The sequence below is a fragment of the Podarcis vaucheri genome, assembly GCF_965113315.1.
Source record: "Podarcis vaucheri genome assembly, chromosome: 11".
NCBI classification, from domain to species: domain Eukaryota; kingdom Metazoa; phylum Chordata; class Lepidosauria; order Squamata; family Lacertidae; genus Podarcis; species Podarcis vaucheri.
In genome coordinates this window covers 16,105,450-16,592,833 of record NC_138749.1, presented here as the reverse complement: position 1 = coordinate 16,592,833, position 487,384 = coordinate 16,105,450, and the positions used below count along the sequence as shown (strand labels likewise).

General features: G+C 44.4%; 7 protein-coding genes, 3 long non-coding RNA genes and 1 pseudogene across 19 annotated transcripts; 7 read left to right on the top strand and 4 right to left on the bottom strand.

Moving 5' to 3' along the window:
- Positions 1-8,694: 8,694 nt before the first annotated feature.
- PMAIP1 (phorbol-12-myristate-13-acetate-induced protein 1) lies at positions 8,695-42,291 on the bottom strand. 2 transcript variants are annotated; one of them, XM_082191314.1, is made up of 2 exons: positions 42,243-42,291; positions 8,695-11,011 (listed from the first exon to the last, which is right to left on the bottom strand). In XM_082191314.1, exons 1-2 carry the CDS (start codon positions 42,274-42,276, stop codon positions 10,899-10,901), a joined length of 147 nt encoding a protein of 48 aa, XP_082047440.1. In that variant the 5' UTR covers positions 42,277-42,291; the 3' UTR covers positions 8,695-10,898. The 2 variants fall into 2 exon arrangements, with proteins under 2 accessions (XP_082047440.1, XP_082047439.1); XM_082191313.1 differs by lacking the exon at positions 42,243-42,291 and adding an exon at positions 12,966-13,221.
- A 71,182-nt stretch (positions 42,292-113,473) lies between these two features.
- On the top strand, positions 113,474-261,422 carry CCBE1 (collagen and calcium binding EGF domains 1; the record flags this gene model as incomplete). 2 transcript variants are annotated; one of them, XM_082242122.1, is made up of 11 exons in its annotated part: positions 113,474-113,643; positions 113,884-113,964; positions 234,294-234,346; positions 242,404-242,538; positions 244,467-244,604; positions 249,600-249,703; positions 254,900-255,020; positions 256,062-256,201; positions 256,290-256,325; positions 258,039-258,074; positions 259,155-261,422. In XM_082242122.1, the coding sequence occupies 11 exons, from the start codon at positions 113,474-113,476 to the stop codon at positions 259,386-259,388; spliced, it is 1,248 nt and encodes a 415-aa protein (XP_082098248.1). In that variant the 3' UTR covers positions 259,389-261,422. The 2 variants fall into 2 exon arrangements, with proteins under 2 accessions (XP_082098248.1, XP_082098249.1); XM_082242123.1 differs by lacking the exons at positions 113,474-113,643; positions 113,884-113,964 and adding an exon at positions 184,808-184,881.
- Positions 251,837-274,364, bottom strand: LOC309514287. 2 transcript variants are annotated; one of them, XR_014211887.1, is made up of 3 exons: positions 274,226-274,330; positions 266,570-266,688; positions 265,446-265,566 (listed from the first exon to the last, which is right to left on the bottom strand). It is a non-coding gene; the product is annotated as an uncharacterized lncRNA (long non-coding RNA). The 2 variants fall into 2 exon arrangements; XR_014211886.1 differs by lacking the exons at positions 265,446-265,566; positions 266,570-266,688 and adding an exon at positions 251,837-252,256 and having other exon boundaries at positions 274,226-274,364.
- A 6,346-nt stretch (positions 274,365-280,710) lies between these two features.
- On the top strand, positions 280,711-284,343 carry LOC309514289. The gene is made up of 3 exons (XR_014211889.1): positions 280,711-280,807; positions 281,112-281,288; positions 282,213-284,343. It is a non-coding gene; the product is annotated as an uncharacterized lncRNA (long non-coding RNA).
- A 3,302-nt stretch (positions 284,344-287,645) lies between these two features.
- On the top strand, positions 287,646-292,717 carry LOC309514295. The gene is made up of 3 exons (XR_014211895.1): positions 287,646-288,052; positions 289,390-289,507; positions 291,782-292,717. It is a non-coding gene; the product is annotated as an uncharacterized lncRNA (long non-coding RNA).
- A 5,601-nt stretch (positions 292,718-298,318) lies between these two features.
- LOC309514532 (large ribosomal subunit protein eL22 pseudogene) lies at positions 298,319-298,770 on the top strand (annotated as a pseudogene). The gene has a single exon. The product of its transcript is annotated as a large ribosomal subunit protein eL22 pseudogene (transcript).
- A 5,275-nt stretch (positions 298,771-304,045) lies between these two features.
- LMAN1 (lectin, mannose binding 1) lies at positions 304,046-325,871 on the top strand. Its single transcript, XM_082191512.1, has 13 exons — positions 304,046-304,304; positions 307,868-308,022; positions 308,105-308,212; positions 309,903-309,964; positions 310,689-310,788; positions 311,708-311,831; positions 312,569-312,627; positions 313,601-313,733; positions 314,430-314,623; positions 314,724-314,794; positions 319,253-319,406; positions 320,793-320,914; positions 323,058-325,871. Exons 1-13 carry the CDS (start codon positions 304,076-304,078, stop codon positions 323,092-323,094), a joined length of 1,548 nt encoding a protein of 515 aa, XP_082047638.1. The 5' UTR covers positions 304,046-304,075; the 3' UTR covers positions 323,095-325,871.
- Positions 325,872-331,035: 5,164 nt separating this feature from the next.
- Positions 331,036-369,341, top strand: CPLX4 (complexin 4). Of its 2 annotated transcripts, XM_082242292.1 has the most exons (4): positions 331,036-331,992; positions 337,384-337,471; positions 366,299-366,427; positions 368,862-369,341. In XM_082242292.1, exons 1-4 carry the CDS (start codon positions 331,826-331,828, stop codon positions 369,087-369,089), a joined length of 612 nt encoding a protein of 203 aa, XP_082098418.1. In that variant the 5' UTR covers positions 331,036-331,825; the 3' UTR covers positions 369,090-369,341. The 2 variants fall into 2 exon arrangements, with proteins under 2 accessions (XP_082098418.1, XP_082098419.1); XM_082242293.1 differs by lacking the exon at positions 366,299-366,427.
- Positions 369,342-385,023: 15,682 nt separating this feature from the next.
- RAX (retina and anterior neural fold homeobox) lies at positions 385,024-396,991 on the top strand. 3 transcript variants are annotated; one of them, XM_082242187.1, is made up of 3 exons: positions 385,024-385,844; positions 388,905-389,122; positions 396,117-396,991. In XM_082242187.1, exons 1-3 carry the CDS (start codon positions 385,547-385,549, stop codon positions 396,567-396,569), a joined length of 969 nt encoding a protein of 322 aa, XP_082098313.1. In that variant the 5' UTR covers positions 385,024-385,546; the 3' UTR covers positions 396,570-396,991. The 3 variants fall into 3 exon arrangements, with proteins under 3 accessions (XP_082098313.1, XP_082098312.1, XP_082098311.1); XM_082242186.1 differs by having other exon boundaries at positions 388,881-389,110; XM_082242185.1 differs by having other exon boundaries at positions 388,881-389,122.
- A 17,482-nt stretch (positions 396,992-414,473) lies between these two features.
- Positions 414,474-423,978, bottom strand: GRP (gastrin releasing peptide). Its single transcript, XM_082191694.1, has 3 exons — positions 423,588-423,978; positions 418,493-418,743; positions 414,474-414,996 (listed from the first exon to the last, which is right to left on the bottom strand). The coding sequence occupies exons 1-3, from the start codon at positions 423,763-423,765 to the stop codon at positions 414,943-414,945; spliced, it is 483 nt and encodes a 160-aa protein (XP_082047820.1). The 5' UTR covers positions 423,766-423,978; the 3' UTR covers positions 414,474-414,942.
- A 25,667-nt stretch (positions 423,979-449,645) lies between these two features.
- SEC11C (SEC11 homolog C, signal peptidase complex subunit) lies at positions 449,646-463,082 on the bottom strand. Of its 3 annotated transcripts, none has more exons than XM_082191727.1 (8): positions 462,955-463,082; positions 459,609-459,662; positions 455,500-455,609; positions 454,348-454,497; positions 453,096-453,215; positions 451,465-451,522; positions 450,927-451,003; positions 449,646-449,935 (listed from the first exon to the last, which is right to left on the bottom strand). In XM_082191727.1, the coding sequence occupies exons 1-8, from the start codon at positions 462,988-462,990 to the stop codon at positions 449,896-449,898; spliced, it is 645 nt and encodes a 214-aa protein (XP_082047853.1). In that variant the 5' UTR covers positions 462,991-463,082; the 3' UTR covers positions 449,646-449,895. The 3 variants fall into 3 exon arrangements, with proteins under 3 accessions (XP_082047853.1, XP_082047852.1, XP_082047854.1); XM_082191726.1 differs by having other exon boundaries at positions 459,609-459,667; positions 462,930-463,049; XM_082191728.1 differs by lacking the exon at positions 450,927-451,003 and having other exon boundaries at positions 459,609-459,667; positions 462,930-463,040.
- Positions 463,083-487,384: the final 24,302 nt, after the last annotated feature.

Here is a 487,384-nt window from a genome sequence, read left to right as displayed (position 1 = left end):
CGCGGAGCGCAACCCGAAAGCACTCAACCTGAAGCACATTCAACCTGAGGTATGACTGTGTGTGTGTGTGTGTGTGTGTGTGTGTCTCACAATATAGGGAGAATTGCATGTCAACTTGGATAGGAAACTGGGCAAGCACACAGGATACCTGGTGCCAGCGACTGGACTGAACAGGAGGAATGGGAAACGAGCCCTCGCTCTGATTGGCTAATTTCAGAAGAGGAGGAGTGGGAAGTTTCTCCCTCCCTGTCTCCAGGAGGAGAGGGAGACAGGGATGATGTACAGCTGAATGAGGAATTGCCTAATTACATGATAGTAGAGGAGGAGGAGGGGGAAGTTAGAGAGCAGACAGCAGAGACCTCCCTGGAGAATATGGGAGATCCTTCTAGTCCCAGGGCTTGCAGGTCCCTCCGCATTCAAAAGCAGAGGATGTGACTCCTGTGACTTCCTGTATGTTTCCAGGATGTTGTGGGAGATGGAAGAGGAGGGACTCAGAGTAGCCAATGTCCCCTACGCGCATGGAGACCTGGATCTTTTGTCTTGCAACCAGGTGACTGAATAAAAAGCCATAAAATACGAACTGTTTGTTCGTCTTTACTCTGAGGCTACCGGGGGAGGAGGGGATATTCCACGCCTGACACCTGGTCACAGTTTTCCCCTTTACTTAAACTACAAAAATTATTTCTAAACTGGCATCTATGCAGAGAAGTAGCACAAACAGTTTTTATGCAAATCTGTGTTCTCTTTTGAGGAGCCTTTGTTTTCCTTTTTTGCCATCCTGCTTACACAGAGGTAACATATATCAGAAGGAAAGCTCAGCTAGAACCCACGTCTGATATTTAACTTTTTATATATGGAGGGGTTTGTTTGGGTTTTGTCCCCTTAGGCACACAGAATGTAGGAACTATAGCTAAAGCCATATAAGACAGAATCAGGATTCAAGATGACCTTAACAGATTGGAGAACTGGTCCAAAAGTAAAAGAGAAAAGAAACAATAATTCCAATAGGAACCAATGCCAGGTTCTCCACTTGGACAGGAAGAACCAACTGCACAAATATAAGATGGGGAACACCTGGATTGCTAATAATACATGTGAAAAGGATCTTGTGGTCTTAGTAGACCATAAGCTCAACATGAGAGAACAGTGTGATGCAGCAGCAAAAAAGGCTAATGCTATTTTAGGCTGCATCAACAGAAGTACAGTGTCCAGATCCAGGACGCTATACTTCTGCATAGGTTAGACAAAATCCTGGAGTATTGTGTCCAGCTCTGGGAGCCACAATTTAAGAAGGATATTGACAGGCTAGAACATATGCAGAGGAGGGTACTAAGATGATCAAGGATCTGGGAACCAAGCCTTATGAGGAATAGTTGAAGGAGCTGGGTAGGTTTAGCCTGGAAAAGAAGAGACTCAAGAGGAGATATGATAGCCATCTTAAAATAACTCAAGGGTTGTCACATGGAAGAGGGAACAAGCATCTTTTCTCCTGCTCCGGAGGGTAGGACTCGAACCAATAGCTTCAAGTTACAAGAAGTGAGATTCTGTCTGACTAAACATCAAGAAGAACTTTCTGACAGGAACAGTGGAGCAGTCTCCCTCAGGAGGTAGTGAGTGGATACTCCTTCCTTGAGATTTCTTGGTCATCTGTCCAGGGGCGAAGGAAGGGGGCTGTGGTGGGTCGCCCCGGGTGTCACCACTGAGGGCGTGACAAAATGCCAGTCAGCAATCACCATGGGGCTTGCAGCGCGCACGAGCCACGCGTCTCTCCTGGGAGTGACGCGGTGGCCTGGGCACCCCAGGCTCATGTGCACTGCCCCAAATGGTCCGCCTGCCGCCTCCCCCTCAGCTGTAGGGCAGCTGAGTGGGAGGAGGCAGGCAGACTCCTCGGAGGCCCCGCAGAGTGTCCTGTCTGGACTGGCCCCGCCCGACGGACGGCTGGCCCCACCCCTGGGCGCAGGGCACGCGTGCCGCCCCAGGTGCCCAGTTGGCTTGTTCCGCCGCTGCATCTGTCATGAGACAGATCATAGAGATTCCTGGCATTGCAGGGGGTTGGACTAGATGATCTTTGAGATCCCTTCCAACACTACAATTCTATGAGGCTATGATTGGTCCATCTCATTCAGTATTGTCTACACTAGCTGGCAGCAGCTTTGCAGGGTTTGGGACAAGTCACATTCCCAGCCCTACTTGGAAGTGGTGTTAGGAATTGAACCCAGGGCCTTCCGTATGCCAAGCAGTGCTACAGACCTCCCCTTCTTTTCTCCCCCCCAAAAAAAATATTATTGATTTTCCACATTTATCACAAAAATAACAAAACACCCCACAAAGAAAAACACATTACACTACAATAAACTAGACACAAAGAAAAATTATTTCTTCAAATACCTAATTCTCATTACATTGATAACTGACTTCCTCAAATCCCCTCTAACTGAATTTCATTATATCACCTATATAACAGTTCTCCAAATTCATATTTCTGATAATATTGACTCCTTTCATTTACTAACCTCTTCTCCTTTATTAGTATTTTAATCCTTAATATTTACTATAACATGTTCTTATTCTACCCCTAGGCCTATTTATTATTTCCAACAATTTTCCATTTATCACAATATTTAGCTAAATATTCTTTAAATTTCTTCCAATCCTCTTGTATCTCCTCTTCTTTCTGGTCGCGGATTCTTCCAGTCAGGTCGGCCAGCTCCAAAAAAATCCAACATCTACAGCACTCCCCTTCTTGTGCCTGGGACACTCCACCCTGTGTTCTCTCCTGCAGCCATATAGTTGTCATATAGTTATCACCTGAAGCCTGAAGTGGTACAATCCAGGAGCAGTTTAATCATGCGGTCTTACCATCTAGCCCAAGCAGTTATCTATTTAGACGGAAGTTACACTGGTAATTTCCCAACCCTTCCCCACAACAAACTTTCACTATCACAAATCCGATAGAAGCTCAAACTGTCAGTTTTAATTTCTCTCCAGCCTATTCTGACTTTGGTCACAATTACCCTTTTGCCTCACCCTGCCTGCTACACATGTAAATCATTAAAGCCACTCCCCATGCAAAAAGAGGCAGACTTTACCATGTGCGTTGCAAGACTCCAGTGTAGCAAAAACCACAACAGCCCCTCGCCAGTTCCTATTGGCTGCTTGGACTAACAGAAACCAGATAGGAGGAAGCAACCTGTGTTTTGGAACTGCCAGTCCTATTGGCTGCAAGGACCAGGAGAGCACCAACCAGGTTGAAGCATCATGCCGATTAGCATATGGAGAACATCTGAAATGAGGCAAAGCTGGAACTAAACAGGAATGTTTGTTCTTGTAAACATGAATCACATCAAGAACACAGTTTGCTAAAATCTATGTTAGGGTCAGTGGGATTCCTGTCATCTTGCCCTCTCCAAAAGAGTCTTTCTAAACATAGGTGCTTGGCTTAAAACATTTAGTTTTAAGATCTGATCTTTTACCAAATAGTATTTTGGAAACATTTTTTAGAAAAGGTCCCAGGGCATAATCTGTAGTGGAAGAACATGAAACTGCATCTCTAACTTATATGTCTGGATCCTCTGAAGTTATACAAGGCTGGGGCTGCTTGGTGCCTAAATGGAGAATTTGCTGGATCCCCCAGGTAATGCCACTTTGTGTCCTAATATGGATATAAATTCAACAACTGAGAAGTTAAAAACCTAGGCAAGATTGCCTAGATCTCAAGTATTTGGCCAGTTCTAACTGCGTTGCCACTGACTTGACAAAAATGCGGGTTGGGGGTATGCAGGGCAGAGGCGCACGATCTAAGCACAGTTGCATGTCTGTACACAATTTACTGGAAATGAACTCAACTGAACATGATAGTATCTGTTCTTTTGCATCTGTCTGTCTTGAGAGACACCGGACTGTGCCTCTAGGGGTGAAGTTAAACTCCTGCGTTAGTAGCACTCCTCAGGACACATGCCTGGGCAGTGTGTATGGAGGTCCTGGCCTGCCCAGACTCCCATCTCAGCCTCACTGATATGGTCCAAAGGAAAGCAGAGCAATATGATGACCGGCAGAATCCGTGACCAGGGGAAAGAGACAGCGGAAGAAGATTGGAAGAAATTCAAAATTTATCTTAAGAAACATTGCAAAATTAATGACTGTTAAAATGTCGAGGTTTTAGGAAAAAATGGGGACTACAGCTGTAAAAGATTAAGTAGAAGAAAAGAATAAGGGAAAAATTCGATAAAACCAAGTGCTAGGATTTGCTGAAATAATTTTGGAAATTGGGATGTAGAAAGGGGAGGTATGGGGAAGTCGGCGAAGTAAGGTTTAAGAAAAAAGGATACGAAATTATGCATGTTTGTTTGTGTTTTTGTTTGCTTGTTTTGTGTATTGTTTGTGTTTATAAAAACTTTGAAAAACCAATAAAAATTTTATTAAACAAACAAACAAAGGAAAGCAGAGCAATATGTCTGGCACCAATATATCTGCATGTGTTGCTGGAAGGAGGCGTATAAGATGCCATCCAACCATCTTAGGGACTCCACTCGGGATTTGTGTGGGGTTTCCTCCATTGTCTTTTCTCCTGCCAACAATATCCCTCAAGACAGCAGAGGTTAAGCACCAGAGTTTTCCTTCTTTTAGACAGGACCCCTTTCTATTTTGTTATTTGTTATTTACTGTCTTATTTCCTCCCAAATATTCTATACAAAACACCCACCCACACAAACACAGAAAATAATAATAATGATGATGATGATGATAATGAAAATAAATATTTTCCCCCTTTTATCTTACAAAATCTTTTCTTCAATTTTGACTTCCTGTCAAGTCCCTTCGCATATGTTTTATCTTACAATTGAATGTACACAAAACGATAGGCCCCCTTTCTAGGTTGACGAGCCCCATTTGCCCCTCACTTCCCTGTACAGCACATGCAGAAACTGCCTTCAAGATGGTTGGATCCACTATTAGTCTTGTCCACTCCATCTCCTGGAGCCTGTCTTCACAAGCAGGTGAATTCCCTAAGTCACTGAGAGTTTGACACCCATCAGCTACCCTCACCTGGTTTAGCTGGCCAGTGGAAGCAGTCCCTGGGATGTGGCCGCTATTGCATGTTGACAGCTTCCAGGAGTCACAGCTGGGTGAGAGCTGTGTTCAGGGTGGGGACCAAAGGTGGGCAAACTACCCCAGAAGGAGCACAATGTGTCCTTACACCCCACTGTGGAATCTTTCTCTCTGTAAACATGCGTAGGATTCTTTAAAAGGTAAAGGACCCCTGGACGGTTAAGTCCAGTCAAAGGTGACTAGGGGGTTGTGGTGCTCATCTCGCTTTCAGGCCGAGGAAGCTGGCGTTTGTCCACAGACAGCTTTCCGGGTCATGTGGCCAGCATGACTAAACCACTTCTGGCGCAATTGAACACTGTGACGGAAGCCAGAGCGCACAGATATGCTGTTTACCTTCCCGCCACAGCAGTACCTATTTATCTACTTGCACTGGTGTGCTTTCGAACTGCTAGGTTGGCAGGAGCTGGGACAGAGCAATGGGAGCTCACTCCGTCGTGGGGATTCGAACCTCCGACCTTCTGATCGGCAAGCTCAAGAGGCTCAGTGGTTTAGACCACAGCGCCACCCACATCCCATGTATAGGATTCTACAGTGAGTCCTGTTCATTTCTATGGGAGAATTTTAATCATCAGCGAACATGGCTTAACTCTCCCCATCAAATGAATGGAGTTTCAAAAAAGTTTTCCGTGCTGCCTGGATCATCCTGATTGTTTTGCCTTTGTGGGGAGCTAGGGAACTCCCAAAGCTGTTTTCCTTTTAAAGGAACAATGTGCCACTTCTCTGCCTGTAAGGGCTGGGCAAATTAAGTGCTTGAGCCTGAGCTGTGCCAGGCACAAGCTTGGTCATAAAGTCCAAAGGTTTCTGAAGCAGCCAGATATTTTTAGCTGGCGGGAAAATGGAGTCCTGCTTCCTGGTCAGGTGTTTGCTTCAGGGAGCTGCGCAGATTGAAAGTAAGTGCTGAGTGATGAATTGTTTTTCTCCAGCTTGACATGCAAGCCTGTTGAGAAAATGGAGGCTTGGATTTACAATGATAAACAGTAGAATTCCCCGCTTGGCAAGAGGGGAAACAGTGGTCCAACTACGTACAGTTTGCTAGACTTAGGCAAAAAATTCACAACCCTCCTACAAAAAAACCCTGTATAATATACACCCAGGAACTCTTGATTGCTCCCAATTGTATTCAGTCCCTGCTATAAGAAGTGCAACTGAATAAGTTGTGGAACTTAAATGGCCCTGAATTCAAGCTTTTCCCAAGGCTTAATGTGCTCTCCTGATCATTCCTTTACAGCCATGGCTTTACCTTTTCTGAATTTAATGCTATATGACGTCAGGTGATGGACAGGTGCACAGCATCCCCTACCGCTGGGGGAGGTGGGTGGATGGCGAGACTTGCGGCGGTGCCCCAGCCCAAGAAAGTGTGTGTGCATCTCCTGCCATTGCTCTATAGCTCTGTCCAGTGGTGGCAGCGCTGCATGGAGGCACCAGTTAGGGGGTGCAATACTTTCCTTGCCCTGGGCACTGGCAACCCACGATATGCCACTGCCCAAGAGAGCCTAAGGAAGTGGCCTCTCAGATATTTGGGGACTGAGTCATTAAGGGCTTTAAACCCTAATGTGAGCACCTTGAATTGGGTCCCTTGGCTTGTTATAGCAATAGGAGACATTTGCATTACCTGGAAAAGGGTGTGGTTTGCAGTAGGCAACCTTAACAACGTCTACCCTCCTATTTTCACCCGCCTTGATAGATAAAATGGTCTCTGATAAACAACACGATTGCATCCGCCCGGGAGCACAGTGGAAAGGTCTTCGGCAGGGTGATGACAAACATGCAGGTGTGCCAAAGAAACAGGTGAAGCCGACTCAGGCACAACTTTACAAGGAAACTGGTAATTCCAGACTACACTGCCTGCTGAATAGTCACTGCCGAGGTCAATGACCTTCTTCTTGAAGACTGAAGGAGGCATGAGTCACACCTTAAGCTTTAGGGTTGCTGAGAGATCCAGGAGTAAAACCCACAATGGATTGTGTGGCTTCCCCCACCTCTTTGCATTGCAACTAATTGTCAAAAAGACAAGGAGTTTGATGGAATCGGGAATGAAATCTGAAAGCTTTTCTGCACATGCGCCAAGATTTTGTTCAGTGTGCTGTTTCTACGCTGCAGCCAGGAATCTCGGATAAGCCAGTCAGCTTCAATAGAAAGCCAAGATTCTGGCCAAGTCAGAATTTGCCTCCATCTCTACTAGTCCTAGTTACAAAGATGGCATGCCAATCCAGTTGATTGATTGACATTATGGCCATATCATTCTGCATAGTACTTTACAGAAGAGGGCAGTGGTGCACTTGAGCCAAGACTTTAGGGTGGAGGTCCAGGGCCCCACTTGGCAGAATGAGCAGAAACCTTTCCCTCCCCTCAAGGCAACAGGGCTGCCTTGCTACATTTTGAAGGGAATACTCATAGCCATTTAAAGGGGCCTCCTACCCCAGAAAATGGGTGGCACTATGGGTTAAACCACAGCGCCTAGGACTTGCTGATCAGAAGGTTGGCGGTTCAAATCCCCACGACGGGGTGAGCTCCCGTTGCTCGGTCCCTGCTCCTGCCAACCTAGCAGTTCGAAAGCACGTCAAAGTGCAAGTAGATAAACAGGTACCACTCCGGTGGGAAGGTAAACGGTGTTTCCGTGCGTTGCTCTGGTTCGCCAGAAGCAGCTTAGTCATGCTGGCCACATGACCCGGAAGCTGTACGCCGGCTCCCTTGGCCAATAAAGCGAGATGAGCGCCGCAACCCCAGAGTCGGTCACGACTGTACCTAATGGTCAGGGGTCCCTTTACCTTTACCTACCCCAGAAAAACAATTTGTAGTAGGTGAATACACATTACTATCCAAAGAGGCCATCCCAAGTAAAACCAGTTAGTTCAAAGTCTAAAATGATGGAACTTACTTTGGTTTGTTTCTGAAACAAACCATAGTAAAACTTCTAAACTTAATTCTCTCCTCTTAGGCAAAGATCATAAGACCACCTGGCTGGTAGTGAGATTTTGCGCCCAAATTTGTAGGCACAGATCATCCTCTGGTATAAAATAGCTTACTAGGGAAATGCTGAAGTTGCCATTTGGGGTGCCTCAGGGTCAATGTTTTATGGTAGCCCAAATCTCAGTTGTGCGGGTGTATGTATATATTTCAATTTTAATTCATGAGCTATTGCTGCAATCTGCTCTGATTGTATATTTTATCTTTATGAATGCTGTTTTTCTTGTGTTATGTGAGCTGGTCTTTGACTGTAATAAATCAATTATTATTATCATAGTAAAACTTGAAAGCCTTGTCATCACCTCATTCACTTGCCAGAGCAAGGAGGATCTGGAAGATGGCACTGCTGCTCCAGCTCTGAAAATAAAAAAGACCCGGAGCTTCAATTCCCTCCTCCTATTCCAGCCCGGTCTGCCCTAAATTGTGGTGGAATATTGGCAATTTGCTTTTACCCTCCTTAAAATTATCTATCGGCTTGTCTACTTTACAATGTTTTAAATGCATCTCCTGATATTTTTGTCCTATTTTTAACTGCAGTTTTAAAGCTGTTATTAATTATATTTTGTACACCACGCTGGGACATATACGTGGGAGGGCAAATAATAATAACAACAGAGATAATAATAATATAGCTGTTACAGCTTTATTGCCAACTGCAAAAGAGACATAATGTATATGTATTAAAATTCCACAGAAATTATATTCCAAAGCATTAATTTATTTTTTTTACAAAAAAACAACAACAATGCACACACCAAGTTCATTAACTCAGCAAGATGTCAGCACAAATATTTGTAGAAATGAAAACAAGAAGCCTGGGCAGCCCATTGTGGAAGGCAACGGATGAAACTTGTTTGCAAAGAAGCGAGACGCATGAACCAGGTTGTTTGCAAATACGACCCTTAAACACTTTGAACAAGCTATTTTGCTGTAAATAATCTTTCTGACATAAACACATATAGCTGGCAAATACACCAGCATCAAAACATTATACAAAGGGGAGAGGGATTCACCATTGCAAAAAACAACAACACACATTATAAATAAAGTCTTCTACCATATGTTTGAAATGACACTTCGTACTTCCAGTTATTTGTTTTCCTGAACACTTAACTCAGCCAGAATCTGGCAACATGTACTAGATGAAAGCAATCTTAGAAAATCAAAATTTGTTGAAATGACACTTCACTCACAGAAAAAGATTTGCCAGCTTTTCATTGAGGTCAACTATTTTAGCTGTTTACACTTTTATGGAAGGCAGTCTGACGGGGGTGAGGGGGGTCCTGGCTTTGAAATATAGCGTCTTAATGATATTACTGAAGAATGTGCATTTGTTTTGGCAGGAGGATGCTAGAAATGTATTGTATCTGTGCCATAGTTGTCATGTGCCTTTTAACCAGGGCTCAAGTACATTTTGTTAACCTGCCAGGGGGAACGTGAAATAAAAATGTTGGCGACTTAATCCTGCCATTTGTTTAATATGTCAGATCTCCAGACTGGGAAACTGAAGATCTGCAGCCCATTCAGACTTAAAAACCTTTTGGGTTCATTTTCATGCTGGTAGCTAGGATTTTTCTGAATGCACAAATCAACTTCTCCCACTGTAATGAATGGGAAACTCTGAGTATGAAGGGAATCCCTGATGGCACACCTGATATCGCCTCCATCTCTAGATTGGGTTAAAGCTCTCTTTGCTAGCTTTCCCCCATTTGAAAAGCAGCTGTAACATTTTATCTTCCTGACACATTTTGAATAATATGGTTGGTTTTCTTAGCGTAAAAGAAAAAGTAGTCATATTTTCCCTCTGAAATGTAACTCTTCATTTGCTCCTTTCTTTCTACAGCTTCCTCCGTTTAAGCCTAACACTGTAAGGGAATTTGTCACATTTGTTATAAATGGGAAATTGTATTCTGTTAACTGCTAGCTAAAGCTGTACAACTCATCTTAAGAATACTGTAACTTCTATTGAAAGGATGCTGTTAAACAGCCTCCTGGTGTGCTTTCAAACATTCACCTGAAACATTTGGTTCTAGCTGATAACCCAAAAGTAACCCATTATAGTCGCAACAAAAATAAGTAATCATACAATGTCCTACCTGTAGGACTAATATTGGTACATTGGCACTGCAGATCTACTCGATTTAGCGTTGCAAATTGATAGCATTGCAGTGTAATACATTTTTTAAAAAATGAACATAATGTATTACATAGCTGAACTATACGTTTCTATGATTCTGTGTAACAGCTTACATTCATTTCGCTGTAACAAACACACAAGCAAAATACTCCTTTCCCTAGTTTAGTTTAGGCTGGGATTCCAATTCCTAGGAAATGGGAATTGCAAAGAGCTGATCAACTGATTTGCACTGTCCAGAGTTTAGAGCGGAGCGGTGGTGGAATGCTGCCCGTTGGTATGCATGAAATCCCATAAATTTTCAATACAGTATAACAGCTGAGTGAATGAATTCGAGACCTATGGAAATCAGAACGCTGAACTCTGCGTTGGGGCACTCCTCCCAGATTCCTTCCTTTTCCAGTGCCCTTCACAATTCAACATCTCCGGTAAACAGTAAATTCCAGTTCTCTCTTCTCCAGTTCCTTCCATTTGCAAGCAAACTTTCACAAACGTTTTCTGAAGAAATCATATCACAGGAGCCTTTTTTCTCCACAGGAAACTGGCTGCAGAAATGCACAGGAAACGTTTCATCTCCTCTGTCTTACGGAAGTCTCTTTTCACGACTCCACACACGTAAAGGTTGGGCCTTCTGAAATTTTCTTTCATTTCTCTCCCTCCATTTCCTTTCCTTTCCCTCAAAGCGCTCTCACGTTTCGGGGCAGAAAAGCTTTGAAATCAGGTTGAGGATCTTCTGGCGCAGGTTCCATTTGTCCCCCATCCTCCGTAGCTGCAATGCACATTCCCGTACCGCCTCCGAGTCTGTAAAAAAGACGAGCACATTGTTAGTCTCCGGCGCGGACTTCGGCTAATCATTTACTCATTTAATAAAATTTATCTAGAGCTCGACTGTAAGGAAACACCACCTTCAAAGCTGTTCATCAAACTCTTCTAGCATTATAAGCCTGATGCCGTTTTAAATTATATGTCATAACCCATAAAACAAGAGATTTTGACCCAAACCAGGGATGCCTCCGCAGTTTGTATACTCCTGCACATGCTGGAGCCTCCATTCACTTCACTGCAAGGCGATGGGAAGTGAACATTCAGTTGCTCCCATCAATGAAAGTAGCGAGAAGAACTGAGGATGCTTCCGACTCAGAATACCTACAAGTGTTTGTTTGGCCATGGTGTGCTTAAGAATGCAGAGCTGGTAAATAGGACCATACTTCAAGCATTTTTGCAATGCTGGCTACAGAGAATTGCAAATCTGAATTTCAAAACGACAGCTCAGCCCCTTTCCCTATTTTTAACAGCTTTCCCTCCCCCCACTTTTTAAAACAACACAGTGGGATAGAAGCTGGAGGCAGGACAGAGCGCCATCACCCTTTGACTTCGTGGATATTCAAATTATTCAGGGAATCAGAGCACCTGTAAACATCAGAGCTATGGCAGCGCATCTGCATTGTAAGCAGACGCTCCCTGTTCAATCTCTGGCCTCTCCAGTTAAAAGGATTTCGGGTGATGAGGAAGACCTATCTCTGCCTGAGATCCTTGACAGTAGATAGTGGATCAAATGGGCAAACCCCCAGCTATAGGGCAGATCCCTACGGTCATGCAAAGCTTCTGGTGGAATCAGCTTCCCTTTGCAGCCCTTCCCCAACTGCTTTCATAAGTTCTGAGCGTTGGTTGTGGATGCTGGGGCTGGTGGGAGTTGTAGTTCAAGGCGCTGGGAGGGCATCAGTAGTCTGCTTTGTGGTCGTGGAAGTGAATGGCAATGCCTGGACAGGCAGAGTCAAGGCAGTCCTTCAGGGGACTGTTGGATCGGGGCAAGTGATTATTGAAAATACAAGTGGGAGGGGGAGGGGAGCCACACAGATCATGGACTTCTATCACTGACCTGCCTAAGGAATTCTGACTGTTTTTGACATTTGTACCAGGCAACTTTTTTGAATTATGGTGCTGGAGGAAACTCTTGAGAGTCCCATGGACTGCAAGAAGATCAAACCGATCCATTCTTAAGGAAATCAGCCCTGAGTGCTCACTGGAAGGACAGATCCTGAAGCTGGGGCTCCAATACTTTGGCCTCTTCATGAGAAGAGAAGACTCCCTGGGAAAGACCCTGATGTTGGGAAAGATGGAGGGCACAAGGAGAAGGGGACGACAGAGGACGAGATGGTTGGACAGTGTTCTCGAAGCTACCAGCTTGAGTTTGACCAAACTGCGGGAGGCGATGGAAGACAGGAGTGCCTGGTGTGCTCTGGTCCATGGGGTCACAAAGAGTCGGACATGACTAAACGACTAAACAACAACAACCGGGCAACTTGACAACTTAAGCGTTGATTTTCATGGCAGGTCATGAACCATAAACACAAAGGGGGTCACGACCTTGACCTAAGTGGGGTTGCAGCTATGCCCTCAGGGCCATGGAAAATGGGAGAGATGGGAGAGAAGAGGCGCATTTAGGGTGGGTCTTTGAGTTGAGACCCAGGACTGAAAAGACCACTGCCCAAAAAGACTGTGCAACGGTCAAGCCCGGGCTCCGAAATCAAGGGTGGGTGGCGTCGGGTGGGGTGGACTACATGGGCTCGGGGGTCCCTTCGGACTCTGCGATCCACTACAGAGGCGCCTCCAGACCATCGATCGCCGCTCACCTCAAGAAGACCGCAAAACTGATCCGGTGCCTCGACGGGCTGCCGGCGGGAAGCCTGTGCCCGAGGCGGCGGCGCGCAGACGAGGCGCCGAGCCGTCGTCTGGGGCCCGTCCGGCGACCTACCTGGGGGCGCGGGGTTGCGCGGCGCGCCTTTGCGCAGCGTTTTGCTCGGCATCATCTCCGGCGCAGCGAGATCCAGCGGGAGGCTTTTGTGCGACGGGCCTTCGGAGCAGCGCCGGGAGTCGACGGGGCGGACGATGCTCTCGGCTCGCTCTCTCCCGCGTTCTGCCAGCTTCTCGTCCCGGCGCGCCCAGGCAAAGAGAAGGTGCCGGGGGTTTCCCCGGTGACGTGATCGCGAAGCCCCGCCCCCTTCGACGAGGCTTTCCTCGGGGAGCCAATCAGAGGCCGGGATGCCCGGGCATGCGGGGGCAAGTTGGAGGAGGGGGAGGGGGCAGCGGAGGCGGGAGGGAGCTGGGCGTGTTGGAGCCCGTCTTGGGGACCAGAGGGGGCGGCACCACCGAAGGGCTGGCGGATCGGGGTGGGGTGATCGGGGCGGGCAGTCGGCGGCCAACGGAATTCCTCCTGCCGGCTGCAAAAAGCTGTGTTGTTTTTTTTACTCGGGTGCGGAAGTGTAAATGTGCGGTTTATTTTAGCAAAATAAACGAGGTCGGTTTCGTTTCATCACTAGGGAAAGGAAACTAATTATGAACCATGCTGCTCTCCCCATTTTCTCACGCATTTTTGCGCAAATGTTTAATTCTGACCATTTAGTGTTGGCAACTTTTAAACACACACAAACATATTTTTTTTCCTTTATAGAAGGAACTCCGAATGGCTGAATCTGCGCATTCAGTAGGGAGTAGTCAGTCAGTTTTATTGCACATAGCCAAAGGCTGCCGCGATGTACACAGAATCATTCAACAACTAAAAGAAAATATACTGGATTGATCCAAAAAACTTAAAACATTTATATAGGGAGTAACTCGCGCACACGGCTTGAGACAGCCTATCTCTGGTACTAGGGCGGATGTAATCGAAGCTTAATTTCCATTCCTTTCTCCTCCTTGATTATCGTGTCTGCAAATATTTGGCAAAAGGAAATCCACTGCTCTTTTACTTTTCTTTTTGAGGTGTGTGTGTGTGGCAGTTTCCATGTGCTCACTTCTCCTTAAATCCATCATGTTCCCTTCAAAAGGCTCATTCCTCCTGCTCTTCATGTGCATGTAGTGTTCAAAGACAACAGCCACACCGGAAACAGAAGAGACCCATCTTGCTAAGGGTCTGGTCTCATAGTTATAACGCAGGTAGTTAGAAAATCTTTAATAAAGATACATTAAAAAAAGAAGAAGAACACAGACAATCGCACAGCAGCAAAATCTGGGTGAAAGGGCATGTTTGTGTGTTGTGGGAACTGAATCCAGCCTCTTTGCTCTCTCCTACCCATCACCTAGGAGACTGGTCCTTTCTCGCACTTTTGGAGTGCTATGAACAGGCAGTGCTATGAATAGGCAGTATCCTGGAAGCAGAGACTGCTGGATCAGGCCAGTAGCTCATCCAGTTTGGCATCCTGTTCTCACGGTGGCCAACAAGCTGCCTATGGGAAACCCTCAAGCACAGCTCCAGCTCAATCACACTCTCCCCTCCTGTGGTTCCAGAAGCTGGTATACAGAAACTCTGGATGCAAGCGGGATCTGTTCTGGAGCCCCGTTTGCATCCTGAAGCAAACGCAATCCGTGACTGCATGTGACGTCATTTTGAGCATCTGCACATGCATGAGCGATGAAACCCGGAAGTAATGTATTCCGTTACTTCCGGGTCTCCGTGGAGCGCAACCCGAAAACGCTCAACTCGAAGCTGCTTTAACCTGAGGTATGACTGTACAGTGATACCTTGGTTTACTTAATCTGTTCCGGAATTCTGTTCTTAAACCAAAGCGTTCTTAAACCAAGGTGAGCTTTCCCATAGCAGCAGGGGACTCAATTTACAAATGGAACACAAACAGGAAGCGAAACATGTTCTTATTCCAAGGCAAAGTTCAGAAACCAAAACACCTACTTCTGGGTTTGCAGTGCTCTTAATCCAAGTTGTTCATGAACTAAGCTGTTCCTAAACCAAGGTACCACTGTATTACTGTCTCCAGCTGCAAAGGCAGAGACAGTCTTGTCCTCTATGAATTTCTCTAATCTTTTAAAGCCATCTGAGTTGGGGACCATCACCATCTTGTGTTCCATAAGTGGATAAGTACTTTCTTTTATCTGTCTTGAATCATCCAGCATTTAGCTTCATGAGATGCCCATGAGTTTTAATGATACGAGAGGGAGAAAAGCTTTTCTCTAGCCATTTTCTGCACTTTTCTTTTTAATATAGTTTTTATTGTATGGTAGTATATAAATGTGGTTTTTATATATATAAAAAGAAATAAAATATGACCTTTAACAATACGTTCCACCAGTTTCCCCAAGACAGACCTTAATCTAACTAGCCTGTAATTTCCAGGATCCTTTTTAAAAAGATGGTGTTACATGAGCTGCTTCCCAGTCCTCAGGTATGGAGACTGATCTGAAGGACAAATTCCATATTTTTAATAGCAGATCATCAGTTTCACAGTTGAATTCTTTGAGAACCCAGGTGCCCTTCAGACCAGGAGATTAAGCCTAGAACTTCATCTCTCATCACTAGTGAGTCCCTCAGACTCTCTTCCTGTAAACGTTGCTGTGGGGTCTGCCCTAAATCTTCTGTTGTGAAGTCAGAGGCCAATAATTCATTCAACTGCTCTGCAATCTCATTCTCCTCCTTTAGCACACCTTTCACTCCCTTGGCACCCAAAGTTCCAAATGTTGTTGTTGTTGTTGTTGTTGAAGAAGAAGAGTTTGGATTTGATATCCCACTTTATCACTACCTGAAGGAGTCTCAAAGCGGCTAACATTCTCCTTTCCCTTCCTCCCCCACAACAAACACTCTGTGAGGTGAGTGGGGCTGAGAGACTTCAGAGAAGTGTGACTAGCCCAAGGTCACCCAGCAGCTGCATGTGGAGGAGCGGGGAAGCGAACCCGGTTCACCAGATTACGAGTCCATTGCTCCTAACCACTACACCACACTGGCTCTCCCACATGTTCTTAGCAATGTGCATAGTTCCTCACTCTATATAATAATATATAGTGATATGTATATGAATGCAGGTCTGTGTATATGTGCATCCTGACTCTGCTCAAAGGTACATTTCAGATACAGAGATGGAAGAGGGAGGAGTTATATAGGTTCACCCAGGCTCAGCCGGTGAAAAACACTAGGAATATTTTTCAACATATGTTGAATGCTATTTCTACAACCAGATTTCTCAATTGTTTCTGCTAGAAACACTTCTCTACAAGAGGGGGCGGGGGTGCTTTTAAAAGAACTGGGAAGCTCATTGCTAGAGAAACCGAAGAGTGAGACATGTACAAAGGAAGACAAAGAGAGAGAGAGAGAGAGAGAGAGAGAGAGAGAGAAGCTTCAAAATGAACTGGAAAGTCCCTTCTCCATTGCCTGGAGAAGGGACTTTCAGGGCCATTTTGAAGCTGCTGTTTGGCTCTTCTCTTGGGCTTGTGTGATGGTAAAGAAGCTGAATTAACTCTCTGCTTCTGTCTTCATTGCAGAAGATATAGTGCGGGTTCCTGTACCTGAGCTGACTTTCTCCAGAAGTGAATCTGAGGAAGAGAGACAAATAGTGATGACAAGAGCCATTCTAAACCTTATTTTTAATAAGCACAATTCAAAGTGTTGGTGCTGATCTTTAAAGCCCTAAACGGCCTCGGTCCAGTATATCTGAAGGAGCGTCTCCACCCCCATCGTTCTGCCCAGACACTGAGGTCCGGTGCCAAGGGCCTTCTGGCGGTTCCCTCCCTGTGAGAAGCCAAGTTACAGGGAACCAGGCAGAGGGCCTTCTCAGTAGTGGCACCCGCCCTGTGGAATGTCCTTCCACCAGATGTCAAAGAGAAAAACAACTACCAGACTTTTAGAAGACATCTGAAGGCAGCCTTGTTTAGGGAAGCTTTTAATGTTTAATAGGTTATTGTATTTTAATATTCTGTTGGAATATTTAATATTCTGTTGGAAACCCAGCCAGATGGGCAGGGTATAAATAAATTATTATTATTATTATTATTATTATTATTATTGACAAAATGAACACAAACAAATGACTGTCCTGATGGGATCCACCCATTAAAGAACTCAGATGTGAAATTGCTGATTTGCTAACAAAGATATGTAACTTGCTCCATACTGGAGGACCAATGCATTTCCAAGAGCCATCTGGTTGATCCCTGTGAGAACTGGATGTTGGACCAGATATTTCAGCAGATTCTTCTTACGTTCTTATAACTGAAAAGTGCCCAGTGGAGCAACATTTTTAAAAACGGGAGTCAAGAAATTATGAGCCAGTTAGTTTAACAAATGTTCCAGGAAAGCTAGGGTAAAGCTTTGTTAAATACAGTGGGACCTCGGGTTACATACGCTTCAGGTTATAGACTCTGCTAACCCAGAAATAGTGCTTCAGGTTAAGAACTTTGCTTCAGGATGAGAACAGAAATCGTGCTCCGGCGGCGCAGCAGCAGCAGGAGGCCCCTGGTGCTCCAGGTTAAGAACAGTTTCAAGTTAAGAATGGACCTCCGGAACGAATTAAGTACTTAACCCGAGGTACCACTGTATAGGATCACCAAGCATCTAGAAGAACAAGCCTCGCTGAAGAAGAACCAGCATGGCTTCTGCAAGGATAAGCCCTGTCTAAACATTTTAGAGTTCTTTGGAACTGTCCGTAAGCATAAGGATGTGGGTAAATGCTATGTATGTAGACTTCCCCAAAAAAGTTTAAAACCACAGAGCATCTAGCACAGCTACAACAGACAGGAAATACAGTGGTACCTTGGGTTACAAATGCTTCAAGTTACATTTTTTGGGGTTACAAACGATTGTAACCCGGCAGTAAGTTTTCCGAGCTCTCGGAGGCCTCGCCGCTGCCTGGAGCCAAGCCCGGACATCCGCGGGGCCTACGGAGGCTCCGCAATCAGCCTCCAGCCTTGGGAGCTCTCTGAGGCCCCTGCAAATGCCGGGAGCCAAGCCGATTGTGATTGTGGAAGAGGACCCTGAGTCCCCATCCAAACATCAGCGCAGGTAAGAAGAAAATCACACTTTCATTTTGTACTGTTTTATTGATTTCATTTTATGGATCAATGGCCCCGTTAGATAGTAAAATTCATGTAAAATTGCTGTTTTAGGGGTCACTTTTCATCGTCTGGTTCCTGTTTTGGTGTGTTTCATTTGTTAATTGAGCTGCGAATCAGAGGCTTCCTGTTGAGTCGGCCAGCTCTTGAGTCCTGGGCACCCACGCAACACAGAAGTTAGATTTGGAGGTTTTGTTTTTGCTATTTTTTTGCGTTTTGGTTTGTGTGGCTTTTTCGGTTTTTTGACTGTGGCTTGTTCTTCATTTTATGGGACTGACTTGTGACTTTGCTTTTGTGACTGTGGCTTGTGACTTCATTTTTGTGGCTTCTTTTTGTGACTGTGTGGAACCCAGTTCAGACGGCAGAAACTGACTATCCAAACTGACTATCTAAACTGACTATCATAAGTGCACATAAGAAAAAAAATAATGTTAATTTTTTTCATCTAAAAAAGCATCCTAAAAAGCAGAGACATCACCTTGCCAACAAAGGTCCGTATAATTAAAGATATGGTTTTCCCAGTAGTGATGTATGGAAGTGAGAGCTGGACTATAAAGAAAGCTGATCGCCAAAGAATTGATACTTTTGAATTATGGTGCTGGAGGATCAAACCTATCCATTCTGAAGGAAATCAGCCCTGAGTGCTCACTGGAAGGACAGATCGTGAAGCTGAGGCTCCAATACTTTGGCCACCTCATGAGAAGAGAAGACTCCCTGGAAAAGACCCTGATGTTGGGAAAGATGGAGGGCACAAGAAGAAGGGGACGACAGAGGACGAGATGGTTGGACAGTGTTCTCGAAGCTACCAGCATGAGTTTGACCAAACTGCAGGAGGCAGGGGAAGACATGCCTGGCGTGCTCTGGTCCATGGTGTCACAAAGAGTCGGACATGACTAAACGATTAAACAACAACATTGTTTTGGGTGATTTCCCTTAAAAATAGCTCAAAAACCTCCATTTTTCTTTGCAAACTTGCCAAAAAAAGCTCAGCAACAGTTTGGATTTTCACTGTTTGAAATATGGGCAACCCTACCATCACTGCCTGCTTTTCGATGAGCTGTGAAGTAAATGTAGCTTCTCAGTCTTTTCTGAAATACTGGTTTTCTTGAGGATTTGGTCACTACCACTGCTTCCCCCCACTTTTATTTGTTTCCAAAAAAACTGAATAAGTACAAAGCTAAAAAGTAAGAGTAGAAAGGTTTTATCTTGTTATATAGTTAAGTAACGGAGCGTGGTGAGGTTTTCAAATATCTTAATCTGTGTCTTTATCTTAGAGGCTTGCATCATAAGTACTGATTGTTTTGATTCAACACCTGAAGGCAATTAGGGAACAACGACTGAGCAATCAAAGAGAGGGGGCGGGTCTTCCATCCACTTCTCTTCATCATCCAACCAGAAGCTACTAGGACAGGCATTCGTTTTTCTCCCAGGGTCTAAGGATGTGTCTCACTGACATGTCAAGTCAGGAGCGATGTTGTTTTGCATGTTCAATAAACATTGAACATTCTTTTAAAATAACTTTAATGGCTTCTTCTCTTCTTCCTCTTTCTCTTTTTGCTATATTATTCCTGTCTGTGGTTGCTCACCTGTTTGTGAGCTGGTCTTTACTTATTTATTTGTGTGGGAAGGCAGGCATGGTGCCGGTAAATAAATAAACAAACACTATGCTGAATTAATTGAAATTTCTGCAGGAATTGTGTAAAGGGAGTCTGAATTACACGGCAAGGAAAATCAAAACCCCTTGATCTGTATAAATTATGGAAATTGCATAAGGGTCTTTTAAACTTCCAAATAATTTAATCTGCATTTTACATAATGCATGCTGGTTTTGCTATTCAAGAAAACAGGTGTCCATGCAGAGTATAGAGGACACATCTGGCCACTAGAAATCCTGCTCCCCTCCTCCTCCTCTGGCTTCTATGATTTCACAAGGCATGTGCACTTTTAGACGTCATACCCATAAGAGCTAGAAACTTAGGTTCTTTTAAAAGGAGGTGGTGGATTGCTGAAATCCTGAGACTGCATAGACACAGTTATCTAGCAGTACGTCTCATGAAGCGAGTGGCAAAGGTGAAATTAGGGGAGTACAACCAGTTTGGTCACACCTGATGCCTAGCTTCTGGGACACCGCGATAGGCACCGCCCCTATGAAGAAGAAGAAGAAGAAGAGGAGTTTGGATTTGATATCCCGCCTTTCACTCCCCTTCAGGAGTCTCAAAGCGGCTAACATTCTCCTTTCCCTTCCTCCCCCACAACAAACACTCTGTGAGGTGAGTGGGGCTGAGAGACTTCAGAGAAGTGTGACTGGCCCAAGGTCACCCAGCAGCTGCATGTGGAGGAGCGGAGACACGAACCCGGTTCCCCAGATAACGAGACTACCGCTCTTAACCACTACACCACACTGGCTCCCAGTTTGAAGTCAAACAGAAGGCAAAAGGTGCAGGGGCACCAGATTTTGATGCCGCACAGGGTGCCACTGAAATTTGAGACCTCAAGGAATGCCACTGACAGTGGGACCTACTTTTGAGTAGACGTACATAGGCTTGAATACGTTAAACCTGCATCCAGGGTCACACATCCCACGCATTTCTTCTGCTCTCTCAAAATTGTGGCATAAGTAGAACACTCCCCATAGGCTGTCTTCCGAAGATGCTTATAAATGTTTGTTTCCCTGACCCCCCTCTCCCGCCCCCAACTGCACCCTGAAGCAGGGGCATAGCATAGAGGGGGCCTGCTGGGCAATGACCCCTGGCACATTTTGCTGGGGGGGGGTGGCACTGCTCGTACTGCTGTGCCAGCCCTGTGCTGCTTTGTGAGGCTGAGAGCTGATCTGAATGATTCTTTGGGCAAATCATAGAGATCAGATCCTAGCACTGCAAGTGGCTCAGGGCTGGCAGGGTGGTGTGAGGAGGATACGACAGCCATGTGCCAAGGCTGGGATCAGAGCCATCTTTCCTACTGGGCTTACTGGTGCATTGCGCCAAGGCGCTGGCCTCTCAGGGGCGCCGCAGCGAGTGGGGGAGCTGCGCGGCTTTGCTGGCGGCCTCCCCTTTCTTTCCCCCCCTTTCCCCCCATTTTTTATTGATACAGCAAGAAAAAACAAAAAACACAATTACCAGATTACACACAGGAATAACCATAGACACATAATTTTCTTAACAAACAATAAAACATATATTGGTCTTAACACTAAAGACCCAACCTCCCATCTATTCCATATTTCAATTTCATATTAAGTATTGCCAATACACACTTTTATCATAATTAAACTTTTTCTTAATATATCTAATTTCTTATATCTACCTTGCAACTATTGCTGAAGTTCCTCGAATGCTGCAACAGAATTTAAACTACTATATTTATTTTTCAAATATTCTTTGAAAACCTCTCATTTTGAAACAAATTCCTGTTTTGATTTATTCTTTATTTTTTGTGATAGACTGTCTAATTTGGCATATTCTGTCAGCTTTTGGATCCAATCTTGTACAGAGGGGATTTCATTACTCTTCCATTTTGCCGCAACCAGAACTCTTGCTGCCGCCATTGCATATAAAAAGATACCCTTCCTCTTTTGCGGAATATCCAAATCTGTTATTCCCTTTTTTATATATATATAAAATTTTTATTGGTTTTACATAAACAAACAAACAGACACACAAACAAACATGTATAATTTCATATCCTTTTCCCCCTTAAACCTTACTTCATCGACTTCCCCATACCTCCCCTTTCTACATCCCAATTTCAAAAATTTTCCAGCAAATCCTAACAAACCTTAATTTTATCAAATTTTTTCATTATTCTTTTCTTTTACTTAATCTTTTACAGCTGTAACCCCCATTTTTCCTTAGAACCTCGACATTTTAACATTCATTAATTTTGCAATGTTTCTTAAGATAAATTTTAAATTTCTTCCAGTCTTCTTCTGCCGTCTCTTTCCTCTGATCACGGATTCTGCCAGTCATTTCAGCCAGTCCCATATAGTCAATCACCTTCATCTGCCATTCTTCCAGATCCAAATCTGTTATTCCCAGGAGGTATGCTGATGGCCTCCCCTTTCCCTGCATGCACGCCAGCAGTGCCCCGTCAACTATATGGCTGGCAGGCATGCAGCTTGCCCCCCAAGCCTCCGCGGGAGGAGAGAGACCCCCGCAGAGGCTTAGGATGGAAGCTGAGCCCCGCAACTATATGGCCTGCGGACGGGCAGCTTGCCCCCCAAGGCACTGCAGGAGGACAGCAATCCCCACAGAGCCTTGGGGAAAAGTTGACAACTCTGGGAAAGGGGGGGGCGCCTGAGGGATCTTTGCACCACGGCGCCGGGTATGCTTAAGACGGCCCTGGCTGGGATCGAAGGGCGCATGGGTGCTACGTCCTTCTAACGCTGCCCTGCCAGCCTTGCAAAGTGGCTCAGGGATGGCAGTGTCGACAGCAGAGCCTGGACTAGCGCACCAGACTCTGTTCACCCTCTGAACCTCACTCTCTGAACCTCACCCTCTGGCGCAAACCCTCGCACACACCGGGTACCAGCAAACCACTCTGTGCTGCAGCACCCACCATTTCATGGGGAGAGGGAAGGGGGGAGGGGCTGCCTTGATTCAGAGCTCCCCCCTCCCGCCCCCACATAACCAGCACCGCTCAAGTCTGATAACAAACTTGGAATGAAATCATTTATATGCGCAGCTTTCCATTAGCAGCCAGCGAAACCTATTAGGCAACCTTCGCTCTGCTTATGTGCAGCAGGATAGCCATATAAGGGGGAGAAAAGGATAATCTTTTTGGCTCGGTGCCAGGGGATTTCACATCTCCCACCCAGCCAATGCCTGGACAAAGTATGACGTCTGACCATTTTCAAGACTGTAAAATGCTATGCAAGCAATCATTGAGAAAGATCCCTATAGATGATTGTAATAAAACTGTTCTGCTTGTAAAACGTTGCATGCATTCTTTCCCCTCCCAAGGCACAACCAAGAAAACTAGTTTATCTGGTTCAGCTTTTTTCATCATAGACACACACACAGACACACACACACACCTCTGAAATTTGCAAGTCATATTGCGAACCAAAGCAAACCACAACCAGCAGCTAGTTTTCTTGGTTATTTGAGAAGTTGAACCTCTATTTTCCCCATCCCTTGAAGGGACCTGCCACGAGTTCTGTTGCCACAAATGTCAATTTTAACCACACATATTTTGCTTCTAAATGGCTGGTCCTTCAGAGGGCTGGATCTGGGCCAGGGAAGGCCCAGCTGCTGACTTTGTGAATCAAAGGAATTTGAGAGGCAGGGCAACAGAAAATCAGCTTGCCTCATTTTTAATGCATAATTTCCACATCCCAAAACGGTACACAAACCGACACACAGCTGCCCTTTGAAATTTGCACTTCTCTGAATTTTGCAATGCAGTTCTTGAACAACAACAACAAAAGTGTACAAGAAAGCGTATTTTTAGCAAACAAAGCATACAGAACCACTTTATAGCAAGGAAAACTGCTTGCAAAAATGTGTATATTCAAGAAAACTACAGGGGAAAAACAGATTTAGCAGGAGAAATGTACACTACGATGCTGATAATTCTTCATGAGAACTTTAAAAAATGTGTAAGCTGATCAAACATTTAGTGAACTGGTGTGAAAGCTGGAAAAAGTGGGACAGAAATTGACAGATTTCTATGTCCCTAGTCAATGGTACTCCTGACCTGCCCCAGCAGTGCATGACATAATAAACTAAGGATCCTAATTATTTATTATTATTATTATTATTATTATTATTATTATTATTGATTTGTATCCCGCCCTCCCCGGCAGAGGCCGGGCTCAGAGCAGCTAACATCATAAAAACAACACAACATGCATAAAAACAGACATCAATCCATTAAGAAACATATTAAAATTAATCCAGACAAGTTAAAATCTGGGCAGGTGGCAATTATCAGGATGGAATTGAGAGTGGTTAGTACATGCCAGGACCAACTGTTTTCCACTGATCATACAAGGACCTGTGAGCGCGTTGGGGGCCTCCTTCGGGCTTGTTTTATACAAAGGAAAGTAAGTCAAACTGCATCCTGCCCAAAGGCCTGGCGGAACAGCTCCGTCTTGCAGGCCCTGCGGAAAGATGTCAAATCCCGCAGGGCCCTGGTCTCTTGTGGGAGAGCGTTCCACCAGGCTGGGGCCACAGCCAAAAAGGCCCTGGCTCTAGTCAAGGCCAGTCTAATTTCCCTGGGGCCTGGGATCTTCAAGGTGTTGTTGTTAGCAGACCGTAAGGTCCTTCGTGGGGCATACCGGAAGAGGCGGTCCCATAGGTACAAGGGTCCTAGGCCGTATAGGGCTTTAAAGGTTAAAACCAGCACCTTAAACCTGATCCTGTACTCCACCGGGAGCCAGTGCCGCTGGTACAGCACCGGGTGAATGTGACCTCTCATTGAGGACCCCGTAAGGAGTCTCTCCGCAGCATTCTGCACCCACTGGAGTTTCTGGGTCAATTTCAAGGGCAGCCCCACGCAGAGTGACCCAATATCCCTTGGATTCAGCTCTCTTTGTCTTCCAGCAGGAATTCAGAAAACTGGAAGGCTGATAACAGTTTATGCATACATGCCCTCACACTGTTAACGAAAAATAAACCTGTTCCTTTCTTTAGGAAGAAATTTATGATTTGTCAAAAAGCATTCCTGACGGAACATAATTGTGATTGTGGGAGGAGGGGAAAAAGAGTAAAAATCTTGTGCATCTCTATTTAGAACGGGGCACTGTGGAAAGACTCTTTTGTCTCATTTTAAACAGCTGTCAAAAACAGCTATTTCTATTACTGCTCCAGCTTGTCCGTCTTTTGTTTGCATGTTAATTGAACAATGTTTCCCTTAATTGCCGACACTTGGTGTTTTAAATACTTTCACAAAAATAACAATATTCCTGCTATTGCAGAGATATGCACAGAGCCCTATTTATACATTGCAGTGCACACACATACTGTTATTGGTTCAGAGAGACTTGAAGTAAGCAGAACTAAAAACAACCACTATCCAGCTATCTATGGATCTGTTGGACACAATTTTTGAACCAGGTGATTGTGTGCTGGTGACTCAGTTAGCAGGTTCTTCTGGGTGATTCATATCTGGATTTACCTAAGTCTACCTTCTGACCCCAGGGACACGGGTGGCGTTGTGGGTTAAACCACAGGGCATAGGACTTGCTGATCAGAAGGTTGGCGGTTCGAATCCCCGTGACGAGGTGAGCTCCCGTTGCTCAGTCCCTGCTCCTGCCAACCTAGCAGTTCAAAAGCATGTCAAAGTGCAAGTAGATAAATAGGTACCCCTCCAGCGGGAAGGTAAACGGCGTTTCCGTGCACTGCCCTAGTTCACCAGAATGACCCGGAAGCTGTATGCCGGCTCCCTCGGCCAATAAAGCGAGATGAGCGCCGCAACCCCAGAGTCGGTCATGACTGGACCTAATGGTCAGGGGTCCCTTTACCTTTACCTTACCTTCTGACCCAGTTTTGGAACTGAGGGTTTATCTGCACTTGCTCTTTCCAGGCACAGTCCATGCTTTAAAGCTCAGTTTTCAAGTCCCCCAACTATTATTATTATTATTATTATTATTATTATTATTATTATTATGCTCTTGAGCTTTGCTCATGAAAACCCACTCTTTAAAGTTCAATCAGGGCCAATGGCATTCTGCAGAAAACCCAAGCTGACATGTGCTCCAGGGCAAAATGAAACACACTCGGACACGGTGCATACTTGTGTCTGGAAAGAGCGGGACAAAAGAAAAGTTTGGATCAGCCCTGAGACAGCCTTGGTTGCACTTGTGGGTAACCTATACCCAGTGCTGGATTTACGTATAAACTAAATAAGCTACTGCTTAGGGCCCCACTCTCTCGGCCCCCCCCAAAAAATTAAAGAAAAAACAACTGGAAGTACATTCCCAAAATATAAGATAAAAAACAAATAAAATAAAACCTACATACAGCAACAGTGTTCTGTGTTGTGTAGACTCCTATTTCTTATGTGCAAATGGCTTTAGATACCTATTAGGTCCATAAATTACCATGCAGCATATATTCAACAGAAAAAACAGAAACAATTTGTTGTTGACAAAGGACAGCTGGACATATAAAGGGCCCCATTACCTTCAGTAGCTTAGGGCCTCATCAAACCTAAATACGGCCCTGCCTACACCAGGGACTGCACAAAGGGAGTGCACTTTTCCTGGTTCTTCTGACCACTCAGCAACTTTTCAAATTGTTGATTATGATAGCCTTCTGGACTGCTGCTCTCAGTCCCAACTGAGTAGGGTTGCCATACATCTTGGAAATCCTGGACATGTTCTATTTTTGTCTGGATTTTTACCTCTTGAAATATGGTAACCCTACGACTGAGGGACACTGCCTTATGATGGTGCAGTCTTTAATAAATATATAAAATAAATAAATAGCAGGCATGGGAGGGGGAGGCTAATCTGGGTTGGAACTACAGTAGGGGTCGAAAGGTTAAATTCCCACCAGACCCGGCTCCCAGTCCAGATTACTTCCGTCCATCATGATAGCAATTTGGGAAAGAAAAATCTGGGACTCAAGAACTAAGAATGTGATTAATGCAGCATATAGTTTGGCCCTGAGATGTGAAGAAGGAGAGCAGAGTACAAGCGTAATTCATTGACCTCTTTCTGTCTAGGGTGCCATTCCCCAGCCTGGTAGGTCTGTGTGGCGTTTGCTGTTCGTTTAGAAAATGTTTGAACAGGGGGGAGAGATAGGGTTAAAAATATAGACCAATAGGAAAGCCGGAGGTGGAGCTTACCTGTGTATAAAAGGGCTTAGCCCGAGGTTTGAGTTGTTGTTGGGAGCTGATGGTGGGTAGTTGGTTGGTTTTAGTGGGTTGGCTGGTTGGGAAAGGAAGCTGGAGAAGCAGTTGGTAGGCAGTTGGTAATAGAGAGAGAATTAGGGCAGTGCGTTCTTGAGTGAGGGGAGGTAGAAGAGATAGAGAGAGGAAAGTAAGACTAAGAAAGTAAAGAGCAACAACGTTTGGAATGCCGTAAAAGTTTGTTTGTGTCTGAAATAAAATACAGTGGTACCTCGCAAGACGAATGCCTCGCAAAACGAAAAACTCGCAAGACGAAAGAGTTTTCTGTCTTTGAGTCGTTCCGCAAGACGAATTTCCCTATGGGCTTGCTTCGCAAGAAGAAAGCCCATAGGGAAATCTCCGGGGACCTCTTTTAAAATGCTGGCGGTCGGGAGCAAAGACTTTTGCCCACCGCCGGCCTTCAGAAGAGGTCCTGGACCTCTTCTGAAGGCCGGCGGGGGGCAAAAGTCTTTGCTCCCCCCGCCTGCCTTCCCGGGGCAGCGGAGACTTCTCTGCTGTCCCGGGTGATCTTAAAATGCTGGGGGGCGGCAGCAAAGCACTCTGTCCCTGGAGCTTGCGGGGTGGGAGGTGGGGAGAAGGGCTTTTCTTCCCACCGCCAGCCTTCAGAACAGCCTTCTGAAGGCTGGCGGTGGGAAGAAAAGCCCTTGTCCCCCCCCCAGCCTTCAGAAGAGGTCGGGGGACAGACTGTCCCCGGACCTGGTCTGAAGGCGGTTTCCATAGGAACGCATTAATTGATTTTCAATGCATTCCTATGGGAAACCGTGCTTCGCAAGACGAAAAACTCGCAAGAAGAAAAAACTTGCGGAACGAATTAATTTCGTCTTGCGAGGCACCACTGTACCGTATTTTTCGCTCCATAAGACGCACCAGACCACAAGACGCACCTAGTTTTTGGAGGAGGAAAACAAGAAAAAAAATATTCTGAATCTCAGAAGCCAGAACAGCAAGAGGGATCGCTGCGCAGTGAAAGCAGCAATCCCTCTTGCTGTTCTGTCTTCTGGGATAGCTGCGCAGCCTGCATTCGCTCCATAAGACGCACACACTTTCCCCTTACTTTTTAGGAGGGGAAAAGTGAGTCTTACAGAGCAAAAAATACGGTACACTCTTCTTTATTAATTGAGAACGTGACTGAGGCTGAAGTGATTTTACCGGGGAGGACCTGGTTGGTGGCAGCGGATTAGTGGTGTACGGGTCAATAGTCCGTGAGACGACCGGGGGCTCTGTACGAATGCCACAGTCTGCTAGATGTTTTGGACCACAACTCCCATCAGCCGCTCTCCCCGACATCAGGTGTGCAGCACCACACCAAGTTGTGGGAGTCTGATTTCGAAGTCTAGACATGGTGTGATGAGAGACTTGCCCAGTGGAAGGAAGTCTGTTGTTGGGAGCAAACAGAGAAAATGACATGGAGAAACTGATGAACCAGTGGCCCAAGGTGGAGTCAGATGTGCAAAGCAACTCCACACAAAACAGGTTTACAGATGCAAGCAGAAACAGAGAGCACTCGCCGAGGGTTGCCTCATGAGAGAAAAATGCAATAACATTTACACCTGCCTGTGTTGGGCAAAGGGAAAAAAGGGTTAATTCCCTCATCGTGAGGTCACCACCAGCTCCATATCTTCAGCGGCAGGGAGGAAGGGAGTCAAGAAAACACAGAAACACAGAATGACTCATTCTAGTCTAAAAATAGACACTATGATGAGAGCAAAGGTGCTGAAATGCGAATAGGAGACAGCGCATTTTGAATTAGTTTGCACTTTCTCAACTTTGCCTCAAAGAAGGCTTCCTTTCTCTGGAGCTTAAAGCTGTTTTAAATAATAATAATAATAATAATAATAATAATAATAATAATAATAATAAATCAGGGTACAGTGGTACCTCAGGTTAAAAACTTAATTCGTTCCGGAGGTCTGTTCTTAACCTGAAACTGTTCTTAACCTGAGGTACCACTTTAGCTAATGGGGCCTCCCTTTGCCGCCGCTGCACGATTTCTGTTCTGAAGCATCTGTAACCTGCGGTACCACTGTACATGGGAACTCAAGAAGCAGAACATATCAGTTCTTTGTCCTTCTAGCCCACTCTGGCTGGCAGCAGCTCTCTCGCCTCTCAGGCAGAGCTCTTCCCCATCCTCACCTGCTGCCTGATCGCTGGGAGATGCCAGGTCATAAACTGGAACCTTCTACATGCCAAGCATCTGCTCCACCGCTGCGCTATGGCACATGCCAGGCCACCTATTTGGAAGGATCTGTCAATTTCATTTCTCTCAGTTTCTCAGTTTTGTAATCTTAAATTCATTTTTCCATGTTTTGCAGCAATCTGCTTTAGTAATAATAATAATAATAATAAACAAATAAGTCTCAATTTCCCCTAATAAAGACATTTTTTGTACGCAGTTTTGACTAACGTATATACAGATTTTTGCAAGTCATTTCCCCAATATAATGCATACCTGTGCAATTCTTGTTTGCACCTTCGTTTTAATGCAGTGTTTCCCTACTATTTGTGCCATTTAAAAATGCATTGGTCAGTTAGAACTAAAATTGCAAAATTCCATGAAGGGAATTTTTCTCAGCTTGAGGTCCATATTCCTTTCAGGGCAAAATTCTTGGCACCATATGCAACAGGTGGGTGGGGCCACTGATGTATGTCACAACATACCTTCCAAGTGCACCGATTTTCCAGGGACAGTCCCTGAAGGACAGTGGTACCTCGGGTTAAGAACTTAATTCCTTCCGGAGGTCTGTTCTTAACCTGAAACTGTTCTTAACCTGAGACACCACTTTAGCTAATGGGGCCTCCCACTGCCATGGTGCCGCGATTTCTGTTCTCATCCTGAATCAAAGTTCTTAACCCGAGGTACTATTTCTGGGTTAGCAGAGCCTGTAACCTGAAGCATCTGTAACCCGAGGTACCACTGTACAGAAGCCATCCTGGCTTCTGATGTGATCCCGGAAAGTCCCTATTTCCCCCGCTAGTGCTGTTACTGCTGAGCTCCGCAAGGAGGATATTTGTCCTGAGCGTGAGGATGTATCCCGTGGCCTCTCCATGGCCTCTCCATAGCTGCCACTGTCAGTCCCCTCCTTAGACAGCTTGTAGTTGCTGCCGGAGAGCGGATGAAGGGAGGCCACCACTGCCGAGGCCCAGCTCTGTGTGACATGCCAGCTCTGAGTGGCAGGCAGGGGGCCGCCCCGGGGGGGGGGAGGGGTGGGAAGAGGGCATGGAAGAAAAGGGGAGCAGAGAGGAGACAAGGAGTCTTTGTTTTAAAAAAAATAAAATTCTTTGTGCATCCGCTTCTAATATTGCCCCTTTCTAAAAAAAAAATTATTTATTTGTGTGTGTTTCTCTTTGTGCAAATCTAGAATAGAATAGAATAGAATAGAATAGAATAGAATAGAATAGAATAGAATAGAATAGAATAGAATAGAATAGAATAGAATAGTGTGTGTGCTGTGTACCATTGGTTTGGTGGCACTCACCCTTCTTCGGATAGGAAATGTTCTGCAGGAGGAAGGACCAAAAATGGGGGTTAGGATGAGACATAGATAAGGGAGGAGTGGGAATACTTTGGAAGTATCTAAAGAGGTACAACAGTCAAATAGACTTCTAAGTGGTGATGAACTTATGTGCAGTAGTAAACAACCACTAGGAATTTATGGAGAATGTAATGGGGTTGAATGAAAGGATATGCAGCTTAACAAAGTTCAGCTAGGATGTTGAGGAGGGATGGGTGGGGAAGTCTTAAGATGTGATATGAGATGATTAGAAAAGGACTGTAAGATGTATATAATAAATTTTGGAAAATGCATCAATTAAAAAAAAGGGAGGGTCAAGGACGGACAGTTGGAGGGGAGTGAGAAATGTCCCTATTTTTATCTGAGGGATGTTGGAGAATATGCTATAAATGTCACTCTAGTTTCTCCACACACTGAGACACATTCACACACCCCTCTTTGTCCATCAGCCAGGCAAAAAAACCCAACACGACCAAAGTCCAAGGTGGAAGTGCTCCCAGAGGGTGCTAAACAGTGCTGTGGCTAGTAAGGGGGTGTGGCCTAAGGAGACTCCCGTGGGTCAGAGGGAGAGACGGGGGCCTGAAATTCCCCAGCCTAGTTCTAGTCTCTACTAAGGGGTGTATTTGATCAGCTACAGCCTCATATTTGCATCCCACAGCTAGCTTTGCAATAATGGCTTGAAACACATTCCTTTATCAGCTCGGAACATGAATCTAGCTTTAAAAAAATTTGCTAGGGAAATCAAGTTTCGGAAGCCATAAAGGAGGTGGCATCGCTTTGCTACTCATTGCCCATTGTTGAGCATGGAAATTATTTCCAGAAATAGAAAAAAACCCAACGATTAACTATCATGCACAGTATCACGAGGAAACACGTGGTCAAGGGATGGGATGCCGGCACCCACCACAAACAATAGGTGTGTACACAACGTGCGGCCCCACCCCTTAACTTAAGCAGTAGTAAGTTGTCGATTTTTTCATGGACTGTACTAACAGGCTACAGGTGGGGAATCACATGTTTAGATGCTCACCCCTCTGCACCTAGAAATATAGCAATAAGGGAGAGGATTTCAGCCCATCCTTCCTGATATGCTGTTTTTCTACATGTGGGGAGTTTAATTTGTGGGAGAGCATTCTAACATATAGCCTCCCACCTGTAGATCAAAGTGGCCTGGCTCAGGGGGAAATGTGCTTTACTTCCTGATTCTGAGTTCTAGCCTAGAATTCTGCTCATTCATTGTGGTCTAAAAGAGGAAGTTTAGTGTACGGAAGAAGTGTGGAAAGAGGCTGAACTGTTTTGTCAGGTGATGGCAAAAAGGCTGCGGGGCTCCGCCGCAAATGTGTTTTCACTAACTGATGACTCATAGTTGAGTGCAAACTAACTCCACGGAAAGGCATTGTGAGAAGTTGTCCAGGATCAAACTTAGGTGACATCTGTACATTTTAAGGATATGGTTTTCCCCAAAGAATTCTGGGAAATGTAGTTTGTTAAGGGTGCTGAGAGTAGTTAGGAGATCCTTGTTCTCCTCATGGAGCTACAATTCCCATAGGAAGAAGGGTTGATTGTTAAACCATTCTGTAAATTGCAGCTCTGTGAGCAGAATGGGGTCTCCTAGCAACACACAGCAGCCTTAGCAAACTACAGTTCCCAAGATTCTTTGGGGGAAGCCATGACTGTTTAAAGTGGCATGATGCTGTTTTAAATGTGAGGTGCAGGTGTGGACATATGCACGGCACCAATTACACTGTTACCAGTTAATCAATATTAATATTCAGAATTCAAATTCAGTTATGTTATAAGTATGTATGCATACAAGCATAAAGTCTTAAAAGAGAACTCCAAAACGGTACCATTAATATTGAAAGATAAGCAAAAGAAGATATGAAAACTAACTCATTTAACAGCCACTGCCTCACTTTGTACAAATTTATCACACATCAGAGTCTCAGACCAGAGGTACGATCCATCTCTGTCAATGCTTTGAAGGAAAATGCAACAACGACAATTCAGTGCTTCTTATTGGGCTGCCTTTACATCATGACAGGGGGAGGCATTCGTCCAGTCCACAAGTCTGCCTTCACGTTGCCAACACCCACACATTCAGAGGGGTGTGAGAGAAGGAAAGCCCATGCTCAGAGAGCTGTGTTGTATGTAGGCTCCCAGTACGTTTCCGAGCACAATTCAAAGTGTTGGTTCTGACCTTTAAAGCCCTAAACAGCCTCAGTCCTGTATACCTGAAGGAGCGTCTCCACCCCCATCGTTTTGCCCAGACACTGAGGTCCAGCGCCAAGGGCCTTCTGGCGGTTCCCTCATTGCGAGAAGCCAAGTTACAGGTAACCAGGCAGAGGGCCTTCTCGATAGTGGCGCCCGCCCTGTGAAACGCCCTCCCACCAGATGTCAAGACAGTAAACAACTATTCTACTTTTAAAAGACAACTGAAGGCGTCTAGGGAAGTTTTTAATGTCTGATGCTGTATTGTTTTTAATATTCAGTTGGGAGCCGCCCAGAGTGGCTGGGAAAACCCAGCCAGATGGGCAGGGTATAAATAAATTATTATTATTATTATTATTATTATTATTATTAGGCCCCAGGTTATGATCTGAAGGCACATGGAGGCACATCACTAATAAAGACAGACTGTCAGTGGCAGTGTGTCCTGTTTCACCATGTGAAAGGGGAAACAGGAAGTGCCACCTTTCCCTGCCACTGCTGCCACCACAGGCAATGCCCACTCTGCTGCCTCCACTGCTGGTGGAGAAGCGGTGCTGGCCTTGGAGCAAATTTCAGGAAGGATCTCTCTGGAGGGGGCAGGACACCCATGGGGTGCCGCCTCAGGGCCTTCTGCCACCTGAGGCGGTAGCCTCAACCTGCCCAATGGCTGGGCCGGCCCTGAAGCCCGTCAAAGATAGGCTTCGATGGTAGTTACTCCCAGGGAAGTATGCAAAGAATTGTAACCATTTACCTCAGAGAAAGCCCCATTGAAATCAACGAGGAGTCGTGCATAGGATTTATTTTAATTTTTAAAAAATAGGTCAAAGGTCCAAATGTTTTGCCCCACCACCATCACCTTAAACTAGCAGCATGACTCATCTTTTCCCCCCCATCCCTTCCCCCCGATGAAACAATTTGTCAACCACATCTGCAGGTGTCCTTTTGAGGAACTGAAAAGGCTGAGCGTTTCACCTATTATGATATCATGGAATGTAGCAGAGGAGGTGATCTCATAGATACATATATATTCAGGCTTTGAGCAGATTGCGGTTCAGTTCCCCCACCCTCTGGCATCTCATGGTGCTTTGTTTCCTCCAGTGAATGCTGTTTTCACCCCTCCACTCCCCCCTTTTATTTCCACAGGAGCAAATTAAGGTGTTTGTGTTGCATTGCTGGGTTCAGGAAAAGTTCCCAGGCATCTGCCACACCAGCAGGTTGCAAAAGGTCAGTTTTACACTAAGTTGTGTGTGTGTCTTTTCACCCCTTAAGGATGTTGTTAACAGACATCTAGAGCTCGTAAAACAAACATGAGTATGCATATTACATGAATGGAGATCATTTTCAATCCAATAGTATACTGCCCCAGTTAATACTGTCAAATTCAAACAAGAAATCTATTTTATACCAGTGCCAAACATCCATATGAACCTCCCCGTAAGTTGGGATCATATATCGAAGCCCTTCTCCAGCATGGCCCTACCATTAGGCAGAAAGTGGTGGCTATTACAGGCAGCTGACTTGGGGAAAGTGAATCAGGTGGTCTTGACAGTGATTATGATTCTGCCAAGGAAGGGGAGAGGCACGTGTGGGATTTTCTGTCTTGGGTACCGAAATAACTTGGATGGCCTTGGGTAAGAGCTGGGTGGGGTGGAGCTGATGTGTTAGTTTCCCAGCAGGTGAGTTCACTGTTGTTTATCACAGGAGGGAGGCTCGAGATGGGCGGGGAGGTCAGCAGGTTGCTAACACACCAGCGGAGCCAGCTGAACATTCCCAACAATGCACTTGCACTGTGCCTACTTCCTTTGCACCTGGCAAGCTGCTTCTGGTAGTACGGGCCTTGAAATGGACATAATTTGCTGTGTTGGGCTGGCCTTGTTCTCTAACCCACCGCCCGCCATCTAACACTCCTAGCCCAGTGTTATGATGGGAGGAGCAGACACACGTCCAGGCAACCCCACCTTCTGCCAATTATTCTGTTCTCAACAGCTTCCAGCCAGATATGTATCACTGAGCATTATGCCCATCTCTTGCTGTTTGTCCTCATAGCAGCTGGTACCGTGTGGAGGAGCCTTTGCACATTTTGGTAGTTCAGTGAACACACATAGGTTTCTCTTTCAGACTTTCCACTCAATGTGTAGATCTCCAGAGGGTTCAATGTGTGGAGCTCCAGTAGAGAAGGTGATTGTTGGGAGCAGCACACAGAGCCGTATTTCCCCACCATGGGGAAGCCTAATTGCCAATGAACACGAGACCTTTGGCCCTGAACTACAACTCCCATCAGCCCCAGCAAGCATGGCCAAAGCCCAGGGATGTAATTCAACAACATCTGGAATTACAAATTTCCAAAGGTTTCCCACACTGGCTGCAGTGTGTGAAGGTACTTGCAGATATAATAATGTTACAAAAGTCCGGTGCCTGTCAGGAGCTCAGCCTACACTCCAGTAGGATCCTGGCAGAGACACATGCCCAACTGGCATGTTCTCTTCCTCCTGGTTGATCTTTCGGGAGCTTCAAAAGCTTTCTTGTGCCCGAACATCACAGCGACCGATGCCAACAGACACCGGCACACTTAGGGATCCACAGAGCCTCTGCAAGTTGCGTGACAGACCTCAGCAACTCAGCATTTTGGCTAATCTACTTTATTTACATCTAAACACACACAGAGCACTGCAACATGGCTCCCTCTCTCTCTAGCATCAGAGAGCAAAGAGAAAAAGAGAAAAAGAACAAAGGGCAATAGTCCCACTTCGCTGAACACAGTAACACAAACATCCTGTCTCCATCACTTCCCACTCTGTGGAGTCAAAACATATACCATCATGTGAAAGACAACAATCCCATGACTGCAATCATGGAGCAGGAATTCTAACAGTGCCCACCCCTACATCTCTGTGAGCGGTAGCAAGATTCCAGGGGGTTCCAGGCACCCACTCAAGGTCTAGTTTCCTTTGGAGAATTGAGACATAGCAGAAACTCTCATAGCTTTAAGAAATAGGGTTTATTCACCTATTTACACCTTCAGTCTGCATGGATGGAGTCCAGAACTCACAGCATGGCATCTCTCCCAGCCTTCAGCCAGCCTGGTCAAAATGGAGCTCGGTCTTTCTTTTCCCCTTCTTCTCCTCAGTACACTTTGTTCCAAATCAGGGGTGCCCAAAATTTTTCAAAGAGGGCCAGATTTGATGAAGTGAACGTGTGTGAGGGCCTCATTACCATGGCAACCTCTGTCTGCTGAGGCCCATAATTCCTCTTGGATGGACTATCAACCATTTGGTCATGCTAATGCCTCCCTCCCAGGCCCTGGCTTGGAAAGAATCTCAGCCTGTAATTTTTCATTGACTTCCGATCTTCCCTTCAGTTCTCCAAGTAATCAAATTTATTAATTTCTAGGGTTTGGTGGGGAGGCGGGTTTCCCCACCAAATCAGTAACAATGATAATCAGAAGTATGTGAAGAACTTTCCCCATCAAATGCTGTGAAAAGTGATGAAGTGAAGTCACATAGGCATTGCTTCATTGGGCAAGCTTGGTTATGTGCCAAGCAGGGAGAAGAAATCTTCCACAACTGCTGAAATGTAAAAACTGTGTGGATTCAAAGTGAGAGAGGACAGGAAATGTGGGTGTGTTGAAACAGTCAGAGATTACTCATCATTAAAGAAGCATTCAACAACAATGGTACAATCTTTAATTTTGTAAATAAACTTTGTTGGACTTTAACTTCCTGTACCTGACACAACAACATGCAAATGTGCGTTGCCCAGTATCCATCCATTCCTTTGATATTGCCCCTTCACTCATTAAGCAGGGTTAATTGTGACAGGCTTTTGCTGTCAGTAAACAAGTCTTTGGTAGCTTCTCTTATTTTCCTGCTCATCAGGGATCCTGAGATGGTTTTCTTGAAGCGAAAAGTGTTATTTGGAGACAGGATGTTGTGGCAATCATACATGACCAACGTTCACCTCAGGATAAACTCTCAGGGTGGGGACCTGGCTGTACCACTCTAGAGTGTTTGGGAACAGATTTTTATGTCCTATGAATAGGTATTTTTAAAAATAAGCATATATTTTGCTTCCTTTCCTCTGTCCTCTCAGGCAGCATTTTGCTTCGTGTTCTTAGAAAATATCTTGTCCAGAATTGTCTGTATTCTATGTAGACATGTAGACATGGGCCAATCTGCCCATTTTAATTCCTCAATTTTTTTCCCATTTTAAGTTCAGTTTTTCACATTTCTGCATCAGTTGTGGGCATTTATTTTTTTAAGTCCTCATTAAAATTCATCACCATTTTGGTGTCAATTTCTCCTGATACATCATTATTCTTAGTTATTAAATTTTTATACCATCCTTCATCTGAAGACCAGAGGGCAGTAAACACATTCTTATATACACATTTTCCTAAGATACACATTTTGCAAAAGCATTTCTCTGTAAAATAATATTTTTTGCAGGTTATTTTCACCAATATGTGCATTTTTATGGCTGCTTTACCCAACTCCATGTGTGTTTATATGTAAATAAAGTAGATTAGCCAAAATGCTGAGTTGCTGAGGTCTGTCACACAAGATGCGCAAACTCTGTGGATCCCTAAGTGTGCCGATGTCTGTTGGCATCAGTCGCTGTGATGTTTGGGCTGAAGAAAGCTTATGAAGCTCCCGAATGATCAACCAGGAGGGAGGGAACATGCCAGTTGGGCATGTGTCTCTGCCAGGGTCCTACTCGAGTGTAGGCTGAACTCCTGACAGAAAGTTCTTCCTGCATTGCATAGTTAAACTATGGAACTCATTGCCACAGGAGGCAGTGATGGCTGCCAACTTAGATGGCTTTAAACAAGGATTCAACATGAAGGAAAAAGCTATCAATGACTACTAGCCTGGATGGCTATGTTCTGCCTCCACCGTCAGAGGCAGGAATACTTCTGAACCAGAAGCATTTTTATTGGGTACTGTTAAGTTGTGGGTAAACATATCAGACGACACAGTGATTCTTCAAACAGCTCTTGTTTATTCACAGGCCAGGACAGAACTGAACTGAAGGGTTCAGTCAGCTTGCTTATATAGAGCTCCAGTACAATGTAACTGTAACAATTTTCTAAAACTATCCAATCACTGAACGTCACTTTCGATCCCTTATTTGCATAACTACCTACAGTATCCCCCTGCTGGCCCAGGGTGAGAACTTCAGTACATAACAGGTACAGTGGGTAAAGAGATACCAAGACAAGATAAAATATTGTTCTTATATATTGTTCTTATCTTTGTTATCCCAAAGATGGAAACAACAGGAGTTACCAACAAAAGAAGAGTGGCAGATGAAGCTGATGGGTTTTGCAGATCTAGCGAAACTGACGGGAAGAATACGGAACCAGCAAGACCAAGCATTCCAAAAGGACTGGAACAAATTTATATTATGTTTGAAAGACAAGTGTAAGTAATTAACATCATTAGCAGGTTTATCTGAAGATCTGCAGGATGAAATTGCTACCTATTCAGGTTGAGTAATATAATATTTTAGGTAATGATATAACAAGGATATAACAGGACGCGGGTAGCGCTGTGGGTAAAACCTCAGTGCCTAGGACTTGCCGATCGCATGGTCGGCAATTTGAATCCCCACGGCAGGTTGAGCTCCTGTCGTTCGGACCCAGCTCCTGCCCACCTAGCAGTTCGAAAGCACCCTTAAGTGCAAGTAGATAAATAGGTACCGCTTTACAGCGGGAAGGTAAACGGCGTTTCCATGTGCTGCTCTGGTGCAGGTTCACTAGAGCAGCTTCATCATGCTTGCCACGTGACCCGGAAGTGTCTGCGGACAGCGCTGGCTCCCGGCCTCTAGAGTGAGATGAGCGCACAACCCTAGAGTCTGTCAAGACTGGCCCGTTCGAGCAGGGGTACCTTTACCTTTACCTTATAACAAGGATAGGAACCAAAGCGAAAGAAGAAGAAGAAGAAGAAGAAGAAGAAGAAGAAGAAGAAGAAGAAGAAGAAGAAGAAGAAGAAGAATAGTAGTAGTAGTAGTAGTAGTAGTAGTAGTAGTAGTAGTTTGGATTTGATAGCCCAACTTATCACTACCCGAAGGAGTCTCAAAGCGGCTAACATTCTCCTTTCCCTTCCTCCCCCACAACAAACACTCTGTGAGGTGAGCGGGGCTGAGAGACTTCAGAGAAGCGTGACTAGCCCAAGGTCACCCAGCAGCTGCATGTGGAGGAGTGGGAAAGCGAACCCGGTTCCCCAGATTACGAGTCCACCGCTCTTAACCACTACACCACACTGGCTCTTGTAAATGTAAATGTAAAGATGTAAAGTTTAATTTTGAAAACCATCAGACAGGAGGGAGGGAGGGAAGTCGTTAGGCTCAGTTGGGCCAAAGAGATAAAATAAGAGGGTATGATGTTACTTAATGTAATTATATGTAAAACCAATAAAAATCATTTATAAAACAGAGGGAGTAATGCTTCTGAATACGAATTGCTGGAAGCCCTGGTGCGAGAAGTGCTGTTCTGCTCAGGTTAATCCAGCAGGACTTTTCTTATATGCTCATATTCCAAGGATCTTGGTGAGATATGTGCCTCTCCCAACATCACACAGAGACAGACACATGCCTTCTTCAGCCATTTCACATCCCTAGATCATTTTCAGAATCTGCATAGAGAAGTGAAACTTTGGAATGAACTCAGTGTCACGTACCTATTTTTCTTTTCGTACCTTCCTTGTGATGCTGTTTAGATGCAAGATAACAAATTAGCTGTGAGACTTTGCTCCCTTCTCAGGGCTGAGGGTTCTACAAAACTTCCTCTATTTGGAACTGACTGAGTCTCCTAACAGGTCACCTGCTAATTGCTCATGACTTTCTTAAAACACCAAAGAAAAAAGGAAGAGGTCAGTCACAACCAGTCTGATAGCCAATCTCTAGCTGAGGGCCTTTCCAGCAGATCATATATTTTGGTTTCTAGAAGAAAATCAAAGCGTTACTCATTTGTTGCACAACATCCAACCACCTTTCCTCAAGGAAGTGACTCTAAGTCATCTAATGCCGTTTGTGTACCACAAAGAAAGCATCATAAATTTGCAGTAATGACTTTGACCTTTGGTTCATTATTAGTGGCCAAGGTGTAAGTTTTTGGTTTGTGAATAGGTTTAAATGAAAACAGTAACAAAGGGGAAATAGGGAGGTCCTTTGAAGGGAAAGGGCTGGAGGAGGGGTGGGGGAAGGAATTATAATGTGAGGCAAAAGGTTGCTGTCATAAAAGCAAAGTAGGAATTGAAATGAAGAGGAGAAGAGAGGAAAGCTGTTATTATTGTTATTGTTATTGCTATTGCTATTGCTATTGCTATTGCTATTGCTATTGCTATTATTTGTACCCCACCCATCTGGCTAGGTCAGTGGCGTAGCGTGGGGGGTGCAGGGGGGGCCGGCCGCACCGGGCGCAACATCTGGGGGGGTGCTCGCACTCGCAGCTCTCTGCTCCTACCGGGTTAGGGGGCGCAAATTACTTCCCTTGCCCCGGGTGCTGACAACCCACGCTATGCCACTGGGCTGGGTCTCCCCAGACACTCTGGGCGGCTTCCAACAAAGATTAAAAATACATTAAAATGTCACACATTAAAAACTTCCTGAACAGGGCTGCCTTCAGATGTCTTCTAAATGTCAGATACTTTATCTCTTTGACACCTGATGGGAGGGCGTCCACAGGGCGGGCACCACTACCGAGAAGTCCCCCTGCCTGGTTCCCTGTAGCCTCACTTCTCGCAATGAGGGAACCACCAGAAGGCCCTCGGCGCTGGACCTCAGCGTCCGGGCAGAATGATGGGGGTGGAGATGCTCCTTCAGGTATATACTGGACCGAGGCCGTTTAGGGCTTTAAAGGTCAGCACCAACACTTTGAATTGTGCTCGGAAACGTACTGGGAGCCAATGTAGGTCTTTCAGGACCGGTGTTATATGGTCTCAGCGGCCGCTCCCAGTCACCAGTCTAGCTGCCACATTCTAGAGGAAGAAGTATATAGGTGGAAGAAGTGAAAAGATCAGAGAGGAGCAACAAAAGAATTCAGCCATTTGGTGGCTGGGTGGGGTAGAGAGACGAACGTGAAAGGGGAAGGGCAGAAGAAATTACCAGAGATGGATAAACATACTTGGAGAGGCATGAGGGTGGGAAAGAGAAATTTAAAAGAAAAAAAATTCTTCAAGCAGAGTCTCTGGATCAGCACATGCTGCCTAAAATGAGGAGGCTGAGTCGCAATACTTTCTGAGCAAATGTTTGCATTTAGCTTGAAGAAAAGCTGAGCGATCCTGGCTACAGTACAAGGGAAATGCTGAACTAACAGGGAGGATAAGAGGAGATGTGGTACAAAAAGTGAATAAGGAGTGGGAATACAGTACATCAAAATTTATGTGGAAAAAGTAGAATTTCTGACAGATACTGAGTGATTCCAGAAAATGGTTAGAGTGAAAGGAGAGTAAAGTTAATAAAAAAAGAAGAGATTAAAGAAATAATGAAATGCGTTGAAGCTAGTTGGAAAAATAAAGTAGCGTAACAAGAACGGCTGGAAGTCAAGTCACTTGGTGGGTGTCCATATGGGGCAGGTGTGTAGGTATGTTGATATGTATAGTATAGGTAGGTATTATATAGAGTATTGTCGGTATGTTTATGCTATGAAAATTAGGTAGTGTGTTGTGTACGTGTATTGTGTAAATGTATATGTATGTGTTTTATGTTAATAAAATAAATAAATATATAAAAAGGAAATGCTGTGGCAAAGAATTCTGAAATTTTGAAAAACTGATTGAGGTGTGTCCCTTCTCACTCCTGGCTATTTTTGCCTTTTTGAAGAAAACTCTGGCACTTGGAGACAAAGGACGACGTGTCATTCCTGTCACCCAGCACCCAGCCAGCTGCATAGACTGGTAGGCTGAAGGTGTCCCCAAGGGAAAGGTTCAAGCTCCATGACAGCAAAAGGAGCAATTCTCCCTTACGGGAGATTGCACAAGGACATTCTGCAGACAGAAGGAAGCATTTCAGGGGTTTACCCTCAGAAGCTAGCTGGTAGCTCAGTGGAAAAGAGCCTTCTAATGGGAAGTAACATGATATAGGTTTGAGTCATGTTGAAATGACCCCTGTAAGGCAATGTGTTCAGGTGGGGCTTCTCCAAACAACAGATTCTAAAGGGGGAAAGTCGAAGGAGCGAGAAGTTCTAAAACCCAAATCTCTCACTAGGATGGGTGGATCAGTTTTTGTCAGTTTCTCATTTTTCCATTCTTATGTTCAGTTCTCAACATTTCCACATCAGGTTGCTTTTTTAAAAAAATAAAAAAATTGTCCTCATAAAAACCTATCTGCCTGTAAGTGTGAATTGCTTCCAACATACACATTTTTACAGGCAACTTTGCCTAACATACCCATTTCCGCAAATCTATTTCCCCCGATACAATGCATTTTTGAATGCTGTTTTCAGTGATGTCATGCATTTTCATGCACAGTGCTCTGCAAAATTCAGAGGATTTTGAAGGATGGTTCATGGGTTATTTAGAAATTTGCAAATTAGGTCATTTCTCCTTTAGGCACAAGCAGAGTTGAACTCCACCCCACATCCCTTGTGTTTAGGGATTCATAAATAACGTGGTCATATAACTCACCTGGCCCATGTCGGAGATTGCGCTGGAATGTCATATCTAGCACCTGTTTGTTTTGCTCTCCTAGGCGGCTGCATCTCTGATGCTACATGGAAGAATGAGTCATGAATGTTTGGCCAGCAATAGTAAGAGGTGGAGTCGAGTGCCTGGTGTTTATTTACAAGTTGGCTGTGCGGTGACAAGCTTACCTGCATTTGAGAGGTCAACAGCCTGCTTTTCTGCAACAAGCGTCCTTGCTGAGGCTGAGAGGTGGACTCTAGCTCAGAGGTAGAGCAACTGCAGTTCAACTCCTGACATCTGCACGTAGCTCTGGGAATATCTCTGGTCTGAAACCCTGGAGAGCCAGTGCCAGGCTGAATACATAATACTGTTCTAGGGTTGTGGGGGGTGTCAGTCTGGATAGGTGTGGACCCCTTCCAGGCCTGTGATTCTGCATCCAGTGAGGTTCAAAATCTAGTAGAAGCAGCTGTTGAACCATCCAGACCAGTTTCGGATTCCCCATACTGTTTTGTTTGTTTGTTTGTTTTAATTTACTTTTTTTATTATTAAAGATTTTCTTGATTTACAGAAGTATGTGTAATGTCTCTCGTATTTTTTCCATGTAACATTTTTACAAATCACTTTCATTTGTTGAATGGGATGCAGGTGGCGCTGTGGGTTAAACCACAGAGTCTAGGGCTTGCCGATCAGAAGGTCGGTGGTTCAAATCCCCGCGACAGGGTGAGCTCCCGTTGCTCGGTCCCAGCTCCTGCCAACCTAGCAGTTCGAAAGTACGTCAAAGTGCAAGTAGATAAATAGGTACCGCTCTGGCGGGAAGGTAAACGGTGTTTCCGTGTGCTGCTCTGGTTTGCCAGAAGCGAATTAGTCATGCTGGCCACATGACCCAGAAGCTGTACGCCAGCTCCCTCGGCCAATAAAGCGAGATGAGCACCGCAACCCCAGAGTCAGTCACGACTGGACCTAATGGTCAGGGGTCCCTTTACCTTTACCTTTCATTTGTTGAGACATTAGGAAGAAAAGGGGGGGAGGGGGGAAGATGGGTGGGGTGGGGTCAGGTGGCGATGTTTCTATTTTACTTAATATATGTGGGATTGGGTGTCAGCGTTGTTTGTGCAGGTTCTCTGCTGTTCACTTGTCTTCCTTTGGTGGTGAGAGAGGTTGGGGTTGGCCTAGGGCAGGGGTCTGCAACCCGTGGCTCCGGAGCCGCATGTGGCTCTTTTACACCTTTGCCGCAGCTCCAGGACGGATACTAGCGAGGGGAGGAGGTGCATTGTGTGCCCCGACACTCCCCACTGTGGCGGGCGCTGTACTGGCTGTGACGTCGCATGGGGGCGGTGCATGCGTTAGTCACGCACCGTCCCAACGTCACCTTCCCGCCCGCTACATTGTAAGGGGCATGTACACTGGTCACTGCATTGAAAGGGGGCATGTACGCTTGTCACTGTTTTGAAGGGGAGTGAAGAACACACACACACACAAAAGGTAACTTGTTAATTTAACGTTTATTTCTATGAGGAGGAGTAATTCTGAGGGGTCAAACAAAGAAATAATAAAAAAGTGACAAAAAGTTATTTTTATAATGACGAGTTTTGCGGCTCCCAGTTTTTTTTTCCTTCGGAAACGGGTCCAAGTGGCTCTTTTTGTCTTAAAGGTTGCAGACCCCTGGACTAGATGATCCTAAGGGTCTACAACTCCGACCAAAGAACAGTGGCAGACAAAACTGATGAATGACGTCGAGATGGCAAAGCTTACAGGCAGAATTAGAAACTGGGAAGAGGACCTCTTTAATAAAGAATGGGGAAAGTGTATAATTTATTTGAAAAGCTATTGTAAAGAGTTACATACATTGGTAAGATTGACAGAAAACTTGTAGTAAAAATTTGAACTATGGATGGACAAAGGATTTATAAAAACAGAGTTATGAAAGGGATGCAGAGGGGGAAATCACTACATTAAGATGCTGCACTGGTTGGAGGGTATGCTAAGCAGCACGTCGGGGCTGCCATCGTCCTGGTGTGAGGAGTTCCATCGGCCCTTCCCCGCCCGAGAGAGAGGGAGGGAGAGAGACTCTCGCCCACGCCACCCGCGAGCCCGGCATGAGGCGGTTGCGGTGCCGTGGCGGCCACTGAAGCGCTGCCCTTCTGTGTCCCATCCCCTCCTCTTCCTCCTCTCTCAGGCCGCCTCCTCAGCCGCAGCCACCGCTGCCGCCTCCGGTTTCCCCTGGCAGCACGGCGGAAGTCTCGCAAGAGAGGGGCTGCCTGCCCGCCCACTGCCACCTGTCTCCTCACGACATGCCCCTGAGGGGGAAAAGGCAGAGACAGAAACACAGCAGCTCATGTGCGCGCTCTCTCGAGGTGGAGGACCCTGAGCTGCTGCTTCCCTCCCGAGCCGGGCGAGCATGAAACCCGGGAAATTTAAGGGACATCATCAGTAAGGGACAGCAGCGGGACACAGTGCTGGGATAAGGGAGTTTCCTGCCAAACAAGGGACAGTTGACCGCTATGACTGAGCCGTGAGTTGCGGCTGAAAAAAAGCACCTTGATTTCAATCTGCTTTTACAATCTCAGCTGAAATAGGATGTGAATGTTAAATATATAGACATGCAGTGCTATCAGATTGCCTTCCAAACAAATGGGCATGAAATAGGCATTTCTCATTCAATTCATAGCACTGACTTCGCCGGTGATTGACCGACTCATTCTTCAACATGTCCTTATAAAACCACGAGCCCTTAGTGACCGCCGTGCAGGAACTTGGTGGTAAATAGTAACCCACTATTGACTTGTGGTTGCTGTTTATCAGGCCGGCTCAAATTACATTTGGAGAAAGAGGGCTGGCATTCTTTGCGTGAGTGTGTCACCTTGTGAATGCTAACAACATTCCTCTGATTTCCAGACGTTATTTTTGAACATGGAGCTTCCCTTCTCTAGTGTCATTGAGAGCAAGCGGGAACTATTTCAACCGCTAAGGGAGGCTATGTAGTCCTTATAGGACTGTACCATGCAGAACACGAGAGTAGAAACATTCCTTGCATACCCTCCTGTATTCCTCAGGTGAAAATAGGGACATTTCTCATTCACTCCCCTAAATTATAGAGCCACCAACTGTAAAGGAGGTGAATTTATTTGACCCTATCTACATCAAGCTATATTCTATCTTTATCACCAAATTCCGGATATAATTGCACATTGAATTAATTAACATTATTTTTTAATGTATTAGTGGCCATGTGATGATTTTAGCCTATACATTTTATTGTTTAATGTCTTAACCTGAATATTAAGGTACTTTTATAGCTCTGTTTAGAATAGGTAATGTCTTGATAATATAAATGTTTTGATTTTTTTGTATTAATCCAGCATATTTTCTTTTAATTGTTGAATGATTCTGTGTACATTGCGGCAGCCTTTGGCTATGTGCAATAAAACTGACTGACTGACATTCACTCCCCCCAACTGACCCTCCTCGACCCCCCATTTTTGTTCTGTTCCCTCCCCATGCAGAGCATTTCCTGTCAGAAAAATGTTAAGTGCCACCACAGCAATGGGACATAGCACACAGGCCTTCCACTATCCTGAGAAAACTCCTTAATCCCCCTTTTTTATTACTCTTTCGTAGATTTGCAAAAAAGAAAAACACACACCAATAAATAAATTTTAGAAAGGGGCAAGATTAGATGTGGATGGACAAAGCATTTTTCATCAAGATTCCTTGCGCTCCACTCAACTCCTCCTTTCTTTCTGTCCAGGGTGGCTTCGAATATCATCCCACCTTGAATTGCCTCCACACCCAATCTCCTCCTCCTTCTCCACCTCCCTTGTCAACTCTTCAAGCCAAAAAAATATGCTTTGATACCACCCCCCCATAGACCATTGCCTTCAGCACAGAATTGACTTCCGCTCCTCCATATCCCTTGTGCTTCATGGCTGATTTCCCGAATAAATACTGCACTACAGATACGTTGTATGCAAAAATGTGTACATCAGGATAACTTTGTGCTAAAATGCTGCTGGTGAATATTCATGAGTGTGCTCACACACAGATACACACACACACAAACACTATACAGGGCTAGATTAAGATTTTTAAAGGCCATAAGCACTTAAAAGATTTTGGTGCCACTATATATATCAATTGAAAAGATACACAACAATAAATCCTATATCATTAGTCTCTATTATTACTATTTTATTATTATTATTATTATTATTATTATTAGTAGTAGTAGTAGTAGTAGTATAAATATATGGTATATTTGGCAATGGAAAATTTCTGTGGTCTCCCCTTCCCTTGATGCCCTAAATGCATGCTTATTTTGCTTAATAGTTAATCTAGCCCTACAGATATATCTATCAATGGAGCAATGGATCCAAACTACAAGAAAGAAGATTCCACCTGAACATTAGGAAGAACTTCCTGACAGTAAGAGCTGTTCGACCGTGGAATTTGCTGCCAAGGAGTGTGGTGGAGTCTCCTTTTTTGGAGGTCTTTAAGCAGAGGCTTGACAACCATATGTCAGGAGTGCTCTGATGGTGTTTCCTGCTTGGCAGGGGGTTGGACTCGATGGCCCTTGTGGTCTCTTCCAACTCTATGATTCTATGATTCTATGATCTGTCTGTCTGTCTGTCTGTCTATCTATCTATCTATCTATCTATCTATCTATCTATCTATCATCTATCTCAAGTGCTTTTTTCTGGGGGTACGTGGGGTACACATACCCCTAAAGATTTTGTGAATCTAATGGGAGAAGAAACTAAAAATTTAAATATTTTTAGTGTCTTCTCTAGCACGGTGAATCACCAGTTCTGTAGCTACTCCTAATGGGGGTCTCATTTCCTGTCGCGGTGTTTCCTGAGTCTCAGATGGAAGCGAGCATTTAATGTGTGAAGTAGGAGTTGGAATCTAGCACGGTGATTGGTCAGTTTTGTTTTGTTGTATTTACTGTATTTATTTCCCCACGATTTGAGAGTACCCCTAAGAAAAGAAAGCACTGTATATATCTCTATGTGTGGAACTGTGGTGAACTGAACTCAAGATTGGAAAAATGGGATGAGAGAAAGCAGATGTGACATATTTGCCCATCCCAGTGGGCTAGTTGCCACGAGGCCCCTTCCTCACACGTGAGCAACACTTCTGAACAAGGCTTATAAACCCCAGCTTTCTTTCTTCCACAGCTGCTAAACAGTCCGTCATGTGCCAAGTTAGCCTGAGGGAAAGGTTTCTCACTGTACCTTCTGGGGTGTGTTACATGAACAAGGAAATTTTGACCAGGTAGCACTTTCGGATGAGTGATCCCACCTGCTTTGCATAGCTGAGGTACCGCAGATCATACATCTTGATGTTCAAACAGGCATCAAGTTAACTTCCTTCCAGTAGTAGTTTCACCCATAGAGGCTTTCAACCAACAGTAGGTGGAGCCAGAGCCATTGACAGGGAGAGCCAACTAAGTTTTGTTTAATAATGATTATTATTATTATTATTATTATTATTATTATTATTATTATTATTTATTTGTACCCTGCCCATCTGGCTGGGTCTCCCCAGCCACTCTGGGCAGCTTTCAACAAAGATTAAAAATACATTAAAATGTCACACATTAAAAACTTCCCTAAACAGGGCTACCTTCAGATGTCTTCTAAATGTCAGGTAGTTGTTTATCTCTTTGACATCTGATGGGAGGGCGTTCCACAGGGTGGGCGCCACTACTGAAAAGGCCCTCTACCTGGTTCCCTGTAGCTTTGCTTCTAGCAGCAAGGGAACTGCCAGAAGGCCCTCGGCGCTGGACCTCAGTGTCCGGGCTGAACGATGGGGGTGGAGACGCTCCTTCAGGAATACTGGGCCGAGGCTGTTTAGGGCTTTAAAGATCAGCACCAACACTTTATCTCCATTCTCCTCCCTGTTTGTAAATAAGAAGGCAGGCAGGAGTGGGCTCCCTGAGGGCAGCAGACTGAGGCTGATGGGGCAGTGCAGCCCATTCCTTTTCACCACTTGAGGTGAATTGGGAATTGTTGCCACCTGCTCACCGCAGTGCCTCATCATCGCCACGCCCTGGTCCTTGCCAAACTCAGCAGGAGCCTGGGCATCGATCAGAGTGTTGCTAACTGGCTTCTTCCCAGGGGAGAGCCGAGTGCCAGCTGGCATACTGGAACGCTCCGACTTGTGCCGAATTGGCGGGAGCCGGGGAGCTCCTCAAAGTGTTGCCGCTCTCTCTGCTTTTCCGCCTGCGGATGGGGAAGGTGAGCGGCAATGCCGCATGCTGGTGCGCCTCCGTCTAGGCAGCAGAAGTGGAGGATGGGTGGGGCGCCGCCTCTTGCAATTCTGCCGCCTGAGGCAGGTGCTTCAACCCATGTCATGGGTGGGCCGGCTCAGGGACGGTGCCCCATTGGCGTTAATGGGCTAGACTCCACTAGTTGCACCTTGACTCTCAACAACTGGTGATACCAGCATGAACTGCAGGGAGGGCAGTTGTGTTGCAAGAGACCGCCTCCCGTTGCCCTTCTGCTCCATTTGCCATGGCCAGAGGCAGTAATACCGTATTTTTCGCTCTATAGGACGCACTTTCCCCCCTCCGAAAATTAAAGGGAAATGTGTGTGCGTCCTATGGAGCGAATGCAGGCTCCTTGGCTTCAGCGATAGCAACACAAAGCCTCCGAAGCGCAGAGGGAGCAAGACTCTCCTGGCTTCAGCGAAAGGAACCTGAAGCCTCCGGAGTGCAGCGGAAACTTGCGCTGCACTGCGAAGGCTTCAGGGATAGCCGCCTGAAGCCTCCGGCAAGACTCTCCTGGCTTCAGCAGAGAGGGAGAGCTGTGCAGCGCCCCTTCAGCGAAGCGGGAGGAGAAATGGAAAGGGCTCCGTTTTTCCTGCCGCTTCGCTGAAGGGGTGCTGAACAGAGAGGGGGAGAATTTTTTTTTCCTTGTTCTCCCCTCTAAAACAAGGTGGTCCTATGATCGTGTGTGTCCTATAGAGTGAAAAATACGGTACTTCTGAATACCAATTGCTGGAAACCACAGGAGGGGAGAGCGCTTTTGTTCTCAGGTCCTGCTTCCGTGTTTCCCACAGGAATCTGGCTGGCCACCATAAGAACAGGATACTGGACTAGACGGGCCATTGGCCTGATCCAGCAGACCCTTCTTGTGCAAAGAATGTTCCCTGCCTGATCAGTCATTTGGGGAGGAGGGGTAGCAGGGGAAGGGATGCAGTACTTAACTATAAATGCTGTCATAAATTCCTGCCCCTTCCCACACAATTCCCTTGTAATTTTCTTATGACAAATATTTGGTACTCCTCCTTGGAAACCAAATTGTCCCCAGGGTCAGGCCTTCCAACTCCCTATTTTGCATCCTTCACACACCATCAAGCCATTTCTGCCAACATGTGAAAGTCCAAAGTAGAAGATTTACAATCTGATCCTATATATTTATACAATACAGTATACCTTGGAAGTTGAATGGAACGTTTGGAAACCAAGGCGCAGCTTCGGATTGGCTGCAGGAAGCCAATCAGAAGCCATGGAAGCCACGTCTATCATTCGGGTTCCAAAGAACATTCACAAACTGGTACATTCACTTCCAGGTTTGCAGCTTTTGGGATCCAAGGTTTGACTGTACACACACACGATATATCCTGTATATTTATAGGATCAGATCTTTCTTTATGTAACCGGTGGATGGAAAATCAAAAATTCTTTTCCCCCTCTTTTCCCTTTCTCCCCTTCTCCCCTTCTCCCCTTCTCCCCTTCTCCCCTTCTCCCTTCTCCCCTTCTTATTATTATTATTTATTATTATTTATTTTATTTATATCCCGCCCTCCCCAGCCAAAGCCGGGCTCAGGGCGGCTAACAACAATCAAATAATCAGTCAAATAATCACACAATCTAAAAATATTTCATTATAAAAATTAATTAAATCAAATTGATGGCAACCAATTAAGCAAAATTCTGTGCAGGTTGCCAGAGGAGGGAGTCAGGCTGCGCCCTGACCAAAGGCCTGGCGAAACAACTCTGTCTTGCAGGCCCTGCGGAAAGATGTCAGGTCCTGCAGGGCCCTAGTCTCTTTTGACAGAGCATTCCACCAGTTTGGAGCTGCAGCCGAGAAGGCCCTGGCTCTAGTTGAGGCCAGCCTAACCTCTCTGAGGCCTGGGACCTTGAGGATGTTATTATTTGCAGACCGTAGGTTTCTCTGTGGGGCATACCAGGAGAGGCGGTCCCGTAGGTACGAGGGTCCTAGGCCGTATAGGGCTTTAAAGGTTAAAACCAGCACCTTAAACCTGATCCTGTACTCCACCGGGAGCCAGTGCAGCTGGTATAGTACCGCATGAATGTGCTCTCGCAGCGAAGACCCCATAAGGAGTCTCGCCACGGCATTCTGCACCCGCTGGAGTTTCTGGGTCAGTCTCAAGGGCAGCCCCACGTAGAGCGAATTACAATAATCCAGTCTGGAGGTGACCGTCGCATGGATCACAGTGGCTAGGTCAGGACGAGAGAGATAAGGGGCCAACTGCTTAGCTTGGCGGAGATGAAAAAATGCCGCCTTTGTTATAGCTGTAATCTGCGACTCCATAGAGAGGGAGGTATTGAAGATTACACCCAAACTCTTAACGGACGGTGCTGGCACTAATTGCACCCCCGCAAGAGATGGGAGTTGCCCCCTCAATCCCATATCGTCCCGCCCCAGCCAGAGGACCTCTGTCTTTGAAGGATTTAACTTCAACCGGCTCCCACGTAACCATCCAGCCACAGCTTCCAAACATCTGGTCAGTGTGTCTGGGGCCGAGTCAGGATGGCCATCCATCAACAGATAGAGTTGGGTGTCATCAGCATACTGATGGCAACCCAGCCCAAAACTCCGGACAAGCTGGGCGAGGGGGCGCATAAAGATGTTAAAAAGCATCGGGGAGAGAATTGCACCCTGAGGCACTCCACACACCAAGGAGTGGCGTGATGACAATTCCCCCCCAAGCGCCACCCTCTGTCCCCGACCAGAGAGAAATGAGCGCAGCCATTGAAGGACTGTGCCCTGGATCCCCATGTCGGCCAGGGGGTGGTCCAGGAGTTCGTGATCGACCATGTCAAAGGCTGCTGACAGATCTAGAAGAATCAGCAGCCCTGACCCGCCTCAATCCAGCTGCCTGCGGAGATCATCTGTTAGGGCGACCAGAGCCGTCTCGGTCCCATGACCAGCGCGGAAGCCGGACTGGAATGGGTCCAGAGCAGATGTTTCATCCAGAAACCTACCAAGCTGTTCAGCAACCGCTCTCTCAATCACCTTACCCAGGAATGGAAGATTCGAGACCGGGCGGTAATTGGATAGATCTGAGGGATCTAATGATGTTTTCTTTAAGAGCGGACGCACCACCGCCTCCTTCAGTTCTCCTGGGAATATCCCTTTCTCCCCTTGAATTAATTTTATAATGAATGCTTTTAGAGTGTTGTGTTGTACTTTTGTACTGTTTTATTGTTGTTAGCCGCCCTGAGCCCAGCTTCGGCTGGGGAGGGTGGGATATAAATAATTTATTATTATTATTATTATTATTATTATTATTATTATTATTATTATTATGCCCTTCTCCCTTTCTCACCCTTTCCCCCTTTTTCTGCATTTTATTGTCTCTCTCTTCTGTATTTTCTTCTCTTTTTTCTTTGGCCTCCTCTACTTGGGGTCTTCATTAAGCAGGTCCAAGGACTCATGGGGGTGGTAGGTGGCTGGTGGAGGACTCTGAGTGGGAGGCAGGGGAATGTTGATCTCCCAAGGTGAGAGGCTACGAGGGGAACAGAAGGATCCCAGGTAAGAGCTAGGAGGAGGTGAGAGGCTACTTAACTGCCTTCTGTGGGTGGTCAGGGTTAAGAACTACCTTCAAGAGAGGACTCCACATTCTACTTATTCTATTTGTCCTTTTTGTAGCTGTTTTTTTTAAATTTACATTGATTTTCTATATCTTATTGTATTATGAAAAACTTTTATAAAAACCACATACACACAAAGACACACACACACACACTACTGGAACAGGTCAAAGACTCATTTATTCCAGCATCACATTCCTACAATTGCCATATGGGATTTCTGCAAGCAGGACGTGAGTGCTACAGCACTTTTCCCCACTAGTGATTCCCAAGAACTGGTATTCCATGAACAGTGGAGGTAGAACATAGCCTCTGTGACTAGTAGTTACTGAGAGCCTTATTCTCTGCCAATTGGAAGGTCCATTGCATTCAGCACTCTGTATCTTGGAGTGGCTTGCCAGATGCCTCTGGGATGTGAACAGGTGTATTGTGGACTCCCATGACCTTGGAGTCCTGTGGACCTCCAGATATTGTTGAGCTCCCATCAGCCCCAGCCAGTATGGTCAATGGAAGTTGTTGTCCATTGTACAAAGTTGTAGCAACATCTGGAGGACCGCAGGTTCCCTGTCCCTGACCTAACACATGCTGGTTATGCTGCGGATCAAGGAAGCAGCATTGCCTCTGTCAGATCCTGACACTGCAAGGCCCTGGGGGAGCTGCAATGCCACAAGGATGCTCAAGCTCTTCGTGAGATGGGCCAGCGAGCTTTCTGCTAACAGGTGTTTAGCACAGCTGGTCCATTCTCCAGCCGAGACAAAACAATGCTGGCTGTTGGGGTGAACTTTGAGGCAGCTATGCTTGGCACTTGAAATTGCTTCAGGGTGTGGAGGAAACCCGATCCATAGAGCCTGCTGCCCACTGACACATGTGGAACATGCCGGTTTATATGTCACCGAAGCTGCTCACACTCCAGTCTTATGATCCTGGGCTATGGAATAATTTTTTCTTTGGGGAAAAAAAGTGTGGTGTGTGGAAGAGGGGTAAGAGAAGTATGCCGTTTGGCATCTCGAGTGTGAGAGTGATGGCAGAGATTATAGACAAATATCTCTGTGAACTGTGCCCCTCGGATTCCAAAGACCGTAAGAAAGGATGCCAACCGTAACCTTATATCCTGCATGCCGAGGAGATTCGGAAAAGTGTGGCGATGATGGACATTAACTGTGCATCATTCCGGCTTCTGCAACATCTGCCTTCTCTTGTGCTGGAATCTGGGGCTTGATGATGGGTCAAGGAGCAGCGGCTGCAGTGGGGGCTTCAAGGTCAGCAGCAGCTCCAACAAAGGGGGCGTGAGCAAGGATGCTGTTTGTTATTGTAAATCCCCACCACCACCTGCCAGCCCGTGCCTCTGGGGAGATGCATGGAATTAAACCTCTGACTTCCTTAGCAAAACAAGTGTAAGATGTCAAAAGGGTCCCTGATATGGAACTAGAAATATTTCCTCTTAGCTAGTGATTTCCAAGCTGGGTGCTCCAGAATCAGGGGTGTAGGGACCCAGGGTTGCAGGTGGGTCAAAGACCATTTACCATATTTTTCGCTCTATAAGATGCACCAGACCACAAGACGCACTTAGTTTTTCGGGGAGGAAAACAAGAAAAAAATATATTCTGAATCTCAGAAGCCAGAACAGCCAGAGGGATCACTGCGCAGTGAAAGCAGCAATCCCTCTTGCTGTTCTGGCTTCTGGGATAGCTGCGCAGCCTGCATTCGCTCCATAAGATGCACACACATTTCCCCTTACTTTTTAGGAGGGAAAAAGTGAGTCTTATAGAGCAAAAAATACGGTAATATTTCTGCACAGAAAACAGTAGAACTAGCTGAAAGGCAACACAGAGAGATCTGCATTGATTACTGCAATGCCTCTATTAGAATATCATGATGGGACCCTGAACTTCTGAAATCTCTATCCAGCATGCAAGGAAGCTGCCTTGTATCAGGCCAGAGTATTTGTCCATCTAACCTAGTATTGTTGAATGGTAGTGGCTTCCAAGTGACTCCTAGCTGCTACCCGGCGGTTAGGGACTGGCTGGATGATGAGGAGAGATGAGAGGCACCAGGTAGTGAGCCCCCTAGGGGAGCCTCAGAAGAGGAAGGTTCAGAGCAGTGGAGGTGGGACACTGAGGACAGATGAAGAGGGGGAGGAGTGGTGGGCCTCTGAAGAAACAACAGGCAAGAGTGAGAGGGGAGAGCCAAAGGCAGAAAGCAGTTCTGACTCAGCACATGAAGCTCACCAAGAGCTTGCCTGCCCTACTGCGTTAGGCTCCCCTCCCCACTTATCTCCAAGGTCACACAAAAAGAATTGTGCAAGTGGCAGAACAATGAGCAAGGGCTCCTTCCCGCCATAGGAACTGAGGGGGAAGGGGGAACTGGTCTTGTCAAGAGGCTTCTCTGGAGGAGAAAGGAACTGGTCTTGCTAAGAGGCTTCTTTGTGTCTACAGTTTTCTTGAACAACAACAAAAAATATTGAACTTCCTGACCTGTGCCCATGTCAGCCCTGACACCAACTGTGGTGTTTGCCCTCCTAGGTGTGTGACATCATACTGGGTTCATAAGGAAAGGGTTAACTAATTGTAAAATGACTAACCAATAGGAGCCCAAGGGGAGGAATTAGAGTTGTTAAGAAGTCAGTCTGGAGTTAGAGAAGGGAGAGGGAGGATAAGGCTGTGGGTTGGGCTAGTCTGGTGTGAGAGAGTGAGAGAATCTTTAAGAGGAGTCAGTCAAACAGTTGAGATAATCAGTCAGAAGGTATTAGGAAGGTATAGGCTGGTAAAGAAACTAAAGTTAAGAAACTGACAAGAATATTATCTGAGAAACCATAAACTTGTTAACGCTTATAAAATAAACTTGTTTATTTGGTTCAATTTTAATAACTGTCTGGACTCAGTGTTTTACCCGAGAGTAACGGGTTGGTGGCAGCAGGGAAGTGAGCACAGTGGTGGAACAGGGATCAATAGACCGCCAAACGTCCGGGGACCCTGTGTGATCGCCACACCGACCCTTAAAACCCCCCCCCCCCACACACAACTGAGGATACTGAGGAATTGAAGCTGAGACCTTCTAAATGCAAAGCACATGCTCTACTATGAACTGTGAGAGGATTTGAGGTGCTCTCTGGGGGGAAATCAAACCTTCATTCTGGACGCCTACAACATTTTACCCTCACAGGACTAGTGTTGATAGATTCCTTGATCCTCCACTTGAGAGAATGGAGACCCTGGGAGATAAGGGATGTTGCTTCTTGAGCTAAAGGGTGAGATTAAATGCTGTTTACTAGGTGGGAGCAATAGGTGGTTAGGGGCACAGCCTAGTTATGCCTCAGAGTATTCTGGTGTGACTAGCAAAAGCTCTCTAGCCAACAGAAGATCTATCTGTCTTAGACCTCACTGAGTCCTTCCCCTGAAACTAATATGCAGATGATATTAATTACATGCAACTGAGAACTGCCCTTAATGCCTGCAAATGATGTCCTGATAATTATTGTTGATGTATCCTGAACCTCACCACCGAATAACTTGCCCAGCCCTGATTGGCACAAGAAGACAATCTGCAAATGTTGGACAACAGTGACCCTTAGTGGCAATATTAAGTTTAACAAAGCTGGTATCCTTTACTGTAATATTTTAAGCTTTGAACATGTCACAATCAAAACTTAAGGGTTCTTTTGCATTCCATTTGCCTCAGACCAAGGCGTGATTTTGAGTGGACAAATTGCTGGAAGGGAGAGGGTTAAGCAGCACCCTCTTTTCATCACACTTTGAATGACAGCCTCCAAGCATTTGCATGCAGTTTAATGTAATGAGTAATTTGGCTCTTAGGCATGATGACAAATGTTGGCTCGTTGCTTGAGACGTCAGCCTCATGTTGAGTTCACCCTTCTGACCCTGTAATGTACATACATGATGTGTTGTCATCCTTTGTCCCTGTGGCAGCTGATAAGGGGATGTGTGTGTGGGTGTGTACACGTAATATGACAATGTCATTGCACATATTTCAATAATGTCACATTATAGGGAGAGGGGTGTGTCTCAATGCATGAATTAGGTTGCTTGTGTGTCCTATCCCAAACCATGTCTCATCAGACAAAGGATGTCCCACAAATCAGGAGCAGGAAATGTGTATCCTACAGGTGCTTAAATATTGGATTTGTGTTGGCACTTTCAAGCCAGATCTGTGCAGGTCTGAAGCAAATGCATACAGAGAAAACGTCTGTTCACATATGTGCCTCTTCTTTCTTTAAGAACAGTATGTTTTCACTAGGTCAGAGAGGATACCAATGGCCTATTATGCTCTGGACAGACAGAACAATCTTCAAAGAATCTACTTTTGAGAGTATTTAAGAATGAAAGAAGAACCCTGAAGGCGCATCTTGTTTTCCCCGGGAGCCAATGAGATGCTTATAGGAAGCTCAGAATGAAGGCATGAGTAAAATACAGTGGTATCTCAGGTTAAGTACTTAATTTGTTCCAGAGGTCCGTACTTAACCTGAAACTGTTCTTAACCTGAAGCACCACTTTAGCTAATGGGGCCTCCTGCTGCTGCCGCGCCGCCAGAGCCCGATTTCTGTTCTCATCCTGAAGCAAAGTTCTTAACCTGAAGCACTATTTCTGGGTTAGCGGAGCCTTTAACCTGAAGCGTATGTAACCTGAAGCGTATGTAACCTGAGGTACCACTGTATTTAACTTGAGAGTGGCAAGGCTAGTGGAAAGGCTGGTTTCAAATCTCCATTTAACCATGAAGCTCACTGCATGACTTGGGGACACTCACCCTTCCACACAGCCTTAACTGTGGGTTGTCGTATGGATAAATTGGGAGGAAGCATGTGTACAAAACCAGAGCTCCTTGGAGGAAGGGTGGTATTAAAAATGCAACCCCCTGGCTCATAGGAAGAACCTATGAAGTAGCCTTACATTCCCCTAGTTCACATGTAACAGTAAACCGTGGTTTTTAAAACTTCCATCCACTTTCTTCCTCCTTACGGAGGTACTCAAAGAGACCGATAGTCAGAATTAAGGCAACAATTATCCATATAACTGAAGTTATAAAATGTAGAATACAACAGTTGCAATGGAAAGTAGAAAACTTGTCAATAAATAGTATCTAACACTTCAACAGCAACAGAATTAGCAGTCTAGTGATATGTGAACAAGCTTCAACAAGCTTCCAGCCTTCCTCCCACGCAACCATGAAGAGGATTCTGCCAAATTTAGTTTTCGTTTTTAAAGGATTGTGGCTCAGCGTTCTACTCAAACCAGGGCTTCTGACTAAAAGCAAACTCTGACTAGTTTAATAAGCCATCTCCATCGTGCGTCCCATGCTCTGTTCTCTCCTACTCACACATTCCCTGCCAATGTATATAAGAACTTTCATCTGTTTAAAGTTCCTTTCTAATAATAAATCAGTCAGTAGTAGGTGCTTGATTGGAGCCATCCTTTTGTCTGATTTTAATCTCCTTTGGATGCCAATAATAGTTGCTGGCTTGCCCCTGCTGACCATCTGAACCCTTCTGTTCTCTCAGAAGGAATCAGCGACACAAGCCAAAGCTGGGGATTTCTTAGGCAAAGGTAAACAGGAAAGGATCTCGTTCTTTTAATTGAACTAATCTAATTAAGGAACAGCAAGGGACATTAGGGGATTGCCAAAAAAAATCAGCAGAAGGCACATTCTCTCTCCCTCCCCCCCGTTAACCCTTCAGTTATCTGCTAAGCACTACAAACAGATTCAGTAGCAAGGATTCCTTTGCAGTGTGCACATACAGTGATACCTTGGTTTATGAACTTAATCCGTCTGGAAGGCCGTTCTTAAACCAAAGCATTCTTAAACCAAGGTGTGCTTTCCCATAGCAGTGGGGGACGCAATTTACAAATGGAACACACTCAACAGGAAGCGGAACGTGTTCTGCTTCCAAGGCAAAGTTCACAAACCAAAACACCTACTTCCGGGTTTGCAGCGTTCTTAATCCAAGTTGTTCATAAACTAAGCTGTTCTTACACCAAGGCACTACTGTACTACAAAGAATCTAGAATAAATCTATAAAAACCAGAATAGGAGCTGAAACATCCGGAGTTGCATGCCACCCGAGTCTCCAAGCAGTGTGAGATTCCAGGTGTTCCAGGTCTTTACCCAAGGTCCATCTTTCCTTTTGGAAATAAGGCACAGCGGAGACTGTGGTGTCTTTATGATATATAGTTTATTTACACCTGTGGGTTAAACCACATAGCCTAGGGCTTGTCGATCAGAGGGTCGGCTATTTGAATCCCCGCGACGGGGTGAGATCCCGTTGCTCAGTCCCTGCTCCTGCCAACCTAGCAGTTCGAAAGCACCTCAAAGTGCAGGTAGATAAATAGGTACCGCTCCAGCGGGAAGGTAAACGGCATTTCCGTGCGCTGCTCTGGTTCGCCAGAAGCAGCTTAGTCATGCTGGCCACATGACCCAGAAGCTGTACACCGGCTCCCTTGGCCAATAAAGCGAGATGAGTGCCACAACCCCAGATTCGGTCACAACTGGACCTAATGGTCAGGGTTCCCTTTACCTTTACCTTACAACCTCAGCCTATGATGGAGGGTTTCAAAGCATTAACACCCCAGGTTGGTCTTGTTTGCCTCATAGCCTCAGCCTTGGATTCAAGCAGAAATCAGCCATGCCTTTTCCCCTGCCTTTTCCAGCCCGCAGCTTTTGAAATCATCTTCTAACTCCCATTAAACACATTTTCCAACTCTAAACTCTGGCTTTTGTCCATGACAAAATGAGTGGGGCCCTTCCTCACAGCTGGAGGAGGACCCCCACTCATTTGCAGTCCGGCACAGAGCCCTCTCTCCTTGGCTTCCTTAATGGCTCATTACCTTTTCTTTCTTATACTATACTCGTCTTGCCTCTCTCAAAATTAAATATATGATATTACAGAGAGAACCAAAAGATGGTGCTGTTTGAATACTGGAATGCTCCTAATGCTTCTCTGTCCAGCAGTGATCACTACTGAAATACTGAAGAACACTGAATATTGAAATTAGAAATATAATAAATCAAATCAAATCAGGCATTATGTGCATGTGTATTTAATAAACTGAACAGAGTGAAAGTAAATGAGTCATGGGGCTGCAGAGAACTTAACAGGGCTTGGATTAATTTTTGTTTCCTATTTTGTTAATGTTGTTAATATTGTTGGGGGAGGCAAGGCTGTTGAGTGTTGCTGCTTTGTTAATAGTGTTTTAGAGGCTGCAATTGTTCTGCTGATGATTTGTTAATTGTTCCGTATGATTTATGCTGTACTTAGGATGTTATTATTATTTATTGTTTGTAAGCTGCTTTGGGATTCCTTTGAATTAAAAGAGGCGTGGAAATATAATAAATCAAATCAAATCTATTGACTTAATGCTCAATGAATGAAAGTGTCAGATATTTCTACTTCTGGGAAACGAACAGTGTGATCTTATGCATGTTTAGCTAGGAATACGACCCACTATGCTCAATAAAACTTGCTCCCGCATATGTCGAATCTTCCTTCCTGAAGTGTCTTGCCGCCTGCGCTCTTTCTGCTGCCTGATGTCCTTGTTTCCTCTGAGTTGTTCCAGCTCCTTATCTCTTGTCCTTCAGATTGCATGCTTGTTGAACTTTGGGTCAGTTTATTCAGGTTTAATGACTCTCCACTGCATGTTTCCATTTGCAACAGCAGGGAGCATTCAATATACTCCATCCTAACGGGGTTGATTTTGGGTCAGTTGCCGGATTGCCAAAGGAATGATTAAGCTGTTTGCAGCAAGTTTTTTTTCTTCTCCCTTCTTTTTACGCAGGATTCTGTCGCGTTTCCCTTCCTTACTAAGTAGCAACATCTGCCAACCAACTGTGAGCTGGGGGCAGCATAACCCTGTGTTTTGAACTCAGGTAATCTTTTTGTGCAAAATCCAGTTACTATTGTGTTTTATAAAAAGGAAAGCTGGAAAGCAAAATTCAGCAGCAGTAGCATTTTAATGTGAAGTGTTTTGAACTGCACAACCCACACAGATATGCAAAGACTCCAATTGGCTAAGCTCAGCCACAGCATGCCATTTCCCATGCTGCTAGGCCACCACATGAGGAGGGAGCCAGAACTTGCCTTCTCCACAGCCACCCACCACCCGCACCAGGGCAGATGAGTGGTGGCAGGGCGATGACAGTGTCGTTACTTGGAGTATCAAATCCAATGTTATTTTAAAATTATTATTCTGGAAAAATCGCCTTACTTTGCAAGAGGAAATGGCCATCTTTTGCTTGACAGTATTTGTGCAGTGTTGGGATGGGGGATATTGGAATGTGTCTGGCTCCTTTACTTGGGAGCCGGCCAGTCCTACTGACTAAACTGCCCCAAAGTCCTGTCTGTCCATTCTGGAAACAAGGTCCCATTGTGAAAATATTTTTTTGCAAAAAATCACAATGAGAGATTGAATTCCAGTTCTCAAGCCAACGCCGTTTTAAAGCAAACCGCAGAGGGCCATGAATGGAAAGAACAGCGAGATGGAGTTCCACAGTGCCAGAGGGCGACAGGCCTTCTGATGTCTGTCCGTCTGTCTTGTCTGTCTGTCTGTCTGTCTGCATTATAGTGCTGGTGCCAATCACATGCTTCTTATTTGCATGCGGGTTCCTGTAAACATCAGGTGAGTGCAGCTAAGCATGCACACACCTGATACCTACTGAAGTTCACAATCTACAACATCTGTTCTTCTTCTCTGCTTGCTTGGTCAGCAGACACTCTGTGCAAGGCCAACATTTGACGCCCTTCCCCTCAGCCATCACAGTGCCAGCTTAATCCAGGGTTCAGGAAAAGGTGCGAGGTTCTGGCTGTTAGAATTCCTGCCCCATGATTGCAGTCATGGGATTGTTGTCTATCACATGATGGTGTATGTTTTCATTCCACAGAGTGGGAAGTGATGTTTGTGTTACTGTGTTCCGTGAAGTGGGACTATTGTCCTTTGCCCATTTTCTCTTTGCTGTCTGATGCTAGAGAGAGAGGGAGCCATATTGCAGTGCTCTGTGTGTGCTTATATGCAAATAAAGTAGATTAGCCAAAATGCTGAGTTGCTAAGGTCTGTCATGCAAGATGCGCAAATTCTACGGATCCCTAAGTGTGTCTGTTGGCATCGGTCGCTGTAATGTTCGGTCTGAAGAAAGCTTTTAAGCTCCTGAACAATCGACCAGGAGGGAGGGAACATGCCAGCTGGGCATGTGTCTCTGCCAGGGTCCTACTCAAGTGTAGGACGTGCTCCTGACACTGGCAGGGTCCTCCCACCTCTTTCCCAAAACCCAGTACGTGCTTGTCTGGCTTTGGGAAGGTGGTAGGAGGACACGATGACCCTGTCAGAGCCTTCGCGACTCCTTCCTGGGCAACTGCTTACCAGGCTTTGAGAAGGCAGCCTCTTGGCTACATGTCCATGCAGCTCCACCGCTCTCACTGCCCTCAATCTGCCCCTGTTCCCGGTGACAGTGTGTATGGCACTGCAGGAGAAAGCAGCTAGGTGAGACAGACAGACAGGACGTCCAGGCCACCGACAAGCAAGCGCTGCCAACTTAGTCTCAACCCTTATAGGTCCTAAAACCTCACTGAAGGAACTTAATAACAACACAGCTATATTTGGAGGGCTTGCAGCCTATCTGAAGGGAGGATGAGATACAGCAGAGGTTTTCAACCTTTTCGAGTCAACGGCTCCCTTGACCAACTACATTCTTCCTGTGGCATCCCTGTGGGGCTCAGGAGCCCAGTTATGTCACCCCTTGCCTGCAGAGCTGGCAGCCTCTTGCCCGTTTTTGAACCCCCACCCTTGTGGAGTGTTCCCTCAGCCTCCTCTCCTCTCCGCTTTCCTTGGGAGTCTTCTGGGCAGCTCCTGCTGCCACCTCTGGTCTCTGAGCTGCCCCCCTCCACCCCAAAGAAAGGTGCCTCCTCACACTGCCCCACAGGGGCCTGGGACGTGTTTGTCCATTCCCAACAGCAAGGGGCTGGCTAGCGGACTGGCTGGCTGGACTCCCTTGCCTGCCTGCTTGCTTCCTTACTCCGAGGCCACCTCAGCTCCTGGCAACCAGCATCCTGTGGCCAGCCCCAAAGGCACCATTTGCCTGTAATAATATAATAATAATAATAATAATTTATTATTTATACCCCGCCCATCTGGCTGGGTTTCCCCAGCCACTCTGGGCGGCTTCCAACAAAATATCAAAATACAATAGTCCATTAAACATTAAAAGCTTCCCTAAACAGGGCTGCCTTCGGATGACTTCTAAAAGTCTGGTAGTTGTTGTTCTCTTTGACATCTGGTGGGAGGGCGTTCCACAGGGCGGGTGCCACTACCGAGAAGGCCCTCTGCCTGGTTCCCTGTAACTTGGCTTCTCGCAGCGAGGGAACCGCCAGAAGGCCCTCGGCGCTGGACCTCAGTGTCTGGGTAGAACGATGGGGGTGGAGATGCTCCTTCAGGTATACTGTAGAGCTTATAGCCAGGGCTGCTGCAACAAAAAGTTGTGCAAGACTTTGGGAAGCGGAGATGCAAGAGAACATCGGGGGGGGGAGGAAAGAGGGATAGAGGCCAGTGTTGCCCGCGGCACCCCGACCATCATTCAAGGCACCCCAGGGTGCCATAGCACCCTGGTTGAAAACCACTGAGATATGGTATGATGGCCGAGCAATCGGCAATGTTATTTTTGTTTGTGTGTGGTGGTTTTGAGCTTATTATTTTAATTGTACATTGCACTTACTTTGATTGTGATGGTTTTGTAGTTCATTTGGGTACCATTTGGTAAAGGGTGGGCCATAAATTACCATTGTCATCATTGCTGATGGGGCACCATACCCTCCAACATTTCTCCAATGAGAATAGGGATGTCCCATTCCATAATGATAATTTTTACTATTTATACCCCACACATCTTACTGGGTTGCCCCAGCCACACTCTGGGCAGATTCATATATATATATATATATATATATATATATATATATATATATATATGGTTTTGGTGTCTTCGGGTGTCTTCCCGTGTAAGAGTCGGGGTGTCTGGGCGACGTTTCGACGAGGTCTCACTCGTCATCTTCAGGCTGGTGCTTTCGGCTTCTTGTTACTGGAACAGAGCAGAATCTGGTGTTTGAGTTCCTATAAATACTGTTGAGGGGTGTGGTGTATAGCCTCCAACGTTCTGGGCAGAGAGGAAGTTCCTAGATTAGTGTGCCTTTTCTTCTTTTGTTCCTTAATTACTTGAGGGATATCTTGAGTGATTTCATGAGTGATATTCTGAATACCACTGGGTGGGTCATTAAGTGTAGATTAGTTGCTAAAGCTTTCGTGTCTTGACCTCTTGAGCTTGTGAAGAGTTTTTCTGAGAAGATGGCTGTGCTGCATTTAGTTGTGCTCTGGCTTGGCTTCGTGTATAGGGGCGAGCTGTAATTTTGTGCCTTGTGCCAGCCAGATCTGTGTAGGGATTGCAGGGGGGTGCAGCATCCGGAGGTGCCACTATAGTTTGGCTACTGGATGGAGTCTGTAATATGTCTGTGGAGAGGGTCTGGGTTTGGGTCTGGTGTGGTTGATTGGTGACGGCGTTCTGTGTGCCTCTGGTTCTGGTGTCGGTTTTTGTGGGGAGGGCTAATTTCCAGATGTCAGGCAGGCGGGACGTGTCGTCACGCTTGTTCATGTTGTGAGGGTGTTTCTCTATCTCGATGGCTTCCATGATTATTCTCTTGTGGTGATGTTCCATGTTAAAGAGCAATTTGGAATATGCAAAATTAATTTCGTGTCCTGTTTCTTTCATGTGTTGGAAAAGAGAGGAAGTTTTTTCTTCTTTTTTGACGGCATTCTTGTGTTCTGCGATACGTGCATTTATTCGTCTGTTTGTTTGTCCAATGTACGTGGCTGGGCAGACTTTGCAGGGTATTTCATAGACCCCTTGGTTTTCGAGCTGGATTTTGTCTTTTGGGTTTCTGAGGATATTGGCTATTTTTTTGGTTGGTGCAGAAGGCTGTTTTGATATTGTGTTTATGGAGGATTTTGCTAATTTTGTCTGTAGTGCCCTTGATATAAGGAAGGAGGGCCATGCCATTGTTTTCTTCTGTGTCTTGGTTTTTGGGGGGTGTTTCTTTTTGGATTAGCTTCGTAACCTTGTTTTTCTGGTATCCATTGGCGATTAACACATTTGAGAGATTCTGTAACTCAGTTGTCAAGTGGTCTTTGTCAGCCAGGCGTTTGGTTCTGGAGATGAGAGTCTTGGCTACGGAGTTTATTTGTGCAGGGTGGTGGTGTGATTGTGCATGTAAGTAGCGGTTGGTGTGTGTTTTTTTTGCTAATTTTGTCTGTAGTGCCCTTGATATAAGGAAGGAGGGCCATGCCATTGTTTGAGTTCCTATAAATACTGTTGAGGGGTGTGGTGTATAGCCTCCAACGTTCTGGGCAGAGAGGAAGTTCCTAGATTAGTGTGCCTTTTCTTCTTTTGTTCCTTAATTACTTGAGGGATATCTTGAGTAATATCTTGTAATTTGGCCACACGGGAAAGAAAAACTAGATAGCTTCCTCACACATCTCAACAGCCTACACCCCAAAATACAATTCACTATGGAAATAGAAGACAACAACAACCAACTCCCCTTTCTTGACGTCCTAATCTACAAAAAACCTGATGGCTCCCTAGGACACACTATCTACCGGAAAAAAACACACACCAACCGCTACTTACATGCACAATCACACCACCACCACCCTGCACAAATAAACTCCGTAGCCAAGACTCTCATCTCCAGAACCAAACGCCTGGCTGACAAAGACCACTTGACAACTGAGTTACAGAATCTCTCAAATGTGTTAATCGCCAATGGATACCAGAAAAACAAGGTTACGAAGCTAATCCAAAAAGAAACACCCCCCAAAAACCAAGACACAGAAGAAAACAATGGCATGGCCCTCCTTCCTTATATCAAGGGCACTATAGACAAAATTAGCAAAATCCTCCATAAACACAATATCAAAACAGCCTTCTGCACCAACCAAAAAATAGCCAATATCCTCAGAAACCCAAAAGACAAAATCCAACTCGAAAACCAAGGGGTCTATGAAATACCCTGCAAAGTCTGCCCAGCCACGTACATTGGACAAACAAACAGACGAATAAATGCACGTATCGCAGAACACAAGAATGCCGTCAAAAAAGAAGAAAAAACTTCCTCTCTTTTCCAACACATGAAAGAAACAGGACACGAAATTAATTTTGCAGATTCCAAATTGCTCTTTAACATGGAACATCACCACAAGAGAATAATCATGGAAGCCATCGAGATAGAGAAACACCCTCACAACATGAACAAGCGTGACGACACGTCCCGCCTGCCTGACATCTGGAAATTAGCCCTCCCCACAAAAACCGACACCAGAACCAGAGGCACACAGAACGCCGTCACCAATCAACCACACCAGACCCAAACCCAGACCCTCTCCACAGACATATTACAGACTCCATCCAGTAGCCAAACTATAGTGGCACCTCCGGATGCTGCACCCCCCTGCAATCCCTACACAGATCTGGCTGGCACAAGGCACAAAATTACAGCTCGCCCCTATACACGAAGCCAAGCCAGAGCACAACTAAATGCAGCACAGCCATCTTCTCAGAAAAACTCTTCACAAGCTCAAGAGGTCAAGACACGAAAGCTTTAGCAACTAATCTACACTTAATGACCCACCCAGTGGTATTCAGAATATCACTCATGAAATCACTCAAGATATCCCTCAAGTAATTAAGGAACAAAAGAAGAAAAGGCACACTAATCTAGGAACTTCCTCTCTGCCCAGAACGTTGGAGGCTATACACCACACCCCTCAACAGTATTTATAGGAACTCAAACACCAGATTCTGCTCTGTTCCAGTAACAAGAAGCCGAAAGCACCAGCCTGAAGATGACGAGTGAGACCTCGTCGAAACGTCGCCCAGACACCCCGACTCTTACACGGGAAGACACCCGAAGACACCAAAACCTGCATATATATATACCTGCATATATATAGTAACAAGAAGCCAAAACCTGCATATATATAGTAACAAGAAGCCGAAAGCACCAGCCTGAAGATGACGAGTGAGACCTCGTCGAAACGTCGCACAGACACCCCGACTCTTACACGGGAAGACACCCGAAGACACCAAAACCTACATTCCTGTACCCGTGAAAATCTACGAAAGCATATATATATATATATATATATACACATTAAACATTAAGAAAAACTTCCCTATACAGGATTGCCTTCAGACAGCTCAGGGGTCAGATAACTCCATACCTTCCAACATTTCTCCAATGAAAATAGGGGTGTCCTAAGGAAGGCTTCTCTAAATCAGGGGTGTCCCTGGAAAATAGGGACATTTAGAGGGTCTGGGGCACTGGCTCAAGAGAAATGGCTGGGGGGCAAACCCCACCCCCACCCCTGGGATCTGTCACCAGACCCTCGGTGTGGGACGCTGTCTCCGCTCCCTCTTAAACTTACTCCGCTCTTAAACTATCCTCCTTGGCAACCTGGACGGCGAGTTCTTAGGTAAGTATTATCATATTATTGGGGTTTTTTTTTATAAGGTTCCTGTCTAAAAGGGTAGAAGCGGTGAGCGAGGTCCCAACTAAAGAAAAATGGCAACTTAAGCTGACAGAATATGTGCAGCTTGCAGACTTAACATACAGAATAAAAGAACAAGAAGAACACACGTTTAGAGAAGATTGGAAAACGTTTATTGAATATATGGGGGAAATTGTGTACACTTGAAAACATTGGCAGCATTAAGATAAATTCAGCAGTGTAAATACATTTTGATGGATGCAATAATGGAATACTGAATGGTTTAGTTTTTTGTAAAATACGTAGGGATTTGTGATATGCAAAATGAGTATTTTAAACTGTAAAACAGAAAATGTAATAAAAAATATATACAAAAAAGAATTAGCAGCCTACTGTTTATTTGTGCCCACAACTGGATTGCTTAAGAGTGTGTGTGTGTGTGTGTGTGTGTGTGTGTGTGAGAGAGAGAGAGAGAGAGAGAGAGAGAGAGAGAGATCTGTGGTTTATACATTTGTTTAGAATTACCTTACCAGAAAACCACTGATGCGCATTGTCAACACAATGCTGTTGAAACCAGGGCAAAAGAAAATGGCATGTTTCTCATAAAGGCCACTGGATTCTGTAATCATTTCATTACATAATTAGAGGGGGGAATCAATGTTCTTGGATCAAGCTCAGATGCCTAGTGACCTGCAGCCAAAAATGGGTTTATTTTAATGTACAACATTCTTGTGTGCAATTTTGCCTAATCTACACATTGCTGCAAACAATTTCTTCTGATATAATGCATTTTGGTACATTGTTTTAACTTATAAATACATTTCCCCCCCCCCTGCAAACTGGCCCCTAATTTAAACTTGTGTGTGTATTTGGGTTGTGCATCACAACATATGAAGAAGTGTGCATTTTAAAGGGCAGTTTTGCTTCACGCATTTTAGTGGCGGAGGAACTCAGGCCTGTGGATCTATTTGGGCACAGCACAGGTCCTAGTTTGGTCCATGAGGCTGTTCCCCACAAGACATGCTCACCTGCCACAGTCACCTGACTGTGATGTTAACATATGAGAGTGCTGGAGGTGAAATAGTTAAACAGGTTACCCAATCAGAACCCGGGGGGTGGAGTCAGAGGGACTATAAAACCAGCTCTGGGAAGGGCTAAGGGAGAAGTTTGTTGGGAGTTGGGTGGTTGGTTGGAGTGGGAGTGAATTGGGATAGAGTCTGTGGGTAGGTTGAGTTAGTGTAGCGAAATAAGCTGAGTCAGGAACAGTTAGGGGCTAGGAAGACAAGTAAATATCTGAGAGGTGGTTGAGTGAGTGAGAGCAGGTAGCGGAAGTTATAGGTCTGTATAGGTACCCCATGATTGTAATTGACCGATACCGTTTATGAAACCACACACTTGTTAAACTGCAATAAATAAACAGAAGTTTATGTTCCAATTTAACCCTGACTGGACCCAGTATTGTCCCAGGTAGGGCCTGGGTAGTGGCAGCGAGAAATAAAGTGGTGGCACAGGGATCAATAGACGGTGAAACGTCTGGGGACCCTGTGTGATCGCCACACTGACATCCTAGGGGTAGGTACAGACGCTGTCTCCCTTCCAGCCTCAGTAGATTAGGATCAGTTAGCAGGGATGGGCTTGCAGCAGAGTAGCATAACACACCTTCCCCTCGGCCGACCTTCTGCAACCTGGTGGACATGTTTGTACTACAACTCCCATCAGCCCCAGCGAAAACACCTGAAGGGCACCAGGCTAGGAAAAGCTGCTCTCTGTGTAAATAAACAGAAGCCTGCTGGTTCTAGAAGTGAGCTTTTCTTCTGGGACATCACATATCTTATCCTGTTGTTTAGACCAAAGATACTCCATATGTTGCGTTGAAACATCTAGGAGAGGTATTCAAGTTGCATGCAGAATATGAGATGAAGTCTGGTAAATTTCAAAGGCGCATGAAGTTATTGGAGAATATACTCAGAACTGCAGCCAGAGGGGCTGGAGTACATGTTGGATGTTTTACGTTTTACATTTGTTGCGTTGAGTTCTGTGGTTTGAGATTCGGTTGGTTGGTCAGGGATGCTGATGACACTCCGTTGTGTCTCTCGTTTTCCCACAACCCCCTGAACAGGGCTAAGTGGAGGCCAGTGAAATGAGGTTTGATCCAGACATATTGATGAGGTGTGGCGTGATAATTCATAATTTAGAAACAGTCCCTCAGTGGGGACCACGAGCCAACCCCTTTCTTAAAAGTTAGTAATTTATGGACCTACCCCAAGGTCCATGGGAATGCTGGAACAGAGGAAGTCTTGAGGCTGCTGCACCAAGCCTGTTGATTTACCCATCGGTCTACTGACTCTGCAGATTACTGTTGTGAGTTTGGGGGCAAGTTAGGGTGCATGATGCCTGGCCCCTTTTAATTTCTGGATCAAACAAGTTTAAAATAGGGTTACCAGACACCCCCAGTTCCCGGGGACAGTCCCCAGATTTGCAAATCTGTCCCCGGACAAATTCCGTCCCCGGAATGTCCCCAGATTTTCACATTTGTCCCCGGAAAATGTGGCAGTGGCAGCCTCAGCAGCCCAGAGCCAGCCTGGTAGCGCAGTTGGCTCTGGCTGGCTTCAGGAGCTGCTCGCTGCCATGGTGCCCACCATTTTTCCTCGCTAGCTGCTGACTGACGCTGCCGCCACCACTGCCAAAGAGGAACCGGGGACGTCCGGTGGTACAGATCTCCTGCCCCCTTCCCCCTTTGTTTTGACTGATCTGAGGAGGCTCGGGAGTTGCGGGCGGGTGGCCGTTGCCCAGTTTTTTAAGAAAAACTCTGCGCATTTATGTTTGACAGGGTGCAAAAGAAGGGCTTTGCACCTTTATACAATATGCATGTGTGCTTGGGCCTAGGGGCTTTTGCCTCACCATCCCCACTACTGACTCCCTGTTGCTACTCAGCTTAAAAAATAATAATTAAAAAAATAAGTGCCCCCGGATTCATTGAAAAAAAATCTGGTAATCATAGTTTAAAATCTAACAGAGGATCCCATTGCAGAATTAGCCAGGCAAGGTCCATAAGGTATCTGAAGAAGTGTGCGTGCCCACGAAAGCTCATACCAAGAACAAACTTAGTTGGTCTCTAAGGTGCTACTAGACATTTTTATTATTATTTTTATATATTTCTACTGCATACACCAACATGGCTACCTACCTGAATCAAGGTCCATAAAGGCAAAGGCAAAGGCAAATGGACCCCTGACCGTTAGGTCCAGTCGCGGATGACTCTGGGGTTGCAGCGCCCATCTTGCTTTACTGGCCAAGGGAGCCGGCGTTTGTCTGCATACAGCTTCTGGGTCATGTGGCCAGCATGACTAAGCCGCCTCTGGCGAACCAGGGCAGTGCACGGAAACGCCGTTTACCTTTCCGCCAGAGCGGTGCCTATTTATCTACTTGCACTTTGACATGCTTTCGAACTGCTAGGTTGGCAGGAGCAGGGACCAAGCAACGGGAGCTCACCCCGTCACGGGGATTCAAACTGCCAACCTTCTGATTGGCAAGCCCTAGGCTCTGTGGTTTAACCCACAGCGCCACCCGCGTCTCTAGGCAAGGTCCATGATGGCTGTTAGATATGGATTTTTAATATAGCTTTCTGCCAAAGGGCAAATGGGTGAGGGCCCTCCCTCACCTGGCCAGATTGTGTGTGAGAGACTGGAAGCAGGAAGCAGGCAGAAGCCAGAGAGAGAGAACCATGCTTGATTTCTGCTTGAATCCAAGGACACAGCCGCAGCAAGACCTTCTGAGGTGTTAATGCTGTCTATTGTCATTTCGTGTTCTTGCACTCAAAAGAGTGTGTGTGTGTGAGAAAGAGAGAGAGAGAGATACAGTGGTACCTCGGGTTACATACGCTTCAGGTTACACACTCCGCTAACCTAGAAATAGTGCTTCAGGTTAAGAACTTTGCTTCAGGATAAGAACAGAAATCGGGCTCCGGCGGCGCAGCGGCAGTGGGAGGCACCATTATCTTAAGTGGTGCTTCAGGTTAAGAACAGTTTCAGGTTAAGGACGGACCTCCGGAACGAATTAAGTACTTAACCCGAGGTACCACTGTAGTAGCATTTGCTCCAAATGTCTCTGTCTGTTAGGGATCTTTCCTGTTTTATCAGTCAATCAATATCCCTCTTTTGTCCTCTTTTTGCCCTGTGGGATTAGTTAATCTTGCTAGTGTTGCATTTTTGAGCAGGGAGTAGATGCATCTTCTCTGCAGTGTACATAAGGAGCTCAATAAGGCATATGTGGTTCTCGTCCTCCCAAAGTTAGGCTTCTTCTTGGTCTGACAAAGCCATATTTGGGGGGGGGGGAGATTGTTTTGTCTGAACTGGACCACAGAGCAGAAGATTCAGCAGTGTGTTTCAGGGTGCAGAGGAGGTTGGGGGGGGAGTTTCAAATCTCCCCCACCCCTATTTTTATCTTAAATGCTGGAGGGCATATGCACTGTTTGAACGAAGCATTTGGTTTCAGTTTGGAAAGTTTTAGGGATCTCTCCCTCAGCATGTGGTTACCGTTTAAATTTTATCGGTGTTAAATGTTTGCATTGAACCCCATCAAAATGCTGCCGCGACTTTATACACTTTGCATAATCTGAACCTAAGGCAATTTAAAAACATTTTTAAAGTATTTGGTACAGAGCTGGATAGCACTGAATAAAATTATTGCTTTCTTTCCTCTCTTCTTTTTGGAATAAGTAAGAACCCAACCAGAGAAGTCTGCAGATTATCAAGCTTTTAAAAACCTTAGCATTCCTAACTTCTCAAAAGCATGTTTTCCTCCCCTTTCAGCTGCTTCAGTAAAACCAAGTTGTTTAGGAAATTTGGCATATACTTCATGCATAATAGGGAATGGTTTGTATGCATAGAATGCTGTTGTTTGCCTGAGAACGCAGTTGAACAACAGAAAAACGCTGAGCAAGCGAGACGAGACTTTTGTGTTTGGACCAGCTGTATTTTGAAAGCCAAAGTGCGAGCTTTCGAGTTAACACAGAATGAGCGTTGAAGCAAATGTGCTCTGCAAAGTTATCCTCTGCGATGCTTTATAATGAATGGTACCCAGATATTCTCTGGATCAGAGGTTCTTAATGTGTGCCACCGGCCTTTGCCCTTCCAGGCTGAACTTCTTGCAGGAAGCATTCTGTTGTAGTGAAGAGGATAAGTTGTGGTGTCTGCTTGGTTGTGGGACATGGGGTGTCCACAACTATTTCTCCTGTTTGTAAATCAGGTTGGTGATCCCTGCTTTGAAAAGTTGCCGAATATTCAACCATATTTTTTTGTGTCTTTATTTCTTCATGGTATTTACAAATTGCTCCAGAGGAACTCGAGGTGATGTGTATCTGCAGATTTGACACCTGCAGTTGCATTTAATTGCATTTGTTTTCAGTATTGGATTACTGAGAAGATTTGAGAGCAGAAAAGCACTGGAATCTCCTGTTTGATGCGATCCCCAGATTCAATCCCTGGCAACTCTAGCCAAAAGGATCAGTTAGCAAGTGATGGAGGTACTGGTGAGTTGTTGCCAGCCAGAGTTGACAATACTGGGGAATTTTGATTTCTGTTTTGACTACGATCCCAATGTTCAAACCAAGATCAAACTGTGGTTGGTTTGCCATGGAAATGATTTATAGCCTACCCTTCATTGATACTGATACCGGGGTTGAGTACAAAACAAAATGAATTATGGAACAACCAAACCTATAAAACAAACGTTAAATTCACCAATCCCCAAACAGAGGCAGTTAACAACAGTGGAGAAAACCAAAAAATAGTCACCCACTGTGGTTTGAAGTACACAGTTTGAAGTACAAACCACAGTCTCCTGGTTTGGATGTAACAGGAAACTGTGGTTAAGTATTATATTAGGGTGTGTGAGAAGAGAGAGGAGGGAACATACAGGCACAATTCTCCTTCTTGGTCTAATGAACTGGACTTAAGTTTGCTTCAGAATTCCATGGCCAGTCTAAGATGCATGGCAATCTGCATTTTTAAACTTTGGATCTCCTTTTTGATTCAGAGGCATGAGGGTTGGCGAATAAGTGGAATTTGTGTTGTGTTCTGCCCTTCATGTAGGAACTCACTAGGAGTTGAGTTAGCAGTAGAACAAACTTTATTACCGATGAGGCCTATGAGCTTGCATGGCATAAGAACACCTACTCCAGCCAAGCCACACATCTGAGTCAGCTCTCCAGCAACCAGCCTCTGGGGTCATAGCAGCTTCTCTTTAAGGGCTCACGTGCCAAATATTTGGTTGATAATGCACACATTACAGAGGTAAGCCTGAAATTAATTGGAAGATTACATATTCTCAAGGAAGTTCTCCAAACTGCTTGAAGAAATTCAAAGGTTTATTGTCCAAATTCATCCTTACCCCATGCCTGACATTCTTGATTATGAATCCTGTTCAGTGTAGGAAACAACAATGCTCCAATCCTGTGCAACCAAACTACGTCAGGAAATAGCCTTTTATGCACCAATCCCTTCTCTTACTGGGATTGCATGTGGCCCTGGCTGCAGAATTTTGTGAATCCAACCTGTGCAATTATTTCTCACAGTCATTGTCAGTAAGGCCTCCACAACGGCACCGTGAGAAGAAAACCAACGACTCTCTGAAGTTTGATAGGAAACCTAAGGCATGTGGAAAGAGAACGGAATATGCATCTTTCCATTTCCTGCCTTCTCTTTCTGATTTCTGGCCACATCTTTGCTTGACGTTATTATGTGTTTAGACACAATCCTCTTGCTGTCATCTATCAAATTTCCTTGTCTCCCCCCCCCCCTTTCACTCTGAACTTTGTTCTGTTAATAATAAAGCAGGACGTGCAGTTTTCTGAAAGGGTGGGAGGGGATGGGGAGGACTCAGACGAAGAAGGAATCCAAGGTCAAATGAGAAATGTGTCCCTTTTCTCACCCTTTTTCAAAATGGATCCCAAGATGTTTGGGTGGGTGGGGAGAGGTTTCTGGTATTCATTCAAGCATAGGAAACTTGGATCGCGACACAGAGATGGGAAGAGATCTCTGTACCAGGGAAACTTGCGGCTCTGTGCAGAACACTTCTGTTGTCGTTCATTTGTTGTGTTATTAGAGAAAGAGGGAGAGATCAACTGGCGTTGAGGGAATCTGAATTCACTGGTGGGGAACATAATTTGCACGCACCGTACTGCTGGCAGTCAGAGCAGATACTACTGGGCTGGAATGAACACATGTTTCCCTCAGTCCATATGCTGAGATTCAGAACATCGGGTTATAGGAAGCTGCTTACGCCTCAGTCAGACCCTTTGGTCCATCTACCTCAGTATTGGCCACAATGATTGGCAGCAGGTCTCCAGAGTTTTAGGCAGGGATCTCTCACAGCCCTATCTGGAGATGCCTGGGATCTTGTATATGCAAAGCACTGAGTTGCTGGAAAGGAAGGCCTTGTTTCAGATTAGAGCTGAGCAGATGTCGCCTCGCCAGATTGCCCACGCTATTTGTGGGTGGTAAAGTGAGAGGGTGATTTGCCCAATATTCCAAGGGGAAGGAGGCAAAACTCTCGAATAGTTGTTTTTTCCCCTCAGGAACTTCTCCTCTGAGAAACATTGGCTCACTTAATTTTGAGTGAAACTGTACCTGAAAGACCACCTGCCTTGTATAATAGCTCTGTAGGGGAAATCCAACCCACGGTGCAGCATCCTACAGAATATCAAAGGGCAGTGATCAGAAAGCGGGATTTTCTACCATTGCCCTGCAGTGGCGTGGCGTGGGTTGTCAGCACCCGGGGCAAGGCAAGTAATTTGCGCCCCCTAACCCCTAACCTGCCTCTGCTGCCAGCTTCTTCTTGCTGCTGCCTGGTCTGGTCTGGTGTGGTTCTCTCCCGCGCTTAGCACTGCGCTGGGGGGCCGCTGCACTGTCCCTCCCCCAGATAGTCCCTCGCTCTCTCTCCACACCGCACCCCCTGCACCCCCCACGCTACGCCACTGTTGCCCTGTGCTGTGGAATGCCCTTCCGTTTGCTATGTGTGACAAAGAAGTGCCATCCATCCATTGCCTCAGACATGAGCCCCCAGGCTCTGGTGTTCAGTATCCTTCTTTCTTTGTATTTGTTGTTGTTGTTGTTGTTGTTGTTATTATGAAATAAAAGTAATAATCATAAATAAATAAGAATAAAAATGTGCACCCCACCACCAAGACCATTGTAACTATCCAACCTCCCAAAATTTCAACACCTCTTGCGATGGTTTGACAAATGATTTGACAAGTAGGGCTGCCATATTTCAAAAAGTAAAAATTCGGACACAAAAGTTGAGCTTTGTTGTTGTCATTTTTGAGCTTTTTTCTTTTTGCATTTTTTAATGAAATCCGCCCAAATCTACACATGTGGAAGATGGGAGCTTGCCTACAGGGTGGTTTGATGCCAGTGGAGAATAAGATCAATTTCTTTCCCCTTCTCTTGTGCATTTTTAGGAGTCCTTCTCCTGCTGCTTTTGCTTACCAATTCATTTTGGGGTGCCCTTTCATAGAAGCACCACGACAGAAGAGGAAATGAATGCTAGGGATCTCTGCTTGCAGGGGAATCTGCTCTACAAATATCCCGCTTTTTCCTAAAGAGTTCATTTCGGCAGGATTTCCCATGTACAATACTTGAAGGGCCCTAGGTAGCGTAATGGGTCAATGCACTGGCCTTTCCTCTCTGGATATGTATGATTGATTAAGTTCAGGTCACAGGGGAAGCAGATATGGTGGTCCCCTTTTAACTCCTCATGAGCACAACACCCGGTCACTGCCTGAATGAACTAGAGAAATATGCCACTTCGATTTGGAGATGTTTTAAACTAGAATGTCAGAACTCTGGGTAAAGGGGAGCCCAGAACAGTTCAATTTGCTGTGTTTTTTAAAAAAGGTGTAATAAGTTTTAAAATTTAAAATATTTATATTCTACTTTGCTATGCCTTATAGCAGTGTTTCCCAACCTTGGGTCTCCAGCTGTTTCTGGATTACGACTCCCATCATCCCAGCGGTCTTGGACAATGGGAATCATAGTCCAAAAACAAGGTTGGGAAACACTGCCTTAGACTATACCTTTAAGGCCAGCTCTACCATTAGGCAAGGGCAGAGCCTAGGACTTGCTGATCAGAAGGTTGGCGGTTCGAATCCCCGCGACAGAGTGAGCTCCCATTGTTTGGTCCCTGCTCCTGCCAACCTAGCAGTTCAAAGTGCAAGTAGGTAAATAGGTACCACTCCGGCGGGAAGGTAAACGGCGTTTCCGTGCGCTGCTCTGGTTCTCCAGAAGCAGCTTAGTCATGCTGGCCACATGACCCGGAAGCTGTACGCCGGATCCCTCAGCCAATAAAGCGAGATGAGAGAGCAACCCCAGAGTCGGTCACGACTGGACCTAATGGTCAGGGTTCCCTTTACCTTTACCATTAGGCAGAGTGAAGTGACCGTCTCAGGGGTCAGCTGCTGAGAGTAGCATTGGCCGTTCCTCCTGAGCCCTCCAGCTCTTCCCCTCTACTGAAAACAGGGATGGGTAATTCTATCCATTTCAGATAGTTTCTGAAATGGATTCTATCCATCCGTTTCTCTCCCTTACACGGTTTTCCAATATTCAGTTCTCCACATTTCCAAATCAGTTCATTTTTTTAAAATAGGAAGCCATCATGAAAATGCACCAACATTTAAGTGCAAATTTCCCTGGTTCAGGTCCTGGCAGCTCCCGGCAGGTCAGGGAATGCCACCCAGTCAGTGTGGACAATACTCAGTGAGATGGAGCAATGCTTTGGCTCAGTAAAGGCAGCTTTCTATGTTCCTATGTGAGACTTGAATCCCTGAAGTTAGTCCCACAAGTTCTACGTTATGGGAGAGGGGGGAAATGTTGCTTTCTCCATTTTGCCAAGCCGTGCTTAATTTTATAGGCCACTGTCCTATCCCATGTCTTTAACCATATTTTTTAGTCATTGAAAAGAAGGACCCTAGATGTATTTCCATCTATGAGCTGGGCACATATCCATTGTGATTTCTGCAATTGACAGAACCCCTTATTGACTACTGAGAAGGCAATGGGATGTGACAGAGGTCATGTTTTCCGCTCATGTGCCTGCTCTGTGAACATATAAAATGGACAATTGTTGTTTAGTCGTGTCCGACTCTTCGTGACCCCATGGACCAGAGCACGCCAGGCCTTCCTGTCTTCTACTGCCTCCCGCAGTTTAGGCAAACTCATGCTGGTAGCTTCGAGAACACTATCCAACCTTCAGAATGGATAGGTTTGATCTTCTTGCAGTCCATGGGACTCTCAAGAGTCTCCTCCAGCACCATAATTCAAAAGCATCCATTCTTCGGCGATCAGCCTTCTTTATGGTCCAGCTCTCACTTCCATACATCCCTACTAGGAAAACCATAGCTTTTACTATACGGACCTTTGTTGGCAAGGTGATGTCTCTACTTTTTAAGATGCTGTCTAGGTTTGTCATTGGACAATAGGGAGGCTAATTTCAATATCAGGAAGAGCATGTGGGGGACAGGAGCTAGACCCTCCCCCTTTCTCTTCTTAACAGTTTCCTCACCAAGTCAGGCTGGAAGAAAAATACATTGAGCAACCAACCACAGAGCAGCAGGTGGGGTGAGTTTTCAGGGGGTGCTAACCCATTCATTCCTTTGGGTGTTAAAATTAGACCTCCCCATCCCTTCCTTTAAGTATGGATAGAGCACATAGGTAGACAGAGAAAACAGGACCCGTAGCCATCATATCTGCTTTAAACTCTAAGGTTATTCAGATTTTGTTGGTTTTCAGAAGAGGAAAAAAGTGCCTCCATGTGAATGTTCCTTGGCTGTGAGCCTGTTTGTGGTCTCTCCTCTCCCAAAATATTTGCATGCAGACTTCCATACATGTGAACTGGCCCACTGTCTCTTGCCTATCATCACTGCTTTTGCTGTGTACAACTAAGGAAAAAAAACCTGAGCTTATATGCAGTCAGGGAAAAGCTGTTCAGTCATTGCTTCCAACGTTTTCACTGATCAGTGATCCTCTTTAGTGGTTAAGTACAAACCTGGTCGGCCGCAGTCATTCTTGCTGCCGGGATCAGGAGACAAGCTGTTCATCACTTCAACAGATGTTTCTGCTTTCAGAGGACTGTGGGAACCTCTCTGAATGTTTCCCCCACATCCTCTTATAGGATAAAAGCCAATATAGATGAGGTCCAAAAACAAAAAAACAAAAAAAAGCTTGACCGCAACAGTATGTTATTATTGGAAAGTTGGAATGTTGGATGCCCTCAGATCCTTTTCATACAAATAGCTGGAGCTCCAGGTTCCAGTTTTGACTTTTTAACAGGTAGGAGATTATGGGGTGATTTACATCCATTCATTTATCCATGGCTGTTAAATAAAATGGTTTTATTTATTTATTTGTGTTGTTTTTTGGGAATCGCTCCCCATGGAAACATCTCAAAGCGATTAGCAGTAAAACGACAACAGCAATGAAAACAATTTCAGATCCACTACAGATACAAAAGTCTCCACTGGAAGGTCTTTGAAAGGCACCAGAATTGGAACAGGGATAGTGCCTTTCTGATATAGAAGAGGAGGGTTTTTTCAAAAGGTGTGTCCCTCCATAGTAACGGCCTGATTTCTTCATCATATGGAATGGACCTGCTGATAAGAGTCCAGGGACTGGTTGGGATATAAAGTATGAGACACTCTGCTGTGTTACGAAATAAATTAAGAGGAATTCTCCAAGCATTGCGTAGCTGGGACTTGTACACCCCAAACCAACAGGGTTCACTTCGAATTAAAGAAGGGGAGAAAATCACTTTGTTTCTCATTTAAAGTTGACCTTAACCAATTTGCACTTTCCTAAACAATACATGAACCGAAACACAGCCATCCTTTGAAATCTGCACTTCTCTGAATTTTGCGATGCAATTTTCCAGCCAATTAAGGAGCACATAAAAATTCATATTAGTGAAATGAGCATATATAAATGCTTTGTATTAGAGGAAATTCCTTGCAAAAATGTGTAATCAGGAAAAATATGAATTACCCTCCTCCTCTTCCATCTTCCCCTTCTCATAAATTTTATTTATGAACTATAAAGTGAACATGCAGAGAAGAAACAGCCAAAATCCACAAACCCCCAAACCCCAAGCCTTAGCACAAAGCTTACATATAACTATGCAAATGTAAGTGCTATTAAGCCCTTAGTAACAAGCAAACATAAGAATATATATATGCACGCCCCACCAACAAACTAATATCAGAATCCAAACTTAAAAGTCTGCAGTGGAATATTTCCAAAACATTTCCAAAACATAATTTGAATATAGTGGACTCCATTTTTTCTTGCAATATTCAGTAAAAGAGCTCCAGTATATTATGAATTCATATTGCTGTCATCTTCTTCCTTTAAATCCAACAGGTTTGGCCATCTAGGGAAATTCCCATGTTTTCTCTGATCGTAAGGAGATGGTGTTATTGACAACCTTCATTTTTCTGCTTATATGATCCTAGGGGCAGCTATTGTATCCGAAGCCAATTTTGGCATGTTTCTGCTTAAATAGGCCAGCCATGTAATCCAACAAGAAAAACATGGGCTGCGGCAAAATATAATACCCTAGAATCCTCTCTATTTGTCTCTTTTGTTCTGCCTCCACTGCCAGAGTCATTATGCTTTCAAATACCAGTTGCAGGAAACCGCAGGAGGGGAGAGCACTGTTGCGGTCGTATCCTGCCTGCTTGCATGCTTTCTGCAGGCATCCAGTCAGCCACTGTGAGAACAGCATGCTAGACTAGATGGGCCATTGGCCTGATCCACCAACCTCTTCTTGTGTTGTTCTTGCATTATTTATTTCTCCCTTATGTTTTGCTTCTTTGCATTCCTACCACACACACACACACACACACACTTCTTCCATGTCCTGGCATTTCCAGCATGTTGTTGTTGTTTAGTCGTGTCCGACTCTTTGTGACCCCATGGATCAGAGCACACCAGGCACTCCTGTCTTCCACTGCCTCCTCATGTTAGTAGCTTTGAGAACACTGTCCAACCATCTCGTCCTCTTCCGTCCCCTTCTCCTTGGGCCCTCAATCTTTCCCAACATCAGGGTCTTTTCCAGGGAGTCTTCTCTTCTCATGAGGTGGCCAAAGTACTGGCGCCTTAGCTTCAGGATCTGTCCTTCCAGTGAGCACTCAGGGCTGATTTTCTTAAGAATGGATAGGTTTCATCTTCTTGCAGTCCATGGGACTCTCAAGAGTCTCCTCCAGCACCATAATTCAAAAGCATCAATTCTTTGGTGATCAGCCTTCTTTATGGTCCAGCTCTCACTTCCATACATCACTACTGGGAATTACACAATTTTTATTTATTTTATTCATCACCACTAGAGTCAGTATCATTTACTCAGTGAGTTGTAATTTACGATGCAGCAGCTGTGAATGTCACATGTGTACATTGACTTTCTCCATAACATATGTACCACTGACAATATATTATTAGGGACGCGAGTGACACTGTGGTCTAAACCACCGAGCCTCTTGGGCTTGTTGATCAGAAGGTCAGCGGTTTGAATCCCCATGACGGAGTGAGCTCCCGTTGCTCTGCCCCAGCTTCTGCCAACCTAGCAGTTCGAAAGCACACCAGCGGGAAGGTAAACGGTGTTTCCGTGCGCTCTGTTTAACATCACGGTGTTCCGTTGCACCCGAAGCGGTTTAGTCATGCTGGCCACATGACCTGGAAAGCTGTCTGTGGACAAACACCGGCTCCCTTGGCCTGAAAGTGAGATGAGTGCCACAACCCCATAGTTGCCTTTGACTGGACTTAACCATCCAGGGGTCCTTTACTTTTACCACAGGCAATCAAGAATGGATTGGGACCTTGTCTCTGTGCATGAGTACAGAGTGGGGAAAGCTCATTCTAAATCATGCACTTTATATAATAGACGCACAGTAGCACCTGACTAAAGCAAATCCTAAACACAAGTGTGAATCATCCCTTATGCTTGATGTTGGTTCATATATGGGTACTATCGGTCCTGTTTTGGTTCTTGTGCTTTTAGTTGTTGTTTTTAAACAATCATTGTAAGGGTTGACTAAAAGGTGAAAATTGTCTTAGAATTGTCTTGGATAAATACAGAAGCTCTGAATAAACACAGAAGCTATGTTTTCTGGCCTTCAAGTTACTTTTGTCTTAATTTCCTCGAAGGAAACAGTTTTCCTGCACAAAAACGTGGTTCCTCGTTTTTACTCAAGACAAAAATAATGGAATGTTCGAGTCCTGCTGAAATGTTGGCCTCTGTTTCTTTAAAAAGCCAACTTTTAAAGATGAGATTCTCCAGGAGGCTGTCAAGGTGGCTCAGCAAATATACACAGGCTTGCGGAAAGATTGACAGAGCATGTGCTTTTGCACACAGAAGGTCTCGAGCAAAATCCCCAGCATTTCCAGGTCGGGAAAGACTCTTGTTTGAAACCCTGGATGGAGTTCCACTATCAGTTAATGCAGACAGCACTGAGCTAGACGGACCAATGATCTAAGTTGATATAAGCCAGCTTTCTCATATGCGAAGGCGGCCATTTTAGAAATCTTGCCAGCAATGCCTATAAAACGAGACGCAAGGAGAAGAAGCTGCGATATCTATTTGACACTATTTCTGGACGCTCTCTCCCTTTCATAAGCTCAAAATAGTCCAGCTGCCTTGGTTTTGGCTAGTTTATTTCAGGGGGTGTTATGAGAACAAAGAAGGAAAGCGGACACTCTGGGTCAGAAGTGGGAGCTACCAGTTTATCTCCTAGTTAGGCTTCATGACTTGGCTTGCCTAGGACAGCATGAGCTCATAAGCATCGCTTGTTTATCGCCAGTGGTGGGGTGGAAGTGACTAATTCTCACCTGTTATTTCATTTCAGGAATAGCTTTGTGTCGCTTGCAGTTTAGTCAGCCACAACAGAACGAAGCAGGCTCAAATACTGTACACTGAGGGCGTGTTTTCAGACTTCCGCTATTTTCAGATGGGATTCAGTCACATACCAGCAAATTCATTCATTTCATTTCATTTAAGGTATTTGTATACCTAATTTCTGGCAGGACTCATAAAGCTGTTTCAGGTTGTGCAGTTTGGGTCCTCCCTTAAAGAGGGCACGTATTGTGGTGAGACCTGGACAACCGACACCCTGTGTTGTGGGTGGGTACGATTGGTCAGCCACAACACCTGAAACACCCTCAAAGCTGGGTACAATCTGGCCAATGGGATGCAGTCCAAACGGTTCAAGGGACCTATTTATGCTCATGCACATGACGCAGAGCTTCCTCTTTCAGCGTGTGCATTCGAAACACCCGCCCACCTCTCCCTACTTTTAGGGCTGTGCGCTTGACCTTGCTATGCTGTCGTGTGTCATCTGTCGTTGGGACAGGGGCACGGCAGGAATTTTCCCCACTTGGCTGATTGGCTGTTGCCATGTGGGTTTCGCCTGCCGCGTAGCAAATCATCACAACTTGTAAGGTTGTGGATAGGCTGTGGTTCAGGTGATAGGGATGGGAGAACGCTCTCGCCATTCTTATGTGAAGGGTATTCCATTAAAGGAATCCAGAGACTCAATGGTTTGGTCAACCCTGTGAGGGGGTTGTGCCCGTGCCTGAGTCCAGGGGGACATTTGGGTGGTGGAGTTAGCCCATTCCCGGCTTTCCGCTTATCCAAGTGTTCCCCCTTGGCTGACCTATGCTAGAACCCTGGGTCAGCGCTACCTTCATGGCAGGGAGCTAGCCGAACCAGAGCCTATGCAACCAGTCACTTTCTCTAATAAATAAAGTTGTGGCCTAAATTCTGCCAAAAAACAAACCAAAAATTTGAGTCAAGTGTGAATTTATTTAGGGGGGAGCTTTCTGAGTCTGAACATGCAATTAAAGTGGGTTAAACACTCTTGTACAACCAACCCACTTCCCTACAGATTGTATTCCTAAATAGTGGAGCGTTTTTACAGAACAAAACAGACCATAGAGAAGTTTGCCTGTTATATCTTGATTATAATTCTGAAAATTCTGTGAAGAGTTTATAATTTACAAATGGAACACACTCAACAGGAAGCGAAACATATTCTGCTTCCAAGGCAAAGTTCGCAAACCAAAACACCTACTTCTGGGTTTGCAGCGTTCTATTTCCAAGTTGTTCATAAATTAAGCTGTTCTTAAACCAAGGTACCACTGTGTGTGTGTGTGTGTGTGTGTATACACATCTCATTAACCCTAACAACAATCCTGTAAAGTAGTCTGGTATTGGTCAGACAAGGTTCCAGAAAGAAAGAAAAGGGTAGATAATGAAAGGTTGAGTTAAATCTGGGAGGAATTGCTCACTCTCACATATTACCAATGCTTCCCCCCCCTAACAAAAATGTTTAGGGGTACTCTCATTTTCCTACTCATATTGAAATACTGCCCCTCAATGAGGTCAAACTTAGAATCACAAAATGTTTAGGGGTATGCGTCCCCCTGCGTACTCCCATACAATGCGTACTCCCATTGCTTGCTCCATACCAGGGATAGGCAACCTAAGGCCCGTGGACCAGATGCGGCCCAATCGCCTTCTACATCCAGTCCGCGGACGGTCCAGGAATCAGCGTGTTTTTACCTGAGTAGAATGTGTGTTTTTATTTAAAATGCATCTCTGGGTTACTTCTGGGGCATAGGAATTCATTCATTATTTTTTTTCCAGAATATAGTCCAACCCACCACATGGTGGACCAGCCCACGGCTAGAAAAAGCTTGCTGACCCCTGCTCCATACAGTAGTCCAACTATGGTGGGGGCATGAGGCTGAGTCAATATGACAGGGAAGAGGCTGGCAATGAGTATTTTAGGGTGTGCTGCCATCTAGTGGATTTTGCTACTTCTGGTGAAAAAGACAATAAATTTTGCTTGGGCTTGAGTTTGTAAGGGTGGAAATAGGAAAATGTGTGTGTGTGTGTGTGTGTGTGTGTGTGTGCGCGTGTACGTGTGTGCGTGATATGACACGTGTAAGTGTGTGTGTGTGTGTGTGTTTGTATACCAAATGTCAAAATCTGCAATCTATTCCTGCCACTCAAACCATGCATAATAGGTTCTCAGTTTACCTCATTCATACCACTTTGCCATCTCGTGCCTCATTCAGAGTGACAACATGCATGTGGAATCATAGAACTATAGACGCCTGCTCCACCATCAAATGGCTCTTCCCTAGGAAGGTTCACCTCACGCAGGATTCTGCATGTGCATCCATAACTTAGACGAGGAAGCATGCGCACAAATGGTTCCCCTGCTCAGTCCAGCACCTAGGTGTGTTCATGTGCCTTGTGGAGCTCTTTTTTTAAAAGCTGATTATCTCACCAACACGCAAACCCAAAACACATTTGTACCCCAGCCTGCAAGACCCCAACATCCTTCAATTTTTTTACCATGTACTGTATATTTTTGGTTTGGTTGGTTGGTTGGTTGGCAAGGAGCTCGAGGTGGAATACATGGTTTCCCTCCCTCTCCATTTCACCTTCACAACAACCCTGTGAGGTAAGTTAGGCTGAGAGTGAGTGACAGGCCCAAGGACACCCAATGAGCTTCGTGGCTGATGGGGATTTGAACCCTGGCAGGTCCTAGTCCAACGCTCTTAACAACTACACCACACCAGCTTCCACATTTCACTCATATATTCATTGTTTCAACCTCCTCTTATTCCCCCACCCACATCCTTGTTCTCCTTGCCTCTCTTTCCCCTCTCTTGCCAGGAGACAATGAGGATAGGATTGTGAACCCTTGCTCTGTGTGAAAAGCCACCAGAAAAGTCTTCTCCAAAGGTGTAGAACCTTCTCCAGGCTTTGGATTGGCCTTTCCAATTCAGGCTGGTAAATCAGTCCTTCTAAAGAGTATTAGATATATAAAGGGTTTTCTCTTCAGGCTGGGTGTTTTGCCAGGGCAACAGCTAGCTCTAGTACGTTTCAGTTTGCATCTTGGCTTGTGTTGACTCATGGCTTTGTTCCTTGGCTCTAGTTCCTGGCTTGACCCATTGCTTGCCCATTGTTGATATAACGGCACAACTCCTGTCTCCTGGTTTTCTGCTCCCGGCTTTGCTCTGACACGTTTTCCCTCAGGTCACATACACACCATACATTGAAAACGCATTTAAAGAGAGCCAGGGTGGTGTAGTGGATATTGTGTTGGACTAGGACCACGCAGACCAGGGTTCAAATCCCCACTCAGCCATGAATTTCACCGGGTGACCTTGGGGCAGATCCTGCCTCTCAGTCTAATGTTCCTCACAGACTTGCTGTAAGGATTGCATGTATAATATTGTGTGAGCACAGGTGCATCTTCTTACTAATATGAAATAACTCCAAACAGACTTAAATCAAACGTCCCCACAACCTTCATTAGCTGGGAGCTGTTTTCTCTTCAGGAGAGACCTCATTATGACCTCCTTTGTGCTCTGTGGCTTCCAGAGAAAGCCTCAAAGACTAATTCCCCAAGATTGCGATTTGCAACTGAATAACCTCTCTCTTGGGAGAAAAGCGATGCCAAACCTAGACAGCATCTTAAAAAGCAGAGACATCACCTTGCCAACAAAGGTCCGTATAGTTAAAGCCATGGATTTCCCAGTAGTGATGTATGGAAGTGAAAGCTGGACCATAAAGAAGGCCGATCGCTGAAGAATTGGTGGTTTTGAATTATGGTGCTGGAGGAGACTCTTGAGAGTCCCATGGACTGCAAGAAGATCAACCTCTCCATTCTGAAGGAAATCAGCCCTGAGTGCTCACTGGAAGGACAGATCGTGAAGCTGAGGCTCCATTACTTTGGCCATCTCATGAGAAGAGAAGACTCCCTGGAAAAGACCCTGATGTTGGGAAAGATGGAGGGCACAAGGAGAAGGGGACGACAGAGAATGAGATGGTTGGATGGTGTTCTTGAAGCTACTAGCATGAGTTTGACCAAACTGCGGGAGGCAGTGGAAGACAGGAGTGCCTGGCGTGCTCTGGTCCATGGGGTCACGAAGAGTCGGACACGACTAAACAACTAAACAACAACAACCTGCTTTGAGTTTTTGCTCAATAACTAACAGTGAGATCTAAGTAGAAAAGAATGCTAAATAATAAAATATTTTTGACCATCAAGAGAATCCAGGCTTGGTGGTTCTATCAACAAAGGTGAAATTACAACAACATCTCTTTCTGACAGGATTATTATAATCCCACCCATTCTATTTGCATCTTCCTTCACTTTATAGTGCATGTGCAGCTCTTGTGTGAATAGTTTCAATAAGTTGAGTAGCTGGCAAGGTAATATGTCCAATCTATTCTGCTGTGATCCCAGCTGACTGGGCAATGGACTGGAAGAGATTTCCAAAAAGTTGCCAAAGGGAAGCAACAACTTGCCTCTGATTAGGGAAGTCCATCAAAAATTTAGTGTGAATTTCTCCTAAAGTGTACATTTTCTAAATTCTTGTCTAATATACACACGTTTGCAATGCAATTGTGCCTGATATATGGCAGTTTTGCACATTACTTTCACCAGCACATCCATTATAGCGCACACTTTACACACATAAATGTACATTTGTATACATTACTTGGCTGGAGAAAAATTCATGGATTGCGAATTTCGAAAGAGATCTATGGTTTGCTTTGATTTTGTTTCGTAAAGAATGAATGAGAGAAGTTCACCTTTTATTGTGAACTAAATCAAATTTATCCCCTATCTTTACTCCTGTTGAGCAAACCACTGGCAAAACTCCCACTTGGCATTTGACCAGAGTGAATTTACACTTTTGTTACTCTTTGCTTGACAGGTTGTCTGAAAACCAATGAGGTACTTCTAGACGTGTGGAAAGATAACATGTTTCGGATGACCTGAAGGCTCTGCATTTGTTGCATAACTAAAGACTCTACTTTTATGAAACACATTTATGTCAGTTGGTCACATTTCCTGTGATATTTTTTAAAAAAAGTTAGGTGGCAAAATGTTCACCTAGTCATGCTATGGTTATATAAAACTATTAACCCTCCTTATAAGGCATGAGACTCTTTTTCACCCTCTACAGTTGCTTGCACAGCAATTTGGATGGGAGAAACCTAAGTGGTTAAAAAAGAGAGCAGTTTATGGGTCTTCTGGTTTAGTAGCATGAGAATCCGTATACAATGTAAAATAAACTGTTTTTGTTTGTTGCAAAGGTCAGATCAGCTCCCAATGTTATGCAATGTTGCGCGTAGGGCTGTTCCAATATTTGTCCACAAATATTTCTAAGTTTTCCGGAAGGTGCTTTCTCAGAGGAGCTAAAATGCTCACTGCATACTTTTACTTTTTTAAAAAGCTGTGCATAGTTTGGACTTTCCCTGAGCTAGCACTGTTGTTTTACCTAGCCATCTTCCTTGCTTGAGTGATCCCAGCCAACCAAGGATCCTGTAATAAACGCAATATCTGGTTATGTCAAAAAACCAAATCTGCTTGCCTACAAGGAACACTACAAAGCAAATTCAGGGTCAGATCAGGAAGCATCAACCTTACTCTTCATGGGTGTTGAGGATCAAGCCATCCGCAACGCTTCTTGAAAATAACCCAAACCAAGGGTTATTGTTATTAATATCACAAATAATATTGTAAATTAGTGCATCCACTAGGATGGTGTTTCACATTGGCCCACAGAGCGAATCACATTAGACACTGCTGCAAATAAGGGTGTAATTCCATGATGATGTACTTGTGCAGCAGTGAAGGATTGCATCATTCAAATCCACAAAGTCTGTAAACACCAAAATTGTTCCCTCCATGGCTCCTGGCTCAAACTCCAACTCTCCAACTCCTCCCTGTGTCATGCTGGCCGCGTTGTCAATGTACTGTATAATAATCAATGTACTGTACTAATGGCTTTAGATACCTATTAAGTCCATAAATTACCACATAGCATATATTCAACACAAAAAAACAGCGGCAATTTGTTGTTGACAAAGGACAGCTAGACATATAAAGGGCCCCGTTACCTTCAGTAGCTTAGGGCCTCATCAGACCTAAATCTGATGCACATATTGAACATGCGTGAAATGGTCATTGCCAGCAGTGGCGTAGCGTGGGGGGTGCAGGGGGGGCCGGCCGCACCGGGCGCAACATCTGGGGGTTAGGGTTAGGGGGCGCAAATCCATGGGTTAGGGGGCGCAAATACACAGGTTAGGGGGCGCAAATTACTTGCCTTGCCCCGGGTGCTGACAACCCACGCTACGCCACTGATTGCAAGTTAGCAACTCTGTTGAGAAGAAAACCAGGAAACCTCTTTCTATGGAGATAGACCCTTTGGTCTACTGTATCTAACCCAGCATTGTCTCCAAAACTTAGCAGTGGGAGCACACTGAATGTGGAATCAGGTCTTCCTTCGAGTGCCCCCCTCCTGCTGCCCTCAAAACAAGAAACAAATGAGTTGTCACGTAGCCAATCAGATATTAACTTTTCTGTTGAAATCAATCACATTTAAAAGTGCTCAACTTTGACTGGATTGTGCCTATTGTGTTACCACAATAATAAGATATTTAATCTACACAGAGTATTATACTTCATTTGCAGTCATTATGCAGCACAGTTTCCACTGGACCCACCAGAAGCGTTCGAGTTGACTTGAAGCCAAGTCCCTTTTCGAGACAAAAGCAGGCATTATGTACATTGTTTCAGTTCAAAGGCAACCTTCCCTGTTTAGGGAGCTAACGATCGCTTCAAAGGTTTTGAAGTTTAACTTAGCTCAAACATGTTAAGCTTAACTGACAGCTTCCTCTGCAAACAATCGGTTCAATTGCTTCCCCTGACCTGCATTATGGTGGTTCGTGTTCAAAACGGGTCACAGAATCGTATCACCGCAAGATTTTTCCATTTTTGTGCTGCTTCTTCACAAACTGTTCACCAAATTGGGATGGTGTTAAGAGGTCTGAGCACTTAAACAATATCTGTTATTTATTTATTTAACAAAATTTATATACCGCTTAATTGCACATAAAGCCACTAAGTGGTGATACCAATCAATATTTCATTATTGCATCCATCAAAACTTATTTACACTGTTGAATTTATCTTAACACTGCCAGCATTTTCAGCTGTACACAATTATTTCCCATATATTCAATAAACGTTTTCCAATCTTCTTTAAACGTATGTTCTTCTTGTTCATTTATTCTTATGTTAAGTCTGCAAGTTGTTCATATTCTGTCAACTTAAGTTGCCATTCTTTTTTGGTTGGGACCTCATTCGTTTTACTTTTTGGGGCTAACACGGGCCACAGTAGTAGCATACATAAATAACCTTTTTTGACACCTGGGAATTTCAGTCTGAATTATCCCCAACAGAAAGAACTTGGGCTTTTTTGGGAAAGTACTTTTAAACATTTTTTAAAATTCATTTATGCATCATTTCCCAATACCCTTATACCCTTTTCAAGTCCGCCATAAACCTCTAAGCAATTGCTGGGTTCTCAATAGCTGAGGATCAGAGGCCATCAGTCCCTGACCATAATCCTTCTTAATTTCATATGGAATTGGTCTTCAGTTGGTACATTATGGCGATGCACAGCTGGGAATACAAGAATAAACGCAGAAGAACAAACCTTAATTTCTCCTTTTCACAGCAACCTGCTGCTACAGCCCTTTCCATGGGAAGACTTTTTTGGAGGTCATTTATCCAGGTTGATTTGTCAGTTGGAAACAACAGTACAGTGCTACCTTGGTTCTCAGATTCAATCTGTTCCAGAAGTTCATTCCAAAACCAAAGCGTTCCAAAACCAAGGCACACTTTCCCATAGAAAGTAATGCAAAATGGATTAGTCCGTTCCAGACTTTTAAAAACAACCCCTAAAAGAGCAATGTAACATGAATTTTCCTATCTAACGAGACCATTGATCCATAAAATGAAAGCAATAAACAATGTACAGTGGTACCTCAGGTTAAGTACTTAATTCGTTGTGGAGGTCCGTTCTTAACCTGAAACTGTTCTTAACTTGAAGCACCACTTTAGCTAATGGGGCCTCCCCGCCGCGTTGTTGATGCATGATTTCTGTTCTCATCCTGAAGCAAAGTTCTTAACCCGAGGTACTATTTCTGGGTTAGCGGAGTCTGTAACCTGAAGTGTCTGTGACCTGAAGTGTATGTAACCCGAGGTACCACTGTACGTTCCACAGTTTTAAAAGAAAAAAATAAGTCCACTCGTGCACAGCAGGGGATAACAAAAGGTGTGTCCACATACTGAGGCAAACAGGCAACAATCTTTCTCAATTTCTTCCCATGTGAGTACAATGCCATCGTTCCTTGCAGCACAGCGGGGTGGGGGTGGGGCGGGACACAAGGATCATCACCCTGTTGCACTGGCAAGGCAGAGACAAGATTCTGGACCGATCCTAAGAGAGAGCATGCATTACAGTCGGTGACCAATTCATGAATCATTGTGACTAAGTTTTAATACTGTATATGAATATGCAATAATAATAATAATAATAATAATAAATTTTATTTATATCCCGCCCTCCCCAGCCGAAGGCAGGCTCAGGGCGGCTAACAACAATAAAACAGTACAAAAGTACAACATAAACAACATTCTAAAATCATTCATTGTAAAAATTAATTAATTCAAGCCACTAGCAACCATTGGGCCAGAGCTCTGCGAAGATTGCCGAGGGAGGGAGTCAGGCTGTGCCCTGGCCAAAGGCCTGGTGGAACAGCTCTGTCTTGCAGGCCCTGCGGAAGGATGTCAAGTCCCGCAGGGCCCTGGTCTCTTGTGACAGAGTGTTCCACCAGATCGGAGCCACAGTCGAAAAAGCCCTGGCTCTAGTTGAGGCCAGCCTAACTTCTCTGTGGCCTGGGACCTTCAAGATGTTTTTATTTGAAGACCGTAGGTTTCTCTGTGGGGCATACCAGGAGAGGCGGTCCCGTAGGTACGAGGGTCCTAGGCCATATAGTGCTTTAAAGGTTAAAACCAGCACCTTAAACCTGATCCTGTACTCCACCGGGAGCCAGTGCAGCTGGTATAGCACCGGGTGAATGTGATCTCGCAGCGAAGACCTCGTAAGGAGTCTCGCTGCAGCATTCTGCACCCGCTGGAGTTTCTGGGTCAGTCTCAAGGGCAGCCCCACGTAGAGCGAGTTACAATAATCCAGTCTGGAGGTGACCGTCGCGTGGATCACAGTGGCTAGGTCAGGGCGAGAGAGGTAAGGAGCCAACTGCTTAGCTTGCTTAGCAATATTGTTTTTGCTTCTATGATTGGCGGCTGGTAGGAAGCCTCATCATTTGCTTGGACTTGTGCAAGGACAGCAGCCTTCTGTTTTTGGTTGGCCAAAACAGCGCTTCATTCTGCCTGGTGCACTCAAACTTCCAGTTTCTCCAACCCAAAGCACGGAGCTCAGGGATGCTTGCGATCTGGATGTGGATCCCCACCTTAGTTCTGAGAATACAGTGGTACCTTGGTTCTCAAATGCCTTGGTACTCAAACAACTTGGAACGCAAACACTGCAAACCCGGAAATACGTGTCCCGGTTTGCGAACTTTTTTCAGAAGTTGAATGTGCTCCATTTTGAGGTTTACTCTTCCGTTTTGAGTGTTACGATGAGATCCGTCTGTTTTTGCTATTTATTTTGTCTTTTTGTTTTTGCGGCTCTTTTTGTTTTGTTTTTGTGACTGTTGGAACCCAGTTCAGCTGCTGATTGGTTGATTGTGTGACTGCAGTACAGTGGTACCTCGGGTTACATACGCTTCAGGTTACAGACTCCGCTAATCTAGAAATATTACCTCGGGTTAAGAACTTTGCTTCAGGATGAGAACAGAAATCGTGCTCCAGCGGCACAGCAGCAACAGAGGGCTATCTGACATTTAGAAGACATCTGAAGGCAGCCCTGTTTAGGGAAGCTTTTAATTTTTAATAGGTTATTGTATTTTAGTGTTTTGTTGGAAGCCGCCCAGAGTGGCTGGGGAAACCCAGCCAGATGGGCGGGGTATAAATTATAAATTATTATTATTAGTAGTAGTAGTTGTAGTCATTAAAAACTTCCCTAAACAGGGCTGACTTCAGATGTCTTCTAAATGTCAGATAGTTGTTTATTTCATTGACATTTGATGAGAGGGTGTTCCATAGGGAAGGTGCCACTACCAAGAAGGCCCTCTGCCTGTTTCCCTGTAACTTCGCTTCTCACAGTGAGGGAGCCACCAGAAGGCCCTCGGTGCTGGACCTCAGTATATCCTTCAGGTATACAGTAACGGACCGAGGCAAGGTTTGTAAAGATGGTGGTGGAGACACTGAGATACACATACACTACTGAAAAAGGTCATCAGCAAAACTGACCTCATTTCACACAATGCCCCGTTTTAGGGGAAACATCTTGCCATAGAAAACACAGAAGTACAACTGGATGTTATCATCACTCTCTGCATGTCCCTTGGAAAAATCTCCAAAAGCAGGAACATTTTCATTTTGCCTTGACCCAGCTGTTTGCACACAGTCCACAACAGCTGACTAAGTTACGTCCCAGCCCCACGTATGAGATTCCCATTCAAGCCCCAAAGTCCCTGACAAGTGCAGCTGTCTATGCTTGTAGAAAAACCTCTCCCCTTGCCCATTATGGGGACTTGATACCATTGTATCATGCTACACTACGCATCAGATCTAATTTTTTTTATTGCCAGAAAACGCTCTGCTGCAGCACGTGGTTCAATTATCTTCATGTCAAAGCATGACTTAATCGATTTCGTTTATGCTTATAGAAAATATGAGCCCTTCCTGTGCCCAGGGGAGCAAATCAAAACCTTAGAATGAAGCGACAGGGCCATATTTCAACAGATATCATATTAAAGCAGAGTTATATGGGCCTTTGGAGAGTGGAAGGGTCTTGCTATGATAAATGACCAGCCTTTTTAAACTGTCTGTTTCTAGTATCATTCCAGCACTCATGTGACTGCACTGTTCTTTGTCTCATTTAATTTTGACAGGAAATATTTTGGGTCAGCTATGTGTAGTTTATAAGGCCTCTTCAGACTTGGTCCTTTGGAGGGAAGCTGTTTATACAATGCTAGAGCATTATTATCACTGAGGATAGCAATTCAATGGGGGGGGAGGCTATAAGCAGTGCTTTTTTCCTAAAAATAATAATAAATGTTTAGGGGTACTCTCATTTTGACTCAAGAAAACCACCATTTAATAGTTCAAAGCGGGGAAAATAAATACAGTAAATGGACAAAAGTACAAAGATTCACAATATGTTTAGGGGTATACGTACCCCTGCATGCTCTCAGAAAAAAGGCACTGACTAAAAGCATTCCCCCCCGTAGTGTAGGGACATGGAGCTTGTGGCCCTCTAAATGGATAGCTCAGTTGGTACAGCCTGAGGCTCTTAATCTCAGGGTTGTGGGTTCGAGTGCTGCCCAGGGCAAAATATTCCTTGGTGGAATCTACACAAATATTTTTAAAAGTTCTGAAAATGCTTTTTTAAAAAAATACATTGAATTTTCCATATAGTTCACCATCGCCATCTAGTGTCACATTGTATATTGCACTTAAAGCACACTTAAAACGTTTTATTTGCTGCTGTATACCTGAGCCCCTGGGACGCGGGTGGCGCTGTGGGTAAATCCTCAGCATCTAGGGCTTGCCGATCGCATGGTCGGCAGTTCGAATCCCCGTGGCGGGGTGAGCTCCCGTCGTTCGGTCGCAGCTCCTGCCCACCTAGCAGTTCGAAAGCACCCTAAAAAAAAGTGCAAGTAGATAAATAGGTACCGCTTTCTAGCGGGAAGGTAAACAGCGTTTCCGTGTGCTGCACTGGTGCCAGCTCACCAGAGCAGCTTCGTCACACTGGCCACGTGACCTGGAAGTGTCTCCGGACAGCGCTGGCCCCCGGCCTCTTAAGTGAGATGGGCGCACAACCCTAGAGTCGGACACGACTGGCCCGTACAGGTAGGGGTACCTTTACCTTTACCTGAGCCCCTGCATTGCAGGGGGCTGGACTAAATGACTAGATTACCCTCTACAATTCTATTATTCTATGTTGTTCAGCTATGGTCACATTTGTGCCACTATAATGTCACTTTAAACAGTCATTGCTTCCCCCAAAGAATTCTGGGAGCAACAGAATTCAATTCCTGTATTACAATTCCCAGAGTTCTCTATGAAGAGGAATTGATTGTTAAACCATGCTGGAAATTGTAGCACTGGGAGTGGAATAGGGGTCGCCTCATCATTCTCAGCACCCTTAGCAAACTACAGCTGCCATAATTCTTTGGAGGAAGCCATGATAGTGCTTTAAATGTATGGTCTGAATGTGGCCTACAGCTCCCATCCAACCTGATGACTGGCCTTGGGCTGATGGGAGTTAACTGTTGATGTTCTCTGCCCTCTTGTGTGGTGTTTAACTTCAGATCATGTGAGAGAGGGTTGTGGTAGTAGTAGTTTAGTCATTTAGTCATGTCCAACTCTTTGTGATCCCATGAACCAGAGCACGCCAGGCACTCCTGTCTTCCACTGCCTCCCGCAGTTTGGTCAAACTCATCTTCATAGCTTCAAGAACACTGTCCAACCATCTCGTCCTCTGTCGTCCCCTTCTCATGGTGCCCTCCATCTTTCCCAACATCAGGGTCTTTTCCAGGGAGTCTTCTCTTCTCATGAGGTGGCCAAAGTCTTGGAGCCTCAGCTTCAGGATCTGTCCTTCCAGGGAGCACTCAGGGCTGATTTCCTTCAGAATGGATAGGTTTGATCTTCTTGCAGTCCATGGGACTCTCAAGAGTCTCCTCGAGCACCATAATTCAAAAGCATCAATTCTTCAGCGATCAGCCTTCTTTATGGTCCAGCTCTCACTTCCTACTGGGAAACAAAGCAGGTTATGCTCACTTGAAAACTTCCATAAACCAACAATAAAATATCCATTAAACAATCTATAAAATGCAATGTTAAAAGTAGGTTAAAAGTAAAACACCAGCACCAAGAACAGCAATTTGCCTAAAGAAGCAAAACATATTTTAGAAAAAAAAGTCCCCCCAAATCCATCGATCTTAGAGCTGTTCAGGTAAGGCACAGCCTTCAGGGAATGTGTGTTGCTGGGGTGTGAGTGCCATATAATTCAGTGCTCATCTAAGCAGGGCCAGCCCACCCATGAAGCAAGATGAAGTGACTGCTTCAGGTGGCAGGATCCACAGGAGCAGCAGATCTGGCTGTTTTGCCAATATGGCATACAGTGGCACCTTGGTTCTCAAACTTAATCTGTTCCAAAACCAAAGCGTTCCAAAACCAAGATGCGCTTTCCCATAGAAAGTAATGCAAAATGGATTAATCTGTTCCAGACTTTTAAAAAGAACTCCTAAAACAGCAATTTAACATGAATTTTCCTATCTAACGAGACCATTGATCCATAAAATGAAAGCAGTAATCTATGTACTGTACTATAAAATAAATAAGACAGTATTTGTAGTCAGAAAAACAAATTAACTGAAAAAGCCTCAAAAACAAAAACACAAAATAAATAGCAAAAACAAAAGTGCCAAATACAGTGGTACACTGGTTCTCAAACTTAATCCATTCTGAAATGCTTGAAAACCAAGGTGTGGCTTTTGATTGGTGCAGGCATCCCGGAAACAATAGCCGACAGCCACATTGGATGTTCAGCTTCCGAAAAACGTTTGAAAACTAGAACACATACTTCTGGGTTTTCAGGTTTGGGAACCAAGGCATTTAAGTACAAAGGCATTTGAGAACCAAGGTACCACTGTAATTCCATTGATTAAGGTGGAAATAACAACAACAACAACAACAACAAACAACAACAGCAGCAGCAGCAGCCAAACAACTAAACAACAAATATGCTATATGGTAATTTATAACAAATAGGAGCCTACACAACACAAAACACTGTTGCTGTATGTAGGTTTTGTTTTTTATCTTATATTTTGGAAAGGTACATCCAGCTTTTTTTCCCTTTAATTTTTTGGGGGCCCCCAAGAGAGTGGGGCCCTAAGCTATAGCTTGTTTAGCTTATATGTAAATCCAGCACTGGTTGCGGCGCTCATCTCGCTTTCAGGCCAAGGGAGCCGGCGTTTGTTCACAGACAGCTTTCCGGGTCATGTGGCCAGCATGACTAAACCGGTTCTGGCACAACAGGACACTGTGACAAAGCCAGAGCACACGGAAACGCCGTTTACCTTCCCGCCACAGCAGTACCTATTTATCTACTTGCACTGCTGTGCTTTTGAACTGCTGGGTTGGCAGGAGCTGGGACAGAGCAACGGGAACTCACTCCATCACGGGGATTCGAACCGCCGACCTTCTGATCGGCAAGCCCAAGAGGCTCAGTGGTTTAGACCACAGCGTCACCTGCTTCCTTCCTCTGCCCTTCATTGCTTAGGCGTGCCACAAAAGTCAACTGTGCCTCTGAAGTAAGAAGGGAACTGAAGCCAGGAGCTGCAAATCAGCTTAATTGGTTTCCCCTTTTTATTTAGAAGACAACAGCTGTTTGTTACTATAGAAATATCCATCATTGAGTGAACTCAGAAGTAGAGGAAATAAAAAACAGTTCTGTACAACTGTTTCTTGGAGGGGGACCCCCTCCACCATATATTTATCAGACAAATATTTTAGATCTCTGATCCTGGAGTCTATCCCAAGATTCAGTCACTCGGTGGCTCAGCCACAAAGCTCCATGGGTGGCTTTGTGCAGCTCACTGTCATCACAGCCTGACCTACCTCATTGCATTGACATGCACACCCTATTAACAGACAAATGGGATAAAACGATCACACATTAATTTCAGAAAGCCAATTTACTCCTAATATCATGGACTGGCTGGATGCACAGGAGGAGTGGGAGGCACCAGCTGGACAACCTACAAAGGAACCCGCAGAAGAAGAAGGCTCAGAGCCAGGGGATTGGTGGAGGACAACAATGAGTGGGAGGAGGAGGTGCAGGGTTTTGTGAGCAGGAAGAGTATATGGCATAGAGCAGTCCAGAATCAAAGGCAGAAGCAGAAGAGGGTAAAGAGGAAGTGGAGGCAGGCTGCTGAAGAAACCAGTAAATCTCACCCTCCTGCTACACCCTCTTCATTTCTCTGCGTGTTCTGGAAGTCCTACATACACACAGCCCAGGCTTGCACCACAGTGAGGTCGCTTTGGTGCTACTAACGCAGCAGAAACAATGCAGGAAGCAGAAGTTATGAATTATCGGTCTCTGCAGCCACAGCAGGTGCTGTGATTCTCCAGTGGTTTTACTTTGCTCCTGGAGGTGCACTCCATTGTCTCTCGAGACAGATGGATGCCAACAAATCATTATACCATGCTGGATCAATGAGGTGGTGTGATGAGACGAGTCACGCAACAGGTAAACAGGAGCTGAGTACCTTGGGGTTGATGAGGAGTGCCAGACCTCTGAGGCCACTGAGGTAGATGCGAACATAGGGCCCCCACCAGAGGTTTCTTTCAGCGGGGTCTACGTGCAAATATCTCTGCAGCTGTTTCTTGTACGTCCCATCAGCCTGCCTGCAAGCCATTGTGTGGGCTTACTTGGGCCTTTCCATAAGGAAATGGACGATTTGTCAAGCACAACATTCCTTTTGTATGGTCTTTGCGATGTGTGTTCAGAAACCTGTTTGCTCCCATGGCAATCAGCCACTTTTGATGTCATTCGTCCAGAAACATGGTTTGTCAGATTATAAATAGCTTCTGCCCTGACAATGAATGTTTTCCAGGAAAACACTTGGAAACGTTGCTTTGAAATGGGAGTGAGCAAGTCAAGGCAGTTGAGGCCAACTGCACAGTTGTGCCAAGACATGCACCATTAGGTTTTATTTGAGGGTTTCCTCTGTTGTTTGGTAAAAATGAAGCCCAATAGTAACTTCTTCAGGGTTTCTAATTGCACCTGAAAAGCAGAGGTGTAGGCAATGTGTGTGCATGTAGGAAGTCTGGCGAACTTGCTGCTGTGAGCTCCTTTGAGAGGAAGGGAAGGAGCTAAATTTAATAATAAATAAATGAGCATGCGTAGGGTGAGCATCAGGTCTGCTTCTGCTATGCTCCCAGTTTGCTTTACTACATGCCACAGTGTGGTGTGGTGGTTAGAGTGTTGGACTAGGACCTGGGTGACCAGGGTTCAAATCCCCCTTCAGTCATGAAGCCTACGGATTGACCTTGGACCATTCGGCATCTTCTCAGTTTAACTTAGCTCACAGTATTGTTGTTAAGATTAAGCAGAGAGAGGGAGAAGTGTGTATGCCAGTTTCAGCTCCTTGGATTAAAGATGGGACATAAATGTAATTTTAAAATATATTATTATTCAGCACATTTTTTTCATTGCTTGATACAATGTCTTAAAGTGACTTTGAGACAAAATCTATTTAAATGTCAAATTAAAAAAAATGTACAGAAACAAACCCAACCAACCCAATAAATAATTCCACAGGCTTAATCAATTTTTATTTTATTGTTTCATTATGCTGTGGCTTAAACAGGGTTGTTTTCACTCTCTGGAATCAATTCCATTGGCTTTCCATATTTGTTGATTATTTCTGTGATACTTTACTTTCCAGTTTTCTCCCTTGGAACCGTCACTTTGCTTTTGCGGTTGTTTCATTTGCTGTTACACTGATTCTTGTTTTCTTGGGACTGTGATATTGTTTTGTTTTGCACGTCGCCCAGAAACCTTGTTACTGGATGACTGATAAATGGGAAGTATGGAATGAAGTTCTAGACAGTGGTGGTGATAGTAACATTTCAAGAACATTGTAAAGAAAGGACATGACTATCAGGGCAAATGGTGAAATAAATCCTGCTTGTTCTGAGTAACAAATACCAAGAAGAAATAAGAGAGGGGTGACCAACGCCTTTACGTCTTGCTCATGAGATTACAGTAGCGCTAAACACAAAGAAGTGTCCCTATTGGTGCCATGGATCAGTGCATCTGGATGTAAACCAGAAGGTTGGTGGTTCGAGCCCATCTGCATGCTGTGGGCAGGAGGTTGAAATAGATGGCCCTTGGGGGTCCCTTCTAGCTCTACAACTCTGATTCTGTTCTCAGCTGTGAAATGCTAGGGAGAATCAATGACTGCACCAAGCCCAATGATTTGAGGATTTCCCTTTGTTCTTAGATCTTCATTAATTGACTTGAATTAAGTGATTTATGCTTCTTTGGTTTACAAGCATAATTTTTTGGGGGGTGGGGTGGGAAGGACAGCTCAAGCTTTTGCGTGGCACCAATGCGGAAGGAACAGCGTTTGGCAGCCACAACGAGGCTGGTGGATTTCTTAATAGTACAAAATAGCTATTCAATAGGTATCCAACAGCCTCAGATGCACTCTTCCCAGAAATGCGTGAATGCTCAAGTCCAAGTTGTGTGAGCCTGGGAAAACAGGGAGGGAAAGGTCACGTTTGGTATTAGAATGCCCCCCAGGCTTTTGTGGTCGTTGCCATTTAAGATGCAAAGAGGAGAGAGGACTGGTAAAAGGGACAAACTGCGCTGCCAGCTTGTTCTGCTTAGTTTGTCTTGGCGGTGATCCTGTAGATTCTACTGGCAGAACTGCAACAGCTGAAGCTTAGCTGTACAGTACTTCCCTGCCAGGGATGGTGGCACCTGCTGAATGCCTCTTGTACACCTGACAAAGATGCCCTGCCAGAGTGAGAGGCAACCCGAAGGGACTGAGGAGTCATGAAGTGCTGCTTGCTCTTGTAGCAGCGCCCAGAGAGCCAGCTGTCTCTTGCAGTGAAAAACATGAGTCTTGCAGCAACTTAAAAAGACTAACAAATTGATTGTGGCCCAAGCTTTTGTGGACCTCAGTCCACGACAGCCTACACCGTAATAAACTTGTTAGTCCTCGGGGTGTCACAAAAGTATTTATTGGCTTTGTAGCTTACTTAAGCTGTGTAATGCATTCACAAGTGGGGCCAGGGACGCGGGGGAGGAAAGATGAAGTGGTTTCCTGTAAAATCACAAGGCAGAGCTGATGTAGGACAGCCACAGGCATTATTGAATGGTAAACGGGAGGGATTTTTCCGTTTTTTTGTTTTTAAGAAGCTTTTAGAAGAGTAGCACTTCAGTATGCATGTATAATGGGCAAATGAGCAGTGTTGAACTTATTATTATTTATTCAAATCAATTCATTGCAGGTAACGGCCAGCATTAAGAAAACCAGATTGGAAGCATACGGAACACATTATTCAAATGTGTATAATAGGGTAAAAGAGAACGAGAGAAAATAGGAGAGTGCAATAAAGCTATTTATTCAATTTATATCCCAACCTTCCTCCTGCAGGAGCCCAGGGCATCAAAGTGGTATATTGTACAAAGAGATATATTATATAAGGATAATCTATAGCAGCTATATTCACTGAGGTGGAGCACACCATCGTGTAAGTTGACACAGAAATCCCATTTTGTTTGGGGTGGTTAATTTCCAAGTGTGCACAGGATCGAATCTCTAGATGTTTGTGTCCATGAAGTTAGTTACGTGAGAGCCGGTTGTGCTTATTTATTGCTGAAAAATTGGCACTCTGTGTATGTTCGGCAGCTTTCCTACCCTACTCTGTTGAGACTGTTTTCGCAAATGGTTTTTGCACCATTAATGTAGGGCACAAGCCAGACAACATTAAGGACTTTTATGCCCCATTGATTTAAATAAGAAAAGCCCCTTTAAAGAATTTAACTCTGGATAGATTGTGCTTGCATTGTGTGGCATGCTCTCCTTTCCCCAAGGAACAGGGAGGTCAAGGTGACCTCCACACCGCTCCACTATCCTTTTCCTTTGGAAGAGAGAACATCTCGGTGCTTTTGAAAAGATCTGTTTAATTACAAATGTCCGGGTTAAGAAGGCAGTGCAAGGGCAAAAGGGGCAAGCATGTGGGCAGGCAGTGCAAATTCCAAAGACGCTTTCACACCCATTGCCTCTCTGCACTGCTGCCAAATGAAACTGGTATCAGTTCTCTTTTCCCATCCTGCAGGATTAGCTATGTATGGAACGAGCGCTTTCAGTAGGTCAGGCATTCAGTCTCGTGATTACTATACAATTTGATACATTCTGGTGCTGGAGGAGACTCTTGAGAGTCCCATGGACTCAAGAAGATCAAACCTATCCATTCTTAAGGAAATCAGCCCCGAGTGCTCCCTGGAAGGACAGATCCCGAAGCTGAGGCTCCAATACTTTGGCCACCTCATGAGAAGAGAAGACTCCCTGGAAAAGACCCTGATGTTGGGAAAGATGGAGGGCACAAGGAGAAGGGGACGACAGAGGATGAGATGGTTGGACAGTGTTCCCGAAGCTACTAACATGAGTTTGACCAAACTGCGGGAGGCAGTGGAAGACAGTAGTGCCTGGCACGCTCTGGTCCATGCGATCACAAAGAGTTGGACATGACTAAACAACTAAACAACAACAGGGCAATGCCCTGGGCTAAGCTTGGCTGGTGACCCTAAGCAAAAAAAAATAACAAATAAAAAATAACCTTGAATTGAGATAAAGGGAATTGTACTTGCTCAGCAGCCACCAATCTGCCTTCTGATTCTGCCAAAGTTCTGGGGATACTGAAAAGAGTATCGCGAGTCTGGTGTAATTTCAATGCAGGTTTGAAGAGGGTTTGAAGCTTTAATGATGTACAGGCTTTTGGACGAAAGACTGTTCTTTATTCACATTGCATGGTTGGTAAAATCAAGCCAGGGAGGGTTGGTTCGGTTAGCAGAGCAAGGGATTACAGGGGCAGAGTCATTTCTCTCTGAAAGGGGCTGGTGAACTAGCCAGAGGTTGATGCTTAAGGGATCTCTGCGGCCAGGAGTGCTTTCCACCAGCTCTGGCTGGTATGATCATTCTGGACTGGGAGAGCCTAATGACAGTGGTCCATGCATTGGCAACCCCAAGACCCGATTGCTGGAACACAGTTTATGTTGGGCTTCCCTCGCATCTGGTCCAGAAGCTGCTGCAATTACTGCTGTGGCCAGATTGCTCGCAGGAGTGCATCACTAGCTACATGCTACTCTGTTGCTGGGAGAGCTGTTCTGCTTTCCGATTCGCTATTGAGTCAGGATCAAAGTTTTTGTCCCAATTCACAAAGAACTTCGGCCAAAGTAACATAAGGACCACTCAGTCCCTTGTGTTCTACCTTGATCCCTGAGATCCTTTGATGGGGCATTTCTGGTGGCAACCCACTTCCCTGGAGGCTCAGTTGGCCTTCACTTTTGGCTAATTCTTGAGTGTGGCAGCTCATGACCTGTGGAACTCCCTGCCAGTAGAGATTTGGCAGTAACCCAACCATCCCGGGCCTCTTTTGTTGTCTTTCGAAAATCACACTATTTGGACCAGCCTTCACAAAATGTCCCGTCCCCCCTTTTTAAACCAACCAATATGTACTGATGTTTTACTGGCATTTTAAATTGTGCCTTATAGATATTTATAGACTGTATTTTGTGTGTTGCAAGCCACCCTGCTATATAGTATTTTACAAAAGAGCAGATAATACATTTTAAAATAAATAAGAAAGAAAGAAAGAGGGGGTAAAAATGGATTTTCAAAGATGTGGCTCATTGTCTAATCTAGAAAATCATCTCTCCCATCTCTGAATGTTTCCTGACTTAAGTTCAATAAACTCTGGAGTCTTCAGTGCTTCTTGGAACAGAACATGTTTAATCTTTTTTTTTTAAAAAAAAAACACAATAATAATAAAGTTGGTCTCACTCAGTTTCCAAGCCCCCCAGTCATCATCCAAACCACTATTCTTAAGTGTTCTTAACCTCAGTAATTCACTGCAGAGAGCCCAGGCCAGTAACCAACTAAACGTATGAAAAAGAAGAGAATGGTTTGCTCCTGTTTGTTTTGACAGACTGCAGTCCTACAGAAACACCATTAAGGCTGCGCTTCGCTTCAGAAGGATTAAGCTCACAGTGAGCAGGGCTGCAGATAAAAAGACCAACGTCAGAACAGCACTAGCTCAATATATTTTGGTCCCTCGGTCAAAAAATCAGAATGACACTCTTTCCACACCAGCTAACACAGAGCTGAATAAATCCACCTGGAGGTCCTCCTTCACAAGGCCTTGTTGGAAGGGAGGAAAGGTGAAAAAGAACATTACTGAGCCTTTTGCAATTAAAATTAATCATAATGAAAGGGGAGAACATCCCAGTGGATTCTGCTCCATGGAGTAGATTGTCCTCCTCCCATTCTTCCAGCCTTAAAGTCAGGTAGAATCTGATGCCAAAGGTAGCTGCTACCCTCCATCTTTTTCTGATTTTTTTGACTCTTTTTTCTTTTTTAAAGAGATGAGTTTCTTCCTTTCAAGGCTATAGTGTTTAATTGCTTTGTCAGATCAATTTGCCGAAGCAACTTTTCCTCAACTGTATACAGGCAACTCCCCATGTACACATGTTCAAAGCATGCACACACACACGGATCACCATGAACCCGGATTTGGCACGCAAAGGGGGAAAAACGACCCTTAAAAAGTGCAAAAATGGCATGAAAACAGCTCCTAGCAACCCCCCGGGCCTTTGCAATTGCAATCCCAGGAGCCCTTGCACCTTTGGAGAGCTGGAGTTTGAGCAAGGAAGTCTGTGGTGTCTACCATCTTAAAACGACAGCATCTTAAAAAGTAGAGACATCACCTTGCCAACAAATAGTCAAAGTGATGGTTTTTCTAGTAGTGATGTATGGAAGTGAAACCTGGACCACCAAGAAGGCTGATCGCCGAAGACTTGGTGCTTTTGAATTATGGTGCTGGAGGAGACTCTTGAGAGTCCCATGGACTGCAAGATCAAACCTCTCCATTCTTAAGGAATTCAGCCCTGAGTTCTCACTGGAAGGACAGATCGTGAAGCTGAGGCTCCAATACTTTGGCCACCTCATGAGAAGAGAAGACTCCCTGGAAAAGACCCTGATGTTGGGAAAGATGGAGGGCACAAGGAGAAGGGGATGACAGAGGACGAGATGGTTGGATAATGTTCGCGAAGCTACCAGCATGAGTTTGACCAAACTGCGGGAGGCAGTGGAAGACACGAGTGCCTGGTGTGCTCTGGTCCATGGGGTCACAAAGAGTCAGACACAACTAAATGACTAAACAACAACAACCATTTTTTTCAATGGTGTTCCCAATATATGTGATTTCACTTAAACTCGCGATGCCTCAGAACGTAACCCCCGCGTAAATGGGGAGCTGCCTGTATTCATTTGTGTTTCTCTCTACAACTGTACTGGCCCTCCGCTTTTTCAATGAACAACGGCTCTCAGGAGAGCAGGAGGGAAACACCCTAAATGACCAGAGGGGAAGGAAGGTCTGACAAGGGATGGATTATGTGGGATATTTGATGTTTTAGGTTAGGGTCTAAGCCAGGGGTCAGCAAACATTTTCAGCAGGGGGCCGGTCCACTGTCCCTCAGACCTTTTGGGGGGCCGGACTATATATATATATTTTGGGGGGGAAGAATGAACAAATTCCTATGCCCCACAAATAACCCAGAGATGCATTTTAGATAAAAGGGCACATTCTACTCATATAAAAACATGCTGATTCCCGGACCGTCCGCGGGCCGATTTAGAAGGTGATTGGGCCGGATCCGGCCCCCGGGCCTTAGTTTGCCTACCCCTAGTCTAAGCACTGTAGGTGCAGTTGGTGGAGGGAGGGGGAAAGCCCAGGTATTTGTTTCTGGGTTGTGCTTGGAAAGTGTGCACGGAGGAATAAGAAGTTTATACAGCCCCAGGGACTGTTTATCTTCCTTCTCCCACGCTTAGAAGGATGACCTGAGCCTCATCAAAGAGGTCAAGAGTGATGAAGCACGAACAGCTCTGATCCTTTCAGGGTGACTGATAGGCAGCAGGACACTTTGAAGGCTCTCACGTTCTTCAGCTCAGAACTTCTTGTAACGAAACAGTATTCCTATGTAAATAAAACAGTCTTATCTAGTGCCATACAGTTCACTCTATCTGCAGTTGTTTTGCACTGGGTAAGAACTGGGTCTTCCAAACCACCATCCACCATAGATGCTCATGGGGAAATAATGCTTTATGTCTTCTAGATTGCTTTTGTACAGAAATCCTTCTTGACATTTTCTCCTTAGTCAGCAGCTTTCCCCTTTTTTCAAAGGGGCGTTTTTAATGATGGATCTTTGTTTTTGGTGGTAATCCAAGATGCGAGCTGTAATTATGTGTGAAACGGGGAGAGTTGTCTCTCATGCCTTTCCTTTCAGTAGCTGAGACTCTCCTTACAGGCAGGGTGGTATCAAGAACGCCGTTCTTTACTATACAAAGGCAGTTCAGAATTAAAGCCCTTTCAGGAGAGTATCTGTGCTTCTGAATTTAAAAAAGGGGGAATGGAAGAGCACACCAGGTACTCCCCATTCAAAGGCAGTCGTAGCATGAGGCAGAGAGTAGTGGCGGGCTCAGACACGGGTAATTTGGGCACTGTTTAAGGGCAGAACATATTTAATCTGAACCTCTTTAGGAACACAGATAGCACTGAAAGGTGGTATATAAATACCAAGCAACAAAGCCAGTGTTAATACTCCTACCACCTAGCCCAGAAAATAGTGTTTTGTTTTGGGGTTTGTTTGTTTTTTTGCAACAGCAGCCTTGCAACTTTATGTATCAGGAAGACATTCTAAGTCTGTCCTTTCCCTTTGAGGAGAAAACACCAAAAATGGAGAAGGGGGGTCATTTTGTGGCCTGAGAGCTGCCTGATCTTTTAAAAAAATATATTTAAAAAAATTAGTAGAGTTCTAATGCTACCCACCAACATTTAGCACCTTGACAGCAGACTGAGCAAACAAACACTTCACCCCTGTCACCCATCCCTGCCCCCCCCCCCGGAAAGCAGCCTACTTGAAGTTGGACATGCCTGATCTACAATACTATTTTATAGTACAGTACATTGCTAATTACAGGGACGCGGGTGGCGCTGTGGGTAAAAGCCTCAGCGCCTAGGGCTTGCCGATCGAAAGGTCGGCGGTTCGAATCCCCGCGGCGGGGTGCGCTCCCGTTGCTCGGTCCCAGCGCCTGCCAACCTAGCAGTTCGAAAGCACCCCCGGGTGCAAGTAGATAAATAGGTACCGCTTACCAGCGGGAAGGTAAACGGCGTTCCGTGTGCTGCGCTGGCTCGCCAGATGCAGCTTTGTCACGCTGGCCACGTGACCCGGAAGTGTCTCCGGACAGCGCTGGCCCCCGGCCTATAGATGTGAGATGGGCGCACAAACCCCAGAGTCTGTCAAGACTGGCCCGCTCGGGCAGGGGTACCTTTACCCTTTACCTTACATTGCTAATTGCTTTCATTTTCTGGATCAATGGTCTTGCTAGATAGTAAAATTCATGTTAAATTGCTGTTTTAGGGGTTGTTTTTAAAAGTCTGGAACAGATTAATCCATTTTGCATGGCTTTCTATGGGAAAGTGCGCCTTGGTTTTGGAATGCTTTGGTTTTGGAACGGGCTTCCGGAACAGATTAAGTTTGAGAACCAAGGTACCACTGTACCAAGATTGCAGGTTCGATCCCCATATGGGGCAGCTGCATATTCCCGCATTGCAGGGGGTTGGACTAGATGATCCTCAGGGTCCCTTCCAACTCTATAATTCTATGGGTCTATGATTTTGTCTGGCAACCTGAAATGTGTGTGCAAATAGAACGTATGTCATAGTGCAATGCAGAATTCCAGCCACTAGGACACATCCTGCACTTTCCTTCATATATGAATGTCACAAGTTTCCTTGATGCATTTAGTTCAGCATTCTGTTCCCAGCAGCAGCCCGTCAGCTTCCTGGGAAGCAAGGACGGTCATCCCTGACTATTTGTTCTGGCACTTATAAGTACAGAGTCTTTGAACATGGATATTCTGTTCAGTTACTGCGGCTAGAAGTCACAGACAAGTGGGACTTGCAACAAAAGGTTGCAGTGTGAAATGGTCAATCCCATTATCCTATCCACCACCTCTGGTTTTCCATTTCCTCTCCCTCCCTCCCTCTTAACAGTTAGCATTCCATACCCACTGAGTATCTCATTACACTATTTGGGAAATACCTCTTCTCCACCCCCAAAGATATATATTTTTAGTACTTCTGTAAATTGTGGAGTTTCCCTGAATCTGCCGCTACCTCCCTTTTGTGAATGAGTGATGCTGTTTTGGCATTGTAATGATCCACACTAAGAGAATGAACATTTGCCACACTTATCATACAGGATGAGTCTTGGGCCAGTCATACGTCTTAGTAACGTGGACGATTCATTTGCGCACGTAAGCAAAGATGATTGCGAAAGCCATTTGGCGTATTAAAATTAACACAAAGAACAGCCTGCACTGCCAAGTTAAAATAAATAAATGTTTCTGCATACAGAATAGTTTACAATTGTGGCGTGCGGCACAACACACACAAGCACACCCATTACGAAGGAAAACACACAAGCCAGCCGAAGTGTGTTCAATTTCTGTTTAAACAATTCCGGGGAGAATTGCTGACATGCCCTGCTGAATTCTTTGGCTCGTATCTAAAAATGCTCCCAGATTTTTCAGCTTTCCCCCATTCTATTTCTGCTTGGTTGTTCAAGTCAAAGTTAAGGCTGCCTTAGTTCAATGGAGAGCATCCTCACAGCAGAAAACACTCTGAATTTACTTAAGGAAAACTCGTGCCAGATTATTTCTGCCTGGGGCAACATAACTTCTAATATTTCCTTGACTGTATCGTGGTTCTTTTTAGGATGTAGCCCCTGTTCTCTTAATGGATTTGGCTGTTCGTTCATTACAAAGGAGATAAAACAAGATCAGAGCCACATCTTTTGTGCGTTAGCTAGTAATATGATTACCAACAGCAAAAAAAGGGGGGAATCCACTGCATTGTATCGCATCACAAAACTTGGTTGGGGTTGTTGCTGAAGAAAGGATTATGATTAAGACAAAAATATTGCAACTCTGAGGATTACTTCTAATACTCCATCTGGAGCCAAGGTGACTCCTTGAATGCTTAATTAAACAGAGCATTTGCAGGCATTAGGACCTTTGCTAATTAAACAAAAGTAAACAGAATGGCTGGCTGAGAAATTACACAGTATTATTATGATTAAGATTATTGAGATTATTGTTGCTTTCAGGTTAGCACTGAATTATTCTTCTGTCAGAAAGAGTTCCATGTAGTTAAGAAACCTGCACGCTTTTTCTCTAATCAGCAAATACTCAAGTCATAAAAGATAACACCTTTATCGGCTGCAGAAATTGATATAAGATTGTAAAAATGAAAAGCAACCAAAATTGACAAGTCCTTCCATTCCTGCTTACCAGGGCTGTTTTACTCATTTATGCATTTAAACCCCACTTTTCCTTTGAGTAGCTTAAGGCAATGTGTCATGCCTCCTCAATCTATGCTCATAACAATCCTGCGAGGTCTAGCACTGTAGGAGATGTTAGTACAGGTTACGTCAAACAGCCTAGGAAGTTTGGAAGTTCTTCTCTCTCCCAGTGCAAACCCTTTCACAAGCAAGCTTTTCATCCAAACACAACACCAATGGGCCCACTGGCTCCACACCCTAGGCATGCAGTGTTTGTGTGAAAGACAGGCCTATATATGTACACGGATGTACATATATATGTCGGGGACTGGCTGAGTGGAGCCTGGATACCGATGAATGGGCACCGGGAGAAGGGGGGTTGGAAAAAAAGAATCAGTGAACTGGGAGAACCAGTAACAGCTGGGAGACAAGAATCAGAGTCAGAAGCTGTAGGATTGGAGAGTGCGGGAGAACAGGTGCAGGAGGAGATAGAGATAGGTCAGGCTGGTGTAGAGTCCAGGGCTTCCACACCTCGTCCTCCTGCCCCCACCTTCCGTGCTCCCAGGACCAGGCTAGGACTGAAGAGAGAGGAGCAGGTGGTTACATGCAGGCATAGTCTTCGCCTGCTTGCCTGCAGTTCAGGTGGGGGAGATACATAAGCTGAGGTGCAGAGGTGCGTGTCTCTCTGTTTCAGCCACTTCCTCATTGGGTGCACACCTAGGAGTACCTGAGAAATGTAGGACGCATGGGCATGCATTTTCCTAACTTGTAAATGTACCTCTGACAATAAAAGAGTTCATTCTTCACTCTGGACATTCCTTGCCTGACAGCACTATGACAATACAGGGCTTCTACATTTGGGTGAAAACCTTGACCAATCAGGGTTCCTGTTTGCGTGGAAGAGTCCTGTGCACATACATCTGTATAGGACCCCCTCCTTTTATACAAACACAATCAGTGTGTTTGCATTGTAGGGTATGGATAGTCCAGTCGCAGACGACTCTGGGGTTGCGGCGTTCATCTCACTTTACTGGCCGAGGGAGCCGGCGTTTGTCCACAGACAGTTTTTCCGGGTCATGTGGCCAGCATGACTAAGCCGCTTTTGGCGAACCAGAGCAGCACACGGAAATGCCGTTTACCTTCCCGCTGGAGTGGTACCTATTTATCTATTTGCACTTTGATGTGCTTTCGAACCGCTAGGTTGGCAGAAGCTGGGACCAAGCAATGGGAGCTCACCCGGTCGCGGGGATTCGAACCGCCGACCTTCTGATCAGCAAGCCCTAGGCTCTGTGGTTTAGACCACAGTGCCACCTGCGTCCCAGGGTATGGATAGTAGGCATGATCATATCCACCAAACTCATTCGAAGAGGTTGCCAGGCAGCACTGCTGTTTTTAATTTCTTTCAGCTTTGCCTTGAATGTCCTGGCAGAAAGGTGGTATATAAATGCTGTTAACAGATAGATAAATAGAACATGTTTTAAATATAGGATGTTTATACACTCCGAAATATCACTCCTGGCTTGAGACGCCCTTCCTGAGAAATTGTGCTGGGGGTATACAGCAGAGGAGCAAGAGACTCTTAGGCTCAACATCCTGCTTCAATTCCCTTTGTTAAATGGTGTTTGGAGATAAAAGCCTGCCTGGGAGCAACATCTTCTGACCTAGAAGCTCTGCCCCTTAACCCCAAATGCAGCAGGGTTGCCTGTGGTCACCCAGTCAGGAGGGAACACTGTGCAAACTCCCCCTCCCACACAATGTCAGGCTCTTCGAAAAGGGCAGCAATAGTACTAGCAGAATCGCCACACCGGCAACAACTGCTCAGGCTGAAGACCACAAATTCTTAAGGACAGGGTTGGAGAAACTGTGGCCCTCCAGATGTTGATGGACCCCCTCCCATCAGTGGTCAGGGATGATGGGAGTTACAGACTGACAACATCTGGAAAACCACAGGTCTCCCATCCTTGTTATACTGGAATTGATCCTCGAGGACCAACTGGTCAGATGTTCAGGCAAGCTTGTGTCATACATAGTCCAGGGGTGGGTAGAAAGCAGAACTCTGACTGATTTGCAGTAGATCAACAAGGATTTTGTCTCCCAATTGTTTAGTAATACCTCTTATAATTCAGGCTACTGAGTTTAAGAAAGCACAGGGGGAAAACCAGGAGTGGATTTTTGTGTGTGAAAAGACGGTGAGCTCAGTTCTGCTACGGAAAAGATACTCTGCCTCCTTTAGGAGCTTCTTAGTGTAAAAATAAATAAATCAGGCAGCATGGGCGTAGCCAAGGAGGGGCGGAGGAGCTGCCCTCCCGCAGAGGAAGTGAAACAATAGAAATATTTAACTAACTGACCAATCACATCAATTTTCCCCCATTCAACAAAAGCCCTGCCCCCCCCACCCTAAGAAATATCCTACTGATGCCCATGTCAGGCAGTCTACTTGAAGCATGATGGGAGAGGTAAAGACACAGAGGTTGTATATATGCATAAAGTAAGGAATGAAGGTGGAACGTAGCAGAAAATCCATACCGACTCTTGTTTCTAAGTGTACCTAATGCAGCTGCTGCCATTAGGTTTTTTTTTAATATACAGTGGTACCTCGGGTTACAGACGCTTCAGGTTACAGACTCTGCTAACCCAGAAATAGTACCTCTGGTTAAGAACTTTGCTTCAGGATGAGAACAGAAATTGAGTGGAGGCGGCGCGGCGGCAGCAGGAGGCCCCATTAACTAAATTGGTACCTCAGGTTAAGAACAGTTTCAGGTTCAGAATGGACCTCCAGAACGAATTAAGTTCTTAACCTGAGGTACCACTGTACACTGCAGGAGAAAAATAATAAAACCTAGTAGGTATAAACAGGCCAAACTGCTTTATACTGAGGCAAAACCATTGATCCACCTTGCCCAGTACAACAAACTCTGTCTGGCAGCAGCTGCCCAAATCCTTAGGCAGAAACTTTTCCCAAAGCCGCCCCTACTGTATGACATCTTTTTTTTTTTTTTTGCAGTGGAAATGCCAGGGTTCTTACCATGGATCTTTTGGATGAAAAGCACATGCTCTATCAAATGAGAATTCCAAACATTCAATTTTTCACTATATACTTTGTAGCTGCTAAGGTGTTATGGTGTCTAACTCAGTTCTGATGAGAACTGCTGGGATATTCTGGTTCTCCAGGGCCTCTCCTGTGCAAAGAGAGACAAGCAATTACATTTGTTCGCAGAGATCTATGCTCTCTAGTACCAGGCAGAAAAGGGAAAGAAAAGGTTGACTCTGGACTCCATCATAAAAACTACCAGCATTAGTTCTTGGAATGGCTGGCTCTGCTAAATATCTTTCCCTGTATAAGCAGGACTGCAAAGTCAGTGATCAGAGAAACAGATTAAGAGAAAGGTTTTTTTAAAAAATATATTTGGAATCCTCGAGGATGAAAAACAACATGAAAGAAGAGATATTTCTAGCTCCCAACTTCATGGGGATTAAGATTCTTGCAGGGAAATAGATTGGGAGACTCGAATGCAACAACTGTTTTCTCGATTTCATGAACCAGGCAGATATTGAATCCTTGTCTGGCAGTGCCCCTGGGGCAGGTCTTTTGGGCAGAAGTCCAGAGTCCCACTCAACAGCCCCCAAATGGAGCAGAGCTGGCTTAACATCCTTGAAGTACCGGTAAGTGAAATAAAACACACTACTCTCTCAAGATGGGAGTTCCCAGTACAGACCATTAAGTCTAGAGCCTAAACTTGCTTTTACAAGTTTGTGGGTGCTAGACACCCTAGATTTCTGGGTCTAGATGGAGTCAGAATTTAATTAAGGCTAGGTGTTAAGTCTGGGTCCCAGGCTTATGTGCATTAAACTTGACCCTTTGTATTAGGCTGTGTGCTGGACAATGCTAATCCCCTGGAATCAACAAGTTGAAAGGCTAACTTCCAATGAGGTGATGGCCTGGGGTAATGAGCCATAACTCCGTGAGAGTTGGCAAACAGGCAGAGCCCCTTTCACTTCACAGATAAAGTCAGAGGTGATGTGATTTAGAAGAGTTTACAGCAGGAGTGATGTAATGTAGAAGTAAAGCAGCAGGCTGGAGAGAGAGACAAGTCTGCTTGGATGTTAGGCTGCACCTTTGGGAGAAGCAAGACGCTCTTTGAGTGCAATGTTGGGAACGCCTCCATCGTAGGCTCAGGTTGTATAATATATGTGTAAATAAGCCATATATCCTAAAGACACCACAGTCCTCACTGTGCCTCATTTTCAAAAGGAAACACGGACCTTGTGAAAGCGTACTTGGAACCTCACACTGTGAGGCGGGGTGTAACATTATTTAACTGCACAACCAACCGGGCCTCTTGCACCTCTCCATCTGCTCACAAAGCCTCTACCCATTTGCAATTGCTAACTCGTGCAAGTTAGCTACGCAACTTCTATATCTCCTGTTCACCCCCACTCCCAATCCTCCTGACCCCTGGATGGTTCTTTCCACTTGCCCATCTGCAACCTCTGGCTCCCCACCCCCCAACCTTCCTCCATTCTAAGCCTCCTGGCCATTCCTGACTTTATGGTTACGGATCTAGCCTGAGTCCCCCAACCCCACCCGCCTTTCCAAAATGCTTGGCTTAATCTTCTGGCTGCCTTGGAACATGCTCCTCCTGTTATAGCTGGCTCTCTCTTCTATCCACCTCCAGGTTCTTTGAGTCCTCCTGCCTGGCCTTCTTTGGAAAACCCCTCCCGCTCCTTCCTGGAAAGATGGTTATGTCAGACTATCCCTGACCAGCAGGTTGGGTAGCAGCTGTAAAAAAACACACAAAAAAACCCGTCCCACATCCTGCCATAGCTGGATACTCCTCCTCCCTTTGCGCACATGCTCTCCCTACATCTCCCCCCCCCCCAATCTCTTGGCTAGCCAGAAACCAAGTTTTGACCCACAACTTTTAGATCGCTTCCTATCCTGCTCCTCTGCTGTACCTCTATCCTTCCTTTTCATCCTTAATCTTCGAGGAGCCTGGCTCCTTGTCTCCGCCCCCCTCCCAGCAAGAGAAGCTGCTTCTCCCTTGCTGCTGCCCCAGATCGCTGCGCAACAGCGGGCCACCCCTCCACATCCAGATCTCCATCCCTCTTATCTCCTGGTGTACTGTGCGTGTGTGTGGAGGGGAACCTTGTAACACCGGGATCCTCCTTCTCGCGTCGCTTTGGGAAGGAAACACCCCAGCCCCCCGTCCGACAGGCAGCCTCTCCGTGCACCAGCTGGCGACCCCTTTCTCTGTCCTCTCCCCCCACCTCCTCCTCTCTCCTGCCCCACGAGCTTCGGGAAAAAAGCCGATCTCCCCCAACACTTCCTGGGGTCGCCACCCTCGGCGACATCTGGCTCTCCCCCTTCTCCGCTTCCTCGGCGGGCAAAGCAACCCAAGATCGCCTCTCGGAAGCATCTGGTGGCCTTCTACCCCCCATCCCTCTTTTCTCTCCTCCGTGCCTAGCCGTCCATTGCCTGTCTCTTCCCTCCTCCCGCTGGTCCCGCCGCCGGCCCCGCTGACTCGCTCCCGCCGCAGGGGGCACCGCTCGCCTCCGCCTCCCTCCCTCCCTCCCTCCCTCCCTCCTCTTTCTCTCTCCGCGCGCCCTCCAGCGCGCCACGCAGCCGGAGAGGTCGGGCGCTGCGCAGGGGAGCCGCGAGGCCGCCCGATGGTGCTGCGGGGCGGCGGAGGTGCCCGGCGCCTTCTGCTGCTGGCGCTGTGGCCGCCGCCGACGTCGCCCAGCGTGCTGCGCCTCTGGCTGCTGCTGCTGGGGCTGCTGCTGCTGGCGGCGCTCGGGCATGCGTGGACCTACCGCGAGGAGCCCGAGGAGAGCGACAGGTGGGTGGGACGGCGGCTTGGAGGGCCAGGGCGGCGGCGGTGGTGGCGGTGCGGGGTGTGAGGGAAGGGCCAGTCTCCTCAGCTTGCCGCCTTTCCCGCGCCGCGGCTCCGGGGCTCGTGCGCCTCCGCGACGGCCAAGCAAGCCGGAGCTGCCCCCGGAGGAGACGCGAAGGGAATTGGACTTTGGACGTCTCTCAGGCGACGGTTTAAGCGCGCTCTCTCTCTTTCTCCCCCTCGCAGGGAGGTCTGCTCCGAGAGCAAAGTGGCCACCACCAAGTACCCGTGCCTGAAGCCCAGCGGGGAGCTCGCCACCTGCTTCAGGTCAGTCCGCGCCGCCGCTCGCCCGCTCGCCTTCTGCCGCAACGCCGCGAGGGAGGGCGGAGCGAGCGGGGCTGCGCGCGCGTTTGCGCGGGGGTTCCTGAGGCGCTGAGGAGAAAAACGGAGTGGGGGGTTCGAGGGCAGAGGCTAGTTGAATGAACCCCCCCCCCCAATATATCCTCTCTCTCACACACATATATATCTCACACTGGCACCATACTTCTCTTTTTGTTTATTTAAGTTTTTATTATTAAAATAATTCAGCATTAATACACACAATGTTACGAATATACAAACATACATTTCATACAATTCTTTAAAATGTTCATACATACCCACACTCAATCCCACAGATAGTTTTCCCATCACCATCCCTCACCCCACCTTTGTGTTAGACTTCCAATCTACTCAATTGCAATTTCTTTCCACTTCTATTACTTTCTTTCACACACCTTTAACCCAATTGTCTGCTGCTTTTTCTATTACACATTGTTATCCATCTTATTTAGTGTTTCAGTATTTAAAACGGAACTTGTTTATTCTAATAGGAGTTCTGATTTTTCAGGCACCATACTTCTCATTTGTGTGTGTGTGCATAATATTATCTATATAATATATCTATCTGTTAGAGTTGCCATATTTCAAAAAGTAAAAAGCAGGACACCGCTGGTTTTCAAGGAAACCACCGAAATTATTGAGCTTTTTTGAGGAAACGCTCCAAAGTTATCGAGGTGGTTTTTTTTTTACACAAATGCTAAAGACTTTTTCGATTGACTCGCCTAAGATCCAGGACAAAGCACCACCTTTCAGAAATCCCCACCCCATGTCAATTCCGCCTTTAAAATCCCGGTAATGTCCGGACTTATGGCATCCCTAATATAGATATAATGGGAATTCCTGGACATTTCTGGGATTTGTCCGTCGGAAATACTGGAAAACATGTCTGCAAATTGGTAAAAATGTCCGGGGAAACCCAGGCATATGGCAACCCATGTTGGAAGTGTTGATTTTGGGGGGCAAATTTCCTTAAAAATAGCTCAGAAACTTCACATTTGCACCCCCCGAAAAACTCAGCAACTTTGCCAAAGAAAAAGCTCAACTTATGTGTCTGGGTTTTCACATTTTGAAATCTGGCAACCCTAATCTATGTATCACACAGGAACGGTGCTTCTTCTTCCACCATGTGTCTGAGTACCAGAGGCTTGGGACTATCCCTTGTTTTATTTATATCTTCATTAAAAAGCATTTATTTTTATTGTTTTATTTGTAGACCACTTAATCACAGGCGTCTCTGTGTGTGATGTGCAATGAAATCAATAGTACAATGAGGTTAAAGGTTAAACTACACAACCAGAATTCAGTTAAAATGCCTGCTGAGGTCAGGCATGAAATTAATATATTCCTGCTGAAATCAATATATTAATATGTTCGCTTAGTATTAACAAAAGAAGAGAAGTGTCAAGTGGTATGCAAGGATAACACTAAAAATAAATAAAACAGTGATATAAAAACAGTAGAACAGAGAAGAATGGGGGATCAGAAATAGCAGAGTTCGATCTTCTGGGTTAGGGAAAGCCTGGGCAAAAAGACAGATCTTCACAAGATGCCTTGTGAACAGAGGCCCCTGGGAGACCATGGTGTTTAAAAGCACATCCCTGAGCTTGTGCAGAGTGTTATTTTCCTTCCTGCACCACTGCCCAGAGAAAGGGAAAGGTGCACACACACACACACACACACAGAGAGAGAGAGAGAGTGAGAGAGAGGACACACAGGTGAACAGGTAGCAACAGGAAGAAGTAGCAGCAGCAGAACTTGATGGGCCTCAAGGTTTGACAGGAGGCCCCTTCTGGGCTGTGGGCCTTGGCAGGCACCTGGGGTGCCAAACCCTGGTATGGTACCCTGGTCTGAGACCCCCTCCGTCCCATTGTTTGCCAGATGTCTATCACCTGACACCATAAGGACATCATGTGGTTGACAGGTGCATTGTTCTGCTGACTTGTCAAAGTGGGGCCATGGGGTATGTGTGCGTGTTTAGGAATCTGTCCTGCCAGGTGGATCTAGTTCCCTACCCCTGAGCTGCCAGCAAGTTCTGTTTCCTCAGCCATTGACGCTTCTGTACATCTCCCTTGCTTGTGGGTTGGCCACTCTTTCTCTCTCTATGTGAGATAGCATCTCAGGGCAGGGCTCTCTTTGCACCCTGAGACTTCCAGTTGCTTAGCTGTATTATAAAATGTGAAGGGAGCCTTTGCAATTACATTGGGGGGGGGGAGGAATTGGAAGAGATGAGTGTCAAGGAAGAAACCTTGATTGCCTCTGGATCCCTGGCATTTGTCTGGTGCGTGTTTACATACACAAGTTTCCACACTTTAAGCCAGTGTTTACTGCTTCAAATCTGGAGTATATCCCAGAACTACTCTGCTTAGAAATTAATAATTGGACCTAGTATATGCTCAGTAACAAACAATATACCAGGCAATCTTATATAAGGGGGTAGTTATTTATGGCTTAAATTCCTGCATACATTTACTGTGATGCTGCAGTGGTGCCTTTTTTGATTCTGCAAGTGCAGGCATACAGTGCTAACAAGCCTGTTTGCAATACTTTAAATGGTGCTTGTGTGCATAGGCATGAAGGCCGGTCTTTAGTGGAGTGCTGTGAGCATCTGACCACATGTATTTGAGCATGCAGCCATAGACAACAATTTGTAATGCCCTCACATGCATAGGGGAAAAGTTTCTGTGAAGATGGGCAGGGAGACTGCTCTCTTCTTCCCCTGGTTTTAAACCACATTGTTTATTATTTCTGGTTACAACAGGAGCACAAAAAACCCGGGTGCTACAGAATAACACATTAAGTAAATAATTAAATAGGTTTGTGAAGTAAGCATGCATATTAGAGGTATACATCCCCTTTCTAAGATTAAATAAGGAGGGCAGCTGTTTGTCCTGTTTTGATAATGCTGATATAAAGAATCATATCATGTTGCTGTACGCTCCCTTCTTTCTTTTTTTACCCTTTATCCTTAAATATAAGCAAGATTAGGTCTTTAGGAGTTTGTTGAATCTTGCAAGCTGCTCTACTGAAGTTTCTGTGCTCTGGTACTGAAATGGTGTTCTTGCAGTAGAAAATGCCTCTGGGATTTCACCCTGAGTGTTTACACAACCCCAGTGCCATTGCTGATACAGGAACCCTTTGGTATCTCTAAGAAATAGTGATGGCTTGTACTGCGGACCTAAACAAACTTATTTGGAAGGAAGGTTGCACTCCTAATATTATTCACCAGGATGCAAGCCCCATTGAAATCACTGTGATTTATTTCTGTCTAGACATGATTAGGATCTGGCTGCAAGTCTCACTGATTTCCATGAACTTATTTCTCTGAAAGCTCTTCACACATTTTAATTTTTAATTTAATTTGCGCACCTAAAATGTAAACTCTGAATGCAATAATGATGTGTTTGCAAATGCGTATAATAAGCGTAACTAAGGAATCAAGATTTTCTGCAGCTCTCAGCAAATTTTGGTTTACCCTGCATGGTGTGCAAGATAGATGTAGATGTGCTGAGGACCACAGTTTTAGAGTATGTTCATCATTAAAGGTTAGTGCTGGTTTATTGCTCTGATGACCTGCCGTGGTTTGACACTGAAAAACCAGCTGTAGTAGTTTACGGTTTTCCCCCCTGGGATAGAAAGGAATTACTTCTTCCTTCCTGGGCAGAAATGGGTTGGCAGAATAGCCTTTTCAAATGGTCTGTCACTACTCAGTCGGTGCAAGGAGATACGGGCTAACCATTACTTTCTTTCTCAGCCTTTGGCGCAAAACACAGAGAAACCTCTACACTGTCTACAGCAACGCTTAGGCAAATGTTACAGAAGCGAAGCAGTTACAATGCTGAATATAATTTGGGAGTGCATCACAATCACTGTGTGGAAAAACTGAATGTGCCCTGAGCGATTGCAAGATAAATGATCTTGCCTTTTAGTATTGGAGAAATATATATGGTGCAGTAGTTTATGGCGCTTAGTGCATATGCATGTAAAATTCTGTAACTTACCTGCCACCTGCACTTGTTTGGCTGATGCATGTGGCGCTCCCTGACTCAGAAACTAGAGGCGTCATGACCATACTGGTTTGTGGAGAACTGTGCAGATCTGAAGTTCAACGTGCAAGAAGATTTCATGAACTGCGAGACAATGAATGCATAGTTTATAAGCGACTTCTCTGGTTGGGCAGTCTTGCTTTATTGTGGGAAAGGCTACTTCAATTTATTTGGCAGGGGTGCTGTTAGATTTCCAGTGCCTTGGAACATTGACACATTTTAATAATTCTAGATATATTTTAATAATTTTAATAACACATTTTAATAATAAAAAGCAAAAGCTTTAAGGAGTGAAAACACATAGCAATGCAGGCTAATGATTTATCCACAAGTCCCATTATTACCGGGTTGTGGAGCCTGCGGACCCTCCGGATGTTGCTGAACTACAAAATCCATAATTGCGTATCATTGATGCTGTTGGTTGAGGAAGATGGGAGTTGTAGTCCAGCAAGGCCAGTGACTGGCTGGACACTGAGGAGTGGTGGCTGGATACTGATGAGTGGGCACTGGGAGAAGGTGAGTTGGAGACCCACTTGGAAGAAGGGGTCAGTGAACTGGGGCAGCCTAGTAATAGCCAGGAGACGAGAGTCAGAGGCATGAGAAGCTGCAGGATTGGAGGGTAAATAACAGGTGCGGGAGGAGGGAGAGAGAGGTCAGGTTGGTGGAGACTCAAGGGCTTGTACATCTCCTCCTCCTGCCCCCACCTCTCCTGCTCTGCTGTCTCCCTGGTCCAAAAGAGGGCTGAAGCGGAGGAGCAGAAGGCTATACGCAGGTGTAGTCTTCACCTGCTTATGTGCAGCTCAGATGTGGGAGATACCTAAGCCAAAGTCAGGGGTGGGGCCTTTCTGTTGTGGCAACTGCCTCATTAGGTGCCCATCTAGGAGTATCCGAGAGATGATGAACTGATGGACATGCCTTTTCCTAACCTGTAAGTGTACTTTTGACAATAAAGAGTCAATTCCTCCCTCTGGATATCCCTTGCCTGACAGCGCTGTGACAAGCAACATTTGGAGAGCTACAGGTTAGCTACCTTTATGACATGCCTTATGAAATGACAATGAGGAGCCCACGCCGTGTTTTAGTACTTTTGCATCTGTGCAGCACAATCCTATGTGTGTTTACTTGGAAGAAACTTCCACTGACAAAATGATACATGGTAAAATAAGGATGACAAATTTTGCTTAACATGAAACTTTATTTTGCAATGAAATTGGGGGGGGGGGAAATCCATGAAAAGAAAAAGCTCTGCATAACCAAGAAGGGACACTAATTAAGAGAAGAATGGAAAAGTAAAACCACTTCTTCATTATATAATGGGTGGGCTTTGGGGACCAGGTAAAACAAGTTAATAAAATGTTCAGTAAGTGTTGAGAGAGTTTAGATGTATTTGTTATGCATTTGAATCATTGTCAGAAAGTATATATATCTGAATCTGTATTTGATTGGGATGTGGTCAGAAGCTTAAAGGATTTCCACATAGGAGATAAACAGAAACCATGATCCTGTATCATCTTTTAAAAATATTGCAGTTCCTTGTTTGCTGCACTGGCTGAGTGTGAAACTTTTGCTACTTTTGTGCTGGTGATGGTGCTTTGTCAACAGTGCAGTGCCACGTGTGTCTGTTGGAGTCTCTTATGCTGAGATGACCCTAGAAGGATTGTGAGAAACGTCCTGATTGTGGCTCATGTTATGTGGCTGTCAAAAGTGGTGTACTCTTGGTGCTAAAGCTCGCGGATAATGTGTTTCTTTGAGATGCAGCGTGTGCCTGAAGAGCAGCTGATTGCATTATACATGTAAACATTTGCTGCAGGCCATCTGAGAAGACGTATGACTGGTTTAATGGTTGCATGCTGTTTATAAAAATTGTTAACTAAATCCAGGCAGACAGCAGTGATTAACATTGGAAAGGGTCTGTCATTTTCCCAAGCTAAGTCCTTTGGCCTCTGTTGATGTTCAGTGTTTAGAGAAAGCTGGATCTGTGTGGCAAAATGAAATTACAGCTCCATATGTTCTTCTGCTGTAGGGCTAGTTATGTGGGGGGAAATAGCTTTAGTTTATATTTTAATGTGAACCTATCCAATTTGCACTTGCTGAAACAATATGTGAACCAAAACACAGCTATCTTTCAAAACAAGCACCTCTCTGAATTTTACATTGCAGTTCTCCAGCCAGATAGTATCTATATAAATGCATGTATTAGGGAGAAATGCACATTAAAAAGCAATATATTAGGAGATATTCCTTGCAAAAATGTGCATACTAAAGACTTATTTTTAAAAACCCACAAACTGATGTAAAAATGATATGCAGAGCGGAATTAAATTTCTGTTTAAATTTCTACCCTGCCCTTCATCCCAAAGGAGCCCAGAGCAGCAAACATCAAAATGTTAAAACAATACAATTACAAATAAAATAAAAGCATATTTAAAAACATCTACAAACATGGAAAAACTCTTTAAAAACAATCACATACCCTCATACCTAATTTCAAGGTTGCAAACAGCAGTGTCTTTCAGCCATCAGATACCTGAGTAAGCAGGAAACTTCCCCCCTCCCAATTGCTCCTTATGCTTAACAATGAGGGGGACAGACACAGCTGACACACCAGGGATGGAGCCACCACAGAGAAGGCCCCGTCATGGGTCAATGCCAACTGAGCAGCAGTGACAGGTAGCACCACCAACATGACGTATCCTGCTGATCATATGGCCTGAAATGATTGATATTAGGCGAATTGTTCCAGTTACTTGGGTCCCAATGTGATTAGGGTTTTTTATGCAAGTACCATCACCTTTAATTGGGCTTGGTAGTTCACTGGCAGCCAGTGCAGAGTTATTCTCTCATCAGGCTGCCCCCTATTTAACTTTTTTTTGTGACCTTTATTAGTAAAGTTATCTAAAAATGGCTTACATAAAGCACCACCACGGTTAATTAGCAAAAGCCAGCTATCAAAATAAAACAGATAATAAATCTCACTCAGAATCATTAAAACCCAGTGGTAAAATTTTGTCAATGCCATCAACAGGCTCAGAGTGGTTTGCAGCAGTTTATCTAAGTACTAATAGTTCTTGTTCCCTGTGGGGTGTTGCAGGATAAATGAGGTCAGTGAAAATGGCATTGGAGAAACATTTTTAAAAACAACAACAGAGTTAACTGGGATGGGTAATTGTGTCTCTTGTGTTCTGCCCAGAAGGCAAGCAAATCTTCACTCCTAGGCTCTGGGAGTGTATCACCAACTGTCAGTGGCAACCATTTTTGTAAAATTCAGTTGCAGTTCCCATCCAATGTGATGCACAAAGTATTAAGGCTTTTATGTGCTATGGTGCTTTTGATTTAAAAATGTCCTTCAGACACATTCTGCCCTTTTTATTGCTTCCTATTTATTGCTGTGGGGTTAGTGATGAGTTGTTCCTTAATTTAATTAGTCGGCTTCAGTACCTCAAGGGTGTGTGTGTTAATGATGGTTTTCCTGTCATTATTTTTCCCTTTCTTTCTGTTATAGTGAAACAGCACCATTTCACTATGAAAGAAAACATGGAAGTAAAGAAAAGAGCAATTAATGATTAAAGTAATAAAAGGGACAGAAACTGCAAGGAGGAAACCACTAAACAACATTGCAGGGGACCTTTACTGAATAAGACTTATAAGGATTCTCGACCCTAGAGAAGGGCATAGAACATATAGCAAGCGTTATGTGTCAAACCACCATTTTAATTTCCCTTATGTCTGATTGTGGAAAAGCAATGCCTTGACAGTCCTAAGGGCCCTAGTATACAAGTAGCCAATGTTTTCCTGGGAAGCATCCTAGCAGCATAAGGATAGATCTTTTCTTCATTGGTACTGCATTGCCAAATTTTAGCAACTGCTTGCAGAATAATGAACATCTTATTCTGATTTCTTTTCTCTAGGTTTGGAAAAGCTTGTGTTAACGAGGGAAGCGGGAAAGGTTTTTTTGTAAGAAGTTTTGCAAAGGATGACCAGAATGACAATGAACTAGATTTTCAAGTGCTAAAGATTAATGCAAAGGGTCAGGTGATGAGGACCTGCTTTCCTAAAGAAAGACCAAGCAAGATATCTTATTACTAACCTCCTCTGCGTAACCTGATCCACTTTCCCAGAAGATAAAGCTTTTAATGCATGAGAGGTACTTTGAATCATAGTGATCGCTCCAGTGGGATTAGCTCTGAGACAACTGCACAAAAACATATTTAAAAGTCTCTCTCACATTATTTATATACTATGTGTGAATTCATGTTATTAATGTGGGGGAGAAATCAACGAAGGAAGTATTACATTTGGACTATAGACTGATTTAAGACCTTTCTGTGAAAACGCACAAGTGCTAGTGCAAAGAGCCTCAACACTAGTACACAACAGTGCTACTTATTATTGTTGGCATCCATCTGTCTCGAGAGACAATGGGGTGTGCTGTCGGGGGTGAAGTCAAACTGCTGGAGAATCGCAGCGCCTGCTGTGGCTGCAGAGACTAGTAACTTGCAGCTGCTGCCTCCCACGTTGCTTTGACCAGAAGACCTTCGTCTGTCTGTCTGTCTGTCTGTCTATCTATCTATCTATCTATCTATCTATCTATCTATCTATCTATGGCATTTCAGATTGGTTGTTCACCTTTCCACAAATGCTTATGACACCCATACTTTTTATAGCTGTGGGAGAAACCCTTGGATGAGGTATGAATAGGCTTACATTGCTGACAAACTGGATAGTAAACTGTTCATGATGATACTCACTAAAGCGCAACTTAGAACCCATTTTGGTCCTGCATGTCTGTGTTCAAGCTACCTACATTTCGCTGGGGCTAAGTCATTCTGTTGGCTCTAGTGGTTTGTGGATAGCAGCCAAAAATCACCATGTGCAAGGAAATTTCAGAGTGATTACATCTGAAAGTATTGCTCTGTATTGTCTCATTTTGGCTTATTGTACAATATGACATGGGGCCTTTCCACATCATCACAATCCTTATCCATAGAGGTGGGTGGCAGCACGCTCACATTCTACCTACCGCACAGGGACCCTGTGAAATAATTCATTTCTGTCAATGCTTTACAGATAAAAAGCCAAGGACGACGCAGTGTAACTCTTCCAAGGCCATGAAGCAAAATCCTTGGCTTGTGTTGTGATCTGAATTTGAGTCAAGCCAACATGTGCTATGGTAGTTTCCGAAGGTTTTTTTTTAATATATTAAAATAACTGTCAAAATTAGTGGTTGACTCTTTGCACATTTGTGAGTAAATGGTGAAGTCTGACTCCCTGCATGTTTCCTGAGAACTTGAAGTTGAGTTTGCATTCTGGTTTGGTTTAGTTTGCATTTTGTTATTGAAAGGCTGCCTTTTATTTTCACAAGAGTACCTAAGAACATCTGTTAAATTATAATTAAGCTTTTTGGCAGTACCTTTTTATGGAATACATATCTACCTCGTGCTACATATTTAAGCGGTCTACTTGTTCTTAAGTAAATAAAGTAGCATGTACTGTAAACAACAAGTCTTTTAGCCACATGCATACAAGATGAGCTTTTGCTACGGGTATCTGCGTAAGACATATATCCTTACTGCTGCTGCGGCTACTGCTACTTTTGACATTTTAGTCTGTGCTCTGTATTGCGTGTAGGGAATGTAATATTACAGTTTCATGGTAACATTAAGCTTTTCATAGCTGAAGTTCTGGAAAGAGCACCTCCAGAATAATAATTTGGTAGGTTGCTACCAAATTAGTAAAAATGTGTCTTTACTGTTCCTTGATCCCCCTCGCTAGTTGTAAAGGATTCTTACCATGTTTACAATGAATGGTGCAGATGGGCTCCTATATTAACTCCTCTCCCTGCAGGAGCAACAAACCATGATTCCCAGCTTAGTGTTACTGCTGAACTGAGGATTGTGCTTTATTTCCCTCCATACAAACTGTGACATGAAGCCAAAGTTTGTTCTTGGCATCCCAAATATCTTCTGTGTCAGCAGTAACAAATCATGAACCCCAGTTTGGACATAAAGCTAAATCAGGGATTGTGGTTTGTGTTGCTTGTGGTGTGGGAGGAATGAGTTGCCAGTTTCTGGGGCCATCTCATAGCCTCCCCCGAGGACCTTGATGAGCAGGACAGTGGGAGGAAGAGGCCATGTGCACCAGAGCTCTCCTGCTCAAGCTTCTGACTTGGAGCCAGGCCCTTCCACTGAGCCCCTTTGGACGTTTCGTAGCCCCCTTGCTTTCATTGGCTCAGGGTGAGGAGGCATGGCCACCCAATGCCAGTGTGCTGGTCCCGTGGGTTACCCGAGAGGCGAGGTCCAAGTCCGGTCCCTGGTCAAAGGTGCAACATGGAGGCAGTCTGTAGTAGCTGAAGCTGGGTGCAGGGCAGGGAGTCGGGTGAAGTCAGGAACAGGCTTGCAAGCAGGGAGCCAGGGCAGGTCAGGAGCTCAGGCAGGAAAGCAGGACAGGGTTCAGGCAGGAACTAGCAACCAACAATGTTGCTCCCACAACTTGGGACTGGGGCTGGCCAGCTTTTATATGCCCTGATCCTCTGGTGACTCGCCTCTCCTGGCCTGGAGGTGAGCACTCCCCCTGCGGGAACTTAGTTCCCTCCGCCTCTCTGCCCTGAGCCTCTGCAGCTCAGGAGAGGCTGGAGGGTTACCGGACCCAGAGGCAACCTCCTCTTCCCCTGACGAGGCTGAGAGTGGAGCACCTGCAGGCAATGGGTCCTCCATCACCTCAGGAGCCAGAGCAGACTCAGCAGATGCCTGCACCTCAGGATCCAGCACAGGTGAGGACCCTTCAGGCTCATGCCCCAGCCCCGGCTCAGCTGGTTCTGGAGGCGGGGACTCCTGTGCAGGCTGGGATTCCTCAGGTTCAACCTCTGAGTCCGAATCCCAGACCATCACAGCCAGGGAGGCCACTTCTCTGCCAGATGGAGGGGCAGGGGAGCTCCACAGCATGGACTGAGCTGTCAGGGGAGGAGGAAAGCCAAGGTCACCTTTCTGAGGTGCGTATCAAGAGGCTGCAGCAGGCCAGGCATTTTCAGCAAGACAGGCATACATGCAAGTAGCTAGACTGTCCCTACCTCTCTTTAAAAACATGATGGGTAGGTGGAGCCAGTTGCTGGGAAAAAACTTCATGCTCTTGTGCAGTCTCTGCTCCTGATCACAGAATCCTCACCCCTGACCTTGTTTCTGAGCTGCGGTTAGGGAACCTTGAAACGCCTCTCTTGAGTAGGTTTGTTCCTTGCTGTATCTGTAGTGTCCAAGGCTGGCTGGATTAATTCCTGCTCTGGTCTTGTTGCTGAGTTTGCACCTTTTGTTTGTTGGCTTCTTTATGCATGAGAAAGTGCATGTGTGCTTCATGGGCAGGAACAGGACAGCACAATTCAAGATGTTCATATTAAAGTTCAAAGCCCTAAATGATTTGGACCTCAATATCTGAAAGACCACCTCCTTCTCTACAGACCCTCTCAGGTTTTAAGATAAGCAGAGGGGGGGTCCTCATGGTACTTCCACCTCTCTCAGCAATTTTGGGGGATTGGAGAGGGAATTCTCGCCGGCAGCCCTTAAGTTGTGGAATTCCCTCCCCCACAGAGTTGCATCTGGCATTTTCATTATGCGGTTTTCGTCATATGCTGAAGACATACCTCTTCCACACCTGATATACTGTACATATATACATACCATACACACACACACATATGCGTAAATGATTTGAAATTGTTAATATTGGTGTGCTTGTTTTTTTTAATCATTGGGACCTTATGGTGAAGGATGGGAATTAAATTGAAATCATCCTAATCTCCATATTCATAGTAAACCATAATTTTTTGGTTTACTGCTGGGTTCATTGAACTTCTTGAGTCCGTGGGCACATTTGCAAACCAACGAAACTGTCCTGGGCACCCCCTACCCCACAACCAAGTAGAGTCCACAACCTATTCTTTTGGCTACAGTTCATCAGACACGAGAAGGGGAGGGCACTCTGCGGTCACATGTAAATCCACAGGTGCCATGTTGCCAATCCCTGGTTTACCATGTGAATGCTGCCTTTGAGTGGCTGGTAAGTAAACAAACAACAATTCAATTCCCCCTGATGAAAGGCACTTCAAGTGACCAATTCATAGTATCCCATAGCAAGATCAACCCTGGTATATCTACCCATGAGTTCTGGCCTAGCAAAATATGGCAGTGTATCCCCCAGTTGTATCACAGATGAAAACCAGGGATACAGTTGTAACATCCCTATTGTAGGACAAAAATTATATTTTTCCTAATATATTTGTAATGCAGAGAACAAGCAACGCTGACCTTTAAATCAGCAGAGGTCTGGCTATACTGCAAAGAGTAAATGAATACAGCAGATTTTGCTGTGGAGTTCAGAGGCCTGAGACTCCTAGAAATAAGAAGCTGTACTGAGACTACGGTTATTAAAGGAAGATGTTCATTTCAGGGTATTTTCCTCCTTCTCAGTTCCAGACATACTGGTGTTTTCCCTTCCAGAATTGTCTCTAAATCCTGTGGTGGACCAATCTAGGCTTAGGTTGGAGGATTCTGGAATTCTGGTCTGCATCAAGGCATGAACCTGACATACAAATTACAAGCATCTACAAGAATGTGTAACAGTGCTGGGCAGAAACCTTATGGTAGCAATCCTTGGGGGCAGCAGTTCTTTGTATGAGCTGCTGGGTGTGATATGGCAGGTTGCTCTCTGTTTATTAAGACATGTTTCTATTGCAATCTACATTAGTCCCAAGGTGATACACACATTTTTTAAAGCGATACCAACAATAAAAGTGCATTTCATGAAGCTCATGTACTGTACATATGCATTTGCAGTTGAAACAAGATGAAATCCCCCCCCCCCGCCACCAGATATTTATAATGCAATCCTAAGCATGTACAAGGACGCGGGTGGTGCTGTGGGTTAAACCACAGAGCCTAGGACTTGCTGATCAGAAGGTCAGCGGTTCAAATCCCCGCGATGGGGTAAGCTCCCATTGCTCGGTCCCTCTCCTGCCAACCTAGCAGTTCGAAAGCATGTCAAAGTGCAAGTAGATAAATAGGCACCGCTCCGGCGGAAAGGTAAACGGCGTTTCCGTGCGCTGCTCTGGTTCGCCAGAAGCGGCTTAGTCATGCTGGCCACATGACCCAGAAGCTGTATGCTGGCTCCCTCGGCCAATAAAGCGAGATGAGCGCTGCAACCCCAGAGTCGGTCATGACTGGACCTAATGGTCAGGGGTCCCTTTACACTCAGAAGTTATTCCATTGAATTCAGTGAGGCTTACTGTCAGGTAAGTGGGTATAGGATTATAGTCTTGATCACCAGAGTCAGGGGAAGAAGTGACAGCTCTAACAAATCTTGCCAAACAAAAACGAGTAATAAATGAACAATTTTTCAAAATCATTTGCAAAACTTCACAAAGTTTAACCACAATGAATTAATTTTGCCAAAATGCAAAAAGGGGGGGGGGAATAGTTTACTGGGGGCAGGTGGAGTGCATGATATGAGGGGTAGAGAAGGCATTCTCTATCAAATGCTAAACTCTCTGAAAAAAGTTTTGAGTCATCCTTTCTGTTTTTTTCCAGATAAATTTTTATTAGTTTTGCAACAGAAAAGAATAAAATAAAAGATATGCTTGACAAACACAGAGTAAAAAAAAAAAATAATAGTAACACAGCAACCAAACACACCATATATACAATAAAATATTATCACCTATCAAATTAACATTGTCATCTCTTTCTGGACTTCCTTCAGCCTGCCCGTAAATCTTCCGCAATAAATCTCTAAAAATACACATTGCCTAGTTTGTATTGCCGTTGAACATTCTTCTACCTCTATTTTCCGTGAGCAATACCTCTTAAATTTTCACAGTGCTTCTCTAAATCCCCTTAACGATATTTGACCTTTACTAATATATTCCAAGTAATCCACATACTTCCCCCAGTCCTCGATAAACTTTTGGTCTCTCAAATGTCTAATCTTTCCCGTTAATCTATCCAGATCCGCGTAGTCTAGTACCTTCGCTCTCCACTCCTCTATTGTTGGCATTTCCTTTTTTTTCCACTTCTGAGCAAGGATTATCCTTGCTGCTGTAACTGCATAGTAAACAAATTTATGGTCTTTCTTTTTTATCTCGTTCCCCAACATCCCCAGCAGGAAGATTTCGGGTTTTTTAGCAAACGTATATTTTAACACCTTTTTTAATTCGATGTATACTTCTTCCCAAAATTTTTTCACTCTCCCACACTCCCACCACATGTGGAAGAAAGCACCCTCCTTCTCTTCGCATTTCCAACATTTACTGTCTACTTTGTACATTTTAGATAGTTTCACAGGTGTTATATACCACCTGTAAAACATCTTCATAACGTTCTCTTTCACAGTCATACATGCAGTAAAGTCCAGACCTTCTTTCCATAAGATTTCCCACTCTTCAAACTGTATAGCATGACCCACATCACTAGCCCATCGAATCATCACTGCCTTAACTTCTTCATCTGCCAGGTTCCAATCCAGCAGCATCCTATACATTCTAGATATTATTTTCACCTCTTTATTTATAATTTCTGTCTGGAATTTTGATTCTTTGTCTGCATACCCTCTATCTTTGGTCTCTTTTCTAAACATCTCGTTGATTTGGAAGTGGTGCAGCCAGTCATAGACATATTGCTTAGTCTGCTCATACGGTTTTAGTTTCCATTTACCATCCTCTTTCATTAACAGTTGTTCGTAGGTTGCCCAGTCACCTTCCATATTAATTTTCTTAATACTCATCACTTCGAGGGGTGAGAGCCAATGGGGAATCTTAGGTTCTAGTATGTTCTTATATCTTTCCCATATTTCAATAAGTGGGCCTCTGAAGATGTGATCTTCAAACCCCTTATGCGCTTTCTTCTTGCCGCACCAAAGGTAGGCATGCCAACCGAACCTGTTGTTGAAACCCTCTAAATCAAGTAATTCCTTGTTCTCTAACTTAACCCAGTCTTTTATCCAGCAGAGGCTTACTGCCTCGTAGTAAAGTCGCAAATCCGGTAGGGCAAAACCTCCCCTTTCCCTTCTATCTGTCAGCAATTTATATTTTATGCGGGGTTTTTTGCCCTGCCAGATGAATCTTGATAATACTCTCTGCCATTCTTTAAACGTTCGGTTCCCTTTAATTATGGGAATTGATTGAAATAAGAATAGTACCCTCGGCAATACATTCATCTTAATAGTATTAATCCTTCCCCAAAGGGATAGTTTCAGTCCTCCCCATACTTCCAGGTCTTTTCTTATATCTCTCCACACTGGCTCGTAATTATTTTTAAATAAATCTATATTTTTAGGTGTGAGCCAGATACCCAAATATTTCACTTTTTTAACCACCTGTATCTGTGACTGGTTTTGGATTATTTCTATTGCGTTTTGTTCCATATTCTTTGCCATCAACTTTGTTTTTCCTTTATTTAATTTAAAGCCTGCTATTTCTCCGAATTTGTCTATTTCCTTTAAAATTTCTTCTATCGTAGTTATTGGGTCTTCCGTCATTATGACTAGGTCGTCTGCAAATGCTTTGGTCTTGTAGGCATGATGTCCGATTGTTATTCCTTTAATTTTCTCATTTTGTCTAATAGAGTTCAACAGTACTTCCAATACTATTATGAACAGCAGCGGGGAAAGTGGGCATCCTTGTCTCGTACCTTTCTGTATCTTTATTTCTTCTGTCGCAATATTATTTATGATCAGTTTAGCCTTTTGTTCTCTATATATTGCGTTCACCCCGTTGAAGAAATGCCTACCCACTTCCAGATGTTCTAGATTCTTCATCATAAAATCCCACGCCACATTATCAAACGCTTTTTCTGCGTCTACAAACATCATTATCGCCTGCTTGTCAATCTTAACCGATAGGAATTCTAGCATGTTAATTATATTTCTTATATTGTCCCTCATGCTCCTGCCTGGGAGAAACCCGGCTTGATCTTTATGAATAGTTTCTACCAATAGGGACTTCAGTCTTTTTGCCAGAACTCCCGCAAAGATTTTGTAGTCCGTGTTTAGCAACGAGATTGGCCTGTAATTTTTAACCTGGGTTAGATCTACGTCCTGTTTCGGAATTAGAGTAATAAACGCCTCTTTCCAGGTCTCCGGAATTTCCCCTTTTCTTAGAACGTTGTTCATTACTTCCTTCAGAGGGTTCAAAAGTATTGATTTCATCTCTTTATAGTAGCTTGCTGTGAACCCATCAGGTCCCGGGGCCTTCCCTCTTTTTAGATCTTTAATTACCTCCTCAATCTCTTCTGTTTCGATTGACTTATTTAGTTGTTGCTTCTTGTCGATTGGGATTTTCTGTACCAATTTATCTTTTAGATATCTCTCTATCTTCCTTAAGTTATTTCTGTCTTTCTTTTTATAAAGGCTTCGGTAATAGTCTAAGAACTCTTTCCTAATTTCTTTTGGATCAGTGAGCTCTTCTCCCTCTTTTATGATTCTATTTATTGTATTTTGTTCTTTTCTCTTCTTAATTTGCCACGCGAGCCACTTTCCGGATTTATTTGAAAACTCGAAGCTCTTTTGTCTTAACTTTTTGATGTTCCATTCTATTTCTCTATTTAGTATTGCGGCAAATTGAGCTTGCAAAATTTTTATATTTTCTTTTATTTTCTGACAATTAGGTTTCCGAATTAATTTTTGTTCACTGTCCATAATCTGCCTTAATATTTCCTCTTTGCCTTTTTCTCTGTTCTTATTCTTAATCGAATTCTGTTGGATAAAATATCCTCTTATTACAGCTTTACTGGCATCCCATACTGTATTGATGTTTGTACCTTTGTCTCTATTATCCATGAAATATTCTGATAGTTTTTTATGCGCGTTTTCAACAATTCTCTGATCATTTAAAAGATAATCTTTTAATCTCCATCTAAAGGTTCTTCTATCATAGGTCTCCATTTCCCATTCAATCGAACTGTGATCAGAGATTATTCTCGGTTTTATTTCAACTTGTTTTACCCTAGGACAAAGTTCGCTTGATATCCAGACCTGATCGATCCGTGACATCGAATTATGTGACTCAGAGTGAAATGTAAATTGTTTATCTAAAGGGTGTCTGAGACGCCAAATATCCATCAGATTACAGTTTTTGACCATTGAGAAAAAAGATTTTGGCAGTTTCCCTTCTTTGCTCACTCCTTCTCTCAGTCTGTCCGCTTCTAGGGAGACTACACCATTCATATCTCCCATTAAAATGATTCTCTGGTCCATATATTCCGAGATTTTCTTTTCGAGGTATTTAAAGAAGTCGGACTTATTATTATTTGGTGCATAGATCCCAATCACAATCAAATTCTCCCCTTGCCAGCTAATCCGGACCGCAACCATCCTCCCCTCCTCATCTTTAAATATTTGTTTAGCATCGATCTTTTTTTTAATATACAACACAACACCTCTTTTCTTTTCTCTATCAGAAGACTCAAATTCGTTTCCCAATCTTTTGTTTGTTAACAATTTTCTGTGTTTTTTAGCCACATGCGTCTCTTGGAGACAGATGATATCCAAATTTTTCTTTTTCAAGAATTGCTCAATTTTATTCCTCTTTTTTTTGTCATTCATTCCATTTATATTCCAGCTCAAAATTCTTAACCCCATAGTTCACCTAACTTTTCTGTCTTTTTCCTCCCTCCCCTCCCCTTTTCTCTCTTTTTCCTTTATTAGTTTTCTGTGTTTTCTTCCTCCTCTTCTTCTTCTTCCTCTTCGTCCGATCCGCTTTCGTTCACTTCTTGTTCGCCTTCGGTTCTTATGTTTTTAGGTGATCCTCCTTCTACTTCTCTTACTCCCCCCTCTTCTGATTTTAGTTCCTTATATTTCCTCAAAAATTTCCCAGTCTCTTCTGAATTTAATAGTCTATGTCTTTTTCCTCTATATTCAAATGCTATTCCCTCGGGGAACTCCCACCTAAATTCAATTCTGTTCTTCTTCAAAGTCTGTGCTAGTGGTTTATAAAAATCTCTTCGTTTAAGTAGCCTAATTGGAATATCTTTAAAGATGATTATGTAGTTACCTCCTATATTCCATCTTTTTTCCCTATTTCTTTGTAACACCTTATTTCTTATTTCCTTATCCTTGAATGTAATCAGACAATCACCTGTAAATTTTTTTGCTTTTGTTGTTTTGACACGCATTCTGAATGCACTCTGCACATTTTCGGCCATTTCTTCCTCTGATGCATCCATCCAGACCGCCAATTCTCTTATCAGTTTTTCCTTAATATTCTCGCCTTGTACCTCAGGGACAGCTCTCAGCCTAAGATTCGTCTCTCTCTGTCGAAGTTCATTCATTGCTATAACATCTTTTATCTCCTCATGTGCTTTGTTTAAATCTGACATTTCAGCTCTTATTCTTTCCTTATCTCGTTTGAGGTCCTTTAATTCCAATCTTGTCCTCTTCGCCCCTTCCTCAACATTTTGCGTTCTTCTGGATATTTCTTTTATTTGGCCTTTAAGTTCATTTACTGTTTCCTCAATCTTTTTATCCATATTTCCAATTTTATTGTCTACTTGTTCTAACTTGTGCTCTAAGTTATTTTGGCTCTGTTTAATTTCCACTAGCATTTTCATAATATCTGTCTTGGGGTCTGACTCTTGCTTAGATCCCCTCCTGTCTCCGGGAGTCCCCCCATTCATACCTTTCTTTGCCGTATGTGACATTTTTTACTCGTAAATACTCCCCTTCCCCCTTTTCCGTCTGGCAGACTTATACCCCCCACCTCCACAGCTTCCTCTTTAACTGTCAGTTCTAGGTAAAGTTATTGTTGTTGATCTCTGCTCAAATATTTATCAATCTTATAATACTGCCCAACAAGATCTTTTTCCCACCCGGAGCAGTTCCCCCGTCCAATGCATAGACAGTTCAAATTCTGCTAGATGGGGTGGGGTAAGACAGAACCAAAAAAAAGAAGAAAGGAGAGAAGGAGAGAAGGAGGTAAGAAGACAGGAGAGGGGAGCAAATGAGTTATGAGTCAATTAGTCTTGGTTTCGCCACTAGGGGTCACCGCCTCTTTTCCAAATCGCTCTGTTTCCCAAGGTGTGGCAATATCCTGTTCTCAAAAGCGATCTCTTTTATCCTCCCAACACTCCTGGAGGGCAAATAGAGAAGGGGGGAATTGTATTTGCAATAAGACCAGAATATATATATATATCTTCCCCCACCGCGGGAGTGGATGTAATTGCACTCTTTTCTTTATCTTCCTTTCTTCTTAAACTCTCACTCAGTCCACCACGCTCCGAAATCTTTAATGGTAATGGAGCCTTCTCTTCCGGTACGTCTTCTCTTTATCTTTTAAATTCGAAAAAGGAAGGGAGAAGTACTCCTTTCATCTATTTCTACCTCCGCTTCCTCAAGGACTCTCAGCTGCAACTGTTTATCCCTGGTCTCCCCTCTTACTCCCACAGTCTTTTGATATTAAGTCTCTAAACAAAGATCACTTAGTAAGGGAGATAAGCAGGGGAAGAAACAAAGTGTCCGCCAAGGCAACTCACTTCACCTTCTCCAGCACAGGAGTCGCGCTGTGCCAAGCTGATTCCGTTTTCAGGCTGAACTCCAATTGTTTCACAGTTCTCCTCCCGACTTCCTTTTTGGTTTTTTCGCAAAAGTTATATTTCTTTGAGTCGGGATTCTTTGTGCGAGAGCGCAGCGCTTTCGCAACAAGCTCGGGGCTTCGCTAAGTGGAGGTCGGCAATGGCTTCCCTCGACCGCTAAGCAGCACCGCCGTACTCTTCGCTCCAATTGGGGCTACCTGACAGCCGAGCCGCTTGCTTTCCGTCGCAACGGGAACCAGATTCTCTGAACACCCTTCAGAGACGTTTTCGGGGGGCCTCCGCGCCCTGAGGCACCCCCTATCCTCCAAAATAGCCCGGGGTTTCCCTCTCGGTGAAACCCCCGCTTGTAACGCGATCGCGCAGCACCGGAAGTCTTGAGTCATCCTTTCTGAATCCGGGGTCTTGCAGTTTGTAAGGAGAAGACTCGGTTAAAACTTAATCAGGGAGGACATTTTTTTCAAACAAGCTTTCCTAAATACAGAAGCTGGATATTGTTGGAGACTTAATTTATTTCTACAGTTTTGTATTACAAAGTTTTGATTTGTTCTTAAACTTGTACGTTGCAAATGCACACAGAGTCCTCTTTATTTAGCCTTTGGCTGATAATTCCCTGCTCCTTTTTACGCAAGTGTTTCCCTCCTGTGGTAATGATAAGATGTGGGATATATTGCTTTGACTTCTTGTTACCTGCTTATTTGTTCCCATGGCGGCTGGGTTTGGGGTGGAGAGACATGTGAGACAGTCAGCCCCCGTTTTATCATAAAGCAGCTCATTTGCGTTTCCATGAGAAGGCCATTCCCTCTGTAAATATGGGACTTGGAAGCAGACACAATTCGAACCTGCAGTTTAATGCCATATTGTATATGAGCAGAGCTGCCTTGCTCAGCGATAGCCGGAGGCATTTGGGCACTTGAAGCAAAATGCCTTTCTACCACCCCTACAATGGGGGAGGCAAATGTGGGAATGTTCGGGGAGGCAGGAGAGGATATATTGTTTATTGATATCCTTCCTAACTTGTGCTAGCAAGTTCTATAACTTAGCAGAGTTTTAACATTTCCCTTTAAACGCACAGCGCATAGCTGGTTGCAAGCTTGATTAAGCTTCTCAATATAGATTCCTGGTAAGATCCCTTTATTTCCCTCTTAAAACAATAAACACGCCACAATCTTATTTAAGATATATAAAAGTAGTTTACTCACGTCATCAGTTCACAGTTGGATCCCTGAAGGCAGACATGTGAGTCTATCCTATATGGAGATAGTCCCTTTGTTCTCTGTTGGCTGATCATTTCTAGCTAAAAAAGCTGCTGGTCCATCAAAGAGAGGAAGTCAAAAAGAGAAATATGGCTGCATGCCTTGTGCTTTTGTTACCTGCACAGGTAAGGTCACGCCCACCTCTAGTCACATGCAAGAGGAAGTATGTCCCAGCACAGGAGAAAACAGGAAGTTTTCGACTGGCTGGCCCAAACATCCCCTTGCATGTCCACTCTAGGAAAACAAGGAATGTTGTACTTGACTTCTACTTATGTATCACATCCCACAGCAAATTCCGTAAGGAAGCCCTTTCAGAGTCTTCTCCACCAGGCTGGTACGCAGGGTGAGATGCTTTCTGCATTCCCCCTCCCACCTGGTAGTGGGGCTTTGCACCAGCTTCTCCCTTCCTTTGCACATCTCCTCCACCCCTGCTCAGTGATGGGGTTTCTTCTGAAGGGAGAATCTGGTACAAAGCCCCGCCACACTGCTGGGAGGGGTGGAGAGATGACCGTCTCCCCTCTCGCTGACTTGGCGTTCTGCAGAGGTTTGCTGCTGTTCCCTCTCTGCCCTTAGAGACTATGGAGACCCGTAGCACAGCTGAACAGTGGAATAGGTGTGTAGCCCTTTGCGGCGGTGCCACTTGAGGCAGGTGGCTCCTCCTGCCTCATGGGCGAGCCGGCACTTAATGCTGATTTAAGAATAAAGGAGGCAAACAAACAGAGCCTGGCTTTTCACGTAGTTATGTCGTGCATGCTGTTTCTCAGTGTTCAGAATAAAATATTGCACTATGCTGGCACTGGTATGATGTAGAGATGGCTAATGATGGATGTGTTGCTTCATTGGAAAACATTTATTAATACTCAATATTAATTTTGTTTTAAATAGGAAAGTATTTTCCAGCCAAACCCTGTGGTTATATGCTGACATAAGATATAGTAATAACAGGCAAAACTTTTGTAGTAATACATTTTGGCAGCTGATGTGAAAATAAAAGATCCCTTTTTGTTTTCCAAAGGCAACAGCAAAAGCAAGACATGATACAATCTTGTTACGGGTCCAAGTGCAACAGCAAGGTTCCTTCAGCTAGTTCTACTGCGGTTCTTTAACAGGAGCAGTGTGTTTCTAGTTAAAGCGGATGATATAGCTGTGCTTAGCTCTTTCTGATCTGATGGTTGAGATTCTTCATTTGTTAAGATATGAATTTCAGTACATAACTCCTTTTCCCTCCCTTACTCAACAACAAGGAATGCTGTGGCATCATTTATCAAAAGTTGGGAAACCTAACTTCCAGTGGCAGCGACTGAACCTTTATTTGCATTGGAAAGTCTACTTAAGTATAAAAGCATACTCCAAAATGACCAGGAATCCCTTTGATTCCATAAATCTCTGGGGGCGTTCCATCCTAAAGGGGGAAACTGGTGCTGCTAGACCTCTTAATATCCAGACCAGCCTCCTCACACCAAATCAAGGGGTAAGTCCTGCCCTATGGGTTGGGCTGAAGACAACTGGGCCCTAGATGGAAGTACAGTTTAAGAACAGCTTAGTTTATTAACAACTCAGATTAAGAACGCTGTAAACCCGGAAGTAGGTGTTTTGGTTTCTGAACTTGAGCTGGAATAAGAACATGTTTTGCTTCCTGTTGAGTGTGTTCCATTTGTAAATTGAGTCCCCCGCTGCTATGGGAAAACACACTTTGGTTTAAGAACGCTTTGGTATAAGAACGGACTTCTGGAACGGATTAAGTTCATAAACCAAGGTACCACTGTAATATAAAGGAAGAGTAGAGATTTTTGTTAGGAGGTATGGGATAAATAAGAACTAGAGTTGAGAGTTGGCATAATTTAGTAACCAAGAATGTGAATTGGGATTACCCTGGTTTCAATCTCAGCCCTTGTCTGCAGTCATGACCTACTTGATAGTAATACTTACATGATGTGGTTGTATGATTACTTAGAAACCTTATGTGAAGCACTTGGCATAAGTTTCTACAGTTTCAGAATAATTGGAAGCAACAGTATTGCCTAAGCCCGGAGACTGGTTTTCTTCTATGGTATTTAATCTGGTGAAAATAAATTGATTTTTAAAAAAGTTTTCCATTGGTTCTGTGATATGGGAAAAGATTCCCTCCGCCTTCTTGAAAGTAAATGGGTAAGCTTCTGTTGTGTGTATCTGCGCATAGCACACTAATGGCAGAAAGAAATTGCTTCCACTTGCTTTCCAGAACAGAGCTGTGTTAAGTACAGTATATGTATACATCTGTTGAATGCAGTTTCTTACAAAGTCCAGTACTGTATGCGGAAAGACTCTTGTGTTTCATTCCTTTCCCAGCCTGTGACCTTTTCCATACAAGGCCTCTGCCCTGCCACTGAAATCCACAATATCTGCAGCATCTTTGAAAACAGGATTTAATATTTGTTCATATACAGGAAATTGCCTGAGTCCTTATCTTAATTATTAAAACATTTGCCGGTAGGGGGATACAGTATTTCAGACCTTTGATTCCAAATATGAGAAGGAAACATTCAGCTCGATAACATCAAGGTAAGACCGTTTATTCAGCAGAAATACACTTGTGCTTTTGTCAGGCGCTAATTGGGGTGCTAACTGAAAAGTACAGTTGTGTAAAGTCTCCTGTAAAAAAAGGAAAAGGAAAGAAAACCAAAACCTTCCGTGGAATGCAGTTGCTCACAAAGTCCAGTATACTGAAAGACTGCTGTGCTATGCATTTCAAAAGGATGAAAGTCGCTGCAAGAGAGCTGGAACTGGGCTGCTGAACCACAGAGGGCAACATTCTTGCTGCAGTTTGTCCTCAGAAGTTTCTACACCATTGCAAATTGTCAGAACCCCCCTAAAGGATATGCTAAACTGCTCCCCCAGTTAATTTTGTTCTGTGAGCTATACAGATGTAACTCTTAAGTGAGGAACCTATGGCCCAGATTTTTTTCTTCAAAAAACCTCATTCTGGAAATGAAGGCAGCAAGAAAGCCTACTTTCTTATATGAAAATGTATATTTTCCCTTAAATAATAATATCCCCTAATTTCCCCTTATCCGTTAATTAATATTTATAAGCCACCTTTCATCAATACAGATATCATAGCAGAAAATGGAACGCAAAATAAAAACAAGCCAGTGAAATAATAATGCAAGGAACACATCTCCTAGTCAGCTTTGCAATTCATTTGCAGGATAACAGAATAAAGCGAGGACTGAATTAGGTCACGATAGAAACATGGTGCAGCTGCTTGTGAAAAAAGGAGCACTCTCATATTAAAATATTTTTTTTAAGAAACCCTTTGGAGTAACTTTAAACGGAAAATAAATTATTTATAAATTATTTATTTACATTTCGCCTGAAAGTCTCCCAGGGAAGAGATTCCACAGCTCTTCTGGGCAGCATTTCAATGGCCAACCATTCTGACCGTTTGACGATCAGGAAACATATACTATCTAAATCTGCTTTCCTAGTACTTGAACCTGTCATGTCTTGTCCTTCCCCCAGTGACTGTAGTAAACAGCACTCCCTGACCTGTGGTTCTTTCCCAGATAATTTATAATTTAAGAAACTGGTACAGTTGGTGTACGTGTGTGTCATGTGGGGGGGGGGAGAGGCTTAACTCCCCCCAAAATTGATGTATTGTGTACACTATTCTGTATGACAGATGGGCTACCCTGTTGAATTCCAACTGCTGAGCTTGCAAATAAATTGGCAAAATTATATCCGTTGTTCATTGCCAGTAACATCCATTGTGCATGTGATACTGTAGAAGCACATATAGTATCATCTTCAATCTACAAAGTTCACAGACCTGATATATTTTAAAGGTCACTGGCATGAAAAGATAGAGTCATTAGTTTATAGGCCACTAAGACACTATCTTGGCAGAAGTAAAGTCAGAAATATTGCAGCTCTTTATTATTCTAAAACACAAGAACATCTTCTCTTTCTTGATTTCATAGAACATTCTCAAAAAAAACCCCAACACCACCACCCAGCAAAGTTTCATTAAAACATAACCAACATGTTTGTATTTTGCACTAATCACATAAATGTCTTGGTTACAACAAATTATTCTAGAACAACAGCTACCTTCGTATCAGTTTTGCATCAACATCATCATCATCATATATTACTTATATCCTGCCCATCTGGCTGAGTTGTTCCAGCCACTCTTGGTGGCTTCCATCATGATAAAAACACAGCAAAGCATCAAACATTAAAAACTTCCCTAAATAGAGTTGCCTTCAGATGTCTTCTAAAAGTCATATAGTTGTTTATTTCTTTGACATCTGATGGAAGGGTGTTCCACAGGGTGGGCACCATTACTGAGAAGGCCCTCTGCCTGGTTGCCTGTAACTCCACTTCTTGCAATGAGGGGATCACCAGAAGGCCCTCAGAGGTGGACCTCAGTGTCTGGGTTGGACAATGGGATTGGAGATACTACTTCAGGTATACAGGGATGGGGTCGTTTAGGGCTTTAAAGGTCAGCATCAACACTTTGAATTGTGCTTGGAAACTACTACTCTTATCTCCCTTTGGCCTCTTTTTTGGTGATGGGTGATCTCTGTGTCTCCCACCACCCTCTTTTTGGCAATGTATAAGCGGCTACCACACTGCACATATAAAGCACAAACTCTGTTTTGTTTTATGTCTCAGTGATATAGAACATGTGCAAACCTTGGAATCCACAAGAGGGTTTGATTTACAAGCACCAGAAATACAAATACCATTGTTGGTAGCATGCAGAAACCCTCCAATTACAGTACAGTGGTACCTTGGGTTACAAACACTTCAGGTTACATACGCTTCAGGTTACAGACTCTGCTAACCCAGAAATATTACCTCAGGTTAAGAACTTTGCTTCAGGATGAGAACAGAAATCGCAGCCCCAATAGCTAAAGTGGTGCTTCGGGTTAAGAACAGTTTCAGGTTAAGAACGGACCTCCGGAACGAATTAAGTACTTAACCCAAGGTACCACTGTATGTCTTACTGTGCTCCTCATGATGACATCTTTTCTTTCACCGCAATCTTTTGTGCACATCAAAACAAGAGTAAGAAGGAACCCAAGGGAGCAAATACAACTGCACAGAATTAGATTTTTTGTTTCAATTAGGGATGAGGAGTTGAGCCAAAGGCTTCACAGAACAGGTATGTTCTGAAAGGAGAGGAGTGAGGTGTGGCACCTTGGACTAGATGACTCTCAGGGGTCCCAACTCTATGATTCTATGATTCTTTGATTCTATGAACTGGTGTTCTAGGAGGAATCCCAGATACAGCAAGTGAAATGGAGATGGATGCCTGATCCACTCCAAGGATTTCCTATGGTAGTGCAAGAACAGCTGTTCTTTATAACGCAGCCTAGCCTTTGTAGGCAATATACATTCAGGGTACTAGGAGACAAACCTGGCACGGGATAATCTAGGGTGGAGGTAAATCAAAACTTTTTAACTTTGCTGGTCATGAAGTCATACACCCTTAATTTTTGGCTCAGCTTGCAATGGGGTGAGGAATGAACTTTGTTCCTTGCACCACTCCACATCCCCCCTTTACCATCAATGAAAACACTAAATAAATAAATAAATAAATAAATAAATAAATAAATAAAATAAATAAATGAGCACTTGTATTATCTATGATATATTCTAGTATAAAAACACTACTCAGGTGTATTTTGTTCTTTCCAGCACTGTGTTCTGCAGGACAGTGTTGGAAGACAAGAAGAAGTACTCTGGCTGCCTAGCCAGTGTGGGGAAGCTTATCTTTCTTGCAGTGTTAAGGCGGGTAAGCATTCTCACATTGCCTAGGCAACCAGGTAGCTTCCCACTCTTCTAGTATGTCTTCCTGTTGGACAGCAAAGTGCAGGAAAGAACAAAATTGCTATCATGGTTGTGATCAGCCCCCAAATAAATGGAAGTCTTGAACCAAACTCTTGATTTTTCATCCTATATACCACTCAAACGCTCCCTTGAATTTTCTGCTGGAAGAGAAATTCAACGCAGTCCTACGGAAGATACAAAAACCTATACTTGACCTCTCAAGGAGGGGGGAGATTTACAAATCACAGCATAGATTTGGAGTTCTCTTGCAATACAGCATGCATGCATGCCTTTTCCACCCCGCTGAACTAATTTTCAAAACAGAGCCTTGTGGCTCCACTAATATCTCGGTGGAATGTTAATGGCTTTAGGATTCCATTAAAGACCCTGTAATTTCCACCATTTAGGCCAGTCATTAAGCAGATTAAACCACAATTCCCTAGCAAGAAAATAAAGTTTACTTTCCGTAGCTTGAGAAGAGATGGCAGTATTGTTTCCTACACGGTGATTTGACGAAGCATTTAATTTAGAGATCATTGCCCTTGATGGAGAATGCATTAAAACAACTTACTGTAAATCAAACAGCAAATTGCTGAGGAATAAGTAGTTGCCTGCTTGTAACACGACTTAAAAATTGTGCAGATTTACTGAGCGGAGAAAGCAATCTGTTATCCATCAGTACCGCTGCCTGAGGAGCCCTCTTATTTAGAAACAACATGCAGGGAGTGAATATTGCAGAGCAGCCTTCTCCATTGTGCTGGGTGATGCAGTCCAAAGCTTCTGGAGAGTACTGGTTTGGGGTAGGTCTCTGTAGAGTTTAGCTTGAGATTATGTGCCTCTTCGGTTGAGGGCAAATTGTGATGGGATGTCAGAGAAGCCGTGAGAGAAGCAAGACAGAAATTCTGGAGAAGTGAATAAACAGATGACATGCAGAACCCACACAAGGGAACCGAATCACTCCTTGCTGAAGGTATAGACTGAGAGAAAGACAAATAATGGAGCCACTGAGCAAAGAGTGCCTTTGCTACAGTTGCACCAATGTTAACACCAGCAACAAGGAAGAAACGTACACTGGGTCAGAGCAAAGGAGCCAAAGTTCAGCAGCCAGGAGTTTGCTAGGCACAATGGATACTCTCAGGGTTGGCTCCATCTTTGAGGGGGATTTAGGCAGTGGCCTAACTCTCCCCCCGCACCAATTAGATCAAGACAGAGAAGATTTGATGTGGAGCCATAATCCAGTGGAACACCACATGTTTGGATTGTGCTATAAGTCCCCAAACAAACAGCATCGATATCAATGTCTTGACTGATATAGAGATCCCAAAGATATGAAGCATGCCCAAACCCAGCAACGCTGTGGTTTGGCAGCTCTTCCCTATTCCCTTGATTGAGTAAAGCTGCACCAGAACGCAGAAGGATTTGAGCTTTAGTGAAGAGTTATCACTGTTTGCTTTGGAGAAGGTATTAATTTGCTTAGGGATGTGGGAAAAGCTTTCATTTTTATTTTCACTCCTTTCTACCTTCCCATATATTTGCATAACATGTTTGCGACACTTATCTGCAAAGGTGGGTGTGCGAGTTTTCAAATCCACATGCATAGTATTACTACCTGGAGTTGTGAAGGTCCTGGGATGGGTTACAGCAACCTGAAAATATAGCACTAAGATCAGTTAAAACAATTTGACACGATAGCAAGATGGGGCTAAAAAACTGAGGATGAAAGCTGATAAGGCAGAGGTGCTATGGGTGGGCAGTTCCTGTGTCCAGAAACTAGGCGGACGATCTTGTTTTGGGAAGGGTTGCACCTGAAGGAACAGGTTTGTAGTCTGGGAATACTGGATTCTTCCCTGCCGATGGCGTCTCAAGTGACTTCTGTGCCTGCCCAGCTTTGGCTGGTTCACCAACTATGTCTGCTCCTAAACTCAGGTAGCCTAATCTCAGTTGTTTTTGATCTGGTGACATCCTGACTGTACTACTATAATGCACTCTACATGAGGCTACCCTTGTAGATGGCCGGGAGTCTGCAGCTAATGTCAAATGTGGCTGCTGGGTTGTGACAGCCTGATCATGTGTCACTGGTCCTGAAAGCACTGTGTTGGCTGTCAACGAGCCTCCAAGCCCTTTCAGTGTATTAATATTCACATACAAAGCCCCAAATGGCTTAAGACCCAAGAATCTTAATGACTTACTCTCCCAGTGTCAACCACCTCAGGCCAAAGTATCAGCAGGGAAGACCCTGGTGGTGGTGGTGGTGCATCTGGCTGCTGCCCCGTTGGCATTGACCTGTGTCAGGGCCTTCTGTGTGGTGGCTCCCCGTTTATGGAATGCTCCCTTGTTTCCTTCATTATTAACTTTAGAAACATTCTTGTTTATCCAGGCATTTGGGGGCACAAACATACTGTTGCTGACAACATTGAATATTAGCTGTGATGGTATGTGAAGTTTTTAGATGTTTCAAATTGATTTTAAATATTCTTAAATATGTTGTTTTTTATATGTATTGCCTGAATGTTTTTGTTGTTTGCTGCCCAGGTCTACTTTGGGAGGAGGGGTTTGATAGAAATTTACTACCACTATCGCTACTACTACTATCTAATAATAACACAAACATTCATATCTTTCTCTGTTGTTTTCATTGGGGTCTCATGAATCATCTGAAAGTGGATTTTGGGTCACTGGGTGGTCCAACCACTAAATCACTGGTTAAAGATAAATGCCAAAGGACACTCATTTCTTTGATGTTTGTTCAAAGCAGTCACATTTTGGAAAGGTATAACGTGCTCTCCATCAAATGCATACTGAACAAGTTGCCCTAAACAGGTGTCTGAAGACAAAATTAAAGATTCTCCCCTCCATCCCAAAACAAAAGCCCCAAATTCATTTTGACTTCAGTGGAGCCAGACTGAATGCCTTAGTCCTTGGACCAATTCCCGTTCTCCATCCTCTCAATATGTCTGACTGTAGCGCAAACAGATGTTTGTTGCGTGTGGTAATTCTGTGCATGTCTATTTTGTTTCTCGACCAACTGGAAAATACAGTATAATTTTAGTTAGATGTATAAACATGATTGTTTTGGTGTATAATATTTCCTGACCTCCATAGGTCACTTATCTTCCCTCAGAGAAAGCATACGTTTGCTTTCTGCCCTGATGATATGAATTTGGCAACGTGAGAGATATGGTGAAGAAATCTAATATAAACACGAAAGCTGACACGATAATGAATATTGGATCTTTCGAATGGTGTGTTGTTAGATGAGGTTTTCATGTTGTCCTTAATGGTTTTAATGAACAAGGAAGCTAGGGTTGTTGTTTACATGTCACACTTAAATAGTTCTGAGCTTAAGCTGACATCCAGAATCCACCACCCCATTTATTTACTTCCTATCCTGCCTTTCCCCCCCAAGGAGCTCAAGGTAGCATACATGGTTCTGTCCCCTCCTCATTTCATCCCCATAACAACTCTGTGAGGCCAAGTGGCCATGTGAGGATTCATATTCTGGTCTCCCAGGCCTTAGTCCAGTGCTCTAACCACTACACCACACACTAGCTCTGTTACACCACACTGGAGGCAGCAAATAGGTTGGGGTATTCTGCTGAAGTGTGTGTGTGTGTGTGCATGAAAATCCTACATCATTTTGGGAAGCGGTGCTGACCTGTTTGGGACGCAGATGGTGCTGTGGTCTAAACCACTGAACCTAGGGCTTGCCGATCGGAAGGTCGGTGGTTCGAATCTCCGTGACCTCTTTATGGCAATTCTCTCTCCTTGTTATCAACAGTTTATCAGACCCACCCCCCCCCCTTTAAAAGTACATCACAAACAGTAAACTTGCCAGTAGAGTTTTTTCTCTCTCCAGGTTTTCCAACACCTATCTCTGTAATTTAGGCTAAAAATTACCTAAGTAAATAAGAAGAGCAGGGGCAGGGGAGGGCTCCATTGTCCTGCCACCCAAGTCAACATTTTGAAAGGAAATAAAAATGGGTGAAAGCTGCTGTTCTCACTTCCATTAACAGAGGGGTCGCCAATAGGCTGGGACTGCCTTGAATATGATTATCTGGAGGCCTGCTGACCACGGCTGCTTGGGCTTTCTCTAGACTTCATTTGAGTTCACTTTCAAAGTTTCAGCTAAGGCCAAATAGTGAAATATCACCAAGTCTGAAAGCCTTTAGGGGGGGTAGGATATGTTCCCTGTGCTGCAGACCTCCAGCTAGTTGGAATGGATAACTTCATAGAATCAAAGAATTGTAGAGCTGGAAGGGAGCACGAGGGTCATCTAGCCCAACCCCTGCAATGCAGGAATCTTTGCAACCTCTTTGAGCAGCCTCAGATATGAATTAAACTGGAAAGTGAGCAGCATGGCGTCCTGCATAAACCTAAGTTACCTGTTGTTATCCTCTGGGACCTCCTTACAAGAATGAGTGAAATGATTGTCATGTCCAACAGTTGTGTCACCTAACCATCATAACTTAAAGTATTGAAGGTTGTAGAAAAATATGGAGTGCAATTTTTCATCTCAATCTCTAGGTGGAGATGGTTGATCAGTGTCATAACCATAGCACCAGTGCATGGCAAGCTTAAGACTTGCTCTTCAAGACTGGGTACTAACCAACCATTAAGGAATGACTGTTTTAGTGTAATGGCTTCTGTTAATGGCTAAGCCAGAAGCAGACACACCCCATGACTGCAGTGCCCTTTTCACAGGTTGCAAAGGATTCCCATTAATGACTAAATGTACTGCTTGGGCAGATCTACAGTTCTTTCAGGGTTTAAATGGAGGACGGCTGTAATCAGAGGCAAAGCATTTTCCTCTCTTTTAGGCAGAGGAGGTGGAATCACAAGAAAAGAAGTGCCTGAATTATCTGGGTAGTGGACCGCCATGCAGGCAACAGTGTGAATGGCTCTAATACCGTAGCTTCACTCTTTTCCCTATCCTCACATGTGTTCAGGCAAGGTTCTGTCCTCAACCTGTCCACTCCGAGCGAGGGTAGTGCATTGCCCTTGCTCTGATTTGGCTTCATTTGCTCTCCTCACAACTTGATCCCTAACTGCTTGTGGCTGTTACATTTTGAGGAAGAAGCCCAGTAGGAAAAACAATGGTATTGAAAAGAATCTGCTGGAGCGGATGTTTACACTGAGCAAACATGCATATAAAGGTAAGCTTTGAAGGGACTTTTGAGAATATTTTGGGATCCCCAAATGCTACTTTTCACCCAAGAATATTTGGCAGTGTCTTAGCTTCTCTCGCTTGCAGTGGAGACATCCCATTACTTGCACGCACACATAATTTCTTCTGAGCGGATCACTTAAAGAGTTACCAAACATTGTTTGTTTGTACTGATTCTCTGTTGTACTAAATCACTGAGCTACTACTTCCTCATGTAGGAAAGAAAAATAGCTGTTGTGATTTTGGAGTGTACTTTCATATCCACAGAGACGCAAAGTCAGATTTTTGAAATGTTTTCTTACATTGCAAACCCGTCCAAACCATTTCCGCAGTGGGAATATGTAAATGGTACATTGCTGCAAAATTTCCAGAAAAAAAATATCTGTGGTTGAGCCGAAGTGGGTGGGAGTGAGGGAATAAGTTTCTTGTACTGTAGACTTCTACCTAGTTGGAAGGGACAAGCATTGGGGAAAAGGTGTCTTGCCTTTGCCATTTGGCTTCTGTTGCACAAGAAAACAACACTTAAGTAATAATCTGTAAAGACTAGTTGCAGCTCAGACTATTCAAAAATCTTTGTTTTCCACTGTGGGACACCTCTTCCTTGTTACTCTTGCTGCAGATATTGAAAGGAGGTGTCAGGTGAGTCCAGGAGTAGAAGAAACAAGAGAGAAAAGGATGGCAGATTCCATAGCAAAAGATGTAAGTTGGATCCTTTCCAGCTTAAGAGACTGCTCAAAGTCATTGCCATGTAGAACATGTTAAAGTAACCCATTCTGGATGCAACTAAGGCATGTATTATCAAGGAAACATAGAATAGAATCATAGAGTTGGAAGAGACCACAAGGGCCATCGAGTCCAACCCCCTGCCAAGCAGGACAACTATGCCTTTTTGAGGAATGCACATAGCTGACACATCAGCTGAAACAGGGCAAAAGCAGCAGTGGACATCCAGATGTCGGGTTCAGGAGTACAGTGGTACCTCAGGTTAAGTACTTAATTCATTCCGGAGGTCTGTTCTTAACCTGAAACTGTTCTTAACCTGAAGCACCACTTTAGCTAATGGGGCCTCCTGTTGCCGCTGCGCCGTTGGAGCACAATTTCTGTTCTCATCCTGAAGCAAAGTTCTTAACCCAAGGTAATATTTCTGGGTTAGCAGAGTCTGTAACCTGAAGTGTATGTAACCTGAAGTGTATGTAACTCGAGGTACCACTGTATTCACAAGCAACAAAGCTCATTTTTTAAATCAAGGATATGACTATGCCAGGCCAAACCAGTTGCAGTACTGTTTCTGGATCAGACCCCCCGGCCCAATCTCAGTGTTGTCTAGATTGAGCTTCAGTTTATTAGTGCTCATCAAATCCCTTGTAACCTCCAAGCACCGATTGAGAACATCAACGGTTTTCCTGGAATCAGATGGAAAGGACAAAGCGATGAGTCACCCACATTCTAGACACTTTATAGACCCTTAGAAGCACGTACGGAATGAACCGAGTGATCCGCAGTGTAAATACTCTTGTGTTTTTCAAGGTTCAGCATGAGGAAATCCAGTATCAAAAAGAATTTAATTAAAATAAACACCTGAAGGGCCCAGTGCAGTCTCTGAGTCTTGTCTTAATGAACTTGGACAAAGTTGCACAAAATAGAATAACAAGGCTGAAAATAGCTATATAATTTTAATATTCCGCCCTCGTCCCTGCTAGTTTACATAAGAAGCTGGATGACTGCTGGGGTCATGCAAAAGCAGATGTTATCAGAGGTTCTCTGAGGGTGGGAAACATGGCAAGGGTCACATTTGAACTCCAGCCCAATGCCCTTAAAATGGATTGTTATCTGAAAACTGCCAACTGCAGAATTGATAGGAAGATTTGAGAGACAGCTAACTTATTCTTCAAGCTGAAGGCTTGATATTTATACACAGATATATGCATGCTTATGCAACAAAAAAGGACTACCATTCTCTCCTGTCAAATAAAATCTCCTGGCAAATCACTAAGGCCGATGGAAAGTTGACACTTATCACAATATAATATAGGAGAAGAGATATCAAGGTCATCAAATCCAAATGTTTGCTTCAAGGCTTCCCCACTTAACCAGGGTTTATGTAAATGGGGATGATAGCACTATTAGTTTCTGTGGTGTGTCCACATTCATTTATTTTGTACTGCTGTGAAATCTGGTCAATCATATGTTGCAAGTTTTTGTTGCAATGTGAATTCTGAAAAAGCTGTGAACAGAGACAATGCAGTACCTCGGGTTACTGACGCTTCAGGTTACAGACACTTCAGGTCACAGACTCCGCTAACCCAGAAATAGTACCTCGGGTTAAGAACTTTGCTTCAGGATGAGAACAGAAATCGCGCGGTGGCAGCGGGAGGCCCCATTAGCTAAAGTGGTGCCTCAGGTTAAGAACAGTTTCAGGTTAAGAACGGACCTGCAGAACGAATTAAGTTCTTAACCCGAGGTACCACTGTAGTGAGCTTAATGTACACAGCAAGGCAAAAAAAAATTAAAATGTCCTTCATATCAATTTTGGCTCTATGTCTCTAGCACTACATAAATTCTAAACACAGAGAGCAGCAAGATAGTTTGCAATACAGACTGTATACAGAGTGTTTATAAATTACCCTAAAGTTCTTCATACCAGGAAACCAACCAGACAACACTCTTTTGATGAATCATTTGCTTATTAATGATAAAGACGGTGCTAGATCAACTGGTGAGGCTGATGACCACCTAGTTTGTTACAGAAACTGTACATTTATACTTATTGCCTCTGCAATAGCCACCATAACAGAGAGAGGAAGAATGTGCATCTGAAAGTGTGATAAGCACATGCCAGGGAGCAGCGATTACCATTAAGGATGTTGGACTTGTGTTTACTATATGTTTTCAGACATATGCTTCCTCTCCACATGTTAATGATGTATGATGTGGAGACAAGCAGTGGGCAAATGGGAAATTGTTCTTCCCTAATTATGGATTGCACCACAAGTGTGAAGAGTTAGGAGAATGGCCATTTTTTTCTTTTTGGGGGGTGAGGAAGGCCAAATAGGTAATTGGTGACAGAATAGATGTGGAAACCTTGCCTTTGTGTGAGAGGGATGATTTATTTATTTATTTAATGCGTTCATACCCTATATTTCTCTCAAATCAAGATCTTTTGAGGGGGCAGCACAATGAGGAGGATAGAGATGTATGGATGAAGTGATATAGACAAAGTGATATATAAAAGTTGACTGCTGGAATTTAATCTTTCAAGACTGCTTTATTTTGTTGTTGTTACTGAGACACAGATCTCTTAAGAGGGAGCAATCTTGTCCAAATCTATCAACACAAGCAACGACTTTAGAGTTATTTTAGCATTTTTAAAAAATCATGTAGTAAATCATAGAGAAGGTCTTTGAACTATTTTTACTTTTGGACAGATTGTGAGTAAAGAAAAGGGGGAAAAACAACAACCCAACATTCTGGCTTTGCAGAATGTCTTGAGCTCTGTAGTTGCATGCTCAGCAATTCTGCGCTGTTTATAAATAATGCCATAAAGACCTTATGAGGTGGTGGACATATCCAGAAGATTCATATGACTTATCTTAATAATTTCAAAAGACGTTTCGTAACAACAGTTTCATATTTTCAGTCAGGGGATACTTTAAATGTTGGGACTGGAGTAGGGTTTGTTGATAGGGTTTTTCTTCATCAGTTCCTTTTTGAGCCAAACTGCATTTTGTGCAGGAAGAGCACAATCAGAATCCTTCCTTTTTCTTTTTCTTTTTCTTTTTCCCAAAATGCAGCTGCAGAGGGCAGCCAGTTTCTTTAGAGCATTTAACCGGTCCCCAGTGCCATATTCTTGATCAAAATGGTCCCTGAAGCTATTGCATACCCCAACTGAGAAGATACAGATACCTGTATAATCAGATTTCCCATGTAATGTGCTGAAAGCTGCTGTATTTATCAGTCACTTGCTTGGGAAAGGAAGAAAAGATATATTATATACAGTCATTGTCAGGCATTGTGGGCCAGGTAGGGAAGTGAAAACAGATGTGGATTCATCGTAGATTCTAGCAGGTGCACCTGGGGCCTTCACATGAGACCCTAGAAGATCCTGTTGACAACACAAAATTCTCTACTTCTTCAGATTACTGCTTTCTTCTTCTTCAGGTTACTGCTGCTTTAAAAAAAAAATAGCCAACAATATGAGCCAAAGAAAGTACAATTATGTAAGATATTGGCATTACGAGAGGTGTTCAACATTAACGGTATGTAACAAAATACAACAAAGGCTCTAACTAAGTGTCTGTAGCCACAAAGATTCAAAACATAATGCTCTTAGCAAAGAAAAAGAGTCCTTGCGTCTATAGTCAACTGTGCATGTCAATGTACAGCTCAAAACATCTGTGACAAATGCACTGTTTTAATCAGTGCTGGCTCTGGAAAGCCTAGATTCTCAGTCACCAATGTACTGATCCAATCTACTGTGGGTTCTTGAAGATGTATAATCTCAGGCTGATTCCATCGGGAGGCTGGTCCAACAGCATATTATGGTTCATCTTTTTTCATGGAATGTATTATCTCTGGTGGTCATCAGTATAACGATTTAGTCATGTCATCAGTGCTCAGTTTACTGAGGTTTCTTTCTGCTAACCACTGGGAGTTAGCAGTTTACTTTCTTTGGCTCTTTTTGAGCCAGAGAGTGACTGAACTATTAAGTGGTACTTTCCCTCATTGAATTAACCTTTATACCTCCGGTTAATTCATCCTTTCAGAGGACGCACATTTAGTAAATCCAGACTTCTCCATCTGGATAGGCAGCTGCAGTCCATACCTAGCTCACCAAGTCTTTCCGCCCTACAAAAACCCTCCCAGCATCACCTGGAATCTCCACTTGGCAGCAGGCTGGGGGGACCTGGAAACACAATCCCTTTGTTAACCATTATTTTGCAACCATTAGTTTGCAACTGTCTGCACACTTATTCAGAAGCAAGTCCCACTGAATTCAGAGAGACTTTCTTCAAAGTACAGTGATACCTCAGGTTAAGTACTTAATTCGTTCCGGAGGTGCGTTCTTAACCTGAAATTGTGCTTAACCTGAAGCACCACTTTAGCTAATGGGGCCTCCTGCTGCCGCCGCGCCGCCGGACCACAATTTCTGTTCTCATCCTGAAGCAAAGTTCTTAACCTGAAGCACTATTTCTGGGTTAGCGGAGTCTGTAACCTGAAGCGTATGTAACCTGAAGCGTATGTAACCCGAGGTACCACTGTAGTCTTACATTGGGTCAAGCTGCTGTTGAAATAGTGGAGTTAATGTTCAGTGTTTAACTACTGCTTGGAAAACCAGGTACAGTGTTTTCCTCCCCAGTGTAACTTCTGAGCGAGATGCTATCTTGTTATTCAAACTCACAGATAGCAGCGTACACAAGAAAAGGCAAGTTGCAAAGGGGAGGGGGGGAATAGAATAGCATGCATTGCACAATAATGTTCCCATTTTTGTTTTTTCTTGGTCACTGGTTATGAAATCCTTCACATTTGCATCTGCAAAAATATTTCAGTTACCGCTGCCAGCTGCGTATTTCAGGTAAAAGCGGTAAGCAGAGATATGTTTGCAAGTCAGTTGTGAGGCAATCTCACACAGCCCAGATGGAACAGCTGAAGCTCATTGAAGTCAACAGGACAATTCATAAATTTGCATAGGTGCACCCTCAGGATGGAAGATCCATCAGATTTAGGATATTTGTCAGACGTGTATTATGTCTCCAAATAATAATAGTTGCTCAGGCTGGATAGAGGCTATCATCTCTGATGACTCATTGACTTCTTAAGCATGGTATTCTGGATATCCCTCTTTAAGTGTAAACAGAACCATTCAGCCTGCCTTACTCTCGTGAAGATTTGGGATGAATGCCTGATATTATTTCAGTCTGGTCCTGTTGATGTTCCCAGATCTAAGCTCCAGAACAGTGGTTCTCAAACCCTTTTCTCCATGGACCACTTGAGAATTGCTGAGGGTCTTGGTACATTGCAGGGGTTTGGACTAGATGACCCTCAAGGTGCCTTCAATTGCTGCAGGTCTATGACTTCATTTCTTTAGCATGATGATCTGAAGGGGGCTTATAAGCACATTTGCCTGGATGTGTTAATAATAATAATAATAATAAATTTATGTATACCCCCCCCCTTTCCGGTTCAAAAACCAGGCTCAGGGCGGCTAACAACAAATTTAAAACACTTAATTACCGTATTTTTTGCCCTATAAGATGCACTTTTTCCCCTCCAAAAATGAAGGGGAAATGTGTGTGCGTCTTATGGGGCGAATGCAGGCTTTTGCTGAAGCCTGGAGAGCGAGGGGGGTCGGTACGCACCGACCCCTCTCGCTCTCCAGGCTTCAGGAAGCTATCCGCTAGCTGTGGGAGACCCAGCTCTCCCAGGGCTAGCGGAGAGCTTGCCTGCACCCAGAAGCTTGGGGCACGCTGAGCTCCGCACGCCCCAAGCTTCTGTATTAGCGCAGCGGTCCGCTAGCCGTGGGAGAGCTCCGCGGCTCTCCCAGGGCTAGCGGACTGCTTGCCGGCACCCAGAAGCTTGGGGCGCGCTGAGCTCCGCACGCCTCAAACTTCTGGATTATTCCAGCGGTCCGCTAGCCCTGGGAGAGCCGCGCGGCTCTCCCAGGGCTAGCGGACTGCTTGCCGGCACCCAGAAGCTTGGGGCGCGCTGAGCTCCGCACGCCCCAAGCTTCGGGATTAGCGCAGCGCACCTGGGGGGGAAATAAAAAAAATTTTCCTTTATTTTCCCCCAAAAAAACTAGGTGCGTCATCTGGGCCGGTGCGTCTTATGGGGCGAAGAATACGGTATAAAAGCAGCATAAAATACAGTATAAAAACATAAATAACAATAACATTCAAAAATCAATTTAGGGGAAATAAGCATTAGATAATCCCCAGGGCTAGCTGGCTGAATTGGTCCTACTTGGGCCAGCGCGGAGGCCAGGGGAGAATTAGCTGTGGGGTCTCAGAGCGGGTGATCTTCATAAAAGGGGAGGGGGAGGGAAGGGAAAGAAAATATCAGGCTGAATTCAAATTAAAGGCCAGGCGGAATAGCTCTGTCTTACAGGCCTGGCGAAAGGAGGTTAAATCCTGAGGGGCCCTAGTTTCATGGGACAGAGCATTCCACCAGGTCGGAGCCATCACTGAGAAGGCCCTGGCCCTGGTGGAGGATAGTCTTCCAGACTTCCTTAGGGCCCGGGACATCTAAACTATGATTATTCATGGACCTTAAGGTCCTCTGCAGGGCATACCAGGAGAGGCGGTCCCATAGATACAAGCCTCCTGGTGATTAGAAACCCTTGAGTTCCTAGTTTGTGAGGAAGTCTGTAAGTGCTGCTGGCAAAAGCCCACTTCAGTCCTTCATGTAAAACATACAAAGTCTGATAGTGGAGGGTGCATGCCCAATGAGAGTTGACAGAATCACAACATCACAGATTTGTAGAGTTGGAAAGGACCACAATGGTTATCTAGTCCAACCCCCTCCAATGCAGGAATCCTTCACACAACGTGGGGCTTGAAGCAACAACCGTGAGATTGAGTCTCATGCTGACAGCGTGTGTACCCCCATCCACCAGCCCATAAGTTAGTTTCCAGACTGAACGCCTGAAGAAGATTCATCATAGGCACCTCTGTACAAATCGTTCACATGGGTATTGTTACATTCCCCATTTGTGTCTCACAACAAGGTTTGTCATGTTTATTGAAACCATGTGAGGTTATCCAATGGTTCGCTTTTTTGTCTGCTTTCTAAACAGGAAGTAGCTGCCCATACAGTTGACAAAGAGGCACCAGGGGGATATTTATTTTGGTAACAATTTTAACAACAAACGATCCTGGCGTATGTGTGATATCTACTCCTTTCTTCACTTCACTTCAGTTGTTCTTCCAAGGTGGATTCAGATCACTGATGGTGTCCCAACAGCTGCTTAAAGCTGTAATGGCTAGCTCCTAATTATGGGGTTATGCAGTTGTCTATAGCTCCAAGTCCATCCGTTCCACCCCTCTGTAAGGTAAAGGTAAAGGGAACCCTGACCATTAGGTCCAGTCATGACCGACTCTGGGGTTGTGCGCTCATCTTGCTCTATAGGCCGAGGGAGCCGGCGTTTGTCCGCAAACAGCTTCCAGGTCATGTGGCCAGCATGACTAAGCCACTTCTGGCGAACCAGAAAAGCACAGGGAAAAGCTGTTTATCTTCCCGCCGCAGCAGTCCCTATTTATCTACTTGCACATGACGTGCTTTCGAACTGCTAGGTTGGCAGGACCAGGGACTGATCAACGGGAGCTCACCCCATCTTGGGGATTCAAACCACTGACCTTCTGATCGGCAAGTCCTAGGCTCTGTGGTTTAACCCACAGCGCCACCCGTGTCCCTATTGTATTGGCTGTGAAATCAGAGCAGGGGCAAGACTGGACTTAACCATGTGATCCAAGGTGACATGTCTCTGCCTCCACTTATGGCTACAGACACCATGCAGCAAGCTTTCAAGGCACTATGATGAGCTCCTTCCTTGTGTTAATAATGGCTAGTTAAACTGAAGTAGCCATTTCATATACGGCACTTGTTTCCCTTCATTGCATTATAAGCTGATCAGGCTTGACTCATCTTACGTTTTGTGCAGTGTCTGGGTTTTTGGGTGATTTACAATTTATAATACTGCTAGTCATTAATAATAATAATGTGAACATGAATTGCATTCCAGCATATTTAATTGCTTTTGCAGGAGGAGTGATGTCTTAAGAAGAGATGTTTCACTGAAATATTGCACTTTTATCTCTCCTATCTCACATGTGTCTAAAACTGAACATTCCTCGCCAATACATCCCTCCTTTTTCGTTACTTTTAAAAGGAATTTCCAGTGCTTTCACAGTTTGAAAGCGTACATGCATATCTTTTTTTAAATTTTCCATATATCAACATCGTTCATATTCTTAATGAGACAATTATCCTTTTAATTTATGCATGTTTTTTGGGCATGTTAGAACTGTACTTTCCCATAGAAGCATCCCACAATTATAGCCTTGGCTCTGCCTTTCTAACTTTTTAAAAAATTGAAACCTTGTCTTATCTGAGAACTCGTACCCCAGGGACTGGGATAAAATAAATATCAGCAAGGATTTGGCAGGAGGTAGTTCACAAGAGGGGATTCTCTAGTGCATTCCTCTGGCTGCCCTCAGCAAGGAATACATATATATCCTTTAACACAGAAGCTCTGTGGAGGTAAATTAATTAAAGCTATTGGGGCTAAATCCTCCATTGCCTTCTATAATCAGAGGTCAATTTGCTCCGCATCATGGCTGAATAAGCAAGAATTATACATACCTTTTGGAGTTGTTCGTGACTGCTTGAAGATAACACGCCTGCTTCAATTGTTTGTTTCATGCTTAGCCTGTACGTTCTCCAAAAAGTTCAGAGCAGCTTACACATAGTTCCAAGCAGCCTCCTATCCAGACAGCTAGTGGATAGCTCAAGTCTGTCAAACTCATTCTCAGGTTTGAGTCCCATGTCGGGCAAAAGATTCCTGCATTGCAGGGGGTTGGACTAGATGACCCTCAGGGTCCCTTCCAACTCTTTGGTTCTATGAGCATAATGCCTGTTGCAGCTTCAGCAGCAGGACCCCATCATGTGCCTTTTAACAACTCCCTGCATTTCAAGGAATGCAGTGCTTTTGCAATCCCCAAGTTACCTGTCCAGAAAATGTGCAGCTAATTTACAAAATACAGTGGTACCTCAGGTTACAGACGCTTCAGGTTACAGACTCTGCTAACCCAGAAATAGTACCTCAGATTAAGAACTTTGCTTCAGGATGAGAACAGAAATTGTGCAGTGGTGGCCCGGCGGAAGCGGAAGGCCCCATTAGCTAAAGTGGTACCTCAGGTTAAGAACAGTTTCAGGTTAAGAAAAGACCTCCAGAACGAATCACCAGTAAGTTCTTAACCCGAGGTACCACTGTAAGTATTTATTTGGATTTTCTTCAAAGGAGCTCATGGCTACCCCCATTTTATCCCCACACCACATATGAACCCAGGTCTCCCTACTCCAGGGATGCCCCATTGCCAAAGCCTCCCTTATGTGGGTCGCATGGTGGCCATTGTGAAGTGGCTGCAGTTTCTTGCTGAGATCTCGCGACATCTGGCTAGAGGTGGCCACTACCACCACCACTGCCTCCGCCAGCTCCCTGCCTCTTGGGGCTCTGCCGCCCAAGTCGGCGTTCCCTAGTCCGCCCCATGGGCATGCTGACCCTGATTCATACACGTAAAACACATTACTTCCTCCAAAGAATCCTTGGAACCCTAGTTTGCTAAGCTGTGCTGAGAATTGTAGGTATGCTTGTGGGAGGGTAAACCGCAGCTCCCAGAAATCCTTTGCACAGAGACATGTGGTGTAAACATGTGCTTTTCAATGTGTGGTGTGTACGCAGCCAGTCTCAGCCCAGGATGCTAATCAGAAATACTAATACATTGTAAATAGCTTTGTAAGTTTTATTTTCTTCTGTGGCTGGGCCCTAAAACCAAAGAAACTGAAATTTAGGAGAGGGAGCCCTTTGTGCTTGTAAGTGCACAATATTTGAGGCTGAATCAATAGATACATCTGGTTTTTATCTCTCTCAAAAAAATGTGAACAGAATTGAGTAATCTTGGAATATCTTGCTGCTTAATGGAAAATTAAATCTCCTTTTTTCTTTCCTCACAAGTCCAAATAAATAGAATAAACAACGGCCTGAGTAAATCCAGACTATTTTGCTTTATTCAAAATACGACAGGAGACAAAAACTGTGGGTAAGGGTTCAGAAGGCCAAATCCCCCATTGCATTTGATGATTGGTTGGTTGTTAATTTGCTACACTCTTATATTATTTGTGTAAAGGGGTGTCCAGTCCATCCCAAAATTTGGAGTGCTACAAGTCAAACCCTCCCTTTCCACAATATAGTTTTTCGCCATTAGGCAGTTTACCCTTTTTGAACAAACAATTGAAGGAATTACAAATTTGTGAGGGGGTTCTTGTCTTTAATACATGAACTGCTACTAAATCCCTCTTTTGGCTTGATTCAGAGTCACAGTTATTGATGGGAACTTCATTGGAATACCCGTTAAATGAAGAGCAGTGGAATGGACTATGAACCAAATCCCTTTATAAATCTTCATCAGCTCAAACTCATGAAAGTTTGTTCATGGCTGGTACCTTATTCCACAGCAGGTTTTTGGTTTTTTTAATCAGCCACACACTTGTGGAGTATGTGCCTTGTTGGCATCTATAAACACATGTAGTGGGATTGTCCCAAAGTTGGGGATTTGACGACTAAAGTGTTTACTGAAATCTATTTAATAACTAAGTGTCAGGGAACTGACATCGGAGCTAGAGGCGGAGGGAAGGCTCTCAAATGATGCTGGAGAAGGGCCCAGCAGGGAGAGAGGCAGCTCCGCAGATGGGGAAGCAAATCAGCGCAACACCAGGGATATAGAGGGGCTGATGGGGGAATCGGCGAGAGGGCTCCAGGACTCTTCACGGACACCAGCGGGGAGAGCACGGGTCCTCCGCTACCCACGCCGGAGGAGACTGGGTGTCAAACAACTTTTATGTTGGAAAAGATTTAAGAAACGCCCACTGACGGATTCTGCTAGCGACTGAGGCAGCCACGAAGTGAAGGGCTGCCCAGACTGAAAGGTTTAGCAAGGCAACAAAGCCTGGAGAGAGGCGGCAACTTACGCACGAGCAACCCAAACACATTACACTAAGCATACTATATTCCCTCTTCTCCTTACTTAGCACTTTAAAATTTATAAATGGAAGCTGAAAGCAAGAGTTGCACAATAAAGAACATATTTCACATCTCTTAACAGCAGCCAAGTCTTCAATTGCCAAATTTTGGGAAATGTTTAACTTGAATGATTTAGATTACTGGTACTCTGAATGTCTGGCAAATTCCTCTTCTCTAAAATAGTTCACACAAATCTAAGGTATCTATGGGGCCATATGCAGTATGGTATGACTTTATCTCATACACAAATGTGGATGCAGACAGACATTCAATTCCAATATTATATGCCAATGTTTGTATTTTATGAGGCTTTCCTAATGTGTTATTTACTTTTCAACTCTTAATAGATTAACAGACACATAGGAGGTGGCACATTTTTCTTTTCATGCTTACTTTATAAGTCTTTGATAAACATATTCTGTAATGGGTGTACTTCAGTTATTATTATCCTAGCTGTGACCCATTTCTAATTTAGCCTGTTTTCTGTATTGTTACTTTTTCTTTCTATATTTCTATATAAATATAACCGAGAATTCAATGGAATGTTTAAATAAGTAAACATCGTAGGTTTGTGTGCAAACCTAATAGTTTCATGCATATAAACTTCTACACTTTACATCTAAAGTGGGGTGATGAGTAGAATATTATTTAGATTATCCATAATATAGAAATGTCAGCGTGGAAAAAACTGTGGGGGATAACTACTCTGCCTGCTACCATATTAAGGAAAATTTACAAAAGATGATGTACCAGTGGTACTTGACACCCAGCAAACTGGCGAAAATGTACAGGAAGGGGTCAGATCTATGCTGGAAGTGCCACATGGTGGAGGGAACCCTGATCCATATGTGCTGGCCGTGTAAATATGCTAGGGAATTCTGGGAGATGGTTCATACAGAATTTTTTTAAAAAGATCCTTAAAATCACATTTCCCAAAAGATCTGAGGCATTTCTGTTAGGGATAACAAGTGATGATATCCCCAAAAAAGGCACTCAATCTCTTTTTATATGCGATATGCTGGAGTGGTGTATGTGAAAAAATGCAAAGAAAAAGAGATACCCATGAAAAGAATTTTGGCAGAATAAATTCATAGAATAGACAATAGTACCTATGACCAAGAAACTAAGAAATGAGGGTGAGACACGGGTAAGAGATGAGTGGAAGTGTTTTGAAGAGCATCTCAGAGGATGTAATAGTCAGTTTAACCTACAAGTAGGAATGAACATATGAGCAGCAGATAACATTAAATAAAGGAAGATTTGAGATGAAAATGGGTGGAATAATAGAATATGCAGCTGACAAAAGACTACCTAGAATGCCATGGAGAGATGGACTGGGAAGTCCGAGGATAAGAGATAATGATGAATGTTGTATGGTGTATATATATTAGTTGTAAAAGTGCATAAACAAACAAACAAACCAAACATTATATCCAATCTAGATTGTCCAAATTGTGTTTAGACAGGACTGAAACTCTCTTGTGTGGTAGTAGAGGGGCGGCAGAAGGTTACATATGTGAGCAATTAGTCCTTTCCTATACTTCAGATATTGTGTGCAAAAGGTGAATTTGCACATCATGTTTGAAGGGATATGTTTATGTTCCCAGTATGGGTGCAGCTCAAGTACCTCTTCACAGATGAGCTGTGCAAAACAGTTTTCCCTTTCCAGAAACTATTGAAAGGGGTTAAGGAGTGCATAGTTCCTATAGTTTTAATTATTACGTAGCAAGTGCAAGTGAGAAAAACTTCATATGCTGAAAATTCCTCTCTTCTGTACAACTATTAAAGATACAAAAACACTTTATCTTCATCGTCATCATATTGGAGTTCCTTGAAGCCTAAGCTAATTTTTACCTGGGGCAGACTCACTGAGATTAATGGCTAACTCTGGGCCATTAATTTCAGTGGGTCTACTCTGTGTAAACATTAGTTGAAGACAACCGTATCATACTGTACTTATTATGACATAAGCTTTCATGGAACTGAGTCAAGGAAAGCTTATGACAACAGCTAATTTGCTAGTCTTTAAATGGTACAAGATTTTGTTCTTTTTTTTTTTTTTGCTAGCCCAGCTAGTCCTCTGGAAGTTATTAACAGTACGGAAACCCTGTTATCCTAAGTATGAAAGAAGGAAGAGGCATTTTTAACCTAGTGCATTTTCTCCGTCATCTTTGTTCATCACATCAGAAGCCATCTGGAATGATCATACTTCATTTTACAGCACTGCGTAATGTGTTCTGCTAAAGCAAGCTTGCAAGAATTCTTCATGATTTGACCATTGCACTTGTGTGCGGAGCTAGTAGCCTCAAAAAGCAAAAGCAAAAAAGAGACTCTGTGTGTGTGTGTGTGTGTGTGTGTGTGTGTGAAATTGGAGATTGTCTTCCAAGGAACCCATGCAAAATAGTTGTTGTTATGTACTGAAGTTCACCCTGGGCCAGCAGGGGGATACTGTAGATAGTTATGCAAATGAAGGATCGAAAGTGACGTTCAGTGATTGGATAGTTTGTATGCAAATGAAGAATCGCAAGTGACGTTTAGTGATTGGATAGTTTTAGAAAGTTGCAACAGTTACTTGTTCTGGAGCTCTATATAAGCAGGCTGACTGAGCTCTTCAGTTCAGTTCTATTCTGGCCTCTGAATGAACAAGAGCTGTTGAAGAATCGCTGTGTCATCTGATATGTTCGCCCACAACTTAACAGTTGTGTTCTCCCTACCTTTGGTTATCCGCTTGCCCATGATAAATGTCCTAAATTTCCACACCCTTGCATTTGAAAGGTAGTGTCTGTTTTACACTTCACTCATGTTTTAAACTCATTTGTTCATTGTGAGGTTGTGCACTCAAGCAAATTTAAAATCCAGATGGCCTGTGCATTCTTTGGAATGTTATTATGTTCATGCTATTAACATAGTCTGCTCTCATCTTCTTTGTTCTTGTAACAGATCTCCTGGGCTGCCAACTGGCAGCATGGACATGAAGCAAAAATCTCTACCACCACAACCAAATGATTTAGGCTAGAAGTGCTAGTGAAATGTCCGGAAAACAAATCCACAAATAGAAAGCTAATATTTTAATTGTTCCATGGAGTTTCCTAGTTTTGAAATTATGTGTGTCGCTAAAGAGCTGAAAAGTGTAATAATAGTGGCTGAAAAGAGAGATCATTCTCTATGCACACCCATCTAACTTTCCCTACCTTTTGTAAGCAGGTTTCTGTATTGGTTCAAGCTATTGGCCCAGCTTAGACATACATAACTTGGCTTATTACGCTGAGACATGCACATGTTGAGCTATACACATGTCTTCAGAAGAGGTGCGAGGATGGGGCAAATAGGAGGCAAGGGTTGGTATGGTATATCTTGACTTAAAAAGCCAATATAAACCTTTAATAATAAAAAATACATAAAAGAGTTGGGTGGACAAAACATGATAGCCTGACATAGAAAGGATTGCAGTGTTGGTGGCAAATGATCCTCTGTAGGGAAGCCGTTCAAAAGTTGGGGTACCTCTTCTGAGACGTATTGTTAGATACTGTAGTTCTGACAATGGTATCTGAAGAGCCTCAGCAGAATATCTTAATGTATGGATATGTTACAGTGTGGTGCTGATTCTACAGAATTATGCTCTGAGCGAAAACAAGTATTTCTGGAAGTATCAGGTAAATCTAGAGTAACAAGTCATTTCATGCATCTGTCGACTCCCATCGGAGTTCAAAATGCAAAACCTAACACATTATGAGGTGGGGTGTGTTTGTTTGTTTGTGTGTGTGTTCAGTTGCAGTACCTCACATGCCCATAACTAATGCATGGATTAAAATAAGCCATAAATAAGTGCTTTAATATGATACAGATGTAAGGCTTGCTCTAGTTCCATGGGTCCGTCGAAGAAAAAACACAATGTGTAGGGTGGAGTTTTATCATTATGTGCCTTTTCCTTCTAAATTACTTTTCAATATTTCAAACGTTTTTAAAGGTTGCAACCCTATGTGCACTTTCCTGGTATTAAATCCCATTAGATGTAATGAAACTTACTTCTAGGTAATTGGTTGGTTCAAGTATGGTTTAAATAAAGGTTAATTGTTATTAGAAAAAAGATATGGAAATAATTTTGGTGGATTTTTATTTGACTCGACTGCCACACCCTGTCTCCCAGACAGAGCCTTTTGCTTTTAAGAACTCTGCTGCAGAGTGTGTTAACCTTCCTATAAGGAGTAAAAAGGTAAAGGTAAAGAGACCCCTGACTATTAGGTCCATTCGTGACCGACTCTGGGGTTGCGGAGCTCATCTCACATTATTGGCCAAGGGAGCCAGCGTGCAGATTCCAGGTCATGTGGCCAGCATGACTAAGCCGCTTCTGACGAACCAGAGCAGCACACGGAAACGCTGTTTACCTTCCCGCCAGAGCGGTACCTATTTATCTACTTGCATTTTGATGTGCTTTCGAACTACTAGGTTGGCAGGAGCAGGGGCTGAGCAACGGGAGCTCACCCCGTCGCGGGGATTTGAACCGCTGACCTTCTGATCAGCAAGTCCTAGGCTCTGTGGTTTAATGCACAGCGCCACCCGCGTCCCTATCCTATAAGGAGTAGGCAAGAGCTTTTGCTGGATGGACTTTATGATGCAGCAGCAACTGGGGTCAAGACAGGCAAGAAATCCAGTATCTAAGATCCAACTTACTTGCAGAAGCAATCTCTGAAGAGGTGGCGTAATCTCTTGCTTAGGCCTGACAAAGGCACAGATTTGTGCTTAACTTGAATAAGTTTCACCAGGGTTTCTGTTCTGAGCCTACTTTGAATGCTCAAGAGTAGGAGGTATGAAATAATAATGGAGAGTGCTGTGTTCTCCTTCATCTAGGAAGCTTGAGTTTGAACACCATGGGATTGGTGACTTGACAAAAGGTTCAAGGTTATCACGTTCTCAGTGTTGCAAAAGAAAGTTGGGTAATAAATCCAATAGAGGTGATCTATGCTGGTCCTAAATGTGGATAGAGAACGTTTCTCCTGCTGGTATATCCATGCAGCCCTGACCCTACTGCTGCCCTGCCCAAGTTGTCCAGGTAAGCAACAATAAGGCCATTGTCAGAAGGACAGACGCATGGTTCTGTTCCACTGCATGTCCCAGTTATGCAACCTTGTGCACTTTTTTGAGCATGAGTAGCCCTCCAGCCTCCCCATAATACAATAGAGAACAAAAAGAAGAAGACTAGAATAGCTGTGTACATAAGTACATAAACAGTACCGTGGAGGTTAAATCACCTGCGTTTTATGACAAGGGGGAAAGTTGTTGAGTGAATGCAGGGACTGGAAGAGTTTATGATGTAATCGTAATATTTATAATGAGAAAAGCTTTTGATAGTCACTTAATGTAAAAATACAATAGTTCCACACCCTAACAATAGCATTTGCATGATTAAATCAAATCCCCTTTAAATTAAAAAAAATCAATTGCCAAATGGAAAGCAGATGACCGGTTTTTTAATAGGTAATGTATGAAAGTCACGCACATCGTTGTGGGAGGGGATTTTAAAACAATGTGCATGATTAAACATCACTTTCAAAGTGTGTATTGAAAAATGTCAAAATTAAGATGGACTTTAAACATCATTTAGTTATGCTTATGTAAGTAACATGCAAGAGGATCATTACAAATTGTTTAATTATGTGTCTGCTGGAAAAGGTTTGTTTTTACTGATTTCTTGGGTTTAATTATTCTATTTTGTATTTTTGATTTTGTAAGCTGCCATAATAATGATAATGATAATAATTTGTAACTCAACAGTTAATGACTTATTTTTCAACAAGCTTTCGTTTTGGGTGCTTTTAGATCTGTCATCTCACGCATTGCATTTTCGTGTAGAGTTCTTTAAGTATACATATAAAGATATAAAGTGTGAACGCAGGAAATGTGCTTGCTGCAGGATGCTTGTTAGGGAGCTCTGATTGGCTGCACTTCCCATTGAGCATATGATGGGTGGAAAACTTAGGGTAATGTCTGCAATCTCCCCCTACTAATCTGAATTGTGGGAGAAGCTTCACTTGATCAGTTTTAGGTGCACATCTCCACAAACATCCTTCCATTCCTCCTGAAAGATCACAGTAGTGCATTCAAGCTGCAGATGGAGCAAAGCTTCATTGGTCCATATTTTCAAGGAAGCTGATTTAATTTGCACCTCTCAAACTAATTGGAATATTGTTATCCTTTGGTTTTTGCAATACCATTTTTGGATCAAAAAATTGTACCAAAACTTATAAAGCAACATATTTTAGGATAAAATAGGTTTAGAAATCTGTGTGTTGCATTAAATTGTGTATTCATATACCTTATTTTGTGATAAAATATGTACTGTGATAAAAACTTTTTTATCATAGTATGAGAGGAAGGGTGGGCTATAAATTCAGTCAATCAATAATACAGATTAATGCAGAAACAGGAGAGAATACTTAAGAGAGAATAGACATGCACTGGAAATGGACCAATCTGTCCATCCCTAAAGTGGGGTTCCCAGGTGTCTCCCTTCCAGGCATGGACAGGCAGTTGACCTGCTTAACTTGAGCGTTGAAGGGGCATAGTGCTCTTTCAGACTGTTCAATCGATAGCTCAGTATTTCTAAAGCTCCATGACAGAGCCTATGATTTGCTTACAGAGAATTCCAGGCTTGATCCTTGATGCCTTCAGCTTAACCATGGAAAGCCACTGCTGGTCAGTATAGATAATACCAAGCAGTGATGGGACAAATTTGCCTAACCAGGCAAAGGAATCTTTATCTAAGGCAAATCTAAGGCAAATCCCTGCTCTCAGAAGGCACACCATTAGAATAGCAGATGTAAGGAAAGAAAATGAAAGTTAACATCCCAGTGTCTTCCTTGCCAGTCCCTTTGTACTGTTACCTAACATTTCCTGCCCTGAGAGCAGCTGACAATGATGCTTTACTTAATAACAAAGGGATCTGAGAGTTGCTATAGCTCTGGGTTATAATAACTCCATATTCGCTTAAAAGGGTAAAGGTAAAGGACCCCCGACAGTTAAGTCCAGTCGTGAATGACTCTGGGGTTGTGGCGCTCATCTCACTTTACTGGCCGAGGGAGCCGACGTTTGTCCGCAGACAGTTTTTCCAGGTCATGTGGCCAGCATGACTAAGCACGGAAACGCTGTTTACCTTCCTGCCAGAGCAGTACCTATTTATCTACTTACACTTTGACGTGCTTTCGAACTGCTAGGTTGGCAGGAGCAGGGACCAAGCAACGGGAGCTCACCCCGTTGCGGGGATTTGAACTGCTGACCTTCTGATTGGCAAGCCCTAGGCTCTGTGGCTTAGACCGCAGCGCCACCCTCCCATATTCCTTTACATTTACTTAATTGTCAAGTGGCTGGAAGATCCAGTGTGTTCCCCAGTTCCTATAGAAGCCTAGTACATATGGACCCAGTGATAACCAGCACGGATAATAATAATAATAATAATATTTAATTATTTATACCCTGCCCATCTGGCTGGGCTTCCCCAGCCACTCTGGGTAGCTTCCAGCAAAATATAACAACATAATAAGATGTCAAACATTTTAAACTTCCCTAAACAGGGCTGCCTTCAGATGTCTTCTGACTGTTGTGTAGTTCTTTATCTCCTTGACATGGGAGGGCGTTCCACAAGGAGGGCACCACTGCTGAGAAAGCCCTCTGCCTGGTTCCCTGTAACTTCACTTCTCGTAGTGAGGGAACCACCAGAAGGCCCTCAGAGGTAGACCTCAGTGGCCAGGCTGAACAATGGGGGGTGGAGAAGCTCCTTTGGGTATACAGGGTCGAGGCCATTTAGGGCTTTAAAGGTCAGCACCAACATTCTGAATTGTGCTCAGAAATGTACTGGGTCCTGGCCGCTACTCCCAGTCTAGAATGATAGCTAGCTGCTAAATAATATAGCTTTGGCCATTCCTTTGAGTGAGGAGAACAATGATTGAAGGTCTAGCAACAGCAGAAGGGAGAAAGGAACATATACGTGGGCACAGGCACAACAGAAAAACTGACCAACCAGGGAAGCAACACCTAACGAAGGAACTCCAGGCACTTTGAAGGAAGATTTATTTCATTCTGGTGCATTTCAGAGCAAACCTTCCGCAAGGGCACACTTTGAACAGTGATTCTTATTAAGTGTATAAGCCACTTTAGCTCCAGGAGTTACGATAGTGGTTTAAGCACTTGATGATAATTGCTCTTCAAAATGTGCCCCAGAGAAAATATTGTTCTGAAACGTATTGGGCCTGAAATAAAACTTTCCTTCGGACGTAACAGGCCAGACAAATCTTGAGACAATTATCCAGGAAAATCTTGGCAGGATAAATACATTTTATTTGTATTGGAGGTGGGCACGCATCGCTGGGCACTTTGTGCAGCCCGTGTTCTTCTCTTAGAAGCCTATGTCTCATGTTTCGATTTATTTTTAGGAGGGAAAGGTGACGTGGAGGCCATTTTCATGCAGCTGTTTTTTCTGTATGAAGACGACATGATCACTGGATATCACAATCACATCTGAAACTGAGGCTTAAGCAGAAGGAAGGTCTTACTTTGTGGTAGAGCACATGGTTTGCATGTAAAAGTCCCAGGTTCAATCCTGAACCTCTCCAGGGAGGGCTGGGAGCAACCCCCTATCGGAAACTGAGTCAGATGGACCCAATGAACTTAGTTGTGTGTTTTTTTATTGTTGTTTTTTTTAAGATTTTTTTTCGGGGGGGTTATAAAAGTACACGCACCATCTCTATTTCCCATGATCTTCGTTGACATGGCAGCTTCTGTGTTGAGGAAGGGCTGTAGCTCAATCGTTAGAGCATCTGTGTTGCATTCAGAAGGTATCGGGTGCAATCCTTAGGGTGGGACCTTAGGGTGAAGGTTGGGTCACAAAGAAATAAAATCCCTGGCACCTCCAGGCAGAGCTGGAAAGGTCTCGTGTCTGAAACCTGGAGAGCCACTGCAACTCAGTGTAGCCAGTTCTGTGCTAGATTAGCGGGTCTGTTTCCTAGGTAGCAGCAGAATTTCTGAAAAATCAGAAATCTGAGTCGCATGAATAGTGGCTCAGATTCATTGTGTGCTGATTACCATGATTTCTAGGGACAGAAGTGTGTGGACACCTCTGCATATTCACCTGCGTGTGTTTTACACCAATTCTAGCTGGGACTGGGGAAATCTTCAAAATAAAAAAAATCCCTTCCAGTAGCACCTTAAAGACCAACTAAGTTAGTTCTTGGTATGAGCTTTCGTGTGCATGCACACTTCTTCAGATACACTGAAACAGAAGTTGCCAGATCCTTCTATATAGTGAGAAGGTGGGGAGGGGTATTACTCAGAAGGGTGGTGGGAATAGGAGATTGGCAGATAGCTGAGATGAGCCTGTTGACGACTCTTAACGACTGTAATAGGTCTTACAGGAAAAGGCAAGGGGTGAGAAGGTGAGAAATGGCTTAGTCATGTATAGGTGAGAAGGTGAGTCATTTCTCACCTTCTCACCCCTTGCCTTTTCCTGTAAGACCTATTACAGTCGTTAAGAGTCGTCAACAGGCTCATCTCAGCTATCTGCCAATCTCCCATTCCCACCACCCTTCTGAGTAATACCCCTCTCCACCTTCTCACTATATAGAAGGATCTGGCAACTTCTGTTTCAGTGTATCTGAAGAAGTGTGCATGCACACGAAGGCTCATACCAAGAACTAACTTAGTTGGTCTTTAAGGTGCTACTGGAAGGGATTTTTTTATTTTGACTATGGCAGACCAACACGGCTACCTATCTGTAACTGGGGAAATCTTGTAATTAAAAGATTTCCTAAATGCAGTTCAATATCATCAAGATTTCCTAAATGCAGTTCAATATCATCAAGATTTCCTAAATGCAGTTCAATATCATCAAGATTTCCTAAATGCAGTTCAGTATCATCCCAAACCACACAGGAGCCTGTTTCTACCAGCTGACAACCAAATGGATGTAGGTCTTAACCGTTCTAGATGAAAAGTCACTGAAGTGGCTTTAAAGGGGGAAATTTGACAAATAGTTTCTTGGAAACCATAGCAAGAGAGGTCTGTTATTGCCCTCATGTTCTGAGGGCTTGGCTAGAACTTCCCGGCAGTTGGTGGACTAGCAGATATACATTTTGTCTGATCCATGCTCTTAAACCATGCAAGCAGTGTACCTTGTAAACTGAGTCACGGCAGAAAATATTATCTTTGCTATCAACTTGTTATCGGATAGGAGGGTAATTGAATGATATCACCGGCTGATTTTAAAAGATGAGGGGGCTCGAATGTCCTTTCTGGATGCATACAAGCATAAGAGTTGTGTTGAGAAAACATGTTGTTGAGAAGTTTGGACCTTCCTCCACTTTTTGTATAAAAAAATGTTCACTTGGTTTTCCTCGCTTGACCTTTGGGAAAATTACAATTTGCATACATAAAATAAAATAAATACTAAAGTAAAAGATCCACACTTTTTAAAGGTAGTTAAGTTTCCTTGCTGGGTTTCACAATTGTCCTCAGTACACTTTCTGACAGTTCTCTGTGCATATGAACAATATTACAACCTAATACTAGTATTATTATACATACTGCAATCAATATTTTCTGTTCGGATGCTTTGGTGCTCCATTAGTAGCTGGACTCAAGGCCTATTTATTCCAGTGAAAGCCTTTCTATTTCTCTCCACACTGCCTTGACTTTTTAATTCTTTTGGCACACACAGACACAATGGGAGAAGGAGGCAGCCTGAAAATTCATTTGGTTAAGGTACAGGCACTTGCCAATCTTCTTGAGATCCCTGGCTAATTACCTCCTTCCTGAAACCTTGTCTTTTGCAGTAGAAGCGAGGCAATTCATTCCTTATTATTTTTTCAGCCATTGACCTGTAGTGTGTCGTGGTTTTTATTATGTGGGCACTTGAACTCTAGAGGCAGCATTAAAACCCTTTTTATTATACATTGCATCTCTAATCCCCAAAGCAGAGATTCAGGCATCTTCCAGTTCTGAATTTTTGACCTGAAGTTTTATTTTATTGTAGAGGATAGGGATTTCCCTTTATAGATATAGATATAAAAATGATGGTTACCTCTTCCATTTCATATCCAGCTTAAGTGTATGTTATTCACTTGGAAGTGTGTTAATTTTTTAGCTCCTGTGTTATTTTCCCCCTTTAATTTCCCATTTTCTCTCAAGCCCACCCACCAGCCTATCCCTCTGTTTCTTACATTTCCGCAATTCTTTTTTGCTTCTTGAACTCTCTATTTCTTCTACTATTCTTTCTCTTTGTGCCTTTTACTCTGTTGCTCATTAACTTTGGATTTCATTAGAGCTTGGTAATCATTGGACTGGTTCTCTTACTTTATTAAAAAAATAGTTTATTGGAAGACTCATTTATTTCAGCCAGCCTCTCTGACCAAGTTTTTGATTTTGGGTTTCTCCTCCACTTTTTTTCTTCTTCTCTGTATTCTGTTTCTATAATTTACTTTCGACTGTGAAGCTAAGATGGCGGGGATTGCATTCTTAAATACTTTGTACAGTGGTGCTCCTGGTTACTGTTGCTCATGATAATGACAACAGCAGGTTGCTGGTGTATTTTGATCTTGTCTTACTTGTATCTAACCTGGCTTGCAAATTACCATCTCCTTTCTTTGGGAAGTAGACCTGTCACCTGCAAGGGAGCGCTCTGAATGTTCAGATTCTGAAACATTGGCCTGCTCTCTGTTGTTCTTGGGAGGCAGAAGATGCTCTAATTTTTGACACTGAATGCAGTAGTGCTGTAGGGAAATCTGAGTTTTGAGCTATGTACTTCAAAATGTTTTCTCTGGCATTGCTTCCAGAGCCTGATGACCACTTCTGTTAAGGAAAAGCTGGCTCAGGAGAGGGCATTTTGGAATAGAGAAGCAGCAGGAGAAGGCAGTATATAATCTCCATATCACCTTTTTTCTGCTGCAGACCCTCACACAGCTGCTTTCTCCTTCATGTGGTTCCATACACATGTTGGCACGGGGAAACATAAGTCTTGAACCCTGCAAATGGGTGGTGGTGGCAGCTTAGAAGAAGAGCTTCAGCAGAAAAGTGGTCTCCTCCTGGTACTGCCAGGAGCCAGAGTCAGGAGCAGATCAGCAACAAAGAACACTGGTGTCAGCGAAGTTAACTCTTTATTCGGACAAACCAAAACAGCGCAAGCCTAGTGATCACAGTGTCTTGCCCCATTGAGGCCATTGCAAGGACTGAAGGCTCCCACCTTCCCATGGCTCTCTAAGGCTCCTCCCCTGGTTCTCTCCCCAGCAGCCTGAAGCTCCATTGTCTTGTCTGTCCTTGCTCCACACTCTTCATTTCTCTGCATGTTCTGGGAGACCAGGCAGGAGGGGAGCTGGTCGCAGCAGCATGAGGAGACCCCTTGACTTCTTCAGCAGCCTGCCTCATCTCTGCCTCTTGGCCTCCTCCTCTCCAACCTACACTTCTGCCTCTGGTTCTGGATTGCTCTCTGCCCCGGCCTTTTCCTCCTCACTCAACCCTGTTACCTCTTCAGCTTCCAACACCTCAAACTCCCAGTCTCCCTCTTCTCCCTCTGACCACTCATGGTTGTCCCACCACTAATTCACTGGTTCTAAGGCTTCTAACCTTGGGGGATCCCCAACTGGTGCCTCCCAAACTCCTCTGCATCCAGCCAGTCCATGACACCTAACTGGAATGCATCCCTCAATTGTGATGTTGCATTTTGCCTGCATGGAGGTGTGTGTAGAAATCTCTGACTTTCGCAAGATTGGAATGTGGCTTACTATATACCTGAAGGAGTGTCTCCACTCCCACTGTTCAGTCCGAACACTGAATTCCAGCACCGAGGGCCTTCTGGCAGTTCCTTCACTGCAAGAAGTGAGGTTATAGAGAACCAGGTAGTGGGCCATCTCAGTAGTGGCACCCACCTTGTGGAACACCCTCCCACCAAATGTCAAGGAAATAAACAACTATTTGACTTTTAGAAGACATCTGAAGACAGCCCTGTTTAGGGAAGTTTTTAATGTTTGATGTTTTATCATGTTTTTAATATTCTGTTGGGAGCCGCCCAGAGTGGCTGGGGAATCCAGGCCAGATGGGTGGGGTATAAATAAATTATCATCATCATCATCATCATCATCATTACTGTGTGAAGGTAAGAGTGACATCTGTTGCTCCATCCATTGTTGCCTCTGGCCCTGACCATGTGGCTCCCAGAAGGTTGTTTGTGAGACATAGTGGCCTTCTTGCTGAAAAATGTTGTCTCCTCTACCTGCTTAATAGGTTAAAGCCAGTACCCTGAACAGGTCTCAGAAATGTATAGGCAGCCTGTACAATGTGCTGATATTGGAGTAGTATACTTGAATATTTTATGCTGTTTTAGAAAGCAAAAGTCATTCTGGCAATCCTGGGCAGGCTGCTAAAACAGGGTGGATTATCGACCACTCAACAGAGCCTCCCCAGGTGGCCCTCAGCATGGTTTGGTTCAAGCCACACCCACCTGGCCATTACTTGATGTCATGTGACATAAGGTGTGAGACTAGTAAATCCAGAGGGACAAACTGAAAAGGAACACTCTGATTATCACTTTCCAACTGCTGGAAGGATACTGCACTTTTTGAATCTGGCACTTTTTCCTGTCCCCATGAAACAGCAGGGAAAGGTGCTAAATTCAACAGGCACTACATCTGGAAAGGAAGGATCAGGAGAGTGCTCTTAGAGTGCGCTCCTAGTTCTTCCTTTGCAGCTGCAGTCACGGCTTGAATTCAAGCCATGGCTGAAGAGGAAAAATCTTCCTTTGCAGCCAGTAGACCACAACACATGGTTGGCATTTTGCGTATGGGCTGGGTTGGGGACGAGGGTTCGACAGGCTCTTAAAAATAATTTAGAGAATTAGACTCCCATGTAGTTAAATAATTCCCCATACCCACATTATGGCTTTGCATCTGAAGTGTTATACAAAATTGCCCACAAACTAGGAAAACCACAAATGTCTACTTGGGTAGTCTTTAGGACAGCATATCATTCAGGAGACTAGCAAAATATATATACACACAATATTAAATGTGGTCTTCTCCCAACCATTGTATGCTTTTGTTTTCATTCAATTGTGTGTTTTATAGAACTGAGCACATTAACTAAGATAGATTTAATTACGTGTGAAAAAAAACCCCAAACCCGCGTGATTGGTTGTATCTAATATTTTGTTTTCTTTTATGGAAAAAAATTCCAACTGTCTGGTACTGTGCAGTCTGTGCTCAGTCTAAAATGGAACAAGATGGTTCGTATGTTTTGCCATTTGCGCTAAAAATGAAAGCATATTGGCCTGGATCTTAACTTCCCTTCTGGAAGTTGTTCATGCTCATGTGATGGGCGTTTTCTGTCACCCTTTCCCACCACAGCCTAACGTGTCCATCTGAAAATCTACTCCTGCAGAATGGGTAACCCAGATTGTCCTTGTTTGAATGAAGGTGCTATTTTTTTAAGGAATCATGGAAGCGTAGAGTTGGGAGGGACCATGAGGGTCATCTAGTCCAACCCCAGGAATCTTGCCCAACGTGACACTCAAACCCATGACCCTGAGTCTCATGCTCCCACCTATTTTATTAATGGACATCTCCTTGATATCTTTGCTGCTGACAACAGCAACCAAAAAAATTGCTAGCTTTCTATAAAACTTGGAAAAGTCATTGTTTGCATCAACATTTCCCCTGGTTTTAATTTTATTGTTTGGTTCGAACAGTTTGCATTACACTTAAGAGAAGATGAAGAAGAAATGGAAAATCATGATGAAAGTCCAACCCGCATTTAATTTCTTCCTCCCTCCCAGCCTTCTATATACAGAAACAGCTTACAAGATATTCTCATATAATATTGTAATGCGCCCTAGGACCTTAGGATGAAGGGCAAGCAATAAAACAAAAACAATATCTTCAGTATCAATTTTCTTTTAAAAAGTGGCAGAAAAGACTGAAGAGAAGACAAAAGAGCTGGTAAAAAAAAGTGAGTTGAAAGTAGTTTTGCAGAATATTTAAGGAATTTCTCCATTTGTTGTCCCTTTGACATGTCACATTTTTTTTAAAGTAGCATCTTTCTCAGTTAAACTGATTTACACACTGATACATAGCGGAGCTTAGGATGTCCATTTTTAGAGGGTGGTATGTTGGCATCCTTGATTAGTTCGATCTTTGCAAATTCTGTGACCACCTGATCTGCACCTCCTTGACTTAAGTGCAGATCAGAACTTGAATTTTCCGCAGACTTTCGTGCTTCCTGAATATTTCAGTGCAGTCTGTTGCTCCCAAAAATAATAACAAAATAATAATAACCGGAATACATTTAAAATGCACTTTTCAATAGAGAATTCCTTCAGAAACAAGCACCTCAGAATAAATATAAATACACCCTCCCCTGTGGATTATTATTACCATCATTTTCAAAGCAAATCTCAGAGTAAGGTGGAAATGGAACAGGATGAATTTCTGAGTGAGTATATGTGAAAGTGAGAGAGACCAGAAACAAACTGGTCAACTCATTCATAGTTTTGTGTTTAGATATTTGGAAAGCATTTCTAAGCCACTTGGGGAGGATGTCACAGCACACAAGGGGGAAAGATATCCTGAGACGGCCTTTGGTTGAGGGATGGAGTTGGTACATTTGTGTGGCCTCCATAGCTGTGTTCCTTTGGCTGCAATGCTAACTCCTCTTATGTGATAGTAAGCTCTGTTGAATTCCCTAGGACTTGGATTCTGAGTGGACATGGTTAGGATTCAGCTTTTAAGCTCACTTCAGACTCAGACACACACTTCCTCCCCAATCAATACTAAAGGGGGGAAAAGGTGGGGAGTCCATGAATATGAAGGGCGGGGAAATCACTCATTTTCAATGACTTGATATTCAAATTCATGCAAATTGCAAAGCTGTCCCTGGGTTGTAAATTTCGGCTCCTTTGTATTCTCTCCTGCATTTTACTGCTTTGAAGAGAACAAGATATTAAAAGAAACACGAGGCGGGATTTTTATTGAGCGGAACCTCAGTTTGGAACACACCTCAGTGGCAATTTGAAAGGGAGTTCTTGGCTCTTGTTTATAGTGGCAAAAGGAATCATAGGCACTTCTCAAAGTGCAATTAAAGTCCACTTAGAAGGCTTAATTTGAGCTTGGAGGCTTACAACGTTAATTCCAGTGCTTGGAGTTATGAAGGATTTCACCGTAAAAGATTAAATAAATCCCTTTTCATTGTGACAGTTTGCTTTCCAGGAAGTCATGTGGTCATTAATTTGTCCTTTACAAACCTAATTAGATGTTTTTGTTGATAGAGTTGTTGTTGTTTTATTTAATGCTTTTAATTATTGTTGCATTTGTTTTTGAGGTCCTGGGTTTCTGTTTTCAGAGCCCAGAGTAAGCGTGTCCCTTAGCAGCACCCTGCTTAAGAGCTTCTAAAGTGCTGGACAGGTTCTTAGGCATCACACACTTTGCAGTCGTCCTACTATATTTCTCGTTCCACTTTGCATTCTCTCCTTTCCTTCAAAAGAAGAATTAAAGCCATGTGAGAATCCGAACTCCTGCTGCAATAAGACCTCTTCAAAGTTTTAAAGAAGAAAATCTGACACAAAAGCAAACCTTTATTGCTGATCCGCTATCTGGGAGATAAAACATAACAAGTATGTCCAGCAGAGCATAAAATCTAAACAGATGATGTAGAGTTTGTGGAGAATCCAGTGATGGGATGGGTGCATTGGTTAGGAAAGCCTAGAGCAAAACTTTGTGAGATGATGCTGATTCTCATAATCCTAGTAACGTCTCTGTAAAACATTTATGGATGATGCTGTATTTTTTAAAATACAGCGTCAGTCACAAAAGACCTTTGCAACCACCCCATCCTTGATTTTTATCTTGTTACTCAGTAGGATCAAATGTTGTCGTGAATTTAGCATTTCATATACTGAAAAATATCAAACTTGAACCTTGCCTGCCCAAAAAGTGAACCTGCATGGTGCATGTGTTTGCAGAGATAACTTTTTTTTAAGTGCACCCATCAAACATTGGATATGTCTTAAAAAATGTAATGTGAATATGAAAGTGTCCCCAAAGGAGGGTTCATCGATCTATCCACCTATAAGAAGCAAATGTAAGCTGGGACAGCAGATTAGATGTTTAAGAAACTAGCAGGCAATCACATGTATATTATTGTTACTCATGGCTTTTTCTGTTGTAGCACCCATTTAATGGAATGTCCCAGAGGATCCACTTGCCTCTATTTTGATTACCTTTTAGAGGAAAAAGAAATCATTTCTGCAAGCTGATGCGTAATGCAAGCTAGCTGCAAGTTTGCTGACTGTTGCAGCGGACTGTTTTGTTAATGCCAATTATTTTGATGATTTTTTTTTCCAATTCTGAAACGTTTAGAACCCGACCTCATGTGCTTTTGAAGGTTGCTTGCAATAGAAAGTGTACCCTTTTTGGAGGGGGAGACACAGAAACTTGAGAGCATGGGTACTCACAGAGAAATCAGAACTATTTTGATCCTCCTTGATTGGTTTGCTCTCTTGGACCAAACTACAAGCCATAAACCTTGATTACACCCCATGCCTAGTATGAAGAGATCTAAGCCCATTTGCCCAGGTTCAAATGTCATTCTAAACCATGCTATGGCTTAGTTCAATGTAGTGTAGCAGCAGAATGAAGGGAAGAACTGAACCCTGTCTCAATTTTCTCTGCCCAAGCCTGGCTAAGCCATGGCTATGAATATAAACCCCAAGGACTCAGACCAATTGTGGCTCCCTATGTCATGTGCATAGCTTATGTAAAAGACCTGTTGCCTATTATGGGGACCATTGAATGTATGTGGTAGACAGCCTTGTATCTAGTATTTCAGTAACAAGTGAAGCAGCCCATAAAACTGGCCCATAAGAGCTTAACATTTATCTGTTCACTGACACTATGCTATACATTATCTCTGTAAAAGTTTTGCTTGTTATTCTGTTGCGTGGTGTTGGGAATGACTTTTGCAAATACTTATCTGACCACAAAAAATGTGTGATTGGGCCAGCATATGGTACATATCACAAACGAGTAAAGAATGTTTACTGCTTTACTTGAAGGCAATTTGTTATAGGATGTCATAACAGTCTTTTCTAGCATACATTAGATTACAGCAATAGTCCGACTTTCTAAAAGTTGGGGGGGGGGTAAGCACGCAAGGAATTGTAGCATGTGAGAAAGCACCTCAAGAAAGCACCTCTTCAAGTAGAGTATGGGGTGGTTGTTTTTTTAAAAAAGTATTGATATATTGATGTAAATTTAGAGTATGTTTGCTTGAACTCAGAGCACTATATGTAGTAAGAATGTATGTTGTTCGACACAGTATGTACTGGATAGGCTTCCAGAATCCCACATTTACTCATACATCGTAGCATATCTGGGTCTTGATGACCTTGTGTGTGTGTGTTCGCTTCGGATTCGATAACTCTGTAAACTATTAAGCACCTAGCAGGCCACAACATTGATTTGTAAAACTGGCAAGTAAAATTGAAGGGCACACTTTTTCTTACCTTTTTCTAAAGTTATTAAGTGGTACATTATATTATTTTCATTATCCTCAGAAAGGCACAGATATTGATTATCTGATGGTATGCATTTTAAGTTAGAAGAGATTGATTGATTGATTGATTGATTGATTGATTGATTATGCAGAAAGGGATCAGTCAACTTATTAAAAATTAAGGGCAGTTCAAGTTATATATTGTTTTGTTCTTCTACTTTCGACCTCAGTATCGAGAAGTAAAAGAAAAATCTGGTTCAGCATTTGGGATAAAGGGAAATCTTGGAAGTTCTGTTTGCATGTCTTAATTGTTTAAAGATGTTTGAAATGCTCTTCTGAAAAATTAGAGCATATTTCAAACATGGACTTCCCCAGTGGAAAACCATTTTGTGAGTTGATTAACAATATTGGATAAACTAATGTATACTGTGTCATCTGTTTTACACCCACTTTTATTTGTTATTCTAGTAAGCTTGGCTTCACTTAAAAAAAAAAAAAAGGCAGTCCAAGATCTAGACCAAGATCTATATCAATAGATTACACATTTCAGGAAAAACAAATAAATCTGTCGTTTTATGGTGCAATTTTCTCCTTATCTTCCAGTATTTATTCTTGAATTAAGTTTTATTTTGCTCTGAACAAGTAAAAGTCAAACTAAGGGCAGACAGAAATTGCAACGAAAATAGTTTTTTTAATTCATAGTTCGGTATAGTTTTTATTACGTTTGTAAGCATTGTTCAGGGAGACTCACTTTCTGACAGTAAGAGCTGCTCAACAGTGGAATAGACCCCCTTCCTTGGAAGTTTTTAAGCGGAGGTTTTAATCAGAGAGCTGATCTAACAGGGTTTTCCTTATGTTCCTAAGTATATATAGCTATCAGGAATTTGTTGTTGTTGTTTAGTCGTTTAGTCGTGTCCGACTCTTTGTGACCCCATGGACCAGAGCACACCAGGCACTCCGGTCTTCCACTGCCTTCTGCATTTTGGGTCAAACTCATGCTGGTAGCTTCTAGAACCCTATCCAACCATCTCATCCTCTGCCGTCCCCTTCTCCTTGTGCCCTCCATCTTTCCCAAAATCAGGGTCTTTTCCATGGAGTCTTCTCTTCTCATGAGGTGGCCAAAGTATTGGAGCCTCAGCTGCAGGATCTGTCCTTCCAGTGAGCACTCAGGGCTGATTTCCTTAAGAATGGATAGGTTTGTTCTTCTTGCAGTCCATGGGACTCTCAAGAGTCTCCTCCAGCACCATAATTCAAAATGAGGGATAACTCTGGAGTTGGGGAGAATCTGATACCAGAGGAAGAAACCCATTGCCTTCCACAGCAAGCCCAAATAACAGGACTTGGCACCTGTCATAAGCAAGCAAATTCCCTGCTTTATAAATGGCCAGACCTGACATTCAGTATTGGAAAAGCAAGGGAGCCACCAGGCAATAAGAAACTGCTCTTTGCATTCATATGCTGAAGTGTGTTCTGAAGAACTGCATTCCTGAAGCTCCTCACAAAGTCAGTACAATTGCACCCAGGAGACCTTAGGCAATAGGATACTGGAACAGAAGATTAAAAGCTGGTAGGGGGAGGAGGTACAAAGCAACTCTTCAAAATTAGGATCAGCTTTCGTTTCTTTTAAACTTCTTTCCTCCATAACTTTTGTGGTTCTACCGCATGTGGTCTCTACCACACTGAGGTTGAAGAATAGATCTCTACAGTATAAACCTCCTGCAGTGATTACCCTAGCTTCAGCCCTTGCTTTATTGGCCAAGGTGACAGCTGTCAAAATACCAGCTGGCAAACTACTGAACAGAGAGATTCCAGAAGTCTATATGGAATCTGACTGTGCAAGGGAAATAATGGAAAGAGGGGGGGGGGACCCTTGCCTACATAATGATCCCAACTTGCTGCTTATAGGAGTCAAGGCTTTGTCCCTTTTATGTTCCACTCACTGCATTTCCAGGACAGTTTGTGAAATATACTCAGAGTTGCAAAGTGATTTCATGCTCTTTATTCAGCTCATAGTGGTGAGGAAGAATGAATGAAAGTCCCCTCACAGTATCTGCTTTACATACATTATTTACACAATGGGCTGCACATGATTGGCTAATTCCGTAATTCTACAGTAAGCCAATCAGGTTGTGGATTCACTTCTATCTGGAGCAGGATTGGGTGGTTCCTGCCAACCAATCATACTGCTGCATTGTTCTAGGACCAATCAGACTGCTGCATTCTGAATCCTATTGTTCTAGGACTAATCAGACTGCTGCAATTTGGATCCTATTGTTCTAGGACCAATCAGACTGCTTCAGTTTGGATCCTATTCAACTCAGTACATAACAGTTTGCAAAATACAGTGGTACCTCTGGTTACATACGCTTCAGGTTACACACTCCGCTAACCCAAAAATAGTACCTTGGGTTAAGAACTTTGCTTCAGGATGAGAACAGAAATCGTGCAGCAGCGGGAAGCCCCATTAGCTTAAGTGGTGCTTCAGGTTAAGAACAGTTTCTGGTTAAGAACGGACTTCCGGAACGAATTAAGTACATAACCAGAGGTACCACTGTAAACACAAAATTGCATGTCCAAGTGATCCAAATTTTGCTCCGAAAAAGCTGCACCATACAACTTGTATAAAATGTGCTGATCAAACAGCACATTAACTTTGCTTAATTTAATCTGCATCTTTTTTCTGTAATATATAGTACAATCCTGTATGTGTTGACTATAAATAAGTCCCACTGAACTTAATAGGTTCAGGTAAAGCGTGGGAATCCCAGCAATCTTATCCTGACTTCTATAGTTGTGGACAGGTAGCAAGCAGCCAGGAGAAACAGTGAAGCCCAAGATTTTTAGCAAGCACTGCCAGCTTTCATTCATATTTAAAGGCTACAATACGCACTTTAAAAACACAAAAGCCCAGGTTGTTTAAAGAATACAAAACAGTACCAATGAGTTTATGCAGAATGGAAAGATATATCCTGTTGGCCAAATGAGAGTGAATATAATGTTCATGGCTAGAGTGCTAGGCTTGGAAGTGGCAAACCCATATTGAAATCCCCACTCAACTATGAATGAAGTCTGGATTTGGAGGAAATCAGTATCAGTCAGCCTCACTTACCATACTTGTTGGGAAGCTAAAGCACTAGTCTGCATTCCTTGGTGGGTGGAACATGAGACTCTTAATTTCAGACAGTCGTTTACCCTCGCTAGATTCAACATGCTGCCATCTGCCTTATTGCAGGGCAGATTCGAGGGTAAACCATACCTGGAACGAGTCTGCCCCTGTGGCTTGATGGAGGTAGAAACTGTCTCTCATGCCTTGTTACGCTGCCATTTCTACAGGGATATACGCTCAGTATTTATTACCCCTGCTATGCAAAGATCTCCAAATGAATCCGAACTTCAATGTCTAAAATCCCCAGTAGAGGACAAGGATCCTGAGATCACGTTAAGGGTAGCCAAATTCTGTGCGATTGCCATGAAACCTAGGGAACAAGCTGTGCTATCATAATGATTAAGGCCTTAAATGATAATTTTAGGTTATATGTTAGTGACTAAGTTTTAATTTATATATTTTTTAACTGTTGCTATATCTGTATTGTCCCTGTTATACCTAATTGCAAATTCAAATGTATCCCTATCGTGTTTTATGACTTCCTTGATATTGTATGTGGGCTGGAACTGGTCTATGACTGAAATAATAATAATAATAATAATAATAATAATAATAATAATAATAATAATAACAACAACAACAACAACAACAACAACAACAACAATAATAATAACAACAATAATAATAATAATAATAATTCTTAATTTCAGTGTCATGGGTTTAAGCCCCATGGTCCCTTCCTATTCCTATGACTCTATTATGACAGTTTCCAAAAAAATCCCTTCGTTGAATTAGTATCTTTAGTCTTATCCAAAGACCAAAGTACGAAACTATCAAATTCTCCTCCAAATTTGACAATCTTTCTGCACTGTGCAGATGTTTGCACCTTCAAAGCATAAGGGTAAGATAAGCTACATTTACTAAAATTCCCACTTATACACAACTGTTAAAGGACCTTGATCACTAGGCCACCGTCCAATTCTTAATTTTCCTTGAACGAGTGAATGACAACAAGGTCGCACTGCAGGGGAGCCGTCCTGCTGCAGCTGATAGATTCTTGGACTTGGATACTGAAGCCCACTGGGTGCCCTTGGGCTAGTCTCATGCTTCTCCTTAACCTCCTTTAACAAATGTGTCAGAACGAATCTGTCAGCAATCCTTCATTCCTTTTATGATCAAGAACAATACAGAAGCAATGCTTAACCATGGTAAGTTTTTAACCCTGATTAGTATCTCAAATGGGACGCGGGTGGCGCTGTGGGTTAAATCACAGAGCCTAGGACTTGCCGATCAGAAGGTCGGCTGTTCGAATCCCCACGACGGAGTGAGCTCCTGTTGCTCGGTCCCAGCTCCTGCCCACCTAGCAGTTTGAAAGCATGTCAAAGTGCAAGTAGATAAATAGGTACTGCTCCGTCAGCGTTTCCGTGCACTGCTCTGGTTCGCCAGAAACGGTTTAGTCATGCTGGCCACATGACCCGGAAACTGTACGCTGGCTCCCTTGGCCAATAAAGCCAGATGAGCGCCGCAACCTCAGAGTCGGCCACGACTGGACCTAATGGTCAGGGGTCCCTTTACCTTTACCTAGTATCTCAAATATACATGGTGTACTTTAGGGATGGAGAATCTGTGGACCTTCAAATATTGTTGGATTCCATCCAGCTCCCATCAGCCCCAGTTAGCATGGCCCAAGGCCAGAGATGATGAAAGCTGGAAGTCCATTGCATTTGGAGAGCTATAGGTTCCCCATCCCTGGTTCAGTTTGTCAGGCTTAAACCCTGCTTCTTGTAAAGCAAGAAACCTGTGAAACCTACCTGCAGCTGCAGAAGCAGGGTAATTACCTTATCTGCGGTTTGCTGGTTATAAGTGTATAGTTAATTCACGATGCGGTCTGCACACCCACTTTCAAGCATGGCTCCATGTTCTTGGTTTTGGTTGACACTTTACCTTCTTTAGATTTTCAGACTTAAAGCTGAATTCAGTGCTATGCCTGCATTGGGCAGGAAGTCAATTATCCATCTTTACTGGAACCATTTTCCTAGTAAGAGACAATGTGGCAAATGCAATACCATGTGGCAGAGGCTCTAGATGTCAATAGTATGTGGAGTTTGGGTGTGCACTTTCTGAAGCCAGGTCATGCAGTAAGCTGTAGAAGCATTTTCCTCGCTGTCACCGTATGAAAGCCCCCCCCAAAGGGCACTCCCTCCTTCAACCCCCATTTGGTACATTTCTGAATCTTTGACCTTTTCAGTTTTGGGATTCAGCGGTTGGGAAGAGCTGGGTGCACTTTAAATGCATGTGCCTTATGCCTTGTGTGTATGTGTATGGGCTTTCTAGGCAATAACTCGTATTAATAAATGCCTCTTAACATAACAGGGTTTTATATGCACTGCATTCGGAAATGCAGCTTGCGTAAGAATTTGGCAAGAAACCAGGAGCTTTCCCATGTCCGAACCCTGCCATCCCACATTTTGTAAAAGTCCTCATAAAATCTCCGCTGTTTCTGGTTTCGATTTACCAAAAATAGGCTTTTGTTCTCTAGCTTGGCTCTAAAGGATAAAAGCTGTCAGACAATGGCAACAATTTGAAACCTACTGGGCCCTTTCAATTGCCTTATACCTGTCATTAGCTTGGAGGGACTCCTCAAATTTATGTGCACCTCTGCTTAGATCACCCAAGCTTGCCTATTTTCCTGGGCATTGTCACCTTACTTTAAATCATCTTATTCTTCTCTGAAGATGCCAAATGCTTTTATTTCCTTCCTCTACTTGTGAGCTTCACTGACCGATGTTGCTTTGAAGCAATATGGTTCCCCTTATCAGTCACTAGGGCTTACCTAGCAGATGAGTGATGAAGTTTGTATTGGCCTCTTGTGCTGACCTCTTGCAGCAGGAGGAAGAATTCCAGGGGCCTGAAGTTGGCCTTCTCGTGCTGTACTAAGAAACCTGAGGTTCTGGAAAGCATTCAGATGTTCAGCAGCCATTATGCCTCACTATTGGGGTTGTGCACTCAGATAAAAAACAAACACCTTTGCAAACCACATTTCTCATCTTCTGGCATTTGATTGCCGCATCTGGAAAACATGATTCTGAAAACATAGGTTCTGAAACTGTGTCGTGGTTAAGAGAAAGAGCTATGAGTTGGGGTGCCCCTGGTTCAAACCTCACCTGATCCTTGAACTTAAGGGGTCGTCTTAGGCAAGCAGCTCTTTGACAGCCTTGTTCCTCCTCATCTTATATGCTGACAATATTAATAATGGTCTAACTTACAGGGTAGGGACGCGGGTAGCGCTGTGGGTTAAACCACAGAGCCTAGGGCTTGCCGATCAGAAGGTCGGTGGTTTGAATCCCCGTGACGGGGTGAGCTCCCGTTGCTCGGTCCCTGCTCCTGCCAACCTAGCAGTTTGAAAGCACATCAAAGTGCAAGTACCGTAGATAAATAGGAACCGCTCCAGCGGGAAGGTAAACAGCATTTCCGTGTACTGCTCTGGTTCGGCAGAAGTAGCTTAGTCATGCTGGCCACATGACCCAGAAGCTGTATGCCAGCTCCCTCGGCCAATAAAGTGAGATGAGTGCCGCAACCCCAGAGTCAGTCATGACTGGACCTAATGGTCAGGGGTCCCTTTACCTTTCTTTAACTTACAGGGTACTTGTAAAAACTACTGAAATAATGGAAGCGAAGCAAATTGAGTGCTTAGGGCAGGCACCCCCAAACTCGGCCCTCCAGATGTTTTGGGACTACAATTCCCATCATCCCTGACCACTGGTCCTGTTAGCTAGGGATGATGGGAGTTGTTGTCCCAAAACATCTGGAGGGCCGAGTTTGGGGGTGCCTGGCTTAGGGGAAAGTGCCATATAAATGCACTATGCGTTCAGGTACTTTGAATTGTACAGTTAGTATCTAACTTACGCAAGGCAGCTAAACCTAGTAAACAGCCAAATGTCAAGGCAGCAGTCAGGCAAATACCATTATGATTTAGTTTCCAGAGGAGTAGCAGTGTTAGTCTTTTGCAGCCAAAGCAGCAGAGTCTGGTGGCATCATAAAGGCTAACAAATTTATTATAGCATACATTTTTGTTTTATCATCAGTTGCAAGTCTGTGTACTGGGAATAACACTTCATGCATTGGGTGAAGTTGACTGTGGTCCCCAAAAGCTAATCTCGTGATCAATCTGTTAGTCTTTAAGGTGACTCTTTGTTGATTGTGGTATAAAACGTGTGCAACTGATCAGCTGGTCTCAGAAGATACTCAGGGGCTGAAATCTCATGAGAAGGCAGGTTTCATGAGGCATGATGAGGCCTGCATAAAGCCCCTTTAAAATGCAGACAAAGTCCACTTTCAATATGTGGCTACACTGGGGAGCGGGTGTATCCTGGAGGTGGAACAAATACAGATCTACAGTGAAACTGACATTCGGGACCAGGAGTGCCAACGTGGCCCCACAACCGTGGGTGCCTGGGGCCATGGGTGCCATGCAGCGTGCATGGCCCTGGCATCGAAATATGTGGGTGCCTGGCCCCTTCATGGGGAATTATGTGGCTGCTCGGGCGCCCAAGGCCCCAGGGAGTTGGCATCTATAACCATCCAGGGGTCATGTACCTTTACCTTTATTATCAACAATTTGCATTAGTCACCCTTCATGTATTAAATAGGTGCAGATGGTGCTGTGGTCTAAACCAATTGGAAGGTCAGCGGTTCGAATCCCCGCAACGGAGTGAGCTCCAGTTGCTCTGTCCCAGCTCCTGCCAAGCTAGCAGTTTGAAAGCACACCGGTGCAAGTAGATAAATAGGTACTGCTGGGGCAGGAAGGTAAATGGTGTTTCCATGCGCTCTGGTTTCTGTCACGGTGTTCTGTTGCGCCAGTAGCAGTTTAGTCATGCTGGCCACATGACCCGGAAAGCTGTCTGTGGACAAACACCAGCTCCCTTGGCCTGAAAGTGAGATGAGCGCTGCAACCCCATAGTCGCCTTTGACTGGACTTAACTGTCCAGGGGTCTTTTACCTTTATTAAAGAGCATGTTTGCAAACACCTTATCATGTTTCATTACTATGATTTATTTATTTAGTTAGTTAGTTAGTTATTAGCTGTCATGGTTTCTTATAATTCTTATGTCTCCTGGGCTCTCCTGCCCTATCCATGTGAAGGTGAATGGAATCATAGGATGTTCCTATCAGCAATTGCAGTTTTATATGCAAACTTGTTAAGGTTCCATCCATTGCAGATGAGATTAACATACCCTGGCTCCTCCCTAGATGGTGAGGTCTCTAGAGTGCCACCACAGTGGTCTTGTTGTTCATTCTTTCCCCCTCTCCCATGTCACAGTAGATATTATAGGACGTTTCTTTTATCAACCAAGCATTTTCTGAGGCAAACAAACCAATTTCAAAAAAGCCACAAGAAGTGTACGTGCCAAATACTATGTTAATGTTGAGAGTGGTAACCACAATAAAGTTTGGAGAGATTTTGAGTTATGACAACCGAAACTTGGCCACGTCACAACCAGACGAAGGCAGTGAAATTAACACCATACACAATAATGAAAGAATGTCAGATGTGCACAAAAGGGTCTTGAGTTGCGGTAGCTGTGGGAGCTCTTACTTTGAGTAAGTATGTTTTCTTTTCTTAAATTTGGAACTCTGTGCCTGGGTGCTGTGTATAAGGCACTTGGTTCCCTTTCTCTTCCCCCTTGCCTGATTTGCATTTCTGAAAAAGCCTCCCCACTTCGGCATCGGTGGGTAGAATTATGACACCATAAATTCTAACAGATTTGATTTGTTGTATAAGCTTTTTTCTTATTATTTTTCAGGAGTTTCCTAAACATACACCACAAATGCATTTATTAGTCTTTAAGGTGCCTCAAGACTCTGTCTCTCTCCTTCTGTGTTTTATGACAGACTAACAACAACTCTGTCGTCTTTCCATCCTTCTGGTTCAGCACTTGCACTACAAGAATACATGGTTTTTCTGGTGTGTGTGTTTTTTGTGGGGAGCTACCCCCAGTGCAATTTCTCACAGTCAGCTGCATGCATGGTATTCTCGAATGAAGCCAATTAGGAAAATGTCCTTTACAGTGGTGCCCCGCAAGTCGAATGCCTCGCAAGACGGAAAACTCGCTAGACGAAATAGTTTTCCGTTTTGGAGGTGCTTCGCTAGACGAATTTCCTATGGGCTTGCTTCGCAAGACGAAAATGTCTTGCGAGTTCCTGCAGGTTTTTTCCCCTCCCCCCCTTTTCTAAGCCGCTAAGCCACTTATCAGCTGATCCGATAAGCCGCTAATAGCGCTAATCCGCTAATCTGTCAATGGGCTTGCATCACAAGACGAAAAAACCGCTAGACGAAGAGAATCACAGAACGGATTCTTTTCGTCTTGCGAGGCACCACTGTATATTGTTCTGAGCTCCCCACTTCCCTAAGCTACGTGATATTTTAGAGCCCCCCCCTTTTTTTACTTTCCCCTGGAAGAGAGAGTGCTAGACACTTGTGGGCTTTTTTTTTTACCCTTGCAGGCATATTGAACATAACTGAAGGCAATCCGCATGCATACTCCAACCAGGCTGCAGATTAATTAACCCTAATGTGCCATGTTCCATACATTACAGAGGATCAGGACAGGCCCAAAATATTTTGCTACCTGAGGCAAATTACAATATCGCCCCTTTCCACATACAGGAGCTGCCTAGCGTAACAGTTGACTCTTACTGTAGTAATTGTTTCTAAATATGCATCTATACTTATACAGTGGTACCTCTGGTTGCGAACAGGATCTGTTCCGGAGGCCCGTTCACAACATGAAAAGCCCGCAACCTGAAGCGCCGTATCTGTGCAGGTGCGCGGGCGATTTGGCATTTGTGCGCATGCGCGAAGCGCAATTTAGCGCTTCTGCGCATGCGCGAGCAGCGAAACCTGGGAGTAACCCTTTCTGGTACTTCCGGGTCACCGAGGGAAGCAACCTGAAAAAATGTATCATGAAGCAAACGTAACATGAGGTATGACTGTAGATGCATCTATACATATATGTAGAGTATATGCACATTTTATGCAAACCTGTATCTTATTTCTTCCTCTTTTTTGCTAATGTATAAGTACCCCAGTACATAGCTAGTACTGCAGATTAGATCCCTAGAGTTATGTCGTCTGCACTCCATGGTTCCTTTACAAGACCCCATCCAACTGCCTTAGGGACTCCAGATTTGTGTAGGCATTCCTCCTTGGCCTTTTCTTCTCCCAAAGATGTCCCACAAGGCAGCGAGTACAGATTTTTCCTCAGGGTTTATTCCCGAAGCCTTTCTAATGAATGAGTATAGCCTCAAAACAGCAGAGATTTAGGATCACTGTTTTCTTTTCTCCTAGATGGGCTACCTTCCCAGGTTCTCCTTTTCTCCTAGATGGGCTACCTTCTCCCTCTGCTTCTCATTTCCCTCTACAGCATGTGCAGAAACTGCCTTCTTAACCGTTGGACCCATTGCTTATTACTTATCATTATTTGTTAAATTTGTATACTGCCCTTCATCTGAAAATCACAAGGCAGTTCACAACACACACACACACACACACACACACGAGCCTCCCAAACTCTGCACTGTTCACACAAAATCTGCTCCACCCTCTGAAAACAGGCAGAAGGTGATTTAGGGACAGGAACTTTTCATCTCTACATCCCCTGTCTGTGGAATCCCCTCCTAAGGAAGGACTCTTAGATAAAATAAAATAATTTTGTTCTGATGGCAGCAAAATCATTTTTATTTGCTTTTTGTGTGGAATGTAAGTTGTCTTGCTTATGGTTTTATCTGTTCTAATAAATCTAATTCTGCTGTTTGTCTTTTATATACTTAAGAGTTGTCTAGTGTTATGGTATGGTATGCTGCCCTGAGAAAATTTGCAGAAGGGCAGGATTTTTTTAAAAAATCACAAAGTAAACAAATTCTTTCTTTTGGGATGCAGAATCATTATCATCCCATCAAAAGAATCTGCATTATGAATGGCACATAGATGTCAGAAGGAGGGAGACTTGAATCACTGGGCCTTGTTTCCTGATATGCTTCATAAAGAGGCTTTGGGGAAAATTCAGAATTCCCTTCCTCTCTAAACGAGATTAGCAGCTGCCGCTGCCGGTTTTGACACCTTCACACTATGGGCACTGCTGCCATTGACAGGCGGTGTGTATTTTAGGAAACCCAATGCTTATATTCCAGGTGGTAAAATCTCCCCAGTAGTCTCTTTCCCATGGAAGATTTATATGTCTTCTGTTACTATTTTTGACCACGGATGTTATGCTTTTCAGAGCTCATGTGAAAATGATTGGATGGCCAATGTTTATTTCCTAGTCCCTTAGCTAACATATAACTTCTGTTTTAATAGTTGTTGTCTAATAGCCAGGTACATGTTGCAGAGAGTATATCTAAGAATACTTAGAAAGGGGGAGAATGATGTCTACGCTAGCTGAATTTTCACAGCAGTTTAGGTCCATTGTGCTTTTCCTCTGAGGTCCTTAATGAACCGTCTTCCTATTTTTGGCACTTAAGAGGGACGGAATGCACCATTTCAGCCAAATCCCACTGTTATTATTTGTCCAATACAGCAATGGTTACATTCACAAGTTCACTTGATATGATTTAATTACTTCTGGGAACACTTTAACCACTCTTTGGCTGATACAGTAATTTTTAAAAAGCATTAGACATAAGAGATCACTTGCATACTTTTTTCACATTCCCAACTTCCACAAGCAGCAAGAAATTCCAGTGGCAAGGTTTGGTTTCCTCTAGAAGGAGAAATTGCTGGGTACGTATGGTGTTTTGTAATATTTGGGGTATATTTACAGATATACTAAATGAGAATAAGTGGAGACAGGCAGCAGAACTCTTGCAAGGAGCAAATCTTCTGTTCCACATCATATAGCCAGAGAAACATCCCTGTGCTCCCAAAATTCTTCCAACTTCCAGGAACAGCTCTTAGCTGAGCTCTGTTTTTGCTGCTCATTCTGTTCCCAAAAACATTTTTATTGTTCTCACACAAGCAATCACAGCTTCTCCGCTCCCTTCAGCTGTGTGTGTGTGTAGGGAAAGGATGAGTCATCTTGCGCAAAATCAATAAACAGTCTTGTCGCACCTTAAAGACTAACCAGTTTATTATGACTTAACTTTTATGGACTACAGTCTACTTCATCAGGTACATACATAGATGGGTTCATCTCACGTAGAGACAACTGATGAGTAAGGACTTTGCTCCTCAGATATCCTGCCCATTCAACGAGGCTGGAGGTTTTACTTTTAGGGAGGGGACCATATATAGCCCAGTGGTGTAGAACGCATACATTGCTCGAAGATTGGCCCTGGCACAGCTCCTCTTAAAAGCATTAGGCAAGAGGTGATGTGGAAGACCTCTGCCATAGACCCTTGAGAGGTGCTGCTGATCAGGGCAGACAGTGCTGGGCTAGAGATGAACGGCCTAAGCAGCTTTCGAAACAAAATTTTAAAAATCCTTCCAGTAGCACCTTAATAAAGGTAAAGAGACCCCTGACCATTAGGTCCAGTCGTGACTGACTCTGGGGTTGCGGCGCTCATCTCGCTTTATTGGCCAAGGGAGCCGGCGTACAGCTTCCAGGTCATGTGGCCAGCATGACTAAGCCACTTCTGGCGAACCAGAGCAGTGCACGTAAACACCGTTTACCTTCCCGCCGGAGCGGTACCTATTTATCTCCTTGCACTTTGATGGGCTTTCGAACTGCTAGGTTGGCAGGAGCAGGGACCGAGCAACGGGAGCTCACCCCGTCGCAGGGATTCAAACCGCCAACCTTCTGATCGGCAAGTTCTAGGCTCTGTGGTTTAACCCACACCTTAGAGACCAACTAAGTTTATTATTGGTATGAGCTTTTGTGTGCATGCACACTTTTCCAGATACCTGTAACTAAGGCAGCTTTGTAAGGGTTGTGGTGTGAGCATGCAAAATATCAAGTTTCCCTTGGGCAAACACATCAGATGCATTCCTTAATCACAATCAGGTCCGGGAGCCATCATGGGTAGAAGTAAAAAAAAAAGAGGGGCAATTAGTCTGTGCTGGCCTGTAGATAAAAGGAAAGGTAAAGGAGAAGCAGGGCTATGAAGAGTTTCTTGAAGGGTAAGAGCAAGAGGTTTATGCTTTTTATCTTGTTGACTCTGCTCAGACCCAGCCCTCAGTCTGGAGCCTGCTAATCAGTTGCCAGCAACCAGCTTTTTTGCTAAGCAATCTGACTTGGCACAGACTTTAAGTCTCTGAAAGCAAGGTGGGTTTAGGAGGTCAGGAAAACGGGCATGAGATTGTGCAGTTCTTCCGGGCAGTCCAGCTTGCTGAAGTCGGTGAGGCTCCGCCATTGCCCATAAAACATTGGGATGACAATCATATGTTTGCAACATGCATTAAAAATAGGTGGTGTCAGCCGCATTGTTTACCTGTGATCCTTTGGATAAAAAAAACAAGAAGCCTCATCCACTTTATATACCACACTGTGTCAGTGGCTGTAGAGTACTGTAATAAGTCTTGACCTAAGGGGATTAATTGCTGGCAAACTATCTTCAAAGTCAGTGCATAATCCCCTCCAAGGGGGAAGCCTGCTTTTGTGAGAAATTCCCAGCAGACCGCTGGCAGAGCTGAACAGACACATCCTTAAAACACATACACACAGAGAGAGTGATGATGTTCTTTGATGCTTGTGTGAGCTTTCATTCATTCAGGCACAACATGAAACACTGGAGGAAGCAAAGGTTGTTGGTGATGGGTGGCGGTGGAGCCGCTTAGCCAAGGTGCAAACTGAACCACTGTGTGATTACTCGTCAATCATTTTTACCTGCATGCACTCCAGTGCAGGTAATAAAAGATATGCTTTCCTGCTTTAATAAAAAGCAAAAATGAAAGTAGCTGGCTTCAAGCCCCAGTTGCCTAATGCCTTTTTTATGGTGCACAGCCATTTTCTTTTGGGAAGGCGTCCAAAGAAATAGATAGTAACAGGTAACTTAGCTGGGCAATTTTCATTAGCACTTTTGAGCAAATGCATTGAACCTGGGTATATTACAGCCTTCTTATATTCCCAGTGTCACACATTTCGTTTTCTTCTTTGTCCATGATGCATCTAAATTCCGGCTGATGGGGATCTATGCATCCCCAAAACAGAAGCCAAAAGGCGATACAGTCCGCACAAAATTTGCACGTGTTAATTTTCCACATAAGTGGAAATTTAGAAATAATAACAATAATTGAAATAGAAATGCGATACATTTCCCCATAATATGGAAGACTATATCTTCCCCTTCTCTCGCTTCTTTCCATGGCGACAACCTGTCACCTCCAGTGACAGCCATTGAAAACATCTGTTTTTTAAAGCTATAAGAAATGTGGCTGTTTTCCTTTCATTTTGGTGAAGCCTGATCAACTATTTTACTTCAGGCTTCCTCAACCTCGGCCCTCCAGCTGTTTTGAGACTACACTTCCCATCATCCCTGACCACTGTTCCTGCTAGCTAGGGATCATGGGAGTTGTAGGCCAAAAACATCTGGAGGGCCAAGATTGAGGAAGCCTGTTTTACTTCATTTTGTTTTTCTTTCATCAAGTACTCTAAACCATGAAATAATATTGGGATCCTTGGGGCATTTGCTGCCATACTTGTTACTGCCACTGATGTCTAAATGGAAATGGGGGTGGGGCTCAGAAAGAGAGCTGAAAGAGTACATGCCAATCGCTTGCGTGCAAACCTTTTGCTTCCAATCATCTGTCATGGTGTATGGCAGTCCTTGTGTCAGCAAAACCTGGAGCTTTAGAGAGTCCTACCTGGTCTACCATATGTAGCTGTTGGGTTTTGGAGCTTGTTGCAGGTGAGTTATGCAGGCACCTGCAGCAAAATTTCAAGAATAAATGTAAGATGTTGTTAATTGGTGGAGCTTTGGTTTCACTTCATCATCTATAGCTGAATATTTTTAAATACTATTCCATTTACACCCTCTTTACTATCAAGGTCGTGTTTCCTGCCATAAGCTCAAGTTGCTAATTGTTCCTATCAAGGGCAACGATTTCACAGGTGGCTTAAGCAGAGAAGTTTCTTTGCTGTGTATTTTACCATAGCCTAAGCTGAATCTTCTTTACTTTCTTTTTCCTTCCTTCCTCTCTCTCACTCTTTCACAGCTAAATATGCTTAGGTCTTTTGCTACGAAGTGGTTCATTTATCATTAAATCTATTAATCAGCAACAACGTTGTCTTTAACCAGATGAAGCAAAGCAAGATAAAAATGATGCAGGAAGTTACATATTTTGACATTTCTCAGATTCCTTGGAAAGCACATTGGATACTGTTGGAGGCCCAGGACTTTGGGAATAGTGCCTGTTAGCACTAATTGCCCTTTTGAGAAATGGCTCATTTGAAACCATTGTCCAAACAGCCCCCGGGAAAGCCATTGTCATGGACTGGAAAGAATGCACAGTTCATATGTGATTAATTGCAAGAAAAGAAGTGGTGAGATTGCAATGAGATCTGAATTGCCAAAGTTGGTTTGCAGTAACAGGAAATTGTGAACCATATATATTCAGGTCACCCCTTTCATTTCAACTAACAATTCTAGTTATGACAGGTATAGTAATATTTCTGTTGCTGGGCTGCATTGGGTCATGAATCTGATATGTTAATGTAGCAGTAGATCATTTACAAAAATGCCATAGGCTTGCTGGCATGCAGCTCATGTTTTATTACACTCAGGGGCAGGGTTGACAGGGTTTAGTATCTATATACCAGTTGTCCTGGGTTTAGTATCTATATACCAGTTGTCCTGGAGTTGTCCTGTGCTTATGCTTACATAGCCAAATTTACATCACTGGTACACTAAGGGGCAAGTAGCAGCATATTGAAGATAACCCTGGCAGGGCTGGCCCAATACATTTTGGCATCTGAGGCGAACCACAAAATGGCCTCCCCTCACTCCCCACCAGGGAAGAAGGGGCGAGTGAACATCAAGAACAAAGGGGAAAATAAAGATCCACCTTGGGATTTGTTGCCCCTTTGGATACTGCCACCCAAGGCAGTCACCTTCCATACCCCTTGCCTCATGGGAGGGCCGGCCCTCAACCCTGGGGTACACATATGTACAAATAACTGTACGGGGGGAAACACCTATGGGGAAAGGGGCTTTTTCAGGGCTGCAATCTTGCATGGGGCCCCCATGCGGGTCACGTGACTCTTGTGGGAGTGTGGACCCGGATCACAGCATCCTGGTTTGGGTCTGTGTCTCATTGGAGGGTATGGTTAAGCTCTTCCCTCAGTGGGAAGTGGGAACAAAAAGGACCAGAGTCTGTCTCCAGGAGCCTCTGTGTTTCCATGGACCAGGTAAACCATAGTTGGGTTTACAGTGTCACGTGAACCAGGCCTGTTCAACATAGTTCCAAGCACTCTCTTTTCACTGCCTTGGAGAAATGGCTGCATTTACTTCATATTTTTAAGTAATAAGTGAAGCAATCTGGAAACCAAGATTATTATTTTTTTTGAAGTGTGAGAGACAAACATTTATTAAAGTAAATACTGCTTACTAAACAAAGCTGCTTTCTAAACAAAGTGGACACGACTCTTTTCTTCTTTTGCCTTTCATATTTGCTATAACTATGTACCAATGCTTTTCTAAAAATCTGGCATCTATTATGGAATGCCAACGCTTTATTCAGGTAATTCCACTGAAAACTACTTTCCTATGAGAAATGCATTTGGAGCAGTGTTTTTTCTTTTAATAACCATTTCATGATGACCGAGACATACGTCTATCCTTAAACATCTGCCTTGGAAGCAGACTTTTTAATTTATTTATTTTTTTAAAAAAAAAAACCCTGTTATTATTTGGCAGGGTGGATGTGGGTTAGTAAACCATTCCACAAAGCAGAAACTTTGCATTAGGAATTCTTCAAATGTGGTAAAGATAAATATCTTCAAATGTGGTAAAGAGAGATATTCCACATTGTTTTTGCAAGTAAATGCTTTGAGCTCTTTTAAAATGCCTTTTAATGATTCACAGTATTTAATGTGTGCATGGGTTTATAGTTAGCGGATATAAATTTTGCAAATACATGAAACAACACCGTAAAATATGTGTTATAAATGAAAGGCAGGGTCCTTTTTATTTACTATGTTCTTTGTAAAAGAAAAGCACTTAGTAGAAACAAACAACAATCGTCATGTAAAAGATTACTTACAATGTCTGTTTTATAACTGTGGCTGCAATTCTTATATGAATACTGCCACTGTACAGATTGTTAAGAACGAGAAAGTTCAGATTTCCACGCAAACATACTAATTCAGTAGTTTCTTGCATTGATGGAAACATATGCATGGATCAGGAGTTTTCTTCAATGACTGGTGGAGGAGATTCATAATAATAATAATAATAATAATAATAATAATAATAATAATAATATATTTATTATTTGTACCCCACCCATCTGGCTGGGCTTCCCCAGCCACTCTGGGCGGCTTCCAACAAAGATTAAAAATACATTAAAATGTCACCCATTAAAAACTTCTCTGAACAGGGCTGCCTTCAGATGTCTTCTAAATGTTAGGTAGTTGTTTATCTCTTTGACATCTGATGGGAGGGCGTTCCACAGGGCGGGCTCCACTACCGAAAAGGTCCTCTGCCTGGTTCCCTGTAGCTTTGCTTCTTGTGGTGAGGGAACCACCAGAAGGCCCTCAGCTCTGGACCTCAGTGTCCAGGCAGAACGATCCTTCAGATATACTGGGCCGAAGCCATTTAGGGCTTTAAAGGTCAACACCAACACTTGGAATTGTGAATACAGTATACCACTTTGCATTTATGGAGCTATCCTACCCAAGGGAAACGCTTGTCAGTCGGAAAGGTCTGTTACTGATGCATACAGGCATGATTTGTAGCCATTGAGAAAAATGGAAGATGTACCGTTTACTGAATGAGATCTCTAGATGAAGTATTAAATGGTTTGCCTGCATCCTGTACTGTAGTCCTTACGGGAATAGTTGTGCTAACAATGTCAGATATAAGCATTAACACATGTGCAGGTAAGTTTATATATGATGAATTAAGTCTATCTGCTCTCAAGGACTGGTGATTAACCTGAATGGACCTTCGTGAAATTAGAATGGACACGTTACAAAAGCATGCGTTGCGAAATGAAAAAACAACAAACAGTATTTCTATTGGCTATGCTGATTTCTTGCCTACTTCTTGGAAGCAAGCATAAAAATGTTTTCCTAAGGGGTGTAAAAGGTCATGCTTGCCTCCAGAAAAAAAATCTGAATGCATTCATTTGGAGTATATTCCACTGGGTAATTATTTTTAATAGAGATAGAGAGGAATGTAGTAGGGCTTTAAGGTTTAGATTAATGCTCTTTGGGAATTTGGGGGGAAACTTCTCTTTTTGTTTCTTGATTGGCTTGCCATAAAACAAAGCTCATCAATTCAATGAGCACGTGCAAGTTAAATTATATTAAATGATTCCAGAGGTCAAGAACGCAGTTCAAAAAAAGTTCTGGTCTGGTCATCATTTATTTTAATAGAACTTGTGCAGAATTTTGGTATATGCTAAACTGTAGCTGTATGTTGAAGAAGCATGTCACATGAATATAGAAACTGCCTTAGATTGAGTCAGACCATTGGTCCGATATTCTGTACCTGTCTTCCCCAACCTAGTGCCCTCCAGAATTTTTTGTACTGCAGTTTACATCCACCTTGGATGGTGTGGCCATGTGCTCTGACTGGCCCCAGTTTTCTGAGGCCTCGGGTAAAGGACTCCCCAAATTCTGTTACCTCATCTACTTTTTTTTTTAGCAAGACATACCAGGAATTAACCTTGAATTAGCTTTCTGTATGCAAACCATCTGCTGTACCACTGAACTATTATTACCGTACATTCAGCAGAGAGAAGATTTACACGTGCATCTTTCAACTGCAGAATAGAATTGCCAGTTTCCTTTAAGAGCTCAGCAGAGACTCAGCAATTGTAGCTCTACAGAATGGTTTAGCAATCACTCCCTTTTCACATGGCACTCTGAGAATTGTGGAAAACCACTGGGACCCATGCTTTTTAGGCTCGGAACAAACAGAAGCGTGGACAAACCCTCTGTTGCTCTTCCTCTTGCAGTCTACGGGCCTGATCTTACTCTTTGCTGAGCTGCTGTATGTGAAAAGCATTCACACATTTCCAGTTTGGCCTTTACATTATTTGTCATTGCTGATAGGTTGTTGTTGTTGTGAAGAGGAGATATCTGGCAGCAAACTTCATTAATCAGCATTTCAGAGGAATGCAGGGGAGGAATATGCTTTTTTGCAGTTCACTTTCTCTTGTCCTTGCTGATACGAGGTCTTTACACATTCTGGTATGAAAACACAACTCCTGCTTTATCGTTGCCTGAAGACACGATGCAGCTGTGCTCCTGCCACGCAAGCAACTTGAACATTTCCTATGCTGCCTGCTGTTGCAGGTGAAAGGGTCATGGGTGCTCGGGATGTTGCCCTCTAACCTTCGTGACAGCAGGTATCAAAACTAGTGTGAAAGCAAAGGAAAGTGTGGCAGAGCCATCCCGAGCCACCCCCACAAAACAGAAGGCATCGCTAAGGTGCAGGACTGGGATGAAATCAACCGCATGGCAGGGGAGGTAAGAGGAAGCAAGGTCCCAGACAGCACAGAAGGGAATGGACACTGGTCTCGAGATACTTCGGATGAGTGGTAAGCCTAGATCAGAGTTTCCCAAACTTGGGTCTCCAACTGCAACTCCCATCATCCCTAGCTAGCAGGAGCAGTGGTAAAGGAATGATGGGAATTGTAGTCCAAAACCAGCTGGAGACCCAAGTTTGGGAAGCCCTGATCTAGATGAAGACAGCAGATGGGCGCATGCATACAGGAAGCTGTTAAAGGCAGAAATGATGGGCAAAACTAGATATGAAGCCTCAGTCCGAACAAATATGGGCAGGTGGGAAGCTGGTGGGAAGGCACTGCTCCCATAAAGCAGCCATGTATCCTATAGATAGCATTCCTTTCTTCTCAAGGCTGTCAGAGGACCATCCTCTTTCTGAAGGTGTCTTCTGTTCAGTTCAAGTTTGGTTTACAGCAGAGACGGCTAACCTGGTGGCCTCCAGATGTTGGTGGGGTCTGCAGCACCAATCATTCCTGACCTTCAGCCATGCCAGCTCGGCTGATGGGAGTTGGAGTCCAACAGCATCTGAAGAACCACAGGTTACCACTACTGAATCGTACATCTGATTCACACTCCGGATACTCCTTTTTGGCCCCATTTGATCCTTTATCCTTTATTCTTTATTCTGATTTTCTATAATGTGGACTCTTTTTGACTGCTATTGAGACTTGTATAAAACAATTGTTGTGCACTGGTATTTCATGTACCTTTGTACTATATCACTGTATATTTGAAACTACATTATTTCTGTACTTAAACGTTGTATCCAAACTTACCATTACTTTAAAACTATCGTACTTACACGTTGTGTTTAAATTTACTACTAGCTTCAAACTGTTATTCTTAGCAGAATACACACGTTTTTCATTTCAACTCTTGAGTAGGAATTATTCCTTATATTGAAACTTTTGGCCAGAGTTCGTGATAGAGCAGTTACCCTGGCAACCTTCCCAATCTCCAGTCTCTGGTCACACCTGGGACAAGGAGTTGTTGACGACCCTCGATGGCTGTCTGCCATAGCGCTAACAGCTCTGGTCTTCCCTCAGCCAGCCAGACTGGTTTGGGTAAGGCAACCCCTTGTGGCTTATATTCTCCCTTCATATCACAAAGGACCCCAGATCCTAGCACTTGTTAATTTCTAGGGTTTAGGGGGATTCCCACTCTTCAAGCAGTCAAGCCACTGCCTTTTGCACCAGCTTCAGCTTCTGAGTCTGCCTCAAGAGAATCCCCACACAGAGTGCGCTGCAAAAACCCAATCTGGAGGATACCAGATTGTGACCAGGCTATCACAACCCAGGAAGCGCCATAGCTGCCTTACTAACCAAAGCTGGTAAAAGGCACCGTGAGGCACCGTGCAATTAGAAAGTTCTTCCCAACATCCATCTTAATTGTTCTTCATTTCCTTCTTCCTTATTGAATACCTCCTGTAAGCTTCTGAGTGCATTTGGCCTCTGATTTGCCTCTTAGGGGTCTGAGATCTCTCGGTGGTTAGCGTTATCCAACACAATCGGTTCATTTTTTTTTATTTTAAAGGAGGATGGCTCTTTTCTTTCATTTACAATGTTTCTACTGCCAAGAGAAAATTCTTTATTTAGAACAGATGAGGCTAGTCCAGTGGTTGATAGCACCTCACATCATTCAGATGGGATATTTTCAGCGTTAATCCACAGGAAATGACAAAAGAATTCACAATAGCCCTTTGTGCCAGACAGGGCAAGACATTTCTTAAGATTTTATTGTTTTGTGTGTATTTTTTGTATCCATTGATGTGGTTGGCTTTTGCATTTGGATTTTCACACAAAATTTGCAACAGCCATTTGATTTATATGTCACTTTCATGGCTCCTCTAGAAAAAAGCGACCAAGGGCTAAGCTAGATGCAATAAATCCTCCCTTTGAGAATCACTGATGTATGGGGATCAAGAGTACTGATGTGTGGGTATTACTATTTACAGTATTATAAACTGATATAAGTAAGTAAACTGAAATAAAAGAAACATCCAATGGGATTTTTGCATGCCCAGTCACAGTGCTCTCACCCCCGGGACCAAGGTCTTTAAGGGAAGAAGAACTGGACACCACAACAATTTTGGGATTCAAAAGGCCACAACTTTATTAATTTCAGATAAAGGAAGCCTTGGCATAGGCACTGGGTGTAAAAAAAAAGAAGGTAAAGGACCCCTGGACAGTTACGTCCAGTCAAAGGCGACTATGGGGTTGTGGCGCTCATCTTGCTTTCAGACTGAGGGAGCTGGTGTTTGTCCACAGACAGCTTTCCGGGTCATGTGTCCAGCATGACTAAACCACTTCTGGCACAACAGAACACCGTGACGGAAGCCAGAGCGCACAGAAACACTGTTTACCTTCCCATTGCATTGGTACCTATTTATCTACTTGTACTGGCGTGCTTTCAAACTGCTAGGTTGGTAGGACCTGGCACAGAGCAATGGGAGCTCAGCCCGTCATGAGGATTCGAACCGCCAACCTTCTGATCAGCAAGCCCAAGAGGCTCAATGGTTCAGACCACAGCGCCACCCGCATCTCCATTGGGTGTATATCCCTCTCAGCCCCCTACTGGCCACTTTATATGGGTGGGGAGTGGACCTGAGTGAAGACTGCTGCACTCAGGCCTACTCTCGAAGTCTCTCCTCCCAGGCTGCAGTCAATTGGCCAAAATTTCAAAAGGGTGTGACAGGAACCCGAACGCTCCGTGGCAGCTGGGGGAGCAACAAACTGCCGCAAACAAGATGGCATTGCTCTGATGTGCGGTAGAGTTGCCGTGACAGGCTCCAACTGCCACCCCCCCCACCCCCGGATTGTATAAGTGACCTTTATGACATTAGTAGGACAAATATAGTTTAAGCACATTGCCCATTAAAGGTGCTATAGATCTGATTAATAAAAATAGATTTTTATGTATTCTAATGCCCAAACATCTGCCTTTTGTGATGACTTCTGTCTCTCTGTGGCTGCGAAGCTGTTGTGGAAAGATGTAAGTCACATCTCCCTAAAAATAGTGAAAAGCTAATTTGGAAATTGAACCAATTCCAGACTTTCTCAATTTATCCATAATGGTCCAGATAGGGAGATAGCCTTGTGGTCTTCCTTTGCTCTTAGCTTCACACACCAAGATTTCCATTTATAAAACAAAAACCTATTCTTGTAGGCTTCATTATTAGCTTTGGCTTTCATTCCATATTAAAAATAACAAAAACACTCAGGTCATTGTCTAGCCCTTCTTGTTTCTGCAGCAGGATGCACTAGCAAAGGGAGTTGTACACTTACAGAGAAGGAACAACATTGCTGTTAACATTCACAGCAGGGTATCATAGAATCAGAGAACTGTAGGGTTAAAAGAGACCCTGAGGGTCATCTCGTCCAACCCCCTGCAATGCAGACATCTCAGCTAAAGTATCCATCACAGATGCCCACCCAACCTCTGCGTAAAAACCTCCAAGGAAGGTGAGTCCCTCACCTCCTGTGGGAGTCCATTTCACTTTTGAACAGCTCTTACTGTCAGAAAGTTTGTCCTGATGTTTGGTCAAGTTGTTTCTTTGCACCTAAGTGTCTGGTTTAAATTTTTGCCCCTTTCCCTACCTCCTAGGGTGGCGCTGTGGGTTAAACCACAGAGCCTAGGACTTGCTGATCAGAAGGTCGGCGGTTCGAATCCCCATGACAGGGTGAGCTCCCGTTGCTCGGTCCCTGCTCCTGCCAACCTAGCAGTTTGAAAGCATGTCAAAGTGCAAGTAGATAAATAGGTACTGCTCCTTTGGGAAGATAAACAGTGTTTCCGTGCGCTGCTCTGGTTCGCCAGAAGCGGCTTAGTCATGCTGGCCACATGACCCAGAAGCTGTACGCTGGCTCCCTCAGCCAGTAAAGCGAGATGAGCGCCGCAACCCCAGAGTCGGCCACGACTGGACCTAATGGTCAGGGGTCCCTTTACCTCCTAGTTCAGGGGAAGGGAGTGAAGCGCTCTCTCTTTCATTACCATCCTACGCCACGCCCTGGAAGCTATAGTTGGGGTATCCATTGTGATGCCTTCCAAAGTTGTTAGACTACAGCTCCCATCATCCCTGGCCATTGATCATGCTTGCTAGGCTGATGGGACTTGGAGCCCAGAAACATCTGGTTCCCCATCCCTACTTGAGATAGAAGCCCAAGTGCTTCCTTACCCTGCCATAACAAACCTGGTCACATGGTCCAGTTGTTCTTGAATACAAGGGGATCCGCAATCTTTAAGGCTCCACCACGACATGAAAATGTTCTGCACATCCAAAACTGACCTGGGTTAGGCTTGGAACTTTCACCATTTGCATGCTAGCTTTCCAGAGTCAGGGGACTGTCGGGGTGGAGGAACACTCAGTATGTGATTCCCCCCCCCCCCTTTGCAGCTCAAGAGTGGTGCAAGGTTAGGCAGTAAAACATTTCGCTCCTCTTCAACAAGGAAACATTTTGTAGCCGTGATTCTTCAATCGCTTTTCATCTTTTAGCAAACACGTAGATTCAGAAAAATAAAAATTCCCATTTATTTATTTTTTCATTCTAACTAAAGTGGAGAAGGGTTAAAATGGAAATGCAACTTATTTCTTATGGGGATCAAAGTAAATTCATGGAGAACAAACAGCTTTTCCCCCCTCCCTTGCCCAGCCCTAACCACTTTAGCTTCCTGCAGACTTCTTTATTAGTTTCTGTGAGTAATCTGTTTCCTATGATGACTGAAGGCAGGGCATCAGACTAGGCTTGGTATCTAGGGTTCTTCACAGTCTTTTATTACAGATGAGGGACAAAATACATTCCAGGATGCTGTCACTATTTTGCGAGGCGGCGGGGATTTGAGCACATATTGGAAAATTAAGTTTGCGCAATTGAAGTGGATTAAAGCAATCTGTCTCCCTAGCATAACAATCCACTTTTTTATTTTTTAAAGCATGGATATTTGTGGTTAGGAAAGCGACTGGGAAAAGCACTGAAATGTGTGAGATGAATGGATGATTTAATGGGAAGACGTACAAACAACCTGCAAGCAAATCTTGAGTAAATTCAGAATGAAAACTCGTTGTTGTATAACTGCACTGCAGACAAATCAGAAAGAATGTTCACTGTTTTTTTAAAAACAACAACAACAACAATACTATAGATTGTTGCAATTATAATAAGACATGTATCTCAAATATAAAACCACACACAAAAAACCATAAAACAATATTCTGAGACTATATGAGTTGAAAAAAAGATTGCTCAATAAAGGCTCGGTATACTCTTAAGGTCCACATAAACTTTGTGTTTGCAAATAAGGATGGATGCTCCATAAAATAGCTGATCTGGAGGAGTGCCAGTATTCACAGACCATTCTAGATAATATTTGCCTTTGAAACTATGCCTCATCTCTGGCAAGCTAAACCTTCTATAACTTGCAGGAGTACATTCACAACAGGTGGTGCACAAATGTACAGGAAAACAGCAGATTATTTCTAACAAATGATATACGTACAAGCCAGTGTCCTCCTCCAGGATTTTCATAAACATGTGAAGATACCAGCTATTTGTTTCTTTATTCCATCTCCTTATTACTAAATGAGTGAAAGCTAAAAGTATCTCTGTGTTACCGTCTTTTGCTTAACCTGCAGTTACAGGAAATGGAACCATAACTGAATTTACAGGTGGCTTAGTCCATCAGACCAACTTTTCATTCCTTAGTCATTTCATTCATTATATGGCATACATTATATGGCTTTCCAAACTGCGGGAGACAGTGGAAGACAGACGTGCCTGGCGTGCTCTGGTCCATGGGGTCACGAAGAGTCGGACACGACTAGACGACTAAACAACAACAACAACATATGGCTTTCTATACCTATATCTAGTTATTTCTGACCCGAGAAAGGACCACACTCGCCCAATGAATATCAACTGGAATTAATGGACACCTAAAGGTAAAGGTACCCCTGCCCGAGCGGGCCAGTCTTGACAGACTCTGGGGTTTGTGCGCCCATCTCACATCTATTGGCCGGGGGCCAGCGCTGTCCGGAGACACTTCCGGGTCACGTGGCCAGCGTGACAACGCTGCTCTGGCGAGCCAGAGCCGCACACGGAACGCCGTTTACCTTCCCGCTGGTAAGCGGTACCTATTTATCTACTTGCCCCCGGGGCTGCTTTCGAACTGCTAGGTTGGCAGGCGCTGGGACCGAGCAGCGGGAGCGCACCCCGCCGCGGGGATTCAAACCGCCAACCTTCTGATCGGCAAGCCCTAGGCGCTGAGGCTTTAACCCACAGCGCCACCCGCGCCCCACGGGTTACACCTAGAGTTACTCATATTCCCAGGAACTTATCTTCTTCACAATCCAGCTGTGCTGATGACACAAGCTACTCATTTTTGCCCTGCCTTGCCATAGCTTAGGATGTGAGTTGGGGCCTGGAATTCTGGAGGACTTTGAAGTGCACCTAAATGATCTAAAGATCTAAATGATCTAAAGATACTAAAATCTTTAGTTATGATCTGTTAGACCAGCATTCTACAACTGTGTTTTTAGGGGGAGGTTGTTTCTTGGTTGTTTTTAATTGCTTTGCGTCACTCAGTGAGAAAAGTGACTAACAATTATTATTATTATTATTATTATTATTATTATTATTATTATTAGAATCCAAAGAAACTAGAAAAGTGCTGTGCGAAAGAGATTCCAACTACCTGTTGGGTGTTGGGTTTCGTTATGAATGTTTCTGTAGTTTAAGTGCCACACATTGGAAATCCCCCATCCCCAAGCAAGGCTGTTTTGTTTAGTTTCACATTGTTTGATGCAATTATGCTTCTTGTTTGCATTCCCCCATGATTTTTCTTGGCAAAGGAGGGGAGGTCCCCAATTTGTTCTATAATTGTTAGGTTGTGGGTGAACATATTAGACGACACAGCAATTCTTCAAACAGCTCTTGTTTATTCACAGGCCAGGACAGAACTGAACTGAAGGGCTCAGTCAGCCTGCTTATATAGAGCTCCAGTACCACGTTACTGTATATTTGCATAACTATCTACAGTATCCCCCTGCCTGCCCAGGGTGAGAACTTCAGTACATAACAGTAATTGCCCTCCACCATGGCTGTTCCTATGTGATAGGAAAAGCAGGGAGGGTTTTTATTACTTAATGTTGCTTTTAAAAGCAGCATTTCGAGCTTTTGAGTAACTGAACATGAACTCCCTTCTTTTGGCAAGCGAGCTTATGGAGGGCATTACAAAAATCATTGGCTTGAATTGCACGTTTTTCTCTGTGCGGTGGTGTGACTTGGGCTAAATGGTTTTGCTAGACCCTTTCAATCCATCCATCTCTTTATTACTGGACCCTATTGCTGGATTTATTACTGGATTCTTTTTGCTGGACTCTAAAATTTGGGTTGAGCCAGGACTGTTGGATGCTAGGAACCTGTTCCTTGCTTTCTATGCCTCTAGAATAATGATCAAAAGAAGGAACGTCGGATGCTTGGAGGCAGCCAACAGGAATCTCTGATCAGAACTTGGAGGTTGGTAATTCTTGGGAAGCCAAAACACACCATTTATGTAATTCCTGCAGCATACTTCATTTCCTAAGTCTGAGCAGCTTGTCTCAGAATGCAGCGTCTCAGGACCACTTCTCTATCTCCCCTTGTGTCTGCCCCTACTTGTAATCTCCTGGTATGCCCCGCGGAGGACCTTAATAAGGTCCCCAAATAATAACACTTTGGAGGTCCCGAGCCTCAAGGAGGTTAGATTGGTTTCAACTAGGGCCAGGGCCTTTTCAGCACTGGCCCCAACATGGTGGAACACTCTGTCACAAGAGGCTAGGGCCCTGCGGGACTTGACATCTTTCCACAGGGCCTGCAAGACAGAGCTGTTCGCCTAGCCTTTGGTTTGGACTCGGTCTGACCCTTCTGTTTCCCTCCCCTTATGGTCTTGATTTATCAGCTACTTTAAAATGAGACTCCATTTTAAATTGCATTTTAACCTGTATTTTAAATTGGTTTTCCCCCTTCTTCTCCCCCCCCTTTCCCCCCATTATGTGATTTTATTGGTGTTAGCCGCCCTGAGCCCAGCTCTGGCTGGGAAGGGCGGGGTATAAATAAAATTTATTATTATTATTATTATTATTATTATTATTATTATTATTATTATTGATTCCTGTACCTCACTTCGCCCTCTTACCTAACACATCTGAGAAGCATAGCTATGGCACATACTGTTCTTGAAGGAGGCCCCAGGTCCGATTACCAACATTTCCAATTAAGAGAGTTTGGGAAAGGCCCCATCCTAAACCCTTGAAGATCTGTTACCAGGCAGAATAGGCAGCCCTGGGCTAGATAGATGATCCGATTCAGTAAGAACAAGGGTGAGGATGTGGACAGGCTGCTTGGACGAGTGAAAGCAGCCACCTGCCACCTTGATCCTTGCCCATCCTGGTTCAGCCTGTCTTTGAATGCAGGGGAAGTCCCTAACTCACTGAGAGCTTGAAACCCATCAACTACCCTCACCTGGTTTAGCCGGCCAGTCAAAGCCGTTCCCGGACTGTGGCCACTTGCATGCTGGACTACATCTCCCATCATCCCCGATCATTTGCCATACTGGCTGGGATTGATGGGACCTGGAGTCCAGCAACCTCTGGAAGGCTACAGCTTCCCTTCCGCTCTTCACACCAGTGCAGCTAACAGAGTAAGCATGACGCAGAGGTGATTCTACATTAGGTAGGGTTTTGTGTGAGTGCTTTAAGAAAATGCCTGATTACCCAGAGTATCTCTATAAACACTGGGGAATGTAGCAGTGCAAATGGTACAACGCTGCTTGTCAGCACTCTTAATTACTGTGCTCGGAGTTAAAATAAATTAGTTTACATGGAGTTACAAGTTTGTGTGGTTGCCATCATTATGACTTTCTGATAAGCGTTTTGGCCCCTTTTCTCGAATCCGTAATGCCAGTGATTTGAGGTTTCGTTTATTCAGTGTTTATTCAGAAGGAGTCGTCCTGAGGGCTAACAGCTTAATCAGTGGCTTGTGGGGATAAAAATTAAGATGAAGTGGGGGGAGAACCTTGGGGCTTTTGTGGTTTTTGGCAGCAAACTGTAAACATTTCTTCATGGACAAGAGCTGAGTATGAAATTTTACTGCACAGTTTTAATGAGGGAGATCTCAACCATTTTACTGCCCTTTTCCGTAGCTGTCTGAATGCAATGACAAAGACCTGTTTGTAAATCTATGCCACTGGACATTTTTTTTTTTTGTAGGCAGGGTTGTGAAAAGTGTTTTCAGCTGTTTTGTTTATTGGATCTTGTCTTTTGGTTAAAAAACAAAACAAATGTTTCTTTGCTGTGCAGAATTTCAGTATGTAACTCGGTGTGAAATGGCAAGAGACCAATGGATGTCTGCATTGCTAAAATCCTTGCACTGACTTGAAGATGATGCTTGCGACTAATCCCTGGTAACTGCAAAATGTTCATTTTGGCTGCTAGCATGTACCATGCTCATATCAAATTCTGTGCTGACCAGCATAGGGCGATAGAACGTCAGCCATTCTGAAATATTGTATAGCAAGTTTTTTAGAGAATGGTTGGGTTGACAGTAGTCAGGTGGGGGGGGGGAGAGAGAGAGTGGAGGTGGTGGAGATGGGAAACCCCAGCTAAGGGATTGTTTAAATGACAATTTGCCATTAGTTAAAAACCTCTGCTGGCTTTCTGAAATGTTGCCTTCTGCAGATGTTTCAGTATTGAAATAGCTAATCTCATGCCTTTTGGTTCATGCCTTGGTATGATTCTGGCCTTTGCTGTGCTGCTCATTTTATGTTGGTGGGGGGTAGCATTTGTACTTTTAATACAGTGGTGCCCCGCAAGACGAATGCCTCGCAAGACGGAAAACCTGCTAGACGAAAGGGTTTTCCGTTTTTGAGCTGCTTCGCAAGACGATTTTCCCCATGGGCTTGCTTTGCAAGACGAAAACGTCTTGCGAGTGTTCCGATTTTTTTCCGCTCCCCCCCTTTTTCTAAGCTGCTAATCCGCTAATAGCCTTTTAGCCGCTAATCCGCTAAACCTTTAATAGCCGCTAAGCCTTTAATAGCCGCTAATAGCGCTAATCCGCTAATAGGGTTGCTTCGCAAGACGAAAAAACCGCTAGACAAAGAGACTCGTGGAACGGATTAATTTCGTCTTGCGAGGCACCACTGTACTATTATTGTATGCACACTTTTTAGAATTCGGCGATCACATTTCGTTTTCCTTGTTAATCTGGTTTTTAACTAATTTTAGCTGTTTTGTATTTTATGGTGCTGTAAATAGCTTTGATGCTTTTTTTCCCCCAAACAGCAACAAATACATTTATTATTATTTCTTGTTTATTATATATAACTCTTTCTGGAATATGGTTAACTTTGTTACGTAGGCAACTACAAAGTATTGTTCTTATGTTTGCTTTATTATATCTTTTTTGTAGTTCTATCATGTACTATTTGTTGTTGTTGTTGAATTAATATGCTGTTTATAGCTTTGGGGGCCTTTGAGCCCAAAAGTGGTATATAAATAAACAGCAGCAATAATTCTGTTCGCTAAGCAATTAACCACAGCATCTAGTTGTAAGGAATACAGTACTAGGGATTTTGGCAGTGATGTTTATTTAACGAAACATGCAGGTAACTTAAATGTTCCAAAAACGGCATTCCAAACAGAGGTGGTGTATCAAAAGATAAAAAGCTCCAAAATAAAAAAAAATATTTTTATATATACCTCCCTCCTAGTTAGCTGCAATATACACACAGCTAAAATCAGCCATTTTCTGGGAAATTTAACTTGAGGTATGCGGTGTTTGCTGAGTGCAATGAGTGATCTGTAAGATTTGTAAAAGCTTTGAGTGTGATCAAATAATGAAAATATACACACTGTATTATTCTATCAAGGAGGTGATATTTGGCTAGCATACTGAGAAACAACACTTCGCCACCTTCAACTGCTAGTTTTGTAAACTTGGCCACCTGGGAGTATGCATGATCCCATACTGGGGAGTTCCTTGCCTGGGGCTTTTTGTAAAGTTCATTAGCAGAGATTGGATTCCTGAGAAATTTAACTTTTATTGTTTATTAGTTTCTAGCCCTTATGGTTATAGAGGAGATTTAATGGGTGAAGGTGGTAAAAATACAGCAAACGGGGGGGGGGGGTGTCAAGTAAAAAAGAAAGAAAGAAAGAAAGAAAGAAAGAAAGAAAGAAAGAAAGAAAGAAAGAAACCATATTAATTATGCACACAATCCAGCATTTCCTTGTTGAAACTTTCTGGTTGAAATGGGTCTTAAAATGTATTTAAATTTCACTGGCTCAGATTTATACATCCATATATACCAAGTCTTTTCGAGGGCTTTATCACATTCAACTTCTGTATTTGGAGGTTAAAACCAAGAATATTTTAGAATCTGTTCAAAATGCAATCCAGCAAATTGTGTCAGTTTTTGTACAACATGCAGACCGACCATGGTACATCCTGGCTTATTATATTTGTTTTTGTTTACAGATGCAACAACCCATGAGCTTTGTAGCCTTAAAACTGTTCAAACGCTTTGCTGCTCTTGCTCATAGATATTTTGCCGTAGTAAATTGCATTTGTTAGCACAGAGTTTCATGGGATTATGAGATACAGTTGGCATGAAAAGGTTAGAATTTCCCTAGGGTTTAGCTGGGAGCGAAGAATATACAGGGAATGAATACTCTCTGCATTTTCTTTTAATTGAAGAATTATCTTCATGTACTTTTCACGGTGCAAAATTTCACTTGCATGCCCTATTAAAATGCCTTCTACTCAGTGGGTTGGTCTTAACTAAAAAACAGTGTTTAATTTTATACAACATTGCCCATTACTAGCTGTCCTTCATTTGCCTCTTGCTGCAGAAGCAGTTAACTACACAATCGGTACTTTAAGGATCTGAAACAATGACTCCCTTGTTAGTCTGCATGTTTGTGCTTTACTCTTCATTATTATCCACCCTCCTGGTACAGTGGTACCTCGCAAGACGAATGCCTCGCAAGACGGAAAACCCGCTAGACGAAAGGGTTTTCCGTTTTGGAGGCGCTTCGTAAGACGAATTTCCCTATGGGCTTGCTTCGCAAGACGACAGCCCATAGGGAAATACCCGGGACAGCGGGGAAGCGCAGCGCGTCTTCCCCACTGTCATCGGACCTCCTCCGAAGCCGGGCGGTGGGGTGGGAATGCCTCCTCCCGCCGCCGCCGGGCTTCGGAACACTGCTCCGAAGCCGGGCGGGGGGCAGGAACACCTGCCCCCGCCAACCGGCTTCGGAACGGTGCTCCGAAGCCGGGCGGGGGGAAGGGAACACCTGCCCCCACCGCCCGGCTTCGGAACGCTGCTCTGAAGCCGGGCGGGGGGCGGGAACACCTGCCCCCGCCAACCGGCTTCGGAACGGTGCTCCGAAGCCGGGCGGGGGGGAGGGAACGCCTGCCCCCACCGCCCGGCTTCGGAACGCTGCTCCGAAGCCGGGCGGGGGGGCTGGAACACCTTCTGAAGGCGGGCGGGGGGCGAAAGTCTTTGTCCCCCCTGCCTGCCTTCCCAGGGGCTTTTAAATCGCCCCGGACAGCGGAGAAGTCCTCCGCTGTCCCGGGGCGATTTTAAAATGCCGCCCGCCAGCATTTTAAGATCGCCCGGACAGCGGAGAAGTCCTCCGCTGTCCCGGGTTTTTTTAAAATGCTGGGGGTGGGAAGAAAAGCCCTTGTCCCCCCCCCCCAGCCTTCAGAAGACCCGGACCTGGTCTGAAGGCGGTTTCCCTAGGAACGCATTAATTGATTTTCAATGCATTCCTATGGGAAACCGTGCATCGCAAGACGAAAAACTCGCAAGACGAAGAGACTTGCAGAACGAATTAATTTCGTCTTGCGAGGCACCACTGTATAATGGAAATTGTTCTAGCATAATCAGAGACTGATTTTGTTCAGAATATTGTTGTCTGCATTGGCATAAAATGCATTTGACTGGTTTCATTGTTTACCCACATTGGGATGGTTTCCATCATTAATGTGACTGCCACAGTTCCTTTAGTATGTTGAACAATTAAAACAGTCCCTTCTTGGCTAAAGTTTACTTATTACATTCTATACATAGGTAGGCAATTCAGAAGAGATCTGCAGTAACCAAAAAAAACAAAGCACCATTCTAAATATTGATGGTCTTGGCCAGAACAGACAGTTTGGTTGCCATAACTTACACACATGGTAAGCTATTCATGTAAACAAAATTCTCCCGTTAGACGATACCTTGCAGTTCCTTGCCTTGTTACGCAAGAAAGTTTGGCACATTTCAGATGTCATAATTTAGCGAATTTAAACTTGTATAACATATGGATGGAAAACATGCAATAGGACCCAGGCTATTTTAATGTGGAAAGCATGCAGACATTGATTTCATGGATGAGGCTTTCACAAATAAATTGCATAGGGCTACACCGTAAAACAGGATTGCCTGGAGCAACCTTTCCCAACCTGTCCAAACATTTTGGACTACAGCCCAGATATTTCAGACTGCAGCTCCCACCACCCTTGGCCATTGGCCATGCTATCTGGCTAGTTGTAGTTCAGTACTGTATATCTAGAGGAAGCAGTGCCCTTCTGGCTTGGTCCTATTTGTGGGTCATTGGAAAAGGAGTTTTGAAATAAAAATTTGCAGGGTCCCAGTATCCACACCTGAATCTGTGAACCTAAGCTGATAACTTCGGTGCAGGTGCAAGAGTGGTAGGAAGCAGAGCAGAGTGTCTGTTAGCCTTCTTGCTAGAATGTGCATTTGATCTGTAATAATGCCTTCTTTCTGGGACACGGGTGGTGCTGTGGGTTAAACCACAGAGCCTAGGACTTGCTGATCAAAAGGTCGGCAGTTTGAATCCCTGCGACGGGGTGAGCTCCCGTTGCTCGGTCCCTCTCCTGCCAACCTAGCAGTTCGAAAGCACACCAGTGCAAGTAGATAAATAGGTACCGCTCCAGCGGGAAGGTAAATGGCGTTTCTGTGCGCTGCTCTGGTTCACCAGAAGCAGCTTAGTCATGCTGGCCACATGACCCAGAAGCTGTACGCCGGCTCCCTCGGCCAATAAAGCGAGATGAGCGCCGGAACCCCAGAGTCGGCCACGACTGGACCTAATGGTCAGGGGTCCCTTTACCTTTACCTTTAATGCCTTCCTTCCTTTTTAAAAAAATAATTTTATTGAATGATTTTATGTTACAAAAAACAATACAGCCATACTACCACTAAATATAATTAAGAAATAGAAATTACATACATCAATATTTAGTTTGTTAGTTGTTATTTACCGTCTTATTTCCTCCCAAACATTGCATACAAAAACACACATATGTGTCTGCAAATAATGCCTCTTGCTCTCCTGAATGGAGAATGGAGGCATGTGTGTGCATGGAAACTTCTGAATTTTGCACAGTAGAAATATAGCATACTGTGCACCCACTTTTTGCTCCTAGACCTACCCATGTCGCATGTGGACTACATCTCCCATCATCCCCGACCATTTGCCAAGACTGGCTGGGATTAATGGGAGCTGGAATCCAGCAATCTCTGGAGGGCTGCAGCTTCCCTTCTGTTCTTCACATCAGAATCTGCACAGTGCAGCTAATGTAGTAAGCATGGGCCAGAGGATTTTCTACATTAGGTAGGGTTCTGTGTCAGTGCTTTAAGAAAATGACAGTTTACCCAGGTTATCACTAGACACTGGGATTCCTGTTGATGAAGCCTAACACTTCCAAGAGGCAGAACTGGGCTTTTGCTCCTTTGCAAGTAAAGGATTGCAAGCAATTAGTGCCCGTGAAAAAAAATAAGATGACAAAGAAAGAGCTTTTTACTCCTCAAGGCTTTTGTGGGTAATTGGTAGCTGCTGTATTGATCTGTTTTCTGCTTTACTTACGTTTATATTTTATACTGCTTCATGCTGGTACAGCTACCTAATGGTTTAATTGTGTTATTATTATGTCATGATGCTTTTTTATTGTTGTCTACCACTGTGAGTATTTTAATAGAAATGTGGCTTATAAATATTTTAAACAGATAAGTGAATGCCTGCCTTATTTATGGTTAAGCAAGCAATTTCAAGGCACCCCCTCTTCCTTCTTATCATTCTTCATCTTTAAAACAGACAGGACAGCCCTTTGAGGACTTGGTCAAACATATGCTTATCTTCTGACAGCCCTTCAAATAGAAGGAGGCTACACAAATAGAAGGAGGGTACACGGCCACCCTACCAAGAGCTCAGAAAGAGGAAGAGTCAGGCTTCAACTGGCTTAACTGGTAATTAATTCTCCAGAGAGAGTCCAGGCAAGTTCAATTTTGCAAGGAGAATTGTCACAAAAATGTAGTTCCCAGGATTCCTGGGTCAGGGGAGCCCTGACCATTAAACTGATACAAAACCACATTTGTAGTTTAGATGTGAGCAGAGAGAAGAATTCAAATGGGTAAACAAAAATACAGCAGGTATCAGTCAGACCATTCCTTTGCTGAAGCTTAAAAATAAAACCAGCCATCAGAAATTACTTAATAATATGTAGGCAGTGGGAACCCTTAAAAAAACCATTGAACATATGGATCAATCCACTCAAAGCCAAATAATGAACAATACACCATTGAATGAATAATATCCCACTGTCTTACAAGAAAGGGCAATCTGACTTAGATAAAGCTTCCTTTAAAGGAGACCATATGCCCAAATATAATGAAAAAGGGTTCAGCTCCATAAACTTTATCTCCTTCAGAATCTCATAAAATGCATTCCGAGAGGTTGGAAGTCCTTTATGCTGTCTTGATCCCAGTGACCTCTGGAATAGCAACAGTAAGTATATCTATGTCACAGATCATCTGGCTACTCTTCCAAGTACAGTGGTACCTCGGGTTAAGAACTTAATTCGTTCTGGAGGTCTGTTCTTAACCTGAAACTGTAGCTAATGGGGCCTCCTGCTGCCGCCACATGATTTCTGTTCTCATCCTGAAGCAAAGTTCTTAACCCGAGGTACTATTTCTGGATTAGTGGAGTCTGTAACCTGAAGCATCTGTAACCTGAAGCGTCTGTAACCCGAGGTACCACTGTAGTATATATGTGCCCCTCATTGTTTTTTTGGCTTCATATTCTTGTTCTTGGTTCATTTTGGGCTGGGTGGGGGTGGGGTGGAAGGTTGAAGGCCACTCCAATTTCCCCCCCAGCTCCATCCAGCCTGTTATCTTTATTTATCCCATCCCCATCCTCTGTGAAGCTCCTTTTTATTTAGACAGTTTAGGCTGAAGCCAGATTAGACATGACACTAAACACATCTTTCCATCTAAGATGTAGGTACTTCCTTTTGCTTTTTGTTTTAAAATGCAAACTGCATCAGCCATGGCTGATAATTAATGGCAATTGGAGAGGAATTTTAACCCTTCCTTTCGCTTCCATACTGCAGGTCTGAGGAAGAGCCTTCAACTGAATCTAGTATTTGCATAATGGGGGGGGGGTTCCCTTCCCCAAAAGCAAATGCCAATGACAGAAGGGATTGCCTTTTGGGGAGGGGACAATCCCCAAAACATTCCAGTGAGACCTGGGGATGGTCAGTGGCCGCAGAATGCTGTGGGATCTGTATGTGGAAAATTAGGAGGGATGAGGAAATGGAATGAAAGATTCTGGACTGGAACCCAGAACAGGAACATTCCAATTACGGGTCTTACTTGTTCCAAATATTTCCAATTTAGATTTCTGAAATTTAGCTTTGAGAGATTCTTGTCAGAAATGTTGTGGCTGCATTATAAGGCAGTAAGTACAGTGGTACCTCGGGTTAAGAACTTAATTCGTTCTGGAGGTCCGTTCTTAACCTGAAACTGTTCTTAACCTGAGCTAGCACTTTAGCTAATGGGGCCTCCCACTGCCGCCGGGCAATTTCTGTTCTCATCCTGAAGCAAAGTTCTTAACCCAGGGTACTCTTTCTGGGTTAGCAAAGTCTGTAACCTGAAGCGTCTGTAACCTGAGGTGTCTGTAACCCGAGGTACTACTGTATCAACTTGACTAAATCCAGTATTTTTACACCTCACCTCTCCCCTCACTTTCAAATCCCCACATCCAACTTTCCCAATACTTAGGGGAAAGTAATGATTAGGAAAATATATATATTCAGATTTGTTGTGGGAGAAGGGGGAATAAGCAAATAGGGCACAGAAGGATTTGATTGAAATACATATAGGCACATGCATGCACACACATGCAATCATATTGGATGATATTCAAGTAAATAATTGTGCCGGCACAGTTCTGCCCAGGGAACTGGGTGGTCTCCCCTTCTGCCCCCCTCCCATGTGTGTGACCTGCACGGTTCCTGAACAAATTTAGAGGGCACACGGGTGGATGAGAGGGAGGAAAGTTCTGTTGCACAATGAGAAATCCTACGTTGAATGTAACCCATTTGTTGCAGCTCAACAAATAGCCCAGGAAGGAACTACCAAGTTAGCTATGCAAGACGCTACAGGAAAAGTAAAGTGTAAAAAAAAGAATAATAAAGAGAGCCCGAGGGAAGAGGGAAATCAGTAAATCTAATCTGAGGGGCTTTTTCTGGCCTCAAATATGGCAGTCACCCAGGACGTTGTTTCTCACAAATCCCCAAGTCAACACTCCTTGTGTGGGGGGTTTCTCTTCCTCTTCCTCGCTTTGTAAGTAGAATGCAATAGTGCAGCTTTGCAACCAAGATTTCAGTATAAATAAGGTGGATCTGTATATTCGGGACGTGGGGTGCGGGAATACTGTGATACAGCACTTTAGGAATTGTGCTTCTTCAGAATGCATATTTTATTGCCATTTTACAGTAGGCTAACTGAGGCTTTGAAGCGGTTTCGTTGAGGCCTCTTGGTAGCCCATTACCAAGATTATACTTCAGACTCCCTTCTTGCAATTTGAAATATCTTTCAACCCACTGAATTAAGCTTCATTTGAGTCTCTTAAAATTGCAGGAACATTCCTTTTCAATTTAAATCTCATCTGTTTGAATGTTCAGGAACATTGTGCACTGGCTATAATATCTAAAAAATCTCAAGCACTTCATATAGTTATTTTCTTGGACAAATTGTCTGGTTCTTTTAATTCTGACATTGTCAAACCCTTCAAAAATGCCTTGTCCAGCCAAACCAAAACACGCATCCCTCCCAAATGCAAATGCAGGGAGTCCAAATCCTTCCACACTCGTGACTGAGAATCACTAATTTTAGTGCCGGCTGAAGTTCAAGATATCTTTCACATCCCTGCAAGCGCATAAGCCCTGGTCCAAATCCTGTCACTGTGATTTGTGTTTAGAGGAATCTGCAAGCCGAAAATTAATCGTCCTTTAAAACATGCGTGATTTTGTTAAGTCGTGCAGCCAACAGAGAAGCTGTGGCTTGGTCTGGGATTGTGGGTGGCTAGAGAAACCACACACAAGAGCCCCATTGAAGCAGCTCATGAGCTTCCCAGAAGGAAGAGTGGATTAGAAGTTTTAGGGTTGTTTTTTTAAAGGGTCTCTAAAACCTCCCCATATTAAGAGCTAATTTTCTTGCAATCTGGCTTCAAGGTAGAATACAGTGGTACCTCGGTCCTCAAACTTAATCCGTTCCAGAAGTCCGTTCCAAAACCAAAAAGTTCCAAAACCAAGGAGCACTTTCCCAGAGAAAGTAATGCAAAATGGATTAATCCATTCCAGACTTTTAAAAACAACCCCTAAAACAGTAATTTAACATGAATTTTACTATCTAACGAGACCATTGATCCATAAAATGAAAGCAATAAACAATGTACAGTGGTACCTCGGGTTAAGTACCGTATTTTTCGCCCTATAGGACGCACTTTTCCCCTCCAAAAATGAAGGGGAAATCTGTGTGCTTCCTGTGGGGCGAGTGCAGGCTTTCGCTGAAGCTTGGAGAGCGAGAGGGGTCGGTGCGCACTGACCCCTCTCGCTCTCCAGGCTTCAGGAAGCTATCAGCAAGCCTGGGGAGCCCGCGGGAGTTCCCGCAGGGCTCCCTAGGCTGCGGATAGCAGCCTGCTGCCCGGAGCGTGGGGCGTGCTGCAGCAGAGCACCTGGCGCTTCGGGAAGACATCCGCAGCCTGCTGCCCGGAGCGCGGGGCGTGCTGAAGCCCCGGCTGGGGGGGGGGATAAAAAAAATTCTTTATTCCCCCCCCCAAAAAAAACTAGGTGCGTCCTATAGGGCGAAAAATATGGTACTTAATTTGTTCCGGAGGTCCGTTCTTAACCTGAAGCACCACTTTAGCTAATGGGGCCTCCCGCTACCGCCACGCCGCCAGAGCACGATTTCTGTTCTCATCCTGAACCAAAGTTATTAACCCGCGGTAATATTTCTGGGTTAGCGGAGTCTGTAACCAGAAGCGTATGTAACCCGAGGTACCACTGTACTGCGGTCACACAGTCAATCAATCAGTAGCTGAACTGGGTTCCACACAGTCACAAAAACAAAACAAAAAAGCCACAAACACACAAAATAAATAGCAAAAACAGACAGCACAGCATTCAAAACGGAAGCTTGGCACTCAAAACAGAAGTGTGGCACTCAAAACGGAAGCGTAACACTCAAAACGAACACATTCGGCTTCCAAAAAAGTTCGCAAACCGGAACACTTACTTCCGGGTTTGCAGTGTTTTGGTTCCAAGTTGTTTGAGTACCAAGAACCAAGGTACCACTGTACATGTTTTGTATGCAGAATGCCATCAGTTCAGTCCTGGCTCAATCCAGTGAAAAAGATCAGGTAGCAGATTATGGGGATACTAAAGTCAGTGTGACAGTGCTACACCAGATGAAGCGATGGCCTGACTCAGAAATGTTTGAAATCAATTAATATGCACCATTTTCATGTTAACAGCTTGAGCAAACAATTAGTAATATATTCATGTTTGAGGTTAGTAGTAGAAATGTGTTGTGGTCGTAACTTGAACAACTGTGTTACTTGCTGGGAATGGAATAAACTCTTTGCATATGCTCAGAAGCACTTTTTTCTGATTACTGTCTTTGAGAGCATGTGACTGGTTTGAGCCTTATAGGGCCCTGATACGCCAGTGACTTCTTAGCTGATGCAGTTACATAAACAGCTAGCTTTCTGGAACAGTTTGAGCAGGATACCAGAAATACAGCAGGTGTTGAAATTTCAGTTTTGGCAAATGGCAAACCTGGCGTAAGATTCTCTCAATGGTTTTGTGGCCACTCTAATGTAAATACCTTTCGGTCTTAGCTGTTTGGCTCTAGCCACTCAGGAACTATTATGCCTATTCAATTTCCTTTTAAAAGAGTCTCTGGTTGTGAAATAAAGCTTAACAAAAATGCCCCAGTGTAATCTTTCCTTGACCGCCCCAAAGCCAGAGGAGGAAATTATAGGAATCTAACACATACTTGATATATTACACAATGGCCTGTTGTTTCCAAGTGGTTGTCTTGTTATATTTTTAGGAGGACTGACTCAGGATTTCTGAGTATTTGGAATTGGCTGAATCATCTCTGCCAGAAGATAGGCACCCAGTGCTTTTATAGTACATTAGTTTGACTCCTGAGCCTTGCAATGACATTAGCATTTCTTTTGAGACGCAGTGTGTGGAGAGTGAGATTGCACAATTTAGCCACTAATGTAAGACACAGTGAAGTTATTGTCTAGCGCAGTGTGACCCCCTACACAGCCTAAAAAGCTTGTTCTTGAACGGGACATCATCCTGCTCTGTGACTGCATGATTGCAAGCTACACATTTAAGTGTAGCCAGTGTGGTGTAGTGGTTAAGAGCGGTAGTCTCGTAATCTGGGGAACCGGGTTCGCGTCTCCGCTCCTCCACATGCAGCTGCTGGGTGACCTTGGGCCAGTCACACTTCTTTGAAGTCTCTCAGCCCCACTCACCTCACAGAGTGTTTGTTGTGGGGAGGAAGGGAAAGGAGAATGTTAGCCGCTTTGAGACTCCTTAAAGGGAGTGAAAGGCAGGATATCAAATCCAAACTCTTCTTCTTCTTCTTGTTTCGAAAGAGGCTCAGTAGCCTTTTGTCACATCACCCTATGAGTCCACTTGGCCCAACACAGTCTGCTCAGCCTGGCTATCCTTTCCAAGGTTTCTGGAAGTGATGGGTCTCCCAGCTCTGCTTGCTTGACTCCTGGAACCTTTATAGCGAGAGATGCCAATAGTACAGCAAATCTTGGGATTTATTTTATTTGAATGGATTCCCACTCCCTTGTCCTGGAGCCACAGGATCAGTAAACAACGGACTGGATACTCTTGATGGTGGTGGTGGTGAAACATATCCCAAAAAACCACACCCTGCTAGCATTTAAGAAGAGTTTGGATTTGATATCCCGCTTTATCACTACCCTAAGGAGTCTCAAAGCGGCTAACGTTCTCCTTTCCCTTCCTCTCCCACAGCAAACACTCTGTGAGGTGAGTGGGGCTGAGAGACTTCAGAGAAGTGTGACCAGCCCAAGGTCACCCAGCAGCTGCATGTGGAGGAGCAGAGATGCGAACCCGGTTCACCAGATTCACCAGATTACGAGTCCAACGCTCTTAACCACTACACCACACTGGCTTTAATTATTATTCCAATTATTGCATTGCAGGGGGTTGGACCCTGGGGGTCCCTTCCAACTCTACAATTCTATGTACTGTATTTTTCCGTCTGTAAGACGCCCCCATGTATAAGACACCCCCTATCTTGGGGGACTCAGATTTAAGAAAATGGGGGAAGATGGCCCAGAGTATAAGACACCCCCCTAAATTTTGACATTATTTTTTAGGGGGGGGGACTAGTCTTATACACCAAAAAATACGGTAAATACCTAACCACCAGTCAACCGCAGTCTTCAGCCAGATTCACCCACACTGCTGGAAACGTAAACATATGGAGGCGACCAGCGGCGTAGCATGAGTTGTCAGCACCCGGGGCATGGCAAGTAATTTGCGCCCCCTAACCCAGGGCAAGGCAAGTAATTTGCGCCCCCCCAACCCCTAACCTGCCGCGTCAGGTGATCTGAGGTGAGTTGCCGCTGGCGCTGGCACCCAAACGGCGCCGCTTGCCCGGAGGAGGAGGGGGGCAGAGAGGCGAGGAAAATGCAACATGGCCCAGCAGCTGCAGCAGCAGCGGCGGAGACGGGGCTGTGAGGAGGAGCTGCCTGGCGCGTCCTCCACAGCCCTGACGCGCGGGGACCGCGACGAGCGCTGAGAGCCGCTGCTTGCCGGACGCCTTCAGCCCGGACGCGCGCACAGCCCGTCGGTTCCGCGAGACATGGGGCTCCGCTACAGCCTGCGCCCGAGGCTCTTCGGCGACCCCGGAGGCAGCGAGCGCGCGCCCCCCAGATGTTGCGCCCGGTGCGGCCGGCACCCCTGGCACCCCCCACGCTACGCCACTGTAGGCGACCACACACAACAAGCCAGTTTATGCTGCAGGTAGCAATAGGCACAGAATGGCTTTATTTTGAGATGAGTCAGGGCACAGTGGGAGCGTCCCTCACTGAGTTCTTTCTAGCAAGTTTACAGGAAAGCCCTGTGAGCTTCAACTCCTGTCATGCGCCTATCCAGCAAAACATGAATTTTTTGTTCTGACTGGACTTTAAACATCCCACAGTAGCCGCCTTGTGATAAGGCAGCATGCATACAAAACACTTGTTACAATGAAGTGGCAAAGGTGGTTCAGTACATAGGCTTTCAACTTGCATGTACAGTGGACGCTCGAGTAGCGAACATGATCCTTGTGGGATGCACGTTCGCAACCCGCAGCACCGCATCTGCGCCCGCATGGGTTGTGATTTGGCGCTTCCGCGCATGCGTGGCCGCCGAAACCCAGAAGTAACCCATTCCGGTACTTATGGGTTTCAGCGCGTCTGTAACCTGAAAAAAACGCAACCTGAAGCGGCTGTAACCCAAGGTATGACTGTACAGTGGTACCTCGGGTTAAGTACTTAATTCGTTCCGGAGGTCCGTACTTAACCTGAAACTGTTCTTAACCTGAAGCACCACTTTAGCTAATGGGGCCTCCTGCTGCTGCCGTGCCGCGGGAGCACGATTTCTGTTCTCATCCTGAAGCAAAGTTCTTAACCTGAAGCACTATTTCTGGGTTAGCGGAGTCTGTAACCTGAAGCGTATGTAACCCGAGGTATCACTGTACAGGATTCAAAAGCTCAGTACAGACAGCTTTTTATAGCAGTGAAAGGAGTTACAAGTCATTCCCTCTCTTGTCTCTATGGGTCTTGAACACCTTGTATGTATTCCATTGATCCTTGTGCCAGAAAACGTCTGGTGGATTGGGCCCTGCGTTAATTGTCAGAGAGGCTGCAGTTTGTATTTTCTACCTAAGGCACCCAAGTACCTCAGGCATGTGTTGGAACATTCATCGCATTATCAAAAGAGTTTGCTTTTTAATTCAAATATTACACTTTTCTTTTCAAGATAACCATTAATATGTTTTCCTCTTTAGCATCTTTCCAGCATGTGTAGCAGGATCCCTAGCAACAAACAACCTCTGGTTGAACACATCTAAATGTAACCTTGGCTCAGTCATTGCAGTGTAGTAACACTCCATAATTCTCCATTAATATTATCTTCCTAAAATATCACTTTTAAGATGTTATCAGTATTGGGAGCTGTTCATAGGGGGGGGGAAATACGTTCATAATGACTTTTCTAGCTGCAGCATATGTTCCTATCATCCCCATGAGTAATAAACATTTGCTTGGCTGGAGAAGAAACGTTTGCTCACTCAAAACACTCTTGTTTGTTCTCTCTCCCCCCCCCCTTCCTTTCTCCCTTCTCCTCTCAACCAGCTTATTAAACCGGTGCACTTAATTTCAGAATTGTTCAGCTTTAATAATGCCCTTCCTTAAAACAATGGAGCAGGCATTTAAAGGGAGAGCAGCATCTGGATCTCTCCACTTATATATTAGTAGCCACACATGAAATGTTTTCTTTACTTCCTTTATGGAGCTCTTAAATAGTTCACATTAAAAAGTCAGTCCAAATTACTCCTGTTGATGTTAGCAAATGTTTCTGGTTTCTTTGCTTGCTTTTTTTTTTTAAAAAAAGAAAACTATTCTAACCCAGACCTCATTGGTTTGGTATGTTCTAGTTAGGTATTCAAAATCATGTAGTCTCATAGCTGTAGTCTGCACCAGGACATCAGCAGAGATCGTGCCATCACAACCCTTGCTGTGCTCCAGACTCTGCATGTCCCGGACCCAGGGTAGCTATTATTATTATTATTATTATTATTATTATTATTATTATTATTAATTTCTACCCCGCCCATCTGGCTGGGTTTCCCCAGCCACTCTGGGTGGCTTCCAACAAAAGATTTAAAATACATTAAAACAGCAGTCATTTAAAACTTCCCTAAACAGGGCTGCCTTCAGATGTCTTCTAAATGTCATATAGTTGTTTATGACATCTGATGGGAGGGCGTTCCACAGGGCGGGTGCCACTGCTGAGAAGGCCCTCTGCCTGGTTCCCTGTCACTTCGCTTCTTGCAGTGAGGGAACCGCCAGAAGGCCCTCGGCGCTGGATCTCAGTGTCCGGGCAGAACGATGAGGGTGGAGACACTCCTTCAGGTTTACAGGGCCAAGGCTGTTTAGGGCTTTAAAGGTCCACACCAATTGTGCTCGGAAACATACTGGGAGCCAATGTAGCTCTTTTGGGACCAGTGTTATGAAAGGTCCATGAGCTCAGACTCTGCTGCTGCCATGTATTTAATTTCCCCTCCTTCACAGCCATCAGGGAAACGCAGAGATATAAATTGCAGCCTAGGGGCATTCAGGGACCTGTTTTAGAAGGCAATTCTGTTGGGCATTGCCCTGATATTAAGCATATGCCAACTTTTGCAGTGCTACATAATAATAAGAATATATTATAATAATAATTCATTATTTACACCCCACCCATCTGGCTGAGTTTCCCCAGCCACTCTGGGTGGCTTCCAACAAAAGATTTAAAATACATTAAAACATCAGTCATTAAAAACTTTCCTAAACAGGGCTGCCTTCAGATGTCTTCTAAATGTCATATAGTTGTTTATTTCTTTGACATCTGGTGGGAGGGCGTTCCACAGGGCGGGCGCCACTACTGAGAAGGCCCTCTGCCTGGTTCCCTGTAACTTCACTTCTCTCAGTGAGGGAACTGCCAGAAGGCCCTCGGCGCTGGACCTCAGTGTCCGGGCTGAACGATGGAGGTGGAGACGCTCCTTCAGGTATACTGGGCCGAGGCAGAATCTAGCAACAATAGATGGCAGAATCCTAGTCATTATATTAGCGCAGACATAAATTCTACTGTAATCATTTCAGAGGAAATGGGTGTGAGTAGCAACAAATAACAGAGACCTCAGTCTGCAAGTCTTGTTTGGAGGATTTGGAGTTGGGAGGTATCTTCTGACTCACCTGGTCCAACATCCTGCTTGATGCTGGAAATACATAGCTAGAGCATCATCAGTGGAAGGCTGCCCAGCTTGAAGACCTCCAGGGACACGGAGACCACCTCACCCTCAAGGCCATTGCTGTCCGTAATGTTCAACTGAAATCTGCAGTCCTGCAAGTTATGCCCATCTGATCCTGCACTCTGAGATAAGAGGGAACCTCTCCTGTCTTCTATGAGACTTTTGAAGGAGCACCGGGATCTGAACCTTGAAACTCAAAGAGGAGGAGGCGTTTGGATTTGATATCCTGCTTTATCACTACTCGAAGGAGTCTCAAAGCGGCTAACAATCTCCTTTCCCTTCCTCTCCCACAACAAGCACTCTGTGAGGTGAGTGGGCCTGAGAGACTTCAAAGAAGTGTGACTAGCCCAAGGTCACCCAGCAGCTGCATGTGGAGGAGTGTGGAGACGTGAACCCGGTTCACCAGATTACAAGTCCACCGCTCTTAACCACTACACCAGACTGGCGGGTATTGCAGGAAAACCAGCCACACTATCAAGGAAATACCAATTGGGAAAGTGATAGCTTCCAGGTAAGGCATGCTTACTGACCCAAACAACAAGGGAGGCTCTGCTGCTGCTGCTGCTTTTACTTCAGAGAGCCCCGCCCTATACTTAGCATAATCTGAAGCTGACAGCAGTGCTGCTTTCTTGTCCTTCCTGCCACCAGCTTACTAACTGATAGTCATTCCTATGTGAAACTATACACGGACACCATTAAATGAAAACAAACAGATGTGCTTTAATTATTTTGGCATGGTGGTGATGTGGCATAGTCAGTATCCAGAGAACTTTTAAGTGATCTGCATTCCCGGTAAGACTTTGATTTACTTTTTAGTACGGCTGCCTCCTGCAGCACGTAGCAAGCAGCTTTTAAAACTCAGAACCATTTCACACAAGAATTTGCTCTACAGTATCGCAATGAGCTGTTGTTCCAAGAAATAAAAAGCCAAACTGTGCGGTAATGTTAATTGTCCGAGTACAGACACTTAGCATACAATCCGCACACGAGAGAAGTATCAGTGTGGTCAGGTGAGCCCCCAAGATACAAAAAATAGAGGCAGAAAACACTTAAGTGGGTGAGGGGAACCTCCTGAAGTATCCCAGTGAGGAGAGAATGTGCTCAGTTGGCGTGGAATGCTGACTTTGACTGCTGGAAGACAGAAAACGTGGGGAGAAAGAGAAATGGAATACCTAAAAAGGCATGGTTGAATACCTAAAAACACAGAACAGGAGCACTCCCTACTGTAAAGTTTTGTTGCAAGTTCCACTTCTAACTCCTCCTGGAGATTGTGCAAAAAGCCTTCAGTGCCACTTAAAGGAGGTCTCTAGAAAGTGACCTGTGTAATTGGCACACTGACTACATATATTAGCCTTTGCCCTCCAGACATCATAGACTTGTAGAATTTTAGAGTTGGAAGGCACCCTGAGGGTCATCTAGTCCAACCTCCTGCAATGGATGAACCTCCACTAGAGCATTTTAGACTACAACTCCCATCTGTCCCAGTCAGCAAAAAAAAAAAGGTAAAGGGTGGTTAAGTCCAGTCAAAGGCAACCATGGGGTGCAGTGCTCAACTCCCTTTCAGGCCGAGGGAGCCAATGTTTGTCCACAGACAGCTTTCCGGTTCATGTGGCCAGCATGACTAAACTGCTTCTGGTGCAACAGAACACTGTGACGGAAACCAGAGTGCATGGAAACGCCGTTTACCTTCCGCCCGCAGTGGTACCTATTTATCTACTTGCACTGGTGTGCTTTCGAACTGCTAGGTTGGCTGGGGCTGGAACAGAGCAACGGGAGCTCACCCCGTCGCAGGGATTCAAACCGCCGAACTTCTGATTAGCAAGCCCAAGAGGCTCAGTGGTTCAGATCACAGCCATTGTGGAACCTAAGGCGAAATAGTGTGGTTGCCATGAGATCACTCATCTAGGAACTGAGCAAAGCCACTAGACTTCCTTAGCTTCAGCAAGTTGGTGGCCTCATGTGCCTTCAGACTGACATGCTTTACAGGGTTATTGTAAGGCTTACCAAAGGAATGTAAATGAGAGGCATGTTAAAAACACTATACTACTCTATTCCCCCTTCCTTTTCCTGTTTCTCACATTTTGCAGGGTGCGTGTGTGTGACATAAGTGAACAAGAAGAACAAAGCAAGTGCATTTCTAGAAACAATCTGAATAATTAAAACAATTTTTGAAAAGCGATGCATTTTTTAGTCTGTCCTTTTTTGATACTTGATAAATACTTAATTCGTTCTGGAGGTCCGTTCTTAACCTGAAACTGTTCTTAACCTGAAGCACCACTTTAGCTAATGGGGCCTCCTGCTGCCGCCGTGCCGCCGGAGCACAATTTCTGTTCTCACCCTGAAGCAAAGTTCTTAACCTGAAGCACTATTTCTGGGTTAGCGGAGTCTGTAACCTGAAGCGTATGTAACCTGAAGCGTATGTAACCCAAGATACCACTGTACTCTGAATTCATTGTCATAACTAGTATATCTAAAGTTAAGTTGTCAGATCTGTCTTAATAACGTCTCCCTCCAGTGATGTTAATGTTCAAAAGTCTATAATAAATCTGACATCTGTCACTGAAGGAGACATTAAGCAAAGTATGACCCCCCTTTTTCTTTTTACATTTTTCAGTCTGTGGTCTGAAGCGTAACCTCAGCAGACTGTAAGTAAGCAAACAGTGTCCATGGGAGTCTGTTGGCCTGTCTCGAGAGAGAGAAGGTAGATTCTAAATGGTATCTTGCGGTTTAAAAAGAGCATGGCATTGCAGGGAAAAGCCAAGTTCCTTCATTCATAACCACACTAGATCAGGGTCATTTGAACGTTTGTTTCAGATAAGCATGAATCTTGGTTACACCATTGCCACCTGGAGTTGAAGCAGTTGGAAAAGAGAATTCCCTGAAATTCTTGCAAAGAAAAATTAGAACCCAGAGATGCTTGCACATGCAGAAAAATAATAATTTCACATTTGTTTTTGATTTGCTTTGTACCTATTTCATGTATTCCATCAAAGTTTTGCTTTTATTGTGGGATGTCACATTTTCCAAGCACTCAAAAGCACAGTATTTTGTGAAAGTTTTCAGTACCTACTATCTTGGACAGCTTTAAAGGAGGAATAGGCAAGATCATGGAGGGTGTGGGGCTTTCAGTGGCTGCTAGTCACAGGGGCTGTGTTCTACCTCCACTTATCAGAGGTGGTACGCCTCTTAAAATCAGCTGCTGTCATAGGCGCCGACTCCATGGGGCCTGAGGGGGCTCGAGCCCCCTCAAAAAATTTGGGGGGGGCTCAGCCCCCCCAATAGTCTCGGGCGCCCTTCCAGCAGAGCGCCACCGCCGTCCCCCGCCTCCTCCCCACCTGCTCCCTCGCCAGCCAGCCAGCCGCGCGCCCTAGTCGGAGAGCCCCGGCCGTCCCCCGCGAGATTAGGGAATCCCCGGGGGCGGGGGCTCCTGCCTCGCTGCTTCGCAGCACCACCGCCACTGCCAAGGCACTGCCAGGGGGAATTTCCTTCCTCCTGGCGGTTTCAGCCCCCGCGAGAACAGGGGAATCCCGACCGGCCACGCCTCCCAGCCAGCCAATCGGCTGGCTGGGGGGGCGTGGCTTGCCCTATTTAGGGCCGGAGCGGAGGGGGCTCGCCCTCTCTTCTCCGGCTAGCCCCACGTTTCCCGCATATCAGCTATTCCGGAGCTGATTAATAGGCGCAGCACGCTCTCCCCTATTCGCTCACGAGGAGGCGGCGCCACTTTATTTGCATATTCATGAGCTTATTTATTATTCATGAGCTTTCCCGGGCCCCCCCCCCAATATTTTTTATAAGTCCGCGTCCCTGGCTGCTGTTGTGCACAGGTCCTGCTTCTGGGTTTCCCATAGGTATCTGATTGTGATGTTAAGTCATTGGCAACCCAAATTTTAGCAGCATTTGTCAAGGCTCAGATGATTTAGACTAGTGGCAGCAAATGCTGTACATGCTATTCAAAAAATCTCTTAGGGATCTGCATGGATTATACACAAAGCCCTACGTGCTTTGGGTGCATGGTTGTTCCTGCATGTTACTGGCAAACTTGCAGTTGATTCAGCCTCTAAAAAGCTGCTAAAATGCTTCAACCTCTAAGCCTAAATATATGTAGCTGAAATAATAACATACTGTTATCCTTTTGATCTCTTCCTTCATTTCCCCTGACTCTGTTGTCCCCCAATGGGGCAGGGACCTTTCGTTGCTGTCCTTGTACATGGGTGATGCTATGTTTCAATATTGCAAACACTAAATAATTTCCCAATAATTTATAATAATGCTGTTTGACTTTGTCAAAAAGTTTAGAATCTATTTGGGATACTGCCAGGCTTCAACTCTGCCTGGTACATTTATACATTCCTCAGGCTCACTCTTCTCTTCTGTGTTCCTGTGTACAATAGGTGTTCACGTGTGTCTACATGTTGTGCGATTCGATTTTTATTAGTGTTTGAAAGGCAGTTTATTAGCCGTTGCTTGTGCAGCACGTTTGTGATCTTGCTGATGAAAGATTCTGCATTAAAATGGAGTAGAGTAGATTTAATAAATCTAAAAACCCACCAGTGACTTGTTGCTGTTTAACTCGGTTGACCTAGCAACAGAGCCGCAGTCAACTAACGAGCTCCAAATTCCTCCTTTGGCACTTTGTTCATTAGTGGAATGGAATTATGGCTTTCTATCTAGCATGCATTTTTTCAGTGAAACTGGAGTCGCAAATGAAGAGTCATGGAAGTTTAAGAATTCCATGAGAGTCTGGACAGATGTGCAGTAATTAGTACTGGATTTTGGCTCACCTTTGTTTAGACAAATAGCTGACAATGTGCCATCAGCCAGGCAGTCGATTTATGAGCTTGGAAAGAAAACTGGCATGGAGACTAATTGAGAATTGGATGGTGGTGGAAAGAACATTTGCATTGTCCCCCTGCATTGTGAACCTCCAAGCATTTCGGTTTCAGCTCTGGCTATATAACAGAAGACCACTGTGGGGAATGATAGTGGAAATATAACACACTGGGTTCTTTCTAATGCTGTCCTTCCATCCATGGAAGGTTTATTCATCCATCAGAGGCTTTTGTGAATGGAAGGAGGACAGAAGAGATTTTCAGAAATTTCCCCTTTCTCCTGCAGTCTCTGTTGCTGTCCTGGCACATGCTTCAACCTTCTGGAGTAAATTTCAGGGGTGCAGTGGAAATGGGTGAAAAAGCAAAAGTCACCTACCTCTTCCTTCCATTCAAGGAAGCCTCCACTGGATCAAAGTGCCTTCCATGAATGGAGGAACACTTGGATGCAGCCCATTGACTGTAGATTGACAGCAGACATTTATTTCAGAACTTTAATACATATCTCCCAAGAAACAGCCAGTAAAAAATGGCTCAGCATTCAATTAGGCCATACCAAATAGCAGCAATGTGTTTTTTTTAAAAAAATAAGTGTATGAATTATTGCTGAACTCCCACCAGCTACTGGTTACTTGACATGCTTGCAAACACAGATGGTCGCTATTTGTTCATACAGGATTTTGGCAAGGAGGCAAATGTCTCAGTGGGATTTTTGTGTGTGGAGTTCAGATAAATAAGCATTTTGGTGACCTGCAGTTCACTGAATAATTATGAGATTATTCTGAATTCAATGTGCTGTACCTAAAATTATACAAGATCAAAAGTATTACATCCAGATCTCAAAATCCCTATGACCAAATATATTTATACTGTTTGTCAGTTATAGATATATACTCTTTAAGGTACCCAAGGGATGGACCCATAAATGACTAAATAAGAAGCAGAGTTAAACATAATTTGGGGGGGCAAAAGTTATGCTTTCAAGAGTGGCCTAAAATTCCCATCTTTGCGTTTTTGTGCTATTCACAACCTCATCTGCTTTTTCTTAAGGTTCTTCCTTGTTCCTTGATCCACTCAATCAGGGTTCACATTGCAAATGTGATGGTGTCATAATGCCTTCGGTCAATAAGATTTGTGCTATCGACACCCAACCCAAAAAATTCCACTGAAAAAGGAATACTGGCTATATTTGCAAATGTCTTCTCTCCACTTCCAATGTTTTGACTTAACCATATAAGAAGAGTGTTTTGGATGCAATCTGGTATCCAAACAAAATGGCCAAGGCATGTTTTCACTTGTTGGTTCACAGCCCAGTGGCCACTAGGGACTGTTCTGGACTTCCTTACAAGTGTACCTGTGCAATATATGTGTTACCAGACATGCACCTATCACTTTCACATTTTGCATTTCCGGGGTGCATATTTAAAATAATGTTACACGTCACCCACAATCTCTGCTGAGCAGTGAATTTGTGATTTTGCTCAGATTCTAACCTTTTACTGAATCTAGAGGTTTGGGGCCTTGCCTGTCCCCCAATTTATAACATCATCTTAGGTATACACCTAAAAACTGTAGTTTTATGAAGAGGTTTTGAGGGACTTAAAACGCACAGTTGCTCAGAGCCACAAAACAGGCATTGTGTTTGATGTTTTGTCAGATCAATGACAGCCTGTTTGCTAACTGTTATGAAAATATAGTTGTGTAATTTGCTCAGAAAATGCCTGTCAGCCTTGTTCTTCTTGCCTGACAATGGGTTTTGTCAGGAAAATAACTCTGCTAATCATCGACTTCGGTGTCAACCATTTTGATAAATTGCTTCTGGGAAACATAACTGGCGTGCAGAGTGCCATGGGTCAGTTCAGGCCTTGCATTTTAGAATTTCACATATGTCAGATTAATTTCAAGGCAGCCACACTGTTTTCTGTGTACTGGAAACATTACCTATCCAAGCTTCTTACACATTCAAGGCACGATGTAGTGCCTGCTGAGTTTAGAAATGGCAAGTCCTCAAAGGTTCAAAATATGGGCACTTGGAAGGAACAGAAAGCCAATATTACTTCACTAGCTCTTTGGTTTTGCAATCTCTCTTCCCTGGAAGTTTCTTTTATAATGATTTTATAATGAATTGATTTTAGAATGCTGTATTATTTTACGGTTGTTAGCTGCTCTGAGCCCGGCTTCGGCTGGGGAGGGTGGGTTTTAAATAAATTATTATTATTATTATTATTATTATTATTATTATTATTATTATCCATGGTGTAAATCATGTCTGTGGTGCAGCTAAGGTAAAGGACCCCTGGACAGTTAAGTCCATCCCGTCAAAGGCGACTATGGAACCAGCGTTTGTCCACAGGCTGCTTTCCGGGTCATGTGGCTAGCATGACTAAACCGCTTGTGGCGCAATGGAACACCGTGATGGAAACCAGAGCACACTGAAATGCCATTGAATTTCCCACCGCAGTGGTACCTATTTATATCAACTTGCACTGGCGTGCTTTCGAACTGCTAGGTTGGCAGGAGCTGGGTCAGAGCAACAGGAGCTCACCCCGTCATGGGGATTCGAACCGCTGACCTTCTGATCGGCAAGCCCAAGACGCTCAGTGGTTTAGACCACAGTGCCACCCGCAGCTAAACTCAGTTTTGTCTGCTGGGGCTCCACATACTCTGCTGAGACATTACACTGGTCGAAGCATGGTGAACTACCAGCTGACTTCCACAAGCCCCAAACAACATCCTGGGAGATATATATATATATATATATATTTCTGATTGCCTGAACCTTTTTGATGTTCACATATAGCAGTAGCCTAGTTTATCTTGGATCGTGGATGGCTTGTGAGATACTAATCTAATGAAAAATGTCTTAGAGATATCCTGCTACATATTACTGTAGGCGGGATGGAGGAAGCAAACAGTCTTCTTGGTGCACCCTTGAAAGGTCTTCCTCCTTCCTTTGTTTTTCTTAAAGATAAAACTTCACAGCAGCATTTTACAAGAAGGTTTAATGAAGACCAGTGTTTGCAAAACAAGGCAAAACTTCCTCCAATCCCCCACAGCACCAGACATCCTAAATTCATTAAGAAGAATTTGTGCTCAGCTTAATCTTTGAAACCGTGTAGGCCAGAATTTTGCTTTTTACATAGTTTTGATAGTCTGTTGCTAATTTGAAAGGGTCGGTTCTTACAGCCAAGGCTTGTAGCCCTTTGGACACTTTGCAGGTTCACCTGCGTCACTGACTTTTAGAGGAAGCCTGAAACTCTGAATTGTTGGTTTACGATGTCAGTGGGAAATTGCCTTAAAGCCTCATGTGCTATTTATGTTGGCTTCGGCTTGCTGTTAATGTGGAAGAGACAGCAGGGCATTCTGGGAAAGCAAAAGCATCTTTACGGAAGGTACTGTACCTGTAAGGCTCATCATTCAAACCAAGCAAAAAAAAGTGTGTGTGTGTGTGTGTGTGTGTGTGTGTGTGTGTGTGTGTGTCCCCTTCTGGAATGGATGGCATTTATGGAAAGTTAATCTGCTAATATTCCCTTTGCTAATCAACCCAAAATGGTTATATGAACACACCCTTAATGCTCAGTAGGGAAACTTACGTTTCTAAAAAGCCATGATGTTATGTATGAGGAACCCAAGTCATCTACTCAGACTTCGAATAGAAGCTGATGGGGCAATTCAGGCTGGAGTCGCAGAACCTCTGAGTTAACTCCAAATGGACAACTTGCTTCAACCAAGCTGAAATCAGGTCTTTTCATCTTCATTTGAGAGCTTAAAGGGCCAGTCTTCTGTCTCGAAGCCTAGTGCTCTATTTCCTCTCATTTCGCTCTTTCCTGGCTCATTGCCTGGACCAGTCATCCAGCAATGGGGAGCATGGGGTCTCCAGATGAAGAAGCAGTTGCCTCTTTAGGTGCTTAGTGGTGGTTGCCTCTGGGGATTCCTGTGCAGGGCTGGATATATATTAAAAATATTAAAAAATTGTCCAGTAGCACCTTAGAGACCAACTAATTTTGTTCTTGGTATAAGCTTTTGTGTGCATGTATCTGAAGAAGTGTGCATGCACACGAAAGCTTATACCTAGGAAGGGGTCCCAGAAGTGACTTTAAATCCACCCATTGCTAAGATCACAGAAAGGAAAGTCGTGTCTTGCAAAGACCTGGTTTTTGCTGACCAATGTTGAGAGATCTATATCCTTTCGAACATCTAAATTTCTTGTGAAGGCTTTACAAATTCGTGTAACAAAACTTGAGGGGGGAACAGGAAATGATTTGTCCACTAGGGGTTGGGGAGTAGAAATGTTAACCATTATTGGTAGCAGTATTCCTGTTTTTATTATTATTTTATGTGTCTAATGGCTGCTTGCTAAATAAACCACAATAAGTCAAACTGACTGACTGACTGACTTTAGTCTGTGTTGCTTTAAAAAAAAATGGTCTAGTAGACCAAATTTCAGTCGCACGACTCAGATTGATTACTTTTTTGTTCTGTATATTTCAACAATCCCAAAGTCAGTAGCACAGATGCTGTAAAAGTGTGATGATCTATCATGGAACAGCTCCACTGAAGAAGATAGCAGTGGTTACCAAGACCTTGTTGCTGGTTCTGAAGGGGTCCCCATAGCAGTTCCAGCTTCAGGGCCCCCAAAATGTACGTCCACCACTGTCTAGGTCAGAGTCAAAGCTGCTACTCAGGTTGGGAGTCATGCGCCCTGCTAGATCAGACCAATGGTTCTTCAAGCCCAGCATTGAGGGTGGCCAGCCAGGCCCTCTGGGAAGTCCACAAGCAGGACATGAAGGCAATAGCCATCTCATAATATTCCTCCTCAGCCCTGGAGTATTTGGGTGTTTATTAAGAGGCCTATCTGTCTTAGGTCTGTCTTCTATGAATTTTTCTAATCCCATTTTAATTTTTTATAAGCTAGTGGCCATCACATCACGTAGCAAAAAAACCCCCATAAATTAGCTATGTTGTAGTCTGAAGAATGATTCTCTTTTGGCTTGTCCTGAATTGTCTGCCAATAAGTTTTGCTAGATGGCTCCAAGTTCTCGTATTATGAGTTTGGCGCGGGGGGAACACTCTATCCACTTTCTCAACACCATGCATAATTTTATAGCTCTCTGTCTTAAGACTTGCGGTTTAAGGGGCAGAAGGTAAACTCGCAGTCCTTAGTTTGACATCTGATTTCTCTAACCACATCTGCAAGATGTTCTGGAAACCACACTTTGAAAGGGGGGGGAAGCTAGGTCATTTGCTTAAAGTGTAATTTAAGAAGAAGCTGGACTGAAAAGGTTACTTTTGGTTTACATATACAAGATGAAGGTTTCCACTGCGTTTAGAGTCTCCTCTTGCATAGGAAAGCAAGATTTATACCCACTAAGGCATCCATTAAAGGGCCACCATGAGAGAACTGCTAGTGAGCTATGAAATATCAAACATTAACAGTGAAATACTATGCATGTTCACACAAAAGTGGTCTTGATGGGGCTTAATCCAAAGTAGGTGTGGCTAGCATTGCATCCTAAGGTTTACCAATTTATCTGGGATTATGCTCCATTGAACTCAATGGGCCTTACTTCTGAGCAGACCTGCATAGGATTGTTCTGCCTATTATTTAAAGCTCCTGTAAACTCAAGTAACCACCCACAGAGAAAGCTCTAACTTTGCCTTCTTCAAATCTCTGTGCTTCACACAGTCCCATTTTCAATTATTTTTTTTCCCTTTGATTGATTTGTACATCCTATTATTTTTCCCTCATTCTCATAAATGAACACACACACACAAACATATATTTAAAAAAATCATAAGCATCTGTTGGGATAGTCAGTTCTGCCCCCATTTGTTGCTCATGGAGCCAAAATGTCAACAATTGCAAATATGTGGGAGGTATCAGCAGACTTGGGGCAACTTAAGATTTTTCAGAAATACAAAATAACAAACAAACAAAAAACTGGGTAGGGGTTGGCCACAGAAACACCCTAATGAGAAGTGAGTGTGTTCCATGCCCATGGAATATTGACTAACTGTCAAGGGGTGAGAAACAGAAAACTGGGAAGGAGGGGAAATAGGAGTCAACAGAAAAGGAAGAGGGACAGAGAGAGATGTGGGTATAAAACAGGTAGACAGAACCATCTCATTGTACGGATTGGTCATTTCATCGTTCATGCCATGATGTTTCTTTTAAAATTTCCTCAAGAGCTAGAAGTGAGAGCTTCCCATGGAAATCAGTGGGGAAATTCAAGATTTTAATACTGCTGGGATTAGGCACCAGGGTGTCTGCTTCCCCCCCCCCCAAAAAAAAAGAAACAGCCATTAGAGGACTGAACATGCTCATTGGCCGCAGAACGATGAGTATCTGTTGGAAATGGAATGGGGAACTGGCTGGCTAATCATATGCCCTACTGCTGACCTTTAGCCCTTCCCCTACGAAAGCAGCATAGGATAATTCTGAATCTTGCTCATACCTAAAGGAACCTCTTTCCAGATAAGCAGGACCACATGTTATGCTACCCCTCTGCGGACTGAAATATGTTATCAATGTCAACTCTTGTTTTCTGCTCTCTTTAAATCATGAACGTCGTTACGACAACATTAACTTTTGCAAGTCTCAGTAGCTGAACTTTTGTTTTCCCACCAGTCTGCTTTCAGACACCCTTTATCAAGTTAGGCGTTCCTGTGGAGCACAGGTTTAGGTTTGTTTCTAAAGATGCACGTACACAAGGCTGGCTTCAGCAGCCATCATGCTTCGGCAAATACCATGGCCTTAGGACTCACAACTGACAGCTGCCTTGGGCTCCCTATTCATTTCTGACATGCCACTCCAAGCAGTGCTGGGCCGTAGGGTGTACCTCTGGAGGCCGCCATTTTAGTTTCCCACTTCCACAAAGGAGTGAACAAGCTGGGGCATTGTGGGAAATTAAAATAGTGGCAGAACCCAGCCATCTAGTACTGCTGCTGCCCACCGCATGGTAAACCTGCCAGGACCCATTGACAGGCAAGAGGGTTTCATGAACAGAAGACACCTGGCCCACAGCCCCCTCACACCTGGAGCCAGCACTGACTGTACAAATAGTAGCTGGAGAAGGATCTTAGTTGCAAAACGTTTTTTTGCAATCCATCTGTCTCAAGAGACAATGGAGTGTGCCTCTGGGGGTGAAGTCCAGCTGCCACATTACCAGCAGCAAAGTGACCTCCCCAGCATAAACAGTGAGCAGGCTGGTCTATAATTTCTCCCTATGGCACATTGTTGTTGATGATGTTGTTGTTTCCCCCTATGGCACACTGTTGTTGTTGTTGTTGTTGTTGTTGATTTGAATGGGGGTGCCCCCTCCCTTCCAGGGAGCATTCATTTGCTCCTACGGTCAATCTAGTACAGTCTATTTTATGGCTTCAGAATTCTACCATCTCATTTTCCCACTTTACTGTGGTAGTTTCAGACCTGCATTTGCATTCATGTCTCCCATTTGTATTTTGTTCTGAGGGTTATGCTTTTTTTTTGTTGGAGGGGTGAATTAACAGGATTTGTCCCTGGAATAGGCCCTGATGTTGGGAAAAATTGAGGGCACAAGGAGAAGGGGATGACAGAGGACGAGATGGTTGGACAGTGTTCTCGAAGCTACTAACATGAGTCTGGCCAAACTGCGGGAGGCAGTGGAAGACAGGAGTGCCTGGCGTGCTCTGGTCCATGGGGTCACAAAGAGTCGGACACGACTAAACGTCTAAACAATAACAACAAATATATGATTTAATCATCCAAACCCCTAAACAGTTTACATAATATTGTTGTAAGCTGCCTCAGGCCTTGAAGCAGAGGAATGGGAATAAATGTTTTAATGCAATGCAATGCAGTACTGTACTATACAGTACAAGACAACACAACACAAAACATAACATTACAATAATGAAGTAGCTTTAGCTGAAGCTGTTGCTTGCATTACTGGACTTTCTGAAAGTAATACAGGTAATGTCATAAGCTATGCCTACTTGCTTGGGGGAAAGGCCATTGAATTCAGTACAACTTATGTTCAAATAAACATGGATAGGACTGGGATCTTAATTTACTAATTCCAACTAATAGATAGTTTGTCTGTTTTTGTCTTTTTAGGAAAAAGTGCTGTAAGGGTTATAAGTTTGTTCTTGGACAATGCATTCCTGAAGGTACGTTCTTAAATTATTATTACTTTCCAACACTTATCACTACATTGTTTCTGTCTTCCTGTACTATAATAAATATGGGTTCAAATATTTGTTTCTCTACATGCTTACCTGGGAGTAAGTCTCACCGAACTCAGTGCGACTACCAAGTATACATCGAGTCCAACCCCCTGCCAAGCAGGAAACACCATCAGAGCACTCCTGACATATGGTTGTCAAGCCTCTGCTTAAAGACCTCCAAAGTAGGAGACTCCACCACACGCCTTGGCAGCAAATTCCACTGTCAAACAGCTCTTACTGTCAGGAAGTTCTTCCTAATGTTTAGGTGGAATCTTCTTTCTTGTAGTTTGGATCCATTACTCCGTGTCCGCTTCTCTGGAGCAGCAGAAAACAACCTTTCCCCCTCCTCTATGTGGCATCCTTTTATATATTTGAACATGGCTATCATATCACCCCTTAACCTCCTCTTCTCCAGGCTAAACATGCCCAGCTCCCTTAGCCGTTCCTCATAAGGCATCGTTTCCAGGCCTTTGACCATTTTGGTTGCCCTCCTCTGGACACGTTCCAGTTTGTCAGTGTCCTTCTTGAACTGTGGTGCCCAGAACTGGACACAGTACTCCAGGTGAGGTCTGACCAGAGCAGAATACAGTGGCACTATTACTTCCCTTGATCTAGATGCTATACTCCTATTGATGCAGCCCAGAATTGCATTGGCTTTTTTAGCTGCCGTGTCACACTGTTGGCTCATGTCAAGTTTGTGGTCAACCAAGACTCCTAGATCCTTTTCACATGTACTGCTCTCAAGCCAGGTGTCCCCCATCTTGTATTTGTGCCTCTCATTTTTTTTGCCCAAGTGCAATACTTTACATTTCTCCCTGTTAAAATTCATCTTGTTTGTTTTTGCCCAGTTCTCTAATCTGTCAAGGTCGTTTTGAAGTGTGATCCTGTCCTCTGGGGTGTTAGCCACCCCTCCCAGTTTGGTTAGTGAGTATAGACCAGGGATAACCAATGAGGTGTCCTCCAGGCTTTGATGGGACTACAGCTCCCATCATCCCTCACCACTGACCATGTTGACTGGGGCTGATGGGAGCTGGGGTTCACCAAATCCAAAGGCAACCACATTGACTACCTCTGCTATGGAAAATCATCCAGTGGCTGCTGTCATGTCTCCAGTCACCATTATAACTCCATAATTTTAGACATTCACTAGACGTATCTGAGCTTGACGATGTCTCCTTTTGCTTCATAACAGTCTCCACATTATAGGCCTTCAAAGTCATGTGAATAAACCAACCCAAATTTACCATTTCAGTTTCTTACTTCAACCATCTCTTCTGGGGATGGATGGTAGGTAGCCAGGCGTGGAGGCGGTAGGGCTGATAGGACGTCACTTTTGGGTGCTGCTGCTGCCTGAGACAGTGCTCTCCCACCCCCAATGGCTGTGTCTGGATACCTGCTTCCTACTCATGCCTTAGATCAGCCTCTGCTATCCAGAGAGCCAGTGTGGTGTAGTGGTTAAGAGCGGTGGACTCGTAATCTGGTGAACCGAGTTCACGTCTCCGCTCCTCCACATGCAGCTGCTGGGTGACCTTGGGCCAGTCACACTTCTCTGAAGTCTCTCAATTCCACTCACCTCACAGAGTGTTTGTTGTGGGGGAGGAAGGGAAAGGAGAATGTTAGCCGCTTTGAGACTCCTTAAGGTAGTGATAAAGCGGTATATCAAATCCAAACTCCTCCTCCTCCTCCTCCTCCTCCTCCTCCTCCTCCTCCTCTTCTTCTTCTTCTTCTTCTTCTTCTTCTTCCTCTTCTTCTTCTTCTTCCGTTGTTCAGTAGCTTGCAGCTGCACTGCCTTGACAAAAAAGAACCTGGCTTTTTAAAACACCCTCCCTGTTTTCTATTATTTATTGTATTATTACCCTGCCCATCCTCTCCAAGGATCTCACCTCCCTGTTTTATTCTCATAACATCCCTTGGAGGCAAATTAGTGACTGGCCCAAGATGGCTAAGCATGGATTTGTATCTGGGTTTTACCCTAATATTTTTGTGCATCACAACAATTGGCTCTAGCGGACATAATGTGCCACCCAAATGCCGTCTTCTCTTCTCTGGCTCTGCGCTTCACCTCTCCCCTGGGCCCACCCCTTGGAGTATGTCAATCAAGTATGTGGTTTTAAAAGGAACGGGAGTGTTAATTTTGCACCACCTTTTAAAATACTGCATAGATGAGCTCAGCTGGCGGTTTATCATTTATTAAAGTTTTACACTTACTGTGTGATATTTGGAACAGTAGTGTTTTATGGGCTGTGTGCTCTCTGCTTTGGCAATCAAGGGCTGATCTTGTACCATTATGAACATTAGGCTGCCAAGACAGATGCACATGCTCAACTCAACGCACTCTTTTGCCTCTTGCAGTCAACAAAAGGGATTCACCTTGGCTTTATCAGGTTGATTTATTATTGGCAGATGTGCTGCTTTAGCAGCTCAGAGTCCCGGAAATCTTGGCAGCCAGACACAGAGCTGATAATGCCCTGGGGCAAAACCAAACTATAAATAAAAATCTTAGCAGGTGAGCAAACTCGACCTATCTTGGCTCAATGCTGAGAAAACACTTGGCATCGTTTGTTCTGCAAAATCGAGCTCCAAATGGGATAGGAGCATTTTGACAACTGAGATGCATTTTGAGTCCATCGTGGCTGCACATCGTGTCCAGCCTCAATTCATGGTGCTGGTGTTAACCTTTAGAAACCTTAAAAGCTTGGGACCTGTGTATCTCAATGACCACCTTCTTCTGTATGTGCCTCCTTGCATACTCTGATTGTCTCCAGACTCCTTCTTAGGCTCCTGTAACACCACAAGGCACACTTGGTGGTGTCCAGGGACAGGGTCTTTTCTATAGTGGCACCTGCTGCATGTAACGCTTTAGCAAACATACAGCATCAGGCCCCATCACTGTACTGCTTTTGACGGCTAGTGGAGACATGGCTGTTCATTGCTTAAAGGGGCCTTAGGCTTAATATTCCCTTTGGTTCTAACATTCTGAAGTTTTAATTCTGATAGCTGTTTTGCCATTGTTACTGTGGCCTTGGGTTTTATGCTAATATTTTGATTTACGATCTAAACTGTGAATTGTTCTGAATTTTATACCTGTTGCCTTTTTTTATTTTAAAAAAAATCACCTTGAGTTTCTTCTGAAAAATAGGTGGGATAGAAGTTGTTGTTCTCATTTAGCAATGAGAAGCTTGAGCTGTGATAGAGCTCCGTTGCATCATACACAGTCAGCACAACTGCAGTAAGCTTGGAACTGTAAGCCTCAAAGTCTATTCTGGATGCGTGAAGCAAAATAAACATTTGGTGCTGTAGTTCACAGAGTGATGGTTTACATGTTCTCTCCCTCTTAAATGGAGATTAGTTCCATGCGAGAGAGAAATGTCACACTTGGAATGCCAGTCATGGGTGGATGCAGCTGCCAATGCCTGCAAGCTGGTATATTACTTTTCCAGTCTAGCCCAATGAAAGGAGGGTGCAAAGACCCTCTTCCCTTGGAGAAACGCCCCCATTGGCTGAATACGTATAGTGGAGGCCATAGAAAGCAGCACAGCAACACCCTATCTCCTCCTAGCTGCCCTGTAGTATCACACAAACCATAGCATGATTGTGCCCTATGATTCCTTGTCACCACTAGCAACAGCCAGGGAATTGGAGGTGAGGCAGGGAAACTTGCAGAACATTAAGCATCTTCAGGCAGTCTTCCTGAATGCCTAAAGGGGCAAGTGGGAATGCACTCCACCTGGCTACCCCCTCACTGGTATCTGCACCACCCACAACACCACCCCCATATCAGTTCCACACCTGACCTTCATGTGGGTCTGAAGAGGGAATTTCCATGGCCTTGGAATCCTGCCCTCAGTCTGGAACCCTGCATGGTTAAGGGGTGGCCCATCAAGTCCAGCATCCTGTTCGCACAGCGGCCAACCGAAAGCAGGACCTGAATGCAACAGCACTCTGCTCATCTGTGACTGCCTCTGACAATGGAACCCTGGAGAGCCACTGCCTCCTGAAATCTACTCTCAAAACCCCAAAGAGCTGTTGCCAGTCAATGTAGAAAATATTGAGCCAGAAGGACCATTAGTTTGGCAGGCTATAAAGCACCTTCCTTTGTTCCAACAGTGTGTCTCCCCTCTTTCAGCTGATCCTACCTATCTCCAGTTGCATCTTTTGTTGTTGTTCAGTCATGTCCGACTCTTCGTGACCCCATGGACCAGAGCACGCCAGGCACTCCTGTCTTCCACTGCCTCCCGCAGCTTGGTCATGTTGGTAGCTTCGAGAACACTGCCCAACCATCTCGTCCTCTGTAATAATAATATTAATAATAATAATTTATTATTTATACCCCGCCCATCTGGCTGGGCCTCCCCAGCCACTCTGGGCGGCTTCCATAAAAACCAAAAATACAATAAAATATCAAACGTTAAAAACTTCCCTGAACAGGGCTGCCTTAAGATGTCTCCTGAATGTCAACTAGTTGTTTATCGCTTTGACATCTGCTGGAAGGGCGTTCCACAGGGCGGGCGCCACTACCGAAAAGGCCCTCTGCCTGGTTCCCTGTAGCTTTGCTTCTCGCAATGAGGGAACCGCCAGAAGGCCCTCGGCCGTGGACCTCAGCGTCCGGGCAGAATGATGGGGGTGGAGACGCTCCTTCAGGTATACTGGACCGAGGCCGTTTAAGGCTTTAAAGGTCAGCACCAACACTTTGAATTGTGCTCGGAAACGTACTGGGAGCCAATGCAGATCTTTCAAGACCGGTGTTATATGGTCTCAGCAGCCGTCCCCAGTCACCAGTCTAGCTGCCGCATTCTGGATTAGTTGTAGTTTCCGAGTCACCTTCAAAGGTAGCCCCATGTAGAGTGCATTGCAGTAGTCCAAGCGGGAGATAACGAGAGCATGCACCACTCTGCCGAGGCAGTCCGCAGGCAGATAGGGTCTCAGCCTATGTACCAGATGGAGCTGGTAAACAGCTGCCCTGGACACAGATCTGACCTGTGCCTCCATGGACAGCTGTGAGTCCAAAATGACTCCCAGGCTGCGCACCTGGTCCTTCAGGGGCACAGTTACCCCATTCAGGACCAGGGAATCCTCCACACCTGCCCGCCTCCTGTCCCCCAAAAACAGTACTTCTGTCTTGTCAGGATTCAACCTCAATCTGTTAGCCGCCATCCATCCTCCAACCGCCTCCAGACACTCACACAGGACCTTCACCGCCTTCACTGGTTCTGATTTGAAAGAGAGGTAGAGCTGGGTATCATCCGCATACTGATGAACACCCAGCCCAAACCTCCTGATGATCTCTCCCAGCGGCCGCATGTAAATGTTGAAAAGCATGGGGGAGAGGACAGAACCCTGAGGCACCCCACAAGTGAGAGCCCAGGGGTCTGAACACTCATCCCCCACCACCACTTTCTGAACACGGCCCAGGAGGAAGGAGCGGAACCACTGTATAACAGTGCCCCCAGCTCCCAGCCCCTCAAGACGGTCCAGAAGGATGCTATGGTCGATGGTATCAAACGCCGCTGAGAGATCCAGCAGAACTAGGAAACAGCTCTCACCTTTGTTCCTAGCCCGCCGGAGATCATCAACCAGTGTGACCAAGGCAGTTTCAGTCCCATGATGAGGCCTGAATCCCGACTGGAAGGGATCCAAATGGTCCGCTTCTTCCAGGCATGCCTGGAGTTGTTCGGCAACCGCTCGCTCAATCACCTTGCCCAGGAATGGAAGATTTGAGACTGGGCGATAGTTGGCCATCGTGGCCGCATCTAAAGATGGTTTTTTAAGAAGCGGTTTAATAACCACCTATTTCAGCGTGTCTGGGAAGGCTCCCTCACGGAGGGAAGCATTCACCACCCCACGAAGCCCATCGCCCAGTCCTTCCTGGCTAGCTTTTATAAGCCAGGATGGGCAAGGATCCAGGAGACAGGTGGTTGGTTTCACTCGTCCAAGCAGCCTGTCCACATCCTCGGAGGTAACAGATTGGAATTGATCCCACTCAACTTGACTAGACAGAACTCTAGCACTCTCCCGCCCCGGCCCTGCTCCCACGGTGGAGTCTACTTCTTCCCGAATCTGAGCGATTTTATCTGCAAAAAACTTTGCAAAATCATTGCAGGAGAACATGTGGCCTGTACTGGGCCCCGATGTTGCAGGTGGTTCCGCTAAATTGTGAACCACCTGAAAAAGTCTCCTGCTGCTGTTTTCTGCAGATGCAATAGAGGCGGTGAAGAAATTCTTCTTCGCCGTCGCTATCGCCACTTGGTAGGCTCGACGTTGAGCTCTAACCTGTGTCCGGTCAGATTCGGAATGAGTTATCCGCCACCGGCGCTCTAGCCGTCTCAACGATTGTTTCATTGCCCTCAGATCCGTGGAAAACCACGGGGCTGTCTGGGCTCCATGCAATCGGAGAGGGCGCTTCGGAGCCAAACAGTCAATAGCCCTGGTTAACTCCACATTCCAGCGGGCCACCAGGGAATCAGCTGAAAGGCCATCAACATGGGATAAAGCATCCCTCTGGAAACCATTTGGATCCATTAAGTGGCGGGGGCGGACCATCCGAATTGGTCCCACCTCCCTGCAGAGGGGATGGGTCGCAGAGAAGTCCAGTTGCACCAGGAAGTGATCTGACCATGGCACTTCTTTCGTTTCGCTTTTACTTAGTGTCAGATCACCAATATCCATAGAGGTAAACACCAGGTCCAAGGCATGTCCACGGCTATGGGTTGGGCCAGACTTATTCAGGGACAGCCCCATGGAGGCCATGTTTTCCACGAAGTCCCGAGCGGCCCCTTGTAAGGTCGTGTCGGCATGGATGTTAAAATCCCCTAGGACGACCAAGCTAGGTGTCTCCAGGAGAACATCCGCCACAACCTGAAGCAGCTCGGGCAGGGAATCCTTGGTGCAGTGGGGAGGTCGGTACACCAAAAGGAATCCTGTACTGCCCCTATTGCCCAACTTCCAGAACATGCACTCAGAAAACTGGGTCTTCCCAATAGGACGCCTGGTGCAAACTAATGACTTCCTAAAAATCACTGCAACCCCCCCTCCCCGCCCACATGACCTGGGTTGCTGTGTCGTCAACAGGCTCATCTCAGCTATCTGCCAATCTCCCATTCCCACCACCCTTCTGAGTAATACCCCTCCCCACCTTCTCACTATATAGAAGGATCTGGCAACTTCTGTTTCAGTGTATCTGAAGAAGTGTGCATGCACACGAAAGCTCATACCAAGAACTAGCTTAGTTGGTCTTTAAGGTGCTACTGGAAGGAATTTTTTTATTTTGACTATGGCAGACCAACACGGCTACCTATCTGTATAGGTATACAGATAGGTAGCCGTGTTGGTCTGCCATAGTCAAAATAAAAAAATTCCTTTGCCAACAAGGTGATGTCTCTGCTTTTTAAGATGCTGTCTAGGTTTGTCATTGCTTTTCTCCCAAGAAGCAGGCGTCTTTTAATTTTGTGACTTCTGTCACCAACTGCAGTGATCATGGAGCCCAAGAAAGTAAAATCTCTCACTGCCTCCATTTCTTCCCCTTCTATTTGGCAGGAGGTGGTTGTCCTTGTATTCTGTAATCCACTAAATTTGGTTCTGGAAATAGCATTGTAGAGGTGTACAGTGCATTCACTAAACTGTATGCAGCTTCTCCACAGCCCAACAGTTACAATCATCTATGGTTCTTAGCTTAGTATATTTCTTTTAGCCACCTTTTATTCACAGAGAATTTTCTTGAGAGTCCCCCCCCCAAAAAAAAAATATCCTGAAGGTGATGGAAGAAAAATAACAACACTGTGTAATTACATTTATCTTATTTTTCTTCCAGAGGTATCTGCTTCTTTGCCTGTTCTTTTGTCACACATAGCAATACAGTGTAAATAAAAATTTGAGGTCTACGTTTTCTTGATTAGTAACGGGAGTACAACTACATTGGTAACTGAAGGACAAACACTAATTTCCCAAATTACTTTTGCAGTGTTGTACAGCTGCTAATAACAAGCACATTTCTCTCTCGTTAGATTATGACGTCTGCGCAGAAGCTCCTTGTGAACAACAGTGCACAGACAACTTTGGACGAGTCTTATGCACATGCTACCCTGGTTATCGGTATGACCGCGAAAGGCACAAGAACAGAGAGAAACCCTATTGCTTAGGTGGGTGGAAAAGATTGCACCTGAAATCAATTCAAGGCTACTTGCCATAAATTCAAAGATATGGATATTAATGTGCTTCCAAAATTTGGTTAATTCAGATTATTATTGTTTATTGTTTTTTGATACATTTTTCATTTGCGTTTCTGATACATTTCAAAATGTAAACAAAAATAATGTGAAAAGAAAAGAATCTCTGGAATAATAAAAAGTAACAATTTTGAAATAACAAAAACAACAACCAGAAAACGTTCCTTAACCGACTTCCCATCCTCTCCTTCCATTGTTCCTTTTATCTCTTATTTTCCTCGCGTCTTCTTGGTTCGTGCTGTCTATCACAACTCCTTACATAAACTCTAGTTATTTCTTACACTGCTGAGAATCTTACCATCCTGCTAGGCTGATTGTCTGCTTATCATACTTTTTCATATATTCAATAAAGAATATCCTGTCCTCCTATATCTTTTATCATTTTGATTCCTTATTCTAGTGGTCATTCCTGTTAGCTCTTCATATGCTTACAGTTTAATGCACCATTCTTCTTTTATTGATACCTTATCTGTTTTCCATTTTTGTGCTAATAACACACATGCAGCAGTTGCCGCATATAGGAACAAAATTCTCTCCTTTTTTTTGTAACTTCTGTTGTTATTAGCCCCACAAAAATCTTCTGGATTTTTAGGAAAGGATTTTTAAAACATTTTTAAAAGTTAATTATAGGCCATTTCCTAATAGCTTTTAATTATGCTGCACGACCACCACATGTGATGAAAAGTTCCCTCTGCTACCTTGCATGTTCAACAATTGCCCTTTGTTGATTTTGGCATTTTTGCGAGTCTATTTTAACCCTGGATCCCAATAACTCATTTTCAAACTGCGAATTTTGTTCCGCAAATCCATATTTTTTAAACTAACTTAAATGTTGCATTCAAGTGATGGTAAAGATCTGTCACTTGATCTTTTATCTCTCTATACTCTTTCAATTTATATTCCTCCCTAGTGACAGTTAGCAAGTCTCTATGTGTACTCCAATTTTTCTGTATATGTGACAGCCACATTGGTGTTTTCCTTTCTAATAAGTTTTTGTATTTTTCTCATACCCTATACAGGTTTTTCCTAATTAAGTAGTTTGAGAAACTCTCATATATCTTGGCCTTCCCGTACCACAGGGACGCATGCCACCCAAATTTTAAGTCATGCCCTTCCAAGTCCAATAGGTATCTGTTCTTTAGTAAAATCCATTCTTTCCACCAACATAAACATGATGCGTCAAAATATAATTGTACGTCAGGCAGTACAAAACCACCTCTCTCTTTAGTGTAAATCACAATTTATGTTTTATCCTGGGTTTTCTCCCATGCTAAATAAACTTAGATAGATCTTTTTGCCATTCCTTAAAATTTCAGATGTCATTAACTATAGGTACAGTCTGAAATAGGAATAGCATCTTTGGGAGTATATTCGTTTTTATGACCGAAATTTTACCCAGCAATGACAATTGCATTCTACTCCAAATTTGCAGGTCTTTTTTATTTCTTCCCAAACCTTTACATAGTTAATTCAGATTAATTCAGATGCTGCCTCCACCAACACGGCCAACGATGAGGGATGATGAAAGTTCAGAGTCCAGCATTGATCTGGAGGACCACATGTTCTCCATCCCTGATCCAGAGGGCCACAGGTTCTTGTCTAACCTGGCTGTCACTATCTCTCTGCAACTTAGAGGTATTTCCCATCACCTGCTGTCTGAACCTTTGAACTGCAGATGATGGGGGTTGAGAGTTTGGAATCTGTTGCATGCAACACATAGTTCCACTGAGCAGTAGTCCCTCACTAATCGAGTGCATTTAATGCAACAGTTTTAGGAAACCTTTATTTCTGATAGTTCCCTCCCTTTTTTAAAACCCACTGCGGCATCCATCCCCTTTCAGATATCGATGAGTGTGCCACAAGCAGCGAGCCTCTCTGCCCCCACATCTGTGTCAATACCCTTGGCAGCTATCGGTGTGAATGTAACGAGGGATACATACGTGAAGATGATGGGAAAACATGCACCAAAGGAGAGAAAGGTATTACATTGCTGTTTCTTAAATTATTCTGGCGCAAAGGGATCCACTGTGCACTGATAAAATCAGTGAAAAGCTCCAAGCCTAAAGACCTGTGCTCAGAAGGAGGTGCTATTAAAATTGCATATTTTTGCCTCCAGATCAGTTGATTCAGAGGTCTTGCTATTATGTTCCGAGCTGGTTGTTCCAGCTCAGACTACATAGCTCTCAGCCATTCCTGGTGAAGCTGAGTTCCCAGAATGCATTGCTCTTCTGCATATGAAGCTGAAGTCATAGACAAGCTGAACTATTCTGCCTTGTGAAGTCAGCTGAAGCTATTTATGCCCCTGGTGTGTCAGCTATCATTACTGAAAACGTGGTCCTTTCTTGGCTGACTTCAGTTTCCCTTCCCCAGTAAGAAAACGAGACTAGCTAAACCTTGTTCTTGTCCAGCAAGTCACAAAAAAGCAGACAATCAGTTCCTTACAGACATTTTGAGGGTAGAGGATTCCCATAATGTTTGAATGTCTAAGATCCCAAAAGTACTCTTCTTGAGCCTCCTTTTTTTAATCCAGCTTTGCAAAACCGAGTGGCCAGGTGACAGAGTTTCTGCGCCTTTAACAGCTATGCAGAAGAAATATTTTAAGCAGGTATAATTCCAGTCCACCATACATGAAAACAGGATTTTCTCCCTCTGACTCTTAAGTCTACTGTTTGAAACAATCTGCTTTGGAATGCCATCTTGTGGCAGATAGAAGTTCATGCGCCATTGCCAGCCTACAAAAAACCCATTTGCATTGCAATAACCTTTCCAAAATAGCTGGCTTAAATTGCAGTGGAATTTAGGTCTTCAAGGCAGATCATCTGATAAATCCTTTCTTACAATGTTAATAATATACTGATTTTTTAAAATTAAAAACAACACAACACCAGTATCTCACCCAATCTCCAAAGATAACACACAGGATGGAGAAAATGAATTAGTGTGTGTTTGTTTTACAGCGCCAGAGGGATGAAAGCTGTCTGCTGCCCTTAGCCGTCTGTGAATTTGAGCTGCAGGTTTGAACATGGGGAGGGGCACCAAAGAAATGGACCATCTTTGTGACATGAAGATCCTATTGCATATTGTAGAGAGGGCATGGCGTAGCCACATAATCAAATGAAAACCAATGGCAGATAATACAAGACAGATGATAACATAAGCCTTGTGGGGTGGGGGGAATGCATGCAGGCACCCAGCATGGAAACAATGGGTAGAATTCAACTTTGTGCTCTTTGCATTGTTTCATCTGCTCAAGCGTTTCCATTTGCCAGCTGAATAGGTCTCCCCACTCCCACTCCCCCACCACCACGTGCTGTTTTGGGGGTTCTCTGGACCCCTCAGTGGCCCATTGTGGGGGTATGGGAGCACAAAATGGATGTCCTTGAGCAGGGGTTCTGCTGATGGGGCTGGCTAGGTGAATCCCACCTGAGAACTTCAAGCAAATGTACTGCCCCATCAAACAGTATTTTCTTAGGAACTGCTGCTGCTGCTGCTGGGCTCATTTTCTTATTGTCTAACTTCAGACAAGAAAGGACCACGTTTTCAGTAATGATAGCACACACACATAAGGTGTTTAGGTAGCTTCAGCCAGTGTGATGTAGTGGTTAAGAGCGGTAGATTCGTAATCTGGGGAACCGGGTTCGTGTCTCCGCTCCTCCACATGCGGCTGCTGGGTGACCTTGGGCTAGTCACACTTCTCTGAAGTCTCTCAGCCTCACTCACCTCACAGAGTGTTTGTTGTGGGGGAGGAAGGGAAAGGAGAATGTTAATCGCTTTGAGACTCCTTCAGGTAGTGCTAAAGCAGGATATCAAATCCTCTTCTTCACAAAGGAAGAATATTGTCTATGACATCAGCTTCATATGCGGAAGAGAAATGCATTCTGGGAGCCCGGTTTCGCTGTCAGTGAGGTGGCAAATAATTCAGAAGCCTCTCAGTCCTTCACACTTCTTCTGCAGAGTTTGGTACAGAACTTTGAGAGCCTCGGCTTTCGTTTCCAGTACTCAACACTATGGAAGTTTCCAGTACTCAGCACTGTGGAAGAAAGCATAGGAGCATTGACTTATTTCAGCCTCTCTCTGTCTGGAAAAAACAATTCCAATTTTTGGGGGGAGCAGAGTTTGCATTTGCATTATATCTGTTGTATGCTGAAGTTCGGTCCTCGTGCAGGAGATGGAAGAGCTTAGCAGGTGTGAAAAAGATGTGGTTTTGTATGACTAGGCCCTCATTAGTTCCTGCTGGGGGTCAGGCTCCACTTCTCCTGTGACTGTGTGACTCTTACTGGGTTCAGTGGTTTCATAGAATCATAGAATTTCCAGTTGGAAGGGACCCCGAGGGTCATCTAGTCCAACCCCTTGCAGTGCAGGAATCCTTCCCACAGCTTCTATGAGTACAAGAAGCAAATATTCATTGGGCCATGTTCTTGCTGGCTACAGTGTCCTACTTGCTAAGAACAGGAAGTAAGCCTCTCTCTTAAGGAATTGCCATTTGACTTACTCTGGTGTTGCTGCAAGTAGTCTCCCTTGGCAGATGAGGTGCCTCTCCCTTACTCTTAACTCCTTTGCCAAGGATGTGTTGTGGAAGATAAACTGATCCCTATGCCTGCAATCCGCCAGGTCACCCCTTGCAAGCTTTAGCCTTTGCTGCCGGGAACCAAGTGAAAACAGCCCTAAACATTTTGCTACTGGCCAGGAAGCTACAACTGCTTGATGGCCTCTGCCCTCCTTTATCTGATTCTCACCCTTTTGCAGACCGCATCCTTGGGTTATGACCTCAGCTGCTGCCAGTGCAAGTTGTGGGGCTTAACTGATGCCTTTGTAGGGTTCTGGTGAATGTCAGAGGCTGCCATGCCTTAAATTTCCAGCAGCTCCTGCGTGTCATTACGTCTTCTGCGCAAGCAGCACAGGGGGGGGTGCAAGTTAGTTCTGGGCCTCAGACCCTGGCAAGGGATTTCAATGTAGCCTCTATAAACAACACACAGTGGATGTGGAACTTGCAGCTTGTTGGGGGCAAACTATTGAGAAAGCCTCATAGAATCAGGTGGGTATGGGGAGGAGAACTTGTAGGTCATCCCTGTTGAATGCAGGACCTGCATAGAATCATAGAGTTGGAAGGGACCCTGCAGATCATGTAGTCCAACCCCCTGCAATGCAGGAATCTGCAGCAGCCCCATACAGGGATCAAACCTGCAACCTTGGTGTTATCAGCACCATGCTCTAACCAACTGAGCTATCCAGGCTGAGCAGGATGCAAATATGTAGCATCACTGGCAGGTGGTTGTCCCGCTTCTGTTAAAATACAGTCGTGCCTTGGACATCGAACAGAATCCATTCCGTAAGTCTGTTCGACTTCCAAAACGTTTCGAAACCAAAGCACGGGTTCCTGCAGCCGATCAGAAGCCGCAGAAGCCCACTTGGACATTCGGCTTCCAAAAGAATGTTTGAAAACCGGAACACTCACCTCCAGGTTTCGATCGTTCGGGAGCCAAGGTGTCCGAGATCCAAGGTACGACTATACCTCCAACAAAGGAGAGCCCCTCCCACCCTTGCCCCAATTTACCTCTAGCCTCAACCTGATTGGTGCTGATAATTGCGTGTCCGAGACCCCGAAACCATGCCCTCGTTGATGAATAAGATGCAAGGAGACAGATATTAAAGGTAAAGGTGCCCCTGCCTGTACGGGCCAGTCGTGTCCGACTCTAGGGTTGTGCGCTCATCTCACTCTATAGGCCGAGAGCCAGCGCTGTCCGCAGACACTTCCGGGTCACGTGGCCAGCGTGACGAAGCTGCACTGGAGAGCCAGCACCAGTGCCGCACATGGAAACGCCGTTTTCCTTCCCGCTAGTAAGCGGTCCCTATTTATCTACTTGCACCCGGGGGTGCTTTCGAACTGCTAGGTTGGCAGGCGCTGGGACCGAGCAACGGGAGCGCACCCCACCGTGGGGATTCGAGCCGCCGACCTGACAATCGGCAAGTCCTAGGCGCTGAGGTTTTACCCACAGCGCCACCCGCGTCCCTTGACAGATATTAGGTTAATGCTATTGGGCAAACTTAGGCCACAACTTTATTGGTTACAGAATATAAGTGGTATTGGCTTAGGCATTGGAACTGACCCGACTATATCTGACTCTTGCCCGTCACGCAGGGAGTCCTCCCACCCTTGCCTCAATTTACCTCTAGCCTCAACCTGATTGGTGCCGATAATAAGAATTAATAAGTACATTCAGTGCTTTTTCTGGGGGTACTCAAGGGTACTCAGCACCAGCACCATTTTTTCAAGAAGAAAAGCACTGAGTATATTGTGCCTTTCCTAAAGATTTAAAGCTCTGTAAAGAGCACCTTATTTTGATACTTCTTGCGTTCTCTTGTTATTCTCCGCATTTCAATGGCTCCAGCAATGTACCAGTAGATATTTCAGAGTTACTTTTTACTGCGATTGTGGCTCTGACCCTTTCTGCCATTAAGCGTCCCATTGCGCAGCAAACATAATCAGTGGTGATAAAGGCCGGCTTTGTGCAAATTGCAAGCAAAAGGTCTCGCTGCATGAGATATTGGCACAATTTACAGCATACAAAAATTGGCCCTTGAAGGGGGATTATAAATCACTGTGGGTCCTGTACAGTAAAGACTCAGATAAAAGTAGAGAGGTGAACACTCTCCCCCCCCCCCCAGTTATAAAAAGAGTTTTACAAAAGGGCATTAAGACCTGCTAACTGGAAACAGCTGCTGCTAAGACTGTTTGCAGCGAGCTTAGGCTGGATCTGTGCAGCCTTTCATGGTGATTCACAACTGGGAAAGGTTGTTAATACCAAGGGCACCTCTTCCTCTCACGGAATGGCCAGGAAGGAAAACTTCAAAGGCTCATCACCCCGGCACAGCTTTCTTTGGCATTTCTCTTCCCTGCTTTGTTTTCTTCCTCTTGGGGGGAAAAATGCATTGGAATATTTGCGCTCTCTCTCACTCTTTTCCCCTTTTTGCAGGGTTTTCTGAGAAGGCTGATAACGTGGTGAAACCAGGGGCCTGCTGTGCCTCTTGCAAAGAGTTCTATCAAATCAAGCAGACAGTGTTGCAACTGAAACAAAAGGTACAAGAGTCGGTGGCGCAGGCGGGGGGTGTGATCCAGCCCGGGTGTCATCACGGGGGGGGGTGACAAAATGACAAAAATATGAGTTTAATTTTTTTTAAAAAAATGGACTCACAAAATTTTTTAGTTCAGTCAACAAACGTAACAAAACGTGGCTGGCACTGGGTGCCACACCAAGGGGGCCGGCACTTACCGCAGGGCCTGCAGCGTGCCCAAGCCACGCGTCTCTCCTGGGAGTGACATGGTGGCTTGGGTGCTTGCAGGCTCCACACTGCCTAAAACAGCAGCGTGGGACTTGCATCTGCCCTCCACTGCCCTACAGCTGAGGGGGAGGCGGCGGATAGAATCCATACAGCACGCCCCACCCCCATGGCCGGCTCACCCTGTCCTTGGCTGCAGGACCAGGCACCCGAGCGGCAAGCTACACCGCTGACAAGAGTTGAGAAGAAAGACCTAATGGGCTTGGCCAGAATCAAGTTTCTAAATAAGATATTTCATAGGCTTTCTGCAGAACAATAAGCCCAGATATAGAAATTCAGCAAGTGAATTTGTCTTCTAGAGAAACGGTGCAATCGTGTTCCTTGGAGGCTTAAAAAAACCACAGTCACATGGGGATGTTTTCATAAAAGATAGTTCAGAAGAATAATCTTAATTTAGGGCAATGAGTAGTCCTAGAACCAGATTTTCGGTCCCTTCCAGTTGAGTGGCCAGTTTTACAAGAGTCAGTTTAATCACATTTTGTATTCACCATATTTTGGGGGTACATTAATAGAATCCCACATAATGAAGCTGAACTGTAAATACTTTTCACACACTATTTTCTGATGCAGGAGAGGTTAAATCCTCAAAGGAAAGAGCATGGATGCTAGATTATTTTATGGGCAATTATTCCTTTCAAAGCTATATAATGTGTCAAATTGCTGGGGGGGTTGGTATCTACACTTGGCTTCGCGCCATCATTTTTCTCCCAACACAAGGTAATTATCTTTTTTATAAAATAAAATAAAAATCACACATAACTGAGACACATGTGAAAACTTGAGTTTTGTGAAGGTTGTCATGTGTGTTTTGCGTGGGATTGTTTGGAAAAATATATTAGGTGTGGTGGATCCTGCTATTCAGCTAGAGGACATAAGAGAAAGAGTCCTTTCCCAGGGTTTTGTTCCTTTGTTTTAATATAAGACTATGAGGCCAATTTTATTCTGTAAAACCTTCAAAAGAAGAATCCGCAAGGGAACTGTATTGTGTTTTATCTCATGTAAGAGAAACTCACCTGGCTAATATCATCAGGAATCTGATAGCATGATGTGAGGCTAAGCTTGAAGCGTGAATCTTCCAACTCTAGGCTTGGAATCTTGGAGGGTGGGGCAAAAGGCAGCTGAAATTTGGAGTGATTTCAAGCGGAGTGGGATTCCTAATAGGTTTTGGGGGCTTTTCGGGTAGCAGTAGATGTTCTGGGGTGTTCTAGGTGTTCCAGAAGCCACCATTTCCCTACCCGCAAGAAGATGCACCAGAATGTCACTACAGTGCTGGGTTTGGAGCAGTATGGGGAGATAAGAAAGAGCTTGCAGTGAATGGTGTGTGCAGAGTGCAAATGGGGCTGCCTGACGGACATGATGGTCCTGGAGTTCTCAGAAGCTTACTGTATATGTATGCATTTATTTGCTAAATTTATATCCCACCATTCCTCCCCAAAGAACCCAGAGCAGCTCCTTTTTAGCAGTTCGTTGGATAGAATATCAGCAGTGGTAGGCAAATTTCCCTGAAACACAGCTTGCTTATAATCACCGATCTCTCCCTGCAGTGTGGAGCGCTTGATGTGTTCTCCACGTCCTGTTCTCTGCTCACATTATATCAGAAGAAATTCCAATACACCTGGAGAATAGCCACTGTGAAGCAAGTCCTAAATCAGGCATAGGCAAACTCGGCCCTCCAGATGTTTTGGGACTACAACTCCCATCATCCCTAGCTAACAGGACCAGTGGTCAGGGATGATGGGAATTGTAGTCCCAAAACATCTGGAGGGCCGAGTTTGCCTATGCTTGCCCTAAATGGTGTCCCAGGATTCTCCGCAGCACTCAGGGATTCTATGCAGATATAATGGAAATAATTCCTCAGAGATACATTTTAAAAAAAAAACCTTCTTCCCCATCATCCCCCTCCACAGAGTTGCAAAACTAGTCAGAGAGAGGGAGAGCCCTTTGCCAAAAGAAATAAATAGCAAGCAATCCAGGCATGCAAGCATTCCCATGTGTGGAATAGCTCTCATTGCACATGTTGCTTGCGCAGATACATGTAAGTATGTATTTAATTAGAAATAAGTGTTAGCCTGGACCCAGGCGATCCATCGCCAAGCCAACTGAGCAACGGTTTCCGCACGGAACTTCTTCAAAAGTACATGTAATGCGGGCCATGGTGGGGGTTAGATCTCATTTCCGTGACTATTGTCCCTTTCGAAAATATTGTAGTGAGGTATTCTGTTTCCTTGTGAAGAAAGATTCATGCATGAAGAGAGACTTGGGAGTGAGATCATTTTCAAGAGCGATTCCAAGCCTGAATCAAGAAAGTGGAATGGGATAGAAATTAGATCAGTGCATGCTCGTGTCTGGCTAAGATAATAATATTCATCATCAGAGCACAGGGCAGATGCTTCTGACCTTGAGATAGTGAAGAGAGAGCAGACAGGAGTGAGTGACTGGTTTAGCATACATTGCATGAGCTTCAGGGCCACGTTGAATCTGCAGGTTGGCATCTGTTGCCCCTACGTGTCCTTTATGAAAGTTCCTGTCTTATCTGTTTGAGATAAATAAACGAGTTGGCAATAAAACTAAAATTGCATATGTGTACACTCAGCAGGGGGAGAAAATGTTCTCATCCTGTAAGTACTCTGAGCCCTTGGAAGGGAAAACACCATAGCTCAGAGCTTTGAATGCGGAAGATTCCAGGTTCAGTCTCTGGCACCTCTGTTTGGTCTAATCCAACAGAGTGTTTGTTATTCCCATCATCCCTGATCATTGGCCACAGTGGCTGCATTGGCTGAGGATAATGGGTAAAAGGTAAAGGGACCCCTGACCATTAGGTCCAGTCGTGACCAACTCTGGGGTCGCGGCGCTCATCTCACTTTATTGGCCGAGGGAGCTGGCGTACAGCTTCCAGGTCATGTGGCCAGCATGACTAAGCCGCTTCTGGCGAACCAGAGCAGCGCACGGAAAGACCGTTTACCTTCCCGCTGGAGTGGTACCTATCTATCTACTTGCACTTTGACGTGATTTCAAACTGCTAGGTTGGCAGGAGCAGGGACCCAGCAATGGGGAGCTCACCCCATCGCGGGGATTCGAACCGCCAACCTTCTGATTGGCAAGTTCCTAGGCTCTGTGGTTTAACCCACAGCGCCACCTGCGTCCCTTGAGGATAATGGAGGCTGGAATAAAAAGGATTCTGGGTGGCTGCATGTTTCAGACCCCTGGTTTAAGCAATCTGCTGTAACAAGAGCTCTGCTGAAGACTTTGGGGATGGGGGCTACAAGTCAGAGCAGACAGTAATTACTACTACTACTACTACTACTATTCGGCCAAAATTTGAATCCAGGAATAAGTCTAGAATCTGTCCCTGTGAAAAACTAAGGGGTGAACTTTAACTTTAGTTTTTATACTTGCCTGTGTTTAATCAAAATACATTCTCTCTTTATCCAGAGTGCTCATATGTAGGATAACATATGTCTCTTTAAGAACTCTGAAGTGGCAGCCAGAGATTTAATTTTTTAAAATAAACTTGCATGTACTGCACGCACACCATACACCATTCATATTTGGTGAGAAGGGTGTGTGTGTGTGTGTGTGTGTGTGTGTGTGTGTGTGTGTGTATATATATATATATGCAGGTTTTGGTGTCTTCGGGTGTCTTCCCGTGTAAGAGTCGGGGTGTCTGTGCGACGTTTCGACGAGGTCTCACTCGTCATCTTCAGGCTGGTGCTTTCGGCTTCTTGTTACTGGAACAGAGCAGAGTCTGGTGTTTGAGTTCCTATAAATACTGTTGAGGGGTGTGGTGTATAGCCTCAACAGTATTTATAGGAACTCAAACACCAGACTCTGCTCTGTTCCAGTAACAAGAAGCCGAAAGCACCAGCCTGAAGATGACGAGTGAGACCTCGTCGAAACGTCGCACAGACACCCCGACTCTTACACGGGAAGACACCCGAAGACACCAAAACCTGCATTCCTATACCCGTGAAAATCTACGAAAGCATATATATATATATATAGTGTTGCAGTGCATGTATGTACCCAGGTACAAAAGGTAAAGCTATTGTGCTTTTGTCTAGACTATTGTCTAAACAAAATTTAAAAATTCCTTCTGGTAGCACCTTAGAGACCAACTAAGTTTGTTATTGGCGTGAGCTTTCGTGTGCATGCACACTTTTTCAGATACATGCATGAAGTATTTGTTTCGACTATGGCAGACCAACATGGCTACCTACCTGTAACTAGACTATTGTCTACTTCTTCATGTTTGGGTATTTTTTGCTTCCTTGAAGCTGCCCATTCACAATAACTCTGTGAGGTGGTGAAGAGAGAATAGGGGACACTGCAAATAAGGCCCCTGATCTGCCATGTCCAGAACTCTGCTGGGCTCCACTGACCTCTGCCATAAAGGAAGCTCAACCACCAACAGAGAAGCTCTGTCAGAGAGAGGTGCCCCAGTACACCTTCCCAAGTGGCAGGAAGGAGCTGACACCAGTATCTGCCTACAGAAAGTTATTAAGAAGAATGGTTTGGAGCAGAGAGGCTCCTGTGCCTACCATGCTGCTATCACATGATGCCAGTGGACCTGATCTGTGCCTCTTTTCTGTTCCAGCCTAGGAACTGTCTCAGAAAAGGAGCATTTTTCCTGACCCCGACCTTCCTCTCCAACAGGTGCAAGTTCCAAGTCTGTGGGTGCAGTGCCAGCAACACCACTTCATCCAACCCCTGATGGCCAGGGGTTAGGATTGTGCCTTGAGTTATCCATCAAATAGCAGTGGGCTTCCCAGTCCAAGTGTAGCACCATGGCTCTTTCAGAGGATAGACTGATGGAATTAGTAGCTGGGTCATGAACTGCAGATTTCATTTTGTGCTGTCTTCCAAGCAACAAAAACTCAACTAGGTGTCCCTGAATATGCTGCGTAGCTAATGGTTTGTGGTGCTTTCTTTCTTGCAGGTTGCTTTGTTGCCAAATAATGCTGCTGACCTTAGCAAACCAATCACAGGAGAAAAAGTACTTGCATCCAATACATTAATACCAGGTCCTCCTGGACAGCCAGGTGATCAGGGTCCTCCAGGTAAAGCAATAAAGTAGTTAAACTAATTTTTATGTTTATCATATTTGTATACTACCATTTGTACAAGGAGCTTAGAATAGGAACAACCATGCATCCACACACACACATATATATGGTACACACACATATATATGGTACACACACACACACACACACAGTTAGAGCCTCAAAGCATGCCTTGTTCCATCTGGTTTATCCCATCCCAGGAGCTGTCCAAGGTGCTGCAAGCTTGATTCTTCTACACCTCCTCTCCTAACTGAAAATATTCCATTCCCAAGCTATATATTTGTTTAGTGATTAGTGAATCTCTGGACTGGGGATTGAGAAAGGTTTCTCAACTTTCCTTGTCAAGCTCAACCTGTCAGATCTCACTCTTTGTGCTCTTTATACGCAGGAGACAGAGAGAGCTACAGTATTTATTCCATTTATTGCATTTCTATCCCACCTTCCTTTCAAGCTGGGGATCGAGGCAGCTTGCGATATTTTAAAAACATCCTTGTGAAATACAAAGTAATAAAAACACATTCAGAACCAGCATGAAAGTAATGCTGTGCAATAAAGCGCAATATCATTAGAGTCAGCGTGGTAGAGTGGTTAGAGTGTCGGACTTGGACCTGCGAGGCCGGGGTTCATATCCGCACTCAGCCATGAAGCTTGGTGCGTGACCTTGGGCCAGTCACTCTCTCCCAGCCTAGCCCACCTCACAGGCTGGTTGTGGGGATTAAATGGGGGAGCAGGGAGAAACATATAAGCCTCCTTTTGCTCCTTGGAGAAAGTGCAATCAATCAATCAATCAATCAATAATGTGGTTGTTTTGTTTTGTTTTGTTTATGTAACTGCATCATAATCCTTGAGCTGAATTCATCTTATTTTGGCCAAGATACAAGGCAGATGGTGCAAACCTCTGGGCTCCTGGTTTGTCTCCCAGCAACTGAGATACAAGCTAAAGTAGGGGTGTTGCTTCTCCCCGTTGTTCAGCCCCATTTGCCAGCCACATATATGAACCCACTGACAGCCTTAACCATCTCCCTTTTATTGCAGGTGCCACAGGTCCGCAAGGGAGCCCTGGATTTCCTGGATCTCCTGGCCCTCCAGGCCTGCCAGGCCCTAGAGGAGCAATGGGGCCTATGGGACCCTCTCCAGACCTGTCCCATATTAAACAGGGCAGAAGGGGCCCCGTGGTCAGTATTGCACCTCTGTTCCATAAATGCACGCGGCGTATTGGTTGTGTTATTGCATGTTCATAAGGACTGTGGTTTTGTTTTTCAGGGTCCTCCGGGAGCACCAGGAAGAGATGGAGCAAAGGTGAGCAAGCAATTCTTTCCCCTCTAGCATGTGTCTTATGAAATGTTGCTCCCAGTTCCCAACTAATTGGAAGGCAGCGGTAAAGCTGGCCTATCCCAAGAAACAACAAGCAGAGCCCCCTTTTGGCTGAGTAGTGTGAGAGTGCCTTGCAAGAGAGCTTCTGTATGAATCAGGTTTACAACATGGCCTGCCTGCTTATATAGATTGTTTTCCTGTTGTTCCTTCCTAACCAGTTTGATGGTCATGTACAGGCTGAATCTCCACCTGATATCCCTGATATCTCCTAAGCTCAGGACAGCTGCAGACCCAAATCCTGATACAGAAATGGAGCCACAAATCCATCCTATTGAGCATTGCAGTTTATCTTTTATCACAAATTAGTGCCATATCTCCTTAGATATGTCTTGAAATTGAAGGTTCCATGCTATCATGATATTGTCCATCTGTTATATTAATTGGAAACATTTTTAGCCTACGTCTAGGGTGTAAATGAATCTACTGTTCATTTACTTTATAGTAAATTTGATTGGAACTATTCCCAATACAGATGGATTTGGCTTTTGGGGAGAAGTTGTTTCAGAGTTTTTCCCTGGAATAATCATCAAAGCTTGGTTCAATTTGCTGATTTGAATACTTACAACAGATTAAAAAATTGTGATTGGAAATATGATACTTAACTTGTATGTAACAAATGGTAAATGAAATCAAGGCTTCACACTTAGTAGTGTGAGAGCCCTGCTGAACTCAGTCAGAAATACACCTAGTGAAAGTCCCATTGAACTCAGTAGGATGTTCAAACGCTTAACCTTTGCTTCAGGTGTAACTTTTCAGATCACTTAATGTGTGGTTTGAATGATTATTTAGACGTTTGTTTATTGAATTTGTTTTCTGGCCTTCAACTCAAAGGTTTCCAGGTTGTTAGATAGCAATACAATATATTAAAAATATACAAATCCATAGTAGGGGTGGATCAGGAAAACACCAATTTAAAATAAGTATCATAAATGAAATATCAAAATATGAAAGAAACTACATTACAATCAGGGACGCGGGTGACGCTGTGGGTTAAACCACAGAGCCTAGGACTTGCTGATCAGAAGGTCGGTGGTTCAAATCCCTGCGACGGGGTGAGCTCCCATTGCTTGGTCCCTGCTCCTGCCAACCTAGCGGTTTGAAAGCACGTCAAAGTGCAAGTAGATTAATAGGTACCGCTCCGGCGGGAAGGTAAACGGTGTTTCTGTGCGCTGCTCTGGTTCGCCGGAAGCGGCTTAGTCATGCTGGCCACATGATCCGGAAGCTGTATGCCGGCTCCCTCGGCCAATAAAGTGAGATGAGCGCCGCAACCCCAGAGTTGGCCATGACTGGATCTAATGGTCAGAGGTCCCTTTACCTTTACGTTACAATCAAGCAGCAACCCACTTCTCAACCAGTTTCATATGCTTGAGAAAACAAATGCATCTTGATTGACACCTAAATCAATCTGTTCTAATGCTACCATCCTTTATAGACTAGCTTATATACACACTGAATTCAATGAAACCAGCTTTTGTGTAGACGTGCATAGGATAACACAATAAGTGATTTTCATGGTGAAAGTGAGATGAGGTCTCTACAGAGTCGAAGGGACATTTTGATGCAGGTTGCTTTCGAAGGATGGAATAGGTCTCCAAGTTATGGTTCCATTTTAATCAATGAAAATGATGTTTGTTACAGGGTGACAGAGGGGCACCGGGAGAAAAAGGAGCACCGGTAAGTATCGTATCCAATTGCAATGCAATGTTATTTATTTATCCAATTCCAAATGTTTATTTACTTACTACCGTTTGGACTAGATGACCCTCCAACTCATCAATTCTGTGTTACAACATAAAGAGGGGGTATCCAACTAAACAGTTGCACTAGCATAAACCCGTTGAGCTACACAACGTAACTTCCCCTCCCTCTCCTCTCTCTGTGTAGCCCTCTATGTGCTTCTAAATCTATTGCAGGATTGCTCCCAACCCCCCAACCCCCCCCCCAAGATCAAATTTAGGAGGTGCACGGGGAGAGGAAAGGCAAAGTTCCATTGCACAGCCCAAAGTGCTTGTGCTAGCATAACTGTTTAGCTGGATACCACCCATAACAGCATGAAAAGAAGGGCTGCTTCATGTATTTCTTTTTGCTGTAACACTGTTAAATATACTAATATTAACAGCTACAGTGACCAAAATCTGAACCTCATGTTTCCCCCATCCAGACAAATGCACTGGGCATGGGAACGCTGAAAAACTGACCCCTGTCTTCCAGGGCTGCTGATAATTGTATGGGTGGAATAGTCTCTCCCATATCTGTATTCCTTTGCCCCTCCAACTGCAATCAGTTGGAACAGTCTTCATTTATGCTTTGGAACTGCTCTGAAGCACACATGGGGCTCCAGACTGAGGACATTGTTTAATGGTTAGCAGTATGGAGGTGTGAGCATCTGTCTGTTTTTCAGTCCCAATAAGTGCCTTCTGTGGTCTTCCCTTTAAACAATTTTTGACATTTCTTTTAATGAAATAAGTGGTGAAGACATGAATGTCTCATATTAGACACTCTCAGTTCCTATACAAAGCCAACTCTGTGCCCATAATAGTGAGAGTAACAAAATCTTACACACTGAAGCATTTCTCATTTGAAATTTGCATTCGGAAAAGATTCAAGTGCAGATTGTTTTTCCAGACTTCAATTTTCATTAGTTTCCTTTCCTCTGTTTTGATAATCTATCCGAAACTGGTGCTGTGACATACTGTAAGTCATTAGGAACACGAGGGACTAATAACTTAATTGTCACACCTGTAATATTTCTAGGGACCACCGGGTTCTTTTGACTTCCTGTTGCTAATGATGGCTGACATCAGAAATGACATCGCTGAGCTGCAAGAGCGGGTGTTTGGCCACAGGACTCATTCATCGACTGAAGAGTTTCCATTACCTCAGGAATTTACAAACTATCAGGACATAGTGGATCTGGGATCCGGAGAAGATTACAAACAAAGGACTGCGTCAAAAGACTCCCGAACATACGGAGAAGGCAATCATTAAAATGAGCTTGTGACCTGGAAAGAGTAAAACTTTGCAGGGCAGTGGTCCACAAGTCATTTAAGCCAGCGTACTTGCACATATTCCAGTTTAGCCCCATGGAAATGGGCCCATGTAGACGATTCACTGAAATTACCGTCTTCCCTTACTATAGCACTGCAGGCAGGACCAAATTAAGAGCCAGCTTAGGTGATCAGCACTCAGTGAGAATTATCCATTGTTGGAATGGGCAGATGGAGAACTGCATATGAAAAACCAAGACCTGATTGTAGGTGGAAGGCATATGTGTTAGAAAGGAACAATCCTTTCTACACGTTTCCTTGACATGCTGTCTTTTGTCTGCATGGGGTTGTTTGCTACAGCTCAGCGGTTTATGGTGGCTATATATTACCTTCCATATCAGAGGAAGTGTGCTTCAGAATAGCTATTGTTGCAGAACACAAGTGGATCAGCGCCATAACATTCATGCCCGGCTTGTGGGCATCCCAGACGCATCTGGTCAGCCACTATTTGGAATGGAATGCTGTCCTAAATAGACCTTTGCTCTGATCCAGCTGCTCTCTTGGCATGTTAACAACAGTTGCATCCCATGAGTCTGCTTATAGTGTAACTCGACTCTCGAGAGCAAGGGGCATCAGGAATTTGGCTGTCACCCAGGATTCCCATATCATACTCTGCTCACATCTAGAGGAAGGATTGTGCAAATATAGCTATGAACATCCACCTGCACTGCCTTCCTCCTGTTCATTTTTTCTTTTGCAGCATGGACAGGATACTGGTTGACCATGTGTATATCTCTTCAATTTTTCTACATCTCAGAACACATTTCATTCTCCTTTGTCTTCCAGTAGGGGAGCAGCTGCTGTATCTGTGACTTTAAATCGTAGACAATTTTAAAGAAGCTCAGTTGATGGAGCAAGTTGGATGTATTCCACCTGTTGAGACACTCCCAAATAATTATGCCGTGCTGTTGGTCTCCATTTCCTTGCCACCCAACTCCCTGATAAGGATGCTGGTGGGAGTTAAAGGTGAGGACATGTACAACGTGGAGTTGTAAATAATTGTTTGCCTTCTCACCTTCACCATGACACTCCCTTCCTCTCGTTGCACCAAGGATACAGGGTGTGCAAGGCAAGGAATGGGACTTTCTGCATTCACGCAATGGCCTAACATTAGCATAAAGGAGGAAATTTTACATCTGCAATGAGTGCTCAAAAGTAGGCAAGGGTCTTCAAGTGCACCAGGGTAATTTTCTACAGCTGAGTGACCTGTAAGCTACCTTAGGTACTAGTTCTGTGGCTTAAATGATTTGTAGACTGCACTGTTAAAAAGAGTTGTACAATATTTTAAAAATGCACTGATAATGTATAAAGTTTTATATGTTTTATTGTCCAAAGTTTCTCGATTCCCTTTTCTTACAGAGATGTTTACTGCTGGTAACACAATCCAGCTGTATTATTTGTTAGCCCAAGAACTAGCCCCAGAACTGTCTAAACATGGACACGATAATAGATTCTGCTTTGGAGCAAAAAGTAAAAAATAAAAATCCTAACGCATTGGTAATTCCAAGTGCAGTGGCATAATTTGCAGTCAGAGGTAGCTAGAAATACGTGACGTTTCCTTTTTCTTAGCAAAACAGTGAAGTTCGGGAAAGTGGCCAAGTGTCAATGTTATTGGCCAGTTCATAAATTGTACTTTCCAGCCACGAGGCAATGACCTTGAATGATCCCCATTTTAGGTGCAATATAAAATTGCCTGTAATCAGACTTCTAATCCATGTATCTTTGGTAAAATACAAACAGTCAAGTAGTCAGTTCTCGTTCCATATTCCCCTGGCTGCAACTTGTACGCAATGCCAATTTAGTGCTGACGGGGGAAGAGATTATGGCTGGTCCATGGTCGAAAATAAATATTCTGAATATATCCCCTACTTAAATCTAAGTCCTGATTTGAGGGCTGCAATGCTCAAGGGCTTTCACATCACTAGTAGTACTTCAGAAAATCTCATGAACCTAGTTCAGTTCGCTTGATGGCTTTTTTTCTTAAAAGCATGTGCAATGGGCCAATTGGATTGGCTGGTTGGGACGCGGGTGGCACTGTGGGTAAAACCTCAGCACCTAGGACTTGCCGATCGCATGGTCGGTGGTTCAAATCCCCGCAGCGGGGTGCGCTCCCGTCGTTCGGTCCCAGCGCCTGCCAACCTAGCAGTTCGAAAGCACCCTTAAGTGCAAGTAGATAAGTAGGGACCGCTTACCAGCGGGAAGGTAAACGGCGTTCCGTGTGCTGCGCTGGCTCACCAGATGCAGCTTGTCACGCTGGCCACGTGACCCGGAAGTGTCTGTGGACAGCGCTGGCTCCCGGCCTATAGAGTGAGATGAGCGCACAACCCTAGAGTCTAGCAAGACTGGCCCGTACGGGCAGGGGTACCTTTACCTTTACCTTTTACCTTGGGTTTTTAGTAAGGGGTGGTGTAGAATTAAGGCATGAAAGCAGAATAGCAAGAAGAGGCAGTGTGGGCATGATCCAGCAGACCTTCAGTCCCATTGCTTTCAGTGGGAGTGAGCCAAGTGCCGGCTTTGACTGACTCACGCCCATTCTTATTTTACGAAAAGAAAAGTATAATCAAACCATTCACAACGTTTAGAGTAATGAGAATATTCTGTGTTGTCAAAAGATGGTTTAGTTTCGCTTTTTGCTTTTTAAAGGCTTAATGTGTCTACAGAAAAAAATACTAGTTCCCTAGAACGTGTTTTTAAATGGCCACAATTCCAAAGATTCTATGTATTGCTGATTAAGCATCATTATTAAAATTAATTCCATTGATTTCATTAGAAAGGCGGCTTGATCCTGTGCATGTTTACATAGTAGCAAGAGCCACTGAGTTCAAGGGGACTTGCTCTTAGCTAAAAGTGCATAGGATCTGCACATATGCCCGCTTAGCCCCTTGATGTGTATGCTTCTGCAGTAGTTAGCAGTAACCAAAAATTAGCTGAGATGCAGACATTGAAAAGTTTTCGCTAAAGGTTTCCCAATTGGCATGAACAAATACGCAGAAGAAAGGAAGAAATAATATTCTATAACCTTTGAGTAATCCCTCGAGATCTCAACGCAATCCCTGTCCGAGACTGTCTGTAACTGTGCAGACAGTTCACTAGGAATTTTCCCCATGCATGCCTCACAGTAATGAGTGGATCTGGGGCAAACTCATTCTCAGTAGATTTGTGGCCAATCTCTCTTTGAGATCATATTTCACAGTAAATGAGCGGAAGCAACTGGAGGTTAACAACGTGACCCATAATTTTATTACTTTCCTCCCTTTTTTGTAATAATAAATGACACAGAGCTTTGTCCCTTTGTACACATTTAGAAAGCTATGCAACACACGATTATTTATGATGATTATATGAAGTACTAGAGAGTATAAAAAGTGACTGTAATTATGCAATGTATTTGCAATTAAAGAAGGATATTTTTTCTTATTTCGGTATTGACTCCCTTGTATCTTTTCCAACTTCTTTTTGAAATGGTGTCTATGAAGAGAGGCCAGCAGAGACAAACACAGCACATTGCTGGAGGGCAGTGAGTGTGACAGGCTGACACATATAAGCTATTTTTCTCAAGCAGGTGCTACAGCTTTTACTGGCTGACTATACAAAGTGGGGAGGGGGGATATCCTTCAACTGTGTGAACGAAATCCTCAGGCCGTAATTATGTTAGGTGTAGTTTGGCTGTAAAGCAAATACAAAAGTATGTCGTTTTTGTGGATGTGGCCAGTGACAAACCACAGTTGATGGGCACCTGATACCATCTCTCCCCAAGTCGGTGCCCTTCTACACCACAGCACCCAGCATCCCTCATGCTGGAATCCAACAACATCTGGAAAACAGCTGCTTAGGAAAGGCTGCTTCAGAAAGCCAGCACCCAGGCTCCCTCGATCAAGGTGGGGCTCTATAGTTTAAGGTTGCCAGGCATCCCCTGTTCTCGGGGACAGTCCCCAGATTTGCAAATCTGTCCCTGGACAAATTCCGTCCCTGGAATGTCCCCAGATTTGCAAATCTGTCCCCGGGAAACGTGGCAGCGGCAGCCTCAGCAGCCCAGAGCCAGCCTGTTAGTGCAGTTGGCTCTGGCTGGCTTCAGGAGCTGCTCACTGCTTGCTGCTGTGGTGCAGGAAAAATGGCAGGCGCCACGGCAGCCAGAGCCAACTGCACTACCAGACTGGCCCCTCCTGGGCAACGGCCACCCGCCCGTGACTCCCGAGCCTCCCCTGATCTATCAAAACAAAGGGGGAAGGAGATTGGGGAAGGCTTGGGAGTCATGGGCAGGCAGCGGGCTGTTGCCCAGTTTTTTTTAAAAAAACTGCACATTTATGTTTCACAGGGTGCGAAAGAAGGGCTTTGCACCTTTATACAATATCCATGTGTGCTTGGGCCCAGGGGCTTTTGCCTCACCATCCCCACTACTGACACCCTGTTGCGACTCAGCTTATAATAATAATAATAATAAAGTGTCCCCAGATTCATTGAAAAAAATCTGGTAACCATACTATAGATGAAATGCCAGGTTTACAAAGCGAGGGGTGGGCTTGGTTCTTGGAGATAACCGGTTGGTTCTGTGGGGAAATGCAAAGTTCACACCAGTGCCCCACAGCAAACTGGCTCCATCAGGGGAGAATACAATGTGTTACGGCTTGCAGAGCTCAGGGAGGTGCACCTCCATCGAAAGTCCCTGGAAAAACAGAGGCTCTCTCTCCACTCACGCCTGCCTTCCATAATGCTGAATGATGCATTAGCTCTACAGCAGCAATCTCAATGGCTTGCACCTATAGGGAATCTGCACTCAATTGCATGATCATTCACCAGTTTGGCTTGGGATAAGTAGGACTGGGCTCAGGGTGGGTTGATCTAAACCAAAGATGAAAATTTGAACTGAAACATGAGAACCCCCAACAAAAAATTATAATTTGGCAAAATACTTGGACTTTATATGTACTTGTATAATATGGAATAATTAATGTGATTGGATTGGATTGTTAAAATGGAAAACTTAATAAAAATTATTATAAAAAAAAATTGCAGGGGAAGGAGCATTGGTTTGAATGAGTGGGGGTGTCTCCAGCCTAATTAGTCCAGGCACAGCTCCCAATTTGGCCCATGAGGCTGTTCCCTTCCCTGCTCCACACCAGATGTACATGTGCATTTATTTATTATTACATTTATATCCCATTTTAGCCTCAAGCTCACAATGACCCTGAGAGGCAGTGACTGGCTCGAGGTCAGCCTGTGAGTGTCATGGCTGAGCGGGGATTTGAAGCATGCTATCCCAGATCCTAGGCCAACACTTAAACCACTACATTGCATGAGCTCTTATACATGTGGGGCAGAAGCAGACATGGCCACATAAAAACTATTGGGATCTTAAACATGAACTCCCAATTACAGTCATACCTCAGGTTACAGGTGCTTCAGGTTGCATTTTTTCAGATTCCGGATGCACCAAAACCCGGAAGTACCAGAACGGGTTACTTCTGAGTTTCCGCGGTTGCGCAGAAGCGTTAAATCATGCGTTGCGCATGCACAGAAGTGCCGAATCGCAACCTGCACATGTGCAGACGGGTTGCGAACACTGCGGGTTGCGAACGTGCATCCCGCACAGATCACGTTCGTAACCTGAGTGTCCACTGTATTCTTTTGCAAGTGGGGCAAAAGTTAACCCTACTGGCATCAACTGCACATGGGAGTTCCCCAATGGCAAGGCCTAAGTGAAGCCAAAGCGGGGGGGGGGGAGGGTTTTTGCTCCATTTTGAAAAGAAACTGATTTTCTTCTCTGGAAGAAAGTTCTGCTTCAGGAGCAAGCCAGTTGACTCCAGGAGCTCTCCTTCAAAGGAGCTTGCTCTGTGTGTGTGTAGCTTAAAATGGAGCTCCCCCCCCCCCCCCGCCGTCGAGGGAACCTAATGTAATGCGTTTAGCAGTTGGCCAGAGTGACCTCCTCACATTAGAAGTGCTACATTAAAGGATAGTAGTCTTAGAGGAAAAGTGATCTTTGTACTGTATATGTCAAATCTGATTCTTACCATGTTTAATTCTTCCAGAAAGAAAAGCAGGATAAAAAATATTTTAAAGCAAATCAATCCAATATGGAGCATTTCTCTCCTCTTCCCCCTCTCCACTTCTGGGAACCACAGCTATAAGGAAAGATTTATAGGAGAGCAACAACGTTAACAAAGGGAAGTGGGTCTGTAAGCCTAGAGAGAGAAAAAATAAGGACAGGCATGTTACAATTATGTAATACAATGGTACCTCGGTTTTTTAACGTCTCCGTTGACAAACGTTTCAGTTTTTGAATGCCATAAACCCAGAAGTAAATGCTTCCATTTTCAAATACGCCTCAGAAGTCAAACGGCTTCTGCTGAATGTATATGTTAATTTTCTCTATGAAATTTGCAGGCCACCCTTTGCACCTTGGTTTCCAAACATTTTGGAACTCAAATAGTCTTCTGGAATGGATTATGTTCAAAAACCGAGCTACCACTGTATTTGAAAGGATGCCATAAGAGGGACATGAAGTGTTCACTTTGGCCATAAAGGTTAGGACATAGATGGTGGTAACATCACAAGGATTTCTGCTTGCACAAAGTAACTTTCCTGCCTGCACATGTGCCCCATGACATCGCCAAATCTGCTTCAGATCCTTTACAATGGCTTAAGCAGAAGCTTCGAGGAAGGAGAGGGGGAAATGTTCCATTACACATGCAGAAATCCTTGGGCCAGTGAAGCAAGTCACTTGGTGCTATTTTGAAATACAATCCAGAGTTGAACATGAGGACTAGGAGAATTCTTTCCATTGACAGGTCACAGGCATGGAGATGGAGGGAGACTATGCCTTTACTTAAAGCTAGGTAAAGGGCACTAATCAAATAGGACCAGGCCTATAACGGGATGGGCATGTTACAAGCCTTAAGCTGAACTGTAAAGAAAAACACTGCCCCAGAAAGTCGTGGGATTCCTTACAAGAAAAGCATAGGACATGCTTCTGACCCAGAAAGCTGAATGTGCCATAAATTAAAAGCCTTCCTATAACCATTGCTGCTTATATAGTCCCATAAAGCAAAACGTGTATACTGGTGGCCTGCCATTGGACAGCTATCGGAATGTATTTAGCTTAGCAACTCCACAGACACGATTTACCTTAAAGTAGATTGCAGCCTCTCGGGGGGGGGGGGCACAATGTCCCATACCTGGACCATTATCTGGCTATCTTTATCCTGGACTGTAGGATCTCTTGGATGACTTCCAACAGCATGGTTCTAATGAAGACATTATTTTAAAAAAACATTGTCTAATGGAGACCAGGAGAGTTCCCAGTGAGGAAGATGGACCCCATGACTCCTTAAACATTTTGGTTAGCGATATCCAAAGAGAAGCAGCCAGTGCTTAGAAATGTTGTGACTTCAGGACTGAGAATGTTTGACTTGTCCCTGTGCCCACCACCCAGGCACAGTTTTTGTCCTCCTTCAGTAATTGCTTTTGATAGGAAGAGTCTATCGGCGTAGCTGGTTTCTGTCCACCAGCTCTACACGTTGAGAGCCTTTAGTTCTGAGTGGACCATTCTGCTACTAGACCTGTTCCATCAAATCCAACGACTCCTCATTTTCGAAAGCCCAGAGCATGGGCAACAATCCCAGGAGACGCGGTGTTTCGTTTTAGTGCATGGTGGTCGACGATACAGCAGATTGCATTGCTCATTGTGGTAAGTCAAAGGCCTGTAGAGCAGATGTTCTGGGATACTCCGAGAATTCCTTTTGTTGTTATGAGTTGTATATCTGGTTAACTGGACCTGCCTCGTGTCATTCTCCCCCACAACTGAAAATAACAATGTTTTTACTTAGTAACAATACACAGGACTGAGCCAATTTCTTTTTGTTTTGTGAACCTTGAAGGGGAAATGAGTTTGTCCTGTTCAGAGAGACATTTAGTAGCAATATTCTAGACAACATAGTCAAACTACAGTGGTACCTCGGATTACATACGCTTCAGGTTACATACGCTTCAGGTTACAGACTCCGCTAACCCAGAGATAGTACCTCGGGTTAAGAACTTTGCTTCAGGAAACAGAAATCGTGCTCTGGCGGTGCAGTGGCAGTGGGAGGCCCCATTAGCTAAAGTGGTGCTTCAGGTTTAGAACAGTTTCAGGTTAAGAAAATAATAATAATAATAATAATAATAATTATAATTATAATTATAATTATAATTATAATTATAATTTTATAATTATAATTATAATTTATTATTTATACCCCGCCCATCTGGCTGGGTTTCCCCAGCCACTCTGGGCGGCTTCCAAAAGAATATTAAGATACTATGATACATCAAACATTAAAAGCTTCCCTAAACAGGGCTGCCTTCAGATGTCTTCTAAAAGTCTGGTAGTTGTTGTTCTCTTTGACATCTGGTGGGAGGGCGTTCCACAGGGAGGGCGCCACTACCGAGAAGGCCCTCTGCCTGGTTCCCTGTAACTTGGCTTCTCGCGGTGACGGAACTGCCAGAAGGCCCTCGGTGCTGGACCTCAGTGTCCGGGTAGAACGATGGAGGTGGAGACGCTCCTTCAGGTATACTGGACCGAGGCCGTTTAGGGCTTTAAAGGCCAGCACCAACACTTTGAATTGTGCTCGGAAACGTACTGGGAGCCAATGTAGGTCTTTCAAGACCAGTGTTATATGGTCTCGGCAGCTGTTCCCAGTCACCAGTCTGGCTGCTGCATTCTGGATTAGTTGTAGTTTCCGGGTCACCTTCAAAGGTAGCCCCACGTAGAGCGCATTGCAGTAGTCCAAGCAGGAGATAACCAGATCATGCACCACTCTGGCGAGGCAGTCCGCGGGCAGATAGGGTCTCAGCCTACGTACCAGATGGAGCTGGTACACAGCTGCCCTGGACACGGATTTAACCTGTGCCTCCATGGACAGCTGTGAGTCCAAAATGACTCCCAGGCTGCGCACCTGGTCCTTCAGGGGCATGGTTACCCCATTCAGGACCAGGGAATCCCCCACACCTGCCCGCCTCCTGTCCCCCAGAAACAGTACTTCTGTCTTGTCAGGATTCAATCTCAATCTGTTTGCCGCCATCCATCCTCCAACCGCCTCCAGACACTCACACAGGACTGTCACCGCCTTCACTGGTTCTGATTTGAAAGAAAGGTAGAGCTGGGTATCATCTGCATACTGATGAACACCCAGCCCAAACCCCCTGATGATCTCTCCCAGCGGCTGCATGTAGATGTTGAAAAGCATGGGGGAGAGGACAGAACCCTGAGGCACCCCACAAGTGAGAGCCCAGGGGTCTGAACACTCATCCCCCACCACCACTTTCTGAACACGGCCCAGGAGGAAGGAGCGGAACCACTGTATGACAGTGCCCCCAGCTCCCAGCCCCTCAAGACGGTCCAGAAGGATGTTATGGTTGATGGTATCAAACACCGCTGAGAGATCCAGCAGAACTAGGAAACAGCTCTCACCTTTGTCCCTAGACCTCCAGAATGAATTAAGTTCTTAACCCGATGTACCACTGTATTGGTAAGTTGGTTATAACGTTCCACCAAGTGGTGCAGGGAATATTTACTACTTTCTTGCTTCCTCAAGGGTTTGTTCGTTTGTTTGTATCAAATATAATCGTTTCACCAAGAGGTTCCATCCTTACCATGATGAGGGACAATTTGGCAAATGGTCATGTGCTGTCACCTTACATTGCCCTCTGATGAAAACAGGTTCCACCTTTTCTCAAGCACTGAAACTGTCATGTGTTACATGACATGACCCATATGCGTTCCAAGTTGTGATGGAGAGAAGCATGTGTTGGTGATTTGCCTTTTGAAAGCAGTGCTGATGTTGCACACAGCGAATTAGATCTAGGTTATTTAAAAAGCAAACAACAGATGGAAAGCATTTCACAAAGAAAATGGCTTCTTCTCCTTTGCTTTCCAAGCCATGTGAAAACTCTTTGCAGATTTCTGCCGCAACTGATTAGCTTTTAGACTGTCAGAGACTTTTTTGTCCCAAGGTTACTGCCAAATATTTGGCTCCCAAAAATCCTGGAGGCATCCTTTAGTTCAGCTCTTGCCTTTGGCTCCAGACTTCCACTACCTGACGCCCTCCAAAGGTTTCACTCATTCATAAGGTTTCTTGCCTACCCTTCACAGTCCCATCCCAGGACAGGTTACAACCATATAGTAGAAAATTATAAAAACAGATAAAACCATTGGAATTCTAAAACGAGTAAAACCATTCCAAGTGCAACAGAGCAGTAAAGGTAAAGGGACCCCTGACCATTAGGTCCAGTCGTGACCGACTCTGTGGTCATCTCGCTTTATTGGCCGATGGAGCCAGCGTACAGCTTCCGGGTCATGTGGCCAGCATGACTAAGCCACTTCTGGCGAACCAGAGCAGCGCATGGAAACACCATTTACCTTCCCGCCAGAGCGGTACCTATTTATCTACTTGCACTTTGATGTGCTTTTGAACTGCTAGGTTGGCAGGAGCAGGGACCGAGCAACGGGAGCTCACCCCGTCGTGGGGATTCGAACCGCCGACCTTCTGATCAGCAAGTCCTAGGCTCTGTGGTTTAACCCACAGTGCCACCCGCGTCCCAACAGAGCAGTATAGAGTCGATAAAAGAGATGGGTCATTGGAAACTGCTTTATTCCTAGTCGGACCATTGGGTCCATCCAGTTCAGCACTGTCTAAAATGACTAGCAGTGGAACTCCTGGGTTTCCAATTCCCCCACCCCTACCTGGAGATGCTGGGGACTTAACCTAGGACCTTCTGAATGCAAGGCGGTGCTCTGCAACAAAATCCTTCCCCAGTGTCAGGCTTCAGGGACCCAGCTTCCTCCACCACCCCCCAGGCAGTAGATATGCAGAACAAAGAGAAAGGAGTCTCTTACCAGTTAGAGATTTTAATGATCACAGCAAGAGAACAAAATAATCCATTCCTCGGAATGAAGGGGCTCCCAATTAAGGGTTCCACCCACTTCCTCCCTAGTCCCCCCTCATCACTTCCGCATCTTGCAACCTGATCTCTCAACCACTATGCTTTCTGTGCTGCCACCTTACCTGCTCTTCTTGACCTTGGGCTGAGCAGGTGGATGCTTTTCAGCAACATTGAGTCTGTTCACTCTCTCTCCCAGTTCTTCTTCTCCTAGCTGTTCACCACCCAGTTCTTCCCAACTTCTGTCTATGTCCCTCTGCGAACCGCTGTTCCAAATCTATATCGTCCCACTGCTCCTGGAAAGATCCAAGATCCTGATCAGGATCAGGGGGAAGGGGGAAGGCTCCCACCATTCCTCCTCAATGTCACCCTTCTCCGCACGGACCCTGACACCCAGGCTATTACTTATAAAAAAGTTATGCCCATGACACTAGGAAGTCCCTCGGGGTATTAACAGACGTATGTAAGAAACATCTCACAACAAAAGGAAATCTTCAGGCATGTGACATCCACAAAAATGTTTGTTCACAAGGAACCCCAGCTCCCACCCCGTCCCAGTTAGAATGCCAAGACACAGGAGGACTAACAAGCAAGCAATTTTCAGTGGTGGAGAGGAAGAGCAGGTCCAGCGGGGTCTGGTCACTGATGCCACTCCTGGAAGGAAGAAGGGTATTCTTAAAATCCAGATCAAAAAAGAAAAAGCAGCCAAAGATGCCAGGAATGCATTTGTATATCAGAACCAGATAAACAGCAAGAAAGATGGACGAACTGAGCTACCTAAGCCTTTTTCACACATATACTGATAGCCTGACTTCTGTGTCTCGACAGTAAAAATTGTACCATCCCATCACACACGTACACCCAATACTGAGAGATTATTTGCAATTAAATTTATTTCCAGCAAATTGCGGCACTGAATGTGTAACGCATTATCGACTTCAGCCTTTGCTCAGCCTTTGGCACACAAAGCAAACAGCTTGACTGATGCGCTGTGTTTGGGCACCATCCAGCCATTGTTAAGTCCCATTGATTGCCTTGGATGAATTAATGGGGCTTTAAAAGTGCTTAAAGTTGGCTAGATTGGTATCCTATATTTGAATCATTAGACGTTATAGATAGTGCGTTAGTTAACGATGTCATCTGATTGTTCATTTGGACTGGATTTCCAGACTTTTGCTGGGGTTCAGAGGGTTGTAGCATTTTAAGAAAACCAAAACATTGCAGTAATTTTGAAATATAGCATCAGGGGAAGAAACATACACGAAGCATTGGCTATGAGTACTGGATCAGAACTTCAAATCATGGTATCATAGAATCATAGAATTGTAGAGTTAGAATGGACCTCAAGTGTCATCTTGTCCAACCTTCTCTGATGCAGGCATCTCAACTAAAACATTCTTGACACACGGCTATCCAACCTCTACTAAAAAACCCAATGCACCAACTTCTGAAGGAGTTGTTCCACTGTTGAACAGCTCATAATGTCGGGAAGTTCTTCCTGATGTTTAGTCGGAATCTTCTTTCTTGTAACTTGAATCTGTTGGTCCTAGTCCTACACTCCGGAGCAGGAGAAAACAAGCTTGCCCCATCTTCCATGTGACAGCCCTTTAGATATTTGAAGATGGCTATCATATCTCCTCTCAGTCTTCTCTTTCCCAGGCTAAATGTACCCAACTCCCTCAACCAGGTCAGGTTCTCATAAGATTCAAAGAACAGGGAGTACCAAGGGGAAATAGGGGAGGGGGAGACGCTCCCATTGTTCCTGAAAACATTATATACATACAGTTACTCAGCTACTCTCAGAGACTGGTCTTCATACTAAGGCACCAATGCACCAGTTCTCCATAGCTCCCTGTTCTAATCCGCTCACCAGGCTTAGGGGAGCCCTATGGTTTGACGAAGTCCCTAAGTCCCCCATGAGGTCTGAGCATGCTTGGTGGCTACAGAACACTGACTGACAGGACTGGGGACAATAACTGGGTGAGAGGATGAATGGGGCAGAATATTCTGGAGGACACTGAACAACAGCACTCAACACTGCAACATATTGTTGCTTTATTATATATCATAGAATCAAAGAATTGTAGAGTTGGAAGGGACCTCAAGGATCATCTATTCCAACCCCCCTGCAATGCAGGAATCTTTTTGCTCAACGTGGGGCTCAAACACACAACCCTGGTATTTGTAACTAAAGTAAAGGTAAAGGGACCCCTGACCATTAGGTCCAGTCGTGACCGACTCTGGGGTTGCAGCGCTCATCTCGCTTTATTGGCCGAGGGAGCCGGCATACAGCTTCTGGGTCATGTGGCCAGCATGACTAAGCCGCTTCTGGCGAACCAGAGCAGTCCACTGAAACACCGTTTACCTTCCCGTCGGAGTGGTACCTATTTATCTACTTGCACTTTGACGTGCTTTCGAACTGCTAGGTTGGCAGGAGCAGGGACAGAGCAACGGGAGCTCATCCCATCGCAGGGATTTGAACTGCCAACCTTCTGATCAGCAAGTCCTAGGCTCTGTGGTTTAACCCACAGTGCCACCTGCGTCCCATTTGTAACTGTAAGCCACCTCAAACATTTTTCATGAAAAAGGCAGACTAGAAATATTACAAATAAATGTATTGGGCAGTGCTCCAGAAAGTTTTACTCAGAGTAGACCTGCTGAAATTAATGGACCTAACTTGATCCTGTTCATTAACTTGGTAAACTCATGGCGAAATTATTTACACCTGTGACTCTCCAATGATGAACTCAAGAGTTGATTGCAAGAGCAAATTCCCCCTTGAAAAGTCCTGTGGTCAGCCAACATTGACACCTCCACGTGTCACAGAAAACCTTCAAAAAGAAGGTTACGTCACACACAGCAGTCCTTAACAGCGGGTGAGGGTGGAAACACTGCATTTCTGATTCTAACCCGAATCACATGGCACATTTGTCGGCTATGGAATGTGACCCTGGGAAAGAATGCAAAGCAGGCATGGAAAGACCTGTGAGAAAATAGGTGAGGAATATCTAAGATGATTCGTTGCTCTCCTGCTGCTGGCCAATATATATCAAAAGGAAAAGAAACAGCCTTCTAGAGGATATGAAAAAGTCTGGCGTTTCCCATCCATTAGTTTGCAAGTAAAACGACCTTGGGGAGCACGTAGGTAGAAGCCCAGATAGCATAAGAGCTGATCAAAATGTGGAGGAAATTAAAGACATGTGTAGCAAATGAAGTGCGAGGCTTATCTACAAGGAAATGCAATATCTATCTGAAGCGTGGAGAACCTTTGACCCTCCAGATGTTGCGGAACGACAGCTCCCACCATCCCTACCCAGGGGCTATGCTTGCTGGGGCTGATGGGATTTGAAGTTCAGCAACATCTGGAGGGCCAAAAGCTCCCCACACCCACCTTAGACTTTAACATGGCATAAGGGATGTTACCAAAAGCAACTGAAACCTCATGTATGAAAATGCCCCAAACCAGTAGTATTCCGTAGCCAAATTCTGCCAGGAAGCATTGTGCCAAAACAACAGCTCAGAATACTACTACTACTACTACTACTAATAATAATAATAATAATAATAATAATGGCAGCCACACTCCCTAAGGCACTGGTCTTCAACTAGTAAGGCAGAACACATAACTAGGTCATGACCCCATCTAAGGTGGGGTACAATAGCAGCACTAGAAATACATGATTAAAACAGGTTTACTCACATGAAAAGACTTGCCAGGCAGTGGCGTAGTGTGGGGGGTGCAGGGGGGGGCCGGCCGCACCGGGCGCAACATCTGGGGGTTAGGGTTAGGGGGCGCAAATTACTTGCCTTGCCCCGGGTGCTGACAACCCACGCTAAGCCACTGGTAGTAGTAGTAGAAACAACAGGCGTAACAGTAGCAGAATCCAACAGTTACAGTGATGAAAATCAGGCAGGCAAGAATCCTTAAAAGTCACAGAAGTCCATTTTCCAGCTCATAGTGGTATACACTCCCTTGAGGAGAACTCACTGACAACCTAAACCAATGTAGGAAAGAAAAAGAGCATGTACAGTGACAGAAAGAAGAAGATTGTTTTCTATTGTTCCCCCTCCTGACACAAAAGTTTATAGGATGTGAGGTCATACATCCCCCTGCTTGTGACTCTCTAGCAATCATGCATTTGTGATTTTGGCTGCAGATTATCCCGCACTGGGATTTTCTGGGCCAAGGTGTCTCTCCACAAGAAAAATACCACAATGGTTGTATACTGTACAGCAAGCCAGGCATTTGTAACTTAAGCCGTTTTGCATGTTTGCGCCTGTCAGCCACATGGGCAAAATAATGCCCTAGGTGTGGGCAGCATTCCTAACCCCTGGCATCAAAGCCACCTGAATAAGCCCCACCAGCGATCACCACAATATCCTTCTATTCTCCTAATGCAGCAAGTTTATCCTTATTCCAATTTAACCTTTCAGGAAAAGAGGTTAATGAGTTGGGATTCCAAATTGGCCATCCTGATTCCATGCCAGACCCATTTGCTCAGAAGGCAGCCTAGATAATCTGTTTATTAGGAGCGGAGAAAAATCCCCTTTGTGGCCATTTTTTATTTAATGACTCACCTCCCCATAAATGGCTGCTCTCCCCTTTATACCCATTTTGTTCCCACGGGGGCCTTCATTGTCAGAGATATCAATGAAGTGTCTGCTGACCACACACTTGTATCCAAATATTTGCGCTATTCAGAAGTGAATTGCTCATTCAACTAAATGCTCAATTATGCCAGGGGTCTTTTAATTAGAGGGAATACTTGGGCCAGGTAGCCTGCCTGGGATGAGGAACAAATTTCTCAGCATATGGAACGTATGCACAGCAATAGGGTACTCCAATCGCTCTATACATGGAGTAGCCTTTAAAGATGGTTCAGAGGCTGCAATTGGTGCAGAATGCAGTGGTCAGAATGCCGAACGCTCTTTGAGATTATGAGCATAGTATGGCATTGCTGTATCAACTGTGCTGGTTCCCTGTTTGCTTCTGGGCCTGATAGAAAGTGCTAGTATTTAACCCTGAATTTAACCATGCTGGCAGATGCCGCCCCAAACATCTGTAGGGGACCAGGTGTGGGGAGTTTTTTAATGGCTTGGCTGGCTGGTTGCCTGGCTGGCAGCCTGAAAAGACTGTCTTCACTCATACAAACTTGCCTGAGCCTTATGATTCTCCCCTAATTCTCCCCTGGTCTCCTCACTGCTCCAAATAGGACTAATTTAGCCAGCTAGCCCTGGTGTTCATCTAATGTTCATTGGATGGATTTCTCCCCTAAATTGATTTTGGAATTCTGAATTTATTGTTATTCATGTTTTATACTGTATTTTATGCTTTTTTTGTTGCATCAATTAAGTGTTTTCAATTTGTTGTTAGCCGCCCTGAGCCCGGTTTTCTGAACCGGAAAGGGCGGGGTATAAATAAAAATGTATTATTGTTATTATTATTATTATTATGACTCTTGAGTTGAGCTATTGTTTAGGGGTTTTGTTGTTGGGGAGTGTTGTTTTTATTGATATATTTTTGTATCTATATTTTTTAGATCTTTTAGATTTATGTAAGAAATTGAGTTTGGTTGTGTTCTTTTTGATGTGTTTTATTCATTCATGGCTTCTTTTGTTATGTTTGCAATTATATTAATATTGTATCATGTTGTTTGCTGCCTTGAGCATGGTTTTAACTATGGAAAGGTGGCATACAAAATGCTAGTGCTGATTGTCTTTGGAGAGTCTGCCCCATCACCATTAGAAACATACAGTAGTTGGTTGGGCATTAGGAGGACAATGGGTGTGACTTCCTAATGTATAGTAGGCTATATTTCATCCATGCAAAAACCAGACATTGATATATGCATACGTACAGTGGTACCTTGGTTCTCAAACTTAATCCGTTTGGGAAGTCCGTTCCAAAACCAAAGCATTCCAAAACCAAGGCGCTTTCCCATAGAAAGTAATGCAAAATGGATTAATCCATTCCAGACTTTTAAAAACAACCCCTAAAATAGCAATTTAACATGAATTTTACTATCTAACGAGACCATTGATCCATAAAATGAAAGCAATAATCAATGTATTGTACTTTAAAAGAAATAAGACAGTATTGTAGATAATATAAATAAAAAGAAATATTATTTTTCTTACCTGCACTGATGTTAGTCATTGTTTGGATGGGGGGCTTTTATCCATTTATGCAGTCACACAATCAATCAATCAGTAGCTGAACTGGGTTCCACACAGTCACAAAAACAAATTAACCAAAAAAGCCTCAAAAACAAAAACGCAAAATAAATAGCAAAAACAAAAGCACCAAACTTAATTCATTCTGGAAGTTGGTTTGTCTTCCGAAATGTTCAAAAACCAAGGCGCAGCTTCTGATTGGTGCAGGCGCCCTGGAAACGATAGCCGACAACCGCATTGGACATTTGGCTTCCGAAAATTGTTCAGAAACCAGAACACTTACTTCCGGGTTTTCGGCATTTGAGAACCAAGGCATTTGAGTACCAAGGTACCAGTGTACATATCCACCCAGGCAAATAAAATGGCATTGTCACGCATCAAGGACACATTCCATCCAGACAAAAACACTCAAAATGGTGTGGATCAGGGCAGGTGTGGGACATGGCTTGGGGAGGAGAGATGGGAAAGTCTTGCGGGCCACATAGAGAGACCTAGTCACAGCACCCAAGGCCTTCCGAGTACATACAACTGTTTCACACTGCGGTTTCTGACAGACAATTATTCCCAACAATGTTTTGTGTGCGCGAGGTGAGGGCCCATGCCTTGCTGTACATGCATAAATGTTTAGGAATCTGTGTTTGCATGTTCAGATGAAATGTGTAGTGTGTAGCCACAGCAAACACAATTGCCCTCTTTTTGATTTTTTTGTGGTTTTAAATGAGGAAAAAAGGAAAGGAAAACACCACAGTGCACTTGTCTCCATTCTGGGGTGACCTCTGGTGGTGTGTGGGGGGGGGGAACTTCCCTGTGAATCTTTTCTCCATGCTGTAACTTCAGCGAAACTGCAAACTGGTGTTTTATCTTGTTTTCATTTGTATCTTTCACTGCATGGAATTGCATTTAGTCAGAAATCTTGCTAGAACTAGTTTTTCTTCAGGACCATCAAACCTGCAGCTAGAAAAAGCATAGGGGGTGGAGGAATGAAAGAAGCAACACTTGTTCCATTTTGCACTTAGCCAGTTCGGCCATCAGAAGTGGGGTCAGTAAGGGCCTGATACTTTGAATGGGATTATATATTGACTGCTTTACTTCTGGTTTGAATATTGCAGGTTTGCTTGTTTCTTTTACTTGTTACACCATGTTGTTGATGTTGTTTAAAGAAAAGAGTATAAAATCTTAGAGAAAAGCAAGACAAATTTGGAGAAGCTTCACTGCTGGAGTATATATTAGCCACAGGAGGGGGGATCTGAGCCATGGGGCGGGGGGAGCAAAAGTCTAGGATGTATTTACTCATCACTTGCTTAATCTAACATACAGTTTGGCCCCATATCACATAGCCAACCCCAGATTGGGGTGCATGACAACATCCCTAAGGGCAAAGCCAAGTCAACTGAAAGTTACCACGAGACTTCCTCATACCCTCCAACGTTTCTCCCATTCCATAACGATAATTTCACTATTTATACCCCACACATCTTACTGGGTTGCCCCAGCCACTCTGGGCAGCTTCCAACATTCAGTGGTACCTAGGTTTTTGAACTTAACTCGTTCTGGGAGTCTGTTCGACTCCCGAAATGTTCAAATAACCAAGGCTTGGCTTCAGATTGGCTGCAGGAGCTTCCTGCACTCAAGCGGAAGCCGTGTCGGACGTTCGGCTTCTGAAAAACATTAGCAAACCAGAGCACTTACTTCAATTTTCGGCAATCAGGAGCCGATTTGTTGGACAACTAAGCTGTTCACAAACCAAGGTATGAATGTATATAAAAACACAATAAAGCATTAAACTTTAAAGAAAACTCTATACAGTTGTACCTTGGGTTAAGAACTTAATTCGTTCTGGAGGCCCGTTCTTAACATGAAACTGTTCTTAACCTGAGGTACCACCTTAGCTAATGGGGCCTCCTGCTGCCACCAACGTGCGATTTCTGTTCTCCTCCTGAAGCAAAGTTCTTAACCTGAGGTACTATTTCTGGGTTAGTGGAGTCTGTAATCTGAAGCGTATGTAACCTGAAGCGTCTGTAACCAGAGGTACGACTGTACAAGATTGCCTCCAGATGGTTCCGGAGTTGGATAACTCCATACCCTCCAACATTTCTCCAATGAAAATAAGGACATCCTAAGGAAAAGTGGGAAATTCCGGGATCAAATCAGAAACTGGAGCGGCTTCAGGGACGTCCCTGGAAAATAGGAACGCTTGGAAGGTCTGCTTCCTGAATCAATCACCTTCAGCCATCTGCCGCCAGGGCTGTGGATTTGAGCCCCACATTGGACGAGAGATTCCTGCATCACAGGGGGCTGGACGAGATGAGTCTTGTGGTCCCAACTCTATGATTCTATGATCTATGATCTACCTTCTGGTTTGGCTTAATCATGCTGAAATCACCGGTGACAGATTAAGCCAATCTGGGCAGTTCTGTCCTAGGTGAATATGGGCATATTTTTGAGCAAATCCTTCTCCCAAAATGCTTTTCAGTGTTTAAAATAGCATGGTTGGAAATGTCCCAAATTAAGTTCACCTGGAACTTCATTCCTATGTAAAGCAGCAATTTTAGGTCACTTTCCCCCAGAATTTCTTGGTTGGCTTCTTTCCTTGTCCACAAGATGGCATCAGCAAGTTGCAAATTCTTTCCTTTCCGAGGGAATACATAACCACGAATGGTCACATCAATGGCATTTAGAACATGTCCGGACTCCGTAACAGTGCACTTTTTGCTGCTTGTACAGAAGGAAGCAGATTGCCAAGCATTATCCTTAACCCAGACTCAGATAAGGGAAAGAAGGAGCTCAGGGTTTTTATTCCCTTCCTCAGGAACTTCATTTGCGCTTGCAAGTGAAGAGTTTAGGAAAGATTTGCTCACTCCGAGTCTTACCTCCATTCCTCCTCCCATCACCACCACTGCTGGCCTGTACATGGTCACAGTTTGTCTCTTTGCATATTCTCCATTCTTCTGCTTCCAGCAACGTGAGCTTTAACTGCAAGTATAATCCCCGCATTGCCTTGATACTTAGCACTTATATTTGACAAGTTCAGGGCACTTCATGCAAACAATCTCAGAAATCCAATGCAATAGGCCACTATTACTATGCCATGTTGTATGGACAGTGGCCAGGGCCCTAAGCCACTGATGAGGCCCTAAGCTACTGAAGGTAATGGGGCCCTTTATATGTCCAGCTGTCCTTCATCAACAACAAATTGTCACTATTTTTCGTGTTGAATATATGCTATATAGTAATTTATGGACCTAATAGGTCTCTAAAGCCATTTGCACATAACAAAATACGTCTTTTATCAAAGTAATTGATATAGAAATGAGAAAAACAGTGATATTTTTAGGGCTAGCAGGCAGGGCCCATTATGTACATCATAGGAGCCTATACAACACAAAACACTGTTGCTGTATGTAGGTTTTATTTTATTTTGTTTGTTTTTTATCTTATATATTGGAAATGTACATCCAGGTGTTTTTTTCCTTTAATTTTTTTGGGGCCCCCCCAAGAGAGTGGGGCCCTAAGCTATAGCTTGTTTAGCTTGAAATTGAAATAGAAACACTTTATTGTCACTTGTACAACTTCTATACAGTGAGATTACACAAGCAGCCCCCACTCAGCTCTCTTAGTCTTAATTCCCTTGTTTACTGATGCACACCCACCAAACCTGAAAGTCGGTTGCCCTGTTGTTATCTTTTCATTCAGCAGCCTAACAGCCCACGGATAGAAGCTGTTCTTTACCCTGTTGGTGCGACTAATCATGCTTCTATATCTTCTGCCCGAGGGCAGGAGATCAAGAAAGTGTGAATCATCACTGAGAATTTTCCTCACTCTCCTGAGGCAACTTTCTTCCGCTATTTCATCCAGCAGATTCACGGGACAGCCCATAGTATCTTGTGCTGTATTCACCATCCTCTGTAGGCACTTCCTATCAGTAAATAGGATAAATGAAAAAAGCTTATAGTACATAAATCCGGCACTGACAGTGGCTAAGGCTCAGAGAATGGCAGTTGACTAAAGACTGCCAAGGGAACTCATGGCTGCTGTAAGATGCAAGATGCAAGATGCAAGCTGCAGCTACAAGCTCATGCTCTTCTGAGCAGCTGTGCTAAACCAGCTCTCCCTTTCTGCTTTGATGCAGGCCAAGAAGCTGCAATGCACAACAGGACAGGACCCATCCTCACGCTGAGCTCCAGATGTGACAATAGGTCAACGGTCACCAGTGTGGTACCTGTGGACACCAGTGCCCTCCCCACTACTTCCTATGACACCTGGGAAAGTCAGGTAGGCCAATATTATTGCAGGTGACAGGCTGAGGCTGAGAGATGGTTGCTGGATGAGGGCTACATGGTGAGGTCATGGCAGAGTTAATTCTTCTGCTGATGGTTTTGGTTGTCCTTGTTTGTGCTGGATGTATTTGCTGTTTTTATGGCTGGCTTTTATTAATGTTTTGTGGGAGTATTATGCCTTATTTGTAAGCCATCTTGTTTTGACTTGTAAAGGCAGCCCAGAAGCATTTCAAGTAAATAAAATAAAAACACGAGTTGCATTTTTCTTTTTAAAAGAGACATAATCTCCTTTTCCATAGGGCTGCCATCCAATCCATTTAGAGCCACTAGGCAAGGAAAAGCTCGGCTCTAGAAATCATCAGACTTTTCCCAAAGAGTGCTGATGGGATTATGAAGATGTGGGAAACTGCTAAGCTTGTAAAGCTAATAAATCTTGTTAGAATTCGTGATGGTTAGCAATGAAAATATGGTTTTCAGTCTAACTGTGAAAAGAAAACACATTCACTTCTGCGATGCATTTTGTAGAACGGTGCTCATTCTGGTTCCGAAGCCTCTTTTGATAACAGTGGAACTTCAGCACTTTGACTTTTTATTTTCTTTGTGTGGCATTATATTAAAAACAAGACATCAATCTGTATCTTTTTCATTAGGTTTTCCTTATTTGTAAAGGATACAACTAAAGCAGTTACATTTGAAGATACATCAGAATAGCACTGAATCAAAAACATCCTACGCCGCAGTGTTTTTTGCTTTCTGGCAGCATTGTATATTGCTTTGAATGCCTTTTGTGGAGAATCTACACTTCCGACATGGGTTGCCATTACGTCTGGATTTTCCCGGACATTTCTGCGATTTCTGCCCAGGTGCTGCTTACGAGAGCTGAATCCAGGCTATGTCTGGGGAATTCCAGACGTATGGTGGCCCTACTTTACCCCTTGCATACTTGATGTTTCCAAAAACCTAAATAGCTGGTGGTATGGAGAGAGAGAACAAGCCAGATCAGTCCTCTACCACCCGCTATTTGCAATGAGAGGGAATTTCCCTTTGGCACCCATGGAAGTTTTCTTCCCTATAGAAGTAGCCAGCTCAGGTGGTCCAAGTTCAGATCTGTACTGTGGGGTTTTTTGGGCGGTGCTCCTTCTCCCTTTCCCATGGTCCCAGTTTAGTTCTCCATATTCATACCATTTTATTTTATTTTATTTTATTTTAATCACACGCACAAGGGATATAGTAGGGCTGCCATATTTCAAGAAGAAAAATCTGGACACAAATGTTCTGTTGCTGAAAACCTGGACATTTTCCTGGTTTTTTAAAAAATTCCCCCCGAGGCTAATTTCATCATTTGAATCATGGACATGTCTGGGAAATTCGGGACATATGGCCATGCTAGAGAAAGGCAGGAATCTTGTTTGGTCCTGAGCTGGTCTTCACTTCTGCCACAAATTCACTAAGTGCCATTAAAGCAAGGCTCGCTCTCTCGCTCTCTCAACTTTCCTGCCAGGTGAGGGTGAAAACACTGAACTACCTCGCTGAGGTGTCATAAGGATTTTGGTCATTCAGAAAGCACTACATGAATGCTAAATATATTATTTTGGCACTCGGCGGGCCTTTTCTCCTGGTGTATGTCCCAGCACTGGAAGCACCTCACCAATATTTCCACAGATTATATGCTGCGACAGCATTGATAGTTTATTATTACCGCCTAGTATTATGTGTGTTTGCGTAAAGCTGCTGTTCTATGCACGTTTACTTAGAAGTAAGTCCCATCTGACCTCAGTCAGGTTTACTTCTCGGATAGGATTGGGGCTACGTGTTACTCATTTTTTATTAAATAATCTAGGAATGATTTCACTGTTGGTTCTGAGGGAAGTCACCGCATATTTCCATGTGTCTCAGGCCACCTCAGGTTAACAGGGAGTTGCGAATGATAAGGCCGGGGGAAGACAAAAGGAAGGTCTGTTGCACTCATCATCAAGGAGCGGAGGCCTTGCTGATTTAATTGCAACCCTATTTAAGCTTTGTTTATTAAGACCAGCTATTTGCTTTACAGAGGCTCAGGTGCTGTGCTGCTGTCCGTTCTGGGGTAGAAGAAACCCCACAGTAACTCAGTGGATGCAGTTAATAGTCAACAGACTACGTAGGCCAGCCTTTGAAAGCTTTTAATATTCTCTGAAGTGCTGCTTGTATCCAATTATAACTCACTACTTGCCATCTTAATAATTTAAATCTGTCCACTCATTTGGGCAGGCGAGAGGCTTTTTTTTATTTAAAAAAAATGCAGTAATCAAACCATGAAGGCTTTTTTTTTTTGCTTTTGACAGCGTCAAATTAAAACTTAAATGGGCGATCTTGAATGAGTTACTGTGCGAGAATAAAGGCATTAATGAGGTAATTTCATTATGGAGGCTCATCCAAGCCTATGTGAAAACAAGGGGGAGTTAAATGGACAGGAAAGCTGCGGAGGAAATTAGGGTTCCTTCCACACTAATTAATGTTTAAAGGCATTTAGTACAGTCACCAAATTAACTGCTCCAAAGAACTCTCATTGGGGGGAAAATACATTGTTGCCCTTCCCCTGTAATTAGAAGACAGTACAAGGAGAACACTTAATGAGGATAAAGCCGGCCTTTAACTTAGTAGTCCCGGCCACTGAAAACAGGCTTTTATGGAGGCCTAGGTTTAAGGAAGCACTGAGCGTACAATATAGGATTGTTTAGGCCCTTCTGCTCTGTGAGCTGTAAACAGGTAGCCCCTGAATGAGGGACTATGAGACTTCTGGGAGGCCTGTCTTCCCATCAAAATAGTCCTAAATTCCCCCAAAAGGGAAGAAAGAAGGGTGAATAGGCCCCCGTCTCTTAGAGCACTGAATGGCCAATGCTGTCTTAAGCGATTACATGATGCTATGCCACCCCCTCTCATTGAGTTATCTTTACACTGCTTTTGTCTCCTCTAATTGAAGCTGATGAGGTGCTAATTGGTTGCTTAAAAAAAAAAAAAGGAAGGAGAAGGAGGAGAAGAAGAAGGAGTGGGGGATTTTTAATTTTTTATTAAAGTGCTACTTAAGCATTGGCAAACAGAGCGAGGCAGCGTGAGTGGAGTTAATGAGGGCTTAACCGAAAGAGGGGAGGAAATATAAAAAGGACAGAAATCTTTTGGAGGGACCAAGCAAAGCAAGGATGTGTGTGTGTTTATTTATTTGTGTGAGGAAAGAAAGGCGAGCGGGGTTCCTTGAAGGGGAAGATGCATCGCTTTTGGGGCAGCTGGGTTTGGTAAGGGATCCGGCCCAGCCAGTTTTGATTTAAGGGCAACACGGCGAAGACAAGCAAGAGCCTCAAAACCCTGCACGAAACTTGCCGGATTTGATTATTCACTGCATGTTGTTGTTCCAGGCACTTGAGGCAACTTCAGACAAGAGACGCAGGGCAAAGGAAAGGGCTTTATGCAGCAGAGACACTTTGAACCTCCCATCTTTGCTCGCAGGAGGAGATCACAAAGGCGTTGTTTGCTCTCCTCGAAAGCCTTAAGAAGGAGATTTACCTGAAATAGCAACAATGTCGCTTCTGTGCTGCTGCCTTCACTTTGCTCTTGCTTGCTTCCTGCAGACATAAGGGCTAGAAGCTTGTTTTTCAGTTTTGAGCTGCGATTTCCCACAGCTCTGAGAGAAGCATCACAGAAGTTGCATAGGAAGGATGAGAGGGGGCTAAATGGCTTTGAACCTTTATTTGGTACATTTCTCTGATGAAAATAGGGACTTCCTATTCCATTTTTATTTTATTTTACTTTTACTTTTACTCCACCCATCTGACTGGGTTTCCCCAGCCATTCTGGGCAGCTTCCAACATGTATAAAAACATAATAAAACATTAAACAGTTGTTGTTGTTTTTTAAAAAAAACTTCCTTTTACAGGGCTGCCTTCAAATGCCTTCAGAAGGTTGTAGAGTTACTTATCTCCTTGGCTCAGGGGTTACGTAACTCCATACCCTCCAGCATTTCACCAATGAAAATAGGGACGGCCTAAAGAAAAGTGGGATATTCCAGGATCATCTGAGAAATTAGGACAGCTTCTGTAAATCTGGGGCTGTTCCTAGAAAATAAGGACACTTAGAGGGTCTGGTACTGTGGATCGTTTGCTTATGGTTTAAATATTCTTTGGTAGGCATATTGCTGGGAAAGTGGTAGATACATTTTGTTAAGTAAATAATTTTTTTAAAAAAAATGTGTGTTGAGCTCCTTCTTGTCCTGACTGGGCAAGTGGCTGAGGGTGTCAGCATGGGGAGGGCAGGGCTAGCCTAATAAATGACCCCCTCCCATGTGTTATTCTGGCATGTGGGGTCTGTAAGTCTTAACCCCCATAAGGCAGCTTTGTGACATGTTAGCAACCTCTCAAATTCCTTGGCTGAGGCAAAGATCTGTTGATGGTGAAAGGCTTGCTCTGAAGTATGAGCCAGCACATTTTCCTGAAGTTCTACAAAACTTTAAAAAATTAAAATGGGATGGTGTTTTGTTTTTTTAACAGCTTGTTCTAATTAACTGCAGTGCAAAACTGTTTTTGTAGCAGCCTTAATTTAAGGAGCAAATGTAAGAATTTCCCTTGATAAAAAAGAATATTTTGTCACACGTTTAGGTTAAGTACCGATATATGCAGCTGTTTCTTTTTGTGCTGGCCTTTCAACAGCCAAAGTTGAGCAAGAGTAACAGATCATTTGAATTCTTGTGTTTTATGATTTGCATTTTATTGAGGATTTCATCTGAATGTTGCCAAATGCCCACAAGCCCTTGAGGTGAGGTGGGCTAAGAATACATCTAGACACATCTCAGAAGTAAGTCTCACTTGAGGCGTTTTATTCTAAGGGAAGTAAATGAATAAATAATTGACTTGTAGAATTATAGAGTTGGAAGGGACCATGAGGATCTTCTAGTCTGCAATGCAGGAATTTTTTGCCCAACCTGGGGCTCGAACCCATTACTGTGAGATTAAGAGTCCCATGCTCTACCAACTGAGCTAATGTCCAAAGCCATAATAACCAGAAACATAGTAACCAGTGCATTAGGTCCTGGCTACTTTAGTAAAATAGCTTTTATCTATATCAATCTCTACCCACTGTAAACAAAGTGAGATTGATTTGACTTTTGCTTAGAAGAAATACCCATTTAAAGAATGCTTTCTTATATGTCAGAGGCTTGGCAGAGGAAAGCATGCTGGCAAACAGCCAGAGACTGGCTAAATGTTTATTGTGTAACTTGTAACCCTCCTCTATTCATAGTCTAAAACTGAAAGGTAGTTGTCTCCAGATTCCTTTGAATTTCATGCTTTTCCTTTTCCTTTCTTATTGTCATGAAAATTGAGGATATCCTCCTAACTGCAGTCGGGAAGAATGGGGTGGGGGGTGGGCAGGCATGACAGAAACTTTCTAATGAACAAATTGCAATTAACTGATGTAAATAGGGGTTAATCTAATGCAGTAACTACAAAAGCAAATGGAGGCAGCAACAGGCTTGAAGTCGCCAAACAGCCCTCACACAAACCACCAATGAAAGGAAAAAGGAATTCTTTGGCTGGCTGGCTGTCAAAAGCAGGAATGGACTACTCTAGGGCAAGGTAGGGGACCTCCTTTCAGCCCAAGTGCCACTTTCCCTTCTGGGCAATGTTTCAAGGGCCACATGCCAGAAGCAAAAGGGGATAGCACAGTAAATGTGAACATTACTTTTGTTCCGTAGGTTAGTTTCATCGCACTCACACTTCCCTCTCTATCCACCATCAAGGCAGCAAGAAGTTCAAAGTTCAATAACACATTCCAACCATGCAAAAAACTTGAAGAGGATGTAAAGCAAGTTGGGCCTGGGGAGGGTGTATGAATCCCTCAGGCCAGAGAGGTCCAGGAAAGCCACGTTTTAACCCCAACCCAACAGCCTGAGGTTCCACTTCCCTGCCTAAGGAGGATGGAAATACATTAAAAATAATATCTAAACACTCAAAGCAGCATTAAAAACCACATGAAGCAGCGCTGACTGGCCTGAACTGGCTGCCGGTATATTTCTGAGCTCAGTTCAAGGAATTATTGTCAGTATATAAAGCTCTAAAATGCCTAGGAACCTAACGGGGAAAATTAGACTTCAAAGAGACCATAAGTTTTTGGAGGATTGGGGGAAATTTAGAGAGTATTTGAAAACTATATGTGAGGAGAATACAACGCTAGTGTGTTTTAAAGAGGCTTTGTGAAAAGTGAGGAATATCGCAAAAATGTAAATAAGGATATAAAGGAATTACTTAAAGGTGATACTATATATTAAGAAATGTGCAAATAGGAGAATTATTATGGATGACTGTCAGAGGAGTGGAGGGAGGTTCAACAAACTAAAATACGTGATGTGGAAAATGGAAAGATGGAAGTTTTTATAGAAAATGTAATAAAAAATATTTGCAAAAAAAAAATGCCTAGGAACAAAATGTCCGACGGACTATTGTACTTCTCGTACACTGCAATGATCTGGAAAAGTCCTTCTGACTATCCCAGTGTTATCTCATATTTATCCAGTTTCTTCATGAACTAAGACTTCCACTCTTTTGGAACACTATTCCTATTACAGCAAGATGGACACCTACAATTTTTAAAATTTCGTTGCCTGCTGAGAACATGTTTGTTTTGCCAAGCATCCTTAGAGAAATTATCATGATTCAATGTTGGTCATTCGTCCATGGGGTCATGAAGAGTCAGACACGACTAAGTGCCTAAACAACAACAATGTTTTGATGGGTTTCTTGTACATCACTGTGATATTTCCTATGATTTGGCAAGTTATAAACATTCTCATCAAGTTAAACAAATAAACCAAGTAATAATTTAAATGGCAGTAAAGTCAGTCTTGATTATGGAGTTATGATTTGTTTTTTATTTAACAATTCATCTGCATATACAGTAGAAGGACGTGGTACAGTAGACTGCAACACTTCAGTGCTCTGGTGGAAAATGCAGTTTTAAAATATCCCTCCACTTTAGAACTAGATAAATAAGTAAATGAAATGAAGTGTTATTGATTATAGTTCAAAATGTTAACCACTGACCTAATTATGTGTTTAGTTAGATTGAGAAGCTGCTTCAGGACTTTCATGTGCCCATTTTTGACCTATTGTGAAAGATCACCACTCAAAGATCGTGCCAATTCACAAAGCAAGCAGGATAACTGTGGTATCAGTACAAGGTTTGCCGCTCTCTGGAACGCTTCCTGTTTCCAAGACAGGTAATACAACACCTAACCAAAAGCACAGGATGTTATCATCTGAATGTGACCATTGTATTTAAAAAGTTCATGTGTTTTCATCTTTCAAATACAGTATTGGAAGGGTAGTGAGAGAAGGAGAGGAAAACATGGCAGGTCACTTGGGTTATTTCTCAAGGATGCATTGTGAAAGCCAAAGTTCAAAGCCCGGGGTGCTTCTACGGTTTTGCACGGTTCACTTCCAGGTCACTTGCTTCATAAGATTCTAAACCCTCCAGCCACCAGTGGTCAAAGGGACTGCAAGATGTCCAAGCTGGCTTGGCTCAAATCCTGCTTGAAATAATCATCAACAAAGTCAGTTGTTCATTTTGACCCAGAGGTAGTGGGTCACCCAATCAATATTAGAATTGATTTAAAAGGGTGAGTGACAAGGAGAAAGTCATTCCTGAAACCAGTGCAACAGGTTTACTGCTCTCTTTTTTAAAAAAAAATAAAATGTAATGTTTAATAATATGTACTCTAAAGTGAACGATCTCTCTCTCTCTCTTTTAAAATAAGTTAAGATATGCTTTGGAACAGATTGGATCACGATCTAAGCATTCACAGAAAATCAAAAGTTTATTTGTTCTTAATAAAAAGCTACAGGTATTGATAATATAGAAATGGAGTAAGTTTTGGGCATTCCCCATTGAAACCACTTGAATTTGCACAAAAGCTCCCATTCATTTTGGTGGCACTTGTGCAGATTGTTCCCAATCATTTCAGTTGTGGGCTTTTCTTGGTTATTTTATTTGCTGTTCCAACAGCAAAGCCAGACTGGCAGCAGTCCAGATAATTCAGTGCAACTAATAAAGAGCAATAAGCAGTGGACCTCCTGAGTGGGGATGTGGTTGTCATCCATCTTGAAAGATGCCTCCAGAAAGCTCAGTGGTGATCGGAGAGACATTGCCTGTGCTGTTGTGTGCAGGTCATGCGATTTCTAGTGGCATGTTCTTAAACCTATGTCCAGTTAAATAACCTTTTTTTTTAAAAAAAAAATGTTATTGGAGACGTATTTTTCAGAATCCAATTAAGTTCAAAAGGATTTTTTAACATATAAAATCTGTCTCCACGACCATCTGAGTGAGTTGCTCTGACTGCAACTCTCTAATTCCCATCTCCCTTCCCTGCCAACAACCCTCACTTCTTTTATTAAGGAGTGACAGTTTGTGTTACATTTTAGGCCACCAGGTGGGGTAATCTGATCAGGAACCAGGAAGGAAAACATACGTCAGATGGAATGTTTCTGTGCCGAAGTGTTCTGATATTTTTACTACTGTTGACTTTCCTTGTCATGAGAGGGATACCTTTCCGAGTAGGAGGGAGGCTGCCTGAAGGCACCCTGAGAACAACAGATGTCCTAGCAGCCTTGGGATTTGCATGGAGAGTTCATCCTTCCTCCCACGCCCAGACTCCTGGCCTTTTTCCTGGCTCCAGGTAACATCCTGCCTTCTCTGAGTCTCCATTCTCAGCCTTCCTCTGCGTTCCATCCTGGCTGAGGGCCAACTAGACTTGGCATTAATTGCAGCAGATGCAACTGATGTGTATGTTTTTCATTGCATAAATAGCAGCTGCGCAGGGAAGCCTGGAGAGCCTCTGCTCAGGGCAAGGAGGGAGAGTTTAACTCCTCCTTTCCCTGACATGGTCCTGGCAAGAAATACCCCTCTGAAGCTGCTATTTGCATTTCAGAGGACGTCTCCATTGGTACCCACTGGTGTTTTTTATTTATGTAAGCGATGGGGAATTATTATTATTATCATTATTATTATTATTATCAGAGTTCAAGCACACATCCCAGCCAAGCAAGGCCAGGGAGGGGCAGTGGCCAGGTGGGAGTCCCAAGATCTGGAGGGCTGCATTTGGACCCCGGGTATAAAGTCCTCTGCATCTGGTTTATAGGGAGCAAAAAATTCCTCCTCCCTACCCTCGCAGTTGCCAGTCTGCTCAGGCTTCCCTGTGGCAGGTATTTGAATAACAGAAAACAGGAGCAATTCCATTCACTGTCAAAACAAATAGAATAGCTTGATGCTATCAGTCCAGAAGTTGGCCTGAATCCTTGAATTGACTCTGAAAGGCAAGGAGAGTTCAAAAGTCAGAAACATGCAATGACATAAGTGGTGATAAAGTAGGGGCTTTATATAAGCCACAGAGGCTGGGATTGATGGAGGTTGGAGTCCAACAACCCCTGAAGAACCCCAGTTCCCCACCACTGTAGAGGTAAAGGTAAAGGACCCCTGGACAGTAAAGTCCAGTCAAAGGCAACTATGGGGTTGTGGTGCTCATCTTGCTTTCAGGCTGAGGAAGCCAGCATTTGTCCACAGACAGCTTTCTGAGTCGTGGTCAGCATGACTAAACCGCTTCTGGTGCAACGGAACACCGTGACGGAAACCAGAGCACACGGAAACACTATTTACCTTCCCACCGCAGTGGTACCTATTTATCTACTTACACTGGTGCGCTTTCGAACTGCTGGTTGGCAGGAGTTGGAACAGAGCAACGGGAGCTCACTCCGTCATGGGAACTCAAACCACCGACCTTTTGATCGACAAGCCCAAGAGGCTCAGTGGTTTAGACCTTACAAATCAAACCAATGCCTGGCCATTATCCTGAGCACAAGCAAAATATCCCTGCTGCAGTCTTTCTCAACTGTCCTATTGCCTGCTAGTCATTGATTCTTGGTTGGCAGACATCCGTCTGTTTCTAGCCTTGGTTTATCTGGCCTGATCTTATCCATGAGCAGGTTTTGTGTGTACCAAACTCAGTGCTTTTTTTCTTTAAAAAAAAAGTTTAGGGGTACTCTCATTTTTACTCAAGAAAATCACCATTTAATAGTTCAAATTGGGAATAATAATAATAATTATTATTTATTTATACCCCACCCATCTGACTGGGTTTCCCCAGCCACTCTGGGCGGCTTCCAACAGAACACTAAAATACAATAACCTATTAAACATTGGAAGGTTCCCTAAACAGGGCTGCCTTCAGATGTCTTCTAAGAGTTTGGTAGTTATTTTTCTCTTTGACATCTGGTGGGAGGGCCTTCCACAGGGTGGGCGCCACTACCGAGAAGGCCCTCTGCCTGGTTCCCTGTAACTAAATACAGTAAATGGACAAAAGTACAAAGATTCACAAAATGTTTAGGGGTATACGTACCCCTGTGTCCCTCCAGAAAAAAAGCATTGACCACACTGATCCAACCTGGCTCTTAGCCCCCAGACACTAGCAGAAAAGACTTCAACCTTTTTACCACTGGTGCAGGTGTCTCTGGGTCTAATACTGGAAGACCATGAGGCTTTGCCAGTGCTACTGTGGAATTAACTCCCCTGCCCATGTTAGAATAACTGGCTCTACAAATACGGCAACCATAAACTTATAGTGCAGTCCTGTGCTTGTCAGCTCACACTGAAGCAAGTCCTATTGAGTTCAATGGACTTGCAGATGTGTATAGTATTGCAGCCTAATTTGGTTTAAAATAGCCAATATTAGGGGGTGGGGAAGAGCATGTAATCATTTTCCTGTTTTGCTAGGTGAGTGTCATTTTGATATTTTGCTTTTGAAAACCTCCCCCCCCCCCTTTGAAAACACATGTAAAAAACATTGTTTGCAAGCAATCGGAGAAGATAAATTATGAGGTATGAAAGCCGCCTTTAAGCCTAATCATTTATGTTCTCCAATACTATTGTTCTGTTACTGTTGTATTTCAATTTGCAGTTCTGCGATAACATAATCTGATCACCAAATAGCTAAACTACAGGACCAATTGCTTATTAACCAAACAAAAAGGTCGGACGATTACCGACGGAAACCAAGTGCACCTTTTTATTGTTCTTATTAGAGTCTAAGTGGAGACAATAAACAGAGCGAGACACAATTGCAGATTATAAGGGAGTTAAAACTGTTTGTTCAGCAGGAGCTATGCTGAGACACACAGTGGATTGGCAGTTGCAAGATACTTTTGTCTAGCAACTGCTTGTTTTTGCCTGTGCTTCTAGTCTGGCAGCTGCAAGAAGAAAATGTAGAGGACGGATATGTATTTGTACTTGAGAGCAAAATATCCCCAAGAAGGATGTATAGCTCCAAATGAGAGGGAGGAGAGTTGTTTACTACCAACAAATACATTTTCTGCATACTTTTCATAGGTTTTATTTGTTTGTTTTTGCATCACATTTTGGTAGCATCCTTTTCCTTTGTGGATGCTCTTTAAATCACACCTTGTGAGATTTTGACTTGGTCAGCTTTATCCTCGGGACCATTTTAGCCATGGCTTTGAATTCGGGAAAGTTTTCACCAACTTCCTTGACAATTGTTGCATATATAGAAGCCACAAGGTCTGCCTTTCTCCGAATGTAATGTACATGTTAGGTTGTACGCAAGGACAGGAGACTGGGGATATGTGACAATGTGATGAAATCACCAGTGAATTATGCTGGCATGCAATATAGTCCAATTAAATGAAATTAATTCGCTTAAGAGTCAGTGTTCTCTCTTTAAGTGCTGGGTAACATAATTAAATTATACTTAGATGAGCAACAGTGCCCGTCTTTCCCTTCACTGCAATTCAGTTGAACATTCTCTGATATGTTAGCACTCTAATGTACTCGTTTTGCATTTACAAGCCTGACGTGTCTTGCGGGCTGCTGATCTGTGATTCTACCTTCAGGGCTGTATCCAGCGCTGCTGCTTCACTGGAACAAGGACTTTTGTGTGTGCAACAGAATTTTCTCCTCCAACCCCTTGAAGTGAATTTTTGAGGGTGTGCAGGGAGAAGCCTCATTTTGCCAATGGAACCTCAATGGTGCAGCATTAGATATAAACCTCTAGTGTTTACAAAGCTGTTTTCAGATACTGTGTGCAGCTGTGTGAATCTGTTACTAGTATCATGCAGTGGTTTCCAATTGGCTAAGTACCGTGGACTGCCTGTTTTTCAAAATCCAAGCCATGGACCCCCTACTTTTGAAAATGTTGATATACAGGCAGAGAGCATTTTGCGTGGGGGTTCTGTACCTGGCCCCCCCACACACCAGCAGAGGGTGCATAAGCCTGTCCTATTACACCCCCATTCTGCTCTGCCCCTCTTCCACCCCATTCCGTCCTATTCCGGGTCTAAAAGGACCCACGTGCTGGTGGTTGTGTGTCAATTGGACACATACAAAATGGTATTGCCTGTACCTATGGCAGTTTTTGTTCCATGAATGCTGCCACAGACCCCCTGAGTGGGTTATGCAGGTCCCCGGGGGTCCGCAGACCACCCATTGGGAACCACTGGTATAATGTATTTATGTTTGTTTTTCAGTGGATAAAAAACGATTAACAAGTGTACAGTGGTACCTCAGGTTACAGACACTTCAGGTTACAGTGGTGCCCCGCAAGACGAATGTCTTGCAAGACGAAAAACTCGCTAGACGAAAGGGTTTTTCGGTTTTTGCGTTGCTTCGCTAGACGAATTTCCCTATGGGCTTGCTTCGCAAGACGAAAACGTCTTGCGCTTTTTTCTTAAAGCCGCTTGAAGAGGCGCAGTTGCGACGGACCGTGCTTCGCAAGACGAAAAACATCGCAAGACGAAAAGACTCGCGGAACGAATTAATTTCGTCTTGCGAGGCACCACTGTACAGACTCCACTAACCCAGAAATAGTACCTCGGGTTAGGAACATTGCTTCAGGATGAGAACAGAAATTGTGCAGCGGTGCAGCCCTATGAGCTAAAGTGGTACCTCAGGTTAAGAACAGTTTCAGGTTAAGAATGGACCTCCAGAAATTAAGTTCTTAACCCAAGGTACCACTGTAATGAATAAATAATAGTAAATAACTGCCCCAGGCAGAAACCTATCTAGCCACTTTGATGTCTTATTTCGCCTCACAACAACAGTCTCGTGAGGTGAATTTTTAATGTTCCCATTTTCCATGGGTAATTGAGGCTGAGTAATTTGCCCAAGAATGCTCACCAGGTTTTGAATCCAGGTGAGTTGTTATGCTTCTTTACCTTTTCCATAGTTGATCAAAGGAGCCCTGCACAATGTGCTGAGAAGGGAACCCTCTTGTTTATTCACAGGCCAGAACAGAATTGAACTGAAGGGTTCAGCCAGCCTGCTTATATAGAGCTCCACTAGAACGCAACAGTAACCATTTTCTGTAACTATCCAATCACTGAACATCACTTTCGATCCCTTATTTGCATATGTGGACCTGAACTATCTACAGTATCCCCCTGCTGACCCAGGGTGAGAACTTCAGTACATAACAATTAGCATATGCTAATTTACATCTCTATATGTATCGTTTAAATAGAAATACATCTACAATTCTATGATCTAACCATAGTGGAGAAGACGATTGCCTGATGATCTGTGGGAGGGAGTCTGCTGTCTGAGAGCTAAATGTTGATGACTGATTTCCAGACTCTTGCTCTCTCTTCTTGTGTTTCTTTAAACCAGGTGTGAACAGGACAGCCCTTCAGATAGAGGGAGCCTTCCAGTGGAGGACTGTTCTCTGACAGAATGTTGTCCTCTGTAAAGTAGGACACAGGGCCTCAATAGGTCATTGGTTGCTGTAAACTTGGCAACATGGCATTTTCAGGGTGTGTTCAGCTGTGGCAACTTCCACTGTCCTCATCCGTGTAAACTGCCTGTGTCCTGCCTACACAGGTATTTCCAGACAAGCGGTCAGAAGGAGGCAAGTTACTCAGGATGAAGAACCTGCTTCGTTGTACTGCTGGGACCAGCCACATTGAAATAAACAGTATACAGTGGTACCTTGGTTTACAACCATATTCCGTTCCGGAGGTCCAGTTGTAAACCAAAACAGGTTGTAACCCAAGGCGTGCTTTCTCCAATGCGGCCCCCAAAAAGAAGGGGTTATGATCCAAAAAAAAAGGGACACACACTTCTGGGTTTGACGTGGTTGTAATCCAAAACGGTTGCAAACCAAGGTACCACTGTATCCAGATTTTATTTTATTTTTTAAGTCCAACACTGTCAAAATCTCAAATGTTGAGATTTTACTTTCCTGGATACTTCTTCTTTTAATAACCTTAAAATATTGGTATATTCAAAAACAGTCACATCAAAATATTGATGCATCCTGCAGCATTAATGTCAAAATAATATTACAGTATGCAGAATGTATTAACTTGCCAAATTCAACACGTTCGCACCTCTTTTTCCTCTCTTAAGAACAAGTCAGCTTTCTAACAATATCAGTATCTGCAAATGTGGGGGTAGACCCTTTAAATTAGAATAATATGAATTCTTTTTTTTTTTTCCCTTTCCTTTGGCCAACAATGAAAATTAGGAACATTTGGTCTGGAAAAATTCTCTCTCACACACACATACAATCATTCAATTGTTTCAGTTCCAATTTAGTTATGTTTTTAAATGCTTTGGAGTAATTCTCTTCACACATCTGTGAGGCAGGTCAGTTTTACAGATGAAGCTGAAAGTCTATTTGCCCAGAGCCATCTGTGAAAAAGCAAAGATGTTGGGTCCAAGGGCCAGTTTACACAATCAGGATCACACAGTAAAGCTTTTTCTGAACTATATATACCACACAGGTTTGCAGGTAGCATGTGCTCTGTGTGTTTGTGGACACTGTTTGAATGGTCCCTTATGGCAGGGCAGGGAAACACCTCCATGGAGAAAAAATGGTCCTTGCTCCTGGCATGCTCGTTTTGTATGTACAGGGTCAGGAAAAGGTTTCACACACATGTGTATATGGGTGAATTAAAATATGCAGACTAATGTAATACTGCACAGGAAAAGCTGTACCCCATGATCCCTTTGATTAGACTGGTTTGAAAGCCAACAGTGGCACCCATCACACCATAGGTTTAAAACACCATTAGGCCATTTCTTTGGGCTTCCCCTAAAGACTCCTGCCTGTAGTGATGTATGGAAGTGAGAGCTGGACCATAAAGAAGGCTGATCACCGAAGAATTTATGCTTTTGAATTATGGTGCTGGAGGAGACTCTTGAGAGTCCTATAGACTGCAAGAAGATCAAACCTATCCATTCTGAAGGAAATCAGCCCTGAGTGCTCACTGGAAGGACAGATCGTGAAGCTGAGGCTCCAGTACTTTGGCCACCTCATGAGAAGAGAAGACTCCCTGGAAAAGACCTTGATGCTGGGAAAGATTGAGGGCACAAGGAGAAGGGGACGACAGAGGACGAGATGGTTGGACAGTGTTCTCGAAGCTACCAACATGAGTTGGACCAAACTGCGGGAGGCAGTGGAAGACAGGAGTGCCTGGCGTGCTCTGGTCCATGGGGTCACTAAACAACAACAACAACAAAGACTCCTGGGAGATGTGCTTTGCTAGGAGTGCAGAGAATTGCCCAGAGACCCCTATTTCCCTCTCAAGAACTGCAATTCCCATAGTTCCCTAGAAAGAGGGCTTGTTCTTTAACCCACTCTGGGAATTGTAGCTCTATGATCGTAATAGGGGTCTCCTAACAACTCTCAACATCCTTAACAGAGTGGCAGGGAAACCCAGCCAGATGGGCGGGGTATCATCATCATCATCATCATACTACAGCTCCCATAATTCTTTATGGGAAGCCATGGCTGTTTAAAGTGGCATCATAGTCTTTAAATGTATGGTGTGGATGGGCTCTAGTTCCAAAACCAGTTGCTTGAGAACCACCTTGGCCAGCAGGCCTATCCTTAGGAGACACAAGAAATAACACTACAGGTTAAGGGGTTGGGAAACAGTTACGCAGGTAATTCCCGCTCACATACTGAGACTGTCACAAAATCTGTGGATGACGAATGAAGCGACTTGAGTTAAAAAATAAAAGCTTTTGGCCAGCGTCACTTGTTTCAGCCTCCCTTGACCTAGCTCAGCAGATCTCTCCCCTTGGGCTTCTGTCACCAATGTTTCTCTGTGGCAACCAGCTTTGTAATCTTTTGTTTTCCATTATCAAATCGTTAAATGGTCATGTAATTGTTATTTCCATTTCCATGCCTCGAACATGTTTTGGAGGCAGTCACCATTCCCAGTTCATTAACTGACTGACCTCAGCATTAACACCCCCCTTCGCTGAGGTTGCCTTGGAAACAAAGCTTCCTGTGCGTAATCCAAGATTATCTAGCTCTTTATCCTACATGTGACCCTTAATTACTTGCTAAATTAGAATGGTTCTCTAAAAATCACAAGAGGAGGTTAATATGTTCTTCCAGAGCTGGTCAAGCTAAGATGACACTAAATTCACAGGGAATTCAAAATACATGATCCCTGAAGGCGTCTCTTTCAGAATGAAGATGAACTTTCCCAATGAGAGCCCGTCCACCGCAAGACTGCGCCTGTCACTCACTTTCCTTGTTCAGCTTCTCCAACCCACAGTTAATCTGCCCTGAACAAATTAACTAAGTAAATATCGGGTAAATTAATTATGGCACTGGATTCATTGTCCGTTTGTTTTCTGCAATTAACGCTGTGATCTAAATCAAGATATCTGCTCTTGTGTACTGAAGAGAACACACCAATTCTCCATCATACCACCAAAGATGAAGATCTGTAAATTAAGGTGGCAGTGGTGGGGAATGTATTTTTGAAAATTGGGATGCAAAATGCATAATTTTATTGTGGGAGTTAATTTTTTTTGTAAATAATTTTTTATTTGATTTTCATAAATATAAACATACAGCAAAAACCAATTTAGAATCCAAATATCAAGATTACTCTGAATCTCCTGACTTCCCTCCATCCCTTTCACGGGTCCTGTTGATAATATTTCCAACTGCATATCAATACTTCTCCAATTTTTGTCTTTCTAAATTATCTATACATTCCGTGATATTACAAGTGTGGTTAAAGCCTGCCAATATTTTAACCTGCTTACAATGATCTGGTATATAAATTATAAACTTTTCCCATTCTTTTTTAAAGTTCTTGTCTTCTTGATTTCTGAGCTTCCCAGTTAATTTTGCCATTTCGGCATAGTCCATCGACTTGGTTTGCCATTCTTCTCTGGTAGGGGTTGTCTCTTCCTTCCATCTCAGGGCTACTAGGATCCGTGCGGCTGTTGTCAAGTACATGAATAATCTTTTCTGGTCCTTTGGAATCCTGGTACCTATTTTATTGTGGGAGTTATGTTACGGGGATTGGGAAAGAGGAAGTTGGAAGGAATCTCCAGAACAAACACGCTGCCTTTGAACACAGCTCAGTGAATGGTCAGTATTACTTCCTTGAGGGGCAGGAGGATGTCTCCAAAGTAGGTGCATGCGTGCGGCTGCCTTCCTTTCCTCTCTTTCTCCCTCGTTGCTGCCGCCATGGCACCTGCAAAGAAGCTTGTGACAAAGGGTGGCAAAAAAGAAGAAGCAGGTTCTGGTGTTCACCCTAGACTGTATCCATCCAGTAGAAGGTGGCATCATGGATGCTGCCAACTTTGAGCCGTTCCTGTAGGAGCAGATCAAAGTGAATGGAAAAGCTGGGAGCCTTGCTGGGGGTGTGGTGACCACTGAGAGAAGCAAAAGCAAAATCACAGTCACCTCAGAGCTCCCTTTTTCCAAGAGGTACCTGAAGCACCTCACCAAGAAATACCTGAAGAACAACTTGTGCGACTGGCTCCGTGTGGTCGCCAACAGCAAGGAGAGCTACGAGTTGCGATATTTCCAGATCAACCAGGATGAAGAGGAGGAAGAGGAAGACGAAGATTAAATGCAAAGGAATCTAGCAATATTTTGTACATTCATTTTTCCTTGAATAAAATGCGGTGGAAGTTGTTATAACAACAACAACAATAACGTATTACTTCTTTGAGAAATCCAGAGTGGCACATCTCACAGATCCATAAGAGTCAAAATGGCTAAATGGTCTTCACTTGGGAGGAATGCTGTACTTTCACCTGCATTGCAGGTCACACACTTTGCAGGGTGGAACTAGATCAGCCTTTGTCAACCTGATTCCTTCCAGATGTTTTGGACTATAACTCTCATCAGCCCCAACCAGCACAAGCTGGTGAAGGCTGAACAAGATGACCTCCATTTTCCTTCCAATTCTGTGATTCCAACCATGTTGATAAGAAGATATGCTTCAAGCAGCCTTGAAGCCAACCACCGATGCTGAGGAAGCAGCCCCTTTGGGTGAATATGTCAGGTGCTTTTGGACAGTAGAAGGCAGTTCATCTTTAGTGTACAGTGGTACCTCAGGTTACAGACGCTTCAGGTTACAGACTCTGCTAACCCAGAAATAGTACCTCGGGTTAAGAACTTTGCTTCAGGATGAGAACAGAAATCGTGCAGTGGTGGTGCGGCGGCAGTGGAAGGCCCCATTAGCTAAAGTGGTACCTCAGGTTAAGAACAGTTTCAGGTTAAGAATGGACCTCCAGAACGAATTAAGTTCTTAACCCAAGGTACCACTGTACTGCAATTAAATAACTCACCTGGAGAGGTGGGCTGTTGTAGATACGTGTTTGAGCAAACCATACCTTCATAGTTGTCTTCAAATTCCCCTAAAGACCTGTGAAACAGTCAAGGAATTAAAAGTTGTTAAAAGCCATTTAATCAAATTCTACTTAACTGAGCTGTGTATGAGAAGGCAGACATATACAGTATAAAAGCAAGTTTCAAAAAGTAAAAACAATTTATATCAATAAAAAATGTAGCATTACCAGCCACTAAAAGCACAAGCAAATTGAGCAGACTTTGCCTAGTCCCCGCAGGGCGACAAAGATGGCATCAGGCAAATTCCACCATCAGGGAAAAATCACAGAAAGCACCCTCTCTAGTAGCCATTTCAAAAATTCTTCTTCAACTTCTTCTGCAAATGTTTTGTATTATGAACCAGCAGAAATCACACCGACTTCAGGAGAAATCTGACTTGGACCATTTTATTTCTATCCCCTGTTTCGTTAAATGTTATTTTTGGAAATATATCAGGGGCTGTCCATTCAAAAGTAAGCAGGCTAATCCTACAATTAAATGCTAAGAGTTAAGGATCGCCAACTTTGAATGTGGAAAGCTAATTTGCCTTGGAATTTCAAAGAGCCTACTAGTGATCTAAGTGAAAATATTTCTAGCCACTAGGTCTTAAAAGTGAAGTGGCCAACTACCCTTTTAATGAGCAGAGGCTCCATGAATAAATGCTGCACAAGGTGCAAAAAAGATGTGCTAAGGCAGGGATGGAGAACCTCTGTCCCTCCAGATGTTCTTGGACTGCAGCTTCCTTCATTCCTGACCCCTGGCCATGCTGGCTGGGGCTGATGGAGTCCCAACAACCTCGGTGCCACAGGTTCTGCAACCCTGACCTAGAGTTTCTAGGGACAAACTGAATGACTCCCATTCCTTTAGGTGGTGCAGAAATGGGACAGTTCCTAGCCAGATCTTCCCCTGCGCCACTAGTGATGGCAAAGGGTACTCCTTTCCCCATCCCTGAAACATGAGAGCTTCACCTACTAAAATTCCTTCTTCAAGGGAATTATTTACCCATTTTAGAATCAGCCCCACATTTACAAGCCCACAGTACCCTTCCAGTGCCAGCTACTTTCTCTTTATTGTTTGCTCTGACATTGGGCCATGGCTGGCTCGCCTTTGTTGCTTTCCATCACTCTTTATCCTTGTACCTTCAAGGGGTTTGTCTGTCTGTCTCTTTCTCTCTGTGTGTGTATGTGTGTGTCTAGGCTGACTTCCAGCCTTAATTTGATTAGTCAGCTGCAGAATTAGAAACAAGGTAAATTTCTTTTTCTTTCTTTCTTTCTTTCTTTCTTTCTTTCTTTCTTTCTTGTCTTAGGGTTGCCATGTGTCCTCCTTTTCCAGGACACACCCTCTTTTTCAGGGGTAAAATTTGAGACAAATTGCATTTATTTGCTTTGAATGGCCATCATAGCGTCCTCTTTTTTGCTGTTCGAAATATGGCAACCCTATTTTTATGCAGGTTTCTTGTGCCGGCCAAAGTATTTGCATAGGTATCCTTCGCTCTGGAAAGGTAATATATTGCTACACGCCACCCAACCTCCAAGTGTTGCAAGATGCCAGGGATTTCATCACTCGGGGTTCAGTTTCTTTGGGATTGAGTTCAGGCTAGTGGTTTACCTCTCTTTGGACAGACCATGAACTGTAACCAAGACTTGCCCTAAAGCTAAACCATAAACCCCAGCTGTGATGACACACCTAAGCCCAACAAGGGCTCAGTTCAGGGCAGCAGCAAAGTAACTGGAAGAGGAGCAAATCTCGTCTTAGCTCTTTTTTTATCTTGTAAACTGAGCGGCAAATTGGGTATATTTTCCCCTGGCAGAAAGGAGATGTTTTTGAAATACCAGTATTTTCTAGTTTACATTTTATTTTAATATTGTGTTTTACTTTTGTTTTGTAATTCATCCATAGAGCATATGTTGAAGGGCAGATACCGGGCCAAATTCAACGTATATTAAGCCCTCAACAGCTTGGGACCAATTTACCTACAGGATCGTCTTACTCTAAATGTGCCCACTCAACTGCTTCCATCAGCGGAACTGGCCCTGCTACAGGTGCCACATAATATCCATTCCAAATCTGTAAAAATTTGATCACTTAGTGTGTCATTGCGGCAAAACCTGCACTTTGGAACTCCTTGCCTATTGAGATCAAGCAGATGTCTTCCCTGTACTCTTTTCGGTGCCTGCTAAAAGCATTCTTGTTTAGGCGAGTGTACCCAGTTGCTTAGAAAGTTGAGGTAATTTTATTCTGTTTTAGTATTTTAACTTGTGTCAGTGTTTTAAGGTATGGTTGTGATTTTTTATTGATTTATCTTTTTGTAAAGCGTTCTGAGGTTTTCTATATTCAAGCGGTATATACATTTTAATAAATAAGTGACATAAGTATATATCCACACAGACAGAAATAACACTGAACTATACAGACCATTGATCTGATCCCGCAGGGCTTTTCTTATATATAGACACATAGACCTGACACAACATTTACCAGTATTTATTATTTTTGTCTCCTGCCTTATTGAGGAAGCTCAAGGTCCCTCTAATAATATTTTCACAACAAATCTGTTGGGCAGGCTGAGCTGAGGAATAGGTAACTGAACTGTTATTACCCAGTGAGCTTCATGTAGCCTGACAATAGATAATATCAGCTCTTACCATGCAAGGTAATGACAGCACAGGAAACACATTCCATGGCAACAATGTTTGGAGAGAAAAAACACACCCAAATAAAGTGCTACAAATATTAAAGGAAATCACGCAAGATATCTTTCAACTAGATTATTGCTTGTCTGAGAAACATGGTGGTTCAAAGATATCTTGCATTGTATGTCATGTTCAATTGAAGGATCACAATCTATCTCCTTCGCTCTCTCTGGACCTCAATATGCCCAGAGGCTACTAATGAATTTCCCCTGGGAATAGTATCAAAAGCGTTTGGTGTGTAATAAACACAGCATCGCAGCAGGAGCCTGTCATCCCTTCCACCCACCACTACATGTCAGATTGCATTTTGGGATCTTCCCTTTTGTTGTCTGACAGAAGGCAGCCCTTGATTAAAACCTACTTGATCAGGATTAAAACAATTCCTGAAAGAAAGTCTGGGATTTATTTTCTAGAATTGGAGCCAGCAGCCACAGAGATGACCTTCAGGTTCAGAACAGGAAGTTTTTATTTCTGTGAATATGTCCCATTTTTCAAGAAATCTTAATTCTATAACAGATTGTGGGAGGGCGGAGAACAAGAACATTGTGGTAGACAATAGCACTTCAATGATGAGCTTAATGTTGCAATCCTATACCCACTTAACTGGGAATAATAATAATAATAATAATAATAATAATAATAATAATAATAATACCCCATGTTTCACCCTGATAGGACTCCAGGCAGCTTACTACTAAGTAGACAGGTATAGGATTGCCCTGTTAGATACTTTTCTCTCCTTGCCCTTATACCTGGGTGAATTTAGATTTCATGTTGCCAACGACCCTTTCAACCAATGTTTCTTCAAACATTTCCAAAAATGATATGCTAATATCACTCATTTTCTGAGTGCTGATCCTTGTGTAGCCAAAATGGCAAGATCCATGCACAAGAGGGAGGTATTTCCAGGTTTGGGGAAACTCCCAAGGTTTGCAGAAGTATAAAAAAGATATTGAGATGAAAACATCCTTAAAAGGAGTGGTGGGTTAGGGCTGGCTGGAACTCTGACAAGGAATACTGCCCTCCATGCTGCAACGTTTTGCTGCAGATCACACTTGTTACAGTATTCCTAATGTGCAGGGAAACGTTCAATCCTTTGGTGTTGAAACCTTTTTCTTTCTTTCTTTTGCAAAGGTGAGCCATAGCAGGACGAGACATGGAATTGGGTGGCTGAGCTCCTGAGATAGTTGAAAGAATTGACTTCAGGCCTTGGCGAGAATTTTGGAGATAACTTTCCTTCGGGTTGGGGGGAAGCAAAATATTAACCACATAGATTTTGCAGACAAGCGATGTGTCATTTTACAATCAATTTATACGCGCTTCACTATGAACTCCTCACGTCATCTATTCGGATAGCAAAAGGCTATGTTGCTTGCGTTAACTGCTCGCCCCTTAATTTCTTTTTTTTTAGGATCGATTCTAAGGCATCGTGAAAAAGTGAAAGGCAATGGACTGCCATGGATATAATAGAGTGATTATGTTATGTTAGGATCAGGGTTAGACCCTTCCTTAAGTTGCTTCTGCCACAAATAGGAGATGTCACAGATATTGGAGGGCGGAAGAGAGAGAGAACAAGACCCACATAAGCGAAAAGCGCACAAAATGATGAGGTGTTGATGGTTGCTGGACTTTTAAAGCGAGGGTAGCGAGTGGGCGGGGACTCTGCTCAAACCACGTGGGTCCACAACGCCCTCGCACCCCCCTCCTCGTCTTGTGGGCGTGGCTGGCTGGGTTACTACGCAGGAGGGGCGGGGCGATAAAACGAGGCGCCGCCCACCCGGCCGCGGCGCTCTTCGCCTCGCTGGCCGCGCTCTGGCCCCGCCCACCCCCCGGGAGCCTCGGCCAATCAGGTAGCGCCCTGTTGGCCGAGCCGGGTCTGCGCGCAGCTGGGGCCAAGATGGCGGCGGTGTGGGTGCAGAAGGGGAGCCCGGCTGAGAGGTTTCTTGTAGCAGTCCTGCTCTGCCTCGTCGGCAGCCTCCTCCCCAACACAGACGCCACCGGCCAGATAGACGCCGGAGCTGCCGGCCCTGCGCCGCCTCACCGGCGGTTCGAGTACAAATACAGTTTCAAGGGGCCGCACTTGGTGCAGGGGGACGGGTCGGTGCCTTTCTGGGTGCACACGGGCAGTAAGTACCGGCGGGCAGGGCTCCGCGGGTGGAGGGGAGGGAGCGCCAGGGGTCCCACGGCTTCACGTCAGGCCCGGGGCTTCTGCTCCGGGAAGCGCCGCAAGCAAATAGCAAAGGCGAGGGGGCCCTTGAGCGCGTGCAGAGTGCGGCTGCCTCGCTCTCTGAGCATGCGCGGTTTGTCTACGCGCGCCTGGGGTTCACAGGGCCAGCAGATTCTCCGCCCTCACGAAAAATTAAAAATGTACTTATTACGACCACCCCGGCGGGGGGAAGCTGCAAACCTAGAGAGGCCTCCCTGGCGTTGAGGTCTGCTTCCTGACCTCCTTATCTGTATGGTCTGCCACGTGGCCCTTCTGGACTTTCTCCCCTCGCCCTTAATAGTACAGGTAGGAGAAGCTTCGACATGCTCACGATGGGGAAAGCGAGGCATATGGCTGGAGGTTGTGTGTTGTTCTCCCTTCATCCCAGGTATTTTGGGGTTTTCCCGTGCGGTTGCTGCTGCTTCCTTATCAGCAGTAGGTAAAGTGGGCCAAAGGTTGACGGTGGTCCTCTACCTTTGGTGCTGAGATAGTTGCACAAAATGCTGAAAGCTAAATGAAAACATAGTCTGTTCAGCCAAGGCATTACTTAGCAGGAGCGCATATTTGGGAGAAAATAGGGGGGAAACACAGATCACTTTTAAAGCCTTAGCTGAGTGCTCCTAAGTGCTTGGTTAAGTCTTGCTGTGTGCACACACATTCTTTTTGTAGAGCTTATAAGGAAAGCAATGCTTGCTGCTCAGAGCGATGGTGATATTTATTGGCCTTCTATGTAGGTCTTGTAATTATGCCCATCCAAAATTACTAACATTAATATATATACAGTGGTACCTTGGGTTAAGTACTTAATTCGTTCCGGAGGTCTGTTCTTAACCTGAAACTGTTCTTAACCTGAAGCACCACTTTAGCTAATGGGGCCTGCCGCTGTGCCACCAGAGCACAATTTCTGTTCTTATCCTGAAGCAAAGTTCTTAACCAGAAGCACTATTTCTGGGTTAGCGGAGTCTGTAACCTGAAGCATATGTAACCCAAGGTACCACTGTATAGTTAGATAGTAGCCTGTTAAGTGCTGACAGAAGTGGGACTCCAGAAACAATGATGCCTCTAAACACCAGTTGCTCTGGAGTCAGATTATACCCACCATGGCTCTAGCCATTGATAGTCTTATCCTCTGTGTTTCCAGCTGTCTTTTGCAGCTAGCTAAGTTGGTGCCTATTGCTGTCTCCTGTAGGAAAAAGTTCCATAGTTCCAACTATGCATCGCGTGAAGAAGTATATTTTTTTAACCTGTCCTGAGTCTTCCAACATTCACCTTCAGTGGGTTTCTAAAAGTTCTTGTGCCATGTGAGAATGAGGGGGGGAAAGTCTGTCAAGCTTTTCCCCATGCCATGGCTAATTTCATAAACTTTTGTCGTGCATCAGGTCTTCTATGATGTGAATGCAATGAGGATAAAAGGTCTGGTGCCACTGTTTTCAAACCTGTTGCATATTGGAATGGATGCAGGGAACCTGTGGCCCTCCAGACGTTGTTGGACTACAACTCTTTCCATCTTCAGGCAGCATGGCCGATGGTCAGGAAAATTAGTTGAGATCCAGCAACATCTGGCTGCAGCTTCCTCACTCCTGCCTTACATAGTAGTATTCACTCTAGATGCGTGCCTTTTCTCCTTCCTGCACCATGCACACACTTCTGCCTGTTGCTACTGCTATTGCTCATTTATATAGCAACACTACCGTGCTACACAGAAGTGATTTGGCTTCTCTTTAAAGGAATTGCAAGGTTTGGGCAGGGAGTCGTGGCTTTATTAGCACAGACACACCGTTGCCACCTCATCTTTCAGTTGGTGAATACCTGTCACCTACGGTACTCTTTTTGTTTTATATTATTGGCTTATTGGTACAGGTCTTTCCTCACCCTTTCCCCCAATCCTTTGTAACCAAGAGTAAAGACTTGTTGAATGTGACTTGAGCAGAAACTCCATTCTAACTCCGTTCTCAAGAAAACCACAAGCCTTTATTTCCTGCACTCCTTCATACTGTGACATTATTTTATTAAACTCTGTCCCAATTTTATAGCATGTAGGCAGAGGCTGTAATACTTTATTGTCCTTGAATGCTGTTACTGTATGTGTTCATGTTCATTCTGCTTTAAGAACTTCAGCATATAAAGCTTGCTGATGGAGCAGCGTATTTCTTTTTACAGAAGTGTTTACACTGTCGTGCTGCTTTTCTATGGTAGGTGATTAGTAGCATCTTTCAGTCCCATGAGGTAAACCACACCATATGGTGCTTAGGTAAGCCACGAAGATGTCTCTGTAATAGGTTTCTTTAAATGTGTTCTGACAAGCAAAGTGCTCTTTCTGTCGCTTGTTTGTTCAGGTCATTACCCCCTGTGCCACTTTATTGCAGTGAGATACCTACAGTTTAAATGATTTTACTCATATAAGTGTGTCTAATGGACAGAAATAATTTTTATTCATTCTGGTAATAGTGACTACTGATTGGAGGGCGGCAGCTATTCCTTACTAGGTCCTAAATAACATATTAGGATCTTGGGACCTGCTGTCAGCGGCCTGCTTTAGCAACTTGATCCCACTCAGGGACTTTCCGTACCTAACATGTGTTTGGTCTTGAGGTTGTAAATTCAGATTTCAGTGTGTGACTTGTCATTAGTTTGCTAACTCAGTACATGATGCAAGTGCCAAAAGAATGGTCTAAATATACTCTTTAAGAATGAGTATGTTCTTTTTATTGAACATGTGAAATTACTTTAAACTGAAATTTTGCTTGTGGCTGCCTGCTTTCTTTGTTTTAGTCAAAGCATTTATAGAAATGCCATATGGGAAACCATTGTATAGTTATGGTGATGTGTCACAAATGACAGAAATGAGAGCCCTGCTTATATTTTTTTCTGTGTCCAGCAGCATCTGTTTCTCTGACCCCCTCTGACAATTATTTCATTTTAATAAAATATATTAAAATAAAAACTTTAGTCTTATAAGAGTTGATTAATTTGGTCTTAATCCATGTATTATACTGTGACTTCTTTTTGTCTTTATTTCTAATTTACCAGCCTCACTGCCTGCAATTTGTTCTAATGTTGACTGCTCTGTCATTGATTAAACCAGCACTTGAAACATGAAGCAAATAACTTCTGATACTGCAATCATTTGATTGAATAAACACTAAAGAAACGCTCACACTTAACACAATAGCCTTGTTATTAATGAACTGGGGAAAACAAACAAAATATCTGCACACTGTTTTCTTGAAACCTTGGGCAGAACAGGACGTGGTTATACAGCTAATATGAGCGGCTTAGTGTATTGCAATATATTTTGCAAAGTACTTATTTCTATAGTGTAATATAATATTGGAATGGCATATGAGAGGGGTAAAACAGATGTAATTTTCAGTTGTCAAAAATAAATTATGCAAATGGAGCCAAAGGTGTGTGTTTTTCTGCAGCAGTTGTTCTTTGAAACACTTGATGATTTTAAAAATCTGTTTCTTACTTTCATTTCAGATGCTATACCCAGTGCTGATCAGATAAGAATAACTCCATCATTAAAAAGTCAGAGGGGATCAGTGTGGACAAAAAACAAATCTATATTTGAATACTGGGAAATTGAAGTGACTTTCCGAGTGACAGGGAGAGGACGAGTAGGAGCTGATGGACTGGTAGGTAGAATGGTTGCATTTGCAGACAAATCGGTTGTATGAACCCGAGATCTAAAATTTAGATTTGAATTTTTCTAAATAGGCAGTCTGGTTTACAGAAGAACAAGGCTTAGACGGTCCTGTTTTCGGAGCAGCAGATAACTGGAATGGAGTTGGCATCTTCTTTGACTCATTTGACAACGACGCAAAGGTTAGTGGAAAGCCATACAGAATATGCATAGCAAATAAAGTTCTCTGATAGTGTGTGTAGTAGCCCTATTTTGTATGAGGTTCTGTAGACTCTAGATGCCCATTTCTTAAGATAGCTGATGTGGAACATGTGGATTTACAGCTAGTTTGCACTTGGAAGCAAGTCCTACTGAATTTAATGACTTGCCATAGAATTATCACCTAAAATATATTTTGCAGAGCAGGTGCATAAACTGTCTCTTGTTGCCAATAGTAGAATCTTAGCACAGGATCCTATGAACATCCGTATCAGTACAGTTGCTCAAAGGATTGGGAGGTAATAAATGCTTGGGTTCCTTGAAGATCATTTAACTATTTACATGGTATCCCATCATATATTGTTAGAGTGGATAGCATGTTGGGGCAAACATAAAATGATTTATTTATTTATTTTGTAATTGCATTGTTGTGTTTTTAAAACAAAACCTTGACCCTTTCATTTGCCACAGCCAAAGTGGGAACTTGTTCACTGGGGAAACTGTTATAGTGCATAATGCCCATCTATGCAGATAGAGTGGGTATGTGCAAGATGCTTTCAGGATAATGTAAGAGTAACTCTGCATTTGGACACATTGGAAGAGAATGCATTCGTACATATTTTCTATTGAGCTAGAATGGATGCAAGTGCCTTCTGAATTAGGCAAAAGGGTCTGTCTCATCTGGCTTTGTCACCAGATAGTTCTGATAAGCCCATAGATGGGGAAAAGGCAGTAGCTTTCTTTCACTGTTGCTTTTCAGGAACTGATACGCAGAGGTATGCTGCCTTTGAAATACAGGTTCCATATAGCCCTCATGACAAGCTAGATCATGTTGCTTAGACCTGTTCTTCATGAGTTTGACTTCTTCCCTTCCATGTCTTATGTGAAAATGCAACAACACTGAAGTTGGTAAAAAAAAAAAATCAAACATAACTGTAAATAATGAAGTGGTGGGGGTAGAGAAAGAAGAGCAACTTCTCTTAATCTCTGAATTAGCACCCCTTTTGCATGAAATCTAGAGAGTTTTGTATAAAAATTGGTTGCTTTTTCTTAAAAGTTTAAGGGCCTCATTCAGCCACCCAAAGTTCTTCATGTTGGCAAGTCTTGCTGAACAGGTGTGGCCCAATATAAAGAGCTATTTCATTGATAGGTTTTGCTGGGGTTTTTTGATTGCTTCTCTAACATTTCAGTTATTTTGTTAGAGATAGTGGTATCGCACCAAGTCTTAAAAGTCCTTGGCTTTGATTTTTCCTGTTGTGTGTTAAGCTGTCCAGCTTTACTTAGCTCTTTGCATACTTCTGAACAATGCCTTTTACTGTTAATCTTCTTACTCGTGAATACTAATGCTTCAAGCTGGCATTGTTTATTCTCTGATAAGATATGAATAGTCTGTATCAAGTGTTATTATTTAATAAATTTCTGTATTATAGGAAGAGCATGGGGCAGTTTACAGTATAAAACACAAAAATACATACAATAATAACAAACAAAAACAATATCCCCCTCCACACAGTTGAAAAGTTGTGTTAACTGGCTCTCTGAACACTTCATAGGCTCCTCACTGGCCCTGCTTCACACCCCAAGTGCTTTTTGCCTGGCTGCAATGAGTTCCAGATTAGACTTAAAAGCCACTTTTGAGAGAGACTTTTATCTTGATATGTGTTTCCCCCTCAGAAAAACAACCCAGCGCTGATCGTTGTTGGCAACAATGGCAAGCTCCATTATGACCATCAAAAGTAAGTTCTCTGTGGAAAGATATTTGGAAGGCTTATAAACCAGGGTGAAAATTCTTTAAATTATGTTTGTTTGCTTTCATTTTGATTTCATCCTGTGCAATGACAGAGGGTTGCAGCATGTTCTAAAATGAGCGAAAGCTGGGTGTATATTTGGGATTCCCCAAATACAGTTGTTTCTTTGTGAGCGTTTTAGTGTTGCATGTGCGCTGATGCAGATATCATCATTTTTTATTATTACTATTAATGAGTAGGAAAAATGAACTCAAAGCAACTGAGAAACAGATATGAAAGCAAGGGTAAAAACAACCTAAAAGACAATGATAATAATAAAGGAGCAAATTGAATTCAACTCCGCCCCACTAAAAATATGCAGAGTTGAGCTCCCAAGGCATTGGTGAATAGAACTATTTTTTTAACCTCATGCCTAAAAACAGATAAAGATGATGACAGGTTTCATATCATGGCTAACAGTAGTTAAGCTTCCCTGAGTCTTTGCCAGGAACTGCAAGTGGTTTTTTTTAAACCACTTGCAGTTCCTGGCAAAGAGGGGATTTTTGCTGCATGTAGTTTCTTCTTTAGAGTGTACGTTAATGGAAATTATGGTAAGTATTTCATTTCTTGATTAGATCGCTTGGACTTTATTCTAGTCATGGTGTCAACACTGCACACCTGTGTGTATTCTACCATATTTCTGGTTTTAAAGTTTGTCTGTTTCCTCTTAAAGTGATGGTTCCACACAAGCCCTGGCGTCGTGTCAAAGAGACTTTCGTAACAAACCTTACCCTGTTCGAGCAAAGATCACATACTACCAAAAGACGCTGACTGTATGTACTCTTAATTCTCATTATATTGCTCTCACTATACTTTTCTGTGTGTGCATATTTTAATGTTGCAGTCTCTGAGCAGGCATACTTCCTTAGGGATTTAAAAGCTGGGAAATACTATTAATGAAAGCAAGATGTGTGTGTCTTTGTTAGGAGAGCCCAGGTAATTTGTACAATCAGAGTTTGTATTCCATTTGTTTATAGTTTAGCCTATTGCATCTTGCAGAACAACATTTCCCCCCTCAAAGCTAAACAGAAGTTGGGTGGAGCATGGAAAAACGTGGCACTTTATTGATTGCATTCATAGTAAGGACTGCAGGGTAACTAGGGATTATTATCATACATTGTGTCTTTAGGTATAAAGAATGGAATTCTCAATAAATAGGCTGCACTACAGGCTTGAAGTAACAAATTAGATGGTGCCCCTAATTAATGGAAATTTAAATAGTGTTTTAAATTACAATTTTATCGCATAATTTACACAGATTAAGGCTGCATTTTAATGTTTTGATGTTGTATTTTAATCTTGTTTTTAAGTTGTATTCATTCAACTTGTTTTTATTATTGGTTGTTAGCCGCCCTGAGCCCGGCCTTGGCTGGGGAAGGCGGGGTATAAATTTATTATTATTATTATTATTATTATTATTATTATTATTTACACAGATTAAGATGTAGGAGCAAGCTAGTTGGCCTTGGGCATCACAATGAGTTCCTCACCATATGTTTGAGGGTGGGTACAGAGGAATTCCACTGTAATTGACATACATTTAGCATCTCTACTAAATCTCAGGTGGCAGAATGGCAGGAAACCCTCAGAAAGTTTCTGCCAGTTGAAATAGACCTATATGGGCTAGACAGGGAATTCGCCAAACACTGTATGAGGCAACTTCCTATCTTTACATCTCTCGCTCTTTAAAAGATATTGATCAACAATGGATTTACTCCAGACAAAGAAGACTATGAGTTTTGTGCCAAAGTGGAAAACATGGTGCTTCCTTCAAATGGATACTTTGGGATCTCTGCAGCAACTGGTGGCCTTGCAGGTAATTTTTTGGAACTCAAAACATACCTTCTCTCCTTCCTTTTTAGCAAAGACTTCCCCGCTCCCTTGGGTAAAACTGCTAAATTGTGAAATGTCTGCCAGCTTAGGAACAAGAGAATTGGCCACCATGACTGGCACCTGATGCTAATGTGCTTTGTGGAAGTCTGCAGAAGAAAGGATGTAGAAGTTCAAGTCGTTGCCCTAGATGCGTTCCTTTCGGTTAAATCGCTTCTGGTTCGTGGCACTTGTACATACCAGTGCTATTGGTGGGTGGGGTTGGGCAGAGACTCCTTTGTGAGTTTCTCTTCCAATGGAGAGAAACAGAATCAAGAGCAATGGCTCCAGTAAGAACGCTTCTGTATAGCACTGTTCCCAGTCTAGGAGAATGCTGGTTTTAACTTCATGGAGGCTCACACTGATGTCCTTTAAGATCTTTGCCACCAAGAGCTTCAGGAGCAGGGAGATTGTTGCTTGAGGAAATACAGGTACAAAGTTCTCTTAGAAAGTGCCATGATGCTGGAGTCTGCCACAGTCATCTCTCTGGGGCCCCAGATGCTGACAGTCAGCTTTGCTATGCATATCTGTTGATGCATCTCAGCAATCTTAATGTGTGGTACTGCTGGTCACGCAGTGGACCAGGTGCAGAGACGAACTTTCTTTTATACTGATGTCATTCTACTGTGTTGGAACAATCAGCTAATAACTTGCTGTGTTTGGGATTTTTTTTTTTTTACCTAGATGACCATGATGTCTTGTCTTTCCTGACTTTCCAGTTGACGGAGCCTAGCAAAGTCGCGGTAGGCATCCTTGGGCAATAAAAATTACTTCCCTCGATGTATTTGTGTGAAAGGGGCTTTGTGGGAAAAGAGATTTTCCCCGTTCATGTCAGCACTGGAGAATACTTCACTCTCACAGTTTGAAGAGTGTTTAAATGAAACAAAAGATGAATGTTTGGCTTGCAACTGGGGGAACTTCCTTCTTTTTATATATAATGGTGTTTTGGCAGCCATCACTCTTCTGCAAACTATCTGCCAATTTGTGCTTCAGTTCTAATGTATTACCTTAAATTCTACTTTCAGTCAATGATACCTAACCTTTGGATAAGGAGAAAAGAATTGCTGTAGAGTTATTTAGCTGAACGTCGCTTCCACATAGGTTCTTTAAGGTGAATGCCCTGAAGCCTTAATGATTGAGGAGCTGTCATTGACATCAATATTTGAATATTGCATTCATGAATTTGATGGGCTCCAGGTAGTAGATGATGGCACGCTGGTTATGAAGTCCTTTCCTTAAACTTTGCAGTGTCTTGATTTGGCCTAGCCAAAAACACACATTGGGATGCCAGAAAACCACGATTGCTTGAATTCAGCAGCTGTAATGCATGTACAAGGTCCTGTGTGGTTGGGATGAAATTGCTTGCCCAGAGCAATGTGGGTGAGAATGCAATGCAGAACTGGATGCGGCTGTTGCTTTGAACTGATTGGATGCAGGTTAGAGGGGGGTGGTCTTCTTATTGTACCATCTGTCAACATGGTCAACATGATCTAAAAAATATTGGTCCATGCTTGATTGTTAGTGTGTGAGAACAGGCCAGAGGGAAGTGGTATATTAGCGATTTGTTAGTTCATTAGGAGAAAGTCATGTGAAGAAATGCTAACTTTTCTGGCTTCTAATGGTAGGGGTAGGTCTGGATGCAGAATACCAAAGATATTTGCTGGAGACATTCAGAATAGCCTCCTAAACAAATTTCTCTTAAAATTGGTTTTATAGCCTCCCCCTGATACAGAAATTCCTGAAAAGGACAAAGAGAAATATCAAGAAGAGTTTCAGCATTTCCAGCAAGAGCTGGACAAAAAGAAGGAGGAATTTCAGAAGGAGCACCCTGACATGCAAGGGCAGCCTAGTAAGTGGCCAGGTGACTGGGAAGAGGGATGACTCTGTTTCAAATATTTGCCTTCTTGTGATGCATTCATCTTGATTTGCTGTTAGACATCTGCTATGGTAATATCTCCTTAAACCATAATAAAAATAAGCTATGATTTTTAATGATTGAGTTGGTATGGTCGTGCACCCTGCTACACTAATGGTTGCTTCATTTGCACAGTGCTTCTGCCAGGAAGCAAGCAAGGGTGGCTTCAGTCATTCAAACCTGGGTTCATGACTTCCTTCTCTCCAAGCCAAAAACGAGTGGAAACCAAGAACAAACTTTGCGTTCTGCTGATGGTTTGGAGGGAAGCAAACCATGAGCCGGGTTTGGACAAATCAAGCTAAATGAGGCTCATTTCCTGGCATGATTTCATTGACATTCATTTCATTGACATTATTTACATATAAACACACATGGAGCACTGCAACATGGCTCCCTCTCTCTCTAGCATCAGACAGCTAAGAGAAAAGGAACAAAGGACAATGGTCCCACTTCACGGAACACAGTAACACAAACATCCTGTCTCCATCACTTCCCACTTTGTGGAGTCAAAACATACACCTTCATGTGAAAGCCAACAATCCCATGACTGCAATCACGGAGCAGGAATTCTAACATTGATAACGTATACCTAGAATGTCCTTTCAGTTTGTTTCTTATTTGTTTTTTAAGCGGATGATCTCTACGAGACTATGAGTGATCGTGAGCTTAGGCAAATCTTTGAAGGCCAGAATCGAATTCATCTTGAAATAAAGCAGCTCAACAGGCAGTTGGACATGATTCTGGATGAGCAGAGGAGATACGTCTCTACAGTGGCAGAAGAGATTTCCAAAAGAGGAAGTGGTGGCCCAGCACAGCCAGGCCAGGCAAGCAAAACACGCAGTTCATGCATGTCTCTCAGGTCCCTTTCTTTGCTGTTCTTCACTAACTGTATTGGGTTTGTGTCTCTTTCTGTGTTTCCTTAAGGTCTCCCAACAGGAGCTAGATAATGTTGTAAGAACTCAAGAGGAGGTCCTGAGACAAGTCATCGAAATGAAGTAAGAGTGCATGCACAAAAGAGGACCCCCACTTTGTTTCTGAGTTGTGTTTCATGTTGCCTGGTGCATATACAGAAGTGTTGGGACTTGGGATTTCCTTGCTCTTTATAATGCGCTTGAGAAATGTGTTATCTTTGCTCACTTAGCCTTTATCATTGCAACCATGAATGATAGCAGAACAAAGAAAATTAGTAATTACAACAAAACGAAATGTACACAATAATAGTTTAACTTATTTATTACACTACCAAGAAGGTAGAAAATTGGCTCTAACTTTAGAAGCCACCAAGGCAAACCCTACCTCCACCGATCCATTATTGCACTAGTATTTTGCAATATAACACATTGACACATTATTGCAAGAAGCCAACAGAAAATAGAATTTCTGCCATTCAGACCTGCTAGCTCCCCCCCCTGCCCCGCCCAAGAGCTGGATTGAGAAATTTTAAACGAATTGCAGAAAAGCAGGGCGATATATACATCTTCTGTAACACCACTGCAATCTCTTAGAGGGTTTAGAATGTTTTTCTAGGCTTCCTTTTTTAATTTAAAGGAGTAGCAGCCAACCTGATGCCCTCCGGAAGTTTTGTGGGCTACAGCTCCCATCACCCCTGGCCACTGGCCATGCTGACTGGGGCTGATGGGAGCTGTAGTTTAACATCATCTGGAGGGCACTATACTGGGCAAGCTGCCTAATAGGAAGCCTCGTTACCTTCTGTTTATTTGTGTAGGGCTCCTTTCTATTCGTTTTTTTCTCTGTTCACTGCTTAAGCGTTTTACACAGTGCAGCACCCAATGTATTTACAGACTTCTAGGGGACTCTGAAATGCAAGCAAATATGTTTCTGTAAGGTGGTAGAGTTTCCCCCTAAAATAGCATGTGTTTGGGTAAACTGAGGTCGCTTTACGATGATAAAATGGGAGAGGGTTCCAGGTGGTAGGCCTGCAAAACCAACAGTTCTGGCAGTAGAGTTTTGAGTAGCTGTGTGGCAAGGTTCGTTGGCGCGAGAGGAGAGCTTTAGGGCTGATAGTTGAGAGGACCGTGTGAATGAGCTTGCTGGACAAAGTGTGGCCTTTGTGCCCTCTATGCAGTCCCACCTATGGAGCACTCTAAAGCAGTGGTAGCATGGCTAATGGTCAAGGATGATTGGAGTTAGTAGTTTGGAACACCCTAGAGGACTCCCCTTTGGCTACCCCTCTTCTAAAGCTTTTGCCAGGAAGCTGGCGCTTGCCTCTTACTCCCAGAGGGAGATGTACCAAGTGTCAACACATGTTCTTGTACACAGAGTAAGCACCCGCCCAAACAGTTGTTTCCTGACAAATGCATTACTGGGCTCTGCTCATCAGAATGCCTGTGAGCTTGTGTCGCCCCTGTGTTCAGTTTGAAAACAAGAGAGGGGTATACCTTGTAGGAGATGTTCTTGCAATCTTCGCGCAACGGCTTTGAACCGTTAACGTTGATCACTGTTAATGGTTCAAGGACTGCTCCTTCAGTGTGCCTAAGTAGGTCAGCTTTTATAGAATAAAGATTATAGAATGTACTTCCATTTTCACCCTTGTTTCTTGGGGACGGCTTTTATTTTAATATTCTTGGCAAATCTTTTTGCCGGACAAGTAAATTAGATTTCCTTGTTAACATCAGAAGCCTGCCCTTTTAGTGACTACTTATTAAGAAAGCTTTTGCGTAACATCATCTTAATATTTTCAGCTTGAGATTAAAGAATGTCTTGCGGATACAAAACAAAAACAAATCAGTATCCCCAACCCCCAGCTTCCTGGCCTTTGTGGCCATCGCCAGAGGGGGAAAGACTTACTGTCCTTGTAATTTTCATGTCAAGATTTGTATGTTTCCTAATCGCTTCATTAGAAAAGACTTCTAGCTTATGTAGAAGAAATTGGTCCGCTTCCCTTTTTGACCAGAGCCTTGTTGAAATAAAGTGCTCTGTGTCAAGTGTATACTGGGATTTTTTATCCATAACATTTGCATTTCTGGTAACTTGACAAGTAGATGAGTTACTTGATTATAATCTATTTTAAAAACAACAAAAAACCTTACTTAAGCCTGGGAATTCCCTGCTAAACATGTAACGGTCTATATTTTTCTGGAACAATCTACACATGTGGCACGTAAACAGTTCTCTTTTAAACAATTGTTAGGGGTAAATGAGGCCAAGAGATACGTTTCATCCAGTGACTTTGATGGCTTTGAGCCTTGGTCTCCTAAAACAGTATTCTAATCCCGAACCGATGTTGAGGAACCTGTGGTCCTTGGCTATGTTGTCTGGGGCTAATAGGAATTGTGATTCTGGCAACATCTGATGGGCCAGTTCCCAACTCCTGTCTTAAACAAGGTTCTGGGATCCAGGAGGCAGTTCAGCTCCATGTTTTGCAAATTTAAATCTTATGCAACTGGTAACCAATGAATCATTCATATCTGCGAATGTTGCATCTTAACAATGCCTGCTTAAAACATGAAGCGTTTATGCTTAACTTCAGCACATAGCAACACTTAAATGAAGATGAGCTTTCCAATGTGTTTGAATGTTTACACGAAGCAGTGATTTGAATCGGTTCTTTTAAGTAAAGTTGCAATCACTGTTATTATATGGCTGAATAAAGAGCTTTACTAAAGGCTACAGGGTAAGTCTCTGAACAAAGAGTTGCTGTGAAATCATCTTTTGTCCAAGCAAATGTGAAGTTTCAAGTAAATTAATAGAAGCAAATTTGGGGCATAGACTTTGATTATTCTGTTAACAATGAAAGGGATTATCATTCATATGATGATATGTCGCTGTAGATGCTAATCCTCTTTGCAACTGGAAAGAGGCATCACAACAAGAAACTTATATGAACATATTGATTAAGAAACAGGCCTGCCTCCCTTATCCAATCAGTTTAGATGTCTAATATCACCAGTTACAGCATCTGCACTTTTTGTGGCTTTAATTTTCTTTTCTGTAAGAGCAGAAAATGAATTTATTCCAAGATAATTCTGTGTATTGCATTGATGCATGCGGGAAATGAAATTTGTCGTATAAAAGGTAATCATGGGCCATGTCTTTAAATCTTTGCTTATCCCTAAAGCATATTCTGCTGCTTGAAACAGATTTTAGCTTCCTTAGAGTTTTGACATCATTTAAAGCTTTGGGGGACTTGGATTCAGATCAGTCTTTGGAACAAAGTTATAAACTTTGCGACAGCCACAAAATATTTTATTGCACACAGCTAGGTTGCCGAAGTCTGACATTGAAACACTTTGTAGCTGCATCATCATCTGCAGAGTAGAATAATAGAATTTTTTAAATAATTCATTACTAAAGAATGGTGGGTTTTCTTACTTTATTTTTCCTTTAAAAAAATTTTAATTTCACTTTACTTCTACTTTACCTGGGCACTTTTATACCACCCAGTCAACTGTGCTGCTGATCAAGGCTGTACTCTACTTACCTAGGAGTAAGTACCATTTAACTCAGTAGGACTTACCGTATTTTTGCTCTATAAGACTCACTTTTTCCCTCCTAAAAAGTAAAGGGAAATGTGTGTGCGTCTTATGGAGCGAATACAGGCTGTGCAGCTATCCCAGAAGCCAGAACAGCAGGAGGGATTGCTGCTTTCACTGCGCAGCGATCCCTCTTGCTGTTCTGGCTTCTGAGATTCAGAATATTATTTTCTTGTTTTCCTCCTCCAAAAACTAGGTGAGTCTTGTGGTCTGGTGCATCTTATAGAGCGAAAAATACGGTAATTCTGGGCAGATGTGTATAGGACTACATCTGAGGAGAGCTGATATAATTTTGGGGTGCAGGGAGCCAGATTTGGAGCTGGACTCTAAACAACATCTGGATACGTACAGCATCTCCACCCCTTATGAAATGCATATAACTGTTGGGCTAGTGTAAGGGCTTTCCTGATGCCTATTCTAAAATGCCTTGATTTGGGGCACGTGTCCGATTGGCTCTCCACACCCAGACAACACACAAGGCTAGCTAGGTGTGCAGCCCTGGACAGCAGCAAACACTCAAACTGCAGCTTGACTTGGGCAATCTTGAGCAGCCAGTGAGGTGTGCTGTCTTATGTGAAACACAGCCGAAGCAAAAGGGAGCTTTAACCCTGCCTTCCTTGGACTGGGCAGCAGCAATGGTCGTGGTAGAATCTCACCCTTGGCTGCTCACTCCCATCTGCTGCATCTTGGTTCCATATATGGGAATAAGCAGCTGAGATACACAAAGGGACTGTTTGAATAGAGTGCTTGCTCTTAGCTTGTCTCTCTTTTCCTTGACCCTCGAAAGTAGTGGACCAAACAAACGGTGCTAAGAGAGTTGCTTGCCTCTGTTAGCTTTGCAGCTGTAGGGAGGCCAGAGAAGCTTTTGATCCTCTTTTACGGCAGCTTACTTCCTTTGGGAAGGAGGGCGAACCTCTGTTTGGAAAATATCACTATTGGGATTTTTTTGTCTCTTTCCAGGAACTCTGTGGGAGAAACACTGAGGCTAGTCAGTGGTAGTCAACATGCTGCCTCTGCTGGTGGAATCTATGAAACAACCCAGCACTTCAACGACATCAAAGAGCATCTCCATGTAGTAAAGAGGGACATCGAACATCTAGTCCAGAGGAACATGGTACTGGAGCCTCTTTGCTGCACCGTGTCTGCTTGCATGCTACCAAGGGAGTGTTTTAAGGCCTGGCAAGGTGCCAGAGTTGGGCATTTGACTTGGGCAAGGATAACTACCTCATAGGTGCTTGGATCCTAGATTGTCTGTGACAATGCTGATTAGTCCCAAAGCTTCAGAGCCGCTCAGAAGCCCCCCAAGGCTCCAGAGGAGGCTGTCAGACCGGGACTGTGCATGTGAAATTCTGCACAAACTTCCTTCCCATTGACACTCAGTTAGGTTTCCAAGTAAGCATGTTTGGGATGGTGATGCAGATTTGCTTTTTTTCACCTGGTGCCTGTCCAGTCATTTTTGCATGCTTCTTGGGTGGATCTGTGTGTGTGTGTGTGTGTGTGTGTGTGTGTGTGAGAGAGAGAGAGAGAGAGAGAGAATATGCATAGCATGAGAGACTTGAGGCGTCACTGGTTTTATTGCTAAACTTTTATTCTGAAGTAATTTTGAGGTATTTATTGTTTTCTGATAGTAGGGCTGTCTTGAGTCATTTTGAGATTAAAGACTAAAATCCAGTCATTTGAAGATTAAAGACTAAAAACCCTCGGGTCCCTTCCAGCTCTGAAATTCTATGATTCTATGGTTCTATACTAAGCTACAATGTCAAAGTACAGTGGTATCTCGGGTTACATACGCTTCAGGTTACAGACTCCACTAACCCAGAAATAGTACCTTAGGTTAAGAACTTTACTTCAGGATGAGAACATAAATCATGCTCTGGCAGCAGGAGGCCCCATTAGCTAAAGTGGTGCTTCAGATTAAGAACAGTTTCAGGTTAAGATTGGACCTCCAGAATGAATTAAGTACTTAACCCGAGGTACCACTGTATTGCCACTCTTTTGGATGGAGTTGACATGATAGCTCATCTACCAAGGCTCACTCCTCTACAGGAGAGCCACTGCCAAGAAGCCCTGGCCCCTGCTGCTGCTCATGGTTGCCTCTCTGCCTGCTTTTCCCCCCTTTCTCCCTGGCCCAGAGGGAACTGACAGCAGCAATGAGCAGGAGGATTATCAATCACCCACCTGCTCACTTGACTATTGGGTCTCTTTCGTGGCCAGCAATGGCGTAACGGTGATGAAGGGAAAGCATCAACATTGGGAGCAGTAGCCATGAAGAGGTGGTGAGAAAATTGTCTTGCCAAAGGGCCCTCCGGAACCTGAAGTTCTAGAGTGATGCCCCAAATCTCTGCCTGTCGGTAGGCTTGGTTACCTCCTGTGAATATACCAACACTCTGGTACATTCACAAGCATTCCTTGCACTCTCTTACATGGAAGCACAAGGGAAACCTTCCCTACTGCATATTGCATTTGCTGAGAAATTGTTCTCTTCCCTCTTGCTTTCTAGCCATCAAATGAAAAACCTAAATGTCCAGAGTTGCCACAGTTCCCATCATGTTTATCAACAACACACTTCTTTATATTTGTAGCAGTCCAGACTTTACTGTTCATCGGTTACATCATGTATAGGTAAGTTGGAATGCGTTTTGCATGCATCGTGCCAGAATAGAATTGATTCAGTGGCTCAAAAGTGCAAAACAGTCTCTCCTAAGCAGGCATCAGTAACTGCAGAGAGGGAGGTGTAAAAACCTTCCCTTGTCTGAACAAAATGAAATAAATGGTAGGCTTTGCCCTGTCATTGGTGCCAGGGTGACTTGGTAGCTAGCCAAAACTCCCTTTCCACCCTGCCCTCCCAAGGTCTTGCTTGCAGTGTCAGAGAGAGTTTCAGAGGTGCTTGGAATTTCTCAGGTCCCCTGCCCCACTCCAGGGAGCCACCCTCTCTTGTCCTCCCAGTTCTGAGCTCAGTAAGAACCACCCTGAAGCTGTGTTGAGCCTCAGTGATACTCTGAAAGTGAGATATCTCTGGCTGTTTTTCAGATCTCTGAAGCTCACTGTGAAGTACCCAGTTCTTCTCCAGAGCTTGAGTTTAAAGGCGCACTCTGGTGGATTTCTGACTTAAAACAATTTTTCTTAACCAGTTCCAGGTCTCAGAATTGCACACAAATACTTAGAAATTTTTTGCAGAGATGAAATCTGAGTGGGACTCCTGAGAAAGAGTCTCTTCTTTGTTTGTGCATAGATCCTCCATCTCTCTTGTGACCATCATTTCCAGGATCTTAACCACTTCATTATATTGTCTTCCATATTTCAGGAGTCTGGGCTATTTTTCCTCAGCCAGTCTGCATCCTAAAGCATAATAATAATAATAATAATCATCATCATCATCTATATACCCCACCCATCTGGCAGGGTTTCCCCAGCCACTCTGGGCGGCTTCCAACAGAATATTAAAATACAATCTTAAACATTAAAAGCTTCCCTCAACAGAGCTGCCCTCAGATGTCTTCTAAAAGTCTGGTAGTTGTTTAGCATGAACTAAGATAATTGTGCCACCCCACCTTAAATTCCGCAGTAGGAAAGCTATGCACCCCTGTGTCCAGTATTGAGGCTGTTAGGGTTAAGCATCTCGTTAGCAGCTGAAGCCTGGCAACTCCCAATAACATACCTCTCTAATCAAGGGTTCCCAAAAGTTCAAAGTACACTTCCGCGGGACAAAGAAGCAATTGCATCGCCCTTTCTCTTATGTCAGCTTTTAAGATTAGCACTGCCTACACCTTTTTCTTGCCCTAGGGCAGGGCTGGCTTCCCCCGCCCCCCAGCTTGAGTGTTGCATTCACCATACTGCATGGCAGCAGTGATGTAGGGCTCCCTCTGCTCCCCATGCAAATTAATGGCAAGCGTGATCACTCTGCTAATTTGGATAAGAAGAAAAAAAAGAGACACTCCTCCTGGCTGGCTGTAGCAATGGAGAGGAGGCTGGCAAGCCACTTCAAATGGCTTTGCGGGCCTGATTCTGGGGACAAGTGACAGACAGAGATTATGTTTGCTAGAAGTGCCAAGTTCTGTAGAACAGAAGTGGACAAGATTTTGCAGGCTAAACAACACACTGCACGGCAGTAGTCTTGCTGTCTCCTCTGTTTGTGCAGCATGCCCTTGGGGAATAGTTGCTTTGCAATGCATAAGAGCAACTTTTGGGAGCCACTTCTCCAGCCACCCCCAGTTCCAAACTGGTGGAGGACAGAGAGTTTCAGGAGGGAAATGATTTGCACAGGAAGAGTTCAACGCCATTCTCTTCCCCCACCCACCCACACATCCCTTCTTTAGTTCAAAGTTTCTACTTTCAAGGATCTTCTCCTACACTACATACAGGTGTAGGTAGTTTGTCCCTAAAAGGACCAAAAAGTTAGTGCAAAATAAAGTAGGTTAAAATGGCCACACTTTCACAAAGCTTTTTTATTATTATTTGAAATACCCTGAAACGATTTTGAAAACTCAGCCCTAACCACACTTGGGCCTGCATGTCTGTAGAGTTGACTCAGTTGGTTCAGATTCAGCTGGAAGGGTGGTTCATGCCTGTTCTGCTTCTAGTCTTAGCCCATAAAAAAGGGAGCCCAGACTAGTGCTTGTACCACTCTGGCTGATGTTTGCACCCTTGCTCTGAATTCTAGATCTGAAGTTCCTAAATCTGAAAGAGGTACTGCCTTGCTGAAATGAGCAAAAGGCTTCCTGTGTTTGGTTTTGCTAATTGCTCTCCCCTTTTTGTTTGCGTGCAGGACTCAACAAGAAGCTGCAGCCAAGAAGTTCTTTTGATGGCCAGTCTGTGTGCATCTGGTGTGTGCATGCAGAGCGTTACAGGAGTTGCAGATGAGGGAAACTTTAGTGTTTAAAATGCTTCAATATTTTAAATTATTGAGTGTTTACTGAATACACTGAATTTCAGATAAAATGTAAAATTGACAATGACGCTGAGGAAGAAATGAGACCAGTTCTGTCCTTGCGTTTCCAGGAGATGTTGGAATATGCCCCTTAATTCTACTGTCAAGATACTTCCCAGGCAGAGAACTGGGACTGTGGTCCTGCTCGCACTGATTATTACATTATCTGATTTTGGGTGGGCAGGGGGCGGGAAGAGCTGCTGTAAAACATTTGTTACATATCAGATTTATTTGGGGTTGGGAAACCTTAAAATTGCATTCCCCTTCTGTTTTATGGAAAGAGGTTGCAAAACTAGCATTCATATCTTGGGCAAGTTCAGTCTGGTATGTTGCAAGCCCACCTTCAAAAATATTCACAATAACAGTGATCAGCAGAGACATTTAATCAAAAGGTCTTTAGAGCAACGATTCAGTGGACCAACACAAGGTGGAATTTTCTTGTGTGGCAACAACGGAAGAAAACAAGTCTGCCAAATACTGTAGTCCTTTCAAGCATGTTTTGGTATAGTTCTTCTGAAACTGACCATACTTTTGTAAAAGTGTTCTTTAACCTCTCTTCAAGGAAGAGACCTTAGCTTGCATGACTTTTTAAAATTAATCTGAGTTCAGAGTATATGATATAGTGGTGGTCTTCTTTTAAAAAAAAAGTCACTGAGCAGTGTTGAAAACCATGCCAATCCTGCAGTGAACTCTTTAGAATGTTCTCCAAAACGTTGAATACCTTCACCTGGGAACATTGTGAGTGCACATGAACCGTTTTCTTACAAACTGGCCCATTGTTGATCATCCCTGCTTTTGCTGTACAGGTGTTGTTTATAATCCGCTTAAAGTTTTTGGTGCCTCACCGCCTTATCATGTAAACACATTACATGGGAATTCCCACGCCCCAACTGAAAATACAGATTTACTCTTGCCTTGTTTACATCTTGCAATTCGCTCTTGTTGCCTTCCAAATTGTATTCAAATAGCCGTGGAAATTGTAGGCCATTAATAGAATTTAAATCAGGATTTCTAACAATGTTTGACTTTAAGAATTGTATCCAGTGCTGTTCTTTTGCTTGTGGAAAGGTTTTTTGACCCTGTGAACGGAGGAGTGAGGGGAGTGAGTTTTGCCAAATGCCCCTTCCCTTCACACCATCTCTGACTTTGCTGGAGGATTTGACAACCATCTGGAGCGGGGCTGGGGAGAGGCAACGGGGATTGCAGAGGATATACACAATCAGCAAAAACTCACTTCTGTTCACAGGAGTTCTGCAAACGGAAGGACAGTATTGGAATCCACCCTGAACATTTTTCAAAAGGCAGCAACAGTCTACCACGTTCAGTATTACGTACATTAAAGGCATATTGCTCTTGTCAGCTCAGAAAAACTGAACAAATCTATGCAATAGTTTTCTCCTTCTCAAATGTGGTCTCCCCCCTTCCCTCCCTGCCATGACTTCAGTAACATTATGTGCTGAATTATAGATGTTTCTTATCAGGCTTTTATTTACTGTTTGTTGAAGGACCTGCTGCTCAAAACTTCAATTCATAACATGCAAATAAGGACAAATAAAACAGCAGCAGCATTTTTAACTAACCAAAATCATACAAGAGGGCAAATTAACCTGCTCAGACTCACACCAGCAAGTATTTTTACAGGTGCCTTGGACTAAATGAAATACGTAAAAGCTACTGTTCTTTTTTTTTAATTAAAAAAGGAACATCTGCTCAAGCTTTGCTCCACCAGCACCAAAGAAAGATACGGCTTCTACTGCAGAAAGACTTTTCAGTGCTTTTTATGCTGAAATAACTGATTTCAGTGAGATGTTTCTTTCTGAAATATCGTTGGAGAAACGAGAATCTGCTTGTAGACGACATCTCTTGTCTTCTTTCAACAAAATGTGAAACTTCCCAGCTGTGATGCATTCAATTTGAGAATTAAAATATTGAAGCAACCAGTGGTATTGTTATCTTGTGTCCGGGTGGGATAAAACTGGGTCTTGAAGTAACCTGTAGCCTGGGAAGTAATGCCAGAGCAATGCTTTTCTGAAAACTGCAGCATTTTGACCTATGCCTTGAATGGGAGTAGAAGGCTGCCAAAACACACCCCTTTTCAAAGGTGGTGTTCCAAACTGGTGCATCTTGACTTGGTGCTAGCAAAAAGAAGAGATTTGCTATGTGATCCCTGCCAATTCTACATATCTACTGGGCGTGTTTGCTTCTAAACCGAGCTACTCCCACTTTTTCATAATTCTCAGCTATACTCTCTGTTCTGGTATGTGGTCAGATGTAAGCACATTTTCCAAAAGGCTACTTGTGTTAGCATTTCTAATTGGTGTAAATACTATTCCTTTAGACTGCAAGAGAACAACGTACGAATCCAGTTTTAGAAGCTCTTTGCATCAAACCGGTGCTGTGTTGTTCACTGTTACACGTGATCGTGCTGATGATGGATAAAATTCAAACGAGCAAGTGCAGAATGTTCTTAACTATGTACAGACCACCTTCTGTGGGTGAAACCTACTGTTTAATGGAAAAACACTGCTGAAGATAACTTTGTATCGTCAACTCCCGTATGCTTAAAAGAAAAAGCTGTCCTGTTGTCCTCAAAATCCAAGCACTTAAAGGAAATTGGAAATGAATTTGAATAAAAGTACCTATTTTTAGCAATGATTTGTTGACATTTGTAATTTGTCAAAGCTGCGCTGGTAGCGGGAAGGAGGAACGAGATGCTTAAGGTGATTGTTTTAAAGTGATTCAACCTATAATATGAAGACTTATCTGTATAGAAAGTAAAATATCCCAAGTCCCCCCCCCCCAGTATTACTGAATGCAGCCTCCATACCTTTTATATCCTAGCAACTCTTCCCAGGCCCTGCTTCTCACTGCCTGGCCTTGACTGCTTCTGCGTGGCTGGGATATGCCCTTAGAATCTTGACCACAACTGTGTCCATGCTCCCATTTAGTCTGCACCCACCACTGGTTTGAGAAGCGATGTGCACACAGCATTAGCCCCAATCCATATCCATCCTTTTCATTTCTTATGAAGTACAGTTATACCTCATGTTACGTTTGCTTCATGTTACATTTTTCAGGTTGCGTCCCATGGCAACCCGGAAGTACTGGAAAGGGTTACTTCCGGGTTTCGCTCCTCACGCATGTGCAGTAGCGCTAAATCGCGCTTTGCACATGCGTACAAGCACCAAATCATGCTGCTCACCTGCGCAGATACGGCGCTTCAGGTTGCGGGCTTTTCATGTTGCGAACGGGCCTCTGGAACTGATCCCGTTCGCAACCAGAGGTACCACTGTACTGCATTTTGATGTGTCTTCCCTCTTCCCTCCCTCCATGGGTTCCATATTTAATATGAAATTTTCTGCATCTTTTTCCTTTAGCCATCTGTTATGTATCTATTGTTGCCATAAATAATTCCACATTACAAGTGATTACATCCCTGCCAATGATTTTAACTGTTTACAGTGGAATTTACTCCAGTCTTTTAAAAATACTTGATCTTCCGGGTTTCTGATCTTCCCCATCAGTTTCGCCGTCTCTGTGTTCGCTATCAGTTTTGTCTGCCATTCTTGTTTTTACTTCTTCCTTCCATCCATCTCTGGGCTAGTAGCATTCTTGCTGCTGACATTACATACATAAAAAGTCTCTTGTCCTCTTTTGATATCTCTTCACCTATTATACCTAACAGAAAAGCTTCTGGCTTTTTTGTTTTTAAACATTTTCTTTAATTCATTATATATCATTTCCCAGAAAGCTTTTACCTGTGCACAAGTCCACCACATGTGGTTTAAAAGTATCCTCCTTCCCTTTGCGTTTCCAACACAGATTCGAACTAGTTTTATACAGTTTCGCAATTTTACTCTGTTAGATACCAACCACACATCATTTTTTACTTCAGTGCATTTCTAAGCCACTAATGTGTACAAAGCCAATGTCTCTTGCCTGTGTGGAGAGATGTTGTGGTGCATGAGAGGAGATACGATAGCCATCTTCAAATATCTTAAGGGCTCTCCCATGGAAGATGGAGCAAGCCTGCTCTGGACCTGTAGCAAAGTTTCGAGTTACAAGAAAGGAGATTTCAACTCTGCATTAGGAAACACTTTCTGGCAGGAAGAGCTGTTCAGCAGTGGAATGGACTCCCTCAGGAAGTTGTGGACTATCCTTCCTTTGAGGTTTTTTTAGCAGAGGTTGGATGGCCGTCTGTCATGGATGCTTTAGTTGAGGTTTTTGCATTGTAGGGCTTTGACTAGACCCTTGGGATCCCTTCCAATTCCATGATTGTATGATTCTGTGTGTGAGAGAGAGCACAGAAAACTGCCTTTCTCCTGTCTGGGATGTGGCCTGGTGTTTAAAGATAAACCTATTCATCTGCTCACATCTGCTTTCAGCCCTGCCCATCATGGTTTTCCAGGAGGTGATATTCCAGTCTTTTTCAAAATAATGATTGGCAAATTCACGGTGCCCTTCCTCTGTGGCAGCATTCAGAGCTGCAATGAGCTATAAACATGGAAAAAATAATATACATTTAAAGTTGCTTTGGGCTAGTGTGTCTAGCTCAGTATTATTTTACATGCCAACCTCTCCAGGCAAAGATTATTGGGCTAGTGGGTTGGTTTTTTTGAAAGAATATATGAAAGCCATATCAGTCTTTTTAAATTTCCTATAAAGCAAATCAAAACCATCTTGGACAACCTTGCCCAAGATGCTATCTTATTTCAAAAGGAAAGTTCATGTCTGCTGATTAACAAGTGATAAGCTTGGCTTACTGAACATCCTGTACTATTTTTAAGGAGTAGGGTGTCCTTTAATTAGAAAGGTACTAAGGTGGATTAAGGGATTAGCCAAGAATGACTCCTCCCATATGTCCAGCGAAATGGGTGGCTCTGTTCAGAGGCCCATTCACATGGAAATAACGCAAACAGTTATTAAAGCTATACCCAAAAACGGTTGACATGGTTCTGTAGTACTCCTCAAAAAGAGCATGTTACAGCAAAACCACACCGCTCCTCCAAGCTATGTGGACTGTGCTGCAAAACCTTTAAGAGAAATCCCTGTTAAACATGCCTAAAAATTTAACTCAAATCTTGGGTATTCACCCCCTTAAAGAGGTACAGATTGAAAGAAGCAGTGTTATGAGCATAGTAGCAGTATTACCGTATTGGCCCGAATAAAAGCCGTACTCCGCCCCCCGCCCCCCCAAATTCTGACCATCTGTGAAAAGTTAAAGTGCTGCTTATATTCACAACCTTACAAAAATCCAGTATGCAGCCCGGAGTCCCCTTGACTTTTAAATGTGTGGCTTATATTCGGGCCAATATGGTAACTACTTCTAGTGCTTCCAAATCGTTCTCTTTATTTGGTTGGCTTGTCTTTTTTATATCAGGGATAGGGAACCAGAGGTCATCCAGATGTTGCTTACTACATCTCTCATAAGGGACGCGGGTGGCGCTGTGGGCTAAAGCCTCAGCGCCTAGGGCTTGCCGATCGAAAGGTCGGCGGTTCGAATCCCCGCGGCGGGGTGCGCTCCCGCTGCTCGGTCCCAGCGCCTGCCCACCTAGCAGTTCGAAAGCACCCCCGGGGGCAAGTAGATAAATAGGTACCGCTTACCAGCGGGAAGGTAAACGGCGTTCCGTGTGCGGCTCTGGCTCGCCAGAGCAGCGTTGTCACGCTGGCCACGTGACCCGGAAGTGTCTTCGGACAGCGCTGGCCCCCGGCCAATAGATGTGAGATGGGCGCACAAACCCCAGAGTCTGTCAAGACTGGCCCGTTCGGGCAGGGGTACCTTTACCTTTACCTTTTACATCTCTCATAATCCCTGATCGCTGGCCATGCTGGTTGTGGCTGATGGTATTTGGAGTCGCGCAGCCTCTTCCCATCCCCGTCTTATACAATTTCACTTCTTCCTCATTTCTTTTCATTCTGCATTATCAAAAATGTTTCCTTCGTGGCTTGCCCTTTTCCTTTCGCACCACCAACCTGTTGTCAGTGCACAAATCTGGGTCTTGTGGTGACCAGCAACTGTCATGGCCTCAGGGGAGGGAGGGACACTGGGTTGATGTGCCAGTTGATTTTTCTCAACAAAACTGTGCTATTTATTTTTGCCTATTTCCCCCATGCACCACACACAAATTTGCTGTGAATTTGGCTCCAATGCTCCAAAGCGTTTCCAAACACCATTAAGTTACCGTCATTTGCTCAATTCAGAAGTGCTCCATCAAAGACATTGGTGCCTAAAAATAGGATGCAAGGACAGTCTACTGAGCCCTCCTTGTGACACTAATCCAGGTAAATTCTAAGCTATTTGCAGCTTCTGCGTGACTTTGGCTGTCCAGCTAGTTATGTATATTTGAGTATAAATTTGAGAGAGGCTTGGTTCTGGCTGAAGGGGTAAAGTTGTGTCTGGACTATACCACTTCAGACTACCTTTTTTACATATTTTTTTTACTTCAGACTATAAAGGGGGAGTCCTTGAATGACAGATTGAATACTCCACATAAATAACATTTGCTCCTCCATGGCATCCCGTTTTCTGTGTTCTAGGCAGGATTTTGTGATTTTAAAAATTAGGGCCCAGTCACATGAGCTGCAAACCATAGTGTGAAATTAGTGAAGCTCAGAGGTTTACCACCTCAGTGATATACACTTGCTAATCTCTACATATTGTTTTATTTTATTATTTATTGTCAACATTTATATATCACCATCCCTGCCTTGCAGGCCATTTCCACCTGGCCTGGGAGGGTGGAGCCCTGACTGACTCCAGCTACAAAAGTTGTTGGGGGAGTTGTTGCTGTTGTTTTTTTGTGTGTCTTCATTTTAGATCTTCTGATTGGAAATTGTTAGGTTTGGTTGTGTATTTTATGATGTTTATAACTACTTTTGTTAGGTTGCGGTTATGTGTTTTTTTCATGTTGTAAGTTGCCTTGAGCATGGTTTGAACTGTGGAAAGGTGGCATAGAAACAAAATTACATATGCATATACCACCCTTCGTCCAAAGACCACTGGGCAATTTACAACATTGAACTTAATAAATATAATATACAGTATTTCAAGACATAACCCAATAGCCAGACAATACGAAGAAGTAAAACAGTTGTTTTATACAGTTCTCTCATTCTTTGCTCTTTTTTTGGTAAAAAAAAATATGAAGTGTTGGTACTGGTATCTTGATAAAAAAATACTGTGAGTGTTAGGACAAAATGGCTGCCACAGGCAGCAAAAAAAAAAAAGAGGTAACATTACCATACTACACACTAGTACATAATGCATAATGAAAACATCAGGAATAACTTTCTGACAGTAAGAGCTGTTTGACAGTGGAGTGGTCTCCCTCTGGAGGTTTTGAACTCTCCTTCCTTGGAGGTTTTTAAGCAGAGGTTGGGTGGCCATCTGTCATGAATGCTTTAGCTGAGATTCCTGCATTGCAGGGGGTTGGACTAGATGACCCTAAGAGGTCCCTTCCAGCTCTGAAATTCTGTGATTCTATGGTTCTATACTAAGCTACAATGTCAAAGTACAGTGGTATCTTGGGTTACATACGCTTCAGGTTACAGACTCCACCAACCCAGAAATAGTACCTTAGGTTAAGAACTTTACTTCAGGATGAGAACAGAAATCATGCTCTGGCAGCAGGAGGCCCCATTAGCTAAAGTGGTGCTTCAGGTTAAGAACAGTTTCAGGTTAAGAACGGACCTCTGGAACGAATTAAGTACTTAACCCAAGGTACCACTGTGTACACAATACCGGCATCCCAGCAATAAACTACTCTGCCCCTGCTAAATATGTTTGTAATCTACTACCCACTTCTCTCAGATGCAACTATAAAATGTAATAGACATCTAATAATATAACTCACATCTAATTATATGTGTCATTAATTTCCCTCCTTATGTACTTGATTCTACATGCCGGAGTATGAATGACTGGCAGGCAGAGAAAGATTTCCATAGAAGTTTGGCACAATGTTCCAATGGCGGACCACAAACCACGTAGGAATCTGAAAGAGCAGACCAGGCTGAAATCCAGTGCCCAATGGGATAAAACAATATTAATGGATAAAAGGATTGATTCTCGTTTAATGACGAATCCTATTCCCCCCTCCCTCCTTCCCTACAAATCTCTCTGGTCCATGGTTTGCTGACCCGTATCGCAGGATGCTCAACCGGGTTCCGCCATTTAAACTAAGCATCTCCCATCAATCGCAGGCATCTTTTGCGCTCAAAGGTCTTGAAACAACGGGCATCTTCCCATTGTCTCAATGTCGGCAAATTTTTGGGTGTTTTTTCTTTTTTAAAATGACAATTGGCTTAAGGTATTAATATAAAAAGTAGGTGGCTGCATCTAATGATTTTTTCCTCCGAGTAATCTGAACCATCTGCCTCTGGATACTAAGGAGTTCACTGCGCTAATCCAGATTATGGATGACAAACTGTTTTCAGCGTAGAGTTTTCTGTAGCTCCGTGCCCTTCAAGATCTGTGTGCAAGGCTGTAGAAATTCCATTTGTCGAATAGTTTACTCTTTTTTCTTTCGAGGTCCCGTCTCTCTGCTCTTGGCTGGTTTTTCAAATTTCGGAAGGGAGCCGTTTTTGGGGCAAAAGAAAAGAAGAACATGGCTTTCCTAATGAAAAGCATGTTGAGCAACCAAGTGAAAAATTTGGGACTTGGTGGAGGGGGTGACGAAGCCAAGGAAGAGGCAGCACCCACTGACCCAGCCGCAGCCGCAGGGATGACCCGGGAAGAATATGAGGAATATCAAAAGCAAGTGATAGAAGAAAAGTGAGTATAGATTCCTGTATTATCAGCTTGTAACTGATCCACTCTGTCTCAGTCTGCGCACAAGATAATAAAACCACAGGGGACGTATATGGGTAAAGTCTTTGTTCTACTTACTCTCAAGAAGTTCCTGTTGATTTTTCATGCCACTATCTCCTTGAGAATTACATCAGGGCTTTTTAATTCCCTTCCTCCAGATTACTAAGAGCGGGGGAAAGAGAAACATCTTGAGACGTCCCATATGTTTTCTCCAGAATGATAGCTGTATGAACAGAACCATATTTTTTTGTGGTTAGTGCGTCACAATGTCCCTCAATCCACTGAAACATTTTGACCAGTTCAACAGAATGCCTCATTCGGTTGGTTAGTTTTTATTTTATTTCTGTAGACTAAATGAATGGGAGGGAAAGTTGTATTCCCCCCCCCCCACCTAAAAATAAATGAATACATGGGGAATTAATGCTCAGTGTTATGTGAGCCTCCCTTTGAAAGTGCTATATAATGTGCTTAAAATAATCCCTGGCTTTTTTTCCTGCGATGAGTCATTACAATTATGCAAAAAAAATGGAAAGTATAGTCTGTTGTAATTTAATTCTCTTTACCTAGAGGAGAATCTACTGATTTTAAAATCATAAGCCTTTTTATTTGTCCTTCCTCTGCCCAAACTTTCAAATATACAGCAAACACATGGAACTGTTCTGACTTGTTAAAATGAAGCTGGGTATTTTTAAAGTTGTAGAAAAGCTCTTTGAAATGTTAACACGGTCAAATGTACCAGTGATTTCAATAATCTGCCTGTACGCTCATGTGAAGGAAAATGAAAGGGGTTCAGTAATAAAAGCATTAAAGCCAAGCACAATTGCAACTCCAAAAACAATTGAATTTCAAATCCCTAGTGCATCATTTTGCTAATGATCAATTACATAATGGTTGTCTAAATCCCACATCTAAGATGATTAAGGGTGAAAGGTTAATGATCTATGGAATTTAAGGCAGACCAGTTTATATTTAGAAGTTGCCATTTCTGTGAGGTGGACTTCTAAATGTATGGAATCTTAAATGCAACTTCTTTATGCTGGACAGTTCTTAGCAAAAAAAAGTGTACATCAGGGAGCGGTCAACCTCCTTCCCTCCTTTAACACCTGGAACAAATACAATCTTTGTATAGGTGAAAGACGCCTTTCAATACTGCTTTTTAAGCCAAATTGTATCAAAGGTGTTTCTTGGTCGAGAACAGAATTTGCACGTATTTCAGGACTGGAATGAAACTTTTTACACAGAGAAGGGGGGAAAGCTGCCACTATGGAAATGGGTGATTAAGGTCACTTCTGGACTGTCACCATTTCCAGGTGGGATTCAATAGCAAATTCAGGTAGTGCCACTGAAGTTGTTTTGGAGCTCTTGCGCAACAAACCCGTCCACCATCCCCGCCAATCAGACTTTTGGGGGTAAGCAAAGTGATGGGGATACGCCCAGCAAAGTGTGGGGTGACGCCTGCTTGATCCAACATGGTATAACCTCCCCGCAAACAAATCAGAATGAATGCTCAATAAGCAGCTGGCATCATTGCCCGCAAATCTTGTGCAAGCAAATCAGGATGAGTGCTCAATAACCAGGTCATCTGGAAGAGGCCCTACTCATCAAGAGAACTTGGTAATGGGCGCAACGTTCCCCCCCCCCTTGTAATATCTCAGTTTTACAGCTGAATAGGCCGAAGTTCACAGAGGTTAAATGACTTGCCAAAGGTCACACACTGAATCAGTGGATCAGGCTGGATTAAATGCCTTGTGACCCTACGGTTTTCCCTCTCTGGTTTTCCCTGTTTCCCTGTATTTGCGACTTCTTCAGATGCTCAGAATGCAGCAGTGCTGCCAAACTGTAAATTCTAGAAGTCTGCAAAGGACAAATGTGAGATAAAGCCCACAACCAAATAACCATGGACGTTATTCAGCCATGAAAGTGACAGCACTGGGGACAGGGAATCAAACTGATGATCTACACCAGGCTTCCTTGGCCATCCAGATGTTTTTGGCCTACAACTCCCATGATCCCTAGCTAGCAGGACCAGTGGTCAAGGATGCTGGGAATTGTAGTCTCAAAACATCTGGAGGGCCGAGGTTGAGGAAGCCTGATCTATACCATACCTTGAAAACACATAGCTCCACCCCATCCCCCAAGAATCATGGGAATTATAGTTTAGCCCCATACAGAGCTATAATTCCCAGCATCCTCAAAAAACTATAGTTTCCAGGATTCTTTGAGGGAATCATAGAATTGTAGAGTTTGAAGTGACCCTGAGGGTCATCAAGTCCAATCCCCTGCAATGCAGGAATCTCAACTAAAGCGTCCATGACAGGTGGCCGTCCAATCTCCGCTTAAGGAAGGAGAGTCCACCAGCTTCTGAGGGAGTCTGTTTCACTGTTGAGCAGCTCCTACTGTCAGAAAGTTCTTTCTGATGTTTAGTAGGAATCTCCTTTCTTGTAACTTGTAAGCCATTGGTTTGGATCCTACCCTTTGAATTAGGAAAAAAACAAGCTTGCTCCATGGGATAGCCCTTTAGATATTTGAAAATCTCCTTCATATCTCCTCTCAGTCTTCTCTTATCAATGCTAAACATACCCAACTCCCTCAACCGTTCCTCACATGTCTCGTTTCCTAGACCCTTGATTATCTTTGTCGTCCTCCTCCACACATGTTCCAGCTTGTCAGTAAGCTTCTGAGCTTTGGTCCGCCTGACCTTGTCCATACAGCTGTTGACTACACGACTATACTCTTCCTTTGCCATTTCCCCTTTCTTCCATTTCTTATACATGCCCTTCTTAAATCTCAGTTCATCTGTAAGCTCTTTATGCAGCCACGCTGGTTTCTTAGAGGCCTACCACTTTTCTTCCTTGTGGGAATGGTCTGGATTTGTGCTTTCAGTACTTCACCTTTAAGAAACTTCCATCTATCTTGGATTCTCTTCTCTTTGAGTATTTCTGACCATGGAAGATCATTTGGTAGTTCTTTAAGCATTTTGAAAACGGCTTTCTTAAAATTCAGAGTGCATGTTGAACTACGCTTAACCTTCCCTCGCCTCTGTATAATGAAACCCAAGAGGACACAGTCACTTCCTCCCAAGGTTCCCTGTACTTCTACTTCATTGATCAGCTCCTTCCTGTTGGTGAGGACCAGATCTAAGATAGATCCCCTTGTTGCTCCTCCCACTTTCTGGGAAATGAAATAGTCAGCGAGGCAATAGAGGAATTTGTTGGACCTTACATTCTTGGCAGAGATACCCCAACAGATACTGGGGTAGTTGAAGTCTCCCATGACTCCTTTTTGAATGTTTGGCAATCTGCTGTAGGAAAGCATCTTCCAAATATCCAGTTTGGCTTAGAGGTTTATAGCAGACACATTGAAAGGTCGCAGCTGTTTCTCTCTCTTACAATTTTTACCTATATACTCTCCATCAGCCTTCCATGCTCCAGGTCATGGTTCTCTTCACATGTATACACACCCTTTACATATAATGCTACTACTCCTCTCTTTCTGTCTGGTCTATTCCTTTTTAATAGGGTATGCCCCTCGATTTCTACATTCCAGCTATGAGTCTCCCCCACCAGGTTTCAGTAATGCCTATTAGGCCATATTTGCAAAGAAGCAGCTTCCTTCTGAACTCCCATCTTTGCATATCTCTCCAGGATGATCATGCAGTATGGTGCTACATATCCAGTAGAAGTCTTCTGCTAAAAGCCACCCCTTAACTGGTGATTGAGGAAGGCACCATTCCAACCTCCCCTTGAACTTTGCCTTCCTTCCACACCCATCCAAAGGCCTTCAATTCCCAGTTTCAGAAGCATGGCTTTAAGCTAAGTGCTTCCTAGAGGCCCAAAGCAATGCACATGTCCCTATGAAGAGACAGTAGGTGCTAAGAATACCATTCTTCATCTTGCCTATCTTAGGGGCTTCCTTAAAGCCAGTCCTGGAAGCAGGATGCTGCAGTAGATGTCTGGTCCAGCACAGCTCTTTAGATGCTGCCCAACTACTAGTGTGGCGTAGTGGTTAAGAGCGGTAGACTCGTAATCTGGGGAACCGGGTTTGCTTCCCCGCTCCTCCACATGCAGCTGCTGGGTGACCTTGGGCTAGTCACACTTTTCTGAAGTCTCTCAGCCCCACTCACCTCACAGAGTGTTTGTTGTGGGGAGGGGAGGGAAAGGAGATTGTTAGTCGCTTTGAGACTCATTCGGGTAGTGATAAAGCGGGATATCAAATCCAAACTCTTCTTCTTCTTCTACTAGCATAGCTGATGTACGGTATGTTCATTTCACTGAATACTAGTTGCTGGAGGGAGCTATTGCCTTCACGCTCTGCTGCTGGACTTCCCAGAGGCATCTAGCTGGCCACTGTGAGAACAGGATAGCCCTGGTCTGACCTAGAAGGGCTACACTTACGTTCTTGCTTATTTATTTATACAATTTATATGAAATAGTCTCAAAATCGCAGTACTTTGAAACCTTGAGGTCCGTTCTTAACCTGAAACTGTTCTTAACCTGAGGTACCAGTTTAACTAATGGGGCCTCCCGCTGCTGCCACGCCACTGCTGTGCGATTTCTGTTCTCATCCTGAAGCAAAGTTCTTAACCCGAAGTACTATTTCTGGGTTAGCGGAGTCTGTAACCTGAAGGTCTGTAACCCGAGGTACCACTGTACGGTACAAAAAAGAATACAAATCAGTTAAAACTATGAAATCAAACTTCAGTTAAAATGCCTGCTGGGTGAGATAGATAGATAGATAGATAGATAGATATGTTGGACCTCCTCTGGATGGGAGTTCTACAAAACTGGGCTCCCAGTACTAAACACATGGCTTCTGGTGGATCCAAGCCATGGGAGACCAGTAACAGTGGCTCCTCCAAAGACCAGGTCTGAGACAGCTCAGTTGGCATGAGACTCTTAATCTCAGGGTTGTGGGTTTGAGCCCCAAGTCAGGCAAAAGATTATCTGCATTGCAGGGGGGTTGGACTAGATGACTCTCATGTTTCCAACTCTATGATTCTATGATCTCAGTAACTGGGCTGGGATACATGGGATTAGGCAGTCCTTGAGGTACCCTGGGCCCAAATGGTTAAGGCTAGAAATGGGTTAGTGTGTAATGCAGCCCAAGACTAAAGATGGAGGACTCATTGTTGAGAGCTGGTTGCTGGGAGTAAAGTACAGTTCACAATATTCTTTGGGATTTGGGGGGGATGTGCTTTAAGTGCATGGTGTGCATGTAATCATTTCCTTCATTATGTTATTAGAATATTTATCTTGCGCTTGTGTGGTTTTCCGCAATGTCTTCTTCTGTCGTGCGGCCTTCCTTGCCAATTCCTTAGCCATCCATGATGACAAAACCTCCCATATCTGTTCCTAGGATGGAAAGAGATGCAGCCTTTGCAACAAAAAAGGCCGAGAGAGCCGTCCTGAGGGTCCATTTGCGAGAGAAGTACAGACTCCCAAAGGTAAGATCAGATGTGTTTGGAGTTTGGGTTTTTAAAATCAAACTTTTGTTTTAATGTTTTCCCTCTGCCCTCTGACTCAGTAGCCGAGGAGCTGGCAAACTAAGGTCTGTGGGCCGGATCAGGCCTAATTGCCCTCTGGATCCGGCCCGTGGATGGTCCTGGAATCACCGCTTGGGTCGGCATGATCGTTTGTGCTGCGCCATATATTTTTTTGCAAATTTTTTCAGGCACCATTTTTTGCCATTCCCCACCCCTTCACACACACTGCGGCGCCACCTCCTCCCTCCCTCTTCTTGGCTTCTCCCCACCCTGCGGGGGAAGGGGGCTGGGCTTTGATTGGTGCCAGCCAATCCGAAGCCTCGTCGCCTGCGCGCTGAGGTGCGGCCCAGACTCACCACCTGCCCGCCAGCCTCTCCGTCCATGGCCACGCAGTGGGCATCGTGACGGGCACATTGCGGGGCTTCAGCTGGAGCTTGGCGTGCCTGTTGGCCCTGCGCCTGGCGCCCAGGAAATCTGGCTCGGAAAGGAGAGTTGCTCCACCTCCGCCGGCTCCCAACCACAGGCAGTGTGGAGGAGAAGGAAGGAAAGCAGGGGCGGGGGTTGGGGGAGAGAGAGAAGCCCCCCTCCGCTGCGCGTGTGTGCAGTCCGGCCCACCACAAGGTCTGAGGGACGGTGAACCGGCCCCCTCATAAAAAAAGTTTGCTGACCCCTGCAGTAGCCCATCATTTTTAAACAAAATGTAAAATATCCCTTGTTGGGGTTGCAATCAGTACAAGAGGGAACAACATAGATTGTTTAACTATTAACCTAAAGATATATATGTGTGTGTGTGTTCTTGCCTACTTATCTGTGTGGAGAGAGAGAGAGAGAGAAAATACATATACATATACATCATATACATATACACATACACATATACATATACATATACATATACATATACATACATTTAGAAGACATCTGAAGGGATGTTTTTAATGTGTGACATTTTAATGTATTTTTTATCTTCGTTGGAAGCCGCACAGAGTGGCTGGGGAAACCCAGCCAGATGGGTGGGGTATAAATAATAAATTATTATTACATATATATATATATATATATATATATATATATATATATATATATGCAGGTTTTGGTGTCTTCGGGTGTCTTCCCGTGTAAGAGTCGGGGTGTCTGTGCGACGTTTCGACGAGGTCTCACTCGTCATCTTCAGGCTGGTGCTTTCGGCTTCTTGTTACTGGAACAGACTTCTTGTTACTCTGTTCCAGTAACAAGAAGCCGAAAGCACCAGCCTGAAGATGACGAGTGAGACCTCGTCGAAACGTCGCACAGACACCCCGACTCTTACACGGGAAGACACCCGAAGACACCAAAACCTGCATTCCTATACCCGTGAAAATCTACGAAAGCATATATATATATATATATATATATATATATATATATATATATATATATAACACATGTGGAAAAGTACGGTAGAATTGTTGTCCTCTCCAACCTGATTTACCAGGAAACCCCTGACTGTTTTCAGCAACAGGTTGAAGATTTCTTTTTCAGTGTCCCTCCTCCTGTACATTAAGCAGCACCCTGCGATATAAAACCAAAGCGAGTGACACCTTTTAGGGAGAGAGGGCTAGTTTTCAGAGGGCAGTCCTCTGTTCAAAGATGGAGGGCTGCTCAGTCCAGGCCTGGTTTAAAGATAAAGAACCATTATTTAGGGAGAGCAGGTGAGGCCCCTAAGTTGCCCATTAGCAGTGAGCACCCTGGCAGCATGTTGTACAGGCACACAGATCACACACTCACTGTATTTCCCACTAGTCTTTTCCACTATAGTGCTATTTAAATTATTTCTCAATTTGCATGTGTATACATTTAAAGATGCCTATGCGAATTGAGTTACAGATAGGTAGCCGTGTTGGTCTGCCATAGTCAAAATAAAAAAATTCCTTCCAGTAGCACCTTAAAGACCAACTAAGTTAGTTCTTGGTATGAGCTTTCGTGTGCATGCACACTTCTTCAGATACCTATCTGAAGAATACTTCATACGTATCTGAAGAAGTGTGCATGCACACGAAAGCTCATACCAAGAACTAACTTAGTTGGTCTTTAAGGTGCTACTGGAAGGAATTTTTTTATTATGCGAATTGAATGCAAATTCCCTGCCCCACTTTTGTCCTCTTTCTTGGCAATGTATATAAACTGAGATCTTCAGTGCTGCTGATGCCTTGGGGGTGAAGGGAGGGGGGAGCAACTGCAAATAGCCTTCCACTTGCCTTTGCCTCCCCCTTTCCCTCCCCCCAAATCCACAGTATATCCAACCTTTCGTTAAAATGCAACATCTCAAAGAAAACAGACCAAGCCCATAAAACCACACCTGAAAAACAGCAACAATTCGGCAGCAGAAACACCAGTTCCATACATCAGCCGCCTCCAGAGGCCCGAGGGAAAGAATATGTATTAACCTGACACTGAAAGGCTGTTATTGGAGCCGGGGGTGGGGTGGGGGACATGACACAACTGTCTGCAGTGGAAGGGAGTTCTGCAGCCAGAGTGCCATAACACCCTGAACCAAGTCTAATGCAGACTTAACGTTCTGCCACCCACTCACATACAAATGGGAATGTCTTAAAAGGTGTGTATCTGAACATTAGTGGAAGCAGGTAAGATGAATGGCAAAGCTACCTGGGGAGCCTAATGCCTTTTCAACGGGAAGTTTAAAGCTTTATATAAGTCTGAAGTGTTTTTCATCACCAGGCCAGAACATTGCGTGACTACAGTCTGTAATCGAATGACATGATGGCTAAATCTTGGTTATTAGGTTTTAACAGCTGGACTTAGTTTCTAAGTATAGAGAGAGAGGCTGTGTGACTTTCTGTCTGTATTTTGTTTACTGTTCAGCAGTATAAAGCTACAAGAAAAATCCTGTGTTAGTAGTTCAGCTCACATTCTGAGAATATAACAATATTCTCCAATTCTACACATGCTCCAATTCAAGCAGTGAGATTTGGTAGGTACCAGTTCTTACTCTAAGGTTTCTCTTGCCACATAAGGAGCCTACAAGCTTGAAATTTTAAGTTTGAATCCTAGAGTTGGAAGGGACCACAAGGATCATCTAGTCCAACCCCCTGCAAAGCGGGAATCTTTCACCCGGTTTGGGACACGAACCCATTACCCTAAGATTACGAGTCTCATGCTTGACTTATGCACAAAGCATAAATGGATTGCAATAAAAGCCATGCCCTAATCAATAAAACAGGCCCTATAAAACAGCAGCAAAACTTCAGCAGCTAAAACTTACCACCAATAGACAGAAAAATAACCACAATCCATCAAATGCCTGGGGAGAAGAGAGTTTTTCACGTGTTGCGAAAAGGAAGTTAATGATGGTGCCAGGCAGACCTTGCTGGGAAAAGCATTCCACAAGTGGGGAGCCACAACCGAAAAGGCTCTCACCTTGTCACCATCCTTCAAACTTGCTGGTGGGGAGGGCACCTGGAAGATAACCTGAGAGGAAGAGCAAAGGGTCTGGATGGGTTCATATTGGGAAAAGAGGGGTGAGAAAAATGGTAGCTTGGTATTGAAACATTGTTTATTGTCTGCGTTAGTCGAAAGCTCACTTTTTCTGTGCCGTCTTAGAAGGGGCACGGTTAAGGAGGTGCGTCTATGGGAGCGGTCATGAAGGGCACCTGCACTTCAGCATGTATCACTTTGCCACTGGTTGGCACAGGATATGCCTGGTCAGGATCGGACCAAACCATCAATTGTGTGTATGTGTGTGGTGGGGTCCAGCCCAGCCACAATCTCATAACGATGTTGTTCCAGGTGGGTATGTTCTTTAGGACTAACTCCAAAAGCTGCAGATCCACAGGGGTGGCAGCCTTGTGTGGTCAACATGGAGAGCCCAGGCGCATAGAATTGTACGCACACAAGCAGGAATTCAATGCTGTGCTAAGGTCATCATTCCGTCAGGTCAAGCATTTCAGTTTGCCAGACAAAACGATGGCCCTTTCCTCCCTCTGTGCACTGTTCCAAACATTCTCTGACTCACCCCAAGACAATTTTGGTGGGGCATAGGCGAAGAGATGGGGGTAAAGGGCTTCTGCTGATGGCACTCACTACTTGAACCCCACCCATAACCTCTCCTTTCCAGATATCCTGCTGAAGGCTTGAAAGCCAATAGGGCTGGTTCAATGGCCGTAGTGCTACAGTTCCCTATCCTTTTGTTTACAGACCAAAAGGAGCAAAGAGGCCTATATTGTTGTGAGTTTGTTGTCTGGTTACACTGCAAATGGGCCTATCACCACTGTTTTGAGTCCAGATGTTTGCAGATACCAGCCCCTCGATGTGTCCCTATTTTCCAGGAACATCCCTGATTTAGAGAATCTGCCCCGGTTTCTGATCAATCCCAGAATGTCCCCCTTTTCCTTAGGATGTCTCTATTTTCACTGGAGAAATGTTGGAGGGTATGGAGTTATCTGCATAGCTGTCAACGCTTCCCATTTTTAAAGGGAAATTCCCTTATAGGATTCCTCACAAGAAAAGGGAAAAGTTGACAGCGATGGTCAACCCCAAGCCATCTGAAAACAATCCTGTATAGGGAAGTTCTTTAATGTTTAATGTTTTATCATGGGGTTTTTTATATCTGTTGAAAGCTGCCCAGAGTGACTGGGGCAATCCAGTAAGATGTGTGGGGTGTAAATAGTAGAATTATCATTATGGAATGGAAGGTCCCTATTTTCACCAGAGGAATGTTGGAGGGTATGAAATACTTAAAGCTTTCCTAAGAGCTGTGGGGTGGTCCACAGAACGGGCACTTCACTTGAAGTGGTGAGTCTTCGATAAGTGCACTTGACAGGTCTGTGTGAGAAACAACCGTTACAAAGAGGGGGTGAGAAAGCGCAAGAGCCATGAATTAAGTCAAGAATTGCACAGTGGCATATCATTGTGGTGTAACGGTTAGTGTTGGACCAGGACTTGGGAGACCTGGGTTTGAATCTGCACTCAGCCATGAAGATCACTGGGTGGCCTTGGGCCAGCCACTGTCTCTCAGAACAGGCTACCTCAGAGGGTTGTTGCGTGAGGATAATGGGGTGGGTGAGAACCAAGAACACCACCCTAGGTTCCTTGGAGGAAAAGGTGGGACATAAATGTAATAATAAAATAAAATAAATAGAGCCAAATTGTCAAGAGTTGTGAGCAACAGGGAGGCACTAGCAGATCCAGGGTAACCCCAAGGTTTGCAGAAGCACAACATTTTGTTGTTGTTGTTTAGTCGTGTCCGACTCTTCGTGACCCCATGGACCAGAGCACGCCAGGCACTCCTGTCTTCCACTGCCTCCCGCAGTTTGGTCAAACTCATGCTGGTAGCTTCAAGAACACTATCCAACCATCTCATTCTCTGTCGTCCCCTTCTCCTTGTGCCCCCCATCTTTCCCAACATCAGGGTCTTTTCCAGGGGGTCTTATCTTCTCATGAGGTGGCCAAAGTATTGGAGCCTCAACTTCAGGATCTGTCCTTCCAGTGAGCACTCAGGGCTGATTTCCTTCAGAATGGAGAGGTTTGATCTTCTTGCAGTCCATGGGACTCTCAAGAGTCTCCTCCAGCACCATAATTCAAAAGCATCAATTCTTCGGCGATCAGCCTTCTTGATGGTCCAGTTCTCACTTCCATATACAGTGTGTGTATATATATATGTATGTGTATGTATATGTATATATGTAGTGGGGGAATCTAAGTGGGAAACTTCCAAATACAGCCCAGAGAGGACTAAGGCAGAAAGCAGGGAGACTGTTGAGAGGGAGTGGGGGAAAACCGAAAACCAAGTGTGCACACAACTGGGGCTGATGGACGTTGTAGGCCAAAACATCTGGAGAGATTCTAGCTTGGCAAAGGTAGATTTAGCCTCATGTGTATTTTGGACTTGAGCAAATGGAACATCATAATTTCGTCTTTATGATCAGTTTGCTAACTGATATGAATAGTGGAAGGAACGCTTCGGCATCCTGAACATTTTAAGCCAGGGATGGGGAACCCCTGGCTCCCCAGATGTTGGACTCCAACTGCCATCAGCCCTGCATGGCCAGTGATGAGGGAGGATGGAATTTGTTGTGGTCCATCAACATCTGGAAAGCCATATGTTCCCCACCCCTGATTTAAGGCATTGCCAAAAGAGGGAATTGATTTACCTGGGGCAAGAAAACTGGGGCTGTCCTTAGGTGAAGAAATGGAAAAGTAAATGCTTCATATATAAAACATGGCATTCTTCAAAGGTTTAAAATGCTCCGTTCCTCAAACCACTCAGCCAAATGAGTGTGCTGCACTTTGAAATTCCCTTTCCCGTTGTAATGCTCCCTTTTAATCCAGTGGTAATGCAAGCAAAATTCAGAGCCATCTGAATCAGGGAGACGGATACATTAGTTTAATTGGGGATTAAACCAAATTCACCTTCCTACTTCTGACCGCAGTGAACGTGCATATCCACACTGCAGGCTCAAACTGGCTTAGGGAACTCTGGGAATTATACTTCTCTGAGGGGCAAGAGGAATCTGGATCAGAAATTGCTCAGCACTTCGCAGCGCTACAGTTCCCTGACTTTAGTCTACATTGCTTCGGGGGCAGGGAATGGGTCTAGTAGACCCAATTTGAGTCGCACAACTCAAATTGATTAATTTTTGTTGTTGTATATATTTCAGCAACCCTGAATTTTGAGAGTCAGTAGCACAGATGTTGTAAACAACCCCATTAAAGAAGATAACAGTGGTTACTCAGAGCTCGTTGCTGATTGCGGAGAGGTCCCCATAACAATTCAAGCTTCAGGGGCCCCAGAAATGGATGTCCACCACTGCTAAGACCCCATGATGATTTTGTTCATCACTTGTATCTCTCTGCGCAGCTTGGTAGTTCTATACCTGATAGGCATCAAAGGGGTTGGTCTTCCAGATATGCAGACCAAAAAGAGCAGATCCCCATTTGTCATGCATTTGTGACATTGCTAGAGTTACAATGAAGTCCAAGAAATGAACACAGATGATAATAATAATAATAAATTTTTATTTATATCCCGCCCTCCCCAGCTGAAGCCGAGCTCAGAGCGGATAACAACGGTAAAATGATACAACATTCTAAAATCAGTTCATTCTAAAATCAGTTCAAATCAGATTAATGGCAACCATTGGGCTAGAGTTCCGTGAGGATTGCCAAAGGAGGGAGTCAGGCTGTGCCCTGGCCAAAGGCCTGGCGGAACAGCTCTGTCTTGCAGGCCCTGCGGAAAGATGTCAAGTCCTGCAGGGCCCTCGTCTCTTGTGACAGAGCGTTCCGCCAGATCGGAGCCACAGCCGAAAAAGCCCTGGCTCTGGTTGAAGCCAGCCTAATCTATCTGTGGCCCTGGACCTCCAAGATAAGCCCAACCATCGCTGCCACCAAAACTAAAAGAAGCCTCTCCAGACATCTTGTTTATTGTGCATTCATGACAGCTTGTGCTCATGATGGTATTGGGGCAGTTACATGCGATCCCACTTCTTTTCTTTTCTTTTGTATATAATTTTTATTAGTTTTCTTTTCTAACAACAAATAAAAAAATCATTTCCAAACATACATTCTACGTTCCCCCTCCCTTCCTGTTAACTTCCTTCAGTTACCCCTCTGGTTTGTTACATTAGATGATAAAATCTGCTATTCCTTATAAATGTCAAAATGTTTTTACAATGTTATTCTTCATGCATTTTGTTAAATAAAGTTGTGAATGTTTCTTCAAATCCTGCAACCCAGTCCATTTCTTTCAGTTGTTTCTGCAGATAGTTGATGAAAGGTTCCCATTCTTTTTAAAAATCACTATTGTCTTTTTCATGTAGCTTATCCGCTAGCTAATTCTGCATAGTTCTTCGATTTTTCCTGCCATTGTGCTTTCGAAGGTATTTCTCCAGTCTTCCAGTTTCGTGCTATTAGGATTCTTGCCGCTGTTGTCGCGTACATGAATATTTTCCATTTCTCTTTCAGCATCCTTGATCAGAAATACCTATTAAAAATGCTTCTGTTTTTTTTTTAACAAACGTCATTTTAAACATTTTTTTCAGTTCGTTATATATCATCTCCCAATTTTTTTTTGATGATACTACATTCCCACCACATATGATAAAAGGTACCCTCCTTATTTTTACATCTCCAACAGTTACTTGATTCTGTTCTATACATTTTGGCCAGCTTAATCGGTGTTATATGCCATCTATACATCATTTTCATGTACCGTATTTTTCGCTCTATAACACGCAGATTTTTTCTCCTAAAAAGGAAGGGGAAATGTCTGTGCGTGTTATGCAGCGAATGTGTGGTCCCTGGAGCCAAAAAATCAGGCAAAAATCAAACCGCGCTTTAGGGAGAAGGGAAGCCTGAAGAGAGGAAGTGGCTGCTTTCCTGCATTCTGCCTCAGGGTCTTACTGCCCGCCCTCTCTGTTTCGTTGCTGTGTTTGCTCAAACGGAACAAAGAGCAGGGAAAGCCCCTCCCCTCCAGGCAAGAAGAGAGGAAAGCAGAGCGTCCGTCCTTCTATCCTCTCCCTGCTCCGGAGGGAACAATGTTTGTGAGGGGAAGAGAGATTACAGGTTCGGCTTAAAATTCTGATTTGACTTCCTGCTTTTTGTTTTTGGAGACACACAGCATTCAAATATGCTTTCTTCCATTTAAAAGGATGAAATCCTTAAACAGTGTTTTGCCTGTAAATTCATGCGATCTGGAAGATTACAGTGTCTGTACCTCTTAAGGGATGGCAAAGCTTAGGTTTCGCTGGGTGGGGGAAAACTTTTGCCTTCCTTTCCTCACGTTATAGCCCTCTCCTGCATTCTTAGCCTTCTGTGTTTTTCCTTCCCTCCCCACTTAAAATGTGGTTACAAAGCATGGATCCACATGGATCCTCAGGATCTTTGCATTGGGTCACCCCAAATTCACCATCAGAGCACACAGCATGTCCATGGCTACAGCCTGCCCCCCCAAAAATCACGCACCCACTGTTGCCTGGGGCTGCAATGGTGCAAAAACGTGGTTAAAAAGTATGGGTCCACATGGATCCTCAGGATCTTTGCATTGGGTCAGCCAAAATTCACCATCAGAGCACATAGCATGTCCATGGCTACAGCCTGCCCCCCCAAAATCACGCACCCACTGTTGCCTGGGGCTGCAATGGTGCAAAAACGTGGTTAAAAAGTATGGGTCCACATGGATCCTCAGGATCTTTGCATTGGGTCACCCCAAATTCACCATCAGATCACATGTCTGTGGCCACAGCATGAAGCACAAAAATGATACGTCCACTGTTTCATTCAGAATATTTTTTCCCTTGTTTTCCTCCTCTAAAAACGATGTGCGTGTTATGGTCAGGTGCGTGTTATAGAGCGAAAAATACGGTAATTCGCTTTCAATAAAATACAATCTGTGAATTTCATATTTACTTTCCAAAGTTTTTCCCACTCTTCAATTTGTATATTATGCCCACATCTTGTGCCCACTTAATCATTACTGACTTAACTTCCTTCTCCTTCGTTTCCCATTCCAATAACAAACTTTGAACTTTCTTAAAAAACATTACGTAATTTAAAAATGTCATCTATTATCCCTCCTTGGAATCTAGAAATTGTATAACCAAATCCTTTTTTATTATCTTCCTTAAATATTTCATTTATCTGTCTATGTTGTAGCCAGCTTGAAGGTATTCCTTCATAATCCTTCAATTATAGCTTTCCTTCCTGTTCAGTTAATAGATCTCTATATGTTGGCCATGTTTCTTTCTTTGTTGACATTTTAAATGATAGTGCTTCAATAGGCAATAACCACCATGGAGTCTTTTCTTCTAATGAGTCTTTATATTTTCCCCAAACTTTTATTAAAGATTTTCTTATTATATGATTGTGAAATCCTTTATGTACTTTGGTTTTTCCATACCACAAATATGCATGCCTGCCAAATATGTTATTATGTCCCTCCAGTTCTATTGTCGTCTCTTTCTCCAATTTGATCCAATCCTGAATCCAAGTAAGGCATGCTGCTTCATAATAAATTCTGAAATCTGGAAGGGAAAAGCCCCCTCTTTCTTTTACATCTGTAAGTATTTTCTGTTTTATTCTTGGTCTTTCCCCCCTCCACATAAAATTTGAAATATCTTTTTGGCGTTTTTTGAAGCAGATGCTTTTACTTTTTATCAGTATTGTTTGAAAGAGGAACAACATTTTTTGCAATGCATTCATTTTAATTGCTGCAATTCTTCCTAAAAAAGAAAGAGTCATCCTACTCCAAATTTCTAGATTCCTTTTCATTTCATTCCACATTTTTTCATAATTTTCTTTATATATATTGAGATTCCTGTTTGTTAACCATATTCCTAAATACTTTACTTTTTTATCACTTTCTATATCTAAACTCTGGGAGAGTTCCATCTTTTCTGATTCTCTAAGATTTTTGACTAATAATTTAGTTTTGTTTTTATTCAGTTTAAACCCAGCCACTTGTCCATACTTTTGGATTTTTTTCTATCACTTTAGGGAAAGGGTGGCACTGTGGGTTAAACTACAGAGCCTAGGACTTGCCGATCAGAAGGTCGCGGTTCGACTCCCCACGACGGGGTGAGCTCCTGTTGCTTGGTCCCTGCTCCTGCCAACCTAGCAATTCGAAAGCATGTCAAAGTGCAAGTAGATAAATAGGTACTGCTCTGGCGAGAAGGTAAACGGCATTTCCGTGCGCTGCTCTGGTTTGCCAGAAGCGGCTTAATCATGCTGGCCACATGACCCAGAAGCTGTACGCCGGCTCCCTCGGCCAATAAAGCCAGATGAGCTCCGCAACCCCAGAGTCGGTCACGACTGGACCTAAAGGTCAGGGGTCCCTTTACCTTTACAGTGGTACCTCAGGTTACATACGCTTCAGGTTACATACGCTTCAGGTTACAAACTCCACTAACCCAGAAATATTACCTCAGGTTAAGAATTTTACTTCAGGATGAGAACAGAAATCGTGCTCCGGCGGCGCAGCAGCGGAAGGCCCCATTAGCTAAAGTGGTGCTTCAGGTTAAGAACGGACCTGCAGAATGAATTAAGTACTTAACCCGAGGTACCACTGTAGTGTAATTACCAAATCATCTGCAGATGATTTGCCTATCCCACTTTTAATATTATTTGTGCCTGAGAACTTTCAGGGCAGTCATACTGCTTAGTTTCCAGTCAGTACATGTCCTGCAACTTCTTGCTGAAACCCTGTAACATGTCATAGCACCAGTGTTCTGGTTCCAGATTATAATGCTGAACCCTTGTCAGTCTATTCCCCCCCCCCCTTGTTTCCTGCCTTAGTGACCATCAAGCCAAAATCCAATTCAAGATCCACTTGTCCAAATAATCAATGAAACAAGCTTTTACAATGTCAGGATAGCAGTGTTAAGTGTTGGTACTGATATTTTTCCTGCACATGTTTTGGTTTTTAAAAATAATAATAATTGAATTAAGTATTTATCTGAAGCGATGGCCCAATTAAGTGCTCGGAAGTTTTCTCTGCAGCCTTTTACTTTCTGTATAAATTAAGCTTTGGTAATGACATTATCAATCCACAGGGAATCTGACACATTCAGAAATGTCCTCAGGTAACCAATTATTGAATCCTCGGGGTCCTTCATTCATAATTGCTTAGGGTTACAATCACCGAGGCTATGGAACAGCAGGGGAAAAGCGTTAAACTTGGGCCCATGCGCAGGCACCTTGTTAAGGCGCAACTTAAAGAAAAGTTAAGAAAAAAATCTTCCCAGGAGCTGTCAGGTCTCGTAATGTTCACTTTGCCAGACCTTGGGGGTTGGGAACCATTTTTCTCAGGGCGCATGGAGGCGGAGAAGTCTTTTGGCATCCGACTTCTACTGCAAATCATGCTCTATAGGCTAAAATAGAGTAACGGGCAAGTAGGACACAAAACATGACCGGCGCACATTTCTTCAAACCCACCAACACAATGAATTCTGCTTTTACCCAAATGTGGGTGTGCTTGATGAGGGCCAAGGACAAGCTTACAGATTGTGTGGTGATGTGCCCCCCATTTTTCAATACGTCCCCCTGTCTGTAAGTAGGGATGGACACATTTGTCAATGTTGGCTTCTCGTTTTTTCCAATCTCAAGCTCAAGTTTGCACCCTTAATAGAATGCATTGCTGCATATTATTGTATGCACTGTAATGCACACTTTCCCCTTGCGTACGTGCATTTGTACAAACAAACAGAATTTGAAGAAGGGCAGATTTTGAACTATGGCTACATTTTGGCTGCGTATTGGTTGAAGAAGTGCAAATTACTGTATTTTTCGCCCTATAAGACACACCAGACCATAAGACGCACCTAGTTTTGGGAGGAGGAAAACAAGAAAAAAAATATTCTGAATCCCAGAAGCTAGAACAGCAAGAGCTGTTCCCTCTTGCTGTTCTGGCTTCTGGGATAGCTGCGCAGCCTGCATTCGCTCCATAAGACACACACACATTTCCTCTTACTTTTTAGGAGGGGAAAAGTGAGTCTTATAGAGCAAAAAATATGGTACATTAAAAGGTGAAATGAACTGAATCTCTCCAGGATCGCCACCTGTAAACTTGATTTGTTCAACACAACCACCCTAAAGCCTGCTGCTTTTTAAAAGCATCTCCTCCCACTTTCCCTTGTTGCCTCTGATCCCTGGGAGCACCTACAGTTCGCCCCCTCTCTTTTCCTTCAAATGCGTTCTCTGAAGCCACATTTTTCATGTGGCCTCTGGGTCAGCATCATTAGGATACAGCTTAGCAGTGGCAGGACTGCAGATTTACTGTACAGCAGGGCAAGGTGGCGTGGGCTGGATTCAAACTGGTTTATTTCCCGTCATAGAGTCCCATCAGGAGAAAATGGTTGCAGCAATTGGTATTAAGGAGAAAATATATGTATCGGGGTGCATGCTGATATACCTGTGTCATAGAATAGACCCCAAGGAACATCTAGTCAAAGTCCTGCAATGCAATAATCTCTAACATCTCCTGGTATGTCCCACAGAGGAACTTACGGCCTTCAAATAAAAACATATTGGAGATCCCAGGCCACAGGGAGGTTAGGCTGGCCTCAACCAGAGCCAGGGCTTTTTCGACTGTGGCTCCGATCGGGTGGAACACTCTGTCACAAGAGACTAGGGCCCTGCGGGACTTGACATCTTTCCGCAGGGCCTGCAGAACAGAGCTGTTCCACCAGACCTTTGGCCAAGGTGCAGTCTGACCCCCTCTCTCCTTCTGTAATCTTCACAGAACTCTAGCCCAGTGGTTGCCATTAATTTGATTCTGAATTGATTTTAGAATGTATTTCAATTAATTGACTGTGATTTTATGTAAACTGTGATATTTTTACTGTTGTTAGCTGCTCTGAACCCTGCTTTGGCTGGAGAGGGCAGGATATAAATAATAATAATAATAATAATAATAATAATAATAATAATAATAATAATAATAATAATAATTATAGCACCCAGGACAGATCAATTAGCAGGGGTTTCAGAGCATAGGTGGAAGATTGAATCATAGAAAATGTGGAACCAACATTACATGGCACTTGGCATGTTTCTCTGATCAAAGTTTATTTTGTGCTTTTTTAAAGTGTATATTGATGGTTGCTAGGTGCTTTGAAAAAATTCTTTATACACTGTTTTCGAAGCGGAAACTTGCAAATCTTTAGACTAAAACGTTAAAACGAGACCCTACTTTGCAGTTGATGCAAAAGGACAACAGTGGCAGAACAGAATACAATACAGTGGTACCTCGGGTTACATACGCTTCAGGTTACAGACTCTGCTAAACCAGAAATAGCACCTCGGGTTAACAACTTTGCTTCAGGATGAGAACAGAAACCGTGCGCTGGTGGCACGGCAGCAGCGGGAGGCCCATTAGCTGAAGTGGTGCTTCAGGTTGAGAACAGTTTCAGGTTAAGAACGGACCTCCAGAACGAATTAAGTTCTTAACCCGAGGTACCACTGTATCTGAGAATACCAGACGGGTCTTTTCTTGTTGCCTAAACCAGGCTTCCCCGGCCTGCAGGCTTCTGATGGAAGCTGTAATTCAAAACATCTGGAGGGTACCAACTTGGAGAGCAGGGGTGCCAACTCCTGGGGGCTGAGGCTGCCCCCGAATATTTTTGGGGTGGGGGACAGCAGCAGCTGAGCAAGCTGATTGGGCGCCTAGGGTGGCATGTGTGCCCTGCGCCTGGAAGCAGAGCCAGCCGGAGGAGGACGCTCCGCAGGGCCTCCAAGGATTCTTCTTGCCTCCTCTCACTCAGCCACCCTACAGCTGAGGGGGAGGCGGCAGGTGGACTGTTTGGGACAGTGCTCACGAGCCTGCGGGCGTCCAAACCACCATGTCACTCCCAGGAGTGTGCCGCCCGGCATTTTGTCGCCCCCCTCAGTGGTGAAACCCGGGTCGGACCACCCCCACCACGCCCCCCTTCTTCCGCCCCTGGGGGCCAGGCCTCCCAATGTCCAAAAAGCGTGGATGTGAACTGCAGAGCTCTGATTCCTCCCAACATCCTGACATCATGTGCACCCCATCATCCTCGCAAGCTGGCGCCTCTGTGGAAGCTTGGCCTAAACAAACACAGCCCCAAACATCACTTTCAGTCCTGTTGCAGATTTGAGCTCCTGACAACATGTGTGTTAACTATGCGAAAACAGAACTATGGTGAAGAAATAGTGTAATTGCTTCACTGCGTGTCAGACTTTGCAACTCAGGGCCAAATTAGAAGTGGCGTTAGTTTGGTGAATGTAGTGAACGTGCACTTTAAAAAAATATGTAGAAAAATATGGAGGAAATCTGGTTCACCACAACTTGCTTGCTTCATCCAGGCAGAATCAGAAATCCTCTACACATTTGCCATGCCTCAGCTTGCAAGAGAGAGGTATACCAACTTTTACTTAAACTGGCAAACATTCAGCTCAAGGGTAATGACTTTTCTACCACTGTTTCTGCAGAAAATCGAACAGAACCAAGCTGCAAAAGAATCTGGCACCAGAATCCATTTGATTCCGGGGAAACCTGGGTTCAAGTTTCGGTTTTGCCGTGAAACTCTCTCAGCCTAACCTACCTCTCAGAGTTTTTTGGGGGGATAAAATGAAATAGCCCCCATTACACCCATTACACTGCCTTGAATTTCTTTGAAGACGGGCAGGAATGTAAATGTAAAATATATATTTTGATGGGCAGTCTGGTATAAATCTGATACAGTACTCTCTGGTTAAAGTGTTGTTTGGTGGTGTTGTTTTTAAAAAATGTAGGTAGCTCTCAGAAGATGTACTTTAGATTTTAGTCTGTAAGAGGCCCCAGGTTCCGATGCAAGACTTAAACCTCCAGGGTATTTGGGGCAGACTTATATGACAAAACATGTCCTTAATGAACCTTAATCCTATTAATAGGATTGTCAGGGTAGATTTGTCATTGAAAAGATGTTTTCATCCATGAGTCCTATGGCTTGCTCATAAGTGGAACTCCATTGCTGGAATGCTAAAGGGGCACTGAAAGTCACTTAGCGCAGGATTTGATATATATAGGGACTCTCCCCACTAAATGTCCTCCCCGGTTTACATGGCTGTTTTGCAAGCCAATGTGTGTACATCAGGTGTATGCCCAACCTCTGCAGTCCATGAACAGTGGCCGTAATGACTAGCAATCACTGTATCCCCCATGAATTTATCTACTCCTATTTTAAAGTCATCCAAGACGGTGGCAATCACTACCTCTCACTGGAGCAAATTCCATAGTCTATGAACTGTGTGAAGAAGTACCTACTATTGCCAGTCTTGAATCAGGCAACATTCAGCTTCATTATAAAACAGGGAGGAAAAATCATCTATCTGCTCAGTTTGCCCATAGCTATGCCCAAGAAGGTTGGTGGTTTGAATCCCCGCGACGGGGTGAGCTCCCGTTCCTCGGTCCCTGCTCCTGCCAACCTAGCAGTTCAAAAGCACGTCAAAGTGCAAGTAGATAAATAGATACCACTCCAGCGGGAAGGTAAACAGTGTTTCCATGCGCTGCTCTGGTTCGCCAGAAGCGGCTTCGTTATTCTGGCCACATGACAAATGCCGGCTCCCTCGGCCAGTAAAGCGAGATGAGCAGCGCAACCCCAGAGTTGTCTGTGACTGGACTTAATGGTCAGGGGTCCCTTTACCTTTACCTTTTTATGCCCAAGATTGCCTCTGCAGGTGGGCTGGGGCTGGGTAACTTGAATACTTTGGTTCAAGTCCGACCCTCCAGAGCAGAAGAAGAGAAGAAGAAGAGTTTGGATTTGATATCCCGCTTTATCACTACCCGAGGGAGTCTCAAAGCGGCTAACATTCTCCTTTCCCTTCCTCCCCCATAACAAACACTCTGTGAGGTGAGTGAGGCTGAGAGACTTCAGAGAAGTATGACTAGCCCTAGGTCACCCAGCAGCTGCATGTGGAGGAGCGGGGAAGCGAACCCGGTTCACCAGATTATGAGTCCACCACTCTTAACCACTACACCACACTGGCAGGAGAAAACAAGCTTGTTCCCTCTTCCGTCTGACAGCCCTTGAGTTATTTGATGATGGATATCGAGCTTCCGGTCGGCGCCAGCTCTAATGGCGGTCCTCTTTCCGAAGCTCCGGAGGAGGACGGCTCTGCGAGTTCGGGTCTGACCCGCTACGGCAAGCGGGGGACCCCTAAAATCACGGGTGCGGAAGCCCGTGAACAAGGAGATTCGGTGGGCACCCGAAGCGCCCCTCTTTACCGCAGAAAGAGCCTTTTTAAAGGCTCTGGAACGACAACGGGGAGCGCGGTGCTGAGAATCGCTACCCAGCCCGCAGGGTGAAGCCGCATCGCCATTGGAGGAGAGCGCCGATTCCTTCCTGTAAATTTCGGACTGTAAAAACCCGTGAGTAAAATTGATCTTCTATTGGATACAAAGATACCTGTAATTTGGTTGAAAACGGGGAAGGAGCAAATTAAGGAAGTCTGCCTTCCCCCGACTGCATGATAAACAAGGCAACGTAACTTGAAAACTGCATCCGCAAGAGACACCGCTTTTTTTTAACTGTTTAAATCTGACATTCGGACATCGAAATTCCCCTCTAGCCTGCAGGACAGAGGGGGGAAAAAAAGGGACTTTATGAGCTGCAGGACCAACTTTAAAAAGCAAGTAAAATTTTCTGCAATCTCTAACCTGAAACGGACTGCCTATAAGACAATAGATCACTGAACTGACTTTAAATTCCTGTGAAAGTAACATAGTGGGAGTTTTGCTTGATACAAAGTATATGGACTCTGCTGTTACAAATTATTGGAGAAAGTTGAGACTGTATCCCCTGGAGAATTGTGGCAATATACAGATAGAAGCCTTTTGAAATACTTGTTGTTGTTTTTTAACATCTTTTGTCTTTGCATGTGGACATATTGATTTGCTCCCTCTAGAGGGGTAAAGTAAAACTTGCTACGGTCTAGGACGGTGGAATTTTCCTCCAGGAGACGGCTCCCGTGGGAAACGACCTTGGGATATGAGTGGCACGTCAGAGGAGATAAGTACGAGAGCCAAGACAAGACAACAACAACAACAGCACCAGCAACAAAAGAAAAGAGGCTCGATTTCAGGTACAATCCCTACAGGAACAACAGGACAAGAAAAAGGGACAGTCGCCTCCATGGATGCAGTGTCACAAGCTCTGCTTAAAATAAACCAGTCTTTGGAGAATTTAACAAAGCAGACTGCAGAAAACTCTAAGAAACTGACAGAAAATTCACAGAAGCTGACAGATTTAACAGCAAGATTAGACCTGAACACAGAATCTTTAAATAAGCTCACTCAAGAAAGTTCTGCAACTCGTAAAATTGCAGAGGAAGCCAGAACCATTGCCGGAGAGACTCAGGAGAAATTGGAACCGATCGTTAAAAAGGTCTATGACCACGATGCAACTCTGGCTTTATGGGAACTACAAAGAAAAGAGAGGAATCTGAAATTACGATTAATTCCAGAAGATGAAGGAGATAACCTTGTGGATTTTCTAACGCAAGAGTTTGAGAATAGCTGGGAAGACCTGGAGGAGGACGATTTTAAGATTACAACAGCCTTTAGACTGGGCAAAAGACAGAACAGAAAGATACCGAGGGATTGTTTGATCACCCTTAGATCGAAGGAAGAAAGAGATAAAATATTAAGACTACACTTTGAAAAGGCCTTGCAAATTGGAAATTCAACCATACAGATCTTCAAAGATATCCCTAAACATATTTTGGACTTGAGAGCTTTTTATAAAGATCTGGTTTATCTGTTGAAGAAGAACAACATCCCTTTTAGGTGGGAATTTCCACAGGGACTGTCCTTTGACTACAAGGGAAAGAAGGTGAAAATAAAGACGACACAGGACAAAGAGAGGTTCCTGGAAAGAAATCGAGAGGATCTACAGAAGGGAACTGTGGATCCAGATGCAGAACAGAAGAGAGTATTAGACATTCTGAACCTATCGTTTGGACAGAACTTACCACCAACAGAGGAAGAACAACAACTGGGAGCTGTCGGAGGAACATCAGAAAAATAACAAGATGGCCCTGCAATTCCTTAGCTGGAATTGTAATGGGCTGAACATGCCTTTGAAGAGACGACAAGTTTTTCATATTTTGAACAGAGAACAATTGGACTTAATATGCTTACAAGAAACCCATATAACTAGAGCTCACAGGAGACTACTTATAAATAAAAGGTTGGGACAAGAATTTATTTCATCGGACAAAGTAAAAAAAAGAGGAGTAGTGATTTATGTAAAAGAGAAGTGGGCCCCAAAAATGATCTTTAAAGATGAACAAGGAAGATATCTGGCAGTTGAGATACAAGTACAAGGAGAAAAATTTCTGATAGTTGGGATTTATGCACCAAACGAAGGCAAGGCAGAATTCTTCAAGAAACTTCATGAAATTTTGATGGACTATTTGGATTACAACATGATAATTATGGGAGATATGAATGGTGTGGTCTCTACAAATATGGATAAGACGCAAAGACTAACAATTACTAAGGAAGGGAGACTTCCTAAGACCTTTTTTGAAATGATGGAAAATATGGACTTAATAGACATTTGGAGAACAAGGAACCCTCTTGAGAGAGAGGGGACCTTCTTCTCCCAAGCAAAGATGACCTGGACCAGAATTGATCAAATTTGGGTTACTAGTGGAATGGCTCTGAAAATTAAGAAGGTAGAAATCTGCCCAAAAACCTGCTCCGACCACAACGCCGTGAAGATGGAAATGAAACTTACATTAACTGGCCAGTTTAGATGGAGGATGAATGACGCCCTGTTTCGAGACAAGGAGATCCACATGAAGGCCCAAAAAACTTTAAAGGACTATTTTGAAATAAATCTAAAGGCCGATGTGGAAAAAAGAGTGATCTGGGACGCAAGTAAAGCTGTAATGCGAGGATTTCTGATTCAACAAAATTCAATAAAAAAGAGAAAGCAGAATGAGAAGAAGGAAAAGATTTTGGAAAAGATAATAGAAGGAGAGAAAAAATTAAGATCAAAACCAAAGTCCCAGGAGATTTTGAGAGAGATCAAGTTATATCAAACACAATATATGGAATTGATGAATCATGAGATTGAGTGGAAGATAAAGCAAATGAAACAAAAGACATTTGAATCGGCAGATAAATGTGGTAAACTTCTGGCTTGGCAATTGAAGAAAAGGCAGAAACTAAATACAGTTACAAGCCTAGAAGTGGATGGAAAGAACATATCTAAACCCAATGAGATTAGAAACTGTTTTTTGAGCTATTTTAAAAAACTATATTCTCAAGGGCCACAAAATGAAGAGGACATAGATGAATTCCTTAACAAATATGGATTACAAAAAATCTCTCATCAAAGTAAGCTGGACTTGAACCAGAGAATATCAGAACAAGAGATAGAGGGCGCCATTCAGAATATGCAATTTGGCAAATCTCCAGGGCCAGATGGACTGACTTCCAGATATTATAAATCTTTGAAGGAGTGGTTGATACAACCGTTAAAGGAAGTTTGCAACGAGATCTTAGAGGGAAAAAAGGCACCTGATTCGTGGAAAGAAGCGTATATTTCACTCATACCAAAAACAGAGACTGAAAAGACTCAACTGAAGAACTACCGCCCAATATCATTACTTAATGTGGATTACAAAATTTTTGCAGACATTTTAGCAAAAAGATTTAAAAAAGTATTGATGGAGAAGATTCATAAGGACCAAGCAGGCTTTCTCCCAAAAAGACACCTATCAGATAATGTTAGGAATATAATAGACATTTTGGAAAAGCTAGAGGTGAATATAAACACTAAAGCAGTTTTGATATTTGTTGATGCGGAGAAAGCCTTTGACAATATCTCTTGGAGTTTTATGAAAAAGAATCTTCATGGGATGGGGGTAGGACAAGGATTTGAGAATGGTATGGGCGCAATATATTCTGAACAAAAAGCTAAGTTGATTGTAAATAATGTAATAACTGAGGAACTCAAGATAGAAAAAGGAACACAACAGGGGTGCCCAATTTCCCCATTGCTTTTTATTTCGGTTCTGGAGGTGTTGCTGAATATGATTAGGGAGGACCAGCAGGTTAAAGGTGTACAGGTCGGAGCCAAACATTATAAGTTAAGAGCATTTGCAGATGATCTTGTATTGACCTTGCAAGAGCCAAACACTAGCACGAAAAGGGTGTTAGAAATAATTCAACAATTCGGACAGGTAGCTGGATTTAAATTGAACAAACAAAAAACCAAAGTCTTAGGGAAAAACTTAACAGATATGGAGAAGAATAAGTTTCAAGAAGAGACAGGTTTAATGTTGGTTAAGAAGGTGAAATATTTAGGGGTATATTTGACATCTAAAAATTTGAATTTGTATAAGGATAACTATGAAAAATGCTGGTCAGAAATTAAAAAAGACCTAGAAATATGGTCAAATTTGAAATTGTCAATGTTAGGCCGAATTGCAGTTATCAAGATGAATGTATTGCCTAGAATGTTATTTTTGTTTCAAACTTTGCAGATTATTGATAAGATGGACTGTTTCAAGAGGTGGCAGAAAGACATTGCGAAATTTGTCTGGCAGGGCAAAAAGCCCAGAATAAAATTTAAAATACTTACAGATGCAAAAGAAAGAGGGGGATTTGCCCTGCCGGACTTAAAACTGTACTATGAAGCAGCAGCGTTCTGCTGGCTGAAAGAGTGGATGCTCCTCGAGAATACAGACATCTTGGATCTAGAAGGTTTCAATAACGCATTTGGTTGGCATGCATATTTATGGTATGACAAAATTAAAGTGCATAGTATTTTTAAAAATCACATTGTTAGAAAAGCGTTGTTTAATGTCTGGATGAGATATAAAGACTTGTTGGAAAACAAAACCCCTAGATGGTTGTCACCTTTAGAGGCTAAGGCATACAAGAAAGTTAATATGGAGGTCGGATGGCCAAAGTATTGTGAGATTTTGGAACAGGATGGAGACAAATTGAAATTAAAGAGTCATGAAAAATTGAAACCTAAGGTACAAGATTGGCTCCATTATTATCAAATAATGGAGGTTTACAAACAAGACAGGAAAATTGGCTTCCAGGTGGAAAAATCAAAACTAGAGACTGAATTGTTAGAACCCAATACTAAGAATCTATCAAGAATGTATAACTTGCTGTTGAAATGGAATACACAAGATGAAACAGTTAAGTCAGCCATGATTAAGTGGGCACAGGATATTGGTCATAACATTATGTTTGCTGACTGGGAAAGGTTGTGGAACACCGGGATTAAATTTACGGCATGCAATGCCTTAAGAGAAAATATTATGAAAATGATCTATAGGTGGTACATGACCCCAGTCAAGCTTGCAAAAATCTATCATATGCCTGACAATAAATGTTGGAAATGTAAAGAAACTGAAGGCACTTTCTATCACCTTTGGTGGACATGCCCGAAGATTAAGGCTTTCTGGGAAATGATATATAATGAAATGAAAAAGGTACTTAAATGTACTTTTCTTAAGAAACCAGAGGCCTTTCTTTTGGGCATTGTCGGCCAATTGGTGCCAAAGAAAGATAGAACTTTTTTCATGTATGCAACAACAGCAGCAAGAATACTCATCGCTAAGTATTGGAAGACACAAGATCTACCCACCTTGGAAGAATGGCAGATGAAAGTGATGGACTATATGACATTGGCCGAGATGACTGGCAGAATCCGCGACCAGGGGAAAGAGACTGCAGAAGAAGATTGGAAGAAATTTAAAATCTACCTTAAGGACTATTATAAACTTGATGAATACTAAAATGTCAAGGTTTTTTTAGAAAGAAAGGGTTACAGTGACATAAGATTGGGATTATGAGAAGATTAATGATAGAGGTCTGAAAGAACTATATATAAGTTGCTAAAAAGCTTTGGACATGTGGATGCAGAAAGGGGAGGTATGGGGGAGTCTGAGAAAAGAGGTTTATGAAAAATTATTATGAAATAATATATGTGTTTGTTTGTCTTTTTATATGTTTGTTTGTTATAAAACTTTGTAAAACCAATAAAAATATTTTTTTAAAAAGAGTTATTTGATGATGGATATCATATCTCCTCTCTGTCTCCTCTTTCCCAGGCTAATCATACCCAGCTTCTTCAAACGTTCTTCGTAAGGCTAGGATTCCAGACCCTGGATCACCTTGGTCACCCTCTTCTGCCCGCATCCCAACTTGTCAATATCCTTCTTAAATTGTGGAGCCCAAGTCAGAATAGAGTGGGACTATTACTCAGGGCCATCTTAAGCATATCCGGCGCCGTGGTTCAAAGATCCCTCCAGCACCACCACCCCTTTCCCAGAGTTGGCCACCTTTCCCCAAGCCTCTGGGGGGGGTCACTCTCCTCCCACGGAGGCTTGGGAAGGAAGCTGCATGCCCGCCAGCCATATGGTTGACGGGGCACAGCTGGCGGGCATGCAGGGAAAGGGGAGGCCGCCGGCAAAGCCGCGCAGCTCCCCCACTCGCTGGGGCGCCCCTGAGAGGCCAGCGCCCTGGTGCAACGCGCCAGTAAGCCCAATACGAAAGACGGCTCTGCTATTACTTCCCTTGACCAGGACACTAGACTTCTGTTGCTGCAGCCTAGAATAGCATTCGCTTCTTTTTGCTGCTGCATCACACCATTGGCTCATGTTAAGCTTGTGGTCTACTAAGACCCCTAGATCCTTTTCACAGGTATAACACTGTGAACTGCAGGCACAGGCAGCTCTTTGTTGCAGTGCAATGTGGTTGAGATTCCTGCATTGCAGAGAGTTGGCTCTCGGTTTCTCTTCCAACTCTACAGTTCTGTGTGGTGAGGAAGGCCCCGGGCAACCTGAAAAACATGAGGGCAATGTTCCTTGAACAGAGGGCCAGGACTCATCAGTGGGCCTTGAGCCATTTTCAGATGGGTCTTAGTGCCACAGTCTGACCAGTGACCCCTCACCTGCTTGACCAACCCCTAGGCCTTGTTATAGGCATTGGTTAGACCAATGTGGTTGGGAGACACCAATGTCCCAAGGCTGAGGAGGGAAGGAAGTTCTCCCTCCTCTGAGGGGAAAGGGGCAAAGGAGGTGCTGAAGGAAATGGGATAGAAGGAGGGGGAAGTGTTATAAGACAAAGAAGCGAATGTAAAAGAAAAGGGCAGTGGTTGTGGTGTTGGTGTTGGGAGTAGTGTACAAACTGAGTTAGAATGGGATAAGAAAATATAGGAGATGGGTATTAGTACTTTGAAAGGCATGTAGGTGTAAGGAAGGGGAAAGTCTTCTTCACTTAGAGCAGGCATAGACAAACTTGGCCCTCCAGATGTTTTGGGACTACAACTCCCATCATCCCTAGCTAACAGGACCAGTGGTCAGGGATGATGGGAATTGTAGTCTCAAAACATCTGGAGGGCCAAGTTTGCCTATGCCTGACTTAGAGCATCAGGATTAGTACAAAAAAATGGCGGAATCAAATAAAATGGGGAGGCGGAATCACAATACCTCTTTAGCACAAGGAAAGCAGAGCTATGGAACTCCTTGCCACATACAAAATGCTCTGGCAAAGAACTTAGCAATTTCCACAGGTGTGTTAGGTATTGGTAGAGATAGAGAAGGATGTAACTGTCAGCTGATTATGCCAAACTCTGCCTCCTTCTGTCACCATTTTGTGACTGGTGAACCCAAGTAATTTCCAGGCATCTTGTGGGCTCTGGGGGTAGGAGGTTTGAGAACCCCTGACGGAGGGGATCACATATTTCCCTTTTGGTGAAGGTCGGGGGTGAAATAACTGGATGTGGGTCTACTTAGGGCTCTTTGGAAAAGAGATATGAGACTTTATACAGGCCCAAGAGGATTTCATTTCTTACTGAATCTGTTTAATTGACCTATATGTGTTAGCCAGGCCAACATAATGAATGGTTAGGCAAGAAAAGCAGTTCAGTGCCTGCAGTGCCACCTGGTGGTGGAGGATAGTTTATTTACAACCCATAATTGTGTAGAAAAATATTTTGCTGAAAAAGTTTGAACGACAGCCATTTACATTGTTTGGATGCATGAGTTGCTACTTGTTTGTTTGTATTATTTATGGATCATCTTCCAATGGAAACTTGCTCAAGGAAGGGGAACTGACATTCTTTTATCCTCATCTGTTTTGGTTTGTTTGGTTAGTTATATTGATAAGCCCCATAAAGCAACACAATTCATTAGAAACACGTAACAAACCACTAAAGAATAATTACTGACAGCAGCAGCAACAACAACAGTAACCAGGTCATTCCTCCTCTAACTGCCTGCTGAAAAAGCTACATCTTTAACTGAAGGCCCAAACCACATTCATAGAATCATAGAATCATAGAGTTGGAAGAGACCACAAGGGCCATCGAGTCCAACCCCCTTCCAAGCAGGAAACACCATCAGAGCACTCCTGACATATGGTGGTCAAGCCTCTGCTTAAAGACCTCCAAAGTAGGAGACTCCACCACACTCCTTGGCAGCAAATTCCACTGTCAAACAGCTCTTACTGTCAGGAAGTTCTTCCTAATGTTTAGGTGGAATCTTCTTTCTTGTAGTTTGGATCCATTGCTCCGTGTCCGCTTCTCTGGAGCAGCAGAAAACAACCTTCCTCCCTCCTCTATGTGACATCCTTTTCTATCTTTGAACATGGCTATCATATCACCCCTTAACCTCCTCTTCTCCAGGCTAAACATGCCCAGCTCCCTTAGCCGTTCCTCATAAGGCATCGTTTCCAGGCCTTTGACCATTTTGGTTGCCCTCTTCTGGACACGTTCCAGTTTGTCAGTGTCCTTCTTGAACTGTGGTGCCCAGAACTGGACACAGTACTCCAGGTGAGGTCTGACCAGAGCAGAATACAGTGGCACTATTACTTCCCTTGATCTAGATGCTATACTCCTATTGATGCGGCCCAGAATTGCATTGGCTTTTTTAGCTGCCGCATCACACTGTTGGCTCATGTCAAGTTTGTGGTCAACCAAGACTCCTAGATCCTTTTCACATGTACTGCTCTCAAGCCAGGTGTCACCCATCTTGTGCTGAGAAGGCAGCACAGGCTGGTCAATATGGTTCTGACAACTGTTCTTTTAAAAAACATATTGTGGTCGAGATGCATGACAAAAAGAGCTAAGGGCTAGAGAAAGAGGATGGGTAATAGTGATGTTCAGTCACAGAAAGACATTCAAAATAGGATGCCAGGGAGCTAGGGGAGTGGGGTGGGGAGAAATTTGATTTGGTTCATATTTAAAGGTGAATCTACCTGATTTCCAATTTATGGAAAGCACAGCCATCCCTTAAATTCTTACGTTTCCAAATTTTGCAGTGCCAAATGATATGTACAAAAATGCATAAACAAGAGCAAATTGTGCATTGAAATGCATATGCTAGTGAAAATGACATATAAGGATATGTTATTCAGGAGGAAGCGCTTTACTTGGACAAAATTGTATCTTGGACAAAATTGCATGCAAAAATGTTTCTGTTAGGAGAAATTCGCAGTCAAATGCTGATGAATTTTCATAATAACTCTTTTTTAAAAAATGAAAAAATGAAATTGATGTGGAAATGTAGAAAACTGAACTCAAGAGTGGAAAAATGAGAGGCTGGGAGAAACTGAAATTGACAGATCTGCCCATCCCTAGATGCAACCCAGTCCCATGCAGGCTAATTCAGAAGTTAGTCTCAATGGGCTAACTCTAAAGTAAGTTTGCATAGGGCTTACTGTGTTTCCTATGGCATTGTTTCCTATATATCTACTGTAATGCCTTCTTGATGGGACCAGTCCTTTCTTCAGACAATGGCCATTTTGTTTAGATTTTTGCTGTGAGGGACCCAGGCTTTCTATGTACAGGATTTGTGTGTGTTTTTTTAAAAAAAACCAAAAAACACACAGTTCACCCATCAAAGATAAGCATTAATGCTTCATTAAATCTCCAGAACGAACGCTGACAGCAGCTAAAGGCCAACAGGAATAAGCATCAATGCTGTCAGCAGGAGGTGTTTCAGAATGTAAGATGGGATCGTGCATCTGAATAAAAGTAGGAGCAAATGAATGAATGAATGAATGAATGAATGAATGAGTGTGCACACAGTGCATGAATAGGCAGAACCCTTCAGAAGCAGAATGGGCTGGCCAGCTACTTAACCAGTTATTTACTCACATATTTATTCTTGGTAGACAGAAGCCCAGTGCATTGTTCTGCTTTAGCATTTGCGAATCACAATATTCAGGAACGAGGGTATCACCTGATACTATGGTGTTTGCATTGAAATAAATGAGGAAAGTGAATATGTATAGGCAACTGCATATACATAGGTAAGTGCTTCATACAATAGATGGGTCAGAGAATTGTAACAAGGTATACATCTGAATCCACATCTGGGTCTAGGAAGGAGGAGGAGGAGGGGAAGAAGAAGAAGAAGAAGAAGAAGAAGAAGAAGAAGAAGAAGAAGAAGAAGAAGAAGAAGACTATTTATATTCTGCCCATCTGATGGTGTTGCACCAGCCACTCTGGGCAGCTTCCAACATAATGAAAACATAATTAAGCATTAAAAATTAACACAATCCCTATACAGGGTTGCCTTCAGATGTCTTCTGAAGGTTGTATAGTTACTTATCTCCTTGGTTAGGAGGTCACATAACTCCATACCCTCCAATATTTCTCCAATGAAAATAAGGGCATCCTAAGGAAAAGTGGGACATTCCAGGATCAAATCAGAACCTGGGATGGCATCTGTAAGTCCAGGACTGTCCCTGGAAAATAGGGACACTTGGAGGGCCTGTATTGCTATCAATGATTTGTTTTATATCACTGTGGACTGGCCTGATGAAACATGGTAAAGGTAAAGGGACCCTGATCATTAGGTCCAGTCATGGCCGACTCTGGGGTTGCAGCCCTCATCTCGCTTTATTGGCCGAGGGAACCGGCGTACAGCTTCCGGGTCATGTGGCCAGCATGACTAAGCCGCTTCTGGCGAACCAGAGCAGCGCACGGAAACACCGTTTACCTTCCCGCCGGAGCGGTACCTATTTATCTACTTGCACTTTGACATGCTTTTGAACTGCAAGGTGGGCAGGAGCAGGGACCGAGCAATGGGAGCTCACCCCGTCGCAGTGATTCGAACCGCTGACCTTCTGATCGGCAAGTCCTAGGCTCTGTGGTTTAACCCACAGCGCCACCTGTATCCTGTTATAAAATAAGCAAACCAACCAACCAACCCATGAGAGTAGATGGAGTTTCCTGCTCAGCATCTGACCCTTTTCCAAGTTTGGTGTGATTAGGGTGGAAGGATTCACAATACCAACTGTGCTCTGTTTGTGACTTTCTTGGAGCATTTGGCTAGTAGCTACTGCTGACAGGAGAACGCTAGACCAGAGGTATTGTTGTCCAAACCCAACATGTCAGTCCTTGCATTCTTGTAGTCTGGAGTAACTGCCATGATTAACTGTGTCTTATGAGAATATAACCTCGTTTATATAGTGTGAAAGTATGTTCCTATCGGGGACGCGGGTGGCGCTGTGGGCTAAAGCCTCAGCGCCTAGGGCTTGCCGATCGAAAGGTCGGCGGTTCGAATCCCCGCGGCGGGGTGCGCTCCCGCTGCTCGGTCCCAGCGCCTGCCAACCTAGCAGTTCGAAAGCACCCCCGGGGGCAAGTAGATAAATAGGTACCGCTTACCAGCGGGAAGGTAAACGGCGTTCCGTGTGCGGCTCTGGCTCGCCAGAGCAGCGTTGTCACGCTGGCCACGTGACCCGGAAGTGTCTCCGGACAGCGCTGGCCCCCGGCCAATAAATGTGAGATGGGCGCACAAACCCCAGAGTCTGGCAAGACTGGCCCGTTTGGGCAGGGGTACCTTTACCTTTACCTTTTATGTTCCTATCGAGCAGGTGGTGAAACAACGAATCTGTCAAATGAAAAGGGAGGCGACCCATGCCTGTTAGCTTTCTTAAGAGAGAACAGGTTCACTTTTGGCACACACAATAAAAGGCAATTGAGTAGGCCAGATTTTACATTTCTGGTTAATTTTATTGTTCATTATTTCACCCTTCTGACCGTAACAAAAAAGCATGTAATCTGGCATGAATATGATGTAGTGGAAAAAAATATGTATGAATGGATAGTAAAGGCTGACTTGGAATGAAAGAGTTGGTCAGAAAAAGTGACTCATGGTGCTTCTAATTTAGCACTGTGGAGCTGGCGGCTTGGTAGGACTTAAAAGCGGCTGAGTTCAGAACGAGCCACTGCCATCTTACCACCATTTGTTAGACCTGGAGCTCAAGGGGGAAAGACATTTCAGTGGCAATTAAACTGTATCTCCCCCCACTTTCAGCTTTCACTTGGCAAATGGCTGAACAGAGCAACTCCATGTCTCAGGGTCCTTATGGCTAATCTGTGTTCCTGTAACAGTCAGGATGCAAGGCTTGGCTGCCAGGAAATCCTGGCTCAGTTCATGCCACATGTGATGGATTTCTCCCTCCACCCAGTTCTGCCAGTGGCTGACTCACTACAAGTCCTTATCCTGAAGGTCTTGTTTATATCTGTAAGTTAAATGGAACAGTGTGCAGCGGCTCTGCATGCAATCCAAGTCACAAGTCAAATCAGGGTGCCTTGAGGTGTCATTGTTTTGAATGCCAGGGTTGAATCAGGATGTTAGCTCTGGTGTCCCAGAGTAGCAACATCCTCTCGGCCTCCAAAGCCTCGTTTGCACACATGAAATGCTGCAGAGGTGTTTCCTAGCCTCTATCTATCTATCTACCGGTATCTATCTATCATCTATCTATCATCTATCTATCTCTATATATCTATCTAATCTATCATCTGCGGTGGTACCTCGGTTCTTGAAGGTAATCCGTTCTGGAAGACTATTCAAGTTCCGAAACATTCGAAAACCAAGGCTCAAAGGGGTACCTGAAAATTCAATTGAGAAAATTGAAAAACACACAGAGGAAGCTGTCCGACTTCTGAGGCGCGTTCGAAAACAGAAGCATTTACTTCCAGGTTTTTAGCATTTGGGTTCCGAAATGTTTGTCAGCGGAGACGTTCAAGAACCGAAGTACCAGTGTATCTATCTATCTAAAAGCAAAACTAAGCTGACCATAAGGGGAATGGCCTGTTGCTGTTTAAGTGAGGAGCGGGGGGGGGGGGAGAGAGAGAGAGAGAGAGAGAGAGCGCAGGGCAGGGCAGGGCAGGAAGATGGATAGCTCTTAGCTTTTAATCAGAGGGGATTGTTTTGCCAGGGCTCTCCAATCACTGTGCTTTAGGGGAGGGACCTTGATGGAAAAACATTTTGCTTTGTGTCTGCTTGTTGCTCTCTAGTAAGTTCTGTCTCTCTGGAGCATGGCTGCTTGGAAACTTATGGTGAACCAGGCAGTGTCCCTTTTCTCACAGGCTCCCATCACTTTCCATTTTTATTACCAACAAATCAGTTTTATTTTCATACCATTTTTTCTTATTGCTCTTTTTCGTTTCGTTCGTTTGTGCCATTTTTGTGTGTCTGTTGAAGAGTATTTGTAGTACGGTGCTTACCAGTGCTATTTTTTTCATAGAAAAAGAGGTGCCGGAACTAGGAGAGAGAGAAGAGGGGTTTTCTTCCACCTCTTTCCCTCACGGCCGTTAGAGAGACCCTTTGCCATAGCTTGAGCAGATTTTACAGACTTAAGCCTTCTAATGCATGGAGTGCTTTGGGATCAGAAGGAAAGAGGCAATTGACTGAAGATGCATTGCCCAGGGCTGCAGCTGAAATTTTTTAGATTCTAGATCCCCCTCCTGTTATTTTTATTACTTGAAAATGTGGTGAGCTAACATGGCTACACCAGAGGGTGCTCTCAGTCATTATGATCAGGGATGCCAACTTGAATAAAATATGGGGGGAGCCCCACCCTGTATTATGGTCACAATACATGGGGCACGCATGTCGTTTGAATGGTAATCCCCATCAAATATTTTATGGGGGGGGCTGAAGGGACCTCAGCCCCTAGAAGTTGGCTCCTATGATTATAATGACAGGGGCACTGGACTTCTGCCCCCAAACCCTACCCTGCCCCGACAGCAGAATTAGCAAATTTGTTGTGCAGAAAAAAGAGTTGCACAATATGGCAGGGGAACATAGCTGTCAACCTTCCCTTTTTTGGTGGGAAATTCCCTTATTCCAACACCGTTTCCCGATGCTTCCCGCTGCTATCCCAGATTGTTATATATCCCGTAGACTGTCCCTGGGACAGGTGAGGCTGCTGATCCCTTATTTTTGAGGCTGCTGATCCCTTATTTTCAAATCTGAAAGTTGACAGGTATGCGGGGGAAGTCCTGCTCACCCTGAACGGGGCTGAATATTTGTTTTTGCAACTGCAGCAATGGCTGCATTGCTAACTGGGCATTGAAATATTACAATGTTTTTGTGAAATATAAGAATCCAAAAATCCTTGTCCTTCTTCCTTGATGGCATCTGTCTGTCTCAAGACACAATGGAAAGGTCTCTCCACTGGTCCAACCACTGGAGAGCTACAGTGCCTGCCGCGGCTGTGGAAACCAGTGTAAGAGAGACATGTTTTATTGCAGCTGGGGCAGATGAAGGAGTCCAGGTTTGCTGTCATTCCTCCTCTGGTCCCTGCTGTAGATACGCAGCCCAACTATTTGTCTCCAGGCACTGTGGTCATCTGCAAGGGATTTGAACACAGAACCAGACACAATGAGAAAACAGGAGATAAAAGAGTTATAACAATTGCTATATTTTCTCCTGTCTGAACTTACAAGCATTACAGGAAGTTTTTATTGGTGCAGGATTTAGATTTGACTCGATGGGATAATTTAAATTTAAGTTCTCCCTGCAGAACATGCTCATCACTTCTTCTACTTACCGTATATTCCTTTCCTGTTCCCTTTCCCTCCTTGCTCAGAGCGAATTAGATGAGAATCAGATCCAGATGGCTGGGGACGACGTGGGCTTGCCGGAAGACCTCCAGAAAATGGTGGCGGAAGATCAAGTAGAGGAAGAAGACAAGGATTCTATACTCGGGCAACTTCAGAACATCCCGAACATGGACATGGATCAAATCAAAGAAAAGGCCCAAGCCACCTTCACTGATATTAAACAGGCAGCTGGGGAGAAGTGTTCTGTAATGTAAATAGAGACATTTGCAAGATCTGTATACAAATACCCCATAGAAATGGAAGGCTGTGGCTGCTACTCACTCTCTACCCCTCCACGAGGAAAGATGTGTCTGTGTGTCCCCCCCCCAAAAAAGAAAAAAATCTGGTAAATAATAAGGGTATATGTGCTGACGTATGATGGTGGAGGCAGAAGGACCCCAACATCGCAGGTAAATATCCAAACCTAAAGTAGCAATTGCAAATGTTGTTGTTTAGTCGTTTACTCGTGTCCGACTCTTCATGACCCCATGGACCACTCCTGTCTTCCACTGCCTCCCGCAGTTTGGTCAAACTCATGCTGGTAGCTTCACGAACACTATCCAACCATCTCGTCTTCCGTCGTCCCCTTCTCCTTTTGCCCTCCATCTTTCCCAACATTGGGGTCTTTTCCAGGGAGTCTTCCCTTCTCATGAGGTGGCCAGAGTATTGGAGCCTCAGATTCACGATCTGTCCTTCCAGTGAGCACTCAGGGCTGATTTCCTTCAGAATGGAGAGGTTTGATCTTCTTGCAGTCCATGGGACTCTCAAGAGTCTCCTCTCTTTAGATTTTAGTATTTGCAATTGCAAATACACTAGCTCATATAGGTCCCTGCCAATGCCCATCATGGTGTCAGGTTCTGAATTACGTGGCAAGAGTCACTTGTGAATGGAAGTATTCTCAACTGCTTAAAATTATTTTGCTTTGCAGGATTGAAGACAAGTGCGGTAGTTCACACCTTGGGTTATCAGACTTTCCTAGATAAAAAAATATTAGAGTTGGGGTGTTTCTATTCTGCACGAGGACTTTGCTGAGCAGAAGATATTCCTATTGTATTCCAGTGGGGGCAGTGATGTCATAGAGTAGGGTTGCTGTTCCATCTGCCCCATCCCAGCATGCACCATGTGGGTACACCATAGAGACAGGAAAAGGTAAAGAGTGATCCTTGTATGCACACTCCTTGGCTCTGCTTGCAAAGCAAGTCTTTGTACAGAGAGCAGGCATGTCCATAGAGATCGGGAAAAGTAAAGCGTGATACTCGCGCACACAGTTCCTGGTTCTATTTGCAAAAACCCAGACATTTTGCAAATTTTTAAAAAAGTCTCCACGGATGGTGATATTGCCCTTGGAATCCCGGACATGTCTGGGGAAAACCGGACATATGGCAACCATATAGTAGAGTAAAAGCAGAATATGTTTAAGATAAAACCTACTTACAACTTCCAAACCTCCTCTCACCCTATTTATAATGTAGATTTTATATTTGCTTGAAAGCAGAGAACCTTTCTTTAAAAAAGAAAAGAAAAAAGTCTCCAGTGTTGTTGTTTTTCAGAACATTACCTCTTTTATCACTGCCACTTTAATACAGGACATATTATTTAACCACTCAGAATGCATCAAATCACAGAACTACTAAAGGTTTTTCTGACACCTACAACTTTCAGCCAAATGACTATAACTTCACTAAGGTTTATTATGGGGCTGCTATCTTTTTCTTTTCGCCCCCTGTGCTTTTATTATTATTATTTCTGAAGGCAGAAATATTTTTTATTATTATTATTTCTGAAGGCAGCCCTCTTTAGGGAAGTTTTTAATGTTTGGTGCTGTTCTGTTTTTAATATTCAGTTGGAAGCCGCCCAGAGTGGCTGGGGAAACCCAGCCAAATGGGCGGGGTATAAATAATAAATTATTATTATTATTATTATTATTTTAAGAACAGCCCAATGCAGAGAAAGTTTTCTCATCTATTACTCTTAATAATAAAAAAGTTTAAACCCTAACGCAGCTGCTGTATTGCTGAATGAGCTCTCCAACTTTGGAGTTCCCCCAGATATTGAGGTTTCCACTTCTTGCATGAATGTTTACACATACCCAGAAGGCTTAATAGAATTATGTCAGGTGTTAGCATACAAAATGAAATATTAAGGCCGCATCCAAATTTCCAGGAGCGCTTTCTGCATAGTGATTGGCCCAAGACCATACAGGGAAATTTGCAGTTGAGTGGAGATTTGAACTTGGCTCCGCCTCCATAATCCAGCACTCTAACCTAGCCTTCCACAATCTAGTTTGTTTTGAACTACAACTCCCATCAGCCCCAGCAAGCATGGCCATTTCAGTCCAAAGCAACAAGATGGCACTAGGCTGGGGGAAGGCTGATCTAACCACTGGATTCACACTGCCTCTCAATAAATGGCATGGCCAGACTCATGCGCATTTTTGTTCACATTACTTGCACTGGAAAATTCAGGGAAGTGCAAATTCCCAAGGATGCCTTGCTTTGGTTGTGCATATCGTTTTGGAAAATGCAAATTAGGAATGCCGTATTTAAATGTGAACTGAGCCGAATCTCTCCCCCATTCCTAGCCACCTCTTCCTTCTAATATGTTTCCTCAGATTTTTGACTTAGTTTTGCTGGCTGCACCAGTATTAAGAGTGTGGGGGCAGGGTAACTCCCATCTGAAAGCAGCCTCTGTATGGGCAAAAAGCTCTGTGGCTCTTTTTCATATTGCAACTCCAGGCACAGAGATTACTTGTTTCTAAGTACAGGGAAAATATACTTCTACATTTGACCCATGTGCAGATTTTCCATACTGTATCTCTTATGCCAGAATAATATTTCTGATATTCCTTATACTGGGTATGGGAGGGGGAAATGTAGTTATTAAACTTCTTCCTCCTACCAGCTGCTTTGGGGCATTTTGTTGTTATTATTGATTAAATGTACACTGTTTCCCTAATGCAATTATAGTATTGCATGCCACCTCAGTCTCCGACTGCTGCGCTAACCCAGGATTCGTGTTTCCTTTTGGAAATGAGGCACAGCAGAGACTGTGGTGTCTTTATGATATATGGTTTATTTGCACATATCTACAACCTGAGTTTGCAATGGAGGGGTTCACAACATCAACACCCCAAAAGGATCTTGTTTCTCCCTTAGCTGCAGCCTTGGGGTTGATCAGAGGTCTGACATAGCACCGCCCCCGCTCCCTCTTCCTGAACCTTCCCAAGAAGAGGAGAACAGTTGTTTGCAGAAGGTCATAGTTCAGAGGCTGCAGAGGGGAGAAGCTGGGAAATACCGGGAGAGCAGCAGGGAGAAGCAGGGCAGAGACAGCTGACGGACTCAGTGTCTTTGGAAAGAATTCCTGACCACCAACCCCCGGGCCAAGCGTGCATTGAGAGTAGTAGAACAGAAAGCTCAAAGGCAGAAAGCACAGATCAGCTGACACAGGGATGGTGTATACCGTAATAGGAGGGACAGAGGGGGTGGGACTTTAATCGGAGCGACACCATTATCTAAGAGGCGGCATCCTCCGCCTCTGTGAATATTGAATAAAATACCATGGTAAGAACATCTTGTTTTCCCAATTCCCATTTCTGGCTGCCAGCTGTGAGAAGAATCAGATTCCCTGAAGCCTGACACTCTCCCTCCCTGCTTGGCGCTTTTCTTCTAGGTCACATCATGCCCACTTTCAGCTCTAAACTCTGGCTATTGTCCTTCCCACTACCCGCAAGTTGTGTGAGGGGCCCCACCCATTTGCCATCTCACACAGAACCCCCTTTCCTTTGTTCTCTTTATGGCCCAACACCCAGGTGACTAGCTCATCATGAAACTAGCCTGGCTTGTATTTTAACACTTGCAGGATCCAGGGATCAGAAGGCTTGATTAGGTTTTAACACCTGTTGGACCCGGGGATTAGAGGGGCCTAGCGCCCACAAAGACATAACAATATACTCTGTATTCTCAAGTCACTAGGGAAAGTTTGGGCTGAATCTCTCCTGCAAAATAGTGACAAGTCCAGTTCCTTCCACATGCCGCTACTCAGCTTTTAAAGAAAACAACTTGCAAAAGTTGAAAATGGCTGCTCCTCCAAATCAGGTGTGGGCTGCAGGGGCAAGTGTGGGGAGGAGAGGGTAAGTTTATTTCACAAATCCAGCACGGTTCAGACATAAGCCTCTTTCAGAAGACCTTCAAGCCTTTCTAGTCTGGTGGAAGGAAGGACAAGTGACCTGCTTCAGAACATTAAAAACCCTCCTAGATCACACTCAGGAGACATCCAGTACAGTGGTACCTCGGGTTAAGTACTTAATTCATTCCGGAGGTCCGTACTTAACCTGAAACTGTCCTTAACCTGAAGCACCACTTTAGCTAATGGGGCCTCCTACTGCCGCCGCGCCGCTGGAGCCTGATTTCTGTTCTTATCCTGAAGCAAAGTTCTTAACCTGAAGCACTATTTCTGGCTTAGTGGAGTGTGTAACCTGAAGCGTATGTAACCCGAGGTACCACTGTACGGAATCTTATTCACCATGGTGGCCAACTCAGAATTCCTGTACTTGAGTGGTGAATTATAGAATTGTAGAGATTGAAGGCACCTTGGGGGTTATCTGGTCCAAACCCCTGAAATGCAGGAATCTCAACTAAAGCATCCAAGACAGATGCTAAACCACATCCAAGGAAGGGAATCCACAACCTGGAAAAGGAGTCCATTCCACTGTCAGACAGCTCTTACTGCCAGAAGGTTCTTGCTGATGTTTAGTCATAATGTCCTTTCTTGTAACTTGAAGTCCTAGCCTCCAGAGTAGGAGAAGACAAGCTTGCTCCATCTTCCATGCAGTTTAACCCTTAGCTACCTCTTCCTTTGTTGAGCTTATCTGCTGAGTTTCTCTTTGATAAAAGCTTATTTGTTTGGCATGCAAGAGGTTCGGCAAATAGCACCCCCTGGAGATGATGCCGTTGTCCCTTCTGTGAACAGAGTGGTGGCACTTCATCCCTGCTCAACTATGCCATTGGGTACATGTCTGAAAGACACGTGAGAAACCAACGCCATTTGATTCCTGTCCGCGTTCGGCAGGGGTTTTTCCCCCGTTGTGCACACAGCCAAGTAGATTTATTATAATAGGTAGCATCATGCTATAATTATCCCTGAAACTCTTTTATTAAAGAAGCAGGACCTGCTAATCTACAAGGTGCCTGGAAGAGTTTCTGATTATCGACTAATCCTTACTAATCCCTTACAAATCTTATCATTCACCTCATGGCAGCAACAGGCAATATTTTCCCATGGAAATGAAGTTGTGGGCATGGACCTTTTGCAGAGAGAGGGAAACAGAGAGAGCACATAGGGGAAAAAACCTTCTTTTTCAACAATACCATAACAGCGCAGGTGGAGAAGCTTTTTCCAGAGGGCCACATTCCTTGCAGGTCAATCTTCTAGGGGCCAGCATGCCAGTGCTGGGTGGGTCTGGCAAGAGTTGTCTCCTAGAAGACTTGGAGGGCAACAGCAGAAGTGCCAACTTGAATGAAATATTGCAGGTGAGCCCTGCCATGCATAATCAGTCACATGACACAGTGCAAGCACACCATTGGAATGGCAATGCCCATCAACTTTGCAGGGACCCAGCCCCTTCAAATATTTTATTGCAGGGGCCAAAGCCCCCATGGGCCCTAGGAGTTGGCTCCTAGGGGCACCAGGTTGGCAAAGGCTGCCCTGCCGTCTGAGGTCATCTTGAACATAAGAGAGTGCATTATGCCCAGTGAAGGTTGGTCGATTAGGGCCAATAGCAATGCCAACATCAATCTGCCCTCAGGTAGACCCCACCTGCCTGCAACCAGTCGAGGGGCTGCCACTGCCTGCAACCTTCCTCCATCTTAGTCCCAGGAAAATTGAACTGGATACCTTCTACATGCAAAACAGGTACACCTCCGTAGAGTAGGAGACTCTTAATCTCAGGGTCGAAGGTTCGAATCCCGCATAGGTGAAAGATTCCCGCACTACAGGGGTTGAGCTAAATGTGCCACGTGACCCCTTCCAACTGCACAATTCTATTATTCCTATGACACCAGGGATGGGCAATTTCTAATATTATAAGGTTCCATGTTCCATTGCCATTGGCTATCGACCACAGGTTCCACATCCTTACCCCAAATAACAAGGGGCGGCCCAGCCCATTTTGCCACCTGCTGCCAAAGTCTTGCTTACCAGGGTTGTGCAGCTGCTGTGGGGGCAGGGTTGTGGGGGCACCTGCAGTACTGCCACCTCATGAGATTGCTAGCAGGTACTCCCATCAATTGTATCGGCATGTAATGAGATGTACAATAATCCACTCTACACGGTTTCTCTTTTTTATCATCATTTGTTCCTTGTACTCTTATTGTACTGGTTTGCTGTTGTCCTACAAAATACCAACAAGTACCTTGCAAAATAAGGGACGCGGGTGGCGCTGTGGGTAAAACCTCAGTGCCTAGGACTTGCCGATCGCATAGTCAGCAGTTCGAATCCCCGCAGCGGGGTGAGCTCCCGTCTTTCGGTCCCAGCTCCTGCCCACCTAGTAGTTCAAAAGCACCCCTAAGTGCAAGTAGATAAATAGGTACTGCTTTATAGCAGGAAGGTAAACGGCGTTTCCGTGTGCTGCGCTGGTGCTGGCTCGCCAGAGCAGCTTCGTCACGCTGGCCACGTGACCCGGAAGTGTCTCCGGACAGCGCTGGCCCCCGGCCTCTTAAGTGAGATGGGCGCACAACCCTAGAGTCGGACACGACTGGCCCGTACGGGCAGGGGTACCTTTACCTTTACCTTACCTTGCAAAATAAAACAAACAAGAATCTGAAGGATACTAGGGTTGGGCGTTGTTCTAAACACTTCAGAGCTGTTCTAAACTCTGCAAACTAGATTCAAAAGCACACATGATTCCTACACCTTTAAGGAAGTGAATAATTCGACAAGCATCATTTGTGTAACTCACCAGCAAGCTACCATGGCTAATACTCCCTGCTCTATACAACTACTAAAAGGCAGAACCCTGTCTTCTTTTTCACCCTGCTATAAACCCTTAATTACTTTTCCTTAATTAAGAAATATTAAAGTTCTGTTTAGGAGAAGGAGAGAATCAATATGCCAAATCAGACTCAGAATGATTCTTTACAGACGCAGAATTATTCTTAGCTCTGGTCTGAGACGATCGCTCTATATTCCTTTAAACACACACACACAGACTTCGACTGCAAGCTGGCCATTGGCGATGGATCTCCAACCTTTTGCATTACGGTACTTTACTGAGCAAAGTACCTTACCTAAAAACACGGCACTAAACAAACCTAAAGCTCTTGACCTTTGAATTAAAATGTGACAAGAACATCTTGAAAATCTTATTGAAAGCATCTGGTGGTTTAGAGGAGCTAATTAAATTCGTCAGCACATATAGGATCAGCATTTTCCTGGTTTAAGGGGTCAAAGGAGAAAGTACAATCAGAATTACCAAACAAGTGGTTAATGAGATTCCATCAAATTTAAGGCTGATAGGAGTTAACAGGTTTGAAATATAATTATAGGGACAATTGCAAGAGGAGAGGAGGGGAGAGGAGAGGAGAGGAGAGGAGAGGAGAGAGAGAGAGAGAGAGAGAGAGAGAGAGAGAGAGAGAGAGAGAGAGAGAACTGTTGTTCAGTGTCTCATCATCAATATATCCACAGGGTCAGTCTAAACCATGTTGCTCCATCATAATGAAACTCACCAAGTCATATTTTAGCTATATAGCCCCACTCCTTACTGATGAAGATGTGCTAAACAGGACATCATTGTTTTTATGGAAGGCACTCTTCCTCCGAATACTATGTGACTGGCTGAAATTCAACCTGTGCAACTCCCCCCCCCCCATTACGAAGAATGTGCTAATGGAGACAAGGACCTCACATTCCTATCTCTGCTCAGACAAGGAACTCAGTGAGTGACACGTCCATGGCCCAAGCATGGGAATGGTCATCGGCGTGCATTGGGGGGCCACGTCATAAAAGTCATTGCGAAACAGTCAAGCGCCAGCTTAGTAGAAATCAGACAGGAGCTGCTTCTGTGCCTTTAACAGCTGACTTTACCCAGAATTCCAGAAAACCCAGTAAAGTGTTTCTTGACATGGAATTGAAGCTATGGCAGGCATAGGCAAACTTGGCCCTCCAGATGTTTTGAGACTACAATTCCCATAATCTCTGACCATTGGTCCTGTTAGCTAGGGATGATGGGAGTTGTAGTCCCAAAACATCTGGAGGGCTGAGTTTGCCTGTGCCTGTCAAGCTGCTTTTTAAGGGAGCTGTGGAATAAACACAACCGGCTGCTGACATCTGCAGCTCAAGCAGCTACACAGCTACAATGGCCAGCTGTAAAATTGGCAAGCCCACTTTTGTTTCTCTCAGGCTCTCCCTTATTTATTTTGGAGGTGTTTTTAAAAAAAAGTTTACAAAGTACAATACACTTAGAACACTGCCTGCAAATGCAAAAGACTAAAGCCAAGGTTTGGTATTTGTAGTGTATGAGAGAAGTGATGTAGATGTACATTTTGAAGTGTTGGATCCCCCATAACCACTCCCTTAGATAGGGTCCAAAATTTTAGGTAGATATTTCGTTCCTCTACAAACACACACACACACACTCACAACAGCTGAAGAGCAGCAGTGCATAGCATCCAGAAGAGTCTGTGCTGGCCTAGCCCCCACTTGCCCCTCTGAAAAATGCCATGGCTTTTATTGCACACATTGATATGTAATATAATATGTGCACACGGGTGTATCTCTGCCAGGGATGGCTGCCATATCAAAGGAAGCAAGCAGAGAGAAGAAGAAGAAGAAGAAGAAGAAGAAGAAGAAGAAGAAGAAGAAGAAGAAGAAGAAGAAGAAGAAGGTGGTCTTACTGGTGTTCCATCACATGGGAGCTGCCGGCTGCCACTGCCAAAGGAACAACAACACAACCCCGGATTTTCATTCTTCTTACCGCTAATAGGATCGCTGGAGCTCAGAGCCGTCATCCCATCAAGATAAACGTCTCGGGTGCCCACTTTTAAGCAATCTGAATTCAATTAGGCTAATTGGAAAACAAGTAAAGAAGGATTGCATTAATGTAGCTTTACTGTGTGAAACTCAAAAACCCCACCCTCATGGGAGAAGTGAAGGGGGTGGGAAGAGGAGACAAGTGCATTTGACAAATACCGTATTTTTTGCTCCATAACACTCACTTTTTTCCTCCTAGAAAGTAAGGGGAAATGTCTGTACGTGTTATGGAGGGAATGCCTATGGGTGGCGGGGGGGGGGGGATCTGCTGCAGTCATGAGCAGAGGATCCATGGTTCCCCTTCCTTCCCTGCTCCGTGGCTCGCTTTGAAACAGCAAAGCGGGAGAAGAACCACTGAGTGGGGAGAAGAGAGGGACAGAGAGCCTGGTTACAAAGCACGGATCCACATGGATCCTCAAGATTTTTGCACTGGGTCACCCCAAATTCACCATCAGATCACATAGCATGTCCATGGCTACAGCTTGCACCAAAAAAATCACGCATCCACTGTCGCCTGGGGCCGCAGTGGTGCAAAAACGTGGTTACAAAACATGGATCCACATGGATCCTCAGGATTTTTGCATTGGGCTACCCCAAACTCACTGTCAGATCACATGTCTGTGGCCACAGCATGAACCACAAAAATCATACATCCACTGTTTCGTTTAGAATATTTTTTTTCTTCTTTTCCTCCTCTAAAAACTATGTGCGTGTTATGGTTGGGTGCATGTTATAGAGCGAAAAATACGGTAAGTTGTGGTGGTTCGTTCACGAAAGACAGAGGTTGGCTTGGCAGCCTCACACTCTTCCTCCTTTCTGGGCTCCTGTGCATTTATTAGCATGGGCTGTCCTCTCACAGTGGTGGCTGGTAAGATGGGGTTTGGTGGAGGAGCCAAGGAGGTCTCTTTCTTCTGGTCAATTTCTTCTGGTCTTCTTCCAATCCTCATCCCTTGCATAGATGCCGTGAACACCTAAGTAAAGCAGTAGTAAAAGCATGGCAAAGGCTCTGCCCCACTTTGCCCTGGATACTAGCCCTCCCAGCCCCCTCCCCATCTCTTTGAGCTTCATCCCTGATCCTGAATGGGGCAACTGTGGCTCTGAAGGACCAGGTGCGCAGCCTGGGAGTCATTTTTTACTCATAACTGTCCATGGAGGCGCAGGTCAGTTCTGTGTCCAGGGCTCCATCTGGTACATTGGCTGAGCCCCTACCTGCCTGCACACTGTCTCAGCAGAGTGGTACATGCTCTGGTTATCGCCCGCTTGGACTACTGCAATGCACTCTACATGGGACTGCCCTTGAGGGTGACTCAGAAACTACAACTAATCCAGAATGTGGCATCTGGACTGGTGATTGGGAAATGCCACTGAGACCATATAACACTGGTCCTAAGAGATCTACATTGGCTTCCAGTACATTTTCAAACTCAATTCAAAGTGTTGGTGCTGACCTTGGAAGCTCTAAATGGCTTTGACCCTTTATACCTGAAGGAGCATTTCCACCTCCATCATTCTGGCAGTTCCCTCATTGTGAGAAGTGAGGTTACAGGGAACCAGGCAGAGGGCCTTCTTGGTAGTGGCACCTGCCCTGTGGAACACCCTCCCATCAGATGTCAAGGAAATAAACAGTGATATGACTTTTAGAAGACATCTGAAGACAGCCCTGTATTGGGAAGTTTTTAATGTTTGATGTTTTATTGTGGTTTTAGATTTTGCTGGAAGCTCTTCAGAGTGGCAGAGGCAATCCAGTCAGATGGGCGGCATATAAATATTATTATTATTCATCCCAAAGTGCCTTCAGGCTCTAGTTTGGGGGGCGGGTTAATGGTTACTTATATTTTATTGGTTTTGGTACAAAATTACACAAACAGAAAATGATAACCATAGAGTTCATTAAACTCACTTTCAACCCTGCTTTCTGCATACAGAAAGCAGGTTCCATACGCTTCATGTTACAGACTCCGCTAACCCAGAAATAGTACCTCGGGTTCAGAACTTTGCTTCAGGATGAGAACAGAAATCGTGCTCTGGCGGCCCCATTGGCTAAAGTGGTGCCTCAGGTTAAGAACAGTTTCAGGTTAAGAACGGACCTCTGGAACGAATTAAGTTCTTAACCTGAGGTACCACTGTACAGCACAGCAAAGGAAGGTGATGTGTGTGTCTCCTCCATCCTCCATCCTCTTTTGCTCCCCATCCTCCGTTTTATATTTAAGCAGGGCACGCAGGTTCACAGCCTCTCCATCAGTCTTAGTGTGGCCCTCAATCTACCAGAATGACTGTTAGCCATTCTTGCCAATGGAACGTCTCTGTCCAGAAGTAGTATATCTGGGACAAAGAACAAGGAAAGGCTCCTGCATTCAAAATAAGCTCTCTACTGGCATCTGCCTGGCATCTGCCTGGCCAAACAGAATAATGGACTATTAGATGGACCTAGATGGTGGGATGCAAGACAGCTCCTTTGGCTGTTGCTGGTGGCAGACAGCTAGGCAGACCAACCTGCAACCCAGACCAGAGAGGCAGGGCAAACCACGATTGGCTGTGTTTCCTCTAAGCTTTTGCCTGCATGCTGCTAAGGGGCTTATAGTCTTTTGTTTTCCCAGAGTTAATTCTTTTTACCCGTTGCCCTGCACTCCCTAATGCTGCCAGGGAAGGTTACCCTTTTATCGAGCCCATTTTGTGTGTGTGTGTGTTTATGGGACGGCAAAACAGAAGGGAACTGGGTGAAAGAGGAAGGAGACAAGTTAGCAGCATCGTGGAGGCAGCAGAGAAAACACTCGAAGCAGTCAGCAGGGGAGTCATTGCGCCACTTAAAATTGCAGGTGTCTTCTCAAGGAAATCTGTTAGTGACAGTGGTGCAATGTTCCTAATGCCTTGTCATTTGGACTGGGGCGTTTTAACAGGCATTCCACCTGTGCTACTCCCTGAGTATACAAGATAACACCAACTCCCAAAGCCCTAGGCTTCTCCTGACTGGAGTTAAGGTGCCACAATTAAAAAGGCCCTGTCTCACTTAGGTGGCAGGTGGTGAGAAATACCTGCTGGCAGTCAGTGTAGACATGGCTAGTTGAACAAATAGTACAGTGGACGCTCGGGTTGCGAACGTGATCCATGTGAGAGGTACTTTCGCAACCCGCAGCGTTCACAACCTGCAGCGCCGCATCTGCGCATGCGTGGGTCGCGATTTGGCACTTCTGTGCATGCGCAAAGCATGATTTAGTGCTTCTGCGCATGCGCGAGCACCAAAACCCAGAGGTAACCCGTTCTGGTACTTCCGGGTTCGGCACAGTGCGCAACCCAAAAACCCGCAACCTGAAGCGTCTGTAACCCAAGGTATGACTGTATAATGTATGATGTTTTAAAACTTATACCTTGTTATAAAATTGTACATTGTATAATGGCTCTTCATTTGTTCATCCTTTGAAAAACCATCTTTGATGGCAAAGAACCCATTCCACACACACTTTTCAAAATGTGTGTTTAATGTAACATGTAGTAGCCATCTGATCTGTGACGGCTTCTTCACATGTAGAATCCATCAAGGGATGAGCCCAGAGTGAAATAGGTGTGTAGTTGAGTCCTTATGCAGACCTTCTTGTGTTGTTCTCAAAGGAGAACACAGGAGGCTGCCTTAAACCAAATCAGAGCTGCCATTATTTTCTCAGCAGCTTCAGAACTCAGCAACTCAAAGAACCTGGTGCTGGCTCCTGCCTGAAGCTGTTTGTTCTGGATGCTGCAAGCTCAATCCAGGCTGCTATGTTTCCTTAAGACACTGTGCAAGATGATAAAATGATACAGTGGCTGTCGGTCCAGTATACCTGAAGGAGCGTCTCCACCCCCATCATTCTGCCCGGACACTGAGGTCCAGCGCTGAGGGCCTTCTGGTGGTTCCCTCGTCGCAAGAAACCAAGTTACAGGGAACCAGGCAGAGGGCCTTCTCAGTAGTGGCACCTGCCCTGTGGAACGTCCTCCCACCAGATGTCAAAGAGAAAAACAACTACCAGACTTTTAGAAGACATCTGAAGGCAGCCCTGTTTAGGGAAGCTTTTAATGTTTAATAGATTATTGTATTTTAATATTATGTTGGAAGCCGCCCAGAGTGGCTGGGGAAACCCAGCCAGATGGGCGGGGTATAAATAAATTATCATCATCATCATCATCATCATCACCATCATCATCATCAGTGAGGTACCAGCAACTTCTGGGCATTGCAGTTTCACAGGACAGCGGATGGCCTCTGGAACAACAGCCTACCAATGTGCTGATCAATTGTTTCAACAGGAAGACACTGCCCAAATAACACACAGATAGAGAAAGAGAGACCCTGAATCTTACCATTCCAAGTACCTCCACTGCTTATCTTCAAAATACTTTTCCTCCTTAGAAGCCTACTTTCCCCTAAAGCCTATTTAAAGATCCCAGTCTCCAGTCTCAAAACGGAGTGGAAACGGAAGTATGTGTTTGCCTACGTCTGTCCCTTAATCCCTATGCTTCACCCACTGTCAACTTCATTTTTAAGTAGCCAAGTGGGACAGGGGGCAGCTGCCCCCCCCCCTCGATCCACAAATATTATCGAAAAGCATTGAAAGTACTCAATTATCTGAGTTTCTGCCCGCCCCCCAGCAGAAGCCTGCCACCCGCAATGTCCTATTTACGGGGTGGTTTTTACCCGTGATTTCCCAAGAAAAGCTCAACAATTTTGATTTCCTGAAAAAAGCTGCCACCTTCCTAACAAAAATCCTGGCTATGCCCATGTTTCTAAGGTCTTCAATCCCCGCCTTAGAGGCAAAATTTAAACTGTAGACTCCTCAGGGCAGATAGCTGTCGGTGCTTTTAACATTTGTTTACAGGCTGAGCTTCAGTATTGCCGGGTGGTCCTATGACTACTAGTAGCCATGCTGGTAGCAGTAGCAGTAGTAATAGCAGAAAGTGGTTTCAGAGCTAACATTGGCCAGATTCTAAACTTTAAGTGTCTCTTTCTTTAAGATTTGCTCTTCCCCTTGTTCCACACGTTGATTCCCCCCCAAAAAGTAAAATCTAAATTCATCCCCATATGTTGATATTCAAACACATACCTTCGCACAATTTAACATCTTTCTGAAGCTGCTGCATATCTTTGTTTTCGTGAACAGATCCTTCGAATCATAACAGTTTGCATTTGTTATATTAATATGTGATAAATAAATTGTGGGTTTATCTGCTTACTTATTCCAGTTGTGCGATTTTATTTTATTATTTTATCCTATATACATACATACATACATACATACATACATACATACATACATATATATATAGTGTGTGTGTGTGTGTGTGTGTGTGTGTGTGTGTGTGTGTGTCTTATATTCTTATTGTCCTTGTTATTTTCTCTCTGTTTTCTACCTGCAATGAAGTTTCTGCGACCAGATGCTTGATTTGCAACGGTTTTGTATTTTGGAAATACTGAGTAAAGAGAATAGGAATAGGGGTGGCGGTTCATTCTGAAGGAAACTGAAGGAAGCGACTCAGATCAGTGTTGGCAGCCCTTATCCTTAATTTCAACCAAAAGTACACACTTGTGAGTTTAAGCCTAACAATAACGACGACAACAAAAGATCAGGAAATGGACCATCAGTAATAAAGGCGTGCGTGTTTCTGAGCATGTGCAGAGTGCCTTTCCCCTCCCAGCTGATAAATCCCAGGAGAGTCAGCGGCTGTGGCTGCCTTCTTGATTCCGCACTTGTTGTAAGAGCGGATGGACTCCGATCAAATGGTATTTCTGCGTCTGGAATCCTGCCATTCAGACCCACCGACGGCAGCGCCCACCGCAGAAACAGATCCGTTTGCAGAACTTTTTTTAAGCACATCGGATCAGCGCTAGAAATGTAGGGCCAGAAACGGGACAGAACAACAGACACAAAATCCGGCTGGTTGGGCAGTCGCAAGAAAATAAGTTTATTTCATTTATTTAAAGCCGGGAAGGAAAAACGAGTGGTTAATAGGCGCGGCAAATCGATTAATGCCTTAACTGCGGATTAAGCGGTTAGATTTTAAATAGGATTTTAAGCGGAGTTTTCCCCCCGGAACGATATCATATCCCTGAGTCCTCTCTGCATAACATCTTTCAATGCCGCGCAGGGAACGAGGTCCTTGCAAAAAAGAAAAAACAAGCGGCTCCTCGTCCTTTAGACCCACACCCAGGAGCCAAAAACACTCCCTCGAAGCCAACGGGGTGAAATCGAATTAAAACCCCACAGCCCTGACCTGGAGGGCTCCTTAAATCGCTGTCTTTGTCCGATAGCCCTTCCTGAGACTTGCCCAATTTATTTCAATTAACTAATTTTGACTGCCTTTAATTAATTAACAGCCTGCGAGGGAAGAGAGAGAGAAACCAGTGAAACCATCAGGCGCCTTTCTGGCAAAACGACCTCCATTCTTTCGTTAAACTCCACGGATTTCAAGGGTGGGCTTCTTGGAAAGTCTTTCAAGATTAGGAAGAAGCTGCGCCCCTTCCACGATTCCTCCCCCCCCCCCCCGCCGCCGCACATTCAGATCCTAATCTGACAAGACTCCCAGACGAGATCCCTAGGCCCCTAAATCGCTCCTCCTTTGACAAAGAAATCCTCTTGTTCCCGTTCGCAGGAGGAGATTTTCTCAAAGTGTGTTTGTGGAACAGGGCATAGTCAGCGCGGCTAGTAGCCCTCGCTGCTCCTCTCCGCGAATTTGTCCCTCTTTTAAAACCCACTTGTTTTTAAGACGTGCGTACGTGAGCTCCAAAATGCCTCCTGGAAACTTTGCCCTGCTCCTCCCTCCCTCTGCAGCCGCCTGGACCTTCTGAAACAAGTTTTCTGCCCTTTTTAAAAGCAAAAATAAAACCTCTTTCCCTCTTCAACCGGAGTTAGCCCGTCGGAAGTCGAGACCTCCCCGAAACCCTAGCAAAAAAACCAAAACAAAACCGCATCCACTCCTTAGCCTCCCTCGACGGCGAGCGTTTCTCTCTGGCTGCTTCCTCCCCGCTGGTCAGTTTCCTCGAAGGGCCGCCCTTCCCGTCGAGGGGAGGAGCCTGAGGAGAAGGAGAGCCCCCACCCCCGTTAATTCAGGTGCCTCCGGCCCCCAAGTCGCACAAAGCCCCCGGGAGACGGAGCGCACGGGAGCAGGCAGGCAGCAGCGCCCGCGGAACTCCGACGGGACGCACCTCTGCTGCGCCTCTCCCAGGCAGGGCTGGTGGCGTCGCTGCGCGGGCGAGCTCCTTGCTCTGCCCGGAGAAAGGTCACTCCAATCCTGGCCGCTGATCCTCGGCCGTCCGAGGACGACCCGGCCCCGTCAGCTTGGAAGGAGACGGGAAGGGCGGCTGGGGCCGAGAGCCGCTTAGGCTCAGCGAGGACTCTCAAGCCGCCTTCGCCCGCTGCTGCCCTCTGACACGAGCAGATCCCGACGGGAGTTGGTCGCCTGAGGAGCCTCTCAAATCCTTCCAGCCGTCGGAAGGAGGAGGAGAAGAAGGAGGAGGAGAAGCAGGGTATCTCCGTCGTGCTCTTGTTGGACGGCTGAGCAAGGAAGGAGCGCGCATGGCATAGGGGAGCCCCCGGAGGTCCTTGGAAGGGGAGGATCGAGGGCTGTCCTCCTCGCCCTCCCCCCTCCCCACACCAGCCCCCTGCCCTGCCGCCAGGAGAGCTCCATGCACCTGCACCAAGGCTCCCTTCTGAACATGACCGACGGCGGCTTCTCCCTGACTGGGCACTTGGTGAGGAGCCCCAGCGGAGGAGGGAACCCGTCGAGGCTCCACAGCATCGAAGCAATCCTGGGATTTACCAAAGAGGACCCCCTTTTGGGTGCCTTCCAAGCCCACGATGCCAGTGGCGGAGGCAGGCCCATGAAGGAGGCAGAGAAGCGCAGCCCCAGGGATTGCTTCTCCAAAATGCCAGCTGAGCAGCCTGGCCAGGGCCAGGAAGGGCCCGCGGAAGAACACTTTGGAGGTAAGCCGAGGGTTTTTTTTTGGGGGGGAGTGTCAGGTCATAGTCTCCCACTTACTGGAGGAACCCAGTCCTCCTGTAGCTTCTGGGACCAGTGAAAGTGTGTGGTTCCTTTGCTTCAATTTGAAGGAGACCCCCATTAACCCCCTTTAGAAGCAAGTTCGAATAACTTCATTATTATTATTATTATTTTGGGAAGTATTTAATGATTGCTGTCTTATTATGTTTGATGTATTATGTGCTGGAAGCCACCCAGAGTGGCTGGGGAAACCCAGACAGATGGGTGGGGTATAAATAATAAAATTATTATTAAGAGAGGGGCGCATTTTTAAAACGGGCGCCTTTAAAATTAGTTAAGTGTTGGAGGGGATAACTGAGGATGAAGAGGAGGAAAGCATTTTAAAGATCAGGCATCTTTGTGAGACGCCTCAGACACAATAATAAAGATCAGCCCTCTAAAAACCCCACTCTTTAAAAATCCCAAACACAGGGAGCTGCCTTACACAGAGTCAGACCATGGGTCCATCTAACTCAGTCTTGTCTACACTGACTGGCAGCCACTCTTCACGGCTTCCAAGAAGTGTCTCTTCCAGCTCTCCCAGCTCTCCCAGCTCTGCCTGATGGTGATGCTTTTCAAAGGAGCAACCTATTGAGTGTGTCTTTGGCTGCTTGAGCAAAAAGTGCCCCGGGTGTTCTGTAAATTGTACAACTATAGAAAAGGCACTATGGCATGCAAAGAGGAAAGAGAACATTTCCCAGAGCACAGCATGGCAAATTAAGGCAAGCACACTGAAACTGGACACATTCGCATGTCCCACTGAACTTAGTGAGGCTCCCTGCATGGGCTGTTAATGCGGCTGAGGCGCCATCCATTACAATGGCATTTTATACTGAAGTACGTAAGTTGCTACAAACATGAGTTTGACCAAACTGCGGGAGGCAGTGGAAGACAGGAGTTCCTGACGTGCTCTGGTCCATGGAGTCGGAAACGACTAAACAACAACGTATGTTGGAGACCAGATTTCCCAGGGAGGGATTCGCACCCTAAACTCATCATCTTGAAGGCAAATGCTCAGATTATTTCAGTGGGACTTGCTTCTGTGCTAAGGGTGCTGTTTCCATTTGGGGGGGAATAGCTTTGGAGCTTAGGAGACAGAGAAACATGGTCTTGTCCAGTTCTTCAAGCTTGTTTTCTTATCTCATCTGGGGTTGCCACACTTGTCCAGCTTATTCCCAAATGGATCCATTAAATGGCACGGAACCAACGGACCAATACTCCTCTGAGCTGTCCATTTTATCCAGGAGTTCCTCTCTCTGAGGGCTGCCACCTCTGCTCACGTTAGGAAGAGCTTAGCTGGTGTGGCCACCCTTAGAATACTGTGTCCCGTCCTGATCCCCACATCTCAAGAAGAGTTTCGTAGAGCTGGGAAAGAGTCAGACATGGGGCAAAGCAAAATGATCACAGGGGCTGGAGCAACTCCCTTTATGACAAAGAGTTGGGGCATGATAAAGGTGTGCAAAACTGTGCAGGTTATGAAGGAAGTGGACGCAGATATGTTTTTCTACTTAGAACTTGGGGACACGCAATGAAGCTAAATCTTGGAACATTAAAAGTTCTTCTTCACTCAGTGCCTAGTTAAGGTTGCACTTCCAAAGGATGCAGCGAAGTCCACCAACCTGCATGACTTTAAAGGGGACTGGAGAAATTTAGGGAGGGCAAGGCTACTTGCCTTGTCGGCTATGTTTTCCCTCCACAGTCAGAGATTACATGCCTTTGAATACCAGTTGCCTGGGAATCACAAGTGGGGAGAGTGCTGTTGCATTCCTGCCATATTTGCAAGCTTCTCGCGGGCATCTGGTTGGCTGCTGTGAGAACAGGACGCTAGACTGGACGAAGTGTAGGTCTCATCATTTTCTGGTCCCACCAGCACATCAAATTCAAATTGCTTCCCCCAGGCTACATTGCACTTGTGTCATGTGAATCACGCCCCACTTGTGAGCATCTGGCTCAACACCATGGGAAGCGGTGGGAAAGCTGGCTTAGGCAGACTTTGCTCTAAGCCAGCAAGATGCAATCTCAGACCTTTCCAAAGCAGATGAGCGATGGTCCAAAAACAGCCATTGGAGAATGGGTCGGAATGGCCTCTGTTTTACCAGGGGAATAGTACAGTGCTGGGACAAAGGGGAAGGGAAGCATCAAGCTGTGCAGAGCAGTTGAGTGGATCAGCTTCCATTCATTTAGATTTTGATAGAATATTATTAACTCATAATAATATATAAACGACCAAGACCATGTATCTTTGGCTGGGCACAGAGCTGCTAAATTCAGCATAATTCTGAGCAGCCCTGCACAGGATTGCTGCAGTCCAGATCAGAGCTAACAGACTTCAAAGCAACGAAATCAATGGCATTTGCGTATAGGTAATAGGTTTAGGATCCAGGGTAAGGCTGCAAAAGGCAATATCGATGTTGCTTTTAACACTGGATTTTATTTTGAAATAAAGTCAAAACTGAAGGCAACAGAAAGGAGGAACACACAGAAGGATACAGCAAGATCACTAATTAAGTAATGTGATTATATGGTGCTGATTAATAGAAATACACATTTTCTTTCTTGTAAAACACTTGAAGTCTTTTAAAAGATAAAGGAGATCTATCTATCATCTATCTATCTATCTATCTATCTATCTATCTATCTATCTATCTATCATCTATCTCTATTAGTTCTCTGTGAAACCAGCTCAAAATTTTAAAACAAATCAAGACAAGAAGTCTGGATTTATTAAATTTGGAAGCAAATGGTGTTGAAATCAGTGGTATACTTACGTTCACTCAAATGTGCTTAGCATCAGGTAGACATGCTGGTGTGAATCAGCTTGGCTGCCCAATCCTTTGCACGCCTACTCAGAAGTAAGTTCTACTGATTTCAATGGGACTTACTCCCCGGTAAGTGTGTACAAGGTTACAGCCTTAAATCCATGAGCTCTGACTCCATTTGTTGGTGGGTTGCCTCACCTCTCCTTCTTCTCCCCCCCCCAGACCCCTACTGCTCCAAACGCTCAGAGGAGTGCTTGAGTCCAGAGCTGGCCACTTGCAACAACAGCGACGGCAAACTGTCCGATGAAGACCAGCCCAAGAAGAAACACCGGAGGAACCGGACAACTTTCACCACCTACCAGCTGCACGAACTTGAGCGAGCCTTCGAGAAATCCCACTATCCCGATGTCTATAGCCGAGAGGAGCTGGCTATGAAGGTCAACCTACCTGAAGTGAGAGTCCAGGTAAAATGTCAAGTGGTCTTCTCTTCCTCCTCCTCCTTCTCCATCTAGCCACATGGTGAAATCTTGGACAGTTTATCCTCAGGTTCTCATTTTCATAAGAAGACCTCAGTCAAAAGCAGCCTTTCCCTGCTAATCCAGTAAAAGTCTCCCCCACCCTGGATATAATTTCAGACTTTGCATACGTAGTAAAGGATTTGCCTTAATCTGCCTTTTTTTAACACTTCAGACTGCAATCTCTCTCTAATTATGAGTGTTTAGTTTCAGATACTCTGGCTAAGAATTCTCCTAATCATGCAATGTCCAGCACAGGAGAAAGGTGTTGGTTGATTTGTTGTTGTTTTGGTAGATCATGCAATTTGAAATATCATCTACATTGATGTATGTGTTTTTAAACTTATTGGAAGTTCCCTATTTATTTATTTATTTATTTATTTATTTATTTATTTATAGGGTAGCGTAGATTTTGGGGTAAGAGAGGAGGAGACAGAAAAGGAAAGGAGAAACTAAAATACATACATACATACATACATACATACATACATACATACATACCTTAGTTTAGTTTTAGTTTCCCAAGTATGTGACAACTAGGCTAAATTTTCAAATTCTTTGAATGCTCCAGAAATAGCATGTGCAATTGGCACCTCTTTCCATGTTCTTCCTGCTACAACCCTTTGCATGAAAGTTAGGGATTCATTAAACAAGAACCAGCTTTCCTGCAATTTTTGAGTGAATCCCAAAGTCAATAGTGGTGATCTGTCATGGAACAGCCCCACAGAAGAAGACAACGATGGCTACCCAGACCTTGTTGCTGGTTCCAAAGGGGTCCCCATAACAGTTCAAGCTTCAGGAAACCCCCCCCCCCAAAAAAATGTAGGTCCACCACTGGTCTGGGATATGGAATAATATTATGTTATTTGAAATACAGCCTATGTGATCGGCACCTTAGTATCTAGCAATGCCCCCAGAGAGGCAGGTTTTTCAAGCTCTTTTTGTTCATTTTCTTGCTTCCAAATTTGAATTTATTGCTCCATCTAGCCTCTAGCAGCACTGCAAAATTGAGAGCAGGGTTTCTTTTATTACCTGCTTCCCCTTTTCGGTGATAAGCTGTGGATGGAAGTGCAGGATTGCCTGCCATTTAAAGTCGCACAACCCTTTAAATTTCCCAATGCAGCTGTAGACATCAGCTCACTTGGTCCACAGTCCTGGTGTGTGTCTGTGTCTGTTTGTCCCACTACTTCACCTGCTGAACGGCACACCTGGACAATGCTGGATTACCAAGCAGGCAGATTAGGCACCGGTCCGTCGGCCCCGCAACTTTTAAGGGCCCCGTGACAAATGGATCAAAACAACATTGATTCGATCTTGAAAGAAAATCAGAACCAAGCTTTCTTAGTTGAATGTTATCCCACTAGAGCAGGGGACCCCGAGATTTCGACTGCCTAGGGGGTCTCCTCAGGGTTTAATCCGGCACTGCACCTGGAGACCTGCTTGCCACAGCAGCTAAGGAAGGGGGAAGGCAAGAGAACTGGGAAGCGAGCGGGTGAGAAGGCCCACAGCTGCCTCCTTTCCCGTTTCACGATAAACTTAAAGGCATGCGCCCAGGGTCCGGGGGAAGAGGTGGCAGTGATTCATCAGGGCTTTGGTGTAAACTGAAGCCCATTGGGCCACCCCATTAGCTGAAGTGGAGGTAGAACTGATGTGCACCCATCCCTTTTGTGTACATGGGGCTACTCACTCTGCCCTGGCTCAAACCCAAAGGGCAGTGCTCCCCTTCCTGACATGTCTAGAAGCCAACTGGACCAGCGGTTGAATTTTCCTGCAACACTGTAGACAAGAGAATGTCCTTCACAGCACATTTCTAAGCAGGAGCCCTATGTCGTCAACCCCCCTGAGATCTGCAGATGAGGTTGTCTACAAATTAATAATAATAATAATAATAATAATAATAATAATAATAATAGGGGCACGCTTCCAGCAACTCCTGTAGCCAAGCTGGTGCCCAACATATTGCTCTGCTTTCCTTCGGACCCCATCAGCAAGGCTGAGAGGGGAGTCCTGACTTCTGGGCAGTCCATACACACTGCCCAAGCTTGCGCCCTGAACACTTCAGTGCTGCTAATGCAGCAGTTTGACTTCACCCCTGGAAGCGCACTCCATTGTCTCCTGAGACAGACAGATGTCAACATCACAGCTCTGCCTTCCAACATCTCAGGGTCCCTCTCCACCTCTTAGCATTTGTCATCCAAAAAAGTCACTTCAATCTACCTCATAGTTGGTTCGGCTCCCATCTACGTGCAGTAACACCATGTGTGCGTTGTGGTGCCTATAGGATTCTTGTGTATTCTTCCTTCCTGCCCCTCCTTTATTCAACATAGTGCTAAGCGGGGTATGTGTGCATGGAACAAGGTCTGCTTGAGCACTGAGACTTCTAGCCCCACATGCTGTTCCGGGTTCCCCCCATCCCAACCCTCTGGAGCAGATTTAGGGAGCATGCAAGAGGACGCATAACAGCAGAAGAGCAGGATGTCCACTTGTGCAAGCAAGCAGGCCTTATTCCGTGCATGCAACCATTGAGTTGAATCCTGTCCCATGTGTCCAACTTTGCAGCCTTTTCTCCAAAGGGCTGTTCAGTCCAAGCTCAGTTTGAAAATCTTTCAGAAGGGAGACCAAGAAAGGCCTTGAAGTTGCCCTTCAATAGTTAGTCCCCAGACAGCAGGCGGAGCAGGCACAGGTCACTTCCGCACTGCGGTGAGATGCATTGTATACTTCTATTGAAATTCCAGCAATTATTTCTAAATGTGTATCCAGTGGCATAGCGTGGGTTGTCAGCACCCGGGGCAAGGCAAGTAATGGGTGCACCCCCTGACCCGTGGATTTGCGCCCCCTAATCCGTGGATTTACGCCCCCTAACCCGTGGATTTACGCTCCCTAACCCTAACCCCCAGATATTGCGCCCTGTGCGGCCGGCCCCCCCTGCACCCCCCACGCTACGCCACTGTGTGTATATGCATATAGAACAGCACGTGCACCTTTTATGCAGATCTTTTCCCCTATCTTGTGGTGATGCATAAGGAGCTGCTCTGTGGGGTGGGGGGAGAAGGGAGGAGCCCCTTGTCTGCTCCCCCATTGGCGCAGCCTCCCACATGTTGGGGGCTGAAGTTCTGGAGAAGGGGAGTTTGCTGTACTTGAGCAAACTCCCACCTCACATCCCCCCAGTGAGATTTAAAACCCTGATCTCCCAGAGTTCTAAATCTGGCAGGGTCCTGCGCAAGTTAATGCGGAGCAAAAGCATATATATTTGCAGTGCAGCAACCAGCTAAGCTCTTTACGGTACCCGTGTTTTTCGCTAAATGAATTGCATTGTGAGAGCCTAATTTGTTTAGAGGAGGTTATGAATGATTGCTGAAGAACTTTGCGGAAGAAAGCAAGAGCCCCTCGATTCACACACTTCACAGAAATTGAGGGGAAGTGTCAAGGAGCAATATTTACCTCCTTATCGCATCGAGATCCTATTGTGGGTGGATACATATGGAGATATGTTTTTTCCACCAAGGACTTAAAAGTACGGCACTTACCCTTAGCTGGATCCCACCAGTTGTAGAGTGTGTTGCAAAGAGGTGCGTTTTCCTTGTGTGTGTGAGCCTCCACCTCCGCTGCTTCTCAGAAACGTCAGTTCCCACCGAAAAGAAGAAAGTTGGGGATTTCTCCCCCACCCCACCTGCTTAATTGTAAGTGGGAGGTTTTTCGCAGGCTTAATTAAAGCTGAATGATCTGTAATCCCTGGATCACGAAAATGTTTGAGAAGCCTGAAATATTTACTAGTCATCTGTAAAAAGAAGAAGGAAAAAATCTGGGAGGGATTCCAAAAGCGTGTGTGTTTGGAAAAAGCAGCCTCCAAAAACTAGCACTAATTTTATCCCTTCTAGTGGGTAATGAGAGCAGATTTGGGTTTATGGACTAAGGGGGATTATTTGATGGGGAGCATGAGACAAAATTGCCTGCAGGGGGTTTCTTTTTTAACCCCTCAAGTTTGAATTAAGCTCAGGGCTTGGTATGGGTTTTAAAGGATTTTGGCCGGCATCTAAACTCAGAAAGTATATGAGAGAGAAGCTCTTTTTCTTTGGGCAATCAAATAGTGCTGGTTGACTTACAGGCAAAATTCTCCTATTAAAGCACCCTTGGGATCTCATTTACTTAAATGAAAACAGGGTCCAGCAGCACCTTGTGATTATTTAGGCTTCAAGGCAAATAACTGTGATTTGGCTGTTTACTTATGAGCTAGTTTCACAAGTCTCATTTAATATACAGTGGTACCTCTAGTTAAGAACTTAATTCGTTCTGGAGGTCCGTTCTCAACCTGAAGCACCATTTTAGCTAATGGGGCTTCCCGCTGCTGCCACGCTGCCAGAGCACCATTTCTGTTCTCATCCTGAAGCAAAGTTCTTAACCCGAGGTACTATTTCTGGGTTAGCGGAGTCTGTAACCTGAAGCGTCTGTAACCTGAAGAGTCTGTAACCCGAGGAACCACTGTACAAGAGATATTTTCACATATCTGAAAACTCATGATTGAAAATTGCATGGAATGTGCATTTTGATCTACACCCGACTCTGGGGTGGCCAAGTTTATATACACTTTATATATACTTTTCAATTTTTTAAAATTAATTTTCCAGATTATTACAAATCAAACCAATTTATATTAATTTAATACAATTTCTTAAAATCAAGTTTCCCACTGCTGTTCCAAACATATGATCATACCATTTCCTAACATAGCCGCATCATTTCTTATTTAGAGTCCAGTTGACATCCTTCACTTGCCGTTGAACCATTCTTCCAGCTGGCCACTTTTTCACCTTACAAACAGCGCCTTGGTTACATCTTATAAATAAACAATCCATTTCACAATATACATTGTTGTTCCGGACCTGGTGTGCTGGGAGAGTTAATTACTATCTTCCATTGCTCCTCTTTCCGAAGTAACAAACAGAATAACATAGCATCAGCCACACCAGGCATAGGCAAACTTGGCCCTGCAGACGTTTTGGGACTACAACTCCCATCATCCCTGGCTAACAGGACCAGTGGTCAGGGATGATGGGAATTATAGCCCCAAAACATCTGGAGGGCCAAGTTTGCCTGTGCCTGAGCTACACACATCCTTTTCATTATATAGGGGAGGACAGGAAAAAGGAGGCTATTTGAAAACCAAAAGAAAGCATAAGAAAGCAAAAATCACCTTATGCTCCACCTTCCTTTCCCGGCCGTAAAGGTTCTCAAGATTCAAAGAAAACATTCAGATACCTTCAAAGAGCCAAACCCTGTCCGTTTGGCAGCTGACTGATTGCAGCCTATTAGGATATGTCGGTTCAAGAGCACCTCTTGATTAATGCCAATTGTCCGAATTATGGAGGAACCAACCACAAATCATGCTGGAGACGGAGACTCGTCTATGGCAGGGACACACGCCCAGGTCACACACCCCTTGGTCTTTCAAGTTGGCAGACACAGGCTTGAGTGGCACAGCAGGATGCAGTGAGCTCCCCAGATCCCACTGGGGAACATAGCCAGGATTTTTGCCTCATAAATTCTGGTTTCCTCTGCCTGAACCTCCTCGCTGCTCACTGAAGTCCCCTCTATTGCAAGGGCTGCCTAGTCCAAGTCCAGGTTAACGAAGCCGCAGGAGGAGAGCAGGAGGGGCTCATTAACAGTTTAGCATCTGCATGGCTGACTGAATAGGCTCACAGCTCACCACATCGCAGCCTTTCCTGAGTCGTATCCCTGAGCTTTACCTTATAGGTAAAGGTAAAGGGGACCCTTGACCATTAGGTCCAGTCGTGGCCGACTCTGGGGTTGCGGCGCTCATCTCGCTTTATTGGCCAAGGGAGCCGGCGTACAGCTTCTGGGTCATGTGGCCAGCATAACTAAGCCGCTTCTGGTGAACCAGAGCAGCGCATGGAAACGCCATTTACCTTCCCGCCGGAGCGGTACCTATTTATCTACTTGCACTTTGACGTGCTTTTGAACTGCTAGGTTGGCAGGAGCAGGGACCGAGCAACGGGAGCTCATCCCATTGCGGGGATTTGAACCGCCGACCTTCTGATTGGCAAGTCCTAGGCTCTGTGGTTTAACCCACAGTGCCACCCGCGTCCCTGAGCTGCATTATATTTCTACTTAAATTACAGGGGTTGTAATTTGTTATGGTGAATATCCTATGAGCAGTGCAGCTTGCCAGATGAAATTATCCCCTCTTGTCCTCACCCCATGACATGTTCTGGGGTTCTCCCCATTCCCCCCAGAGCCAAATTCAGGGGGTGAGAGGGAGGAGAGAAAGCCCCATTGCACAAGCAGAGGTTCTTGCAGCAGGTTTGTACTGACAGGACTCCTTGGGTGATTCCTTGCTTATTGTTTCCAAATCTGCATCTATGCCTATAAATTAGCACGTGTGGATTTTACACAAAACCGTGTTTTGCATTCTCATTTTTTGAATCCATTGTCACTGGCTCAAGGTGGCCAATGTTGATGTGTTTTATGATGTCTTTGTGTGAGGGAGATCAAAAGCAGGAGAAGCTTCCTTATGTAGATTGTTGTTGTTTAGTCGTTTAGTCGTGTCCGACTCTTTGTGACCCCAGGGACCAGAGCACGCCAGGCACTCCTGTCTTCCACTGCCTCCCGCAGTTTGGTCAGACTCATGTTCGTAGCTTCGAGAACACTGTCCAACCATCTTGACCTCTGTCGTCCCTTCTCCTTGTGCCCTCCATCTTTCCCAACATCAGGGTCTTTTCCAGGGAGTCTTCTCATGAGGTGGCCAAAGTATTGGAGCCTCAGCTTCAGGATGTGTCCTTCCAGTGAGCACTTAGGGCTGATTTCCTTAAGAATGGATCAGTTTGATCTTCTTTTATGTAGAATAGGATGTCTCTATTTTCCTCTGAGAAATGTTGGAGGGTATGTGTCTGCTTTGTATTTATGTGGTTTTCCCTTTTCCCTTTAGGTTTGGTTTCAGAACCGGAGAGCCAAGTGGCGTCGTCAAGAGAAGCTGGAGGTGACATCCATGAAGCTGCAGGATTCCCCCATCCTCTCCTTCAACCGCTCACCTCAGCCCTCTGCCATCGGGACCATTGGCAGCAACTTGCCCCTGGACTCGTGGCTGAACCCGCCCATGCCCAACACCAGCCCCTTGCAGACGTTGCCAGGATTCGTGGCTTCCCCACAGAGCCTCCCCAGCAGCTACACCCCTCCCCCTTTCCTAAACTCTCCCCCCATGGGACACACCTTGCAACCCCTAGGAGCCATGGGGCCTCCACCGCCTTACCAGTGCGGGACAAACTTTGTGGACAAATTCCCGCTGGAAGAGGTGGACCCCCGCAACACCAGTATTGCTGCGCTGAGGATGAAAGCGAAGGAGCACATCCAGTCCATTGGGAAACCGTGGCAGACAATATGAGGAGGGAGATCTCTGGCTCGTGTGGTTTGTGAGAAAGGCTCCCCTTGCTCCACCTTTGGAAAGTGGTCTCATCCCTTAGATCTTATGTTCTGGACAGATAAGCAAAGACTATTGCTGTTAAGAGTGCCCCCTCATTCTGTGTTGTAGAAGCCACCTGAGCATTAAACAGAAATCGTTCTGCACCTACCTACGTACCGACCAACCCCTTAATCCTCCAATTTAGCCACTGCAATCTTTGTGTTCTTCCCCACCTTTGGCACAAGATTTAGGGTTTGGTTCTAGCTTTGCTTTGATTGTTGTATTTCTTCTTTTTTAATGATCTAATCATCCAATATCCCTGACTCATTGGCTGGATTACAGTAGAGGTGACAAAGAAGCAGGAAAATGTTGTATCCTTCCTAGGGACGTTTTGTAAAATTAAAACACACATATTTTCAGACAGGACGCTGGGGTTGTTAATTCTGTATCTATTACTTATGGTTTGTAATTCTAAATCTGTTGACTGTGGTTTGCGGCATTCCTCTGGACCATCAAGGTTTGGTTTTGTAAGCTAAATCAGTAAGCAGATCATCACATATTATTATTATTCGTTCCATTTATATTTAGAGGGGGGGATTCAAAGCGGTTTACAGCACACTAAAACACCAAATAAAACCATGCAGGAGAAAACGTGACTGAATAAAGTCAAATATAAAGTATACACCCAAAGCAACATTAGCAGGAAACTAAAATGTTAAATGAAAGATTTCAAAATAAACCATTGCGAAGGAGGTCCGCTACAGAGTGCACATTTAATGCAGCAAAGTTAACCAAAAAAAATCTTAAAACATTTCAAAAGAAGACACTACTAAAGGAAGTCAAATATAAAATGCACACTTAAAGCAGAATAATTAACAAGAGAGTACATTATCACAAGCATAGAGCGTATCTGCTGCAGTTCTGCCAATGGTGGCTCGTTTCACCTGTTCCTGGGTACAAGGAAATAACCTGTGAATATTTGTTCTGATCAACCTCACTTTAAAATGTCAATAATAATAATACTCCACCCATCTGACTGGGTTGCCCCAGCAACTCTGCGTGGCTTCCAACATATATAAAAATATAATTAAACTTTTTTTAAAAAAAAATCCCTATACAGTACAGGGCTGCCTTCAGATGTCTTCCAAAGTTTGTATAGTAGATTGGTAGCCGTGTTGGTCTGCCATAGTCAAAATAAAAAAAATTCCTTCCAGTAGCACCTTAAAGACCAACTAAGTTAGTTCTTGGAATGAGCTTTCGTGTGCATGCACACTTCTTCAGATACACACAGATATCTGAAGAAGTGTGCATGCACACGAAAGCTCATACCAAGAACTAACTTAGTTGGTCTTTAAGGTGCTACTGGAAGGAATTTTTTTTATTTTGACTAAAGTTTGTATAGTTACCGTATTTTTCGCTCTATAACACGCACCCGACCATAACACGCACGTAGTTTTTAGAGGAGGAAAATCCGTAGGCATGCCACCCGTAGGCATTCCCTCCATAACACGCACAGACATTTCCCCTTACTTTTTAGGAGGAAAAAAGTGAGTGTTATGGTGCAAAAAATACGGTATTTCCTTGGCTCGGTGGTCGCATAAGGGATATTGTATGTGATGCATTTGTACTTAACTAACCCTGCGCCCTGCCAATGCTGCTGGGCTCTAACTCCCATCTGCCCCCAGCCAATGGTCAAGAATGATGGGAGCTGTAGTCCAATACCCTATGGAAGGCACTCTGTTTCCCACCCTTGCGCTAAAGGGCCAAAGGCATGTTCTCTTTGGGAAACTGGATGAATGAGTGCACCTTGAAGATGAGCAGATAATTGCTACTTGAGGTCTGGGTGGATTTTGTCCCTCTCCCACAGGGCAAAGTTGACTTGCATCTGGGAGAAGGGGACATTGGCTTCTGCCTTGATCATGAGGTTTGACTCACGTGCTTAGACCACCTCAATGGTTCTGCTAGAGTACTGATTTTCTGTTAGCTTGTTCCTAGTCTATGTTTATAGCATAAGATACAATGACATGGACTTGGATCCATAGTTTTCATGCTCCTTGCATTCAGGAAACACTTCCCAAGTTGACCCTTGTCATGGCAGGATTCTGGGGCACTGCAAAGGATTCTGGGGCACACGCTAGGCCACACGCCCAGTATGCAAAGAACACTACCTGGCCTCAACCAAGGAGCATGTTCTGGGAATTGCAAGGGTGTTGTGCACTGTCAAGTAACTCACCAATGGACTCCTCCAAGACTCAGCTGGTAAAGCCAGGGCCCTAGGCAGCACATGCTACCAGTCATTCTTGAAGAAATAGCTGGTCCTTCCTAGCTGCCATGGGAGACTTGATGCAAAGGAGTTATTTTGAGCTTTAACGAAGGTAATATTTTACCAGGCATTTGTTGTCTGAAGAATCATCTTAATTTCATTGCCAGGATCAAGAGACATCTGCAGATGGTTTGTGATACCGTATTTTTCCTTGTATAACATGCCCCAGTATATAAGATGGCCCCTTTTGGGGGGACTCCCAGGTAAAGCAGTTTTCTGCCTAGCTCAGCACTATGTATTCTGACTGGCTCTCCAAGATCTCAGGCAGACGTTCTTCCCATCAGCTGCTCCTGTCAACTGGAGTCATCCAGGGCTGTACCGGAGACCTCTTGCAAGTGAAGCATGTGCCGGATTATTGAACGGTAGTTAGGGATGAATGAAGCAGTTTGTTTTTGTCCATGTCACCGCCACAGGTGTTCCCTCAAAAGCATGGGCGTTGACAGCCCTGTGCATGCTTCCGCTTGGGCAAAGAGCTTTTCCTTTCTCTCCTCCACCTCAGTGCCCCATGTGCCTCCCCCAAATTGGCTCCGGGGTTGCTGAGAGAAACCCCAGAACATGTGGAGGAGAGGAGAATAATTCTGTCTAGCAAGCTGATATGCTTGAGCAGATGGCATATTTCTAATAGTGTGACATTAAATTCCACCCACTGTGTACAATACACTGGGCATCTTATTTTTGTGTGTGAACACTAAAATACAATAACCTATTAAACATTAAAAGCATCCCTAAACAGGGCTGCCTTCAGATGTCTTCTAAAAGTTTGGTAGTTATTTTTCTCTTTGACATCTGGTAGCAGGCTGTTCCACAGGGTGGGTGCCACTACCGAGAAGGCCCTCTGCCTGGTTCCCTGTAGCTTTGCTTCTCGCAGTGAGGGAACCGCCAGAAGGCCCTCGGTGCTGGATCTCAGTGTCCGGGCAGAGCGATGGAGGTGGAGACGCTCCTTCAGGTATACTGGGCCGAGGCCATTTAGGGCTTTAAAGGTCAGCACCAACACTTTGAATTGTGCTCGGAAACGTACTGGGAGCCAGTGTAGGTCTTTCAAGACTGGTGTTATATGGTCTCGGCGGCCGCTCCCAGTCACCAGTCTAGCTGCCATTTCCCCACTTTCAGTATTTTACTCCTGCCCTAGAAAAAATCCCGCATCCTCCCATGTTCAAAAGTCCATTCTGCCTCGTTTCCGCATTAATCTGCCATTTTGTTCACCAGCTAGCAGCGGTTCTCAACCTGTGGGTCCCCAGATGTTGTTGGACTACAACTCCCATCATCCCTGACCACTGGTCATGCTAGCTAGGCATGATGGGAGTTGTAGTCCAACAACATCTGGGGACCCACAGGTTGAGAAACACTGAGCTAGGGGCTGTGCCCCTGCTCACCTGCTCCCACTCTAACAAACCTCTAAGATCTTCTCCTTCCCACCCCTTGCAACTAATAAACTCACTTTTCACCTTCCCAACCCCATTTCTGAAGCCACTTCTTTCTTCTATATCTCTGCAGCTCCACTTTGCACCCCTGTTTTCATCTCCACCTCCAGGCCCAGGCCTCCTCTCCCTCCTTTTCTGCATCATCCCCCCACTTTGCACACAAACCACCCCATGAAAACCTCCTGTATTCTCCTCTTTGCACACATTGCAACTGCTAAGCACCCTTTCCCACTTCTGTCCAGTTATGAAGCCACCCCCTGCTCCTATTTTTCAGGCCCTTTCATGCTGCTGCTTTCATCTTCCAGCCCATTCCCATACCCCCTACTGCATCCTCTTTCTTGCACCTCATGGTGCACCCATTCCACTCTCCTTTTTCCTCCACCCTCCTTACTTTTCCCAACTCTTCCTTGCACACAGATCAGTTTTCATGCCTCCTCCTCCTCCTGTTCTTCAGCTTCCTTGGTACCAACCCACCCATGCTGAGATATGCTGACTCTATCTTTAAGATGAATAGAACCTTAAAAGCCAGGCTGTCCATTAGCTTGTTCAGTTAAAGAAGGTTCCGTTCAGCTGACGGACATTGTATATATGCGTTTGCATTTTAATAAAATATCTCTTCTATATTACTACAATGCACCTGGAACTTTGTGTTGAAGACAATTGAGGCAGCAGTAAAACTGCTAGCACATTTGCAAAGCTAAGCAGGGTCCAGGGTGGTTTCAAATTGGATGGGGAACCAGCCTGGATAGTAGCTTCGTTGGTTAGAGCATGGTGGTGATAACACCAAGGTTGCAGGTGCGCTCCCAGTAAGGGACAGCTGCATATTCCTGCATAGCTGAGGTTTGGATTAGGTCAGGCATGGCCAAACTTGGCCCTCCAGATGTTTTGGGACTACAACTTTCATGATCCCTAGCTAGAAGGACCAGTGGTCAGGGGTGATGGGAATTGTAGTCCCAAAACATCTGGAGGGCCAAGTTTGGCCATGCCTGGATTAGGTGATCGTCAGGATCCCTTCCAACTGCATGAGTGTGTGTGTGTGTGTGTGTGTGTGTGTGTGTCTGTGTGTGTGTGTGTGTGTTGAAATTCCTGCATTGTAGGGGTTGTACTAAATAGTAATAATAGTTATAATAATAATAATAATAATAATAATAATTTTTATTTATACCCCGCCCTCCCCAGCCAGACCCAGGCTCAGGGCGGCTAACACCAATAAAATCACAGTAAAAAACATGATGGGGGGGGACAATTTAAAATACAGGTTAAAATGCAATTTAAAATGCAGCCTCATTTTAAAAGCAGCCAATAAATCAAGACCATAAAGGGAGGGAAACATAAGGGTCAGACTGAGTCCAAACCAAAGGCCAGGCGGAACAGCTCTGTCTTGCAGGCCCTGCGGAAAGATGTCAAGTCCCGCAGGGCCCTAGTCTCTTGTGACAGAGCGTTCCACCAAGTCGGGGCCAGTACTGAAAAGGCCCTGGCCTTAGCTGAGACCAATCTAACCACCCTGCAACCTGGGACCTCCACAATGTTATTATTTGTGGACCTTAAGGTCCTCCGCAGGGCATACCAGGAGAGGCAGTCCCCTAGGTATGTGGGTCCTAGGCCACTTGGGGTCCCCTGCAACTCCATGTTTCTATGAACACATGGTTCCAAGAGTAAAATATACTTTGTGGAGGTACCATGGAATATTAGAGGGTTCCACAGCCTTTATCTCTCTCGCTTGAGGCAGCTGAGAAATGGAAAAGAGAGAACTTTGAAACAGCCAGTTTGTTCCTTTCTTTTCCCTAAATCTGCTGCAAAAAGGAGGCTGCCTCACTCTGCCTAGTGGAAGAGACCATCTTGGTGCACACAGCCTGCTTACTCCAACTGCACTGCGACCAAATGGTTGTCTCCATTCCTTCCTCCTATTCCCAGGAACATAAATCGAGAACAAAGAGGGATCCAGAAGAGTTGGCAAGATTCCAGGTTGCCCACAACCTGTGAGCCTAAGTGGAGCTGAGCCAGGTGTCTGAGATTTTTATTTTTCTCACACACACCCTCCCTCCTCAGAAAATAAAGGCCACTCTGCAGAATTCTCCCAACATATTACCTGTCTCTCTATTTCCCAACCCTAGGCATTGCCATTCCCCACTTACAATGCCCCAGAACATTGTCTGTTCCAGGGCTTTGCAGAAGATTCAAAATGGCGGCCACAACACCACATGCAGCAGTACTTGCGGCAGATACAGGTTTGCCCCTCGAGAAGGGGGAATGGCAAGTGGTCTCATGATGAATGGCCAGGGCGGTGGCCTCACTCTGTGCAGTGGTAAGGATGCCCCTCATAACTGGCCACATTTAAAGGGCATTTGACAAACTCATGGAGGAGAGATATGGGCAAATCTCTGTTTCTCTCAATTTCTCATTTTTTCAATCTTACGTCCTGTCCTCCAAATTTCTACCTAAGTTTGTGGTGTGTGTGTCTGTGTGTATGTATGATTTTTCCTATTTTTTGTATGTAAAAATTGTGTTTTTGTATGACTGATTATGTAATTTCTATATCGTTTAATGTATTAAGGATACCACCAAGCGGTGTGCAAAAAACTGAAGCAACAACATATGCGGTCCTGCCTAATATACACATTTTTGCAATATACACATTTTCCCCTGGTGTAATGCGACTTTGGGAGTTACTTTCATGAACATGTCCATTTTTATGCACGCTTTAACCAAACATGTGAGTCAGGTAGGTCACCTTTAAATGTGAACTGAATAAAAATTCCCCATGGCTAGAAGCCAAGACATCTGCATCCTACCTCCAGGATTGCTCATGCCCTGTATTCGGGCTTCTAGTTAGTCTGAACCAAACGAGTTCTCTTCTTATGCTGTACAGGGAGGAGGGTGGAAATCAGTGTTGGACGTTTCCATTTGGTCTGTGAGGATCCTTTAAAAATTACCACAAAATTAAAACAAACCACATTCCCACTTTTTTAATTTAGGAAATCCTCTTAGCCGCTGTCCATCTTGCAAGCAAGCGCAGAGCCACAGTGGAGAAATGTGAGGCACTTCCCAGGGCGACTTGCTCTGAGGATGAGAATCGGCCGACAATCGCACATCTGCAGCTAACTCTTTCCTATTGTCGGAGCTGCAGAATTTGAAAACACAGCGATTTTATTTTCCATTATCTCTGTTACCACGTTTAATGGGGCTGAGAAGCTTTTAAATAAAACACCCCCTCCCGGGGCCCTCCCTCCTCTCGACTCCCCCCCCCCCCGTCGCCCCCTCAACCCGCTTCCTTGGGCACAGGGTGCTTTACACACTCTGGAAATTGTGGCAATTAACGTTTCTCATTAGGAGAAAGAGCAAGCTCACAAGCCCCCTCATTGTCTCCTGCGGGGGGAGGGTTCAATAAAGAGTGAGCAGGCCGCTTCTTTCAACATTTCCCACTCATTGTGGGCAGACAAAGCCAGGCCTCTAATTATATTTTCACAATCTGTGCGTATCTTTAAGGGGCCTGTCAGAAACAAGCTCGTCATCTTTTGTTCAGCCTCGTTTCAGGGAGCTTTTTAACCTCAGCTATTTCTCAACATCCCTCGCTGGCGGGGAGGGCCGGGGTCCCAACAATGGCGCTCCCATTTGCCGACTTGAGAGCCTTCTTTCTCAGGGAAGAATGGGAATCACTGTATTTTGAAAACAGCCTCTCTCCTCCTCCTCCTTCCTCCTCCTCCTCCTTCTGAGCCCTTCGCCTTCTCCATTCTCTTGTAACCAAGTGGAGAAGCCCGGAGCAGCCGGCAAACAACGAACGTGTTTGGATGGCTTGCGGCATAACCAAGAAGCACTCCTGGACGCAGGATCTTGTCTTTAAGGGACGATGGGTTTCACCATAAACATTGTCCCTCCCTTGGCCTAATATAAAAATAAACCAACATTTGGAGATCCTGGAGAGATGAGATTTATGCTACAACCCACCACCCCAGCTTCCTCTCAAATGTTGGTCATATATAGGTAAAGGGTAAAGGGACCCCTAGCCATTGGGTCCAGTCGTGGACGACTCTGGGGTTGCGGCGCTCATCTCGCTTTACTGGTCGAGGGAGCCGGCGTACAGCTGCCAGGTCATGTGGCCAGCATGACTAAGCCGCTTCTGGCGAACCAGAGCAGCACACGGAAACGCATTTACCTTCCCGCCAGAGTGGTACCTATTTATCTACTTGCACTTTGATGTGTTTTCGAACTGCTAGGTTGGCAGGAGCAGGGACCGAGCAACGGGAGCTCACCCCGTCGCGGGGATTCGAACCGCCAACCTTCTGATCAGCAAGCCCTAGGCTCTGGGATTCCCAGTGCTGCTTGGTTATTTATCAGGAGTTGAGCTTGTCATTGGTACTCAACTAAATATTGCAACCCACATACAAAGGACTACAGGACCTCCTAGGCATGCAAGATGTTCTCCCCATCTCTGAATGGGATTGTGCACTCCAGGGGTGAACTTTGGTCATTCAAATTTCAGTGGAGGCCAAAATTCGACACCCCTTGGCCCTTCCATTCTGTGCATCCCTGCTACTGGACCACCTAATACTTCTCTCCCATCTTTCACGTGAGAGGAGACTACTTTTATATGACAGCAGGTCCTTGGCCTTGGATTGTGTGCACATAAAACTAGCTTCGCCTACTCGCTCCCAACTACAGAATCATAACATGCTTGTTACTGCACAGCCTCAATGCCTGTCAGTGTTGGCATCAGATTTAAGCCTTAACCTCACACCCACAGACTGAAATTGTTGCCACCAACGAACAACAATGCTACACAAATTTTTCTTCGCAGTTCCCCCTAATTTACATATTTATTTACACATTATTTGGCTGGGAAACTATGTCACAAAACCCAGAGAAATGCACATTTTGAAGGATAGTCGCGTTTCGGTTTTCCCAACTGTTTCCAAAGGTGAAAATGAAGTACCGTAGATCCGCATTATAATTTCAAGGCATATCGGATTTCTCCTAGTCAGTTTATGAAACCAGTTTACAGAAACAACAGCATACAGAATAAAAAACTATACTCAAATAACACAATGTTATTTGATAACAGTCACAAATGGCAACAGTAACGGAAGCTGCCTGCATTTTTGGACTGGCCTTTTGGGCTGTTGGCAACTGGGGCCTCCATGGCGAGTTCCCGCACTTCAAAATTTACCACAGCCTTGCTGAGCAGCACAAGCAAGCTTGTCCCTCGCTGTTGATCTTCCTTTGCAAAATCCAATCCCAATCTGAGATGTGATGATGTAGTCCAGAACCATGAATAAACTGAGTGCAATCCAGAACCCTCTGCAAGAGCCAAGAACCACTTGCAGGCCGAGGCTGCAATCCTGGACACCCTTACCTGGGAGTAAGCCCTGTGGAAGTCAGCTGAACTTACTTCTGACTAGACAGGTGTAGGATTGCACTGAGTGCAAAAAGTCTTCTGAAGGTAGGACTCGTGGAACAGTTGTCTGTGAGCAGAACAGGACTTCATCCCCACAGCTTTCTGATCCAGAGGGTTGGCTCTGTTGGGCATCCCTCCAGAGCTGATTTTAGGATACACATCAAGGGCTACCATGAGCGAGGAGATAGGCTAGGAGAGGTGCCATTGTGCAAGCAGAGTTTTACTAGAGAGGCATTGGACATCACCAAGAGAACAGTCATTTACATACAGAATAATAATAAAAAACCCAACAGGTGCTTTCCTCCCTGCACACACACACACACACACCACTTGCACTGAGCTGACAGATGTATAAATAAATGTTTATTTCCATTCAGAATAAATTCATTTCAATATGTGAAGGCTGGGGAGGAACGTCAATGTCCGGTTCTCCGCCTTTTCTTGATTTTACGTGCATTTTTATCCAGTACATCCGTGTGGATTCTTACACATTGTCCTGTTGCGTTTTAAGATCCTATTTGTTGGGGATTTGTTTTCTTTTTTTTTTCTCCCCCCCTTTTTTTGTAAATATCTTCTCCTTAATTGGGTGCTGAGTCTAATAATCCTGCCTCAGCTTGTTAACTGTACAATGGCAGTCAAAGTTAATGACCCATTAGTGATTAATTCCTTAACCAGCATCTAATTGCTCACTGTAAAACCTTTTCTTAAAACGGGATTAAATCATCTGGATCCTTAACCACTTCTTTGCTCTAAATTCGCTAAGGCTCTTAACCTGGGCCTCCTTCCTTGAGTCTCCTGTTTCCTCTTTCACTTAAAACTCTCTTCAAGCAAAGAGGGCAAGATTTTAAACATTCGGAACAGAACGTTTGAAAGCCAAAGAAGACTGTAAAGAAACAATGGGAAATAATCAGAAACGAAACTTGCTGAAAACGTAGGCTTTCTTTCTTTCAATCTTCCCTAAATCCTAATTCAAACTGGCCATCCGGCAAAAAGGCTGTTTAATTTCTCTACCCGGGTGACCCATCAGTAAAACGTTTCTCATTTTAAATATTAAATATTATTTTAAATATTATTGAATGCTCACTGTTATGATGTGTGAGTGGTTGGGTATTCTAGTGTTCTGTGACAGAATTCTGTGACAGCACCAGAAAAAGGGGAAAAAATGGGTTACGGGGGGACAGAAGGGGCAATGTATATTTCCAGGTGTGTGAGAATGAAAAATGACAGCATATGCTAATGACTGGAGTTAAGAAATGGGGTAGCCCTTGTTTTCAGGGGTACTCCCCCCCCCATTACCACCTATGGATTGATTTAACTCACTTCTGGCTACGGAGATACAGAGCTATTGAATTAGGAAAAGTCCTGCAAGGTTTCTGGAGGCCTAAAATTTCCCGTATAGATAGATTTGTCCTGGCTAATCCCTCCCAAATGCGACAGGGTGCTTCTGCTGTTGCTTGGGTTCATGTAGGTAACGCTGTACATTTGGCAGCAGAGGAGGTAGACAGGAACATTTCCGGTAAGACTCCCGAACAAAACTGTATTTGGGTGGGAAAAGAATAACGAAAACTATGCAGCTAAAATTTTGAGCACGTTCATCTCTTTTGTTGAGATCAATGGGAATTAAAAATTCTTAACCTTTGGGTGGGTCACATCCAAGGTTTTTCAAAGGGTAGCTGCAGGGATAGTTTATTATTTCGCAGTTATGGGATGTGCTGCTTGTTGTACATATGTAGGAGACCAGGGGCATGGGCCAGCTGAAGCGAAAACACATCTCAATCTGCAAACGCGTGCCATGCCTTTAAAGCTCATTCCAACCACCCAAATAATGCTGGGAACTCTAGTTTCCTCCTCACAGGAAATAATGCTGGGAACTCTAGTTTCCACCACTCCCAGCACTCTTATTGAACTACAATTCCCAGGATACCTTGGGTGTGTGTTCTTTGAATGCACTTTAAAGTCATGGTGTGTACCCATTAATTCCTACAGGAAACGTTATGTGCAGGCAGACAGAAATCAATAGTTCTTAAAAGCACTGAATTTTGACCGGATTCTATCCCCTTCCCCCAAATTGTTTGTTTACTCCTTCTTCTGTGTCTGTTGCTTGGGGTTCTTTAGCACATTCTTTTGCTGGCACACTTGAAAGCCCTCTGCAGCTTTTAAAGCCTGGGTCACGTTGTCTCTCCATTTTAAGGCTTTCCAATTTGGGGGGAGCAACAGTTGTGGTTCCTGCTCACAAGCAACCCTTCTGAAGGCTGCAGGAATCAATGGAATTGGCAACATGCTCTGTTGCTGTGTGACTGATTGTGTCTTTACCTGCCTCCTTGACAAGGCAACCCGGCAGGAACATAGGCAGTCAAAAGTCTTCGTGATCTGCTTAACTCTGGATCAACATTCAAGCACACTTTTGCAAAATCAAACATTCGCTGGGGAGGGAAATTTATGCCAGCAATCCTGCACACACAAACACATGTACGCAGCTGATTTTCCCACACAGGAAAGATATATCCAGAGCATGGGGAAAAAGACAAAGATGATGAACTCTTAAGAACCATAAGTAAGAGAAAAGACTCAGAGGAGGAAAGTAGCTTTAAGGCATTAATCTGAGCTGAACTTCCCAAGGTCAACAAGACGACTGTCGGTTTGATAAAGGTACTTTCCAAACATAGTCTTTTGATGATGGAGCAAGACACAGATCATCATGCTTTAAAACAAAACCATAGTCCGTAGGGCCTCTTTGTGCTTCAGCACCATGTAAATAAGAGAGCTAAATCCATATTAAGGACACAAGAAGACCCCTAATACCTAGTTCAGTGTCCTTTTCCCCATGATGGACAGCAAAGCAGATGGTCCAAGGTCCCTGGCCTGAAAAATATCTCAGGTAGCAGAAGTTTTAGACTTGTGATTATTCTTACTATTATTACTGCCGTGCTGCTGTGATTCGTACTGTGCCATCAAAATCATCGCTAATGATTCGGATCTGTGCACAAAACGGCTTTTCCTAAATGTATATTCCAGCGAGGATACGTTGGCCAAGATTGCCACCTGGTGGAATATAAGAGAAGTTCACCAGAACTAATGAATGGTGTTTGATCCAAGTTGCGAAAGTTTTAATCAAGGAGGGAAGAAGAAATTGAAAGCAAAGACAAAAACCAGAGGAGATGCATTCTCTTCTGAAACTGAGGTGGGTGAAACTAACCCTTTCCTTACCTTGTCCTGTCTACTTTGCAGGTAGAAGTAAGGACAATCTGTGAAGTAGTGAAAAGATAGATAGATAGATAGATAGATAGATAGATAGATAGATAGATAGATAGATAGATAGATAGATAGATAGATAGATAGATAGATAGATAGATAGATATAGATAGAGATTCTGGAATCATCTCAGCTCTCTCCCTCAATAAACATTCAGGAAAAAACCAAACTATTTCTCTCTGAACATTTTGTGCAGTTTTTTAAAAAAAGAAATTCATTCAGACATGGGAAGCTACTGACTCATACCCTCCAACATTTCTCTCATGAAAACAGGGACGGATTATTATTATTATTATTATTATTATTATTATTATTATTATTATATTTTATTTATACTTCACCTCTCTGACAGGGTTGCCTCAGCCATTCTGGGAGGCTTCCAATATATATAAAAACATAATAAAAATAAAACATTTTAAAATCTCCCTATACAGAGCTGCCTTCAGATGCCTTCTAAAAGTTGTATAGTTATCTCTTATCTCTTTGGCTCAGAGGTCATATAACTCCATAGCCTCAAACATGTCTCCAATGAAAACAGGGACATCCTAAGGAAAAGTGGGACATTCCAGGATCAAAACAGAAACTGGGATGGCTTCTGTAATCCTGGACTCTCCCTGGACAATATGGACCCTTGGAAGGTCTGTAGGCTGGGCAAATTCAGAGGCTTCCTAAGGCCTGCCTGGGACGGAGGTTGCATAATCCTCTTTCTGTCTACACCTGTTTTGGCCCTGGCACACAGGGACTTAACAGGATAGGCCCCAGCCACATAACTTTGGAAGTGCCCAGTTGAAGCTCCTTGAGTTCCTGATAGGCAGCCCTTGGCGTCACTCTGTGTGGCCCTTAGCATTCTCCCCAGGCTGCACCTTGCACTGCTCCTGCTTTAACAGCCCGTGTCTCCGCTTGGCTGGCATAAGTGAAAAAAATAAAATGTGGCCATTAAGGCCACCTCCTCCATCTCACTTAGTAGGTTAGGCCCAAGCAGGAGTGCAAGGTTAGAACAAGGTGAGAGGGTAACTAAAGGAGAAAAGACCTGTTGCCTATAGTCCTTTAATAAAAACCATTTCTTGTTTAACTCCTCCGACCTGCTCATTATTAAATAGCAAAATGTTGTAAGTTGCCTTGAAGTGGACTCTGAGCTGAAAAAGGTGTCCCAGCCCCCAAAGTATAGTGTGGTCATGCGCCCTGATTTACAGAGCATCGTCTTCCGTTTGAATTGCTACCTAGTCCCGGTCTGTTTTAAAGAGAGAGAATCCTAAAACAGGAGAGCAAGGAACTTGCCCATCAACAGTTGGCAGCAGACAGAGCAGGCACACAGGTCAGCCGGTCACAGTCTACTCCACTATGGTGAGGTATCTTATATTTCGATTTAAAACAATCTTTTCTAAATTTGCACCTATACATGTGCATTAGCAGATACAGATCTGTGTCCTTGTTTGTCTTATGAGTGTGTGTTGAGTAAGTGGCCACACTGAGCAACTTCAACATGACACTCTCCTGCACTGAGCATGTTCTCAAGAGAGGCACTCTAGACTCAACAGTGGTTAGGCTCTGGGATTGTGACTGACATTTGCTTATCTTGGCGGATTAGTCCTGATCTGATTACAGTGTTTACTGTTAGCACTGCTAAAGCAAGAGGCCTCTCAACAAATCTCCCTCCCCACTTCTGTGTGTTTGAAGAGTTGTTGGTGAGGTGCAATTTCTCTCAAAGAGAAAAAAGCACACAAACTTTTGCAATATCAAATTGACCCAGGTCCTCTCCAGACATCCTTTTCTATCACACGTGCATGATTGTTTGTGTTCCTTATGCTATTAGGGACTGATCCCACTGGCAATATCATTTGCACCCACAAACATTTTGGGTGGGCGTACTGCTTTGTTTCCAGGCTGCCGAAACCCTGTAACGCTTTGTGCCACAAATGTTTGTGTCTGTGTGGGTGTGTTGCACAACAATCTCTCCAGACAATAAGTTATGTGGTAGCAGCATTGGAGACACCTTGCAAAGCAAACAGTATAAACAAACTGCAATATATATCAGGATACTTCATTCTCCATTCCCCCCAACTGTGTCTGTTTCTTTAACCTGCTGATACCAGAAATTCTGCGGCTAGTAGGTATGCTCAGTCTTCACTGGGCTTTCCCCCATTTTTTAAGAAAAGTATTTTCTGACTTCTGTAAACCTGAGGGTTCCCTCAAGTGTGCTAATCCATCTTTTCCATTTCTCGGGGGCTCCATTTTGACTGCATCGCTGTCGGCACTCACCACCTGAGCTCGCTGCTAGGAGGAGTGATTTGAGAACGGAAGGGCTCCCTTGCCAAATCAAATCAATGGCACCGTTGAGTGCAGCTTTCAGGGGGTTTTGTTTTGGTTTGGTTTTGTTTTATTAAATATTTTCTTGGTTTACAAAAGTATGTGCAATGTCTCTCTCTCTCTCTCTCTCTCTCTCTCTCTCTCTCTCTCTTCGAGTAACATTTTTTACAGATCAGTTTCATTTATTGAGACATTAGGAAGAAAAGGGGAAAAGAGGTGGAGGGAGGAAAGGTGAGTGGGGTCAGGTGGCGATGTTTCTATTTTACTTAATATCTGTGGGGTTTTGTGTCAGCGTCGCTTGTGCAGGTTCTCTGCTATTCACTTATGTTTCTTTGGTGGTGAGAGAGGTTGGGGTTGGCCTAGGGTGTGGTTGTTTGTTTGTGGTTGGCTGCGGTGATCTTTGTTTTCGTGTGTGAGTGGGGTGGGTGGGTGTTTTGGATCAGGTTAGCCATATTGATTTGTATGCTGTTGGTGGATTTTTATCATTGTCTTGTTGGGCTGTGTGCGTGTGATAAAGGGGAACCATACCGGGGTGAAGGCGTCTTCTTCTATTTGTCCCCGTGTCCGTTTCAGTTTATTGGTTAATTTTTCTAGTACAGTGGTACCTCGGGTTAAGTACTTAATTCGTTCCTGAGGTCCGTTCTTAACCTGAAACTGTTCTTAACCTGAAGCACCACTTTAGCTAATGGGGCCTCCCGCTGCTGCCGCGCCGCCGGAGCACGATTTCTGTTCTTATCCTGAAGCAAAGTTCTTAACCTGAAGCACTATTTCTGGGTTAGTGGAGTCTGTAACCTGAAGCGTATGTAACCTGAAGCGTATGTAACCTGAGGTACCACTGTAAGGCTGTTTCCCATACTATTTGGTACCATTGGTCCATGCTTACTCCTGGCAGGTCTCTTCAGTGTCTGGCTATGATGTTTCTGGCTGTTGAAAGTAGGTGGGTTATGAGCAGCTTTCAGTTTTCAAGACTGAACCGTTCTGGAAATTCACAAGCCCCAGAGTATTGCACACAGTTTTCACTGGGTGATTGTTTTATTACGTTTCATCACTGTTGCTGTGCTTTATGAAATGTGTTGTATAAATCAGGTGCTAAATAAAAGGTGGTTGAGGGGGTCTGTGCTTCTCTGTGTTCCTTCTTGAACTGGGCACCACAGTTCAAGAAGGACACTGACAAACTGGAATGTGTCCAGAGGAGGGCAACCAAAATGGTCAAAGGCCTGGAAACGATGCCTTATGAGGAACGGCTAAGGGAGCTGGGCATGCTTAGCCTGGAGAAGAGGAGGTTAAGGGGTGATATGATAGCCATGTTCAAATATATAAAAGGATGTCACATAGAGGAGGGAGAAAGGTTGTTTTCTGCTGCTCCAGAGAAGCGGACACGGAGCAATGGATCCAAACTACAAGAAAGAAGATTCCACCTAAACATTAGGAAGAACTTCCTGACAGTAAGAGCTGTTCGACATTGGAATTTGCTGCCAAGGAGTGTGGTGGAGTCTCCTACTTTGGAGGTCTTTAAGCAGAGGCTTGACAACTATATGTCAGGAGTGCTCTGATGGTGTTTCCTGCTTGGCAGGGGGTTGGACTCGATGGCCCTTGTGGTCTCTTCCAACTCTATGATTCTATGATTCTTTGGGAGAAGCACGTTCTCCATGTGCAACGCAGAGGGCGGGGGCTCCTTTGTGTGGGCTCTGGGGCTAACAAAAGCCCTGCCGCATCAACCCTGTGGCTTCCCACCGTGGCCAGCCAGATACCTATGAGAAGTATTCAAGCAGAAACTGAGCACATTAGCACTATTTGGTGACTCCCATCAACTGGTATTCAGAAGCATCTTGCCTCTTACAGTGAAGGTGGAACGTAGTCATTGGGGTTATTAGTCAGTGATAGACTTCTGCTTCAGGACTTTGTCTAACACCCCTTTGAAGCGATCCCAGTTTGTAACCCATCACTGCCTCCTGCACTTATGTGAGGAAGTACAGTGGTACCTTGGGTTACAGATGCTTCAGGTTACAGACTCCGCTAACCCAGAAATAGTACCTTGGGTTAAGAACTTTGCTTCAGGATGAGAACAGAAATCATGCTCCGGCGGCTTCAGGAGACCCCATTAGCTAAAGTGGTGCCTGAGGTTAAGAACAGTTTCAGGTCAAGAACGGACCTCCAGAAATAATTAAGTTCTTAACCCGAGGTACCACTGTACTTGCTTTCTAGTCCAACCCCCTGCAATGCAGAAATATACAGCTGTCCTGTGCAGGGATCGAACCTGCAACCATGACATTATTACGCTTTAGCCGACTGAGCTGTCCAGGCAGACATTTCAGTTGTTCTTTTCTGAACCTTTTCCCATTCTACAATTTCCTCTTTGGGTGGACCCAGTGACCCAGAACAATGCACAGTATTCCAGACGCAGTTGCATCATAGATTGTATAACAGCGTTGGTTTTCAATGCCTTTCCTGATTATCCCTAGCATGGAATTTACCTTTTTCACAGCTGCCGTTCGCTGGACCGGCATCTTCGCCAAGCTATCCCCCAACAAGGTCTCATTCCTCACCAGTTGCCGCCCCATGGACAGATACAGTGGTACCTCGGGTTAAGTTCTTAATTCGTTCCGGAGGTCCATTCTTAACCTGAAACTGTTCTTAACCTGAAGCACCACTTTAGCTAATGGGGCCTTCTGCTGCCGCTGCACCGCCAGAGCACGATTTCTGTTCTCATCCTGAAGCAAAGTTCTTAACCTGAGGTAATATTTCTGGGTTAGCAGAGTCTGTAACCTGAAGCGTATGTAACCCGAGGTACCACTGTATGTGAAATTGAAAATGCCCTCCAGAGAGAGGTATACTTTTTAACTTCATTGTTTTAAAAACCTATCCGCCGTTTTATAAATCTAGTCGTCATTTGTTTTATAATCTATTTGTCCCTTTAAAATTTCGTTTCAGACTTCTCTGTACCATTTCACAGGGCAGTTTATGCCTTTTAAAGATAAAGGCATCAAAACACACACACACAAATAGGTGTGCATTTATTATCATACATATGGTTCCTTTGTTTTTGTAGGCCACCTTTCCTCTATCATTGAGCTCCAGGCAGCTTACAAAAATGGCCCCCAGAAATTCAAGCCCTTACCGACCTGCTTCACTTCAGCAAGACTGCAGCATCATGTGCGTTTCAGACAGATGAAAGCACTAACCTCAGAATCTTTCCTTTTTTAAACATATTTGTTTATTGTGAATGTTGAAAAACATCGAATGATTGTTAACACAAAAGACGAGGCGATTGGAGGGAGAGGAAATGGCAAATTACCGTCAGAGAACTGGAAGACCCTTCATCAACAATTATGCAGAACAGCTTTTGCCACCCTTGGCGTCCCCCAGAACACCTAGAGGGCACCAAGGGTGGCAAAAGCTGTCGTACAAAAGAAGCCGTTCGAAAGAGGGGAAAGGCTACTCAGATGGAAATAAACACCGCCAAAGAGTGTCGTCATGATTAGGAATACAAGTGAGCAGGTTGTTTTTACGCCAAAGGGAGAGGGGGAAAATCTTGCTTAACACAAAAGATAATATTATTATTTTTAAATCAGTTATCATATACAATAAAATGCTTGTGAAACCAATAGTCTCTTTCGCAAAGATATTATTCTATGCCTTCGGTGCTGGGAGACAGTTGCTTCAACTGGGAGAGGCCTCTTTTCTATCCATCGCTTGCAGCAGATAATCCATCATCTAATGAAGACACAGAGAGAGGAAGAAGAATAACAGTGAGAGGGCAATCTTGACAAAAGCCGCTGCAGTGATGGGTGCAGAGGTCATACGCCCCTCAACCAGCTCCAGCCCAAGATGTTTCACTGCTGGAGGTGAAGGGCTTCCACAAACAGGAGCCAACTGTGTGGCTCCTCACATTTCAGTGGGGCAGACCAGGACTGGTAAGGGTGGGGGAGGCAGAAAACCAAGAACAGGTATCGCCAGAGCCACCCACTGACTACTTGTAAGCAGGGCTGGATTTAGGTCTGATGAGGCCCCAAGTTACTGAAGGTAACGGGGCCCTTTATATGTCCAGCTGTCCTTTGTCAACAACAAATTGTCACTGTTTTTTGTGTTGAATATATGCCAAATGGTAATTTATGGACCTAATAGGTATCTATAGCCACTTGCACATAACAAAATAATAATAATAATAATAATAATAATAATAATAATAATAATAATAATAATAATTTATTTATTTATACCCCACCCATCTGGCTGGGCTTCCCCAGCCACTCTGAGCGGCTTCCAACCAAATATTAAAATACAGTAATGGCTCAAACATTAAAAGCTTCCCTAAGCAAAATAGGTATTTTATCAAAGTAATTGTTGAACTGAAATACAATGAAGAAGAAGTGTATTAATAGTGAAATATAATTAAGAAGAAGTATGTTAATAGTGAAATAATTATTAAGCTCTAACTTAAAATGATTTTTTATTCCTAACAAACTTAATAATGCAAACACATTGGCATTTGGCAATAACAAAATTAACATGCAGGGTTTTTTTCTTTAAATTTTTTTGGGCCCCCCCCCAAGAGAGTGGGGCCTTAAGCTATAGCTTGTTTAGCTTATACGTAAATCCGGCACTGCTTGTAAAGAAGGCTGGCGTTGGACAGGAGTTGGTTGAAGGCAGACAGGCAGTGTATTGGCCCATTTGCCCTATATAGACCAGCCTCCACTAACATCAGCCCTGGTGTGACAGGAGAGCATTCTCCGCCAGACCTGAGGCAGCAGGACAGAGTAGGAGGACCAAGAGTGACCATGTGGCAGCAGATATCACTGTGATTGGCATCCACCTGTCTCAAGAGACAACGGCATGGCCCCATGGGGGTGAAGTCGAACCACCATGTTAACAGCACTGAAGTGACCTCCTCAGAGGTCAAGGTTGGGCAGTGTGTATGGAGTCTTTTAATGAACTGAACAGAGTGGAAGATTATGAGTCACAGGGCTGGGACGAGTCAACGAATATATCAGTGCTTATCTTATTTTTCGGGTGCTATTTAGTCAAGGTTGTTAACATTGTTTTATAGATTATGACCACTGTAGTACTTTGAGTAATCCTATAATATGACTTTTGTTGTGCTGTTTAGCTTATCTTCTCCAAGTTGTGACTGTAATTGTTTTACTGGTGAATTGTAATTGTTTTGACTGATGGTTTGTTTACTACTCTGTCTAGTTTATCTTGCATTTGTGGTGTTCTATTATGTTATTGTTACAGTGGTACCTCAGTTTTCAAACGTCTCCGTTGACAAACATTTCAGTTTTTGAATGCTGTAAACCTGGAAGTAAATGCTTCGGTTTTCGAAAACGCCTCAGAAGTCGAACATGCCATGTGGCTTCCGTATTGAGTTTTCAGATTTCGAATGTTTCGGAACTCAAACGGTCTTCCGGAACGGATTACGTTCGAAACCCGAGGTCCAACTGTATTAATTGTTTGTAAGCCGCTTTGCGATTCGGCTGAATGAAAGCAGCATATCATTATAATTAATCATTCAACAGATGAGGATAGCTAAGCGACTCGGGAGGAACAGCCAGGGGCTGCTACTACTGCCCCACATCTCTCATCTGCTGCCTGACACAGCTGCTTCACTATAATTATAACAATAACAATAACAATAACACACACATCCCACTTCCACAACATATTTAAAAGGGCATTGGATGTCAATCAGCCAAAGGCCTGGTTAAAGAGGAACGTTTTCGCCTGGCACCCTTAATGTGTATAATGAAGGCGCTGGCCGAACCATGTCAGAATAAAGTCATTACTTGGGGCTGTAGTTCTTTTACTGCCGCCCCAAGCACAAATCAATCAGTTTTTCTAGAAAATTAAATCAAAATAATCGGAAAGGGAGAGCTGTTTCCCCCTTGGTGTAGCAAGCTTCCCAGTACCTCGTGACAGTAAGTTATTTATGTTTCAACAAGCTAAAAAATGCTTTGTGTAAATTGGGAGGTTAGGAATATGCTCCACAGGCAAGAGTTCCAAGATCCAGTCTTTTGCTATTTCTAGGGCACTTCCAGATTGTCACTATTTCAGGGTGGGATTCAATTACATACCATCAAATTCAGCTTGTGCAATTATAGTTGACTGGGAGGTCCTCACAGCCCCATTTAGGATTCTAGGTAATGCTTGAAAAGCTCTTGATTTTTTTATTGGGGAGCAGTTGTAGCTCAGTGGTGGAGCATCTGTTTCGCATGCACAAGCTCCCAGGTTCAGTCCACAGCACCTCTGGGTTGGTAAATCCCTGCTTGAAATCTTAGAGACCCAATGCTGGTCAGCAGAGACAGTGCTGAGCTGGATGAACCAACGGTCTGATTTAGCATAAGTTACCTCCACAGAGTTAACTGTTAAACCACAGAGCCTAGGACTTGCTGATCAGAAGGTCGGCGGTTTGAATCCCCGCGACGGGGTGAGCTCCCGTAGCTCGGTCCCTGCTCCTGCCAACTAGCAGTTCGAAAGCATGTCAAAGTGCAAGTAGATAAATAGGTACCGCTCCGACGGGAAGGCAAACGGTGTTTCCGTGCGCTGCGCTGGCCACATGACCCGGAAGCTGTACGCCGGCTCCCTCAGCCAATAAAGCGAGATGAGTGCCGCAACTCCAGAGTCGGCCATGACTGGACCTAATGGTCAGGGGTCCCTTTACTTTTTTTACCTCCCCACATATTCCTATTTTGAGGCTCAACTTGCTGACATTCTCAGATGTATTTTCACCTCTGCTGAACCATGTTTGGCATGTTTGTTTGAAGGAAGCAAACCAAAACGAAACGAACTGTGACAGGAAGCTTCCCATGTTCAAATTGTCAATGAAAGCGTTAGAAGTGCTGCAGCAAGGATTATTCAATTTGCAACTCAAAGGTTAACTCTGTTATCAGTAAGTCAGCTAACCAATAGGGGGATGGTGGAAGTGTTGCTTAGCAACCAGACAGAGCAGCTTGACATTTACTGAGGCAGCAAATGCTCCAATTGGCTGTGCAGTTCTCAGGGAAATTTCCCTCTGTGTGTTTGGCTGAATGTTTCCCTGCTGCTTACAAGGCCTGAACTAAGAGAGACAAAATCCTTCTGCTCGTTCCTCCTCAAATTATACACTTTGTTCAGTTTGCTCAGTAAAGTGTTAACAGGATTTCTTTCCTCTCTGGACTCCATTATTGAAGTGACTTTTGTCAACACAGAGATGAAGGCAAGCGTTTACACTTACGTCTTTGAGGCTGCTGTTGTCCTCTGCCTCCCAAGCGCTCTTGACAGGAAACGGAGATTCTTCCCTAAGAACCTGAGCACTTTGGTTTTCGTTCCCCTCAAGAAGCCGGAGGAACTGCTTGAATGTTTCCTCCCAGTGCAGATAGTCTCCCAGTTGCTTGGCATTATCGGGTAGCAAAGAGAAAGGCGACTCATTTCGTTCTTCATATAAGTTAGGGAAATCTCCACTGCTCTTTTTGCCCATGAAGTGCCCTGCAAGAGGAACCAAAATGCCATGAAAGTGGTGCCAAAAGTCATAGAACTGTAAATTGTCCAACCCCTGCAATGCAGAAATCTTTTTGCCCAATGTGGAGCTCAAACCCACTGTTATGTACTGAAGTTCTCACCCTGGGCCAGCAGGGGGATACTGTAGATAGTTTTCACTCAGGTCCACATATGCAAATAAGGGATTGAAAGTGACGTTCAGTGATTGGATAGTTACAGAAAATGGTTACTCTTGCGTTCTAGTGGAGCTCTATATAAGCAGGCTGGCTGAACCCTTCAGTTCAGTTCTGTTCTGGCCTGTGAATATGCAAGAGCTGTTTGAAGAATCGCTGTGTCGTCTGATATGTTCACCCACAACTTTACACCCACGACCCTGTGATTAAGAGTCTCATGCTCTACGGACTGAGCTATCTGCTTTATGCTGTGATTCTATCGTCCGGCAAGGAATGCCTGGATCAGGCATCAAAGTTGGTACCCTCATAAGAGTACCAAGCTAGCAGAGTGGTGATGGAAGCCATTGTGAAATTTTATAGGGTGCTTCTGGGAACAGGTAATCCAGTCTAGGAAGACATTCTTTGTAGCTTAATTTGTTTCTCGGTTCAGTGTTTGTTGCCATCCACCCAAAGCATAGCATGTGCACAAGATCACATCACATAATTAATCCAGGAGAGTTACTGGTTTTTGTAATCAAGATCTCTAAGTAGATTAGAACTGCCACTTTGCCCATAACCAAGCACAGGAAATATGCGGAATGTCCACAGTTAATAGGACATGGTGGTTCAAGGATGCTAGAGATAACTAATCCATGTTAAAGTCTGTGCCTGAAAGAGCTAAATGAAGCACGCAGCTATACTGAAATCCCAGGGCAGGAGTTGGCAAGGTGGCACCCGTGGGCACAATGACACCCTTGGGATCTTCCTCATGGTGCCCACAAAGCCTCTTAAGCTCACTCCCATGTCACTGCCCCCTTGGTCATGAAATGGCAAGAGAGGTTACCTTCCGCTCTGTGAAAAGTACGTAGAGCCGAAGGAGGAAGTTGGAAGCGTGACACTCTATCCCACTCCCGCTTTCACCTCTATGTGCTTTCCGAGGCTCAGGTGAATTATTTTATCCAGATCCCTTGGAAAGGAAAAGTGGGTGGGTGGACACGCACACTTTCTCTCTCTCTCAGGAAGGGGGAGAGAAGACACCACAAAAGATTGTGCCCATGTCACTTGCTCAAAAGTTCAAATGTGTCCACAGGGTTCTGGTTAGGTGACTCCTGTCTTGGAGATTGAGGGTTTCATGCTGGGGCTAAACAGGAATCTTTTGCCTTGACTGAAATATGGTAGCCTCTTCTCTTTCACCCTCTCAGCAACATTCTAGCACACTTATGCATCAAAGATGTTCCAATAAAAAGGAACTCAACTGCTGACAAATTAACGCTAGGAACCTAGATGCCTTGCAAGCAAACTCACTGGGGACTTTTTCACTGGGCTGATGGGGGTGAGGAGGAGAAACAGAAAAGTGTGTGTGTGTGTGTGTGTGTGTGTGTGTGATACATCCTTCCAAATAGAAACCCCCATTAAAGGTATAATTCACACTCTGTATCTTTCGGCCGTGTGAGTGCTCCTGACTTTTGGATAGACACACATAGATGCACAAAAGAGTGTGCAGACCAGGTGAGCGTGGATTTTCAAGGTGGTATGATCGAAGCATCAGTGACCACAGTCACTCGTTTCTTTTATCCTGCTGATCAAACAGGCTTTGCTTGCAGGCTTTTGAAGCCCTACAGAAACATGCAAAAATTATGGGCTAAAATAGACATGAAAGACCTTTTCCTGACTTTAACCCTATTCCTGCCAGCCACCTTGCCACCTTTGGGCTCCTCTACACTTTCGGTTGCCGCATATTTTGATCATATTGTGCACTGATTAATTTTTTCCAGGTGCAAGGGCTATGCTCATTGTTCCTCGGCTGTGCCGTGTCAAAATCCAATCTTACCTGCTGATTCGTATCTTATCCGATGCATAGAAAACCAAGAGGCAGATTTTGCTTCAGTTCAGTGGGTAAGGTCAAATTTTCAGAAGGCACAGCTGCAGAAGAAGAAAAGTTCTCGGACCCTGAGCAACTAATCAGTACACAATACGATCAAACACAGGACGAGTGAAAGTGTGGATGAGCCCAATGATGACCTCCCCCAAGCTGCTTTCCCCCACCACAATGTCCCTGAAAAAGACACAGGAGAAAAGCAGCGTGGGGGAGGGCAATTTTGATGGCAGGTGGGGAAAGGGTGAAGCGCTTCCATTTCTCCAGCAACTCGTCTGCTCAAAAGCAAAGCCTCTCTTGGAGCTTGTTCTAGTTAAATCAATGTTACTTGCAACTACCTATGTAAAGTTCTGTTGGGATGAGCTGTGTTCCCATCATATCATTTCTACTTTCTGGAATAAACTGTCACCTGTCTCCGGGCAGTCAGTATCATCTCCTGCAACTGCAATAGGTGCTGGTGGCGTTGGGAGGTTAATACCACCATGTTAAGGGGGTTGCAGCCAACTATACTTATAGGTAGTCTCTCTTTGCCGGATCCTATGCTTGAAGTTGCATGACAGGGGTGTCACGACAGACACCACACCAAATTATACCAGGTGGCAAGCAGGGCCACCACAGCTGCAGAGATACCTGCAGGCAGTCTTCATGGACTGTTCAGCACTCTTAGATATTTTGTCATGCAATCATGGGCATGAGAGGAATTACTCTCAAACAGAGAAAAGCCACAGATTCACAGATGTGAACCAATTCTGTGATTTCCTGGTTCTCTCTCTCTCTCTCTCTCTCTCTCTCTCTCTCTCACACACACACACACACACACACACACAACCCTCTTCTGTAAATCCATGCACTCAGTTATGGAAGGCTGGAACTGTCTGCATGGAAGAAATACGTAATAGCATGAATGAACCATCTCAAGAAGAAAAGCAAAGAGGTGGCAGATACTTGTGCGCTGTACAGATGTGTGGAGAAAGAAGAAGAAGAGGAGGAGGAGGAGGAGGAGTTTGGATTTGATATCCCTCTTTATCACTACCCGAAGGAGTCTCAAAGCGGCTAACATTCTCCCTTCCCTTCCTCCCCCACAACAAACACCCTGTGAGGTGAGTGAGGCTGAGAGACTTCAGAGAAGTGTGACTAGCCCAAGGTCACCCAGCAGCTGTATGTGGAGGAGTGGGGAAGCGAACCCGGTTCACCAGATTACAAGTCCACCGCTCTTAACCACTACACCACGCTTGCTCTCACTGGATGCTACAGATAAAGGGGAAGGTGGCTTAGAGAGATCAAGGCAGTATTCTGCAAGCTATTTCTAATGGGGAAGGGCTATGGCAGAGCAGAACATTCCAGGTTCAACCCACAACATTTCCAGCTAGAGCTCAGAGGACCCATCTCTGAAAACATGAAAAGCCGCTGCCAATCAGTGTAAGCAGCACTGGGTTAAGTGGACCAGGGCTCCGATTGGGCATAAGGCAGCGTCCTATCTTCGTAATGGCAGGAGAGACAAGACGTCAATTTTATAAGATGTAGAGACCAACCTGTCAGGGATCCTATTGTTCATCTAGTACAACCTTTGCTCCTTACAATAGGATACCCTGAAACTAAAGTAGCTCTAGCAGATGCCAGTGCAATGACAGCCTAAGAAAAACCCTGATAGTTTAGACCAGGGAATCTATCTAGTCCCGCATCCTGTTTCTAACAGCGGCTGGCTGGCCAGATACATGAATGGAGGGCAACAGTGCTCCCTGATTGGTTTGTCCTCAGCACCTGGTATTCAGAGCTATACTCTCTCTGTCAATGGAGATTTCATTTTGTTCTCCTATACAGTATCTTAATAGAAAACTCTGTTCTCTTGAGTTTAGAACCCCATGTAGCTCAAATGGCAACACCATCCACGGTTCATCAGTACGTTTTAGCAAGCTTGGGGACACCCCAAATACCTCCCTCCCAGTCAAAAAAAAAAGCTTGAGGGGGGGGGAACCCAAGTGAGGGGTGTCTAATAGCAGCCGACTGAGGACCAAAGATGCTCATTTAGCACAGAATGCAGTGGAGGAACAGGAAATGAAGGAGAGGGAGGAATGGAGTATCCTGGCAAAAGGCATGACAAGCTGATTGGCTGGGACATTGAACAGGTGCACTCCACACTGCAATGTTTTGCTGACCCACTTGTCAGGACTGAAAAGACCCAAGGGATGGAATTCTTCTCCGTCGAACCTAGTGGCGGTTATGACTACAGGGTAGCAAAGTCCCCCCCCCCAAAAAAAAATAATATTTAATGACCTGCTGTGCGAAGTCGCAATTTCTTTTCCAAAACATGAAAATAAAAATCAGCAACAACGCATCTGCCTGCACACGGAATAGATTGACACGGACAGGATGGAGGGGATAATGTGATGCGGCGCGGGAGCGAGGCAAGCTAGAGGGGATGCTCTCTGGAAACGGGAGGCATTGCGTCGCCAGGATGGGTACCGAGTTTGGCTGGGAGGAAAATGATAACGGACGGATGGATGCTCTCCAAGCCAGCTTTTCAAAGTTGGGGGAAAGTACGAGAACCCTCCCTCCGTCCCTCTAAAACTCACTCTCCTTCCCTCCGCTCAACCCTCACTCCCTGAATGCTACTCGCTCCCCCTGCAGAAACGGCGATTGTAAGCTCCTCGCGGCAAAGACCTCGCTCTCTTTTCACTTTCCCTCGGGACTGATGCTCGTCTGTCAAGCGCCAACCGCGGCGTCGGGGTGGGGAGAGAAAGCGCGCGCACCACACACACACACATTTGGCGACCGTGGGCGCTCAGCAATTCGTGCGTACTCACCCACTGCCCAGTGGCTGCCCCGGGGGTAGACCTTGGCCATCGGGGACGCCCCCTCGCTGCCTTGCAAGGGCGCGGCGCGGACGCCACGTCCCTCCAGCAGCAGCGCGAAGGCGAAGAGACCCAGGAGCGAGAAGAGCCCGCGGGGCTTCGGCAGCAGCTGGAACTCGGGACGCGCCATGGTGCGTTCCGGGCTTGGCCTCGACGGGGCGTCTCGGCGCTCTGCTCGATCAAGGGCAGCGGCGAGTCGCGGCGGAGACTGAGCGCGGCGCTGCTTCTGCCTCCTCGGCCGGGACCCGCCTTTATATGCAGGCTGGGCGAGGTGGCAGGAAAGGTCAAGCCCTTAACGCCTCCCCTCGAGGGCGCCGCTGGAGCAGCGCCTCTCCGCCCGCCTGGCTGGCTGGCTGGCTGGCTCGACGGCGAAAGCGCAGCCCAGCGCTCCTCCTTCCTCTGACGCCCACCCGTCCAGCCATTACTGCTTCAGTACTACCCTCTGGGGGAAGGATCCCCCACCCCGCTCTCCCCCGCCCCGTCTGTGGCTTCAGCAGCTGCACGGCAGGCTGACACCACCAGACTCACAGGTAAAGCTACCCCCCACCGCTCAGATTCAAGGATGGATAAAACGGCCCCTGGAGAACTTCTGCCTGTTGGAAAAAAGCGTCCGTCAGAAACATGAGAGCCCCATGGCAGGCGAAGGGCGGAATAGCAATTCTGAATAATGCCAGGACGAGTGGGGTCAGCTCTCGAGGCTCAGCCTTGTGAAGTCCTCCTAAAGAAGAGGTTGCCTCTGAGACAGTGCAGAGTGTCGTGCCCCACTCACACAAGCAAGCTCTTACCTCTAGAAAGCCGGGGGGGCACTGCCCTGTCAGAAACAGCCTGAGGAGGGAGGAGACCCCTGGTATAGGGTGGTATAGAAATAATGGTGATGATGATAATTCCAGCTGAGGTATATCAAGGCTTAGCCCCAGACTAGATTTCAGTCCTGTTAAGTCCTAATAAAAGGGAAGTGTTCCTCTGAACATGTGCCAAGTGCATATCTCTGACTTCTGAGGGGAAATCGCCCACTGGAGGTAAGGGTGCATTGAAAGCTAAGGGCTTCTGTCCACTCTCATTTTAGCAAGAAGTGCTGGGAGGAGACCAGTGGCATAGCGTGGGGTGTGGGGTGCCGTGGCCCTGGGCACATTGTTTTGAGGGGTGCAACCTGGTGCCCCACAAAAGACTCCCTCATTGAGGTTGGAGCTGCAGGAAGGGACGCCGGGGCTCAGTGGGGCCTTCGGGGCCTGGCTCCGGGGTGCAAGAGAGCTGCAGAGGCAGCTTCCTCCCCCAACAGCCCAATTAATATTTAACGGGAGGGAATTGAAAAGGGCAGGTGCTAGAAGCCAGATTTCTGTGTTGCATGAGATGGGCATCCTGATAAGGTGGCATCTCCAGGAAGCCCTCACCTGCAGAGTGCAGTGGTGGATTGGGTATTTAAGGGCGGGGGGGGGGGGAGAAGATCTTTCATCATCCTGATCCCAAGCTGTATAGGGCTTTATGCAGTAAAACCAGCACTTTGAACTTAGCCTGGTAGCTAGTTGACAGCAATTTAAAATATATATATTATGGAGGCACCCCCACCTCCCCAAAAAACAACAGTCCAATGAGGGCTGAGTATTGTGGCGGGGGTGGGAGGGAGGGATTGGGATGTCTTGTTTGGAGGGAACAGTTCACTGAACCTGCGTTTTCCTATTTGGAGGGAGTTTCCACTGCAACAGTTTGTTGCAGATCACACTTGGCTTTCCTGCTGGGAAAGCATGTATGTAGGTTTTCCCATTTACCAAGCCCACCCCCAGCTGCTCAATATTGTCCCCTCTGCTGAATGGTAGGGAAGATGCCCGTAGCTCAACACAGCGCATTCCTTGCATGCTACATAATGTCCCAGATGCAGCCCAAAGTGGAGATTTCGGGGCCAGAATGAGGAAATGCTGTCTGAGAAACTGGGGAGAAGAGTTTGGATTTGATATTCCGCTTTAGCACTAGCCTAAGGAGCCTCAAAGCGGCTAACAATCTCCTTTCCCTTCCTCCCCCACAACAAACACTCTGTGAGGTGAGTGGGGCTGAGAGACTTCAGAGAAGTGTGACTGGCCCAAGATCACCCAAGTCCATTTTATATGGCCATGCAGCAGCAGAGCCAGAGTACAGGGCACAAGTCCAGGGTGACCAGGGTGCAATTTTGTTTCATCTAGCCTCAAGTTCTTGCCCATTCCAACAGTTCCTCTCTTGGTTAATTTCATGCTTAATTTTTGCGCTTCATTTCTCCAAGATTGTGTCTTCTCGGTGGTGATGTTTTTATAATTTATTACAGGCCTGGCACCGGTTCTGAGGGGAAGCCAGATTTCACGGCAGCCTCTTCTCCTTCTTCCTTTTGCACATCAAGCGCACCCTGTTGCAAGTTCCTGATATTTTCTGATTAATGTGCAAGCCCTCCCGCTCACTGCTCTGCCCTGTGCCATTCATTCATATCTCCCCTATTCACGAAACAAACAAACAAACAAAAGCTCTCAATGGGAATGAAACATGCTTTGCCTCCTCTAAAGCAAACTCCATCTCCCCCTCCCCATTTCAGGACCCTCCTCGTCCATAAATGAAGTGGGGATCTTTGTTTCCCCCTCTGGTTGGTGAGACTTGATAAGGCCTCCGACTTCTGTTCCCTTATCAAAGTAGCGGGAAGGGGCTCTTTATTTGGAGAATTATAGGAGCTGATAACTCCAGGGATATTCACACGTGAACACTCTCGCCTCTGATTGATGAAGCCTCGTGCACTCTGTTATTGTATCCTGCGTGCATTTATTACGCCTGGAGCCTTTGAGAGATACCGGGGAACACCTCTGCGGACACCCACAATATGCCCCTGTCTCTTGATGTTATCCAGTTTTCCAAACCCATCTTTCATTTTGTGCTCCCCATCCGCCTCTCACCAACACATTTCTTCTGCATAGAAACACAGGCAACTTTGCTCCAGGGATCCTGGCAGTATCTTCGCCAGCACGTTGCTTCCCTTATTAAATCTGCACCAGATTCTTCTCTGCGTCACGGCTGCAGTTCTTTGTAGTTCTGCAAAGTAGAGACACTGCTCTGTCGGTGCCCTTGGTCCGTGGAATGCCCTCCCATCAGATGTCAAGGGGATAAATAACTATGCAACTTTTAGAAGACATCGGAAGGCACAGTACAGGGAAGTTTTTTAATGTTTGATGTTTTGTTATGCTTTTACAAGAACACAAATACAAGAACACAAATACATTTACAAATACAAGAACACCATTGATGTTCACATGAGCTTTCCCCAACCAACGATCACTCTATTAATTTTATTTTTTTCAGAAAGCAAGTGGTGTTGGGGAAATGAATAGGCTTTCCTTAACCTGAATCAGACCCTATTTTATATGTTTGATATCTTCAGGTATCTTAAGGGCTGTCACCTGGAAGAGGTAGGTGTTGGTCTGCCATAGTCGACCAACTTAGTTGGTCTCTAAGGTGCTACTGGAAGGAATTTTTAAATTTTGTTTCGACCTGGAAGAGGGAACATGCTTGTTTTCTCCTGCTCTGGAGAACCGATGGCTTCAAGATACAAAAAAGGAGATTCCGACTAAACATTCAGAAAAAACGTTTTGGCAGTAAGAGCTGTTCGGCAGTGGAACTGACTCCTTAAGGACACTGTGGACTCTCCATCCTTGGAGGTTTTTAAGCAGAGGTTGGGTGGCCATCTGTCAGGGATGCTTTAGCTGAGATTCCTGTATTGCAGGGGGTTGGACTAGATGACCCAACTCTAAGATTCTGTGATAATATGCTTTTATATCACTGCTTTATTGGTTTTAGGCTATATTTTTAAAATGATGATGTGTGGGTGTGTGGGTGTACACCACTTAGGAAATTATAATAAAATTAAGCAGTTTACAAATGGTCTTCAATAAATAAATGGATGGATGGATGGATGGATGGATGATCAGATGACTGAAATCGACAAATATTGCAATTGTTGGGCAGGGTGGGGAGGACCCTCCTTCACTTAGGTCTATAACCAACATTTTGCTTGGGTACTTCTAAGCTGATGGGTCAAGAAGAAGAAATGTTGCATGGAATCCCTTAACCACATCAAAGATTGCGGCAGCTCCTGGAAGGCTTCTAAAATGGCAACATTAACAGAGATCTTGTGAACAGGAGCACATAGGCCAGGGGTCAGCAAACTTTTTCAGCAGGGGGCCAGTCCACTGTCCCTCAGACTATATTTTGGGGGGAGAAATGAACGAATTCCTATGCTCCACAAATAACCCAGAGCTGCTTTTTAAATAAAAGCACACATTCAAAAACACCAGACAGGCCCCACAAATAACCCAGAGATGCATTTTAAATAAAAGGACACATGCTACTCATGTAAAAACATGCTGATTCCTGGACTGTCCATGGGCCAGATTTAGAAGGCGATTGGGCCGAATCTGGCCCCCAGGCCATAGTTTGCCTACCCATGACATAGGCAGTATGTACTCAAAGGCTTTCTTCCCAATGGGGCTGTGTAAATAGATCCTGATGTAACAAATGCCTGTCATCTGATTAGCGGTTGAGTAGGCAAGACTAACTCCTGTTCCCCAGAGCCTCATTCTAAACAGCTGTCCGGCACTATCGCCAATTTTGTAACGCTCCCAAAAACTAGACTAGGAGAGGAACTGTGCTCACAACATCTGCTTGCGTACAGAGGTTTGTTTCTTCTGTGCACACGAGCCTCTGAGCTGAAACCAGGGCAAAAGCATCCTGAACATACAGCGTCTCCCTGTATTTTGTAGTTTGGAAATCAGAGTATAACCTGAATATAAATGCATGCATACAGCTTCTTTTCTATGCTTTAATTATACACTGCAAAATCAGTTTGTATAGATACACCAGCATAATTCTGTATTTTCCATCATAGTAATTTATTCTGCGTTACTAAGCATCTAGAAGGGAATCCAGGTGCAACAAACACACTAATTCACTTTAAATGACTCGGCTGTTTTCCTTTGAGACAACTTCTCCTTCTTGTGAATAAATTGCAGTCACATCTGTGTACAACTAACTGGCGCTTAGCTCTAATTTTCAAACCTTTTCCTGCTTAGCTTTAGGCAGAATGCGACACAACCAAGCTTCCTGCATCAGGAAGACATTTATGGATATTAATTTCTATAATCAAATTGTCGTTATTTGTGCTCTTATTTCCTTCCTTTCTGCCACATAATAGTGTCTTCTCTATGAGGGGTTTATTAAAATCAGATGAATATGAAACTGAAACTGCTTTCTTTCACCATGTTGATTTGCAGTCAGAGTTTGAAAATATTGGGGTCGCCATGACACAGAACCAGTATGTGAGGATAACATCTTATGCACATGGCGGTGGTCTTGTGTACCCAGAACATACACTTTACTTCTCCAAGGCATTTGGCTAAAAGTCGGATCCAGCAGAATTAATGTGAGCATCAAAAAGCACAAAGAATTGAAAGAGAAAGGAGGAAGGAGCATTCCCTCAACTTCCTCTTCCAACTCTTACGTACTTTTCAAAGGAGAAAAAGGTAACCACTCTTAACATCACATGACCAAGGGCAAACTTGGGGCACTCTGAGGTTTTATAGGGGTGCTCTGAGCACCTCTGGATTGAAGAATAGTTAGGAAATCTAGAAAGCTGTTGTCAAGAATTTCCCGTAAAGCTAAAGAAAGAAGTCTTCTGAAAAAGACTGGGGACCATTCATATTATATTTGCGAAAACAAAGGAAATCAATAGACTTGATGGCAGGATTTAAATAAACACCCACATTATCAGCATCAGAAAATGTTTAGAAGATAGTGAAATAGGATGGTGTATTTACTTCTATTCTTATGTTTTTTAGGTTTGATGTTATGTTATTACTAACTTTTTCTGTTGAGAGATAGCAAAGTGGGTAAAAATAGAGACAAACCAGAAGCGGAAGTTGGGGGAAGTCTTGGAGGGAGGAATATAGAGTAAATGTTAAGGATTTGAGATGTATGTAATGAATGAAAAAGAAAAATGAATTTAAAAAAATTAAAGAAGGCTTCTGGTACTCAATCTGGAATGAGCCCATTGTCAAGGCTTCAGGGAATCCTATCCCTCTCGCAGTGAGATGTCAAGAAGAAAAACAAGAAGAGTTCTTACCACGTAGTTTACTCAATATACACAGAGAGATATGAAGGAATGTTGTCTCAATAATAATAATAATAATAATAATAATAATAATAATTTATTATTATTTTCCCAGCCACTCTGGGCGGCTTCCATAGAAACCAAAAAACACTAAAATATCATACATTAAAAACTTCCCTGAACAGGGCTGCCTTAAGATGTCTTCTGAATGTCAGGTAGTTGTTTATCATTTTGACATCTGATGGGAGGGCGTTCCACAGGGCGGGCGCCACTACCGAAAAGGCCCTCAGCCTGGTTCCCTGTAGCTTTGCTTCTCGCAATGAGGGAACCGCCAGAAGGCCCTCGGCACTGAACCTCAGCGTCCGGGCAGAACGATGGGGGTGGAGACGCTCCTTCAGGTATACTGGGCCGAAGCCGTTTAGGGCTTTAAAGGTCAACACCAGCACTTTGAATTGTGCTCGGAAACGTACTGGGAGCCAATGTAGGTCTTTCAAGACCAGTGTTATGTGGTCTCGGCGGCCGCCCCCCCGTCACCAGTCTAGCTGCCACATTCTGGATTAGCTGTAGTTTCCGAGTCACCTTCAAAGGTAGCCCCACGTAGAGCGCATTGCAGTAGTCCAAGCGGGAGATAACTAGAGCATGCACCACTCTGGGGAGACAGTCCGCGGGCAGGTAGGGTCTCAGCCTGCGTACCAGGTGGAGTTGGTAGACAGCTGCCCTGGATACAGAATTGACCTGCGCCTCCATGGACAGCTGTGAGTCCAAAATGACTCCCAGGCTACGCACCTGGTCCTTCAGGGGCACAGTTACCCTATTCAGGACCAGGGAGTCCTCCACACCAGCCCGCCCCCTGTCCCCCAAAAACAGTACTTCTGTCTTGTCAGGATTCAACTTCAATCCTGAAGTTGAATCCTATATATTGTCTTAGATAATGGCGTTGCTCCAATTAAAGTCCAACCCCCTCAGTCCCACCTATTCTACGTCATCCCTACGCCAGCTGATCTGTGCTTTCTGCCTCTGAGTTTTCTGTTCTATTACTCTCAAGACACACCTTGTTTTGTGTGGGGTGGGGGCGGTCTGTTAGCTGTCTCTCTCCTGGTGCTGCTTCTTCCTGCTGCTCTCCCAATATTTTCCAGCTTCTCCCTTCTGCAGCCTCTGAACTATGACCTTCTGCAAACCACTGTTCTAAATCTATGCTATCCTCCTCTTCTTGGGAAGGTGCAGGAAGGGGGGGGTCCCACAATTTCTCCTCAGTCCAGCCCCTGACACGCATTTACGCATCACTAAAAGAGAAAGGAGGGCATAAATTTGCATAAAATCTGTATGTGCTCATTTATATGACTAGATGCAAATTTAGAAATAATTGCTATAATTTAAATGCATCTCCCATAGTGGGGCAGACTGACCAGGCACTATATCCAGAGGCAGTTTTAGGGTAGCACGACCAGTGCAGTCGCACTGAGCACTGTGCTGCAGGGGGTGCTGTAGAACGCAGCGAGAGAGCCAAAGGGGCCAAATTTTAGCAGCACACAGGGCACTGCTGAAATTTGGGAGCCCATAGTGGATGGGGCTTGATGGCCAACGTAAATGGACTCTTCACGCCATTACATCTGCCAAAAAGACTGATACTGATTCTAATATTATGGCCCCGTTTGATCAACGGATGAAAGATATGACAACTCTTGCAACAAATGGATTGCTTTTAGACGCAGGTTGTGTATGGATCAATACAATGGTGCTTGGAATGCATTTATAAAAATCACAGCGAGTTGTTAATAATTGTATACTCGCTGGAATAATAGCATTACTTATGTACCTATATACTGTATTACAGTTTCAAGTTTCTTTCCCCCCCAAAAAAAGATATTTATTAAAGTTTTTAAAATATAACAATAAAAAATAAAAAATAAAAAGAAACAAAATACAACATAAAAAACAGTTAAAAAACAAATAATTTTCCATAACATATCTTCCTTACGCTTATTTCCCCAGACCTCCTCATACCTCCCTTCTTTGTATTCCACTTCAATTTGTTAGTTCAGCAAATCCTTACCATTAAGCTTTTACCCATTTATAAACCTTTTTTCTCCTAAAGCATTACAGCTGGAAACCCCTTAGTTTCTATCCAACATCCTTCTAACATTCATTAATTTTACAATATTTCTGTAAATAGTCTTTAAATTTCTTCCAGTCTTCTTTCACCAACTCTTCTCCCTGGTCTCGGATTCTGCCAGTCATTTCTGCCAATTCCATGTAGTCAATCACCTTCATCTGTACAGTTTCAAGTTTCATTCTGTTTGTTTGTTTTCATTTCTTTCACTTTATTTGTCCATGCCCCCCCCCATAAGATTGTTGTTGTTGTCTAGTCGTGTCTGACTCTTCGTGACCCCATGGACCAGAGCACGCCAGGCACTCCTGTCTTCCACTGCCTCCCGCAGTTTGGTCAGACTCATGTTTGTAGCTTCGAGAACACTGTCCAACCATCTCATCCTCTGTCGTCCCCTTCTCCTTGTGCCCTCCATCTTTCCCAACATCAGGGTCTTTTCCAGGGAGTCTTCGCTTCTCATGAGGTGGCCAAAGTATTGGAGCCTCAACTTCACGATCTGTCCTTCCAGTGAGCACTCAGGGCTGATTTCCTTAAGAATGGAGAGGTTTGATCTTCTTGCAGTCCATGGGACTCTCAATAGTCTCCTCCAGCACCATAATTCAAAAGCATCAATTCAAAAGCACCAGTAAGATAGAAATAAATAAATGAAAACAAAGGTATCGTATTTTCTTTCCTAGCACAACTCTATCGCAAATCACAGAACTTTGCTGAGAGTTTGGAAAGAGAGTCTTTTTTGCTGTCCCGCTGGGATGTATGAGTGCACAGAAGCCATATTGGAAGTTCTGAACCTAATTAAGGCCTCGGGGAATGAATGGAATATTAATAGTGGACCTGATGTTTTCTGTTAAGGGTCTGCCTTATGCAAGGTTAAGCGCCAGATGGTATCTCTTAAGATGTACTTGGTAGAGATTTGCTGCAAGTTTGGCAAGCAACGCCTTAAGACAGATGACACCTGTGGCAGCCTCTCTTGCCTAACTCTCTGCCAAAAACAAAGCAGGCGTTTACTCAGAAGTCAGGCGTGCTCAAGAAGCTCAACGTGGGAAGCTTTTACATTTTCCTACAGATAAAGATTACCGTATTTTTCGTCCCATAGGACGCTCCGTCCCATAGGACGCACCTAGTTCTTTGGGTGGGAAATAAAGGAAAACTTTTTTCCCTTTATTTCCCCCCCAAAACCAAGTAGGGGAAACCAAACCAGGAACTCCCGCAGGGCTCCCCACGCTGCAGATGTCTGCCCGGCGCACGGGGCGCTCTGCTTCAGGGTGCCCGCGCGCCGGACGGCAGGCTGCTATCCGCAGCCTAGGGAGCCCTGCGGGAACTCCTGCGGGCTCCCCAGGCTTGCTGATAGCTTCCTGAAGCCTGGAGAGTGAGAGGGGTTGGTGCGCACCGACCCCTCTCGCTCTCCAAGCTTCAGCAAAAGCCTGTATTCGCCCCATAGGACGCACACAGATTTCCCCTTCATTTTTGGAGGGGGAAAAGTGTGTCCTATAGGGCGAAAAATACGGTATATAAAGCAGTCCTTTTAAAAGCTCAAAAAGTTTCTGGCCAAATGCTTTCTTACAAAAAGGAAAAGCACATGTGTTTCATCTCTGGAAGAGTGTTGGTGGGTACAGTGGTGCCTTGGTTCTCAAACTTAATCCTTTATTTAAGTCCATTCCAAAACCAAAGCGTTCCAAAACCAAGGCATTCTTTCCCATAGAAAGTAACGCAAAATGGATTAATCGGTTCAGACTTTTAAAAACAACCCCTAAAACAGTGATTTAACATGAATTTTACTATCTAATGAAACCATTGATCCATAAAATGAAAGCAATAAACAATGTACTTCAGTCATACAAGCAGCCAATCAGTAGCTGAACTGGGTTCCACATAGTCACAAAAACAAAACCACAGAATAAATAGCAAAAACAGACAGACCTCAGTGTAACACTCAAAACGGAAGTGTGGCACTCAAATCGGAAGCATAACACTCAAAACAGAGCACGTTCGGCTTCCACAAAAAGTTGGCAAACCAGAACACTTCCAGGTTTGCAGTGTTTGGGTTCCAAGTTGTTTGAGTTCCAAGGTGTTTGAGAACCAAGGTACCACTGTATTTTGAAAATGCAGGAGTGAATGGTAATCACATTTTGAAAGATCAGGTGAAGTGTTTTGTTTTGCTTCTTAGATGTTCAATTTTCCAGACTCCATCCATAAGTGGAAACGTGACTATAGGCCAGTGGTACCTGCGAAAAAATGTTGCAGCATGGAGTACCCCAAATCATGAATTCAGTCACTGTGGTCGATTCCCCCCTCCTCCTGTATTCTTTTTACGGCCTCGGTCCAGTATACCTGAAGGAGCGTCTCCACCCCCATCATTCTGCCCGGACGCTGAGGTCCAGTGCCGAGGGCCTTCTGGCGGTTCCCTCATTGCGAGAAGCAAAGCTACAGGGAACCAGGCAGAGGGCCTTCTCGGTAGTGGCGCCCGCCCTGTGGAATGCCCTTCCAGCAGATGTCAAAGTGATAAATAACTACCTGACATTCAGAAGACATCTTAAGGCAGCCCTGTTCAGGGAAGTTTTTAACGTGTGATATTTTACTGTATTTTTGGTTTTTATGGAAGCCACCCAGAGTGGCTGGGGAGGCCCAGACAGATGGGCGGGGTATAAATAATAAATTATTATTATTATTATTATTATTATTATTATTATTATTATTATTATTATTATTATTACCCTCTCAGCTGCCAGTGAGCATTCTGGTCGTTGGACATGTTTAGCTGTGATTGGAGTGTTTCGGGGGTTCCCTATAGGTTTGGTTTTTTTAAAAGTGCCAACTTTTTAAAAATAGTTCTGCAAACCTTGTTCCCCACAAGGAAACCTCTTCCTTATCGATGTCTATTGCAGTTTTGTTACATAAGCAACAGTTGTCCCATTCTGAATGTCAGAAACAGTGAGGATGATTTTTTGGTGGGTGCGTGCGTGCGTGTAGAACTGTGTACCTGAACCAGCTTCAATCAATCTTGCCTTCAGTTTCAAAAATATTTGTCTGAGGGCAAGGGGCACTTCTGAAGGAAACAGAGAGCAACCAATCTTTTTGGAAAGAAACAGCCTAAGGGAACTTTGCTTTGTGAGAGACGTATTGGATTTTGTTTGCCGTTGCCCACTACAAAAACTAAAACTGATTATCAAGGAAAGGAGCTGTAATGACCATTATGTATTGGTGATCCATTTACCAGCACTGCACTTAGTAATTAAAACAATATGACCCATTGTTATTTCATTGCTGTAATGTGCTCTCTGATATCATTGTCATTGTCATCGTCATTTTATTATTTATATGTCGCCCATCTGACTGGATTGGCCCAGCCACCCTCGGCAGCTCCCAACAAAATATTAAAAACACAATAAAACGTCAACCATTAAAAACTTCCCTGAACATCTCAAAGATGTGATGTGGTGAAGTACCAGACAGAGCAGAACTGGTTTGATTTTGAAGCGTTCTCCCAAATATATTATAATATGATCTGAGAAGTGCAAAAAAGAGATAAAGGTTGTGGTTAATGATTACATGACACCTGAGAAAAGGGCAGGTGAATGATGACTAGGATGAAGTGCTGATAGTTAAGGAATTCAGTTCATTTCATGTTTCAAGGGGAGCCCACCAGATCCACAATTTCTGAAACAATTGCTGGCATCTGTCTCGAGAGACAATGGAGTGCGCCTCTGTGGGTGAAGTCAAACCACGGCTTTAGCAGCAACAAAGAGGCCTTCCTGGGACGAAAGTCTGGGCAGTGTCCTCTCTTGGTCTTGTTGTTATAGTCCAAAGGAAAGCAGAGGAATACATTTGGCACCAGCATGTTGGCAGGAGTTGTCAGAAGGTGTGTCAGTTTGCATTTCGTGGTGCAGAAAGAATTGATCTGATGTGTAGAGATCTTTCCTATTCTAATTAATTCAAGAGGGATCTGGAAGCTTCTCTGTGTGAAAGAAACAAGCAGAAGAGGTCCATGTTGTTTGGGTTATTCCTTCCGAGAAGCTGAGTACAGCTGGCTTAAACTTAATACTGTTATCTCTTCTGTCAAGGTCATGCTGACTACAAAAGTAGAGCCAGAAGAAGCCTGGGTTTCACTTTCACTTTCTATCTCCTTTCCTTCTGGTGTGGTGTTCTGTATATAGGGTTTAGACTTACGTATTATAAGTTATTGTAAGTTTAAGTTAAGCGTACTGCAACTGGATTTCTTATGGACAGTGCCAATCTTGAACGTATTGGATTTGTGACCATGATGCTCATTTGCCTTCAGAATCAGTAAAGCTCTGCTGGAAGAAATATTAATTGCCTCTGGTCTATTGGGGGGGGGGGAATCCCGCAATATGTTTAAGTTTTTACTCTGCTAACAATAACAGTGAGAGCTGGACCACTGATCGCTGAAGAATTGATGCTTTTGAATTATGGTGCTGGAGGAGACTCTTGAGAGTCCCATGGACTGCAAGAAGATCAAACCTCTCCATTCTGAAGGAAATCAGCCCTGGGTGCTCACTGGAAGGACAGATCCTGAAGCTGAGGCTCCAATACTTTGGCCACCTCATGAGAAGAGAAGACTCCCTGGAAAAGACCCTGATGTTGGGAAAGATGGAGGGCGCAAGAAGAAGGGGACGACAGAGGACGAGATGGTTGGACAGTGTTCTCGAAGGTACCAGCATGAGTCAGACCAAACTGCGTGAGGCAGTAGAAGAAAGGAGTGCCTGGCGTGCTCTGGTCCATGGGGTCACGAAGAGTCGGACACGACTAAACGACTAAACAACAACAACAACAATAACAACAACAAACTATACATTGGAATCTGCTCTGGATCAATATGGAGTAGAATTCCATGACAGGAGTCGCACAAGGCACCATCCAAACCTGAGACTCCACTCTGGATTTGCGTAGGGTTCACTCCTTAGCCTTTTGTTCTCCCGAAAATATCCCAAAGTATTTCTCCCAGTCCTACCTGGAAATGCCAGGGGTTTAACTTGGGACCTTCTGCATGCAAATCAGATGCTCTGCCGCTGAGTGACAGACGTTCCCCATAGGGGTCAGATTGAATGATGGATTTAAAAGCTGGAATTTGTTCCCAGGGTATGCCTGCAACAAAATGTTGCAACATGGAGTGCTGCTGTTCAAGGCTGGTTAGAGTTCCTCCATTCCATTCCTCTTCCCTGCTGGTCTTCTGTGTGGCCAGGTGTCCCCTGCAAAAGTCTCTCTGCATTTCAAGGTGACCGACAGGTGATAATTCCAGTGTGCATGGAGCCATTTTGCCTCCATGAGCAAAAGCACTAGGAGAAAGGAGATCACCACTGGTATATATGCACTACGTATTATAGTGAATACTGAGAAGAGCAGAACGAGCAAATTGGTTGAAAGCGACAGAGTAAGAAGGAGAATAAGCCCAGGGGGTATACACTTCTAGAAAATGAAAGGGTCACTGGTGAGTTTGAATTCGGGAAACAGGAATAAAATGAAATAAAAGGGGCAGAGAAAAATGTGTTTTGCTAAAGCCTTCAGGAAAATTAAGAGTTGATGGAAGCCAACACTATTCCCTGATCAGCACTTGTTTTGAAGAGTGGTTTTCCATCAAGGAGAGTACCTGCACTCATCATCCCTTCCATTTGTCTGATTATGACTTGAAACTCAGAAAATAAAACACTTTTCCACTGTTAGCGATCACGAGAAGTGTGTGGCCTTGTAGAAGAAGATCTGGTCAAGCCCATAATTAGAGATTTTGTCTTGGGCGGGGGCTAAGCAGGCAGCAAATCATTGCCAAACAGCCTGGATATAGAACTACTGGTAGCACAATAGAGTTTATGCTTGCTCTTCAAGAGCAGTAGAGTAGAATACATTATCGCTTACATATCCAATAGTAAAAAGGCCAGAAGCTCTCTCGCTCTTTCTCTCTCTCTCCATATGATGATTGGTGTCTTTGGTGATGCGTGTGATTGGCAGTGTTGGTCAGGCGGGTGAGACTTTTTTGGCAATCTCCCCCCCCCAAAAGTTCAACAACTCTGGACAATCTCCCCCCCAAAAAAAAAAAAAGTTTAACAACTCTTGGCAATCTCCCCACATTCTCTTAATTTGGAGTCCCAAAAATAGGGGGCGTCTTATACACGGGGGTGTCTTATACATGGAAAAATATGGTATATTTATATATACAGTCATACCTCAGGTTGAATGTGCTTCAGGTTGAGCGCTTTCAGGTTGCGCTCCGCGGCAACCCGGAAGTAATGGAGTGTGTTACTTCCGGGTTTCACTGCTCGCACATGCGCAGATGCTCAAAATGACGTCATACGCATGCGTGGAAGCGGCAAAACGTGACCTGCGCATGCGCAGACGTGCCATTGCATCTTACATGCTATTCAGGATGCGAACGTTCTATTCAGGATGCGGATCCCGTTTGCATCCCGAGGTACCACTGTATATATAATTACGTGCCATTACAATCTCTGAGAAGGTGATTCCAGGGGTTTCAATGTGCTTACCCAGAGTTCAGTTTTCTTGGAACGAGGAACAGCAGAGACTGTGCTGCCTTCAGGATAGATGGCCCATTTACACATATATACAACCTGAGCCCAAGATGGAGGATCTCATAGCATCCCCCATTTTGCTCTGCTTGCCAACCCCACCTACCCCACACACCTGACCAAGCCCTCCTCTCTTTACACTTCACCCCTGCCTATCCCCCCAAATAGCCCCCAGCTCTCCCCAAGCCCCTCCCCTCTCATCCCAAGCCACAGCCCCTTTTAAAGATGGGGGAGGTGCTTGGCATGGAGGAGTGGCTTTCTAAAGCACTGTGTGAAGGACCTCCCCTCCTTAGAGTTAGACCTCGCTGCAGGCATGCGAAAGATAGAGTGTGATGACACCTCGTTGCAAGCGGTGCTTGATGACTTGGTAGTGTCATTCTGGATAGTGTATTTCAAATGGGCAAGGGCTTTGGGATGGGGTCGCAGGAATCATCTGTCCCATTCAAACAGGCTTCTTAGAAGCAAGATCTACAAATGAACGTTGAGAAAAGAGAAGGGCTAAGGGCAAACTCGATGTGACAATGGTGATCTTAGAAGTGGAAGGGAACTTGGACATTCTTCCAAGTGCAGTGGCATAGCGTGGGTTGCCATTGTGCAGTAGCATAGCGTGGGTTGCCAGAGTCGGGGCAGCATGGAGGGGAGGGTGGAAGGGATGGAAATGGACATTCAACTGCCTAATGGCGTCTGCGTCACCCAGGAGATCGCAGCCACAGAGATAAGAAAAGGAGAGTCGTTCCATTGTCTGGAGAGGTCACATCCTGGTTCCCATGAAGTCATTTTCAACTGAGTCCAGCAACGGAAACGCACGGCTGTATTGAGGCAGCACTGGATGTTGAAATTTTGTGCACCCTACCAATTTTTGTGCAACTGCCCCTGTGACACACACACACACACACACACTATGCCACTGTTCTAGTGACAAGTGATCCAGTCAGCTCTAGATTCTTGTCCAGCTCCTTGCTTAGTGTGGTACCTGCGATTCAGGATGCAGGCACAGCATCCCTGAGAGATGGCTGCCCAGCCTCTTTCAGTGTGTCTGGGTCTCCTTCAATCCTTTCCAAATAGCAGCTTCAAAGAGCTTCCAGATTAGTAGGGCAAGGGCATAGGAGCAGGGTGGCTAACCTTCCCCTCACAGTACCGTTTCCCTGATTATCTCTCCCCATTCTAGCTGCTATTTGCCCTCTTAGTAAAAACGCAAGTACACAGTGGCAAAGTGAAGGAAACAAGTTTGTAAGGAAAAGAGCAATGCTCGCTGGTCATGCTTATCTGCAACCAGTTATCTGGTTACTAAAACTGACGCACACCAAGAGATCTTCAGGGTCCTTATTCACCAATTTCATAAAAGCTTGGCAGGGACAAAAAGGATACAGTGGTAAATGGCTGTATGTCAAGAAATGTCAGAAAATATCCATTGTGTTACTCCTCAGGATGAAAAACCAGTTTGAAGGGTCTCTTCTAGGGTTGTGGATTGGTGCTGATGCAGCGTCAAGCTACTCCTGCAATAGCGGAAAGCACAAATGTAGAAAGGAGTAAATGGTACAAGTGGTTTTCAATTAAAAAGAGAACCCTACGGAGCTGGCAAAGCAATTTGAGAAAAACTCCAATGGATGAGAGTTAGGATCAATATGCTCCATGCTATAATTTTATCCATAACTGCGTCAGAGGGCAAGAGTTGGTGTCGAGATGATGCCCAGAAGGGGAATGATCTCTGCAGCAGTTCCTTTGAAGAACGACTTGGGCACTAGACTGGTTCTTGTTCCATTCCAATGATACCTGAATACAAGGGCCAAATTAGACATGGCAGCATGGACACAGCTAGCAATCGTGTGAATGGGTTTTAGAAAAGCAAATAGCATGTGTGGAGTCCCTGATCTGGATTGGGACTTGTGGGAAGGGGTTGAGGCTTCAACCCATTTCCCCCTGGTGCAATTCTGGTCCGGATCAGAGGCCCTGAACCTTCCATCGTTGCAAATTGAAACTTTCCTTCTGCTGCAAATAGCAGGCACAGAGGCCCTGGATCAATTGGGACCACAGCAGGACCACAGGGTAATGTTTCCAAACTCCCATTAGGATCTAGGAACTGTAGCCATTGCTATTTCTACTCACTGAAAATTAATGAACATGGCTAACTTAGGTCCATTCATTTCAGTGGGCTTACTCTGAGTAGAACTTAGTCGGAGACAACTCCGGGCTTGGATCACACATCCTGGCTCATAAAGGAAATGTTCTATTCAGCTTAAATGTTGCAGCATACCGGTGAGGAGTGGTGGTGGCAATGGAGAGACCTGCTACGATTTCAGTTTTCCTAAACTAAGAGACCAGAAAATATAGGCAAACCATCCACTGTGTTCTTCCTCCATCACTCACCCTTTCTGCTAATACAAAGCCTAATGGCCTAGAGAGAGCAGCTAGCCAAGTCAGTAGAGGTCACTCAATGCAAGCAGAAACGTCAAAGAAATGGGCTTCACTATTTGACAGCTGGGTTCCCAGATGAAGTTTTAGACATGATTTGTGAACCTCGTAAGACTTTGGAGCACAAACTATGGCGGTAGTGGCGGCGATGGTGATGACGACTTGTGGTGTCAAGAAAGTGAGGATGTGGAAAACGTGCTCTGAGTCATGATGTTGAGGAGAACGAAAAAGCTGGATCGATAGAAGGGGAAAAGTCTGAGGAGAATTTTTATTGTTTTATTTGGAAGACTATTGTTTACAGTGGTGGTTTCCTCAGCACCAGTTGACCAATTGTGACCTGGATTTCTTTGACTTACGGTCTGGCTGGGATCCATTTTACACCTGAGATGAGGAACCCGTGGGCCTCGTGACATGGTTGGATTCTGACTCCCCTCATCACTGGCCCATAAGCTATGCTCTCTGGGGCTGATGGGAGCTGGGAGTCGGCAGCAGGTTCTCCATCCCTGAATTATGCAATGTCAAAAAATAATTTTGTTTCTCTTGGGGGCCGGGTGAAAATGTGTGGACGATAGCATACAAAGCGATTCTCGTCGTTTACAACCCACACAGCACAGGTTCCAGGGCAGCCCACAAGACACTGTTCTAAGCTTAGTACTATACAGAATGTGGATCCAGCCATAGTACCTGTTGGGAAGAAAAGATAGTGGGTACTCTCTGTGTTTCAACTAGGACTGGGCAAACATGTCAGTTTTGGTTTCTCTCAATTTCTGTTTTCCTGCCTTAAATTCAATTCTCCACATTTTCAGGCAAGTAAGAGCTGGCATGACAGAAGTTTATATAATTATGTTAAAGGTAAAGGGTAAAGGGGTAAAGGGACCCCTGACCATTAGGTCCAGTTGTGACCGACTCTGGGGTTGCGGCGCTCTTCTCGCTTTATTGGCCGAGGGAGCCGGCGTACAGCTTCCGGGTCATGTGGCCAGCATGACTAAGCAGCTTCTGGCGAACCAGAGCAACGCACCGAAACACCGTTTACCTTCCCGCCGGAGTGGTACCTATTTATCCACTTGCACTTTGACGTGCTTTCGAACTTCTAGGTTGGCAGGAGCAGGGACCGAGCAACAGGAGCTCACCCCGTCGTGGGGATTCGAACCGCCAGCCTTCCGATCAGCAAGCCCTAGGCTCTGTGGTTTAACCCACAGCGCCACCAGCGTCCCGTATAATTATGTTATAATTATAATTATGTTAGTCATGGAGAAAGTGGATGAAGCCCCCGCTGCCCCTCCTAACACTCAAACTCATGGACACCCAATGTCAGAAGGTTCAAGACAGGTAAAAGAAAGTCCTTCTTCACACGGTGCATAGTTTAAACTACGGAACTCCCTTCCACAAGAAACAGCCACAAAATTGTATGGCTTTAAAAGAGGATTGGGCAAATTTGTGGAGGATGAGGCTATCTATGCCTACTAGCCATGACAGCAAGCCTTTGCCTCCACAGTCAGGGGAAGGAATGCTTGGGAATACGTTTCTGGGAATCACAGGAGGGCTGTGTTCTTGGGGTTGTGTCCTTCTTGCAGCTTTCTCCAGTGATGGACTTTGGGCTTCCAAATTTCCATGGCACCCTGTGCAGTGCCAAAATTTAGTGCACGCACGCACGCACACGCACACACACATGCACACACACACACACACTGCCTTCCATTCTAAGTCATTGCTGCAGGGGGTCTACAGCGCCCTCCCGACTCAACTCGTTTCCCAGTGCAGGAGAACTGGTCCCTGCAGGCACCCAGTTGGCCACTGGGATGCTAGAGGAGGTGGGCCATTTGGCCCATGGGTCAGTAGGCTCTTCTGTTATCCTTATGTGGTCTATGATAAACATATAAATGCTATCAGCTCCCAGGGTGATACTTGATCGCACACTGGAAATGCAAAAAAGGAAACCAAGTAATGTTTGGCTAGTATTATAAAGGATGTGGGACATCTCCGTGGAACATTGGAAGTTATTACACACAGGGAGATGACAGTCTCTTTCAGCATAAAACGCAATAAGGCTAATCGGCAATAAATATGAAAACATAAATTGCGTGAAGGGTGAGTCAGAAGTATACACTGTCTTATCTGCTCTGTGGACTTCTCGTTCCCCCTCTGCTGCAGACACAATGATGCTTTAATTCATCAGGCACACAATACATAGCAGCTCGTTCCTATTAACACGGGAGAGTGATTTGGTACGTAAAGCAATCGGCTTGTAATCAATAGATAGGAACGGCTGCAGTAGATATCTTTTTCTGCTTGGCTGATACCATCTTTTCCGTTGCAGCCAGTGGCAGCTGGTGGCCGCTAGACCAGGGGTGGGGTGCAAGTGGCACAGGGTCACAGTGGTGCAGCCAAGTTTCTATGGTTTTCTCCCTACCTTCCCCCTTTGCAAAGCTTCTATGGGAATTTAAGTCTTGTTTGGCTACCGCAAGAACAGGAGGATTGGCCCAATCTAGCTGGGTCGTAAGGAAGGTTTGAGGGCCTAGCCAAAAATACCCAACGTGAAAGTGTTCTGAATTTAATGTGTTTCAATAGCCATTCTGAAATTAAGTCTATACCAAAGGTGGGCAGGGGGCTGGAAGAAGGCCATTTGGAAGGAACCAATGTAATCCTTAAAAAAAAATATTTTTTATTGAAATTTTACATTTTTTAACATCAAAATAATCATAACATATAGCAAAAATACCATTCCCCAATTTTCCCCTTACCTCCCCAACTTCCTCTTCTGTTTTTTTGGCATCTTATCTCTCCCAGCTTATTTATTATTATTATTTCTTTAAAACCTTTCTTTAACATAATTATTATTATTCTCTTATCATTTTAACACCCTCATTCTATTTCCTACATTTGTTCTGTTAATTGCAAGTGTTTAATCAAACCCCGCAGGTGAGTCCGTTTTTTACATTGATTCTGTAGATATAACATGAATGGTTCCCAGTCTTGCTTAAAATCTCTACTGTCCTTGTCTCAGGAATCAATGTGTTACAATGTCATATCCCTCCAGCATGTTGAGTCTCAAAACCGGGACGTGCATCTTTCTGTCCGTGCTCCTGCACAAGTCATGTGACCTGTGCAAGGTCACTGAGCCCCAAAGACACACTTTATTTTTCAGGGCTCACAATGCCCAGAAACACATGTTTTGCACCACAGAAGATCATCATAGCCCCGCCCCCAGGTTTTTCAGGGCTTGATCTCAGAGCAAACACCACATGAGATCACAGCACCCACATCTTGCAGGAAAAGAACAGGATGTCCCTGTGGGATATTCTGGGCAGGCTGCCAAGAATATCTCACAACCCCTCACAGCCTGCAGAGAACAGCTAGTCCCTGAGGATGCACAGAGTGTGTTATTAGACTTTGGTGTAAGATAAGGATTGGTTGAGCTCAGCCAATCAGTGTTATCCTGTAACAGAGCAGCTATATATATATGTCTGCGTTCTGAGAGAGTCGGTCTGTCTGTGGCGGTTAGAGTATGAGTGATTGGTTGATGGCAGCTTGCTGAGAGAGTGTACATGCTGTTAACACTCTGTATCTGTATATAGTAATCTGTGTGTTTATTACTGTTTACTACAATAAACACTAGAACGCGGGTGGCGCTGTGGTCTAAACCACTGAGACTCTTCAGCTTGCCGATCAGAAGGTTGGCGGTTCGAATCCCCATGACAGGGTGAGCTCCCGTTGCTCAGTCCCTGCTCCTGCCAACCTAGCAGTTCGAAAGCACGTCAAAAGTGCATGTAAATAAATAGGTACCACTCCGGCGGGAAGGTAAACGGCATTTCTGTGTGTTGCTCTGGTTTCACCAGATGTGGCTTAGTCATGCTGGCCACATGACCTGGAAAAACTGTCTGTGGACAAACGTCGGCTCCCTCGGCCAGTAAAGCGAAATGAACACCGCAGCCCCAGAGTCGTTCGCAACTAGACTTAACTGTCAGGGGTCCTTTACCTTCACAATAAACACTACTTGCAGCTTTCAAGCCGTTTTTTCCTTCATTGTCCAGAAGGACAGCGTTCAGACTTCAAACGGCTTCCAACGACATTGCGTATTCTGCAAAGTTCACACCAGAGGAAGCGTGTGGGCACAAGATTTATTAGCAGATTTTGCTTGCAATAAATCTCTCAAAGTCCTGATATTTCCAGGACACTTGCTGGGTATGCAATGTCCATTCTCTCGCTTGTTTGGTGGCAGCCATGTAGAAAGTGACAAAATAGGTGTAGGTTGGTTGTCTAGGGCTACTGGGGTACAACCGTTCCATAGAGAATGTCAAGAGATTTAAAAAACAACAATTCCCATCTACCCCAATTTCTTCACCTAAGACTTAGGCCACTAGGCCTCCAAATTCCTAGGGCAGGTACTGTGCTTATGGCACCCATTTAAAATTAGTCCTGTTGGACTACCACAACCCTGATATCGACACAGAAGTAAAAAGTAGAGTTAAAACTACCAATGCCTTACATCAAACATCTTTATTTGAGTTTGTCAGTGGACAGTGTGAAGAAGTGAAGCTATGCTGGCAGCCGTAAATGTCAGCCAAGTTATAGCCTTGGCGTTTTCTTCCGCTTTGGGCAGTCTTGTCTGGGTCATGCTGTCCAAAATTTACCACCCAACCCAGGATTGCTTTCCTCTTGAAATTCATTCTCAGCTCGGGTATTGCCAGATCCTCTGCTGATATCCGCAAGGCTGTGGATCTAGGGAGGGGGCCCTTTCAAAAAATGTTCGGAGATGCATCTAGTGGAAAACAGCCTCTGGGAAAGAAAGGCACCTATTCAATTAAAGGGGGGGGGGATTTTATTTTGGCCAAGCAAGAACTTCTGTTTGATCTTCTGTTTGAAGGCAGGAAAGTATTAAAAAGCCAGTATATGCTTCAGCTTTCAACAGTATAGTTCAGGCAGAAGAAACAGATTACTATCTATCTGTTACTTTCTATACAAAGGCTAGGGAATTGGTGGATTCCGTTATTGGTGGGCTACATCATCCCTGGCCACTGGGACATGTGTACTCAGGCACAGCATTATGTACAAATATATGACATAACTCCTGAAATACTATTTCTGTCGCTCTCTTAAGGTGTCTTTTAATTTTTTTATTTTGCTGCTATTGCATTAACTTCCGACTGATATGCCCATTCTTTGCCGATGTTATAGACTGCACTTTAAGTTTCCCATCACCTAGAAAACTCTGCTTATGGACTAACCAATGGTATGATTAAATAAATGCTGCATACACCATCAAAGAAAACAGGGAGAGTCAACTGGGGTTATATGACCTCAGCAAACTGCCAACTCGGAACTGTCCAAGGCCCTGCGATGAGAGAGTCCTGGTAGTAGACGACTCAGTCAAGGAAGCCAAGTTGCATGCAGCGGGCGGGGGTTTCTAGAAACACCAAGTTCTTCTGGATTTTTGACTATTTCTGAGGCCATCCCCAAGGAAATTCTGACTCAACATTAGGAAGAACTTTCTGACAGTAAGAACAGCTGCTTGACACTGGGGCGGACTCCCTTGGAAAGTGGTGCACTCTCCTTCCTTGGAGGTTTTTAAGCAGAGGTTGGGTGGCCATCTGTCATGGATGATGTCAGGTGTGCTTGCAGGAGCCAGGCCCTGTGACCAATAGGACTCTGCAGGATTGGGGCCTTCCTAAGTTTGTTCTGAAGAGGCAAGGCGCGGCCTCACAGGTGAGGCCGATTGGTAACTCACAGCACCTGGTGACAAGAGCTGGGAAGGGATAGAAGGTCAGCATTTCCCTTCAGCTCTCTGCCACAGCAACACGTTCCCTGCCTTGGGCTTCTTGCTTCCTGATCCTTGAACCTCAGATTCTTGACTGCCTGCTTCTTGATCCTCGGACCCCTGAATTCGTGACTCCTTGCTTCCTCACCCTCGCGACTCTTGGCTTCCTGACCCCCGTTCCTGCTCCCACCCCGCCATCTTGCCCCCGGTCCTGACGTCCCCTGCCAGGACTTCGATTGCCCGTGAACCGGACCATGACAGATGATTTAGCTGAGATTCCTGCCTTGCAGGGGGTTGGACTAGATGACCCTTGGGGTCCCTTCCAACTCTACAATTATATGATTCAACAATAAGAAGAACCCTACTGGATCAAGACCAAAGGCCCGTCTCGTCCAGTATTCTGGTGTCACAGTGGCCGACCATGTACTCAAGGGGAGTCCACAAGCAAGACTCTTCTGCCCCCCCTCCCCGGCCTAAAAGTACAGAAAGGGGAGGAGGGTAAAGGGGCTGTAACTGGGTTTCTTTTTGAATCATCACCATCATCAACCATAAAGAGCTAAGCAGAGATGACTCCAGAGGAAATGGGGGTGGGGTGGGGGGAATAAGCACAGTGAATCATAGACCAAGACAGCAAGTCTTTAATGATATTATTGCATAGCATGATAAGACAAATGAATGAGATGTTTTCGGGGCCACCACATTTATTGTGTCCCATGTCCCAAAGACCCAGCTGAACTTCCACTTTTCACTTAACGCTTTTCTGTAGGTCCTTTCACACAGATGTCACAAATCTTCGTAACAGTGAACTTTCTTTACTTTTAAAGGCAGGCAGATTCATAGAGCGGACAACATTTATAACCGTGATTATGCAGAAAGGCAAAAGTATTCTTCAAGAATTAAAAAAAAAACCACACACACACAAATATTATTCACATTGTTAAAGTTACTTCTCTAAGGCCATGAAGGGATCGTAAAAAGCCAAAAACGGGCAGGAGTGCTCTTAACATGGGAGAATGTGAACAATCGGAGATTCTGAGCACCGATACAAAATGCCATTTTCCGGGAGAGATTTGGAACAAGCCACAACTGTTGGACAGGCTTAAATCACCCACAAGAAAGCTCTTTATGCTACATTTCTGCAGGTCTATTAATTTCTACAGGTGAATCTTGGAGCAATCCATAATACTCATACCATATTTTTCGCCCTATAGGACGCACTTTTTCCCCTCCTAAAATGAAGGGGAAATCTGTGTGCGTCCTATGGGGCGAATACAGGCTTTTGCTGAAGCTTGGAGAGCGAGAGGGGTCGGTGCGCAGCGACGCCTCTTGCTCTCCAGGCTTCAGGAAGCTATCAGCAAGCCTGGGGAGCCTGCGGGAGTTCCTGGGAACTCCCGCAGGGCTCCCCACGCTGCGGATAGCAGCCTGCCGCCCGGCGTGTAGTGTGCCATTAAGCAGAGCGCCCCTCGCGCCGGGCAGACATCCACAGCATTGGGAGCCCTGCGGGAGTTCCTGCAGGGCTCCCAACGCTGCAGATAGCAGCCTGTTGCCCAGCGCGAGGGGCGCTCTGAAGCAGAGCGCCCCTCGCACCGGGCAGACATCGGCCAGCCCCACAAGCTCGGGGGACAGCGGGGAGGCGCAGCACCGCCATACCGCTGTTCCCCAACCTGGTTTTTTTGGGGGGGAAATAAAGGGGGGAAATTTCCTTTATTTCCCCCCCAAAAAACTAGGTGCATCCTATGGGACGGAGCGTCCTATGGGACGAAAAATACGGTACCTCAGCATCACTTTCCACACTATAAAGCCAAAGTTTTGGTCCATAAGAGAAAAACTTGGTTGGGTAATGCCTTTTATTTTACCTCGTGGATACGACATTTTGCCTTTCCTTTCCAACTCAATCCTACCACCTAGTTTTGGGTGACATCTCGCCTAACCAAGAGTTCCAGGTGACCCAAAAGTTCCCCACATTTTGGTTGGTCCCAATCCAGGTTTTTCTCAAGAGTTGGGCCTTGGAGTGTCCTCCAAACTATGGGATTCTTTCCCCCTACCCCAAGAAGCAGCTCCTGAGAGAAATAGCAAGTCTGCAGAAGATGTACACATGTGCACAACTGCATGTCATGTAGCTCAGAATGTGGTGTTTCTGGGTTGTTTAGTAAGCAGGTATAGTGATCCTCCTCACCTAGTGCTTTACTCCTGGGGGAAGGAGAGATCAGTGATGTACACTGAAATCCTGGGATGCCACATCAGCTTCTAAGCAGGCTTGAGTGGACCTGCTCCGTCTTCCAGAGGTTTAGGATCTCGTGGATCACAGACTACAAGGCGTGAGCTGCATCTGTTGCTAATTCACACAAGGCAGTGTGGGTGTCTTCAAACACAGGAATGTTCCTGGTTGGTTACTGGTGACAATTTTCTCATGCATCTGCACCTTGTGTGTGGTCCAAGTTCTCGTGGGCAGAATGATGCAGATGACTGCGCTACCCAGGGAGGAGCAGAACCACCTTGATGAATCTGCAGGGGGCTCTTCCTAGTCTATGGGAGAATAACACAAGCTCATCTCAAGCCACCAAGAGCGAAGATTGTCATCTTAACCTGCTCTTCTCAGACAAGCCCAGTCCAGCAATACAATTTTGCGACAGAAAAGTCTCCTCTCACAAACGAGCCACTAGATATATAATCAGAAGAATTGTGATAGGATGCTGGAATACTTGGTGAACCTACTTACAAGAATGAACTATGTGTGGCTTGACAAAAATACCTAGTGAAACAGGGTTGAAACGGCACGGGGAGAACTTCATCAATGGGCTTCTTAGCTAAGATATAACCAAAGGGAACTCAAGACTCAAACGCCATTGAGTTACTGTCTAAAATACTTCCAAGCAACCATATCCATGCAGTGAAGATCTGTTTCACCTAGATGTTTGGCCTAGTTCTGGAATGTTTAACCAGCCCCCTGCCCCACCCTGAGCGCTGAAATTTCCATGATATTGAACCCTCCCTCCCAGTCATTCTGCCCATTTATATGCCTTGCTGAAAAGCAACCGTGAAAACATGAAGAAACTCAAAACAATATTGTAAACAAAATACCAGTGGACAGTGTTTGTGATCCAGTTGTAAGAACACTTAGAGGTTCGTTCAGATGCAACCAGTAGGACTTATGCACACAAAAAATGGGTTTTTAAGATTGTGGCACGGACAGGAAAATTCATTGGGACAGTATTGTCTGCGGACCATGAAATATTTTGTACAGACACAGGGACGGTTCAAATATATTAGTATCTCTTTGTATATCTACGCTCAAGAGTTGTGCAAGGCAGTTCCATGTTCAGTCTTTTATGATTCTCGTTTCAGGAGGACATACGCGCCCATGACAGCCAGGAGAGCATACTGCAAACAAAACATATAGATTACTTTGGTATCTAACATAACTCTTTGCATCTCAGATGTCAAAAATCAGATCCTGTTTCAGAATAAGTTTTCAATATAGTACTGGCACCAGTTTTTGAAAAGCAAAGGATAGGTCGAAATTGTCTGCAATGTGAACGAACGTGGATTCCCAACTGGCCAATATCCCTTCCAGTGGAGTAATTCACTCTTGCCTGGTTCACACATAACACTAAACCATGGTTTACCATTCCATGGTCTATTAAACCATGGTTCGGCATTATGTGCAAATCCTGCCCAAAGCTTAACTATGGTTTGTTCACTGCCAACAAACCACAAACTGCAACCATGAACCTTGGGTTTGGTTTGGTTTTTTAAAAAGCTATGGTTTGGTGTTATGTGTGAACCCATCCTTAAAAGTGATTCAGCCACCAGATGCTCACTAAACTACAAAGAAGCTGGAAACAGACTAACTTTGGAGAAGCAATGTATTTCATTCATGGCTGGTTAAATGAACTATGGCTTCCAATTATGTATAAACCTGGACTCTATGTACATCCCTATGTGTGAGTGAAGCTGCACTCATGACTGAAGTGAACGGAGCAGGAATTCTGGGCGCCACTGGAGGGCACATGGGGCTCTGAATAAGAGTGCATATACTTATGCATGTAGATGTATTCTTACTTGATTAGAGATCTAATATTTGACCCTTGGTGTGTTTCAAATAATGATTAAAACTGAAATCTAACGGAGTCACAGAACGCACAGTATTACCGCATGACTAATTATGTGTGGAAATTATATCTACAGCTATACAAAAGCAAGGTTTATTTTAATACTGCCTATAGCAACATTGTCGGGAATTTAAAAACATTCTGTTGAGCAAAACAAAAAAGAATAAAAAGCTTATTTGTAAATGTGACACATGGCTAGTTTTCTCTGTGGCGTATTGAGAACAGGAAAAATAAAAACACTGCTCTATTTGAATACTCACGCTCGCAAAAATTCTCCAGCATGATCCTTGATGCAAAGCAAGATGCTGCCCTCAGAAATATGAAACGGGAATGATATCTGCATAAGGCGAACATTTCCTTGAGTATAGTTTTAAAAAATCAGGGAATTGAGGCTTTGTACATTGACAGTCAGGTGCTAGGGACCTCTGCTTCACAAACTCCACTGAAATTAATGGGAACTACACAACAGACGACTAGTAGTTTTGCGCAATTCCCATTCACTTTAATGATACTGGCTTTCGCTGCATCAGCATTTGGTTTTTATTTACCATCAAGCGGTGTAAAAATTTTATGAAATAAATATGCCAATGCATTGAGCCCACTGTGTGCAGACCAAAATTATCCCATATCTGAAACATGAGCCTTTAGTGGCAAAAGGAAGTAGGCGTGATAAAATCTTCCAAGCACCATCTTCTCTCTACCAGGGAATCTGTTCATGCAAGTTTGCAGACTGGGTTGGCGAAAGAATTGCTTCTTTGCCGAAAAAGTTATTGGCCCCAGAGTTAAATCTTTACTTACCTTAAATTTTGGATAGTCGTTCATGATTATGGTCACCATTCCAACATACGGCAAAAACCTGATTCGTGGAGGTTAAACAGAATAGCATAAAGTCATTTCAAAATAGCCTGACTTAATGTAGCATTTTATGCTTTTATTTTTATATTTAAGCCAGACCAGGTACAAGCCTCAGGAGCTTCAAATATCAGAATTCACCATTAAAGGAGAAAAAGGTTTCTAGCCCTTTTGGCTAGTATAGTTTGAGAATCTGATGGCTAAAACTGATAGAAGCAGAATAAATAAAGGCTGAAAACGAACAGTCCATTTGAATGTATGCAATGGCCGGGAAGTCAGGGTTCAGTTGGCCCAGAACAGCCCACATCCTCCCTCCAGAGAGACAAGCGCTGATTTGAGCAAAATAAATGCACACAAGACAGATAATAGTTTATGTAGCACTGCAGAAAGCTTTGGTTGGTCCAAATGAGAGCGGAGTATTCACGAGCAAAGGAAAATACGGCAGTGCAATTAAGACTCACTAATGCCGGCATGGAAAGATTTTTTTTCACAGAAATCCGAAAATCTGACACGGGGGGAAACAGTCCACTCAGCACGTTTAGCCTGGAAAAGAGGAGACTGGGAGGAGAGAGGACAGCTACCTTCAAATATCTTAAAAGACTGTCACATGGAAGATGGAGAGCAAGTGCTTGTTTTCTCCTGCCCTGGAGGGTAGGACTCGAACCCATGGCTTCAAGTTACAAGAAAGGAGATTCCAACTCAACATCAGGAGGAAGTCTCTGACCGCAAGAGCCCTTGGAAGGTGATGGACTCTCCTTCCTTGGAGGTTTTTAAGCAGAGATTGGATGACCACCTGCCACGGATGCTTTAGCTGAGATGCCTGCATAGCAGGGGGTTGGACTAGATGACCCTAAGAGGTCCATTCTGAGTCTACACAGAATGCCTCTGCAGCAGGGGCGGGAAGGAAGATGCAGCCCTCCAGGCCTTTCTACCTGACCCTCAGGAAAATCCCCAGGCTGCTCTCCTTACCAGCCCTGCTTTGAACCCTCCCTGAGTATTTTTCCCTTGCTGAAATAAGTCTGTGAATGCTGATAATGCCTCTTGCTTGACTGGGTGCAGGAGGGAGAGGGGCATGTGAGGGTGTAGAACAGGGGTAGGCAACATTAGGCCCGGGGGCTGGATGTGGCCCTACCGTCTTCTCAATCCAGCCCGCAGACGGTCCAGGAATCAGCATGTTTTTACATGAGTAGAATGTGTCCTTTTATTTAAAATGCATCTGTGGGTTATTTGTGGGGCATAGGAATTCGTTCTCCCCCCCCAAAAAAAAAAAAATAGTCCGGCCCACCACACGGTCTAAGGGACAGTGAACCGGCCCACAGCTGAAAACGGTTGCCGACTCCTGTTGTAGAAACTAGACCTTCATACAATGATAACAAAATACACTTTTTGCTCTGACCGCTTTTTCTTCCGGGTCCTGCCTGCCCCCAGGTAGTAGCCCAGAAAGGAACGGGGTCTGCGATCTGAAAAAGCCTTCCCACTCCTGCTAAAGAGGTTTGCTTCAGCCCTGCTTTCAAAAGTCACCCACCTATTACCCTTCATTTCAGGGGCAGCACAGCCCACCCTGCAGCCACACTCACCCTCGTGCCCTGCCAACAACGTCCTTCTTCTCAAGCCAGTTCTGGCCTTCTTTGTACAAGCCTCTGTCGTCAACTTCGTTATTGTCGCCCTTGGTCAGAAATTTGATGTTGCCGTTTTCCCTGCCAAAACAACAAGACGGCAAACGTGTTGTGGAGCCACACCTGGAAGCCGCCCATTAGAATGTTTGCAAAACAGAACGGATAAGGTACCAATCTGCCCTTCCTGCTGCCTTTTAATAAATATCGAGACCTTCATTTCTGACTCTTACTGACAGATCTAAGCACCTATTTCTCCCCGGGCTGTTAATAATTTACTTTGGGCAAAACAAAGAGTTATCTGTTTAGTTACTAGATGCCAGCCCTAATGGGGTTAAAGAGAAATAAGGGTGTTTCTTGATCTGGAAAACAGGCACCTGAACATGGGAAAGTAACAAGAAATCTGGGGTCCAAGAAAGAGGTTGTTTCAATTCAGAAAAGCTTTGAGGGAATAGCAACCAGACTTACATTCTCTGGGCTAGAGGCAGAAGCCTGGGATTGTGTTCTGCCCAGGTATCTTTTAACCACAACTCCCATAATTCCTGATCACTGGCCATGCTGGCTGGGGCAGAGGGAAGCTGTGATCCAAAAGGTCTGGTGGTGCAAACCACAGGGGCAAACTCCCTGGCTGAACCCCTCAGCACCTGCTGCTAGTCAGTGTACATTAAGTCTGACTTGGTGTAAGGCAGACTCCTATGTTCCTAACATTGGTTTCAGCTCGTGATTAAGTCTGGAGCACAAGCCCGGGTTTGAAGCACACACTAAGGCAAGCCATGGCTTAGCTCAGTACAGGGTGGCAGCAGAATGCCTGGAGATGAGCAAAAAGGCCATGACCTTCTTTCCCAGAGCTTGCACATTTGCATTAAGGAACCCCTTCGTCTGCAGTCCTCTGTGATAAACCACTTTATGGAGCTGGTGTTTTAAAAAGCGGTTGAACAGCTGCAGAGTGAAAGAAAGTACTGCAGGTGCTTTCGAAACCCAGTAATTTGGAGAGCTGAGGCTGACTGCATTGACAGCACTCATTCAATACATACATGCACCAAATACGTCCTTTTTTAAATTAAGGAATGTACATTTAGCCCAAGTATTTCCTGCCCAGTTCACCCTCCCAATTTCACTTCAAATGCAAATCTCCATTCCTTCTAAGCATTCTGCATTCTAACAGCCAAGCAAGATGACTACGCCAGGGACAGCACTGAATTGTTTTTGCCATTACTTTTCGTGAACTTTGATTACTCTGTGTACAATCGGAATATCTCTGCCTTCGACTTTAAAAACCACTATTTCCCCGGCCCTGATGGGGTCGTCCCGGAAGTTTGTTAAGAACAGCAGATCTCCTCTGTGGAAGGCTGGCTCCATGCTGCCACTATAAAGGAAAGAAGAGAAACAGGAATTAAAGAGTCAGTATCATTCTTCTGTCAGGGAGGAAGCTTGGTACTAGTTTTCTTCTTTAAAAATTGCTATTACAGTGGTAACTGAAGAAAAATCAGTTATGTTCACCGGCTATTGAAGCCATACCCTGATATTCGACAGGTGACGTATTTCACATTCCAGGATGCACTATATCCCACTATGCCCAAATACATTTCAAATGTATTTGCCTGGAAATGAAATGACGACAAGGGTTGGTGTCTGGCAGACCTCCCTTGGCTGCGAGACTTGGAATCCTTGCCCAACCTGCTCCCTGCCTTGCAGGACTTTTCCCACCTGGCTGGGGGGGGGCGCCCTGACTGACTCTAGCTACAAAAGCTGAGGCTGCTGAACAGACTCTTGGGCTGCAGTGTTGTTTGGGGTCTTTGTTGGGGGTGGGGAGAGTGCTGCTGTTAATTTTTTTGCATATTTATTTTAAATAAAAAAATTAGGTGCAAATTGCTCAGTTTGGTTGTGTACATATTTATTTTGTTTAAATAGAAAAAATTATGTGCAAATTGCTCAGTTTGGTTGTGTAAATCTTGATGTTACGTTTATTGTTTATTACTACTTTTGTTGTGCTTGCAGTTGTGTATTTTTTTATATGTTGCAAGTCGCCTTGAGCATGGTTTTAACTCTGGAAAGGCAACGTACAAATAAAATGACTGACTGAGAGCATTCCATAGGCAGGGGCTAAAACCGTTTTTAATCAAGCTTATGTGATTTTTATTGTACTTTTTACTTTGGTTGTAAATAATTTTGGGCCTTTTTTAGTGGTACATGATGCACAGGTTGAATAAGCTTAACTAGGGATATACATCAGGCAGACAACAGTTGCAGAAACCACACATCCTGGTCTCCTTCCAAGATCTGCAGATACTATTTTAGGAGCGGAGTGGGGCATAAGCTATGGGTCACTCGCTAACCCAGCAACAGATTTGGTTTAACACAGGCATACCTGAGCACTACAACGATAGGACTCTCACTCCCAGTGATAACAATAAGGCCTTTCCATATCATCAGCGCCGAAGACACAATCATGGCAAAATTTAAGACTTGGTAATAGAGCTGTAAGGAAGGGAAGAGCTGTGATAAGTGGAAACAGCAGATCAAAAACCTGAGATTAAGAGAGCAAGCCAACAGATGCCAGCAGGGTTCTCATTTCCTGATGTTATAGCAGCACAGGCTGCACTAGCACAAAATGCACTGGGCTTAAGAGGGATTGCTCCAGCTCCAGAGCTGGGGAAACTAGCTTGGGTGTGAATGGCACAGCCCAAACACTTTTAAGGAACGAGGAAGCAAGTGTGAAAGGAGGCGCCAGGGCGAGGGAATCTCCTGATAAGACTGGACTCCAGTAACCCACATTTGTGCTTTTATAGCTCTACAAGTCACAATGACCCCCACTTCCATGTTTGGGGAGGGGGAGAGATTATTATACTGCACAGAAACATAAATGGCCACAGCTGCGAGTCTTGAAAGAACCAAACCAATGCAGAAAACTATTAACGGTCGAGATTGTTTGCTTCCAGGAAGGAAAGGGGAGGCACATTCTGAGATGTAAATACTGTAGGATCTTTTTATCTTCAACAGACACACGTTGAGCTTCTTCGACAGAGGTGAAGGCTCCCCAGGGCGTCGTGCCTTTATAACAGGCGGCTTGGTGGGGTTGCACAAAACAGGGCAATCAAAAACAGACTGCCGGGAAGGGGGGGGTGCACTGACCACAACACTGCCGCCCTCACCAGAGAGGGGGAAAGTAGATCAATGCAGAGGGGAAAGTAGGGCACTCCGATTTCACCTGCCTGCACAAGGCAGCTGTGCAGTGCTCAAAAGGAACCCAATGGATGGCCTCATTTCCTGGCTTCTTTCAGAACAGGAGGTAAAATTGTTCAAAGGCAGAGGCTGGGGGTGGGGGGGGGAGAGAAATTAGAACATTTTTTTTACCTTCACCCTCCATGATTTATTGTAGTCACCCAAAAACATATGTACTCTGCTCACAAAAGTTAAAATAATAACAGTATTTTTAAAAAAAAATACGGAGAGAGAGAAAAACACAACACAATAAAAAGCCGCCGAGCTAGGGTTTGTTTGGACCCTGGGTGAGAATATGGTGGCTGAAAGGGAGGGAAATGAATGGATATTGATTTATAGATAAAACTGTTTATTAATGTTACATTTTTATATGTAACTGTGTGCTTTTGTAATATTTTGTTTATGATGTCTGTTGCTGCTTCAGTTTTTTGAGTACCACCGCTTAGAGAGATTTAAAATATATTAAATGGTATAGAAATTAAGTAATCAATCAATATAAAACCACCCATTGGGTGGCGTCTAGTGAAATAGTTCCGTTAGCACAAGGACTTGGACCTGAACAACTGAACCTTCCCTTCTCCTCTGCCCATACGCCGCCCCCCCCCAAAAAAAACCTGTTCTTGAAGTTACCCCCAACCCTCCAGAGCAAATCTGGTGAGGGCTCCAAGAGAGGAGGGGGAGAGAAAGTTCTGTTGCACAAGAAGAAAAGCTTGCACTAGCAGAAGTACTTCATATTGACAGCGTCCATTGAAATTATTGGTTTTTGTTGCTTATGCATTTTTACAACTTATATATACATCATACAATATCCATCATTTATCCCTTATCCTCAGACTTCCCAGTCCATCTCTCCCTGGCATTCTAGGTAGTCTTTTATTTCACCCATTTTTGTCTCAAACGTTCATTTATTTAGTGTTATCTGCTGCTTATAAGTTCATTCCTACTTGTGGGTTAAATTGATTGTTGCACCCTCTAAGATACCGTCCACTGAAATTAATGGAGATGACTAACTAAGGCCCATTCACTTTCAATGGTTCTATCCTGAGCATAGCTTAGTCAAATACAAACATTATTTGGAACAGCCCAGTTCAATTCCTGACATGTCCAGGGAAAACTGGGAATGTCCCTACTGGAACTCCGGCCAGCTGCTGCTGGTCAGTGTAGATAATACTAAGTTCAATGGTGCAGCAGCCTGACTTGGTGTTCCTATAAGTTAGCCCTTCCCTAGACTGGGTGCTCAAGTGGACCTGTGATTTTGACATGCAGTGAAATAGTCATGCAAACAGGCTCACCCCACATTCCCCATGACGCCACAAAGCTGACAAGAAGCTCCAGCCAAGACGTGGGGAGTGAAATGTACACTTGGTTATATGCTGGGCAGGTGGTGGAAGAAGTGTCATAACTGCTTAACCTCAAAAATGAAGCTCCACTTGACTTACATTCTTAAGACACCAATTGGGTTGGATGAATCATCCTTTCATCAATCACCCACCCACCCGAAGAGAGACCGGAAATGTAAAAAAAAGGAAAAGCTGTGTTCTACATCCTCTTTGCACACAACCCACAATAATAATAATAATGATTTATTATTTATACCCCGCCCATCTGGCTGAGTTTCCCCAGCCACTCTGGGCGGCTCCCAATCAGTGTTAAAAACAGTACAGCGTTACATATTAAAAACTTCGCTGAACAGGGCTGACTTAAGATGTCTTCTGAATGTCAGGTAATTATTTATCTCTTTGACATCTGATGGGAGGGCGTTCCACAGGGTGGGCGCCACTACCGAGAAGGCCCTCTGTCTGGTTCCCTGTAGCCTCACTTCTCGCAATGAGGGAACCGCCAGAAGGCCCTCGGCGCTGGATCTCAGTGTCCGGGCTGAACAATGGGGGTGGAGACGCTCCTTCAGGAATACAGGGCCGAGGCTGTTTAGGGCTTTAAAGGTCAGCACCAACACTTTGAATCGTGCTCGGAAACGTACTGGGAGCCAGTGCAGGTCTTTCAGAACCGGTGTTATGTGGTCCCGGCAGCCACTCCCAGTCACCAGTCTAGCTGCCGCATTCTGGATTAATTGCAGTTTCCGGGTCACCTTCAAAGGTAGCCCCACACAGAGCGCGTTGCAGTAGTCCAAGCGTGAGATAACTAGAGCATGCACCACTCTGGCGAGACAGTTCGCAGCCAGGTAGGGTCTTAGCCTGCGTACCAGGTGGAGCTGGTAGACAGCTGCCCTGGACACAGAGTTAACCTGCGCCTCCATGGACAGCTGTGAGTCCAAAATGACTCCCAGGCTGTGCACCTGGTCCTTCAGGGGCACAGTTACATTCATTCAAGACAACTCTCCTCCATCAAAACATTCCCCTCTCAAGCACTTCCAGGCTTCCTTATTTTATCTCTTGGCATCCTGTATGACGAAAGGGGGGGGGGGGTCCTGCATTTATTTGCTCCTAAGACGCTTTGGGGCAGCTGTGAGGAGAAACAGACACACAACCCCACCAATTTTAAATATGGAGGATGAAAGGAAAGAAACTGGAACTCTGAAGAGTAGAAAAACAAACCCTTTTCAGCTCTTATTTTCCAGAATGAGAAGCCTGCCACGGAATTCTGCTCAATACTGATCCAGACTAGAATCCAATGTATAGTTTGGAATACATATATTTGTATAGTTAGCCGAGTAACAACTTAAACACGTTGCAGGATTCTCAGAAAACAGACCAGAGGCAATTGTATTTCATCCAGCAGAGCATTACTGCTACTGAAGGCAAATGAGCATAATGGTCACAAATCCAATACATTCAGGGTTGGCACTGTCCATAGGAAATCCAGTTGCAGCAGACTTAACTTAAACTTAAAATAAGACTAAACCTTAACACTGCTTACAGAACACAACAACAGAAGGAAAAGAGCTTGAAAGAGGAAGTGAAGCCCAGGCTCCTTCTGGCCTATTATTATAGTCAGCATGACCTTGAAAGAAGAGATAACAGAACCAGTTTAAGCCAGCTGTACTCAGTTTCTCGGAAGGAATAACCCAAACATCATGAACCGCCAGCAAGACAGAAATCACAACTAAAGAATCCCTGATAAACCCAACCTCCGTTTAAAAACCTCTAATGAAGGAAAGTCTACAACCTCCCAAAGAGGTTTTTAAACAGAGGTTGGATGGCCTTCTGTTTTTAAATATGCAACTGCTTTTATAAAGGTTTATACATATATAGGTCCTTGCAGGCAACAAGACAAACGGTAATTGTGCTTTTCTATTACCTGGCGCTTGTTCATTCGCCGCAGGTCACCAAATATATCCATGGCTGCAGCTTTCTGAGGAGCCAATAACAGAAAGAGAGAAGGAGAGAGAAATGTTATTCTTAAACTAGGTAAGGTAAGGTAAAAGGTAAAGGACCCCTGGACGGTTAAGTCCGGTCAAAAGCGACTATGAGGTGCGGCTCTCATCTTGCTTCAGGCCAAGGGAGCCGGCATTTGTCCAGGTCATGTGGCCAGCATGACTAAACCGATTCTGGCACAAGAGAACATTGTGATGGAAGCCAGAGCACATGGAAATGCTGTTTACCTTCCCGCCACAGCGGTACCTATTTATCTACTTGCACTGTTGTGCTTTTGAACTGCTAGGTTGGCAGGAGCTGGGACAGAGCAATGGGAGCTCACCCCATTGCGGGGATTCGAACCACCAACCTTTGGATTGGCAAGCCCAAGAGGATCAGTGGTTTAGACCACAGCGCCACCCGTGTCCCCTTTTCTTAAACTAGGTTGAAGTGCAAAGCTGTGAATTCTACCAGGTGTATCTTTCACAGAAAGGATGTGGGCAAAAAGTATGGTTAGGTTGTAGTGAACACTGAACTGCGACCCTCGTTCTGGTATCAGTTGTATGGAGAGACTTAGGACAAGAATATGTAACCTTTGGCCTTCCAAATCTTGTTGGACACCAACTCCCATCAACCAGCATGGCAAATGGTCAAGGATGATGGGAGTTGTAGTCCAACAACATGGAGGGCCACAGCTTCCCCAGCCTTCAAATACACCCCTAGCCAACTTTAATAAATTGTTGCTTTCAACTGCTCAAAGGGCTTCACGTGCATTATCTAGCTGCAATACTTATTGACTTACCTTTCAGGGAATCTTGTATCGTTAGCCCTCATACTGCAGACCACCTATGCTAGTCTTCACCATCCTGGTGCCCTTCCAGATGTGTTAGACTACAACTCCCATCAGGCACAGTGAGCATGGCTGTTGGGAGTTGTAGTGTGGCACATCTGGAAGGACACCAGCTGGGCAGAGGCGAGATTCAAACCACAGGCTTCCCAATTCATAACTCAGTTTCTTAACTACTACACTTCCGCTTTATAAGCAACTATATTTTCTTTAAGTGTTTGCTTTTTGACAGAAGCATTTCATGTTACTTAACATGACACCAGGCCAGCAAGGCAGGAGGGTTGCTAAGGAACCAGAACTTCATACTGTTCAACAGATATATGTATGAAAACCTCACAAATCACACAATATCTGCTTCCAAAATTACTACAAAAGAGTAATACACCTTGCATGTAGTACAAAATGCAGATTCATTTCAATTTCCCAGGTTTGGCGTATCTTAACTGGAAATGCTTAGTCAGCCTAGGACAGTATTAAGAAGTCTGACCGCAGCTCAACAGGGGTTTCCCCCAGACCTGTTATTTAAGCTCCTTTTGTCTGAAGATGCCAAGGACTGAACCAGAAACCATCTGCCTGCAACACACATGCTCTACCACTAAGCTCTGGCCTCCCCTGTCCTTATAATCTGAGAAGTTAGCACACACTTTCCAACATTTTAACTCAGCAGCAGAGAACTGCAGCGGAAATCACTTTGGGCTCACACATCAAAGCTTGCAAGACTAACAGTTCAAGGATGTCTATCTGATGCCTCTCAAACCACACTAGGTATTCTTCAGCCTTTACACCCTTGCAGCAGCGTGTGGCAAGAGAGGGGTTGGCATGAACAATGTCCTCCAGTGTCCCCCAAGAGACAGGGATGCCACAAATTTGGATGGCTTTAAAAGAGGATTGGGGAAAAAATCCGTGGAGGAAAGAGCTATCAATTCCTATTGGCCACCATAGTTACCGTATTTTTCGCCCTATAGGACGCACTTTTTCCCCTCCAAAAATGAAGGGGAAATGTGTGTGCGTCCTATGGGGTGAATGCAGGCTTTCGCCGAAGCCTGGAGAGCGAGAGCAGTGGGTGCGCACCAACCCCTCTCGCTCTCCAGGCTTCGCGGACCTCTCCACAAGCAGCGGGAGCGCTCCCGCTGCTTGGGGAGAGCTGCCTGCATCCCGAAGCCTGCACGCGCTGAGATCAGCGCATCCAGGCTTTGTGGACCTCTCCGCAAGCAGCGGGAGCGCTCCCGCTGCTTGAGGAGAGTTCCCGGCATGCCGAAGCCTGCGCGCGCTGAGGTCAGCGCGTCCAGGCTTCGCGGACCTCTCCACAAGCAGCGGGAGCCAGCGCTGGGCTCCCACGGCTTGCAGAGAGCTGCCTGTTTGGGGGCTGGGGTCGGGGGAAGCTCGGGCAGCCCCAGCCCCGCGCCTGGGGGGGAAATAATTTTCCCCTCTTTATTTCCCCCCAAAAAAACTAGGTGCGCCTTATGGGACGGTGCGTCCTATAGGGCGAAAAATACGGTATGCTTCACCTCCACAGATGGAGGAAGTAATGCCGCTACTGGAAACCAAAGGAAGAGAGAATACTCTTGCGCTCAAGGTTCTGCTCCCTGGTTTCCCACAGGAATCTGGTTGGACAATGTGAAAACGAGCTGCAGGACTGGATGGCCGCTGGCCTGATCTAGCAGAGCTGTTCCTATAGAAGGAAATGAAAAATGACCAAGAGCAAAGGGTAGAGCATGAGACTTTCGATCTCAGGGATGTGGATTCGAGACACACCTTGGGCAAAAGATTCCTGCACCGCAGTGGGCTGGACGAGATGACCCTCCTGGCCCTTTCTACCCCTACAAGTCTAGGAGTTGCAAAAGTCTTCCCTGCTCACTCCTTGTTGCAGGGTGATGTCCGGACTCCATACGATGAGGCTGGAGAGTCAGAACCAACTGGCAGCCCAAAACAAAGCACCATGGGGAGGAGCAGGGGAAAGCAACACCCCACCCCCATATACGCTTGGGGTGCATCATGCAAAAGTAGCGTTGTAAGGGGACCACGAGGGTCAGCTGGTGCTTGCAATGCCCGATGTGAGACTCGAACCCACGACCCTGAGATTTAAGAGTTTCATGCTCTGCCGACTGAGCTATCCCAAGGACCAACTTTAGGTTGCAAAATAAAGCGACTGGTAATTTAAATATTATTATTATTATTATTAATTCGTTTTTGAAAACAGTGCAAATATAGATATATAAGACTGCGAGCCCCCAGCCTCCACTGAGTTCCAAAAGCAAGCCTACTTAATTGCAACCTGGCAATTAGAACCTTTAGACCCCCTATTTGTGTGTGTGCCCCCCCCCCTCCTAGCAGCAGGTAAAGAGGGTCGCCAAACAAGGCTCTGCTGGAAGAAGCCCCTCCCCTAGAGCCCCCTTCCCCAAATGAGCCCCCCCTGAGAGGGGCTCGCGAGACCTCTACTCACAGCAGCAGCCTCCTCCCTGCCGCCGCCGCAGACCATTCACATTCCCCAGAGCAGCTGGCCCAGGTGGGACAAGGCACAGGGCTCACGCTTTTTCGCGCAGGCTTCTGGGAATTGTAGTCCCACCCCTTTCCCCTCTCGCTGCGATCCCGGTGCAGCAGAGGAGAACTGGAGAACTACGTCTCCCATAATGCAGCTGCGCAGGGAGAGGAGGCCCTTTCCGTTTACTGTCTTGGCGGCCGCGCTAGTGCCTGAAAGCAGCGATCTTTTGTCACAGGGAGGGAGGAGGGTTGAGGCTTATTTATTTTTTAATTTTTAAAAAACAAAAACCAGCCACGATACAGGGCCGCCGCGCTGAACCAATTCGACTCGGGTTCGAGGGAAGCAGATTCGGATACTCGCGTCAGGCGGTACTTAGGACGGCTAAGCATTCGAGAGAGTCTGTTAAACCGTGGACGTCGTTCATTGGCGAGAGGGGAAAAGAAAGGGGCGGGGCTTAGAGAGGTAATCGAGCGGTAAAGAGGCGTGGTAAGCTGAGTCATTGCTGGGATTTGGAGGCGGGGCTAAGAAGGATGCCGTGTTAGATTTGAAGATTCAGAATCAGCGTTACGGATATGAATGACGCTGGTGGAGGAGGCGGGGTTAGTGAGAAGGCGTTTGATAGTGAGGTGTCAAATATAAAATGCAAGGTGGTAGTCCTCAAGCACGCTCACCTCCCTAGGCATGACCAGAGACTGCAACCTGGAGGGTTTTTCTCTTTGGGCCTTATTCTCTTCCCTACATCACTAGTGGAGAACCATTTTTTTTTCCTGTTCCAGGGCTAAAAATGGGTGAATTTCAATAAATGTGAATTTCACTTTTGCACCAGCAGGTAGATTCTCCACATTCACACAACCCTCTTGTTAAGTTGTGGGTGAACATATCAGATGACACATCCATTCTTCAAACAGCTCTTGTTTATTCACAGGCCAGAACTGAACTGAAGGGTTCAGCCAGCCTGCTTATATAGAGCTCAACTACAAAGCAACAGTAACAACTTTCTGTAACTATCCAATCACTGAACGTCACTTTCAATTCCTTATTTGCATATGCGGACCTGAGTGAAAACTATCTACAGTATCCCCCTGCTGGCCCAGGGTGAGAACTTCAGTACATAACACCTCTCTATGCTCCATCCATGCAAGCAAGAAGGACATGGTCCAGCCAGGCAAAAAACACTCAAGGGTGGGTGCAAAATACAACGGGTGAGGTGTATTGCCTGTGGAGAGTCCCAATGCCTGGACAGAGAAATGTGAATGTATCCTTCCTCAGTCTGAAGCTCTCTCTCACACACCAACTGCCTACACCGTGTGCCTTGGCTTACTTGCAAGAGTTGTTTTGTTGCACTTCCTCTGGAATAAACTTTATGCAGATCATATGGCCCCTGCTGGAGTTTGGCTAACAGATTTGTTGAAGAGCTGATGGCGAGCAGGTGCTTTACTTCAATGGGTTGGTTAAAATCAGCAGTGGGGATCCTGCGATCTCCCAGGTGTTGGATTCCAACTCCCATCAGCCCCATCATCTAGCATGGGATGATGGGAATTGTAGTCCAGCAAGATCCGTAGGCGTCAGGCAGCTATTTAGTCCATTCCAGCTACATTATTGCATGGCAACTTACTTTAACACAGAAATTCCAGGAGCTACTGGGATGGTTTCCTGCCATCGTTTGGGCCCGTGAAGCATTCAAGAGATGTGTGAGAAAGTGAACATTAAATCACAAGTTTCATCTGCCTGCTTATGTGGCCACACGAGAACGGCTGCTGAATTCAACTGTAGGAACATTGTGTAAAACTCTTGTGCATGCATTTTCACAACAGTTTTGGAAACTAGTCCAAGGTACACGGTGTCTGACTCAGCTTCTCATTATTGTAAGAGCAATTTGCGAAAATGCAGCATGTTTAGCCTGTCTTCAAAAAGCCTTGCGTTAGAGAGGAAGAGCACTTTGTTCCCAACTTGGAAACACAAAGAAATGGTCTCTCCTGACCTCCATACAATTTCCTCCAGCTTCTCAGTAAGTGTGGATGCCTGTGTTTTATTATCCACCGTTTGTGCGGCATTTCCACTGGTGTGTGTCACTGCTTGGTGCCAAAATCCTAGAACAGCAACTGGCCTGTATTTTCCAAATGAGGAATAAGAGTTGCCTACTGAATGGAAGAAAACAGACCCCTGTGGGTTAATTCTTTTTTAAAAAAACAACAACAACATTGGACTTGTTGACACAAACTGGTGCGTGTATACTGTATGTGTAAGCAAATAAATAAATAAATAAATCAGAATTTTTTTGCTTGGTTGTCAGATTTGGAGGGGGAGAGGAGAGTCTGATTATTTGAAGCCATGTCTACACCATATATTTAAAGCACATTTATACCCCTTTAAGAGAATCCTGGGAACTGTAGTTTGTTAAAGGTACTGGAATTGTAGCTCTGTGAGGGCAGCACCCTCGGTAAACAACAGTTTCCAGGATTCTCAGTTTGGGGGGGGGGACCCTGACAGAGTAGTATGTGTGCTTTAAATGTATGGTGTGGGGGTGAGAGTCTCCTCACCTCAAAAAATATATTGAAAAGTTGGGGGGGTGTCAGAAAATGGCAACCAGAATAATTTCCTGTTACTATATTCCCAAGCAATGCCGCCTGTTAGCTCCAAACTGATATGTACAGGCAGAGACAGGAATGCAATGCATAAACCTCAGGATTATGAAGCAGATTAGGGATGAGGCTAGCAGAACTCTGGATAAATCACTTTTTCAAGGGATTTGGATAAAATAATTAATCTGAGCCTTGAGAATGCACATAGAGGTGAAAGAGGAATGAAATATACTCGGAGTCGAGAGTGGATTTCATGCTCTTTATTCAGCTCATAGTGGTGAGGAGGAATGGAAGTTCCCCCAGAATGTCTGCTTTATATACATTATTTACACAATGGGCTCCATGTGATTGGCTAGGTAATTCCGGGATTCTCCTGGAGGCCAATCAAGTTGCGGATTCACTTCCACCTGGAGCGGGATTGGGTGGCTCATGTGCACCAATCAGACTGCTGCATTCTGGATCCTATTGTTCTAGGACCAATCAGACTGCTGCATTCTGAATCCTATTGTTCTAGGACCACTCAGACTGCTGCATTTTGGATCCTATTCAACTCTGTACATAACAAGGCAGTAGGAAAGAGTGTCTCTCTCCCAACTTCCTCCTTCAGTTCTATGTCGTTTTTCACCTCTCTCAACATATAATATAATAATATAATAATAATAATAATTTATTAGTTGTACTCTGCCCATCTGGCTGGGTTTCCCCAGCCACTCTGGGCGGCTTCCAACAAAGATGAAAAATACACTAAAATGTCACATATTAAAAACTTCCCTGAACAGGGCTGCCTTAAGATGTCTTCTGAATGTCAGGTAGTTGTTTATTTCTTTGACATCTGATGGGAGGGCGTTCCATGGGGGGGGGCACTACTGAGAAGGCCCTCTGCCTGGTTCCCTGTAACTTGGCCTCTCGCAGTGAGGGAACCGCCAGAAGGCCCTCGGAGCTGGACCTCAGTGTCCAGGCAGAACGATGGGGGAGGAGACGCTCCTTCAGATATACTGGACCGAGGCCGTTTAGGGCTTTAAAGGTCAGCACCAACACTTTGAATTGTGCTCGGAAACATACTGAGAGCCAATGTAGGTCTTTCAAGACCGTATATGGTCTCGGCGGCCGCTCCCAGTCACCAGTCTAGCTGCCGCGTTCTGGATTAGTTGTAGTTTCCGAGTCGCCTTCAAAGGTAGCCCCACGTAGAGCGCATTGCAGTAGTCCAAGCGGGAGATAACCAGAGCATGCACCACTCTGGTGAGACAGTCTGCAGGCAGATAGGGTCTCAGCCTATGTACCAGATGGAGCTGGTAAACAGCTGCCCTGGATACAGATTTGACCTGTGCCTCCTTGGACAGCTATGAGTCCAAAATGACTCCCAGGCTGCACACCTGGTTCTTCAGGGGCACAGTTACCCCATTCAGGACCAGGGAATCCTCCACACCTGCCCGCCTCCTGTCCCCCCAAAACAGTACTTCTGTCTTGTCAGGATTCAACCTCAATCTGTTAGCCGCCATCCATCCTCCAACCGCCTCCAGACACTCACACAGGACCTTCACCGCCTTCACTGGTTCTGATTTGAAAGAGAAGTAGAGCTGGGTATCATCCGCATGCTGATGAACACCCAGCCCAAACCTCCTGATGATCTCTCCCAGTGGCTGCATGTAAATGTTGAAAAGCATGGGGGAGAGGACAGAACCCTGAGGCACCCCACAAGTGAGAGCCCAGGGGTCTGAACACTCATCCCCCACCACCACTTTCTGAACACGGCCCAGGAGGAAGGAGCGGAACCACTGTATGACAGTGCCCCCAGCTGCCAGCCCCTCAAGACGGTCCAGAAGGATGTTATGGTCGATGGTATCAAACGCCGCTGAGAGATCCAGCAGAACTAGGAAACAGCTCTCACCTTTGTCCCTAGCCCGCCGGAGATCATCAACCAGTGCGACCAAGGCAGTTTCAGTCCCATGATGAGGCCTGAATCCTGACTGGAAAGGATCCAAATGGTCCGCTTCTTCCAGGTGTGCCTGGAGTTGTTCAGCAACCACTCGCTCAATCACCTTGCCCAAGAATGGAAGATTTGAGACTGGGCGATAATTGGCCATTGTGGCCGCATCTAAAGATGGTTTTTAAAGAAGCGGTTTAATAACCGCCTCTTTCAGCGGGTCTGGGAAGGCTCCCTCATGGAGGGAAGCATTCACCACCCCACGAAGCCCATCGCCCAGTCCTTCCCGGCTAGCTTTTATAAGCCAGGATTGGCAAGGATCAAGGAGACAGGTGGTTGGCTTCACTCGTCCAAACAGCCTGTCCACATCCTCGGAGGTAGCAGATTGGAATTGATCCCACACAACTTGACTAGACAGGACTCTAGCACTCTCCCGCCCTGGCCCTGCTCCCACGGTGGAGTCTACTTCTTCCCGAATCTGAGTGATTTTATCTGCAAAAAACTTTGCGAAATCATTGCAGGAGATCATGTGGCCCATACTGGGCCCCTATGTCACAGGTGGTTCCGCTAAATTGTGAACCACCTGAAAAAGTCTCCTGCTGCTGTTTTCTGCAGATGCAATAGAGGCGGCGAAGAAAGTCTTCTTCGCTGTCGCTATCGCCACTTGGTAGGCTCGACGTTGAGCTCTAACCTGTGTCCGGTCAGATTTGGAATGAGTTATCCGCCACCGGCGCTCTAGCAGTCTCAACGATTGTTTCATTGCCCTCAGATCCGTGGAAAACCATGGGGCTGCCTGGGCTCCATGCAATCGGAGAGGGCGCTTCGGAGCCAAACAGTCAATAGCCCTGGTTAACTCCACATTCCAGCGGGCCACCAGGGAATCGGCTGAAACATGGGATAAAGCATCCCCTACCACTCTCTGGAAACCATTTGGATCCATTAAGTGGCGGGGGCAGACCATTCGAATCAGTCCCACCTCCCTGCAGAGGGGATGGGTCGCAGAGAAGTCCAGCTGCACCAGGAAGTGATCTGACCATGGCACTTCTTTTGTTTCGCTTTTACTTAGTGTCAGATCACCAACATCCATAGAGGTAAACACCAGGTCCAAGGCATGTCCACGGCAATGGGTTGGGCCAGACTTATTCAGGGACAGCCCCATGGAGGCCATGCTTTCCACGAAGTCCCGAGCGGCCCCTTGTAAGGTCGTGTCGGCATGGATGTTAAAATCCCCTAGGACAACCAAGCTAGGTGTCTCCAGGAGAACATCCGCCACAACCTGAAGCAGCTTGGGCAGGGAATCCTTGGTGCAGCGGGGAGGTCGGTACACCAAAAGGAATCCTGTACTGCCCCTATTGCCCAACTTCCAGAACATGCACTCGGAAAACTGGGTCTTCCCAATAGGACGCCTGGTGCAAACTAATGACTTCCTAAAAATCACTGCAACCCCCCCCTCCCCGCCCACATGACCTGGGTTGCTGTGCGTAAGAGAAACCTGGTGGACAAGCAGCGGCAAGGACAGGCCCATCTGCTTCATCCAACCAAGTCTCTGTCACACATGCCAGGTCAAGTCCTCCATCCATGATCAAGTCATGGATGGCAGTGGTCTTATGAATCATTGACCTGGCATTGCACAGTAGCACCTTTAGGTCATGTGGGTATCCCTTGCTGATTCTAGTATCCATCCGGTCAGGACCAAACCCGGAGGCAGGGATGGTCCTCAGACAACGACTAAACCTGCCTCCTCTGTAATGACATGGTCTGGTCTTAGCGTAACTCCTCCTCCTGCCCGTGGTCACTGAGATTGGTTGTCCCAGTGCATCCCCCCCTGCGGAACATGCCCCAGCCATTTTATTGGCTGGGACCTACTCCCCGGCAGCCCTGACCCCTCCTGGTTAAGAGAATGTGTGGGTACCAGGGGAAGATCTCAAGAGCTTCCACTGCCCCCTACTGGGTGCCTTGCTGGTGATCTCTGGACTAGGATATGACTACCCTAATCTGATTGTGAGAAGACAATCTGTTCTCAACTTGTTTGCCAGAAGAAAGGGAGAGTCGCATCTAAACCCTGAACAACAGTGCTGTGGCATTTGATGACTAAGGCATGCTCATAGCTGGAGCACCGACTTGAGACGAAGTGTCCTCTGTTTTATGTGGTATTTATTCTCTATGTTTCCACTGGGCCCGTTTCCAGTCGTGTTGTTTTATCTTGTTTTTGCCGTTCCTTCTGATTTACTCCGTCCTTCGTTTCAATATTCCTTTCTACTCTTCGCAATGTTAAACACGCAGCAGACGGTCATCATTTTGCTATTAAAGAAATATCCCTTGAGAAGACTTCGTGTAAGATGGACATCAAATACAGTGTTACTGTATCGCCTTATTGCCTGCCCTTAAATCGATATTGCCATTTCTTATAAACCTTTGGAGTGTTCTCTCTAATTCACGCCTGCCTTTTGATACTTGGCATTAATCCCACTACTAAATCACTTCTAAATGTCACTTTTCCCCACCACCTGGTCTCCCTCCCTCTCCTTCCTGCGTTGTCTTCAGATTAGTAGGATAAGGGCACAGCTGGTGTCTTAATTCTGATGTCCAGTGCCCGGTTGATGGTAGGTATAATGTATGTATCATCAACTAAATGTCTGCCCCCTTCAAGAGGAACTGCTCCAGGAGAGCTGACTCAGAGGTGTCACCTGTCTGGAGAACTTGGTGACTGACCTATGCCCAGCTCTCGCCTGAATTAAAGCTTTTTAAACCACTAACTCGGTTTCTACATGCACAGCTGAAGACAGCACATGGTGTCAGAAGTCACAGCCACCACAGAGCACTACGAGAAAAGTGCAAACCATGGATTCATTTGAAACTGGAAGCACCTCAGAGAAGTGGGCATGGCAGAAGCTGTGAATGGAGCTGATATTTGTAGGACCAGAGACAGATTTAAGCGATCTGCAACCCCCAAAGCTGTTCAGTTTCAAATAGGTATTGATCAAAGGGGCAGGGGCATCTGCAGAGTTTGGGTTTTTAGTGGTAAAGCTTACAGAAGCAGCAAAGAGAGACCCAAGCAGGCTGCTTGAGCTTTTGTAGGCCTGCTAGAAATATTATTACTAGCAATAGCAGCAGCAACGACAATGTAAATTCAAGAAAGAGCCCCTAGCCTTTACTCCAAGCCACCAAACCAAGGTGGAATACAAGCGGTGCAGAGAAATTGTTTCTCAAAGGTGAATTTTGACAGGTTAGGTGGTGCTGCCACCTGTCAATCATCTAATGCCACTATGACATCGAGTGACATTGTGCTGATGATCCGATGATCCCCCACCATGGTCCACTGATGTTCGTTCTTAATTCTTTTGCCTTTAACTTTTGCTTTTCTCAGCAGTATATACATGATTGGCAGTGCCTGCAGACCTCGTTTTTAACCTGCCACGTTTTGGCCCTGCCCCAGACTTGACATCATGTTGGCATGGCACGGCCAAAATATCCTAGTGGGCCAAATGGGGAGGCTGAGAGACTAATGGGTCAGAGGTTCTACACCCCTGGTGTACAAGCTTTAAACTCTACATGCATAACTCTACATGCATGTAAACTCTACATGCATGTAAAGTATTGCACTTGGGCAAAAAAAATGAGAGGCACAAATACAAGATGGGCGACACCTGGCTTGAGAGCAGTACATGTGAAAAGGATCTAGGAGTCTTGGTTGACCACAAACTTGACATGAGCCAACAGTGTGACGCGGCAGCTAAAAAAGCCAATGCAATTCTGGGCTGCATCAATAGGTGTATAGCATCTAGATCAAGGGAAGTAATAGTGCCACTGTATTCTGCTCTGGTCAGACCTCACCTGGAGTACTGTGTCCAGTTCTGGGCACCACAGTTCAAGAAGGACACTGACAAACTGGAACGTGTCCAGAGGAGGGCAACCAAAATGGCCAAAGGCCTGGAAACGATGCCTTATGAGGAACGGCTAAGGGAGCTGGGCATGTTTAGCCTAGAGAAGAGGAAGTTAAGGGGTGATATGATAGCCATGTTCAAATATATAAAAGGATGTCACATAGAGGAGGGAGAAAGGTTGTTTTCTGCTGCTCCAGAGAAGCGGACACGGAGCAATGGATCCAAACTACAAGAAAGAAGATTCCACCTAAACATTAGGAAGAACTTCCTGACAGTAAGAGCTGTTCGACAGTGGAATTTGCTGCCAAGGAGTGTGGTGGAGTCTCCTACTTTGGAGGTCTTTAAGCAGAGGCTTGACAACCATATGTCAGGAGTGCTCTGATGGTGTTTCCTGCTTGGCAGGGGGTTGGACTCGATGGCCCTTGTGGTCTCTTCCAACTCTATGATTCTATGATTCTATGATAACAAAAACTGCTGACTTCACTCTGTGTCTCCCCAATTCATTTTTTTGCCAGTTATTTTTATTGATATTCCATAACTTTTAATTAGTTGTCACCAAATTAATACAAATTCAATACAAATTTAAAAGTTGACTTCCCACCCACCTCCAATGTCCCCTCTATTTTCCTCACTCCTTTGCTGCCCCCAATAAAATAAATTTTCCAACTAGCATTTCAAAATACATTCATCCCTTCTCCCTACGCATCACCTGTTCAATTACCAATTTCTGCTATGGTTTTTATACATTGTTATAACCTGTCCTCAAAATAGTCGAGTAGAGCAAATCCTCTTCTATAATAGTCGTTCAACGATTTTCAAACATTTCCTTTTGATACCTCTGGAGTAACACTTTGCCTGAGAAAAACAGATCTTGCTTCCTCCCAGACAAAATACACACATTCCTCCCTAACATGGCCTTGAACCTTGCTGTCTGACATCTGGCCCCAGTAATCAACAACTCAGCCTCACTGGTGCAGCATGCAGAGGGTGAAAATGAAACCCCTAGAATATTTTTTGTATAAATATATAATATACATTCCCCACCTCTAACGCTGCCAATCTCCCAGCATCACCCACCCTTCACATTTCGCCGAATTTTAATCCACAACTTTACATACAACCAAGTCAAATGTTTTTAAAACCCACAATTATCTTGTTGTACATACTCAATGCATCACTTATGTTTCTGGATATTTAATGTAGGGAATTAACGAGGCATCGATAATAAGCCAGGAGGCTGACGGAGTTTCAGCACAAGACTGCTGGAGAACCACGCAGCCTGCTGTGTGGCTGGCGAAGTTGTGAATAAGAGAAATAATAATAATACCCCAGATTTTCTTTGAATAAAGGAGGTGAAGCCACAGGTCTGTCCTCGGCAGGCAAAACACCATTGACACAAATGAGAACTATGTGATAGCGCATGGCCTGTTGCTGATGCCCAGTGCCCTTCCCCAACAGACTGCAGAGGACCATGACTTACTACATCAGGTTTCCTCAATCTCAGCCCTCCAGATGTTTTGAGACTACAATTCCCATCATCCCTGACCACTGGTCCTGCTAGCAAGGGATCATGGGAGTTGTAGGCCAAAAAACATCTGGAGGGCCGAGGTTGAGGAAGCCTCTTCTACATCCTTCCTCCCCATCCTGCTCCTCTACCTTTGCCTTTGCTGTGTTTCCCCTCTCCTTACCTTCCCATCAGGCCTAACCTTTGTCTCATTGCTCTGATGACTTTGCACCCCTGAGGCTAGTTAGGATAAGAATCCATCCACATTGCTGGTTCAGAACAGGGATGGCATCTTTTGACTGAGAAAGAGATGAACAACAAAGACATTCCAAGTCCTACTTGGAGATGCTGGGGATTGACTCTGGGACCTTCAGCATGTAAAGCAGATGTTCAACCACTGAGCTATCACCAAACAAGGGCTGGGGAAGAGGACATGGCCTCAGTTTGGCCATGTCCCAAGGCCTGCCTAGGGGAGGGACTGCAGCTCAGTGGGTAAAACATGTGCTTTGCATGCAGAAGGTCCAAGCTCTGGCATTTGCAGGTAGAACTGGGAATGACCTCTGAATGTCCTGGACAGCTGCTACCAGTCAGTGCAGACAGTATTGAGCCAGGAGGGCCTGACTCAGGACTTATGTCCTATGTTCCAGCTTCCTGTGAATTGCATCAGGGGGGTGGGCAGCAGTCTGAGTTAAAAGGCGGAAGCAGACTGAAATAACAGGAGCAAGAACCCATGAAGCGAGTCAAGACTATAGGACAGAGCAGGAGTTCAGGTTGAAAAGGAAATCAGGAGCTGAGAAGTGTCACACACATTCTGGGTGGCTACATGTTCCCCATCCCTGATCATGGAAACTGAACAAATGAGGGTGAACCAGACAGTAGGCGTGTTCCAGAATGCTCTTCCAATCAAAATCTGTGCCAGAACTTCAGAGTTCAAATCATGGCAGAAACATTTCTGGAGCAGCAGACCCAGAAGGACCTGATGGCTTTCCTGCAGGTACTACTCTGGAAACAGCTGTGCTGCTACATCATTGCTACCTTGAGGCATGTTTATCAGGGCCTAACATAGTAGCGGATTCTACAATCCACTCCAGCCATGTTGCGGATGTGGGTTGGGCCAGCCCAAGGCATTTTGCTGCCTGCGGCGAAGATGGTGCCTCTAGCAGCCCATGTGCAAAAGCCAAGGGGGCTGGCAGTGAATCTTACTTCAGCACTGGCAACAGGACAGAGCTCTTCACCCAAGGGCATGGGGCAGGCAGCGGAACTTGTACAGCAGGGATCACTCTCTTGTTATTGCCATCTGTTGCCAATGACAGCTGATTCAGCCTTCTTAGTTGTAGGGCCAGCCCTGAGTGCAGGAGTTTGGTTTCAGGAGTTTGCAAGGATCTTGGAAAAGATGTGGGTTCTTGTGGGCTTGACAGATGGCCCCTTGTAAATCCCTTGGCTCGTTATTTGCATACAAAGAAGGATAACATTCATTCCTCAAAGCAGCAATAGTGCATAAACGGAGTGAGCAGCTCGCTCAGCCTGAGACAGAATGTCCTTCAATTATGGATGATTTGCCTCCTCTGGGAGCTGCTCTGCATTTTTAACGTGGGAGAAAGTGGCAGTAACTTGGAGCAGAAAATACATTCCCCCATTGACCCCAATTACTAATATGGCCATGCCAGGCTTACAAGTTATACTGCAGAGCTTCAAGCAGAACTCTGCTTAATATGTTAAGTGCATCTTTATAAGTCTAACAATATTGGAATCAGCGAATACAAAAGAGGCAGCCCAGGAGTTATAACATTAGCAAATGCGGCGAAAGCTTCCACAGAATTGCATTACGGGCACACATTTATGACTACCAAGTTCAATTTAGTCCAGCTAGTGATTTACGACTGAAAATCATTTATTTCCCCCCTCTAAGTGTACAGCAAACATATGCTAAAGGAAGCAAAAGAAACCAGGTCAATCTCCATGATTAGTCTGTCTGGTGGTTTTAGACCTGGTTACCTAAGGTGGCAGACATGAGGCTGCATTTGGATGGAACAATAAGCCACAGTTTAGTGTTAGAAGCTTCCCCAGCATCATGGACTTCAGAGACTCTGTTCTCCAGCAGCAAAAACTCTGAGAAGGACCCTTCATCCCATCTGCTAAAACCTGGGGAAATGCCACTCTCCTCAGATGCAAAGTGATGTCCCTCTAAGGATGGGAAGGTCCTGGGAGGATTTCACCAACCAGGTCATCACTGTTCAAACCTTCATCTCCAAGAAGGGGCAAGAGACTGCAGACATGATGTGGGCTCTGTAAGAGAGCCTGCTGCAGCATTTGAGAAAGAGGGAGTTTTCCAGAAGGACTTCCCTGGTCAAGCTACAAGTTGTCCCAGGCTGTGATAACAATGTCAACCAACATCTGATGATCTCCTTCTACCGGTCCACAATAGAAAGTGTCATTTCATGCTGCATCACGGTGTGGTACGCTGGTTTTACATCAACTGATAGGAAGTGCCTACAGAGGGTGGTGAATACAGCACAAGATATTATGGGCTGTCCTGTGAATCTGCTGGATGACATCGCGGAAGAACGTTGCCTCAGGAGAGTGAGGAAAATTATCAGGGATGATTCACACCTTCTTGATCTCCTGCCCTCGGGCAGAAGATATAGAAGCATGATTAGTCGCACCAACAGGGTAAAGAACAGCTTCTATCCATGGGCTGTTAGGCTGCTGAATGCAAAGATAACAACAGGGCAACTGACTTTTGGGTTTGGTGGGTGTGCGTCAGTAAACAGGGGGGAATTAAGACTAAGAGAGCTGAGTGGGGGCTGCTTCTGTAATCTCACTGTATAGAGGTTGAACAAGTGACAATAAAGTATTTCAATTCAATTTCAATAACTTGCCTCCTACTAGCAAGGTTGCTAGCCATGGTCCTGAACTCATATCAAGAATCTCTGGGAGAGCACTAACTAGGATCCTGAACATGCCTTGCTCCAGATCAGCACCAACACACCACCTTACTCCATGCCCTCTTGCCTGAGCATGTTCACCCTCCCCATTCCTTATCCGCTGTGACTGTAAGAAAGAGACTGGATGCTTTCATTCCAGTTTTAGATTAACCACAGTTTAGCATGTTGTCCACAACCTAAATTATGGTTAATCCTAGCTGTGGCTGGTGGGTTGGGGAGCCAGCTTCATAAACTATCACTTGAAATTGACTTGTTTGAATAAACCATAGTTAAGATTAACCATAGTCTGTCTGGGTCCTAACATTGCCACTAGCTGCAATTATTGAAAAAACAGAAGTTTGCTCACTCTTACAATGCAAAACTTTGGTTTAGCTTGTTATTCCTCATGCCAGCAGGCAAGAAGTTATAATGCAGTTTACCTTTACCTTTATAATGCAGTTTCGAATGTAATTTGCTGAATAACTACAAAGTCCATGGAAATCATAACTCCAGATTCAATAGGATTGATTTTCTACTGCTCTATAAGGCTACCCACGATCTATGCCAATCTTCTCCAACCTGATGTTATCCCGGTGTTGTTGGACATCACCTTCCAGCAGCCTGAGCCAGCACAGACAATGGTTAAGAATGACTGGAGATGAAGTCCAACAACACCTGAACATAAGTATTTCATATTTGTAATGTTGATTTTTCCTGTTGTTGTTTTATTTTCATGGTGATGTAAGCTGCCTTCTGAGGGCTATGCTCTGAAAGATTGCCTAAATAACTACAACAGCAACAATGACTACTAATAATGATGGTTGTGTACTGCCTCTGGGATCAGAGGCCTGGTCAAAGAAGAAAAACTTTTGCCTGGTGCCTAAAGATGTACAATGAAGGCACCAGGTGAAGCTCCATGGGGAACAAATGGGGAACAACTGCAGAAAAGGTCCATTCTCACGTTGCCACCCTCTGGGCCTCTCGTGAAAGAGGCACATGAAGAAGGGCCTCAGAGGATGATCACAGAGTCCTGGTTGGTTTATATGGGGAGAAACAGTCCTTGAGGTATTGTGGTTCCTAAGACATTTACAGAGCTGGATGAACCAGTCTGTCTAAGTATAGGACAGATTCCTTTGTTCCTAAGTAGAAGAGGAAGAAATTAACAGTTGTGGGGCGGGGGTGGAGAGACCAGACAGTTCACCTTCTATTTGCTTTCACTACAGCCTGCATATGGTGTGTCTCTGTAGCAGGTGGACTGGTATTCAAAGTGCAAGACATTTGCAACCGTATTCTGCTCCTCTCATCCCTTCTACTTTCCTTGTGGGAGCTTAAGACAGATAACCTTTTAATAGTAATCTGAAATGCAAATAGAGCGAAATCCACTCCGAGCATATCCCAATATTTGTGAATGGTTTTAAACAAAGTAGCTTTCTAAGTGCCCCATTATTGGTCTGGCATCTAAGTGTGTGCTCTTGGTGCTCAGAGGGGAAGTAATATTAACAGAATGAAAAGGTCAGGAAACTGTAGGAAATTCTTTTTTAAACTAAATACGACTGGCACTCCAAAATCCCAGGACACATAGTGAACACCGGTGGTTTGTTTTTGTTGTTTAACTAGCATATTTTGGGACCCATGATAGGCTAAGGTATGCATGAGTAAATGCTCAGTAAATGGATCAGGATTAATTAATACCTTACTCCACAAGTAGTCTCATTAGCTCTCCTGTCAACACGGGAAAGGCGAGCAAACTCTGTACCTTTAACAACATGGAAAAGTTGGGCAAGTACTTACATCACAAAGTAAGTTGGTACAAGAAAAAATGGCCTTTTCATGACCTTATGGGAGTTTCCTTTTCTTTTAAATATAACCTTTGATTCCTGCCTTCAAATATTCCATTTTCTCATTTGGCACTGCCTCGCCTTTGGAGTATAAGTTCATTGTCTCAAACCATATTTAAAGAGATTGTAAAAAAAAAAAGATTCGGCTCTGATGTTCCCCTTTCTCTCTTCTTCAGCTCTCACTGTTCTCAAAAGTCTGTTCCTTTCAAGGAGGAGTCTAAACATCAGTCAGCTTCCATAGCTCGGTCACAGCTTGAATCATAGAATTGTAGAGTTGGAAGGGACCCTGATAGTTATCTAGTCCAACCCCTTGAAATTCAGAAATCTCAACTAGATCATACAGATGACCATCTGACCCAGGGCTTCGCAAAAAAATTGAGCCACAGGCCAGTCCCCTGTCCCTCAGACCTTGTGGGGGGCTGGAGAAGCAGCACCGGGGGGGGAGAGCTGGAAGGAGAGGCGAGGGGGGCAAATAGTCCTCCTCCCAACCCCCCAGCCCCAGCCCCAGCCACTGCGCTTAACTTCCCAGGGGCTGTTGCCACCACCAGCAGCACCACCGCCACTGCTGCTTCTCGTGGCAGAGGGAGCTCGTTCGCTCTGCTCTCTGGCCCACAGGAGCACCAGGGCGGTGGTGGTGGGAAGATGAGTGGCGCAAAAGGGCTGGCTCTGGAGAGGGGCTGCTTAAAATGGTGCTCAGCCAGCTCAGCCCAGCCCCCTTCCTCTTCTAGGCAGGGCGGGGAGTAGCCGGGAGGAGGGAGGGAGGGAGGAGGTGCCACCATGGTGTGTGTGGGGGGGGGAATGGAACGGTGCAGGGGGGGGAATGGTGCGGCCCAAATGGACAGAATCCCCACGCCAATCCACGGACAGTCCACGGGCCTGGATCCTCCAGGCCTTAGTTTGCCGACCCCTGATCTAACCACTGAACCGACAAGCCACTCCAGTATCCCTGCCAAGAAAACTCCATGGACAAAGACAACAAGCATACGGATTTTACATAAAGCTAATTCTAGGCAATTCAGTTATCTTCTGACTGGCATGGATACACGATGCTTAAATAAGCTTACCCATCTCAAGCCTTTTCATCTCAAAGCCTGTGGCATAATTGTCCCAGAAAGTGCACATTAGATAGGTTTTGTCCATAAATGCAAATACATTTTCTCCTCCATCCCTAGATTTGATGCTGTTGCAATGCTTTTCCAAGCATTTAACAGTGTAACCCTATGCATTGAGTTCCTTGGGGCTTTCCCGCAGGTGTGTGCATAGGATTGCAACCCAGTGGCGTAGCGTAGGGGTGCAGGGGGGGCCGGCCGCACCGAGCGCAACATCTGGGGGGGGCGCTCGCACTCGCAGCTCTCTGCCCCCTGCTAAAATCCACGGGTTAGGGGGCGCAAATTACTTGCCTTGCCCCGGGTGCTGACAACCCACGCTACGCCACTGTTGCAACCTCAGTTTCCTTTTGCGCTAAAGTAGCAGTTTGCATCCATACAGGCTGTTTAGCTATGTCTCATGACCCACTCTTGTTGAGCTCTTCCGCCCCACAAATCATTATGCCATTGTTGCTTAGACATTTGCAGCTCTTTTATCTGCAAATTGAAAATGAGCCCCTGTTGTGAAGTAGGAGCAACGCCAGATATTGTAATTTTGCTGTCCTTACCTGGTTTTGGTGCATTGCCCCCTTAACAGAACAGGGCTGGCCCAATTACATCATAAGTAGCCCAGAGCTCTACATTGTTAAAGGAGCAACACTTAAATGTGCTTATGTGCTAGTTTATGCATGCCAAAGGCACAAATCGATTTGCTTACAAACAAACAAAGCAGGGTGACTTGACCTGTTTTGAAAAATAATAGAAACAGATCAAATTTTCTTAAAAATATACTGCATTAAAACAGTTTAGTATTTAACATATTATAGACTAAGACCTTAAACCTTACTGAAACATACTAAAATCAAAGACCCAGTGTCCAAGAGTGAATTAACAGGGTCTTGGTCTTCTGTTGTTGTTGTTGTTTAGTCGTTTAGTCGTGTCCGACTCTTCGTGACCCCATGGACCAGAGCACACCAGGCACTCCTGTCTTCCACTGCCTCCTGCAGTTTGGTCAAACTCATGTTAGTAGCTTTGAGAACACTGTCCAACCATCTCGTCCTCTGTCGTCCCCTTCTCCTTGTGCCCTCCATCTTTCCCAACATCAGGCTCTTTTCCAGGGAGTCTTCTCTTCTCATGAGGTGGCCAAAGTATTGGAGCCGCAGCTTCAGGATCTGTCCTTCCAGTGAGCACTCAGGGCTGATTTCCTTAAGAATGGAGAGGTTTGATCTTCTTGCAGTCCATGGGACTCTCAAGAGTCTCCTCCAGCACCATAATTCAAAAGCATCAATTCTACTTTCTTTAGCCTTCTTTATGGTCCAGCTCTCGGTCTTGGTCTAGTCCATCTCAAACAACAACAACAACAACTGAAAGTGCCCTATCTAACCATCTGTCATGGACTGGTTGGACCCAGAAGAATGGTGGGAAGAACCAGCTGGAGAATCCACAAGGGAAGAAGGTTCAGAGCCTGGGAATTGGTGGTGGGACTATGATGAGTGGTCAGAGGGAGAAGACTGGGAGGAGGAGGTGTCAAAAGCTGAAGAGGTAACAGGGCTGTGAGAGGGGGGAAGTCTGTGGCAGAGAGAAGTCCAGAGGCAGAAGCTGAAGCAGGAGAGGGGGGCGAGAAAGGCCAAGAGGCAGAGAGGAGTCAGGCTGGTGAAGAGGCACAGGTGTCTCTCCTTCCTGCTGTGACCCTTTCCCCCTCATCTCCCAGGAACAGTAGAGGCATGAAGTGGGAGGAGCAAAGGCAGGCATCCTGGTGCAGTCTCAGATTGCTTGGGGGAAACCCTGGAGAGGAGAGGACTTAGGCAACTGTGGAAGGCAGGGACCTTCCAATGTCTCTGCAACTGCCTCATAGGGGCAAAACCTACTGAATATGAATTGTTGTGCTTATTAAGGCCTGGCATCCCTATGCAGATCCTGTTTTTCTAATAAAGAGTTAACTTCACTTACTCTGTGTGATTTACCACTGGCTTGTTCCTGCCACCACTTTTGTTTTGTTGTAATTCATAGACGAAGTAATCAGACAGCAATAGGTTATCCATCCAGGTAGTGAGGCAACATTAGCTGCTTCTAGAATTGCACTGCAAATGAGAATCGGATCCCAGGAGGAATTCCATCCCTCTGCCCTTTGGCTCTTGAAACAAGACCTGCACATCTACCCAGAAGCATCTATTCCTTGATCCGGAGGGAACGTTTAGACAGGTTATTCTCATCAATGTTAGATGGAGAGTTGATCTGATCTCCACCCATGTCAAACGAATCTCTTGAGCCTTAATTAAAAGTTGCCGTTTCCAGGTGCTGAGTCACACGCCAAAGAATTAAAGAGAGTGCCATGGATTCTGCAAACAGAAGGAAGAAACATAGTGGAGAACACATTGCTGGGTGCTGGGACTGATTTCAAACTGCTTAGTCAAAAGCCCCACCAATACAAAGATTGCTTACCTTATGATCACTGCCTTACAATGTGTGCATAAAGGAGCATATGTAACATTGTGTGCAGGATGGTAGCAGATCAGAGAAGTGTTGTTGGTCAGTAGTAAAGCATCTACGTACTTTGCATGCACAGACTTGGGGTCAACATATCAACATTCTGACCCCTGTCCAAACTAGGAACAGAAACTTGCCTTATAGTAAGTCAAACCATTGACGCATCTAGTTCAGTTCTACTTATGTCAGGGATTGCAATTGTGGTGCCTTCCAGCTGTTGTTGGATTCCCAGTTCCCATAATCCCTGACGGTTGGCCATGCTCACCGGGTAGTAATAATAATAATAAGAAGAATTTTTATTTATACCCCGCCCTCCCCAGCCAAGGCCAGGCTCAGGGCGGCTTACAAGCAATAATAAAAACAAGTTGAATGAATACAACTTAAAAACAAGATTAAAATACAATATTAAAATATTGAAACATTAAAATATTAAAATGCTCTTCCACTAAGCTATGGCCCCTCCCCAAAGAAACTTCCACTTTGATGGAGGGTTGAGTGATGTGTGCAGGTAGCCCGACCCCATGGAGAGGACTGTGCTTATAGCCATAATGGGGCAAGGGCAATTCAGCTCACTGCTCACCTTATGTACATTTGGACATGCAATTAGTTGTTATGAAAGCCCACCCAAAAGAAAGGGAAGTTGCTCCGCTGCTGGATGAAACTGGATTCTGTCTGTGTAGCTCATTTGCATTCCTCCTCCATCCAGGTGACATTTGCAAAGATGAGCAACCATGTTTTTTGGGGGAGCATGAACTGAGCAGAACATTTAGCGAAGCCAAATTATTCTGCCTTTTAAATCAGAGTTGTGCATTTTTGTTTCCAGCTAAGAAAAGAACTTTATTCTCCAGAATATTTAATCTATTTGTACATAATAACAGAAAATACCAATGCAATGACCTCCAGAGGGGTTTTTTCTCTCTTTTTTGGGGGAGATTCCAGCTCCCCAAACATCATGGCCAATGGTCACTTCAGTGACATGTGGAGGGCAGATGTTTAATAGGGGAAAGGTGGGACTTTCAAAAGGGGTGGAAGCCGGATGTGTTGGACTTAGAGATGTGTTGGACTTAGAAGGTTTCAATAATGCATTTGGTTGGCATGCATATTTGTGGTACGACAAAGTAAAAGCACACAAAGCGTTTAAAAATTACATTGTTAGAAAAGCATTGTTTAATGTCTGGATAAGATATAAGGATTTGTTAGAAAAGAAAACCCCAAGATGGTTGTCACCAATGGAAGCGAAGGCACAGAAAAAACTCAATATGGAGGCCAAATGGCCGAAATATTGGGAAATTTTGGAACAAGATGGAGACAGAATAAAATTGCAGAGTTTTGAAAAATTGAAAAACAAAGTGCGAGATTGGATCCATTATTACCAAATAATGGAGGCATACAATTTGGACAAAAAAGTTGGTTTCCAGGTGGAAAAATCAAAATTGGAAACAGAATTGTTAGATCCAAAAATTAAGAATTTGTCAAGAGTGTATAACTTGCTGTTGAAATGGAACACTCAGGATGAAATGGTGAAATCAGCTATGATTAAATGGGCACAAGATGTTGGACATAATATTATGATGGCTGACTGGGAACAGTTATGGACCACAGGTATGAAATTCATGGCATGTAATGCCCCAAGAGAAAATTTAATGAAAATGATTTATAGGTGGTACATGACACCAGTCAAGCTTGCAAAAATTTACCATTTGCCCGATAATAAATGCTGGAAATGTAATGAGAGTGAAGGTACATTCTTTCACCTTTGGTGGACATGCCCAAGGATTAAGACATTCTGGGAGATGATTTATAACGAAATGAAAAAAGGTATTTAAATATACCTTCCTGAAGAAACCAGAAGCCTTTCTCCTGGGCATGGTCAGCCAATTGGTGCCAAAGAAGGATAGAACTTTTTTTATGTATGCAACAACAGCAGCAAGAATATTCATCGCGAAGTATTGGAAAACACAAGATTTACCCACCCGGGAAGAATGGTAGATGAAGTTGATGGACTATATGGATATGGCGGAAATGACTGGCAGAATCCGAGACCAGGGAGAAGAATCGGTGGAAGAAGACTGGAAAAAGTTTAAAGATTATTTGCAGAAAGATTGTAAAATTAATGAATGTTAGAAAAATGTTGGAATGAAGTTATATGGCTTTAGCAGAAATGTTATAAGGAATTAAGTATAAATAGATTAATAGAGTATTAAAGGGAAAAATAAGGTTAGAATGTGTTAAGATAATTATAGGATAGAAAACAGAGGGAGATGGAAAGGAATTGCTGAAACAATTAATAGAAGTGGAATACAAAAAGGGAGGTGTGAGGAGGTCATGGAAATAAGTGAATGAAAGATAATATAATGAAACTGTTTCAAATGGGTTTTGTTTTTGTTTTGTTAGTTTTATGTGTTAGTGTTTTGTAGTGTTTTTGTATTGTATTGTATTGTCTCTTTTTATGTTTTTTTTCTTTTAGTAGTTTTGTGTTTTAACTGTTGGAAAATTAATAAATATTATTTAAACAAAAAAAAAACAAAAAAAAACAAAAAGGGTGGAAGCCTTGCTGTGGTTTTGTGAGCAGGGTTTTAGTATGACAATGACATACCATACAGAAGTGCCCTTAGAAAAGCAACCAGCAGCTTTTCAGAAATATTAGTGCAGGGTATAGGGAAGTATAGGGACGCTGGTGGCGCTGAGGGTTAAACCACAGAGCCTAGGACTTGCCGATCAGAATGTCGGCAGTTCGCATCCCCGCAATGGGGTGAGCTCCCATTGCTCGGTCCCTGCTCCTGCCAACCTAGCAGTTCAAAAGCACATCAAAGTGCAAGTAGATAAATAGGTACTGCTCTGGCGGGAAGGTAAACGGCGTTTCCGTGCGCTGCTCTGGTTCGCCAGAAGCGGCTTAGTCATGCTGGCCACATGACCCGGAAGCTGTACGCCGGCTCCATCGGCCAGTAAAGCGAGATGAGCGCCGCAACCCCAGAGTCGGTCAAGACTGGACCTAATGGTCAGGGGTCCCTTTACCTTTACCTATAGGGAAGTTATGAAGAATAAAAGAAAACAGCTTCAGCTGTGGGTTCTGCTCAGAAAAAGAGCCTGCCCATGCCTTGGCTTAATGCAGATTGTGAACCCCTAGCCCAGGCTTCCTGAACCTCGGCCCTCCAGATGTTTGGAGACTACAATTCCCAGCATCCATGACTACTGGTCCTGCTAGCTAGGGATCATGGGAGTTGTAGGCCAAAAACATCTGGAGGGCCGAGGTCGAGGAAGCCTGCCCTAGTGCCACCTTTAATTCCCCCTTGTCCATGTGGTGTTTCCGAAATTCCCAAGGCAGTCACATATCTCTCCTATTTGGATTTTCAGAGCATAGGGAATTATCCAGATTTAGGGAGGAGAAAGTGTGGGGCAGCACAACCAGTTCTGACACACTGAGCACTAAGCCTAGGGGGCGCTGCAGGGCAGCACAACTACAAAATTGAGCAGAGCAAAAGGGAAGGGTGGGTGTGCCAAATTTTGGCCTCGCACAGGTTGCCACTGAAATTTGAAAGACCAAAGTCTGCCTCCGGTGCAGCAAAGGCCATTGGGTTAGTATCTGAATCAGCACTGGCCATATAACTGGCTGACCAAAAGAAGGGATATAGAAGCCGCTGTATTTTCCTATGTAATGTTGCAGAAAACCCCCACCCCACCCCAATCATTTAGTTTGTACAAACTCAACACACTCACACATGACATACGCGATGTTTCTGTTATAAATTCATAGAAAATCAACTGTATATCGGAACTACACTGGTCCACTTTTATTTTGCTCCCTGAAGGAAGGACTATCAAAAGGGGATGGTTTGATACAGGACGGCCATAATCCCTTGAGCATACCAACACGTATGCAGGAGCCCGACCCAGTTGGCATGCCAACCTAGATGGTCCTAGACAGAAGACCATCAAGGACACAAAGAACTTGCATATGGGAGTGGGTTCAACACGGGCTGAAATAAAGGACAGTGATCAGCTCTTCCCTCTGGGGGCAGGAAACTTCCAGCTCCCCTTTGTCCTCTGGAAAATACTCATGGGGAGGGGAAAAGGAGGGACTAGCCAGGTGACAAGATACTCAGGTTACCTCCACAAACCCCTCCTGCAACCCCTCCTTTTTGTGATGTATCAATGACATAGTCATGATGTACTTGTGATGTAGTTCTAGGGGTGTAGCTTGGGGGATTAGTAGCTAATAAAAGTTGGGGTCTTCTTTTCTTCTGAGCTTCCATCTTGTTCCACCTGGTGGCAGGTGAGAGTCCTGTCGCGACAGTCTTCAATAAAGACCAAGCCTACTGGCTGCTGTTTTGCTCTGGTATTCCTGGCTGGTGTCCTTGTTTTTTTGTCCAAGGGAGCCCTCAGATTTCTCTGTTTTAACAGTAAGAAAGAGTGACTTTTGTTTTGCTCAAAATAAACTCCACCCAGCCAGAGAAAAAGATAACACCAAGCTAGAAATCAGGATTCTGCCTCCTTGACAACTCACTGCCTGAAGTTCACACTGCCCTGTTCACACCTCCAATCAATGCAGGCTAAGCACACGGGAGAAGGTTGTGCCCAGTTGATCCCACATGCGAAAACCTAAGGGCAAAGTTTGACCTTCACGAGAATGCTTGGCTCTGGGGAGGCGAGAAGGGAATGCTTAATAATGCAGTTGAGAAACTTGTTTTAATTTTATTTGTTTCTCCAAAGCAATACACGTTTAAATAGAAAACAAGCTGAAATATGCACTAAGCTGTATATATTTCCAAAGCCAGTTAGGATGGGCGACAGAACTTTGAAAGGAGAACTGAAGAGGACTGGTGCAGACTGGGCAAAGTCCAGGGCCCCACAGACCCCAAAATGACCACCCAGAGAATGGCAGGTGATTAGGGGGGCAGCAGCAGCAAACAGGCCTGTGAAAGTGTTACGATATAGAAGCAATGCGGCCGCGAGCTGCTGCTAGCTTGGAAGCAAAACATAATGGGAATGTTGGGACTGTTCCGTGGGAAACAGAGGGATGGTCTTTTCACAGTGCAAAGCACTGGAATTAGCTCAGAGTGTAATATGAGCTGTGCAGTAAGTACAGGAGGAGTTTGTCTCTCTGCTGTTGGAGTTTGAAGAGAGCAGACGTGTTTTCTGTAACGCTGCAAAGACAGAAATAAAGGCATGTAAATACGTTTCTGTCTATCTCTTTCCCCTGCCCGGGGGGGGGGGAGCAGGAAAGAGTGGTGTGTTCTTCTCACGCTGAGGAGGATCGCCGATCGCGACCTAGCCTGTATCCTGCCGGGGAATGCAGACAGGGAGGTCAACCGGAGAATCAAGCCGGGTGCCTGGAGAGTTGCCAGTTTCTCCTGAAGGCAGGCTTGAATCCCAACAGAAAGAACTGCTGGATTAGGCCAAGGGACTGAGCAACGTGTTCTCACAGTGGCCAGCCAGACGCCTGCAGGAAACCCACAAGCAGGACCTGACCACAAGAGCACCCTCCCTTCCTGCGGTTTCCAGGGACTGCTATTGGGAAAGATACAACCATCATGGCTAGAGCCTCTACAAAGTTGCCTAACTGTCATCAGCACCTGGGTTAGGATGAGTGTACAAGGGCCCTCTGGGGCTGATGCTAGTCCAGGCATAGGCAAACTTGGCCCTCCAGATGTTTGGGACTACAGCTCCCATGATCCCTAGCTAACAGGACCAGTGGTCAGGGATGATGGGAATTGTAGATAGATGATAGATAGATAGATAGATAGATAGATAGATAGATAGATAGATGATAGATAGATAGATAGATAGATAGATAGATAGATAGATAGATAGATAGATATAGATAGATGATAGATAGATAGATAGATAGATAGATAGATAGATAGATAGATAGATAGATAGTCGGGATGACCAGCCAAGTGTGCACCTGGTTACAAGATGCCCATTTTGATATTTTTACTCTAAAAATATATATTAACCTTTTCTACATGAGTTCAATCCCCAGGAGACAGCTACATAATTCTGCATTTCAGGGGGTTGTCCGAGATGATCCTTAGGGTCCCTTCCAACTCTACAATTCTAGGTTCTATTCTACATACAAAATGCCATTTATTCCCAAGGCATTGTATTAATTAGCATCAGGTCAAGAGGAGCAAACTCCTGTTTTATTCCTGTAGCCTGGAGG

Coding starts and splice junctions, on each gene's coding strand:
- LMAN1 (XM_082191512.1), top strand. CDS start 304,076: ATGGCGGCGGTGTGGGTGCAGAAGGGGAGCCCGGCTGAGAGGTTTCTT. Junction 304,305..307,867: donor TTTCTGGGTGCACACGGGCA/GTAAGTACCGGC, acceptor CTTTCATTTCAG/ATGCTATACCCAGTGCTGAT. Junction 314,624..314,723: donor GCCCAGCACAGCCAGGCCAG/GCAAGCAAAACA, acceptor TGTTTCCTTAAG/GTCTCCCAACAGGAGCTAGA.
- GRP (XM_082191694.1), bottom strand. CDS start 423,765: ATGGCGCGTCCCGAGTTCCAGCTGCTGCCGAAGCCCCGCGGGCTCTTC. Junction 418,744..423,587: donor GGGCAGCCACTGGGCAGTGG/GTGAGTACGCAC, acceptor TTCCTCTTGCAG/GGCACTTCATGGGCAAAAAG. Junction 414,997..418,492: donor ACAACAGCAGCCTCAAAGAC/GTAAGTGTAAAC, acceptor TGTCTTCATTAG/ATGATGGATTATCTGCTGCA.
- RAX (XM_082242185.1), top strand. CDS start 385,547: ATGCACCTGCACCAAGGCTCCCTTCTGAACATGACCGACGGCGGCTTC. Junction 385,845..388,880: donor CGCGGAAGAACACTTTGGAG/GTAAGCCGAGGG, acceptor TCCCCCCCCCAG/ACCCCTACTGCTCCAAACGC. Junction 389,123..396,116: donor TACCTGAAGTGAGAGTCCAG/GTAAAATGTCAA, acceptor TTTTCCCTTTAG/GTTTGGTTTCAGAACCGGAG.
- PMAIP1 (XM_082191313.1), bottom strand. CDS start 13,020: ATGATGCCGAGCAAAACGCTGCGCAAAGGCGCGCCGCGCAACCCCGCG. Junction 11,012..12,965: donor GCGCAACCCCGCGCCCCCAG/GTAGGTCGCCGG, acceptor TCTTTTTTACAG/ACTCGGAGGCGGTACGGGAA.
- SEC11C (XM_082191726.1), bottom strand. CDS start 462,990: ATGGTCTGCGGCGGCGGCAGGGAGGAGGCTGCTGCTGTGAGTAGAGGT. Junction 455,610..459,608: donor GGCGAATGAACAAGCGCCAG/GTAATAGAAAAG, acceptor CCTTCCTTACAG/CTCTATTACCAAGTCTTAAA. Junction 451,523..453,095: donor GTTGTTGGCAGGGCACGAGG/GTGAGTGTGGCT, acceptor TCCACGAATCAG/GTTTTTGCCGTATGTTGGAA.
- CPLX4 (XM_082242292.1), top strand. CDS start 331,826: ATGGCTTTCCTAATGAAAAGCATGTTGAGCAACCAAGTGAAAAATTTG. Junction 337,472..366,298: donor AGAAGTACAGACTCCCAAAG/GTAAGATCAGAT, acceptor CCCCACTTTCAG/CTTTCACTTGGCAAATGGCT. Junction 366,428..368,861: donor TGGCTCAGTTCATGCCACAT/GTGATGGATTTC, acceptor CTCCTTGCTCAG/AGCGAATTAGATGAGAATCA.